At 39.6% G+C, this 576,716-nt stretch overlaps 5 protein-coding genes, 3 long non-coding RNA genes, 1 other non-coding gene and 1 pseudogene across 34 annotated transcripts; 5 read left to right on the plus strand and 5 right to left on the minus strand.

Annotated features, from left to right (window-relative positions):
• Positions 1-15,673: 15,673 nt before the first annotated feature.
• LOC107180866 lies at positions 15,674-42,722 on the minus strand. Of its 2 annotated transcripts, none has more exons than XR_006219037.1 (3): positions 42,474-42,720; positions 37,976-38,074; positions 15,674-16,343 (listed from the first exon to the last, which is right to left on the minus strand). It is a non-coding gene; the product is annotated as an uncharacterized LOC107180866 (long non-coding RNA). The 2 variants fall into 2 exon arrangements; XR_006219038.1 differs by lacking the exon at positions 15,674-16,343 and adding an exon at positions 18,572-18,705 and having other exon boundaries at positions 42,474-42,722.
• LOC122239682 lies at positions 38,721-42,480 on the plus strand. The gene is made up of 3 exons (XR_006219039.1): positions 38,721-38,802; positions 38,939-39,098; positions 42,394-42,480. It is a non-coding gene; the product is annotated as an uncharacterized LOC122239682 (long non-coding RNA).
• A 23-nt stretch (positions 42,723-42,745) lies between the features above and the next one.
• SPATA7 (spermatogenesis associated 7) lies at positions 42,746-82,496 on the plus strand. Of its 3 annotated transcripts, XM_042990295.1 has the most exons (12): positions 42,746-42,863; positions 49,446-49,520; positions 51,368-51,463; positions 55,541-55,588; positions 64,963-65,096; positions 71,865-72,337; positions 73,457-73,523; positions 76,179-76,294; positions 77,638-77,691; positions 78,482-78,559; positions 81,575-81,632; positions 81,879-82,496. In XM_042990295.1, exons 1-12 carry the CDS (start codon positions 42,845-42,847, stop codon positions 82,461-82,463), a joined length of 1,803 nt encoding a protein of 600 aa, XP_042846229.1. In that variant the 5' UTR covers positions 42,746-42,844; the 3' UTR covers positions 82,464-82,496. The 3 variants fall into 3 exon arrangements, with proteins under 3 accessions (XP_042846229.1, XP_042846230.1, XP_042846231.1); XM_042990296.1 differs by lacking the exon at positions 51,368-51,463 and having other exon boundaries at positions 42,748-42,863; XM_042990297.1 differs by lacking the exons at positions 49,446-49,520; positions 51,368-51,463 and having other exon boundaries at positions 42,748-42,863.
• Positions 82,497-92,867: 10,371 nt separating this feature from the next.
• On the minus strand, positions 92,868-175,219 carry PTPN21 (protein tyrosine phosphatase non-receptor type 21). Of its 6 annotated transcripts, none has more exons than XR_006219041.1 (20): positions 171,802-172,013; positions 170,688-171,071; positions 142,554-142,723; positions 132,653-132,750; positions 130,764-130,831; positions 129,881-129,951; positions 127,093-127,180; positions 126,621-126,709; positions 123,139-123,226; positions 122,145-122,224; positions 111,538-111,598; positions 110,818-110,902; positions 105,387-106,798; positions 100,724-100,861; positions 99,231-99,452; positions 97,124-97,252; positions 96,497-96,731; positions 95,544-95,704; positions 94,944-95,301; positions 92,868-94,536 (listed from the first exon to the last, which is right to left on the minus strand). XR_006219041.1 is itself a non-coding variant. In XM_042990301.1 (19 exons), the coding sequence occupies exons 2-19, from the start codon at positions 170,865-170,867 to the stop codon at positions 95,173-95,175; spliced, it is 3,504 nt and encodes a 1,167-aa protein (XP_042846235.1). In that variant the 5' UTR covers positions 170,868-171,071; positions 174,900-175,219; the 3' UTR covers positions 92,868-95,172. The 6 variants fall into 6 exon arrangements, 4 of the variants coding, with proteins under 4 accessions (XP_042846235.1, XP_042846236.1, XP_042846232.1 ...); XR_006219040.1 differs by having other exon boundaries at positions 94,928-95,301; XM_042990301.1 differs by lacking the exon at positions 171,802-172,013 and adding an exon at positions 174,900-175,219 and having other exon boundaries at positions 92,868-95,301.
• On the plus strand, positions 104,431-115,188 carry LOC122239683. Of its 2 annotated transcripts, none has more exons than XR_006219042.1 (6): positions 104,431-104,625; positions 107,990-108,083; positions 109,172-109,286; positions 111,541-111,872; positions 114,661-114,744; positions 114,835-115,188. It is a non-coding gene; the product is annotated as an uncharacterized LOC122239683 (long non-coding RNA). The 2 variants fall into 2 exon arrangements; XR_006219043.1 differs by lacking the exon at positions 104,431-104,625 and adding an exon at positions 105,362-105,492.
• Positions 175,220-183,006: 7,787 nt separating the features above from the next.
• On the plus strand, positions 183,007-230,369 carry ZC3H14 (zinc finger CCCH-type containing 14). Of its 7 annotated transcripts, none has more exons than XM_042990308.1 (17): positions 183,007-183,165; positions 183,643-183,685; positions 192,671-192,785; positions 194,829-194,869; positions 195,502-195,697; positions 196,042-196,471; positions 197,164-197,324; positions 197,695-197,795; positions 200,986-201,141; positions 217,270-217,344; positions 221,919-222,078; positions 222,840-223,072; positions 226,581-226,701; positions 228,115-228,251; positions 228,890-228,981; positions 229,734-229,840; positions 230,233-230,369. In XM_042990308.1, the coding sequence occupies exons 1-17, from the start codon at positions 183,130-183,132 to the stop codon at positions 230,237-230,239; spliced, it is 2,211 nt and encodes a 736-aa protein (XP_042846242.1). In that variant the 5' UTR covers positions 183,007-183,129; the 3' UTR covers positions 230,240-230,369. The 7 variants fall into 7 exon arrangements, with proteins under 7 accessions (XP_042846242.1, XP_042846243.1, XP_042846244.1 ...); XM_042990309.1 differs by having other exon boundaries at positions 228,893-228,981; XM_042990310.1 differs by having other exon boundaries at positions 222,840-223,057.
• A 1,657-nt stretch (positions 230,370-232,026) lies between these two features.
• On the minus strand, positions 232,027-410,862 carry EML5 (EMAP like 5). Of its 5 annotated transcripts, XM_042990307.1 has the most exons (43): positions 385,061-385,147; positions 383,151-383,232; positions 380,525-380,648; positions 376,422-376,520; positions 373,788-373,856; positions 370,599-370,784; positions 369,005-369,140; positions 367,530-367,731; positions 350,265-350,402; positions 345,635-345,891; positions 344,322-344,534; positions 335,433-335,600; positions 334,687-334,793; positions 331,408-331,526; positions 329,936-330,122; positions 324,072-324,177; positions 322,440-322,533; positions 321,423-321,523; positions 315,597-315,799; positions 314,871-314,982; positions 313,454-313,581; positions 307,773-307,914; positions 290,136-290,288; positions 289,277-289,408; positions 274,791-274,879; positions 273,563-273,739; positions 270,830-271,031; positions 270,025-270,151; positions 260,807-260,885; positions 259,489-259,618; positions 257,320-257,418; positions 254,754-254,774; positions 244,730-244,903; positions 243,831-244,039; positions 241,427-241,584; positions 239,893-240,007; positions 237,974-238,162; positions 237,623-237,795; positions 236,390-236,552; positions 235,864-235,967; positions 235,214-235,367; positions 234,399-234,499; positions 232,027-234,171 (listed from the first exon to the last, which is right to left on the minus strand). In XM_042990307.1, exons 4-43 carry the CDS (start codon positions 376,452-376,454, stop codon positions 234,135-234,137), a joined length of 5,487 nt encoding a protein of 1,828 aa, XP_042846241.1. In that variant the 5' UTR covers positions 376,455-376,520; positions 380,525-380,648; positions 383,151-383,232; positions 385,061-385,147; the 3' UTR covers positions 232,027-234,134. The 5 variants fall into 5 exon arrangements, with proteins under 5 accessions (XP_042846241.1, XP_042846238.1, XP_042846237.1 ...); XM_042990304.1 differs by lacking the exons at positions 380,525-380,648; positions 383,151-383,232 and adding an exon at positions 410,666-410,862 and having other exon boundaries at positions 315,597-315,685; positions 385,061-385,220; XM_042990303.1 differs by lacking the exons at positions 380,525-380,648; positions 383,151-383,232 and adding an exon at positions 410,666-410,862 and having other exon boundaries at positions 385,061-385,220.
• A 13,384-nt stretch (positions 410,863-424,246) lies between these two features.
• Positions 424,247-441,577, minus strand: LOC102953481 (annotated as a pseudogene).
• TTC8 (tetratricopeptide repeat domain 8) lies at positions 441,501-501,362 on the plus strand. Of its 7 annotated transcripts, XM_007094979.3 has the most exons (15): positions 441,503-441,689; positions 453,032-453,061; positions 458,296-458,416; positions 459,761-459,824; positions 459,932-460,091; positions 460,292-460,381; positions 462,466-462,510; positions 471,314-471,399; positions 475,646-475,733; positions 478,099-478,209; positions 492,857-492,996; positions 494,300-494,474; positions 494,862-494,984; positions 498,104-498,187; positions 500,738-501,362. In XM_007094979.3, exons 1-15 carry the CDS (start codon positions 441,576-441,578, stop codon positions 500,852-500,854), a joined length of 1,548 nt encoding a protein of 515 aa, XP_007095041.2. In that variant the 5' UTR covers positions 441,503-441,575; the 3' UTR covers positions 500,855-501,362. The 7 variants fall into 7 exon arrangements, with proteins under 7 accessions (XP_042846249.1, XP_042846250.1, XP_007095041.2 ...); XM_042990315.1 differs by lacking the exon at positions 498,104-498,187 and having other exon boundaries at positions 441,501-441,689; XM_007094980.3 differs by lacking the exon at positions 453,032-453,061 and having other exon boundaries at positions 441,504-441,689.
• Positions 501,363-510,815: 9,453 nt separating this feature from the next.
• LOC122239787 lies at positions 510,816-510,922 on the minus strand. The gene has a single exon (XR_006219171.1). It is a non-coding gene; the product is annotated as a U6 spliceosomal RNA (small nuclear RNA).
• Between the last annotated feature and the right edge of the window lie 65,794 nt (positions 510,923-576,716).

Raw genomic sequence — 576,716 nt, forward strand, 5'->3', positions numbered from 1 at the left:
GGGGCGATGGCAAAGAACAGCTCAGCCGGAGAAGAGTTGAACACGGATTCCGGGGTGAGGCCGGAGAACGTCCTGGACAGAGAATCGCAGGGAGTGATGAAGCAGCTTGGGGAATCCTGCCTGGGGCCGGCTTGGCAAACAGACGCGGGAGGACAGATCTGATTAGACTCCACTTTGAACTCACGAATACCAGAATGAATTCACTAATCTGCTTTGAATTGTTCCCCTTTGGTTTCATCATTTCTCCCTGAAGTCCAAAAGAAATCCCCACTTTCCAAGATCTTCCCCACCCCCCCTGCAAGACATCTCCAGGTCTCCTTCTCCAAAGAACTGCAGAGAAGTTTCCGTGTCCTTTTGTGAGGATACCCCCCCAACACACACACACACACACACACACACACACACACACACCCTGTGGATACCCACTCTGTGGTAGAGCTAACAAGGTTATGCGTTCAAGTTAACTTGAATCTCTCCTCCCAAAGATGTTTCCCCCAGTGAAGTTTCCACTTTGTTCTAAGCATTTAATCACGCCTACATTTGGCTTCATGTCCCGACCAGCATCTGCAAAAACACACCCTTAAATATATGTTGCTGTAATCTCAGATTCTGCTTTTGGCTTGGAAAAGCTGGAGTCACATCAGTAGCTAAAGGGCAGAGGGTATCATATGTCATACTGCTCAATAGCAAACTCTGTGTGCTAAACCCTGAAGATTTATTTTGGTGACTCAAACCTCTGATTGCGGATTAATGAAGACAGCATATTATGAACTCCAAACAAGTTGTACTTAAAGCATCATGCTGACGAGCATGTTTCATAACTAGGAACTGCTTTCCTCTTCCCTTGTAAGTTTCTGTATTTTAAATTTTGGTCCTTAAGAAAATATTGAGTTCCCATAAGGCACCATGCCCAACATTTTACCAAAAATGCACACACCTATAATCCTCCTTTCTTTAAAACACGTTTTAAGGTGATTCCCTCTCTCTGGGTTACCGCCAAAACATAATCCCACATAATTTTTCTGAGATGGCGCTGAAATCTTTTGGTTTTCCCCTCAACTTTTTATTCTTAACATTTATGAACACACAGAACAGTTATAGGTGTTTGGTAAAAACCAGGATGCTGTCAAAGATTGCATTTGTTTGTTATTTCTAGTGTCTTTTATTCCAGAAAAGTCCCTTCATTTTTTTTTAATGGCATTGACTTTTTTTTTAAGAATCCAAATTCATTTGCTTTCTGGTAATGTTTATGTCATGATGTAGCTAAACATAAGTCAACTTACTGACCACGGCAGGTCAGTAAAAGAACTCAATACCTTCTGTAAATTCAGTGTCCATGACAATATCCATGGGAGAGAACACAGTTGTATCCCTGCTTTCTCACGTTTCTCCCCTAGACTTAGTCCTAGCCTTAGTTGAAGAACTTATCTCTGTTTCTCATCCCCCAAAAGGCCATGGTTCAGGGAGGAATGAATGAGTGCTTTCACATATGTACACCAAGTAGACAGGCACATATGGTATTTTACAAAATTTAAAAACAAGAATTCAGCAAGGTTACAACCATAACAAAGGAGCTCAGATTTTCGTATCATTCTAGGAACATTTTAACTTGAACCAAAATGTTAAAGCGCATAGAAGTCATACATGTTCTCTGTAACCTATTTATTTATGGTGAGTCTCATGCCAAAGCCTTTCAGCTTACAAAGAGTTGAAAATCTTTTAGAGGGACCCTACTTTCCCAACATATTGACAGATGCTTCTCTCAGGAAGCCAATGAAAGACGTGGGAAAGTCTGACCGATAGAAAAGGTTTGGCTCAGGATGGGGTGGGACATAGTCTCAGTGTCCAATGGGAAGGTTTGAAATATATTTACTTCATTTTTGCTCTTTTATAGCAAATATTTGTTTGGCTGAAAATGGTTACAACAGGGGCGCCTTGGTGGCTCACTCGGTTGAGCGTCCAACTTCGGCTCAGGTCACTATCTCACAGATAGGGAGTCAAGCCCCACATCAGGCTCTGTGCTGACAGCTCAGAGCCTGGAGCCTGCTTCAGATTCTGTCTCCCTCTCTCTCTGCCCCTCCCCCATTCTCACTCTGTGTCTCTCCCTCTCTCTCAAAAATAAAATAAACATTTACAAAAAAATTTTTTTAATTAAAAAAAAAAGAAAATGGTTAGAACAAATGTAGTGTGAGAACTTCCCTCTCCTACGACTAATGCATCTAAGTGTTTGCTGAATCATAGAAGGAGATTTGGAAGAGGTCATTTCAAGATACTTCCTGGTTTAATTTTCTACTTCTAAATCAGGTTCCAATTGATATGACCATTGAAGAATAGTAAATACATCTAATGAAAGACATTCCAAACCCTGTATTCATGGGCTTTTTTTAAATTTAAGAAACTCTGCTAAGGTCGAAGTTTTTCTTACTTCCAATCTAAATCTCTGCCTTCTTTAAATTTTTCAATACTTATATGAAGATAAAGAGAATGATGCCCTTTCGGTTACTTTTATATATTAGAGATGAAATTGTCCAATGCCTTCTTCTTCATGTAATTTCATGTAACTTCAGGTAACTTCATCTACCCTTTTACCAGTATATACACGAATTTGGCCAACTCACACTTTTCTTAATAGTATCTTTGGGGGTTTTTTTTGCAAGATTTTATTTTTTTAATTTTTTAAATGTTTTTATTTATTTTTGAGACAGAGAGAGACAGAGCATGAGCGGGGGGGGGGCGGGGCAGAGAGAGAGGGAGACACAGAATCCAAAGCAGGCTCCAAGCTCTGAGCTGTCAGCACAGAGCCTGACACGGGGCTCGAACTCATGGACTGTGAGATCATGACCTGAGCCGAAGTCGAACGCTTAACCGACTGAGCCACCCAGGCGCCCCTTGCAAGATTTTATTTTTAAGTAATCTCTACACCCAACCTGGGGCTAGAACTCACCATGCTGAGATCAAGAGTTGCATGCTCCACCAAACAAGCCAGCCAGGCACCCCACTTAAAAGCATCTTTTTTACTACAAATTTCAGAGAAGAGCATCAATATCTCTCTAAGCCTTGGAGCACCTAAGTGGCTCAGTCAGTTAAGCGTCTGACTTTGTCTCAGGTCATGATCTCCTGGCTTGTGGGTTTGAGTCCCATGTCGGGCTCCAAGCTGACAGTATGGAACCTGCTTGGAATTCCCTCTCTCTCCCTCTCTCTCTGCCCGCCTCCCCAACTCGCGCTTTCCCTCTCTCTCTCTCTCAAAATAAATAAACTTCTTTAAAAATTTTTTAAATCTGTCTAAGCCTTACTGAGTTTCCCCGTCTATAAAATAAGGATAAGTAATAAGTAGAAAGTATTCGGCCAACTTACACGTATTTTAGCCAGCCATCCTCTTCAGTAGGAAGTACAACCAAGCAGGGGAATTTGCGAGGCTTCACTCAGTTTCTTCATCTACAAAATGGGGTACTAAACGTCTGGCTAGTTTTACCTCTAGGTTTGCTTAAGGAGACAATAGATATGAAAGTACTTTGTAAACTATGCAGACATTTACAAATGTACGGGATCATTCTTAGTACGTAATCCATCAGACTGTTCTTACCCTGCCAGGCACATAGCAAGCATTTGTTAAGATTACCCCATTTATTTCTCATACCAATCCTAGGAGATGGTTACTATTATCATCCTGACTTCGCTTAAAACAAAACCTGACATGTATTAGGCACCTACATATTTGTTAAGGGGGAAACTGGAACTCGGAGGGGACAACCGTTTGTCTAAGTAAACATGGCTAGTTAGGAATGGCAGTAGAACCCAAACCAGGCCCCCATTCATCTCTAGATCAAATTACCATTCGTTACCCAGAGCTAATTACATAAAGTTATCTTGATCTCTGGAGTAGTCAGTTTCACTCAAAATGGTAGCCTAAACCATCTCTGTCCTTTTCCCATTGCATTGACATCGCCCTATGTTTTGGGGTTCTTTATATTCTCCCCCCCTTAAAGTGACTATGAATCTTAGGCCATCAGGCATCATCAAACAGATAAAAGAAGTATTGGGGAAAAGGTGTAGGAAAGGAGGTGGGATAACCTTTGTTATTGTCCCTGAAGTCACACCAAACCATACCAAACAGGTGGCCATCTTGAAGGAGTCAGATAAACAGCCTTGTTGAAATTACTTTGATCCTTCCAGGTCTTACCCACTTCTGCACAACCACATTATGTTGCTAGGTCTGCTGGTCGATTAATAATGCTGATTATGGAAAGAGGATCTCCTTCCAGTTTACGTAATACTTTTATATTTAGATTCTGATACTGTGTTTTAAAAATAGTCATATAAAGTTCCTGATACATATTGAAATATTGATCCACTCAGACCTGCAAAATAATTACTGATCTGTACCACCCTTTTCATCAGGAATCAAAGTTAAGCTGACAACTGTAATTTTTAGGAGTCTTATTATATCTTTTATGGAAGGTAATTCTTTTTCATTTCTTTCTAAATATGGGGCATTATCCTTCAAAAAGAGTTTCCAAAGAGCCATATCCCTGGATTCCATAAAGTTCTAAGTGACTGTAACCTTCAGTTAGAAAGAACCCAACATTTTTAGAAAACCACCATCAATTACTATCCCACCATCCATTGGACCAAAGTAAAATCTTGGCTCATCAGAACTCACTGAATTAAATCTGCCCTCAGCAACATCTTGGAAGGGTCAAAGACTATATTTGCTAGTATATACATAAGGTCGCTGCCAGTCTAGATGGTCACTGCTATCCTGTATGATAATATAAACAAAGTTCCTTCTAGCCTAAATGGCTATTAGTGAGTGGCACTCCCTCCAGTGGAAAAAGCACCATGGCACTGCCTTGATTTGTAGACAGTGCCTTTGTTCAAGTCAGAGGACACTCCTTGGGAATGCAGAGTCAGGTGGGGGAGGACATACTGATATCAGGAAGCACAGCACTGTGTCAAAAACTTGAAATGGACCTCAGCCCCCATTCGTCCCCTCAGCTTGGTGCAATGCAGAAACTTCATAACTGTATGCTCTGGCCCCTTATATAAGATATGTAGATAGATATATTGAGCAGGAGTATATGATGGGTTCCAATTATTCAAGGTCAATTTTGGGAAAAAAAATATTTAGTACTTTATACCATACATGAATTCAAATTAACTTTAAAGTACTTTATAACTATTCATTTATTAATATATATAATTATTATGTTTATCATTTCCGGACATGTTCAGGTTTTCTTGTTTTCCTTATTTTTCTCAGTTAGTAGAAGATCAAACTATCATAGCTCTTCAACATCCTAGCCATGTTCTTTCATGAAATCTATACCATTAAGCTTGAACTTCATATTACAGTGATGCCTCCACTGCTTTTGTGCCATGAATGATGGAAATAATAAATTTAATTCTAAAATATTAATGTTAAATATGTTTAATTATAAAATATCACCTTCTACCTCTGACCAGCTGCATAAGTTGTTATTGTATTAGGAAAACTCCTGGGGTACCTGACTGGCTCAGTCAGTAGATCACACGGCTCTCAATCTCAGGGTTAGGAGTTCAAGCCCCACACTGGGCATGGAGCCTACTTTTAGAAAACTAAAAATAAAATAGATGTTAAAAAATAGAAAAACTACTGAGAGGATGTGAAATTTACAGAGATTTTTTGCTCTCTTCTACTTTATCCCTAGGAGATAGCATCACCTACTATTTTCTGTCTTTGATGCTGAGACTTTTATTTGTAATGCAGGCACATTGTAGATAGAGTGTCTTTTCTGGCAGATAGAATTTTTAAAGCTGACATCAGAGAGCTCGTTTATTAAATTTTATATTCAAAAGGAGATAACTGGAAACTAGAGCATTTGTCCATTTTTCTTCCTTTTCTCCATGCAAAGCTACAGATTCTTACAATGTTTATACTGGCAGTGATCCCCAGTCCGTCAAACAAAGATGCAATTGCTTTAGAAATTCTGAGCTTCATTCAGGTCACAATCTCGCGGTCCGCGTGTTCGAGCCCCGCGTCGGGCTCTGGGCTGATGGCTCAGAGCCTGGAGCCTGCTTCCGATTCTGTGTCTCCCTCTCTCTCTGCCCCTCCCCCGTTCATGCTGTGTCTCTCTCTGTCTCAAAAATAAATAAACGTTAAAAAAAAAATTTAAAAAAAGAAGAAATTCTGAGCTTATTCCAGCGAGAAAGCTGAATCATAGAATGTAATCATTAGTAGAACGAACGTCAGACATCATGTATGAGAGCTTTCCAAACTTTCCTGGTAACAAAAAAAAAGATTACATGGTCCAAATGCTTCTTCTGGAGATCCTGTTTCAATGGACCGAAGATGGTTGTCTGGGGATTTACTCCTTTAACAAGAGCCCCAAGTGGTTCTTTCACGCAAAGTCCGTCACTGGAGGGGCACCTGGGTGGCTCAGTTGGTTAAGCCTCCCACTTAGGCTCAGGTCATGATCTCACAGTTCGTGAGTTCGAGCCCCATGTTTGTCTCTGTGCTGACAGCTCAGAGACTGGAGCCTGCTTCAGATTCTCTCTCTCTCTCTCTCTCTCTCTCTCTCTCTCTCTCTCTCTCTCTCTCTCAAAATAAATAAATATTTTAAAAAATTCAAAGTCTGGCATGGAGCCCGTAGCTTTACAGATTCAGCAATGGAGTTCTAAGAGGTAAGGTGACTTTCCCAAGGCCAAACAGCTGGTCTGTGACAGAGTCAGAACTGGAACAGAAATATCCTGATAGGCCTCAAGCCTTCAGAAAATGGAATACCATGTTTGATAAACATTTTCAACCATAGTGGACAGGGTGGCTTATGGGGGAAAAAAAGCAAAGGTGCGTAACCAGAAATTTTAGTTATCTGAAACTCCTTGTTTCAGATGCAGCCTGGTTATCTGAGCACTTATGACACTCTTGTCCTTTATTTGCTGAACACATTCTTCCAACCCTTTCTCTGATTGGACTCATATGCTTGAATATGGCTAATGGGGCTCCCCTCAGTAACTTTGTACCTACCACCACCTCTGTCTTCTTCATTGCCCTCCTTAAAACTTTTATCAAACCTGGCACATCTCCCCTGATTCACACTGCAAAATTCCTTCTCATGCCATTAATTCTATCATCTTTCCATTTTGTTGTCTCTTTTTGCATCTAACTCTGGTGCATGCTTATTCACATGAATGTTACACTTTTTGCATATAGGACAGCCATCCAACTGGAAAGACCACCATGATAGAGACTAGAACTACCAATTCCTAGCCCCAGTCTTGCTGTTAATAAGCTGTGTGATCTTGAGCAAGTCACTTAGCCTTTCTGAGCTGTTGTTCAAAGAAAGGGTTAAACTCTGGGATTCTGAGTCCTCTCTTTCTGTGTCTGCCCTATCTCTTTCAGAGAGAAAGGAACTATCTTTTCTAATTTATTTTTCTCTTTGCACTGGGCCTATTTTTATAAAACTACATAGAGTGCTCATTCATTCAATAAATGCTGACACTTCCTTCCTTGGTCTAGTTTGACTTTCCTCCTCCCATCACAGATGGTGTATGAGCCACATATCTGATCACAGCTGACCTTTGTTTTTGGTAAGGACTAGATTTTTCAAAAATAGTACAAACTGTGTGTCTTTCCAATGTCACTATTCCTTTTCATGAAATGGCACATCCTGTTCCTTGGCTCTCCATATTTTCCATTAAAGCAAAACATTATTTCCACATGTCCCTTTTGCCTTACAGGTTCTTTTTTAATTTTAAGTATAGCACTCCTGATTTTTGAGTTGATCATATAATTTATTTATATCCCTGATGCGGATCTTAAAGAGGTCTGCTCACCTCTTTCTTTAAAATTTCCATTCGTAATTAGGTCTCTGTTCAGCTGTGGCTTGGATCATGCTCATTCATGTTTTTTTTAATTTTTTTAATGTTTATTTACTTTTGAGAGACAGAGATAGGCAGAGCATGAGCAGGAGGAGGACAGAGAGAGAGGGAGACACAGAATCCGAGGCAGGCTCCAGGTTCCGAGTGTCAGCACAGAGCAGGGTTCAAACTCATGAACCGTGAGATCATGACCTGAGCCAAAGTTGGACACTCAATTGACTGAACCCCCCAGGTGCCCCCACTTATGTTTGAAGACACTTGGTCTCCAATCACAATTGTAAGCACATTTATCTGTTTTGGATTTTTTTTAAGTAGCTCTTAAAACTATGGCACTCTATGACATGTAAAATTGTTCTATTTAGTCAACTGATCCACACTCAAATGTATAACCTTAGAAAAACATACATGAAAGAGGACATAAGAAGTATGAAATGATAGAAAGTCACTCAGAGTTCAAAATAATACACATGATTGTAGAATAAAAGTATGTGAGATTTCAGGACCTTGGACAGTTAAATGTATTTCTGTTGTAATTCCTTCTGTAATTCTGCTGTATCACAGCTTAAGTAAGCTAGCAGTACATTTGAAAATCTACAGCATCATATCAGACATGGTACCATGAATATCATGAGTGATTTTCTTTTTTTAATATAATTTATTGACAGGTTGGTTTCCATACAACACCCAGTGCTCATCCCAACAAGTGCCCTCCTCAATGTCCATCACCCACTTTTCCCTCTCCCCCACACCCATCAACCCTCAGTTTGTTCTCAGTATCCAAGAGTCTCTTATGGTTTGCCTCCCTCCCTCTCTGTAACTTTTTTCCTCCCTTCCTCTCCATCATGGTCTTCTGTTAAGTTTCTCAAGATCTACCTATGAGTGAAAACATATGGTATCTGTCTTTCTATGAGTGACTTATTTCACTTAGCATAATACCTTCCAGTTCCATCCACATTGCTGCAAATGGCCAGATTTAATTCTTTCTCGTTGCCAAGTAGTATTCCATTGTATATATAAACCACAACTTCTTTATCCATCAGTTGATGGACATTTAGGCTCTTTCCATAATTTGACTATTGTTGAAAGTTCTGCTATAGACATTGGGGTACATGTGCCTCATGCATGTGCACTTGTGAGTGATTTTCTATAACTCACATCTTACAAGAAGAAAATAAAGAATTCCCTAATGAAAACAATAAAGCCCAGACTATACCCTTGAATACACAAACATGAACAGTTTTAAGGCACCAGGGCATGGTGGTGGGGTCTCTACAAAGCAGTGCTGCTGAGTGGCTTACGTGACTCTTCCGTAGATAGTTTGCTATTTAATTTTAAAATGTAACCAAACATTAGGGCACCTGAGTGGCTCAGTCAGTTGGAAGTCCAACTCTTGATTTCGCTCAGGTCATGATCCCAGGGTCACGGGATCTAAGTTGGGCTTAGATCCAAGTTGGGCTCTAAGCTGAGCCTGGAGCCTGCTTAAGATTTTCTCTTTTTCCCTCTCTCTCTCTCTCTCCCTCTGCACCCCTCCCCCAATCGTGCTCTCTAAAATATAAAAGGTAAAAATAAAATAATATGTAAAGCAACACTTCTTTTAAAATTTATTTGAGAGAGAGAGAAAGAGAGAGAGAGAGAGAGAGAGAGAGAGATCATGTACATGAATGATAGAGGGGCAGAAAGAGAATCCTGAGCAGGGTCGCGATATCATGACTTGAGCCAAAATAAAGAATCAGACAACTAACCAACTGAGCCACCCAGGTGCCCCAAGCAAACACTTTTAATTACACAGTCATGAAGATCTACAGGTGAGCAATATCAGAAACAAAAAAATTCAACTTCACCACCATCCAAGAAATGCAAATTGAAACAACAATAGGGTGCTGTTTTTCATCTCTCAGATTGACACAGATTACAAAAATTTCCAGAGATGTAGGGAAGTGAGCACATATATGCACTGCTGGTAGGAATGCAAGTTGGTACAAGTCTTTGGTTGGGGTGATTTGGAAATATGGATCAAAAGCCTAAATAATGATAAAGCTATATATGTAATAACATGAAAACAGATTCTTAATTCATTGTTAGGTAGAAAAAAGCAGGTTACCAAGTTATATAATAATGTATTTATGATATTTAAACATATGTTCTGAAAGAATGTAACCCAAAAGGTCATGATCTTAGAGGGTAGGATGGTGGGGGGGATGGGAGGAGAGCATTTACATTTTGTTTACATGTTTTCTAATGTATTTGTATTCAACATAAATTACTATTTCTGTTTTTTAAAACAACTTATACAATTATCAATAGAATTCTAGGTAAAGACTTCCTAGTTTCTCTTTTTTAGGGATTACATTGGGTGGAATTGGGTTGAGCATGTTGAAGAGAAGCCAGAAGGATGGACAGTTGTGAGAAGAATGAGAATGGCCCCAGACATGTGTAGACAAAGAGTTAGGGTCTGAATTACTCCCAGCTTTGAAGCTATGGTAAAGAGTTTGGATTTTATTCTGGAAGCACGGACCACCATTTCAGGTAATGAGCAAGGAAGGAGAAATGATTAGATCTGTGGAGTTTGTTTTATTTTTAATTACACTGGTTTCCGAGTAGAGAATGGGATGAAGTGAGACAAGGTTGGAAGCCAGGAAGATCAGTAAAAAGACCACTGTAGAATATGATAAATAAGAGTAAGTCACTGAAAGTGTCAATGGGGAAAAAATAGGTTTTATTTAAATTTTGGAAGTAAAAACCATAAGACTTGCCTACGTGGTAAAGTAGAAAGAAAGACATCAAGGATATTTCACTTATTTGGAATTAAGGATAACTCTGATAGTTGGGTTTTTTTGTGTGTGTTTTTTAAGTAATCTCTACACCCAATGTGGGGCTCAAATTTACAACCTCACAATCAAGACTCACATGCTCTATTGATTGAGCCAGCCAGTGGTCCCCTGACAGTTATTCTTTAATATCAAATTTAGAAAGACTGAAACACTCATTTTGGTTATTAGTTTTCAAATCTTCTTATTGAAGTTTGTCATTGTGGTGGGTTGAATGGTGACCCCCAAAAAAATATGTCCACATCCAAATCCTAGGAAATTGTGAATATTACCTTACTTGGGAAAAGGGTGTTTGCAGATGTAATTAAATACCATATGATTTCACCCATATGTGAAATTTAAGAAACAAAACAAATGATCATAGGGAGAGAAAAAGAGAGAGAGGCAAACCAAGAAACAGACTCTTAACTTTAAAGAACAAACTGATGGTCACCAGAGGAAAGAGGGTGGGGGATGGGTGGGTTAGGTGATGGGGATTATGAAGGGCAATTCTTGTGATGAGCACCGGGTGTTGTGTAGAAGTGTTGAATCACTATAACTGTACACATTAAACTAATATTACACTGTATGTAATTTAAATAAAAACTTTAATAATTAATTAATTATTAATTAACTAATTAATCACCCAAGATTCTTTGAATGGGCCCTAAATCTAATGACACATGTCCTTATAAGAGTGAGACAGAGGGAGGGGTGCCTGGGCCTGGGTGGCTCAGTCATTTGAGCGTCTGACTTTGGCTCAGGTCACCATCTCGAGGTCAGTGAGTTTGAGTCCCTGTCGAGCTCTGTGCTGACCACTCCGAGCCTGGAGCCTGCTTCAGTTTCCGTGTCTCCCTCTCTCTGCCTCTCCCCTGCTCATGCTTTGTCTCTCAGAAATAAATAAGCATTAAAAAAAAATAAAAAATAAAAAAGAGTGAGACAGAGGGAGATTACAAACAGAAGAGAAGACGATGTAACCATGGAGGCAGGGACCAGAGTGACGCAACTACAAGGCAAGCAATGCCAGCAGCTCCCAGAAGCTGGAAGAGGCAAGAAATGAGTTCTCCCCTAAAGCCCTTGGAGGGAACACAACCCTGCTGGATTTCAGACTTCTAAACTCCAGCACTGTGAGAGCATGCCTTTCTGTTGTTTTAACCCACCCAGCTTGTGTTAATGTGTTATGGCAGCCACAAGAAACTGAAAAAATATAGATCCAAAATCCTGTACAAATAGTAGGTGTCCAGTTTAGTCAGGACAGTTAAATGAAGGAAATCTTCAAACACACCCAAAAGCAGAGAGAATAATATAACGAACCTTCATTGTTTCCCAAACCCAGTTTCAAGAATCGCCAATACACAGCCAAAGTGGTTTCATCTCTGCTTCCATCCATCACCCTGGCACTGGATCATTTTGAAGCAAATCCTAATCATCATATTTTCCATCAAAAATACTTCAAAAGATGACTTTTTTATTAGCATCACAAAATGCCATATGTTACCTAAAAGTTAACAAAATATCCTTAATAGTATCGAATATCTAGTCAGTATTCAAATTTCCCCCAACTGTCTGGGGCGCTTGGGTGGCTCAGGTGGTTGAGCATCTGACTATTATTTTGGCTCAGGTCATGATCCCAAGATCGTGGAATGGAACCCTGTGTCAGTTTCCATGCTGAGCATGGAACCTGCTTAAGAGTCTCCCTCTCTCTCCCTCTGCCTCTCTCCCCCCTCACACGTGCTCTCTCTCTAAAATTAAGAAAAAAAAAAATGCCCCAGTGGTCTCATACACAGTTTCTTTTTTCAGTTGGTTGTTTGAAACAAGATGCAAACAAAATGTGCATTCTGTATTTGGTTCATACTTATCTTAGTTCTCGTAATCTATGAGTTCCCTCTCCTTCTTTTCTTTTTCTTTTTAGTTTATTTATTGAAGAAACCAGCTCAGATCATTTGCCTGGTAGAATTTCTTGGATTTTAATCCATCCCTGGGTGTCTTCAATATGCTCCTATCTTCCGTGTTTCCTGTAAACTAGAGATTAGACCTCAAGTAGATTCAGCTTCAGTAGTTTTGGGAAGAACACTTTCTAGGTGGGGTTTGGGACAGCATTGTATCACATTAATGCCTGGATATCTTTTTGTGTGACACTAAGATCGACCAATGCTTTCAGGAGTTATTGACCTGATCTACCCATTATCAATTTTCCTGTTAGCCTGCCCCCTAGCTGTTCTATGCGCATTCATGATCAATGCCTAGAATCATCATCGGCAGTTGCAAAATGGTGCTATTCTAATTCTACCACTATGTTTGCATTTATTAGCTGGAACTACTGTATAAAGAACTTTCCCTCATAAACTATTTGATCACCTTTGATTATCGATGATACAGGAGAGACAGGGTAGATGCTCAATCCTTTCTCTTTATGTACCAAGAAGCTGGTTCCCTAGCGTTCTTCAAAGATGACCTGTGGAGTTTGTTTTGTTTTGTCTTGTGTCATTAGGAAATAATAAATTTTCCTTTAGTTTTTTTATTTCTTATTTTTGGGGTTCTGGTCAGAAGATACAAGTATACTATTTACTTGGCTGTGTCTCCTGGGAGCCAATGTCTATAAGTGAGTCCTAGACCCATTCACTCTTACGTCTATATATACACCACTGGTTTCAGCCCCTCTGATGATAGAGGAGGAGACAGAAGGCCAGAGTGGCCTGGCAATTTGCTAATGTAACTCACCTGACTAGTGGCAGGATCCAAGTGAGATTCCAAATCCATGCTTTTTCCACTGTAAGGTAACTAAGAGAGCTATTTGCCAGAGGGACAGCAGCCACAGTAATCAAAACAGTAAATACACTGAGTTGACAGATAAGGAAGTAAAATTTACATATTTCGCAGTTATGTATAACACTTCTGATTTGATCGAGAAGATCAGTAAATGGCAATGTGCACACCCAACAAAGGCATTCAAGCCAATTGTTAAATCAAAGGGCTTGAGCTTGATTAGGAGAAAAACACTTTTCTATTTTGACACTGAAAAGAACCTGTTTTGTTCACATTCTAAGGTAGAATATGAAACAGCAAGACTGGAAAGGCAGTTCCCACAGTTTGTTCTACCCAGCTTTATTTGTACTTAATTTTATTTTAATTTAAAAAATACGTTTTCAATGTTAAATACAGTATAATATGGAGATCTGAGGTCCCAGATTCACAGATCTTTATGACATGGATTCAGATAAAACATTTCAAATTATGTTCCCCTCCCTTCTAACATATAAGTGATGATAGTGTAATGTAATGCTCCTGGGGTTGTAAGAGAAGGGTTAGCTCTTCTTCCTCACGCCAGATTTATAAAGTAAATGATTTTAACAATCATTTATTGAGCACCTGTCCTATCACTTAAGAACTGAGCCTAGCGTCTTTTCACATATAAAACTGCATCTGAAATCAACATGTGTCCCTGAAGTAAACCTTTATATTTATATTATTTATTATATTATATTTAGTATTTATGGCTTGTATGGTAATAGACTTGAAGGAACTAGAAGATTCCTGGAGAAAACTAATAATCACTGTTTTCTTATCTATCGTATCAATGGCCAGTTAGAAAGTGGAGTTGTTGTCTTCTTTGTGGCTCCAAACAAAGACCAACGTGTGTGAAATACAATGACATGTTTTGACTCAACAATGTCACAGAAGAGCGAGGACTACCTTCTCTTCATTCTCTTCCACATAAGTAAAGCATCCATGGAGGGAAAAGGAATATGCATGCACCTTCACATTTCCAAACCAACTTATTTTTATTTATACAAAACTCTGATTTTAAAGAACAATGTTAATATAAATTCTCTCTTCCCTCCTCCCACTCCACCCTGGCAACCTTCAATCTTTCAGCAGGCATGTTTCTCTAACAGCCTGTCTGTGTCTCTCTCTCCCGTCTCTTAGGTTGCCTCTCCTGCTCAGTTTCTTCCCTTGCTTGGTTCAGAATTCTTGGAAGAAGATTGGACATCAGCAGCCAGGGATTAGCGAGGGAAATCCTGTAATAAAGCACTGGTGCCCAATCTTGGAATTTGTTTAAAAATGCAGATTCTAGGGGTGCCTGGTGGCTCAGTTGGGTAAGTGTCCGACTTTGGCTCAGGTCATAATCTCATAGTTTGTGAGTTGGAGTGCCATGTCAGGCTCTGTGCTGACAGCTCAGAGCCTGGAGCCTGCTTCGGATTCTGTGTCTCCCTCTCTCTCTCTGCACCCCCCCCCCTTAAAAATAAACATTAAAAAAAATCCTAATGCAGATTCTAGGCACCATCCCACATTTAGTGATCCAGACCCCCAGGGGCGGAACACCAAAATGTGTATTTGTAACAAACTCCTGAAGGAATTCTGATAGAACAGGTTCAAGGACAGGTGTCTAGGAACCACTTTCATGAATACAGTGATTGTTTACGACCATAGATAAGACACACATTTCTCCTCTCTCATCTCCCTCTACCAAATGAAACCTAATCAAACATTACATTACAATAAACGTCTTTTTATTTATTTTTTGATGTTTATTCTTGAGAGAGAGACAGAGCATCACAGAGGGAGGGGCAGAGAAAGAGAGGGAGACACAGAATCCAAAGCAGGCTCTAGGCTCTGAGCTGTCAGCACAGAGCCTGACACGGGGCTGGAACTCATGAACTGTGAAATCATGACCTGAGCTGAAGTCAGACGCTGAACCAACTGAGCCACCCAGGCATCCCTAAACTTCTAATTCTATACACAAGCCCTATGAGAAACTTAAAATCCTGGTACCTAAATTTTAAAACTACTATTTGAAACAGTACTTTCCTGGGGCACCTGAGTGGCTCAGTCGGCTAAGCATTTGACCTTGGCTCAGGTCATAATCTCGCAGTCTGTGAGTCCGAGCCCCGTGTTGGGCTCTGTATTCACAGCTCAGAGCCTGGAGCTGCTTCAGATTCTGTCACCTTGTCTCTCTGCCCCTCCCCCACTCACACTCTGTCTCTCTCTCTCTCTCTGTCTCTCCAAAATAAATAAACATTAAAAAAAATTTTTTAAAAGAAAGAAACAGTACTTTCCTTTCAGAGAAGAGGCTTTGCTTAAAACCCTATACTTACCTTACTTTTCTATAGTTCATGTAAGGTTGGAAACCCCATCTAGGCCAGATATTTGCACTAGTGAAGGCTCTATGGGTCTCAAGCATCAGAAAAAAATAATCCAACCCATTTTAAGCAGACAAGGAATTTACTGGCTCATGTTACTGAAAAGTCCAGATACTACTAGCTTCAGTCATGGCTTGATCCAGGAGCTCAAAATGTTATTTCAATTCCATTTCTCTCTATCTCTTAACTTTGCTTCTTTTGGTCTGGCTCTGTTTTCAACAGAGTGTCTTCTCAAGGTTGTAAGAAGGTCACAGCAGCTCTACTTCACATCCTCCTGAAGTCAAGTCCAGCATGGAAGAGGCTTCCTTTCCCTGTGTAGTCTCAGAACTGATCTCATTATATGTCATTGATACGGATGGATCACACAGTCATTCTTGAACCAATGGCTATGCCCTGAGGAATGTGGTGCTCATCTGATCAGGTCTGAGTCAGTGGTACCTGCCCTCTGCTGAAGCTGATAGTGGGCTCAACACATGCAGACCAACTGTGATCAAGGAAGCTCTCCAAAAAGATACTGGGCACTGTCGCCAAAAGGATCCTGGACAGACAAAAATGGCAAATGTCCTTCCAAATAAATGATGATTTCAAGGTTATTTTGACTAATGTAAGAAACACTAGTAGGTTGCAAAACTGAAACCCAGACCAGAATTTTTAATATTTTTATGAACTTCACCATAGATAACTTCCCCAAATAAGATATCATGGTCTGTTTTAACAAATTCAAAGCAAGATCATTATCCCCTCACATTTGAGGAGGGAGGGTTGTCTTTCTTATCTTCATATTCATTTTAAGCAACGAATCAAGCAATATGAAAAAGCTAAAAATAAAAAAATAGATCATGAATGTAAAATGTCATTAAATAATAATGATGCATTTTATGGTAGCTGACTGCATGCAATACTTTCAACTTTGGAATAAGGTTACTTTTTTCACCTAAGTGCTGTTAGAAGTTTTTCAGGCCTGAATATACAGGGATCTAAGATGCATATTGATGCATATTCTGCATAAACAGAGTACATGAAAACATGAAGAACATACCTACCATAAACCTAAACACTTAAAAATCACATTGTACATAAGAAAATGAAGACATTATCCAGTATATATATAGAACATCTAGAAAAAGATAAACAACCAACAGAAAATTGGGCAAAAACCCTGAATAGGCACATTTCACAAAAGATGCTCTCTAAATAACCAATACACATATGGGGCGCCTGGCTGACTCAGTTGGTGGAGCATGTGACCCTTGGTCTTGGGGTTGTGGGTTCAAGCCCCGTGATGGGAGTAGAGATCACTTTCAAAAAGAAATAACCGACACACATATAAAAAGGTGCTCAACTTTGTCATCAAGGAAAAGCAAATTGAAAGCATAAAGTGATAGCATTACTCACCCACTAGAAAATAACAAATGTTGGAAAGTATATACAGCAACCAGGATTCTCCTCCACTACTGTTGAGAGTGTAAATTAGCACAACCATTTGGAAAACTATCTGGCAGAACCTATTAACATGGAAATGTGCTTATTCTATGACAGCAATTTCACTCCTAAACATATGCCCAAAAGATATGATCAAGGATGTTCATGAGAAGCACAATTTGTAGTGGTCAAAAAGCAAAGACTACCAAAAGGCCCATCAACACTGGAATGGATCAATAAATTGTGTTATGGTTGCACATCTTGACACTGTGTAGCAGAATGAACAAACAGCATGGATGAGTCTCACAAACATAAAATTAAATCTAAGAAACCAGCCACAAAAAACATGCAGTAGCATTCGATTTCTATAAAAGCTAAGAACAAACTAAACTAATCTGTGCAGTTAGCAGACAAGACGCCAGGTAACCTTGGAAGGACAGTGACCTGAAGACTCGGGGGGTTTGTAATACTCCACTTCCTGATCTGCTGCCAGCTACGCAAGTATGTTAAGTTAGTGAAACTTCAGCTGGCTGACACTTATGTGCATTTCTCTGAATATATATTACACATTAAAGGTTAAAAATAGAAAAGGAAGAAATCAGTTAAGTCTCCCGCCTGTCATTTCCAGCCTATCTGTTCCTTCCATTACCAATTCCCCTGCTGTTTTGTAAAGTTGCCTTTGTGTGAAAATACTTGCTCCATTTTAACAAGTGGTGGGTGGTTGATGTGATTTCTCTATAAATAGTTTGTAGAGAAACTATTTATAACCACTGTAGTGGCTTGGAAAGCACAGTATAAATGTTAGTTTTAATCATCTGGGGATGTACACAATATTTTGTTCCATAAGGATCATAGTATTAAGTCATAGTATTTTTGCTCAGCTTTAGTTTATCTCTGGAACACAGCACCCAGAAGCGCTCACGATTCCAGCTGCAGATGACAACCACACTTCATTCCTACGCAGATCACAGCTCTTAGAGACATGAAATTGAGGCAAGAATCAGAGAGAGCCTTCGTTGTTGATCCTGTTGAGTCTTGTTGGAAATAATGAAGAAAATCTGAGAAGATGTGCTTTCTTCTTCGTTCTATTGCTACTTCCCGTCAGTAGCCCCGTGCCCAAAACACACAGAATAATGAATGGTCGGGTTTTAAACAGAATCTGTTGGGGCGCCTGGGTGGCTCAGTCGGTTGGGCGTCCGACTTCGGCTCAGGTCATGATCTCACGGTTTGTGAGTTCAAGCCCCGCGTCAGGCTCTGTGCTGACAGCTCAGAGCCTGGAGCCTGTTTCGGATTCTGTCTCCCCCTCTCTGTGCCCCTCCCCTGCTCCTGCTCTGTCTCTGTCTCTCTCAAATAAATAAACATTAAAAATTAAAAAAAAATTAAAAAAAAAATAAACAGAATCTGTTTCTCCAGCTTTCTCCCTGTGAGCCCACAAGTCATTGATCCAACCAGAGCTCTTCTCCCTGTTGCAACTTCCTCTGTAAATAAAAGCAGAACAGTTCTGTGTAAATACAGGGGGAGGCTGGATTATTAACACTCACAATAAACAAGAGATCCTTATAAGCAGCATTCTGTTATTCAGAATAATGGAGCTCGTGGCCTATCTCACGCCATAAGAAAATCCAAAAAGAATACCAAAAAAAAAAAAAAAAATGTTCATCACAAAATAATGAGTTAATGGGGAGACATTTGTAAACAGACAAAATAGCAAAGGGGATGCATCAAGAAGTAAATCATTTTATTGTGAGGTCTCATAACAAATAGGCAGTGAAGAAGACTCACATCAGTATCCCTTGATGTCATGTGTTAGGAAAATCAAGAAAACAGGTTTTGTTTCTTTTTTCCTTAAGCTCCATGCCCAAGGTGGGGCTTCAGTTTATGACCCTGAGATCAAGAGTCACATGTTCTACCCGCTAGGCCAGCCAGGCACCCCCAAGACAACAGTTTTTCTAACCCATAATGTTGAAAATACTAATTACTATCTTTTGGAAGTTGCTATCCTTTATTTTTGTTGGTATAATATGGGGACTCCAACCTTCTAAAAAATTATTAGGGCATTATTTTTTTGAGATTTCTCAGCACTACAGACTAACTTCTAAAGCTGAATGAAACATGAAATTTTACCTAACCCGATGGTCCTCAAGTCGTGCCATTGAGGAGCCCTGGGGCATCCTACTCAATATGTCAAAGGTGCCCAGGAATTGGTTGGATAAAGACCCAGAGAGAAATACTCAGGACTCTCCCCAAACCTGGGCCAACCTTATTTATTTATTTTTTATTGTTTATTTATTTTTGAGACCGAGAGACACAGCGTAAACAGAGGAGGGGCAGAGAGAGAGAGAGAGGGAGACAGAGAATCCCAAGCAGACTCTGAGCTGTCAGCACAGAGCCTGATGTGGGGCTCAAACTCACAAACCATGAGATAGTGACCTGAGCTGAAGTCAGATGCTTAACCGACTGAGCCACCCAGATGTCCCTGGGCCAACTTTAGCAAGCAGACCAGCTCACTTTCTGTTTCCATAATGGGCTTCCACATGAGTTTTATGTGAAGAAATCATTCAACTATTTAAAAACAAGAAATAATAAAAATTTTTTCAAAAATTTTGTTTATTTACCTATTTTGAGAGAGAGAGAGCATGAGCAGGGGAGGGGCAGAGAGAGAGAGGAAGAGACAGACAGAATCCCAAGCAGACTTCTTGCTATCAGCATGGAGCCTGATGCGGGGCTTGAACCCACAAAACGCAAGATCACAACCTGAGCGGAAAAAGAAGAGTCGGCACTTAACCAGCTAAGCCACTCAGGCGCCCTAAGAAATAATAAAACATGTTGAAGTGGACAACTCATCTTCAAACTGAAGAGTTTATAAAAAGAAAAGTGAGAGGGCCACCTGGGTGGCTCAGTTGGTTAAGCGTCCCACTTTGGCTCAGGTCATGATCTTGCAGTTCTGAGTTCAAGCCCTGCGTCGGGCTCTGTACTGACAGCTTGGAGCCTGGAGCCTGCTTCAGATTCTGTGTCTCCCTTTCTCTGTGCCCCTCCCCCGCTCATTCCCTCTCTCTCCCTCTCTTTTTCTCTCCCTCTCTTAAAAATAAATAAACATTAAGAAAAAGAAAAGAAAAGTGAGACCCAAGCAGATTAAATGACTTGCCCAAGATCTCAGATGCAATCAGGGGCAGGACTAGACCTGGACCTTTTGTTTTCTGATTCTGGTTTGAATGGACTTTCCAAACCACGATGTGCCCAGCAAAGAGTTTCCACAGTTTCCAAAAAGAGGGGTTGGAAATCCCGAGTGGAAACTAGCATATGCTTATTTATCTAGCTTTTATAGATTCTTCTATTTTCAGTGTCAAAGTCCTTGATACAGAGGCCATCTGCATTTTTTAAATAATGCACAGCATGTCACACGAAATAATATGGGCAGCAGAACCAAGGCTAAAAGTCCACTGTCTGTTTACTCCCAAGTGCTATTTGCAAATGGAAGAAGAAATTAGCTGCTAAAAATGTTACATTGGTTATGATCTGGAATCCTTCGACAGAGTAAAGCTGCCATGGGAACTGACTAGCTGATTTTTAAAGCTTGAAACAGGCCTTTTTCATATACATATACATATACATATACATATACATATACATATTTATATATAGCAGAGTGTTTTTTCTTTAATGTTAGGATGTTTGTTCAAAAATGCTATATAATTAGATAACAGCTTTCTCTGTCATTCCAGCTGTATTTTCTAAAGAGAATATACTGCAATTTTTTTTTATCCAATTTGGTAGGTAAAGGGTTAATTAAAGAGAGGGCCTTCTATTTTTAGCTGTTACTATAGCCAAACTCTCATTCAGTCTAAAAACAGCCATGCCTTCTGCACCATTTTTAACCCTGCAAAGCTGAGACTCATGCCTATCCAAATTAAGGATAAGCTTAAATAGCCCATCCTCAGCCAAAACCATGGCAACCAGTACTCAGTACGCGTCCTACATCTTGCCCGGTAGTCCTTAACATTCTTTTATCACAAGACAGGAAATCTGTTTTGTTTGGTTGTCATTTAAGGACAGCTTTACACTATAGAATGGCTAACCATTTGCTTTTATTTAGGGAAGAAATGGTTTATGATGGTGTGAGCTTTACAATTAGCTAAAGACAGGAATAATCTTTATTATTTATTTACATATTTATATATTCACTGCCTCATTTCAAAAAGAGACCTGTAGTAACTCCCAAAACATCCAAAAGGGGATATGGAGAACATGAGAAAATAATGGGAGTATGGGCTTTCTATAGTTATGACCATGAACACAACTGGTTTGGCAGTCAGATTAAACGATAAAAAGAGGGGCACCTGGGTGGCTCAGTCGATTAAGTGTCCAACTCTTGATATCAGCTCAGGTTGTGATCTCACAGTTCATGAGGTCAAGCCCCACATCGGGCTCTGCACTGACAGCTCAGAGCCTGCTTGGGATTCCCTCTCTCCCCCTCTCTCTCTGCCCCTCCCCTGCTTGCTCTCTCTCTCTCTCCCTCTCAAAATAAATAAATAAACTTTAAAATAAACACACAAACAAATACAAAATAATAGATTCTGCACAGTGACACCACCCAAGTACCATTATCAAAATGGGAAATACAGGGGGCGCCTGGGAGTCTCAGTCAGTTAAGTGTCTAACTCTTGATTTCAGCTCAGGTCATGATCTCACCGTTCCTGTGTTCAAGCCCTGCATCAGGCTCTGCACTGACAGCGTGGATCCTCCTTGGGATTCTCTCTCTCTCCCTCTCTTTGTCCCTCCCCCACTTGTGCACTCACTTGCTCTCTCAAAAATAAATAAGTAAACATTTTTTTAAATGGGAAATATGGTCTTTATTTCCCTGAAAGACCTGAGAGGTCTTTATTTTTCTACCTTATTTCTAAATGAAAATAGCTTTGTGATTTTCTTCTGATAATAACATCAGTACATGCTCAGGTAGACAACCCATGCATTTTAGAACGCTATAAAGAAGAGAGTAAAAATTAGCCTAAATGATGCAGAAGCAACTGTCGTGACCATGGTGACCATCTTCCCGTCTCTTTGTGCACTTTCATAAATGTACATAAAATGAAGTGCTACCCTGCATGATGCTCTGGGACCTGCTTTTCCTATTCACTTCGTTGCGAAAATCTTTCCATACAAATTAATATAGAATTGTGATACACTCTATCAAATAGGTGTATCATCATTTTTTTAACTAAGCCCCTATTTAGGAATATTAAGAGTGTTTCTAGCATCTCACTATTACGAACAACACTACAGTGAAGATTCTTTTACGAACATATCTTTGTTTAATTGGTCAATTACTTCCACAGGATAAATTCCTAGATGTGAGATTGCTACACCAAACAGCATATATATTTAAGTTTGTGGGTCCTATCATCCAGAAAAGTTGAGCACCCTGGAAAAGTTGAGCCAATCTATATACATGCTTGTTAAAGATGTGCATAAAGTTTCTCTACACCCTCACCAATATTTGGTATCTCGTTCTTTTTAATCTTTTTCTATCTAGTAGAAAAGATGTCATTATGTTTTGATGGGAGCAGCTCTTCTCCCATTAATTCATAAATCTAAGAAAAGGAGAATTATAATTAAATTGAATAAGATAGCTGAGCTACATGATTTTGAAAGGCTCTTCCAGTTTTAACATTCTATAATTCCAGTAGTGCAATTGCTAGATCGTAGAGCAGTTCTATTTTTAACTTTTTGGAAAACCTCCATACTGTTCCCCACAGTGGCGACACTAGTTTGCATTCTCACCAACAGTGCATGAGGGTTCCCCTTTCTCCACATCCTCACCAACACCTGATGTTTCCTGTGTTGTTAATTTTAGCCATTCTGACAAGTGTGAAGTGATGTCTCACTGTTGTTTTGACTTGTATTTCCCAGATGATGAGTGATGTTGAGCATCTTTTCATGTGTCTGTTGGCCATCTGGATGTCTTCTTTGGAATTCAAAGGGATACGTGCACGCTGATGTTTATAGCAGCATTATCAACAATAGCCAAATTATGGAAAGAGCCCAAATGTCCATCAACAAAAGAATGGATAAAGAAGACATGGTACATATCCACAATGGAATATTACTCAGCCATAAAAAAGAATGAGATATTGCCATTTGCAATGAAGTGGATAGAGCTAGAGAGTATTATGCTAAGTGAAACAAGTTCAGTCAGTGAAAGACAAATACTATATGATTTCACTCACATGCAGAATTGAAGAAACAAAACAAACAATCATGGGGAAAAAAAGAGACAGAGAAATCAAGAAACAGACTCTTAACTATAGAGAACAAACTGATGGTTACCAGAGGGGAGGAGGGTGTGGGGATGGGTTAAATAGATGGTGGGGATTAAGGAGGACACTTGTCGTGATAAGCACTAGGTGTTATTTGGAAGTATTGAATCACTAAATTGTACACCTGAAATTAAGATTACACTGTATGTTAACTAACTGGAATTTAAATAAAAACTAAAAAAAAAAAAACTCTATAATTCTACAAAATGTCCCTAATTAATTTCTCTACCAAGCATCTATTATAAGCAAGATCCAAAGGGAAGAGAGGTTAACTGGGAGTCTCTAATGTGCATGAAAACAACCCTTTTAGATCACTGTTTATACTCATTTTATTTTTCTAAATTTTTTAATGTTTATTTATTTTTGAGAGACAGAAAGACAGTGCTAGCAGAGGAGAGGCAGAGAGGGAGGGAGACACAGAATCTGAAGCAGGCTCCAGGCTCTGAACTGTCAGCACAGAGCCCGATGCAGGGCTCGAACCCACAAACCACGAGACCATGACCCGAGCCGAAGTCAGACACTTAACCGACTGAGCCACCCAGGCACTCGTGTTTATGCTCATTTTATACAGGAAAAATATGGGGCTCAGAAGGGGTTAAATAAGAGCAGAATCAGAGCAGGTCAAACTGACAAGGTTTTTTTTCCCTATAGCATGCTGTCATTCAGCAGGATTCCTGTCCTTCAGGAACGTACAGTTACCCTAAGGCAGGGATGTGAGTTGCAGAGAGACCACACTCACATAAAAATCATTCAAGTCACATCTGATTTCTAAGGTCAGGCCCTTGTCTTCCTCCACCCACCCCTACCACCACAACTTTGTATCATTCCCTTGGCACTTAATATGGTATTTCCCATAGAGTAAATGCTCAAAGAATACTGTCCATGCTCCTCCCTATCTGCCTGACTACTTGACTGGGAGGGGTACAACCTTCTCATTGTGGACAAGACGGTCCTACTCCTTGTACCGTTTTATAGTGGCCTGGAAGCTAGAAAGCAATTAGCCTCAGACTGGTCATACACCTACCTGGTAGGCCCTCCCTCTACCCAGCCTGACCAGGCTTGGAGCCAAGAGCCCAGAGAAACAGAGTGGGCTCGAGGGATAGAAAGACACTCAGTTCCAGGGCACAAGTGAGACGAATTGTTCCCTTTCATAGTTCTGCTTTTGAACCTTTCTATACAATCTTAAATATTATCGTATCTTACAGCTTCGACATTTCATCTCTAGCTATTTGACATTTTAGAGTGTCTTTACACTTCATCAAGATTATTATCAGAAACAATCAACAAAACTAAAAGGCAACCTACTGAATCAGGGAAGATATCTGCAAATGACATATCTGATAAAGGGTTAGTGTCCAAAATAGATAAAGAACTTAGAAAATCCGACACCCCCCCCAAAATCCCAAATAATCCAATTTAAAAATGGCAGAAGACATGAACAGACATTTCTCCAAAGAAGACATACAGATAGCCAACAGACACACTAAAAGATGCTCAACATCGCTCATTATCAGGGAAATACAAATCAAAACTGCAATGAGATATCACCTCATACCTGTCAGAATAGCCAAAATCAAAAACACGAAACAACAGGTGTTAGCAAGAGTGTGGAGAAAAAGGAACCCTCATGCACTGTTGGTGGGAATGCAAACTGGTGCAGTCACCATGGAAAACTGTTTGGAGGTTCCTCAAAAAGTTAAAAATAGAACTACCTTATGATCCAGCAATCATATTACTGGATATTTACACAAAGAATACAAGAACACTAATTCGAAGGGATACATGTACCCCTGTTGCTTATAACAGCATTATTTACAACAGCCAAGATATGGAAGCAACCCAAGTGTCCATCGATCGGCGAATGGCTAAAGAAGATGTGGTGCATATATACAATGGAAAATTATGCAGGCATAAAAAAGAATGAAATCTTGCCATTTGCAATGACATGGGTGGAGCCAGAGAGTATAATGCTAAGCAAAAGAAGTCAGTCAGAGAAAGACAAATACCATATGCTTTCACTCATAAGGGAAATTTAAGAAACAAAACAAACGAGTGAAGGGGGGAAAAATAGGAGAGAGAGATTAGAGAGAGGGAGAGAGAGATACACTCACAAACTAGAACCAGAATCTTAATTCTAGAGAACAAATTGATGGTGACCAGAGGGGAGGAGGATGAGAGGATGAATGAAAAAAGTGATAGGGGATCAAGGAGTTCATTTGTTATGATGAACACAGGGCGATATATGGAAGTGTTGAATCACTATATTTTATACCTGAAACTAATATTACACTGTATGTTAACTAACTGGAATTAAACTAAGAACTTAAAATAATACATACTTACACAAATATTACAATTAAAAATATTTTAAAGAATATATCATCATTAGCATTATTGCTATCAATCACTAAACACGGATACTTCAAGTTTTTTATGGTTCAATGTTGTTGGGTTTTTTTTATGTTTTTTTTATTTATTTTGAGAGACAGATAGAGAGGGAGAGAGCAGGGGAGGGGCAGAGAGAGAGGGGGGGAGAGAGAGAGAATCCCAAGCAGGCTCAACGCTGTCAGCACAGAGCCCATATTGGGCTCAATTCCATGAACATGAGATCATGATCTTAGCCAGAATCAGGAATCAGATGCTTAACCAACTGAGCCACCCAGGTGCCCCGGTTCAATGTTGGTTTAAAATGGTGCTTCTCAACTACTACTATTCTAGCTTAGTAGAACTCAATTAGTTATTGAGTTCTGAGAGCTAGCATATGGTGTGGGCAAAAGCTCAGGACTCAAAAGTCACTAAATTCTGATTGGTTGTGGTCAAAGGGCCAGCACTGGGGTCGACAGGTACAAATGTTGGTGTTCATGTGCATTCACAATGGTCTAGGATCTAGACTCCATGTAACCACTCTTGCAAAGAAATCATATAATGTGCATTATATATTTCACATAGGTCTTCAATTTGCTTTGTGTCAATATATGACAAGCTGTAATTCAACACTTTCTGTAGATGAAATATTCTCAAAAATAACAGCTGGAAAGATGTGTACATTTACATTGTAAAATTTATACAAACCTCATCTGATACATGAAGCTAGACTACATGCTCGTAATGACTAAGTATTTCAGGTGCTTTGGGCAAGTTAAGAAAATATTTTTTTTATATTCAAACAATACATCTTTATTATCTTATGTCACCACTGAAACTTTACATCTAATTTTATTACTTCATTATTAGATTACTAAAGTAGTGTTCTAATTACCCTTCTTGCCTCTGTATTTTTAAAATATCTCCAATGCCACTACTAACAAAACAACAGCAGTAATAATAAAAACTGTTCACAATTACTGAGTGTTCATAAAGTGCCAGACACTTTTCTAAGTGTTTTATAAAGATCATCTAAGTTGTTCTGTACAATGGCCTTATATGGTAATATTCATATATCACTTTATAGGTGAAGGTATTGAGAAAGAGAGATAAAGTAAGTTATCCATATCATCTACTTAATGGGTGGATAAAGATCCAGTTCCCTGAAAAAGGAATTGTCTCCCTAAGATACAGCAAGAAAATGTTTATTTTGATCAATGCCTATAGTTTTTCCAGGCTCTTAGATATGACAAGCCCTCCATTGGGGCCTAGCTCACTGTAAGACTAGCCTCTCTGTAGGAGAGACAATGGCCATGGGCGAGAACACTTGGGCCTACAATGGCAGCCCATTCTCAGGAAGAAGAGTGGGCCTATTGTATTTGCTGCAGTAGAATCAGGCTCTTCTTTCTGATGTGCCATCTTTTTTTGTTTTCAAACAAATGTGTTCTTGCTCAACAACAAAGGGCCTGACAAGATGCCACAGACCTCACACTATCGAGCTACATAAAAGCAGGAGATGATGAATGTTAAGTGCATTCTGGCTTGGTTTGATTTAAAGAGAGCACTTCCAAGAAACACTTGGAATCAGTACTTGAAGTATTAGAGATGTGCCCTGACAGCTGGGGTTTAGAGGAACAAGGGCAGCTTTGTTCTCTTTTATGTCCACTTGTTCCCGTGCATTTGTTGTCAGGAACTGCTCGTGCACAAGGCACAGGAGAAGAGGACACAACAGAGAGCAAAGAAGTAGGAGATTTTCTCCAACCAATGCTGAGGTGGAGGGATTGGCTGGAGTCTGCTTTTAGTAGTTGCTGCTGGGATTCTGAGTGCTGAGTCCAGCCCGTCCATACAAATGACTTCATGTTCAGGCATCGACAGGCATGTGTACAACCAAACCCATAGCCTCTTCTTCTCATGCACAAGGCTAGACTCTACTTCTCAGCCTCCCTTGAGAGTAGAGCTAGTGGAATGTAAGCAGAGGTGATGTGGGCCACCTCTGCACCTGGTGCATTAAAATTTCCATGGTAATTCTCCTCTTTCTCCCCTCATCTGCCAGCTGGATATCCATGCCCAAGTACCCATGCAGCCATGTTTAAAGAATGATGGAGCCTCCATAGCCAGATCCTTGAATGATTATGTGAAGCTAAGCTTAGCAATACCAATACTCTCATGGACTGGAATTTATGAAAAGAAAATATAAACATCTATAGTATCAGGCTGCTGAAATGTGGGCAGGAGATGGGGGAGGTTTGTTATAGCAGTTAGCATACTGTGACTTATATAGAGTATGCAAGAGCCCAGGGAAAGAATGGATGAGGCTCACTCTGTGTTAGCTCTGACTGCCTTTCTGATCACCTTTCCTTTAGCCTCCCCACCTGCTTGCTGGGGAAAGATGAAGGAAAACACATTGGGTCATTACACACAAGCATGTTGGTGTGACTTTGGAAAAGTCTCTATGAAGATAGTGAAGAACTTACATTCTTTTTGGTTTTTTGTTTTTTTTTTTTTTTTTGGAGAGAGCAAAAGTATGTGCCACGGTGGGGAAGGGGCAGAGGGAGAAGGAGAGAGAGAATCTTAAGCAGGCTCTATGCCCAGCACAGAGCCTGACACGGGGCTTGTTCTCTTAACCCTGAGATCATAACCTGAGCTGAAATCAAGAGCTGGATGCTTCACCAATTAAGCCACCCAGGTGCCCTGATAACTCACACTTTTGAGAAGAGAAATGCTATCCTAACCAACAAATGTTTATTGGACACATTCCCTAAAGAAATCATCTTGTTAGGTGCTGGGAATACAAAGATTCACCTCTACCTTGGAATTAAAACAAAGCAAAAAAGATAGTCCTATAAGCTTGAAAATTGGGGAAACATGATTTAAAAGATAGTTGGGTAATGAAAAAAGACATGCTTTACAGTTAGACAGACCAGAGTCGAAACACTAGATATGACACTCATTAAAATTATGGAAAGTCACTTAATCACTTTGTGCCTCAGTATTTTCATCTTTGAACTGGGATAAAACCTACTAACCTGAGTAAAGTGGTTTTTTTTTTTTCATTTTTTTATTTGGAAATAATCTTCAACTTAGAGAAGAGTTGCAAGAATTCCCATCTACCCTTTCCCCAACTTCCCCTCAACGTCAACGATTTGCATGGCTATCATTTAATTATCAAAACTAAGAAATTAACATCGGTACAGAATAGCTAAATGGCAGACTGTATTAGAATTTCTCTGTTTTTTTTCACTAATGTCCTTTCTCTGTTCCAGGATCCAATCCCAGGAGCCACATGTAGATCCTTCCATTTAGTTATCATGTCTCCTTAGTTACCTTGAGTCCAACACATTTACCTTGTTTTCCTTGCAGTTTATGACCTCACCACTTTGGAAGAGTAGTTGTAATATATCTTTCTAGAATGTCTCTCTCAATTTTAGTTTGTCTATGTTTTCTCCTGATTGGACCAAAGTTATAGATTCAAGGAAAAATATAGCATGAATTGCATTATTTCAGGAGGTACATGGTATTTACATGACTTACTACTGGTGATCACTTGGTGAAGGGGTATCCAAAAGATTTCCCCAGAGTAAAATTACTATTTTCCCCATTCAAATAGAAGTGAGTCATCCTTACGTATTCTTTGGTAAGGTGTATAGTCAGAACTTTTGCCCATCTAGAAAAATCAAGTTGTTTGTTTTCTTATTACTTAGTTTTAGGAGTTCTTTATATATTCCATAGCTAAGAACATTATCAGATATGTGATTTGAAAATATTTTTTCCAAGTCTATGGCTTATCTTTTCATTGTCCTAAAAGTGTCTTTTACAGACCAAGTATTTTTAATTTTAACAAATTGGAATTCATCAAAATTTTTTCTTTTATGGGCCAGGCTCTTGGTGTCATGCTTTGTCAAATCAGGCAAGTTTTCTCCTAGAAGTTTTCTAGCTTTGAGTTTTACACTTAAGTCTAGAATTCATTTTGAATTAATTTTTGTAAAAGGTATGAGATAAATGTCTAGTTCAGTTTTTTTTACAGATGGACATTCAGTTGTTCCAGCACCATTTGTTGAAGGGGCAATTCTTTCTACATTGAATTGCCTTTGCAACTTTACAAAAAAAGGCAGTGATTGTGTTTGGATGAGTCTATTTCTGGACTCTCTCCTGTTGCATTTATCTGTGTTCTAAACTTTCACCAACACCATTTTGTCTTGACTACTGTGGCCTTATAGTAAGTCATGAAATAAGGTAACATGAGACCTCCCAACTTTGTTTTCATTTTACAAAACCTTTTTAACTATTCCAGCTCATTCCCTTCTCCGTATAAATTTCAGGATCAGCTTGTTGAGATCAGAAAAGAAGCATAGGAGTGCCTGGGTAGCTCACTTGGTTAGGCATCCAACTCTTGATTTTGGCTTGGGTCATGGAGATCGAGCCCCGAGTGGGGCTCTGTACTGACAGCACAGAGCCTGCTTGGGATTCTCTCTCTCTCCCTCTCTCTCTGCCCCTCTCCTGGGCTCTCTCTCTCTCCCTCTTTTTCTCTGTCTCTCAAAATAAATAAATAAACAGAAAGAAAGAAAGAAAGAAAGAAAGAAAGAAAGAAAGAAAGCAAGCAAGCAAGCAAAAAATTGGGTCTTTTAAATTTTTTTAGTGTTTATTTATTTGAGAGAGAGAGAGAGAGAGAACAAGTGGCAGAGTGGCAGAGAGAGAGAGGGAGACACAGAATCCGAAGCAGGCTCCAGGCTCTGAGCTGTCAGCACAGAGCCTGATGCGGGGCTCGAACCCACGAGCAGCAAGATGGTGACCTGAGCCGAAATTGGATGCTTAACCATCTGAGTCACCCAGGTACCCCTGGATGCATCTCTTTTTAATGAGAGTCTACCTGCAAATGTATTATCCCACTTTACTTGTAGTATAAGCTTCTAACAGTATATCGCCAGTGCTTTTCAACCCTGCTGCACCTGAGAAGCACCAGAGGCGATGTGGAAAACAATACCAATGCCCAAGTTTAACCGAAAATAAATTTCATCAGAATCTGGGGTGAGGTTGGAGGTTGGGGGAGTGCAAAGAATATTTTTCAAAGCTTCCTAGGAGATTCTTAATAAGCCACCAGATTGGGTCACTAATCCCTAAAGATCATGGGTTATCACTTAGTGCTTACGTGTGATGTACAGCCTGGGAATGAAAAGGCTTATGTCTGTCATTGAAAAGGCAAAGTACCTGAGCAGTGGTTATATCTGGTAGCAGTACCAGTGACTAAGCACCTATTGTCCTCATACATCTATGTCACCTGCCCACCCCCTGAAGGCTTTTGTGATTTCTAGTTTAGACTGTAACCATTGGAAGACATTGAACTATGGGATACGGAATGTGTAAAAACATGTTTAATGGAAATGGGTAAAAGAAATCAATTTCTTACAGGTTTGATATAACATGTCTCAGTCCAATCCATCAGGGAAGCACCAAGCAGAGTAATTTACTTCCTCACCCTGAAACTCTTCAATTTTTATAGATGGTAATGTCAACAATCCGAGAGTCTGAATGTGATTTAAGACCATGAATAATTTTCTAAGAACAAAATATCGGTGAAATCACTGACACTAGATCTGCCATTTCCATAAGCAGCTTGATAGCAGAAGTCCTACAATAACCCCAAAGTTTAGAGGTTTAGCCTTTGTTAGAACACTAGGAAAAGCTTATCTTTAAAATACCCAGTTTTTCATAGAAAAAGTACTAGAAACAACATTTATTGCATTTTGGCTCTCTTATTTTAAATGTTAGGAAGCTGAGGGCTGCCTGGGTGGCTCAGTCAGTTAAGCATTCAACTTCGACTCAGGTCATGATCTCATAGTCCATGAGTTCAGCCCCACGTGGGCTCTGGGCTGACAGCTCTGAGCCTGGAGCCTGGCTTCGGATTCTGCGTCTCCCTCTCTCTCTCTGCCTCTCCCCTGCTCGTGCTCTGTCTCTCTTTCTCAAAAATAAATATACATACATACATACATACATACATACATACATACATAAAATGTTAGGAAATCTAGGCTCAGAGATGTGCTTTGTTCAAGGCCACACAACTAGCCAAGACCACACAGCCCAAAGGTTCTGATCTCATAAAGTCTTCATTCTACAATGCTTCCATGCTCTTGTAAAATGTATGCAACATTAGGGATGTGCCCATAAAGGAGGGAGCGTGCCCTTCTTTTTCCCTTTCCTCGTTTCATCACTAGAATGTAGATGTAATGGCAGGACCTGGAACAGCCATCTCAGACTATGACGTGGTCCTGGGAATGAGGCAATGCTCAGTATGGTGACAGGCGAGATGGAGCACGAGTGTCTGACACTGTGGGGATTCGTACCAATCCTGGAATAGACCCTGTAGACACTAATCCTGGAGTCAGATATTCACAAAAGAGAATACTAAACTTTTGTGTTTTCTATTATTCACTGTTATACATAATCCTAACCAATCATAGTTAGGATTTTTATAGTCTCCAAACTAAGCTATGTAAATGGATCCTCCTAAAAGTAACTTTACTGCCACTTGGAAAAGTCAATGGAGCATAGCATTCTATTTGTACACATTAACAAGAATTTTGTTACACGGAAATCCTTCTTGCGAGGGAAGATGAGAAACGTTTTGATTCCATATGGCCCAACCAAAACCTGGGAGTGCAATTATTATTTAAGGGAAAATAGATATTGGGACCAAGTAGTAGCCTCCAGTATAACTTGTGAGAGAATCTTTTGTTTGTTATATATAAATGAAAAACAACATTCTCAATTGTCTGGAAAGCAAGATTTTTTTTTTTTATGACCATGCTAGGAGTTAATGGTGATGTTCCTTATTTATTTTTATTTATTTGCTTTTTTAGAGAGAGAGCACGTGCACATGCTTGTGAACTGGGGAGGAGCAGGGGAGAGAGAGAATATGAATCAGGCTCCATGCCCGGCACAGAGCCCAATGCAGGGCTCGATCTCACAAATGAGAGATTGTCAACTAAGCCTAAATCGAGAGGCAGACACTTAACCAACTGAGCCACCCAGATGCCCTGGTGATGTTCCTTTTTGGAACAGGATGGTGTTAAGTGTTCAGGGGGATGGATTTTTTTCCCCTGGGCTCCCTGAATTGTAACCAAGATAAAAAATCAGAACAAAAAGAGATGGGTACTTGCATTGTTATTTCTGAGAAATGCTTGTCTTGGAGACAGTCATTGAGAGACAACATTTCATTCCGCTGTATTAGTTTCCCAGGTCTGCTGTAACAAATTCTGGGTAGTCTAAAACAACAAAAGTTTATTCTCTGACAGCTCTGGAGGCCGGAGTCTGAAATCAGTATCACTGGGCCAAAATCAAGATGGCAGCAGGGTCTCACTCCCTCTGGAGGTTCTAGGGGACAATCCATTCCTTGCTTCTTCTGGCTTCTGGTGGTGCTGACGATCTCTTGCCTTGTGGACCACATGCTCCGATCTCTGCCTCTATCTTCACATTGTCTTCTCTTCCATCTGTGGGATCTTCCTCCACTTCCCTCTTACAAGGACACTTGTGATTGTATTTAGGACCCACTCACATCATCCACGATCACCATCTCATCTCAAGATCCTTCATTTAGCCACCTCTGCAGATACCCCTTTTCCTTATAAAATAACATTTATAGAATCCAGGGATTAGGACCTGATCTCTTTGGATGGCCATTATTCAGTGAACTACATCCACCCAAAAGAAAATGTGAAGATGATTGGAAAAAAAAAAGAAAGAAGTCATCACCATTTGGTGGAATCATCACCTCTTCTTATAAGAAGCCATTTCCTGCCTCTCTTCTCTGTCATCAGGAAGAAAGTTGCATCCTTTCTTGGAAACCAAGGGAGGAAGATGCCAAGAGGATCATTCACTGGTGGATTCACAGGTGCCTACAGAAAGGGGAATTCTGATTCCACTCCCTGGTTACATACATGTCTATGTTAGCCTGTACATCTGCTCACTTGCCCCTGTGATCCAGGCAGAAGGGAATGAATTAAGGAGACAGCGCAGGGTGGAAAATGTGAAATGTGAGTGGCACCTTGTCTACCTAATCTCTTTTTTTTTTACTCTGAGGAAGCACGGATACCATTATACTAAGCAGGTGATTTCCAAATTCCAGTCTTTTACATGTCACCTACGTGTCTTTTGCCACATTGTTACACCAGTAAACACTATTGTTTCCTTTGTAGTTTTCCTTTGAGTTTACTCACTTTTTACATTAAACATTTTTAAAAGAAAAACTATACCTCAGTTATAATTGGAAGAATAGTAGTAAATGCCATAAGCAAGCACCACAAAGACAAAGAAGGATGCCTCAAATACTATGGCCTGAAACTGAACTTCAGCCTTTGTTAAAAATGGAAGATTAGCTAAGATGACAGGTGTTAAAGCCATAGTAGGATCACACTGAGACTTTCTCCTTGATGTAATTAGGAGTGAAAGAATGGCAAAGGGGATAACTTTCTCATGGGGTAATCCAAAGTTATTCAATGCTGTGACTGAGAAATAAAGTATGAAACGCCAGAACCTCAAAGGAGAGGAAGGCTATTCCAGAATATAAAGATACCGCCAGTTCATACCTGCCTCCACCATCTTGCTAGCAGCTTTTATAACTACTTAGGAATTTACATTGGAAGAGGAGGTGTTAAAAGATGTCCTAGAATTGCAGAGCATGAAATGCTACAAATGTGTCCATTAGGATTCTTCCCTTGCATGTGAGAGTGAAGAATTTATTGGCTCCTAGAACTGGGAGGTCAGGTTCAAATGCTTCCACCAGAGCTGTATTGGGGGAGCTCAAATAATGTCTTCAGGATGTTTCCTTCTGTCCTCCTCCCTCTTCTCTCTCTCCCCCCTCCTCCTCTCTCTCTCTGTTTCCCCTTATCTGTTGTACCTGTGCTTTCCACAGAGAGTAAGAGAGCGGTCAGCAGCATAGGCCTCTATCTCCCAGCTCAGCAAACCCAGCAGAAAGAGTCAGTGCTAATAGCTGTAGAAGCTAGGTCCCAGAGAGGATGCTGATAGGACCGGATGCTGACTAGGTTTCTGTGCCCATCTTTGAATCAATCCCCATAGCCAGCTGGCTGGACACATTCTGGCCAGGCCAGAGTCACACTCCCCTTTCCTGTGATAAAGGAGGGGCAGGAGAAGAGGGGACTGAGAAGGAGGAAAAATGGAGACTATCACCCAAAGGACAAGGGATGTATTTCCTGAAGGAAGAAAAGAGAAAGGATGCTGGGCAGACAAAAATAACAGGTGTTCACAACAAACGCCTTCTCTGTGCCAGTCGTATGCAATTTGAAAAGAACCCAAAAGCGTACTTAATGGCATTGATGTTTAAAAATACAAGGAGTAAATGTATGTTGAATGGCTACTGTCACCAGGAAAGTAGACCCTGTCAATGCCACTTCCTTGCTCGCCAATCCCAACTGCAACAGTGAGTGCCTGCACCTTATTGCCTAGAGCTTTCTCTGAACACGGAAGCCCACTTTACCTGCCTTCAGGAATTACCCCCCACCCCGCCTCCAGCAGCCCTTAAACATGGTCTGACAGCAGGGTGGTGGATAAATAGCCCAGCTCCCCACCCTTGGGTAGGATAACTCTGTGGTGTTCTGTTTCCCAGAGTTCTCTGGAGGGACTGAGCTCCAGTTATGCACTAGATAGAACCCTTTACAGCTTCCTTCCCTTCTCTGTCTCACTTATGTCCCCCTTATTGGTGTTTACTGGGATGACCTCCTAAATAAATGACTTGTACTTGAATCCTTGTCCCAGGGTCAGCTTCTGGGAAACCCAAACTATGGCAGCCAGGCAGGCACTTTGGTAAGCTATTTATTCATATTACCTCTGATCATACTCACAACAATCACATAAAGTAGACACTATTATTATGCTCTGCTATCTTACACATGAAGAAATAGAGTCTTTGGTCAAGGTCACACAGCTAGGAAACAGCAAAGCCAGGATTCACAAGCAAGTGGATTCCAACACTTATTCTATGTTACCTGCCACTTTACAATATCTCTATAAATGCCCAGCTTCCAGGATCACTGTAAATGAACTAGAGAGAATATGGTTGTGTGTTGTAGAATCCGAAAGGAAAATGTGAGCTGAAGAGTCGTGGGTCTTGCGCATAGTAGGTGCTCATTAATGAGTTGGAATAACTCATTAATAAATTAAGGACTGAAATAACAGGTGACAGTTTTTAGTTTACAGGAAGTTATTAGTGCTGTTCTTTTCTTCACCCTTGAAAAAGAGAAGCTGCCCCTTCTCAGAAATAATTCTCTAATATAGTTTCCTGGGGCACTAGGGGGCTGAGCCAGTTAAGCATCCAACTCTTGATTTCAACTCGGGTCATGATCTCATGGTTTGCGAGATCGAGCCCCGTGTGGGACTCTGTGCTGACAGCACAGGAGCCTGCTTGGGATTCTCTCTCTCTGTCCCTCCCCTGCTTGCGTGCTCTCTCTCTCAAAATAAATAAATAGACATAAAATAAAATAAAATAAAATAAAATAAAATAAAATAAAATAAAATAAAATAAAATAAAATAAAAGTAAAGTAAAATAAAATAAAACAAAACAAAACAAAAAATAAATAAAATGTTCCTAAACTCAATGTCAATGACAGTCTTTCTGGATTACGGCAAAGTAATCATCTTCGGGGTAGGAGAAAAACTGGGCTCAACTGAGCTCTATTTCATTTTGGAAGAATAATATATGTTAGCCTTTTAGAAAAAGATATGACTTTAAAATATACATACACTTATCTTAGACAGCTTAGATACAGGTTTGCCTAAGAGAAAGGACTGAAGCAAAGTCTCATTTACCCTTCCCATTTTATACATCCATGATTGCACATGAAAAAGATTTTTCCATTATTTTAGGTAACACGTGCATAGAAGTGCAAACGGGCATAATGAAACGCCACTGAAATAATTGTCTAGCTGCCTATTTCTTGATTTAGTGGAATGAGCATTAAATCAAGAGTCAGAAAGCTGAGTTGTATAGGCTAATTATTTATCTTCTCTGTGCTCCAGTAGTTTTTTCTACAAGATGGATATTTTGGTTTAGGAATCACTGGCATCCTTCTAGCCCCCAAATTTTCTGAGGTCCAAGAAGAAATATTTGTTCCCTGTGAGGCTCATTTAAAAAGGAAATTAAGAAGGCTCAGAGAATCACTCAGTCTCTTATTTGTCTGTTTATCATATATAAACATCCACTCCACATATTATAAATGACACAGAGGAAGTCTTTCTGTGCCTGGAGCACAACCAAAATTTCTAGACTGTGTCCTCACTGTGGGAAATGACTCCTGAATGGCTGCCCTCAGACCTCTGGTGACATCCAAGATCATTAAAAAGAGAACCAAGGGGCCCCTGGGTGGCTCTGTTGGTTAAGCGTCCAAATCTTGATCTTGGCTCAGGTCATGATCTCACAGTTTTGTAAGTTTGAGCCCCCGCATCAGGCTCCCCTCTGACAGTGCTGGCCTGTTTGGGATTCTCTCTCTCCCTCTCTCTCTGCCCCTCCCCCACTCATGCTGTCTCTGCCTCTCTCAAAATAAATAAATAACTTTAAAAAAGAGAGAGAGAGATGGAGAGAGGGAGAACCAAGAGGGGCACCTGGGTGGTTCAGTCAGTTAAGTGCCAGAGTTTGGCTCAGGTCATGATCTCGTGGTTCGTGGGTTCGAGCCCCACATTGGGCTCTGCACTGACAGTACGGAGCCTGCTTGGGATTCTCTTTCTCTCTCTCTCTCTCTGCCCTTTCTCCACTTGCATTCTCTCTTTCTCTCTTTCACTCTCTCTCCCTCTCTCAAAAAGAAAAAAAAAAAAAAAAAAAAAAGATGGCTGAGAAGTTCATCTGGCACCAGTCAAACCAGTATGTCAAAATTAAGCACAACTGGCAGAGACCCAGAGGCATTGACGATAGGGTGGGCAGAAGATTCAAGGGCCAGATCTCGATGCCCAACACCGGTTACAGGAGCAACAGGAAAACAAAGCACATGCTGCCCAGTGGCTTCCGGAAGTTCCTAGTCCACAAGGTCAAGGAGCTTGAAGTGCCGTGTGTGCAACAAATCTTACTGGGCAGAGATTGCTCCCAACGTCTCCTCCAAGAACCGCAAAGCCGCTGCGGAAAGAGCAGTGCCGCTGGCCGTCAGAGGCACCCATCCTGAAGCCAGGCTGTGCAGTGAAGAAAATGAATAGACAGTTCATGTGCATATCATATTTGTGTTAATAGAGCCATAAAACTAAAAAGAAAAGAAAGCATTGTCTGTATTTGACCACTTTTGATTTATAAAAGGGCAATTTTGGGTCATTCAGCCTAATAATTTAAAGTGTTTGGGGAGTATATTGCAGGCAGATACCCTAAAAGACAAAGTATGACAGGAGAGGAGGTTGAATCCCTAAGGAAAACTAGATAGGGCACAAATAAAGTATGGTTTTCATCGGTGGCTTAACAAAACCTAGTTGTTGTTTTAACTGATTCGTGTGTGGTAGTTTGTGAATCACAGACGCACTTCTAAGAGCTTCACTGCAACTTTCCAAAATCCATTAATTGTTAAAACTCCGAACCCTGCTTTTTAAGTGAAACAAATATGACCAGGATAGACTGACAACTTGGTTATGTCCTTTGCTTTGCTTTGTTTTTAACGGTGAAGCCACTGGTAAACAGGGAATACGTTAGGCGGAGATTATCAAGCCTTTCGGCCAAGCATTGCCCCAATGTATTGTGGCAACTGATTGGCAGTGGAGAAGAGATAAAATGCTCTTCTTAAGCTATGGCAACAGGTTACCTAGTAACCACAGAATGATTAAATTCCATTCACAGAGACTTGTTCTCTTAATTGGAGGAAAAGATATAAAGAACACAGCTGGAGAGAAACGAGAGCAATGGAAGACTGTGACAGGTATTAAGGGGCCTAATATCTGCAATTCTAGCAGCCTTCACTTAAGAACCACACTATATGATTGACTCTTTTGTTAGTAATAACAAGCAGCTAAGCTGCCTGTAGAGCCATAATTTCGTGTTCTTCTCCACTATAGGAAAAATGAAGATAAAGTATACAATGGAGCACATTAAATGCAGCACAAACTCCAGAGGGTGCTATAGTTCTTAGAGTGACCACTTACCGTGTGCAAGATTACGCCTGTGCTGAGATATCAAAGTTCAATTCCTTACTAGAACTCAGAATGGTCATTTGGGGTCAGTATATCCTGCTATCACTCTCTTCTGTCTGTTGGGCACATATTGCTTTATAGAGAATTATGGTCATGCCATTCTCTCCTGCTTTAAACAATAAAATTAAGAAAACTCAAACTCTAGATTGACAATGATGAGGATTTTTTTAAATCCATTAATTTTTTTCCTGTGCTCAAAAAAGAATTCACCATGTATGTCACTAGCTATAGTTGGAAAAGTTCTACCTAAGGGTCACTTTTAAAAATGTTTTTCAGTTACATCTTATACTCCTTGAGTAAGATTTGTAGGTTAATATTGCCTCAGTTTGGCTGCTCTGCTCACAGGTATGCAGCATAAAACTTTTTGGGGGCACCTGGGTAGCTCAGTTGGTTAAGCATCCAAATCCTGATTTCAGCTCAGGTCATGATCTCATGGTTTGTGAGATCGAGCCCCATGTGGGGCTCTGTGCTGACAGTGTGGAGCCTGCTTGGGATTCTCTCTCTCTCTCTCTCTCTCTCTCTCTCTCTGCCCCCTACCCTGCTCGTATGTGCGCATGCACACTGTCTCTCTCTCTCTCTCAAATAAATAAACATTAAAGAAAAAAAAAACTTTCTAAAAAAGAAAAACTTTCTTAAAGCCCCCTCTAGTGACAAACAACAAATTAATCCATTACTGTGTAACATGCTAACCCCTCCAAGGTCCAAGTTCTGTTTTCTCTTTCAGTATTAGATGAATCAGGAGCTGCAGTATTTTGATTGGAGAATGACTAAGAGCTAGTCAATGGCTCACATTCTTAAGTGCTCTTCAGTCACCAAAACCTAAGGGATTTTGTTTTGAAACTGGTCAACACAAAATGCACACACATCATGTAACTGTATTTCTTTTACTCCGCCCTGTTATATATTTCTTTAAAAAATTTTTCCTGTTTGTTTTGTCCTTCAGGGACTTGCAGGATTAAAATACGTTCATGATAACACAATGAATGGAAAAAAGATTATCTTGGCCTTTTACGTCTTGTTGCTTTTATTGGATAATTTTCACCATGATGTTAAGCAGGTCCAAACAGACAAACATGAGTTCTAGGAATCCTCTGAATTATGAAACTAAGGGTTATCTATAAATATATAGACTGAATGTAGAAATGATTATTTTTAAAATATAAAATAAAATGCAGTAAATAAACTATTATATGTATTAGACTATATATTACGGTATGTGTGATACATAGTTTATTTTATTTATATCTCCAGTTCCAAAGGGCTTAGAGCTCCTCCAATAAAACAGAAGTTTAATTGAGTCATTAAAACAAGAGTAGAATAAAAAAGCCACCTGCCTAATAAAGGGAATTAGAGGTAAATAGAAAAATAGGCTATGAATAATTATTGCAACTGAGCATACATTTTATTTATGCTTTCTGTCAGCTAAGACAAAAAGGGAAACCCAATAGTAAAAGTAAGCATGCCAATTCATTAGGGCCAAAAAATATTTTCCTTCTAAAATGTAACATATAAGTTTCTAGATATCAATAAAAAGTATACCATTGGAATAATTTCTTAATATGAAATTCATACTTAAATATTCAATAAAAGGTCTTTAGGAATGGCCCCTCTCCAAGTCCATTGCACCTGGTGGTGATTCTTCCCAGTGGAGGGGTATTTCTGGGAACTAACTCTACCATAAGCCCATACTAGCTGTATGCATCCTGCCTATGATCATGGATTGCCTCCTGGGAATAGCAACCAGAAAGGACCCTGTCTTTCTTGTTTATACACACAGAGTGAAAGCCAAGGACATATTAAATTGAACTTAGGATAACATGTTTGCTGCTAAAACTGGAGAGAGAAAGTAAATTTTTGAAAGAATTGGAACAAAATACTTAAATAATGAGGATGGCTTCAGTTGAAGTTGGGTACCAAGCAATGCTGTCTCTAGAACCCTCTCCTGATCTTGGAGATATTTAAAAGCAATATCCACTTTTCATATCCTAAAATGTACTTTCATAAGAGGAGCTGGCATCACCTTCGTGTGAATCAAGTCACTGTGTTATCTTCCCAGGGGTGTTTGCCCTTTAAGCTTTAGCTCTAATTCAGTTTAACAAATGCTTACCAGAGACCTATTATATGCAAGGTATTTTCCAGATGCCAGTAGTGGAATAAAAGGCTTCATGTTCTTAGGGATTTCAAACATCAGTGAGTAGGTAGGCAAGAGAGTTTTTGTTCTCTGGGTAACACGTGACTCTCTACCCATGTATCCTTCTAAATGACCTTTGTTGTTGGGGCCACAGAGCCATCACACATCCTTCCACATTCCTCAGATTTTTAATCTAATGTTGTCCTTTCCCTAGTCTTAGCGAACCAGGAGTTCAGATGTTACTGTAACTGAATTTCTGGCTTATTCCCCTTTCCTTGTCATAGGATTCCTGACTTACTCCCTTACATCTGAATTTTTCTGATACCCCAGCTTTTCTGAGATAGGGTCTTACAAAGAGAGAAAACTATTATTTGTTGAAAGCCTCGTTTTATTTTCCAGGCAGTGGACATATTAATCCTTGCAACTACAACATTAATAGCATCTTTTACATTTTAGAAAAGAAGGACCTGTGCCTCAGAGAGGTTTCCAAAGATCAAGTTGGCAAGTGGCAGAAAAGTTCCACATATCTGCCTCCAAAGCCAGTACTTTTTCCATTACAGCAATGGTTCTCAAAGGGGTTGCAATTTTGCCACCTACCCCTGGGAAATTTGGCAATATCTGGAGACAGGCTTGTCACAGCCAGAGGTGGAGTGGGTGGGTTACTACTGTCATCTAGTGGGTAGAGACCATGGATGCTGCTAACACCCTACTAGGTACAGGGCACCTCCCACAACAAAGAATTATACACCCAGCCCAAAACGTCAGTGGTGCCACTAAGGAGAAGCACCAGGTTACAGAATGTTCCCTGCCCTATGATGATTTTATTTGCAAGGATCCAAAGCTAGGTAACTGCTTCAACATTAAACAAATTGTAGAAAGCCACAGATCAATCAAGGCCTTGTTCATACTGCAACTCTCTTCCAGCCTAAAGAAAAACATATTGGAGCCTTAAGATGAAAAAGGCTGGGGGTGGGGAGGAAAGAGGGGTAGTGCTCAGTAAGCAGAAAGGAAATGCAAACTGATTCTTGAGGTTAAAAATCAAGAGGTAAATATATAGGTATCTTTCACCCCCAGGATTTTCACTAATCCCAATGTTCGCTCACTGCTCTGAAATGTAACTATTGGGAACTGGCTAAATGTTACCCTGACCTCAACCAACATTTGCTTTTGATTTTTTTCCGGGACCCAGGGGACGTGGATACCAGATGAGGCCACCTTGTCTCCCGCTCTTCCCGCAGGGACAAGACCTGCCAGGTGCTGGTGACTTACCTCCCGACAGGAGGCGGCTCTGTGGACGACTGGCAGGATCCCAGGGCCACAGACCGGTGTTTGGGACACTTTCCCCGCCCAGTAAAGGCCGCCTCCCCTCGTTCCCCACTCCACAATCTTCAACTGCTCTCCCCCTCCCTCCGCGTACCCCCGGGAGCTCGGCTGCGGGAGAGCACGTCCCTGCGCGGTGACGTCACAATCCCGGCGCCGCGGCCCCGGCCCTTAGCAACGGGCCTAGCGACGGTCTCCAGCGCCTGCCGCCCCGCGCCGGCTCCTGCGCGCCAGTCCCCTGCTGCGGGGGCTGACCCTGCCCGGGGAAGGACCGAAGGGGGTCCGGCGTGTCCCCACGGCGGCTGCAAGAGGATCTAAGCATGAATGGCAGCCGGAGAGGTAAAGGGAACTCTCAAGGGCGACCGCCGCCTCGCGCCGCCGCGTAACCGGGCCTGGGGTCCGGGATCCGTGGCTCGGGGGCGCGGGTCGGGGCCGCGCTCTGGGGGCTCCAGGTCCCCTGTTGACTTGCCACTGTTGGCCCCAGTGTTAACCCGCGCACAGGAGGACGAGGTCCTGCCTGCTCAGAATTTGTGGCCCTGACTGCTGGAGGCCCGGTCTCTTGAACTGGGCGCATGCAGCCTTTCTTACCTCGGTGGCCCCGAGGCAGAGGAACTAAATTTAGGTCCCCCAGATCAAGCTCCCTTGCTCTTCGCAAGGACGACCCTCAATTTCCTCATCTCTCGAATGTGACAGTAAAATGTCCATGTCATAGAGTTCTTGAAGTTTAAATGAGGATAATATATAACTCCTGGCACATTTTAAGTAATCGGTTAAATACGAAATCTTCCCTTCTGTAACCACCGTCCTCCCCACAAAACAAATAACCCAGGGATTCTTTAACTTTAATGTGAATAGGAATCCCCTGGGAATCGTGTTAAAATGCAGATTATGGGGGCGCCTGGGTGGCTTAGTTGGTTAAGTTGGTCTCTTGATCTTGGCTCAGGTTATGATCTCACGGTTTGTGGGATGGAGCCCCGGGTAGGGCAGTGCACTGTCAGTGTGAAGCCTGCTTGCTTGCGATTCTCTCTCCCTCTGTCTCTCTCTCTCTCACACACACACACATAAAATAAATAAACTTAAAAAAACAGATTATGATTCAGTAGGTCTGCTGGGGGCTGAGATTTTGCATTTCTTGTATGTTTCCAAATGATGCAGTGTTGTTGGCTTCAGTGTTATCGGCAAAGGACTAATCCATAATCACTATATTCACCTACCCTTTATTGAATACTGTCTGGGTCAAGTGGACCCAGTATCTTTATTTATTTGTATATATTGTATTTATACTTTATTTATAAATATATAAATTTTTATATTTATATAAAATATTTATATTTATTTGTATATCTTTAAAGTATCTTTATTTATTTGTATATATTTTTAAGTCCTCTCTCCACCCAATGTGCAGCTCAAACTTACCACCTCAAGATCAAGAATCACATGCTCTAACCACTGAGCCAGCCAAGCACCCCCTAAAAGTATCTTTAAACCAAGCTGCTAGATGGTTCCTTGCAGTGTCTCGCTTTTGAATATGAGTGTGCTTTTATTACATAATCATTGGTCAAAATAAGTGCTGTTGTGAACATACGAAATTACTATCCATTGACAGCAAACTGTATATTCTGACACTGTCAACATAAGTTCCAGAAAAAGCAAACCAACATGCTTTTATGTTTTTTAGAAATTTTACAACATAAGCTATCCTTGCTGTGTAACAGAAACAACTGCCAAGTTATCTCATTATGTAATCCACAAAAACATCTTGATAGGTATTATCCTCACTTCACAGTAAATAAGAGGGTCATATATAACTTGCCAAGGTCATAGTAAGTGGCAGAACAGGCTTTGAGTCCAGTTGAGGAATGTGAAACCTTAGGGCCATTATTTTTACATACGATCCCATGGCAGAGGTGGGAGCATGGGAAAGGATATATGTAAAATTTAAAGTACAGAGGCATACCTCGGACATACTGCAGGGTCCATTCCACCACAATAAAGCAAATATCTCAGTAAACTGAGTCAAATAAAATTTTTGGTTTCCCAGTGTATATAAAAGTTGTGTTTACCCTACACTGTAGTCTATTAAGTATGCAGTAACATTATGTCTAAAAAATAATGTACATACCCTCATTTAAAAATACTTTGGGGCGCCTGGGTGGGTCAGTCGGTTAAGGGTCCGACTTCGGCTCAGGTCATGATCTCGCGGTCCATGAGTTCAAGCCCCGCGTTAGGCTCTGTGCTGACAGCTCAGAGTCTGGAGCCTGTTTCAGATTCTGTGTCTCCCTCTCTCTCTGCCCCTCCCCTGTTCATGGTCTGTCTCTCTCTGTCTCAAAAATAAATTAAAAATATATATATACTTTATTGCTAAACAATGCTAACCATCATCTGAGCGTTCAGCACGTGGTATTCTTTTTGCTGGTGGACGATCTTGCGTTGATGTTGATGGCTGCTGGCCGATCAGGGTGGTAGTTGCTGATAGTTGGGATGACTGTGGCATTTCTTAAAATAAAACAACATTAAACATTGAACTTTGCTGTATCAGCTGACTCTTCCTTTCACGAACGATTTCTCTGTTCACGAACGATGCCTTTTGATAGCGTTTTACCCACAGTAGAACTTCTTTCAAAACTGGAGTCAATCCTCCCAAACCTTGCCTCTGGTTATCAGCCAAGTTTATGTAATAGTCTAAATCCTGGGTTGTCATTTCAACAATCTTCACAGTATCTTTGCCAGGAATAGATTCCATCTCAAGAAACCACTTTGCTCATCTTTAAGAAGCAACTCCTCTGGGCACCTGGGTGACTTAGTCGTTTAAGCGGTCGACTTTAGCTCAGGTCATGATCTCACAGTCTGTGGGTTCAAGCCCCACGTCGGGCTCTGTGCTGACAGCTCAGAGCCTGGAGCCTGCTTTGGATTCTCCCTCTCTCTCTCTCTCTCTCTCTCTCGTTCTCTCTGTCTCTGTGCCTCTCCCCCACTTGCCTCTGTCTCTCTCTCTCTCTCTCTCAAAAATAAACAAACATTAAAAAAATTTAAAAAAAAAAGCAACTCCTCATCCATTCAAGTTTTATTGTGAGATTGCATCAATTCAGTCCCGTCTTCAGGCTCCACTTCTAATTCTAGGTTTCTTATTTCTATCACATCTGCAGGTACTTCCTCCACTGAAGTCCTAAACCCCTCAAAGTCATCCGTGAGGGTTGGAATCAGCTTCTTCCAAACTTATTAATGTTGATATTTTGACTTCTTCCTATGAATCACAAACATTCTCAATGGTATCTAGAATGGTGAATACTTTCCAGAAGATTTTCAATTTATGTTGCCCAGAACCATCAGAGGAATGACAGCTAAAGCTTTATGAAATGTATTTCTTAGATAATAAGACTCGAAGGTTGAAATTACTCCTTGATCCCTGGGCTGCAGAATGGATAATGTGTTAGCAGGCATGAGAGCAACATTAATCTAATTGTACATCTCCATTAGAGCTCTTGGATGAACAGGTGCATTGTCAGTTAGCAGTAATATTTTGAAAGGAATCTTTTTCTGAGCAGTAGACCTCAAAACAGTGGGCTTAAAATATCCATCGAGCCCACCCAGGAACACCAAGGTAGGTAGGTAGGTAGATAGGTAGGTAGGTAGATAGATAGATAGATATTCAGCAAACCATGTTGTAAACAGAAGTGCTGTCACCTAGGCTTTGCTGTTCCATTTATAGAGCACAGTAGATTTAGCATAACTCTTAAGGGCCCTAGGATTTTTGAAATGGTAAATGAGCATTGGCTCCAATTTAAAGTCACCAGCTGCTTTAGCCTCTAACAAGAGTCATCCTGTCCTTTGAAGCATTGAAGCCAGGAACTTCTCTCTAGCTATGAAAGTCCTTGATGTCATCTTCTTCTAATGTAAAGCTGTTTCATCTACGTTGAAAATCTGTTTAATGTAGCCATCCTTATTAATTATCTTAGCTAGATCTTCTGGGTAACTTGCTGCTTCACTTTATACTTTTATGCTATGGAGATGGCTTCTTTTCCTTAAACCTCCTGAACCAACCTATGCTAGCCTCAAGCTTCTTTTCTGCAGCTTCTTTACCTCTCTTAGTCCATAGAAATGAAGAGGGTTGGGGCCTTGCTCTGGATTAGGCTTTGACTTAAGGGACTGTTGTAGCTAGTTTGATCTTCTCTCAAGACCACTAATACTTTCTATGTGTCAGCAATAAGGCTGTTTCACTTTCTTATCATTTATGTGTTTCTTGGAGCAGCACTTTTAATTTCTTTCAAGAACGTTTCCTTTGCATTTTTATAACTTAGCTAAGTGTTTGATACAAGGGGCCTAGATTTGGCCTGTCGAGGTTTTCAACATGCCTTCCTCACTGAGCTTTGTCATTTCTAACTTGATTTAAAGTGAGAGATACGTAACTGTCCTTTCACTTGAGCACTTAGAGGATATTGTAGGGTTATTAATTGGCCTAATTTCAATATCATTGTTTCTCAGGGAATAGAGAGGCCCGAGAGAGAGAGAGAGAGAGAGAGAGAGAGAGAGAGAGAGAGAGAGAGAGAGAGAGATGGAGGAATGGCTGGTCAGTGGAACAGTCAGAACACATGACATTTATCAGGTTCCCCTGGATTGAGATCCACAAACTCTGAATCTGTTACACATAGTTGCTGTGTAATCGTGGGCAAATTACATGCTTTACTTCATTGTGCTTCATCTATAAAATGGGACAATGATAATACCTGTCTCATTGGATTGTTGTAAGGATCAAGTGCATTTGTAGCTACCAAGTGTTTAGAACAGTATCTGGCACGGTTAGTATTCAATAAATTAACTTTTGACTACAAGTGAAGAAACCCAATTCAAACTGGCTGAGAGAATTTTTAGCTCCTATAAAGAAAAGTCTGGTAAGGGTAGAGCTTCAGTTAGATCCAGAGACTCAAGCAATATCACCAGGAATCTCTGTCTTCCACTTTTCTCCAGGTAGGTTTCATTCTCAGATAGGTCTCCCTTGTATGGTGCAAGATGGCCACCAGAAGTTCCAGGCTGATTTCTGTCTTGCACTGGGCTCTAGCCCAGTGGAAAGAATGTCTCTTTCCTAATGGTTCCAGTAAAAGTCCCAGGATTGTGTGTCATTGGCTCGACCTGGGTCACATAGTCATTCCTGATTCACTCAGCATAGCTGGTCAGATTTGGATTATATGCCCACCTCTGAGCAGTAGAATAAGCTGTACTTGAACCACTTGGACTAAAAGTGAAGGGCTAGTGGTTCCCCAAGGGCAAGTTGAGGTCCTGTCTCCACATACAGAGGCATTGGGTTGTGGGCAGGCAAAAAGTGAAACACTTATTTTTCCTCCATAGACACAAGGTCTGCTTGAGAGTTTTTGTTGGTTAATTTGCTTTTTTGTGTGTTTAGGTTTCAGATCTCCTTCTTTCCTGGTAGAAACAAACTATGCTAATTTCATGACTGTCATTACCAATCCAAATGGTGTAATCTTGATCTCTCTTGTCCTAAATAATAAGTTAATTTTTTTCCTTCCTGCTCTCTGGCCTGTGATACAGAAGGAACTTCTCAGACATTCTGATCTCAACTTGTTTTTCTATTTTAGTCTCTTTTAGCAAACTTTGTTCTCTGGTCCTGGATTTTAGTTCTATCTAGACACCTCTTTTTCTATTTTCAGTCATCTATATTTCTTCCAGACTTTGTGCCCCCTCCACGCCTTTATAGCTTATAGCAGCCCACCTGACAGCAGACTGACCATTTTATACACTTAAAACATGTCTTAGTGATACAGTATTCATATTTTGCATGTTAAATTCCATTAAACTCTGTAACTCAGCCTTCTTATCTTGAAGGTTACCCCTCAATACACAATCTACTTTTGGAGGAAATAAATTAATTTTGTGAGGAGGTTTATGTCTAATTTTCCATCCATCTGGTCTGAAAGATGAGACACTGACTTTAGGGGAGATAGGATCCAGACAAGAGTGTAAGTAAGTTGGACTAGATGAACTTTAAGACATCTTTTAATAATTAAGTTCTGATTCTGACATTTTTATATATCTTCTACATAGTAACATTATATTATATAATTTCTAATTTATTAAACTACTTTGTAAGGGGATTACTCTTTATTTTAATTTTTTTCACATTTATTTATTTTTGAGAGATAGAATGTGAGTGGGAGAGGGGCAGAGAGGGAGGGAGACACAGAATCCAAAGCAGGCTCCAGGCTCCCAGCTGTCAGCACAGAGCCCGACGCAGGGCTCAAACCCACGAACCGTGAGATTATGACCTGAGCTGAAGTTGGACGCTCAACTGACTGAACCACCCAGGTGCCCCGGGGATTATTTTCTTAAAATTATTTTTAAGGACAGACTGGCCTATGATTAACTGAATAATTAATACATATGTATTAACTCAAAATCTCACTTCAACTGTATCTGAAAATCATTAAAAAATCTGGTAGGTCAGTGGTATACAGAATAAAATTAATATGTATCAGATAACATAACTGATATAGCTATCATTTTATCCAGTGAAACTAAAGTCTCAAGGTACACCTGTTCTGGAAACAACTTACTTTGTTAAAAGAGAAGGCCTTTTATCTATGGCAGAAGAATTTTTGTCTGTCTGATGTATCATTGCTGTTTAGTAATATGATTGAATAAAATTTTAACAATTCTGAGGGGCGCCTGGGTGGCTCAGTCAGGTAAGGGTCCGACTCTTGATCTCAGCTCAGCTGTTGATCTCGGTTGTGAGTTCAACCCCCACGTTGGGTTTCGTGCTGGGTGTGAAGCCTACTTAAAAATAAATAAACAAAATAAAACAATTCTGATATTTAAAATCAAAGGTAGATTTATTATTTTTAAATGCTCAGTATTTTTGTTTTCGTGAAAGATGTGTTTTACTTATCCTAATTTATATTTTTTTGTTAAAAGTCAGAGCAACCTCTGTCCTTCCCAGATATGGTTCACCATGCCTATTTAAAGGACACTTGAGCACCAAAAGTAATGGTAAGTGAGGTGTTTAAATGGTAAAAGATTATTTATTAAAACGTTGACTGTTTCCTTTATTTGTAAATTGTATGACATGATGAAAAATTACTTCATGTAATCAATATTGAACCTCGTATTGTTAATTATAATTAAATAGTATAGGAATTCTTGAGAAAATTTAGGAGGCCATCATTTCACACTACTATTGTGCCCAGGACGTGGACCTGGTCGCCTCCCACTCCCTGCTGTATCTCCGGCCCAGCTCTACTCTTTGCTGGCAGACCACCCTGGCACACAGCTTACCTTCCTTGTTAAAATGGTGGTCAGGAGGTTATTAAAGACACTGGTACTGAAAGGGAAGAGCACTTGAAAAATGCAGTTTGTATCCGGAGTAAACACCGATGGGCCTCTTTTCCAACTGGAGTTCTCGATCCTATGAAAAGGAAATCTGAATTTTCTGTGTTTTCACACTTTAAAGCCTTTAAATTTTTAACATGAACTTAAAATATATTTTTATAATTATAGCTTCAAAATTTAAACTGCATTTTTAAGCAAAATAATTGAAAATCTTTTTTTCCTTACTTACATGAAAAGTCTTTGATTCTGGTTCCTCTAAAAGTGAAAGACGGATCGCATTTTCAATTAACTTACTTATTTCTGGTAATAAAGTATATATACACACAAAGCAGAGTCATAAACATTGAAAAATTATTTTTAACTAAAAATTTTAAACTAGATGTAAAGTATACATACATTAGAAAAACAGGATGAAGAACAACAATATGTAGTTTGCTAACTTTTTTTTTAAGAATATATGTGTGGAGCTGCTGTAGGTATAGTGGTTCTAGGTATGAAGCTGATTTGGTTCACATCTAAACTGCGTCCTTTATCAGCTGTGCGACCTTGAAGACCTTATTCACATCTCTCTTGGTCTCCACTTCTTTTAAATGGTAATAATGACTAAATGGCTTTTACATGTGAAGAGTCTAGAACAGTGCATGCACGGTACCTATTCAATAAATTTTACTTGTAGTACAAGTATCAAGCTTATCGTTACTGTATATGTTTGTATTATGCATAGCATTTCCCTAGAAGGATGCATAAAAATGGTAGTAGAGTATACTTCTGGGAGGGGAGGCTAGGGGTCATGACAGGGTATTCACTTACTTTTCAATCTTTATATGCCATTTTAGCTGTTGGTTTTGTTTAACTATATGTATGTATTCTCAAAAATGGTTTTTAATGTTTAAAAAGTTATGCCTAGATTTATTTACATTTTATACACTCATATATAAGTGCTTAATTATTTCTAAGGTATCTTTTAAACAGTTTAGATGAGATTGAGAAGCTTATGGAATTTCTATGTGATCGTATTTGTCTTAATATATTCCTAATACTTCAAAAAAAGAGTGCAGTAAACTGATCGTGTTTTCAAGTGTAAAATTAGAAGTCGCCCCTCAGAAAAGAATCTTTGCAGAGAATTTTAGAGTTTTGGATTTATTTGACTTACTCAACTATTAACAATGCTAACATTATTTTATAATCAGGCAAGTAAGCTAAACGCTTTTAGTTATGAGATTAATGTCTGTCAATAAGAAATAGTTTTGTAAATGTAATGATAATAGATTATATTCCAGAATCTCTTCCCAAACTCTCAGTCTTAGAAAGGCTCGAACCCAAGAAGTCAAGAGCTTGTCAGTTACCAGTGCAAGATGAGGCTAGGACATACCCAGCATCACAGATATGTCAGTATGTTAATTTTCAGGACATTTTATAAAAATGAGCTTAATAATCAATATCTTGTTTTTCTCATGACTTGATATTAATTCTAAATATATAATGATTAAATATGTTTTAATTTTTAGCTTTTTGCACTGACTCCTCCTCTCTCAGACTAAGTACTCTCCACCTGGTCAAGAATCACATGGCTGTTCACTATAATAAAATCCTTTCAGCCAAAGGTAAAAATGTGCAAATGTGAACTTTCTATATCCAATTTAAATCCTCAGCTTCACTTCTAGTTAGGGTAAATCTGTGGCAGAAATGAATATATTATATATAAATGTATTTATGTTTCATGTAGCAAGATATCACCTGTTAACTATAACTTTTATACATAGAAAATTCAGAATGCCATTTTTGTTAACTCTATGTGATATCTATATAATAACTACTTATTTCATTTTACCTGTGTTATCCCTAATACATTTTTGTGGTTAGATATTGATGTTAATATAATGAAAGTTTATAATCTGCTTTTGTTTTCACATCTAAAGAAATTGTGCAAAGAAGATACCAGCTGCTCTTTTTTTTCTTTTTGGTTGCTTTGTTGAGATAATAACTTATATATAATAAAATGACTGATTTTAAGTGTACAGTTAAGTATCTGTGTTTTGGAACATATATCCATTTGTATGATCACCACAACAATCATTCTATAACAGGGACTAGCCAACTACAGCTTGTTGGTCAGACCCTCCCACCACCTATTTTTGTACAGGTCTTGAACTAGAAATAAGATTTATATTTATATTTTTAAGTGGTCAGAAAAAAATCAAAAGAGCAATATTTTGTAACATGTGAAAGTCACATAAAATTCAACTTTCATTGTCCAGATATAAAGGCAATCATGTTCATTCTTGGACATATCGTCTATGGTGGTTTTTGCACTCAAAGGCAGAGTCGACTAGTTGTGACAGAGACCATATCACTCTGCAAAGCCTGAAAAGTTTACCATCTGTCCCTTTACAGAAAACGTTCACTGACCCCTGATATAGAACATTTCCATCATCCTGAAAAGTTCTCCCTAGTCCTTTGCAATCAGTCTCCTCCTTCAATCCCTGGCAACCACTGGTCTGCTTTCTATGACTATAGTTTTCCTTTCCTAGAATTTCATATAAGTGGAATCATACAGTATGAATCATTTTGTGTCTAGCTTCTTTGAATTACCTAACGCTTTGGAGACTAATCCTTGTTGGTGTGTGCATCGGTAGTTCTTTTTATTGCTAAGTAGTTTTCCAGTCAATGACTATACCATAATTTGTTTATGTATTCATCAGTTGGTGGATATTTGGATTGTTTTGACTCACTTTTGGCCATTAGGAATAAAACATACAATCTTCACATACAGTCTTTGAACACACGCTTCCATTTTACTTGAGTAAATTTATTCACTAGGAGTGGAATTGTGGGGTAAAATGGTAAGTATATGTTTAACTTTGTAAGAAACTGCCAAACTGTTTTCCAGAGTGACTGCAGTTGTGTATTTCTGTCACTTGTACATCCTCACCAGAACAGTACTTCCTTTCGTAGCCATTCTAGTGGAGACATAGTGGTAGCTCATCGGGTTTTAGCTTGTATTTCTCTAATGCCTATGATGTTGAACAACTTTTCTTGTGCTTATTTTCCTTTTTTTTTTTTTTTAACATATTTTATTTTATATTTGAGAGAGAGAGAGAGAGAGAGAGAGACAGAGCATGAGCAGGGGAGGGGCAGAGAGGCTCCTAGCTGTCAGCACAGAACCCGATGTAGGTCTCGAACTCACGAGCAGTGAAATCATGACCTGAGCTGAAGTAAGATGCCCAACCAACTAAGCTACCTGGGCGCCCCTCTTGTGCTTATTTTCTATTTGTAGATCTTCTTCGGTGAAATATCTGTTCAAATTTTTTGCCCATTTTTAAAGATAAGTTACTTGTCTTCTTAATACTAAGTTGTGAGAGTTCTTTATGTATTAAAAACAGGTCGTATATCAGATATATTTTCTCCCTGAGACTTACCTTTTCATATTCTTTAAAAAATAATTTATTGTGAAATTGTTTTAGACTTATAGAAAAATTGCAAAAACAGTACGGTGTCACAGAAACCCTTCACCCAGCTCTCGCTAATGTTAAAATCTTATATAACCATAGTACAGTTATTAAAACTAACAAGTGACTATTGATAGAATACTAGTAACTACTGACTTTTTTGAATTTCACCAGTTTTTCACTAACGTCTTCTAAAAAAGTTTTTATCTTCTCATTTGAAGAGCTAAAGTTTGTGTTTTTTATTTTTTTTAATATTTATTTTGAGAGAGAAAGAACACACGTGAGTTGCGGGGCAGGGGGCGGGGGGGGGGTGGTGAAAAATTCCAAGCTGATTGCGCAGAGCCTGATGCAGGGCTTAATCTCACAAATGCTGAGATCATGACCTGAGCTGAAATCAAGAGTTGGACGCTTAACCAACTGAGCCATCCAGGTGCCTAGAAGAGCTAAAGTTTTAAATTTTAGTTAATGTTTTATGAAGTTTATGTTTTATTTATTTTATTTTGTTTTGTTTTATTTTTTTAACATTTATTCATTTTTGAGAGAGCATGAGCAGAGGAGGGGCAGAGAGAGGGAGACACAGAATCGGAAGCAGGCTCTGAGCTGTCAGCACGGAGCCCGATGTGAGGCTCGAACCCACCAACTGTGAGATCATGACCTGAGCCAAAATTGGTTGCTTAACCAACTGAGCCACCCAGGTGCCCCTGAAGTTTATATTTTAAATGATTGAGAAATCTAGAGAAAAATTATATTTTGTGACATGTGAAATCAAGTTCAGTTTTTCGATTGTTTTAATAGTTTAACTTTTCAGGGGTGCCTGGGTAATTCAGTCTGTCAAACATCCAACTCTTGATTTTGGATCAGATCGTTATCTCACAGTTTCATGAGTTTGAGCTCCTCATCAGGCTCTGCACTGACAGCACACAGAGCCTGCTCGGGATTCTCCCTTTCTTTCTGCCCCTTCCCTGCTCACCTTCTTCTGTCTCTCCCAAAATAAGTAAATAAACTTAAAAAAAATTAAAAAATAGTAGTTTATACTTTTCATATCCTGTTTAAGAAATCTTTTCCTGGGGTGCTTGGGTGGCTCAGTTGGTTGACCGGCCAGCTTCGGCTCATGTCCTGATCTTGCAGCATATGAGTTCAAGCCCCACATTGGGCTCAGAGTGTGCTAGTGTGGATCCCACTTTGGATCCTTTGTCCCTCTCTCTTTCTGTCCCTCCCCTGCTTGCGCTCTCTCTTTCTCTCTCTCAAAAATAAAACAAAAAATTTTTTTTTAAATCTTTCCTTAATTTTAGGTCACTAGGATTTTCTTTGTCTTCTTTTAGAAGTGTTAAGTTTTAGTTCCTACATTTTTTTTTAAGTTTGTGATCCATTTTGAGTGACTTTGTATATATGATATAAGGAGTAATTTTTTTTTTGCCTATGAATATCCAAATACTTCCAGTATCATTTGTTGAAAAGATTGTCCTTTTTTTTCATTTGTTTTTTGTTTTTCTTTAATTTTAGACAGAGAGAGAGAGTACAGGCAGGAGAGAGGGGTAGAGGGAGAGAATGAGAGAGACAGAGAATCTTAAGGGGGCTTCACGCTCAGCATTGAGCCTGATACAGGGCTCGATTCCATGACCAAAATCAAGAGTGGGGGGCTCAACCAGCAAGCCACCCAAGCTCCCCAAGATTGTCCTTTCTATGTTGAATTGCCTTGGCAGTTTTTGAAAGACAGGTGACCATATTTGAGGGTATATTTCTGGACTTACTCTTCAGTTCCACTGATCTTCTGTGTCTTTATTATATTAGCTTATTGCTTACTTACTATAGCATTACAGTAAATCTTGAAATCAGGTGGTGTAGGGCGTCTAATTTTGCTTTTTTGGAGGAACTTGTTTTGGGACTCCCAATTACAGGTATGTTAAGTGCATGATTCAGGTAGGTTAGGTCAGGGACGCTCTGTGCATTTATTTTCCAGTCTTCCTTTACTCCGTTTCATTTTGAATAGTTTATATTGCTATGTTTTTAAGTTCACTAATATTTCCTTCTGCAGTATCCAATGAGCTGTTAATCCCAACCAGTGTTTTTTTTTTTTTTCTCAAGGATATTATATTTTTTGCTTCTAGAGGTACCATAAAAATCAAAACAAGGAACTGCAAATTCTGGAACTTTTTGTGATTTCCACATTTGATATTTGTTGTCATTTATAAATGTTAAGAATATACTGAACAACTGATTCTTTTCTTTCAGCTGCCGTAGACTGCTCAGTTCCATTAAGCATGAGTGCCAGCATCAAATGTAAGTAATTTTTGACATGTTGACTTTTGAACTAAACTACACATAACATAAAATTTACCATCGTAACAATTTTTAAGTCTAACCATCTTAACCATTTCAGTGGCATTAGCCGCGTTCATATTTCGGTACAACCGTCCACCGTCCATTTCTAAAACCCTTTTTATCTTGCAAAACTGAAACTTCGTACCCGGCAGAATAACTGCTCCAAACCCCCCTTGCAACTACCATTCTATTTTCTGTCTCTCTGAACTTGACTACTCTGGTACATCACGTAAGTGCAACCATCCAGTAGTTTTCCTTTTGTGGCTGGCTTATTTTACTTAGCATAATGTGCTTCAATTTCATCCATGTTGTAACATATGTTAGAATCTCCTTTCTTTTTAAAGATTTTTTGTTGATACAATCGTAAGTCAGTAAACACTTGGGTTGTTTCCACCTTTTGCTTAGTGTGAATAATTCTGTGGGCGTGGATGTACAAATATCTCTTTGACACTCTGCTTTCAGTTCTTTTGCATGTATACCCAGAGGTGAACTTGCTAGATCATATGGTAATTCTATTTTTAATTTTGTGAAAAAAACCCCATAGTATTTTTGTATACCAGCTACATCATTTTACATTTCCACCAATAGTGTACAAATGTTCCAGTTTTTCCACATCCTTCCCAACACTTGTTATTTTCTTTTGACAGTAGCTATCCTAATGGGTGTTGATATATTGCCTTTTGAGGAAGCATTTTCTAACTTTTAAAAATTATCCGTAAATAAAAGAAGCTTGTATTTCAAAGTTTGGAACTTAGAATTCAGCCCAGGCTTTGCCACTGAATTGCTGTGTGACTTTAGATAAATTATTTAACTTTTCTGGATTTCATTCCTACGTATAAAAATTAAGGTAGTACTTCCCATATCTATAAAGAACTTATGAAACTCAACACCCAAAAAACAAATAATCCAGTGAAGAAATGGGCAAAAGACGTGAATAGACACTTTTCCAAGGAAGACATCCAGATGGCCAACTGACACACAAAAAAATGCTCAACATCACTCATCAACAGGGAAATACAAATCAAAACCACAATGAGATACCACCTCACACCTGTCAGAATGGCTAAAATTAATAACTCAGGAAACAAAGATGTTGGTGAGGATGTGGAAAAAGAGGAACCCTATTGTGCTGTTGGTGGGAATGCAAACTCATGCAGCCACTCTGGAAAACAGTATGGAGGTTCCTCAAAAACTTAAAAATAGAACTACACTATGATCTAGCAATTGCACTACTAGGTATTTATGCACAGGATACAGGAGTGCTGATTCATAGGGGCACATGTACCCCAATGTTTATAGTAACACTATCGACAATAGCCGAAGTATGGAAAGAGCCCAAATGTCCATCGACTGATCAATGGATAAAGAAGATGTGTGTGTGTGTGTGTGTGTGTATAAATTATATACATACAAATATATATATGTGTGTATGTGTGTATGTATATAAAATATATAAATATATACATATATAATGGAGTGTTACTTGACAATCAAAAAGAATGAAATCTGGACATTTGCAACAACATGGATAGAACTAGAGGGTATTATGCTAAGCGAAATTAGTCTTGACTAATTCCACATATATCATGTGTCTCCACTCATATGTGGAATTTAAGATACAAAACAGATGAAATAGGGGAAGGGAAGCAAAAATAATATAAAAACAGGGAGGGGGCAAATCGTAAGAGACTCTTAAATATAGACAACAAATAGGGTTGCTGGAGGGGTGTTGGGTGGGGGGGTGGGCTAAATGGGTAAGGGGCATTGAGGAAGACACTTGTTGGAATGGGTGCTGGGTGTTATATGTAGGGGATGAATCACTGGATCTACTCCTGAAATCATTATTGCTCTGTATGCTAACTAACTTGGATATAAATAAAAAAAAAAAAATTAGGTAGTTCTAAAGGGCTTGCCAAGGATTCTCATTTCCCTTGGCTTTTTAAGGTTAGTGAATGATTCATTAAACTACCATAACCAGCATTTTTCTCCGGATAGATATTGTCTACTATTTGTATCCTAATAGCTTAACTGATAAACTTGATAGTTACATGTATGTGAAAAGCTATAGTGACCCAAGATTTCTAAATAATCTTTACTAAGGAAATAATCAGATCACAAAATTTGAAATTCCTATTTTAAAATGTTCTAAAAGATACCATTTGAAGTCTTTGAGTTCAAATCAAGAAATATATACTTAAAAATAGCCAAAGGACATGGCCTGTGCTTGTCTAGTAGTAGATTATTAGTATTACTAGTAATTCAGTATTACTAATAAGACAAAATCAGAGAGGATTTCCATATTAAAAAATAAGTATCAGCCCAAGGTAGTGCATGCTAAGTGGTGAACGAATGAGACCATAGGTAGGGAAATGCCCCTTAGGTGCAACCTGGGAAAGATCAAAGACTGCAGGATCGTTTGGTCCCAGTCTCTTCTTGGATATCTTCTTAGTGGAACAGAGAGGACCTTTAAGCTGAGCCAATTGCCACCAGCTGCCATTCAGTGAGCACAGTGTCTTTGCAGGTCCTGTACCTGGCACTTTTTATTCTCCTCCTTCTGTGTATTCCCTTATGTACAAACGTAAGTTTGTAACAGGCCCTACTGTAGGCTCTCATATCTTTGAAGGAATCTTGGAGTTCAAATAATTTTAAAAGAGGAGTAAAGGCGTTTTAGGCAAGAGTACAGAATTAAGTATGTTTTTACAGACTAAATTGACCACAGCATTCAAGTTATGTGGGCAAGTCATTTTATTTCTTACCCTCCACTCTTGTAAAATGAAAGGTAATTAGATAATCTCTAAGATCCTTCCAGATTTTTAATTTCTGTGGTGTATATTTTTTCTTCTGTATCATATTAATGATGTTTTGTAGCACAAAAAACTGGCTTAGTATTTACCAGCTTAAAAAAATCTGAATCATTTGGGGCACCTGGCTGGCTCAGTTGGTAGAGCACGTGACTCTTATCTCAGGGGTCATGAGTTTGAGCCCCACGTTAGGTATAGAGATAACACACACAAGAAAATGAAATAATAGCTAGATAGCTAAATTGAATCTTTTTTAAAAAATCTGAATCATTTGCACTAAGATGTTTTCACCTGGGGCATCTGGGTGGCTCAGTCGATTAAGTGTCCGACTCTTGATTTCAACTCAGGTCATGATCCCAGGGTTGTGGGATCGAGCCACACGTTGACCTCTGCACTGGGCATGGAGCCTGCTTAAGATTCTTTTTGTGCCTCTCCCTCTGCCCTTCCTCTGCTCTCGCTCTCACTCTCTCTCTCAAAAAAAAAAAAAAAAAAAAGATGTTTTTACCCAATTGTCATTATCAGACAACCCTGTTTAACTAGAATCACCTCTAAATGGGAAAGTTTTGCTTAGTTTTCATACAGATATTAATTTCCTGAACAATAAATATATAAAATAAGATTATCTCTTTTTTATTTAGTTTGAGTAATAAAAAGCCTGCCTGAATATATGTATTAATCCCCTTACTGAACCAAACCCTGGGATCTAAAATCCATATTCACCAATTTAAAATAATCAGGTATTTTGCATAATATGTTGTTTAGTTCACTAGAATTTATTCGTTGATTAATTCAGCAAATATTTATTAGGTACCTACTATGTGCTGGATACTGTTCTACCTGCTTTTATAGAACTTGCATTCTAGGGGCGCCTGAGTGGCTCAGTCGGTTAAGCGTCTGACTTCGGCTCAGGTCACGATCTCGCGGTCCATGGGTTCGAGCCCCGCTTCGGGCTCTGTGCTGACTGCTCAGAGCCTGGAGCCTGTTTCGGATCCTGTGTCTCCCTCTCTCTCTGACCCTCCCCCATTCATGCTCTGTCTCTCTCTGTCTCAAAGATAAATAAACGTCAAAACAATAAAAAAAAAAAAATTAAAAAAAAAAAAAGAACTTGCATTCTAGTTGAAGGAGACAATAAGTAAATACAAAGAAAAAAGTAAATACAGAATATGTCAGAAGGTAATAAATGCAATAGAAAAAAATCAAGCAGGATAAGAGACATTGAGAGTCTGCTGGAGAATGCTTCACTGATAAAATGAGCAGAAACCTGAAAGAATTAAAGGAGAGGCAAGTGGGTAAATGGGGGAAGAAGAACAGTCAAGACCAAGGAAATAGCAATTACAAAAGCCTTGAAATGGCATCGTGATCTGTGTGTTCAGGGAACAGCAAGGAAAGCTACATAGCTGATGTGAAATGGGCCTGCTGAAGAGTGCTAGGAGGGGAAGTTATTGAGGTGGGACAGGGAGAGCAGACCTGGTGGGCTGTGGCCATTGTGAGCACTTTGGCTTTCACTCTGGATGAAATTGGAAGCCATTGGAGGGTCTTGAGTAGAACAGTAATAGAGCCAGTTTAACTTTTAAAAGCATCTCTCTGGCTACTGAATTGAGAACAGTCTGTAAGGGGCAATGGTAGAAGCAGAATGACTAGTTAGGAGACAGGAATGCAGATAAGAAATAATGGTGACTTGGGGCACCTAGCTGACTCAGTAGGGCATGCGACTCTTCATCTTGGGGTCGCGAGTTCAAGCCCCACTTTGGGTGTAGAGCTTACTTGAATGAATGAATGAATGAATGAATGAAAAGAAAGAAGAAAGAAGAGAAAGAGAAAGAAGAAAAAAAAGGAAAGAAATAAAAAAGGGAGAAAGAGAGGGAGGGAGGGAAGGAAGGAAGGAAGGAAGGAAGGAAGGAAGGAAGGAAGGAAAAGAAAGAAAAGAAAAGAAATAATGGTGACTTGGACCAAAGTGGTTGCAGTAGAGGAAGTGTGAAATGGCTGCATTCTGGAAACATTTCAAATGCATGTCAACAGTACTTACTGATGGGTTGGATGTGGATAGGGTATGAGGAAAAAGAGGAGTCAAGGATGACTTCCAACACTTAGAGCCTATCAATCAAAATAGGTTCTAATTTACTGAAATGAGGGATATGATAGGAAGAGATTTGGGGGAGGAAGTGAATCAAGAGCTCACTCGTGGTCGTTATAATAGTTTGAAATAAATATCTATTAGCCAAATGGAGATCTTAAGGAGGCAGTCGGAGTTTGAGTCTGGAGTTCAGGAGAGAGGTCCAGGATGCAGAAAAAAATTTGAGAGTTGACAGCATATAGGTTGTATTTAAAGAATTGCTCCTATTTTTGGTTTTTGGAATTTAGAGTTAGCTAGTACTTATTTATCACACGGTATTTTCTGCTTTCAGTCATTTGAGACAAGAGGTTTTCTTTTTTGCCATGTCAATGAAGAAAATTGTGATGGCCAGAAGAATTACAAAGATTGTTATCACCAAACTAAAGTGTAATTAATATTCATTATTCTTGTGTTATAGAGCTGATCCTCATTATAATTAATATAACTTAGAAACACATTTTATAGACACTTTTTAAAAAGGAAATCTCTGGGTTTAAGCCATCTGTTTTTATAAGATACATTCTTCTATCTAACAGACTACTACTGATTTGATCATTTCAGTCTTCATAGTATCTACACTAGAATAGCTCTACAGAGTTTGTTGAATTGATCAAATAGTCCCATAAATCGAATGCATTAAAAGACTTTACTTTTTATAGCAGTTTTATTGACAAATGATTTGCATACCATAAAATTCACTGATTTTTACTAAGTTTAAAAATTGCATAGGGGCACCTGGGTGGCTTAGTCAGTTAAGCATCTGACTTTGGCTCAGGTTACGATCTCAGTTTGTGAGTTTGAGCCCCCCCCACATTGGGCTCTATGCTGACAGCTGAGAGTCTGGAGCCTGTTTCAGATTCTGTGTCTCCCTCGCTCTCTGCAACCCCCCACTCACACTCTGTCTCTCTCTCTCTCTCAAAAAATGAATAAATGTTAAAAAAATTTTTTTAATTGTACAGGCATTAGCACAAACCACTTTTAGAACATTTATGTCAGCCCAGAAAGATCTTTTGTACCCATTTGCAGCTGCTTTCTATGGCCACCCCTAGCCTCAGGAAACTACTAATCTATAGACTTTTCTTTTTTGGACATTTCATAGAAACTGAATCACTCTGGTTTTTTACATTAGACTTCTCACTTAGCATAATGTTTTCTAGATTCACCTTTTCCTTAGATTGTATCAGTACTTCATTTAATTGCTAAGTAGTATTAGTATTGGTATAGTATTGCTAAATTGTATAGATAATACCACATTTTGTCTGGTATCAGCTGATGGATATTTGCATCATTTCTGGGTTTTTGGCTATTATGAGTAGCACTGCTAAGAACATTCATGTACCAGTCTTTTGTGTAGCCATAAGTTTTCATCTCTTTTGAGTATATACCGGAGAGTGGAATTGCTGGGTCATAGGTAAAATTATATTTAACTTTTTTAATGATTTTTTTAAGTTTATTTATTTTGAGAGAGAATGCACATGTGCGAATTGGGGAGGGGCAGAGTGAGAGGGAGAGAGAGAGACTACTTGGGGCTTGAACCCACAAACCATGCAATCATGACCTGAGCCACAATCAAGAGTTGGATGCTTAGCCGACTGAGCCACCCAGGTGCCCCAAAGTATATTCAATTCTTAAAGAAACTGCCAAACTGTTTTCCAAAGGGGCTGTGCCTTTTTACATTCTTACCTCCAATACATTAGGATTTCAGTTACTCCACATCCTTGCTAACGCTTGTTTTGGGCTCCCCATTTTTTTTTTCAAGTTTTTTTTCTTTTTTTTAATCTCTACACTTAATGTGGGGCTCAAACTCATGACCCTGAGGTCAAGAGAGTCACATGCTCTTCCAACTGAGAGCCAGCCAGGCACCTGCCCCTTTTGACTCCCTTTTTCATTATAGCCATCTAGTGGGTGTGAAGGTGGTATCTTATTATGGTTTAAATTTGCATTTTCCTCATGATTAATGATGTAGAGCCTTTTTTTCTGTATGCCTATTAGCCATTTGTATGTCTTTGGTAAATATTCAGATCTTTTGTCCAATTTTTAATTGGGTTGTCTTATTGAGTTGTATATTATTTATATATTTTGCATGCAATCCCTTATTAACTATATGATTTGCAAGTATTTTTCCCCACCTGTGACTTGCCTTTTTATTTTCTTAGGATGTGTCTTTTGAAAAAGTATAAAAATTTTTCATTTTGACTAAGTCTAATTTTTTTTTAGTTTCTTGTGCTTTTTGGTTGTTGTGTCTAAGAAATCTGCCTAACCCAAGGTCCTGAAGATTTACACTTCTGTCTTCTTCTAAGAGTTTTATAGTTTAAGCTCTAACATTTAGGTCTGTGAGTTGTTTTTGTATATGGTATGAGAAGGCTTTACTTAAATGAACAGGTTGGACAGATTTGGTAATATGAAAGTATTTAAAAATTGATAGTGTTAAGGACCCTGTTATGTTTTTTTACTCCTTTTACCTATGAGTAAGATAATAGATCTGAGAAAGTTCTATTTATTTTACTCTACAGATGTCATCTGCTTTAATGTAGTTAATACATTCATTAAGCAAGTATTTGAGGATAGAATAAGCTGAAAGTAATAAGTTGTCCCTTAAGCAGTGTGGGGTTTAGGGTACCAACCCCCTGACATAGTCAAAAATCCCTGTATAACTTGTGACTCCCCAAAAACTTTACTAAGAGTCTACTGTTGACGTTACTGATAACATAGTCAATTAACACATACTTTGTGTGTTACATGTATTATATACTGTATTGCTACAATAAAGTAAGCTAGAGAGAAAATATTATTAAGAAAACCACAAGGTAGGGGGAACCTGGCTGGTTCAGTCGGTAGAGCATGCAACTCTTCATCTTGGGGTTGTAAGTTTGAGTCCCACATTGGGTGTAGAGTTTACTTAAAAATAAAAAATCATTTTAAAAAATGGCCAAATTACTAATTAGGTTTAAAAAAGAAATCACAAGGGAGAGAAAATACATTTACATTACTGTATTGCACAAAATCCATGTACAAGTGGACCCGTGTCGTTGTTCAAGAGTCATCTATATTTCACTCTACATTTTAAATAATAAGTATATTTACTTTAGCATGCTTGTAATTTTAAAAAAATTTTTTAAATTTATTTATTTTTGAGAGAGAGAGACAGAGAGCAAGTAGGAAAGGGGCAGAAAGAGAGAGAGAGAGAGAGAGAGAGAGAGAGAGAGAGAGAGAATCCCAAGTAGGCTTTGCACTGTCAGCATGGAGCCCGATGCGGGGCTCGAACTCAGGAACCATGAGATCATGACCTGAGCTGAAGTCAGACGCTCAACCGAATGAGCCACCCAGGTGTCCCTAGTTCAGACTTTAAATATACATATAAATTACCTTTGTTTTTTAAGCTTATAGAAATTTTTATAAATTCTGATTCAAATCAGAGTGATTTGAAACTTGAAATTATACTGTCCATTAAATTGGGATAAGTTCCAATAAAAAGTGTATGTTAAATTTTTAATTTTATATGAAAATACAGTTTCATTTTGTTTATATTTAACTCTGAAATTTGACTAGCTTTCATTTTGCTATTTTCAGCCTTTATACAATGATAAATCTTTGATAACAACTCAGTACTTGACTTGCATCCTAAAGTGTGAAACCACTGTTTTCATTTATATTTTCAAATAATAGCAGTTAAGAGAAGTAGAAATCCATTATCCTGATTGCAAATAATGTTATTTTTTAAGTCATTTATAAAACTTAAATTTGTATGTGATAGTATTGACAATAATACTGCATTTGGCTGAGAGTCTGTGGATCAACTCAGACTCTGCATTTAGTAACGACAGAGTTACAACACATCAAGCTTTCTAACTTTCGTATCTCTGAATATCAGCTAGGAATTGCTTTCTTGAGCTCTTAGGCTTAGCCAGGAGCCAAAATGTCACATCTTGTTTATGCTCTTTAAATAGTTAATGCAGGGGCGCCTGGGTGGCTCAGTCGGTTAAGCATCTAACTCTTGATTTCGCCTCAGGTCATGATCTTAGGTTTGTGAGATCAAACCCTGCATTGGGCTTTGCACTGAGCCTGGAGCCTGCTTAGGATTCTCTCTCTTTCTGTCTGTCTCTCTATCTCTCTGTCCCTCCCTCTCTCTCTCTCTGTCTCTCTACCCCTTCCCCGCTTGCTTGCACACACATGTGCGCTCTCTCTCTCAATAAATAAACACTTTTTAAAAATAGCTAATGCACTTACAGTTTCTGTAAATTAAGTATTTGTTAGCTTCTCTATACAGAAACGTATTTGGATTTTTATTTATATATCAATAGTGTAAACATTTTTTAGCAAAAAAAAAAAAAAAAAGTGCCCTTTATGCCTCTTCCACGACCAAGACCTTAATTTTTCTATTTTGTTCTACATTTTAAAAGATTTGTTTTCCCCCTCAGATGCAGACCAACAACGAAGAGAGAAACTCAAAAAGGAATTGGCACGATGTGAAAAGGAGTTGAAATTAAATAAGACAGCAGTGCCGGCCAATTCTAAAAATAATTCCAAGTCATTATTTACCACTCTACAAAAGGTAAGATAGTATTTTCACTTTTTAAAAGCGGATGTGGGGCGCCTGGGTGGCTCAGTCGGTTAAGCATCCGACTTCGGCTCAGGTCATGATCTCGCGGTCCGTGAGTTCGAGCCCCCCGTCGGGCTCTGTGCTGACAGCTCAGAGCCTGGAGCCTGTTTCAGATTCTGTGTCTCCTTCTCTCTCTGACCCTCCCCCATTCATGCTCTGTCTCTGTCTCAAAAATAAATAAATGTTTAAAAAAAATAAAAATAAATAAATAAATAAATAAAAGTGGATGTTTCCAAGCTACTCCATCAGTGGTACAACCTGACTTTGTGGTAGCGTGTTTGCCATATGTCAGAATCGGTAAACTTTGCCTGTAAAGAGCCAGATAGTAAATATTTTAGGCTTTTCAGGCCACGGTCACTCATGACCCTTGTGCCATTGGATAGTAGCCACAGACACTATATAAATGAACAGGCACGGCTGTGTTCCAGTAAAACTTTATTAAGAAAGGAGTAGTGCAAGGGTGCCTGGGTGGCTCATTCGGTTGAGTGTGTGACCTCGTCTCAGGTCATGATCTCAAGGTTCGTGAATTTGAGCCCCATGCTGAGTGAGGCTTTCTGCTGTTAGCGAGAGCCCACCTCGGATCCTCTGCCTCCCTCTCTCTGCGCCCTTCCCCTGCTCTCTTGCACTCGCTCTCTCTCTTTCTCTCTCTCAGAAATAAACAAACATTAAAGAAGAAGAAGAAGAAGAAGAAAAGAAAGACAGTAGGCCAGGGGTGCCTGGGTGGCTCAGTTGGTTTTAAGCACCCAACTCTTGATTTCAGCTTAGTCGTGATCTCACGTTGTGTGGGATCCAGCCGTGCGTTGGGCACTGTGCTGACAGCGTGGAAATGACTTGGGATTCTCTCTCTCTTTCCCTCTGCCCCTTTCTCTCTCTCTCTCTCAAAATAAATAAACATTAAAAAAAAAATCGAGCAGATTTGGCTGCAGGCTATAGCTTACTGACCTCTGCTATTGGTGTTCTGGGATACCTTTTAACATCTGATGGCGGATTTGTTTTTCCTTTCTCATGAATGCATGTTAATTTTATCAGATACTCTTTCTGCATTTTTTGAAAAGGTGATATCATTTTTCTTTTAAATGTGTTTATGTAGTGAATTACAGTCAAGTCTCTAATGTTGTAAACAACTTTGCATTCCTAGTATAAACATAGCCTTGTCGTGGTGCAATACCTTTTTTATTCATAGTTGGTAGAGTTGCTGAGACTTTGTTTAGGATTTTAGCATCTACCTCCGTTATCAATACTGACCTATAATTTTCCTTCTTCTCTACTCATGTCTATGTGCTATTTCCTCTTTTTCCATGCTGTAGAATAATTTATATGAATTTAGAATTATTTATTCCTTGAATTTGATGGAACTCAACATTAAAATTATCTGGGTGCCTAAAGTTTTCTTTTTGAGAAGATTTTGACCACTATTTCAATGTTTTGAATCATTATAGAACTATTTTTTTATGTATTTATGTCAGAAGTTGTCCATTTCATCTAAATTTTCAAATTTTTGGCAGAGACTTGTTTAAATATAATCTCTTAATCTCTCCTGAATATGTATTATTTCCCCCTTTTATTCCTCGTGTTGTTTGTTTGTGCCTTTATTTTCTCTCTGATTTTTCTCACCAGAGATTTGTCAGTTTTTAAAGTCTTTTTAAAAAGGGCATATTTTTTTTACTTCATTAATTTTCTCTGTTGTATTTTGTTTTCTATTTTATCAATGTTTGCTCTTACCTTTTCCCCTTTTGGTTTTCTTTGGGTTTATTTTGCATTACTGTTCCTACTTTTGCTTAGCTTATTCTCATCCTCACTTCTGGGACGGTATAAGCATATTTAAGATTATATATTTTCCTCCACATGCTGCTTTAGCTGTATCCCACAAGTTTTGATATGTGGTATTTTTATTACAATGCAATTGAGAGTATTTTCCATTATTTCTTTTTTAACCCAAGAGTCATTTAGAAGTATTTCTTAATATCTGTATGTATTTTTTCCCTAGTTTTTTTCTTTGTTCCAGATTTCTAGCCTAATCGTACTGTGGTCAGGGAACATCTATATGATACCCATTTCTTGAAATTTGTTGAGAAATTTGTTTTATGGCCCAGTAGGGAGACAGATTTCTTAAAATGCACCGTGTCATTATGTGTTTGAAAAGAAAATATATTCCATAGTTGTTGCATGCAGTATTTCATATACTCTGTATTCATTGGATTAAACTTCATATCTTTTATATATTCAAATCTTATTGATTTTTTGTCTTGTCTATCATTTATTAAGAGAAGTATTCCACATGATTATGTATTTAGCTACTTCTCTAAAAATTAGTACTACCAATTTTTGTTTTGTAGATTTTAAGTATATTATTCTATATATACAGATTAAGAGATGATATATTTTCTTGGTGAATCAAATCAAACCTATTATCACTGTGCTTTGAACTTCTTTATCTTAATATTTTTTGTATTAAAGTGTTTCCTTTTTTTTTAAAAGATTTTTTTTTTTTTAATTATTTATTTTGAGAGAGAGAGAGAGCAAGAGTGAGGGAGGGGCAGAGGGAGATCAAGAATCCCAATCAGGCCTGCACTGTTAGCAAGGAACCTGACACGGGGCTCGCTCTGAGAAACCATGAGATTATGACCTGAGCCGAAATCAAGAGTCTGCGCTTAACAGACTGAGCCACCCAGATGCCCCACAAGTTACTGTGAATTCTAAGTGGACAAAAACCATATACAAACAACACGGAGCCTGCTTGGGATTCTCTCTCCCTCTCTTTCTGTCCCTCCCCTATGGAAGCGCAAGTGCACTCTCTTTCTCTGAAAATAAATAAAAATTAAAAAAAAAAAAAAAAAGAATTCACAGTAACTTGCAATTTGCATACATTTTTTATAAGCCTTGATAAACATTTAGATGAATTCAGATTCAAATTATTATTTGGGGTATACTATTTTAATAATTGGGCTTTATGGTTAATAGACACCTATCCTAGTTATAATCTGCATATCCTGAAAAGTTTGCTACAATTAAAAAGAACATGCTAACTTTAGCCTCTGAACATATTAGCCATTTATATATGTGAGATCATATAATCAAAAACCGTTTCTTCTAATTGTCCAGACACTCATACTGTTCTTTCTCTCACACTCTGACTCACACGCTGTCACCTCAGGAGCCTCCAGTGTGTTTCCAGTCTGTACCCTGTAACCCCACACAGTTATTCACCAGTCATTCACATCACTGGTACAGCACCTACTGTGTGCTGTTAGTATTAATTGAATATGTGAATGTGACCCATATTCCTAAATAAATCTAGGAAATTTTTTTAGAGAGAGCGAGCACAAGCGGGGGAGAGGGACAGAGGGAAAGGAAAGAGAGAGAGAGAGAGAGGGAGGGAGGGAAGGAGGGAATCTTAAGTAGGCTACATGCTCAGTGGGCTTGATTCTGCAACCCTGGGATCATGACCTGAGCCAAAATCAAGAGTCAGATGCTCAACCGACTGAGCCACCCAGGCATCCCTGAAACATTTTTAAAGCAATATAAAACAATGAAAAGCAAGAGCTATCAGTTTCTTTTTTATTTTTTTTATTTATTTATTTTTATTTATTTATTTTTTTTAGCGTTTATTTATTTTTGAGACAGAGACAAAGCATGAACGGGGGAGGGTCAGAGAGAGGGAGACACAGAATCTGAAACAGGCTCCAGGCTCTGAGCTGTCAGCACAGAGCCCGACACGGGGCTCAAACTCACGGACCGCGAGATCATGACCTGGGCCGAAGTCGGCCGCTTAACCGACTGAGCCACCCAGGCACCCCTATCAGTTTCTTTTTTAAACTAGAATTTGAAACTTTTTTGCAAAACAAATGTTAGTCAGATTTTTAAATAATTTGTACCCATCCTATTCTGCAATTGAAATGATTCCTCGACTGTTTTAAAACCTGACAATTGCAAAATCTTTGTGTGCTGTTTCTTCTGACATCGTCCCTGAAAAAGATAGTACTCAGTTGTTCTGTGATTGTAAAAGTTGGGTACGTGTTCTTGACATGAAAGCATGATGAGTGTATAAGCTGGGCAACGATTATCACTTTATATAAATTCTTAAATCACAGTTCACAACAAATCACATTGAACTGTAAAGCTGACTTAAGAAATGAAAGCGGTCAGATTACAACCAGAATTTTTGTTCTATTCACATATAATTGATAAACCCTTCTCTGATTTTAGAACTTTACAGTTACCTGTTGTCCAGATTTTGGTGAATTTACCAGTGTGTTATTTATTTTCTGTGAAAATTATATCCATCCAAGCTTTCCAATATTCATACCTACAGGAAACCGTTATATAATCTCAAAAAGCAGATTGGTACAATTGATTTCATACTATGTCCTACAGGTTTCCAAGGAAAGAAAAAGTGTAGGATGCAAGGTTGGAATTATGATACCTAAAAATAGAGAAGTTTCTTGCCTTCAGTCAGTTCAAAAGCAGTTTTTCCAGCCCATTTGAGACAGATGAGAGTATATTTCTGCCTTTAAAGACTTCCTTTGAGGGGGCACCTGGGTGGCTCAGTCGGTTGAGTGTCTGACCCTTGATTTCAGCTCAGGTCATGATCCCAGGGTTGTGGGATCGAGCCCTGCGTCAGGCTCCATGCTGAGTGTGGAGCCTGCTTAGGATTCTCCCTTCCCCTCCTCTCTCCCTCCCTCCGCCCCTCTCTTCTGCTTGTGTACACTCTCTCTAAAATTAAAAAAAAAAAAAAATATTTAAAGACTTTCTTTGGTGTTTCGTTTTGTTTATTAAATAACCATTACTGATAAGAGTTTTCTTGCAGGCAGTCTAATGCTTTATGCATTTCTGCTGCCTCTGATCTCAGCTTGTACCGTTCCTCTAAGTATAAATAATTCCTGTGATTATTATTTAATAGCCCTGTAAGATTTTTCAGATCGTACTTAGAAATTTTTTCCCGGGAGCCAAACTCTTCTGGTATATAAGCTGCGAGTCTTGTTTGGGAGTGCTTTTTAAAACTAATATATTGAAATCATTAAAAAAGGACCCTAGTGACTCAGAATTTAATGCCAAAATATTTCCTTGCTTTGAGTAATTTTGCCTTGTATTTGAGATCAGGTTAGAAAACACTTGGAAAGGAAATCGGTGACTTTGCCTTTAGTTACCCTATTCAGTTATCTGCAGTTTTCTTACTTAGATGAATCAGTTCTTAGGTTAGCTGACTGGTTCACCATCAGGCAAAGAGTTAAAATCGGTTTAAAATTCCTCATGGTGTAAAAAATCTAAAATACGGGGACACCTGCCTGGCTCAGTCAGTACAGCATGCAACTCTTGATCTTGGGGTCATGAGTTCGAGCCCCACGTTGGGTGTAGAGTTTATTTTTTAAAAACCTGAAATATATAATTTTCAATTGAGTCTTTATAATAGATAATATGATGTCGTCATGGAGAGCATAAGCTCAGCCTGGGTTCAAATCTGTGCGACCCTGCATGGCCTCATTTTCTTCATCTCTGAAATAAAAGTAGTATTTGGGGCACCTGGGTGGCTCAGTCGGTTAAGCGTCCGACTTCGGCTCAAGTCATGATCTCACGGTTTGTGAGTTCGAGCCCAGTGTCGGGCTCTGTGCTGACAGCTCGGAGCCTGGAGCCGGCTTCGGATTCTGTGTCTCCCTCTCTCTCTGACCCTCCCCTCCTCATGCTGTGTCTCTGTCTCAAAATAAATAAACGTTAAAAAAAAAAATTTTTTTAAGTAGTATTTGTATTACCACCCAGAAGTTGATGTGAGGATGGAATGAGTTGTGCATGTAAATTAATTAGAACTATACCTTATACATCGTAAGCATAGTAACCCACTAGCAGCAGTGATAGAAGTTCTAATCATTCTCTTTTATTCTACTCAATGGCAAGAACAGTACCTCGCACACAAGAAGCACTCAGCTATTCTCTTACTCGGCTTATTCATCTTTCTCTTGTTTTTCTCCCCGTGAGCTTGTAGGACAGATGTAACAGCTAAATCCTAGTCATTGTCACCTCAGAATCCGTGACTTCTATGTAACTTCCCCTCTACCTAATAAAGTGCCTCAAAGTTCTGTAATGCATACACAGGTGTCCATAAAGTCTGGAATCATAGACAGAGCTTCTTGGACATCCAACCTGTAAAAGAATAAAATATTATCTATGTTTTAAGATTTTCTGGATACCCTGTAGAAATGGTTCTTCCAAAATTAAACCAAAAAGAAATGGAGCAGTCCAAAACGCCTTTCCTTTCGGCTCTCCCCACTTGTGAGGAGAAGTGGAGAGAAGTTCCTTTTCATTTCTTCAAAGCCTTCAAGTCTGAGGCGCCGCTGGCCCCGGAGATTGCCCTAAAGGCCCGATGGGAAGGGGGGTGCCGCCACCAGCAGTGGTTGAGAAGGGGATTGGTGCACACAGGTGGTTTGGAAACCTTCAGATAAAGCTGAGATCTACCCGTAGATGTCAATGTACAAGTTCAAGACCAGATATAGGTAGATGTGAATAATTGCTTTTTTTTAGTTTCAGAAAGAAAAATGACTGGTCTTACTTACGTTTAGAATTATATTTTTATATATTAATAATTCAAAACCTTGAATAGAAGTCATATCAATGCTAACACCTTCAGGAATATATAGTTCTCTAGACCTCCTAAGGCAACCATTTTTGGGTATATAATCTGGAGAGATCCCCAGTTATGAGAATTTGTAGCAAACCAAATGTTTTTAGCCTTCAGGAGAACCACAAGATGAAGACGTGTTAATTGGAGAAGTGAATGGATTTCCATCCTTCACAAGGTCACCAGTAACTTCTTCAGAGAGACTGCAGTTGAATCTACCTAAATCTGATAAAGTCCTCACAAATGGTACTGAGAAGAACTCCGGTTCCTCCATGTTCAACGTGGACTACACCCTCTCTGGGCCTAGGAAACCGTGCTCTGGAACTCCGTACGGCAGAGGGCCCAGGAGCACGCGCCCAAATACCCATCGGTTTCAGTTAGTTATTTCAAAAGCACCGAGTGGGGACCTTTTGGATAAACACTCTGAGCTCTTTTCCAACAGACAGTTGCCATTCACTCCACGCACTTTAAAAACAGAAGCAAAATCTTTCCTGTCACATTACCGATATTATACGCCTGCCAAAAGAAAAAAGGAGTTTACAGATCAGCGGATAGAAGCGGAAACCCAGACTGATTTAAGCAGGTACGGCCCATTCACAGCCAACAGTAAGTCCTTCAGGGTGTTGTAGAAATTAAATAGTAATAATATTCCTTATTTTATGTCATGTACCTAACATGCCCGACTGAAGGTCTGGGAGTGCCTTTTTGATTGGAATGAGATTAATGTCTTTTCCTTTTGCATGTGTCACTAGAACTACCCAAGTCATTGTTGAAAAGTACCTATTAAACTTGTCAAGCTTTCCTTACAAACAGGAATGTTACATAGTTTAATGTATTGTTTCAAACATGGTATGTGCTTTTAAATATACTTTCAGAGAATCCTTAAAATATGTCATCAAGTAGCATTTGTGTAAATATGTCTATTGCTTCATTTTAAAAATGGCAAAACAGTGGGCTAGAGAGGGAAAGAGGACAGCTGATTCTCTGACTCTCCCTGGGTTCCCTTCCCTGCAAATATTCAACTCCACTGTTACATAGGAGCAACTCCCCAGGAATAATTCAGGCAATTGGGGTAACTTCTGGAAATTCCATAGATTTTGCCTCAATAATGTTTTCATATATGATAGTGCCTGGCACATAATGAATATTCAGTAAAAGTTTGCCAAATGATTGAAGAAACAAACAAATCTTATAAAGTATTTAGTGTTAGCTGACTTGTGATGGTTTTTCCTGGTCCTATATAAAGAGCTATTTACCTCATCCTAAGTATTAGTTAATTTTAGAAAGCAAAAAACAATTTAGCTCTAGTATTCTTTTCTCTAGGTACAGATAAGAGGTACAGAAATATCAGATGAGTCTGCATACGTTTAATCCCAAGGATTAAAGAGTGGAGGGGAATGAGGAAAGCAAGCATATCATATCCTTTTCTGATTGTATTTATGACCACTTTGGAGGATAATAGTTCCCATGTCCCTGGTCCCATTCTGTCCAGCTGAAATCTAGCTGCTACTGAAAAAAAAGGAAAAGGAAGCTGTGTAATCCAAACCATATCTGTTTCCTGATTATATAATCAGAAATTACACATTTTATAAGAATAGATGGATTTCATCTCTTGAGGGGTTTTTAAGACAGTAAACTTGTTATCATATCACGGTATTTGTATTTTGAAAGCTTGACAACTATTCCTTTTAAAATATTACAGCTTTAAATCTGATTTTGAGGCATTTGAGACCAAGAACTTCACAGATTCAGAAAAGAACATAAAGCAGGTAATAAAAATGAGATCTCTCTGTGTGCTGCATTGGAATTACAGCCACTTTCACTTAATAGGATATATATAGCTATTTGGACTTCAAGAATCTCTCAGTGACACTTCTCGCATATGATGTCGCCAGCATGGAGAAGGACTACCTATTTACAAAGGCCTGTTGCTCCTTTTGAGTGGCCAGATGGATCCTGCCCCGTATGAGAAGTCATTTGTTGTTAGCATCTTTTCTAGATGGTTGATTGGCCTGCTGGATAGAGGAATGGGTGAATAAAATACCTTAAATGTTGCTTCAAAGGTGCAGATTTGGATACTAAAGGAACCAGAAAAGCTGTATAGAAGTCATTTTAATTTCTATGCCTGTAATTTTTCTTTTGAAGAATTGCCACTGATTATATTATTGGAAATTATACATTTTATGAGAATAGGTGGATATCACCTCTTACATTTGCTTTTACTTTTTCTGAACCATAGGCTCTGTTTTACACTGTGTATGTTTTGAGTGTTCAGCAGTCATTTCTTTTATTTTCTTAAGCATGTTTATTTATTTTGAGAGAGAAAATGTGAACACAAGCTGGGGAGGGGCAAGAGAGAGAGGAGAAAGAGAGAATCCCAAGTAGGCTCTTCATTGTCAGCACAGAGCCCAATGCAGGGCTTGAACCCACGAACCACAAGACCATGACCTGTGCCGAAATCAAGAATCTGACGCTTAACCAACTGAGACACCCAGGTGACCCAGCAGTCATTTCTTTTAAAATATTACAGCTTTAAGTCTGATTTTCACATAAACTGATTGTTTTTATTTTTTATTTTGGGAGTGTTAATCATACACTTGTATCCTAATTTATATTTGTTTGTCTATTAAAATGTCAAACACAGACTCGAAAATAAGAGGATAAAATATAGGGGTGCCTGGGTGGCTCAGTTGGTTAAGCATCCAACTTCAGTTCAGGTCATGATCTCATAGTTCGTGAGTTTGAGCCCCATGTCAGGCTCTGCACTGACAGTGCAGAGTCTGCTTGGGATTCTGTCTCTCTGCCTCTCTCTCTGTCTCTCTCTCTCAAAATAAATAAATGAACTTAAAAAAAAAAAAAGAATAAAATATAATCATACTGAACTTCCATCTTCCCTTCTGAATATGAATTGTAGGTTTCCATGTCAGCCATTCATACCTGTTTGACATGGGCCCTGCCACTCAGAGCCCGAGGGCAAATCCCTTATCCTCTGAGAGCAGAGTTTTGCATCAAGAGAAACTGTACTTACCGTGCAGGGTCACTTATCAAGGAATAATTGATATAGGTAAAGTGCCTTGCCCGAGAAGGGGTCAGTAGAGGAGGACTGTGACTAGCTTGAGATTTAGGAAGAGAGTTAGCTCAGTAGGTAGCTAAATAAATGAAGTAAGTCCATTTTCATGACGTTGTGCTCCAAATGCTTGTCCATAACCTGGTAAGGAAATGGTGTGTCCCATTACTCCATAATCCCTGCCCCCAGCAGTCTGCTTGAAGGTCATGAGGATCAGACCAAATTCTAGCAGCACTGTGCATGAATGAGCACCGTAAAGACTCATCTAATACTGCAAGGAAATGCTCGCCACGGATGCAGCTCGTAGTAAGGGTTCTATAAAAATAAGCTGCCGATATTTGTGTGTGTTAATAGTATCGACGGAACCACCAGAACTACCACTGCTTCTCCGTAGTTGATACATGGACATTTGACACGAATGAGCTGCTTGAATTTGTTATAATGGGATATTTTTTTCTCAGGTTTACTTAAAACTTGCACATTTGGGGGCGCCTGGGTGGCGCAGTCGGTTAAGCGTCCAACTTCAGCCAGGTCACGATCTCACGGTCCGTGAGTTCGAGCCCCGCGTCAGGCTCTGGGCTGATGGCTCGGAGCCTGGAGCCTGTTTCCGATTCTGTGTCTCCCTCTCTCTCTGCCCCTCCCCCATTCATGCTCTGTCTCTCTCTGTCCCAAAAATAAATAAAAAACGTTGAAAAAAGAAATTAAAAAAAAAAAAAAACTTGCACATTTGCTTCATTTTTCTCTTTGCATGTTTATTTGTGGTAATTCCTTAACAGATTTAAAATATCCCTCATTAAGACTGTCGAATATAGAGAACAACCTGAGGGTAGATGGAGGGAGGTGGGTAGGGGTTGGACTAGATGGGTGATGGGCACTAAGGAGGGCACTTGTTGGGATGAGCACTGGGTGTTGTATGTAAGTGATGAATCATTAAATTCTCCTGAAATCATTATTACACTATATGTTAACTAACTTGGATTTAAATAAAATTTAAAAATTAAAAAAATATATATCCCTCATTAAAATGTAAGAAATAAGCAGTTGTCTTACCTTATTTTAAATAAACTTAAGAAAGAAGTCTTAATTGGGTAGAAAATGTATTCTAAAAACATCCTTTGTTATAATATAGCAGTCACTTTTATTTACTGGATGTCTCCACTTTGTTTCCTTGACTTTTTTTTTTTTTTTAAGTTGATTTTGAGAGAGAGAGCGTGAACGGGGAAGGGGCACAAAGAGAGGGAGAGAGAGAATCCCAGGTGCCCCTCCTTGGCTTTTTTGAAGTTTGCTGTTTTGCTTTATTTCTGCTTTCATAATGTATTCTTGAAGCAAAATAAAGATCAATTCTTCTCATTCCCAGGCATCTAATTGTATGACATATGATACCAAAGGAAAAATAACTCCTTTACCCTTGCAAGGGCATGACTTACCATGGGATGAGATTAAAGGTGGAACTTTCCAGTGTTCCTCACCCAGGTAAACAATTTACAGAAGTCATTTCAACTGTAGATTTAACTGCTTTACTGTGTAACAGACATACGATATTTGCAACATAAGTACTATTTTAATTACGTGAACTCTGATCTATTTTGGTGTTACACAATTCAGTAGCAGTGTTAGTTTTACTAATGAAATTTTACAAAGTAGGTACTCAGTAAAAGTTTAAATGAATTTATTTTGCTAATTCATTAATGAAAAAGGGGGGCACTGGCTTGTTTTATATGCCATTGCTATTCGTAGGAAAAAGGATTTTTTCCTCAAGGCAAACCCTCTAGCCGTGATGCTAACCAGTTTACATGGCAGAAATAATACTGAAGAACCTCACGATCTGAGGACTCCTAATTCATGATTGTGAATATTCACCATGTGCTGGGGTTTTATCTGTCCCTGCTGTGTATTGGGCACTATTTTTCAGACTACCCATCGTATTTCGTAATCACGGAATACAGCACCTAAACAAAAATGATGGCTTAGCAAAAATGCCTTTGATAGTTTCAGCTGTCAAATGCATTTCCAGAGTCAGAGATTATATGTGAGATGAAGAAGGTGGAAGTAAAAAAGGGCTAGAGATTAAAAAGAGGCAAGAATGAGGTGTCATACAGGCGACCGGAAGGCAAGCCCTTGTGATCCCTCAGAGCCCAGGCCCTTCCCCCAGGGAGATGGTGCCTGCAAGGCTGTGGGCAGTTCACCGCTGACCTTCATGATGCCTCAGTGCTCAGAAGATTTATAAGCTAACTCTTAAGCCTCTCTGCAATGGACATAAAGAATGCCCTAAAGAAAGGAATACTTATCTTTTCTAGTAGTTTCTATCTAAAAAGTAAAATATTTTAATTGAGCATACCTAAATAAAAAGCTTGGAATTAACTAATGATGATATAACTAAATAATGACAAAATTTAGTATAATAATCAGCTTAAAAAACAGTCTTTCATAGGGAAATATCTGTCTCCAGCATTATTTACATGTTAACTGTAGTCAAAGTAAAATTATGTATCCTAGATAAGTGCTGTAGTCCAGTTTTAAAAAGGATTGTGAATTTGTAGTTCCCAAGACGAGTTCAAAATATCTCTGCTACTTACTAACAACATGACTTCGGTAAGTTACCCAACCTTTCTGCCCCCTGGTGAACTCATCAGTCAGTGGGAAGATAATACCGACCCCATATACCAAACAGGGCTGTTCTGAAGATGAGATCGTATCACAGATATGAAAGTACTTTAAAAATTCTACAATCTATTATTACTGATATATAATATTACTGAATACTTACTGCATGCCGGTCATTGTTTTGTTCAAATATTGTCATTTTCTCTTTCCAGGGCAGTATGTCAGTATTCTTTGCAGTTTCCTCCAGAGAGAAAACTCCACTCTGAGTAAGATCTTTTTGACCTCTTCATTGTGCCTAGGGAAAATCAAGAATTAAGAATCATGGGGCACCTGGGTGGTTCAGTCAGTTAAGAGATCTACTCTTGGTTTTGGCTCAGGTCGTGATCTCCCAGTTCATGGGATCGAGCCCCACGTCGGGCTCTGGGCTGGCAGGGCAGAGCCTGTTTGGGATTCTTTCTCTCTCTGCTCCTCCCCTACTCGCACTGTCTCTGTCTCTCTCAAAATAAATAAATAAACAAAAAAGAGAATCACACAAACCATTATTAAATCAGTCAGGACTGAATGCTAATTTTTCTTACAATTCACTCCCCCCCCCCCTCTGCCCCTTCCCTGCTTATGCTCTATCTCTCTCTCAAAAATAAATAAACATTAAAATATATATATATATATATATATATATATATATATATATATATATATATATATGAATGATAGGGGGCCCTGGGTGGCTCATTCAGTTAAGCATCCAACTTCGGCTCAGGTCATGATCTCACAGTTTGTGAGTTCGAGCCCCGCATCAGGCTCTGTGCTGACAGCTTCAAGCCTGGAGCCTGCTTCGGATTCTGTGTCTCCCTCTCTGCCTCTCTCTCAAAAATAAACATTAAAAAAAATAGAATATAGACATAGTTTGTTTTATATTATTCCTCTTAGTAATATGAGATAGCAGTACATTTGTCATAGCAGAGATAGATGTTCCTAATTAAGTACTCATATTTCCTGTAGTTTTCAGAGTAAGTAGGAAATAATTATATGCTGTGTACTGCTTTGTCTTCACAGTGAGGAAGAACTGTTGTATCTGAGTTTCATTGAAGATGTAACAGATGAAATTCTGAAACTTGGTTTATTTTCAAACAGGTTAGATTTTTTAATTATGGCGGTCAAACAGTACATTAAATACTCTTCTTTATGAGGTTAATTTTTTTAAGTTATTTCCATATCCTAGGAAATGAAAAATTATAGTGCTTTCTTGGGGGGACATAATCTTATAACTGGTAGCAAATTGTAAAGAATGTTTAATTCACACCATATGAGGCAAGTTCACAGTTTGGGGAGTTACAGGAAAGAACAGAGGTTTTACTCATTTAAATACGGTTATATCTCTTAGACGCAGAGAGCAGCTTGGCGGTTGCCAGGGTGGGGGCGGGCAAAATGGGTAAAGGTGGTCAAAGGTACAACTCCCAGTTATAACATAAATAAGTCATGGGGATATAATACATGTACAGGGCGGTGGGTATAGTTAATAGCACTGTGTTGCATTTTTGAAAGCTGCTGAGAGAATAAATCTTAAAAGTTCTCATCACAAGGGAAAAATTCTGTAACGGTGTGGTAATGGATGTTCACTCGACCTATTTGGGTGATCATTTTACAATACATACAAATATGGAATGATTATGTTGTACACCTGACACCAATATAACGTATGTCAGTTATACTTCAATTTAAAAAATCTATCACAAAAAAAAGAAAAAGAAGAAAAATGATATCCTTATTTGAAAGAAAGACGTAAAACTGTCTTTATTCACAGACAACATTGTCATCCATGTAAAAATCCCATAGAGTCTACATAAAAACAAAAATTACTATTATATCTCTTAGTTATATAGGCTAGTGAACTGAATTTTTGCTTCTTATTTGCAGAGATCCATTACCTCATTTTACTATTTGAAACTTGTCACAAGAATCCAAAGCAAGCATTTTTGTTAACAACTGTTACTAGTAAAGTGAGCACAAATTAAAGGCTAGGTTTACACACTGTAAGTGAAATGGAAAGTTTGCAAAACCAGATTCGATATTGCACATCTTAAGGAAACTGTGTGATCCTGAGTCAGCTTGAACATTTATTCATCTAAAGTTCACTGGGCAGTGAGGCGCACTTTATGTTGCATATCTTAGAATTCCATGTTGTGTACATGCTTTCTCTGTTGTATTATGTCAAGTACAACATTTCTGATGAATTATTTCTATTCTTATGTGAAGTTTTTTTTAATTAAAGCAAACATTTTTTATTGCTATAAAAAGATACACCAAGAAGAGCTAAGTTTTTTTTTAAATATAGTATTCTATTTACTTCTTTCATTTAAAAAAAGTCGTTAAGGGGGGGCACCCAGGTGGCTCAGCTGATTAAGCATCCAACTGTTGATTTTAGCTCAGGACCTGATCTTGTGGTTCATGGGATCGAGCCCTGCGTCAGGCTCCATGCTGTCAGCGCAGGATTCTCTCTCTTTCTGCTCCTCTTCCCACTCACACGCATTCTGTCTCTCTGTCTCAAAATAAATAAATTAAAAAGAAAATTTTTTTAAGTGGTTAAAAATGTTTTCAGGGGGGGTGCCTGGGTGGCTCAGTCGGTTGAGTGTCCAACTCTTAATCTCAGCTCAGGCCATGATCTAGCGGTTTGTGGGATCGAGCCCCCCATTGGACTCTGCACTAACACCATGGAGCCTGCTTGGGATTCATCCTCTCTCTCTCTCTCTTTCTCTCTCTCTCTCTCTCTCTCTCTCTCTTTCTCTCTCTCTGCCCCTCCCCCACTTGCACTCACTCCTCTCTCTCAAAATAAATAAACTTCAAAAAAAATGAAGTGAATTTATTGATACAGAAGGATGTTCAAAATATATAGTTGATTAGAAAAACAAAATTGATACCCAAACAGTATGTATTGTTTGTAAAGGGTAGAATATGGATTCCTTGGGCTTTTTAAAAACGGCCAAGTAATTCAGAACTACTAAATCTAAGATTAGCTAATTTCATTGATAATAAAAAATGGCAACAAATGAGTTTTCAGCAAAGGTATGGATACATTCATATGATAGCACCACAAGTGTGGTTTAGTTGTGAGAAGATTTTCTCTGGAGCCAGACACATCTGGGTTAAATTCTCTTAATGGTTTTGGACCTTAGGAGAGAGGAAGTTATCATCTTAGATTATTTTCTCATCTTTAAAATGGTCTTTACAATACCTTTCTCCCAATATTGGTCATGATTAGGGGTATAATGATTATGTGTCTAGCACAAATGTCTAGCCCTTAGTGGTACTTAATAAGTGATAGCTTTTAGGTTATTAAGTGGATTTACCATCAGTGGAATTTTTTTCAAGTATAATTTAGGAAGCGTTATAAAATAATTCCGTGTAAGAGAATTTTCTTTAGGGTTTGGTTTGGGGGGTTTGTGGATGTGAGAAACAAGGGGAGGAAAAGGCATTTGTTGTGTGCATACGTGTGTGAGAGAAAAAAGAAAAAAGTTTTTGTTTTGTGGCGGGGGCAGAGGGAAGGGAACTGTTGGACCTCATTTAAAATATTCACAGAATAAGCCATACAGAGAAAGACAGATACTATATGGTTTCACTCTTATGTGGATCCTGAGAAACTTAACAGGAACCCATGGGGGAGGGGAAGGAAAAAAAAAAAAAAGAGGTTAGAGTGGAAGAGAGCCCAAGCATAAGAGACTCTTAAAAAATGAGAACAAACTGAGGGCTGATGGGGTTGGGAGGGAGGGGAGGGTGGGTGATGGGTATTGAGGAGGGCACCTTTTGGGATGAGCACTGGGTGTTGTATGGAAGCCAATTTGACAATAAACTTCATGTATTGAAAAATAAATAAATAAATAAAACACACACAAAAAATAAAATATTCACAAAAGTACAAGTGGTATATACTCTTTCAGAAACAATGGCGTCTGTAATATAACTTAAGACCCATACTAGCTCCCAAATCAGAGAACTTGACAGAACAGGGAAGGATTAGTGTTTGGTTTTGCAAAGAAAAAGAATAATCTGAAAAATATTTTCCAACCTTTAGCAGTTTTGTTATTGCGTGACCATTTTGTATTTGGTTGATTTTATGATTTTGAGACATTGGCATTTCTATTTATCTTTCAGGTTTTTAGAACGACTATTTGAGCGACACATAAAACAAAATAAACATCATTTGGAGGAGGTTTGTTTTTCTTCAGACATTCATTAGAAAAATTCTAATATAGAAAGAATTTTGAAGTTTTTCCATAGCCTCAAAGAATGCATTAAAAACAAGAGCGGTTTTGCCCTTGTACCTTTTGTGTGCGTGGCGGGGGCGGGGAGCGTGCGTGAAGTAAGTATTAATCCTGCTGAGATTAACAGCACTGCCCACAAAAGTAGTTCAGTGTGACTAGCTCAGCTAATGTCATTATTCTTGTCTTAATCCTAGGGAAAAATGCGCCACCTGCTGCGTATCCTGAAGGTGGACTTAGGCTGCACATCCAAGGAAAACTTAGTAAAGCTGGATGATGTCGATATGCTGAATTTACTGGGTTTTGAACAGGCTGAGGACTCAGAAGAAAATCATCATAAAAGTAACCACGATGCCACAATTCAACAGGAGCGTCAGCAATACCAAAAAGCTTTGGATATGTTACTATCCGTACCGAAGGGTGAGAACGAGAAACTCTCCTCACCGGATGAATTTTTCCTGCCCATCTACAAATCAAAGTATTCAGAAGGGGTTATAATTCAACAAGTGAATGATGAAGCAAATCCCGGACCTTCAATTTCGGATGAAAAAAATTCAAGTGTCTCAGACAGTTTAACAGACCAAGAAACCTCTGTGAATGTCATTGAAGGCGACAGTGACACTGAAAAGGTGGAGACCTCGAATGAATTATGTTGTGTGAGCCCGGAACTCTCCCCGTCCCTTCAGCTTCACGGTGTCCAAGGTGACAACAGTCGTGACATGGAAGGACCAACTCTTAAAATCATGGAAATGAGCATTGAGGATTGCCCTTTGGATATTTGATCTTCATTAATAAATACCCCAAATGACCAATCATCCAGTGTTCCTTTTCTCCCATTTTTTTCTCTTTTATATATTAAGATTTCTGTATTTGCTTTCTATGCTCTATAATAAATTACCATAAATTTGCAGCTTCAAACTACACACATGTATTATTTATCCCACAATGTGTGTGGAGCAAGAGTCTACACAACTTAGACGTGCCTGCTCTGGGTCTCTCAAGGCTACAATTCAGGCGTCAGTTGGGCCTGTGGGCTAATTTGGAGGCTCGACTGGGGCGAGAATCTGCTTCAGACTCCTTTCAGTTGTTGGCAGAATTCCTTTCCCTTTGGCCATCAGCTGCCCTCAGCTTCTAGAGGCTGTCCACCGTTCCCTCCCACGCGGCCCCCTCTGCAGGCAGCTCACAACGTGGCTGCTTGCTTCTTTAAGGCTAACGGGAGAGAGACCGCTAGTGAGATAGAGTCCCATATCAACGATGCAACCACAGGAATGACCTTCCATCATTAGAAGGAAGTCATAGGTGCTGCCCACACTTGAGGGGTGCAGATATTATACACGGGTATGGAAGGTGAGAATCACTGCGGTCTCCCTAGGATCTGTTGGCCCCAATTTCTAAAGTTGCTTTTCGGGGGAGCGTGTTTCACCCAGACCGAAGTGATTTTGTATGCAGTGGGAAATGGTTTATGATCTGGCACGGATTTCGAAACATTAAGCCTGGTCTCTAATCTCTTTAATTTCTTCTTTCTCACTTTCCTGCAGTATCTAAAGCTTCAAGGACTTTCTAGTTATCAGTGAACTAGAACAGTGTGTCATCTATGTGAAAAAGTGTCCCTTCTTACGAGGGCAAACATTCTATCAACCTAGTCTGATACTCTCCTCTCGCTTTTGTACCCACGAGTGGGGATCTTGGCTATTAAGATCTGCCTCAGAAGACTTACCTCTATTCATGTCTTTTCAGCCGCTTACAATAATGTAACTGAATAATGATAACCCAGATATTCTTTTCTTTCTTTCTTTTTTTTTTTTTACGTTTATTCAGTTTTGAGAGACAGAGCACACGCGCAGGAGGAGCAGAGAGGGAGACAGAATCCAAAGCAGGCTCCAGCCACTGAGCTGTCAGCGCAGGGCCCGAAGCGGGGCTGAAACCCACGAACCGTGAGATCGTGACCTGAATCGAAGTTGGCCCCTTAACCAGCCGAGCCACTCAGGCGCCCCAGTCGCCCAGATGTTCTAAAAACTTAGCACCGGCCTCTAAGCATCCTGGTCTTTAACTCAGGCTTTTACCATCCCCTGTCCAGACCAGTGTTTCCACAAAGGCAGTGCACACCACTGAGGTATTCGAGCTGATTTCTGGTGCCACGTGGGTGACAGGTCTGTCTCGCTCATGGGAAGCTGTCACCGCTGTGTTCACGATTCAGGCTCAGGGACAAGCTGCAGAGTGCAACACGGTGGGGCTGAGCACCCAACCCACTTCCCCCTAGTGTCTTATGCCCGAGTCACCCCCGGGCTGCAGCCCTTCCTCAGCCACACCTCCCCCTCAGCTCCCACCTGTGCAGTTCTTCCCCTTAACCTTCTGAGCGACGCCTCCCTTTCCCATCCCACAGTCCTCTTCGACCTCCTGAAATATCCTCAACCCTAGGCTTGGCTCCCAGCCTGGGCCTCCCCATCAGTCTTCTCTCCCCCCCTCCGTTCTTGGGCGCCATCCCTCTCTCGGCCTCCAGGGCTCCTTTCTTCAGTCCCAGCCTCTCCGCCACAAATCCCTTACCCCACGACCCAGGCAGCTACCTCAGACTCGCGGCCCTGCCTCAAGTCCTCCCTTTGCTGCAGCTGCCGTCCTGCTGGCGCTCCACTTTGGGAGCCTTGGGCCCGGCCCTGTCGCTGCCTGCCTGCTTTGCCAGATCTGCTCTTCTCCGCCAAGTCTGGGCACAGCTTTTTGTCTCTAGGACCATCACCCATCCTAATTTTTGTACTTTTTAGGGTGTTTTGTTGTCGTAGTCCTCGGGTTTCCCTTGAAAATTCAAGTGTAGAGGGGCGCCTGGGTGGCTCAGTGGGTTAAGCACCTGACTCTTGACCTCAGCTCAGGTGTCGAGCTCAGGGTCGTGAGTTCAAGCCCTGCGTTGGGCTCTGTGCTGCACATGGGGTCCACTTGAATGATACTAAAATAAAATGCAGGTTGAGAAAGATTTGTTGGTTTAAAGAAATATCAAGAATGGTTCTTGGATACGGTAAAAGTCGTGCAAAGGTGAGAAGTGAATGTTAAGTTTGGGAAACACTGGCTTAGCATCCTTGTCTCTCTCTCTGCCTCCTCCCGCAGTCCATCCTCCTCTCTGCTCGCAGAGGCTCGATGGGTGAGCCTTTCGACACAGACTGCCTGGGGTTTGATCCTTGGGAGCCGTGACCAGAACCCAGGGCGGCCTCGGTGGTTGACCGCGGTGAACTTCCAGGGCCTTCGCTGCAAGGCTGTAAGAACTAAATAGGTCGTGTGAGAAATATTCAGTCGCTGTCACCCTAAAACAGACCATGTCACCACTCCCTTCAACAACAAAAACCTTTGAGAGTTTCCTCTTGCCGACAAGATAAAGCCCAGGTCCCTTTGCATGTTTTACAAAGTTATGTTTTCCTTCCCAGCTCATCCCTTGCCATCGTCCACCAACTATCCTAAGTGTCTAGAACATCAAATGACTTGTTCTTTATTGCAAAGCTTCTCTCTCTCTGTCTCTCTCTCCCCCCTCCCTCCCTCTCTCTCCCACCCTTTGTACTCGCTACCTGCTCTGAATGCCATTTCCCCTGTGCTGCTCTCTTGGGCCTTCCCTGACAGTCCAGATTTTAACACAGGGAGACCCTGCCTGATTTCCCCACTTGTCCCACCCGCTGTGGGATCCGGGCTCTCTCAGATCTGTAGCGGGAATTGTCATGCTGTTTATGTGCCCAGTTTCTCTTCCATCTAGACTGTGGACTTCTCAAGACGAGGGACTTACTTCTCTTTGGATCCCAGGTCTTTGTCTCCGCTTGAGAATGAACGTATTTGTTCATGGAGGGAGACAGTTGGAGCTAGAGGACAGGGTTGGCCACAGGTGAGAACAGGACAGAACTTTCCTCTCTCCTCTTTACACTCAGAAAGTGTCAATTCCCCATGGGAGGGAGAATGTAGCAATTGCTAAATTACAAGAAAATTTCCTCATTTGCTCACATTTTAGATGGTATAAAATGTAAACTAGCATCTTCCCTTTAAAAACTCACATTTCTTCCCCCCCCCCCAGTGAAGCCACTCAGAAAAGACTCAGAGCAGCTTTTATGGGGCAAGACTATGATTTGCCAAGTGGATCAATCGGCTGCCAGTGACTTAATTTACCCTGGGCCCTGGTTTAAGAGTTTGGACTAGATGAGACAAAGGTTTTAGTTTTAATATGCCCAAATTAGCCTTGGCTTAATTGTTCAGGGCTTTAGAAATTATAATTGAAAGAATATCTTGGGGGCGCCTGGGTGGCTCGGTTGGTTAAGCGTCCAACTCTTGATCTCAGTTCAGGTCACAATCTCGTGGTTTGAGAGTTTGAGCCCCACACCGGGCTCTGTGCTGATGGTGCAGACCCTGCTTGGGATTGTGTCTCCTGTCTGCCTCTCTGCTCTCTCAAAATAAATAAACAAACATTTAAAAATTTTTAATTAAAAAAAAAAGCCACATAAGATCTAAAAGCAGTGGTAACTGTTGACCCTTCCTTCACGTGCTAATATGGATGGCCCTGGACAGCAGTCCCCTGGACACAGGACACCGCCTAATAAGTTGCTTTTCCCAGATGTTTTAAAAGCAGCAGATTCAGCTAATGATGACATAGCCCCAAAGAACAAATCCACGTTTAATTTTCGGCCCGGAAGAAGATACTTTTGAGATGACATAAGTAAAGCTTTGCTCCAAAGCCAACCTTTTGCCTCAGGAATTCCATCTTGCACCAACATTCAAGTTAGGAGACGAAAACACCCAGCCGTTCCGGTGGATTCCATACCCACCTAGTTCTTTCAAGATTCTACAATCGAATCGGTGAGCTGATCCCCCCCCCCCCCCCGAGAGGAAGAATGTACTGTTGTGCTCATTTTCTTTTGCTGCTGTAACAGTCACCACAAACTTAGTGGCTTAAAGAAAGCTTTATCATCTTACGGTTCTGGAAGCCAGAAGTCCTACAAACTGCTGCCGGGGCTGACCTCTTCTTGCAGGCTGTAGCCTTGCTTCTTCCAGCTTCCAGAGGCCGCCCACCCCTCCTCCACTTGCAACCCCTTCCCGCATCTTGCAGGCCAGCTGCGTGGCATCTTCAACCCTCCCGCACCCTCCTCTGCTTCTGTCACCACATCTCACACTGTGGCTCTCCTGCCTCCCGCTTAGTCCCTCGTGGCTAGTTTGGGCCCACCCGGATGACCCGACTCCCCATCTCAAGGACCTTAACCACATCTGTAAAGTCCCTTTTGCCCCGGAGGGTGCCGTTCCCGTTTGCCTGGATAAGGAATAGGGACCTGAGGGGCTGTGGACCACCTGCGGCTTTTTAAAGCCCTGAAGGGGGCGATTTTCACCCTTTGATGTACATCAGAATCACCTGGAGAATTTGGGCCCCATCTCCCTAGCTTCGGGTTCAGAATTTTCAGACCTGGGATGACCTTTGAGAATTTGAATTTCTAGTAAGTTTCCAGCGCTGCTGTTGCTGGTCTAGGGAAAAAAAAAACCCACTAACAAATGCGGTGGACATTTGACAAATAACATCAAGTTCCACTACAGGGGAGCTCTGTCAACCTGCTGGGAAGTGGATATCATTGGGAGGCACGTCAACAATTTTTTTTGTTTGTTTATTTTTTGAGAGAGACAGAACATTAGCAGGGGAGGGGCAGAGAGAGAGGGAGTCACAGATTCCACAGCGGGCTCCAGGCTCCGAGCTGTCAGCACAGACCCCGATGCGGGGCTCGAACTCACGAACCACGAGATCATGATCTGAGTCGACGTCAGACACTTAACCGACTGAGCCACCCAGGTGGCCCAACAAATGTTTATTCTTCAAGTATATTAATTGTTCCATAAATGCCCTGGTTAGTGAAGCTGGCTATTTGGCAAGATGCATTGTAAACATTTTTTTTTTTTTTTTTTTTTTTAAAGAGAGAGAGCATGAGCAGGGCTGAGGGGCATAGGGGGAGAGAGGGAGAGGGAAAGAGTGAGAGAGCAAGAGAGCGAGAGCGACAGAGTACCTTAAACAGCTCCACATTCAGTGCGAGTGACCCTGGGAACATGACCCTCAGCTGAAATCAAGAGTCGGACGCTCCACCCACTGAGCCACCCGGGTGCCCCAGCAAGATGCATTCTGTCTCCTAAGTGATCCATTACTACGGAGATAGGTGATGACAGACTGGCATCTACTCCCAGAAACATCTAAGGTTTGGTACCTTATTTGAAATAACCCAATGGGGAAATGGGACTAATTATGAGCCTCTATGCAATAAGATCTAAAGTGAAAAAAACTCCAGCAAAATAGCCTTAATTGTACTAATATAATCACACGTGAGTTGTATCTTCAATATTTATTTTTATGGCAAAAACACACTAATACATTAATTTCACATATATTACAGTCATCCAAACTTTTTGCCCATTAAATGTACACAATTTTACAAACCAATGAGTTTAGAAGAATTAAGCTCTTCTGATTATACATTTTTACATTATTGATCTTCAGACAGCACTTAAAATTGCTTTTTAAACCAGAAAACAATACTAGGCAACTCTTTATACTCACATGTCAGAAAGGTGCAATTTCCCAGTGCATTGCTTGAATTAGAGGGCAACTTTCTAAGAAAATGTTACTTCATATAAATTTCCTCCAAATTTTGGGTTTATTAGGTTAAGCCATATTAACGTCTGTTGGAATTTTTACTTAAATAGACGTGTTATCTAGATGTTTATTTTTAAACTATGCTCTGCTAAATTTACTATGGGTAGGGTTTGGATTGCTTCCTTTTTTAACCAGATCATACAACTCAGAAATATACAACAAATTTCTGGCTTGTTACAGTGTATTTCTTCATCTGAGCCAAACAGCATCTTTATAACTCAGAATATTTCCTTCAATTAAGCACAATAGAATTAAACACGGGCATTTTCATAGGAAAATATTTAACATTTGCCTGATAAAAATCTGTTTTATATCATAAATGTAAAAAATTACATGAGACTACAGTAAAAAATATATATTCCAATGGCCCAGTGACAATCTTTTGAGTAAGGTGTGTATCCAAGCTTTTAAAAAGGCTTGAGGGGTGCCTGGGTGGCTCAGTCGGTTAAGCGTCCGTCTTCGGCTCAGGTCATGATCTCTCGGTCCATGAGTTCGAGCCCCGCGTCGGGCTCTGTGATGATAGCTCAGAGCCTGGAGCCTGTTTCGGATTCTGTGTCTCCCTCTCTCTGCCCCTCCCCTGTTCATGCTCTGTCTCTCTCTGTCTCAAAAATAAATAAACGTTAAAAAAATAAAATTTTAAAAAAGGCTTGATATATTAACAAATATTTTTATTTTCCTCCCTCATTTTGTATTGCTTAGAAATTGCATATACTTCTAACGTGTAATAGCTCAATTCTATAAGAAATTAAGCTGCCTACTTTTAATATAGACTTGAGAAACTCTAATATGGAAGGGTCCAAGCTGATACTAACAAAATTTGCAAAAACATTAAGAATCATCCCTACACAATTACTGCTTTAATTTCTCTGTCCTGCCAGAAACCAGATTATGCAAATAAAACCCATTAGAGCTCTATCCGCCTACAAGTTGTTACAAATTATAGTATCGTTTCTGTTGTTTTTTTTTTTCTTTCACTCTGTTTAACTCAAGTGAGTTTTGTATTATTTTTAACCTGGTGGGTTTGTTTTTGTTTTTTTAAATCCAATCTAGGGGCACCTGGGTGGCTCAGTCGGTTGAGCATCCGGCTTCGGCTCAGGTCATGATCTCGTAGTCTGTGAGTTCGAGCCCCGCGTCGGGGTCTGTGCTGGTAGCTCAGAGCCTGGAGCCTGCTTCCGATTCTGTGTCTCCCTCTCTCTCTGCCCCTCCCCCACTCATGCTCTGTCTCTCTCTGTCAAAAATAAACATTAAAAAAATTTTTTTTAATCCAGTCTGGACCAAGCTTGTCACCTCTGGAGAATATTTAGTTTTTCAGGCTATTTGTTGGGCTGAACCAGTATTTGCACTGGTTTTTATTCCAGTAAAACTGCAAAACCTTTAGATCCTTTCAGGATATTTAAGATCAAATTACATTTTGAAAAATACCATGATAAAATAAGTAAAAAGCTTTGTCTCGTTCAGGGGTCCATTAATTTGAAGTGATTTCCAATAGTGTGATAGCATATGACCTGTGCTATTTTTTCTACTGCAAAATGAGTGAGCTTATACCCCTCATTCATTTGTTCAGATTTCCTCAGCTGACAAACGAGCGGGTTGACATGGAAAGCCAGTTGTCATTAATTCTGTACTAGTCTCATTAACCTCATTAACCCAAATTGAGGCCAGATTCATGTTCTGGTTAAACCGGATAATCCACCCTTCTGAATTTCTCTGGCAGTCACACGCTTGCTCCTAAGAGCGAATACTGTCGACTTTTTCCCACGAGGTTTTAGAGTGTGAATTTAAGACCCACATGCACACTTAAAATGTCCATAGTATACACATTTGACACCTTACGTAGGGTAGTGGGGTTTTTGCACAGCTGAAGAACGAACCAGTTCAGTGCAAATTGCACGTTTATCAGCGTGACATCGTGTACTGCTGTAGCCAGTGGAGGATACGCTATATTCCAGATTTAGAGCCAAGGGCTTTTAGGGATTTTAAGTCTTTTTACGATACAGACCACGAAGTCGTTTAATGGAAGCCAAAGAATAACGATCAAAAGATTTACACAGCTAGTTAGTAATTTTCAAAAATTCACAGCCGTACTGCCAGTTCTGCAGCTAGAAGTTCAATTATTCCTTTCTTGTCATCCATTTGTACTTATTTATAATATTAAAGCATAATTTAAAATAAGGAAATGGTTCCTGGCCCTTAACCTGCCAACATACTGAAAGTCCAGCTTTACCCTAGATTTTTGAAAAATTTCTCAAATACACAGGGTCATCTGGAAACACGACGTGTAGCCAGACCCTACGTTACGTATACCCTTTGCGTGGGAATATTAACCTCGGAACTGCTGCCTCCTGAGCTGGGTGCTGCAGACCTTGAACCTCCCTCTTGGCCCATCCTCTGCTTCCCATGACAATAAAGGGAGGACATTTAAGGGGCGACAGGAAAGGCAGGGGAGTGTATTGCCAATTCACTCCCCTTCACCCCTGCCCTGCCTCACGGGTGGTTTCACAGGGGGCATCCCCGCTCCGTCCCGTTCCGTCCCTTTCCGTCCCGCTCCCTACCCTTCACGGGCCATCCAAGTTTCCGTAACACCGGATGGGACAGTCACTTCTGTGGAGTTCTCTCAGCAAACACTGATCCAGCTGACAACTGCTTGCTGAGTGAGGCTCAGTCCCCACTGAGGGGCGGAGAACTCCTTCTCCGATCTCACCACCAGGGTGCAGCAGGGAGAAGACTGCTCTCTCCTCAGAGCTCAGATTATGGCCCTTGGCTTCTCCACCACGGTTCACCTTTCAGAGCCCTGACAGTTTCAGCAAGCTTTGGGAGGACAAGCCGAGAAAGTTAACACCCACTTGGAATATGGCTTACAAGGGGGAAATATTACTATATTTCTCAGTAATTCAACACACATACATCTGAACTTTTAGAGCACGATTTTTATTTGGGAACTGCCTGTACTATACAGAAAAGGATGCCACCTTAAACCATCCAAGGACCCGTTCAATTGTTTCTGAGAATCCTTTATCCAATGCGTGCACACCTTAAGCAACTGCACTTTCCAATTTTTCCTGGTTTTTCTATAATTGTAGATACTGGAACAGAGCCCTCGTCTAGAGGAATTGGAAAAACTCATGTTCTTTTGAGAAATGTCTTTTCCAGGCAAATTGTTAATGTCCCTATTCCTCTATTTTTGAAATGTCTATCCCTCAGCTCAATAAAAAGCCCCCTCCAATTTAATTTTTTTTAATAGACTTTAAACTGGAAAAAGATAGTTTTAGCTTATTCCACATGAAATCCTGATGGGAAACAAGTTCCCTAAATTTATATACCAAAGAATTCCCTTTAAAAATCTGATTTTAGGGATGCCTGGCTGGCTCAGAGGAGCATGTGACTCTTCATCTCAGGGTTGTGAGTTTGAGCCCCATGTTGGGTGTAGAGATCACTTGAATTAAGTAAACTTTTTAACAAGCCTGATTTTAAAAATGATTTACAATAAACGGTAATTCTTGTTTCCATTTGTTCGTGCAAATCTCAAGCCTGTTCCTAAGGTACAGCTGACCTCCAATTGTAGATTTTAAAACATACAAAGTTTTATGTTATATAGGTTATATATGTACATTTGTATTTTCTTAATGTTGTGAATATTAACATGTCAACCCATCTGAAGGAGCGGTTTTCTTGTGACAACAAAAGCTTTAGGGGCGCCTGGGTGGCTCAGTCGGTTGAGCGTCTGACTTCAGCTCAGGTCATGATCTCACGGTTCATGAGTTCGAGCCCCGCGTCGGGCTCTGTGCTCACAACTTGGAGCCTGGAGCCTGCTTCCGATTCTGTGTCTCCCTCTCTCTATCCCTCTCCCCCTCATGCTCTCTTTCTCTCAAAAATAAACATTAAAATAAAAAAAAAAGTTTCAAAAAAAAGTTGGCTCTGCTCTGCTGCTCTCATCACTCGGTCCTACAGCCTGACACTCCTCTTGTGTTTCTGTTTAGACCTTGCTCTTTCTGGGAGCTTCTAAGGAAGCCTAAGTCCACCTTCTGTTTTATTTCTGCCAAAGGGTTTTAAAGGCTAAATACTAGGGCTTTCAAGGTATTTCACAGTAGGCGTTCCAGGAAAAAAGTGATTAACCGTGACTACAATTAACTTTCCAAATGAATACTTTCTGTGCTCAAAACTCTCAGGGAGAACATTTCATCAAGAGACTAGGGGGCGCCTGGCTGGTCCAGTGGGGAGGAGTGTGTGGCTCTTGGTCTCGGGGTCGTAAGTTTGAGCCCCACGTTGGTGTAGAGATTACTTAAAAATAAAAATCTTTTTTAAAGACCCCACTAATCAGGAAGACTGATGCCAGAGATGCCAACATTGATCTTCTGGGAAACACCGGCTCATAACTTGCTTTTTGGGGAAATGTACATTTTGGTAATTTTGACATGAAACGTAGAACCTCAAGGGACTAAAAGACACTGAGATACTAAAGCACCGCGGAGGCTGGGCAGACGGCAACATCCTACCAAGTGTCCCTGTTACACAGTTCACTCTGGAAAATCACATCATTTCCAAGTCCAGTAATGTAGATTTATTTTTATCCAGAAGTACTTTGACATTCACTAACTGGAAAAGTTTATTCAAAAGGGACAATAAATTACATGGATCTTAGAAGCTATGTCAAACATGCGACATTTTAAGAGTGACATTTAAACGGTATGACGCAGCCCTCAAAAGTAATTTTCTTACAGTTATTACAACTGGACGACAAATATACCATATATTACTCTTCAGATTTTTGTTTTACAGTATGTTCTTGTCATTGGGACACTTCAAAATGTGTAAACCTGACAGAAAAGCATTTTAGAAAAAAACGTACCGCGGGAGAAAGAAAGCACTGCAAACGTTCCTGTCCTTTACATGGTGTGGAGACGGGAAACATGACCATAAAAAACTCTTATTCCGTTCTTCTGGGAGCTCTTTGTCAATATTCACACTTGGGTCTACTGTTACTTAAACAGGACTCTTAAAACAACTTCCGGTTTAAAAGGAACATTTTGTCCCTAAGTGAGCGCTTGTGTCCACTTCCACCTCTCGCTTTCATTAGTATCTTGTGAATTTTCCTCTTTGGTGGGTGGTTTCTAGGTGACTTAAGAGGTGGGCAGATCCACACCGTATGAAGGAAATCCTGCCTCCCAGGTGACCACACACACTCCGTGGTCACCACAGTGAGTTACGGTGCTTTAGGGGTGAACGGGGGAATCGGAACCACCCCTAGGAGATCCTAAGTAGGGGCAGAACCCTGCATGTGACATTGTGGAAGCTGGGCATTTTACAGACGCAGCCTCAGAAGGAAATACGAGACGGTTCCTCAGGTAAATGTTCCAATCAGTCCTCAGACCTACTCAAGTCCCTCCGTGACAAGGCCATCTTAGCCCGGACCAAAGGCGACACCCTCTCGTCTCTAACTCAGCCTGGTTCTGCCCACCGGCACTCGGTGCATCTGGAAAGGATGGGGGCTGGGGGGAGGGGGGCCCAAGAAGCTAAAACTGACCTCGGGTGAAGTCAGGAGGCTGGGGAGCTAAAACCCGAGCACCTCCTGAATACCACAGTAATCCCGGGTGGCCCCACAAGTATGGGCACAGTTTTGGGAAATGAGGTGAAACTATTAGCAACTCTTCCCTTCTTTCAAGGCTTTTGATGGTCACAGAAACCTGACTTTATTTATTAAAAAAGGAGTTGAGGTAGAAGAAACTCCAAGGAAAGAGTCACTGACAGGGATGGCTCTTGAATTTCCCGGGGATACCCACCGTCTGGGGGCGGCTCGGCCCCCACCCTCCCAAGCTCCCCCTGTCTCCACCCCAGCCTCGCAGTCTCAGTATAGGTAATACTGTACTTTGGCCAAAGGCATCTTGTACTTATGCCAAACTCACTCTTGCCCCAACCATCCTACATACACTTATTCCTTAGCTCTTCCAAAACACTCCTTCTGGAGCCATGTCCACTGTTACTGTTTCATCTGTAAAGCAGCACGTGTCAGAACTCAGATCTGTTTTCAATAAAAAAAGTGCTTAAAACCATCCGATGCAAAGGTTTTTCAATTCATTTTCAACCAATGAAAAGTCGAACTCGTTTGGGTTTACAAATAATACTGAATAAAATGGTGAATCCGATTATTCTCTTACATGTTCAATCATGTGCCTTCATTCATTTCAGTATCTTAATGAGTTGAGATGAACTCTCGTCTGGAAAAAATAGAAGGTACAAATATATAGAATTTTTAGGATAAGAAATTTTCTGAATATAAAAATGCTTTCTATGTTTGAAAATAACACTTTTAGATTCTTCTCGTAGTTATGGGTTTGGTAACTAAACCGTTAAGTACCCAAGGTTTTTAAGAAGTAACGAGAAACAGCAACATGGTTTTAAATACAAACTTATACAGGAACCGATCACACCTGTGGACCATCCGCCTAGAAAGTTCAAATACTTTAGTCATAAAATAAAATTCCATTATCAAAAACTAGTTTAAGATAGAAATCTATGCGCCTTAGTGATTGCCAGAGTTGCCCAGCATAGCTTCAGTAAAACAGAGAATTGTCTGGAAAACACAACCTCCACAAAGTGTGCAAGTACCGCAAATGGGACAGACCGGAGCCGGGCGAGGCCCTGGGAACCGAGTCCTTCTCCCTCAGCATCTTTCCCGGGCCAAGCCTCCCGACTTTGGCCTCCTGCTCGGCACAGTGCCTTCAGTGCCCGTCATCCATTCACACGGCCTCTGGCGGCCCAGGGTGCCGGAGGAAGTAGGAGTTAGGCAAGCACTTCTTTTCGCTGTAAACGCTTCCCATGATCCGGCGGTCCCCGTGACAAGCTGTGGGAGCTCATATGAGCCTTGAGCTTTTCAGGAACTGAATGAGCACTCGGTACACGAACGTGTACTGGCAGAGGGTCTGCACCATCATCATCCTCTGTCGCCTCAGCATGTCCAGCACCCTTGGGATGTCCAGCACCTGGATGGGGAGACAGCCATGAGGGGAATGCACTCCGCTGCGGAGACGGGGCGGGGGGGCGGGGGGGAGCCTGTGCAGAGATCTGGTCAGGAGACGGACAGACGCTCTTTGCTACCTCAGCATCTTCTAGAAGAAGCCCCCCGGGTACTTGTTCAGAAAGAACTATTAGGCCACTGGGTCCTTTCTTCCCCTGGCCTTGGGCCCTGCCCACTTCTCCCCCAACCGAAGAAGGACAGCAATACCTCGTTGTGTTCCAGACAGGCGATCATGATCTCCGACAAGATGACGACGCCGGTCCTTCCCACTCCTGCACTGCAATGGACCAGCAAGGGAGGGTTGGGACTTTTTGGTTCACTGGTACTATTTGTATGGCGTCGAACAGACTGGATCTCTTCGAGGTATGCTGTGAGATGCCAGAAACAGAAACATAATCGGGGATTAAGGCCCATCAAATTGACAATCTTCAGATTATCATCACTGACTGGGAGGACTCTGGATAAAGAGCACCCCGACCACTAACGGACGGTGTGACCTTGGGCGAGTCACTGCCTCTGCCTGGGCTTCCATTTTCTCATTTACAAAATGAAACAGAGGAGGCGGTCTCTCTGAGACCAAATTATACTTCAAAACCTTCTGCTAAGCCTCCACTAAACACGTAAAACCGTTACTTTAAAGCAAGTCCAGGAGCACCTGGGTGACTCAGTCAGTTAAGCGTCCGACTTCGGCTCAGGTCACGATCTCACGGTCTGTGGGTTCGAGCCCCGCGTCGGGCTCTGTGCTGACAGCTTGGAGCTTGGAGCCTGCTTTGGGTTCTGTGTCTCCCTCTCTCTCTGCCCCTCCCCTGCTTATGTTCTGTCTCTCTCTCAAAAATAAATATTAAATAAAAATTCAAAATTAGCTCTGAGCCCAGAGCCAGAGTGGAAAATATGCCTTGGGGCACCTGGGTGGCTCAGTTGATTGAGTGTCCGACTTCGGCTCAGGTCATAATCTCGTGGTCTGTGGGTTCCAGCCCCGCATCGGGCTCTGTGCTGACAGCTTGGAGCCTGGAGCCTGCTTCGGATTCTGTGGCTCCTTCTCTCTCTCCCCCTCCCCTGCTTGTGGTCTGTCTCACTGTGTCTCTCAAAAATAAATAAATGTAAAAACACAAACAAATTTAACAATAAGCAGAGGCTGTGCTGGGAATGAAGACACTTACACAAAAACCCCTTGAGGTCCTCCGGACAGCCGTGCTCAGGCCAGTCTGTGTACTGGAGATGCCACACTGTCCTCTCCTGCCCCGTGAGCAGGTGCTTCATCTTTAAGCCGGTGGTGGCGTAGCAGCCAGAGTCCGTGCGGAACCGGGTTGTGATCTTAAACCTCCCGTAGGTGACGGTGTTGTGCCTGGAGCCAAGTCGTGGCCAATACCTGAAGCTCTTCTCCCTTCCGCCCTCCTGGGAAAGACAAGTATGGTCAGGGGCGCCTGGGCGGGCTTCAGCTCGGGTCATGATCTCACGGTTCGTGGGCTCAGGCCCCATGTCGGGCTCTGCACTGACAGTGCAGATCCTGCTTGGGATTCTCTCTCTCTCTGCGCTCTCCCCTGCTCTCGCTCTCTCAAAAACAAACGTTAAAAAACAGACAGACAAACAACAACAACAAAATGACAAGTAATGCCAAAACCCAACACAAGATCCAGCAGCGAAGGCACTTCCGTACAGGCAGCGTGTCCGAAGTGCAGGGTTAGGGTCCCAGCCCGCCGCCTCCTCTCAGGGTCAGGACTCCCCACGACCCACAGGGACTGTTCTCTGGGGGCTGAGGAAATCAATTAGGAGAAAGGAGCACTCACCTCTTCTGCTGTCACCATGGCTATAATGGCAATTCCCTGTTCCCACACCATCTGCCAGAAATCCTGACAGGTATTCTGTAATGGTCCCTGTGTGGCGATATAATCCCACTCAATTCCACTGACAGAGACCTGAAATTAGAAAAGATTTTTAAAAAATCACTACGTGTGGACATATATGATGTATGCACACACGTATGCATGTAGTTCACGGTGCTACTAAAGAATGAATGGAATTATCAGAATAAAGACTTTTATTCTTTTTTTTTTTCCTTATTAATACAATTCCCACGACTACCTGTTTTATAAACCTATGCACTTGAATTCACATAATATTTTTGTGGCCTGGGGCAATCTACTTAACCTGACTCTCTGTTCTCATGTGTAAAATAAAAATATCACGTACCCTCATAGTGATTAGATGAGTCACCTGGCGGGATTAGCTGAGTCAATATAAATGGTGCCTGCACATAATAGGTTCTCAGTAAACAGTGGTTATTGCTGCCGTTACGGTTCTTCTTCTTATAAAAATAGTCTCAACAAAATAGGATCCTAAAATTCAAACAGTGCTAAACCATGAAGTGCTAAACACGTTGGGAAAAACATTAACAATGAAGCCAAAACCAAGGTTAAATGCCAAATTTCTAGAGAAGAAAAAATATTCCTGCTCAAAGTGGTCTCACCTCTGAACCTGAGTCAAGATCACCTTCCAGAATGACACATAATTTGCACCTAAGATTGCACCTCCTTGGGAACAGGCTAAGGTAATACAGTCAGGAGATCTGGGTTAGACCCCACACGCCCTGACGTCCGGTGACCACAGTGACTGTTTCCCAAGTGCCTGGTGCTATTCTGCCCACACCCTCATAAATCACAGGCACATCCCCTCACTGAGGGCTCACTCTCATGGTGGCAGGTGCCCTGGGAGCTACCAGTCACCACAGTGAATAGCTGTTGGGGGGCGGGGGTTCTGATGGACAGCCTGAGGGGGACGCGTCAGCACTTCTTTATTCAGAGGAAAGTACAAGCAGGTCCCAAGTCCCACGCTAGTAAGTGGGACATCCAGGAATTCTGAAGCTCAGGCACCTTCCTTCGTTCCTCAGCTGGTGTCTGAAGACTTTGAAACACCCCCACAGGACGACGACTTCACTCAGTTCTCATCCATCCAGTCACGAGACTAGATGAGTTATTCCACAGAAATGTTCAGTTTTTAAATAAACCATACCCACGTTTCAAAGCACGTGCATAGATTCCCAAAGACCGTCAAGGGTACCGGCCTCCGTGGGCAGATGGTCAGGTCTCTTTTAAAAGCCACCCGTGGGAAGCTGCTTACATCGAATATCACTTGTAAACGAAATAAAATGTGGGAAAGAAGAAAAACACCTGGCCATGGACACTTCCTCCTTCTGTATTAGGAAACTTCTCCTTCCCAAAATGCAAGAACTGGACCTCTAGCCGCAGAAAACAAAAGGTACGATGATGCAGGAGAGACAGCACCTGGCCTTCCTCGCCTGCCAGCTGGGAATCCTCACTTTTTCCCATTTTAATGGGTGTAACACTAGCCCGGTTAGACAGTGTTACTCGGCTTCTAGGGAAAAGGTGTAACTGCTTCTCCCGAGAACAAAATGATGTGCGAAAGCGACTATAGGGAATATGCAGAGAACAGACAGCAGCCTCACGGGGAAAAGCTTCGGCGACACCACCATCAAAATACCCAGACACTCTTGTCACGTGAGAATTAACAGATATATGTGATCAGGAAAAACTAGCAATTCTGCCACTCTGGAGAGAATTCAGGAGCCAGAAAGAGGCCTAGAGATTTAGAAGAACAAAGTCCCAAGGTCAGGGCGAGGAGTGCTCCCTGGGTCCCAGCAACAGTGTTGGGGGCGGAGTGGTTCACCAAAGGGGAAGGGCACATGTGGCCTGGGCTCCAGTGGTAAACACTTCCTACCCAGCCGGGGGAAATGGACTTCCCAGTTTATGACATAATTGGTTACGATGGTTCAAACTAGGTTGATTTTAGAATACACACACGAATACAATTCTTATCATTCTTGTGATTTAACTCACAAATTCACGGCCCGTTTATCACCCTACCCGCTCTGCTCACCTTAATATGAGACGCATTGATGTAGCCGGTATTGTTTTCTTTAGTTGGGACCAGCTCCACTCGGGCATCGTCATAGGGAAGGACATCTTGGAATCGATTTCTTTCTGCATTTTCAGGGAGTCGTGCTGTTGAGCACTCCCCATCAACTAGCCGTTTTTTAAGAATTTTTTCATATTCTGTGAATACCATTCCCTGTTCTAACCGCTGTTCCAGAATTTTACACTGTAAAACGGAATATGTGGAATGAGTGTAGTCACATGTCTAAGCTGCACTCTGATGGCGCATCTGAAATCTTGTTCTCTGCTTCAAGTCTAGCATTATCTGATACTGAAAAGTCTAGGTGAAACCAAAGCTAACTTTTTAACAAGACATAACAATAAGAGTTAAAATAACAAATGAGGGGCACCTGGGTGGCTCAGCTGGTTGAGCTTTGGACTCTTGATGTCAGCTTAGGTCATGATCTCACGGTTTAGGAGTTTGAGCCCCGTGACGGGCTCTGTGCCACCAACGCGGAGCCTACTTGGGATTCTGTCTCCGGCTCTCTCTGCCCCTCCCCCACTCTGTCTCTATCTCTGTCAAGATAAATAAACTTTTTTTTTTAATGTTTATTAAGAGAGAGAGAGAGACACAGAATCTGAAACAGGTCCCACGCTCTGAGCTGTCACCATAGACATAGGGCTCGAACCCTGAATGGTGAGATCACAACCTGAGCTGACGTTGGATGCTCAACCAACTGAAACAGCTGGGCGCCCCAAAAAAATAAACTTTAAAAAAATAAATAAATGACAAATGAAATAACCTTGTTGGTGAGAAGCAGAATGCAGAGTTCTGTTTAAAGGTGAAAACTGGCCTAACATAATTTGTTGAACTCATTTTCTCTAAATCTACAGTTGATTTTGTAGTTCCTAAGAGACAGAAAAATTCTCCTGGAGAACAGTAAACCCTAGAGTAGACGAATCAATTCCAATCTCTATGAACAAATGCTTCAATGTTCTAATCAACGATACACAAAAACTGAAAAAAAAAGAATATTCAAAATTATCTCCATGGTCCAGTTGTAAGCAAAGGAATCTTTTTACTTAGCATTAATTCATGCCTGTCTGATTTTGATGTAATAAAACCTCACAGCAAATATTATCTTGGTCACAAAGAAAGTCGTGAAACACTCAGTAACTGTTTACTCTTGAGGTACATTTTCAGTACAATGAAAGCAGTCAGAGTCTCATGTGCACATGTACTGGCAGATCTCCTCTAATTTAAAGCCATCAAATATCAAGACTGCTGTAGATGGCTGGAAGAAGGTCAAGAATAACATTCAGAAACAAGCAAAATCAACATTTACTCTAAAGTTATCTGTTAGATTTGCCTCAATAACACTCATTTGTGATGATTAAATGTATTCGAAAATTCACTAACATCTCAAGAAGGCATTTTGTAGCATTATATGGATGGCCCCAGAGGAGGCATACCGGGTCCTTATGTCTCGTACGTACCCTCTCGTCATTGGTGGCTCTGGCAGGCACTTCCTTTCCTTCATCCGGCAGAGGCAGTCGAGACAGGGAGAGTCCATTTAGGGCAGCCAATTTGAGAGGACCAATTTTTTTTGCATCTACCCGGCTCTTTTTCATTCCCTATAAAAATATTTGTATGTATATATGAAATATACACAAATACAACCCCCGTGAAAAGAAATTCCAACGGACTGAAGACTGGAAACAAATGGAAGGAGTGTTCAACCACAGGAGAGATTATTCTCCACACACACACAACAAACATTGGGAGGAAGACATTCCTTCCAAGGCCAGAGCCCTGATAAGTCTTCCAGATAGATTTTGAAATGCAATTGGTTTCAAGGCTCTGTTGTAATGTAAGGTGAGGCTCCAGGCAGACAGCATTCCTTCAAAGAGCTCCCAAATTTCAAAACATGACACACACACAAATCAGTGGCCGTCCACAAAAAAGGGTTTTAAATGCAGTTGTGTGATTGCCAATAGGCTTCTGTAATTTTTTAGAAATATATATTAGCTCTTTAAATCATTCTGAAAAAACATGTTTTCTGCACTCACCCTCTCTATTCTATTGTACCTTCTGCTGCAGACTTGTGTGACCTGGGCTGGATCACGACACCTCTCAGAACTGCACGTTTTTAACCAGGAAAATGAAACAGCACCGAGAGCTCCATCGTGTCACGCCAGGGGGCTGGGGGGCACAGGACAGGCTATCTGCCTCCTGAAAATGTGTGTTTCCTAAAGTGACTACTAACGTAATGATCTTCCTCTCTAAGGCAGACAAGCCCGGGACCACCAAGTCTACTCAGATATTCTACACCCCCTCAGAAGCCATAATAATTACAACAGTGGCCCTCGTTTGACAGAAATGGTTTTCTCAGTTGTCTCACAAGGAAATGAGTTTTATTCCAGCTCTAACCAGCCAGGGAGGGAGAGGAGGGGAGGGAGGAAGGCTAAAAGGCCACTGCATAGGCTAAAATGTCAGGATTCTGCCTTGTGCAGGAAACCCCAGGATGCTGCTGTCTAACAACGGGCAGGGGGGCTGGGGAGGGGCTTATAAAGTCTGCCAGTTTCCACGGTGCAAATACGCCCACCACGGCCAATTTCAAGCTGCCAACATAACATCAAGTGGCTCACAAGACTCCTGAAAATTCAAGCCCGCTCTCGCCAGCCAGTACGAGGTGGCTCCAGCTGTTCTCTGCCTGAGAATGAGCCAGAAGGGCCCACTGCACCACATGCCGGATAAAACTGACTGCGAGGAAGGTCAGTTCTAAAGCCAGTATTTGAAGAAAGGCGCACGGAGTCTAAGCTAGTACTGTCCTCAGAGTACAGACACATGGTGTTCGGGGCACAGCCGCACCATGGTTTGTGTGAGAACCGCCACCCAGACTGGGGCTGCACAGGAGGAAAATCTGTCCCTAGCAATGGGAGCACTCTAACCAGCCCACTGGTTTTCAGATAACAATCAAGTTCCTGGAGGTGGAGAAGGGTGGAGAACTCTCAAATGTTTCTGCTTGTCTGCAATTTAGTTCATTGTTTTTAATATTAATACTAAACTCCCATAACCTCAATTCTCATTGGGATGTGGACTAAGTTTGTTGGATGATGAAGATAATGGCAACCCCATGTTACTATGGGGAGTCTCAGGGGCTTAGCAGGGGCTAGAGTTCTCCAATTCTTGGGAAGTCAGTATGATGCAACCTCCCAGTAATAAGCTAACTTCGGCTGAGCATTTTCTATGCTCCAGGACCTCAGTTTATCCCACAACAACTCTCTGGGGCCAGCTTCAGTTACAAGTGAAAAAATAAGCAGCTTGCTCAAGGTCACATAGATGCCTCTTCATATATGGTCATCAGTGTCAGAACAATAAAAAATTTTCTTTAAAGTCAGTTATGCCCCATCATAGAATTTAGAAAGCATTTTTCAGGCCTAACCTCATGTGGGACTTAGCAGGCAGAGCAGGGGTGACTGTACCCATGCTACAGATGGAGAAGATGAGGTTCTGGTGCTGCCGGGTCCAGCCCACTGGGCAGAGAACTAATAAATGGAAGGATCTAGCCTCAGATCCAAGTTCTTCCACTCTTAGGTCCTACACCTTTCCCCCAAGCCATAGCTGCCATACACACTCTTCCAGTAAAGGAGAATCCGTTATGCCAAAGAAATAATCCAGTCACAGATCTGTACTAATACTAGGGGCCTTACAAGTCAAAGAGGAAAGGGTGCCTGGGGGCTCAGTCGGTTAAGTGCTCGACTTTGGCTCACGTCATGATCTCATGGTTGATGAGTTCAAGCCTCGAGTCGGGCTCTGTGCTGACAGCTTGGAGCTTGGAGCCTGCTTCGGATTCTGTGTCTCCTTCTCTCTCTCTGCCCCTCCCCTGCTCATGCTCTCTCTCTCTCTCAAAAATAAAAAGTAAACATTAAAAAAAAAAAAGTCAACAAGGAAGAAAACTTGTAATTTTAGAGAAGCAAGCTGATCAAAGTCCTCAGATTTAGGGGATCTTACTAGATCCCATTCAAAAGGGACAATAAGCTTGCATAGTGGACTCACTCAAAACAAGTATCATTTGGAGAAGCGACTCAGGTCACACATAAAAATGATGGAAAATTCTTGGGGTGCCTGGGTGGCTCAGTTAGGCGTCTAACTTTGGCTCAGGTCATGATCTCACCCTCTGTGAGTTCAAGCCCTGCATCAGGCTCTGTGCCGACAGCTTAGAGCCTAGAGCCTGCTTCGGATTCTGTGTCTCCCTCGCTCTCTGCCCCTCTCCCACTTGCACTTTCTCTCTCTCTCTCTCTCAAAAAAAATAAACATTAAAAAAAAAAATGATGGAAAATTCTCAATATAATTAGGGAAAGAGAATTAAGTATGAAAGGGCCCTGTCCAGCTGGCTCAGGGACTTGGGTAGCATTACCTTTTGGAGACACATCCACACCCAGCCCCCACCCTTCCACTCCAGCTGACCTGAGACATTGGTCTTTACTGCTCAGGTAGATACAAATGTAATCTTAAGAAAAATTGAAAATAAGCTTAAAATTCAAACCCCCGATTCATAAAAGCAAACACACTCTTGTTAAGTGGCTTCAGTCTACCTCTGCTAATCTATTTCATACGTACTGTAAAATTGTGTGGATTTTCTTCCCAGTTTATGAAGATCCTACTATACTTGTGCCGGGTCCTGAAGTCTGCATATGCGAACTATCAGAGGTGGGGGAGGAGTCCTAGCTGCTGGGCGCTGACAGGAACTGGGAGACAGGATGGACAGGCTAATTAATGGCTTTTGCCAGATCCTAGGGCAGGGCCGGGGGAGGGCGTGCAGGCAGTGAGGGGCCAGAAGCCTGAGCGATGAAGCAAGAGGATTTAGAGCCACCACGCTTCCATGACAAAAGCACGAATGCATGGCCAAGGCTTGGGGACTCAAAAAGTTTCCGTGGAAAGCCAGAAAACAGCAAGGCTTAGAAAAACAACAGCTACTTAATAAAATATTATATACATTATACCTCAATGCAGAACAGCATAACTGACAAGAAAATAGGTTGCAGAGATAAGCATGGGTTTAAAATTCCAGTTCAGCCACCCACTAGCTGTATAACCTTGGAAAAGTTACTAAACATCTCAGAGTCTGTTCTCTCTTCTGAAGGAACAATAGGCCTGTTGTAAACCAGGGGGGCCTCGGCACATGGCAAGTGCTCGGGGGATGGCAGCTAGAGATGATGTTATGTATGCTCTTTTATATTTTGCCCCACATAAGCAAGTGCTTAACTGCTGGTTATTTGCTATACTGAGTATCAAAGAGATGCATTTTCTCCAAGGGACCTTCCTGGGATCCTCGTTCACTTAATCTTTCTTTGAAAGGACCTGGGGCTTTCGGGGGCCTGGGTGGCTCATTCAGGTAAGCATCTGACTTTTGGTTTCAGCTCAGGTCATGATCTCATGACCGGTTTGTGGGTTCCAGCTTGGCATGGTGCTCCAGGCTGACAGTGTGGCGCCTGCTTGGGCTTCTCTCTCTTTCTGCCCCTTCCCTGCTGGCTCGCTCTCTCACTCTCTCTCTCTCAAAATAAATACGCGTTCTTAAAAAATTAAAAAAATAAAGACCTGGAGCTTTCAAGTGTTTTGTCTTGACAAAGTGCCACCTTCCCAACTCCAGAATCACTCTTCAGCCCTCAGAGATCACACACACGGAATTCAAGCAGTATCCACACACTCGGACATCAGCAACACTTCTCTCCAGGGATGCTGCTCTCAGACACCATGCACCCCCCCGCTGCTGCATCAGCACAGTGTTTCTAACAAGTGGCTAACAAAGCAACCTCGCCTAAAGCGGGTGAAAGCTTAACTTCCTTTTCCTTAAGGCTGCATTGACCAAACCTTTCGTTTATTCTTTCCTCTCCATTCCAGAGCCTCCCGCGTTAACCTTTTCACTTCACCTAATTATCTCCAGCAAAACCACTAAAATTCTAACCGATCCAACTGATCCCCCTCATTTCCATAGATAATCCTCAAACTCAAAGTATTCCAAATAGGTCCAGAAATAGCGCATGGGGGAGGGAGGCATGGGGGGGATGAGAAGAACTCCAAGAGACAAAGCCGAACTGCCAGGAGGCAGAGTCAAGGACAGGACCCGGCCACACACTCGCCACACATTCACCTTACCCCTAGCGGCGGAAGGCCTTCCACGACGTTCTTCTTTCCGGAGAGGAGATCTGACACCGGCCGCTGCTTCAGGGAGTCCCTCCTGGCTCGGTAGCGCCCCGACGTGGTGAGATCAGATTCGGACATGGAGGGCGTGAGCAGCCCCTCTCTGCGGGGTCGAAGGGCCTCCCCGAGATGGGGCCCGGGCTCGCGGCCGTGCAGGGGGCCCGGGCCCAGCGCGGCGGGGACCGGGGCGCAGGGCCCGCGGGCCGGGCCAGGCGGAGGCTCAGGGGAGCGGCGGCCCCGCGGCGCGCGGGCCGGCAGCAGGGGCACCTCCAGCATGGCCACGTCCTCCTCCGGGTCCTCCTCGTCCTCGCTGCTGTGGATCAGCATGGTGGCGTCCGAGAGAGACTTCTTGTGGCCATAGCCCAGGCCTCCCCGCTCGTCCGCCTCGTCCCGCCCGGCCCTCTCGGGGAAGCCGCCGGGCTGGGAGCCCGCGGAGACGGGCCGCGGCGGCGGCGGGTCGGCGGCCGAGGCGGACAGCGTGCGCTCCTTCAGCCGCAGGCCCTCGAGGCTGTGCGCCAGCCCGGCCACCTCGATGCTGTTCCTCTTGTGCAGGTGCGCGCGCCGGGCGGCCGTGAGCGGCTCGCTGACCTCCTGCAGGGAGTGCGCCACCGGCAGGCTGGCCTCCTGGAACGTCTGCACCGAGTGGTGCACGCGCCTGGTGATGAGGTCGGGGTTGCTGCTGCTGATGTACGGGTGGCGGGACAGGTCCGGGGTGCTGTTGGCCGGCCGCGGGGGCGGGTAGGGCGGGGGCGGGCGGTACACCTGCGTGCGCATGATGTTGGGGGCCGGGTAGTCCTGCGCCTGCAGCTGCACGTTGGTCAGCTCGGGCACGCTGACGGCGCCCGCCACGGGCCGCCGCTCGGCGGGGTGCGGGTACGGGGACGGGCTGTGGAAACTGTAGTTGAGGCTGAACGGGTAGTGCGCCGACTGCGGGGAGGCGAAGTGCGCGTGCTCCCGAATCTCCGGCTGGCTGTAGACCAGCGCGTCGGGCCGGCTGTAGGCGTACGAGTTGCCGATGTTGAGGTTTCGCAGCGAGCGGCTCTGCCTTTCGGCGGGCACCATTCCCCGGTTGAGCTGCTTCATGACCGTCTCGTAATCCGGGGTCGGGCGGTACGACGGCGGGATCAGGGCGCTGTGGCGGTGTGACGGCACGTAGTCGGGCCTCATGACGTCACTCCCAGTGATGCTCGGGTTGGAGGACATGGGGGAGGGCTGCAGGTAGGGCTGAGGGTTGTTCAGGGAGTTGGTGCTGTGCGCGCTGTATACGCTGCCGTTTCGGATCCGACCGCTGAGGTCAATCTGGGCTCGATCCAGACTCGTCTGGGAGTGGCAATAGTATCCATTCTGGTTGGTGGCAAAGAGGTTATCTGGGAAACAAACACATTTAAAGCGAATGAGCTGGACCAGTTACTCTAGGTGGAAACTGAGATGCGCCCTGAACGCTGCTGACATTTTCGGTGTCGTTTACAAAAATCCATGCAGAAATAACCTGGCTTTACCCGGACTATCTGAATGACCGTGGGCACATTTTCTGGAGCCCGGGCGTCCTCATCTATAGAATGGTGATAGTTCTGCCTGCTCTAAGGGTGGTACTCAGCATCTCAACACCCCCCCCCCCCCCCACCAGTAAAGATTAACCAAATCTAAGTCCAATATTAAGAGTGCAGTTGTCTTTTTCTGAAAAATCAGAAACGTGTTTTACTAGAGATGAAACAGACTTTCTGGAACTCTAGGTAGCTGGAGGCAGAGACACTGTTCAGGGCATTGGGCCACTAACTGCTCCCTTCCCCTGGTGGGGATGTGGCCTTGCTGATGTTGAGCTAGTTCAAGTACCGACCGTCTATAAATACCTCCTTAAGTGGAATTCTAGGCTGTTTATGGGTTCTTCTAGAATGAAGACAGAAAGACAAGAACTCTGCGGGTTCTGCTTCTGCAGGTCCAACAGTGTCATCAGTTGCTATATACCTCACCAGGGGCCAGAAGCCAGGGAGAATCATGCTAAGCTAGTCATCCCCCTCCCCCACCGCCCGCTCTAGCCCCCATGCTCCAGTGAGAGGGGGATCCACAGCTAGCAGAATCAGGAGCACCATCTCTTCTACGATGGCTGCCTGTGTGCCAGGTAGGGCTGGACGGAGGCACGTTTCTTCTGTCCAATCTGCGGTTCACTGGAAACACCATCACTATTGAGGGTGATTTCTCATGCTTCAAAGAGCAGCAGTCAGGTCCTTCAGGGAACAGTTGGCTTTGAAAAGTATTATTTTTGGGATTACAGAGCTGTGTGATGGTTTAGTGGCTAGTGGTTATCGAAGTGAATATGTCAGTCTAATGTATGGACTTTCCTCGGGTGGCATGCAAGCCAGGAAGAAACAGGGCTCAAACACACACTGTATTCTCCCTGCTGACACCGGTGCCTCACCGTCCTGCACTCTTCCCACACCTGGAATGCTTTGCGACCTCGGAGTCCCTGGAGTCACTGGCACCACAGCCTCTCCCTGGTCCTTACTCCAGCCTGTCTGCACTGGCCTGATACCCACCCCTTCTGGTCTCCCTGCCTGCAGGCTCCTCCCTGCACCCCACAGGACATCCCTTTGGGAGCCCGTGTGTGCAGAAGACTATGCTGAGCACTGATGGGGGTAAAAGATGGGAATCCAGGTGAGTAAAGGGGAAAAATGTATATGAAAGTCACAATTCAAGGACATGTTACACTACAAGGAGATAAGTGTGACGGGTCCACGCGGGAGGAGAAAAGGATCACTTCCAGCTTGGGCTGGGTTGATGGGGACAGGGAGGAGAGAATCAAGAACACCCTCACAAAAAATACAGCATTCAAGTGGCCTTTGGGGCAGTGGGGAGGGCTTGCCTGGCTTTCAGCAGCAGCCAGTCAGCCAGTGGGTGCAGGATTACCCTTCCTCACCCCGTGGCCTATGCCAGGCATGGTCATATGACTAGAAGAGGTCAAGGGAAAGGGAGCAGAAGATTGAGAGACAGTTTCCATGCCCCCCTGCCCCCACCACCCTGACCAGTGTTCTAGACGGAAGAGGCCCCTCCAGCAGGAACACAGGGGCAGGCAGGTGGGGAGCAGAGCCCTCCTGCCTGTGCACGACAGCCAGGTAACCTGAGCAAGAAGTCACCCTTACTGCATGGGCCACAAGAGTTCCCACAGCCCAGCCTCACCGACCCGAGGGGAACCAGGCACGTGGGCAGGAGAGTACACTATGGGGTCGTGTCAGGGCAAAGGGCGTTCTGAGTGACAGGGCAGCTCGGACAAGGCTGGGAGACCACTTGTGGAGGGCATCCTCGGTTCGGCTGGAGCACAGCGGGAAGGAAGACTAGAAAAGGAGTGTTGGGAATCAGCATGGAGAGGGTGGCACCCCAGGCAGAGGAATGAGAGGAATGGGGAGATGAGAAGAGCCCGGCACTCTCGTGTCCAGCGAACTGGGGAGAGTGCAGGCTGAAGATGGGGCTACAGCTAGCCATGGGGCTGGACTAAACCAGGAGCAGAAGGCCAGGGAGATGGAAGGGATATATGGAGCTAGAGGCAAAAGCATGTGTAACGACTGGGTGTTGAGGGGGGAAAAAAAAAAAAAAAAAAAAAAAAAAAAAAGGCCAAATTACATGCAGTTTGGAATCCAAGTAACCAGGACAGTGACTTCATCACAAAGATGAAGTAAGGACAAGGGGGAGAGGGACAGGCTTATGGGGTAGAGTGATGAGCTGAAATTTAACGTTTTCATTTTCAGCTCATTGTAATCGCGGATACCGTAAGCCAGCACCCGGCGGAGGGCTGTCCGTGTAGTGGCCCCTAAACTGTGACTCTGAGACAGATGGCAGTGCAGGGCCCAGGACCGAGGACAGGTGGGAAACACAGATGTGACAACCGTCCCTGCTGAAATCTGAAACGTGGATGGGCTGCTGTGGGAGCCTGCCCAGGGAGGGAAGAAGGCCACAGGCAGACGTTCCCAGGCAGCGAACAACGCTGATGGCACAGGAGGAGGAGGGGAGGGAGAACCAGAGCACTGAAAAGAGAGAAATTCTCAGGAGAGAAATCTGGGACGTGCTGGTGAGGAGGACGCGTGGGGCGCTGGGGACCTGGGAGGGCAGCGGAAGGAATAAACGGGTAACAACCACACAGGCACTACTCTCAGAAGCAGCAGGCGGAAAAGGGAAGGGAACAGTAACTCCGACCACTGTTGGAAGAGAGAGGCGTGGCAAGGACAAAGTATTAGGATATCTGCAGACCGAGGAAAAGGGCAGAGTGGTGAGGTAACTCTAACAATGCAGAGAGAAGAGTTTTTACCCAGAGGTGGGGCACCTGGAGGTGCAGAACCAGACGAGGGCAGGGTGCAAGGAGCGGGCGGTGAGGAAGGCAGAAAATACCCTGAGGTGCATACTCTGGGAATCCACACCCTGAAGCGCTGTTCCCCTATGGCCTACCAGCCTACCTCACTGGAAATTGTCATCTGTGCACATAAGGCCCGCACACAATACACTCACAACCTACCTCTGGTCCCTTCACACATCACTTCTACCAGTTTCCTACCGAGAGTCCAACCATACCCCTCCTCTCCCCAATGCCCTTCCTCATTCTGTGCCATGGCATCCACTGTCCCCCCAAACCAGGGGTAGCAATCCCAATCAACTGCCCGCCTCTCTCTCCAGCTGTCTAAATCCACCCGTCTTTCCAGAAAGCCCTTCTCAATCTCCCCAACAGGATGAGACTCTCTTCACATAATTGCTTGCCCTCTCTCCTCAAAACAATCACGTTCTCTTTGTATTTATTTGTGTACTAGTCTTATCCCCTACTATTAGATTTTAAGATTCTTAAGATGTGGAACTACTTCTCTGCACTCAGTCTCCTTGGCTTTTAGAGCCCTGTACACAGGGTAGAGAGTAAATGTCTGCGAATGAATGCTTGACATTCAACTTTGGAGGCACTGCCTTAAATACAGCTCGCTCTACTAATCAAGTGAAAAATAAAAATAAATAAACAAAAATAAAGATGAAATGTTTAAAGCTTTACAATGGGAAGCTCTCGGGCAGGAAAAAAAACAAAACGAGCTTGCGATATCTTGTGCCAGAAACAAGGAAGCACTCAAAGGCTAACGGGGGAGTATCAGCAGGACACAGGAGCCGGCCGAAAGGAGCTCCCATGCGCCGAACTCTGGATCATCTGAGTATCAACATCTGATACTGCATATTGAGACACATTTTCAGAAACTGAATCTAATGGCAGCTCCTTCTACGAATCCAGGATGGCTATAACCGTGAAAACAATCGCAATGTAACATCAGCCAAAAACTATCCTGGCTCCAAGATCTCCAAGTCTTCATAGATTTATTCAGAGTATAATAATTTTATACAGCATTTCAGAAATAGTGTACTTTACCTTGGGAGGAAGTGTATGGTTCTGTATAATGTCCGTTATAATGCAGCTGGGGTTGGGGAGGCATCACGTAGGACTGGGGCTTAGGCTAAGGAATGGAAAGTTGGAAACAGAGTTAAAATACATTGCTACCTATGTAATATATGTAAAGTAAGTCTCCGCTGGTTTCTTTCTTTCCATTAAAAAACTTCTAAGGAAGTTAAATATATTATATAGAAAATACACATGGAGACCCTGTAGCTCTTACCATATTTATCACTTTCAGTGTCTCCCAGAATGACAATGCCAAGCCCTGTACAGTGGTATCAGACATCAGAGATCACAAGAAAACAAGCTGTATCCAGAAAGTTAAGAGCAAGAAGGAACAAAGTTTCCTGAATTCTTATATAAACATGTGAATATAAAAAGCTTTTATGTAGTATATTTAATCTTCTCAGGCAAAATTAGCTAGTATTTTAAAGATCTACTAACTTCTGATTACTCTTTGCTAATAGTCGAAAATTGTAGTATTAGGTTGGACCTAGTATTTAAATATGTGTAATAACATAAAGATTACATAAATATTAGGCTCAGCCTACTGCCGTTTCTTTGGTTAAAAACAATCTAATACCAGCACACTTTTGTGGTCCATCTAAAAATTAACACTATCCAAAGGATCTTTTATTAAGGAAGATGACATCACTAAAAGAAAAAAAAGCAATCATAATTTTCCTTCTTTCTTACCAGAGACACCCTTGAAGACGACCTCCTCCGAATTGGGTTCACTGTGACAGTCTGGGTTTGCCTGTAAAAATAAGACATGTCACTGAGACATACGTACACATAGTTTTCCTAATTTTGCCAAAGTAAATCAATAAGAAGGTAAAATGATAAATCTGCTAAAGTAAAAAGAAGATAAAACTAACCCAATCATAAATTAGAGAAAAGGAAGGAGACTCTCTTGTCCTCACTTGGGGCCTCCCCACTTTGTGGCTACCCAGAAACCCCCCTCACCCCCCCTCCAGAGTTTGAGCCTCCTGATGCAGCAACATCTGCCTGGACAATGAGAGGATCAGCAGGTACGTCTTTTCCCAGTCTATCAGAACCTCTGGAATGAGCATAAGCAGAGAGGGAGAGTGGCAAGGCTTGATCACCCACAAACATGTCACAGAAGCAAGATTCAGTGCACACGTATCTCTCCCGTGGGCCTGGGTTAGCTCTGAGCACCTCCACTAACAGTCCTGAGGGATAACCACCAAATGCCAGCCCAGAAGCCTGAAGCAATGGGACAGGCCTGTAGTTAAAATCTACTAACCACATACTACAAACATAATCAAGAGGGAAGTTTATAACTTTTGTAACTTAATCCAGATTTCCTGTAAGAAACTAAGAGAAAACAAAAAATAGAAAATTTGGTTTAGTGGGCCCGTGGTACACCCATTTGACTTTTCTATGCAAGAAACTTCTCTCTGGTTTTATTTTTTTTAATGTTTTTAAGTTTATTTATGTTTAGAGAGACAGAGACAGTGCAAGTAGGGGAGGGCCAGAGAGAGAGGGAGAGAGAGGGAGAGAGAGGGAGAGAGAGGGAGAGAGAGGGAGAGAGAGGGAGAGAATTCCAAGCAGGCTCCATGCTGCCAGTGCAGAGCCCGATGCAGGGCTCGAACTCACGAAACTGCGAGATCATGACTTGAGCCGAAACCAAGAGTCAGATGCGCAACTGACTGAGCCACCCAGGCATCACTGATTGGTTTTAAATGTATTTTTTAGAAACAAATGAGAATATTAACAAGTGCAGACTGACATTTATCAGATAATTTGAGATTTTAAACTATTCCCATCAAGTTCCATCTTTGAATAAATAATTACATCAAAAAGGAACAAGACACGAAAAAACCCATGTGTAATTTTATCACTTAAAATTTTTTATGTTTACTTTTGACACAGAGAGAGTGCGAGTAGAGGGAGGGGCAGAGAGAGAGGGAGACACAGAATCTGAAGCAGGCTCCACACTGTCAGCACAGAGCTTGACGTGGGGCTTGAAGTCACAAACCGTGAGATCATGACCTGCACCAAAGTCAGATGCCCAACCGACTGAGCCACCCAGGCGCCCCTAATTTTATCACTTTTAAACAGAGTCAGGATGTTTTTGTTTTATGTGCAATTTATTGCAAATAAGATCTAGGAACCTAAACATAGGATTTTTGGCTTTGTTGTGACTTACATAATTTTCTCAAAGCACTTTTTAATTAAAAAAAAAATTTTTTTAAGTAAGCTCTATGCTCAACGGGGCTAGCACTCACAACCCCAAGATCAAAGAGTTTGTATGCTCTACTGACTGAGTCAGCCAGGAACCTCTCAAAGCACTTTTTTTTTAAATTGATGAAATAAATATGTAAATGTTTATTTATTTTTGAAAGAGAGAGAGAGAGACAGAGAGAGGGACCATGAGCAGAGGAGGGGCAGAGAGAGAGGCAGACACAGAATCCGAAGTAGGCTCCAGGTTCTGAGCCGTCAGTACAGAGCCCAACATGGGTCTTGAACCCATGAAACGTGAGATCATGACCTGAGCTGAAGTCGGATGCTTCCCAGGTGCCCCACAAAGCACAAAGGTTTTTTCAAAAAAACCTTCCACCATCTGTTTCTGGGTCATGAGCTTATGTGACACATAAATACTAATTACAAAAGTATTTTGTGACCTTTGGTTATAGTGTTCTAAGGACTAATTACTAGAAAATCCAGAATCACAAGGTAAACACGCAGTCCATTTAATCAACAAATTTACCATAATCTTAGCATCTTAACAATTAGTATCCTGTATTCAAACCCTGAAAATTAGCTTATTTTTATAAGACTTTTGAGATAAAATAAAACTAGTGCTTATTATTTCTGATTAAAAACCATCACCAAATTGGGGCACCTGATGGATGGGTCAGTCTGTTAAGTGTCTGGCTCTTGATATCAGCTCAGATCATGATCTCAGGGTTCATGAGTTCAAGCCCCGCATTGGGCTCTGCGCGGACAGTGCAGGGCCTGCTTGGGATTGTCTCCCTCTCTCTGTCCTTCCCCCACTTGCTCACGCTCTCACTCTCTCTCTCTCTCAAAATAAATAAAACTTTAAATTAAAAAAAAAAAAAAAACCATCACCAAATTATAGGACACTTATATTTACAACTACATGGATGGAGCTAGAATGTATTATTATGCTAAGCGAAACAAGTCAATCAGAGAAAGACAAATACCATATGATTTCACTCATATGTGGAATTTAAGAAACAAAATGGATGAACATCTGAGAAGGGGGAGTGGAAAGAAGAGAGGGAAACAAACCACAAGAGACTCAATGATACAGAACAAACTGAGGGTTGATGGAGGAAGGTGGATGGGGGATGGGCTGGATGAGTGATGCTAAGGAGGGCACTTGTGATGAGTACTGGGTGTTGTATACAAGTGATGAATCACTGAAGTCTACTCCTAAAACCAATACTGTACTGTATCTTAACTAAAATTTAAATATTAAAAAAAAGAAAGAAAAAAAAGAAAAGAAAAAACTGTCACCAAATATTGGGCTTTAATGAAACTAGGGTGGTACCGACTCAGTGACAACGTTAGAATAAGGGAACATAAGAGCAATCTGAAAAATGGTCCCCCCCCCCCCAAAATAAAAACTGCTTCTGTGATAAAGGGGATATTCCAGCTCAGCAGAGAGAAGGTAGGTTTTTGGTACAACGGACCATTTATAAAAAGTTCAAGTGTCATTAATACCATCTAAGAAAGCACGTTAAGAGATGCATTTAAAAATTAGAAATTTAAATATGAAGTCATAAGTGAACTTACGGAAAACATAAATTCTTCTATTATATATCATAGGCTGAAGATCTATCTAAACACGAGACCAATAAGAGAAATTACAAAGAAAAAAAAAACGAGTGCTCATCAGGAACTTAACATCAGGTGACTACAACTGCTTTTTTACTAGTTGATTTTTTTAAATTAAATGCTTTTTGTAATAATTTTCTTTCATTATCATCAAAATGTGTTAAGGTTGTTGCTAAAGAAGAAGTGTCTCTTTTCCAAAGAATATTCCATCTGCCAGAATTTATGTAATTCAACAATGACACAACCGATGTGCGTTCTGTCGGGCCGCAACAATACCTGTTAACAACCACCAAAGCATTATCGGTCCTAATGGAGGCCTCCTCGGGGAAACAAGGTGGGAAGGTGCACCGTGTTCTGTTTTGTTGAACGCTCACTCACTGTACATTAAAACACTCCTTAAAATCAGCATCCATGATCTGAAGGCATTTTGTAGCCTTGGAGTTTACTTTGCCTCTGCTTATTCCCCATAGGTTTAGGCTGAACTGGGTCCTCTGAAGCTCGCATTTAGTCCACTGTCCAAACAGACTGAACTTTTAAGGTACTATAAATTCAAAATTCAGAGACGAGAAGAAAGGGCTGGTAGAGTACAACAACATGTCCCGAGTTGCCCAGCCTCGGGCAAAAATAAAACTTGAATGTGTTAAATTAAAAATGCAGAGATGCAGAGCTTAGAAGCATAGGCAGGAACTCCCACACGCGATATCTATTTTGGCGCCCTTGCTGGGAGCACCCAGTGTGGAAGCGACTCTGCCCGCCGCAGAGGCCGCTTCTTGCTAAACACAAACAAACTGGACATGTCTTTCTCCCGCCAAACGGTCTGACTAGGCAGCCTTGCCATCAGTTCTAATAGTCTACCTCCCCTCTCTTCCTGCTGCCGTTCTTGTAAATGCAGCTTACTGAGAGGTCAGCCATCCTTACCTGAGTGTATAAGAGAAAATGGCATAACTGCTGGTTGGTGTTTTCCAGACTCTGGGGGCGGTTACTGTATTGATGGGTGCTGCTAAAAATGAGACAGCCGAAGAACTCTTAGGGGAAAAAAAAAATCACTGGAATGTGTGCACCGGAGAAGGCAAACTAAGTATATGCTGCTGGCCCAAGTAAAATGAGTATTACTTACTGAAGCAGCGCTAAGGGCTGAACGTGATTATTTCACGGAATCTGAACAACAACACCATAAAGGATGCCAGTTATTATCTGGGTTTTACAGACAAGGAAACGGATACTTAGATTAAGGGAACTGCTCTTGGTCACATGACAAATAAGTAGCAGAACCGGCACTGGGACCAGGCAGGTCTGTCAGATTATGGAGCGCAGGCTCCTAGCGACTGATTATTTTCCCACCCCCTCCCCAGCCCCAGCCGATCTGTAAGCTCCATGGAGGCGCGGGGACATAACGGTATCACTGGTGCCTGGCACAAAAGGAAGGCCTCAAATGTGTGCCAAACAAATGAGTGACACCGTGAGTGAAGGACTGAAGCAGATACCGATTACTAAGCATTTACAGTTGAGCTCGTTTCTTTTTTTTTTTTTTTTTTTTTTAAGTTTATTCTGAGAGAGAGAGAGAGAGAGAGAGAGCGCAAGCAGAGGGGGGACAGAGAGAGAATCCCAGGCAGGCTTCACACTGACAACGCATAGCCAGATGCAGGACTCCATCCCTTGCAACTGTGAGATCAAGAGTCAGACGCCTAACCAACTGAGCCACCCAGGCATGCCAGACTCCTATTTCTAAGAGCTGTCTCAATTCTGCTGTGTGAGCTTCCTTTCTTATTGGTTTATAGCTAGTGAAGAGAAGACTGTGGTGAATGAAAAATGTGTTGGATGGTGGAAATACCTACAAATGTTGGTCTCAATGACTTTCTTATGGGATAGGGTTACTCCATCTTCTTCCAGGCCTCCTCCAGGCTCTTCAAACCCTGCAGTGGGCTTACAAGAAGGTGCAGCCCCATTCCCCTCCAGGAAGCACCTCCTCCAGTCAGTGTTCTGGCCAGAGTTTCCAGAACAAAAGTGGGCACACATACCAGCCCTGTCACTATGCTCAGCAAGCAGCCTGCCAGTGACTGAAATTCAGCTTTCCCTCTAGACTAAGTCTCTTGAAACCTTTATCACCTGGCTCTACAGCTTGGGGGATACCAACCTCCCCAAGAATGTTTCTCTCCCAGTCTTTTTCTCATACGAATTAGAGAGACTGATTACAGCAGGACCAATTCTGAGGTCTGGAAGAAGGTTTGTGACCTAACAGATTGACATTATTTCATTTAATTCCTAATCCAACCCTAAAGGAATAGTCACATTCTTCTCTCATTTAAAAAAAATTTTTTTTAATGTTTTTATTTTATTTTTGAGAGAGAGACACAGTGAGAGCAGGGGAGGGGCAGAGAGAGGGGGAGACAGAATGTGAAGCAGGCTCCAGGCTCTGAGCTGTCAGCGCAGAGCCCGACAAGGGGCTTGAACTCACAGACTGCAAGATCATGACCTGAGCCGAAGTCAGATGCCCAACTGACTGAGCCACCCAGACGCCCCATTCTTCTCTCATTTTTAAGGCTTGGGTGACATCAAAAGCTGATTCTGCTACTTAAAGTACCTTGCTTATTGTTATTTTTAAAGCTTTATTTTGAGAGAGAATGCGCACGTGCACACGTGAGCAGGGGAGGGGCAAAGAGAGAGGGAGAGAGAATCCCAAGCAGGCTCAGTGCTGATGGCACAGATGCAGGGGCTCGAACTCACGAACCGGGAGATCATGACCTGAGCTGAGATCAAGAGTCTGTCGCTTAACCGACTGAGCCACCCAGGTGCCCCTAAAGTACCTTGTTTAAAAGTGGAGGGAGGGAGCAAGTCATTCTATAAATTCTAAAATATACTCATCTGGGTCAAGTTTGGATGAATCAAACAAGGCCATCCAAAACACCATTTTATTATATGTCAGGACCAGCAGGGGGTGGGGTGGAGGACAACACTCTAGGAGCAAAATCCTCTTTCTATACAAGTAGAATCATCTCCTGAGACTCCAGGTGCCCCAGGCTGACCCAGCCATCCAGAATCCACTGTCCAATTTCAGGCTCGATGCAGTTTCATCAGATGCCCATCACACTATCGGCTGACCCGTCTGGACCATAAGAACGAATCTACCAATACTTCAGGATCATTATAATATTAAATGTGACTGAACAGTCTAGGTTGACAGCCTTAAAAGAAATGACCATAGGGGCGCCTGGGTGGCTAAGTCAGTTAGGCATCTAACTTCAGCTCAGGTCATGATCTCCTAGTTTATGGGCTCCAGCCCTGTGTTGGGCTCTGTGCTGACAGTTTGGAGCCTGGAGCCTGCTTCAGATTCTGTGTCTCCTTCTCTCTCTGCCCCTCCTCTGCTCATGCGCTCTCTCTCAAAAATAAATAACATGAAAAAAAAATTTTTTTTAAAGAAATGACCGTAAAATTTAAAGTTATTTTCAGTTTTATCACCCATCAAAACATTAAAAGCGAAGATTTCATTTACTTCACCTGAGAGCAAGTGCTGATAGTGAACTGTGTTAGTTTCCTACAGAATGAAGCAGGGATCCTCCATGAATGGCTCATGGATATGGACTTCCTTAAATCTACTGGATGTACAGAGATTAAAAACAAAATATGGAAAATACTCCTTCAAACATAATTATTTCATCTCTGAAACACTCGTATGTTTTCTTTATATAGATATATGCAACTGAAGGCCCTATGAATGTAATTATATTTACGTTTAGCAAGAAACAGCAATATGACTAAACTTAGATTTCTAAAACTGAATTTCTTTCTTTTCCATCTGAACTTTAAAATCATTAGCATTCTAAAACTGAATTTCTTTCTTTTCCATCTGAACTTTAAAATCATTAGCAGGTGATGATTTGCCAAAAAAAAAACTCCTTAAAAAAAAAGGCATTAATACCAACCTATATGGATGCCTACTTGGAAAGAGATTGTAGTTTGCAGTTTATTCCAAATGATTGATTTGATTCTCCATTATTTTCCAGAGGAGGAATCACTGAAGAAATGATGGTTCAATATTATAAATACTCTTAAACTTATGAAAAGGCTGTGTTCTGACAGAGTGCGTATCTACTTCTTGGATCTCAGAACACTACTTCTGCATGAAAATAATGTCACACGTGATTAGGTAACAAGGCCAGTCCAGGAGAGCCCCAAATGTGACCGCTGTGGACTAGTAGCACCGCCGAATCTGGCCACCAGGGGGAGCACATTCATGCACAAATACATCCGGAGCCGCAAGCCAGCAGCCGGCAGAGAAAGCAGGGCCCATATGCACAGAGAAAGCAGGGCTCCCCCTCCCGGTCAGTTAGTGCTTTCCACATCCCACCACCAGAGGAACAGTGGGACTCAGGGAAAAACACACCTATGTGGTGTCCAGGGAGGAAGGGAGGGGAGGAGGACTGGGGCTGAGGGGCTAATCTTTAGCTGGTTCCCCTGCAGGGTCATCCCTGGTCATTTCCTTTTCCTTCCTGAGTCCCAAAGACGGGCCTGCCCTGTGCATGGTTATTCCTAACCAGTTTCTCTTCACACCTTGGCTCCCTATAAAACAGAAAGCACTTCCACAGCCTTTCCTCTTCCTTCCTGGCCTTGAGGGACAAATGTCCTTCAAGATTTCCCCCCAAATTACAATCAGTAGTAAAAGGAAATCAACAAGGAACAAAAGGGCTCTTCTGCCCTCTGACACCCATCTCTGTCTCATCTCTGTCTCACTCAGGCTTCACTAAGCCTTAGGTACAAGGTGCCTTGCCAGACACTGGGGCACCACCGGACAAGACGGACAAACCAAGTCCACATAGAACAGCAGGCACACGACGCGCTAGCAGCCTCGCTTGGTGGTTGGCAGCACTGGTTGTGCCACAGGGCCATGACAGTGTGGGTCTCTGAACCTTCATCTATCAAAAGACATTAAGAATTGCACCAAACAGGGCTGTTGTAGAGGTTAAAGGAAATAATGCTTGACGCAGAGGAAATACCTACTGAATCAGAAAGTGGTAGAAAACAACCAGAACTTTGAGAATGGCACTGAGGACTTAGCAAACTAAATGCATGGTGGCCTCCAGGATGGCTGCACTTAAACTGGATCTGGAAGAACAACCAAGAGTCTGCCAGAGAAGGGGAGAAAGAGTGCATTCCAGCAAGGCCTGGGGCTGCAAGAGGCATCAGCATTGTAGGAGCTATGGGCACCAGGGCCAGGATCAAGGGCAGATGAGCCCAGAGGAGGATCACAGGAGTCTTGTGCTTAATGTTGTAGCTAAGGAAGCGGGGAGAAGAGACAGGCTCAGATGCGGTTCTGAGCTATAACTTTGGGAGAAGTGCTACACCTTTTGCTCATCCATCCAGAAAACTGGCTGGAGCCAGGGGAGATGGGCCCGAGAGCCAGATGAGAGGCAGCTACAATGGGACAGGGGAAAAAGGACAGCATTGAGAAAGCTTGTGGAGATGAAGCAAAACCTTCCAAGTCTCAGTTTAGAGGTCACTCTGCTGAGAAGCCTTTCCTACGTTGGCAGTTCTGAGTTAGGTACCCTTTCTCCGAAGGGCCCCTACGGCACCACGGGCATCCCAAATCAGACCTCTTAACATGCATTTCTATAGATTCCTTCAACAAATTCATCAAGGCCTGCTGTGGGCCAGCCCCTTATTCAGCACTGGGAACACAGGGGTTAATAAGAGAGTGTCGGCCCTCTGCGGCCCTCTGTGCTGCTGTGGTGCTTACCTGCTGAGAACAAGTAAACAAGCAGATATACAAATTCAGGTGGTACTAAGTACTATGATGAAGAATCAAATAGGGCAAGGGGATACAGAGAGATAGGTAGGCAGGGAAGGGGTCCCCAGGGCAGCTACGGTCAGCCTCTCTGAAGAGGGGCTCCTCTGATCAGACAACTAATGTAGTGGGAGAATGAGGCATGCAAAGGAAAAGCATTTCAGGCAGAGGAAGGGGCAAGCACAGCATCTCTAAGGGCAGACCATGTTCACAGACCAGAAAGGACACTAGTGTGGCTGGGAAAGGGTGAGCAGGAGGAGGGTGTGTAGGAAATAAGGCAGGAACCAGGCAAGGACCAGATCGTGGACAGCTTTGTGCTTTCAAGTATGATGAAATTCCAGTGCAGGGTTTTAAGAAGAGTGATAGGATCTGACCCATATTAAACTAAGACCAGTCTGGCTGACTTATGGAAAGCAGGCTATAGGCACGGCAGGTACCGAAACAAGGAGGGTGTCAGAAGGCTGCTGCAGTATTCTAGATTAGAAACACTGATGGCCTGGCACTGAGTTGTTAGTGGAGGAGGTGGTCAAAGTCACATTTCAGATATGTTTTGAAGGCACAGCTTGCTGATGTATTGGGTGTGGGATGAAATAAACAAAAATCAAGTGGGAATTACGTAGGTTTGGGGCTTGGGCAACGGGGTGAATATGGAGTGTTGCCACTTATCGAATGCGAAAGGGTAAGGAAGAGGCAGATTTGGGGGCAGGAAGAGAAAGAGCATGTCAAGAGTTTTGTTTTAGACACAGCAAATCTGGGATGCCTCTTAAGTCACCAAGGGCAGACATCAAGTAGGCAGTTGGCTGTGCTCAGGGAGAGGACTGAGCTAGAAATAAAATCGGAGGCAGTTCCAGCAGACAGATGCAATCTGTAAGCCTGACACAAGGTGAATCCCCTGGAGAACGAGCATAGGTGGGAAAGAGGTCTGAGGATTACACCAGCAAAGGTGACTGAGAAGAAACGGCCCAGAAAGAGGAAAAGCAGGAGAGGGTGGGGTCTTGGCAGCCAAGGAGGAGCAGAGTGCAGAAGGGAAGGGGTGGCCAGAGGTTAAGTGCTGCTGAGTGGTCCAGTGAAAGAACTTCTGTGGTCCTGACAGGACCATGGGATGAAGGTCACTGTCACCGTGACAAGCAGTGTCAGTGTGTGGCAGCTAGGGGAGGCAGGGCAGAAAGAAGGAGAGAAAACAAGTCTATACAACTCCTTTGAAGAAATTTGCTATATAGGAGAGCGGAGATATGGAGCCATGGACGGATGGCGTGTGGAATGAAGGTCAAGTGTTTTAAGAGATGCAATATTATAGCATGTTTGTATGCTTATGGGAATGATCCAGCAGAACGGGGGAAGCCCATGCGGCCAAGAAAAATATTCCTTAGGAAGAGAAGGTATATATTCTCCAAACGGCTTGACAAGCTAAATAATTACTCAAAATGCCAATAAAAAAAATTCTCTTTTTAAATTTCAAGAATCAGTGATTCTAGTAAATAGGTGAAGAAAATCTTAGAGGCATATATCTGTAGTTATTAGAAGACATCCAAAGATAAATGAAACAATATTTTTGAGAACTATTTTAACACGCAGTTTATGTCCTAAAACTGTTATTTTCTACAAAATTTTCCTTTCTAAATGACACGATACAGCTCAAGATGAAAACTCCTAACCTCATTATTTTCTACAATTTCCATGAACAGGATGTACTCACAGGCTGCATTGATTTAGTCTGTAGAATTTGTGTCGCGCAACACAGAGTCTCCACACGTATTTTGCGGTTTCCATGTCTTCCTAGCAAATGAAATATGCATAAAGTAAATGAAAACACATTTACAACTTGATACAGAGTTTGTCGGAGAACAAGACATGACTGGGGGATATAATATCCCGACTCTTTCAAACACACCGACTCTTTCATTTTCTAATGCTGCGCCTATCATATGAAGGCTCTAATTAGGATTTAAATCAGGAAGACCAAAAACAAAAAAAATGTTCTAAGGGTATGACTCTTACACTGAACAGTTTCAGATGACTTAGAAATTTTAAAAATTATGAAAATATCAACTTGTATTTTGACAAATAGATACTCAAAGACAATTTAAAAAAAAGCATTTGACTTGGTGACTCAACACTGCCTTTGTCAAGAGAGCAAAAGCAATTAACTGTGAAATAATATTTCTACAGAGGCATTCACTTAGCAATGGAAATTAAGATGTTAGTACTTACTTTCTCTCCTATTTAGTCCCTTTAGTTTACTTTAAAAATCACCATACCAGATAGTATTTATTCAAGGACTCATTCATTCAACAATATTTACTGAGCAACTACTTTTTGCCAAGTGCTATTATGCAAAATGTTATTAATATTTTATGTTTTATAAAAGTACTAAATATTACAATTTTATTTTTTTTAATGTTTATTTATTTTTGAGAGAGAGAGAGTGAGAGCGAGCATGAGCAGGGGAGGGACAGAAAGGGAGGGGGACAGAGGATCTGAACCAGGCTCTGTGTGGACAGCCCAATGCGGGGCTCAAACTCACGAACCATGAAATCATGACCTGAGCCGAAGTCAGACACTCAACCAACTGAGCCACCAAGGTGCCCCAAATATAATTTTAATGCCACCTCCCTCCCCAAACATGCACAATGAAATGCTAACTTGTTAACTTCTAGGGAAAACGTTCCAGATTCCTAGTGTTTACTCACAGTTTGAAACTGGATGGTCTCCTCTTTACTGGCCAGCTCTAATGCAAAAAAGGACTTATTGTGGGACATGTGAGCAATATCATGCCACCTACAGAATAACAAATAGAAAACAGCAATGTGAGTGTCACTAGAAGATGGAACATAGGATTTTTCCTTCTCGAGCTTGATGTGTAAGTTAATATTTGTTAATCATCTTAAAAAGAAAACAGTTGTTTTAATCAGCTGGCATGCATCTTCTCGTTGAAGTGACAACAGCTAGTTGCAAAAAGTAAATACATGTAGACTAGGTGAAGGCAAACAGTACTTAAAAACATTAAGATCTGTCTATCCTCGTTTGCCAGATTAATTTGATCAAAGAGGCCTCTCTGAGCTGGTTGCCAATGCCTCCTTCATTCATTCAACAAACATCCATTGTAACAATGCCCGAAATTGTGTTAGGTCCCAGGGATACTAAGATCAGTAAGGTACGGTGCTTCCCTCAAAGAAACAAAGTTGGAGGGTGGGGATGAGAGAGAGAACATAGACATAAGCAAGTACCATTAAGTTTTTCAGGTAAACAAGGCACAAAGGTGGAGGAGGGGTGCTCTGAAAAGCTTCAGGGTGAAACAAAGGACAAATGCCAGGAACCCCAAGAGTGAACTACTCCGGGTGTGTTCATCAGGTTTCAAACTCTGATCCTGTATTTGCTAACTGTATTTTACCAAGTTTAGATTTTATATATTAATATTTTATTACATAACATATAATTTTATAAAAGGGAAAAATGGATCTGAAAGAAAAATTTTACCTCTCTTCATCCTTCTCCGTTACATTAGATTTATTTATCTTAAATATATTATTTTTTTTGAGAGACAGAAGGCGCAAGTGAGTGAGAAATAGAGGGAAAGAGAGAATCCAAGAGGGGCAGAGAAAAAAGAGAGAGAGAGAGAGAGAGAGAGAGAGAGAGAAACGGGGCTCAAGCTCACCCAATGTGGGACTCAAACTCATGAACCATGAGATCACCATCAGCTCAGCAACTGAGCTGAAGTCAGATGCTTTACGACTGGGCCACCTAGATACTCTATCTTAAATTTATTTAAATAAATAAAATTAATTTTTTGTGATTCAGTGTTTAATTGTTAAACCTAAAGATTATCAGCATCATTATTAAAGAAGGCTATTTTAAAAATTCGTACCCAGTGAGATAAAAGAAGCTGGCTGGAGGCCTCCAGTTTTCATAGGGCCCTTCGGGCACTGTCAGAGTCCTGCCCTGCTGGTGCAGTCCAGATCCTTTTCTGCCCTCTGACCCCCAACTCACACTTAGAAGACTTAAATGAGCAACTTAGGGCCATGAGAGCAATTGCCAAAGGGGAGTGCTGCTGGACCGAGGGCAGTACAGTCTGGGAGTGGGTTTATGCTCCCCACACTGGGTACACTCTCCATGGTCAAAATCACCATGGAGAATTCAGAGCCCAAAAGGCAGTAGTAAAGGAAAATAAGGAAAGTAAAGGAAATGAAGGAAGGAATGTCAGCTTAGAGAGAAAAAAATCTTCAAAGGAAAACCTAGTTCTCAAAAAGAAACAGAATGGTTTTTAGAGAGCTTGAATAGTGGGGAATTAAGTTTCTTTTAATAAAAGAAGCCATTTGAGGATGCGGAGAAAGAGGATCTCTTTTGCACTGTTGCTGGGAATGCAGACTGATGCAGCCATTCTGGAAAACAGTATGGAGGTTCCTCAAAAAATTAAAAATAGAACTACCCTACGACCCAGCAACTGCACTACTAGGTATTTATCTAAGGGATACAGGTGTGCTGTTTCGAAGGGGCACATGCAGCCCAATGTTTATAGCAGCACTATCAACAATAGCCAAAGTATGGAAAGAGCCCAAATATCCATTGATGGATGAGTGGATAAAGAAGATGTGGTATATATACACAATGGAGTATTACTCGGCAATCAAAAAGAATGAAATCTTGCCATTTGCAACTACATGGATGGAACTAGAGGGTAATATGCTAAGCAAAATTCGTCAGAGAAAGACAAATATACAACTTCACTCATGTGAGGACTTTAAGATACAAAACAGATGAACATAGGGAAGGAAAGTAAACATAATATAACCAGGGAGGGGGACAAAAACATAAGAGACTCTTAAACATGGAGAACAAACAGAGGGTTACTGGAGGGGTTGTGGGGGGGGGGGGGGATGGGCTAACTGGGTAAGGGACATTAAGGAATCTACTCCTGAAATCATTGTTGCATTATATGCTAACTAACTTGGATGTAAATTTAAAAAATTAATAAAAATTTAAATAAATAAATAAATAATAAAAATAAAAGAGGCCATTTAACACAGTGGTTAATCTGTGGAGAATCTGAGTTTAAGTGGAGAATCTGAGTTCTTGGTTACGCGAGTTTATAATTGGGTGACCTTAGACAAATCACTTCATTTTTCTAAGGCTCAATTAAACCATGTGGAAAGTGGTGGTAGTACCATCTGCTCAGAGTTGTAAAGATCACATGAAAAAATACACAGAGAGCACTCAGCACAGAACCTGGCTCATGACAAGCACTCAGTAAATAGTAAACACAAAGGAACCCAGAACCAAAACTGATAACTGATATAATGTTTTACTGCTCTGCAAAAACAATATAAACTTTTAAATTTTCGTCAAGAATAGAATCAAAGTAAAAAAACAAAAAACAAAAAACAAAACCAAAAAAACAGAATCAAAGTAAATAGAAAATAGAATCTCTGAATAATACTGGAACTATTTCTATGAAATGACACTTTGGATTTTCTAGGATATGAATTTTAAGGAATGAAAAGGCAGGGATTGAATAACATGGTCTAATTGGCTATCTTCAAGATATAAATTCAAATACAGAATACTGAAAGGGAAATTTAAACCACCTGCAATTTCATTGTTTGAAGTTGGCCACTATTTAGCACATTGCTATAGATCCTCTCGCTATAAACCTCCTAAGATTTCCACAAATGAATAGCATCACATTTTTATAATCAGGAAAAAAATGAACATTATAAAAAGCAACTGAACTTTGCTTAACCAAAAAAAAATAAATAAATAAATAAAAGAAAGAAATTTGCTTAGATGCTAGTATTTTAGGAACTTTAGTGCATGGCTAGAATCAGAGAAAGGCCCAGATTTTCCACAAAAAGACAGTCCTAGAATCTAGAGCTGAAATTAAAAACTCACATCAAAACAAAGAACAGCCTCCATTTGGTAAGAAAAGGGTCACCCACCTTTAAGCATTTCATAAGTAGGCCATTATTATAAGCACTGTTTTCCACACATTTGGTTTTGAAGAAAGTGGCTTATAAAAGAACCAATGCAGTCAGGTGTTATTTTATTCCAGGAGGGGCATATTTCCATTTCCTAATGAGACCCAGGGTGGGATTTGTGGGCACTATTACTAGTACATGTACTAAAAACTATCACCAAGAGGAGCCGCAGAAAAGTGCACAGGATGTAAGCAAAGTACCTAAATATCACAGGAGGCCTTCCATTCTTGTGTTTCACGAAGATGCCTTCAAGACATGCTCCAATGGATATGTCACTGCCTTGGCTATCCTGAAAGGAGAAAGCACAGAAAGAAGCATTTGGGCAGCAGGTGCATGAGAAGTGTGACAATGAACCCAGCTTAGCAGATGCTCAGAAGACCTACATGGAGGGCAAAGTCTGAAAGGTTTAAAGGAATCACCTTGTCAAATAGGTATGAAAAGAGGACAAACCGGGCTCCTCAAAGAACCCATTTTCAAGAGCATTTCAAAGAACAAATTGCAAAACAGGAGTGTGTTTTACTAAGAAATTTTGGTCACAGGACCTCAGCTTTCCAGTTTCCAGACTTTCCCATGCCTCCCACCTCTGCACCACAGGGTGTCCCCAGGCCTCCCCACTGTCCTCTGAGCTCCTGAGATGGACTGGGAGAGCCCCAGCCTTCATGCCATACTCACTTTTGCGGGGTAGCTCTCTTCTCCATAGCCGTCCATCCTCTCTACCTCCTGCATGTACAGCATTTCAGCATCAGGAGCCGTGAGCCTTCTGCAACCCAAAAGACGTGAGGTTGATCACAGAACCAAAAATGGGGGTGGGGAGGAGGCGTTGCTAAAAAACTACATAATCAATTTGGCATAAGATATTTACAAACATTTCAAATTTTTAAGCATACCAGAAATTACTTCAACCGATCCATCAACATCGATTGAAAGTCAACTACACACACAGCACTCTGCTGAACGCTGAGGGTTATAAAGATCCCATCCCTGTACTTCGGGCAGGCCAGGGGCACGTGGGGAGTCAAACTCCCTAAAAAGTCTTCACTGAAAGCTGGAATTCATTTGAAACCACTAAGTAACTGCTTATTATCCAAAATATCAGGCAATACTAAGCATCGTGTGCTAAATGCCAAGCGATAAGTGTTAGAAGATGGTAAGGGTTAGAAGATGGTAATCCTTTTCTGGGGGCAGAGTTACAAGGGTGGGCAGGAAGGCAGTGTGGGTAAAGAAGGTTCTCAACTGCATGGAGGCTTGTCCCCCCGCCCCAGCCTCATCTGCTGTTCTTCCAGCATCCATAAGGCATCCCACCCTGCAACCAAGCCATGATGTTCTCTCATGCTGGCCTCTGCACATGCTGATCCGTCTTCCTGGCACAACTGTCACTCACCTGTGCACCTGATCAATCCCTAATAGCTTTCAAGAGTCAGCCTACGTATCACTCCTTTGTCACCTGCTGTGATATCCCTGAGTCTAAATCAGATGCCCCTGCTCCATCCATGCAGACCCACCACATTCTATGCACACCTCCCCCACTGCACTCATATCACATTGTTAGTTTATAATTACTATTCCAATGCCCACCCCTTAAGACTCCAAAGCAGGGAATACATCCTTTGATGGCAGCTAATTGTTCTATTTATCTTCATGCCACAGCATCCAGCCTCATACAGAATAATAGTACTAAACTATCTTTTAAAAAGATGCACAAACAAGGGGCGCCTGGGTGTCTCAGTCGGTTAAGCGTCCGACTTCGGCTCAGGTCATGATCTCACGATTTGGGAGTTCGAGCCCCGCATCGGGCTCTGTGCAGCCTACTTGGGATTCTGTGTCTCCCTCTCTCTGCTCCTCCTCCGCTCGCACTCTGTCTCTCTCTCTCTGTCTCTCTCTCTCAAAAATAAATAAAGATTAAAAAAAATTAAAAAAAAAAAGATGCACAAATGAGTACATGAAAGTAACAAAAGATAGGGTGATAAGTGCCTGAGGGATGAATTATGCTGGCAGAAAAGAAAAGGTTTATTTGGGACAGCAAAAAGTGAAGCCAGAAAGGCAGGACGTGACCAAGTCTTTAATCCCAAGGCTAATGAACTCAGGCTAGTGGAAAGCCAGAAAAGACTCATGAGTACTTGGGAAAGCAAGAAGGAGAGATGAAAAGAAAGTGGTGTTTTAAGAAGATTGATCTTGGGGTGCCTGGGTGGCTCAGTTGGTTAAGCGTCTGACTTCAGCTCAGGTCATGATCTCAGTTTATGAGTTCAAGCCCGGCATTAGACTCTGTGCTGACACCACAGAGCCTGGAGCCCATTGAGTTCTGTGTCTCTCCCTCTCTCTCTGCCCCTCCCCTGCCCCTGCTCACTGTCTCTCTCTCTCTCCCTCTCAAAAGTAAATAAACATTAAAAAAAAAATTTTTTTTTTTAAAAAGAAGATTGGTCTCTAGTGAGCAACTCTATGGATTTGAGTGGGAAGAGACTAAAGGCAAAAGGTTATTTTTAATGGGAGGGGATGAACAATAGGTTATAATTAGATACACCTCGGTTCAAATCCCGTCTCTACCACATGTAGCTTTGGGCAAGTTATTTACTCTTTTTGAGCTTGGTTTTTTCAATCTGTAAAAACAGAATATCATTTACCTTAAAGAGTGGTTATAAGAGCGTAATGTTATCTAACATACCTGGAACTATGTAGCATTCGGTTGAGAGTAAGACCTAGCATTCTCCGGGGGAGGATTTTTTTCTTTTTCTTTTTCTTTTTTTTTTTTAATTTTTTTAATGTTTATTTTTGAGACAGAGACAGAGCATGAGTGGGGGCAGAGAGAAAGGGAGACACAGAATCCAGAGCACAACCCAGGCTCTGAGCTGTCAGAGCCAGATGTGGGGCCAGAACTCACGAACTGCAAGATCATGACCTGAGCCGAAGTCAGACACTTAACCGACTGAGCCACCCAAGTGCCCCATGGGGGAGGATTTTTCTTACACAGAACACATACAGGTTCACTACCAAATGAGGCCATTATTTACCCACATGCATGGGCCAGGGCAAGAAACACAGCTCATGGTACAGATTGCCCAGAAGACAGAGATACAGTTTCCAAAGGTATACTGGGGGGGTAACTCTACACGGGCTGCATCACAATAGGAAACAAGTCTCCCTAATCTTGCATTAACCCACATGAGACTAGGTCACCACCGAAACCTTTACTATATGGAGTAAAGAAGTGGCACCCTTCAGTGACTGGCTGCTTTCAATGTTCTCAGCTTCCTCACTGATAACCATGGACAGTAAATGAATTAACACGGGGAAGTGATTAGAACAGCACTTGGCACACTGAGTGCAATGGAACGCTGGCTCCCCAGAGCAGAAGTAGTGGCTGCAGCAGCACGAAAGCTCCAAGTTTTAACTGTGTCAATACGTATATCATAGTCAACCTGGCTTTGCTTCCACACGATTTCCATTTCTTATCTCTTAGTGTTACCTGTATTTCTGATGCAGTAAGGCCACTTTTTGGGTTGCTTCTTCCAATACTTTTTCATCTTGTAACCACCCCTGAAGAAAATACACTGCAGTAAGTATGTAAACAAGCCACCGAAATTTCTTCAGAGGAATCACCGTTCCTGTTAGTGACTCCTGTCACTAGCAGGCAAAATTCGGACTAGTATCAGCATGCGGGAGATTTGCTTAAGTATGTGATCAAGATCCTTCTAAGGAATGAAGTAGCTTGTGCTCAGGAGCCAAAACACCCGCCCCGCCTTCTCAGTTCATCCCGGAGAAGGTCTCAGCTGAGTTATTTCAGGTTGGCAACATCACCCATCAGCCAGTTCTGAGTCCGGCACAACGACAACATCTTGTGTGTTCCCCGGCTGGCTGTGTAGACACTCAGAAGAGCATCATAACACCTCCCGTAGTTGTTCCAATGTGGTTTTCCTGTCAATCACATCAGTAGTGACTTTAAAAAGCAGACAGCAGTGTCTTCTTGCCATCTACTTTTTACACTGCTGCTGAGAAGCCAAATTCATTCCCACATAACTGAGAGGTTTCGAGCCTTCGGTTAAAAGCAAAACCTCTGTGGGGTTCCTCAGAAGTTGGAAGTGAATCCCTCTCTTAGACTCACACCCAAACACAAAACAAATCTCTCTGGCTGCAGCCCAGTGACGGCACCCCTTCCATTTCTGTGGGTTTACAACGACCAGTAAGACTACAAAGGAAAGCACTTCCACTTGAGTTGTTTATGAGGCAATTGATTTTTTTAAACACTATTCCAGCCCAGTAAATCCACCATATGGACTTTGTTTTGGGGATTATTAAAGGATGTGGAAATAAACTATTTATAAAAAGCCCAATGTTGAAAGAAGTCTTACCACAGGAAACAAGGCAAATTTCTGAAGGAAGTCCTGGGATTCATATTGATCAAAGTCACCGAAATCGGCTGTGCAAAATGACAAATAGTCACATTAGTTATGTTTAATTTGCAAAGAAAAACATGTACAACCAAATGCAATATGCAGTAGATAGATGGTATGCTTATGACTTAGAAGTCAAATGTGCCTTACAGTTGCTATACAGTATATGTTTTAAAAAGTCTTTTTAAAAATATTAATGGGGTGGCTCACTTGGTTAACTGTCTGACTTTGGCTCAGGTCACGAGCTCACAGTTTGTGAGTTTGAGCCCCGCGTTGAGCTCTGTGCTGACAGCTCAGAGCGTGGAGCCTGTTGTAGATTCTGTGTCTCCCTCTCTCTCTGCCCCTCACCTGCTCATGCTCTGTCTCTCTCTCTCAAAAATAATAAATGAAACATTAAAAATATATATATTATTTATTATTTAATATAATATATATATTAGGTAGATTCATGTGTCTTAAACTTGGAAAAATACCTACAAATAAAGGGAAAAAATAAGTTACAAACTAAATGTATCATGATCTCATTTTTATGAATAACAAACAAAAGCTACCCTGTAATCACGTGTGCTTACTTATACACTGGAAGATACCAGAAAGAAACCAAACTGTTTATACCAGTGATCACCTCTAGGAAATGAAATTAGATCACTTGAACATGTTACAGCAAGATGTGTCTGCTTTAGGAATTTTTAATTGTTAAAAAAAAAAATGATAGTTCTGCAAAGACCTTATGAAAACCTTTCTAACTTTTTTTTTTAATGTTTATTTAATTTTGAGACAGAGAGAGACAGAGCACAAGCAGGGAAGGGACAGAAAGAGAGAGAGAGAGGGAGACATAGAATCTGAAGCAGGCCCCAGGCTCTGAGCTGTCAGCACAGAGCCCGACGCAGGGCTCGAACTCACGACCTGTGAGATCATGACCTGAGCCGAAGCTGGACACACAACCAACTGAGCCACCCAGGCGACCCATGAAAAACTAACTCTTAAAGCCAAAGATGATATTTAGGAAGATTCAAAGTACCTTGAAAAGGAATATGGCTCCATGTGTATCAGGCATTTGTTTGTCTAGAAATGATATATGTCTCCATACCTTCTAATATCTGAAGGAACTTTATTAAAGATTCTTCTGGTTAAGTTTCAATTCCCAAAATTAATGCCAATTATCATTTGAAATAATGACCCATCAGAAGTCTTCCCAAAATATATACATGCATGTAAATACATGTTGATTAGACATGGGAAACAGAACAGAATGACACAATCCAAAAACACTTACGAAATGCAAAGCTTTATCTGTTATGATTGACAATGCTCTATAATCCAGGACAACTGCTTAAGAAACCAAATAAATGACGTCTGCTAAAAGTATAAGCGTTAATATAACTTCATCAACCTCACTGTTTGCCTGATCTTTCTTCCTAAAATATTAGCTAGCTACAGATCAAGTCCTTGCACTGGAGGAATACACAGCATGTTACATGTTGTGTGTATGTGTGTGTTTTCTCTGTTTTTGGTTGCTCTGTTGACATAGGCTAACATGCTTCACCTCCAGAAGTCTCATATTTCACGAAAGGTATCCAAATTTATTTTTTCCTGCAAGAAAACTAATTTCACTAACACCACCATAGGAAGTCAGTTATTTTAAGAATCCTTTGTTGTTTTTGTTATAACACACATTTTTTTAAAGATTTTTTTTTTAAGTTATCTCCACACCTAATGTGGGGCTCAAAATTACAACCCTTAGATCAAGAGTCACATGCTCCACTGACTGAGCCAGTCAGGCGTCCCTGTTACAACATACATTTCAATCTGATATATCCATTACATCATCGATTGCCATTATTTACCTTGAACAGCTAAGCCGGCTAGCTGAATTGCTTGTTCTAATGTACAAGGAATGTTTCCTTCCAAGATATCTTTCTTCAGCTGCAGATAATACTGGTACCTATAAAAAATGTCAATTAAAAAAAGTCAGTATCAATATTACCTCCAATTGAGACACAATACATTTTACAATAATTTGGTAGAAGAGCAAAAACTAGTCAAAGAAAACCTTAACCCCAGATGGTTTCAAAAAATGACAAGAATGTCCTTGACCATATCTGCACCTACAGATACATATACGTGCCTGTATGCACGCGCGCGCACACACACACACACACACACACACACACACACACAATGTAATCAATTTGTTGAATCACTTATCCTTAACTGTAGTTATTTCAAAGCTACAACCACTCAGATGACTGGTCGCCTTTCCAATGCCCTGTAAAACAGTTCCTAAGTTTTGTTCTGTTTAGTTGGAGAAACGGAGAATCCATGACCAATCATAACTTTAAAAACCTTAACTAGTCAGAAAGAGAAATCAAGAAATCAATCCCATTTACAATTACACCAAAAACCATAAAATACCTAGGAATAAACCCAACCAGACAGGTGAAAAACCTACACAATGAAAACTATAGAAAGCTTATGAAAGAAATTGAAAAAGACACAAAAAAATGGAAAAAGATTCCATGCTCCTGGATATGAAGAACAAATATTGTTAAAATGTCAATACTACACAAAGCAATCTACATATCCAATGCAATCTCTATCAAAATAACACCAGCATTCTTCACAGAGGTAGAACAAACAATCCTAAAATTTGTATGGAACCAGGAAAGACCCCAAATAGCCAAAGCAATCCTGAAAAATAACACCAAAGCTGGAGGCATCACAATCCCAGACTTCAAGCTGTATTACAAAGCTGTCATCATCAAGACAGTATGGTACTGGCACAAAAACAGACACATAAATCAATGGAACAGAATAGAGAACCCAGAAATGGACCCACAAACATATGGCCAACTAATCTTTGACAAAGCAGGAAAGAATATCCAATGGAAAAAGACAGTCTCCTCGGCAAATTGTGTTGGGAAAACTGCACAGCAACATGCAGAAAAATGAACCTGGACCACTCTCTTACACCATACACAAAAATAAACTCAAAATGGATGAAAGACCTAAACGTAAGGCAGGAAGCCATCAAAATCCTAGAGGAGAAGACAGGCAACAACATCTTTGACCTCGGCTGCAAAAACTTTTTTTTTTTAAGTTTTTAAAAATTATTTATTGAGAGAGAGAGAGAGAGAGAGAGAGAGAGAACCAAGGGGAAGGGCAGAGACAGAGGGGGACAGAGGATCCGAAGCGGTCTCTGTGCTGACAGCCGAGAGCCTGATGCAGGGTTCAAACCCACAAACTAGGAGATCATGACCTATGCCAAAGTCAGACGCTTAGCTGACTGAGCTATGCAGGTAGGTGCCCCTTGGCCACAGCAACTTCTTACTTGACATGTCTTCAAAGGCAAGGGAAACAAAAGTAAAAATGAACAATTGGGACCTCATCAAGATAAAGAGCTGCACAGAGAAAGAAATAATCAGCAAGACAAAAAGGCAACTGATGGAATGGGAGAAGATATTTACAAATGACATATCAGATAAAGGGTTAGTATCTAAAATCTATAAAGAACTTATCAAACTCAACAAACAAAAAACAAATAATCCAGTGAAGAGAGGGCAAAAGACATGAATAAACACTTTTCCAAAGAAGACATCAAGATGGCTAAGAGACACATGAAAACATGCTCAACAATCATTCATCATCAGGGAAATACAAATCAAAACCACAATGAGATACCACCTCACACCTGTCAGAATGGCTAAAATTAACAACTCGGGCAACAACAGATGTTGGCGAGGATGCAGAGAAAGAGGAACCTTTTGCACTGCTGGTGGGAATGCAAACTGGTGCTGCCACTCTGGAGAACAGTAGGGAGGTTCCTCAAAAAATTAAAAATAGAACTACCCTACGACCCAGCAATTGCACTACTACATATTTATCCAAAGAATATAGGACTGCTGTTTCAAAGGAGCGCACACACCCCAACGTTTATAGCAACACTACTGACAATAGCCAAAGTATGGAAAGAGCCCAAATATCCATCAACTGATGAATGGATAAAGAAGCAGCAGGGTGTGTGTGCGTGCGTGTGTGTGTGTGTGTGTGTGTGTACACATACATTTATGTATATGTATATGTATACATACACATGCATACATGTATGTATGTATACATATGTGTGTATACATACGTGTGTGTGTGTGCAGTGTATACACACACACATAATGGAATATTATTCGGTGATCAAAAATAATGGAATCTTGGGGCACCTGGGTGGCTCAGTCAGTTAAGCATTCGACTTCAGCTCAGGTCATGATCTCACGGTCTGTGAGTTCGAGCCCCACGTTGGGCTCTGTGCTGACAGCTCAGAGCCTGGACCCTACTTCAGCTTCTGTCTCCCCCACTCCGTTTCCTCCTTTACTCACTCTCTGTCTCTGTCTCTGTCTCTCTCAAAAATTAATAAACGTTAAAAAAAATAATTAAAAAAAGTAACGAGGGGCGCCTGGGTGGCTCAGTCGGTTAAGCAGCTGACTTCAGCTCAGGTCACGATCTCACAGTCCGTGAGTTCGAGCCCCGCGTCGGGCTCTGGGCTGATGGCTCAGAGCCTGGAGCCTGCTTCCGATTCTGTGTGTCTCCCTCTCTCTCTGCCCCTCCCCTGTTCATGCTCTGTCTCTCTCTGTCCCAAAAATAAATAAACGTTAAAAAAAAAAAAAAGTAATGAAATCTTGCCATTTGCAACAACATGGATGGAACTAGAGTGTTTATGCTAAGCGAAATAAGTCAGTCAGAGAATGACAAATATCATGTGACTTCACTCATGTGGAATTTAAGATACAAAACAGATGAACATAAAGGAAGGGAAACAAAAATAATATAAAATAAGGGAAGAGGACAAACCATAAGAGACTCTTAAATACAGAGAACAAACTGAGGGTTGCTGGAGGGGTTTTGGGTGGGGGGATGGGCTAAATGGGCAAGGGGCATTAAGGAGGACACTTGTTGGGATGAGCAATGGGTGCTCTATGTAAGTGATGAATCACAAAAGTCTATTCCTGAAATCATTATTATCTATACGTTAACTTGGTTGTAAATTAAAAATAATAATAATATAAATAAAAATTAAAAAATAAGAACCCTGACTAGTAACCTGGTAAGATAAGACTTTGGTAGAAGTTACTTATTCTGATGGAAGTTCCCTACCCTAGAAAGTAAAGCCAAAAGAAAATGCTTCCTGGTATTTCAGACCAGGCTTATATTAAAATATTTTGAAGAAATCCCCAAAAGAATAGCTGAATAGCTGCTATGATGCTTTCTTAATACTCTTGTAATGTGGGTTTACTTCTGTTTACACTTTCAATATGCAGGGCACTAGTTACCAGCACAAGCTTTAGTCAAGCAGACCTAGGTTAAATTCCAGCTCCCCAATGTAGGAGTTTGAATGAACAAGGGCAAGTCATAACCTGTGGCTTTAACTTATCACCAATAAAGGGGCACCTGGGTGCCTCAGTTGGTTAAGCATCTGACTCCTGATTTCAGCCTCAGATCATGATCTCATGATTCTTGGGACAGAGCCCTGAGTCAGAACCTGATTGGGATTCTCTCTCTCCCTCTCTCTTTGCCCCTCCTCTGCCTCTCCCACTCTCTCTCCCTCAAAATAAGTAGACTTTAAATAAGTAAAATAAAATAAATTATCACCAGTAAGAGTACTATCGCCCATTCACAAGGTTGAGCATATGAAGCCAATTAACAGTTATTTCATCTATAACCACTACTCCATTTTGATAAAGCTCTACAGTGAAGATTTATGCTGCTTTCCTTTGATTTATTCATTTCACTGGTAATTACGAGGGCCTACTATGCGCCAAGCATTGTTCTAGATGCTGGGAATACAATGTTGAATGAAGATACACCAACTCCCTGCCAGTATAGTCTATAGAGCCATCTTGAATCCAGAATCTCTTCCGGGTTTGGCATCTGTGAAGGCAACCTGGTCACGTTTGAATTCCCCTCAGAGCCCACCCCTTTAATCACTTCATATGTTTCCTAACATCATCCACTTTTATTTTAGCTAGCTGTGAGGTCTCCATTCTTTGTTACAAAAAACACCATCCATTCGGATAAGAATTTAGATCCACCTTATCCCGTCCACCTGCTAGTGGTAAGTAGCAGAACCCACAGATTTCCTTCAACGGACAAACAGACCGCTGGTAGCTCTGGGATCTTGTCAAAGAAGAAAACTGCAAACCTTCTACTAGGCAGCTCCATTCCGAAGCCTATTTAAAGAAGATTGTATTTAGAGAAGTCTATCTATTGAACATGCCAGCCACATACGCCACTCTAAATACTCCAGGTGCTTTCCTTAAAACCAAATCGCTGGAAAGCAACACACCTGCACCAAATTAGCTTAGTCTTCCACAGAAAGGCACACATTTTTTTGCCTTGTGTCACACTTTTCTATTTTAAGAGTCGATTCCTCCACAGTCGCTCTAAATTGTTCGTTGCTGGTTCAATGTCTTCTACACAAAATCCCACCTGAAAATTTCCTTTTGAATGATATACCAAGAAAATCTGTCATGTTTGCAAACTGATATGTTTTGTTTTGTTCTGTTTTGTTTTATCAGATGATGGATGATGGAACTCAGATAATTCCTTCTTTTGCCTTGACTGCCATGGAGCTCAGAGCTAAACTCCAGGCACAGCCAGTCACTGCTTCCCCTCTCCTTCCCTTCCTAACCACTTGCTCTACCTGTTTAATAACAGCCACCTTGTACTCAGGCACAGCTGAAGCTCAGAGATTAAATAATATGCAGAGATTAAATAATACCGCAAAGGTAGGCTGAGTCGGAGTTTGAATCTCGGTCAGAATGACCCCAAAGTGCGTGTTTTTGACTGTCACAAATCTCCAGTGAAGAATTTTCCTAGTATTTTTATCCTACTTCTTTAGTTTTTTGTTTTTTGGTTTTTTTTTAATATTAGAGTCCATATGAATACTATGGTTGAGAGCAAGGACTGAGAAGTCAGCCTGATTGAGTTTAAATCTCAGTTCCACCACATACTGGCAGCATGACCTTGGGCAAGATATTTATTTAGCCTTTCTGTGCCTTAGTTTCCTCATCTACAAAATGGATAATAATACCTACTCTGTAAGATTTGTTGTGCAGAGGAAGTGAATGATTAAGTATAAAGTACTTGGGACAGTGCCTGACATATAGTAAGAAAGGTAAGTGGTTGCTTTTACTATTATCTTTCATCGTATTGTCCTTAGAATCCTTTAATGGAAGCAAGCAGTGTGTGCATATGTGTACATATGCATATATATGTATATACCCATATATATGTGTGTCTATGTATGCATGTATGTATATATTTAAGTATTTACTTAAAAGGAAAGGACCAAGAAATTTTACTTCAAAGGTTATTACCACTTCTATTAACACTTTTTGTTAAAATTATAATATGCTGGTGAGGCTAAGGATGATTTACAAATCTCTTCTTTCAGTATTTACTGCAAAAAGAATAATTAAAAAAAACACAGTAATAAAATGTAACATGCAAACTTTTATTCCTTACAAACAGTTCTGAATTAAAGAAAGTGCACATCTTAATTCTAAACAAGTGTTCTATAAATTTGCCCAAAGCCAAAATACTAATTAAAATAGACGTTTCATCTCAATCTTATGCACTTATCAACTTTCTAATATAAAATACTTTTATACAAGAAATATTACATGAAACAATTATAATAAATTAGGTTGCCCCATTTTGCCCAACAGATATTTCAGTATATAAAGAGGCAGTCTTTTCCTTCACCTTTTTTTTAAAGTTTATTTTGAGAGTTTATCTTAAAGTTTATCTGAGAGAAAGAGCACATGCGCATGCACAAGCGGAGCAGGGGCAGAGAGAGGGAAAGAATTCCAGGCAGACTCCGCACCATCTGCCTTGAGCCCGATGCAGGGCTCAAACTCACGACCTGTGAGATCATGACCTGAGCCGAAATCAAGAGTGAGGTACTCAACCAACCAGGCCACCAGGTGCCCTCCCCACCCACATTTATTTTAGGTTTATTTATTTCCTTCATTTGTTTTTCTTAGGCTAGTATTAGAAGGCTAACGTGTAGGTAATGGCATTTTTAAGTTTTATTATGGAAATTCTGAAACACATATACAGAAAACAAGTCCCAGTAAACCCACACATCCTTATCATGCAGCCTCAATCATCACTTTATCCATACTGTTTCCTCTACATTCTCCCCTTCCCCACCCAAGTGCTTTAAATCAAATCCCAGATATATCATAGCACCTACAGGTACTTTAGTACATATTCCTAAAAGATAAGCTTTAAAAAAAAAAAAACACCACATTTTTAACATAACCAACAAAATGAGCAATAGTGCCTTAAAGCTACCCAATATCCAGTCCACATACAATTTTTGTGATTGCTTCAAAAACATATTTTTGAAGATTTTACTTAAGTAATCTCTACATCCAACATGGGGCTTGAACTTACAATCCTGAGATCAAGAGTTGCATGCTCTACCAACTGAGCTAGCCAGGTGCCCCTCAAAAATGTATTTTTACAGTTTTTTTATTTTTATTTTTTTTATTTTTAATTTTTTTGTTTATGTATTTTTGAGAGAGAAACAGACAGGGCACGAGTTGGGGAGGGGCAGAGAGGAAAACACAGAATCTGAAGCAGACTCCAGGCTCTAAGCTGTCAGCACAGAGCCCAACGCAGAGCTCAAACCCATGAATCACCAGACCATGATGTGAGCCTAGTCAGACACTTAACCCACTCAGCCACCCAGGTGCCCCTACGGATCTAAACAGGTTCACAGATTACACTGAATTGACATTTTTTTTTTTTAATTTTTATTTTAGAGATACAGAGAGAGCACAAGCAGGGAGATGGACAAAGAGAGAGAATCTCAAGCAGGCTCCACACTCAGTGCAGAGCCTGATGCAAGGGCTCAATCCCAGGACCCTGGGATCATGACCTGAGCCGAAATCAGAGTCAGACGCTCAACCAACTGAGCCACCCAGGTGCCCTAATTGGATTGCATTTCTAAATCTCTCTTAATTTTAAAAAGAAAAACTCCTTCTCTTTATTTTCATGTTATCTGTATTCAAAATGGTATGATGTGTCAAGTAGAATTCCCTACATTCTGGGTTAATCTGATTGCACTCTTGTAGGGTCATTTAACATGTTCATCTATTCTCCAATTTCTCCTGTGAACTGTTAGATTTAGAGCAGTGTTGTCTAACAGAAATTTCTGCAGTGATAAAGATGATGTATATCTGTGCTGTCCAATATGGTAGCCTTTAGCCACATGTGGCTACTGAGTACTTAAAATGTGGCTAGTGTAGTGTGACTGAGGAACTGAGAAAGGCCTCTTAAAGGCACATGAATCAGGGCACCTGGATGGCTCAGGCGGTTAAGCATCCATCCGACTCTTGATTTCTGCTAGGGTCATGATTGCATGGTTCAGGAGTTTGAGGCCCACATTGGGCTCTGTGCTGACAGCATGTGGCCTGCTTGGGACTCTCTCTCTCTCTCTCTCTCTCTCTCTCTCTCTCTCTCTCTTTCTCCACCTCTCTGCCCCTTCCCCACTCACATTCTGTCTCTCTCTCAAAATAAATAAATAAAATTTTTAAAAAACAACATGAATCAGCTAAGGGTAGAACCAGTTTTACCCTTTTGCTGCCAGAATACGAATGTGATAGCTAGAACTTCTCTAGAATTATTTGACAAGGATATCTCCCAGTGAATGGAAAGAACACAGCAAGGATGGCATGACAGAAAGAGAGAAAGAGCATGGGTCCCTGAAGACTTTGTGGAGCAGCAGAAGCTCTGCATGGCTGACCTGTGGACTTATTTAACAAGTGAAAGATATTTAGGGTTTTTGGTCACATGCTGCCAAACTTAATCCTTACTGGTACAACTTCTCTACCAGGCTCTCCTATACATAATGAATGTGCACTCCTACTGACTCAATCTACCAGGCCTTAGTCCTTCCTACAGCTAATGCCTTTGTTCAGGTCCACATTCTAATGTCTGGATCGTGGCGTATACATTCCTAACTGGTCTCCTAACTATATAGTCTTGCCACCTCTAAGCTACCTTCCGTGACAGGTGATGTTGGTAAAATACTAATGTCATCATTCCATTCTGTAAAAATTCGAAAATGTCTTTCCCCATTGTACCATGACCTTATGACTAGGACATTCCTATTTTTCAAATCTCCTCTCCCCTCTCTAGGTCATATCTGAAATTTCCTGAAAGCACCAGAGACTTTCATTCTCTCCCCTACTCTGCACCAGCTATTCCCTCTAACTGGAAAATTCCTTCTAAAGTCAAGTGAAAAGTCAACTTCTTTACTTGCCTGCTCCAGTTCCTTGGTGCCCCACCCCTAGGAATCTTCTGTTTTAATGAAAGCATTTATCATCATAATATACTGTAATTGTTTATTTACACGGGCTGTTGCTTCCAGACTCCAGTCACTCCTCCAGGGCAGGATTAAAGCCTAGTCACTTGTATACTCGTCTCCCACAGAGCTCTGACATCATACCATATTACATTTTCACTAAATGTTTCAATAAGTGAGTCATTGATCAGTTGCTGTTTTTCCTCCTGGCTTCTACTTCTCTCGTCAACATTCCTATCGCAGGTCACTTTTACAGTCAGTGCATGTTTATTATCCCTAGTACCTGATTCTTGCTTCTTAGGTTTCATATCTTCTTCCGATAAATTAACTGGCAAACTCAGTACTCAGAGAGAACATTACACAAACACAGGGCAGTACCAGGTTCTTATGTACAGGGTACCGTGTTAGATACTGTGCGAAAGGTAAAGCTAAAGAAAACTTACAGGTTTAAAATCCAAGAAAAAGATAAGATATGTACACAAAGAACTATAACGAAAGGCTGTAACAACTGCCATCTTAACACAAGTACGAGCAAATTGTAGGACAGTCTGGAAAAGCCAAAAGCTCATTCCAGGCCAAGGGTCACAGAAACTTCATGGAGGAGGTGCCTTTTGAACTGAAATTCAGAAGACAAATAGGATTCCACTACATAAATAAGGAAGATCTAGGACCCAAAGATGAAAAGGCATGCGGCATGTTCCGGGCACTGGAAGTAGTCCAGCTCGGCTGAAAAGTAATGTAAAATGGGGTTCAAAAGATAAGGTAGTAGCGGATTTTGGAGAACTCTGAAAGGCAGACTCATGAATCCAAATTTTATTCCTTGTTTTTTATTCAAGGAAAAAAAATGCAGTTCCTCCATCCCACTCCTTAATATGACCTTTCGTCTCTGCCTCTGTCCCTTCTAAGTGAACTTACTGGCCTCTTCTACCCTGGACATGCTCCCCCTCCCAACTATCTACAGACTATAGCTACTGAAGTCAAAGAACTGTAAGAACCCCTCTGCACATCTGCACATTTCCCTGAGGGATGAAGACAGATTCTGCAACTTTTTAAAATTTCCTCTCTCATTTCAGTGTTAGCAAAGATCAGAAACAAATCAACAAAAACTTTGAAGGAAACATCACAACAAGAAGAGTTCACAGCCAGGATAAAAACATCATCTTCCCCTTTAATCACTCCTTTGTGCCTAGTGAAACCATAATTCATGCAACACACAATAAAATACTCTGACACACTGCATACCAGAACCTCCCTGCAATAATGTGGCTAAATATGTGGGCAGGAGGGCAATGTTTAGTCTTATCTCCTGACTTTAACCTTGGTGTCACTTTTTTAATCTCATTAGATTATTTCCTAAAAACAAAGAGCATATTAGTGCTCACCTGGTAATCTCCTGCTGCAGCTGTGAAACGGAAGGCACGTAAAACACCACTCCAAAATAGACGGTAGGTTCCAGTGCATATTTATCCAGCTGCTTCTTGAGAGGCTTTTCCAAATCTACCCAACGGCGCTGATTTTGCTTGTTGTGGTACCAGAGACTGAAGTAAGTGATCTGGAAAGAGGGAAAGTCATTGAAGGAGGCAGAAACGTACAAGAGAATTTCTATCTTTTTTTTAAATTATTTTTAATATTTTTTATTTATTTTTGAGAGAGAGAGACAGACAGAGCACAAGCCGGGGAGAGGCAGAGAGGGAGACACAGAATCTGAAGCAGCTCCAGGCTCTGAGCTGTCAGCACCACTAACATCGGGCTCGAACCCGTGAACCGCAAGATCATGATCTGAGCTAAAGTCAGACACTGAACTGAGCCACCCAGGCTCCCTCTGTTCTCCTAATTGCTCTCATCCATGACCTGGGACCAAGTGAGAACAGACTCCTATGGCTTCCCTTCTCAAAAAGGGACACCATAGCAAAACTGAAGAAAAGAACACCTCTTATAGGTATATATAGAGACACATGCAGGAAATAAAGGTGAAAAGTCAACTACCCTCGCAGACTATTTCTTGAACTATGCACAGAAAAATGCATTCATGGCCTAGACATCAGAATGTAGCAGGTGCTACACAATTTTACAGAGTTTTTAACAAAAAAAAATTCATGTGCTGAAAAAAATGTTTAGGTTTAAAATTATCAAAATACTAAATTTATCATAATATTTTACAAGTATAATGGGTTATATCTAGAAGAATTCTGACTACATAGTGTTAGTCCAACTTTTCACCACTCTGGAATTTGGCTTCTATAAATAAATTATTTATATAAATATTGTAAATTCTAGAAATATAGATGCAATTGCAACTTTTATTTGCCCCCGAAAGTTTATTAGATACAAATTTAAAGCAATTGTAATGCTCTGGAGGTAAATTGTCTCTCTCTCTCTCTTTCACTCACTCACACACACGCACACACACAAGTGCGCGTGCACATAAAGCTATACCTAAACCAATAAGACAACTTAAGTATATTGCTTGAAGGTTTAAAAAAATGCCCAGATATTAGCATTCAAATCTCACTTGCTTGTGCAATGAAACTGTTCAGGGAAATCAATACCAGCTATGGGCTTGGCCAACCTGAGAGGTTATTAATCCATGTAGGCGTTGAAATGACAGCCTTGGGCCACTACTAACGTTTACCTTAAAATCAGTTTACAGATCAAGGCAACTGGAAAAATTCCCTGCTTTGTTCTAGGCTCTAGAGCAACATGTAGAACAGAACTTTCTATGATGATGTAAATGTTCTATCTCCAATATAGCAGCCACTAGCTGCATGTGAGCTGTGGGGCACCTGGAATGTGGTTAGTGCACCAAGAAACTAAATTTTTAATGTTATTTAATTTCAACTGACTTAAACAGCTGCCAGCATCCAGTGGCACTGTATTGGCAAATACAGCTTTAAAGCAACAATAAAACGAGAAATAATACCACCAGCCTATTTCTTTAACTTGCAATAATCAGTTCAAATTAAAAAAATGAATTTTTAATTTACAGGGAAAAAGAAGAACTATACAAACATGCCCTTGATATTCATTTTATCTTACAATTTGTTACAAGGGAAGGATGTATACCTTTAAAATGAATCTATTAATCAAGTAAACTCAACAAAAGTGAGGAATGTGTCCATTTCCCCTTTATAACAAAACAGCTAGAATAGTGCAGGAATTCAATATATTTTGTTGAAAAGAAGGCTCTCTTGCTTCTTTGTTGCCACCCAAGCCATCATATATGAATGAAATATCTTGAACATTTACTATGTGCCAGGTTCTGTCCCAAGAACTATAATAATATCATATATTGAATCACCACCATTATCTTATGAAGTAGATAATTGTGTGTGTGTGTGTGTGTGTGTGTGTGTGTGTGTGTGTGTGTGTGAAACTGTAAAGCCAGTGTTTGTCCAGGTATCTGTGGATCACTTCTACCAGAATTACCTGGAGAGCTTCTTGAGCTATTAAACTCCCAGTAATTCCTGTGCCTTGATCAAGTGTGAAAACCACTGTATGAGACCACACTGCCCCTCCAGCATTATGCAGGAGATAATGTATGAACAACCTATCCTTGAAAAGCTGCATAGAAATCACAGTTTTGAAAATCCAAACACACTTTAATATAGAAGCAAGTCTGAGTCTTATTGTGAATTATTTTCTGAAGTTATAATTATGTTTATAAAATGAATTACATGTTGTCTTTAAGGACAGAATATCACATTTATAGAAAACAGTATTATTCCTTATTTCTTTTGAACTGCAACAAACAGAAAAGAAAAATCTCATTTAACAGAAAGAAATTGATGCTTAAAATCTGAAGTCCCGGGTCTAATTTCTAACACTCACTTGCTAACTGGGAAGTGGAAAAGTCAATCAGACCAATTCCGTTTTCTCAAATGTAAAAGAAGGTAATAATAAGTGTAATACCTCCTTCACACCTCCATCATGGGGACTGAGTGCAAAACTTAAATCAATGCATTTTGCCACTAGAAAACTACTATATTTTTAAAAGATTATTTAATAAGGGCGCCTGGGTGGCTCAGCAGGTTAAGCATCCAACTCTTGATTTAGGCTCAGGTCAAGATCTCAGGGTTCCTGAGTTCAAGCCCCACGTCAGACTCTGCTGACAATGGGGAGCCTGCTTGGGATTCTTTGTCCCTCCCTCTCTGCCCCTCCCCCACTCATGTGCTAGTGTCCCTTCTCTCCCTCAAAACAAATAAACTTTAAAAAAAAAAAAGATTATTTTGTTTCACCCACTTTGCTAAACACCAGTAAAATCAATTATATACCCCCTCCCAAAATAATTTTCTAATTTTTTACACTTACATGGACCGATTACAACACATTTTGTTAAATGTATTTACGTTTTATCCTTTTTTTTTTTAATGTTTATTTATTTTTGAGAGAGACAGAGCATGACCAGGAGAGGGGCAGAGAGAGAGGGAGACACAGAATCCGAAGCAGGCTCCAGGCTCTGAGCTGTTAGCACAGAGCCCCATGCGAGGCTCAAACCCAGGAACCGTGAGATCATGACCTGAGCCAAAGTTGGACACCTAACTGAGTCACCCAGGCACCCCCATTTTATGTTTTTATCTTAGAACTGGACTGAATGTACCATGTTTGGTCTGTAAAACATACAACTGCTATGCACTTAATTCCACAAATACTTATTTTTTGCCATAAACCAGAAAGCTGGGCACCCTTTAGGATCTAAAACTATTTGGGTCATAACAGTATATCACTTTTAACCCAAATTAAAAGGACTTAAAAATACTTGTTGTATATATTACTTTTCCCTTTAAATATAGTTGGACTTGAATGCTCCAAACACAAATATTTAAATAGTTATAAAACTATAGGCTTACTATTAGGGGCACCTAGCTGGCTCAGTTGGTAGAGCATGCAACTCTTGATCTAGGAATCATAAATTCAAGCCCCACGTTCGGCATGGAGCCTACTTAAAAACAAAAAACAAAAAACAAAAAACAACACAATAGGTTTATATAATTTGTGGTTGCACCTTCTGTGAACTTATGATATAATTAAAAGAAAAAACACGAATAATCTGCTAGCATTCTAAAAAAGGTACATTCTAAAAGAAATAAACTAATTCTTAAAATGTGCTGTTTATTTTAGCAATGCATTTATTACTCATGCCATATAGATAGAAAATCAAATAAGAAGAGAAATACACTTATAAAATTGCACCATTATTAGTTTTTTATATATCTTATAAAGGAGAAGCAAGGAGTTTAATTGTGCAAACAGCTGAAAATAATAGATATAGCAAATTACTTGCTGATTAGCTATTATATTTGTAGGAGAGTCTAAGATTTTGGACATTTGAACATTAACTGATTATATGCTTTCATACTTGCCCCTGTGTTCAAGTTCTACCTTATGAAGTAGTTAAGCCTAGCCAAATTCAAATTTATATCTTGTTAAATACTTCCAAGGAGGCATTGTATTTCTAAAATTGCAGCTAGAAGTGTTTACATACATGTGGGTAACTAAAATCTCCTAACACCATAATCTTTAGATTCAATGCTTCCTTAGAATTTATACACATACATAATGAAATAACAACATCTGACCGCATAGGATTTTATAAATATAAATAGGTTTTTTTCTCTAAGATGGATAGGTAGAGTTTGAACAACAAAATGTTGTAGTTCAATTCTTATCAGGTAGAGAATTTTCCGTGTAAGTCCATTTTGGAGGCTTTGTCTTAGATAATAATCTCGAGCATTTGGATAGTTAGCTTTCCAAAATAATTCAAAATCCATCCAAAACACAAAGTGTGGTGGAGGGGAAGGATCAAAGAAGAGAAGAGAACACTCCTTACCTCATCTATAGGCCAGCATTATCCTGATACCCAAGCCAAAGACAGCATCAGAAAACTACAGACCAATAGCTTTTATAAATACAGATGCAAAAATCTTCAACAAAATACTAGTGAACTGAATCCAACAGCATATTAAAGGAATCATACCCCATGACCAACTAAGTGGGATTTATCCCAGAAATGCAAGAGTAGTTCAACATACAAAAAAATCAATGTAACATATTATTAACATGAAAGGAAAATACATAATCATCTAAAGTGACACAGAAAAAGTATTGGACAAAATTCAACACCCTCTCCCAGTAAAAATACTAAGAAAACTAAGAATACAAAAGAACTTCTCAACATCAAAAGCTTTTATGAAGAACCCACAGCTAACATATTCAACAGTGAAAGACTGAAAGCTTGCCCCCTAAGATCAGGCAGGAACAAAATACATACGCCCATGTTCACCACTGCTATCCAACACTGCACTGGAAATTCTAGCCAGAGCTATTAGGTAAGAAAATGAAATAAAGGCATCCAAAACAGGTAGAAGGAAAAATATCTCTGTGTAAACAAGACATGATCCTATACATTTTTTAAAAATCCCCAAAGTGCCCCTACAAAAAAGAAAAAATTCACCAGAGCTAATAAATTCAGCAAAGTTCTAAGTATAAGATCAATATGCACAGATCAGTATGGATTCTAACACATCAGGAATGGAAACTTCAAAAGGGAATTAAAATACAATTTCATTTATAATAGCATCCAAAAGAATAAAAAATTCAGAAATAAACTTAACCAAGGAGGTGGAAAAACTTGTATTCTGAACAAAGAAAACACTGCTGAAATAAATCATTACTATTTTTCTTTTTTTAAATAGGCTCTGTGCCTAATGTGGGGCCTGAACTCACGACCCTGAGGCCAAGAGTTGCGTGCTCTACGGACTGAGCCACCCAGGCACCCCTTTTAAAGATTTTATTTTATTTTTTATTTATTTTTGAAAGAGACAGAGACAGAGACAGAGAGACAGAGCATGAGTGGGGGAGGGGCAGAGAGCGAGGGAGACACGGAATCTGCAGCAGGTTCCAGATTTGAGCTGTGAGCACAGAGCCTGAAGCAGGACTTGAACTCACGAACCATGAGATCATGACCTGAGCTGAAGTCAAACGCTTAACCGACAAAGCCACTCAGGTGCCCTAAAGATCTTATATTTAAGTAATCTCTACTCCCAATGTGGGGCTCAAATTCATAACCGTGAGATCAAGAGTTGCATGCTCGGGGCGCCTGGGTGGCTCAGTCGGTTAAGCGGCCGACTTCGGCTCAGGTCATGATCTCGCGGTCCGTGAGTTCGAGCCCCACGTCGGGCTCTGTGCTGACAGCTCAGAGCCTGGAGCCTGTTTCAGATTCTGTGTCTCCCTCTCTCTGACCCTCCCCCGTTCATTCTCTGTCTCTCTCTGTCTCAAAAATAAATAAACATTAAAAAAAAAAAAAAGAGTTGCATGCTCTACTGACTGAGCCAGCCAGGCACCCCTTCACTGCTGAAAGAAATTAAATGAAAAGACATCCTGTGTTCATAGATTGGAACACTAAATATTGTAAGATGGCAAGATTACCAAAAGTGATCTACAGATTCAAATGTAATCCCTATCAAAATTTCAATAGCCTTTTTTCACAGAGAAAGCCAATTCTCGAGTTCATATGGAATTACAAAGGGACTCAAAGAGCCAAAATGATCATGAAAAAGAACAAAGGAGGACTTTCACTTTCTGATTTTAAAACTTACTACAAAAGCTACCTTAATCAAAATAGTGAGGTACTAGTATAAGAGAGAGATACAGATAAATGTTATAAAATTGAGTCCAGAAATAAACCCGTGCAACCATGGTCAACTGGTTTTCAACAAGTAACAAGACCATTCAGTGGAGAAAGAACAGTCTCTTCAACAAATAGTTCTAAGACAACTGAAGATCAACAGGCAAAAGAATGAAATTAGACCCCTCCTATTTCACACAATATATAAAAATTTCTCAAACTGAATATAAGAAATTCTTTAGAATTTCTTTAGAAGAAAACAGAGGTAAATCTTCATGACTTTGAATTTGGAAATGGATTCTTAGGTATGACACAAAAAGCATGAACAACAAAGGAAAAAAAGATAAATTTGACTTTATCAAAATTTAAAACTGTGTACATCAAAGGACCAAATCAATAAAGGAAAAAGACAACTATAGAATAGAAGAAAACAGGGGCGCCTGGGTGGCTCAGTTGGCTAAGCGTCCGGCTTCGGCTCAGGTCATGATCTCACGGTTCATGGGTTTGGAGTCCCCCATCAGGGTCTGTGCTGACAGCTGGGAGCCTAGAGCCTGCTTCAGACTCTGTGTCTCCCTCTCTCTCTGCCCCTCACCCACTCATGCTCTGTCTCTCTCTCTCTCCTAAAAATAAATAAACATTAAAAATAAAAAGAATAGAAGAAAATATTTGCAAATCATGTATCTGATAAGGGTCTAGTATCTGAATATATGAACAACTGTTACACAACATTAAAAAGACAGACAACTCGATTAAAAAATAGGCAAAGGACTTGAAGATACTTCTCTAAGGAACATATACAAATGGCCAATAAGCACATGCAAAGATGCTCAACATTATTAGTTATTGGAGAAATGCAAGTCATAACTGCAATAAGATACTACTTCACACCCATTAGGCTGGCTATAATTTTAAAAATAAAAATAAAAAGCACTGGTGAGAATGTGGAGAAATTGGAACCCTCAGACATTGCGAGTGGGAATGTAAGATGGCTCAGTCACTATGGAAAAGTTTGGCAATTCCTCAAAAGTTAAACATACAATCATCATATGACCCAGCAATCCCACTCCTAGATATATACCCAAATGAAAACAGGTACATGTATATTCATACCAGCAATATTTGCAATAGCCAAAAGGTAGAAACAATCCAACCATCCATCAGTAGATGAAAGCACAGACAAACTGTGGAACAGACACACAATGGAATATTACTCAGCCATAAAAAATGAAGTAGATGCATACTACAATATGAATGAACCTCAAAAACAGGTTAAGTGAATGAAGTCAGGCATAAAAGGTCCCATATTGTATGATTCCATTTATTTATTTATTTTTAAAGATGTAGCCTTGTTTTCTGTTTTTTAAAGTAAACTCTACTCCCAACATGGGGCTTGAACTCACAACCTCAAGAATCACATGCTCTACCAACTGAGCCAGCCAGGCACCCCATTGTAGGATCCCACTTAAATGAAATATCCAGAATAGATCCACGGTGACAGAAAATAAACTGGTGGTTGGTGGAGAGGGAGGGAATTAACTGCTTAGTAAGTACAGCATTTCCTTCTAGGGTTATGAAAATGTTTTGGAACTAGATACAGGTGCTGTTGTGAATATACTAAATGTCACCAAATTGCTTACTTTAAGGCGGTTAATTTTTTGTTAGGTGAATTTCATTTCAAAAAAGTTTTTTTTTTTAAATTAGAAATACTCATAATTAAAATCAAGTACAGAATTTTTTTTTAATGTTTTACTTATTTTTGAGAGAGAGATGGGGAGGGAGGAAAGCGGGCAGAGAGAGAGGAGGATAGAGGATCCAAAGCAGGCTCTGCACTGAGAGCAGCAAGTCCAATGCAGGGCTTGAACTCACGAACTGTGAGATCATGACCTGAGCCAAAGTTGGACACTCAACTAACTGAGCCACCCAGGCACCCCTTAAGTACAGAATTAAAAAATTCTACTTTTCAAATGTTTATCAAGTTCATTTCATTTGAAAAAGTCTAAGGAAAAAAAGAGCCAGAAATAGATGAATCTAGCCATGAGTTAATATTTTCTATTTCCCAATACATATACTTAGATCAAGATTTTGTACAGTTGGACAATACTCAGAAATCTCAACTACTAGAACATAAGTGAATAACATAGAATAGGCAAAAATGTGTTTGTGTAATGAAAAATATATGTCGAAGTCACAATTTTAAAGTCTATGTCCCAACAAAAAAGAAATTTCTTCTGTCTCTTTTATGGACTTTTTTTTCACTTTTTTAAAAGTTTATTTAAGTAATCTCTACACCCAATGTGGGTGCTTAAACTCACAACCCTGAGATTAAGAGTAGCACACTCCTCGTCTGAGCTAGTCAGGCACCCCTGAACTTTTTCTCCTTATTTCATGAATATTTTTAATGAGTTAAGTGAATTGGTTATCCAATTCGAATATTTTTAATGAGTTAAGTGAATTGGTTATCCAATTCAAGCTAGGTTAAAAGATGACAAATTAAAGGGAAAACAGCTTGGGGCGCCTGGGTGGCTCAGTCAGTTAAATGTCAGACCACGGATTTCAGCTCAGGTCATGATCTCACGGTTTGTGAGACTGAGCCCTGTGTCGGGCTCTGTGCCAACAGTGCAGAGCCTGCTTGGGATTCTCTCTCTCCCTCCCTCCCTCTCTGTCCCTTTCCCACTCACATTCTTTCGCTCAAAATAAACAAACAAACAAACAAAAACAAAGGAAAAAGGAAAGGCTTATTAAATAGCATGTTAGAAGCAGCAGGAAATGATGGGTAATACTTTTTCCAGCAAGAGAGAACACATATATACCAAGAAAAAACCCTTTAAAAAGAAGCTATAAAGAATTACAAAAACACTGTAGTCTAGAGTTATTTATCAAAGGAACAAATAACTCTTAAACATTAGTCATATATTTAACCACAACGACTGGTGTTCGTTTGTTTAAGACGAACAGAGAAGTTTATAAATCCTTCCAGAGACTGGCATTAAAAATAGTTGTTTGGACAAAAGAATAAATTTTGGTTATTAGACAAAGTTATGAAGACTACTTCATTTCCCAAAGTGATTAGAAACATAACTTATTGTATATACAACTTCACATTACTTTAGCCAATTTAATTGCTGTTTCATTACTTCACTTGTAGGTTCAATCACATTTCTCAAAGCCATGAAAGAGATTTCAACTTTTGCCATTTTGGGACCTGCTGTAATTTTGAGGTTTTCTCTAGGGGGCCATGCGTGAAATTCTGATAGTGATCACTAGCTCGGGGTAGTCTAAAGAGGACTAGACTGAAGTCACAAGGCTCTACCTCTGAGTCCTGACTCCACCACTCATCAGCTCCGGACTAAGTCACTTCCTCACAGAATCTGTTTCTTCATAGGGAAAATAACATGTACCCTGCCTTCTTCACAGAGTTGTGGTGAACTTTGTTATCACTGTGCTGATAAAACTTAAAAGCACTCTTGTTATATTCGCTCTGAGTATGTAAACTTGGCAGATAGGATCTCTTCAGGTGTGCCTGAGAAAATAGAATGAAACTTACTTGAATCAAGCATCCTTCTTCCTTGAAAATATGACTGGCCAAATTTCTTCCTTTATTTAAAGTTAGGATACACTAGAACCTTATTTAGAAAGAAAGAAATATAAAAACCTTGGTACAGACAGGCCCCATGTGCCCTAAATTTAAACTGTTACTCCCAGTCATTTCTTGGTCTAGATTTTCCCAGAATCATGTGTCTTTTCTTTTTTTCTCCCCCATGTGTCTTCTTTTGAGTCCAAATCTTCTGGGTTATGCATGTCCTATCTTATTTATAGGCTTGGTTAATTGTAATAAAAATTTCCTTACAACCTGGCCTTTAATTATTGGCTTTTGATTCCTGCCTCCCACTGCTCCTTATCTAACTTCCCAGTACCTTTCCCGATAAGAAACTACCTCCATGTGGATTCTCTTTCTCCGAGGCTCTGTCTACTCTCACTGGTGACGCAGCAAGCTGACCTGACCTGTGGGAAACTCATTCCAGTAAATAAGCCTCTAAACCATCGAATCTTCTGGCATCCTCTAGATCAATGCTCGATTAGCACCAAATACATTTTTGTGACACTTCTCCCACTGTCAGACATTTTTACACTTTTTTTCCTATTTTGTTCTGAACACGTCAGGAGTTTTCATAAAGTTATTTGATAATTTCTCCATAGCTGTTTAGAATTTTTCACAGCTCCTCCACTAAAATGGTACAGATAATTGTGCCTGCTATGTAAACTACATTAAAAACAAAAGTTACACTTACAAAACTTTGCCTTTTCAGACACAATATGGCTGACTTCCTTTAAATGAACTAAGGTGATTTGCTAATTAAGCTTTTTGTTCAGAGGAAAAGATAGTTTACGAATTTTTGAGCTAGGGGAGCACCTGGGTGGCTCAGTTGGTTAGGCATCCAGTTCCTGATTTCAGCTCAGGTCATGATCTCATGGTTCAGGGATTCTCTCTCTCCCTCTCTCTGCCCGTTTTCTTCGGTCTCTCTTTCTCAAAATAAAGAAATAAAACTCAAAAAAAAACCCAACTTTTTTTGAGCTTGGGTGAAAAGTGTCCCCCAAATCACAGTCATCTAAAGAGACACAGAGCTATTATAAGCAGGTCCACATCTTGTCAGAATGTAAACCCTTTCCTAATCCCCAAGTCATTTCTTGTCTAATTATTTCAAGAGTCTTTTAGTTGTACTATTTTTAAAACAGAGCAAAGGGACACACGATTTAGCTGGAGGGTTTTTTAAGCCACTGATGCACTGAGTTTGATAAAAGTTAATCCCATATAAAATTGCAACTATAATTTTATCCTGATGCTTTTCTTAGACGAGGCAGAAGTCAGAAGACTTTTCATCAGGAAAGTGATGAGAGGAGATCGCTCTCTAGATAAAGCCTATCCGAGGCAGAGATCATCTAACAAGGGTAGTTAACAGGTATTAACCTAATTCAAGCGTGGAGCTTACCTCTCCACTGAGTGTGCCATAAATAATGAAGCATTGTATCTCTTCCTTTTGACAGATAGTATGGTAGTCACAGTACCTCAAGCACACAGTGTTTTTTCCCTTGTTGATTTAATTTTGATCCATTTTCTTCTGTCCTTGGTCAAATAATATATTATCTATTTTATAATCAAGGTGATAACACACAGTATCACTATACTCTATCTAGCACACATGAGGACTAAGAAAACAGCATTCAAAAGTACACTTTGATCTTCTAATTACACTCACATTTCTATTAAACTGAAGTCCAAGTAACTGAACTCCTCAAATGGCCAGATTTTTGTTGCTGTTGTTGTAGCATTTAACTTTTAGGAAAAGAGTCAAATGATCAGTCAATTTAAGGGATATACTGAAAGAAAGTCCAAGGCATGAATTGGGATCACTATTTATACAGATGACTGCTGATAACTTTTCTTTTAAAGAAAAAAAAAATTTTTAATGTTTATTTTTGAGAAAGAGTGTGAGCGGGGGAGGTGCAGAAAGAGAGAGAGAGAGAGAGAGACAGATAGACAGATAGATAGACAGACAGACACAGAATCCAAAGCAGGGTCCAGGCTCTGAGCTGTCAGCACAAACCCTGACACAGGGCTCAAACCCAAGAACTGTGAAATCATGACCTGAGTCAAAGTTGGACGCTTTCCCGACTGAGCCCCCCAGGAGACCCTGATAAGTTTTCTGTTTACTATCCTGGACAATAAGATGCTATGAAGAATACAATGATCCCCAAACACAGTAAGATCATTCTTCAAAAAATACTGTCCGACTTCGGCTCAGGTCATGATCTCCTGGTTTGTGAGTTCGAGCCCCACGTGGGGCTCTCTGCTGACAGCTCAGAGCCTGGAGCCTGCTTCTGATTCTGTGTCCCCCTCTCCCTCTGCCCTTCCCCCACTCGCACTCTGTCTCTCTCTGCCTTTCAAAAATAAAGAAACGTAATAAAAAAAAGTTTCTTTAAAAAGAAAGACTCTGTGTCAAACACTGTGGTGGGAACAAAAGAATATAATTCCTGCCCTCATGTAGCTTACGTTCCGGTAGGGGGAGAAAGACAAGCAAAATATAGGGAGGCCAGATACTGATAAGGGCTATGGAGAAAGATACTCAATTATAAGATTAAAACAATTATCAACATGTCTTTAGAGTAAACTAAGATTAAATAGGAATTTTTAATATACACAAAATTTTACTACCCAAGAATGACAGAAATAACTGAGATGTCACTGTACACAGTTTCAACAGAGGCAAAGCTGGTGTGCTCTACTTTATACTAGTACATAAAGGGTCATTTTGTTTAGAACCCACATAACTGAGGGTGAACCAGAGCCTATCATTCCTCAATTATTTTAGTTAACCAGTTTGTTTTGTTATATTACAGGACTATTTCTTGTATCTCATTCCAACAAATGAACTAGATCAATTTTCTCTTTCTAAATTTGGGATTTCTGAAGCATATTAACTTAATTCACAAATGCCTATGTTTTAGGGCAATTGATAAATACTAGCTCTTCTCTTTTTATTGACAAGGGGGTTAAAAGACTAACTTGGCTCAGATTCTAGTGTGTGTGTGTGTGTGTGTGTGTGTGTGTGTGTGTGTGTGTGTGTATATGTATATGTATGTATATGTATAAATTAATTCCCAGGGAAAAATGTTTTTAATATTTTCCTGAACTCCTCTTAATTATTTCTTCTATCTTGCCACAGACAGCGAGTAGTGCCAGCAGTATTTTTAGAAGTTATAACAGTGCAACATAAAAGCGAAAAGAACAGAAATGAGCATATTTATGAAGAGCTGTTTGTTTTTCTGACACTCATTTTTGTCAGATTGAAATTATAATTGTTTCCTGTTACCTAGATATGGTTGTGATGTGGGGAGAGGGGAGCCATGGAGAGATAAAAGGAATTAACTTTTAGAACTACAAATGAATATGGGCCTAAATATATTTTAACAAAGAATTGAGTTAATGTTAATTTCTATTACCTGAAAGAATGTTATCCAAGTATTTTCCACTGCCTTAAAAAAAAAAAAAACACACAACAGTTCCACTGTTCTTAAATTAATATTACCATGAAAGATCTGAAGATTATAAAATCAAGAAAATTGCTTTTGTGGTTAAAATCCTGAACAGACACACATGAAGAAACTCCAACTTCTGTTATTAAAAGCTATACTTGTAGGGTGCCTGGATGGCTCAAACGGTTAAGCCTCGGGCTTTGGCTCAGGTCACCATCTCATGGTTCGTGAGTTCAAGCCCCGCACTAAGCTCTCTGCTATCAGCATGGAGTCCACTTCGGATCCTTTGTCTCCCTTTCTCTCTGCCCCTCCCCAACTCGTGCTAGCTCACTCTCTCTCTCAAAAATCAAAATAAACATTAAAAAAAATACTTAAATAGGGGCGCCTGGGTGGCTCAGTCGATTGAGCGACCGACTTCAGCTCAGGTCACGATCTCACAGTTTGTGAGTTCCAGCCCCGTGTCGGGCTCTGTGCTGACAGCTCAGAGCCTGGAGCCTGCTTCGGATTCTGTGTCTCCCTCTCTCTCTGCCCCTCGCCCGCTCATGCTCTGTCTCTCTCTGTCTCAGAAATAAATACACATTAAAAAAAAATACTTAATGGGGCCTGGGTGACTCAGTCGGTTAAGCATCCGATTTCAGCTCAGGTCATGATCTCCCAGTTTGTGAGTTCAAGTCCCACACTGGGCCCTGTGCTGACAGCCCAGAGCCTGGAGCCTGCTTCAGATTCTGTGTCTCCCTCTCTCTCTGCCCTTCCCCTGCTCATGCTCTGTCTCTCTCTGTCTCAAAAACAAAACAAACTTAAATAAAAAGCTATGCTTGTTTTCATTAATCAAAGTTTAAAAATCATGATTTCATCATACATGAAATAATTGTTTTCTCCACATATTTTATGAGGTGGTTTTCTAACTACAATACTTCTTCCATATACACAAATGCTCCAAGAAAAGAGCAAAACTGTTTCCTTTTTTAATATGGAAAAGTGATTTTCCCCTTCTTGATTAATAAGGTTCCCCTTAACAGAGGCCACACTTAAGGGTTTAACAGATTTCCTTTTAAACTCTGTTCCTTATTGAAAACCAAGGCACAAAGGGTACCTAAGTAAAGGTGCATAACTCAGAAATATACACTCAATATTTTTAAATTAAGTACCATAATGCCAGTTACATTTTATTCTATATAGTACTATTTTGGGGTGCCTGCGTGGCTCAGCTGGTTAAGTGTCTGACTTTGGCTCAGGTCATGATCTCATGGTTCATGAGTTTGAACCCCGAGCCCCACATAGGCTCCGTGCTGACATGTCAGTGCACAACCTGCTTGGGATTCTCTCTCTCCCTCCTTCTCTGCTTCTCCCACACTTGAGTGCGTGCACATGTGGGTTCTCTCGCTCGCTCTCTCAAAAATAAATAAACTTAAAAACAACAACAACAGGGGCGCCTGGGTGGCTCGGTCGGTTAAGCGTCCGACTTCGGCTCAGGTCACGATCTTGCGGTCCGTGAGTTTGAGCCCCGCGTCGGGCTCTGTGCTGACAGCTCAGAGCCTGGAGCCTGTTTCAGATTCTGTGTCTCCCTCTCTCTCTGCCCCTCCCCTGTTCATGCTCTGTCTCTCTCTGTCTCAAAAATAAATAAACGTTAAAAAAATTAAACAAAAAAAACAAAAAAACAAAACAAAACAACAACAACAACAAGTAAAATGTAGTAACAATTTCCAGTGGCCCTGTCTTCATGCTCACAATTCGCAAACAGCAGAATGAAAACACTTTGGTAGTGTGAAATGCTGTAACAGGTGGAAATACACCTAACATGCACAGTAGCTAAATTGCAGTGATTCAGCTTCATCAGGAAAGGCAGCAAGCACTTCTATGGGCTCACTGGCTCTACATTTGCTTTGTATGCAGATTTGGACTCTAGGAGCCCCCAAGTTCAACCAACAGCAGTGCAACCAGATATTGCTTTGGAAAATCACTCAGCAGAGAATTCTCCTGGGGGAATTTCATCAGCCTGACACTTCCAACTCTGCCAGGGGATGGGCTCACGAAAGGCTCCCTGTCGAACAGCTCTGCCCTCAGTGTTTCGGGCACTCCCGGTGGGGTCTTGCTGGCCTAATTATGACTTGTGTTCCTTCTCAGAATTATCTTTCTGGGCCTGATGTAACTTCAAAAACATATTTTAAGCAAAATAATAAATTGTAGTAATTAAAATAAGTGATAATAAATATCTCAAGAGTACTTAAAACAATCTCCATCAGATCTGGGAGGCTGCACTGTGCCGAGCTGTCCTTAGGGGCATGAACTCCATGGCAGGACATCTGTCACTTGCTCAAAGTTACAGACTGGGGAGAGAGCTGCCCACCAAAGAGGAGCCAGAAGAACTACTCTGGTTGTGGTTTCTGCCCTGGATCCATGAGCAAGTCACTGAACACCTGTGTTACCCATCTGTGAAATGGAGAGGAGCAGAATAGTGCCTCACTCATAGAACTGCTGAGGATCAAAATAAGCAAAAACATTCAAAGCACTCAGAGGAGTGGCTCAAGCATGATAAGTGCTCAAGTCATATTAGCTCCTATTATCACAGTTTTTAAGTCCTCTGGAACAGTATAAAATTTCATACTGCATCTTTAGTATATAGGAAATTCTATACTTGACTATTTCCTTCACTAACAGGACTTTGTCTTTGGCAACTTTTCCTTCTCTTTCTCTCCTTTTAAAATAAGTTATGGTAAAATATCAACACTTGAATTGCTTCTCTTTAGGAAAATGACAAAGGCTCAATAGAAAAGTAGTGTGGTGTGGTGTGGTGTGGTGTGGTGTGGAGGGGAAAACAGTAAACCGAGAGCAAAGACCTGAATATCAGTTGGGGGCTGTCACTGCTAGTTGCCCCAGCCAGAGGCTAAGACTGGAATAGTCTACAGCAAATTCTGCACTCTAGCAGTGGGTGACATATAAGTATTGTATAACTTCAGATACAGTCTTCATTACTGAACATGCTTCATTTTTACGTTATCATACTGTAATAAAGAACTTATGTGTTCTTTTCCTTAAGTTGCCATTCAAACTAGATTTGACTTCAAAATAGGTGCCAGTAATGAAAATAAAGTCAAATATGTACTGTCTAAATATTATCTGTAAGTGCAAAATACAGGTAAATGAGAACTAAGGTTATTTTCTAGTTTATTCACACCAAACTCTGGAAGAGAAAGGATATTATAATGGCTACCTTAATTCTCAGTAGGGTAGCTCTGAACTTAATTGGCTGATGGTAACACCTCAAGTCCTAGTTCTCCAATCCATTTTCTCCTCAATAAATTATTTCAACCAATGTGAATTTAAATGATGAAAAGGAAAATGGATGAAAAGGAAAAAGAAAAAGGAAAATGGAAGTGGCTAACTCTACACCAAAAATCAGAGTTGCCAGTTAAAAAGTATCCTGCATCAGGACCTTGGTCTGGACACTGGCCATCTTTGGTCCACTCTATCACTGAGATGGTGGGAGAAGGAAGAAAGTCAATCACACTTAGGGATAAATCATACATATGTAAAGCATCTAGTACAGTGCTTGGCCTCTAGTCAGTACCCAGTAAATAGCTATCATTCTTACTATCATGTGTTGCCATACCACACATGAAAGAAATAAAATCCTGAGAAGTTGGTTTTCTTGGGTTACATGGGTAGTGACCCAAGGGATTTAAACCCAAGTTCCTTTGGCACCAAAACTCTACCTTGTTGCCTGTAGAACCCTACTTTGCCACCTGCAGGTGAAACTAATGGTACAAAGTTCAATCCGCCAGAAATTCACCTGACATCGAAATTAATTTGTCAAGTCAAAGTCTGAGCAATATACGTAACTGTAACACAACTGAACAAAGGCAAATTGTGTTTATATAAATGAACTGCGGCCAGCCAGCATGAAATTACTTGTACACTTTCTTAGCCTGCTCAGTTAAAGCTCATTCAAAATAACGTAATTACTCTGTCCTATTTACAAACCTGAACACTGCATACATTTTAGTCATCTCATTTGGGCAATCTACTACATAAGGGTGCAGAAACCCTGCATGGAAAAGTTAGTTCTAATACATGTTGCTACTTCTCATAAAGGATTTGTGACACGCATAGTTTCTTCTGGTGAAATTAGCATCATAAGCTAATTCTTGAGAATTTAGGTTGCCTCTGGATATCCTGTCAGTTCACTAGCAAATAAATAAAGTGACATTTATTCATGAACTAACTGTTTGGAGAGCCAAACAGGAAAGTATTTGCTAAACCAGCATATGGTTAAGAAAGTAACATAAGCTAAGGTCTTGTTAATAGAAAAAACCCCCACAGTGTTTCAGGTGGGGTGAGTTTCTGATACAAAAAATGAAGTATGGGCTTAACAACTGGCCAGTGAATTTGGTTAATACATACATAGAAGTATGAGCCATCCACTCATTCGCTGAAAACTTGTCCCGCCTATGGTTTGGGTGGGCATAAAGGTGCTATCTGGTAAGGAAGACTGCTGATGGGGGTCTACCATCAGAGCAAGGAAGGAATTCCCACTCACAATTCCTCCTTTTCCTCTATGAAAGGAGCTTTTCCCTGAAGAGTAAGATGTCCATGGGATGCCTGGCTGGCTCAGTCGTAAAGCATGTGACTCTTGATCTCCAGGTTGTGAGTTCGAGCACCACAATAGGTATAAAGGCTACCTAAAAATAAAATCTTTAGAGAGGCTAGCTGGCTTAGTGGTTGGAGTGTGCAACTCTTTTTTTTAATGTTTATTTTATTTTTGGGAGGGAAACAGAGAGACAGAGACAGAGGGCGAGGAGGGGAGGGGCAGAGAGGGAGACAAAGAATCTGAAGCATGCTTCCAGACTCTGAGCTGTCAGTACAGAGATTGACGCAGGGCTTGAACTCACAAACCGTGAGATCATGATCTGAGCCGAAGTTGGATACTTAACAGACTGAGCCACCCAGGGGCCCCTGGAGTGTGTGACTCCTGATTGCAGGGTTATAGATTCGAGCCCCACGGTATGGAGATTATTTACAATCTTTAAAAAAATAAAATAAAATGGAGCACCTGGGTGGCTCAGTCGGTTGGGCAACTGACTCTTGATTTCGGCTCAGGTCATGATCTCACGGTTTGTGGGATTGAGCCCTGTGTCAAGTTCTGCACTGACAGCTGGGAGGCCTGCTTAAGATTCTCTCTCTCCCTCTCTCTCCTCCCCTTGCCCGCTCGCATGAGTACTTTGTCTCTCTCAAATAAACATTTAAAAAAATATAATAAAATAAAATCTGATCTGAAAAAAAAAAAAAAAAAGAGTAAGATGTCCCAGTGAGGAAATGAATACCTCAAATGGAGAGAAAAGCCATTCAAAAAGGGCATGTGTAGGCACAGGCAGGGAGAAGTATACTTCAGAGGCAAATTATTCTCCTAAAAAATACAAAGCTCTTAAATTGTTCACAAATATTCTATCCTACCAACACCTTCGTCTGGAGAAAGAAAGATCAGGAAAGAAAGATCCTGCTAAACTGAGAGCAGGGGAAAAACTGCCTCATCTGTAAGAGGCTTCTAGGCCCACAGCCTGGCTCACAAATGGATTGGGGGAGGGGTATCTGAACCACCTGAAATTGTCTGCAAAAGTCTGCATTTGCAAGACAGTCTCAAAGGGACCCATGATTCATATAACTTTAAAAGTCAAAGTTCAAGCAGAAGTGTCACAGATACAAACTCAAAATCTTACTCTTCTGCTTATGAGCTGTGTGATCACCCAGATTAGCAAAGCAAATCACCCAATTTTTCAGAACTTCAGTTTCGACATTTTAAAATGGAAAAGATAATGCCTAACTCCATGTGAGGATTAAATGTGACAAGGCATACTAAGCTTCCAGCACAATCATGTTCATCCACCCAGAAGGAGGGCAGCAGAAAGCCACTAAAACTTCTAGCATTATAAGGAATGAAATCTGAAACTTTACACACCAAGGACAACGTCAGGACTTAGTGAGAGCCCCCAAAACACCATCAGTTCCCTATATCCACCATTTCATAACTCACAAACCTCCCCACATGAATAAATTCATGCCTCATTTGACGGTCATGACATTTCTGGCAGATTGTTGGTGAAAGAGATTCAAGGACATCTCTAATGTCTCTGAAGTGGAAAATCCAATACTGGGAGAAAAACATCTCAGACCATTACCTCTTAAACTTATCAGAAATTAAATGAAATGGAATAATACTTCATTTCTCTAAACAGGTTTCCAAATTCTGCAATAACTTGTGTGATGTTATTTATGTTAAAATGCATAACATCTTCATGTTTGTATTTATAATTCCTCTACTTATTTACACAGCTGGTTCTTTTTTTTTTTCAAGTTTATTTATTTTTTTAGTAATCTCTGTACCCAATGTGGGGTTCAAAGCCACAACCCCCGAGATCAAGGATCGCACACTCTGCCAACTGAGCCATCCAGGTGCCCCTATGTGGCTAGTTCTTAATTATCTAGACCAAATGAGAAAAGTAATAGAAAATATAAAAATTAGAAAAATCCTTGCTCATTTTAATCAGTTTTGGACCTTGGAAAGCTCACTTTATGTAGGTAGAGAGGTCAATCTAAGATTTCCATTTGTTTCAGATGGTCCAAGAGATCTAACCAAAGATATTTACTGATACTTGTCTATACAACACTTTTATCTGATTTATAACTTGCATAACTGAATGAATAGATATGCAGCCGAAAGGTTGAAAACTCTGCAGGTATTATACTTTTACCTTACACATGTTTCAGTTATTTTTAGAGTCCAACTGAAAACAGCTAGTACAGAAGGAAATACGCATGAAATTCTTGAGGTCTACTCAGATAACAGTCAAGATAAGGTCAGTGGATATTTGGAATACCTAAGACACTAATTTAAAATAAAACACTCCGATGGCCAAGAACACTTTCTAAAGTTGTGCTTGAGAGTAATGGTTTGCATTATATGCTTGATGCCTCTCTATATCAACAAATCCCTTAGCCAAAAATTTCCTCATCATCCAGAAAACATTATGGGAAGAACCTATTTAAAAGAAGCTGACATTCCCTCAATATAGCAATCTTACCACAGGGAGTCCCTAAAACCTGACTGTTTTCTGACTGTTTCAGAAGAAGCCCCAAAATGAAGAAGAAAATTCTAAAGAAAAAGGTGCTTTCCTACCTGTGTTCAAAGCTTTGTGAATGTTCAACCCTCTCCAAATAATACAATGATAGAGCAAATAAAAGCTGACTTCACTGAGCTGCTATCTATGCTTATCAATGTAAATTCAAAACAAGAACCTTAATTTTATTTACTTTTTTTAACTTTTTAAAAATGTTTTATTTTTGAGAGAGAGACACAGAGACAGAGTGCAAGCAGGGGAGGGGCAGAGAGAGGGAGACAGAATCCAAAGCAGGCTCCAGGCTCTGAGCTGTCAGCACAGAGCCCAACCCGGCACTCCAATCCATGAACTGTGAGATCATGACCTGAGCTGAAGTCGGACGCTTAACCAACTGAGCCACCCAGGTGCCCCAAAAACCTTAATTTTAAACTAAGTAGACACTGGGGCGCCTGGGTGGCTCAGTTGGTTGGGCGTCTGGCTTCAGCTCAGGTCACATCTCACGGTTTGTGGGTTCGGGCCCGGTGTCGGGCTCTGTGCTGACAGCTCAGAGCCTGGAGCCTGCTTCAGATTCTGTGTCTCCTCCTCTCTCTGCCCCTCCCATGCTCATGATCTGTCTCTCAATAATAAATAAACGTTAAATAAATAAATAAGTAGATAAATATAACTAGACATTTATTCAGCAACTAAGTACTGTAAGGTACAAGGCAATATTTCAGACAATGGTGACCTTAACAGTCCTACACTGATAGAGCTTACATTCTAAAGAATAAAAACTTGCCATATGTGTGATGTACTTTGAATACAAGTTTTAAAAAATTTTCTGAAGATCTGTGATAAACCGTTACAGAGTAACCAAATATCAAAGGCTTTAATTAAATTCTTAAAATAAGAAGTCACAGGAAGAACTTGCAAATTTTGCTCAATTTTTTGCCTGATTCAACAAAATGCTTTGGAGGTAATTTTAGCTATGGCTTAGTATTGATCTCAACTTCAAAACTGTAGTTATGTATGTACACCATATATGTAGACAACAGTGAGGATCCCCCTTCCCCCATTCACACCCAAAACACTCAAAAATCGCCGAAAGAAAACTGCCTTCTAAAATTTAAGTTATAAAACTAACACATAATGTATCATAGCAAAAACATGAAAAAGTTATCTTTAAAAGACTTCTCTAGAAGGGGCACCTGGCTGGCTCATTTGGCCGAGCACCTGACTCTTTATCTTGGGGTCATGAGTTGGAGCCCCATGTTGGGAGTAGAGATTACTTAATAAATAAAAGTTTTGTTTTTTTTTTTAAAGCTTCCAAAGTTGGGATACCTGGCTGGCTCAGTCCCTAGAGTATGCAACTCCTGATCTCAGGTCCTCAGTTTGAGCCCCATGTTGGGTGTAGAGATTACTTAAACAAAACAAAACAACAACAACAAAAGGCTTCCCGGGTGTTTTAAGTTACTTGTTTCCTAACTGGAGACTAAAATGTTAAAAAACAAAAAACAAAACAAAACAAAACAAAAAAACCCCACTCCAACCACATGTAAATTTAAGTTGAATAAGGACTTCATAATAAAGGAAGGGATCCTGTACAAGAAATAATCTAGGGGCGCCTGGGTGGCTCAATTGGTTAAGTGTCCAACTCCTGATTTCAGCTCAGGTCATGATCTCAGGGCTTTGTGAGTTTGAGCCACAAATCAGGCTCTAGGCTGACTGTGCAGAGCCTGCTTGGAATTCTCTCTCTGCCCCTCCCCCAAACGCACTATCTCTGTCTCAAAATAAGAAACTTAAAAAAAAAAAAAAGAAATAGTAGGCAATGAATCTAATTAAAACCCATGATAACATGATAAAAATAGGATTATCAAAAATAAGGGGGCAAAATGCAGTGACACTGTACAAACTAATTTCAACTGGCATGGAAAAAGAGGTTCAAATATGATGGGTAAATTACAATAGTACATTAAAATTTTAACAGTCTAGTAACGTAAAAGGTGTGATTGCCAGGGCACCTGGGCGGCTTAGTCGGTTTAGCATCTGACTTTTGATTTCGACTCAGGTCATGATCCCAGGGTTGTGGGATCCAGTTCCACTCAGTGTGGAGCCTGCTTAAGATTCTCTCCCTCCTCCTTTGCCCCCTGACCCTACAAAAAACATAAATAAATAAAAAATGTTTAAAAAAAAAAAGTACAATTGCCAGTGGCCACTATACTTGTTTTTACTCTAAGAACATTTTATGAATAAACATTGCTTCTTCCATTTACAAGAGAATACAGGATATTAACAAAAGAATTAATCTGCAAGAGAAGTTGGTAAGTCACCACAACATGGAAATGGGAGACATAAACACTAACAGTAATGAAGAGTCACACTTCCTGGGAGTTTCTCACATACCAAGTCCTCTGCTAAATGTTTTTTCATTTAACACTAAATCCTCACAACCACCATCAACTATATACTACTCTTGGGGCACGCCTGGGTGTCTCAGTCGGTTGAGTGACCGACTTCAGCTCAGGTCATGATCTCGTGGTTTGTGAGTTTGAGTCCCACGTCTGGCTCTGTGCTAACAGCTCAGTGCAGAGCCTGCTTCAGATTCTGTCTCTCCCTCACTCTCTGCTCCTTGCCCATTCATGCTGTCTCTATCTCTCATAAATAAAAGAAATTCTTCTTAATTAAAAAAAAAAGTATATACTACTCTTACTGTTATCCCCAGTCTACCGATGAAAACCAATGGACTTGAAAAATACCAAGTCCAAATGTAATTGGACAAAAATCACTTTTTAAAAAATGTTTTTATCGTGAAAGTTTCTTTTTCATTTCGCCTGGTCTTTTTTCAGATAAAACATTTGCATCTATGTGAACTGTTGTAAGTGAAGGAAAGAGATGCATAAAGTGGACAGGATATTTATGAATTACATGATGATGTATCGCCTGGACAGATCACAGAACTGATGGGTCACATACTTAATAAATGGCAGCACTGGGGCTCAAATTCAAGTTTTTCTGATTCGACCTGCAAATGTCTTAAGCACTCTGTTAAACAGCCTTCTCAAGAGGCAAATAAAGGCCGTGCCCACCTAAGCCCTGCCCAGAAAGGGTGCCGAGACTCAAAGGAACTTGTCTGATGCCAGAGGCAGTACCATTCCCCTCATGAAGATAGGTAAGGCTTTCAAGGCAGCCTCCTTCTCTGGTTCCAGTCTCACCAACTGGCTCCCGTGTGGCCTGCCCACAAAACATGGCCTGGCCAGGGAACACACATACTTGGGGCCCTTGGTGGCTCCATATCTTGTTGTAAATTATGAAATTTTAATCCTGCTTTTACATATCGTTCTCAGTGAGGTGGGGTAATGCAGGTCTTACTCCCTGAGAGGATAGGTTTTTGCTTTGTTTTAAGGGCAGGGGAGAGGAGGGGAGGGGAAGAGAGAGAGAGAATCTTCAGCAGGCTCTGCACTCAACCTGGAGCCCTGGAATCATGACCTGAGCCAAAATCAAGAGTCAGATGATCAACTGGCTGAGCCACCCAGGAACCCCAAGACAATAGGTTTTTAAACTGAACCACCTTACTCTAAACTATGCTGATTCCATTGAGGTAACCCTGCCCAGTGGGAGTGGTTGTTCCCAGGTGATACCCTCTTGCCTCACCACATCCATCAAACCTCTGTAACACATACCCTCCAAACTGGAGAGAAAATTTCCTAATTCCCCTTAAATTCTACAAAGGCTTTCACAGCCTCTCTTGAAAACACATTATGAAACTCAGAATGAATGACAGGCAGAGAATTTCAACAGCTTTTCACGAGGCTGTTACTATAATGAATTCTCCTATGGGGATAATGTTCTACATTTTTAGAAGTCACTTTCGACAGCTCAAATATGGTGAATGTAGAAAAAGTTAATCTAAGGTAACTAAATTGGAAATAAGTACATTAACCTTTCCATCTGTAGTTTCTGAATGTATTATAAAATATCTTAGACATTCAAAAAAAATATGAAGACTAACAAACATCATACAACTACGCATCCAGCTTAAGAAATAAAATACTACAGATAGAGGTGAAACCTCTGCGTCGTGTTCTAATGATATTATCGTGTAGCCCTTGTAACTGTCATTATAGAAGTAAAATAACTAAGCAAGTAAAGACTTTTCCTCCCCAAATTTAAATCTGGTGAGTAGCAGAGCTTATCAGCCAAATCTATACACTATGATAATTCTGAGTCTACTTGATGGGAGAATAGTGCCAGATAACAAACACCAACAGCTCGTCGTATGAATCTCGCAAGTGATGTATGGACACAAAGTCAGAACAGGTGTTATCCTGACTCAGAGTCCTTCTGAAGGGTCATTCGGTCATTTGGTAAGATTAGGCCTGGGGCTTGAGCCATCTGTTTATATGCTACAGAGCAGAGCTTCTAGAGGTTTGAAAGGAAGAGTTTGTAATACAAACTAACTTCCTAACCATGACTGTCATTAAATATTGGAAATACTGGGATAGTCTATCCAAGGGCAAGACATTTTCTAGGGCCCATGCCCGTTCCCTCTCAAAGCACTCTACTCTTTTGTTAAAATTAGTCTCATTATGTACCCACAGCCGTATGAAGTTGCTGGTTCCTGAGTATGGCCACTTCAAACAAGCGATGGTCATTTCTCTGGACTTCCTGTCGAACAGAGAAGGAAAGCGATGCCTGTGGGTTTAGTTCAGCCTGTTTTTATTGAGCACATTCCATGCCTGGTACTCTAGGTACAAAAATAAATTAACCACAGTTCCTCAAGAAGTTGATTCTGTAGTGGCTGTACACAGACCTGGTACATGAGGAAGAAGTGACAGCAAAAGAAGAACCAAAATTTTAAAAAAAGGAAAACTGGGTGAAGGAAGTAAAAATATATATAATAAATGTAAGCAAGCAGGGCTGGCCACTGAGGCCAGCTCTCATGGTTTACTTTCTCCTTCTTGGACTGCTCCATTTCAGCTTCTTCCTAAGGCTCTGCCTCCTCTATTCAACCCCGAAGGGTCTGTCTGCTATGTCTTCTCGTTCTGTCCTAGATGGCCTCACGCCCTCTCCCAGCTTTGATGAACTGACCTAGGTTGAGATTCCCAAATCTCTTCCCCGTAGCTGAGCTCCAAGCCCACAACTGCCTCTCCTTGCTCGACCTCTCCAACTAGCATCATTTTTTTTAAATTTTTTAATTTAATCCAAGTTAATCAGCAGTGCAATAATGACTTTAGAAGTAGAATCTGCTGATTTATCCTCTACATATAACACCCAGTGCTCATCCCAAGAAATGTCTTCCTCAATCCCCCTTGCCCATTTAGCCATCCCCCCCCACCCACATCGCCTCCAGCAACTGTTTGTTCTCTATATTTGAGTCTCTTACGTTTTGTCCCCCTCCTTGTTTTTATATTATTTTTGTTTCCCTTCCCCTATGTTCATCTGTTTTGTATCTTAAATTCCACATATGAGTGAAGTCATATATTTGTCTTTCTCTGACTAATTTCACTTAGCAACCAACTGGCGTCTCTAACTCACCAGAAGTGATCTCACCACACACCTCTCCTTATCCCCTTTCAAACCCGCTCTTCCTTTTATGCCGCCTCTCCCGGTTACAGCCTCCAACGTTCACTGGATACCTGAGTATCAACCTGGACCCCTGGCTAGCTCTTCTCCACACTTGGTAGGTAGGTCCTGAATATCTCCAGATTCCATCCACTTCTCTCCATTCCCATCCAAATCCAAGTGACTACCCTCTGCACAACTCCTCCTTTTTACTCGTTCTCCAGAGGGCCCACCCTTCACAAAAACAATCATACCAAATCCCTACTTATAATCTTTCACTAATGGGGAGCCTGACTGGCTCAGGGGGCATGGCGACTCTTGATCTTGGGGTTGTGAGTTCAAGCCCCATGTTGGGTGTAGAGATTACTTAAAAATAAATAAATTAATTAATTAATTAAAATAAATCCTTCACTAACTTCCCTACTACTTTCAGGTAGAAAACTTGCCTCATGTCTTTGGTCTGCAGTTCCTATGTTGGAAGTCTAGTCCAGCCTTTTGCCACCCTGTACCATCCCCTTCCCTCTGCAGCCTCTCCCTACAGCACCCTCTACTTTCCCCCAACGTAGCATGGATCAACCTATTTTCTTACTCATTATCAACACTAGGGTGAGCTCCCAGTACATACGCCCAAGGAACTAAAGAGCTCTTTTATACCGAACAATCAGATGATTCTCAATAGTCACCAGGAGCACAGTTTATCTCTTTGTACCTTTTTATGAACTACAACAGTGGGATTTCCAGTTAGGAATATAACCTGGGCATTTACATAGAATAACCAGTTTCTCCATCTTCCTCTTACCCCCAAACCAAGCAACCAAAGAGCTATCAGCACAGAACTTGATGTGGGGCTCGAACCCACAAGCTGTGAGATTCAGACCTGAGCTTAAGTCAGACACTTAACTGAGGCGCCCATCATTTTTTTTTTTTAATGTTTTATTTATTTTTTGAGAGAGAGAGAGCAGGGGAGGGGCAGAGAGAGAGGAGGACAAAGGATCAGAAGCAGGCTCCATCCTGACAGGCTGAAAGCAGCAAGCCAGATGTGGGGCTTGAATTCGAGAACTGTGGGATCACAACCTGAGCCAAAGTCAGAGGCATAACCGACTGAGCCCCCCAGACACCCCACATAGCATTTTAAATTTAAGATATGATGTGGATCCTTGAGGACTCCACAACTTCCTACAGACAAAATTAGCAGTTTCCTGGGCAAACCTCCCTATGATAACTATAAGACTGTTATTAGAACTTTGGCTTTGGCGGGGCGCCTGGGTGGCTCAGTTGGTTAATCATCTGACTTCAGCTCAGCTCATGATCTCACAGTCCATGAGTTCGAGCCCCGCATCAGGCTCCGTGCTGACAGCTCGGAGCCTGGAGTCTGCTTCGGATTCTGTGTCTCCCTCTCTCTCTGCCCCTCCCCTGCTCATGCTCTCTCTCTGTCTCAAAAATAAATAAAAACATTACAAAAAAAGAACTTTGGCTTTGGGGTGCCTGGCGGGCTTAGTTGGAGCAACATGTTGAATCTTGAACCTCAGGTTGTGGGTTCCAGCCCACACTGGGTATAGAGGTTACTAAAGAAATAAATAAACTTGGAAAAAAATAATACAAAGTTTATAAAAAAAAAAAAAAAGAGCTTTGACTTTATTTGCACTTTAAGTCACACAACCACTGTGAGAATCAGGCACCAATGTTATCCCCACGGTTCAGATGAGGGAACTAGGGCCCAGAGAGGGCACATAACTTTCCAAGGTTAAACAACCAGTCGGTGGGGAAACCAGAATTCAAACTCAGGCGATATGTCTTTATAATTGTGGCATGGACTGTGCAAAACAGTCAATGGATACTGAACGAATGAAGTCAGGAAAGTGTACTAGATCAAGATGACCCATTTGGGGTGTTAGAAAACCAGCACTTGGAAAATCCTAAATGCATTACTAATCTGATTTTGGATTGCATTTTGAGGGAACAAATATAAGCACTTTCAAAACTCAGACACTATTATCTTATGGGGCACACTCAAAAGAAGACCTTTTGCTCTGTATCTATTCCTTCCTCACAGGGAGGGGGGCTTGCAGGCTCGGACATCAAGGCCAGGGACATACTTGGAGAGCACAGAGCCAGCAAGCACTAAAATGGGAAAGAAGGCGCTAAGCCAGCCTAGAGAAGCCTGCAGCCTTTTGCCAGGCTGGTGGGGAGGGGGGTGTGGGTCTCACCTCCCGCAGCTCCAGTCTTTGGGCCACAGCCTCCAGGCTCTCCTGGCCAGTGCTCTCCACGGACAGCGTGAACTCCACAAACTCGTTATTGAGCAGCTGGATCCGGGCAACCAGGCAGCTCTTGCTGGACACCGTGTAGCGCCGGGTGCGTTTTAGTTTCAACCCGAATGGCAGTGGCATCTTCTCCCTTTGCGGGTGGAGGGGTTGAAGAGGGAAAAGCACCGCCCCAATCCGGTGGCAGTTGATGGCGGGAGAAAGCGATCCTCTCCTGACCTGACCGCAGGCGCACCGTACAGTCTCCGGCTGCTCACCCAGCAGCGGCTGCCGCCATCAAAAAGCAACTGAGTCCCCAAAGGCCGGGCGAAGAGAGCATCCACGCCAGTGCTGAGGAAAGAGGAACACCAGTGACATAGGCAACAGCAACTTCTGAACTGAGTTTTTATAAAAATACAAAGCAATAAGGTTGCATCCAAAGAATAAGCTTTCTCTCTCTTCTGGAAAAAGATGGCAAGAACGGGATCTGGGAGGCATGTAAGGAAGTTTATCATCAGACGAGTTAGCCCCTGGGTCAGACTCCACCCCTCATTCAATCCTACAAATAGTGATAACCACCTACGGCTATCTAGGGGATTAAATGAGATAATGGTTGGCAACGGAGATGCCGCCAAATTTAGTAGCTTAGTAGCTCGTACTAGTGGCTCTATGTTAAAAGGGTTTTTTTTGTTTTGTTTTAGTCGCTTTTTGGCTCACCCAAAACACCCGAGGTCAGGGTTCTTTTAGCCCTTAAGGGAGAACACTGCAAAACACCTCCAAAAGCGCTACGTAACAGTTTAAACCCCAGTGGACAAATTAACCCTGAACCCAAACGGGAGGTATAATCTCCTGGAACATATGGCAGTCGCGAGGTTCAAGCGAGGTGAAACGCTTAACAAGCATTTGTAGCGCCGTTTGTAGTTTATAAATATTTACGTCACCAAATTGATTTGTTTATAAACAAGGCAAAGACCCTACAGATGCTTGTCATCCGATGACCATCAGAAGCATGGAAATTCTGAAAAGGGTGGCCCCGGCTTCCCTCCGGAAGGGTACGCCCGAAGAGGCGGTGGGCCTTCACCTAAGCGGGGCCTCGGGCCAGCAGACGAGGCGGGCGAGGCCTTAAACGCCATTCTGAATTAACAAGTGGCGGACGCGGCTCAACGAGCCCATGAGGCCGGGGACCAAGCGGAGAACTCAGACTCGGACTCCCATCGAGTCCTCCCAGCGGAAAAGCAGGCGGCGTTGCCTGGCCAACGCGCTGCCTCAGAAGCCCCGGAACTCTCCGTCTGCGGCCACGTTTCCGGACGGACGCGCCAGGGAAGAACCGGCCCCTACGCTCCCGGAGGGAACGTTTAAAGAACCCAGCTCGAGCCCCGCTGGAGGTTGGAGAAGTCTGGGTGGGGGTCCATCTGGTTCCCGATTTGGAGCCTCAGGACACTTTCCCCCTCCCCCACCCCAAGGCGATTTACAACATTTTAAAACACACCTGTTGATGGTAACTCCAGGTTGGGGCAAACTGAGCGTGAGCGGCGGTTGGGAGTTTTTTCCCCCTAAAGGAGTCAACAAAATCCCGGGACGGTTCCCACCCTTTGTTTTCTTCTGAGTGGAGACGGCCCCCGAGGACGAAACGTTTGGCTCGGCCGCGGCTCGCAACCCTGAACTTGGGCGGGGAACCACGCGGAGGGGCAAGGTCCGCCCCCAATCCTCTCAGCTGGGAGACAGAACCCAGGCCTCGAAAGAAGCGGCTTTCTCAGCTTCACACTGGGATGGGCAGAACTGGGAATTGATCCCAGATTCCTCATTCCCCGTCCTCTGCTCTTTCCCACTTTCCTGACTGCGTCTCGGTTTCAGAGGTGATGGGCACACAGGGCTGGGGTACGGCAGAGCTAGAGAACAGGGTTTAGCTATTTCACTAGGCATTGCCAAAGTTAACATTTAGAATTCCGTTCCACAAAAGTGTATTGCATCTCGGAGTACAAGGCGGTGTAGTGGACGGTGTGAGAAATCTAAAACGAACCCTAAGCCGTCGCTGCCCTTAAGGAGATTACATGCATGCTATAATTATATACATGGCTGTATCTCTAGTAAGGACGGAGCCACGGTTTTCGCTCTCTGTTTTGTTTTCTGTTGTTTGTGCTTTGCTTTGGTTTTTGTCTTTGGAATTCTGGTTATGCCCAGGTAGCCAAAAAATAAAAGCTAAAAACAAGCAATAGAGGAGAAAGGGCAACCGGGACTACATAAAGTGCTGTTTTAAACAACAAAATTTTTGCTGGGTACTTTCTATAGGTAAAAGGACCATACTACAAGGGGGAAATACAAATATAAAAAGATATGGTCTCCACTTGCGATTTTCAATGCTTCCTACCTCAGGGTATAAACTAGATAGATAGTTGAGGCAAAAGGAAAAAAAAAATCAAATGAGAATTTTAAATAATAAGCTTTTAACTAAAAAATTGCCTGATGGGCCATCAGTGTTTGTATAATACATATTTTTAAAAAAGATTAGATGTACATAAAATACCACATATACTACATAAATACCTTTCATGAGATGAGGTGGTGGATTTCAATTTTATATACAAATTATGATAACTGAAAGTAAGACAAATTAAGTGTTGTGAAAAGACAAGATATTGCATATATACAGAGGAAAGATGTGTATTAAGAGTGTTCAAATACGGTAGACTCTTCATTACAAAGACAGACCTAACAGCCTTGAAGGCAGTAGATATTACTCTATATAACTTAATTATTAACTTAAAGCTCTGATTAAGCAGATGCAGAATAAAACTTTCAGTTGTCCCTGAGATTTGAAATGTACAGCATCAGAGATAAAGAAAAGTCAATGTTCTTTATTTTGGTAGATGTTATAATTGAGAAAGTTGAGGGGTCAATGTGGGTGTGCATGTCGATGTCAGGTACCTTTTTCCCCAAGATCTATCCACAAGAATAGCTTGCTTTTTGCTTATTTATAGAAAACCTATGTTAATACTGTTTAATAATTTAGAAAATTATCAACGATTAACACATTTTAATTTTCAGTTACGTATAGTATTCACTAGCAAATGGAGTAGAAATATAAGTTGCTTTTTGGGGGTTTCAGGTGTAGAATAATATGCAGTAAATTGAAAGGTCTGAAATTATAACTTCTCTACTAAACAAATAATTCATAATTCGCTTTTGAAGGAGAAACTAGGAAATACTTTCTCTACAAAACCATTCTGTTATGTAATAATAGCTACATGTTAAATTCTTTTCCACTTTTCAAAAGGCAGTCTGTGAATTCATTTTAATGTTTTCACATCCTCTTTCAAAAGTTTTTCAAATAGAGTCACTCTGAATACTGTCGTTTCCACCCTTGCTAAGATCCTCCCCACATGTAAATTTGCCAATGATACTTTAAAATAATCACTAGGGGTATATGACATCTTTAGAGTAATACATAAATCTACAGCATTAAATCAAACATTTTTCTCACGGACTTATGCGTAGATACTCGAGAATACCATACCCTAGAAACAAAACAGACAACTATTATCAGATTAAAATTACTGTCATATCCCAAAGTTAAAAAAAAATCTGTCAGCAACTAATTAGGCATACAGCGGTTGTCACTTAGAGCACACGGAGTGTTTTGAATGTGTTTGCGAGTACGCTATTATTATAAGGCTTTCTCAGCAAAAAAGAAAATAAGACGCGTATGCCAAGAGCAAGCCAATCTAATCAGGATTTGCAGAAATCACAAGTCGGAATTTGCAGACCCAAGAATTCTTTTTTCCAGAGTAAACACTCTACTCCAAAAACAAGTCACCACCAAACAATCCTTCCCTACTCGCCTTCTCGCCAAAGTTATCCGGCAAATTTCGCACTTAATATTCTGAGAGACGCAACTATGCCTAAGACTTTTAAAACTGTGATCCAGAATTTAGCCTCAATAGTCAACCGAGTTCAGAATAGAAGTTCAAGATCCCCTTTAGAAATGAACCCAAATAGATCACGGAGAACCTGGAAACGGAAGACTTTTCTCTTTGTTACGCTGCTGCCAGGGGTCTGGGAACCGGGACCCATCCTCCGGGACGCCTGAGCTGGCCGACGCGCTCCGAAGTCCCCGCTTGCGGACACACCCCACCGCTCGGCCCCAGCGTCCGCCCGCCGGCCGGGGACCCGCGCCCTCACCTGCTCCCGCTCCCGCATCCTCAGGGCCGCGCGCCCGGCTCAGCGGCCCGCCTCCCTGGGTCCCGCCGCGCGGCAGCCGCAGCCGCGCCCGCACGCCAGCCCGCGGCGCGGCGCGCTCATGGGGCTCGCGCGCCTCACTTCCTGTCTCCAAAACCTCGGCCCGCAGACCATTCCCCTGGGCAGAGTCCGGCGGCGACGACGGGAAAGGCCTGGAGGTGGGACGGGCCGGGAGCGCCGCACAAAGGAACCGGGTGGGGGTCGGGGCGGCAGGAGGACGGACGGACGGACGCGCACGGGACGCGCGGCCGGAGCAGCGGAGCGGCCGGGGCCGGGCGTCCCTCCCCACAAGGGCCCGGCGGGCGGGCGGGCGGATCTGGGGAGGCGGCGGCGGCCCGTGACCTCAGAGAGTTGGAATGCGGGTGGCGGGGCGCGGGGGAGGTGCGGACAGCTGCGCCCGGCCGCCGGGGAGGGGGCGCGCCGCTGCTTTTTTTAATCATATGACCACTTATTTTAAGAGTTTCCAAATAAAGCAAGCCTTTTAATAAAAATGAGGGGAGGGGGATATTATTTCGGTTCCAGGTAAAGAGTTTTACTACTTTGTTGTTAGGTGGTCCGTAATATGCTGTAATCGCTAGAGTTATCCGTTTACTGTTGTATATTTCTGAAAACGATTCAAATATTCTATTTCTTCTTTCCATGCTTACGTCTAAAGATCTACCCCGTAAAAAAGGGAAAACATTGATTAGTACTGGATGGAAAAGTCTCCTCCCCGCCCCCCCGCCAAAAAAAAGGTTGATAAGGTCTCAAATAACCTCTCAGTCTCCAAAAGAGCTGTATATGCAATACGGTGTAGAGCTATGAAGGAGGAGACTCCATGGTAAAGTTGTCTAGGTTCAATTCTCAGTGCCAACACTTTTCTAGCTGGGTAACTTTGTGCAACTCTCCTAAGCTCTCTCTACCTGCTTTCTCTCTTCTCTAGGGAGAATGATAATCACCTTCCAGTAACTTGTATAAAATATATGTGAAGTGTTTCATTTAAGCCTCGGCCCTATTAGCAGTGCTTATTATTACACAATACTGTCTTTTTACACTGCATTATTACCCCTGAATTGCAACACTTAAGCGGAGGAACAAAACTGTGTGACCCTAACACCATCATAGTAGGGTTGTTCCGTCTTTTTTAAAATTTTTCTTTTTAACATTTATTTATTTTTGAGACAGAGAGAGAGCATGAACAGGGGAGGGTCAGAGAAAGAGGGAGACACAGAAGCTGAAACAGGCTCCAGGCTCTGAGCTATCAGCGCAGAGCCGACGCGGGGCTCGAACCCACGGACTGTGAGATCATGACCTGAGCTGAAGTCGGAAGCCCAACCGACTGAGCCACCCAGGCGTCCCAGGTTTTTCCATCTTTACTTGACATGTGGTTTGAGTGACTGAAGCAGGGACGTTTTTATTATGTACATTTTAATTTAAATGATTTTTAAAATTTTTATGTCTAGGCCCAACTTGGAACCTGAACTCACAACCCCGAAATTAAGAGTTGACCTCCAAGGACAGTGCCAGCCAGGTGCCTCTAAATGATTTTTTTTTAATAGCATTGTTTCTGGAAAGATTTTTTGTGTTACATTTTATTTAACTCTCATTTTCTTCAACAACTAGCAGACAATGAGTACTTACAATACCTAAGTCATGGTCCCTGCACACAGGAGACTCCTGGTCTAGTGGAAGATGAAAACACCTACACATCACACATACATCATAGAGGCATGAGTGCTATGAGAGAACAAAGCCTGGGCAAGATTCAAGTCTGGTGACAGAGCTAAAAGCAAATAAGATCACATGTGTTTCTAATGGAAAATTAAATTAATTCTGTTTATAACTGATATTTCAGCAGGACACCTTGAGGGGGTCAAACTGTGTGTGAGGAAAGAAAAGAGGCATGAAAATGAGTCCTTTTCTGGTCTCCCAAGCTAGAAAAATTGAAATTATGTGAGATTCTAATACCTTTCTCCTCTCCAGCCTACCATCAAGGCCTGGTATTTCCTCCTTTGTAATGCCTCATGATTTCTTCTTTCCTATCTGTCCCACAATTCTAAACCAAACCCCCATCATTTTACATCCGGGGGTTATTGCAACAAGGGTGGTCTTGCATCCAGTTTCTCAGTTCTCTCTCCTTTATATGCTAATACCAAGCTTACCTCTCCCTTGGGTTTATCACTCCTAATGGACCCCCAAGGCTAGCTTCTCTGCCTGTCCGTTCAGGCCTTTCTAAACTGGTCTTAGCCTCTCTGGCCATCCTTAATTTCTCTCTTCCCCCTGAATCCCCCAATCAAGTGTTTCTCCTGGCCCATAGCACCGCCTGCCCTGCCCCCCATTCATTCGTCTGAGCCTTTCCTCTCTGCAAGCTCTGGTTCCAAGACAACTTTCTAGCCACCCCATTCCACAGTGATCTCCACACTTGGCAAGAACTTTGAAAACTATTTCATGAAGGCTTCTTTTGTATCTCCTAGCATTCCTAGGACACTACTGGCAGAGAGTAGGCACTAAATAAAAACGTGTTAATTGAATCGGGAAGAAAATAAAAGAATTTTAAAAATAGAAAATGACCATAAAACCCAAGCAATATTAGACAACAGATCTGAACTTTCTCCCTCACACAGCACAAGTGTCATTTGTTGACCAAGTACTTAAACTATTTTCCCTCAACCATATTAATTTGATAGTAACACCCCCGTGGTAAGCCACATAAATAGCCCCTTTAAAGTGTCAGACATGAATTTATTACTGGTTTATGTTTGTATGAAAGGAAGTGAAGTAATTTGTATGGTTCAACCTCAAAAGATACAAAAAGGTATAAGTGAAAAGTCTCCTTCCCACCCTGCCTTCTAGACACCCAGCTCTCCTCCTGACAGTAACGGGTGTTACCATAACCTTATGTATCCATCTAGAGATATTTTGTGGATAAATAGGCCATTACAGATCTGTATCTTTACCTCCTCTTGTTACCCAGAAAGTGACATAGTGTGAATACTTACCCGCGTGAAGATAATTCTTATTAAATTAAACTTTAAGGGGCGCATGGCTGGCTCAGTCATCTGTACAGCACGCAACTCGATCTCTGGGTTGTAAATTTGAGCCCCAGGTTGGGTGAAGAGATCACTTTAAATCTTTTAAAAGATAAAATTTTAAAAAGAAAATCTTGTACTAAAAAGAGACTCCATAAGAAGGAAAGAAATTGTGGGTTTGGTGCTCCATTGACCAATATTAGGAGTTAAGAAATTAATCTCCTAATACTAGGAGTTAAGAGATTAAGCTTGGTGAGTATCTACCATACCTCACTGGGTAAATTACCATCTTCTGCAGAAATCTGAATGAATGCCTCCCTCCTCCCACCACATAGAGATAATGATTCCTGTAGCGGGAGCCACAGCCAGAAAGGTGAAATCTCCTTTAGTCTGAATCCTCACTGTGTGCTCTGCCTACCACATTCAGCACTTTATCAGGTGCAGCAACTTTTCAGCTGCAAAAGTGTGAGAATATAGAGCATAGATTCCCCTGGATATAGAAAAATGATGGTGCTGGCAGTATATTTGTTCCAACGGACAAGAAAACGGAAAAACGTTTATCAGCCTCAGTAGCAAAGTGGCACTGTGACTATAATTCCCAACACTTTGGACTTTTGATCCAAGGACAGACAAACCACGTGATATTCACTATTGAAAAACTTGCACTCATTCTGCATTTATTCCAAGCCAGAGGCCACAAAGACTTAGACCTATATATGTGTATATATATATATGTATACACACACACACACACACACACACACATTCCAGTACTATATATGTGTGGTGTGTGTGTGTGTATGTGTGTATATTATAGAAGGGGAATATACCAATGAGAATATATTTTAGGGGTGCCTGGGTGGCTCAGTCAATTGAGCGCTGACTTTGGCTCAGGTCATTATCTCACAGTTCTTGAGTTCAAGCCCCACTTCAGGCTCACTGCTGTCAGTGAGGAGTCTGCTTTATCTGTGGTCCCCCCCTCTCTGCCCTTCCCCCACTTGTGCATGTACGCACACGTGCTCTCTCTCTCAAAACTAGATAAAACATTTAAAAAATTATACATTTTAAGTGAGGTGGTAATGTCTGTTTTATCACTATGATCAACTTCTGGCTGAGTCTGGAAGGACAAACAAAAAAGCTCACTAAGAACTCAAGGAAAAGAAGAGGAAAGCATTCCAAGCTGAAAGAAACCATCCCCGACCCCCCACCCCCTCCGTGCTCTCCCCACATACACTTGCAAAGGATGTGCACGTGCAACATCCAGGTGGAATGCTATCCTGAGAGGAGGCTGGGGATACTGCAAAGCCAGTGTCAGAGGACTCCGGATCCATGGATTTGGGCTTAGTGCTCAGGCCCCTCTGATTTCAAAGCCAATGCATTTTTTAGTCCTCTTTCTTGGAAAGACAGCCCAGAACCTTCTTCGGCTGCATTGCGGTTTGTTGAAATCTAGTCCTCATTCTATCCCCTAGAGCAAAATATGTCATTCCTCCTAAAATGGAGAGCTCTTGCATGCCAGAAAGAATTTTCTTGGTCCAGCTTAGTCTTTTTCAAGTGAAATAAATACCCTTTGTAAATTTCATGGTTTCTGTCTGACCATCATCATGATCATCTTCCTCTGGATGTCATGTGGTTTATGAAGCTGCATCTCACAGGGAAGCACCTCGAACAGTGATGGACCACTGAATACCACTGGTTTAGTGGGTTTGTCCCCTGTGATCCAGACACTGTAACTCCTGAGGTCTAAATGTGTGAATTTTTTTTTCTTTTTTTAAGTAAGCTCCAGGTCCAACGTTGGGCTTGAATTCACGATCCTGAGATCAAGAGTCACACACTCCACTGACTAAGCTAGCCAGACACCCTCTACCCTTTTTTTAAGTAAAAGTATTTCTTTTCATCTTCTTTGTTATTATAAATGTGTGAATTCTTAAGCAGCTGGCAAATCTCTTCCTCCATAGTTTTAAATAGATTGTCCTGAAAGTTAACCGATCCTGGAATTTTATTTTATTTTACTTTATTTTATTTTATTTAAATGTTTATTTATTTTGAGAGAGAGCGAGCGAGCAGGGGAGGGGCAGAGAGAGAAATGGAGAAAGAGAATCCCAAGTAGGCTCCTCCACACTATCAGTGCTGAGCCCGACTTGGGGCTCCAACTCATGACTGAGATCATGATCTGAACTGAAATCAAGAGTCGGACACTTAACCAACTGAGTCACCCAGGCGCCTCTTGAATACATTTTAATAAAAATTTCCCTATTCTAAATACATTTTAATGAAAACATTCTCTGTTCTTTCTAAAATGTTCTTTCAGTATTATCTAAGTATTGACTATGGATTTTGTAATCAGTAATGGATACAAAATCCTGTGTTTTCATTCTTAGTTCTGAAATGATGGGTAAAGAAATAGAAATAATGTACTATCCTTTGGACTGAGAGTGTCATGAAAGCAGGGACTCAGTTTTTGTTTTTTTCCAATGTTTATTTTTGAGAGACAGATAGAGCATGCGAGCAAGCATGATTGGGGGAGGGGCAGAGAAAGAGGGAGACACAGAATCCAAAGCAGGCTCCAGGCTCTGAGCTGTCAGCCCAGAGCCCAACAGGGGGCTTGAACCCACGAACCGTGAGATCATGACCTGAGCTGAAGTCGGACACTTAACTGACTGAGCCACCCAGGCACCCCAGGGACTCAGTTTTGATCATGTCTGTGCTCTGGCTTCCAGCACAGTGTCTGGTTCTGGGAAGGCATTTAATTTTTAATCAACACAGTGCTGCTGTAAGCCAAGCATGGTTCAAAATGCTTCCCAAAATGTTAACTTATTTCACCCTCATGACCCTATGAAGGAGAAACTGCTATCATACTTATGTCACAGATGAGGAAACTGAGTCACTGAGAGGACAAGCAACTTGCCTAAGGTCTTGGAGGGAGTAGCAGAGCTAGGATTCAAACCCAGACAGTCTGGCTCTGGTGTCCCTGTTCTCAGTCACTCTGTTCCACTGCTTCTCATCAATGTTGGATGAGTGCATGATCATTGGATTAATCCATGAGGAATGCTTTCGTTAATTTAGGTAGTTAATTTATTTTATCATACAAATATTTGATAGCCTACAAAATATCCTACAAATATCCTATAAATATTTGCTTCCTATGTGTCTAGTATCCTGAAAGAAATTTTGGAGGAATGCAGAACTAAAACAGTTTGTAAGTTTGCTAGAGAGGACACACACAATTAATATTACAGAGAGCATATTAAGTGTCATACCAGTAGCTTCCGCATAGATGCTATAGGAATTCAGAAGAAAAAAAAAATATATCAGATAAAGGGCCATGTGGCAGACAGATCCTAGATGGCCCCATGATTCCTGCCCCTGCTGTTTACACCCTGTATAATTTCCTCCCCTTGAGTGTGGATAGCACCTATGACTTGCTTTTAGTTCATGAATATGGAAAAAAAATAATAAAATAAAATAAATTAAGGATTTTTCAGATGTAATTAGGCCCTAAATCACTTGATTTTGGGGTCAGGACTTGGGTGGCCCTAAGTCACTAAATTAAATGAAAGCCCTTAGAAGAGGAGCTGGGCCCTCCTCCCTGAGCTGAGAGACTGTCTTGGAGGGCTTAAGTAAGTAGCCAGAGTGAAGAAACACATGACAAGGAACTGTAGGCAACCTCTAAGGCCCGAGTGTGGCCTCAAGACAACAGCTAGGAAAAAGCTGGAGCCCTCACTCATAAAGTTGCAAGAGAATTAATTCTGCTAACAACACCAATGAGCTTAAAAGTGGAGTTTTCCTCTGGGGTACCTGGGTGGCTCAGTTGGTTAAGTGTCCCACTCTTGGTTTCAGCTCAGGTTGTGATCTCGTGGTTTTGTGGGTTTGAGCCCCACATCGGGCTGGCAGCACAGAGCTTGCTTGGGATTCTCTCTCTCTCTCCCTCTCTGTCCCTCCCCTCCCCGTGCTGTGCTGCCTCTGTCTCTCTCAGATACATAAAAAAAAAAAAAAAAAACTTAGGGAAGTCAAGCCTCCAGATGAGAACACAGCATGACTGACATCTCACCTCCAGCCCTGTGAGAGTCTGACCAGAGGACTCAGTTAAGCTGTGATCAGATTCCTGAATCATGAAAACCATGAGATGATAAATGCATGTATTTTAAGCTGCTCAGTGTGGTCATTTGTTACCCAGCAATGGGTAACTAATAGGGACCACTTCCAGATTTAGTGGATATGGGGGAGAAAGGAGACATCGCTTTGTGCTTACTCTAATTCCAAGATTTTGTGATTACGGACAGGGAGAATGAAGCCGCTATTCATAGAAACCGGGCTGTCAGGAGTAGAAACCAGTCTGAGTGGGGATCAGGAAAGATAAAGAAGACTTAAGTTTTGATGTTCATTTTAGGGGAAATACAAATGCCTAAAGCCATCTGGAATTTGGGAGTGGGGCTTAGGGGAGAACTCAGGGCTGACAGAAAAAAACTTTAACGGGAGGGACTTCAGAAAGCAGAAGAGTGAGGATAGGTCTTGGGGAAGAGCCACTGATGGGCCTCGGAGAAGGAAAGCAGAACCAGACCCGAGAGCCAGTTGTGGTCATTAGAAAGAACTGTGATTGATTGGTTCTGTTGCGGAGGATATTCCTTTGCCTCAAGTGTAATTATAATGCAACGGCTAGGAGACAGTCTATTTTACAGGTAGGAAAACGTAGGACCCGAAGGTTTAAATTATCTAGACCAATATCACACTAAAAGCAAGTGAAGTCTGGATTCTAACTCAGATATCACTCCAAAACCAGGGATCTTTCTGCTGCGCATTTAATTCATCCTTATTTTCCAAAAGAGGGTAAAATGAGTAAATGGGGGCAAGGAAAAGGTAGAGTTCTCCAGGTGCGGAGAGGGGCGGAGAGAAGCCTAGGGCATCTTCACGCCGCTGCTCAACTTGTAGCCAGCAGAGGTCGCTCGAACACAGACTCCCGGGGCCCACGTGCGCGCAGGCGCAAGCGCAGGCGCGCTCGACTCCGCTCACCCCGGCGCGCCGGGCCGGTGGGGGCGGGTCACGCAGAGCGCGCGGCCGGGAGCGACGCTGGCGGCTGCGGCGGCGGAGCTGCGGGCCGGGAGCCGGCGCGGGTCTCTTGGGTAAGCGAAGAGCCGCGCATTGCTGAGCCCGCCGCCCGCCGTGGAGCCATGGAGATCGGCACCGAGATTAGCCGCAAGATCCGGGTGAGGCCCGCGTCGAGCGTGGACGGGAACCCGGGCCTCAGCGGGCAGGCGAGCGCGCGGTTGTCAGGAGTAACGGGGACTGTGGGCCCGGCCTGGACGCCGCGGCCTAGTCGCCGCCGGTGGCTCTGGGCGGGCTGTAGGGTCGGCGAACGGCTTCACCTCGGCCTGGGCCGCCTTGGGCCTGGGCGCAGAGGCGGCCCCGGAGAGAGCGGCGGGCGAGCGGGGCCGCGGCAGGAGAAAGCCGCCCGGAGCGGAAGGAGGCGTGTAGGGCCGGGCGGGAGGCCCGGGGACGGGGGAGGGGGAGGGGGCGGGGAGGAGTCGCGGGGACGGGGGAGGGGGCCCGGGCGCCTCCCCACCCCCACCTGGGCGCGGAGGGGCGGGAGGTGCACGCAGCCGCTGAGTTGCCTCTGCGTTAAGGAGCCCGGTGATTTTCCTCCTTTCTCACACGCACGCTTGTTTTTTTTTCCCTCCCGTCAGAGTGCCATTAAGGGGAAATTGCAAGAATTAGGAGCTTATGTTGGTAAGTTTTTTGTTGCTAGCCTAGTAGAATTTAGAGTTTGCTGCTAATTGAATTTTAGTGAATGCATTTTTTTCTCCCCACCGTACTTTTGACTTTGGAGAGATCCCGTTCTACTTCCAAATCCGGTACTCCCTGGTTACTTATTTGACTTACTGTTTTTTCTTGAAGGCTCTATATGCAACCTTGGTTTTTGTTTTTGTCCCCCCCCCCCCCAAGTCCCATGGTGTTTTTAAAATTGTTTAGCTTCCTCTCTCTTGAGGCTCTGTCGTCTTCTCCATAATGTTTATCTGATTCTTACTTTGTTTTTCCTATTTCCCTTACTTTCTTTTTGATCTTCTGGTTTCAGAACCATTATTTTGCATATGAATGTTTTCTCACATTTGCCTCTGTCTTGGTTCAGTGAGTTTTTTTTTCAGATGTTTCTTTTTTCCTGTCCCGTTTTGTCTTACCGCATACAGTAATGCGTTCTCTTTATTCGTTTATGATTTATAATTGGAGTGTTTACTTTGGGTCAGGCAGTGTGTTTAACCGTTGTCTATGCATTAGGTCACGGTAATACCCAGGAGAACACTGAGGGGTAAGTGGTAATAACCCTCCCTGTACAAGCAAGGAAACTGAGGTTTTGAGTGCTTACTTGAGCAGCGCTTTATGGATTGAGACCTAGATCTCTTTGGCTCTAACGCTGGTGCCTCCTGTAAAAGTAATAGCTACCATTTACAACAGTGGTTCTTACGGTGTGAGAGATGGCAAGGGTTTTTGTGAAGTCAAAACTGTTTTCATAGTAATACTGATAGGGTACTCGCTCTTTTCACTGTGCTGACATTTGGATTGGGCAAATGGCAGTGGTCAAAGTGCTGGTACCTTACCCTAAATTGAGATCTCATACCAAACTCTTATGACCGATCGTATTCACACCCTTCCGCTTAGAATTTTTTTTTTTTAAAGCCAGTTTCATTTAAGGATATAATTAAGGAGAGGGGGGGTGCCTGGATTGCTCAGTCGTTTTAAGTGTGGTACTCTTGATCTCGGCTCAGAGTCGTGAGTTTGAGTCCCGCATTGGGCTCTGTGCTGGGTGTGAAGCCTGCTTAAAATATGTATGTATACATATGTAATTAGTGAAGCAGTAAAAATCGTTTATAAACCCTGGCCCTTGACTACATCTTTTTAATGTGTGGTCTGAGAAAGTAGGAATTACTCATAAAGTACTTGTGCTGTATATTAAAGCAGGATGGATTGTCTAAATGGAAAGGATGTGTGTGATTGAGTTGAGAACTAAACCCAGCCACCTTTTTTATGGAACATCTTTTTTTTTTTTTTTTTTAATCTTTGTTTATTTTTGAGAGAGAGTGCATTGCATACATGAGCCGGGGAAAAGCAGAGAGGGAGAGAGAATCCTAATAAGCAGGGGCTCTGAATGGTGAGATGATGATCTGAGCCAAAATGGAATCAGATGCTTAACCTAGCCACCCAGGCACCCCATGGGAGCATCATTTTTATATTCTGACAAGCTAGATATATACACTTGGGTATTTGGCAGACATTTTCTTGAAAGTGAGCAAAGGAAAAAACTGATACACTTTGTTGCCAGTGACAAAAGTTGAGCTTTCAAATGAAAATTAGAATTCTGAAAAATTTGTGTTTACCTTCATGAACTTGAAAGCTTCCCATTACGTAAAAGAATTTCTCGAGCGCCTGGGTGGCTCTCTTCCTGCTTGGGATTGGGATTCTCTCTTCCTGCCTCCCTGCGTCTTTCCCCGCTCGTCTGTGCACTCACTTTCTCTCAAACATTTAAGACAAAAGATTTTTAATGATATTGACAAATGATTCTTTTCTGTCTCATAATGAAATGTATCAGCATATCAAGTGATTTGTATAGCTCAGTGAGCCAGTATTTTTTTTTCTTTCTTTTTTTAATGTGTAATTTTTTAAAATGTGTATTTATTTTTGAGAGAGAGAGAGAGACAGTGCGAGCAGGCTAGGGGCAGAGAAAAGGAGACACAGATTCCCAAGCAGCCTCCAGGCTCTGAGCTGTCAGCACAGAGCCCCATGAAGGGCTTGAACTCGCAGACTGGTAGATCAAGACCTGAGCGAAATCAAACGTTTAACCAACTGAGCCACCCAGGCGCCCTTAGCCACTATTCTTTCACATGATCAATGCGTGATGATACAGAATTACACAGGGGAAAAAAGATACATTAAATATGGAGGATGGGGGCACCTGGGTGGCTCAGTCAGTGGGCATCTGACTTTAACTCAGGTTATGATCTCACAGTTAATGAGTTTGAACCCTGTGTTGGGGGCTCTGCACTGACAGCTGGCAGCTTGCTTCAGATTCTCTGTCTCTGCCCCTTCCCCACTGTCTCTCAAAAATAAGCATTAAAAAAAAATAAAAGTGGAAGATGGATCAAGGGATTTTCATGTAATAAGTGTAAAAAGGTCATTGATAGAGTTTTAGTTTCCATATTGCTGCTAACCTTTAAGAAAGTACCACTTGTTGAGTTTTGGTATAGTATCACAAAAGAATATCCGCATTATCTGAAAAGGCTGTTAAAATACAGTTGAGCCTTGAACAATTGGGGGGTTAGTGTTGCTGGATACTCCCTCTCCCCCTCCCTACACACAGTCGAAAATACAAGTACAACTTTTGACTCTCCGCAAATATAACTACTAGCCGACTGTTGGTCAGAAGCCTTACTGGTAACGTAAACAGTCCATTAACACATATTTTGTATGTTATATATATTGCTGTATTTTTACAATAAACTATGGGAAAAAAACATTACGAAAGTCATAAAGAGGAGAAAATACATTTTTGATGACTGTAGCAGAAACAATCCAGGTATAATTGGACCCAGGCAGTTCAAACTCATGTTGTTCAAGGGTCAGCTATACTTTATTTTCTCACTATGTATTTGTGAGGCCAGATTTTCTTCATGTTTTTCAACTAGAACAGCATAACATTTAAATGCAGAAGGAGAAACTAGGATCCAGCTGTCTTCTTAAAATCCATGTATTAAGGAGATTTATAAAAACACAACTTTTGCATTTTTTTTGGGAAAATGTAGGTTTTTAATAAAAATGTTATTTATGTCATATAAATGGGTTTATTGACGTGTGGTATGTTATTTTATTTTATTATTTTTTTTTTAAATTTTTTTTTTTTAACGTTTATTTATTTTTGAGACAGAGAGAGACAGAGCACGAACGGGGGAGGAGCAGAGAGAGAGGGAGACACAGAATCGGAAGCAGGCTCCAGGCTCTGAGCTGTCAGCCCAGAGCCCAACGCGGGGCTCGAACTCACGGACTGTGAGATCATGACCTGAGCCGAAGTCGGCCGCTTAACCGACTGAGCCACCCAGGCGCCCCCTAATTTAAATGAATTAATACTTTTTTAAATTCTTAGTTTTTCTAGTCTGGTAATTACCAATAGATAACTCACATAAATAAAAGTTCTTTGGGGTCATCAATAGTTTTAGAGGGCTTCTGTGTGGCTCAGCCAGTTGAGCATCCAACTTCGGCTCAGGTCACGATTTCACAGTTCATGAGTTCGAGCCCTTTGTCAGGCTCTGTGCTGACAGCCTGGAGCCTGCTTCATATTCTCTGTCTGTCTCTTTCTTGGTCTTTCCCCCTCCCCCACTTGTGCCCGTGCGCGCTCTCTCTCTCTCTCTCTCTCTCTCTCTCAAAAATAAATAAACATTAAATTTTAAGGGGCACCTGGGTGGCTCAATCCGTTAAGCGTCTGACTTCAGCTCAGGTCAAGATCTCCCAGTCTCTTGAGTTCGAACCCCACATCAGGTTCTGTGCTGACAGCTCAGAGCCTGGATTCTCCTTTGGATTCTGTGTCTCCCTCTCTCTCTACCCCTCCCCTGCTTGCTCTCTCTCAAAAATCGAGATTAAAAAAAATTTTTTTTAAGAACGTAAAAGGGACCTGAGATCCAACAGTTTGAGAATTGCTAATTTAACACATGCTGGACACATTTTGTAAATTGTTGTCAAAGTTGTTAGAAGTCATTAACAGGTAAGAGGAATTGAGGCTCAGAAGTGAAGATGAAGCTGAACCAGGATTCATTTTTTCTTTTATTTGATCAGCACTTAATGGATACACCAGATATGTGTCAGGAACTTGTTTTAGTTCAAAAATAAATCTACAGAAAACCTATGATGTGAACTTTCTTAATTCTAGCACATGAAAGCACAAACGTGTTCATTGAGTCTGAATTCAATCTTATTGATGATTCCTATCACTTAGCAAAAATCTCAAACCAAGGATTTTGAGCCTATTAAAACCTGGTTTATAAGCCTAATATTGTCCAATATAAAATGTAATTGTAATAAAGGTATATATTTTATGATTTTCAGAATATTTTCATATAGTTCCATTTGTTCCTGAAAATAGCGGGAATGGCAGGTAGTATTACTCCTTTTACAAATCAAGAAATGGAGTCTTGGAAGGGCTAAATAGAGCTGGTCAGTATCAGATTTAAGACCAAAGAACTCAGGTCTTCTGTGTCCTTAATGCTAAAAACAGGAGTCAGTCACTCCTGTATGGTCCTCTGGAACTCCACTGAAATTGTGGGGGGAGCTGGGGGGGTGGGGCGGGGCTGGGTGGCTCAGTTGGTTAAGCGTAGGCCTCAGCTCAGGTCATGATCTCATGGTCCATGAGTTTGAGCCCTGTGTGGGGCTCCGAGCTGACAGTTCAGAGCCTGGAGCCTGCCATTATTAATTTAGATTTACAGTTGACTACCTAATTGTATGTTTATGTGTCGTCCTTCTGGAAAGGGTGACTTTCTAATCTCTTTTTTTGGTATTAGAAAGAGTCCTGGAAACTTCTAAGGTTATAGAAACAGTCCTTTAATAAATATTGAGTATCCTTTTTTAACGTATTGGGTGGGATACAAAGGAGAACAAGTCTTTGTTAAGAATGATAACTGTTCATTTGTGTTTGTTTAAAATGGAGCATGTTAGTGGGATGGCAACTACAATTTGTAAGTCATTCACATGTTATTTTCTTTATTTTTTACTTAAAAAAATTTATAGTTGACGATTTTCCTCACATTGTAGAAGTCTGAGCTTAAACCTTCAAAACTCACTTTTTCCCCTATTGTATAGACTTCAAATAAATTTGAGAAATCAGAATTCTGTAAAAATATATTATGAACACATTAATTTTTCATTAGATTCTTCCTGTTTTGTAAACTGAGAAAACAGTATGAATTCTAATGACTCTGTTGACATGTAATTGGTATACGTTAAACTGTGCATAGTTTAAGTGTACAACTTAGTATGTTTTGACAAATACATACAATAATCAGACTAATGAACATATTCATTACTCCCAAAAGTTGCCTTGGGCTTCTTTGTATCTCTCCTTCCCACCTTTCTCTGCTTGGACCTGTACTGAGGCAACAACTGATCTCACATAGAATATTATTTTATTTTATTTTATTTTATTTTATTTTATTTTATTTTATTTTAAATTTTTTTAAGTTTATCTTTATTTTTGAGACAGAGCATGAGCGGGGGAGGGGCAGAAAGAGAGGGAGACATAGAATCCAAGGCAGGCTCCAGGCTCTGAGCTGTCAGCACAGAGCCTGACATGGGGCTCTAACCCATGAACTGTGAGATCATGACCTCAGCTGGACGCTCAACCAACTGATCCACACAGGTGGATGGCTGGGTTAGAAGATGCAAACTGATAGTGACAGGAAAGCACATCTTCACCATTGACATGATGGAGAAAATCTGTGAAGGCTGACAAAGCATTCTAACTTCTTTGTTAACCTTACACTTTGCATAAATAAGCTACCAGGCTTATTTACTGCAATTTCCAGAAAACGGAACTTTTTGATACTCTGCAAAGAAAAGAAATGGTTTTTTGTTCTCTCTTGTATCTCCTCACATCATATTGCATAATTTCATTAAATACTCAGATTTCTCCAACAAAACAAAAAGGCAGCCTGCTGAATGGAAGACAGTATCTGCAAATGATACATCTGATAAGGGATTCATATGCAAAATATGTAAAAAACTTACAATTCAACACCAAAAAAAAATCCCTCAAACGCCAAATCCATTTTAAAAATGGACAGAGGGCGGCGCCTGGGTGGCTTAGTTGGTTGAGCAGCTCACTCTTGGTTTTGGCTCAGGTCATGATCTCTACGGCTCGTGAGTTCAAGCCTGGCATTAGGCTCTACCAACAGCGCGGAGCCTGCTTGGGATTCTCGCTCTCTTCCTTTCTGCTCCTTCCCTGTTTGCTCTCTCTCTGTCAGAAGAAATACACTTGGAAAAATAAAAATAGACATTTTTTTTTTTTTTAATTTTTTTTTTCAACGTTTTTTATTTATTTTTGGGACAGAGAGAGACGGAGCATGAACGGGGGAGGGGCAGAGAGAGAGGGAGACACAGAATCGGAAACAGGCTCCAGGCTCCGAGCCATCAGCCCAGAGCCTGACGCGGGGCTCGAACTCACAGACCGCGAGATCGTGACCTGGCTGAAGTCGGACGCTTAACCGACTGCGCCACCCAGGCGCCCCTAGACATTTTTCCAAAGAAGACCTGTAGATGGCCAGCAGACACATGAGAAGATAGTCAACATTACTAATCAGGGAAATGCGAATCAAAACCATAGCTATCACCTTATACCTGTCAAAATGGCTAGAATCAAAGAGACAAGAGCTTGGCAAGGATATAGAGAAAAAGGAACCCTTGTGTACTGTTGGTGGAAATACAATTTGGTGCAGCTACTGTGGAAAGCAGTGTGGCAGTTCCTCAAAAAAATTAAAAATAGAAATACCACATCCAGGAATTCTATTGGGTATTTACCCAAAGAATGGTATGAAAAGATACATGCACCTATATGTTATATTGCAGCATTATTTACAATAGCCAAGGTATGGAAGCCGCCTAAGTGCCCATTGATAGATGATGGGTAAAGAAGATGTAATACGTATAAGCATATACACGTGTGTATATGTTTATAATGGAACATTACTCAGCCATAAAAAAGAATGAGGCCTTGCCATTTACAATGTGGAGGAACCCAGAAGGTATTATGCTAAGTGAAATGAAGTCACACAGAGAAAGATACCATATGATTTAGCTTACATGCAGAATCTAAAAAATAAAGCAGGGTGCCTGGCTGGCTCAGTTGGTAGAGCATGCAATTCTTGATCTCAGGGTTGTGAATATGAGCCCCACGTTGAGTGTGGAGATTACTTGAAATAAAATCTAAAAAACAAACTAAAAACAGACAACCCAGACTCTTAAATACAGAGAACAAATTGGTGGTTGCCGGAGGGGAGGTAGGTGAGGAATGGGTGAACTAGATTAAGGGGATTAACAGGGACAAATTTCTAGCTCTAAAATAAGTCACATAAACAAAAGGTACAGCATAGGGAGCATAGTGTTGTAATAACATTGTATGGTGACGGATGGCGACTACACTTACCGTGGTGAGCATGGAGTAATGTATAGAATTGTCAAATTAGTATGTCGTACACCTGAAACTGATATAACGTATATTAATTATACTTCAATAAAATAAAACGCTGATGTTTTGATCCTCCTGTCCAGTATTGTGATTTAATTGAGAGGGAGCTTGGACATAAGCAGATTTTTTTAAAGATCCCCAGCAGATTTTAACGTGAAATTAAATTTGAGAATCTCTCCTCTATAGCAGCTGCTTAGCTAGTGTTATCTGCACGTTATTATACTGGAAATTAGGAAAAGTTTTCATTCTATTCAGATTTGATTTTTCATAGCACTTGAGGTAACTGGTAAGGCAGAAGTGGCTAGTTTACTTTGACTATGAATAACTTTTTACCCCAGTGCACCTTATAAATACTACTTCTTCTAGGTCTGTCATGATGTGAAACAGAATAGCTTGCATAGAACATAGCCTCTGGATTTTCAGTTAACTCTCCCAATAATCGTAATGTTCAGGCAGGGTTGCCACCTAGTTTCCTAAAATTTCTTGGCAACATTTTTTTTGTTGTTGTTAGTGTAAAATTTCAAGAGATTTAAATGTCCATTAATATAAAGTGAATAAATCAGTTGTGTCTTCATACTACTAGAGCAGTAAAAAAAAAAAAAAAAAAAAATGAGATTTCTCTGTTTTCATTTGTAGATTGGGCTTTCTGGGTATGTTTGTGCTTTTCTTGAACTGGATTTTTGGTATTTCTCCTTGAAACAAATGAAAGGTTTTTTGTTTGTTTTGGCCTAAGTGTATTTCTGAAATGAGCCTTTCTGCCTACTTAAAAATAGGAACATTTTAGGTATTAAATCTAAAGGATTTTTTTTTTTTTTTTTTTTTTTTGGTGGGGATTAGAGTTCTTGATAAATGGCTTTTGCTTCCTTATCTTCTTACTGTGGTGGTTTTGTTTTTCTTTTTGGTCCTAGACCTCACCTTCATAATCATTATGTAGGAGAGTATGAGGATAAAACAGTGAAATTGAAATTATTTAAATTTAAGATTAAATTTTTTAAACCATGTAGAGTTTTTGGGTGGTTTTAGTTCATTTGATGTTGAAGTTTATTACCCTGAGATAATAGAAATCTGCCTTTACTGAGGATAAAGATGTTCTCTTGAGAAAGGAGTATAATTTTGAAGCTTAAATAAAACACAAAACATACAAAACTCTATTATTCTTGAGGAATATCCGTTTGCTTTTTGGAAGCTTTGCTGAAATTGATGAGCATTAATTAAAAAGATAAAAAGGAAATGAATACACTCAAGTTTGATACTGTAATTCAGAATACCTAGTTTTATAAGGATTTGTTATTTCTAATTCCCATCCTTACTAATAATTGAAATACCTATGTAATGAAGAGGGAAAAAAAGCTATACTTTCTTGTCCAACATAATTCTAGTAGAGCTGAGATGTTAATTCTTAGAGCTATATTTATATTTTCAAGTATGTTAACTTTTTAGAAGTCAATATTGAGGAAAACGTAAAAAAGTTTTTATATACTTTTCCTTTTAACTAGATGAAGAACTTCCTGATTACATTATGGTGATGGTGGCCAACAAGAAAAGTCAGGACCAAATGACAGAGGACCTGTCCCTGTTTCTAGGGAACAACACAATTCGATTCACCGTATGGTATGTTTCTGAATTTTTACCCCTTAGACCAAAGTTTGGCACAAATCAGAGTAGGTATTCTGTCTGAAAAGAGGTTCTTGACAGGAGAGGCAGATTCACTGTGGAGAGGCAGGTAGTGAGCCATGCATGAGAGCACAGCCTCTGGAGCCAGATTGCTGAGGTTGAATCCTGGATCTGCCTCTTACTTTGGTTTTTCCACTTGTAAAATGAGATTAATAAATTCCCTTTATAGGACATTGTAAGGATTAAATGAAATAATACATGTAAGGTACTTATATCTGTGCCTGGCCCATAGCAAGTCCTTAGTCTGTGTTAATGGTAGGTTATTGTGTTTCTTTGTAAACCTTTGGATCTCTTATTCCTTTCCCTGAACCCAAACCAGTTACATATGTTTTGGGGGCCGGGTTGACTTCCTCAGTTGCTTTCTCTAATGAGTTAACCTTTAGGGGGCAAAGGTTTTGGACAAAATTTCAAATGAGTTTTAAAAGTTTGGAACCTTCTGAAGTTTGGGATTGTAAAAAGACAATTTTATGTTTAAATATAAATTCATGTTATTATTTTCAGTGTCCTTTTTCAAACCAACAGAGGCCTTTCAGTTGAGAATATGGAGAAAAAGCATAAGATTCATTTAAGAAGGCAGGCCAGGCTCTGGTACCATGTTTGAGGTAGAGTGAGGGTAGGGGGAGGTAATGATGTGGCTGAGAATAGATCAGGAAGTACTCTGAAAAGGCCCTCACTCTGGGAACCACCAATTACAGAACAAGTTGATAATGGAGCAAAAGTTGAGCTAGTAGAGTGGCCTGCTTACTTTGCATGGCAGGAGACTGGGAGAGGTTAATAGGCGCTAAAGAGGGATATGAAACTGGTTAACTTCTACTTCTTGCTTTTAAACCAGAGTTTGTCTTGAAGGTATTTTTGCCCCAGTGGGCTACTATATGCTTTATCAGTCTTGTGAAGTTTTCTTGAAATTGCAAATAGAATTCTCTGATTATATTACATAGTTTTGAAGAACATTCAGTACACTGGTTGATCCTCAGATGTTTTGGAACATCCACTACCGTAGCGTGGGTGATCTAACCCACTTGTTACACTTAGTCCCTAGAATTTAAAAAAAAAAAAAAAAAAAAAAGACCGTGGAACTTTTGACTGGGGAAACTATGATTTTTTTTTTTTTTTTTTAAATCTACAGTCCACGTATTTGTTTTCTTTCACATACATGTTTTTTGACTTGATTTTTTTGGTTCATCCTTGGTATCACTTTTGGTTGGAGTCCCACTAGTTTAATATGGGAGATTGACTTAGTAGGTCCTTCTTAATTAACTTGATGGAATGCTTGAGACAAATTTCTTACATAAAGGACTACATGAATTTGAATTTAAAATCATATTAATTGACCTTTCTCATCTTGCCATAAATTTAGTTCCTTAACACATACTGATACAAGTTACGATGTCACTGTCTTGGCAGTTTATTTTCTTAAGTTAAATGTTCATTTACCAGCTTGAAACGGACTATTCTGCAATAATTGTGTCCAAGGGGACAGTGGCATGTGATGGGGTTCTGGTTGAAACATTGTTAATGAGATATTTCTGGTGTTTTCATGAAGCCTCCTGAAAGGATTGTAAGGCACATTTGCCTTGCACATAACTACTAAAACAGGTTATATTATAAGCAAGGTTGTAGTCTATTCTTGTTTATGTGACTAGTTTTGTAAGTAATAGTTACAATGAAGTGATATATTTTAAGATTATTTTGAAGTTTTTTCGACGCTTGGAATTAAGTTGTCCCAAAAACCATATTAATAGATAAAACAAACTGCTTAAATGATTGTAATAATAAGCTGTATTACATATTTGTGTGTTTTATCTTTTACCCTAAGGTACATTGAGTCTTTAGTTTTAGTACTGTTTATCTATTAAATACCACTTAGTACCATTATATCTGAAGGTAAATTCTATAATGTCATCAAATTTCAAGTGACAATTGAGATAAAATCTTTCTTGATTAAAGGAAGCTTTAAAATATTTTTTTTTTTTCTTTCAGGCTTCACGGTGTATTAGATAAACTTCGCTCTGTTACAACTGGTAAGATTCATTAAAATTCAGGGTTTTTGGAATTTACTATAGCATTTTCTTTCTAAAGCCATGTATATTGCTTTGGGAAAAATTCCATAAATTTGAAAACAGTGGTTCATTTGAACTTTCTTAGGAAGCCTATGAATTATGAATTCAAGAGCAATAAATTTAACATAATTTAAAGATAATTTAAACGATGGAAGAGAGGGGCGCCTGGATGGCTTAGTCGGTTAAATTCCCCACTCTTGATTTTGGCTTGGGTCATGATCTCATGGTTCATGAGTTTGAGCCCTGTGTGCTGGCAGCACAGAGCCTATTTGGGAGTTTCTGTCTGTCTCTCAAAAATAAATAAGTAAACTTAAATAAAGGAAGGGAAACTATGCAATTTATGTTAAGGAAGTAATTGTACATGCATGCAGTGATTTAGCTTCAAGGATATTTTAGTATTTTATAATCGAAAATTCCTTAAAAGTTTAGTAATAGCAAATCGAAATAATTATTATATTACTATGTATGGAATAACATTCAGCCATTAAAAATGTTGTGGAAGAATACGTATTGCTTTTAAATTGGTGATGAAGACAGGGAAGGTTCAAAGTAATAAATAACAGCTTAGAAGGACCATGTGATTTTCTTTTCAGATCCCTCCAGTCTCAAGTCTTCTGATACCAACATCTTTGATAATAACGTGTCTTCAAACAAGAGCAGTTTCGGTCGGGGAGACGAGAGAAGGCATGAAGCTGCAGTGCCACCCCTCGCAGTTGCTAGCACAAGACCTGAGAAAAGAGATTCCAGGGTTTCTACTAGTTCACAGGAGCAGAAAGCCACTAATGTTAGGTGAGAATCCTCTGTAGACCTGCTGTGGGTAGGTAGGTGTGTGTATGTGACATTTACATTGGTTTTTATATCTTTAAATTTCTGTTTTCAGAAAGTTTTGGAAATACGGAGGTGGTCATGAGCAATTTTTTTGAATAAAATAATAAAATCCAAAGTATGATTATCTTTTACCTCAAACGTAGTAAATCAAAGTTTTAAAATAGAATGCAATTTTAGAGTAGTTTTTAATGGAATTTGTAAAGGGAGTATCTACATTGTTTCATTAAAATTTAAATATTCTTTGAAGATTTAAAGATACTGCTCTAAATTGGATATAATTCTTTGTGTGTTTCTTAAAAAAATAGACAGACTTATGATGATGGAGCTGCAACCCGATTAATGTCAACTGTGAAGCCTCTGAGGGAGCCAGCACCCTCTGAAGATGTGATTGATATTAAGCCAGAACCAGATGATCTCATTGATGAAGACCTCAATTTTGTGCAGGAGAATCCCTTATCTCAGAAAAAACCGACAGTGACACTTACGTATGGTTCTTCTCGCCCTTCTATTGAAATTTATCGACCACCTGCAAGTCGAAATGCAGACAGTGGTGCTCATTTAAACAGGTTGCAATTTCAGCAGCAACAAAACAATATTCATGCTGCCAAGCAACCTGATTTACAGAACAGCCGGGTATATGAAACAGGACGTTTGTGTGAACAGGAAGTGCTTAACAGCTTAGAAGAGACTTATAGTCCCTTCTTCAGAAACAACTCAGAAAAAATGAGTATTGAGGTTTGTATATATTTTATTTTATTTTATTATTATTATTTTTTTAGTAGGCCACACACCTAACATGGGGCTTGAACTCAGTGACCCTGAGATCGAATCACATGTTCTACCAACTGAGTCAGCCAGGCATCCCTGTATATACTTCTAAATTCTGGCTTGTTAGGCTGAAAATTAGCAGTTCTTAATACTAAATATGTGTGGAATAGCTACACACGTATTGCAAGTTTACTTTAAACTGATACATCTGCTACTGAACATACTACACCAGATTTTCCTCTTCACAACTGGCTTCTACAGATATTTTACATCTTGTTTATTTTTCTGGGATGCCAGCATTTGAGATAACCTTCCCCCCCCCCCCCCCCATTTGAGATACCTTTAACCTTACCTTATAGTTTTGGTAGAATTTTAGGTCAATTTTATTAGATTTTCCACAGCAATTACTAGTAAACAAGTAATTTCATTTTATTAGTTTCTTCAATAGTGTTACATGCTGCTGTTTATAAGTGATTGTAAAGCACTAGTTTTTGTTTAGCTGCAGATTGGCTACTAGGGATATTTATATTTTTATAAGAAACCAGGAAATAGCCCGTGAATTCTAAATATGATTGGCTTTTTCTTGAAAAGGAAGAAATACTGTGGTAGATCTTTGTTATTTTCTGAGACTAGGTAAGCGTAAATTTATCTGATTGCAGGAAGAAAACTTTCGGAAGAGAAAGTTGCCTGTGGTAAGTTCAGTTGTTAAAGTAAAAAAATTCAATCATGATGGAGAAGAGGAGGAGGAAGATGATGATTGTGGGTCTCGTACAGGAAGCATCTCCAGCAGTGTGTCAGTGCCAGCAAAGCCTGAAAGGAGGTACCCTGAACATTGTCTGTAAATCTTTAGTTGGCTGATGGAGCTCCTGGGTTTGTTAGAGATCATGAAAATAAAAATTTAATAACGTAAGATTTTTCCATTGGTTTTTGAGAAACATTAATCAAAGAGAAATTGCTTAAAATTGGAGAAGATTGCAGAGAATACTAAAAACTGTAATATAGTGGGGAGGAGGGGTGATCCAGATTCATTATTTAAAAAGTTAAAACTTTCCCATCTAGTTGGCATTTCCTAAGAACTATTGCTAGTCTGTTTCAAACCTAAGAAAAGGCTACAGTAAAGGCCTAATGGATGGCTAGCATGCGAAGAGCTGAAATCTAAAAATTAATCAAAATACCTTTAACTTTTTTAGACCTTCACTTCCACCTTCTAAACAAGCTAACAAGAATCTAATTTTGAAGGCTATATCTGAAGCTCAAGAATCTGTAACAAAAACAACTAACTATTCTACAGGTAATTTAAGTGTATTACATTTACATTAAGTTAGTTTTCTGTACCTCTTGAGGAAGCTAGAATTGATTGCTCCCCAAGTTGTGGTATAATAAAGACACTTGCCACATGCCACCCCCATGTTTATAGCAGCATTATCAACAATAGCCAAAGTATGGAAAGAGCCCAAATGCCCATTGATGGATGAATGGTTAAAGAAGATGTGTGTGTGTGTGTGTGTGTGTGTGTGTGTATGTATATACGTATATATATATATGTGTATATATATACGTATATATATATGTGTGTATGTATATATATATGTATATATATGTATATATATATATATACGTATACATATATATGGTAAAAAGAATGAAATCTTGCCATCTGCAGCTATGTGGATGGAATCGGAGGGTATTATGCTAAGTGAAGTTAGTCAGAGAAAGACCAATATATGACTTCACTCATATGAGGACTTTAAGAGACAAAACAGATGAACATAAGGGAAGGGAAACAAAAATAATATCAAAACAGGGAGGGGGACAAAACATAAGAGACTCATAAATGTGGAGAACAGGCTGAGGGTTACTGGAAGGGTTGTGGGAGGGGGGATGGGCTAAATGCGTAAGCGGTACTAAGGAATCTACTGAAATCATTGTTGCACTATATGCTAACTAATTTGGATGTAAATTAAAAAAAAAAAGATACTTGCCAGATGTCAAGACCAAGAGGAGGTTCAGGGAATAATGGTTGTAAAAAGATTTGACCAGTCTGAGGAACTTGCAGCTATTGGTGGAATTTAGTTCTTAGAGCCATGTATAATGCCTTTTCCTTCCTCTTTCTAGTGTGTATGAAATACAGAATTTTTAAAGGGAGTTTTGGTAAAGATGGGACTGCAATATTCTTGGCATTGGAGTCAGCATTTGATCGGAATTTATGTTGTATAAAAGGGAGCACAATTGGGTAGTAAGAGGCCAGAGTTAGAAAGACATGGTTGGTGTATGAGCATATTGGTCTCTTTCCTTTCAGTAGAACCCATTAATGGAATATAAAGCAGAGAATTGATTCATTTGTGATGTTCCTGCCTCAGTCCTAGTAGAAATTCTAAATTATTTTATGAGAGGAGGTAAAGGTTTTGCAGGCTTTTAAAATGAGATGAGTCAGCTCTGTAATCTGACCCTTATAGAAAGCTTATTCTGAAATGCAAACCAAGTGATAGGTGCCATATTAGCATTAAATTCTGTACTTTGCCCCATGTGCTATAGCCATTGTGTAAAGTGTTTTCTTTTTTTAATGTTTTTTTTTTTGAGAGAGAGTTGGGAAGGGACAAGGAGAGGGAGAGAGAATCCCAAGCAGGCTCTGCATTGTCTGTGATTACCCACTCTAAAAAAAATTTTTTTAAGATTATTTCTTGAGTGAACGAACACACACAGAGTGAGGTGGGGAGGGAGAGAGAGGGAGAGAATCTCAAGCAAGCTCTGCACTGAAGGCACAGAGCCCCAGACAAAGGACCCCAACTCAGGAGCTGTGAGATCATGACCTGAGCTGAAATCAAGAGTCAGATGCTTAACCGACTGAGTCACTCAGGTGCCTCTAAAAAATTTTACTTTTGCTATGGGTTTGGTGACTATTCTTGTAACATTTTTCTGGTTTTTCATTCTCCTTTGCATCTTTTTGTGACCTCTTCCTAAAGTGAAGTAAATTGTAAGTTAGCAACTTTTAAACCTCATAGGCATCTGTCCTCTTATTTTCTTTTTAAAAATTTTTAAATGTTTATTTATTTTAGAGAGAGGGGGAGACAGAATCTGAAGCAGGCTCCAGACTCTGAGCTGTCAGCACAGAGCCCAGCACAGGGCTTGAACCCATGAACCAAGAGATCATGATCTGAGCTGAAGTCGGACGCTTAACTGACTGAGCTACCCAGGCGCCCCTGCTTCTCATCTTCTACTTTAACCTTGAACATAAAATGGGTTTTGCCATATCAGATCTGGGTTATTGCGTAAAGGCCAACACTAGACCTAATCTATTTACATTCTTTCTTTTTGCCTGTGCACACTATTGAGTGTTGAGAATTGTAGAGAATTTTACTCTTTGTGACTTTGAAATTTCCTGTTTTTATTTTTTATTTATTTTTTTATGTATTTATTTTTACATTAAGGTTTTTCTTTTTAACTTGTGGCAATTTTTTTTTCTTTATTTTATTTTTTTTCTTTTTCAATATATGAAATTTATTGTCAAATTCATTTCCATAGAACACCCAGTGCTCATCCCAAAAGGTGCCCTCCTCAATACCCACCCTACCCTCCCTCCCACCCCCCATCAACCCTCAGTTCTCAGTTTTTAAGAGTCTCTTATGCTTTGGCTCTCTCCCACTCTAACCTCTTTTTTTTTTTTTTTTCCCCTTCCCCTCCCCCATGGGTTTCTGTTAAGTTTCTCAGGATCCACATAAGAGTGAAACCATATGGTATCTGTCTTTCTCTGTATGGCTTATTTCACTTAGCATCACACTCCAGTTCCATCCACGTTGCTACAAAGGGCCATATTTCATTCATTCTCATTGCCACATAGTACTCCATTGTGAAATTTCCTGTTTTTATAATGATGAGAGATTTCCCTAGTTTTTTGAGAAATAGCATTGGAGTTTGTTCTTGGCCTCTGTTATGTAGGTTACAATTTGAAATTGTTATGTGATCATGAAGCAGAATCTAAACTGTGTTTGGTTAGGGGGTGCCTGGGTGGCTCAGTCGGTTAAACGTCCACAACTTTGGCTCAGGTCATGATCTCACAGTTTGTGAGTTTGAGTCCTGCTTTGGGCTCTGTGCTGACAGCTGAGAGCCTGGAGCCTGCTTTGAATTGCATCTCCCTCTCTGCCCCTCACCTGCTCACACTCTATTTCTTTCTCTCTCTCTCTCTCTCTCTCTCTCTCTCTCTCTCAAATAAATATTAAAAAAATTATAAACTACTTTTGGTTAAAAACGAATACGTTTGCGTGGCAGTGTATTTATGGCACATGGTTTAAAATGTAGAGATGAGATCCGTTATTGGTCTCTCTGGAATATTGTAAGAAAAAAGCTGGTATCTGAACGGTTTCAAACTTTTCATATGTCCTAAACCCGAGGAAGCATTTATATTTAATAGGACATGTTCACTGTTCGGTTTTGATGTATTACTGCATCTGCATTTCTCATCTTTTTTCCTTTTTGTATAAAAGTCTCACAGAAACAGACACTTCCAGTTGCTCCCAGAACTCGAACTTCTCAAGAAGAATTGCTGGCAGAAATGGTCCAGGGGCAAAGCAGGACGCCCAGGATAAGTCCTCCCATTAAAGAAGAGGAAACAAAAGGAGATAATATAGAAAAAAGCCAAGGTAATAATTTAAATGATACGTCATCCTTTATTATACTTTTTTTATGAGACATTAAATATTTGCCACTCAATATTTATGAAATGTTCTATGACAAAAGTGCTCATTAGGCCCAAAAATAGAATGAGAAGGGACCATGAGAAAAGTCTGTACCTATACTTTTCGGAATTTTAAGAGTCTTTTTATTATGAAATTTTTAATGTTATTAAAAGTGGAAAGAATAGTGCAGTGAATTCCCATGAATCCAGTTACCTCACCTTAATAATTACCAGTGTTTTGCTGGTTTTAAGAAAACTTGTATTTAGAGATACATAGATGCCTACATTTTCTCTTTTTTTCTTTTTGTTAATCCTACCCCTGTTCTCTTAAACTTGAAATCTTTAAATTTCCTCTTTCTTAGCATTCTGTCTCTTACCTGCCAGATCTGCCCTATTGTCCCAGTGGCCCTAATTTATTATCCTCTTGTGGCTGGCATACTATGGTTAGCCTTGAGCTGACCTTTCTGCTTCCTTTCTCTCAATCCCACCACCCCAATCTCAAGTACAAACACTTTCCTGTTTAAAGTGTGCCTCTGGGGGTGCCTGCATGGCTCAGTCACTTGGGGGTCCAGCTGTTGATTTTAGCTCAGGTCATGATCTCAGGGTTGTGAGCTAGAGTCCCACATCAAGCTCTGTGCTGAATGTGGAGCCTGCTTGGGATATTCATTCTCTATCTCTCTTTCTCTGTCCCTCCCCTACTTGTATGTGCGCACATCGTGTGCTTTCTTTCTCTCAAAATAAATAAAAATAAATTAAAAAAATAAAAAAATCTCTATTATAAAAATATACAATATGACATCATGTGACTCCTTTCTGAGAGTATTCTAATGTTTCCATCTCCTGCATTGTCCAGGATTGACGCCATCAACTTGGCGTTTACACAGCTTCAATATCTGGGCTCTAGGCCTGTCCAGTCATTCTCCACTGCTTTCCAACCTTTTTTCCTTCTTTTCCTATCAGGAAAGGTTCTAGTTTCCTTTTCCTCTTCTACTGAGATCTGAATTTAACAACCCACCCAAACTGAATGCTCATCACATTATTTCTGACTTACACCTTTCTAATGTTGGCATATGTTTTTTTCATTTTTCCTTAACTGTGTTCTTGAAATTGTTCTAGGTTCAAACATTTCATGAAGCTTTAGTGATTTCATCTTATGTTTGTTTCTTCATTCTCTCTTAAAAAAAAAAACAAAAAAAACCAAACAAAAACTCTTGTGGGGCGCCTGGGTGGCTCAGTCGGTTGAGCATCCAACTTCGGCTCAGGTCATGATCTCACGGTTCATGAATTCGAGCACCGTGTCGGGCTCTGCTGACAGCTCAGAGCCTGGAGCCTGCTTTGAATTCTGTGTGTCTTTCTCTGCTCCTCTCCTGCTCCTGCTCTGTCTCTCGCTTTCAAAAATAAACATTAAAAAAAAATCTTTGGATTGTGCAGTTTGCCATGTCGGCATTATTTGCAGTTCCAGTAAACGATGGACCTGAGAACAGAAAAATTCCAAAACAGCCAGTAGGTACTAACTGGAAAGTGTAAGTGGGCCAATTTGTGAAGAGCAACTGAAACTGACACTTGATCTTCAGTAAGGGTAAGCATTGCAGTTATCAAAGCACATCAAACAGTTTTAAATCCATGATTTCATATGTTTTGAAGTAAATCCTTAATTAGCTTCTGGAGGATAATAGACGCTAATCCATTGTCTTGAAAACTGGATACATAATTGAGCATTTATGTTGTCTTTAAAGAGTGGTAGCCCTGGGTAACTGAATAGTATAGGAGTTAGCATCTGTTTTTGTATGTAAAGTTTTATTGGAACCAAGCCATGCCCATTCATGTATGTATTGGCTGCTTTTGTAGTACATCCACAGAGTTGAATAGTTGCAGGAGACCATAAAGCTCCCCCAACCTAAAATAGAAAATGTTTGCAATTCTTTACATAGTAGATGGGAAGAGCATTTTTTTTTTTATAGTAAACTCTGTGCTCAATGTGGAGCTTGAACTCATGACCCTTTGATCAAGAGTCACATGTTCTATTGACTGAACCAACCACACACTGCTAGGAAAGCATTTTTAAAGATCACTTCAGCTAGTAAGTAAAAAAACCAGAATGATAGAATTATAGTTTGTGGGTTTTTTTCCCCCCAACTCAGTAGATTAATGAATGTAGGCACTGGTGATTAATGTCTACGAAAAAAGTGAAAGCCATTTCGTGCCTCCAGATGAAAGAATAAAACTACCTTAGTCTTGCCAGAGGATTTGATCCAGCAGTCAACTTGCAGAGGTACAGAGGCCAGAGGAATATGTTGGTTGTTACATCATGAGTGTGCAACAGGCAAAGAGTAGCCTCTGGGACACCATATAGGTCAAACAGCCTGAGAATTCTAGATTAAAAGACCTAAAAGACAAAATAACGAGGGGCAAGGTTAAGCTGTAGCATCTAGAGATGTACACTTGTGTGATAAAGCCACAAAGAAAATTTAGGTATTAGTATAAATGGCATAAATGGTTACTTTTGGAGAGGGCTGATTGGGATCGAGCACATGGAAAGGTTTCTGGGGTAGCTGGCATAGTTCTATTTTCTTGACCGGATGGTGGTTGTAAGGGTGTTTTGCCTTCTAAAATTCCTTAAACTACTGTTTGTGTTGTGTTGTTTTCTGTATCGTCGTTTTGTTTTAAAGTAAAAGGTTAAAAATTTTAAAAGGTATCAAACACATCTGCTTAAGATTACCGTTGCTCTTACTGAATTGATTTATTCACAATCACAAAAGTGACATTCTGCAAACAGCCATTAATTACTGTGCTTACTCACTGTTTTACAGCTTTCTGACATGTTTTTTTTAAATCTAAATATGCACACATGTATTGGCATGAGTTGTTGATAGTGTTCTTTCATCTCTCTGGCCTCTATTTTTACTAGCCTACCACCTCACAATATTCGTGCTATTTCTCTTTTTGTCTTGGATTAGTCTGTCACCAGAAGTTTATTTTGTTAATTTGCTCAAAGACTTAAAAACAATAATTCTGGCTTTATTGATTCTCCTTTGATGTCTTGATTTTCTATTTCATTGGTTTCTACTCTTTTAATATATATCCATCTATATTTTTAATTATTCTAGCTTGTCTTTCAGATGTAAAAATTTAAGGTGTAAATTTCTCTTGAGTGTCACTTTTGTTGCATATTCACAAATTTATAATGTTTTCATTATCCATCTTAGTATTATGATCTTCATCTTTGACCTATGAGTTATATGGAAATGTTTTTGATTTATAGTATATGGAGGATTTGTTTTTGTCTTTTATTTTTTTATATGTACCCTTGACTTAATTGCATTGTGTCACTGTGATCTGTGTCATACATATTTTTTGAAAATTGTTAAGACTGAAGGCATCAATTTTATACGTCTTCCATGTGCATTTTGGAAGAGCGTGGACTATAATTGTTGGATTGAGAATTTTGCATTTAGTAGATAAAGCTCTATGGTTACATTGTTCAAATCTTGATCTTACTGAGTTTTTGGTTTGCTTGATTTATCAGTCATTGATAGAAAGTCTTGAGATTGCCCACTAGGATTGATATATTTATCTTAATTTTTCTATACTTCTATCAGCATTTGTTTTCCCTGATTTTGTTTTCAGTCTTCTCTTTTAAAGTTTTAGGCAAATATATATCTTAAATATTATAAAGCTAGATTGTTGTTTTTTAACCCAGTCTGAGTTTGCCTGTTACTGGAAAGTTTAAACCATTCACATTTCTTAGATTTCTAATATGTAGTTGGACTGGTTTCTGTCATCTTTTTTGATTCATAGTGGCCTTTCATTTTTTTCTCTTTTGCCTTAAAGATTCATTAGTTACTATTGTTGATTGCCCCAGCTCTGCTTTTTTTTTTTTTTTTTTTTTTAACTAGCTTAAATGAGAGCACTCCATTTCTGTTCATTTAGTGGTTTGCACTGGAATTTTACCATGCAAATTTAATCACATATTTCAAAAGTTAATGTTCTGACCCCATTTCCAAAGTAAATGGACTTTAGAATACTTATGCTTCAGTCTTTACTTACGTAATGTTTCCATTGTTTTGTTTTGGTCTTTTTAAAAATGTGTTAAGTTGGGCACCATTATCACTATTTTACCCAGGCATTGTTTGTTCAGACTTGACCTACATGTTTATCATTTTTTGTTCTGAAATCTTGAATGTTATGTGGGGGTCATCCTCTTCTAATATGTTCCAAGTATTTTTGAAGTGTATTCTTTGGAAGTTTCTTTAAGAATTGGTCTGTTTGTCTAAATTTGCCAAGAATGTTTATCTGTTTTTTTTCCCCCTTGTTGTGCAGTAATTTTGCTGGATACCCAAATCTAGGGTAACAACAGTTATTTGTTCTCAACATCTTGTATATATTATTCCATTGTTTTCTGGCTTCCATTATTGTTGAGTGGACCTGTGTCATTCTAATTGTCTGTCGTTCCTTTGTAGGTGATCTGTCCTTTCTCTGGCTGCTTTCAAGATCTTCTTTGTCTTTGATGTTCTGCAGTTTCACTCCGATGTGTCTAGGCATGGATTTCCTTTATTTCCCTATTTTGTATGTGTTGTATAAAAAACATTTAAATAAAATATTTTACGCTATGAAATATACATTCACCATAGAAAATTTGGAAAAACAAATCTTTGTAATGCTTGCTGATAGATGAGAAATTAATCAACTAGCATTGAAAAATTTAACATAAAAAGCAACATTCTTGGCTTTGTTCTTCTCCACACTGGTTCTTCCCAGAGGGCTACCACTTTTTTTTTTTTTTTTTAAGTTTATTTATTTTTGAGAGAGAAAGAGTGTGTGCGTGAGTGGAGGAGGGGCAAAGAGTGAGGAAGAGAGAGGGTCCCAAGCATGCTCCACACTGTCAGTGCAGAGCCTGATGCAGCACTCAAATCCATGAACTGTGACATCATGACCTGAGTGGAAATCAGGAGTCACATGCCTAACCGACTGAGCCACCCAGGCACCCCAGAGGGCTATCGCTTTTAAAAGCTTATGTTTATGTCTTTAATTTTTTTCATGTCTATAATATGTTTTATAACCACTGTTTCTTAATTCACTAACTTGTAGGTGGTATCTTTTAGTTCTTTGCTACGGTATATCAGGATCTAACACTGTTCCCTGCTTTTTAGGCCCGTACGGTAAAATCACTGTCTTTTGCTTCATTTATTGGCTACTTTTATTATTTTAAGTAATACATCTAAATATTTATTTTTTGTGAGATTACTGTATTTCAGTATATTTTGACTCCCAAAAGATAAGGATATTTATGTGCCTTTTTAAACTATATCTTTTTTAAACTACATCTTTTCTCACCACACCTTCTAAGCTCTGCCATCTGTACTTTTATATTGCTAAGGATGATCAGATATACATTTTGTTGTATTTTCCTAGTTAAGACGACTATTTGTAAATTGACTAAAAGTGGAGAACCAATAAGCAGCATATTTACATTATTGAGACTATATGAATATTACTTCATAGACGACCAGATTTACTTTTTGTTTACAGCTCTTTGCTAGGGGTTCCCTAGAGTCTTTTTTTTTTTTCCACTCTTGGACAATTTTTTGTTTTTCTTAGGTTCTTCCCCCTTCCCCCCCCTTATTATATTGCCTACCTTTATTATGGCCAAAAAATCTGTCATTTTATGCTCTTAAGTCTTTGGGTTCCCCTTTTCTTAGGGACCTTCATCTTAGAGCTTCTGTCCTCTTTTGCTTATTTGACTGGTTGCTTACTAGGTTTGCTTCAAGGCTGTCATTCCAGGACTTAACTCCTCCCCTGAGTTTTCCCTGCATTTTCTGGATCTCGTTGTCTTCTCTGTATATTCTTCCATTTTGTCACCACATGATGAAGAAACTTAAAAAGAATGAGAGGTAAATTTTTCTGAGTACTTAGAACTCTTAAAGATATCCTTGTACTTAGCTGATACTTTGGATAGGTACAGAATTCCAAATTGAATTTTCCTCACAACTTTGAAGGCATGGCTTCATTATCTTGATGCTTCTCATGTTTATGCTGAGGAGTTGGTTGCTCATGTGATTCTTACTCCATTATAGAATACCTTGGATTCATTTCTCTGGGAAGTTTTAGGATTTTCTTTGTGTTCTTGAGGTCTGAAATTTGCTGTGATAAACATAGGTGCTAGTCAGTCACTTTTGGATTGGGTACTTTTTGTGCCTTTTTAATTTGAAAATCCATGCTTTTAGTCTGGGGAATTCTCTATAAATTATTTCTTTAAAAACATGTTCTTTTTTCATTGTTCTCTTGCGGGAATTCTGTTACTAGTTGGATGATAAACTTCCTGCTTTGATTTTTCTCTTTTCTCTCCTCATTTTTTACTTGATCTTATGCTACTTTGGGATGTTTTATTGACTTTATTACCTTCCTCCGTTTTTGGTTTTTTTTTAAGGCAAACATAATTTTAAAATTTCTATAAGCTCTTTGTTCCATTTATGTATCTTGTTTTGTGGATTCAGTATTACTTCAAATTTATCTGAAGAACATAATTAGAGGATTTTTTTTTTAATTATATTTTGTGCCCTAATTGATGGTTTCCTTCAGAGTCCATTTTTGTTTTGTTTTTTTCTCTTTTATGTGTAGGCTCTTTTTAAAAATGTCTGCAGACACACAGTTCCTAGTTTAAGAAAAGGCAGTAAAGAGGCTTACCTAGAATTGTGTGGGCTAAAGCTTTGCTGTGGGTTTTGTTTAAATAAAGCAAACAGTGGGGTGTCTAGGTGGCTCGGTCTGTTGAGTGTCTGACTTTTGATTTCAGCTCAGGTCATGATCCTGACCCAGGATCATGGGATCAAGCCCTGCGTCGGGCTCCGTGCTGAGTGGAACCTGCTTGAGATTCATTCTCTCTCTCTCCACCCCCTGCTTCTTGCCCCTCAGCACACGTGTTCCCTCTATCTCTCTCTCTCCAAAAAAAAAAAAAAAGGAAGAAAGAAAGAAAAGTGTTTTACAAGGAGCTGCAATTGGCCTTGAAATTGTAGAGGCGTTTCCTTGGAAGTGCTTACACTCCTGCTAGCTGTCTAGATTCTCCCCAGATAATTTGTTGAATTCCTTTTTAAAACATTTAATTTTTTTTTTTTTATAAGTAGACTCCATGCCCAACTTGAGGCTTAGACTCCTGATCCTAAGATCAAGAGTCTCATACTCTCCTCAGCCAGCTAGGCACCCCAAAACATTTAATTTTTAAAAAAATGTCTGAGGCTGTATCATTCGTAAACCTTGTTTTCTGTTTCATGTCCTTTGTAGTCTTCTTTGTTCCTCACTTCTCACAGTTGGATGCTCTTTTGTTACATGTCATCCAAGTTAAATATCTCAACGTTATCCACTCCCAAATTTATATCTCCAGCTAAGACTTTGCATCTGAATTCCTAATTCCTGTGCAACTGCTTATTCTACATTTCTTCTTGGATATACTGCAAATTATTTTAAGCTTATCTGAAACCTAATTACTGTTTCCTGCAGTCTTCCTCATTCTGGTTAATGGCAGCACCACTCTTCTAGTTGCTCAAGCCAGAAACCTAATGCTGTTCTTTGTTTCAAGCTTAGAACCATTCCTTTCCTCTCTCTCTCCTTTTCCTCTTCCCTTTTATGTTCCTTCTACCTTCCACCTTTACCAAATCCTGTCCACGTCTACCTCCAGAGTATATTTAAATTTACCTATTCCTTATCAGTTCTGCCTCTGCCATCCTAGGTTAAGCCATCATCTGTGACTTGCCTTGATTATCAGAAAAGTGTCCTTACTGGTCTGTCTGCTTTCAAACTCGGCCTCCTACAGTCTATTGCACACAGTAGCAAGTGTTTCTTTTAGACTGTCAGTGAGATCATGCTTCTCCCCTTCTCAGAACCTTCTGGTGGCTCCCCATTACACACCCACATATAAAAGTAAGATTCCTTCCTGATGTTGTCACCTACCACCTTCTCCCTCCCGCCGCTTTTCTTTGCTATCCACCAGATATACTTGGTGTGTTCCTCTTCCAGAGCACTCAAAGAACAGCATGTCTGAGATGCTTTCACCTTTTACCCTGGCATATTTTTTTCCTTATGTCCATATAACTCAGAAGTCATCTCTGTGAAGTGCTCTCTAGCCCCCCACTCCGTAACCCACTTTTTCTAAAGCTTTATTTTTCCCCATAGTACTTCTTATCTAAAAGGCATTTCATGTTTTCATAGTTCAGATATTTTTTATCCAGGCTCAGGTTATCAACATAAAACATGTTATACTTTAACATACATTTTGGGTTTTTTGAGGTTCATCTTCTTCCCCTCCCCACCAGAATGTAAGTTCTCTGACCAGGGATTTGTGTGTGTGTGTGTGTGTGTGTGTGTGTGTGTGTGTGTGTGTGTGTGTGTTGTTCATTGCTGTGATTGAGTGCCCAGAATGGTACCAGACAGTAGCTCAGTAAATCCTTGTGTCTTAATGAACGTGTTATCTCGCAGCTTTCCCAGGGTTTCTGGCTTTTCTGCTCTGCCTCACAGACGGTATTTGTCCATGTATATTGTTTTCCAGAGGTTGTTGAAATCGCATCTGCTGTGATCCCCTTCCTAACCCATGTCTTTAAATGTGTGATATAATTTGTGATTATATAAATTTTTTGTGTACTGAAATCATTTTTTACTGTGTACATTCTGTAAGTATTTCATTTACATCTATCCCCACTGTTATTGATTGGTAAGTATGTTAGAACATGTTAAAATAGGACCCTAAGGAGGATAGGGATATAAGTATTTCTAATGCAGTAAAATTTCTGGTTATTTCTCCCTCTACCTCAGTGGGTAATCTTAGAAACTCAGTTTGGAGGCCACTGTTGTATGTTAGGATTTTGTCCTTCTTAAGTTCTTTACTTCATTTTTATGGACTCCAGAAGGAGAGGCTATGAATGCATATGCCCAGTGTATCATGTTGGACTAAAAGCATTTTGAAGGAGTCTTAGCAAAGAGAGGAGTGTTTATATTCAGACAGAAAGAAATTCTCCCCTTAGTTCTGCCGTTGCCTTCCTCAGAGGTAAGCATTGCACGTAAAACAGTTTGTAGTCATCTTGGCATTTTTTTCATATGTATGTATATGTATGTCTTTTCTGTGAAAATAGAATTACATGTATATATGCACACCATATATGTACATATAAAACACATCACATGAGTTTATCAGTGACATGTTTTGTTCTACTTTGTATGCCTGGAGAAAAGTATAATGACATGGTGATTAGGAGTATGGACTGAGGGAGTCAGACTGCTTAGGTGTGAATCCAGATGCTGCTGCTTACTCCGTGACCTTAACCTTTCTGTACTCCACTTTCCTTAGAATACGTACATGCCCTCTGCTGGTAGATATTTACATTGGAATCTGTGGAAGGATCTTTTCTTACTTTGCATTCTAAAGTTGGGCCGGGAACAATAGTTGATAATAGGAAGCCTCAAATGAGCTCTTTTTAGACATTATGTTACTCCTCTGTTAGAGCCCTTTCCTGTTTCTCTCTTTGAAGTGAAATTTGCTGCCCTCTAGTGAGCCAACTGGTTTTCTTAGCGTTTGGCTTAGGATGTGCTGTTTTTCCTAATGTTTGTTTATACTACAGAGACCTGTCAGCTAGGGCTCTTAATTCTGTATGAGTCCAAAGCACTGTAAATTGTGAAAATTACTTTCTACCTAAAGATTTTAAGGAATTAGATTAAATTTACAGATACAGTTGATTAATGAATAAAGATTCTTTTATAAATTTCAGTACTTTTTCTTTTTTCAGTTATTGTGAGCACCATCTCTTTAACTGGGAAACCAAAGGTTACAACTCATCATAAGAATTCTTTTGTAGAGGCTATGGGGAGCCATGTCCACCATCTTGCATCTCTGTACAACTTACTTGTTGCTTGGCTAGTAACCAAAGTAAAAATGAAAACTAAAGCCACAGAAAGACGTTTCATGTTCTTGAATTAGAAGATTTTAATATCGTTAAGATGGTGATCCTCCCCCAAATTGATATATGAATTCAACTCCATTTATGTTAAAATAGGAATTTTAACATAAATGGCTTTTTTGAAGAAATTGGCAACTGGTCCTAAAATTCATATGGAAACCAAAAGGACCTAGAATAGCCAAAACTACTAAAAAATAAAGTTGGAGGACTTATATTTTCCAGTTGCAGAACCTATGACAGAGCAATTGACTAGCACTAGCCTAAGGATATACATACAAATTAGTAGAATCAAATTGAGAGTCTGGAAATAAACTGGTACATTTCTGGTAAGTTGATTTTCAACAAGAATGTCAACAGAGTTCAGTGGGGAATAAATACACTCATTTCAACAAATGGTGCTGGACAACTGGATATCCACAGGCAAAGAATGAAGTTGGACCCTTATGTAAATTAACTAAAAAATGGATCCAAGACCTACATGTAAGAGCTAGAATCATAAAACTTTTAGGAAAAAAGTACATGTAAATCTAAATGAGCTTGGATTAGGCAGTCGTTTCTCAGATGTGACACTCAAAACACAAGCAACCAAAGAAAAAAATTGATAAATCGGACTTAATCTAAATTAAAAACTTTGGTGTTTCAAAGGATACTATCAAAATTAAAAGATAACCCACACAGTGGGAGAAGAGTCACTCATCTAATAATAGTCTATCATCAAACCAAGGCCAAGTCTTCATTTCTCTTATCTATAAATTCCTACCATACCATATTCATGCAGCTGAATTGCAGTATTACCATATATATTTTAAGAGGTCTGTGATTGTGGGTCTAATACCCTACCAACCCTCTCCCTATAAAGGATATGCTAAAAACTCTGCTGTACTATTTTCAAGGGTAAATGAAACTCAAGATACTAAATAAAACAACTTAAAAATAATTTCAATCCTGAAAATTATAGTTAATAAAGGGACAGAAATATGTTAAATTCACGTCATATCCAGGTATAAAGTACTTAATATTATAATTTTGACTTCAGATCTTCAGTGCTCCTTGTCAGATGAGGTAAATAATAGAAAATTCTTTGTGTGGCACATGTCTGCTTTCAGCCAATCAGAAGCCAGAATTATTTTGTAGGCAATAATAGGGTTTAATGTTTGGAGAGGGGCTTTAAATAGGGCTTACAAGATATACGTGGCTTCATATTAATTAAGGCTTCTTAGTTGTAGCAAAGAGAACATTGGTCTGGTTTGTTTAGCATTTTCAAGTTTACTTTTGAGTTCTGACTCCAGAAATGTACAATCCTATCTTTTTAGTTGTAGGTTTTAAGATGTTATTCACTCTTAATACTTTTTAATAACAGCCTTAATCACTTTTTATTTTTGATGAAACAATATAATGGGCTGTGAAGGAAAAATTGCCAAATATTAAGAGGGAGAGAGAATTTTATGAAAATGTCTTCTTCAAGGTTTCCATCACCATCTTTACCGATTTTCTTCTCACCTGGGCCAATTGACTTAGGTTCTGTAACAAGTTCCTCTTGTTCACTGAATGAGCTAGACAATATTTCCCATCTTTTAAGGAAAATATCAACTGATATCCGTGAAATTAAAGGAATGAAAGCAGCAGTTTTGACAGTGGAAGCAAATCTTTCTGATTTAAATGTTAGAGTGTCACAGAATGAAGCAAAAATCTCATCTTTGGAGGTTAAAATGAATGAATGTTCAACATCAACATCTGAATGCAATAAACAGTTTGAAGATCTTCAAGAGGAAGTAGATTTTGAATCACAGTCAAGGACTACTGATGTAAAAATAATTGGTTTCCTTAGAAACATTGAAAAAGGTAAATTTTTAGTATGTGATATAACCTTTGAGACAACTCACTAGTTGTCTATATATAGAGGCAGCAAGTCACAAAACTTGAACTTCACGGACCTTTAAACAGCAAAGTTGGAGTCTGTATGATTAATTTAGAAGCCTGGACGTTACCAGTATTCTCTTTAGTGGATCTCTGTAAAATGTTTTGAAGAGAGATGAACATAGAAAAACAGAACTTCAGTGAGAGAATAGTCCTCTTTCATGTATCTGTCTTGTGAAATTCTCTTAAAACGTGTAATTCTTTCATTGTTCATTGTGTTAAAGAGACCTGTAGTAATATTAGAATTGGAAGAGCTTCCTATAACCCTAATATTTATCAGTTTCCCAAGCTGTCCTACAGAGTACAACTTGACCAAATGACATCTGTATTTGAGGTCAGCTTACCAGGATTTGCTGTGTTTTTGCTATGATAATTTTGGAAGGAATTCTTTTTGGCATACCACTAAAGAGTATTATGTTAACTTCTATTTTAAAAGAAAATAGCTGATAGAATTTTGAATGGAGTATAGTTTTTAAAATGAAAAACTCCTTTTAGTGAAACATGGTAGTTGGCAGGCAGTTGCCAACTTATGTACATGTACTGAGTGAGCAAAGTTTGTCCTTATGAAACTACTAGTAATACATACACTAAAAAGTAGTAACAGTCATCTTACTTTATTTTAGTATTTGGAACTCTGTCAATCACATCCCTTTCTACACTGTACGATACCACTTTTGTTTTACTTTTTTGATTTTTAAGTTTAAGTGAAGTGTAGTTGACAGTGCAGTATTAGTTTCAGGTGTGCATAGTGATTTGACATTTACATACATTATGAAATTGTCACCATGATTTGTAGTACCACCTCTGACTGTAACTGGAAGTTTGAACCTCTTAATCCTCTTTACCTATTTGTTCTTCCCCTACTGCAACCACTAGTTCTCTGTATCTGTGAGTCTGTTTCTGTCTTGTGTTCATTAATACTGTTTTTTAGATTCTACATATAAGTGGAAATCATATGGTACTTGTTTTTCTCTTACTTAGTACCGTCCATCTGTTGCAAATGGCAAGATACCATTCTTTTTTATGGCGGAGTAATGTTCCTGAGTGTGTGTGTGTGTGTGTGTGTATCACATCATTATCTGTGGACACTGAGATTGCTTGCATATTTTGGTTCTTGTAAGTAATGCAGTAAACATAAGGGTGCATATATTTTTGCAAATTAGTGTTTTCATTTTCTTGGGGCACATACCCAGAAGTGGAATTAACTGGATCCTATGGTATCTAGTGTACCATATGTATTTCTATATTTAAGAAATTTTTTTTTTTAACTTTATGGATTTATTTTGAGAGAGAGCATTTGTGTGCAGGGGAGGGGCAGAGAGAGGGAGACTGAGAATCCCAAGCAGACTCCCTGCTGTCAGTGTAGAGCCCTATGTGGGGCTCAGTCTCATGAACTGTGAGATCATGACCTGAGCTTAGATCAAGAGTTGGATGTTTAACCAACTGAGCCACCTGGGTACCGTTGGTATTTGTAGTTTTAATTTTAATTTTTAATTACTGTTTTTCACAGTGGCTGCACCAACTTCCATTCCCACCAGCAGTATGTGAACATTCCCTTTTCTCTACATCCTTGCCAAGACTTGTTATTTCTTGCCTTGTGGATACTAGTCATTCTGACAGGTGTGAGGTGGTATCTCATTTTGGTTTAGATGTTGGAACATCTTCCATTTGTTGGCTATCTCTATGTCTTCTTTAAAAAATATCTGATTCAGCTCCTGTGCTCACTTTTTTTTCTTAAAGATTTGAGTGGTTTTTTTTTTTGTTTTTTTTTTAATCATGTATTTATTTTGAGAGAGTGCAAGGCGTGCACAAGAGTGGAAGAGAATCCCAAGCAGGCTGCACGCTTATAGCGTGGAGCCATACCATGCTCAGTCTCATGAACCATGAGATGATGACCTGAGCTGAGATCAAGAGTGGGACACTTAACTGACTGAGCCACCCAGGCAACCCCTCCTCTGCCCTTGTTTTAAAAAATCAGATTGGGTTTTTTTGGTGTTTTATGAATTCTTTATATATTTTGGATATTAATTCCTTAATAGGTCATTTGCAAATATCTCCATTCAGTAAGAAGCATTGTTTTATTTTTTTTAAGTTTATTTTGAGAGCAAGGGAGAATGCACTCAAGCAAACAGGGGAAGGGCAGAGAAAGAGAATCCCAAGCAGCCTCCACACTGATGTGGAGTCCAATGCAGGGCTTGAACCCACGAACCATGAGATCATGACCTGAGTTGAAATCAAGAGTTGGGACCCTTAATGGACTGAGCCACCCAGGTGCCCTGCCTTTTTGTTACTATGCAGAAGCTTTTTAGTTTGATGGAGTCCCAGTTGTTTTCCTTTTGTTGCCCTTGCCTAAGGAGACAGATCCAAAGAAATACTGCTGAGGGTGATACCCAAGATTTTACTGCCCCCCCCCCTTTTTTTAATGATTTCAGGTCTTATATTTAGATGTTTAGTTTATTTCAAATTTATTTTTGCATTACTGGAAGAAAGTGGTCCAGTTCCTTTTATTCTCATGTAGTTGCCCATTTTCTAAATACCATTTATTGAAGAGACTCTTTTTTCCTGCTGTAGATTCTTGCCTTTTTTTATCATAGATTAATGGGGTACTTTGCACATTTTAGCACTGTTACTTCTTCCAATCCATGAGCATGTTGTATCTTTCCATTTATTTGTATCTTCATTTTCTTTTCTTCCGACAGTTTTCTGAATATAGGTTTTTTACCTCCTTGGTTAAATTTATTCCTCGATATTTTATTCTTTTTGGTGCAGTTGTAAGTGGGATTGTTTTCTTAATTTCTCATTCTGCTACTTTGTTACTAGTGAATAGAAACAGATTTCTGTATATTTTATATCTTGCAACTTTACAGAATTCACTTATTCTAATAGTTTTTTGGTTGAGTCTTTAGTGTTTTGTATATTAATCATCTGTTCCTTCCCAGTGTGGGTGCCTTTTTTTCCTTTTTTTTTTTTTTTTTTTTTTTGTCTCATGGCTGTGGCTAGGACTTCCTGTACTATGTTAAATAGAGGTGGCAGGAGTGAACATCCTTGCTTATTCCTCATCTCAGGAAAAGCTTGTAGCTTTTCACTTTAGGATATTAGCTGTGAGTTTGTCCTTTATTATGTTGAGGAACCCTCTATATCCGTTTGGCTGAGAAGGTTTGTTTATTTTATATTTTTATTTTAGAGCGCACACAAACCAGGGAGAGGGGCAGAGGGGAGAGAGAGAATTTTAAACAGGCTTCATGCTCAGTGTGGAGTACAACGTGGGGCTAGATCCCACAACCCTAAATCAAGAGTCAGACGCTCAACAGACTGAGCCAGCCACGTGCCCCTGGTTGAGTTTTTATCATAAATGGATGTCAGATTTTGTCAGATGCTATTTCTGCACGTCTTGAGATAATCCTAAGATTCTTAATCTTTGTTTTGTTACTGTGGTGTGGCATGTTGATTGATTGTGGACATTGAACCATCGTTGCATTCCTGGAATAAATGCCACTTGCTCATGGTGAATAATTATGTTAATGCGTCATCGATACACTTTGGTTTTAGATCAGGTGTGTGCCTGATAACCTCCTAAGCACTGTGGTGGCGGGGGGTGGTTTGGAGAAGTGTGACTTCTTTCCATCCTATCTTTGAAGTGTAACTGTGAGGAGATTATGAACCCATTTACGAAATAATACTCCAGCTAAGTATGTTTTCTCACAGGAGATTCATGCTGCTGTAGGATCTGGGCTCCAGACCTCTGAACATCATACTTGCTCATTGTTCTCTTCATCTCAGTCCATGCTTATAGTTTGTCTTTTGGAAACGATCAGATAACTGTGCTGTGTTTTGGTTTGCAGTTCCAGGGGTGGGGGAGTGGGTTGTAATGGTGAGAGCCCAGGTGATGGAGGGAGATGTTTCTTATTTTGATCTTGCAGTTGGCTGTCGCCTGTCAACTATGGCTCAAGCTGTGGGTCCACACAGTACCACCTCCTGGCTTTTCCAGCCTTTTACCTTTATTCTGAGGCTTTACCTCCGGTCCAAGAAAAAACTGGCTTCCAGACAAAAGAACAACAAGGAATTTGGTCTATAAATACTATTAAATTGCAATGTTGAAGCTATAAGTTTTTTTTTGTTTGTTTTTTGTTTTTAAGACTTTAAGAACCTAGTTAAGATTATTTTAGGCTTCATTTCTGGAAATATACATGTATTGTTTGTTTTTAAAACTTAGTAAAGTTTGAAAATTTGTATCCTAGGAGCTCCACAGAGGCAGTTGTTATCCCGACTACAAATCGACCCAGTAATGGCAGAAACTCTGCAGATCAGTCAAGGTTGGTAATCATCTTAAATTTTCACTGTAATCTAGCATTTTTCAGTTGCTATTTCCATTTCTTACACCTCATTTAATGTATTCTGTATATCTTAGATCCTGCCCTAAGATGCTGTATTTAGATCTGTGAAAATATTTTAGGGCCAGGAGACAAGATCTGCATTTTCTTCATGTTATATGGTGTTCGTATGTTTTGTCTCATTCAGAATCTTTCTTGCTTTGATGTCGTTTCACCTGAGTCCCTGGAATCTCCTGGCAGTCACTTCCTGCTCCAGGGACAGTTTGAATCCCTAACCTTCTTTCCTTTCTGCCCTGCTTTGCCATTGTCTTGAGCTGCTTTTATGTTCCTTAGCCTGTTCTGCCTTATCCTCACTTCCACTTCACTTTAGAATTGCTCACCAGGGCCACACTTGGAATTTGTTGTTCTTAGAGCCACTGTAACTTCATTGTTTGCCTGTCTCCTCCACCCCCCACACACAGACACACATGCCACGGTCTGCTTTAGGACAGGGACGAGTGCCTTACTTATCTATGTTCTTAGTGCCCGCCCCGCCAGATGCATGTGCAGACCCTAGTAAATGTCCACTGAGTAACAGAGGGGCCATTGGTCACCTGCAGTCTTAAATTCAGAAACCTTCTTTTCTCCTGCTTCCTTTTATTTCCCCAAACCTGCCCGTTGTTGGAAGCTCTGGTGGTGCCTTGACCCCTCCTTGTGGCTCTTGCTTCTTCCCCCTTGCTCAGGCTTCCACAGTCAGTAGGTATATTTCCTTACCCCACCTTCCTCTGTCTCAGCAAGAAGAACTTGTCTTCTTTCAGGGTCCCCTTCCACCCAGATGCTAGATCCTACCCAGTCGATGAACACTAGTGTCCCCATACTCCTATAATCTTAATCGTGCCCCTCTCCTGGCTTCTCCTTTTTGCCTGTGAAAGTGTTTAAATACTCCCCATCCTTGATGTTGCTGTCATCTCTCAACATTCCATCCTGTTTTCCACATAAGGGTATTTTCTTTCAAAATATTTGGCAGCTAAGCTCTGTGTGTGTTGTATCCACTTCACTGACATTTCCGCATTCTTTTTTTTTTCTTTAATTTTTCCTTTTCTCCATGGTGCACATACAGTTTGAAGCATCTAGTCCTACAAGGACTATATAGCCTTTGCTTATCTCCTGTCGTGGTTTTTATTTCTGGGAGCCCTCTTGTTTCTGCATATTCCTCTTACTTATTTTTCATATACTGACTTTGTTTCATGTATGCAACAGTTTCTTTTATTTCTCTGAGGATATTAAAGATAATTTTGGGTATTTTCTCCCCTCCCTTCTTGGTCTTATTTTCTCCAGGTTGTTTGTTTTGACTGCTGTCTTTCGTGACAGGTTTTCCACAGATGTCTGGGGATCCTTGGTTGTCTTATATTTATGAGTGGGACACTCAAAAAGCTGATAGGCATTCTGGGTTCATTAGTTGGGGTGGAGGGCTTGTGACTTCACATTTGAATGTAGATCCTGCAGTGGAGACTCGTTTGTTTTGTCTCTTTAGTTTGGGATGCCCTGATGTCACTGTCTTAGGCCTTTCCTCTTAGACTGGTGAGCTTCTCCACAGAAAGATCTTTCAGAATAGTGGATTGGGTGCCAGTGTTCTGGAAGCGAAGTGAGGAAAAGAGGCTGGGGGAGGTACCTCAACGTTAATTACTATGTAATGTTTGCTCACACCTCCTCCCTGTTTTCAGAATGGTGTTTCTTTCAACATGGCCGGCATCTCTTGGTCTAGAGACCCTCTGGTTTGGCCTTTCCAAGAGTCTTAAGTTCTGCCTGTCTCCAAGGGAGAAAATAGTCAAAGGTTATCAAGAAATCTAACTGCTTTTTAAAATTTCAGTACTATACATTTAGTTGTTGTTGTAGCACCATTCTGTCGAAGACCACGATGCTTCATTTATAGGCCTCTCCAGTACTGGCCAATGAGAAAGCACGTCTCCAGTGAGTCCAGAAAACTTCAGTTTAGGGCAACAGGCGTGGTAAGGGTCAGAAATGACAAAACAGATTTATAGTTTAGGAAGAAATAACTGCTTCTGAAATAGACACTTAAACATACCTGTATTTGCCTTGTCTTTCTCCCCACCCCTTCCCAGAGTCCCTGTGCTACCGGCTTCTCAGCCTTTGGAGAATCTTGGGATCCACATTGGAATGTCTCATTACTGGCTTAAGACTCAGCTTTTGCGGGTCTTAGCTTTTGACTTGCAAAATGTGGTTGTCTCTCCTTTTATAGTTATTTTCTTTGCGACTTTATGTTTTAATAATCTAACCCTTTATTGACATTTCATTGGGATTTTAGGAGGAAACAAAATGCATGGGTTCAGCCTGTGGTCTTCACAGAAGATGTCCCTAACTTGTGTCTGTCTGCTTGACCCAGGTGGTAATGTTAACCTTGCAGAGGAGGTTGGTGACGCTTGTAGGACGGAAAGCTCAGTTTTCAGTGCCCACTTTTCTAAACCCTGTCATACGTGACATGTCATCTCCAATATTTCCTTTGGTCTTTGATCATTTGGCTTCCAAGACTTCACCATCTCTGTTCTACTGATTCCATTTCATTCTCCGTTCTCATCTCCTCTCCTCCTGTCCCGCCCCTTAAAATGTTAACTTTTTCCTGTGTCCTGCCCTGAGCATTATCTTCATCTCTTCTCTCTTCTTCCAAGATGCAAACTGTTAGAGCTACTTTGCCAAGCGCAGGGTGGTGAGAAGCAGGCGGCAGCCTCGGACTGAGTTCTGGACTCTGCCTTTGCCAGCTGGGCACCTCTCGCGCCATCGAAGAGCAGCAGAGGGCATGCTGGTCTCCGTGACATGGGAGGGAGGGAAATCCGCTCCTTCCACTCCCTGTGAGGGTGGAGTGGGGATGGCGGCACTGACTGTGACACTTTGTTAATGAAACGCTTAGTTCACCTTTAGTTTGGATGCTGTTTCTCTTCTCTCTCCTCTTATTTCAACTTCGAAATTGAGAGCCCCACAAAGACTTCAAACTAAATAAATCTGAAATTGACATTTATCTTCGCTCCCCTTTCAGTATGCTCTTTGTCTCGTCCTTGTTCTCTTGGGTCCGGTTTCTCCTTCACTCACCTCCAATCTGCATCTCTCCACCCTCCACCACCCTTGCAGGGAGGACGGCTCTGCTTGGTTCCCAGCATGGGAGTTGCAGGTGCAGCTTCTGTGAGGGGCCGGTGCTGATGGTGTGGAAAGGGTCTCCTCTCTTTTATGGGTTCAAATAGGACAAAGGGTGAGAATCTTTTCATTCATTCAGAGCCTCACCATCTCTTCTGGGCGCAACAGCCTGGTAGCTGAGATCTAGGACTCCAGTCCATTCTTAGTACTACCTGTTTTTCTGAAAACTAGTTTGATCATGTCACTTCCCTACCTAGAAACCTCTCGTGATTCTTTATGACTTCTAGATCAGAATCCAAACTCATTGACACATACAAGATCCTTCAGGCCTCTGCCTTCCCTGCCGCTCAGCCTGGCACACACACCCCTTCCAGCCACACCACATTTCTCAGCGGGTCTTAGATTCCTTGTGTCTTATGAAAGCCTCTGCCTTTTTTCATATGGTTTCCTCTGCCAGACATGTTCTGTTTATTGTCCAAGTCTCTCCCCCCGGGTTATTCCCTCTCGTTCCTTTATTATCTGCTTCAAATGTCCGTCATCTGTAGGTTTTGTCTTGATTCCCCAGCTGGAATAGGTTGGTTGTATTCTCCCAATGCTTTATTCCCACTCCTTTTGGATCACCTTTTAGGATATGCTATTCTGAAATTTTATGTGCATCTGTTTTTCTATCTTTTCTTCTTTGTGTACTTAGCACAGTGTTTAGTTGAATGGTGTGGATTTTGTTCTCTGTTATTTGCCTGTTAACCTTAAGTGCAGCTCATTAACTTTCGTCACTTGATGGCATATTGATAGATCAGCCATCTCTGTGCTTGTAGCATATTTTATAAAGTAGTCAGGCTTAATAAGCATATTGTAGATGATGTGAACTGTGGTTATTAGCGTTGACGGTCAGTGTTTTCTGTGCTGTATTTTTTTTTAAGTGCCCCTTCATCTTAAAATTCCTTTTCAATATAGTCTTCTCTGTACAACCAGGCAGAAATTATGCCAGGTGAATTCTTTTCATCAGGATGTGTTCTCTGTAAGTGGTACTATGCAAAATGAACAAAACAGATTCTAGACTTTTAAGCAGTCTTTGTGTCATAATTCTAGGGAACATGAGGATTCTTGTATGTATTTTTAGAAAATATTGTGCGTAGAGTAAGTTTATATTCATATGCCATTAGATGCCTCGTATAAGAACCTTTCTGTCCTGTAGGCAGGATGTATTCATTCAAAGCCCCCAGGTAATGTGCTGTTATGAGGAGAGGAATACTTCCTTAAAGAAATGTTTGGCACAGAATTGCAGCACTATTCTGGGGTAGAACCGTTGTGATTTTCCTTTGAAAATAATTACAAATATATAAAAGATTGACATTCTTCTCACTTGTGTGATGTTGGGAATGCAAGGTATATTCAAAAGTAAACATTTATGGCCAATTTTTTTGGCTCAGATTACTATGACATGGAATCCATGGTCCATGCAGACACAAGATCATTTATTCTGAAGAAGCCAAAGCTGTCTGAGGAAATAGTAGTGGCACCAAACCAGGAGTCGGGGATGAAGACTGCAGATACCCTTCGGGTACTTTCAGGACACCTTATGCAGACACGGTAGATGGTTTCTTTTTCTTGTGTAGCTTTTTTGTGTTGATTAGATAGTGCAGATTGACCATTAGTTTCCAGCTCCCTTCTCCCCATCCTAGCCCCCAGTGTAGAGTGCTTTCGTTGAGTCAGAAGTTAGGCCGGGCATGGTAACCCAAATACAGTTTTCAGGGATTCCGGTTCATCTTTCTTGTTCAGAAGCCCGTTAACTTGCAGATAAGTCAGTCGACGATTTAGCCCCGTAAATAAGATTCTTTTCTTTATGCACATCCAGGAAATGAAATTTAAAAGCCAGGTGATCAAAACCAGGAAATCTTTGCACAGAAAGTTAGCAGATCGGGTTGGGATGATGCTTCCCTTAGAAAATGGACTGTTCGATAAAGGAACAAACCTACAGATAGTAAAATTAGCGTGAATACAGAACTGCTGGCCATTGTGTTCTGAACACAGATGCTGATTTTTCAGCTTATTTCCATGAGACCTTATGAAGATCAAAAGGACGATGTTTAGGGCGGAGGGGAGATTGTCCTTAGTGCAGCCTGGATGATGCCGCCGCGATTGGCCGTAGCCATTGTGTGTTAGCAGAATTCATCAGGGCTGTACCTGGAAGTCCTGCCAAGTCGTTTTTGTTTTTTGTTTGTTTTTGTTTCGTTTTTAACTGAAGAAACCAACAAGTAAGGGAGCGATAGTTCTGCTGAAGAGCACTGTAGGAGGCTCAGCGTTTTGTGTTTGTTTCCCTAATTCTCTGGTATTTTCTATCTGTCTGGCAGAGATCTTGTACAACCAGATAAACCTGCAAGTCCCAAGTTTATAGTGACGCTGGATGGTGTCCCCAGCCCCCCAGGATACATGTCAGATCAAGAGGAGGACATGTGCTTTGAAGGAATGAAACCTGTAAACCAAACTGCAGCCGCGAGCAAGGGACTCAGAGGTCTCCTCCACCCACAGCAGTTGCAGTTGATGAGCAGGCAGCTTGATGACCCAAATGGTAGCTTTGCAAATGGTGTGTTGAGAGCTCAGATTTTCCCTTTCCAGGGTGCTGGCATTGTGAAGGAAATCTGGGACTTGTCTCTCTACCTTGAATGCATATTGGTTGGAGGCCTTGCTTTTATTTGTAACCCAGTAGTGGCCTAGTCTCTTTTCTCAGACAAAATACTAGTTCAATTTGAGACTGTCCTGTGTGTGTGTCTGGTAGTGGGCTATTACACCAGGGCCACAGTGGAGCTCGGCCGTGAGAGGCAAAGTCTCTCTCAGCTGTGCTCGCGAAAGGGTGAACCATCCCTCTTTCTACCCGGTGTGCTTTTTTTTCCCTGTAGAAACTGTACCTGTTACTTTCCCTTTGTAACAGCAATAGTCTCTCCTGTAGTTAACTTGACAGAAAAATGAATTAGGATGTTGATGCTATTTTTTACCTCAATGAAATTCCCTTGAAAGGAGTTTCTCACCTACTCTGTCAAGATACTTCCTGGAGGTTTAGCAAAAACCTTATGTTTAAGTTAATATCAAAGCATAGTATTTAGAAGTGAATTGAACAGTGCTGGTAACAGTACGCTTTCAGGCAGATGAACGATGAACCTCTATCACTCACTGTTCTTCTCTCGCTGGATCCAGTGGCGAGTGCATGCACTGCCGAACGCTGTCATTGGTGACAGAGAATGGTAGTCGTGTTCCTCCTGTCTTCTGAAATTTGTAGAAACACCTTCATTGGTAGGGGAGACAATTACTGAAACGTAAAATGAATAGCATCAAAGTAAAAACAGTAATGGGTTTTGATATTCTTCCAAGTTAATCCTTTTCTTGGCAGAGACATGAAGATGGATTAAATCTCTTTTTCAGTCGATAAAAATATAATAGCCTTTAGGGGGAGATGATGAGTGAGGGAGGACGTAACTACTGTTGAAGAGAATGCTTTTTCTGCCGAGTCAATAATGTAATGTCATGGCTTTGATCAGTGGAGGGAGTTGAAAGTCTGACCCTCTCAAAAGACAGAAAACATTTTTAATAGTACCAAGGTGGTTAAGAACTACCGTAGTCCCGCAGTACAGATTTCTTGATCTTGTGTATTTTGTCTAAAAATGAGAGAAAAATTGGTAGCTTATGTACGTTAGGGTCTAATTTTGTTTAGATGTAGATGTCCACATGAGGCTTTACTGATGTATGTGTCATAGCAGTGACGCTCTGAATAACATGTTAGTCAAACTTCTTGCCTAGGTTTCACAAGTGCCATGGCCATTATGGAGAGACAGCTGTGATGAGCGGTGAGCCTCCTTTACCGCTGCTTTGATCTGGGACTCAGTGTTTCACTGCTGCTCAAGGATGAATCTTTGTAGCAGTTAGAACTGAAGTGAGGCCTCGCAGAGAGGCTCTGGTCTTTCTTGGTCTCCCCACTCTAAGCAGGGAGTTTGAAACTTTTGTGATTTCTTTTGCTGGCTTTTGTCCAGTGTTTCAAGGATGCTGTCAACCGCAGTCCCCCTCTGCCCCTAGCCATTAAATGGCAGCACAGATTTTATGGCTTGCAATAAAAAGTGAATTTGCCTAATCTTAAACAGGAAAAGTTTTAACGGATCATGAAGTAAGTGTTGGGGAAAACCAGAGTCGTGACCTCTGTATATGTGACTTAATGTTTCCATTAGATCATGTTTCCTTGTAAAGTATTTAACTTCTTTAATACAGCCCATGAGTATCTACTGCATTTTCCAGCCACTCTGCTCTTGGGTATTCTTCAATTGACCTGGGCCAAATTGACTTCATTTGGCCTGGGTTCTCACGTATATACCATAGTGTAAAGTCTGTTTTTTCAGGAGGAGGGTAAGATGCATTCTCTGCAGGCAGGAGGCTAGAAACACTTGAAATTGGAGAAAACTGCTCTTTCCAGCCATACGAGATTTTGAGACTAAGGATACCTTTCTTGTTTTTAATGTTTTCTTTATTTTTGAGATTATGAATGGGGGAGGGACAGAGAGAGGGGGAACTGAAGATCTGAAGCAGGCTCTGCGCTGACGACAGCAAACCCGTTGTGGGCCTCGAACTCACAAACCGTGAGGTCATGACCTGAGCCCATGTCCGACACTCAGCCCACTGAGCCACCCAGGCGCCCCCAGACTAAGGATACCTTTATATACTGATGGCTTTTACCACTTCTAAAGTAGCGTGGGAAACTATATATTAGGCATAGTTTTACAGTAGCTCTTTGACGGTCCTTCTCTGGGCTCCAGGACTGGTTTTGTGTGCCTTGTTCTCCTATAATGAAGACTGAGATTGGGTCACTGGGTCATTAAATTCTCAGGATACTAGCTGCTGCGCTGTTCGGGTTTGACTGGTTGCCTGTTTGGCATTTTTGTTTCATTCAATCTAAAACTCTAAGGATGACATCATATTCTTTTTGCATAAATGAGGGAACTGAAGTTGAGGAACTAGGTAAGACTTGCCGCAAGTGTCTGGCTCAGCTAAGTTACAGAGCCAGATTTGAACTGTCTGACCTCGGGCAAGAGGACTAGAGCAATGTGGTTGAAGTGGTATTTGCTTTCATAAATGAGAATGTGAACCATAACATGTAACATCCATCCATGAGGCCTTGAGGCTTTTTTTTTTTTTTTTTTTTTTTTTTTTTTTTTTTAAGCTAGGGTGTGTTGGGTTGGGAGTTGGCAGGTTATTACAGCCTTTAGGTATAATTTTATTTGGCTATTCTGTGTTTTAAATGTGCATTAGTTGCCAGCGTTTAAAACTTATGTCACATAAAAAGGTTTTTGGTTTTCTGAATCAGGAGATAATCTGGCAACACGGGGCTCACTTTCCCACACCCTAGTGATTGACATGGTCATTGGACATGACCCCGCAAGGGATGGCAGGGAGCCCTGTCGATGGCGCAGGCACTTGCTCTCCAGGCTGCTCTTCCCCACCTTTGTTTCCTTCACACCAAGGCTTTCTGCCACCGTGCATCTCACACCCAGCCAGGCTCACTGTCAGTGGTCTGCGGGGCCCCCGTGGGCAATGGCATTTGTGACCCATTTTAGGCCAAAAACTTTTCCTCACGTTGATGGTGAGTTTCTTATTAACTGGACTTAGAACTAACTGCGTATATACCTCGGTGAGTGGGAAGATTTCCGTGTTTGAACTACACCTGGTCTTGTCTGAATGTGAGAGTTTGTTCACATTCTCTGTCACTTTGTGTTTCCAGTTTTCCTTTCATTTGATTGGCTCCCTACTTTGACGTTCTTCCCTCTCTCTCCCATTTAATTTGGCTCTGAAATAATACTGGGAATTGGGGTTTGGGGGTACTTAGCACTCCTGAGTATTTTGCTTTTCGTGGTGAGAACTTCAGCCTACTTCCCGGTGACCTTGTATAGCAGGCTGTCATCTGTGTTAACCAGATTATCGGACTCGTTTCTTTTCTGACTCTGCACCTAGAGGAATGTAAGAGTTTGAGCCTGGGTTTTGAGGGAAATGTACTAGAGGTGCTGTGTACTGAATTGATCATAATTAATGAGATACTTTTCTTTTCCCTGTTCTAGCTGAGATGAGTGAACTGAGTGTGGCCCAGAAACCAGAAAAACTTCTGGAGCGTTGCAAGTACTGGCCTGCCTGTAAAAATGGGGATGAGTGTGCTTACCATCATCCTGTTTCACCTTGCAAGTGAGTAGCAGCAAGCTGATGGCTGATTTTCAGGGTTAATTCTAGATCTTAGAGCTTGTTCTGGTTTTTTTCTTTCCTGTGGGCAAGTTCGACCTTTATAACTAACTGCAGTAACACTTAACCATTGCCCTCCCAGAATAGCATACGTGTGTGTGTGTTCGGCAGAGTAGAGAGATGGGGGAGAAGTCTTCTGCACGTTAAAGAGATAGGTATGTAAGCGCCCTGGTTTGTACTCACTGTGTACATACACAGCTATTAAGACATTGGACAGAAAAATAGTCACAGGCAATGATAAAACATTTTGGACTTGGGTATAATTTTTCCTTAGAAGTTGGCTGGTTCAGTGTCATGAGCTTTGAGAGGTGGCTTTTAGATTAAAACAAAAAAATTTTTTTTTGGTCCTAGAGGTGGAATCTCTCCATGTAATTTTTTTTTTAACTTTAATTTTAATTTATTTTATTTTATTTATTTATTTATTTTTTCAACGTTTTTTATTTATTTTTGGGACAGAGAGAGACAGAGCATGAACGGGGGAGGGGCAGAGAGAGAGGGAGACACAGAATCGGAAACAGGCTCCAGGCTCCGAGCCATCAGCCCAGAGCCTGACGCGGGGCTTGAACTCACGGACCGTGAGATCGTGACCTGGCTGAAGTCGGACGCTCAACCGACTGCGCCACCCAGGCGCCCCTAATTTTAATTTATTTTAGAGAGACACTGCAAGTGGGGGAGAGGGGCAGAGGAAGAAAGAGAATCCTAAGCAGACTCCACATTTCTCACCGAGCCCAACACAGGGCTCAATCCCACAACCCTGGGATCATGACCTGCACCGAAATCAAGCATTGGTTGCTCAACCGACTGAGCCACCCAGACGCTCCTCCGTGTTTTAACTTCTTTAAGGAAATTTTGATGTGAGAATGATACGGATGTCCACAGAGGGAGACCAGAGAAGGAGTCTGTTTTGTGTAGCAATGCCTTGCACATACATTGTGCCCAGTACATTGAGTTTATTTCATAAAAGATTGTAGACCTGGATCTTACAGAGTACGTGGTGTGAATTCTTACCATAAGAAACTGTTTTGTCTTTCATGGTGGTGGCTTGCTGGAGTCGAAAATCTGTTATTACCCTCGGCTTTCGGATAAACTTCTATGTTCTGTTTTGAAATCTGCGCTCACTTAAAAGTTGAGTTTCCCAGGGAGCCTGGCAGGCTCAGTTGGAAGAGCAGTGGGACTGTTGATCTCGGGGTTGTGAGTTCAAGCCGCATGTTGGGTGTAGAGTTTACCTCAAAAAATTGAGTTTCCCTTTTTTTCTATTCTGTGTTTCTCAAAACAAGTAGTGATGGGGTATGAGGAGCCTCATCTACAAAAAAATTGATCATGCGTTGAGAAAAGTAATTGTGACTTTTTGTTTTCTAGAGCCTTCCCCAATTGTAAATTTGCTGAGAAGTGTTTGTTTGTTCATCCAAATTGTAAATATGATGCAAAATGTACTAAACCAGATTGTCCCTTCACTCATATGAGTAGAAGAATTCCAGTACTGCCTCTAAAACCAGGTATGTGACCCTGTGCACTACTACATTTAGGTGGAAGATGACATTTGTGATTTTATATGAGTTTATTTTTAGGAATTATCGTGCCAGAATCACCTAACCGGTCTTTAAAGAGCAAGTGTGTCTGTCCAGTAGCATTCTGAAGTATTTTCTCTAATGAATATATAAATCACTTTTGAGAAAGAGGGAGAGAGAGAATCCCAAGCAGGCTCTGCTGTCGGTGTAGATCCTGCCAGGGGGCTTGATCCCATGAACCATGAGATCATGATCTGAGCTCAGGTCAAGAGTTGGATGACGCTAAACCATCTAAGCCCCACCTCAATTTTTTTTTTTTTTTTTTTTTTACATTTATTTTTGAGAGACAGAGCGCAAGTGGGAGAGGGGCAGAGAGAGAATGAGACACAGAATCCGAAGCAGGCTCCAGGCTCTGAGCTGTCAGCCCAGAGCCCGACACAGGGCTCAAACTCAGGAACGGTGAGGTCATGATCCGAGCCGAAGTCGGACGCTTAACCCACTGAGCCACCCAGGCGCCCCAGCCCCACCTCATTTTAATTTTATAACGGTTGCCATAAAAACATCAGTAGACTGCATGACAGATTATTTTGCCAAATTTGATCAGTCTTTGTTCTTATCTTTGTCAGCAGTTACAACACCAGCACCACCTTCTAGTAGTCAGCTGTGCCGTTATTTCCCTGCTTGTAAGAAAATGGAATGTCCCTTCTATCATCCAAAAGTAAGAATTTTCATTTTCCCAAAAATGATTCAGTGATAACTGTTAATTCTGAAACCTGCAAGATCACTAGCAAATTGAATGTCTTGGGTATCCATGGTCCCCCCACCCACACTCCCTGCGATCCTCATTTTTGTTAAGGTCATGATTTAAATTCTTTCTCGGCTGTCGGGTGAGCCACTGGCTCCTTAGGACAAGTGGTCTGAAACTAATGTCAGTATTGTGAGCTCTCAGAGTGAAGCTCCCCGTGGCTTAGTTTCCATTCTTCTCTGCCCCTAAGCCTGTGGGTAGGTTTTTCTGTATGTGTGTTTTTCTCCCACCTCGTGTCAGAAACTGCAATGATGAAATTCGTGGTGCCACTTAACACCATCCAAATTTGTCCTGACGGTTTTCACTCTGTGTGCTAAAGATCGATGTATCTCCACCTGTTTAGTTGCTCAGGGTGAAATGATCTCTCTGAAATTGGGCCCTGAAGGCCATTATGAAAGACCTTCACTTCCCCCAACTGCATTTGGGCATAAATGAGGGTGTCCAGTGAAGGATGGATACTGTAAGGGATGTTGGGTCAGATGTGCAGGGTGATGAGAAGTTTTTGTCCTTTGCCGGATAACTTACTGTTATTCTTTGACTAGGATTTTGTGTCTTGGGGGAGGGAGGTTCATTTTTCAAGGTTTCCGCATTAAAATATTACTAGACTATATGTCTCTCTCAAATTGCTTTTAAAAAAATGTTGAAACTCCGTTGTCTGTATTTAGCACTGCAGATTTAACACTCAGTGTACCAGACCTGACTGCACATTTTATCATCCCACCATCACTGTACCACCACGACATGCCTTGAAATGGATTCGACCTCAAACCAGGTAAGGATTAGAAATCTACAGACTTGGGAGAAATGATCACTTTGATTTTTTTCCTCTGCTGTTTCATTACACAGGGTCCTTCGGAAATTGTTTTACCAGCGGTTGCTTATTCACCTAGGTAATCTCCAGCTGAGATTTGCCTTCTGAATATATACTGCTTACAAATCTAACATCCGTTTTGTTAGCATTATTTCACAAAGTTTTAGTGTGGCCTGTGAATTTACGTCATTACCTTATACAATTGAATTTTTTGTAAAAAAAATCTGGTACTTATGTTGTAAATCTGTCGAACAGATGTTCATTGTGTGAAAAATCATCTGAATAACTAGGTGTGTGTGTGTATATGTATATATGGATGTAAGGCATTAATTAAAAATTTTTTGTTTATTCAGTGAATGACAGTGCTACTTGGGAGAAGATTGTGGAGTTTGAAAGTTTCCATCTACTGATGAAAGATACTCTGCAGAACTTGTCAAACCTTTGAAACTTGGAATATATATTGCTTTCATAATATGAAGTTTATTGCCTATCTGAAGTGTCTAATTTTTCTAGTTTGTAAGTTTATTAAGTGGTTTTAACATTGGGTGTTTTTTGTTTTGACTGTGAAAAGACAGTTTAAAGGAAAAGCTAAATTCCATTAAAACATTTGAGGCTTGTTTGTACACTGCAATTTCAGTCTCAGCATTTACAGTGTGGTGATATTGTCAGTGCTGATAATCCATTCCGGGGCTATGATGTTGATACATGTTTAGTAAGAGGAGCATTCTAACTCTAAAGTTGGATTGCACTCACTTTTCCCAAGGGTTATCCACTGTGAAAACAGGCGTGGCCAGAAGTGTGGAGGCAGCTGAAAAAAGTCATTCAATCCTGCTTTTTAATTTCAAGCGAATTTAGTTTGAAAAGCATGGTAGTACAGGCCTTTGGGGTTGAGTGATGCTTTGGTGAGTGGTTCCCAAATAGCCGGTCCCTTACCAGCGTCCGGGAAAGCCAGCTGCGATGGCAAGTGCAAAACAACAGGAACAGTTCCTTCAAATGCTTTACTGTTAACATACACTTTTTAAATAAATATTTTGGGAATGCATTTTATCACAAAATTATACAAATGTTTTTTTTACAGTTCTATATACAGAAGGTATCAGAAAACAGACTTTAAACTCACAAGATTATACATGTATTTTCACATTCTGAAAAATAACATTTTCAGAAGTCCACAGATTTTTTTAATGTAAAAATTAGATTTAAATAGTATATTTTCAATGACTAATTACAGAAATCAGATGGGTAAACTGCAAAGTAGGACTAAACTTTTGGACTATTGAATCAACACCCAGTTTTCTGTGTGTGGTTTTTAAAATAGTTAAGGCAAGAAGTGTCAGATGCTTTAGAATTAAATAACGGATCACTGATTTTAAAGACTTGATGTACAGCAGTTTTTTAAAAAAAAAGCTAAAAGTTGGTTGGAACAGAGTGAACTAATGCAAAAGAGATAAAGACCCAAACATTCTCAGGACCAAATTAAACTAAAAGTTCATTAGTTATATACCCAAGGGATAATAAAACAGCATGTGTAAAAAGTCCATGTTTAAGAGCATGAAACCAGCAGTCTGTTTTGAGGCCATTGCTTTTCCACGGGTAGAAGAAAGAACCAATTATTAAACCATTTGTAAGTTGCACTTCGCTGTGCTGATTGGTAGGGAAAGACCGAGCCCTCACGTAGTTAGGCTGGGGTGAAATGACCATTCTGCTTCAGTCTAAAAAGTTGACTCCTCTGAATTTAAGGCATTTGTTCATTCCAGTGCTACTTAAGATTGAGCAGAAGAAATTAAATTTCTAGAAATACAACTTAAAAGACTTTTAGTAACCTCATTTATAAATGGCATATAGTTGCATTTTCCTAATTTCACTACAAAGAACATAAACGGGAAACAGCCTAAGTGATTTGGTTCAACCATCTCACAAGTCAGTGCCGTGCTAAAAGCAGGTTTTTTTTGTTTTGTTTTTTGCCATTTAATAAACACTGCCTGGGAACACATTTAAGAGTTTGTTACCTTCAGCTGCTCTGGTTTACGGGCAAGCTGAGGTTGACTCTACGTCTGTTGGATAACTTGGTCTAACGTGAACCACCATGAAAAAGAACCACCAGAAGGAAAGGAACACCTGTGGCCGGTGGTGCGCGAGTGGCACGAGCGTGCACGGTGTGCTTTGGCGTGCGTTTATACACAGAAACAGGACCAAACGTGCCAGGACTCTCAAGTTACAAATTCAGGAGCTTAGTCAAATACTGCACATAAAAGTAAATCTCTGGGTTAAAAAAACAACACAGGGCAGAATCTTCATAACCTACCACGGTTACTCACCTTCCCTTAGCTGATGGCTGGTACAAACAAGGTGGTTGTGGGGTAACTACTTAAAATCCACAGTTTGAGTCCTGAAGCTGACAGCAGGGATTAAGGCTGGCTTAGTAGGCTGGCCGCTGGAACAAAAACGCAGTGGAAGCATTTTTGTGCTCTATGCTTTACACTTTGTTATGGTTATTACTAGAGTTTCTACCTGTACCGTGAAATGGGATTTCTCTTTAGCCAAAAGCTAGCAAACCTGGCTCAGAAGGAAAATTTGAAAGTGCAACAGGCTCAAAAACGGGAAGGGAGAGGGTGGTTCAGGGAAATTTCTTTAATTTATTGAATGCCCCTTTATAATATACATGGATAGAAATTTAATATTAGCGTATTCTAAAATTTGGCTCAATTTAGGAGAATCCATTGATGTGACTATGAGCTTATGTTTCGAGCTTAATCATGCCTTAATCAGTCCTTCAGACAACAGCTACAATTCAGAGCTTTAAAACTGACCATGTTCAATCACCGGTTAGGCTTTCTGTGAGATGATTCAGCTATTTCTGTTTTTAGTATTTCCAAGGTGTTGGGCATACAAAATCGAGCTCAGGCCAAACAGATTTCCAGAACCTGAAGGGGTCTATTACGCTACAAAGATAATTAACACATTAAAATAAAAATTCATAGGACCAGTAGAGCATTTTAAACTTTTTCACACTTAGAAAAATATATTTTTAAATAGCAATCTACATAATCTCCAATCTTCAGGAAACTACAGACAGGCTAAACAGCAAATTCCTGAACGGCAAGTACTGATCTTTGGCAGCATTGAAGTGAATAGGGATAAAGATCTAAGAGTTCAGCCCTAATCCACCAAAAAGGAATTTTAATAGACAAGTGTTACAGGTGGACCTGTATTCATTCCTTCTGGAAGTCAGCCTATGGGGTGGCATACAGCTAATTAGTAAATTTTTTAAATAGAAACAAAAGCTATAAAAACTTCCAAGAGCTACTAAATTGTTTAACTTTGTAAATGTGACCTTGAACATTTCAGTGTACATGTGAAACAGGTGTTTCTACTAGACTACATCTTTAAATATTCAGTATGCTCTCCCGGTTAACTACTACTGCTCTCTAAACCTTTAACCCGTACACCACTGGAAAGGACTGTTCAGCATACTACTTTCTCATTGATGAAGCTGTAATCATGTTCTAGTTTTTCAGCTAGAGAGAGGACTTGTGAACATTAAAGGATCGACAGCTCAACCATGAAAATGTAGTGCTCCTATACTACTAACTTTGGATTTGTTCCTGAATTTAAAACTGTCAGGAGAAAAGTGTCCTTTATAAAAAGAGGTTTATTGATGCTTAAGTAGCATTATCTTCTCCGGTAAAGCTTGTGTGTGTTTCCTTAGGGAAAATAATTGTTCACCTTTTAAAAGCTGTGATCCTATTTAGGGTGATGGTGTGTTTTCTTTCCTTATGTAAACACGAGGAAAAAAGTCATTAAATAATGAACCTTAAAAATAAACTAGAAATTCTAAAGAAGAAAAACTGTTTGCTTAAAAAGATGAAAACTATGCAAGTTGGGTTTTTAAGGTCTTGCTTTGTTGTTGTTTTTTGAGAAGCGCGGTCCTGTCAACCTCCCCAGCAGGTCTGCCAAGTCTGCACCCTCCCCCCAAACGGGGCTGGCTTTCACCAAGTGTTTTTTCCATCCTTCCTTGAAATGCAACCGTCTGGCAGTGTGTGGATTATGGACAGTTCTCCCAGTGCATACAGCAAGTATCTTGAACTTATCTGTCTTCTACTTCGACGACTCTGGGCATTTATCCCTGTTACAATCCTAAGTTAGCACCACTTGCCCATGCAGGGTTTGGTTCTGTTTGCCTTTTTTTTTTTTCCTCGTCTGTAATTCTGGTCTCTCAAGGCTGTTTATACAGTCTTCTCAGCATCCGTATCTTTTAGTGAGGCATATGTACACATTTCCAGACAAATAAACTGCAATAAAAAAAATGCAGTGAGTTCATCATATTTCTAGATTTTCAGTTTTTTAATGAGCTTTCAAATCATGACATGGATAAAAATTCTCATTAATTCATTTTATTTTGTATTTTCATAGTACGTGACTCCACAGAACCAGCTACCCAGTTAGTTATATAGTGATATTAGATCTCTTCATAAAACTAAAGATAGTCCGTTCTTCTCTGGCTAGGAAAGTTACCAACCTGCAGTCATCACCTCCTGCGCTAACGACATGCCGATCACCACTGGTAAATCGAATATTGGTCACGTGAGGTGAATGACCCAAGAACCTTTTGTGCTTTGCCTGAAAAAACAACGAAAAAGAAAGCTTAGGATGTGTGAGGCACGTGAAAATCAAAGGTTCCTGTCCGGAACCCTGTCTCCATCACAGGGGCTGCGGAGAGAGTAGGCACTTCAGACCACACGCAGCGTTATTAGATGCTTTTTTACAAGCACCTGGGTGGCTCAGTCAGTTAAGCGTCCAGCTCGTGATTACGACTCAGGCCATGATCTCACAGTTCATGAGACTGAGCACCCTATCGGGCTCTGTCCTGACAGTGTGGAGCCTGCTTGGGGTTCTCAATCTCTCCCTCTCTCTCTCTGCCCCTCCCCTGCTGGAGTACCTTCTCAAAATAAATAAACATTGTTTTTTCATAGTACTGGATCTGCACCTTAACAGACCAGGCGTTTTGAGCAGTCAGAGGTCTCCAGGCACTCTGAAAATTTTCCTTTGAGGAAGAGAATTTGAAACTTGGAAATCGATTAAAGGTTTAATAAAAGTCTAATAATCACAGCTCTATTAGGATAGTTTGCAAAGATGGTGTTACTTAGGGGGCACGGGGAGATAATTTCTAAAAGCTTTTATTTTTTGTTTTGAAAAAAATCTTAGGAACGAAAATTAAGTGTTTCTAAACCAGGAGACTAACATGTTTAAGCTATTAAATTATGGAAGAAGTACTAATGATCAGATGTCTAAACTAGAAAACTACATCCAAAACGAAACCAAACACAAACTTACAAATTTTTCAGGACATGGGAAGTCAAATAACTTAACCATCCCAAAGTCATCTCCTGTTACAAGGCTGATTCCTGAATGAGATACGCAGGCACAGTTGACATTGGCTTTCTCAGCATGTCTGGACCAGATTCCCAGAACTTCATCTCCTAGAATACTAGAGGGAAGGAATAAAGAAAATGTACGATAGCAAACACAGATGTACTACACTGAAAAAGGTTTTTGGTAATTAATTTCTACTTAATTATGTTCTTTAAAATTAATAAAGATGCTTATGCTACAGGAATTTGATGGATTAAAAAGATGGATACTCATGGTTATCTGTTACACAGCAAATTTGTAGGATTTCATTTCTAACCGCCGCAAGATTGCATTCCTTTAGGTAGAGAAATGATAGGATTGCTTAACAGTACCCGGTATGTGTTTTTATTGCTGGTTACTAAACCTAATATGTTAAGGAAAATATCAGGGTATCTTCAAAGGCTTTTAACCTTGATAAAGCATGAGAATATGTCCAGTCACAAGGAGTCCCAGCATGAGCATATCATTCTTCTCTTAGGAAGAACTCAGGAAACAGTAACAAACTTAGAACTTGACCACTGTTTCCCAGTGGAATGGCTCTAACTGTTCAGAAGCAGGATTTTCCAGTTTACCTAGTCCATGTGGCCCAAGTAATTCTGTCCATGGTGGCCTGATCCAGAACAGGTTTTCCTGAAGGCACTTCATAGACATGTCGTTTATAGCAACCAGTGGAGACCTTTCAGCGTATTAAAATGGGACAAGAATTCCATTAATGCGAGAGACACATCAGAAGGCTAGAGTATACTAGCAAAGCGTGCTATTTCATTTACATTTCTAACATTAAGAACATTAAAGATGACTACAAAAATCTGTCAGAAGAAGACGGAGAAAAGATCCGAGAAGAACAGGATATTAAAGAATGCAGAAACAGTGAAGAGTAAACAAAGGCAAGAGTTCAGAAGCTCTGGAACTCGGGAGTTTTTTCAGGAAGCTCTCGCCCAACGTGGGGCTCGAATTCACGGCCCTGAGATCAAGAATCCCATGCTCTGCTGACTGAGCCAGCCAGGTGCCCCTCTGAAACTCAGGAGTTTTAAATGCATCCACTTAACAATGTAAAAACAGCTACTGTGAACTGGATGTAGGACACAGGTACTGTACCTGGAGATATCTGCTATCTGCAGAGAAGTCCATTTGAATGACAAAGCTGGGAATGTCTCTGCAGTAACTGATTCTGCTAAGGGTGGGGCCCAATGTTAGGTCATAAAAATCCACCGAGTTCTCACTAGAACCCACTGCCAGAAACCGGGAATCCGGACTAAATCTGGAGGTGTAATAAAATATGTGAAAGATACATCAGCACACATGAAATCATAATATTTAAGACCAGTAACTTCCATTCTACCTCAAAAACAAGTATGTGTGTGATCTGGCCTCAAGCAGATTTACCTGGTGGACACAACTGTGTGTATGGAGATTCTATTTGTGTTACATGGAACAGAATTTACATGTTATTTCAAGTGCCAATTCCCTCAAAAGTGTAGGTTTTGAAAAAGCCACTAACAATTACATAACTCCTAAGTTACATAGTTCCCCAAATTCACCAAGATAGGTTTCTTTCACCTGGAATCATGGTATCTTAACAGCAAAGGACACAGACCTGCTTAAGTCCCCTCAGGTTATCTGGCGAAGGGACACTATTTGAAGCTTGGAAGAAGTTACTTGAAGACACGAGTATATGCCTAGTGATCATGGGAAGTGATCTGGGACAACGCAGGTTCTTGAGGGGAATGGGGGACCTACAAGAAGTTTATATACTGAAGTCCTGCGGACGGTTTCATTTGTAAAAGGGTTTTTCAGTGAAGGGTGCAAGCAGATTCAGGAATCCATCTTGGTCACACAGAGGCACTTGGCAAATAGTAGCCACTGTCCAGATAAGCTTAAGCACTGGAATATAAAGGTTCAAGAAAAGTTTAAAGTTTAATTAATTCAGATTCTGGGGCATAGATGTTTGATGGGTGTTAATTAAACGAGTGACTATATATGCAGTTGAGAGTTGGGGTTGCAGCTTTAGTTTCCGGGCTGACGTCTACAGGACAGATGGCTCTCTTCGGTGCAGCAGAAGATCATTCTTGGCAGGATGAACTTGCTGGACCTGTCCAGTGTGATGCTTCATCGTCAAGCGTTCCCCGAGTACATGCTCTTATAAGGCACCGTGGTTGATGCCACTAGATTAATAATTCGGCAAGAAGTAAGTACACAAAAGCCATATTTCAGCGTACAAGTGATGATGTGATAAAATGCTATAGGCACTAATGAGGACCTGTTTTCAAATGCAACCCGGGTCATTTAAGAATACATATACTAGAAATTCTATTCCATTTGTTGACTAACCTGATATCATGGATTGAACATCGTCTATCTCTCTTCTTTCCCCATATTTTTAGGGAGCTCACCAGTAAAATAATAAATTCTCCATTTTTCATTCCGATAGCCACCATGTCCCCTTCAGGGCTATAACACACCGTCCGAGCAGCATGTCCCAAGTTCACTTTGTTTAACATCTTCTGCATAAGAACCAAAAGAGCCACAGAAAACGACATTAAGTACTTACAAAGTAAACCAGTTCCTTTTCAACATAATTCTCAAATAGTTCTTCTCAAATAGTGCTAGCAATTTGGGACTTACACTCTCCTTACAAATTGTAACTTAAAAGAAAAAAAGCCAAAAACTGTTTGTACCTACTTTATCAGCAATATCCCAGAGTCTCACTGTCCCATCTTCTGCGGCAGAAAGGAAAAAATCCCTGGAGGGATGTGTCACTAGTCCCCATATGGGCCCATCCACATGACCATTAACTAAAATATTGCAGGCTGCATTTTTCTCTCCAACTTCGATGATCTCCGCACTCCTTGTCCCAACTAGGATCTTGCCCTGAAACACAAGGGGATTGATATATTTATCGTAATTACAGCAATGTCTTTTAATAACTTAAGGACCCTACTGACCTTTCAGAGAACTTTTTGCTTTGAACTAACATAGTAGCAAGCCCATCATTAGCTCATGAGGTTTTTCTTTGACTAGAGGCACATCTGCAAGAGCCCCGAGTCTGCCAAAGAACAGAACTATTCTCTAAGACAGAGCCCTGACTTTGACTATATTTTAATCTGATGATCTCCAAAGAGGTGCAAGTGCGCTGAGATACAGGAAGAAAGTATTACATTTTTTTTTTTAAATTTTTTTTTTAAGCGTTTTACTTATTTTTGAGACAGAGAGAGACAGAGCATGAGCAGGGGAGGGGCAGAGAGAGAGGGAGACACAGAATCGGAAGCAGGCTCCAGGCTCTGAGCCATCAGCCCAGAGCCCGACGCGGGGCTCGAACTCACGGACCGCGAGATCGTGACCTGAACTGAAGTCGGACGCTCAACCGATTGAACCACCCAGGTGCCCCGAAAGTATTACATTTTAGTTAAAAAGTATAAATAGCAGTGTCTGGGTGGCTCGGTCAGTTGAGCGTCTGACTTCGACTCAGGTCATGATCTCCTTGCTCGTGAGTCTGAGACCCGTGTCAGGCTCTCTGCTGACAACTGGAGCCTGCTTCAATTCTGTGTCTCCCTCTCTCTCTGCCCCTCCCCTGTTCATGTCTCGCTCGCTCTCCAAACTAAACTTCAAAAAACAAAAAAGAAGTATAAATAAAAGCCTAATTAATACATGGACTGAAGATAATACATGTATATAATTTATAAATACACTTATTGCCAGTGCATGCATGGTCCAAATTTTTTATAGGAATGAATGTTTTTTAAAAGGGTGGCTGGGTAGAGCATACGACTCTTGATGTTGGGGGTTTTGAGTATGAGCCCCATGCTTGGGGGGGGGGGGGTTGAGTACTTACAAAATTAAGGTGCCTGGGGGGCTCAGTTGAGTGTCTGCCTTTGGCTCAGGTCATGATATATTTCATGAGTTCAAGCTTCACCTCGGACTCTGTGCTGTCAGTGTGGAGCCCACTTTGGATCCTCTGTCTCCCTCTCTCTCTGCCCTCCCCATGCTTGCCTCTCTCTCTCTCTCTCTCTCAAAAATAATGAGCATTGGGGCACCTAGGTGGCTCAGTCGGTTAAGTATCAGACTTCGGCTCGGGTCATGATCTCACAGTTCGTGGGTTCGGGCCCCACGCTGGGCTCTGTGCTGACAGCTCAAGGCCTGGAGCCTGCTTCGGATTCTGTCTCCCTCTCTGCCTCTCCCATGCTCGTGCTCTGTCTCTCTCCCACTCAAAAATAAACATGAAAAAAATGTTTTAATTAAAAAAAGAAATGTACATTTAAAAATAAAATTTAACAAAATTTTGCTCTAATCAAAATTGATTCAACTGGCAAGAAGTTTCACTGCTGCCCACCACGGTTGAATTAGTAGATTCAAGAAAACATGGAGGTTTAAATACTGTGTTGAGACCGGGGAGTAGCTTCTCATCTTAAGCGTGGCCCGGAGGCAGACGGCACACGGGCGCCGCCCGCGGGGCTGCGGGGGCAGCCGGGAAAAGGCAGAGCATAGTCAGCCAGCAGACTCCTCTGCAAGTGTCACTCGTCAAGTTGCAGAGGGCGAGGGAACTGCAAGAATAACCGTTCTCTACTTTTGGCTGCACCGGAACGGCTCTCGGAACATCTTACTTTGCCCCTGCACACGGAGCGGACACAGTCCGTGGCTTGTCCCGTGTCCAGCCTGAAGGCTCGGCACCGCCTCAGTTCCTGATCCCACAGCTTGACCGCTCCTCCTTCTCTTGACCTAAGAGCAACCCAAGCCAAATAAGCATTTTTATGAGCTATTACAAATCACTTTTATTACAAACAAATACTAAATTATACAAGCAGAACAGTAAAAAAAAAAAAAAGGGGGGGGGGAGCCCGATATTCACTTTTTGTAGTCTCTAAACTTTCTGTGGCAACTTTAAGATACACTGTATTTGAGCCATTCAGTTGAAGCAAATTTTACCTGATGAAAATTCATTTTTCTGACATGAGTGTAATCTTCCTTCGTTCTCCACATCCCCCCGCCCCCATATAATGTATCCTCTTGATTAAGGAAATGTGCAGAATGATGTTTAATGTTAAAATGACAATGGAAACGTAAGGCTAGATAACAGGCTTACAGGTGCTAAGCTATAGAAGAGATCTTTAATGGCCAAAAGGGGTGCGCTTTCCTTCGTATCATTGTTAAAATACCCACTGAAACCATCCAGCAGGCTACTAATGGGCAGAGGTGTGCTGAACAGAAGGCGTGTGGGAAACACCAGCGTCAGGGTAAGACAGAAAAGAGAAAACATAGCCCATTTATGGTTTTTCTCTTGGGAGAACTGAAAAATGTATTCCTTTATTTTCTGTTAGATGAATTGCTTGTCTTAGGAGAAAAGCACACCCAGGACCACAATACGGGGTTCGTTTTTGTGAAACACAAAAGCCGCTGCACTGGTGTTTGATTAGGTGGGTTCCCTCATCCTGGATGGACATGTGCGTGCTTCCTGGCCCCGCAAACACTACATTTTAACAAGAATAGGAGTATGTTGGCAGAAAATCCATTAGTATCTGGCTTCTTCTGGGAGGTTTTCAAATCACTCAGAAAAACGTCTTTCGTTAGACTTAAATTTTGAAGGCTGTTTTACACAATTTTATGCAACAAGTATTTTATGTAATGAGATTGCCTCAAGCAAAAGCAAACAAGGCAGTTGGTTTCTAGTGTCCTCACACCTTTCTGAGGCCGCCAGCTGTATGCACCTTACCCCTCAGTGTCTGTTTGGGCCAAAAAGGAGAGAGCAGGCAGTCAAGATACGTCCTGGGTTTGAGGGCAAAGATTCTCCCATGGGTCACTTCTTCCCCAGCAAATACTTATCCAGGCATACAGACATGAGGGAAATCAGTTCTCTGCCTACACGATAACCACCTAAACCATACCTCAGAGAAATAAGCTATCGCCCCAACTGTTGGGGTTAAGGTGTCTTTACACTGTGAAATAAATCAGAAGTGACTTAAGACAAGAAATTAAGAGTCAACAGGAAGGCACATAAAAGGCAATAAAGGCAAAGCACATGAGGAAGAAGGTCAGAGAGGATGATCCGTGTAGTCTAGAAATAACTAGAATAATTCACTGCAAACTGCAGGCAGCCCCCAGTGCATGAACGTGTGGTAAGGCTGTGGGAACAGGACTCACGGCCTTTCCTTGCCTCCGGTCACAATAAGTCCGTCTCTCAGTGTGGTGAACATGGCAAACACAGGCCCGTTGTGAGCTCTGGCCACGGTCCTACACAATATGTGATCTTTCCACACACAGACATCTCCACTGATGGTACCTGTAAACGTCAAGTTATTCTGAAAAGGAGCGGGGAAGGGGGAGACAAACTCATCAAAAGTTCAAATAGAGTTGAAACAGACGCAATTCTCTACCATAAGTGTGGCCTACCTCACCTTCTCAGATACAAAGAACATGATACAGTGGGAGAAACCATGGACCCGGCAGCCGGGTTCAGGTCTGAACTTGAGGTTTAGTTTTGTCAGGGCCTTTTAGTCTATTCTGTTGCTTATTTGCTGGAATAACCTTCGGTGAGGTTTTTTAATCTCTAGGATGATCAGCTTTTTCATGTGTAAAACGAGGGAGTTCAGGCACCAAGTTTCCCTCCAATGCAAAATTTTAGAATTCTGGTTTACATCGTCCCTTTAGGCTGCTTCCCTCCAGCTGCCTGAGAAATAACTTGAGGTCATCAGTAACTGAGAGTGAAAAAAAAGAGTAGGAACAGGAAGTGAAAATAACATTTCACTAGTTTTGATAAAGTATTTTGCCACAGAAAGTAAAACTACGTACACAACTTATAGCAATGTTGTACGAGTTTTTTAAATTTCACTAATTCATGAGGTTATATATGAAATTAACATTTGCCATGATTTCTTAAAATCAAAACGGCAAAAATCAGTGCATTTCTGCAATACAACATAAGATAAATTTGATAAGGTGCCCAAAGTAATAGTGCTTTAGATCACTTTGAGAATGCAATCCTGATAGAGTTCATTTATGCGGAAACTGGAGAAATTACATTCTGCATCATGTGCTATTTTCATCCATTTTAGTTTCACTTTCAGAGCAACTGGTCCAAGATCTTTCAACAAAAACGATATGGAAAGAACTAATAGGAAAGTAAGATTTTGAATTACAACAAAACATTTTCTTTAATCTTTCTGACAACAACATAGTTTCTATGTTTAATTTCCCTACAATTTTTTTAAAGTAATCTCACAACCTAGAGATCGAGAGTCGCATGCTCTAGGCACCCCTGCCTACAGCAATTTAATGTTACTTTGAATATGCAGTCATGCATATTCTCTGTACCTATTTGGATAACAATAATTATACTTGTCATCTAGGAGCATCATTAATTCATGCCTTATCTTCAATCAGAATGTAAATGCTCTAGGCATAGAAACCAAGATTTTACTTCCCTTGCTTTTTTTTTTTTTTTTTTTTTTTTTTTGTAACCCTAGGCATGGAGGGTGTTCAAACAGGCCTAAACTGAACATCAGTCCATCTTGCTATGTAACAAAACATTCTGATTTCACTGCTGCTTTAACCGGAAGTCAATCAGGACTAATATTTTAGTCTTCAAGTTTATTTTCTATTGGGAATAGGCAACTGGGTACATAAGGAATTTTATACATGAAACAAGTTAAGTCAACACAGGCAAATTAAATGCCAGAAGCATTTGAATGTGTGGGTTTTTCTTCTGGAAAGGAACTACCCTACCCAGCTTATATTATGAATCCCCAAAATGTTTAACGGAAGTTTGACATGGTATGACCAACATTTTCAATGATCTTTTTGTTAAAATCATGTGCTTAAAGGTTCTAAAAGTATAATTTTCTTTGTGCGTTACATTCCCAGCCCCATAAACACTTTAGTACAGAGATCCACCAAGGTTTTTGATGTACCAAAGGATTTAAAAAGTGTGGCCAGGGCTCAGGGTATTAGAGATGTGGATTGTAAACCACAAGCCCAATGGGATGTGGGGGCGGGGACGGCTCTGGAACACTCTGTGAAGACTGGGAATCTTGCTCTCCTTCCTACTCTGAAAGAGCTGCACTGGCCCAGAGCACTTCCAACTATGTGATAAGCAGCGAGTTAAGCTGATAGAGAGCAAAAGAAATCCTAAACTCAGGTACCACCTTAAACACTAGAAAAATTACATTTCTTGATTCATCTTTCTTCATTCTGACAAATTTTTAGGATTATGAGGAACTACTAGAAGGATAGAAATTTTAGGGGACTTAGGGTGACAATTAGAAAATTAACGAAGGCTTTTGAGAATGGCTGGCAGTGGCCCAAGGACTGAAATGTTTCATTATAATCCTTCTCCCTCATTAATTTTCTTTCCTACTCCCTGATTTCTGAAAGTATCAGATTTTGAAAGGTGGAATACATGCAGGACGGGGACATATGGAATGGTTAGTGGGTCACGGTGCCACAAGACAACACGAATGTGGCTTATGTGTCTGAAGCAAGAAAATTCAAAGCAGTCCAACTGCCGTGATTCAGAGTTCCACAAGCACACGTGGTTTAAGAGACATACTGCACCAAACGCCACAGCAAGCATGGTCTGCATCCGGGCATCCTCCAGGGTGCTCACGAGCCCTTTTTTGCTAAGAAGAGCCCTTCCCGCCAGTGTCCAGAACTTCACATGTTTGACTCCCACAGAGACAAACTGGGAATCTGAATCTGGTCGGAATTCTGCCACAAAAATGCGTCGGTTGTGACCGGCTCTGCTGGCGATTTTGGCACCTGATAAAAAGAGACAACAAAGTTACCTGAGTTAGCAGAGGAACTAAGATAGTTTTTGCCAGATCGAACAGCTACTCAAAATATATCGTTCAAAAAACAAATACTTGTGCGTGTCCTCTGCATCGCTACCTAGCCGCCAGATGACAGACGATTACTGGCGGAGAAGGTCCTTTTTACATACTTTCTCAAGTGACATGTGTATTAATGGGAGCTTTATCATCATTGAAGGGCCATTCTAGATTTTAGAAATCACATCTTACTTTCTCCTATGTAGCTCTGTGAACTTCACTTTTTGTAGCAGCCACGTAACTGGAAAGTTTTATCTAAAGTATGGTAAGCAATATTATCCTGTTCATCTTTCATTATCACTTGGGATTTCATTTCCGTTCTTAACACCCTCCATGACCAAGCAAATAAGAATTAACAAGGAGACTTACATATGGTTTCTTACTGAAAGAGCAGTGGATTATGTATAGTATTAGTAACTTGCATATGTTTCTATTTCGTGAGCTTCTTTCACTGAGTTTTTAAAGTGCAACATACAGTGAGTGATACCAGCTGTGTACTGTGTGTGTGGCAGGGCTGAAATGAAGAATGATTTCAATCACTAAGTTAAAGCAAATACGAAACAGAGTTCATATCACCCTGGTATTCTTAGTTTTAAAAATCACCAAGAAAAAAGAACCCTACCTTCCTGCCATCTCCAAATGGTAATCGTATGTTCTGGGTCCAGCCCCACAGACAGCAAGAGTTTGCCGGTAGCACTGAAGCTGACTGAACACACTCCCTTCGAATGGTAGCATCTCAGTATAGATAAAGTCTGCTTGTTCATTGCATCCCAGATGTGGATAGAAGGAGCCGTAGCTAAATAATGATAAAATCCAAAAGTTGTAATATACCTGTTACAGATGTTTCCATTTCTACGGCTGACGCATACTTTCTGAAACACGGAAAAGTATGTACCAAAGAATGACTGTGTACTTAATAAAAAATAGCTCAAAACCAAGACTAAATGAAAAAAGAAACAGATTCACAAATACAGAGAACTGATGGTGGCCAGAGGGGAGGGCGGAGGGGGATGGACAAAATGGGTGAAAGGCAGCGGGAGATACAGACTTCCAGTTATGAATAAGTCATGGGATAAAAGGCACAGCATAGGGAATACAGTCAATGGGACTGGAATGACATCGCATGGGGATGAATGGTAGCGACACCCACGGTGAGCACAGCAGAACATGGAAACTTGTCCAATCACGATGTTGTACACCTGGAACTCATGTAACATCGTGTGTCAACTGTACCTCGATTTAAAAAAATAATAAAAGAAAGAAAGAAAAGGAAAGAGGAAGGAAAGGCAAAAATACAGAATACTTCTTCAGGCTACAGTTCACACTGCATTTTTGAGAAAATAACATTTATACAAGAAAATTAGGCAATCACAAACTTTAAATTATTCAGAAATACACGTCTTAGATACTTGTTAAATCTTTATATAATTATGTGGAGAAATGTACAAATATTACACAATAATTAAATATCAGAGTATATTCAGTTATCTGCTATCTGAACATTAGTTCTGAACATTACTGTTACTCAGTATCTCATCTGAAGGGGAGATGAAAAGCAAACACAAACTGAGAAAGGCAACAGGTAGGAAGGACACCACGTGAATAGATCTCAAAAGAAATCTTCAACCATATAGACAGATATCTGGTAAAAAGCCAAGTTCACATCACTTTATAAAACAGTGTTTTTTTATTTTTTAATTTTTTAAATTTATTTTTGAGAGACAGAAAGAGAGCACAAGTGGAGGAGGGGCAGAGAGAGAGAGAGGTACAGAGGATCCAAAGCAGGCTCCAGGCTCTGCTCTGACAGCACAGAGCCCGACCCGGGGCTCGGACTCACAAACTGTGAAATCATGACCTGAGCTAAAGTTGGACGCTTAACCGACTGAGCCACCCAGGTGCCAATTTTTGTTTTTTAAACAAGATTTCGGGGAAGAAATAAAACTGTTTTTTTTTTTTTTTAAGGTTTATTTATTTTTGAGAGAGAGAGTACACACATGGAGGAGGGGCACAGAGAGAGGGAGACAGGGGATCTAAAGCAGGCTCTGCACTGACAGCAGAGAGCCCAATGTGGGGCTTGAACCCAAGAACTGTAAGATCATGATCCAATTGAAGCTAGATCCTTGTTTACAAAACTGAGCCACCAGGTGCCCCCAAACTGCTAATCTGTTTTATTTATTTAGATTTTTTTTAAAAAGTAAAAAAAAAAATTTAGTAGGGTCTACACCCAACGTGGGGCTTAAACTCATGACTCAAAGATCAAGAGTCGCATACTCTTCTGACTGAGCCAACTAGGTGTCCCCAAATTGCTAATCTTTATAAAAAAATTGTATTTGTTGTTATTCACCTTGTGTAGCCCATTTCTGCTGCTTAAAAAATTTTCCCAGTTCTCTGTATTTTCTAACTTAAAAATCAGGGATTTGTATTGTCCTTTCTTCATGAACTGCAGCCCATAAAAATGTATTCATTTTCAGCAGCTAATTCAGTCTTAGAACATAAGTACTTTTAGTAAAAGAATTGAAATACGAGAGTGGGTTTGTTTCAAACTATAAATCCGCTACAAATAATGCAAAAATAGAGACATTTTTCTTTATTTATTTTTGAGAAAGAGAGAGCACACAGCGGAGGGACAGAAAGGGGGGGAAGAAGAGAATCTCAAGCAGGCTGCACACTCAGCAAGAGCCTGGAGCAGGGCTCAATCTCATAACCATGAGATCATGACCTGAGCCAAAATCAAGAGCCAGACCCTTAACTGACTGCAGCCACCAAGGTGCCCAGAGACAGTTTAATAAGATAAGCTGTCTTGGCATCTTTTGATGAAGAAAGACATTTTGGTCCCTAAAGAAAACATTCTGATAAATTTAAACTATGCTGTATACAATCTACAATTTATAGCATACGATGATTAATCTGTCAGTCCTTCAAAGTAATTACAATATAGTAAACCAGGGACTGGAGGTCATGAAGTAAAACCTGTTCAAAGATGTAACTGTAAAAAATCAAAACTGTATGGGAACAGTTTACCATGTAGTAACATATGGTATTTATGTGTGAAAAACTGAGCACAATAATTTAAGTACTGGACCAAAAGTTAGTATGTTCTTTATTCAATAGAAGTCAAAGGATATGAGGGACTGGTAAACTTCATGTCAACGAATAATGTTAGGTGGCTTAGATTTAAAGTGTAAATATATACTAGATCAGTCTATAATTTTTTGCCAGTAATAAATATTATATAGGTCATCTATAATATAGAAACTTATTTATTTAAGTGTATTTACTTTTGAAGGAGGGAGGGTGAGAGAGAGAGAGCACAAGTGTGGGGGAAGGGAAGAGACAAGGGGAGAGAAAGGATCCCAAACAGGCTCCATGCTGTCAGCGTGGAGCCCGATGCGGGGCTTGAACCCAGGGACCATGAGACCATGACCTGAGTCAAAACCAGGAATTGGATGCTTAACTGACTGAGCCACACAGGTGCCCTCAAACATTTGTATATGTTTACAAAAAGCACCTGGGGGCAATCCACAGACTTTATTTGCCTAAATGTGATGAGGCAGATAATGGATTTTTAAGAAACATCATTCAGTTTTGCCTCCAAATTTAATATGTCAAAACTACAAATACTTTTATTTATATAAAAATTAAATAGCAAGTAATCTTAAGAAAGTTGAATTACTGAGCTTTTCAGGCTTTCATAAAAAGTTAAATGAGATGGTAACGACAGTATACCTGAAATTTATGTTTTACAACATTCAGGTATGACCATGACATGGGACTGCTACATATTTAGACTGTTCTAAACTTCCTTCAGTGACAGTATTTAAGATTTAAATCACTGCAAAAAAATTTTTTTAAGTTTATTTTGAGAGAGAGAGAGAGCAGAGAGAGAGAGGGAGAGAGAAGCCCCAAGCAGGCTCCACACTGTCAGCAGAGAGGCCGATGTTGGGCTCGAACTCATGAAACGTGAGATCATGACCTGAGCCAAAATCAGGAGTCAGATGCTTAACTGACTGAGCTACCCAATCACTACAAATTTTCAAGGCTTTTCTAACTTACTAAAGAAAGATTAAATTATGTTCATTACAGTTGATTTTCTATGATTCAAAAAGGGTCATTCACGATGCTGGAGTAACACAGACACTCTTCTCTTTCCCTTCCTACATGCCACCAGCTGACGGGTGCCTGTCACGGGCTAGGTCTGTAACAGGAGACACATCAAAGCTCCACTACTAGGCAGGTGTGTTTTCCTATGAAGTCAGCCAGGCCCGAAGTCACACGCACTTCAGTGTGCTGTCCTCGGAATCCAGGTTCTGTGCGTGCTCCTTCCATCATATCAAGCTGTCTCTGGAAAATCAATCCCACTGACTTTATTGTTTTTTAATGTTCATTCATTTTGAAGAGAGAAAGAGCGAGAGAGAGGGCACAAGCTGGGAAAAGGCAGAGGGGGATAGAGGATCTGAAGTGGGCTCCATGTTGACAGTAGACAGCCTAATGTGGGGCTCAAACTTGTGAACCACAAGATCATGACCTGAGCCGAAGTCAGACACTCAACCGACTGAGCCACCCAGGTGCCCCAATCCCACTGACTTTATAAGCATTCCTGACTCTTACTGTCCAGTATAGAGATGCCACAAGGGTCTCTTTCAATTACTAGTTGGATCTTATAAGAACCAAAGTTTTAAAGGATATTCCTTCTCCATCCTCTACTTGGCCTTTGGTGTAGTATTATAAAAACTGTATTTTTAACAAAATTTTAATACGGGCCATTAAGTGTACCAACTGTATCTCACTCTTTAATTTCCGCAGGGGACAACTCCTTGCAGCATACCCACTATCCATTACCTCCTTCCTTCTTAATAAAGTTATGCTTTTATTCAGGAATCCCCCCCTCCCTTATGTAGAGCAAGTGATTCAGGGAGAGACCCTGCTTGCTCAGTTCATCAGCCTAAGCCTGCTGTGATGACTTCCCCGAACCCCCAGCCACCCACACTCACACTCCCCACTCTCTGCCCCCAGCAGCAGTGATTTAGTTCAGTAACCCAGATTTGAGCCAATCAGCACATGGTACTCCCCAGGTCTTCTTAGTCTGGGGTTTGGTTTGTGTCTTAAAATGACTCAATCAGGCTAAACGGAAGGACTTTTAAGCTCATGGTTCTGAAAAAGGGTTTTTATCTGCTTCCCAACTAGATGAAAGCAAAGAAGCATGTAGTTCTAACTGGTACTGGTAGCCCTTTTGTGACCATGAATGCAACCAACCTTAGGATGAATGTATTTCCTGATTTTCTGTCATACAGGACAACACGGAAGATCCTTAAAGTCACTTGATGGACAACTAACCATTGTGACAAACAGTAACTACAAATGGGGGTTTGGGGGTACAGAGAATTCTCCCTTTGAATTGCCTTAAGGATCAAAAATGTCAAATTCTTACCACTGTCTTAGGCAGGCTTTGTCAGACAGAGAAGATGTCCCCTTAGTGTCCACTCACAAAACGTCTAATGGATTCAAAGGGTAATTATGTATTTTCTATTATGTATTCACTCTCCCACATCCCAAACTGACCATTTCAAAACTTTATCCTCCACCTTCTTTGTCACCTCCTCACCCTCAGCTGATGAAATGAACAACATAGAAGCTACCAGACACGAGCTTATTTTCTCACCCCCAAACCTACCAGTCTTCTTGCATTCCCTTTAATCCTCAGGTCTCTGCATTTCTTCCTGCTCAACTGTCTCTCTGCAAGTATTCTCCCGTCTCAGTGAGCCAGCCGCTCCAGCAAAAAATTAACAGCCTTGATTCCTCACTTTCTGTCATGCCCTCACATCCAATTCATCAGAATGGACCACTGGCTTTCCCTCCAAAATACATTCTGTATTTGTCTAGCGTTCTCTCCATTTTCATTCCTGCCACCTCAGTTAAAAATGTCTTTTGCGTGGACTATTATAACAGCCTCCCAACTTTCTGATTACTTCTCTTTCTCCTCTGCATCCTTAATAGTGCAGAGTGATTTTCTCAAAGCATAAATGAGATCAACTCACTCCCTTAACACTCTCCATGAAGAATTCTGCACTTAGCTCAAATCCAAACTCCTCTCCATGACCTGCAAAGCCCCATGCACAAAGCCCCATGCACCTGATTCCTAACCCCCTTCTCCTTCTCCAAGTTCATCTTAGAGGCCTTACTCCTCCACACTCACCTTCCTGTTTCTTGATTTAAGGCTTGCACAGTAAAGAGTTAACATAAACAAGCCTGAAGTTGCTATCATTAGAAGGGCCTGCTTGCAAGTGTGTGAGAACTTGACTTCTGAAATGGTCCCTATGTTAATAAGGCTGTTTTGTCTACCTGGTGTACTGAACACCTGCTTTCTTCTGGTATTTCAGTAGTTGTGGCTGATCTGTGCCTATGCGACCAGCCCTTCCACCCCAAAAGGCCTGGACTCTAAGGCTTAAGTGGGTGTCCCTGGGCAAAACACTGCACCTATGATCCTGCAGCGTCTAAACTTCACCCGGTGTGTCTTTTTCCCTTGCAGATTACTCTAAGAAACTATAGCCCTAACAATCTCTGGGCCCCGGGATGCCTACTAGTGAATCACTGAATGTATGGGTGGGTCTTGGGACTCCCCAAAACAGCCTCAGCCTGGAGTCCCCCAGTTCATCCCTCAGCTGTCATTTTTTTTGTTCTCATTCTTGGCCCAGCTGAATGTTACCACATCAAGAAAACAAACATCTAGTTTTACTGACATCATCCTATTGTTTTTATCATATCACCATCTCAGGTCATGTTAGTTTCAGAAGTTTACTTATTGGAGTGCCTGACTGGCTCGGTCAGAGGCATGTACAGCTCTTGATCTTGGGGTTGCGAGTTCGAGGCCCACAGTGGGTATAAAGATTACTTAAATATAAATAAAAATATTTTAATTTTTTTTTGAAAAAATTAAAAAAGTTTTTAAAAACTTTACTTATTTATTGCCTCTCTCCCTCTAGAGCTGGAGGCTGCAAACTTTTCTGTCAAGGGTCAGATAAGCCACAAAATTGAAGATATTATGCAGGTACTTATCTAATGAGAGAAAAATTTCCATTACATTTTTATTGATGAAAATCACGGAGTGATTTTTTTTTTTTTTTAATTTTAGAGAGAGAGCATGAGCAGGGGAGAGGGAAGGAGAGAGAGAATGAATGAATGAATGAATGAATGAATGAATGAATCCCAAGCAGGCTCTAAGCTCAGCACAAAGACCGACACGGGGCTCCATCCCATGGCCCTGGGATCGTGACTTGAGCCGAAATCAAGAGTCGGACATTCAACTGACTGAGCCACCCAGGCGCCTGGAGAGTGAAATTTTTTATAATAAAGATCCACTATGAGAAGAGGAAAATTCTTTGGCGATAACAAGGTAAGCTTCCAATTGAGAGTTCTTTCTCATCAAGATCAATTGCAAATGTTTGCCTGTAAAAATTTTACATATTTCAACTTTGAAAATGTCTCATGTAGATAGTTACTGACAAATTCAAATATTGATCCAAAAGTACAAGATCTTTTTTTTTTTTTTAACGTTTATTTATTTTTGAGACAGAGAGAGACAGAGCATGAACGGGGGAGGGTCAGAGAGAGGGAGACACAGAATCTGAAACAGGCTCCAGGCTCTGAGCTGCCAGCACAGAGCCCGACGCGGGGCTCGAACTCCCGGACCGCGAGATCATGACCTGAGCCGAAGTTCGGCCGCTCAACCAACTGAGCCACCCAGGCGTCCCCAAAAGTACAAGATCTTAACTGAGCATATTAATCACGTGGAAGGCATTTAGAGGATTCAGTTAGAGTGTTGTTTTTATATCTGCCTTTTTAGCATGTTTTCCATTGCAGAGTAATCACCATGAACTGAACCCTACATGGAGTTCTTCAACTTCAGTTCAAATGAGTTTTGAAATGTGGAAATTTCCTTCTCACTTGCATCAAGATCTGAAAAGTGCTGCTGGAACTGCAGTCTGAGAGCAGAAAATACATTTGCGGCAAGTGGGATTCTCACTTGGTTTAATGTTTGGCACCATGAGAAGTGTATCATGCAGTCTGATGTTACTTGTGATTCAACATCAGTCGCCATCAATGACCTGACTGTAGAATTTCACCTTAACTGTAATTTTAGGCTGTTACTGTAACTGTAGTTTCCTTGTAATTTCAGGTGGAATTCATTAAGAAACACGATCAAGTCTGCAGCAAAAACTAATTTCTAAGGCCATTACGTTTTCCATAATAGACATTGACGGCAGTACTTTTCTCATTCAGAGAAATTTCAGCCTTGGCTCTGAGCTCCAAAAACTGCAATAAAGCTACTACTGCTAAACCACTGGGTGAGTTAGGACACTCAGCTTCTGTTTCTAACATGAATTCATGGAACTGATGATGGCTAATTCTATGAGAACAAATGAAGTTAACTGTTGACTCTCAAAGACAAAGTGAGGTTGTCAATAACACATGATACACTGCTATGTTTTCCACAAACTAGCTGATGACGAACAGGCACAATGAATCATAGGCTTTAAACACCTTAAATTTTCACCAGTTTTGTAAACTTATTAACCCATTAACCCTTTTTCTGCTCCAGCTCCACATATATTTTTACCACCATCAGTTGGCACATATCTTAGCAGATTCCACTTCAGACTGTACTGAATTAATGTTTTCTTAACTTCTCTGAAAATACTATCTTTTGTAGTTGTTCCATGAAGACTAGTCCTAGAGGCCAACTCTTCAGTCACTTCAAAGTTGGCAGTGATTGCCTCAAATAAGCAACTGGCAACAACTGTCAATCCATGAAGAGCCAAGGGAAACCATTCAGAATTATTTGCTTTTTTTAGGGTCTTGTTAATTGGCTACTGATGCTGTTCCCAACATCCTCAACTCTTTTAGCAATAGGTTTTGCCAAAAAGCTGATGGGTTTAAACAAGTTTATTTTCTCTGGACATATGTTTGCTGCAATCAAACATGATTTAATTAACTCACAGTAAATTCTTCTTGATTAACTAATGAAACATTCAGAAAACTTGGTTGCAGCCTCATTTTATTTTTTATTTCTGTGTAGAAATTCTGTTGTGATGAGATACTCACACAAATATTCTTTTACATTTTCTAATTTTTCTGACTCTTGGGCTTCCCATGAACTGGGAATACTTTTGTCAAGTTTAGTGTGAAAATGTAATATATTGTATTATTTTAGCACAGCTATCGTGTCGAATTTACCATATAATTTGATAACAATATAATCCACATTTCACTGTGCCTTAGCAGTGTGACAAAGTCCACTTTCCTTTTTTTTGCCTTGTTTCGACATGATGGATATACATTGCTTAAATAACAAAATTAATTGTGGGTTAGCTCAAAACCTGTCAAGTTATGACAGCATCACTGCATCTCCAGTGTGCCAAACAGCTGTGCAAAGCAACCAGAGGGTCACGTGAGGTCTCTGTTGCAGCTACTCAAGGCTGCTGTAGCACAAAATCTGCCACAAACAATATGTAACCGAATGAGCCTGGCTGTGTCCAACACTCTATCTCTGGATACTGAAATCTGAACTTCATATAATATTCATATGATGTGAAATTTTCTTTTGATTTTTTCTAACTATTTAACTTAGTAAAAACTATATTTAGCTCATGGGTTATACAAAAACAGGTAGGTTTGGCCCAAGGGCTCTGGTTTGCCAACTCCTGCTCTTGAATGTAACCAAGAGAGCAAAAATATTGCCTGTTGTGTTGGATACATTTGTAGTTTAACAGTCAAATCACAGAATGCTGCTTTACCCTGGAGAAGAGGGAAACAGACACAGATCATGACATATTTTCCTATCAAACTGCTATTTTTCCTATGTAAACTGAAAAGGAAATTTTAAAAGCCTAGTAAATATGTCAAAACAATGGACACACATTATCCAGTAGCTTTTTAGATTCACAAAGCTATGGTCAAGATCAGTAATAGAAAGCTATTTCTAAATCTTTAAGTGATCTGTTGATACAATATGTGCAATTATTGGACATATAAAATAGCAATTAAAAAATTTCACTTTTAGGCAATACAACCTACTGATTCACATTTAAGATTACTTTTACCCCCAGCTGCACTTTAAGAAAAAAAACAATTATTTTTTAATTTTTATTTTTGAGAGAGAGACAGAGTGCAAGCAGGGAAGGGGCAGAGAGAGAGGGAGACACAGAATCCAAAGCAGGCTCCAGGCTCTGAGCTATTAGCTCAGAGCCTGACTCAGGGCTTGAACTCACAAACCAGGAGATCATGACCTGAGCCGAAGTCGGAAACTTAACTGACTGAGCCGCCCAGGCGTCCTTCCCCCAGCTGCACGCTCAGCAGCTACATGATGTTGGCAAGTTAATAGCTACCGTGGAGGATCCTTGCAGTGATTACACAGGTAATACACAGAAAGTGCTTACAATTGTGCTGGACACTAAAAAGGTCAAAATATATTAGTTTTAAAAATAATTATCATTGTTACTGCTGAATGAGCTCAGTATCATGACATTAAAAGAATAGATTTTTCATTAAAAAAATTCAAAATATGTTCAAGTATCTTATTACTCAATAAAAATTTGAACTACCAATACTAAACAATATAACTAAAACAGAAAATGCCGAATTTTCCTTACCTGACATGTCTGCTAAATCACCTACAATGGAAAAACAGCAGAAAAACAACTGTCCATAAGTAACATAAATACTTAAAAATATTTTTATTGAGTACATTCTTAAGTATACTTATTAAAATACTTTAAAAATTAATTATAAAATAATTTTTATATAAATCACAAATGGTCATATACAAAATTAGTTTTATGATGTTAAATTGAGTAGACTGTACGTGAAGCCATTCATTTCAATCATACACATATATTAACATTTCACGTATATGACCTTCCAATTACTGGATAAAAACTTTTTTTTCTTTCTATTTAAAGAGTCACATGAAATTTTAACAATTTAAATATAATGACATGTTTTAAATAATACAACTCTTATTTTGGTTTACAAAATGCCCTGTAACAGACTGGAGTTTTAATGCACCTCTGCTTGGCCCTGAGAGTCCAAGATTCCAGCCAAGGGACAAAGGTAAAGAAAAAAAAAAGTTTGAATGTAACTGGCTAAAATACCACAAAAGCAAATATTTCCCCTCTGACCTAAACAATTTTTAACAAAGAGAGCCATAAACATTTTAGACTGTTTGTGCCTTGCAGGTATGATACAAGCTTGGCAGTCAAAGTTACTACTGACTCAACTCTGGGGGTTCAGAAAAGAAAAAGTCCCTCACTCGTTGGTGGTCTCTCAAGTCTATCCTACGTGCCATTAGTCATCAGTAAAAAAATTTCTGTATCCATTCTGTGTAAGGGTACAGTGGGGCAAGGCACAGGACTGCATATATGATCTAAAATTCACCTCTGTAGTGCCTGGACTTTGACTTGGAAGATAATTAGCCATTTTACATTTCCCTACAGTGTCACTTTTCGAAATAAAAGGAACAGACACAAATACTGAATTATTAAGTTGTACGCCTATACGATGTTCTATGTCAATTATAACTCAATAAAAAAAGGAAAAGGAGAAGAGGGTCAATTTTAATGAAAGATTACATTTGTGACTACAAGATTTCTTAAAAGACAAAACTGCGGCACTAATATGTTAAAAGCAAAGTTGCTTAAAGAGAGAGACGGGGAAAGAAAAAAAAAGCAAAGTTGGGAAATGGAAGAACCGTATCTTCTACAATTCTATTCACCATATATAAATTCCATTAACATAGAGATATTATCTTTTTTTGGTAGGCTTATATCCCTAGCACCTAGAATAATACTTTGTGCATGGCATGTGCTCAATAAGTTTGTTGAATAAATGAATCTACTCAAAAAAATTAACTGAACAATAACTATATGTCAAGAGGCACTGAATAGGCCCTTTTATAACCAAAATGGTAACATGATCTCATTTTTTTCAGAGTAAAAATAAGACTCATTTTTAAAAAAGGACCTAGACCTATTTATACTCAAATATTAGAATCTTTGTGTGTAATGCATGAAGATCAGTCTACTTCTTGTTAAAAATAGAAAAATTTACAGAAAGGAAGATCACAAGCACCTTTGTGGTACAACTGTAGAACTCTGTAACCCAGAGATCGAGTTTCTGACTGATCAATTTAGTACTTGTATGAAAAATGAAGATATTAAAAGCATAAATTATTCTATCCAAGGAGAAAAAGACACCTGGAGAGTTGGCTTAGCAACGGAGGCCCACCAAGATCCAACAAGCCCAATGACATCGATCATTTTTACAAAGTACACCAAGCTTATGAAGCTTCAACTGACCAAATCTATGATGTGGTGTTCACAGTGATCACTGGTTGGTAGATGTATTTGTTCTAATTAGACCCGCTATCCTCTCATCCTTTAAGTTTTCTAAAGGGTTAAAAGAAGACAGCAAGACAAGTGGTTTTTAAAACAGCTGGCAACTTAAATCAATGCCAAAGAAAAGAAAAAGGCAGAAGGATTTAGCAGCATGGAACAGACAACAGACAGAGCTTTTCTCTCCTTCCTAGCTCAGTCCTAGTTTCCACAGACATTCTGCCCGTCAGTCTGGTTACTTTTTGGCTCCCCCTTTATTTACAATTTCCTCTCCAAATTCTTTTTGCTTTATATGCTAAATTAAACCTTTCTGCCAATTAGGAATATCTGCTAAAGGACTAAATCCAACTACTGCAATCACCATAAAATAGTTTATTCTTAATTCTAAACTGTCTGAACCAATAAGATAACCAAAGCGAGAGAAAGATACCTGGAAGCAAATCATATGGTAAAACTGGGTGCATGTTTTTTTGTTTTTTTGTTTTTTTAAACATTTATTTACATTTGAGACACAGAGAGAGACAAGAGCATGAGCGAGGGAGGGGCAGACAGAGAAGGAGACACAGAATCTGAAGCAGGCTCCTGGCTCTGAGCTGTCAGCACAGAGCCTGATGCGGGGCTCGAACCCACAAACCATGAGATCATGACCTGAGCCAAAGTCAGATGCTCAAACGACTGAGCCACCCAGGCGCCCCTAGGTATGTGTTTTATATACAAACGCATTTTCAACAATACCCAAATATATATATTTTTTTCCCTAGGATACTGAATTAATTTGAACAATACAATTACTTAAACTGTTTCTTTTTAAAATACAGAAACATACCTACTTGGCCCGTTGCCACTACGTTGATAAATTTGGGGTGCTGATTTACAGTGAGGCACAGTATATCATCATTATGTTCCTGATAAAAACTCTGAGTCCCTATAAAAAAAAATTGAGAAAACCTTAAGACATAACAGCCAAATGCACTTATCTAGAACAATAAAAAATTGCTCTGTTTAACTTAATACGTATTTTTTGAGAACTGAATGTGCACGTTATCATGAGGATGGAAAAATAACCCAAATCTTTAAAGGGATAGAGTCCTGAAAGTTAACATGAGGTTAAAGACATCAAGCACCACAAGAGAGTGAAGGGGCCTGCTCTGGGAATTCATAGCAGAAAAGATTCTTCTTATCATGGGCATATGGCACTCTTGGACTGACAAGACAGATTTTGTTAAAGTGAAGGTGGGTGGGGAAGGGCAATCTAGGTAGAGGAATACTTTAAGCAAAGGTACAAAGACAGGAAAGTACTAAGTATGCATGTATATGGTTCATTTGGCTGAAATGTAGGGTCAAGGATAAATGTGAGAGATATGGTTGGAAAGGCAAATTGGAACTAGAATGATAGAGGATTTTGAATGCCAACCTATTAAATTTCATATTTATTATGTAGTCAGTGGGGAGGTACTGAAGAATTCTGATCAAAGAAGGTATGTGATTTACCTAATAGGACTTACAGCGAAGAGACCTTAGACCTGTGATCATGCAAGACGTACTAAAGGTGGGTTTGCCTAAGTACAGTGGCGAGGTGGGAAATGAGGTCAGGAGGATAGGGCGTAGGTTGGGTCCAGATTACAGAGGACCCAGGGTGATTACAGGGTGATCTAGTCCACCCACACTACATCATCCAAAAGTGAAGCAACACAAAACAATTTAACAATGACATTTACCGGATCTAATACTTTAAAACTTCTCTTCAAAGTGAAATGTGCTTCATACTTCCCAGGGCTGACAGTTTAGTGAGAACAACAAACAAGCAAGTATATGTGCTATTGGCTAAGTTCGAAGATCAGCTAATAGGGCAAAACTTCCTAGACTGTGAACACAGCAATGTATCCCAAACTAGAGAGGACAAATAATGAGAAGCGGAGAGGTACCCAGTCTCCCTTCTGCCCTCTCTCTCTATACCCCATCAGTAGAAAACTGATTAAGGACAAATCATAAAATTAAAGAAAATTACAAGGATAAACATGAAAGTGTATTTACACATTCCTTTCTAGATCATCTTTTCTTATTCTATTTTCTTTGGTGAAGCCTCAATTAAAGAGGATTATCTAAGTATTTTTTAAATGGCCAAAATTATTAAATCAAAAATCACCACTGATTTCTGTGTGATCTTGGTGAATCCTTTTCTTTAGGAAACCAAAATAGGACAATCATATTAATGATTAATACTGAGGAGACACGGGGGATTAGGACTCACATAAGCCATTCTTTGCCTGTTCGGAATGAACCATCAGAGGAAAAAGCCAGAAGTGTTTGGGCCAAAAAGTCTCTAATTTTACTTCCGACTTTCAGACTTTACGAGGTTTATAATTACACATAAGAAAATTCAAACTTAAATAATGAATGTCACTAGGAGAATTATGATGTCATTCATCATCAGACGATGCTATGAGAATTTATTTGCTTTTCAGCAATCCAATCAGTTAAATTAACATCAAGAAGTATTTTCTCACCTTGAATAAAACAAAAGTATCAACACAGCAGAGACAGAGGGAAGCAGCCTTCTCACTATCTTCCTTGGCTTTCTGAGGCCTCAGTAAGAACACTGCCCACTTCACCCTACTCTCCAGCAACCACTCACCCAACATGCTACTTTTAATCACTACCTATCAGAGACAACCACCAATCCATCGATTTCATGTTAAGGTTATGGGGAAATAAAGTTAGAAATGGTTGCATTATAAAACATGATTTCAACATACAGTAAGCCTTCACTTCTAATAGAGACCTAGGAGCACTTTGCATTATGAAATCTTTTTCTGCTATATCATACTCTCTTAAGACTGTAAATTTGGTTACTTGAAATATTACTAGAAAATTCAGTAGTATGAATAACATTCTGGACTCATGTAATTTATTTGTAGTTTTAACAAAAATTTTAAGATTATAAGTAACAAAATTCTAAATAAAAAGTGGGAGATGGAGAATTGGGGTCTCCTACCGGTAGCAACGTTGTGCAGAATTCCAATGGATGCAGTGTGATAAATTATATCATCACCATCATTTAAATAATGAACGTTATTCCTACAGTCTCTTCCTCGATAGCCAAAAACAAGCTCCAACACAAGGTCCTATAACAATAAAACCATTATATAATTCCTTATGTCTAGATGTTCACCATTATTTTTGTATACAGCACTGGTATCTTCAATCAAAATGGAGGATGCATTTTGATGCTTTACAATCTTTGAATACAAAATTTAGACCTGCTTTGGGCAGCTGAAACACTCCATACTTTTCTACATATATAAAAAGGAAAAGGGAATCACAAGGTCATCTGATTTGAAAAATTTTAGTTGTTAGGAGTTCATGTGTTAAACACTGAGATACTTCTTATGTCCAAAAGAATATTTCGATTTGTGTTGTTAGTAAAAATATGTAATCTGCACATATAACTCAGGATACATTATGTCCAAGTGACATACTTTTGAGGAGCCAAATAGTACATCAGACACTGGTACAGAAAACTAAGTACATCATCTATGATAACTCATGCTAAAGTTCTAGCACATAATTCTGCCACTGAAAATGTCCGTTTTTTTGACTTTGTGAGGCTTCCCAGGGGGGAGGAGTACAACAATCATTGTCCTGCAGATTTACGCCTCATTTTTGACCTGATTCAGCACAGTTTGCTTGTGGCTACTGATACTGGAATTAATTAAATGTCTGGGAGAGCTTTCCTTCTTGCTCAATTATTGTGGAAAGTTTCTTTGTTTGGAAGTAGAGCCTTCAAAGGACCCTTCAATGAACCCAGTGAATGTATCACATGAAGGACAAACTTTGACTTCTAAATTCAAAACACTAAGCTTAAGACACTGCTAAGGCACCTGTGATTCTATAAGCCATAGGTCATTCACATATATTTACATTTAGAAGTTTTTTGAGAGACAGTTCAATTCAGAATATTATTCACGGAAGACTAAAAAAAAAAGACAAATAAAAAATAAAAAGAAATGAAGGATATCAATCCAAAACTCAGACTTGACAGTTAACAATTAGCTTTTACAACCAAACAAAAAAGATTACTCAGAGGCACCTGGCTGGCTTGGTCAGTAGAACATGCGACTCAGTCTGAGGGACTGAACCCTACCTTGGGTGTAGAGATTACTTAAAAATGAAATCTTAAAAAAAGATTATTCAATATATTTATTTTCTTACAAACTAATGACAACACTTGGCTGTCTTACAAGAAGGAAATAGAATGAATTCTGAATACATTTTAAAGCACAAGGTAACACAGGGGAGTGGGTTCTCCTTACCTCTATGGGTCTCTTTTTCTTGCCAACATTATTTGTCTGGAGTTTTTCTGGCCTTGGTGGGGCTCTGCTCACAGGGGGCCTGAAATGGGAAAGTGGGAATGAGGAAAGGCATCCATCACTGTGCACCTTCACTGAGCCTCCCTCACCCGCCCTCCAAAGAGAGATATCTGACATGCTTTCACAAAAACGAACCCCATCTGTGTTCCTCACTATACTGTGGCCTCTTTACATCTTCTAAGGCAGGAAGGTGGAAAGAAGATATGAGAGCTTTTATTCATTTTATTTTAACTTCTTTGATGTATGTTTCATAATGTAAATAATACATTAACAGAAGAACAGACTATTTATAAATATACAAATATTAGTTTAATGGCTCAAAAACTTTTTGTTGGAATGCATTATAACAAAGCCTGAGTCACTGCTCTAAAGTTTCTATCTCAGTACTGTGCACATGGCAGGTATCTGATACATTCTTCTTGAATTTTGAAAACATTTCTGTGAACTTTCTATACTGTTGGCAACATAAATCATGTCCGAATTCAAATTTGTACTCGTTACTTACTCTCCTCCAGGCCCTTTACCTTTCCTTCTTCCTCAAGTCTACAGTAAGGTTAATGGCATCACCATCAGTTAGTCAAGCAAACATTTTATAGTTACATAGCACTACAAACCATACAACACTCTGTAAAAGATAATTACTATTACTATGGCCTTCAACTCTTTCTCTTCTCCATTCTATTTACTAAACACTCATCAACTTCACTTTTGGAGGAGCTCTCATATCTAGGCCCTTCCTCTCTGTTTCTACTACTAGTTTAGGATCTTTTTTATAATACCCCATTAGGTGTACAGAGTTCCCATTGTGAATTTAAATGTGGAGGCTCTTAAAATGCCTAGGTATAAACTTAACCCAACAGGTAAAGTACTTGCACTCTGAAAACCCATAAAACACTGATGAAAGAAACTGAAGATGACACAAACAAATGGAAAGATATTCCATACTCATGGATTGAAAGCATTAATATTGTTTAAGTGTACATGCTACCCAAAGCAATCTACAGATTCAATGCAATTCCTATCAAAATACCAACAGCATTTTTCACAAAACTGGAACCAATAATACTAAAATTTGTATGGAACCACAAAAGACTGCAAATAGCCTAAAGCAATCTTGAGAAAGAAAAAAAAAAAAAGATCCAGAGGTATCACAATTCCAGATTTCAAGCTATGTTACAAAGCTATAGTAATCAAAACAGTATGGTACTGGCACAAAAACAGACACACAGATCAATGGAACAGGACAAAGAACCCAGAAATAAACCTATGGTTATATGGTTAATTAATCTATGACAAAGGATGCAAAAATATACAATGGGGAAAAGACAGTTTTTCAGTAAATGGTCCTGGGAAAACCAGACAGTTAGATGTAAAAGAACTGGATCAATTTTTAACTAATTTCCCTGACATCAGCTATAACAACACTTTTCTAGATGGTCTCCTAAGGCATGGGAAACAAAAGCAAAAATAAACTGGGGACTACACCAAAATAAAAAGCTTTTGCACAGCAAAAGGAACCATCAACAAAACAGAAAGGCAACTTACTGAATGGGAGAAGACATCTGCAAATGATATATCTGATAAAGGGTTAATATCTAAAATATATAAAGAGCTTCTATAACCCAATACAAAAAAAAAAAAAAAAACCTGATTAAAAAATGGGCAGAGGCCCTGAATAGATATTTCTCCAAAGAAGACAGATGACCGACAGATACATAAAAAGATGTTCAACATCACTAATCACCAGGGAAATGCAAATCAAACCCCCAATATCACGTTACACTTGTTAGAACAGCTAAAGCAAAAAAGGCAAGAAATAACAAGTGTTGACAAGGGTATGTAGAAAAAAGAACCTTTGTGCATTGTTGGTGGGAAATGTAAATTGATACAGCCACTGTGGAAAACAGTATGGAGGTTCCTCAAAAAATTAAAAATAGAAATACCATACGATCCAACAATTCCACTCTTGGATATTTATCCCCCCTCCAAAATGAATACATTAATTCAAAAAGATATATGCACTCCTATGTTTACTGCAGCATTATTTATAATGGCCAAGATACGGAAGCGACCTAAATGTCCATTGGTAGACAAATGGATAAGACAGGTGTGCGCGCATGCACGCACACACACACACACACACACACACACACACACACCATGGACTATTACACAGCCATTAAAAAGGATGAGATATTGTTTGTGACAATGTGGATGGACATAGAGGGTATTATGCTAAGTGAAATAAATCAGACAAAGACAAATACCATATGATTTCCCTCATATGTGGAATATTAAAAAAAAAAAAAACCAAATGAATCAGCAAACAAAAGGCATAATGGGACTTATAAATACAGACAACACTGACGGTTTCCAGAGGGGAGATATGGGGATGGGAAAAATGGGTGAAGGGTAGGGGGAGATACAGCCTTCCCATTATGGAATGAGTAAGTCACAAGAATAAAAGGAGCAACATAAGGAATGCAGTGAATGATATTGTAATAACAATGTATGGGGACAGATGGTAGCTGTACTTGTAGTGAGCAGAGCATAATGTATAAACTTGCCAAATCACTATGTTGCACACCTGAAACTAAAGTAACACTGTGTGCCAACTATACCCAAATAAAAAAACAAAAACAAAACTGGGAGGCTCTTTTCCTAAATTTGTGTGTTTAATTTAAAAAACCCACCTCATTTGGTTTATTTTTATCCCAGATAACCATTAGTTAAATATTTAATAATCTGAACACTGGATACAAATCAATCATGCTATCAACTCCCCTTTCCAAATTTTAAGTTAGTATTCAATTTGTAACAACTAAATCAGAAAATGATACAAACTGACTTTCCCGTAGGAAAAAAATCCAACATGTGTGATAAAGAGTATAAATTTAAAGGCTAACAACAGATTTATATTTTCACAATTTCCAGGTTACACATCTATAAAAGTAAATGAAATGTTCTATCGTGAACACGCAATACAAAAGAAGTACATACGTTCATATGTAACGTAAAGTAGAATGCAGAAGTACAGAAACTGTGGTTGGTGACATGAAAATTACATGCACAAAGAACTTTTCAAATTACTGCAGAAATTTTGGTTTTGAACCTTTTTCATGTACTTTTTTGGATGTCCATAAGTAATAAATAGAGTTCAACTTGAAGTATTTAACATTTGAAAAGCTTCTCTTAGGGACCATTTTATTTTTTTTTTTAATTTTTAAAAATTTTATTTATTTACTTTTACTTAGGACCATTTTAAAGAATAATAGCAGGCTTGGCTTTTCTTCCAAGTCAGTTTTGTTGGTGAGCTTCATTTGGTGTTACCATCTGACAGCTTTAATTGTAATCCAAACAACAAACAGGTAATTTTGATCTACATAAGCCTCTGTAACAATTAAGCATATCTTAATTTTTTCAAGTAATTTATATAATTACTGTTTAAATAAAGCTATACAACTTATGAAATTATACAAGTTGAACAAATAAAGTTTTGGTAAAGCAGTTATTTATGTAGCAGAAATCCAGTAATTAAGATGCTGCTCATTTCAGGGATACTAATTTCAAAGGGGAAAAGCATGGAAAACTGTTAACACCAAGCAACACAGCTCATTAATGGTAAATATGAAAGATGATAAAAATACATAATTAGGTCTCGTAAAATATAGCAAAGAGAGGGGATTACCTGGAACCTCTTTTCAGCAGCAGATGAAAAAGGGAAAAGATTACAACACAAATTTGAATTTAAAACACTAGTAAAAATACTTCTGTACTAAATATTTTTACAAGTTTAATGCAGACCATACTGCATGTATTAAAGGCCTATTGTTATTTATTACTGCATATTAGAAAAGCTCCAGTTACTCCATGAATGGCAGGAAAATCAGAAGGAAGTGAAAACAGAAAAATGGGCATTGAACATGTTCTGTGTTGTAAATATTAAAGCTTACCATTCATATTTTTCTACAGTGTACTCTGAATTTCAAACAAAACACTAATGCTTATTTTTATTCTTAAGAATGGGCACTAAAATGTTAACCAACTTAAAAGGCTGGTAGCACTGGGGAGCTATTAAGGAAATTGTCTAAGGAGGTGAAGTAGGTCCTCCTGACCCAAGGGGGTGTCCCAGTCAGCCAGTCCAAACCAGCGGGCAATGTGAGTTACTCAAGATCATGCTAGATTTAGGCTTTTTCTAGTAAAGGAGATAACTTAAAAAAAAATCCCTTTAATAATATGATCACCAAAACAGAACTGAAAGAGATCACAAAAGTCATCTCATCCATCCTCCTACTGAAACCAGGGAGTCTTCACATGTCTAGAATATCTCTTTGTAGCACCGATGACAAGCGGTCATCTAAACTCTGCATGGAAACTGCTCATGAAAGGAAGGTCACTTCTCCCTTCCATTAACACCCAAGACAACAACTGTATCTCCACTTAGCTTTGTTTTGAAACAAGTAACTTCCACTGTAAACTGTCAGCGTCCCTTTAAAATGCAGAGATCAGTCCTGAATAAGTTACTTCAGATCTGAGGCTAGATCTGAATGTTTTATTTCTGCTAAGATAGTGTGGGGCTTTGTAGAAGTTACATCACACTCTAGACTTCTATCTTTGCCCTCACGTTTTTTTTTTTTTTTTTAATTAGAGAGAGCATGAGCAGGGGAGAGAGAGCCTGAGTTGGGGAGAAGGGCAGAGGAGGGGGGAGAGAAGGGGGGAGGGGGGGAGAGAGGGGGGAGAGGGAGGGAGGGAGAGAGGGAGGCTGACTCTTAAGTAGGCTCCATGGTTAGTGTGGAGCCTGATGCAGGGCTCGATCTTATGACCCTAGGACTGTGACCTGAGCCAAAATCAAGAGTCAGACATTCAATGGACTGAGCCACCCAGGTGCCCCCACACATCACTCATTTAAAACAAATAATGAAGTCTTGCTGTCTACCAAAGAAGTTAAGGAGTGCCTAATACCTGAGTTTCTGCACAATCTGGTCTCAAATCTATTTTTTTCATCCTTATCTCCCAGCATTTTCCTAATGGTACCTTTTTTTACTTCTAAAATAGACTGGTTTTTTCCACACAGTCCTGTTTCAGAAACTGCCTGAAGACATTTTCATCTCACTAAAAGGGAGTTGTAAAAGTGTTCCAGAGAGTCCTTTTGTGCACATACCATTTTATTAAACATACAGATATCATCACTGCCCTATGTTAATATTTTTAAATGAATGTATAAATATACATTAAACAAAACTAACAGGTCTATAAATTGAATAGTTTGTCACTGATAAATATGTGTGGTTAACTATTTTTATGAGCCTCTGACACTTACAGAGAAACAAACTATCTGCACTTTGTGAATAGTCATGTGTAAAACCAAATGACCATCAAGAAGAACCTCAGCAACACCCACATACTACACATACAAAGCAATTTTTCTGTAGGATTTATTTCACTTTATAATTTTCTTGACAAATGTAGTTCAATGTTTTATAGGGAAAAAAAATCAATACCTGAAAATACTATAAAGATCAAAACAGAACAAAGAATAAATAATGGAATATAATATTTTATTTAATAAAACACTTACCTTACTACCCCCTGCCTTTGAAAGGAGCAAGAGGAAAAAAAGAAACACTGATGATGAATAATTGATGGAAACTGATGGTTAAAAGGTAGCAGTTAAGTAAACAGAAGAAAGGAAACATCAATACAATTCTAAAGAAACAAAAAAATGCCTAAATTTTATGCTACACTGTTTGGAACATTTTTATTAAAAAATATTGAAAATTTGACTGATGACTACTTTAAATATACAAGATTTGCTACAAAAAGTAAAACATAAAATTATTAAAGTTATTTAGGAAAAAAGGCCCTGTAAAAGTATGGACCAAGTAGAGTAGTTATCAACTGTCACCAGAAACATTTTCTTAAGTGGATATTTGACAAGTATTTGTTTTAACTGTTTATAGTTAAATGTTTTGTTTCTTATTTGATAACAATAATATATTTTATTTAAAATACAAAAACAATTATATAGACATTATCTCACAAATATATACAAAATTGGCAAAAGAAATGCCTTCCTTTTTTCTCCTTTGATTCTCTCATTTTATGAAAACGAAGGCTCCTAACTAGGAGTCATTTCTGTCTTTGGCCTTGGCATTTTCAAAAGAATTCAGCAGAGTTGAAATTATAAAACAAACTAAGAACAAATGCAAAACAATTCAAAAATAATTTTGAAAAATTTAGCTGTAAAAGGAAAAAGCTAACAGCAAAGATTATGAAGTGTCAAATATTTTTTTTCATTTTTTAAAAAGTATATTTATTTTGAGAGACAGCGTGAACAGGGGAGGGACAGAGAGAGAGAGAGAGAGACAGGGAGAGAAAGAATCCCAAGCAGGTTCCTCACTGTCAACGCAGAGCCTGATGCGGGGCTTGATCTAATTGTGAGATTATGACCGTCAAAATCAAGAGTCAGATGCTTGACCCACTGAGCCACCAGGCACCCATCAAGCATTTTTCATGAGCAGTAAAATCCTTACATCTGTCAGAACTTGGGTCACTTTATTAATAAAGGAGGAATTTTAAGTGTTTTACCATGAACGATGGGCTACATCATTAAAATTAGGTCACATTTTCTAGTATACCTAATTTATCTGATAAATGATAGTATTTTTACTAAAAATCAATATAATAAATAAAAAAGATTTATGGGAAGGTCTAGAGTTCCTTCCTCCTTATAGTATACTCTTTACTTTTCATTACCTGTAAAATATAATTTCAGAAATATTAAACACTGTACTACACAAATCCTCATTAGGAACATCTACATTTGCACAATTCTATGTATTTCTCTAATTAATGGATTATACAGGCATTGTTCATTGCTTTGTGGATATTTAGTTTCAGGGAGTGTTTTAGTACTAACCAGGTATCTTCCTCAGGTGATTCTATATTTCATTCCCAGGGAGGGGTGGTGAAGACTTACTACCTAAATTCTTTATATACATTATTTTTCATTTTATAAAATACTCTAGGGGTGCCTGGGTGGCTCAGTCGGTTAAGCATCCAACTTCAGCTCAGGTCAGGATCTCACAGTCCAGTCTGTGGGTTTGAGCCCCACGTCGGACTCTGTGCTGACAGCTCAGAGCCTAGAGCCTGCTTCAGATTCTGTCTCCCTCTCTTTCTGCCCCTCCCTTGCTCATGCTCTGTCTCTGTCTCAAAAGTAAATAAAAACATTAAAAAAATTTTTTTAAATACTTTATAAGTTAGTGATTTTTTAAAAAAATTTTAATGTTTATTTATTTTTGAGAGAGACAGAGCACGAGCGAGGGAGGTGCAGGGAGGGAGGGAGACACAGAATATGAAGCAGGTTCCAGGCTCCCAGCTGTCAGCACAGAGCTCCATCAGGGGCTCGAACACATGAACCATGAGATCATGACCTGAGCCGAAGTCGGACACTCAACCAACTCAGTCACCCAGAAGCCCCAAACCTATCTCTAATTTAATACTGTGCCTCTTTATATGTGATGACAAAATGGATACTCACCATGTTGTCCCCCATCCATAAGGAACGCCAATGCAATTATCTGAGAATTCATCAGCAAATGGGCACCTGGAAAAGCTGCTGTGGAGGCATGACTGAACACCTCCCAAGAACTTCCGCGGGAACTTTGCGGCTCGTCAGTTCAGAGATCTCTAGCTCCCCCCTCTCCATCAGTAACATGCCCCTCATCCTCCCATCCTTCTCCCTGAACATCAGCTGCAGTGCAAGCTCAAACCCTTCTGCCAATGCTTTCTGGTCATTTCTATCCAGCTGAGCCCCAGGGGCCTTCAGCACTACCCTCACTGACTAGACATTTACTCGAATTTTCTACAAATTCTGTCCAATGTGAGTGAACTCCCTTGTCATTTTAACTTCTCCCTCAAACATTCTTACCAACTTCTCATAACAGTTTTCCTCAACACAGTTTTCGACAGAAGACGACACTGCTGTTCCCACCTCCTACTCCTCCTTGGTTCCTCACTGCAGTTTCTGGATAATTTTTCCTTTATCATTTCTTAAAAACTTCACTTTTGAAATCCATGTCATTCGTTGATCCATATACCTCTTCACAGTTCTCCATATTCCCTAATGATTATTATGTTCACAATCCCTCTCTTGACCTGTCCTCTAACTCAGAGACTTTATTAAAAAATTCTCTCTCCTCATAAAATTGCTGTGTGCACAGCCTTTATTTTTGGTTTGCTGCTTCCAGACAAAGACCAGTAATTCCCATTCTCTAATGGGACGCTACTTCCACTTGCCTTCTGGAAATTTTTTAATTTTTTTTTTTTAACACTAAAAAATTTTTGTAATGTTTATTTTTGAGACAGAGACAGACAGAGCACAAGCCGGGGAGGGGCAGAGAGAGAGGGAGACACAGAATCTGAAGCAGGCTCCAGGCTCTGAGCTGTCAGCACAAACAGCGAGATCATGACTTGAGCTGAAGTCAGATGCTTATGCTTAATTGACTGAGCCACCCAGATACCCCAGAAAAAAATTTTTAAATAATGATTTTCTATGCTTGATTAAAGATGCATGGATAAAAACGCCTTTTCAAACTTTAATCCTACCTCTGCTCATGTGCTTCCTAAAACATACTTGGTATTGGATTCAATTTTTATTATCTCCTACAATCCCCTCACATATATTAATAGAAGTTAGCAAATAATATTCTTTTAATCATATAGACTTTATATATTCCCTACACTATTGGCAAGAGACAGTGACATCACTAAAAAGTATTTAAGAACAAATATATTTTCTAAGAGGTGCTGGGAGCTGTAAAATGCAAGAGTACCACTGTTAACTTAGTTTTTGCAAAAATTCAAACAGTAAATTCAATTTTTTACAAATTTTTTTAATGTTTATTTATTTTTGAGAGACAGAGAGAGACAGAGCGTGAGCAGAGGAGGGGCAGAGAGAGAGAGGGAGACCCAGAATCCGAAGCAGGCTCCAGGCTCTGAGCTGTCAGCAGAGCCTGACGCGGGACTTGAGCTCATGAGCCGTGAGATCATGACCTGAGCCAAAGTTGGAAGTTCAACCATTTGAGCCACCCAGGTGCCCCTAAATTCAATTTTCAAAACCAATATATTTTTCTTCATCTAGTTTTAAATTTGACTGTTACCTCTCATCAACTGAGGGTTCCTTCTGTTGCAAATGAGGCTTGACTCCAAACATTGGGCGAATATTTGTTGATAAGGCTCTAATGGTGTAACTGATTTCATTCTCTCTTGTAACATCACTGTCATAACCTGCCATCAAAACATAAGAATTATTCTCTAAGTTACAACTGAGGAGCTCTATTATGATCTTATACATTGGATTCAAGGATGTTCAACAGTATAAAATAAGTTAAATAAACTGTGTTATAGTCAAATTATGAAATAATATACAGCCAATAAAAAATGATGTAGAATTTTTAATGATACGTGACAAATGTTTTTGAAATATTACTAAGAAATAATATTAGCCTACAAAACATAAATTCAACATAATATCATTTTTGTTAAAAAACAGAATGCCTCAACATATTAACAAAAGTTACCTCTGAGTGGTCAAATTATGGATACTGTGTTTATTTTTTGTTGCAAAATGTATTTTCTAACTTTTCTATAATGAGCTGGTCTTATTTGTATATCAGGAAAAGATGAAAATCATTTGAAAATACTAAGTTCAATACTACAAAATTTACTTTAGTACTTACTTGAAGTAGCATTATCATACATTTGTAGATAAAGAATATATTTAAGCCATCAATACACGCCAGCATGTTATTTTTGAGTCATACAATCAATTTTGGTGTTAAACAGATGACAAAGACTAAAACCACAATTATTCTAACATTGTTATTACTTGTTTAACCGCTGTAGTTTAATCCGTGGTGCTAAATTGTTTCTATGCTTTTGTTAAAATATTTAAAGATGACATACCCCCATCTTCTTCAGAATCTGTATCAGATTCTTCACTATCACAAGGTCTTTTTTCTCGATAGCCCTCCATTTCATTTGTCCAAACCATTAAAGACATATCTGCACCTCCTAAGGTAACCAACATGCTGTCATCATAGGTCCAGCGAACATTTGTGACATGTGTACTATGGGCCACATACCTCTTAAACTTTCCAAATTTTCCCTAAAGATGAAAACAAAAATGTTATTACTTGAAAATGGTCAGTTATAATTTTGAATTTATTTCTTAATATATGATTGGAAATTAATCATCACAAAGTCATCTTGTAAAAAAAAACAAACAGAAAATACTGAAATTCACTAGAATAAAAAATGACAATTTCCAAACCTGTTGACAACAGGATAAAACTAGTAGTCCCACACATTGTTAGTACTACGGGCACAACTGTTTTGAAAATCAACTTGGTATTGTGCATTAAAAGCATAAGAATGTCCTGACCTTTGACTCACCAATCCCCCCACTTCTAGGGGTCTATGCTAAGAAAATTCTACGTGTGCAAAAAATTTTTACCACAGTACCCACAGCAGTGAAAAAATTTAAATACCTTAAATGTTCAATAAAGTAATAGCTAACTACAGTAGATGTCTATGGAAAAGGACACATCTGTTCAAAAAAATGGCTCTGCAGACATATTATTGCTGGAAATAGACACAACAACTGAAAAGGATATAAATGCTTATGTACAACATGGCCATATTAACAAAAAGTAATTATCAACCCTTTTGGAATATACTCATGTAAATATCTTTCATCTCAATTCATTAGTGTTTTTGTTTATAAACAGTACCCACAAAAATATATTTTTTATTTTAAAAATCAAGAAAAACAAAAGTAATAGACACTGACAACTTTTTAACGCTAACAAATTAAGTAAGTAAATTTCAGATCAATGTATTATAAGCAAGTTTTAGATGGACATCTTCGCAAAGGTATTAAAATAATAAATGTCTTAAAATATAGTGATAGCTAAAACAGTGAATTCTTTGGAAAAGACTCCTAATAAATGCTAGCTCAAATAGAAGGGGGGGATCTGTCACCGAAACACTGCAAGAAGATACTTTCTCTAAGATTTTGTGGTTCTTGTTATACAGAAGTGAAGCAGGAATCCATAGATGATTATCCTAGAACCTATTCTTAAGGCATCTATACCATCTAGAATGCTAGAAGTGAAGTTTCTGACCAATAAATGCCTTATTATATTAACATGAGCAGTTACTTAAGACCACCAATATCATAAGATTTCAGTGCCCTATTTCAAATTTATGTTTATGTTCATGCTGTTGCCAGGTTATAGTATATAAGTGATCCTTGAACAACATGGGTTTGAAGTGCATAGAGCCACTTATATGCAAATACTTTTCAATAAACACAGTACAGTCCTGTAAATGTTTTCTCTTCCTTATTATTTTTGTAATAACATTTTCTTTTCTCTGGCTTACTTTATTGTAAGAATATAGTATATAATACATATAACATAAAAAATATGTGTTAATTGACTTTATGCTATCAGTAAGGCCTCAAGTCAACAGCAGGTGATTAGTAAAGATTTGGGGGAGTCAAAGGTTGTATGTGGATTTTTGACTGTATGGGGGTTGGCACCCCAACCCCCACGTTGTTCAAGGGCCAAATGTGTATCTGAATTAGTAACAATTAAGAATTAATGCATCTGGACTTGATATATGAATTTTATTTTTGTGCCAAGTGAAAGCCTAATGTTTGCCAGTAGTTTGAAAAAAGGAGAAAGCAATAAGAGAATTCAATCTTCACACAGCACTGGCATATAGCACTCCAAAGGTTCTGTACAATCTAGTTTTAGCAACATAACATCATTCATTACATTGAATCAGGTCTATTTTAATTTTATAGGTATTTTATAGTATTTTGTATCTAATAGTTAAAACATTTTGAACTTTAAAGCTATAAATATAGTTTGTATTTACTGTTAATGGTATATATTTAACCAAAAGAATACTAAAATTATTTAATATTACGGATAAATGTTTCTTCTAAAAGGGATATTTATTTACTCGATATTGAGAAACACTGTACAATATAACTTAAGGCACGAAATCATAAATTATAATACTAATTCTAAGTAAAAGCTATACAGGTGCCTGGGTGGACTCAGTAGGTTAAGCATCCAACTCTTGATTTTGGCTCAGGCCATGATCTCAGGGTTTATGGGATCGAGCCCCAGGTCGGGCTCTGCACTGACAGCATAGAGCCTGCTTGGGGTTCTCTCTCTCTGCCCCTCCCCAACTCAAATGTGTGTGCACTCTCTTTCCCAAAATAAGTAAACATTTTTTTAAATAATTTTTTAAATGTTTATATTTATTTTTGAGACAGTGAGAGACACAGCATGAGCGGGGAGGGGCAGAGAGAGACGGAGACACAGAACCTGAAGCAGGCTCCAGGCTCTGAGCTGTCAGCATAGCACCCAACGCGGGGCTCAAACTCGTCAGCCATGGGATCATGACCTGAGCCGAAGTCTGATGCTCAACCGACTGAGCCACCCAGGCACCTCATAAGTAAACATTTTTTTTAAAGCTATAAATATGATGTCAAAAATAGGATTCTAAACTTTTCATATTACATATGTAATACTCATTACAACAATGAAATACTATGAAAGCACACGACCTTAACCATTTTTATAATTAAGATCATTATGGGAGTTAAAGAAAAACACATACTTTAGCAGGATATCTAAATAACTTCACAAATCCCAAATCATCCCCAGTAGCTAGGACCATTTTGTCACTGGTGAGGCAAGAGGCAGTTATATCTGTGACTTCTCCAATTACTGGCCAAATTCCCTCACAGCATAAACCAAGCACACTTGTCCATGATGCCCAACAAATTTTTTCTACCTAAAAAGGAAAAAAAGGCTGTAACTTTGTAATATCTAAACCTTAAAAATTAACAACAAAAATCTGAATGTTTCTTTATAATTACATATGTCACAAGTAAAATTAAAATTTTAATAAAAATAGTTAAATTATTAGTTTTCTTTTTTTTGTAGCTTCCCAAGGCCACTAGTCCCTGTAGAAAAATTTTAACATAACATTATTCAACATGTACTTATTATACACCTGTATGTTTTACATGCTGAGAATTCAGTGATAATAAGACAGTTTCTGCTCTTAGAATAATCAAGTAGTTTATACCTCATGTCTAAATTTCTAATACTTTAGAGGCATGTTTTCCAATTAATCATTACTGGAAATTAAGAACTTTACTGACAGACCTTCTCTTTATTAAGCCACTTTAATATTAAATGTTTTTAGCCTCTCTTCTTCAGCCTTGTCAAAAAATTATGCTAATACCATCAGTCACAAAACCAAACACAGGGTGCCTGGGTGGCTCAGTTGGTTAAGCATCTGGTCTTGGTTTCAGCTCAGGTCATGATATCACCATTCGTGGGATCAAGACTAGCTCCATGCTGACGGCACAAAGCCTGCTTGGGGTTCTCTCTCTCTCTCTGCCCCTCCACTACTCTCGCTGTCTCTCAAAATAAATAAATAAACTCAAAAAAAAAAAAAGATCATTGAAGAAAAAAAGCCAAACACATTCTTTTCCTTTTTTCTTTAAGTTTGCCAAACATCTTAGGCATGTGGGTTCCAAAAGATTTGATAGACATGCAATACTCCCACCTAAGATAGCATGTCTATCTGCTTGCTTCTCTTTGAGAAAAGCAACTGAAGCACAGCTAGACATAAAAGTATTTATTCCTTTTCTTAATACAGCACCTCTTCTTCTACTCATCTAATAGTCTAGGCCAGTAAAATAAACTCACAGAAGGAACATCCGTGATTTGAATAATTTGAGAACAGGCTTCATATGTAAACAATAAAAGTCAGGCATCAGTTTTCTAACCACCTAGTCATATTCACAACATTGCAAACACTATTATTTTCCTACCTCCACACTGGGAATGGTTTGTTTTTTCCCTCTGGGAGCTTCAAAGAATAATTGTTCTTTAGCACCAGTGTTGACCTGTAAAAGCTTTCCTTAAAAATAAATAAATAAATAAATAAACAAACAAACAAATATACATACATAAAATATAAATATATATATGTAGTCAGGATGTTTAACTTTTTAAAATATTTTCTTTCATGGTTTATTATGACATTTAAATTGTTTTATAATCATATACGTAAAACTGCATAGAATTAATCCTATTTAAAAGCATTCAGTGAACATTACCACCTTTCTCTCATTAAGTTCCTTTTTTAAAAAAAATTCCAGTGTAATTAACATACCCTGTTACAGCAGTTTCAGGTGTACAATACAGGGACTCAATAGTTCCATATATTACTCATTGCTCATCATGAGAAGTATACTGTTAATCCCCTTCACTAACCCATTCCCCCACCCACCTCCCCTCAGTTTGTTCTCCATAGTTAAGAGTCTGTTTTTTGGTCTCTTTTTTTCCCCTTTGTTCATTTGTTTTGTTGTTTAAATTCCACATATAAGTGAAATCGTAGGATATTTGTCTTTCTCTGACGATACCACTTAGGATTACACACTCTAGATCCGTTCATGTTGTGGCAAATGGCAAGCTTTCACTCTGTTTTATGGCTAATATTCCATTGTATATATACCACATCTTCTTTATCACCTATTGATGGACACTTGGGCTGCTCCCATAATTTGGGTATTAAAAATAATGCTGCAATAACCACAGGAGTGCACATATCTTTTTGAATTATTGTTTTCATATTCTTTGGGTAAATACCCAATAGTGGAATTACTGGATCATATGGTAATTCTGTTTTTAATTTTTTGAGGAACTTCCATAGTGTTTTCCACAGTGGCTGCACCAGTTTGCATTCCCACCAACAGTGCATGAGGGTTAGTTTTTCTCCACATCCTCGCCAACACTTGTTGTTTCTTGTGTTTTTGATTTTAGTCATTCTGACAGGTGTGACATGATATCTCATTGTGGTTTTGATTTGCAGTTCCCTATGATGAGTGATACTGAGCATCTTTTCATGTGTCTGTTGACCCCTTGTATTTCTTCTTTGGAGAAATGTCTGTTCATGTCTTCTGTGCATTTTTAAAAAGTCTTATTAATGTTATTTATTTTTGAAAGAGAGCATATGAAAGTGGGGGAGGTGCAGAGAGAGAGGGAGACAGAGGATCCAAAGCAGACCCTGCACTGAAAAAAGACAGCCCTATGTGGGGCTTGAACTTACAAACTATGAAATCATGACCTGAGCCAAAGTCAGATGCTTAACTAACTGAGACACCCAGGCGCCCCTGTCTTTTGACCATTTTTAATAGATTATTTTTTTGGTGTTGAGATGTGTATTTTTTTTTATTATTTTTTTTAACGTTTATTTATTATTGAGAGACAGAGACAGAGCGTGAGCAGGGAGGGGCAGAGAGAGAGGGAGACACAGAATCTGAAGCAGGCTCCAGGCTCCGAGCTGTCAGCACAGAGCACGATGCGGGGCTCGAACTCACAAACTGAGAGATCACGACCTCAGCCAAAGTCAGACACTTAACCAACTGAGCCACCCAAACACCTTGAGGTGTGTATTCTTTGTATTTTTTTTAATACTAGCCCTTTATCAGATATATCATTTGTAAATATCTTCTCCTATTCAATAGGGAGTCTTTTAGTTTTGTTGGTTGTTTCCTTTGCTGCGCAGAACCTTTTTATTTTGAAGCTGTCCCAATAGTCTATTTTTGATTTTGTTTCCCTTGCCTCAGGAGGCCTATCTAGAAAAATGTTGTTATGGCCAATGTCAGAGAAATTACTGCCTGTGCTCTCTTGTAGGATTTTTAGTTTCAGGTTTCACATTTAGATCCTTAATCCACTTTATTTTTGTGTATGGTTATAAGAAAACGGTCCAGTTTCATTCTTCTGCATGTAGCTGTCCAGTTTTCCCAACACCATTTGTTCAAGAGACTGTCTTTTTCCCATTGCATATTCTTGCCTCTTTTGTTGAAGATTAATTGGCCATATAATCACGAGTTTATTCTGAGCTCTTTATCCTATTCCATTGATCCATGTGTCTGTTTTTGTTCTAGAACCATACTGGTTTGATTACTACAGCTTTGTAGTATATCTTGAAATCTGGGATTGTGATACCTCCAGCTTTGTTCTTTTTCAAGACTGCTTTGGCTACTTGGGGTCCTTTGTGGTTCCATACAAATTTTACTATTATTTGGTTCTAGGTTAGCGAAAATGCTGTTGGTATTGCGATAGGAATTGTGTTGAATCTGTAGACTACTTAGGGTAGTATGGACATTTTAACAGTATGTGTTCTTCCAATCTGTGAGTATGGAATATCTTTCCATGTGTTTGTGTCACCCTAAATTTTTTTTCTTTCATACTTATTTATATTGAGAGAGAGAGAGTGCGTGAGCATGGGGGAGGGACAGAGAGAGAGAAAGAGAATCCCAAGCAGGCTCCATGCTATCAGCACAGAGCCCGACACAGGGCTCGATTCCATGAACCATGGAGACCATGATCTGAGCCAAAATCAAGAGTCAGATGTTTAACTGACTGAGCTACCCAGATGCCCCCTTAATTTCTTTCATCATTATAGTTTTCAGAGTACAGGTCTTTCACCTGCTTGGTTAAATTTATATCTAGGTATTTTTTTTTAAGATTTTATTTTTAAGTAATTTCTACACCCAACATTGGGCTCAAACTTACAACCCTGAGATCAAGAGTCACATGCTCTAACGACTGAGTCAGCCAGGCATCCTGGTATTTTATCATTTTGGGGTGCAGTTGCAAATGGGATTATTTTCTTAATTTCTCCTTCTGCTCCTTCATTATTAGTGTATAGAAATGCAACAGATTTCTGTATATTGATTTTGTATCCTATGACCTTACTGAATTCATTTATCAGTTCTAGCAGTTTTTTGGTGGACTTTTAGGGTTTTCCATATATAGTATCATGTCATCTGCAAAGAGTGAAAGTTTTACTTTTTCCTTACCAGTTTGGGTGTCTTTTATTTCTTTTTCTTGTCCCACTGCTGTGGCTAGGACTTACAAGTCCTATGTCGAATAAAAGTGGTAAGAATGGACATCCTGGTCTTGTTCCTGACCTTATGGGGAAAACTCTCAATTTTTCACCATTAATTATGATGTTAGCTGTGGGGTTTTCATATATAGCCTTTATTATGTTGAGGTATATCCCCTCCAAACCTTTGGTGAAAGTTTTTATTATGAATGGATGTTGGGGGCACAGAACCTGCTTGGGATTCTCTCTCTCCCTGCCCCTCCCCCATGCTCATGCTGTCTCTCTCAAAATAAATAAACTTAAAAAAATATATTGTTGGATTTGGTTTGCTAATATTTTGTTGAGTATTATCGCATCTACATTCATCAGAGATATTGGCCTGCAGTTCTTTTTTTGTGGTATCTTTATCTGGTTTTGGTATCAAGGTAATGCTGGCCTCATAAAACAAATTTGGAAGCTTTCTTTCCTCTTCTATTTTTTAGAAAAGTTTGAGAAAAATAGATACTAACTCTTCTTTAAGTGTTTGGTAGAATTCGCCTGTGAAGCCATCTGATCCTAAACTGTTGTTTGTTGAGAATTTTTGGATAAGTGGTTCAATTTCATTGCTGGTAATCAGTCTATCCAAATATTTTTTTTTCAATATCTGAAGTTTATTGTCAAATTGGTTTCCATACAACACCCAGTGCTCATCCCAAAAGGTGCCCTCCTCAATACCCATCACCCACCCTACCCTCCCTCCCACCCCCCATCAACCTTCAGTTTGTTCTCAGTTTTTAAGAGTCTCTTATGCTTTGGCTCTCTCCCAATCTAACCTCTTTTTTTTTTTTTTCCCCCTTCCCCTCCCCCATGGGTTTCTGTTAAGTTTCTCAGGATCCACATAAGAGTGAAACCATATGGTATCTGTCTTTCTCTGCATGGCTTATTTCACTTAGCATCACACTCTCCAGTTCCATCCATGGTGCTACAAAGGGCCATATTTCATGCTTTCTCATTGCCACGTAGTACTCCATTGTGTATATACACCACAATTTCTTTATCCATTCATCAGTTGATGGACATTTAGGCTCTTTCCATCATTTGGCTATTGTTGAGAGTGCTGCCATAAACACTGGGGTACAAGTGCCCCTATGCATCAGTACTCCTGTATCCCTTGGGTAAATTCCTAGCAGTGCTATTGCTGGGTCATAGGGTAGGTCTATTTTTAATTTTTTGAGGAACCTCCACACTGTTTTCCAGAGTGGCTACACCAATTTGCATTCCCACCAACAGTGCAAGAGGGTTCCCGTTTCTCCACATCCTCACCAGCACGTATAGTCTCCTGATTTGTTCATTTTGGCCACTCTGACTGGCGTGAGGTGATATCTGAGTGTGGTTTTGATTTGTATTTCCCTGATGAGGAGCAACGTTGAGCATCTTTTCATGTGCCTGTTGGCCATCCGGATGTCTTCTTTAGAGAAGTGTCTATTCATGTTTTCTGCCCATTTCTTCACTGGATTATTTGTTTTTTGGGTGTGGAGTTTGGTGAGCTCTTTATAGATTTTGGATACTAGCCCTTTGTCCGATATGTCATTTGCAAATATCTTTTCCCATTCCATTGGTTGCCTTTCAGTTTTGTTGGTTGTTTCCTTTGCTGTGCAGAAGCTTTTTATCTTCATAAGGTCCCAGTAGTTCACTTTTGCTTTTAATTCCCTTGCCTTTGGGGATGTGTCAAGTAAGAAATTGCTACGGCTGAGGTCAGAGAGGTCTTTTCCTGCTTTCTCCTCTAGGGTTTTGATGGTTTCCTGTCTCACATTCAGGTCCTTTATCCATTTTGAGTTTATTTTTGTGAATGGTGTGAGAAAGTGGTCTAGTTTCAACCTTCTGCATGTTGCTGTCCAGTTCTCCCAGCACCATTTGTTAAAGAGACTGTCTTTTTTCCATTGGATGTTCTTTCCTGCTTTGTCAAAGATTAGTTGGCCATACGTTTGTGGGTCTAGTTCTGGGGTTTCTATTCTATTCCATTGGTCTATATGTCTGTTTTTGTGCCAATACCATGCTGTCTTGATGATGACAGCTTTGTAGTAGAGGCTAAAGTCTGGGATTGTGATGCCTCCTGCTTTGGTCTTCTTCAAAATTACTTTGGCTATTCAGGGCCTTTTGTGGTTCCATATGAATTTTAGAGGATTGCTTGTTCTAGTTTCGAGAAGAATGCTGCTGCAATTTTGATTGGCATTGCATCGAATGTGTAGATAGCTTTGGGTAGTATTGACATTTTAACAATGTTTATTCTTCCAAACCATGAGCATGGAATGTTTTTCCATTTCTTTATATCTTCTTCAATTTCCTTCATAAGCTTTCTATAGTTTTCAGCATACAGATCTTTTACATCTTTGGTTAGATTTATCCCTAGGTATTTTATGCTTCTTGGTGCAATTGTGAATGGGATCAATTTCTTTGTCTTTCTGTTCCTTCATTATTAGTGTATAAGAATGCAACTGATTTCTGTACGTTGATTTTGTATCCTGCAACTTTGCTAAATTCATGTATCCGTTCTAGCAGACTTTTGGTGGAGTCTATCGGATTTTCCATGTATAATATCATGTCATCTGCAAAAAGTGAAAGCTTGACTTCATCTTTGCCAATTGTGATGCCTTTGATTTCCTTTTGTTGTCGGATTGCTGATGCTAGAACTTCCAACACTATGTTAAACAACAGCGGTGAGAGTGGACATCCCTGTCGTGTTCCTGATCTCAGGGGAAAAGCTCTCAGTTTTTCCCCATTGAGGATGATGTTAGCTGTAGGCTTTTTCATAAATGGCTTTTATGATCTTTAGGTATGTTCCTTTATCCCGACTTTCTCGAGGGTTTTTATTAAGAAACGTTGCTGAATTTTATCAAAGGCCTTTTCTGCATCGATTGACAGGATCATATGGTTCTTATCTTTTCTTTTATTAATGTGATGTATCACATTGATTGATTTGCAAATGTTGAACCAGCCCTGCATCCCAGGAATGAATCCCACTTGATCATGGTGAATATTTCTTTTTATATGCTGTTGAATTCGGTTTGCTAGTATCTTATTGAGAATTTTTGCATCCATATTCATCAGGGATATTGGCCTGTGGTTCTCTTTTTTTACTGGGTCTCTGTCTGCTTTAGGAATCAAAGTAATACTGGCTTCATAGAATGAGTCTGGAAGTTTTCCTTCCCTTTCTATTTTTTGGAATAGCTTGAGAAGGATAGGTATTATCTCTGCTTTAAACGTCTGGTAGAACTCCCTGGGGAAGCCATCTGGTCCTGGGCTCTTATTTGTTGGGAGATTTTTGATGACTGACTCAATTTCTTTGCGGGTTATGGGTCTGTTCAAGCTTTCTATTTCCTCCTGATTGAGTTTTGGAAGCATGTGGGTGTTTAGGAATTTGTCCATTTCTTCCAGGTTGTCCAGTTTGTTGGCATATAATTTTTCATAGTATTCCCTGATAATTGCTTGTATCTCTGAGGGATTGGTTGTAATAATTCCATTTTCATTCATGATTTTATCTATTTGGGTCATTTCCCTTTTCTTTTTGAGAAGCCTGGCTAGAGGTTTATCAATTTTGTTTATTTTTTCAAAAAACCAACTCTTGGTTTCGTTGATCTGCTCTACAGTTTTTTTAGATTCTATATTGTTTATTTCTGCTCTCATCTTTATTATTTCTCTTCTTCTGCTGGGTTTAGGCTGCCTTTGCTGTTCTGCTTCTATTTCCTTTAGGTGTGCTGTTAGATTTTGTATTTGGGATTTTTCTTGTTTCTTGAGATAGGCCTGGATTGCAATGTATTTTCCTCTCAGGACTGCCTTCGCTGCATCCCAAAGCATTTGGATTGTTGTATTTTCATTTTCATTTGTTTCCATATATATTTTTAATTTCTTCTCTAATTGCCTGGTTGTCCCACTCATTCTTTAGTAGGGTGTTCTTTAACCTCCATGCTTTTGGAGGTTTTCCAGACTTTTTCCTGTGGTTGATTTCAAGCTTCATAGCGTTGTGGTCTGAAAGTATGCATGGTATGATCTCAATTCTTGTATACTTAGGAAGGGCTGTTTTGTGACCCAGTATGTGATCTATCTTGGAGAATGTTCCATGTGCACTCGAGAAGAAAGTATATTCTGTTGCTTTGGGATGCAGGGTTCTAAATGTGTCTGTCAAGTCCATCTGATCCAATGTATCATTCAGGGCCCTTGTTTCTTTATTGACCGTGTGTCTAGATGATCTATCCATTTCTGTAAGTGGAGTGTTAAAGTCCCCTGCAATTACCACATTCTTATCAATAAGGTCGCTTATGTTTGTGAGTAATTGTTTTATATATTTGGGGGCTCCTGTATTCTGCGCATAGACATTTATAATTGTTAGCTCTTCCTGATGGATAGACCCTGTGATTATTATATAATGCCCTTCTTCATCTCTTGTTACAGCCTTTGATTTAAAGTCTAGTTTGTCTGATGTAAGTATGGGCACTCCAGCTTTCTTTTGACTTCCAGTGGCATGATAAATAGTTCTCCATCCCTTCACTCTCAATCTGAAGGTGTCCTCAGGTCTAAAATGAGTCTCTTGTAGACAGCAAATAGATGGGTCTTGTTTTTTTATCCATTCTGATACCCTATGTCTTTTGGTTGGCACATTTAGTCCATTTACATTCAGTGTTATTACAGAAAGATATGAGTTTAGAGTCATTGTGATGTCCGTAGGTTTCATGCTTGTAGCGATGACTCTGGTACTTTGTCTCACAGGATCCCCCTTAGGATCTCTTGTAGGGCTGGTTTAGTGGTGACGAATTCCTTCAGTTTTTGTTTGTTTGGGAAGACCTTTATCTCTCCTTCTATTCTAAATGACAGACTTGCTGGATAAAGGATTCTCGGCTGCATATTTTTTCTGTTTATCACATTGAAGATCTCCTGCCATTCCTTTCTGGCTTGCCAAGTTTCAGTAGAGAGATCAGTCACGAGTCTTATAGGTCTCCCTTTATATGTTAGAGCACGTTTATCTCTAGCTGCTTTCAGAATTTTCTCTTTATCCTTGTATTTTGCCAGTTTCACTATGATATGTCGTGCAGAAGATCGATTCAAGTTACGTCTGAAGGAGGTTCTCTGTGCCTCTTGAATTTCAATGCCTTTTTCCTTCCCCAGATCCGGGAAGTTCTCAGCTATTATTTCTTCAAGTACACCTTCAGCACCTTTCCCTCTCTCTTCCTCCTCTGGAATACCAATTATGTGTAGATTATTTCACTTTAGTGCATCACTTAGTTCTCTAATTTTCCCCTCGTACTCCTGGATTTTTTTATCTTTTTCTCAGCTTCTTCTTTGTCCATAATTTTATCTTCTAGTTCACCTATTCTCTCCTCTGCCTCTTCAATCCGAGCCGTAGTCGTCTCCGTTTTATTTTGCAGTTCATTGATCGCATTTTTTAGCTCCTCCTGGCTGCTCCTTAGCCCCTTGATCTCTGTAGCAAGAGATTCTCTGCTTTCCTTTATACTGTTTTCAAGCCCAGCGATTAATTTTATGACTATTATTCTAAATTCACTTTCTGTTATATTGCTTAAATCATTTATGATTAGTTCGTTAGCTGTTATTTCCTGGACGTTTTTCTGAGGGGAATTCTTCCGTTTCATCATTTTGGATAGTCCCTGTAGTGGTGCGGGACTGCGGGGCACTTCCCCTGTGCTGTCTTGAATAACTTGCGTTGGTGGGCAGGGACGCAGTCAGACCTGATGTCTGCCCCCAGCCCACGGCTGGGGCCACAGTCAGACTGGTGTGTGCCTTCTCTTCCCCTCTCCTAGGGGCGGGATTCACTGTGGGGTGGTGTGGCCGTCTGGGCTACTTGCACACTGCCAGGCTTGTGGTGCTGGGGATCTGGCGTATTAGCTGGGGTGGATTGGCAAGGTGCACAGGGGCGGGAGGGGAAGGCTCAGCTCGATTTTCCTTTGGAGATCCGCTTCGGATTCCCTGTGGCACCGGGAAAGAGTCAGACCTGCTGGAGGGATGGATCCGCAGAAGCACAGCGTTGGGTGTTTGCGTGGTGCAAGCAAGTTCTGGGAACCGGTTCCCTTTGGGATTTTGGCTGGGGGATGGGCGAGGGAGATGGCGCTGGCGAGCGCCTTTGTTCCCCGCCAAGCTGAGCTCTGTCGTCTGAGGCTTAACAACTCTCCCTCCCGTTGTCCTCCAGCCCTCCCGCTCTCCGAGCAGAGCTGTTAGCTTATAACCTTCCAGATGTCAAGTCCCGCTTGCTGTCGGAACACACTCCCTCCGGCCCCTCCGCTTTTGCCAGCCAGACTCGGGGGCTCTGCTTGGCCAGCGGGCTGCCCCTCTGCTCCGTCTCCCTCCCGCCAGTCCGTGGAGCTCGCACCGCCTCTCCGCCCTTCCTACCCTCTTCCGTGGGCCTCTCGTCTGCTCTTGGCTCTGGAGACTCTGTTCTGCTAGTCTTCTGGCGGTTTTCTGGGTTATTTAGGCAGGTGTAGGTGGAATCTAAGTGATCAGCAGGATGCGCGGTGAGCCCAGCGTCCTCCTACGCCACCATCTTCCCAGGATTCCTCCAAATTTTCTATTTCTTCCTGTTTCAGTTTTTTAAAATTTTTTTTTAACATTTATTTATTATTGAGAGACAGACACAGAGAGTGAGCAGGGGAGGGGTAGAGAGAGGGGAGACACAGAATCCAAAGTAGGCTCCAGGCTCTGAGCTGTCAGCACAGAGCCCGACGCGGGGCTTGAACTCACAAACTGTGAGATCATGACCTGAGCCTAAGTTGGTCCCTTAATCAACTGAGCCACCCAGGCACCCCCCTGTTTCAGTTTTGATAGGTTGTATGTTTCTAGGAATTTATCCTTTTCTTCTAGGTTGTCATATTGTTTGTTTGGCATATTATTTTTCATACTATTCTCTTAGAAGTCTTTTATTTCTGTGGTGTTGGTAATTTCTCCTCTTTGTTTCTGATTTTGAGTTGGTTTTTTTTTCTCCCTTAATAAATCTGGCTGGAGGTTTATCAGTTTTGTTGATCTTTTCAAAGAACCAGCTCCTGGTTTCATTGATCTGTTCCATCGTTTCTTTAGTTTCTATTTTGTTTATTTCAGCTCTAATCTTTGTTTTTTCCTTCCTTCTGCTGGATTTGGGTTTTGTCGGTTCTTTTTCTCTTTTAGGTAGGGTTAGGTTGTTTGAGATTTTTCTTGCTCCAGGCCTGTTTTGCTATAAACTTCTCTCTTAGAACTGCTTTTGCTGCATACCAAAGATTTTGGATTGTTCTGTTTTCATTTTCATTGGTCTCCAAGTATTTTTTTTCTTTCTTCTTTCATTTCTTGGTTGACCCAATCATTATTTTCAGTTGATGAGACTTGTTTTGTGACTAATATGTGATCTATTCTGGAGACTATTTAATGTGCACTTGAAAAGAATGTGTGTTCTGTTTTAGGATGGAATGTTCTAAATGTATCTGTTAAATCCTTCTGGTCCAGTGTTAATTGAAGTCACTATTTCCTTGTTGATTTTCTGTTTGGATGTATCCACAAATATAAGTGGGGTGTTAAAGTCCCCTACTGTTATCTTATTACTATCGATTACCTCTTTTATATGCATTTAACTACTGTATGTATTTAGGTACTCCCATGTTGGGTGCCTAAATATTTACAGTTGCTCTATCTTCTCGTTGGATTGTTCCTTTTTAAGCATACCCTGTCTTTCTTCGTCTCTTGTTACCGTCTTTGTTTTAAAGTCTATTTTGTCCAATGTAAGTATTGGCTACCCTGGCTCCCTTTTTACTTTCATTTGCATGAGAAATGGTTTCCCATTCCTTCACTTGCAATCTGCAGGTATACTAAGGTCTGAAATGAGTCTCTTATAGGAAGCATACAGAGAGGTCTTATTTTTTTTATCCATTCTGTCACTCTAGGTCTTCTGATGAGAGTGTTTAGTCCATTTACATTCAAAGTAATTACTGATAGGTATGTACTTATTGCCATTTTGTTACTTGTTTATGGTTGATTTTGTAGTTCTTCTCTATTCCTTTCTGCCCTTGCTCTCTTCTCTCATGGTTTGCTGGCTTTCTTTAGTGATATATGTAGATTCCCTTCTCTTTATTTTTTTCATATCTACTACTGGGTTTTGATTTGTTATTACCATTAGGTTTGTATATAACACCTTATGCTTCTAGCACTCTATCTTAAGTTGATGGATGCTTAAGTTTGAATCCATTCTTTACTCTTCTCCCCATTTCAGGTACGTGGTGTCATACTTTACTTCCTTTTATTTGTAAATCCCTTGACTGATTTTTGTAAATATACTTAATTTTACTGCTTTTGTGCTTCCTACTTTTCTTACTCTTACTTATGATCTTTTCTTTCCACTCAGAACATCCCCTTTAATAATTCTTATAGGGCTGGCTTAATGGTAATGAATTCCTTTAGCCTTTGCTTGTCTGGGAAACTCTCCTACGCTGAGGTGCAGCCTTGCTGGATACAGTATTCTTGGCTGCAGGTTTTTTTTTTCTTTCAACACTCTAAATATATCATGCCAATCCCTTCTAGTCTGCAAAGTGTCTGCTAAAAATCTGGTGATAGCCTTATGGGGTTTTTCTGGTATATAACTGTCTTCTGTTGCTGCCCTTAAAATTCTTTGTCACTCCTTTTTGTCATTTTAATTACTATGTGTCTTGGTGTGAACCTCTTTGGGTTGGTTTTGTTGGGGGTTCTCTGCACGTCCTGGATATGGATTTCTGTTTCCTTTCCCAGGTTCGAGAAGTTTACAGTTATTATTTCTTCAAATAAATGTTATACCGCTCTTTCTTTCTCTTCTCCTTTGGGATCCCTATAACGCAAATGTTATTATACTTGATGGTGTCACTAAGTTCCCTAAGTCTATTTTCATTTATTATTTTTTGTCTCTCCTGTTCAGACTGATTGCTTTCCATTATTCTGTCCTATGGGTCGCTAATCCATGCTTCTGCTTCCTCTACTGTACTATTTATTCCATCTAGTGTATTTTCAATTTCAGTTATTGAGTTCTTCATCTCTGATTGGTTTTTTATGTTTTCTATCTCTTTATTAAGGGTCTCATTGAGATCATCTACTCTTTTCTCAAGTGCAGCGAGTATCTTTATGACCATTACTTTAAATTCTCTATCAGCCATGTTCATTATCTCCGTTTCATTTAGCTCTCTTGTTGTGATTTTGTCCCCTTCTTTCACTTGGGACATATCCCTCTCTTCTCATTTGTCTAACTCTCTATGTATATTTCTACATGTTAGGAAAGTCAGCCACACCTCCTGCTCCTGAAAGTAGTGGTCTTAGGGGCACCTGGGTGGCCCAATCGGTTAAACACCCAACTCTTAATTTTGGCTCAGGTCTTAGGGGCACCTGGGTGGCCCAATCGGTTAAACACCCAACTCTTAATTTTGGCTCAGGTCATGATCCCAGGGTCATGGGACTGAGCCCCATGTCAGACTCCGTGCTGAGGCGTGGAGCCTGCTTGGATTCTCTTTCTCTCCCTCTGCCCTTTTTCTGGTCGCATGCTCTGAAAGAAAGAAAAAAGAAAAGAAAAGAGAAGAAAAAAGAAAAGAAAGAGAGGTGGCCTTGTGAAATAGAGGTCCTGTGGTGCTCTGCAGTGCAATGTCCCATTTACTTCGGGAGCATCTCCTGTGTGTGTTGCCTGTGCCCTGCTATGGTTGCTGAGCAGCTTTTGCCCTCAATCCAGTCATCTGCAATGGTTCTCTTTGCTGACGATGGGCAGGGTTTATCCTTGTGTTCTTAGTGGACCAGTCTAGGGCCACCTTGGGCTTAAGTTGAGTCAGACCAGGTATTTGCCAGAGATGTAGTGGCACCAAACTACAGGGAACTTTCCCTGTGTTGTCCCCTGAGAAGCTTTCATTGGTGGGCAGGGCTTGCAGTCAGATGAGATGCCTGTCCCCATCCCACTGGTGTGTGTTGTTATCCTCTCTCCCCAAGAACTGCGAGATCATGACCTGAGCCAAAGTTGGATGCTTAATCTACTGAGCCACACAGGTGCCCCTGCCCCTCCAGGGCTGATTTTTAAAGTTCTAGGTGTTAAACCCTGCTGACTAAGAATGTGCGGAATTCAACCCCTCTGGTTTTCAAAGCCAAATGTTTTGTCTTTCCCCTGTGGGCTCCCCAGTGTGAGAGTCTGTTTCTCTCCCCTCTTCAAGTTCACAGTGTCCCTCCCTCCTGCAGACAGTCCTGTGGGTCCCTTTAGCTCCCAACGGCATCTCCACCCTTCCTGCCCTCTTCACATGAACTCTTCTCAACATTCAGCTTTGGAGAATCTGGTCTGCCAGTCTTTGGGTCATTTTCTGGGTTATTTACACTGATGTGGGTGTTACCTAGTTGTATCTGAGACAAGGTGAGTCTAGCATTCTCCTACTCTGCCATCTTCCTTGGAATGAGGATGTTTAACTTTCATGGGAAAAATTAAGCTTAAACATGAAAAACATTTTCCTCCACAACCACATAATGAATTCATAAATTATTTAATTTTTGTGTATGTATATACATAAAAACTATTTCTGTTATCATGTATATAAAAAAAAACCCCTAGATAGAAATTTGAGGACTTTTTTTTTTTAAAAAGCATTTTGTTTAATTATATTTGGAAAAACTTTAATACTAGATTTATATAAATGAAGACATGAAACAAAAATCCTTAAAAATGGAGCATTTAAAACACTTAGCATTTATCCAAATTATTTAACACTGCCATATGCAATGCGTTCTGCTGAAAAAACAAAGACACTCATTAAATTATGTATGTTATACAACCGTGACTGATTTTAAGAACTGTGTTTGATCGAATGATGGGGAAATGACATTAATATCCTCACTAACATATCTATTTCCCAAATTTTCAGTTATTATTTACACTAAGCTTATCTGACAAAAACCAGGACAAACAGGGGTGCCTGGGTGGCTCAGTCAGTTGGGCCTCCAAATCTTGGTTTCAGCTCAGGTCATGCTCTCATGGTTTGTGAGTTTGAGCCCTGCATTGTGGGCTCTGCACTGACAGCACAGAGCCTCCTTGGGATTCATTCTCCCTCTCCCTCTCTCTCTGCTCCTCCCCCACTCTCTCTCTCTCTCTCTCTCAAAACAGATGGATAAACTTTAAAAAACTATATTAAAAAATAGGACAAATAACTGAAAAACTTTTTATATAATATTGAAGTTACTTTACAAATTAAAGAATTTATCACTTACCATTCTATCATGTGAATTATGATACTGGAAGTATTGAAAAGTTTTAACTCACAGCATTCACCTTCAGATGTGAAATAAAGTAGTGGAAAATAATTTTGAGAACAATGTGTCTCACAACGATTTTGAACTCATCTGTTGAATCACTTTTTTAAAGTTTCTTTAAAGGAGCTATACTAAATCAAATGAAACTTTTACCAAATAGTAAGTTATTTAAATTCTTACCTCTAATATCCCAATCAACATGGGTTATGTAACTGGTAGCGCCTTTGCATATTCCTACTCTTTTACTACTCATCACATTGTATATATCTATAAAACTGTCATGGGATGCTACCGCAAGATATTTCCCAGAACCTAGAACAGAAACATATTTGCTTGAGACTGTCTCTCTTTAGAAATGTTTTTTTACACTCTACAACTAGACTTAATTTTCTTAACATTTTTTGGGAAGAACACTTAGGTGTTTTGTAAATTATAACAAAATGTGTATAAAATGACAAACAGTAACTATATTTTTCAAGTACATTATGGTTAACAAAAGAAAATGTCCTCTTTAGCATAGTGAGATAGTTCAGTGGATAGAAAAGGCCAAAAATTATATACAATGTAATCCAATACACTGTATTTAACTAAAAACAAAACAAAAAAATAACCCTTTATATGTAGAAAAAATAAAAGTAAAATAATGAGTAAATTTTGCCCTAACATTAGCAATTCCCAGAGTATAGTGGGTTTTGTCAGAGATAATGAATACACGGAAACTGATGAAGCAAAATTAATGCAAAATTTCAAAAGTATTAAGAATATAATGAAGGTTGTCATCCAATCCCTTTTATGTTAGAAATGAGGAAAATCAAACTCAGAGAAAATCACATAGAAAATTTAGTGACAGAATTGGCACTAAGCCAGATATTTTGCCACTGATCTAATACAGGAATTTTACTTCTTACCATACTGTCTTTTCTAGTCAAAAAATTAAAATTCCAAGATAAAATAATGGTTAATAAAAATTACATATGGATATATTTACTCATTGTCTGGCTCAAGTTAATAATCAAATATGATTTCAATGATATCTTACCTGGTGAAAATCGAATGTCCGAAATAATATCTTTCCTGTGATGAAAAGACACAAGATCTTCTAGAGTATCTGCATTTGCCATTAAGAAACTTCCATCATTCAGACCTACAGCTAAAGCTTTACCATCAGGAGAAAAACAGCAACATCTCCCACCTAAAAGAGAGCATATATTGGGCGATTTTCTTCTATTTAAAAAAATCATGTTAAGGAACTTTTATTGTCAAAGAGAGTTCCTGTATTCATTATGATCTCAAATCAATATTCAAAAGGAGTCACAGGATGCAGGCAACAAAGTTTTCTACTGAAATCAGTGGTAATTAGGCAATAATTAATACAAACCATCTTCTCTTCTGGACATAACTAAAGTAAGGACTAATATTTATCTTAAAAAACTAAGTTGATGAGAAAGAACGAGAGATTTTAGCTAACATAAAAAGCCAATGACATATGTGGAAATATTTTTTTAAGTGGTTGCTACCTCTGTAGTTTCTATTCTACAATCAGAAATTTAAGAAAAAAGGCCATCTTTATAAATATGCTTTCAAATTTGAAAAAAAATATGACAATAAACAATTATTAGGCAAAACTAGGAAGATCTATTAATGCATGGAAGATCTAACCATGCATGAAGAAATAATAATGCTAATATTAATTTTTAAAAATCAGGGTTAATATGTACTGGGAAATAAACAATAATGGGGTTAGCCTGACAGCAAAGGATACAGCAGACATATTCAAAAGTCCTAAGGCTTTTAGTGTTTGCATAAAATTTAGAGAGGGAGGGATGAGGTACAGCTCTTACAAAATGAAAAGTTACAGAATAAATTGAGAATAAGTCATGTATTATCATTTAATTATCAAGAATACATTGGTAATGAATAAATCTAGGATGATTTCTGAGATTTAGGAGTAAGAGATGATGATGGTCCGGAGCAGGGTAGCTGGAGTAGAGGTATACTTTGAAGACAGAGCTGGCAGGACTTTGACTAACTGGGAGCAGAATAGGAGAAAAAGATAAAAGTCAAGGCTATTTTTTTTTTTTTTAATGATGATGTCATTTACCAAGATGGAAAAAACTAGCAGAGGTACATGTGTTTGATTTTGTACCCATGAAGCTAAGGATACCTATGACAAATTCAAGTGAAGATATCAATAAGCCAGTATGATATAATTATACTTCTCTGGAGTTCAAGGGAGAGGCTAAACTGGAGATATAAGTATGGAAGACGTAGCATGGTAGATAGTAGTCACAGTCATGAAACTGGATAAGAGCTTGTTATTAATTTATTGACTCTCAGCTCCAAATCCAACCTTTCTTTCCTGCTATACAATACAGCTGAGCCCTGCTGACATTTTTTCCTTTTCCTAAACTTGATTTTAGCCGATGGAGGGTACTGTACTGGAGGGCCCCTATAAGGCCAAAGAAGAAGGAAGGGATTTTTCCTTCCTCTGGTGTGCTAGAACCAGTGGATTAGATTAATGAAGGGGTAGGAGTAGATGTTGGGATGCAGTTGGGGATGGGAGATTTTCTCTGCCCCCCATAGCAAAAGATTTCCTACATCAGCCCTTTGGCAAGCTTCTTTTCCACTTGCACCCACATCCTTTCTAAAGAGATCTGAATCTCGGGAAAAGAGGGGAAGGGTTCATTCCTTAATCACCATCCACTAGCCCTACAGCTGGTAGCTGCTTTTTGCAGTTGCTACTTCTATACCCCTTAGAATACCACCTTTCATTAGTTAACACTTATTCATATTAAATTTTCCCTATTCCAATTCCTGGGGTGGTTTCTGTCTCTTGATTGATACAGAATTGATACTGAAGTAGTCACAGGAGACAGATCACTAAAGATGGGATTTTTGGAATTGGCTTAGTCATGCCTTTGGGCTTAAGCACAGTGCTGGGCCCTTGCCAATGGGAAATGGGATGTCAGTAATCAAGGTATGCATTGCCATAACAATCAAGTTGTCTCCTACATTCTGCAGTTCACTGTCACTTCTACTGAAGTAAAATGCCCTGGGAGTCCAAGAGGCTGCTGCCTTTGACCATCACAAAAATAATGATGACCACAAGGACTGTGCTGTGCAAAAGATTCTGAGTGCACAGAACATTTAACAGAAAGATGTAACATGCTCTGGTCCTTAACCCTTCAGCATCTGTCATGGTCTGAATAGAGAGAGCTTACACTGCAGACCTAGAAGAATCTCTGACAGGGCTGATGTGGCTGAAAATTAAATACAAAACTTAATTGTGCAGGTTGCAAATTTACAATGTGAGTTGAATTCCCAGACTCACCAAATTTCTTCTGATTGGTAAAGGAAGAAATTTGGACTGTGGAATGGGAGCATCTGACTGGATTCAGACAAAACTGAAAATCTTTAATTTCTGTATTATTCAGAGTCTCACAGCCAGTGCAAATAGTTTGCTCTCCTGTGTCTGGGAAGACTGGCCTTCTGGTGCATATACCTTGAAGGGATATTTAACCTTACGAAGAACCATTAACAACCACTTCTCTGCTGTCACTAGATCCTCAGCTTGGATCAAATCTCCGCGCGTGCTCTAACGCAGAGGTTAGCAAACATTTTCTTAAAGGACCAGACAGTAAATATTTTCAGCACTGCAGGCCATATGATCTCTGTCACAACTACTCAACTCTGTTATAGTGCAAAAACAGATCTTAGACAATACATAAATGAATGGACATGGTTGTGTTCCAATGACATGTACACAATCAGGAGGTGGGCTGGATTTGCTGACCTCTGATATAGAGGGAGGAATCAAAAAGTTTAGGGAGGTAAGAACACTGAAGTAGATTTTTCATAGGCAACGTGTACACTCACCCACCAACTACATCCCCCCAAAAAGTCTAAAAACTAGTTCCTTCATAAGAGCATTTAGAAATACATTAACTAAGGGCAGCATCTACATCCTTGAAAAGTTCTTTGATGTCCTCCTATGTAGATCAGGAATGAGAGCTGTCCCCAATAATATGGGCTCCCTGATTCAACAGGGATAACCTAGGAAATGCAGAAGCCACGTAGCAGCACTTAAAAGACAGGGCAGATTCTTTACCCAAAATGGCAGCAGGAATACACTAATAATCAGAATGTTTTGGCCTGTGGAGATTTCTTTTGGTGACTAATCAATCATGGTGTCTGCAGGAATTCAATAGATGAGTAGGCTACTAAATTAGTCTTTGATCTATATGACAGAAAAAACCCCAGACCTGGTGGCTAAAAAAACCAGACTTAAATTCTCATCCTATTTTCAGTCCAACATCAATTCATATACTCAGAGCCCCTTGGTTAAAAAGCGAAGGCTAAGTCCCACTGAGGAGGAACCTATAGCAATATCATCATATAAAGTAAATCTTCCTCTAACAATCGGTGGCCAAGAATGATTATTTCCATGAAAGGAATACCCATACTATCAGGAGTTAGTAAACAGGGGCTCTGAACTGACGTTAATTCTGTGGATTCCATCCAGTTCGTGAACTGTAACAGATATACCTGGCAACTTGTAGAATCCACTAGGCTGGCTCTGTGATCCATGGGTAAGAGTCATTATAACAGGAAGAAATAAGTGAAAACCCCTGGAAATTCCTCTATCAAGACAATAAATCAGAAGCAAAACTGCAAGCCTCAGAATTACAAAATTACAAATATCAGTGATACCACCAAAGACTTGAAATATGCAGTGGTAAGAATACCTATCACATTTAAACTTGCCTGTTTGGTCTGTGTGAAATAAGATGGATTTCAGATACTACCTACGGATAATAAATTTAATCAGGTAGCAATGCTAACTGAAGCTACTCTTCCAGATCTTTACCAGAAAAAACAAACACAATCCCTGGCATTTTGCATGCAGCTATTGCCCTGGTTAATGCTTTTTTTTTTTTCCTCCATCCCGATTTGTAAGGACCACCAGAGCAGTCTGCTTTTACCTGGCTTGTATCTGTGTATACCTTCAAAGCCTTGCCTCAGGGCTATTCAACTCTCCTGTTTTTTGCCATAATATAGTCCACAGAGATCCTGATCGTCTGGACATTCCACAAAAAATCTCAATGGTCCACTACATTGATGACATTATGCAGAATGGATCTGGGGAACAGGAAGCAACAACTTTAGATGCCTTAATAAGACCTAAGTGAACTGAGACAGCAGAAGATAATTCCTACAAAAATTAAGGAACCTGCCATCTCAGTGAAGCTTCTGGGGATCCAATGATTGGGAGCATATTAAGATATTTCCTCCAAGGTGAAAGACAAATTGCTATATTTTCCATTACCCACTATAAACAAAAGGAGCAAAATGCCTGGTATACCTTTTTGGAAGCCTACACCACATTTGAGTGAGCTGTTTCTACCCAACTATCAAGTCACTATGAGGCTTCCCTGGGGCCAGAACAAGAGAAGGCAAGCTGATCTTCCACTGGGCCCTTATCATCTAGCAAATCTAATGATACTCAAACTGTCTGTGGTAAACAGAAATGCTGTTTCCAGAAGAATGCCTCTGGAAAGCTACCAAAGGAGAATCATACTGCAGATCTCTTAGATTTGGGAGAAAATCCATGCTCTCCTTTGCAAATAACTAATTTTCTTTTCAGAAGGAGTTTCAGCCTTGCTACTAGGCCTTGGTAGACAGTAAATGCCTAACTATGGGATATCAAGTGACTGTGTATCTTAAGCTTCCGGAACATCATGAACCAAAAGTTACATGACCAACCTAGTCACAGATTGGGTATGCACAACAGCAATCTATCATCAAGTGGAAAAGGGATATAAAAGATGAGCCTTGGATAATTTTGGAAGCCAGAAGTAATGAACAGGTGGCTCAGGATCCATCAATAATTCCTGCTGCAATACCTCGTGTCTCTCTCTCTCTATCTATACCTATGGCCTCAAGGGTATTCATTGATTATCAGCTGAATGAGGAAGAAAAACAATGAGCCATATTTACAGATGCTTCTATGCAGTATATGTCAGCACCCACCTGAAAGCACTAGAGCCCTACTCGGTGGTGGCCCTGAGGGACAGCTTTGAAGTAACATTTCACAACAGGCAGCACCTGGAGCAGGTACATTTAGTTTTCCACATTTGTAGTGACAGATGACAGGAGAGACAGATTTACATGGACTCATTAGCAACTGTGAACTATCTGAATAATCAGTTAGGGACTGAATTCTTTCAGGATTAGAAGATTAGAGATGAGGAAATCTGGAAAATCGAACTTTCAGAAAGGGCACAGGTGTGAAGATTTTTGCATCTCAGGGAATGTCCAACAAAAAGCATCCACTACAGAGGAGACTCTCAGTAATCAGATACACAAAATAAATGCTCTAGGGACCTCAGAGCAGCCTCTTTTCCTAGGCAGCTAGCACATACTCCGTGGGCTTGTGGTAAGTAGCATGGATGGAGTTTATGCTTGAGTTAGAAAACATGAACTCTCTTTTCCAAGGTTATCTTGCTATCACTACCATTACCACTGAGTGTCTACTCTGCTAACAGTAGAGAGCAACCGAGCTTCTGACATGGAACCATTCCCCAGGGAGATTGGCCAGCCAGCTGGTAGCATGTTGACTATACTGGACCTCTTCTTCTTTGGAGAAGGCAAAGATTCATCTTCATGAGAATAGATGTGAATCCTGGATTTGCCTTACCTGACTGACCATTATGCTTCTGCTAGCACCATCATCCATGGACACATGGGATGGATGCCCTATCCACTAACATAGAATTCCATGCTTCTGATCAAGGAACTTCAGGCAAAAAATGTGCATTAGGCTCATACCCATGGAATTAAATGATTTTATCACAACTCCCACTACTCCAAGAAAGCTAGTATGGCTTACTGAAAACTAATTGATGTCACCATCTGGGAAACAACACCCTGAAAGACTGGGCTTTTGTCTTACAGAATGCAATATATACTTTGAATCACAGTTCATTACATGGTGCTGTCTACCTCATGGCCAGTTACATGGGTCTGGAAAATCAAGAAGTGGGAGTGATTCTTCTCACTACTAAATCTAATAATCAACTTGCACTATTTTGTTTTGCATCCTGGCAAATCTGAGCTCTGCTTATTTAGTCTTGACTCCTAAGAGCAGGGACAATTCTTTTACCAGGGAACATACTGATTCCTCTGAATGGGAATGTAGACTGCCACCTGGTCATGTTGGGCTCCTTAGGACAGTGAAACAACAGGCAAAGAAAGGGGCTGTTACTCTTCTTGCTGGAGTGGCTGATCGCAATTATAGAGGGGAAACTGAGTTACTGCTACACACCGAGGGCAAAGGAGACTATATCTGGGACCTGGAGGGTTCATTAGGATGCCCCTTAGTCTTCTATGACCAATAGTGAAACTTAATAGAAAACCAGGAAAAAAACAGGTAGAAATATTGAAATTTCACCTAATTTAGCAATGAAGGTTTGGGTTACTCATGAGCTAAGTAACTCCAACCACCTGAGGTTTCTGGCTCAGGACAAAGAAAATATGAAATGGGCAGAAGAAGAAGGAAGTCAGAGATGACAACCACAGGCGCCTGACTGGCTCAGTCGCTTAGATGTCCGACTTCAGCTCAGGTCATGATCTCATGGTTCATGAGTTCAAGCTCCACATCGGGCTCTCTGCTGTCAGCACTGAGCCCACTTCGGATCCTCTGTCCTCCCCTCTCTCTGCCCCTTCCCTGCTTGTTCTTTCTCTCAAAAATAAACATTAGGAAAAAAAGGGGGTTAGGGCACCAAGAATAATTTAAAAAACAAACAAAAAGAGTTATCAATCACAGCCCATAGCCAGTTACAGAAATAAGGACTAGACATAAATGCTTGTGTATATATAAGCTATTTACTTTTTTTTGTTTTTTAAATAATTACATCCAAGTTAATTAACATACAGCGTAATGATTTGAAGAACAGAATTTAGTGATTCATCACTTACATATAACACCGAGTGCTTATCCCAAGTGTCTTCCTTAATGCCCCTTGCCCATTTAGCCCACCCCCCACCCAACACCCCTTCAGCAACCCTCAGTTTGTTGTCTGTATTTAAGAGTCTCTTATGGTTTGTTCCCCTCCTTGTTTTTATATTATTTTTGCTTCCTTCTCTCTTCTTTTTAATACTTTACATAAGTTTGTTGATGGTTAACTTTACAATTTAGTCTGAAGTAAAAGAATATTCAGTAAGACTATGAATTTGAGAGTCATGAGTAGAATCATGTTGGAATGAATATAATAACTGTGGGAACTGTATGTCTTCGAATTTGGGGGAGAGGGTGAGAATTTCTTCACTTGTACCAGGAATAGTTGCATCTCTTTGGTTAGAAACTTTTTGGGTAGAACATAAACATAAGGTTAGTTCTGTGGTTATACTGAAGTTCAAGTGTTTGTAAAAGATGTACAGGGACGCTAATTAGACAAAGGGATAGTCTGTGCCAGTTATTATTTATTGCCTCTTAGTTCCAAATCTACCATTCTTTGGGCCTTGTAGACTTCTCTCTTTTGCCCGCTGATACAAAGCTTTGCCAATAGAGGGTGCTGGAAAGACACTACAAGTCCAAAGCAGGAGAAAGGGGCTCTCCTTCAGGCCTCCAGTGTTGGATTTTACCTACAGAGCCAGAGCACTGGTGTGCAGGGAGCCTGAAGCACCCCCACGGCGGCAGCACCCCCCCACTGCGGCAGCACCTCCCCACTGCGGCAGCACCCCCCCTCCCCGCTGTCCCCACTGCGGCAGCAAATTTCAGCAAATTTCCCCGCTGTCGCAGTAATGGGCCTAACGATTCAGCTGTGGTTTGCAGTCTCTAGCAAGATGCTCTGCTAAGACAGCAGCGGCCCTCACCAGTCAACTTTGTCCTGGGTTAAGTTCTTCTCCAAAAAGCCCACTTGCCATTCAGTTCTGGTCTGTACCCTCTGGCAAGCTTTTCCTTTAGCCAGTGACCACTGTCTCTCTGTTCCACTGAGGGAGGCCTGCACTCTCTGGCAAGCTTCTTCACCACTGACAGACTGTTATGATGGCAGTTACACCCTTTCCAAACACCTCTGCATCTCCTTTAACTTCTTTCTTTGTTTATTATCCCTCAGCTAACTAGGCCTAGTAGCTGCTTTCTACAGCCTTCAGTAGGTAAACACCTTCTACTAGTTAATAATTCTTATTATTAAAATTTCCATGTTAAAATAACTAGTATAGTGTCTGTCTTCTAACTGGACAATGACTGATATAGTCACACAAAGTGCAAGTGTACAAATGAAATAAAAACAGCCAGGGAGAACCCAGGAGCATTTCTGTATGTAGAGAGTAGGAAGAAGAGGCAGAGCCAGTTAAGGGAAGAAGAAAAAAAGAAGTCAATAAGATAGAGAGGGAGAAAGACATGCATGGGTTCCAAAGCCAAGTGAAAAATGTATTTCAGAAAAGAAGGGATGATCAGTTATGTCAAAAACTACTGTGAGGTAGAGTGAGGACCCAGAGGTGACCAAGAGATTGGCAGCAGATTCAATGGACAAATAGAAACAAAAGCCTAACTGGGGTAAGGTTTGTGAAGCAAATGTCATGTGAAAATAGAGAAGACAGTATCGCCTTTTGAGTATCACCCATTTCGAAGAGTTCTGCCACAAAGGAGAGCAGAGAAACAAAATGGTAGTGAGACTAGTCATCACAACTGCACACTGTATTCAACCCTATTCAGCTGGCTGAATGGAGGCTTAGAGCAGGGGGAAAGTTGGGTTTAAGCAAACATTAACCTAATAAGCATCCTTTTAAATGCATAGCTGAGCTCCTTAAAAACTAAAAACAAACCAACCAACAAACAAAAAAACCCTCCCAGGGATGAAAACTAAATAAAGGGCAAAAAAACGAGAGTAGTAAAATAAAGTCACAGCTGCTCTGAGGGTACAGGAGATGTCTTGCTCCTGGGCTTCCTGGATAAAACTGCAATCTTTTAAGGGTTATACAGTCAATGTAGTCATCCAGTACTGGTTTTCAAGTTCTAGGTTACTTTTAAGTTCCAAAATACCAATACTGAAGGTGTAATACATTATTTCCAAATTTAAAAATAATCTGGTATCTGGATCATCCGCATCTTAAGGCATCCAGAATATTTTCCTACTTCTCTCAAGCTTTATGGAGATGACAATCAACTGAGCAAAGCTTTGACTGCGTGAATAATTCTTCCTCTAGTTCAAAGACTTTTTCTACAAGTCGAATGTGAACACTGTATTAGTGTCCTAGAGCTGCTATTACAATTACCACAAACTGAGTCGCTTAAAACAACAGAAATCTATTCTTTCACACTTCTGGAATTTAGGGTCTGAAATCAAGGTGTAGGCAGGACTATGCTCCTCTGAAAGCTCTAGGAAGGATCCTTCCTTTCTTCTCCCTGGCTTCTGGAGTTTGCCACTAATCCTTGATGTTCCTTGGCTTGTAGACTCATCACCTCAATTTCTGCCTCCTGTTATTACATCACACTCTCCCTTTGTGTCTGTGTCTCCACACAGCCTTCTTATAAGAACACATACTAGTCATTCAGTGTAGAGTGCATCCTGATTCAATATGACCTCATCTTGATTACATTTGCAAAGACCCTATTTCCAAATAAGGTCACATTCAAATGTAAGTGGGTTAGGACTTACACATATCATTTTGGGGGACACAATTCAATCCACATTAGACATGACAGTAGTAAATTAGAATTTCCTTCTATAAATCTCAAATCTAAGGACAAAGAAAACTGGAAATGCTTCCTTTCAAGCAAACATTATAGCTTGTTATCAATAAAAGGGCTATAGTCCCTACTAAGAAAAATTAAAAGTTATTAAAAAAGATGTCCTCAAATAAGAGAGAGCAGTATATGATGAGTCAGAGGAAATTTGGAACTGGATTTTATTTATATATTTTCACCTTACTCAGATTAGTATGAAGTATAATATAGGGCCTTTTGAACATCTGGGAAAATTTGCACAAAACTAATTACTTTTGCAACTCAATAACATACCATTAATGGGCTTTCTTAAGACTGCTTTAAAAAGAAAGATTATTGCATTTCCAAGTTTCCATGCTGAAAGTTTCTCCATTTTATGAAGTATTTATTTTTAAACAAATTATTAATTAAAATAAGGTAATACAGATATATTTTTATAATTGTCTTTTCACTTGATTTATATTTACAAATTTTGTACTTAATTATACTATTAGTTTCAATGATTTTTATTTTAACATTTCTTTTATAAATATATGAAGAAAGAAAGTACAGATTTAACTGCATACAGTTTCTTCCCCTTCCACCCCCCAAAACCTCCAAATACCTGTACTGTCCTTTAACTGAGTACTACAATCATATCTCAAGGGAAGAGCAAGTTTTAAAAATATGCCTGGCAGTAGAGAAAGACATCAGGAAATAGACTTCTATATCCTGACTTGGGTTCTAGACAGAGGGGAAAAATTGTACTGAAGATTCACAAATGCAGCATAGCTTATGCAGATCTTAGATTTGAAGTTATACTAACTATATGATCTATGCAATCCTAGTGAAAAAAAAAAATCCTTAGTAGTTCTGGATAGTAGCAACCCAGGCACCTGGGAGAAGGAAACACAAAATCACTCTGGAAATATACCTTTGATCCAGACTTCAGAGAAACCCCACAAGTAAAGAAAGCCCAATTAAACATAAATTTATAATCCAAATATTCAAGCACAAAAGAAAATGGAACACCAGGAAGGAGTCAGCAGAAAAATAACACCAGAACAGCAGAAAAAAAACACAGCATAGTCAGATCCCAAAGGATGTCAGATAACTAGATTTCATAATCTTTATCTGATAAGTAAAGATTAAAGACATAAAAAAGGAAAGCTAAAACACAAAGAATATGTTATAAAAAATCTAAGGAACTTGAAAGAAAATAAAATTCCTAAAAATGAGAATTATCACACCTAACAGGTAGGTTAAACAGCAGACGTGAAAGAGAAAGAGCTGCTAATAATTCAGCCATAAAAAAAACAAAAAACAAAAAAAACCACGAAATCTTGCCATTTTCAATGACATGGATAGAGCTAGAGAGTATAATGCTAAGTAAAATAAGTTAGTCAGAGAAAGACAAATACCATCTGATTTCACTCATGTGTGGAATTTAAGAAACAGAACAAATGAGAGAAGGGAAATAAAAAGAGAGAGGCAGGGGCACCTGGGTGGCTCAGTCGGTTAAGCGTCCGACTTCGGTTCAGGTCATGATCTCACAGTTTGTGGGTTCGAGCTCCGCATTGGGCTCTGGGCTGACAGCTCAGAGCCTGGAGCCTGCTTAAGATTCTGTGTCTCTCTCTCTCTCTGCCCCTCCCCTACTCATGCTCTGTCTCTCTCTCTCAAAAATAAATAAAACTGTTAAAAAAAAAAATGATTGTTTCACTATATGCTAATTTGGATGTAAATTTTAAAAAATAAAAAGTTAAATTAAAAAAAAAACAGAGAGGCAAATGAAGAAACAGACTCTTAACTACAGAGAACAAACAGATGGTTCCCAGAATGGAGATGGGTGGAAGATGAGTGACACAGGTGATGGGTATCAAGAGTGCATTTATTGTGATGTGCACTGGGTGGACATTGTATGTAAGCCCTGAATCACTAAATTGTACACCTGAAACTGATATTACACTGTATGTTAACTGGAGTTTAAATAAAAAACTTTTAAAAAGAAAATTAAGAACTAGAACAAGATCTTAAAATTTCCAGAATACTGCAGAGAGAGACAGAAAATATGAAGTGAGCCAAGACATGGAATAATACTACATAATTAAAACATAAAAATCCTCTTAAAAACTCAGGTTTGCACCAATGCTAATATCATCCTCAATGGAGAAAAACAGAGCTTTCCCTCTAAGGTCAGGAACAAGGCAGGGATGTCCACTCTCACCACTGTTATTCAACATAGCATTGGAAGTCTTAGCCTCAGCAATCAGACAACACAAAGAAATAAAAGGCATCCAAATCAGCCAGGAGGAGGTCAAACTTTCACTCTTCGCAGATGACATGATACTCTATATGGAAAACCCAAAAGATTCCACCAAAAAACGGTTAGAACTGATCCGTGAATTCAGCAAAGTTGCAGGATATAAAATCAATGCACAGAAATCGGTTGCATTCCTATACACCAATAATGAAGCAACAGAAACAGAAATAAAGGAATCGATCTCATTTACCATTGCACCAAAACCCACAAAATACCTAGGAATAAATCTTACCAAAGAAGTGAAAGATCTATACACTGAAAACGATAGAAAGCTTATGAAAGAAATTGAAGACGACACACAAAAAAATGGAAAAATATTCCATGCTCTTGGATACGAAGAACAAATACTGTTAAAATGTCAATAGTACCCAAAGCAATCTACATATTCAGTGCAATCCCTATCAAAATAACACCAGCATTCTTCACAGAGCTAGAACAAACAATCCTAAAATTTGTATGGAACCAGAAAAGACTCCGAATAGCCAAAGCAATCTTGAAAAAGAAAACCAAAGCTGGAGGCATCACAATCCCGGACTTCAAGCTGTATTACAAAGCTGTCATCATCAAGACAGTATGGTACCGGCATAAAAACAGATACTCAGATCAATGGAACAGAATAGAGAACCCAGAAATGGACCCAGAAACGTATGGCCAACTAATCTTTGACAAAGCAGAAAAGAATATCCAATGGAATAAAGACAGTCTCTTCAGCAAGTGGTGCTGGGAAAACTGGACAGCGACATGCAGAAGAATGAACCTGGACCACTTTCTTACACCATACACAAAAATAAACTCAAAATGGATGGAAGACCTAAGTGTAAGACAGGAAGCCATCAAAATCCTCGAGGAGAGAGCAGGCAAAAACCTCTTTGACCTCGGCTGCTGCAACTTCTTACTCAACACATCTCCAGAGGCAAGGGAAACCAAAGCAAAAATGAACTGTTGGGACCAAATCAAAATGAAAACCTTCTGCACAGCAAAAGAAACAATCCGCAAAACTAAAAGGCAACCGACAGAATGGGAGACGGTATTTGCATATGACATATCAGATAAAGGGTTAGTATCCAAAATCTATGAAGAACTTATGAAACTCAACACCCAAAAAACAAATAATCCAATGAAGAAATGGGCAAAAGACATGAACAGACACTTCTCCAAAGAAGACATCCAGATGGCCAACTGACACATGAGAAAATGCTCAACATCACTCATCATCAGGGAAATACAAATTAAAACCACAATGAGATACCACCTCACACCTGTCAGAATGGCTAACATTAACAACTGAGGCAACAATAGATGTTGGCAAGGATGTAGAGAAAGATGGATCTCTTTTGCACTGCTGGTGGGAATGCAAACTGGTACATCCACTCTGGAAAACAGTATGGTGTTCCTCAAAAAATTAAAAATAGAACTACCCTACAACTTAGCAATTGTACTACTAGGTATTTATCCAAGGGATACAGATATGCTGTTTCGAAGGGGCACATGCACCCCAATGTTTATAGCAGTACTATTGACAATAGCCAAAGTATGGAAAGAGCCCAAATGTCCATCGATGGATGAATGGATAAAGAAGATATGTATACACACACACACACACACACACACACACGCAATGGAGTATCACTCGGCAATCAAAAAGAATGAAATCTTGCCATTTGCAACTACGTGAATGGAACTAGAGGGTATTATGCTAAGTGAAATTAGTCAGTTGGAGAAAGACAAATATCATATGACTTCATTCATATGAGGATTTTAAGATACAATACAGATGAACATAAGGGAAGGGAGGCAAAAATAATATAAAAACAGGGAGGGGGACAAAACATAAGACTCTTAAATAGAGAGAACAAACAGAGGGTTACCAGAAAGATTGTGGGAGAGGGGATGGGCTACATGGGTAAGGGACATTAAGGAATCTACTCCTGAAATCACTGTTGCACCATATGCTAACTTGGATGTAAATTAAAAAATAAATTATCAATAAAAAATAAATAAAATAAAGTAAAAACATTTCTTCCTCAAAAAAAAAAAATTCAGGTTTGCAAAAAGCAGCTAGCAAACAACAAAATGGCAATAAACACATGCCTATCAATAATTATTTTAAATGAAAATGTATTAAATGCTTCAATCAAAAGACAGAGTAGCTGAAAGAATAAAAACATAAGACCCATCTATCTATTGCCTACAAGAGACACACTGTAGAAGTAAGGTCACACACAAAAGTGCAGGAATGAAAAAAGATATTCTATATAAATGGAAACCAAAAGAAGCTGGGCAGCTACACTTTTGTCAGACAAAATTGACTTTAACACAAAGACTATAATAAGAGACAAAGAAAAGAAGGTCAATACATAAGGATAAAGGAGTCAATGCAGGAGGATGTAACGTTTGTTAATATTTATGCACTCAACAGAAGAGCACCTAAATACATAAAGCACATGTTAGCAGGCCTAAAGGAAGAAGTAGACAGCAATACAATAATAGTAGGGGACTTTAGTACCTTACTCACATCAATGGATAGATCATCTAGACAGAAAATTATTAAGGAAACATTGCCCTTAAATGGCATGTCACACCAGACGGACTTAACAGATATTTACAGAATATTCCATCCAAAAGCAAGAGAATACACATTCTTCTTGACTGCACGTGGAACATTTTCCAAGACAGATCATATGTTAGGCCACAAAACAAGTATTAATAAATCTAGACTAAAATCATATCAAGCATCTATTCCAACTACAACAGTATGGAACTAGAAACTAATTACATGAAAAAAATGGAGAATTCACAAATACACGGAGATTAAACAGCATGCTACTGAACAACCAATGGGTCAAAGAACTCAAAAGAGAAATCAAATAATACCTTGAGACAAACAAAAATGGAAATGTAACATCCCAAAATTTATGGGATACAACAAAAACAGTTCTAAGAGGGAAGTTCACAGTGATAAACGCTTACCTGAAGAAATAAAGTCTCAAATAAACAACCTAACTTTACACCTCAAGGAACTAGAGGAAAAAAAGAACAACTGAAGGCCAAAGTTAATAGAAGAAAGCAAATAACAAAGATTAGAACAGAAATAAATCAAACAGAGACTAAAGTAATAAAAGAAAAAATTAATGAAACTAATAACTGGTTCTTTGAAAAGACAAATAAAATTGACAAACCTTTAGCTACACTAAGAAACAAGAGAGGAGACAAATAAGTAAAATCAGAAATGAAAGAGATGTTACAAATGATACCACAGAAACACAAAAGATCATAAGAGACTACTATGAACAATTATAATGCCAACAAATTGGACAACCTAGAAGAAATGGATAAATTCCTAAAAATGTAAAACCTACCAAGACTGAATTATGATGAAACAGAAAATGTAACTAACATCAAATATATGTCAATTAAAAAAATCAGTTTGCTTTTTAAGAATTGCAATGTCAGTGATAAAATACTTTTGCTGCTGGAACAGACCACTCCCACCATCTTATACTTGGAATTCCACTGGTTCAGACAAAGCAAACTGAAGGAATTGCCAACAAGTCTTTATTAAAGAAACTCTAAGACTACATTTTAGAAGAAAATGATAAAAGAAAAAATGTCTGAGATACAAGAAGAAAATGTGAAGAAGTGAATAAGCATAGATAAGCCAAAGTAAACACTGACTGCATTAAACAATAATGTCCAATTGAAGAGGGATTAAAAAAACCAAATTCTCAAAAATTAAAAATAGAACTACCATATGATGCAGCAAGTCCACCCAGCAAGTCCTGGGTACTTATCTGAAGAAAATGAAAACACTAACTCAAAAAGACATATGCACCCCCATGTTCACTGCAGCATTATTTACAATAATCAAGATACAGAAACAACCTAAGTGTCTGACAGATAAATGGGTAAAGAAAATGGTGTGTAAATACACATACACAATGGAATATTATTCAGCCATAAAAATGAATGACATCTTGCCAAACACTATACCATCTCATTGATATGTGGAATCTAAAAAAACAAAAACAGGGGCGCCTGAGTGGCTCAGTCGGTTAAGCACCTGACTTCACCTCAGGTCATGATCTCACGTTTCTTGAGTTTGAGCCCTGTGTCAGGCTCTGTGCTGACAGCTCAGAGACTGGAGCCTGCTTCGGGTTCTGGATCTTCCTCGCTCTCTGCCCCTCCCCTGCTCACACTCTGTATCTCTCTCTCTCTCTCAAAAATAAATTTAAAAACATTAAACAAAACAACAAACTCGTAGATACAAAAAACATTGGTGGTTGCCAGTGGCAGGTGGGCATACATGGTGACTATGATTAATAATCACTATATTAATAATAATCATAATACTATATTGTATATTTGAAAGTTGTTAAAAGAGTAGATCTTAAAAATTTTCATCATAAAAAGAAAACATTTTGTAACTATGTATGGTGATGGATGTTAACTAGATTTATCGTAGTGATTATTTCACAATATATGCAAATATTGGATCATTATGTTGTACACCTGAAACTAATATGCTATGTGTCAATTATACCTCGATAAAAAAAAGAAAGAAAATCTGAGGTCTATTAAAGGTATGTTCCAAATTTGATCGGCTTCCTATGGCCTTGTGAAGAAGAGTATTTGATACTGTGATTTCCTGTGTACACAGAAGTGTGACTATGGTTTTGTGATCTTACTGTAACCCTTCATGTAGAAAGTTCAGTATAGAAATGCTGATATAACATTTGGTAATCTCTAGATCTCAGGGGGAAAAAACAACTAAAGAATGAAAATGCTGGCCATCAATAACTCAAAAAAAAAAAAAAAAGAAGAAGAAGAGACAGTGACAGGAGTTCAATTATTCTAGAGACAGTGATTAGTTTCAGATTTTTAGTTAAGTACAAATGTTTGAATACAGTAACCCTAGAAGAACAGACTCTTTTAATAGAAGAAGAAAAAAATAAATTAACTGACTGAATTACAAATTCATGTTACCTAACTTTAACTTGGCCCTTACTATGGCCTGACAATCCTTTCATCTGCTGTTTCCATCACATTTCTTACATTCCCAATTCCCAACCTTTTCAACCAGAGTTCCTCCTTCAATACCTCCATATTCTAAAATAACATTCCCTACCACCTCACTAAGAAATGTGAAGCTATCTGTACATCCTCATTTGCCCTAGGTTAATAATATCAGTCTTAATGCAATAACTGAGCCCCTTATCTCTCTATACTGACAGGCTAGCTTCATTTGCCTCCTACAAAATGTGCTTAGTTTTGTTTCACCCTAAAATATTCTCCCCTCAATTCTGCTACCCCTTTATAAATTAAGGCCTTCTTTCTTCATTTTTGATTCTGAATTACATATATTCTAGAGTCATAAAGGGTAGATAACTTGTTTTCTTCCTGTATTTTTAATTCCAACATGACACTGCAAACAGGTTCAGGATAGGTATGCTCACAGGAGGTCTCACAAAGCAAAGACTGGGTATAATTAATTTTCTTTATATCGCATCATGAGCAAGTGCACATAGAATAAATATGTAAAGCCTTTTTTATACACCTACTGTAGCTTTCTTAGATTTGTGAAGAGTTAGAAAACTGTGACTAAATGTGACTAACATGTTAATCTGTGCTCAAGTCTGAGAGCCTCTTACCCTTTTTCAGTTTCCGGACAGCCAACATACAATGACTAGGAGACAGATCCCATATTCTTAAGGTTTTATCATCACTGACAGTAGCACAGATGGGCAGATAGGGATGTGTAGCCAAACCCCACACCTCTCCTTCCATGTGTCCCTACAAAGAGAACATAGTTAAGATAAATTTAACCTAAATATATGTGTTTTTAAAAGAAAACTAAAGACAACACCTGATAATACACGACAGGATAATGAATAATGGATTAATCTAAAACTTTCTCTTTGGAATATACCTTAAAATACCTCAGTAACAACTTTATCTTCACAATTACACTACAATCAGTTACTATTTATTATTTATTTTTGTTTATTTATTTTTTTATTTTTTGGGGGGACAGAGAGAGACAGAGCATGAACGGGGGAGGGGCAGAGAGAGAGGGAGACACAGAATCGGAAACAGGCTCCAGGCTCCGAGCCATCAGCCCAGAGCCTGACGCGGGGCTCGAACTCACGGACCGCGAGATCGTGACCTGGCTGAAGTCGGACGCTTAACCGACTGCGCCACCCAGGCGCCCCACAATCAGTTACTATTTAAACTAGTTTAAAATCCTAAAATATTCACTGAGTGAGGAGAATAGAAACTGGCTGCCTTGGAATGTTAATAACTGCCACAGAGGAGGAAGTTCCTGCATGTGAGAACAAGGAGTGCTGCAGACCTGCTCCCCAGTGAAACTGGTGAAATTAATAATAAAAAATTAAGGTCTCCGGAAATGGTTCCAAGGGACTATGACAAATGAAGAAACATTTACTCAAGAAAGTCTGCTAATATTTGGTAAGAACAGTGAGAGTTTGCAGTATTTGAACCAAGACCCACTCCTTTCCTCCCCATCTCCAACTCACTGGCCTGAAAACTCCACACCAGACTGATGTAAACAACACAAGGTATGGGTGCTCTCTCTCCTTCCCCTACTCTAATGGGCTATCTTCCCAGAAGAGGCAGGTGACCGCATTTCTTATCCTGCCCTCAATGCCTGTTAAAAGCTGAAACCTTGATGAGTGCTGGACACAGGTGGGAACTCCCTTCTGCCATCCCTATTCTGAGATGGAGGTTCTACACTGGGGGTCATGCCACTAAGAATACTGGGGCTTCAGTTCAACCCAAGAAGACTTGAGGCCACTGCTCCCTACTACCCCTTCCCCAAAATGGAGCACTCAGTTTCTAAAGCAAGGGACACTCAGAAAAGAGTCATCACTATCCAAACACTCAACTTCAGAGCCTTGGATCAGACAGTGTGCCTGGAAGAAAAAGCAAGCCATAAAATAGCTCCTAATGTCTCCTCAAAGGAAATGACTTCATTTGCTTCACAGTGTAGAAAAGTTCAAGCCTAAAGGTGCTCTCGAAAACAATGAAGGTTGTGATGAAAGGCAAATGGGAGCTGACTGGTACTCCTTAAACATACAGGCTACTCTGAAGACTAGTGAGTTTGCTCAACAGAACCAGGGCAATCTCAGAGATTGCTGGGAGGATACTGCTTCAAGTCAAAATCTCAAACATTAACCTACGAAAGGGGTGTCCCCTTTAAGGAGGCTGAGCAATTTGTGCTCTAGGGAAAGTGTTGAAAACAGTAGCAATTTAGTCAGCATCAGTCAGCAATTTAATGGAGTTCAGGGGCTGGGTGTAGTCAGGGAAAAAGACTGAGTAGAGAAGAGGAGAGGAGACTTCCCAAATCATTTTATGGAGCCAAAATGGCCCTGATACCAAAATCAGACATCACTAGGAAACTATAGACCCATGATCCCTTATATATAGTATGTGGATGCTAAAATCCTCAACTAAGTACTAACAAACTGATTCCAACATATACAAAAAGAATTCTACACCGTAACTAAGTGGGGTTTATCTCAGGAATGCAAGGTTGGTTTAAAAGATGAAAACCAATTAATAATACACCATATCAATAGAATAAAAAAAAACCACATGATCTCTCAATAGACAAAGAAAAAGCCTTTGACAAATGCTTTTGACAAATGACACAATCTTTCATGATAAAAACTTGCATCAAACTAGGAGCAGCAGTGTCATTCGTCAATCTGATAAAGGGCATCTATGAAAAATCCAGTTAATACTAAATGGTACAAATTGAATACTTCCTCTGTCTGTTCTACTTCTAATCTACATTGTACTGAAGATTCCAGCCAGGATATTTAGCCACGAAAAAGAAATAACAGGCATCCCAATTGGAAGGGGAACAGTAAAACTACATTCGCCATTCACATGATCTTATGTATAAAAAATCCTAAAAATCCACTAAAAAACTATTAGAATAAATGAGGTCCATTATACTATGAGACTTGTATACTAAAAACTATAAACCTGTTGAAAAAAGTTAAAGATGATCTAACTGAATGGAAAGATCCCATGTTCATGGATACAATTTAATATTGTTAAGAGGTGCTATTCCTCAAACTGACCCATAGAATGCTGCTACAAACACTGCTGTACATGTTTGTTTTTTTTTTTCTGTGTTCATCTGAATGCCCAGTTATGTACATATATCTCCACACTTTTTTTTTTTTTTAATTCCACTGTAGATAACATGCAATGTTAGTTTCAGGTGTACAATATAGGGGTTCAATAGTTCCATATATTATTCAGTGCTCATCAAGATTAAGTGTACTCTGAATCCCCATCACCTATTTCACCCATCCCTCACCCCCACCTTCTCTCTGGTAACCATCAGTTTGTTCTCTACAGTTAAGAGTCTGGTTTTTTGGTCTCTTTTTTTTCCCTTTGCTCATTTGTTTTGTTTCTTAAATTCCACACAAGTGAAATCAGATGGTATTTGTCTTTCTCTGACTGGTTTATTTTGCTTAGTATCATATTCTCTAGCTTTATCCATCTTGCCATCTTGCAAATGGCAAGATTTCATTCTTTTTATGGGTGAATAATATATTCAAAATAATATTCCATTTTATACACACACACACCCGTCTTTTTTATTCATTCATCAGTTGATGGGACACTTGAGCTGCTTCCATAGTTTGGCTATTATAAATAATGTTGCAAAAAAGATAGGGTGCATGTATCCTTTCAAATAGTGTTTTTGTATTTTTGGGTAAATACCCTGTAGTGTGACTATTGGATCACAGGGTAGTCCTATTTTTCATTTTTTGAGGAAACTCCATGCTATTTTCTAGAGTGGCTGCACCAGTTTGCATTCCCACCAACAGTGCAGGAGTATCCTTTCTCTCCACGACCTTGTCAATACTTGTCATTTCTTGAGTTTTTGATTTTAGCCATTCTGACAAGTATGAGGTGATATCTCACTGTGGTTTTGATTTGCATTTCCCTGTATATCTCCACACTTTTTCCCCCCACACTTTTAATTACTATAAGTTTTATCTTATTTCCCGCATGGAGTTTCTCAAAAATTTCTGCACTCTTTTTGAGTATTTTTTCTTCTAGATGATTTTTTAAAAATCTTTCCAGAATTTTTGAAAAATATCATTTGGATTTGGTTTATGATCATACTGAATTCATAAGTTATTTAGATGTTTTATGTCTTTAGTAAAACTTTATGGCTTTCTTAACACTGATCTTCCATAGTTTTAGCTATATTTATTCCTGGCTATTGTATAGTTTTCTTTGTGAGTACTATTTCTATGTCATATTTTTCTAATTGGTTATTGCTGATATATAGAAATACTATTGGCTTCTAGATGTTGATTTTGAATCTCACTTTACCAGACTCCTTAATTCTAGTAATTTTTCAGTTTATTCTCTTGAATATGCAAAGTATAGGGTTAAAATATCTGCAAATACTGACAGTGTTCTCCACTTATTTCCAACACTTAGACCTATATTGCTTTGTTTTTCTAGATTGGCTAAGACCTCACACACAATGCTAGACAATAATGGTGAGACCTGACATCCTTGTTTTGTTTCTGATGTTTAGGAGACAGCAGACATCTGAAATCTTAAGCTCTATAATAAATAGGAAAAATAACAGGATGTCATTTATCACTTCAAAATCTTTTCTTACAATTATAAAATTGTCTGTGTTTTTGAAAGTGCTGTCTGTGGATTCACCTGTAAAAGCGTACTTGTGTTAGTATTTTCCAAGAGATCATAAATACGTTAAATACCATGACTCTACCATCTTTCTACTTGAAAGGAATATTATGTGGGGCACCTGGGTGGCTCAGTCAGTTGAGTGTCCAACTCTTGATTTCGGCTTAGGTCATTATCTCACAATTTGTGACACTGAGCTCCTTGTTGGGCTCTGCGCTGACAGCGTGGAGCCTGCTTGGGATTCTCTCTATCCTGCCTTGCCCTACCCCCATTCCCTCTCTTTCTCTTAAACTTAAAAAAAATTTTTTAAAGGAATATTATGTAACTGAAGTTAAAGAGTAAGACACCAAATTTTGACAGTAAATTTAATATAAAACGTTTTGTTTTATATGTATATTTGTATATATTTGTATACAATATATACAAATATATATATTTGTACATATTTGTATATTTGTAAATATGTATATTTATTTGCTTACAAATTCTCCTTGGTACATCAGGATATTACATTAACATTAAAGCATGTGCAGTGCTCTCCTCTAAGAGTGCTCTTTGATGTTTTAACAAAAGTGAGGTGGGGGGGAGTGGGGTTGGAGTAAAAAATAAGTCTGTAATAAGAAAGAATATAATTCTTTTTCAGAATAAAAGGCAAACTTAAAATTGGTCCTACCATATAGAGCTGGAGGACAATTTTTCATTAGGTAGATCCTACCTCACTTACTGTGTTTTAAAGTATTTATTGCTCTCCATACTTTTCAGAAAGATATAATATATATAGGAAATGTATACCTAAAAAATTAATACAGCATTCTTTTTTTTTTTTTAAAGGCAAAGCTGGTTTTTTTTTAAGTTTTTTTTTTTTATGTTTATTTATTTTTGATAGAACACAAGGGGGGGCGCAGAGGAGAGAGAGAAGGAGACACAGAATCCGAAGCAGGCTCCAGGCTCTGAGCAGTCAGCACAGAGCCTGACACGGTGCTTGAACCCACAGACCATGAGATCATGACCTGAGCTGAAGTCGGTCGCCCAACTGATGAAGCCACCCAGGCGCCCCAATACAGCATTCTTGATGAAAATGTTAAGGATCAGGTGATCCTGCTCTTCCGTTTTATATTTCTACCACACAAATGTTGGTATTGCTATTATTTTTGTATTATGTTAACATTTGTTTTATTAATATTTTCACTGACAAATATTTTCAGCAACAAAATTTTAGTGTACATTTTTAATTTTTTTTAATTAGAAACTTAAGGATGAAAATGAAGAGTTTCACAGAAAAACAACTACCTTAGATTCAACAAATGTACTTCAAAGAAATAAAATTGAACATGAAATAAATTGACTTGGTTAAATTAATTACAACTGTTTTTTCTTTTCATTGGTTTCTTGTTTTGTGATAAGAAATTACTTAAAATATTGGCAATTATTCCACATGATGTGCATATTTATTTACTGATATCTACTCATCAAGCTATAATTAAATTAAAAATTTTTGGTATATATTATGAAATATTTCCCTAATTAATTTAACGTTATTTTCACTATTGTTAACTTTTGGCTCTTACATATTAATCAACTGCATATAAATGGAAAAAAAGTATATTAATTTTTTTCAAATTACCTGGACCAGAAGTGTTATTGGGCCACTTTTATCCACTTCTAGTATTTCACCATTCTTTGTGCCAACTAAAATATGACCGTGTCCTAATGATATGGCACGTATAGATGGGTTATCTTCCAAGAGAAGACCTGAAATGTTAAGTGGAGATATTCTTCTAGGTATAAAGTCACTAGAATACAAGGATGTACATATTGCAGATGATGCTACTTTGACAATGAAAATCACGTTACAAGGTTGCTTTTTCCTGTATTTTAAGTATGCTAATAAATGCACTGCATTTTCCCAAACCACTCAATTGACTAATCTCAAAAGCACTACCTAGGAGTGCAGGGGTGGCTCAGTCAGTTAAGCGTCTGACTTGATTTCTGCTCACCTCATGGTGTAGTAGTGGTTCATGGGATCGGCCCCCCACGGCGGCTCGGTGCTGAGGGGGTGGAGCCCGTTTGGGATTCTCTCTTGCCCTCTCTCTCTGCCCCTCCCTTGCTACCGCTCTCTCTCTCTCAAAATAAATAAGTAAAAAAGTACCACCTATATACAATTATTATCCCAGCTCTCCTACTACTATTCCAATAACCGTTTCCTCTTATATTTGCCCCTCCTCATTCACATCCTTACTTTCTTAGAGCACCTACAATATTCCAGTCAGTACTTTTAATTCAATTCAAGATTGATGCTTTTCTGTCTACTATGTCCTAGGAAGGCTTCAGAGATATATTTGTAAACATAACAGGGCCAGCTCCTGCCCTCACAGAGCATATAATGCGGGAAAACAGGCCCTGTGTGAGGAGCATAGTGAAACAGGAGCATAACATAAGGGAATTTTAGTTTTTTTGAGGGGATGGAGGGGAGATGGGAGTGGAAGCAATCATCCTCGAAGAAATAATGTTTGAGATTTGAAAAATGAGTATATGGTCAGATAATTGGAAGGGGCAAGAGGGAAGAGAAGGGCAAATTCCAGGCAAAAGCTATAGCATATAGAAAGGCCTGGAGGTCACAGAGAATGTGGTGTAATGCCTTAATACACTGAGAGCAAGGGTAAAAGGGCGGGCCTGCAAGGATACACAGGCAAGGTCAACAAAACACGAACATGAAACAAAATGCCAAGCTTGAACACAAATTCCTGACTGATGGTAAATGTGATGCCCATGTGGGCAATTTTCTTTGAAAAATTAAAAATGATAAAATTATCACTAATAATCTTGCATTTGGCTAATACTTTACCATCTGTGTCACAGAAAATAGATTATGAAAGGACAGCAATGATTCTGGCACCCAGTTAAACAGCTTTTCCCATTAAATTCTGATGCCTATCTAGTAAAGATGGAAAAATATATTCCGCGTGCTCCACCTCAGTGGCCATGCATGTTAATGAGCAATTAACCTTTTACTGCTCAAATTAAATTAAATCTCAAATCACCTTTAGATCCTGGTGCCAAAGCGGCTCTTTTTATAGCATAGGTCTTGAGACATCTTTCAAAGGAGTCATCCCAAAGAGCTACTACCCCATCTTTTCCTCCAGTTACAAATCCCTTTGAAAGTAAAAGCTTCAAGTTAATAAAGATCTAAATATTGAAAAAAATAACTTTATGTTGCAAACCTCTAGAGGAAAGAACATTTACAGCTAAAAATTACAGCTTACAAACAAATTAGCATAAGAATCTATTATGTTTTTTATACATCAACATGAAAACTACAAAAATATTTACAGTAACAATAAACATTCTACTTTTAGGACAGGACTTTAAGAGCAAGGTTTGTAATTTGGAACCATAAGGTAACTCTACCACTTTTAGCAAGATACATATATTCTCCTGGATGCTTCATAATCCCATCCTTCAAAAAGAGAGGATAAGAACAGTAGTTACCTCACAGGATATGGTGATAATAAAGCACTTAAGCCATTGTTGACACACAGGAAGAGATTAAGAAGTATTGAGTTAAAACTGTTTTTTAATAGCAGACCTATTTCACTCTGTGTTCAGAAGTTTGAAAGAGGAATAAAAGAAGGTAGAAAGGCTCTAGTTTACAGATTATTACTGGGTGGCTCAGCTCCGCAGAAAGGCAATACTCCTTTACTTGTGAAAATGCTCTACAATCCATGATCAAATTATGTTTAATGTAAAAATATCTTCAGGATACTTACTTTTTCCAATGCATGCATACTAAACACTGGCCCATCATGTGCTTTAACTGTTTTTACAAGAAAGACATCTCTCCAGATACACACGTCTCCTGTGGATGTTCCAGAAAAAGCCATCTCTTCAGTCCATCCATATACTGCACACATCATCGTGTCATTTTTCCCCAGTGTGCCCACGTAGCCTTTTCTTCCAATCAATCCTCCCCCTGGTTCATAAAAAAATATCACAGAAGTACCACTTTTAAAATGTATAAAATGATAAAATTTCTTTCCTACTGTAAATGTTTAAATAGAGACTTAAAAAGAAAAATATAAGTCTCTCAATCAGCAACTTGCCTGGCTGAGACAGCCACACCCACAGCACCTTTTAGGCCATAGCTTTTTGGATAAAAACATATATGCTAAGTTGGCTTTAATCAGTCCTTAGCACTTTTGGTTGGTTTTCAAAATTTTTTATTATGACATATTTAAGAAAACAAGAGAGTACCAAAAAACCTCAATACAATGAATGTATGTATATCCCCTAACAACCTACATAAAATTGTAAAAACAACGAAAACACGATGCCAATCCCATCTCCCTTTTTCACCCCTTACTATTGTGAAAGTGATGTTGACTATTCTCATGCATTCCTTTAAATTGAGTGGTTTGGGAAAATGCAGTACATTTATTAGCATACTTAAAATACAGGAAAAAGCAACCTTGTAATGTTTATTTTTACTACTTATTTGTAAATTCTTAGGCAATGTTAGATTATCCATGTTTTAATATTTTCTATAATACCATCCTGTATGTACAGTGAACAACAGTGGTTTGTCCTGAACAACAGTGGTTTGACCTGCGTACAAGTCTATTTTTACATGATACTTTTCAATACAGTCCAATAAATGGATTTTCTCTTATGATTTTCTTTCTTTACAATGTTTATTAAAAAAATTTTTTTTAATGTTTATTTATTTTTGAGAGAGAGACAGACAGACAGAACATGAGAGGGGGAGGGGCAGAGAGTGAGGGAGACACAGAATTCGAAACGGGCTCTAGGACCTGAGCTGTCAGCACAGAGCCCGACACGGGGCTCGAACTCACAAACCACAAGATCATGACCTGAGCCTAAGTTGGATGCTTTAACTGATTCAGTCACCCGGGCACCCCAAAATGTTTCCTTTTGAGAGTGAGAGTGTATGTGCACACATGTGGGGTAGGGGCAGAGAGAGAAGGAGAGAGAATCCAAAGCAGGCTCAGCACAGAGCCTGACATGGGGCTCGATGTCATGCACTGTGAGATCATGACCTGAGCCAAAATCAAGAGTCAGATACTTAACCAACTGAGCCACCCAGGGGCATGCGTCATGATTTTCTTAACATTTTCTTTGCTCCAATTCACTTTGTTGTAAAATTATGCTACATAATATACTTTATAAAATATGTGTTAATTGATGGTTTATGTCACTGGTAAAGCTTTGGGTCAATAGTAGGCTATTAGAAGTATTTGGGGAGTCAAATATTATATGCAGGGTCAGCACCCTAACCTCCCATGCTATTCAAGAGTCAACTATATTCCTTTGCAACTTGCTTTTATCACCAACAATCTGTACTGGAGTTTTATATATGTTGATTTGTACATCTAGAAAATGCATTTTTGTAACCCTGTAAGCATTCCATTATATGAACATAACCGTCCATCCATTTTCCTATTAATGGGCACTTGAGTTGCTTCCAAGCCTTTGCTATTGAAAACAACACTGCTTTGAACATTCTTGTAAAGGCCTCTTCTATTCAAGTACAAGAGATTCTCTAGGAATGCCCAGGAATGACCACAGGGTATTCACAAAAGGGAAAGCACATAAATGAGAGGTATCATCTGTTGCCAAACTATTTTACAAAGTTGAGGCACTAATTTACACCCCCATTAATAGTGAAAGGAGTTCTTGTTGCTTCCCACCTTTCAGGAATATTTGGTATTGTTAGACTGGGGGATATGAAATACCAACTGAATTTTACTATGGTTTTAATGTGCATTTCTCTGATTATTTTTTATCATATTTTCCTATTTTTTATTGGCCATTCATTACCTATTGATATCTTTTGCCCAATTTTTTTCCCAATTGAACTTATTCATTCATTCAGGAAATATATATGCCAGGCACTATTCAAGGCACTGGGGGTAAAGTTATGAACAAAAGAGACAACAAAACTCCCTGTTCTCATGGAGTTTCCTGGTGAGACAGTCAATAAATATAACAAATAAGCAAAATGTGCAGTATGTTAACAGATGATGATGGGTGCTATGTAGAAAATGTGAGCATAAACGGGAGATAAGAAATGGGAGAGGCCCGTTTTAAGTAGGGTGGTTAAGAAAGGCCTCACTGGGAAGGTAGAAGTTGAATGAAGGAGGTAGCAAGAGCAAGCCATGCAAGAAGAGGGTTTAAGGCAGAGGGATCACCAAGGGCCCAATGCAGGAATGTGACAAGAACCTTCAAGGAACAGCTATAGAGGTCAGTATGGTGTCGCAAAGAAAATAAGGGAGGAAGTAATGGGAGATGGGGTCATAGAGGTCAAAGGCAGCATTACAGGCCATTGTAAGGATTTAAATTTTACTCTACATGAGATGGGAAATGGTTAGTGGAATGAAATCTGGCATATCATGTATTAATAGGTTCATTCTGATTTCTGGGTTGAGAGTAAATCAGAGAACAGCAAGGAAGAAAGGAGTTAGATGTCTATTTCAATCATCTGGGCAAATGATAAAGGTGGCATGGACCAGGGTGGTTGGATGGAAATGATGAAAAGTGGTCATACTCCATATGGGGTGCCTGGGTGGCTCAGTCAGTTAAGTGTCCGACCTCGACTCAGGTCACCATCTCACGATTCAAGAGCTTGAGCCCCTCATCCGGCTCTGTGCTGACAGCTCGGATCCTGGAGCCTGTTTCAGATTCTGCGTCTCCCTCTCTCTCTCTCTGCCCTTCCCCCTGGCCCATGCTCTGTCTGTCTCTCTCTCTCTCTCAAAAATAAACATTAAAAACAATTTTTAAAGATAATAAATAAAAAATAATTTTTTAAAAAGTGGGCATATTCCAAATGTATTCAGAAGACTGACTTTTCTTAACACAGCAGTCAGAGTTGTTAGTGAACTTGTAAGAATAATTAAGTGGACTCATGAGGGGGAAAAATAGGTCAGAATTCCCTCAAGGGAAAGAAGAAGATAAATTGCAAAGTAAACATTTAAACAATGGTCTAAAGGTGTTAAAGTACATAGATAAGAAGAGAAATTGATTAGCAACTCAAGGGTCGAGTTGAAGGAAGGTTTTTGTTTGGTTTTATTTATTTAAGATAGAAAAATAACCCCACATTTGTATGCCAAAGAGAAAGAGTAAGAGGGAAAAGTGAGGATGCGGGAGAGAAAGGGAAGAAGGGCTGCAGTGATGTCCTTGAGTGGGCGAGAAGAGAAAAGATCTAGTATAAAAGGGAAGGGACTGGCTTTCAGGAGAGCACAGACTGTCATCTGGAGCAGGAGAGGCAAACTACAGGCTGTGGGCGAAACCCTGTCACCCTGTCAAAAACCTGTTTTTGTACAGAGCCCACTGGAACAGGTTAGCACTGGGAGCTACACAGGCCATGCTTATTTCCTTCTCTGCTCCCAGAAACTGCCTCCCCAAATTTTGGCTGCCAGCTAGTAGTTTCCCAAGGTCTAAGCTTGTTACCATTGACAAGTTGAGGACTTTGCTAATGGCAACTGGCTAATGGCACCTAGCAGTGGAATTCTGTCTAGGAGCTGCCTCAACTCTAGCTAGCTCCTCAAGGTGAGAAGGTAGGGCTTTCCAGAAGGAGAACACACTAGGACCTATGTGTCACTGGGGAGGAATAAGACCGACCATGGTTCCCCCAGCCCAAACTGCCAGGCCCTTTCACTACAGCAAGTTGCTCTTGGAGAGAATATCTCCAGTTAATGGCAACCGGGTATAAAATAGGGTAGGAGTTTTCACTCTTGTTCTGTAAGTACTTATATAATATTCTTGATTTTGTCCCTGGGCCTAGAAGTCTAAAATATTTGCTATTTCTCCATTTACAGAAATAGTCTGCCACTCCTGGTTTAGATAATAATCAACTGGGTTTTCTGACAGGCACAGCATAACATATTCCTATTGTACCAGGTCATCATTGCACTCAAAAAACTCTTGGTGGCTCCCTGCCCCTACCAACCATGAAACAGAGCTCAAATTCCTTCGAGGACAGATTAATAATTCCTAAGTTGAAATTCTCAAAGCCTAGATCTGAGACAGGAGGTCAGAGCTCCCTTTTAGACTCAGGCCTACGCCATGACTACTTAATTTACATAAAGCTATGCATTTAGAGGATTAGCACTTACTCCAATGAATAAAGTGGTTACTTATTTCTCACTTGGCTAGTGAACTCCATGGATCAGAACCCCAAAAGTGAGGAAGGCTGGAAGGCACATCAAAGTTTTAACATTTACCCATATGGTTCAGTTTCAGGTCTACTATATGACTAATGAAACTTAAGGAAAAAGTTATTCAATTGTAAATCTCTTCATTCCAAAACTATTTACTTTAAGTCTCTTTTTTAAAAAAAATTTTTTTTTAATGTTTATTTCTGAGACAGAGAGAGACAGAGCATGAGTGGGGAAGGGGCAGAGAGAGGGGGACACAGAATCTGAAGCAGGCTCCAGGCTCTGAGCTACCAGCACAGACCCCGACGCGGGGCTCGAACTCACAGACTACGAGATCATGACCTGAGCCGAAGCCGGATGCTCAACCGACTGAGCCACCCAGGTGCCCCTTTAAGTCTCTTATTTCAAAGAAATTTACAAAGGTTTTTGGTTTTTTCCAAGACAGAAATAATAAGTACTACTTGTTTGGTATTTGCAATTCCAAGTAAATAAGATACTCTAAAATTTTGTTTAAATATATAGGAATGAAAATGTGAAAATACTTCTTTTTACTATGTAAATGTATATACACCATGATCTGATGAGTTTGTGATAAAGTAGAAAATCCAAGTCTGAAAACTAATTCACGTTCTATGTAGTTTACAATTTGAAAGTAACCTGAACTTGGGAAATGTCTTCACTAAGACTGTTCTTTTCTTAGATAGGTTTTATTTCTATTATTCGCGTATTTTATCTGTAAGGTTTAAGTGGGCTGAGACTTAGATATCAAACTGGTGGAATTTATAAGTATACTACTTATACTACTAGTTTATTTAGAAAGGAGACATTTTTTATTTTAAAATGCAAACTTATTTCACAGCTGCTAATCTACAGTTACAAATGACTCAAGCAATACGATTTTCTGCTTCTGTATCATTTTATAGCATATAAAGAATTTTTACAAAATTTTTCATTTTCAGTTTATACTAAAAAATATGTGTTTAGCAGAAGAAAGGAGTTTGGACATCACTTGATTCATCTCATAAGTTAAACCCTTTTGAAAATATGAATACTACATCAATGTAGTCAATAAATACAATAAAAACAATCTTCTATTTGTTTATAATATATCAAGACAATTGTGAATCACTTAAAAAAACATTTTGGCTAATTTTAGATTTTCATAAAAGATTCAAGGGTGACAGAATTCTTGAGTTTAACATCTTACATACTATAGACTATCTGTCAAAACTAAGAAACCAACATGTTTAATGCATTTCTATTAACTGAACTCCAGACCTCATTCAGATTTCACCTGTTTATCCATTAATATCTCCTTTCTGTTCCAGGGTCCAATCTCAGATACTGCATTGTACTTAGCTAAATCACTTTTAAAAGTACTAATTTCTTGTTTCAAAGGAGTAAAAAGAAGAACTTCCTTACCTGCTCTACGCCAAAACTTCACGTGTTTAATTCCAGCTGTAATTAACTTATCAGGCACGTAGGGGTTCATCTTTACAACAAAAATCTTATCTTTACTTCCTCTGAAAAAAAACAAAACAATGTTTTAACTCTGAAGATAAATCTTTCCTATAATAATCTTTTGCCTAATCCATACCCTACCTTGATTACTCCATTACTGAACCTTTGACCCACTTATCTCTCAGGTTTGGGCTATATAATCATGAATTTGCACATTTGCTATTCTGTCATAATTTTAAGAGATAGGAGCAGTGTGAAGAGAACTTTTGAATAGCACTTACTATAGTACTGTGCATAGGGAACTGTGGCATGAATCAGTTAAAGAAAAAACTTTTATAATACTTTGTTATAGTTTAACATAGCCATTCCAAACACAAAGTTCCTCTTAAACCATTTTTTATTTGGCCATTATCTATGTGCTGAAAGAAGCATTTAACTGTATTTTTAAAGTGCTTTAATGTCTCATTTTAAGGAGTAAGACATTAAAAAAATAATCTCTGACACTGTTGACTATTTCCTCCTTTAAAGCAATTGTTAATATTTTTTATTATAAAATACACACTCATAGTAGAAAATTTAGAAAATGGAAAATGTAACAGAAAATAAAAATAATCTCTAGCTTCTTTATGATATAGATGTGTATGTTTCATCCTTCAAATATATGCTATGTGCATTTCCAATGGCTATATAATAGTTTATCATACAACAGAATTCACTCTACCTATAAATGCAGAGTTTTAGATAATAGCTACTTCCAATGTCTTACTACAGTTACAGTAAAAGTAGGTACACAAGGGATAAACCTACAAATGAATCCTTAATTTGTCTTTTTACCATGATTATACTATTCATTCAATGGTAACAAAGATGGTAGCAATTAAAAAAAGGTTACATGTTTGATTTCAAAACTGTTTTAATTAAAAAAATTTTTAAGTGATTTCAGTACTTTGCCAATGTGATATCAAGTTTTTCCCCCACCTTGCTACTGAAAGTTTCTCTCCTTTCTTCCAGTCCCACAGCACAATAGTGTGGCTATCATCTATTCCAACTGAAGCCAAACGTTTCCCATCCGCTATAAAAATGAATCAGAGAGACACTGGCCATTAACATTCAGAAGATAAAAAACATTCAGTACATGTTCTGAAACCACAGTACTATATTTAAAATTTTATAAAATGATGTTAAATGTTAGGCATGCATATATATAGCTATAAAATAACCAGAATTTGTAAGCAAGGAAAGAGTAATTTCTCAATGCATTTAAACATTGTTATTTTTCTCTGGCCTCATTTCCAGGTTAGGATGGGGAGGAGGTAGATAAGTGGAAAAAAGAGATTTTAAATGAAAAGAAAAAATTAAGAAAGAAGGAAAGATTTACTTCAATTAAATTTACTGTAAGAACTCTATTGTGATATAACAACTCCTAGGGATTATGAAAGTTAACTGAATGAAAAAGATGTAGGTTACAACCTCGTACCGTCATTAATATGACCGTTTGTAGTGAAGGTCAATTATATTAGTTGTTACTATTATCAAACAAGTAATGAATGTATTACACAAATGACTGAACTAAGTCAGTCGTGCTGACAGGTGTGCACATGTTTATAGGCTGCAAAGGCCCAAACTACAATTAAACATTTACCACCCTGCCACTTTTTGCAAACCTCAATTAGTTCGTTATCACTACCTGTGAAATTTCTCTTGTTGACTCCCTTGTTTGCCATTAATCTTCTTGTTTCTTGACATTCAGCATTTCCCTAAAGGCATATTTACACTTCCCAATAATTCACTCTCATTTCAGTTGGAGCAGCAGAAGGCACAAATTTGCCGTTTCTTGAAATAAAATCCTCTATTAATGGTATTTCTCCCCTCTCCCCAATCCACATCCTAGCTTTCATTATAGATCTACATGCAGTTGTTAAAGTGTAAAATATAAAGCAAAGAGCTAAAATGGTCTCAAATTATTCTTATAAGATAGCCTGGAATTATCACTTTGTAGAAATGCTAGAAAACAAGTATCTCAGTATTCACCTCTTTCTTTCTTAGCTTTCACCCTAAACATTTTCAGTTTACTCTGTGGCTAAAAAATATTAAGTGAGACTGGGGTTTTCCCAAAGCAAGAGGTACATAGAATGAGCAGTAATTCAGATGGTTTTAGATGTTATACAAACATTTTCTGTTTTAACAGAAACATATTTATATTAATGGGTATTAAAAATAACACACGTTAAGTTATAAGCTAGCCCGCAAACCCACACTCTCTGCCCTGACTGGTTAGGACAATAGTATGTACATTTGAAAACAACTGTGTAGGGGTGTCTGGGTGGTTCAGTCGGTTAAGCGTCCGACTTTGGCTCAGGTCATGATCTCGCGGTTCATGGGTTCGAGCCCTGCTGACAGCTCGGATCCTGGAGCCTGCTTCGGATTCTGTCTCTCCCTCTCTCTCTCTGCCCATCCCTGCTTGTGCTGTCTCTCAAAAATAAATAAATGTTAAAACGACTGTGTAGGTCATAGCTACATGACAAGTTTAAGCAACACTGATTTCAACTATAATGCTATATATCACCTCTGCATTTTAACCATTCTTATTGAGACAGAAAACAGCCTTACCTGAGAAATCAACAGCACAGACACCATATTGGTGGCAGCCCTTTAATACTGACAATGGTTTAATGGTCTCTGTATCCCATATGTGAATTGAGGGATCCCTACCTACCTACAATAGAAAGAATTATAAAAGTCATACAATTAAATTTTTTATTTTCATATGTATTAAAAGGAAATAAAATGGGATTTTACAGTCTTATTTGTTATGGGCATTTATCAAATAAAAAATATAAAGCAGATTGTATATGTGACTGACATTTCTTTCTTACATTTGTTAAAATGCTAATGAGGCTAAGCTCAGTGTTTCTAGGACTGTTCTGTGTGACTCACAAATCTTATCCTATACTTCATCAATAAAGATAATTCTCACTGAGCACCTATAGTTAGCTGTATTGCCATGCTAGAACAACGAGCACTAAGACATTCAGGTAAATTTTGCAAACTCAATAGGAAAACAAGACATTTTCAGTTAAATCAGAATATCTGGTAACAGATGCTTAATGAAGAGGAAAGGCTGTAAAGAAAAGGAAGGGAGGATACGTGACCTGGCCTTCAGAAAGTGCACTCTCAGATAAAAAGAGAAGAAAGCAAGTACATTCTAGGCTAGGATAATGCTATAAACAAAGATACAGAGGTACTTAAACAAGTACTTAAAACAAAGTACTTAAACAAAGTACTAAGCAGTTAAGACTCTGAATAGATGCTATCACTTAGGTTTTACTTGGTTTAGATGTTCACTGATGCACAGGTAAACTATCAATTTGTAATTATTCTCTTAGACTCAAGTGATCACTTTTAACTACAAGGATAAAGAGCTAGAATAGCTTTGCCTGTAAAGGCAACTCCTGAAATAAAGGATATAGCTGCCAATTATTATTAATTTTGAGACTGATTTTATATAAAGACATAACAAATAACAAGACTGCCAACAGCCAATATTTCACTGAAGTTTTTCAGCCAAACGTTCCCACGGACCATTAAGTCTTCTGTTTAACTTCTGTAGAGTTTGACACTTTTGATAATTTCACAGTAGCACTGTCTCCTGGTTCTTTGATCTCCTGGACTCTTACTAATGAGTTTCCTTCACAATTTCATTACCTGTCCCTTAAATATAAACTCCCCCCAAATTCTGTCTTTAATATTCCAGTCTTTTCATTCTACATTTTTGCCTTGGGGTATCTCACTTTCAGTTTCAATGGTTAAATCAACAAATGACTCCCAAATTCTACTTTCTAATATTAAACTCTTCTTCTGAATTTAAGACTTACATTTCCAATTGCCTATTGGACATCTCACATGGAAATGATGATGATGATGGCAAAGGCTAACATTTACTGAGAACTGACTTATGTCCTAGAAACTGTTCTAAACGCTTTACAAGGATGGACTCATGTAACAATCAGCAATTCTAAGAGATAGGCAATGACGATATCCTTATTTTAAAACATACAGAGACTAAGGCACAGAGAGGCTAGGTTATTTTCCCACAGCTAATAGGTGGAGAAGCTTGAACAACACCATGTTCAGTGCTGGCGAAGATAAAAGAGTGAGTGCTATTAGGGCACGTGTGGGGCATGGCAGTCAGGGATGAGAGGAGGGGTTAGGCAAGTTTTCAGATGTTACCTAAGTTTTAAAAGGAATAAGAATTAGATGAAGTTGGAGGACTGAACAGAAATGGAGGGTAAGAATTTTCCAGAGGAGGCAACTAAGTAAAAGATGTGAAGCAGTATTATACATAGACAAATTCTAAATAGCTCAAAAGACAGGAGCGTAGTTTACCAGGAAATAATTGGTAAGAGATAAAAAGAGGAGTCTGGGGGCGCCTGGGTGGCTCAGTTGGTTAAGCATCTGACTTCAGCTCAGGTCATGATTTCATGGTTCATGAGTTTGAGCCCTACATCTGGCTCTGTACTGACAGCTCAGAGCCTGGATCCTGCTTCGGATTCTGTGACTCCCCCTCTCTCTGCACTGCCTCCCCCTGCCTCTCTCTCATTCTCTCTTTCTCAAAAATAAACATTAAAGAAAATTAAAAAAAAAAAAAAAGAGGAGTCTGGAGTTGGCCTAGGTTAAATATCTTGAGTTGCATGCTAATGAACTTACACATTAGCTTAAAAGCTACTGATAAACACAGAAGAAAAGAAAGATTATTAGTGGATTGAGAAAATGGTTAGGGGGAAAAATCTGAAGATGTAAAACTAGTTGGTTGGTTATAACAACAGATTAGAAAATTATGAAGCAAAGAATGGCCAGCAGAGATAAGGTAAAATACAAAAACAAAACAACAAGGCACAGATGTAGTCATGGTAGAGAACTAAGCTATCTATATTCAGGGCAAATCTTGGATGCAGCTCTGGGACTGACTGGCTCTGTTGGGTGAAGAGAACAAGTCAGATTCTCGGGCTTAGGCAACCAGGCTAATTTAACGTCATGTTCTAAGTAGGAAATACCAGGATAAGCAGGTTTGAAAGGAAAGCTGAATCTCATTTATCTCCATTTTGGACACGCTGAATCTGAGGTACCCACAAGATATCTAAATGAGTGTGTTTTAGGTAAATTTTTAGTGAATTGTATATTCATCCAACTCATATTAGATTGTGAGCTCTTGACAGTGGCAGCCGCTGAATTATCTTCATGTTTCCCCAAGACATTTAATGCTTTCAAATAAGAAGCACTCAACAGATTTGAATTAAAATTTTCAAATTAGGGTATAGTCAACATATAAACGTTGTCAGGTAATGTTCTTTCAGTTTCTTTCACCTCCAATTACAATCACAGTTCATGACAAAGGAGCATTATTTGTACTCTACTCCAACAAAACAAAACACCATTTAGATTTGTCATCTAAATTTCAAAGCCCTCAGATAAAACACTTCAGAAATACTTTTACTTTTGATATTTTTTTTCATTTTTAACAATTTTAAGAAACATTTAATTTATTTTAAAAGTCTGTAATTATAGAAATGAGACTGGCTGGTTGAAACGTAATACAGGAAAGAAGCGGAAAGCACTGGGAGAAATAGGGAAGGCAGTGTAAGCCTGTGCCTTGGGAGAAAGGATTGGACTCTGCAATGCCTAAAGCAGAGTACTGTTGTTCAAGTGAAGCCAGAAGCAAAAGACCTATGGCTTGATGGTGAAGGAAACCAGAATATATCACCCCAAAATATGCCTCTTTGACACAGAAGTTATTTTCAGCTGAGGGCAATAAAGGAAGAGCCCCCCCAAACTCCACCTCCTTTTCTGCATAAATGCGATATATATATAGATATACACATATTTGTATACCTATAATAATTATACATATATGTGTGTGTGTATATATATATATGTGTGTGTGTATGTGTGTGTGTATATATATACATATATATATATATATACACACACACACAATTTTTTCAACTATATCGAGATACATTTGACATTATACAACCGGTTGATTATGTAAGTTCTCCCTTTACTGGAGACAGACTCAGCCCAGAGACAGCACAAGAGGAATCCAAAGAAACCTTACTCCAGGAGTTTCATCCTATATATACCTTCCCACAGCCTGTGGCCCTTAGAAGCCTAAAACTGCTTTCCTTTGTCCTGTCATTTCTTTAAGAACCTGCTGTTTTCTATACAAGGTGGAAATATAAGCCATCATTCTGAGTTACTTTGGTTTAGATTTCTCCAACGTGATATGCACTACACCTGTTAATAAACTTTTGTTCTTCTTTTTTACATTGATTTTTTTGTTAAAGAGCCCCAGCTGAAAATCTAGGACGTCTAGACCTAAAATTGTGCCTCCCCTACAGTAGGTATCCAGGGATGTCCGGTGGGCATAATGACTTTTAATTTAATCTAACTTGAATTCTCTCCAATCCCAGAATCATGGTAGCAAATGACCAGTTTTTATACAGCTTTCATTACAGTACTGCCAGAACAACTTAACACTGAAACTCCTTGCCAAATGCAATGGGTAAATAATTGTGCTTTAAGAGGAATCTTTTACATAAACTAAAGGTAAAGATAAACAGTGCCCCTGAGGACCTCACCAATCCTTCTAATTAGTTCTTCATCATGCCCCTAAGATTTGAATACTTCAGGCTACTCACAGTTTTTTAAATAAGCTGTGTTTTGTGGGATTTTTGGCCCACTTTTCCAAATAACATACTTGGAATACTTTCTCCAACCTCCCCTGTCAGGTAAACTGCTCAGTGCAAATGTCATCATCTCCATGAAGTTTTCCCTGATTCTATTAGGCACAATTAATCAGTCCTTTGTTACACTGCAAAAGGAATTTATGCATATCTCCTCATTAGTGGTTCTCAGCAGGGGTCCATCTTTGCCTCCCAGGAAACATCTGACATTGTGGAGACATTTTTGGTTACCACAATTGGGTGGGTGGTGTTAATAGACATCTAGTGAGTAGAGGCCAGGGATGCTGCTAAACATCCTGCAATACATAGGATTACACCGTACGCAACAATGCAACTATTCTCACAACAAAGAATTAGCTGGCCCAAAATGTCAATAGTGTCAAGGTTAAGAAACCCTGCTTTATTTACACTTTATAACCTTGTATCACGACTTTTCTTGCATGTATGCCTTCCCCCTCAGAATATGAATGTTTACCACGGCAAGACCATGCCTTATTTATCCTTATATTCCCAGCACAGCACATTTCCTGGTACACAGCATGTGCTCTATGAATGTTTTTGAAGAAATGGAAGAAAGGAGGGAGGAAAAAGGAAGGAAAGACTGAGCAAGAGGGAGGCACAAACGAAGGGAAGGAAGACGGGGGAAAGAAGAAAGGAAGAGTGTTCTCTGCTTTCAGGAAAGCTCTACAGAGTGATGCAAGTTGCTGACCCCCACAGTTTAAAAAGCCAGACAGACTAAGGGACCTTTAAGCTTTACCATTTATTAGCTCTAAGATCTTTCAGAAAATTATTTAATTTCTTCAAACCTAAACTTCTTCATTTGTAAATGGAAATGGTTTCTCTGTAAAACAGGTGACAAGAGTGAAATAGGGTTGATCTCTGAACAACGTGGGGGTTCAGGTGTCAATCCCTGCACAGTCCAAAATCCACGTATAACTTTTGACTCTCAAAAAACTTAACTGTTGACCAGAAAGAAGCCTATTGACAACATAGTCAGTTAACAGGTAGTTTTATAAGTTACATGTGTTATGTACTATATTCTTAGGACAAAGCAAGCTGGAGAAAAAATGTTAAGAAAATCATAAGGAAAACACATTTACAGTACTGTGAAAAATCTACATGTAAGTGGAGCCATGCAGTTCAAACTTGTGTTGTTCAAGGGTCAACCGTATATACTAAGAAACCAGTAAGGTGTTTACATATAGAAAGAATGTATAAACATCACCCTTTTCCTCCTTCTCGAAGAATACCCACATAGAAAAATATCAGTCAAAACTTTTCTCAGTCTTCTATTTCAACATTTCTGCTTTGTACTTTGGTAAACCTGAATGGTTACTATCATGGTTGTAAAACAAAAATGTAGTCATCCTGTTTGTCACAGAACATTTGTTAATTTCATTATTTTTAGATAACCCAACTTAAAGAAACCAGATTTCTAGTCTTTATGTTGCTATGTTTACTCTACTAATTAAAAAATATATATCCGGACAGGAGGATGACAAGCCAAAACTTTTAGTTCCAAATAAAAAAAGAAAAAAATCAAAACAATAAAAATCTAAGGAAAACAGTAGGAAAAAATTGGGGGTAAATTTTATTTGTAAAGAATTCTTTATTCTTCATTTCCTAGAATACAAGAGAGATTTTTTTAAAAAGTGGACTAACCTAACTGTAAACCCAAACAAAGGTCTAACGTATCTGGCCTATTGCCATGTAGTCTTTCAAAGGCCTTACCTGGCCTGTTGCCACATAGTCTTTCAAAGGATGAAGAGCCAGGCAAAGAATATCATCATCATGACCCAGGTAAAAGCGCTGTGTGTTCTGTTGCCGATTATAAATGACACCCACTGCTGCGACATGGTACACAATCTCACCAATTTGAGTATAAAAAAGGTTACTTCGACAGTCATAACCTCTGTAACTGAATATAGAAAACATATCACATAAAATTAACATTAGACTTATATCTGGTCAATATGGACTATACAGAGGAGAAATAGGTACCTTTTAGGTCAATTTCCAGTTTTACAAGATACTACACAACTAAAACAAAATACAAGCATCTCAAATTCCATAAACGTTTATGAACTGTTCTGATTACAAATAGCTAAATCCAAGATATAATACTGAATGAAAAGGAAAGGTGCAGAAAAGTATATATAGTATACTACTATTTGCATGATACTAAATTTGTGTACCATTAAACAAAAGTTGTTACTTTTTTATGAGTGAAAGGGAAGAAAATGCCCTTGGAAGGTGAAAAATGATGGCTGGAAGGGCAGAGCCGGGAAGATTTTCTTTTTTGTTTTTGTTTTTTTGAATATCTAATTGGTTTTATTAAAAGATTCATGACTCAGTATCCCACCTAGCAAGTAGAGGGGAGCTCCCTGAGAAAAGGATTTTCAAAATGTACCCTTCTGTACACATTGTTGAATCATGAGTATACCCCAAAAATGTTCCAACAACATTTCTAAAATATTATACACATCCAGAAAAAATAGCTGAATCTTTTTTAAATAGTCAATATAATTCCATTTATAGCAACCCTTCTTTTGTGCTTCAAAGAAACTCAATATATAATATATAACTACAAAGAAATACTGCCTATTTTAACACCAGAGATACAATATTCTTACTAAATGAATCCTTTTTCAAATTCCTGAAAGCATTATCAGTCAGATAAGAAAATGATTACTGGGTAGCAGAGAAGGGAAGGACTGAATGGAGAGTCTGTTGTTTCAGGATGAAATATGACACTTGTATTGCCAGATGTTCTAAGAAAATTCAGAAACTTTATCTTATTGAAATTAAAATACAAGGGCCAAATGCAGGCCAAAAAAAAAGGGGGGCACAATATAATTCCAAATCAGAAATATTTAGGAGAAATGATAATCTCTTACATTTTACTTATTTCCATTTGTTTAAAGAACTCCATTTCTATAAATGTAATACTAAACTTTAATAAGACAAATTTATTTTCAACACTTAAGCACTTACATAGTGCTCATCATGCACCAGACAATATTCTAAGTCACCAAAAACACTGGCTTATTTACTCCTCATCAGAATCCTATGAAGTAGGTACTGTTACCTTCACTTTACAGATGGGAAAGGCACAGAAAGGTTGAGTGACTTGCTCAAAGTCACAAAGCTACTAAATGTGAACCAATATGTAAACACACAAATGAATAATAGTTGTTTCATACCCATGAACAAAGTGCAGTCGGAGGCTATTTCCTGGAGTCCGCTCTCTTCTTTTAGAAGTACTGCCTTTTTGTCTCTCCTTGTACTGTTCTTTAAGCTGAGGTAGATCTTCTTTGTAAACCTTTAAATAACGTACAGAAGTAAAAATAATCTTAGAGTACAAATTAATAAAGGTGTTCACAGGTTCCTAATGTAACTTTCAGACATTGTTACTAACGCTTAGTAAAGCTTTAACACTTAAATAAGAAGGCATTTTATGAAATTTTCTTCCTTGGAAACAACAAATTTACATTTTCTGTGTATCGCACTGACAAATACATATTTAGTGTTCCATGAGATTATTATTATTTTTATCCTCAAGTTAGTTAACATACAGTGTAGTCTTGGCTTCAGGAGCAGAACTCATTGTTTCATCTCTTACATATGACACCCAGTGCTCATCCTGAAAAGTCCCCTCCTTAATGCCCGTCACTCATTTAACCCAACCCCTTACTAACCCCCCTATCAATCCTCAGTTTGTTCTCTGTATTTAAGAGCCTCTTATGGTTTGTCTCCCTCTGTTTTTATCTTATTTTTCCTTCCCTTCCCCAACGTGCATCTGTTAAGTTTCTCAAATTCCACATGAGTGAAATCATATATCTTTCTCTGACTTATTTCGCTTAGCATAATATCCTCCAGTTTCATCCACGTTGTTGCAAATGGCAAGATTTCATCCTTTTTCTTTGCTGAGTAGTATTCCATTCATGTATGTATGTATGTATGTATGTGTGTGTGTGTGTATATATATATACATATATATATGCATATAATTCTTGAATTCTTAATTCATTCATTAGTTGATGGACATTTGGGCTCTTTCCACAATTTGGCTATTGTTGATAGTGCTGCTATAAACATTGGAGTGTACGTGCTCCTTTGAATCAGCATTTTTATATCCTTTAGATAAATTCCTAGTAGTGCAATTGCTGGGTCGTAGGGTAGTTCTATTTTTAATTATTTGAGGAACCTCCCACTGTTTTCCAGAGTGGCTGCACCAGTTTACATTCCTGCCAACAGTGCAATAGGGTTCCCCTTTCTCCACATCCTCGCCAACATCTGTTTCCTGAGTTGTTAATTTTAGCTATTCTGACTGGTGTGAGGTGGTATCTCCTTGTGGTTTTGATTTGTATTTCAACATGATGAGCAATGTTGAGCATTTTTTCATGTGTCTGTTTGCCATCTGGATGTCTTCTTTGGAAAAGTGTCTGTTTATGTCTTTTGCCTGTTTCTTCACTGGATTATTTGGTTTTTTTTTGGGGGGTGTTGAGTTTGGTAAGTACTTGGATACTAACCCTTTATCCAACAAGTCATTTACAAATATCTTCTCCCATTCCACTGGTTGCCTTTCAGCTTTTTTTTTTTAATGTTTATTTATTTTTTGAGAGAGAGAGTGAGAGAGAGTGTGAGCCAAGGAGGGGCAGAAAGAGAGGGAGACACAGAATCTGAAGCAGGCTCAGTCTCCAAGCTGTCAGTACAGAGCCCGACATGGGGCTCAAACCCACCAACCATGAGATCATGACCCGAGCCAAAGTCAGATGCTTACCTGACTGAGCCATCCAGGTGTCCCTGCCTTTCAGCTTTGTTGACTGTTTCCTTCACTGTGTAGAAGCTTTCTTATCTTGATGAGGTCCCAAAGTTCATTTTTGCTTTCATTTCCCTTGCCTCCAGAGACATGTCAAGTAAGAAGTTACTGTGGCTGAGGTCAAAGAGGTTGCTGCCTTTTTTCTCCTCTAGGATTTTGATGTCTTTCCTGTCTTACATTTAGGTTTTTCAAACATTTTCAATTTATTTTCATGTATGATGCAAGAAAGAGGTCCAGGTTCATTCTTCTGCATGTTGCTGTCCAGTTCTCCCAGCACCATTTGTTAAAGAGACTATCTTTTTTCCACTGGATATTCTTTCCCACTTTGACAAAGATTATTTGGCCATATATTTGTGGGTCCATTTCTGGGTTCTCTATTCCATTTATCTATTTGTCTCTTTTTGTGATAATACCATACTGTCTTGATGATTACAGCTTTGAAATATAGGTTAAAGTCCAGGATTGTGATAGCTCCAGCTTTGGTTTTCTTTTTCAAGATTGCTTTGGCTATTTGGGGTTTTCTGAGGTTCCATACAAATTTTAGGATTGTTTGCTCTAGCTCTGTAAAGAATGCTGGTGCTATTTTGATAGGGATTGCATTGAATATGTAGATTGGTTTAGGTAGTATTGACATTTTAACAACATTTGTTCTTCCAATCCATAAGCATGGAATGTTTTCCATTTCTTTGTGTCTTCTTCAATTTCTGTCATAAGCTTTCTATAGATTTCAGTGTGTACAGATTTTTTACCTCTTTGGTTACGTTTATTCCTAGGTATTTTATGGGTTTTGGTGCAATTGTAAATGGTATCTTTTCCTTGATATCTCTATTGCCTCATTATTGGTATATAGAAATGCAACCAACTTCTATACACTATTTTTTGGTGGAGTCTTTTGGGCTTTATATGTAGTGTATATTGTCAGCTGCAAAAAGTGAAACTTGGACTTCTTTGCCAATTTGGATGCCTTTTATTTCGTTTTGTCGTCTGATTGCTGAGGCTACGACTTCCAATACTATTCTGAACAACAGTGGTGAGAGTGGACATCTCTGTCATGTTCCTGATCTCAGGGGGAAAGCTCTCAGTTCTTCCCCATTGAGGATGATACTAGCTGGGATGAAATTATTTTTTTAACAATGTCTTATTTTTCTTAATGTTTACTTATTTTGAGAGAATGTGTGTGCACACATGTGCATGAGCACACAGGTCGGGGAGGAGCAGAAAGAGAGGGAGACAGAGAATCCCAAGCAGGCTCTGTGCTGCCAGCACAGAGTCCAATGAGGAGCTCGATCCCACAAACAGTGAGATCATGAACTGAGTCGAAATCGAGAGTCGGACATTTAACAGACTGAGCCACCCAGGCACCCCAAAATTCTAATGCTTCATAAGAAAATATTTTAAAGAAGATAAATGGAACTTTACTGCGACAAAAAGCTATAGGCAAACAGAATTACAGGCATACTTAATATATCAAGCACTTATTATAAAAGAACATTTTACACAAGTGTACTTTAACTCTTAAAGGAGAAAAACTGCAATAGAAAAACATTTCTTGGAAAATTAAAAACCACAAAAGATAACAATAAATCAATAAACAACAGGGAGCAAGATAAAAAAGAAACTAGAGTTTTTCAGAAAAAAATCACATGATAATAAAAATTACCTGCCGACGGTAGGTAAGCTGTGTCTCTTGTTCAATTTCAGAATCCAGTTCTGGAACATCAGACAGATCTGAATCTGATTCATCACTATTAGAGTCAGCCAGACTTTCTGTAATTTTTAAAAATGAAACACTACTTGTTTAAAGAACATTCATTTTCAAAACAGCACTGTAAAATTAATATTTAGAGCTGCCTGTGCCAACTGACATGGTGACAAGCCATAAAACAATCACATGACATGATCTATTCAAGAAACACAGATGTCAGTAAATGGTATCACAGATCACCTTCCCCTCCACCTCACCATAAACTCAACAGCTACTTTAAATGCCTTTACTGGTGCCACAACAACTGCTGCATCGAACTTGAATGTTGGGCAAATGTAAGTGAATATGACCTATAATTAACATGAAAAATATCTAGAAAATACTATATGCAACAAATGAATTAACACTAGATAATCATGTTCATATATAACTATATATGAAACCTAGATATCTATCTCCCCAAGAATGCACTGAATGTTTGTTTCGATAATGTAACTTATTTCACTCATCCGTCCATGGATTAAAACACACTCAAAAGTACTTTGTATTCCATGCTGATAATCTGACTGGAAACACATACAGCTAGGATTTTAACATTTCCACTAACAAAAAAACTATACGTTAACTTACTAAGACTAATGACATTTCAACAGTAAAATCACTACTTTAGGGTTACTGTTCGGGCAGTGTATACTACTCACCTTGGGGTGCTATGTGAAGAGCATCTTTTAGTTTTCTTTCAGGAATAAATTTCCACTGGAAGACAGAGTGATCTGCTCCACCAATAGAAATAACCCACTGATAGTCATGTGACCACCTGATATTAGTTACATGACCCGAATGGCCAATATATTTTTTAAACTTGGCTCCTAAAACAAAAAAATATGCCTTTAAATTGATAAACAAACGCCAACACACACACAAAAATACCACTTCAAACCACAATTTCTATACCTGAACCAATACATCCTCCTTCCAATATCTTAACTAGGATCAAAGAGTAAAAATATTAATTCAAGAGTTTATTGAATTAAATCAATGAGTCTACATGAAGGGATGTAAGTCTTTGCTCTACTGATTCACAATGGAATTTGGCAGGAACCCCAAGGGTTGTGAGGCATTTTCTTACTGCTCAAAGAAAAGCCTGCAGCCACAAAGGCATCAACTGATTCCACATCACAAAATTTGAATGTTATGACCTGAACCCTTTGGTTTTTAAGTGAAATTCAACTAGCCTACTCCACCCCCATCCCTCCTAGTCCTAGCAATCAGAGGATCCTTCTAAAACTTAAGCCATCAACAAAATACAACAACATACAGAAAGGAATATACAGCATGACCAAATGGGATGTATGCCAGGAATGCAATGTTGGTTCAACATTCAAAAATCAATACAATACCCCATATTAATAAAAATAAAATATGCCCAGTTGTCCCAAAAACTATCCTTTATAGTAATTCCTTAAACCTATGTTTTCTATAATGTTCTTCAACCTAAGCTTGTCTAATGTTTCTTCATGATTAGATTCAGATGATGTGTTTTTTTTGGCATAAGTGACGTATCCTTTTGGATACATCATTTCCAGGGGCAAAGTTCTATCATTAGGGATGTTAGGCTGTATCATTTGGTTAAGGTATTATACACCAGATTTCTCTAACTGTAAAGGAACTGTCTAACTTTGTGGTTAATTTTTATTATTTTTAAGTTTATTTATTTTGAGAGAGCACATGCATGAGTAGTGGAGGGGGAGAGAGAAGGAGAGGCAGAATCCCAACCAGGTTCCATCCTGCCAGCGCAGAGTCTGACACAGGTCTCGAACTCATGAACTGAGAGATCATGACCTGAGCCAAGATCACCAGACAGACACTTACTAAGCTGTGCAGAAGCCCCTGTAGGCGATTTTTTAAAAATAATGTGTGTGATTATAAGAACCGCTTTTGTGTTTCTAAGTTCAAAAAACGTTCTCTACATCCTGCTTAAACCTAATATTTGGCAAAATATACACATCCCTATTAGAGTACATTGGACACAATAATGTTTGGCTTCATTTTGACAATGTTTAAAAAAAATTTTTTTTGAGAGAGTATGCACAAGTGTGCGTGTGTGAGACAGAGACAGAGAGACAGAGAGAGAGAGAGAGAGAGAGAGAATGAATTTCCCAATCAGGCTCCAAGCTCAGTGGAAAGCTTGATGCAGGGCTAGATCCCACAACATGAGTTCATGACCTGACCCGAAATCAAGAGTTGGAAGCTTAACCAACTGAGCTACCAGGTGCCCCAATGTTTTAAAATTTTTAAATTAAGTTATAGAAGGCCTATATGTCAGGATGGCAAAGCTCCATCAATTAAAATCTGGAGATGAACTTTTACCTTGGCTATGAATTTAGGGATAGCATCTTAATGAAAGCATAGAAGATTTGACCAAGACTCATCTAAAATTACAATTTACTGCTGCTTAATAGCAATGCTGTTAAATTTTAGGAACCAATTTTTTTTATGTAGCAATAATACAAGTCAGTAACTTTCTAGATAGGTAACCTGCCACAGTTCACCCAGGAAAGTCCAATACGGTAAGATTTAGTCCCATCTCTCTCATATGAGAATGCATAATTTAATCATTGAGAGGACTTTGGCTATTACTTTCTTTGATGGGGTCCTTTAAGTACTCTTAGCCACCAGAGTCTTAAAAAGTAAAGCCAGAAGGGTGTCTGGGTGGCTCAGTCATTAAGTGTTTGACTCTTGATCTCAGTTCACATCATGATCTCATGGTTCATGAGATCAAGCCCTGTGTCAGGCTCTGTATTGACAGCACAGAGCCTGCTTGGGATTCTTTCTTTCTCCCCCTCTCTCTTTGCCTCTTCTCTGCTCACTCTGTCTCAAAAAGAAAAAATATATATATTAAAAGAGAAAGTAAAGCCAGAGATTCCAGCAAACAAAATTCTTAGCTTTTTTTTTTTTTAATTTTTTTTAAACATTTATTTATTTTTGAGACAGAGAGAGACAAAGCATGAATGGGGGAGGGTCAGAGAGAGGGAGACACAGAATCTGAAACAGGCTCCAGGCTCTGAGCTGTCAGCACAGAGCCCGACGCGGGGCTCGAACTCACGGACCGCGAGATCATGACCTGAGCCGAAGTCAGCCACTTAACTGGCTGAGCCACCCAGGCACCCCCAAAATTCCGAGTTTTTAAGATGTACTAATATTGTCATATTTAGGCATATGAGGAAGTTATATGAGCATGTATTCTAATTAACTGCAATGGGCAATAGCCCCAAGAGAGTTGTAAATAACTCTCTAAGTTATAGATAATCCTCTGAGTCCCTTCCAAATTGTATTCTACAACTACTCAAAGATCAATCTCTCTGGAAGAAAGAACCATGGCAGCTTAACAAACAAGTTATAGAATAAGTCTAAGGGAAGCTAGTTATTTATAATTAAATGGACAGTATTAATAACTATTTAATAATCAGCACTGCTTATTTAACTATGAGAAACAGGTATCTTAAAAGTGAACCTCAATGTCCCACCTTTCACAAAGTGACTCTGACTCACTAAAACCAACAGTATCATCCCACATGTTTCCAGAATTCCCTGTGATTACCCTGTGTAATTATACTTACAACACTGAAATGTAATAATCTATTTACTTGCTAATTCCTCTAATAAACTATAAGCTCTCTGAGGACAGGGATAGCATCTTGTTTATATCCCCCTAGTGCCTGGAACACAAGAAATATTCATTAACTATTTGAAGAAAAAGAAAGAAAAACAAAGATCACATTTCCCTTTACTATGTCTGTACACTTGAGTTAGAATACTAGGTTATAGAAGAGGGAAGAATATTGAAGGAAATCAGAGGGCATGAACATGACTCCAACCCTTACAAAAGGGGACAAAACGTGATGTAAAGAATATTAGAAATTGAAAAAAGACTACAGCTTGCTAAAGAGTCTGCTTGACTACTTAATAGCACAGGAGCTTGAGCACATCACGTAACCTCTCTTGGACTCCATTTCCATTCTAATAGAAGTTAGATTATAAACTCTCAAAGTTCCATCACTATGAAAACCCTGGCCTAAGACAAGAAATGACAGAAGAATAGGTAAGGCCTAAATAGTATGTCATCAATTAGAATGTTTCAGAGAAAAGATTTTTTTTTTTAATTTTTTTTTTTAACATTTATTCATTTTTGAGACAGAGACAGAGCATGAACGGGGGAAGGTCAGAGAGAGAGGGAGACACAGAATCCAAAACAGGCTCCAGGCTCTGAGCTGTCAGCACAGAGCCCGACGCGGGGCTCGAACTCACAGACTGCGAGATCGTGACCTGAGCTGAAGTTGGACGTCCAACCGACTGAGCCACCCAGGCGCCCCTCAGAGAAAAGATTTATGGGAACAAGATAGAATGGTCATAGGAACTTCCTGATTTAAAGGAGAAGGGGAAGACAATTCTTGATGAGGCTAAAGCAATATACTGAAAAATTTTTTTGGTGATCCCATTTCTTTTCTAGTTGTTTTAAAGTATATTTTAGTATAAAATCAATATGAGCTAATCCCTTCAATAAATGGTAGCAATATGACAAAAGATATTTTCCTATTTAACTATGTTTTAATGACCTTAACACTTTTTTTATAAAATATGACACTATCTATCTGATCCTAGTATAATATTATTTTAATACACAAAACAGAACTATTCATCAAAAAAAAAAAAGAGACAGATTTGACTACGTTGCAATTAAGAACTGGTCAACAAAAGGCACAATAATAGTAATTATTGTAATTGTTATAAAAGTAAGTAAAAAACTGGAAAAACACATTTGCAACCCATAAAAATTACAAATCATTTGTATTTAGAGTATAAAATAACTTAATAAAAAAAAACAACTCCATAGAAAAATAGGCAAAAGATATTAAGCCCATGTTTGACAGAAAAGGAAATGCAGAAAACCAAAAACAATGGGGAAATGATCCATCTCACTAGATAAATGAAAATTAAGACCACAATGAGACACCATTTAAACTAATTAGACTTACACAAATTAAAAAGTGTAGCAATGCCAAGTGTTGAAAAGGATGTGGATCAACAGGGTTTTAAAAATGGTATAACCACTTTGGAAAACAATTTGGCATTTTCTTATAAATTCTCTATGACCCGGCAATTTCACTCCTAAGTATACATCTTTGAGAAACTTGCATATAATAGCAAAAACTGGAAATTACTCAAATGTCCACCACAGAAGAATAAATGCATGAAATGTATCTTTTTTTTAATATATGAAATTTATTGTCAAGTTGGTTTCCATACAATACCCAGTGCTCATCCCAAAAGATGCCCTCTTCAATGCCCATCACCTACCCTCCCCCCCTTCTTTTTTTTGAGAGAGAACAAACACAAGCAGGGAAGAGGGGGAGGGAGAGAGAATCTTAAGCAGGCTCTATGTTCAGTGTGGAGCCCAACACGGGGCTTGATTCCACAACAATCATGACCTGAGCCAAAATCAAGAGTCAGATGTTCTGTCCCCTCTCTCTGCCCCACCCCTACCTGCGTTCTCTCAAAAATAAACATTAAAAAAAAAGAATGTAAAACTTCATAACTAATCTAAAAGAGAATTTTTCTAGTAATACTAACTTTATGTAAGTATATAAATTCAATAAACGCAGAATCTTAAAATATTTCTACTAATTCATTAAAGATGCAGTAGTTATGTGGCACCTGGGTGGCTCAGTCAGTTGAGCATCAGATTCTTGATTTCAGCTCAAGTCATGATCCCAGGGTCATGGGATCCAGCCCCAAGTTGGGCTCAGCACTGAGCATGGAGCCTGTTTGGGATTCTCTCTCTCTCCCTCTGCCCCTCTCCCCAAATCACGCTCTTTGTCTTCCTCTAAAAATAATATATATATTTTTAAAAAGATGCAGCAGTTATATCCTATCTTCTGTTCCCCCAATTACTTACCCAGTCTCAAGCTAACTCACAAGTGCCTAGAAATAAAAACCTTTACCATAAAATAAATTTCTAATAAAAATATCACAAAAAGAAAAATAAGGAAAACAATTTATATTCTTTTTTTTTTTTTTTAATTTTTTTTTCAACGTTTTTTTATTTTTATTTTTGGGACAGAGAGAGACAGAGCATGAACGGGGGAGGGGCAGAGAGAGAGGGAGACACAGAATCGGAAACAGGCTCCAGGCTCTGAGCCATCAGCCCAGAGCCTGACGCGGGGCTCGAACTCACGGACCGCGAGATCGTGACCTGGCTGAAGTCGGACGCTTAACCGACTGCGCCACCCAGGCGCCCCAAAACAATTTATATTCTTGAAGCAGTGACTAAATAAGACTAATTTTTCTAAGACTTCAGTAAAATATTCCCAAAATTCAGAATACTATACTATATATTTAAAAATGAAATAACTGTGCAACAGAAATATCCTTCCCTGTTACAAAAGATAAAAACTGTCAATAAATCCAATTCACTTGACTAAGAAAGCTCAGAAAATTATTTTTGTTTTTGCATAGGGTCAGTACACGAAACAGTGTGCAGAATCAATGTCTAAGATTAAGACCATCATGATTAATCTTACTGAATTCACACACCTCCTAACTAAGCAAGTTTCATCTTGAGTCATAATAAAATCTTTTTAAAAAAAAATTTTTTTAATGTTTATTTATTTTTGAGACAGAGAGAGACAGAGCATGAATGGGGGAGGGTCAGAGAGAGAGGGAGACACAGAATCTGAAACAGGTTCCAGGCTCTGAGCGGTCAGCACAGAGTCCGACGCGGAGCTCAAATTCACAGACCACGAGATCATGACCTGAGCCGAAGTCGGACCCCTAACCGACTGAGCCACCCAGGTGCCCCCATAATAAAATCTTTTGCGCCACTGACTCTCATGTCCTGGCTACGTGGTGGGATCCAGAAACAGAATACTTTAATTACTAGAGATTTAGCTAGGCTTTATTAACACACTTAGCATTACTTACAGATGATGCAGTTTCAGCTAGGAAGTTGAAATCCTGCAAGTAGGAATCGACAACACCCCAGAGGTGGCAAGATCTGGAATTTACCATTTTAGTGTAAAGGCACAACAGAAATGCTAGCATAGAATTCTAGGAAAATTGGGCCCTTAAGTTCAACATAAACTACCTATTTTTTTTTCAAGTTTTTAATCGAATTCTAGTTAATTAACATATATGGTAAAATTGGTTTCAGGTGTAGAATTTAGTGATTCATCACTTACATATAACACCTGTGCTCATCACAAGTGCCCTCCTTAATAGCCATCACTCATTTGGCCCACCCCCCATTCCTACCTCCCTTCATCAAACCTGTTTCTTCTCCATAATTAAGAGTCTCTTATGGGTTCCTTCTCTATATTTTTTATCCTTCCCATATATTCATCTGTTTTATTTCTTAAATTCCACATACAAGTGAAATCATATAGTATTTGTCTTTCTCTGACTGACTTATGTTACTGAGCTTAATAAACTCTAGTTCCATCTACGTCATTGCAAATGGCAAGATTTCATTCTTTTTGATGGCTGAGTAATATTCCACTGTATATATATTCCCACATTTTCTGTATCCATTTAACCATCAATGGACTTTTGGGCTCTTTCTATAGTTCGGCTATTGTTGATAATGCTATTATAAACATTGGGGTGCATATGCCCCTTTGAATCTGTATTTTTGATTCCTTTGGATAAATACTTAGTAGTGCAATTGCTGGGACGTAGGGTAGTTCTGTTTTAACCTTTGAAGAACCTCCATATAGTTTTCCAGAGTGGCTACACCAGTTTGCATTCCCACATTTCTCACCAACCTCTGTTATTGCCTGAATTGTTAATTTTAGCCATTCTGACAGGTGTGAGGTAGTAGCTCATTGTGCTTTGATTTGTATTTCCTTGATGATGACTGATGGTGACCATCTTTTCATGTGTCTGTTAGCCATCTGGATGTCTTCTTTGGAAAAATGTTCATGTCTTCTGCTTACTTCTTAATAGGATTATTTATTTTGGGGGTGTAGCATTTCATAAGTTCTTCATAGATTTTGGATAGTAACACTTTATCCGATATGTTATTTGCAAATATCTTCTCCCATTCCTTTGCAAATGACATATCTGAACTACCTACTTAAACACAACTATTCAGCTGTTCACTTTTTACTGAACTGCATTTTAACATGTATCTAAAAGCTTTTACCAATGACCAGGTAAAAATAATTACTACATTTGCTACAGATATTAATGCCCTAGGAATATACTCACTGCACCTAATCTAAAGCTGCATGCTATATGAGAGAATTCTTTGAAAATTAAATCTCAGAAAAAAAACTCTGCTTTCCCTGAATAGTGAAAAACACTTTTTAAAAAAACATCTGGCTCAGTTGATCACACGATTCTAGATCTTGGGGTCATGAATCTGAGCCCCACGATGAGACAAGTTCACTTAAAAAAACAAAACATGTATATCAACTACACTCAAATTAAAAGGGTTAAAAAAAGGCTTAAAATACTTATGATGAAAATTATTTTGTGTCCTGTTTTATTTTATTTTTGGTTTCCAGGAAACTAATTTCCTGATACTAATTATTTATTCATATAATTATTTTAGTACTTATGGACTTGTTATAAGCTAACTCAAATATTTATTTGTCCCATGCTTTGTTCCACACAGTAATACACAGTATTTCACTTAATTATCCCCAAGTCTATGAACAGAATGTTTAATATCATCACTTAAGTAGAGATCCAAGAAAAAAAGGTGATACATAAAATGTGTAGAAAATAAACAATGATAAGACCTCTTATTTATCTTACCCTGACTGTTTACACAAAGTATATAAATGCCAAAACAATATATGTTAAGGATTTAAACAAAAACACACCTGTACATGAAAACCAACCAAGAAACCAACAGGTTCCAAATTATGACCTGAGAGATTCTTGAGAAAAAGCCATGAGAAAAAATGTCTTCTAAAAGATACATGTTTAACAAGTTAAATGATTAAAGATAATTAGAAATAAGAAAAGTGTGTCTATCATTGTATAGCCTGACTCTATCAAATAATTCTGGGAGTGGAGAGAAAATGATTCTTTAAGAAGAGCTAAAGTATTAGTAAATTCTTAATATGTGAGTTCAAAAATAATCTTCTAATAAAAATTTCATGTCCAAAATAACGGTAACAAACAATTTTTAAATTAGCAAAATAAATGTAGCTAATTCTGTTCATTTTCATGCAACCCTTCACCAATTAATTAGTATACATATTTAAAAAAATATAAACCCTTTTATCTCAACTAATTTTCTACAAGAACTTAAAAGTCTTTTACTTAAAACAATTTTTCTAATTAATTTATTTGTTTTGAGAGAGACAGACAGACAGACAGACAGTGTGAGTGAGGGAGAGAGAACCCCAAGCAGCTTCCTCACTGTCAGCGCAGACCCTGACACAAAGCTCGAACTCACAGGACCATGAATCATGACCTGAGACGAACTGAGTCATATGCTTAACTGACTAAGCCACCCAGGTGCTCCTATAAGTCTTTTATAACAGACGAGCTACTTAATAGTATTTTGAAAGAAAAAATACCTTTTCTTAAACAAGGATATCGGAATAATTTTATAATTCCATAGTCATCAGCTGTAACTAAAACTTGGCCAATATAATTTCCATCTACTGAATTTATATCATTGATATCTGAATACTTGGGCCAAATTCCATTTACTTCAAGGCCTGAAACACATGTCCATGAAGCCCAATGAACACCTTTTATTTCTTCTTTGTTTGTCACTTCTTTTCCTCCTAAAAATAAATAATAGTCTTAATTTAAGAAGTTATTTCATTTTATTTTTTCTCAAGCATAAATTATACTGATAAAATGGTAAACTCCAAAATTTCTTCGCACTACAGTTAAAGGAGAGTAGCATGAATAGGTAGGTGAATACGGTAAGGAGAGAAGAAAACTAAATGAAAGGAAATTATTTAAAACGCCACTACCCAAATTAGAAACACACAGATTTGATTCTGATGTAGCTTAGCAGGTTCGCTCAAGTGGAGAATAAACATTAATCCTACTAAAATCATGCCAGATTAATCACAACACTGTAAGTCAGAAGAACAAGTAAAAGCTGTAAGAAAGTGGCAAATCAGCTTTTAAATGAGAAACCTAAGAATATACATGGTTGAGAGAAAAAAAGAAAACTGAAGGACCATGAAGGAAGGATGGCCAGGGAGTAATACATTTACATTAGGGATCAGGGCGTTAGGATTCGGTCCTAATTACACACACATTGGTAATAAAAAACTTTTAGGGAGAGGCATTAATTTAATTATGCAGCTAGTTTTATTAAATAAGTTGTTGGAAACTAGTGACTAATTCATTAAGCATCCAACTAACTGAGGTACTGAGAGATAACATTTTGATGGTTGCTCTAATTCTTTTACAAATCTTTGGTGGCAACTCTCTCAAATTTAGGGTTTTAGTTATAGAATGGATATTTACAAAATTTATTTGAGGTAACCACAAAAAAAAAACCCAAACAATTTATGGTCAGGCATTGTTAGCAATTATATTTAATTAGTTCCACCCATAAAAATGGCACTTTGACTTTCTAACACAGAGTAGGACTTTACCAAATACTCCTCACATAGCATGGAATTCAACATCAAGTAGGTTTTAGATACTCCAAGCAAAGAAGTTTTAATGAAGAACCAAAAAGATTTCAATAGGGCAGCCTGATGGAAAAGATCATAATGCCTGAAACATGAGCTCAGATCTTCTTTAATTTCCTGTAATCAAATGTATTTTATACTCTATTTCTCGTCAAATTCTAAAATATTTTACAGGTACTAAAAATCCATAAATAATAATATTAATTTATTAGAAACTTAGAAACTTTTACCTGGCATCCTATAAAAAAGTCTTTTACCATTTCCATCATTTGTCTGTAAATATCTACTATCTGAGGACCAGTCAAGATGAGTGATGAAACTAAGCGACCCAACACATTCCCCAAACTTTTTATAACGTTGCGCAACGCCATAGATATCAACTGAGCTGTCATTGCATCCAACAGCAAGGTAAGTTCCATCTGGGGAATATTTTAACTCATGAATTGCCTCCTTCCTGTCTTTAATATGTACAACTTCGGTCATATCTCTGTAAAGAAAAAATGAGACCACATGAAAACAAGTCATTTGAGAATTAGTTCAGTTTTCAAATGTGTCTAAAATGACTATGAGGCTATATCAAGTATTTATAAATTATAAAACAAATATAAATGATACAAATATTAATTCAGGAACAATTATTTTGTTGAACAGAAATATAAGAGGACCAAATATGCTGGAAGTAGAAGAAAATGCTGAATTTTAGTTTTTTAATTACTTTAAGGTAATTTAAAGATTCATACTAAATTTTCATACAATAAAGGAAATAAAATCACAGATTTTTATGATGAAGTTCCTTGGAAATACTGAGTTTATGAAAAATGCTTAATTACAAACACTGATTTTCAAATAAATTTTTATAATCAGACAAATGTGCAAAATTACATTCAAGAAATAAGGAAAAGAGGAACTGATTTGTATTCAGTAAGACATTTGAATGTATATCTTTATATAGGCACCGCTAATTATTTTTATTTTAACCTCTTCGAGCTTTTTTAATACAATACAAATTCTTCCCAATTAACGACCATTTCAACCAGTAAAGTTAAACAATTTTTTCAATGATGCCTTATAACTGAGTTTTAGTTTGGGACACGCTGTATTGCAGATGCCTCTGAGACATCCAAGTGATGTTAAATAAACAACTGGAAATACACAGCTGGAGTTCAGAGGAGAGATGAGAGTGAGACCTTGGAACGTATTTGGAACCATCAGGCTACGGCTGGAAACTGAAACTGGAGGCAGGATAAGACTATCTAAGGGAGAAAACACAGTAAGAAGAACAACAAGCCTAGGCATGAACTTTGATGTCCTCCAATACCTACTGGTAGGCAGAAGATAATGAGCCTATAAAGAAAATGGAAGCAGAAGTAGGCTGAAAAGGGAAAGAGAATTAACATTCAAAGTCTGGGAAGAGGATGTTTTGAAAAGGAGGGGGTGGTTAAGGGGGCCAAATAATGCTGAGTATCAACCTAGATGAAGACTGACATTTCCTGGCCTTAGAGACAGGGTAGTGTTAGCAAAAGCTTTTTTCTTTTTTGAAGTTTATTTTATTTATTTTGTGAGAAAGAGAAAAGAGAGTGTGCCAGCATGAGCAGGGGAGAGACAGAAAGAGAGAAAGAGAGAAAGAGAGAAAGAGAGAAAGAGAGAAAGAGAGAAAGAGAGAAAGAGAGAGAGAGAGAGAGAGAGAGAGAATCCCAAGCAGACTCTGTGCTGTCAGTGCAGAGCCAGACCAGGGACTCGATCCCACAAACCATGAGATGGTGACCTGAGCCGAAATCAAGAGTTGTACACTTAACCGACTGAACTACCCAGGCAACCCCTATCTTAATCCTTTTAAAGTTGACGTAATGTGGTAGTGACATGGTCAGAAAGAGACAAATGGCTAGCCACTGTAGAATCTAAAATGACCATGTTTTTACAACCAAAGCCTATTCCATACCCTGCAAGAAACTTTATTCTATCCCCCAGGAAATTTGTTAACTATGCTTATCAAGCTCTTCCTCTAAAGTCTTCCTAACTATTCATGAGAATGAATGAGTGCCTCTGAGGAGTCTGCTGTGCATCACACCATGCAGCCCACCATAAGTCAAAGTTTTACATGTATGTATCTTCTAATTTTAAAAATATTTGCACTTTTTTCATTTAATTCCACGATATTAATGTTTATTTTAATATAAAATTGGTAACAGTTTTTATCACAAGGAAGAGATGCTCTAGAAGTTATGTAACTTTGTGCTGGCACATCACCTTGTACCTCAATTTAAGAATCAGTGTGGGGGTGCCTGCATGGCTCAGTTGGTTGAGCATTCGACTCTCGATTTCAGCTCAGGTCATGATCCCAGGGTCATGGGATCAAACCTTGCATGGGGCTCCATGCTGGGCATAGAGCCTGCTTAAGATTCTCTCTCTTCCCCTCTACCCCTCCCCCCCATTCACCCATGCACTCTTGTGCACATGCTCTCATGCAGGTGTTCGTTCTCTAATAAAAAAAATTTTTTTTTAAATACAAAAGGATCAGTGTATTAGGGGGAACCTTGGATGGCTCAGTTGGTTAAACGCATCCAACTCTTGATCTCAGCTCAGGTTTTGATCTCAGGGTCGTGAGTTCAAGCCCCACATTGGGCTCCATGCTGGGCCTGGAGCCTACTGAAAAAAAAAATAGTAATAATAACCAGTGCATTAGATTCAAATCTATTCAATATTCCTCCAGTCATTATATGAGGGTACGTTAGTATAGCTACACTTATGAATTTTGCTTTATGGTATAGAGAATATATACCACAAACCAAGAGGAAACAGTGACCAGGTGAATTTAGGATTAAGAATATTGAGTTACAACAATAGCCAAAGTATGGAAAGAGCTCAAATGTCCATCAATGGATGAATGGATAAAGATGATGTGGTATATATATACAATGGACTATTACTCAGCAATCAAAAAGAATGAAATCTTGCCATTTGCAACTACGTGGATGGAACTAGAAGGTATTATGCTAAGCGAAATTAGAAAAAGACATATGACTTCACTCATACAAAGACTTTTAAGATACAAAACAGATGAACATAAGGGAAGGGAAGCAAAATAATAAAAAACAAAAATAATATAAAAACAGGGAGGAGGACAAAACATAAGAGACTCTTAGAGAACAAAATGAGAGTTGCTGGAGGGGTTGTGGGGGGGAATGGGCTAAATGGGTAAGGGGCTTAAGGAATCTACTTCTGAAATCACTGTTGCACCATGTGCTAACTTGGATGTAAATTATAAAAATAAATAAATTATAGAAAGTAAAAAAAAAAAAATATTGAGTTAAAGTTTTGTGGTTAAACTACAAAGGCATGCAGCAGTCATAATCACCACTCCAGTGATCCTGTCAGCAATGTTGGACTCAGTTGCTTAAACACTGACTTATTAGAAATAAGAACTTATTCACCTAGTTACTTGCAAATAATTGAAAGGTGAAATAAATGTACAATTAACAAAAAATAATCACTATTTTTAATGCATACAAGCTAAACAAGAGGAACTCTTAGACATTTTCCAAGCATCTCAAATTCTTGGTTGCAAAACAATGTAAATGTACTTAATGCCATTGAATTTTAAAATATGGTTAAGATGGTAAATTTTATATTACACATATTTTATCACAATTTAAAAAGCAGTACAAGAGAAAAATTTTACCATATCTCATTGTAAAAATCTGTCCCAGAAAAGAGTCAGTGTCTAGAGAAACGGAGAAGTACAAAAAAAAAAAAAAAAAAAAGAAAAGAAAGAAAAAGAAAAAAGAAACAGAAGTACAAGAGAACACGAGGTACCAGAAGAAGCAAAAGATGTTTTATACAGTTAAAAGAAAGAGACTGAGGTAGAAAGAAACAGGCTGGAGATGGGCACTACTGGCTATGTTAAGGATTATGAACTTCCACTTAAGGACAGTGCTAAGCTTTTATCGTATTTTAGGAAGAGGAGGACTGCAAACAAATGTGTTTAAAAATAGTGAACTGAAGAGTGAATAAGAAAAAGTCTGGAAAGAAGCAAAACAGGAGGTAAGGAGACCTGCTGAGACAGTATTGCACCAATCCAGTTAGGAGATTGCAGAAGCCCATACAAGAGTACAATGGTGAGAATGGGAGGAAGCAGATTAATTTGAAGACTACTCAGGAAGTAGATTCTCCAGAACTCTGTGATTAACTATACAAGGGAGGCAAAAGAGAGAAATGAATTAATGATTTCTGGACTGGGCAACTAAAAAGGTGGTCCTACCACTCACCAGGCTAAGGAGAAGGATTCTGTAAGTATATATGCTTATGAACACACATGGATCTACAGCAAAGTTTTTAATAGCTATATAGAATTCAGTGGAATGCACCATAACTACAATTCAACACAGGATGTTAACTGCTTTAACAAATTCTTTCAACTTTTCTAATGATGCAAACAAACAAAAAAAAAAGTAGGCATTTTTTTTTCAAAGAATAAAGCTACAAATAACAAAAAACATTTCACCCATTTTTAACTGCCCCAAGGCTACCCCCCACCCACCAATGGCAGAGGATCATTACTGAAAATCAATACTACCAAGGAATGGAAGTCAAAACCCAAATTTGTAGCTCAAAATTTTAGCCATTAATTCACTAAACATTCTTAACCCCTAAAACCAAGGTTTTTGAGTTAACCACTTTCTGACAAAGCCATTTTTATTAATATACTTAATATTCAATAAAAGCAATATCTGATATATATGTGTGTATGTGTATATATATTAATAAGAAGGGAGGGAGGAAAGGAAATGGGTAAAAACAATGAGTATTATATAGTCTCACTTAAAAAAATTTACTGTTTTTATTTCTAGTCCAATATCATACCTTACTCTAAGTACAGTGAATGAGCCATCCTTCATTCCAAGGGCAAGATGGATTCCATCTACATTTACAGCTGCACAACGAATGGGTTCTTCCATATTACACCTTGCTATTAGTGCATGATCTATTAGACTCCATATCCTGTAACATTTAATTAAAAGAGTAATTAACCACTGTGTGCTTAAAAAAATGATGAACTCTATGAAATGATTTTGATTAAAATAATCATCTCATTTTAAGAAAGTAATATGAATCTAGAATTTTAATACTTTGCTTTGTCAGAAGGAGATCTTATCTATGAAAATAGGAATACTGTTCATATTTTAAAAGATAAGAATTCCAATTGTAATGAAATCAAGTTTTTCCAATCATTCATTTTAGGTAGATGATTTCTACTCTGATCAAAGGGGATACACACACCCACACATGTATATATACATATACACATACATACATATGGTATATATAAGGGGTGCGTGCGTGTGGTATAGTGGTATATGGTATATACTATATATATAGTCTAAAAAAATTTTTTAAACATTTATTTTTGAGAGACAGAGAGAAATAGAGCATGAGCAGGGGAGCAGCAGAGAGAGAGGGAGACACAGAATCCGAAGCAGGCTCCAGGCTCCGAACTGTCTGCACAGAGCCCGATACGGGGCTCGAACTCACAAACCGCGAGATCATGATCCAGCCGAAGTCAGCCACTTAACCGACTGAGCCACCCAGGCGTCCCTATAGTCTTTAAACTTAAGAGTAACATTTAAGACTATGCAAATTCAGAGTCTGTTCCAGGTTCTAATGTTAGAAATCTATAATGGGTAAGTAGAAAATGCCATTGTTTGAAAAATTAAGAATTATACTTCTAAATAACCTAAAGGACAAAGAAAAAATACAAATGAAAATTAGTTAATATTTTCAAGTTATAATAAAATGTTTCATATCAAAACTTGTGGGATTCAGCTGAAATAGTACTTAGGAGGAACTTTAAATACAGATATTGTAAAAACAAATGCTACAATTTAATGAACAGAAATCTACCCCAAGAGGTTAGGACAAGATCAGCAAAACTAGATTTTTTAAGTGTTTTTAGAGCAGTGTTTTTTTTTTTTTTCCCAATATATGAAGTTTATTGTCTAATTGGTTTCCATACAACACCCAGTGCTCATCCCAAAAGGTGCCCTCATCAATATCCATCACCCACCCTCCCCTCCCTCCCACCCCCCATCAACCTTCAGTTTGTTCTCAGTTTTTAAGAGTCTCTTATGCTTTGGCTCTCTCCCACTCTAACCTCTTTTTTTTTTTTCCTTCCCCTCCCCCATAGGTTTCTGTTAAGTTTTTCAGGATCCACATAAGAATGAAACCATATGGTATCTGTCTTTCTCTGTATGGCTTATTTCACTTAGCATAACACTCTCAAGTTCCATCCATGTTGCTACAAAGGGCCATATTTCATGCTTTCTCATTGCCACGTAGTACTCCATTGTGTATATAAACCACAATTTCTTTATCCATTCATCAGTTGATGGACATTTAGGCTCTTTCCATCATTTGGCTATTGTTGAGAGTGCTGCTATAAACATTGGGGTACAAGTGCTCCTATGCATCAGTACTCCTGTATCCCTTGGGTAAATTCCTAGCAGTGCTATTGCTGGGTCATAGGGTAGGTCCATTTTTAATTTTTTGAGGAACCTCCACACTGTTTTCCAGAGTGGCTACACCAATTTGCATTCCCACCAACAGTGCAAGAGGGTTCCCGTTTCTCCACATCCTCGCCAGCACCTATAGTCTCCTGATTTGTTCATTTTGGCCACTCTGACCGGCGTGAGGTGATATCTGAGTGTGGTTTTGATTTGTATTTCCCTGATGAGGAGCGACGTTGAGCATCTTTTCATGTGCCTGTTGGCCATTCGGATGTCTTCTTTAGAGAAGTGTCTATTCATGTTCTCTGCCCATTTCTTCACTGGATTATTTGTTTTTCGGGTGTGGAGTTTGGTGAGCTCTTTATAGAGTTTGGATACTAGCCCTTTGTCTGATATGTCATTTGCAAATATCTTTTCCCATTCCGTTGGTTGCCTTTCAGTTTTGTTGGTTGTTTCCTTTGCTGTGCAGAAGCTTTTTATCTTCATAAGGTCCCAGTAGTTCACTTTTGCTTTTAATTCCCTTGCCTTTGAAGATGTGTCAAGTAAGAAATTGCTACGGCTGAGGTCAGAGAGGTCTTTTCCTGCTTTCTCCTCTAGGGTTTTGATGGTTTCCTGTCTCACATTCAGGTCCTTTATCCATTTTGAGTTTATTTTTGTGAATGGTGTGAGAAAGTGGTCTAGTTTCAATCTTCTGCATGTTGCTGTCCACTTCTCCCAGCACCATTTGTTAAAGAGACTGTCTTTTTTCCATTGGATGTTCTTTCCTGCTTTGTCAAAGATTAGTTGGCCATACGTTTGTGGGTCTAGTTCTGGGGTTTCTATTCTATTCCATTGGTCTATGTGTCTGTTTTTGTGCCAATACCATGCTGTCTTGATGATGACAGCTTTGTAGCAGAGGCTAAAGTCTGGGATTGTGATGCCTCCTGCTTTGGTCTTCTTCTTCAAAATTACTTTGGCTATTCGGGGCCTTTTGTGGTTCCATATGAATTTTAGGATTGCTTGTTCTAGTTTCGAGAAGAATGCTGGTGCAATTTTGATTGGCATTGCATTGAATGTGTAGATAGCTTTGGGTAGTATTGACATTTTAACAATGTTTATTCTTCCAATCCATGAGCATGGAGTGTTTTTCCATTTCTTTATATCTTCTTCAATTTGCTTTATAAGCTTTCTATAGTTTTCAGCATACAGATCTTTTACATCTTTGGTTAGATTTATTCCTAGGTATTTTATGCTTCTTGGTGCAATTGTGAATGGGATCAGTTTCTTTATTTGTCTTTCTGTTGCTTCATTATTAGTGTATAAGAATGCAACTGATTTCTGTACATTGATTTTGTATCCTAAAACTTTGCTAAATTCATGTATCCGTTCTAGCAGACTTCTGGTGGAGTCTATCGGATTTTCCATGTATAATATCATGTCATCTGCAAAAAGTGAAAGCTTGACTTCATCTTTGCCAATTTTGATGCCTTTGATTTCCTTTTGCTGTCTGATTGCTGATGCTAGAACTTCCAACACTATGTTAAACAACAGCGGTGAGAGTGGACATCCCTGTCGTGTTCCTGATCTCAGGGAAAAAGCTCTCAGTTTTTCCCCATTGAGGATGATGTTAGCTGTGGGCTTTTCATAAATGGCTTTTATGATCTTTAGGTATGTTCCTTTATCCCGACTTTCTCGAGGGTTTTTACTAAGAAACGTTGCTGAATTTTATCAAAGGCCTTTTCTGCATCGATTGACAGGATCATATGGTTCTTATCTTTTATTAATGTGATGTATCACATTGATTGATTTGCAAATGTTGAACCAGCCCTGCATCCCAGGAATGAATCCCACTTGATCATGGTGAATATTTCTTTTTATATGCTGTTGAATTCGGTTTGCTAGTATCTTATTGAGAATTTTTGCATCCATATTCATCAGGGATATTGGCCTGTGGTTCTCTTTTTTTACTGGGTGTCTGTCTGCTTTAGGAATCAAAGTAATACTGGCTTCATAGAATGAGTCTGGAAGTTTTCCTTCCCTTTCTATTTTTTGGAATAGCTTGAGAAGGATAGGTATTATCTCTGCTTTAAACGTCTGGTAGAACTCCCCTGGGAAGCCATCTGGTCCTGGACTCTTATTTGTTGGGAGATTTTTGATGACTGATTCAATTTCTTCGCTAGTTATGGGTCTGTTGAAGCTTTCTATTTCCTCCTGATTGAGTTTTGGAAGCGTGTGGGTGTTTAGGAATTTGTCCATTTCTTCCAGGTTATCCAGTTTGTTGGCATATAATTTTTCATAGTATTCCCTGACAATTGCTTGTATCTCTGAGGGATTGGTTGTAATAATTCCATTTTCATTCATGGTTTTATCTATTTGGGTCATCTCCCTTTTCTTTTTGAGAAGCCTGGCTAGAGGTTTATCAATTTTGTTTATTTTTTCAAAAAACCAACTCTTGGTTTCGTTGATCTGCTCTACAGTTTTTTTAGATTCTATATTGTTTATTTCTGCTCTCATCTTTATTATTTCTCTTCTTCTGCTGGGTTTAGGCTGCCTTTGCTGTTCTGCTTCTATTTCCTTTAGGTGTGCTGTTAGATTTTGTATTTGGGATTTTTCTTGTTTCTTGAGATAGGCCTGGATTGCAATGTATTTTCCTCTCAGGACTGCCTTTGCTGCATCCCAAAGCGTCTGGATTGTTGTATTTTCATTTTCATTTGTTTCCATATATTTTTTTAATTTCTTCTCTAATTGCCTGGTTGACCCATTCATTCTTTAGTAGGGTGTTCTTTAACCTCCATGCTTTTGGAGGTTTTCCAGACTTTATCCTGTGGTTGATTTCAAGCTTCATAGCATTGTGGTCTGAAAGTATGCATGGTATGATTTCAATTCTTGTCTACTTATGAAGGGCTGTTTTGTGATCTAGCATGTGATCTATCTTGAGAATGTTCCATGTGCACTCGAGAAGAAAGTATATTCTGTTGCTTTGGGATGCAGAGTTCTAACTATATCTGTCAAGTCCATCTGATCCAATGTATCATTCAGGGCCCTTGTTTCTTTATTGACCGTGTGTCTAGATGATCTATCCATTTCTGTAAGTGGAGTGTTAAAGTCCCCTGCAATTACCACATTCTTATCAATAAGGTCGCTTATGTTTGTAATTGTTTTATATATTTGGGGGCTCCTGTATTCGGCACATAGACATTTATAATTGTTAGCTCTTCCTGATGGGTAGACCCTGTGATTATTATATAATGCCCTTCTTCATCTCTTGTTACAGCCTTTGATTTAAAGTCTAGTTTGTCTGATATAAGTATGGCTACTCCAGCTTTCTTTTGACTTCCAGTGGCATGATAAGTAGTTCTCTATCCCTTCACTCTCAATCTGAAAGTGTCCTTAGGTCTAAAATGAGTCTCTTGTAGACAGCAAATAGATGGGTCTTGTTTTTTTATCCATTCTGGTACCCTATGTCTTTTGGTTGGCACATTTAGTCCATTTACATTCAGTGTTATTACAGAAAGATATGGGTTTAGAGTCATTGTGATGTCCGTAGGTTTCATGCTTGTAGCGATGACTCTGGTACTTTGTCTCACAGGATCCCCCTTAGGATCTCTTGTAGGGCTGGTTTAGTGGTGACGAATTCCTTTAGTTTTTGTTTGTTTGGGAAGACCTTTATCTCTCCTTCTATTCTAAATGACAGACTTGCTGGATAAAGGATTCTGGGCTGCATGGTTTTTCTGTTCATCACATTGAAGATCTCCTGCCATTCCTTTCTGGCTTGCCAAGTTTCAGTAGAGAGATCAGTCACGAGTCTTATAGGTCTCCCTTTATATGTTAGAGCACGTTTATCTCTAGCTGCTTTCAGAATTTTCTCTTTATCCTTGTATTTTGCCAGTTTCACTATGATATGTCGTGCAGAAGATCGATTCAAGTTACGTCTGAAGGAGGTTCTCTGTGCCTCTTGGATTTCAATGCCTTTTTCCTTCCCCAGATCCGGGAAGTTCTCAGCTATTATTTCTTCAAGTACTCCTTCAGCACCTTTCCCTCTCTCTTCCTCCTCTGGAATGCCAATTATGCGTAGATTATTTCTCTTTAGTGCATCACTTAGTTCTCTAATTTTCCCCTCATACTCCTGGATTTTTTTATCTTTTTCTCAGCTTCTTCTTTGTCCATAATTTTATCTTCTAGTTCACCTATTCTCTCCTCTGCCTCTTCAATCCGAGCCGTAGTCGTCTCCATTTTATTTTGCAGTTCACTGATCGCATTTTTTAGCTCTTCCTGACTGCTCCTTAGTCCCTTGATCTCTGTAGCAAGAGATTCTCTGCTGTCCTTTATACTGTTTTCAAGCCCAGCGATTAATTTTATGACTATTATTCTAAACTCACTTTCTGTTATATTGTTTAAATCATTTTTGATCAGTTCGTTAGCTGTTGTTATTTCCTGGACGTTTTTCTGAGGGAAATTCTTCCGTTTAGTCATTTTGGATAGTCCCTGGGTTGGTGCAGGACTGTGGGGCACTTCCCCTGTGCTGTCTTGAATAACTTGCGTTGGTGGGCAGGGCCGCAGTCAGACCTGATGTCTGCCCCCAGCCCACCACTGGGGCCACAGCCAGACTGGTGTGTGCCTTCTCTTCCCCTGAGCAGTTTTTTTTTAAATATTCTATTTGTTGATGTTTTATAAGAAAAATGATTTTGTATATTTTTTTTATAGCTAGGAAATTTGTTAAACTATCTTTTTAATTCCAATAATTTCTCTGCATTTTCTTCTTGATTTTATACATATATAATCATAACATCAGCAAATGACACTTGTTTCTTCCATTCCAAACCAAGTATCTTTATATAAATATATTACACAGATATAGCCTTACTGTGCTGACAAAGATTTCTAGTCTACAGCTGATTATAATGGTGACAAATATAATGGTGAAAGTCGACATCACTGTCTTCTTCCTGATTCCAAAGGAAAACTTTCAGTATTTCAATAACAATTATATTTACCAAAGACTTTATGCTCTACCACAAGGGTCAGCAAACCACAGCCTGTGGGCCAAACCGGGACCACTGTCTGTTTTTGTACAGTCTGGAAAGGTAAGAATGGTTTTTACCTTTTTAAATGGTTGGACAAAAATTTTTAATGACAACGTTTTGAGATATGAGAGAATTCTAGGAAATTCAAATTTCAGTGTCTGTAAATCAAGTTTCATGGAAACACAGCCACACTTTTTGTTTACATGGTTGCTTTCATACTGCAGAGGCAGAGTGGAATTGTTGCCAAAGGAACGGCAGATGGTATGTGACGTTCATATCACTTTGTACTGCCCCTTCCATGCACTACAAATTGCAGTGACAGAGTTACAAGCTGACAGAATTTCAGTGCTAGGTGTATTAATCATATATACCCATTGTGTCAAAACAAGAAGAAAAAGAGAAAAGTGAACTTCACAGGCTACATTTTTAAGGCACAGTGGAGCATGAATTATATCGTTACTGATTTAGATGGTACAGCACTGTATTATGCAATAACACTATAGCTGCTCTAAAAAAACACAAATACAGATTAACATTACTGGACTAAGTACTCATCACGGTATCTTTGACTCACAGGAAAGCAATGATTAGAAAAATTCTAATTTAAAAATTAAAATGTGATGTCAACAAAAGTTAAGTTTCTAAGTGGCTTGTTAGCCAAACAAGGAAAGCTGTTTCTTGGTAATGGATTAATTATATTATTTTAAATTGCAGTGGCTAAAGAAATGTGTCCAGAGAAAATAAATTTAAGGTTATTAGCTTTTAGGTCAGAAGAGTTTCTCAAAGAGTTGAAGGTGTTGGAAAAACCACCAACAGTTAACTAAAAAACAAGACAAACAATGTTCAGTGGTTTCCCTGAATTCTGATGAGTCAACAGATGTTAACAACACTACTCAGTTATTTATGTGAAGAGTCAATGCCAAGTTTGAAGCAATGAAAAATCAGTTTCTGTCGCTAGTCGGTGTGGAACAACTACAAGCTAGAATGTTTTCAAAGACGTAAGTGAAAAAGAACTAAACCAATACAATGTAAAGTGGCATTAGATGGGGCTGAAAAACATGGATAGAAAAAAATAGCCGTGGCAAACTTACAAAGCCTATAAAAATGTAAGCTTTTGTTCAAAAAGCCTACAATTATTCACTGTTTTTTTTTTTAAGTTTATTTATTTTGAGAGAGAGAGAGAATATCCCAAGCAGGCTCTGTGCTTTGAGTGCGGAGCTGGAGGCATGGCTTGATCCCATGTCGTGAGAATCACCAAACCAAAAGTCAGATGCTCAACTGAGCAACCTGAGCCACCCAGGCACCCCTCACTAGATTATTCTTTAGCAAGTATTTTGCAAACAAAACAACAAAAAAAAACTGAATCATGTTTTGAACCAATAGTTCTGAAGTTTTGTCAGGAACAGAAGCTCAAAATCCTGACTTGCTGTACCACACAGCAGTTAATGGCTTAATTAACAGTGGTAAAGTATTATTATGCTATTTTGATCTCAGAGTCTAGAACGAAATTTTTCAGAACCAGAAATGCCCTCAATTACTATTATAAAAACTTAATAGCTTTGGAAATTGGCTTTCACTGAAGATTTGATGCTGTTTCTTAATGAATTCAATCTAAAGTTACAATGTAAAAGCAGCAATTATATGTAAAACTTATACCATGGTAAAGTTATTTTGACAATAACCAATGTTGTTTGAATAACATCATCAAGCAGCTTTATACTAATCTTCCTGTGCTATCAAAACTTGAAACAAGATCTCTATTCCCACACAAATTACAGGGGATATTTTTTTCAGAGGTGTTTTAGCAGCGTATGCTGGCCTACACTCCATGGGTGTGCCTTGAGATTTTTTTTTCTTTTTCTTTTTTTAAATGTATTTATTTAAACTCAAGTTAGTTAACATACAGTGTAGTATTGGTTTCAGGAGTAGAACCTAGTGATTCATCCCTTATATATAACACCCAGAGTTCATGCCAACAAGTGCCCTCCTTAATGCCCATCACCCATTTAGCCCATCCCCCTACCCACCACCTCTCCAGGAACCCTCAGTTTATTCTCTGTATTTACGAACCTCTTATGGTTTGCCTCCTGTTTTTATCTTATTTTGCCTTCCCTTCCCCCATGTTCATAATGTTTTGTTTCTTAAATTCCGTATATGAGTGAAATCATATGGGATCTGTCTTTCTCTAACTTATTTCACTTAGCATAAAACATTCTAGCTCCATCCACGTCATTGCAAATGGCAAGATTTCATTCTTTTTGAACGGGCCCTGGGTCTCGACATCTGCCCCCATGCCCTAGGAGAAAGCTACAAAGGTCAAGTCAGTCAAAGGAAGACAAATGCCCTCAAGGCAAAGTGGCATTGGCTTGCTTGTGCTCCTAAATTCCCATTTTCTTTCACAATTTGGATAATAGTTCTTTAATATCTTGACTATTCCTTGAAGATTTTACATTTTAACCAACATTTTTAGTTGTTTTCAATGCAAGAGATCCTTCCCAATAACTTCCCCAACAAAACAGAAACCGAAGACTGAGCAATTACTTCTAAAGGACAAGCTGCCTTTTTTCCAACAGCTATGCAACTGGTAATAGCAGTTCTCCTAAAATGAATTATAAGATAGTTCCTAACAAAGCACATGGGTAAGTGTAATCCCACACTAAATTTCCAGGTGGACACAGAGCTATGGCATTTCCCATCCACAGAGAACTGAGTAGCGCAATGACAGTAAAAAACAGGATGGATTAACACTGTTATCTAGAAAGATTAGGTTGCATATTCCACTTTATTTCTTATACTGAAGTAAATTTTACACAGGTTAGGAGTTAAACATACAAAACAAAGCCATTAAAACACAGAAGCATATACTGAAAACTTTTTTAACTTTGCAGATTTCTCATGGTAGAAAACTCAGAAATCATAAAAGAAAATATTGTTCAGTTCATAAAACAAAATAACAAAAAAAAAAAACATTTGTGTGGCAAAAAACCTAAGCAAAGTAAAAAGCAAGTAACAAATTGGTGAAAATTATTTTCAACTTACATCAGAAACAGTTAATATCTATAACATATAAAAAACTGCTAACTATAAAGGAGGAAATAATCTACAATCCTACAAAAAATGATAAGAAATGTGAATAGATTACACAAAGGATTCCAGGGAACCAACAATGTTTTAAACTAGTAAATGAGAAAGAATTAAGCACTTTCCTGTTTTCTTGTACAAATTATACCCAAGATAACCAAATAGTTGATGAGGAGAAATTCTTTTTATAGAGATAGGATACCTAACTAATGACTACGAGTGATGAAATTAAAATACCATATATGAAACTCTTAATAAAAGATCTAGGTCATGGATTTTTGACAGGTGCAATACTGCCCCAAAGGGACTAAAAATGATTATTTTTTATTTGTTTCAAGCTTTTAAATTCTAGTTAGTTAATATATAGTGTAATACTGGTTTCAGGGGTCGAATTTAGTAATTCTTCACTTACATGTAACACCGAGTGCTCTTCACAAGTGCCCTTAGTGCCCACTAAGCACTGGCATCCTCTGCCCATCCTCTGCCCACCTCCCCTCCAGCAACCCTCAGTTTGTTCTCTGTAGTTAAGAGTCTCTTATGGTTTGCCTCCCTCTCTTTTTTCCCTTTTTTCCTCCTTCCTCTACGTTCATCTGTTTTTTTTCTTAAATTCCACATGAGTGAAATCATATGGTATTTGTCTTCCTCTGACTTGTTTTGCTTCACATAATGCACTCTAGCTCCACCCACATCATTGCAAATGGCAAGATTTCATTCCTTTTGATAGCTGAATAATATTGGTGTGCGCGCACGCACGTTTGTGTATATACCATATCTTCTCTATCCATTTATCAGATGAACATTTTGGCTCTTTCCATAATTTGCCTATTGTTGATAGTGCTGCTATAGACATTGGAGTGCATGTGTCCCTTCAAATCAGTATTTTTGTATCCTCTGGATAAATACCTAGTAGTACAATTGCTGGGTCATAGGGTAGTTCTATTTTTAACTTTTTGAGGAAATGCCATACTGTTTTCTACAGTGGCTGCACCAGTTTGCATTCCCACCAAGAGTGTAAGAAGGTTCCCAAGGGGGCTAAAAATTAGTCCTTAGGAATGAAAATTTTAAATAGTATAATGGTTTGTGGCTCTCTAATGGGCCAAAATATAAAAATAGAGATGTACTTTTTTGTGGTGTTAAAATTTCACACGAAGGGGGTATAATCTGGGGAAAAAATATCTAAAAATTCTCATTAGGAAAACAATTCAAAAAAGGTTGAGAAACAGTGAAGTAGATAATAACCATCAATGGCTGCTAAAATGATTTAAAAAAGAGAATACACATTAGATACCACCAAACAGGGATACACGTTACCATCTAGGAATATTCTTGGTTAAAATTTGTAACTGCATCTCGTCAAATCTCTAGACCTACTTATCAGTTTATACAATAAAGGGAAGAGAGAATGTATTAAAATACAGTGAGTGTGCAAGTTGGCCAAATCCAGAATGTGGGGAGCTCTGGAAGGTGAATACTTAGTTTCTTCAACAAATAACTTAAGAATAAAAAGGGGGAGGGAGGAAGGAAGCTACAGAAAAAGATTTAAAGGACATATCGACAACCAGGCACCCCAAGTTAAACCACAAATTTCTGATATCAGGTCCTGGTTAAGACATGAGAATTTGCATTTCTTATAAGGAATATTGATGCTGCTAGTCCAAGAACCACACTTTGAGAACCACTATCATAGACCACCTGCTAATTTCTTCAAAATATAGACAGATGTGAGATATTTTAAAGTAATTAGAGAAAAACCAATGAGCTAATAGAAAATAGGCAAAGAACTTGAACAGACAGGTCAGAGAAAAGGAAATACAAATGTCCTCTAAACATAAGTAAACATACTCAACACCTCTCAATATGAGAGAAATGAGTGTTTTCACAACATAACAAAAGATCATTTCATACCTTTTGGGATAATTAGTGCTGCCATGGGTATGGGAAAACAGGCACTGCCATACGTTATATGGGATATATACGGTTATATACATACGTTTTCACACAGCATTCCTTTGGGTCCTTAGAGTTAGGCTCCAAGGAAGGTCCATATACTACAGTTGTTGATATGTCCTTTAAACCTTTTTCTGTAGCTTCCTTCCTCCCTCCCCCTTTTTTATTCTTAAGTTATTGAAGAAACTAAGTATTTGCCTTCCAGAGCTCCCCACATTCTGGATTTGGCTAACTTGCACACTCACTGTATTTTAATACATTATCTCTTCTGTTTATTGTATACACAGGTATATATAAATGGTTACTGCCTCTATATAAGACATTATCTATCAAAATTTAAAATGCATACATCATTTGAACACTAAGAAGTTCCACAGAGATATGCATGTTTACACATGTACAAAATAGCATACGTAAAAGGACATTCATTGCAAGCACTGTATTTAATAGCACAAAACTGGAAGAACCTAAATTCTCATCAATAATGGACTAGGAAGATGGTAGAATAGAAGGATCCTAAGCTTACCTCCTCACATGTATACATGGAGGCAACAGCTACATATAATACAATTCACTCTGAAGATAACCTGAAGATTAACAGGACAGATTGACTATAGCTAAAGACATAAAGTAGCAGTCAAAACGGGAATGGTAGGGGGAGCAGAGACATAGTCGGGTACCACACCCCCAGCACAACAAACTACAAGCAGGAGGGATATTCCAGGTACAGAGATCCACCCTGAGGACCAAGGGGATCAAGCCCCACATCAAGTACCCCAGGCCCTTGGTATGTGTGGTAGAAAGATGAGTTCCTATAACATCTGGCTTTGAAAGTAAGTGGGGCTTAATTCCAGCAGCTTTGAAAATCAGCAAGACTTTACTCCAGGAGAGTCAGATGGCTACAGGGAATTAAGACTTTGCTCTGCAAGGGACCAGCACACTTCATCACTTGGTCAGAGACCCAGCACAGAAGTAGCAGTTTGAAAAGCACCGGGGTTTATTTATACCTGAAAGAGATTTACTGACTAATTTTAGGGTGCATGCTGGAGGGGCGGGAATCTGTAGAAGCTTTCTCTGGGAATAGAAGTGCTAGCGAGTACCATCTTCTTGCTCTCCTTCAGCCTGATACTCTGTATCTATCTTGCTAGCACCCCTTGCCCTGCAGCAGGGTTCCCCTGTGGACTCACCTCACCCAACTTACCTGCTCCTGTAGGTGCCCCGATGAAGTGACTCCTACTCCACCATTCCTGGTGAGCAGCCTCAGCCAGGGCTGATGTCTCCCCAAAGTGACAACCACCCTGCCATACCTGGTGGGGAGCCTAGGCCAGACAAGCACCCCTCCAAAATGACTCTTGCATCAGAGAAGGGGAGGCAGCCCCACCCAAACAGCATTCCCAGATCAACTGTGGCCCAATCACAATAACAGGGTACACATGGCTCACACAGGGGAAACTTCTGGGTCTGGTTCTGGTGACTGGGAGGGACTGCACTACTGGGTCCTGAAGGACACCTTCTACATAAGGTCACTATGTAGATCAGGAAAAATCAGGAAACATAGCTCATCTACCTAATACACACAAATAAACTCAGGTCAGACAAAATGAGGAGACAAAGGATGAATATGTCCCAAAATGAAAGAGTTAAGACAAAACCTCAGAAAAAGAACTAAACAAAATGGAAGAAAGCAATCTACCTGATAAAGAGTTCAAACTAATGCTCATAAGGATGCTCACCAGACTTGAGTGAAGACTGGATGAACTTATTGAGAACTGGACCACTTTTTCTACCGTATACAAAAATTAGCTCAAAATGTATTAAAGGCCAAATATAAAACCTGAAACCATAAAACTCTGAAAAGAAAACACAGGAAGTAAATTTGGCCTTGGACATCAGCCTTAGCAATATTTTTCTGGATCTGTCTCCTCAGGCAAGGGAAGCAAAAATAAAAACAAAAAATAAACAATTGGAACTACATCAAAAAAGCTTTTGCACAGTGAAGCCATCAACAAAACAAAAAGGCAACGTACTGAATGGGAGGAAATATTTATAAAAGATATATCCAATAAGGGGTTTTTAAAAATATAAAGAATTCATATAACTCAACACCAAAAGAAATCCAATTTAAAGCTGGACAGAAGACCTAAATAGACATTTTCCCAGAGAAGACTTGCAGATGGCCAACAGACACATGGAAAGATGGTCAGCATCACTCATCATCAGGGAAATGCAAATCAAAACCACAATAACATAATCACCTCACCCTTGTCAGATGGCTAGTGTCTAACAAGAAGATATGACAAGCCTTAGTGAGGATGTGGACAAAAGGAACTCTTGTGTCTTACTGGTGGGAGGGTAAATTGGTACAGCCAATAAGGAAGCAATATGGATAGTTCCCCCCAAAATTAATATTAATACCATATAAGCCAGTAACTGCACTTCTGGGTACTGACTCAAAAAACCAAAACCAGTAATTCAAAAATATACATATATTCCCATGTTCATTGCTGCATTATTTATAACAGCCAAGATATGGAAACAATCTTAAGTACTCATCAACATACTAATGTATAAAATTGGCAAAGAAAAAGTCAAACTTCTACTCTTCACAGATGCCATGATACTCTACATGGAAAATGCAAAAGACTCCATCAAAAAACTGCTAGAACTGGCACATGAATTCAGCAGAGTCGCAGGATATAAAATCAACGTATAGAAACTGCTGCATTTGTATACACCAGTAACGAAGCAGCAGAAACAGAAATCAAGGAATCGATCCCATTCACTTTTTTAAAGATTAGTTATTTGAAAAAGGGCATGCGAGTGGGGAAAGGACAGAGAATGGGAGAGAGAATCCCATGCAGACTCCACACCATCAACGTGAAGTCCAATGTGGGGCTTGAACTCACAAACTGTAAGACCAGACCCGAGATGAAGTCAGACACTTAACCAACTGAGCCACTGAGGCATCCCTCTATCCCATTTACAACTGTACCAAAAACTATAAGATACCTAAGAATATTCCTAACCAAACAGGTAGATCTTTAGTCTGAAAACTACACTTATGAAACACTTATGAAAGAAATTGAAGAAGACACAAAGAAAAGGAAAAACATTTCATGCTATGGATTGGAAGAACAAATATTGTTAAAATGTCTATACTACCCAAAGCAATCTATGCATTCAATGCAATCCCTATCAACATAACACCAGCGTTCTTCACAAAGCTAGAACAAATAATTCTAAAATTTGTACGGAACCAGAAACCTTGAATAGCTACATCAATACTGAAAAAGAAAAGTGGGAGGCATCACTATTCCAGACTTCAAGCTGTATTACAAAGCTGTAATCATAAAGACAGTATGGTACTGGCACAAAAATAGACACATAGATCAAGGGAACAGAATAGAGAACACAGAAATAGACCCACAAGTATATGGTCAACAAATCTTTGATGAGGCAATAAAGAATATCCAATGGAAAAAAGTCAGTCTTTTTCCAAATGGTATTGGGAAAACTAGACAGCAACATGCATAAGAATGAAACAGAACCCCTTTTTTATACCATTCACAAAAACAAACTCAAGATGGTGAAAGACCTAAATGTGTGAAAGGAAACCATCAAAATCCTAGAGGAGAACACAGGCACCAACTTCTTTGACTTTGGCCATAGGTACTTCTTACTAGACACATCTCCATAGGCAAGGGAAACAAAAGCAAAAATGAACTGTTGGGACTTCTTCAAGATAAGAAGTTTCTGAAAAGCAAAGGAAACAATCAGTAAAACTAAAAGGCAACTTACAACAGGGAAAAAGATATTTCCAAATGACATATTGGATAAAGGGCTAGTATCCCAGATCTACAAAGAACTTACCAAACTCAACACTCAAAAAAAAAAAAAAAAAATCCAGTGAAGAAATGGGCAAAAGACATGAAGAGACAGTTCTCCAAAGAAGGCATTCAAATGACTAACAGACACATGAAAAAATGTTCAACATCACTCATCATCAGGGAAATACAAATCAAACCACAAATCAATACTACCTCACACCAGTCAGAATGGCTAAAATTAACAACTCAGAAAACAATAGATGTTGGCAAGGATGCAGAGAAAGGGGAACCTTACACTGTTTGTGGGAATGCAAACTGGTGCAGACACCGTGGACAACAGTGCTCTGGAGGTTCCTCAGAAAGTTAAAGATAGAACTACCCTACAATCCAGCAATTGAACTACTAGGAATTTACCCAAGGGATACAAACATACTGATTCGAAGAGGTACATGCACCCCAATGTTTATAGCAGCACTATCAACAATGGCCAAATTATAGAAAGAGCCCAAATGTCCATTGATGAATGGCTAAAGAAGAGGAGATGTGTACACACGCGTGTGTGCGTGTACACACACACAAACACACACACACTCTCTGGAATATTATTCAGCCCATCAAAAAGAATAAAATCTTGCCATTTGCAATGACATGGATAGAACTAAAGTGTATTATGCTAAGTGAAATAAGTCAGTTAGAGAAAGACAAATACCATATGATTTCACTCATATGTGGAATTTAAGAAGCAAAACAGATGAACATAGGGGAGGTGGAATGGGGGAAGAGAGGGAGACAAACCCTAAGAGACTTAACTATAGAGTACAAACTGAGGGTTGGCTGGTGGGGGGTGGGAGGTCTCTAGGGCAATGGGCTAAATGGTTGATGGATAAAGGAGGACAATTGTTGTGATGAGCAGTGGGTGTTATATGTAAGTGATGAATCACTAAATTCTACTCCTGAAACCAGTACTACACATTAACTAACTGGAATTTAAATAAAATCTTGGAAAGAAAAAAAATAGATTAATGGATAAACAAGGTATGGTATATATACAAAATGGAATTGGCCATAAAAAAAGAATGAAATCTTGCCATTTCCAACATGAATGGACCTAGAGGATATTAAGCTAAGTCAAATTAAGTCAGGAAAAGCAAATACCATATGATTTCTCTTATATATGTAATCTAAAAAACAAACAAAACCCAGATTCATAAATACAGAGAACAAACGTGGTTGTCAGAGTGGCAGAGGATGGAGAAATGGGAAAAGCAGGGGAAGGAGATTAAGAGGTACAAACTTTCAGTTATAAAATAAGTCACAAGATGAAAAGAACAGCATAAGGAGTATAGTCAATATTGTAATAACTTTGGTGATGACAGATGATAACAATACTCATTGCGGTCAGCATTTTGTAAAGTATATAATTGTTGAATCATTATGTTATACACCTGAAACTAATGTAACACTATATGTCAACTATATTTTAACTAAAAAAAATAGTTTAGTTGAATAAATTACAATATATCCATGCAGTGGGATATTATATGACTATTAAAAATATCTGTGAACATGTTGATATGGAACAATCTTCAACTTATGTTATCAAGAGAAAAGAAATCTTGTAAGTTGTTTATTCTATTAAATACCAATTAATTATGTTCAGTTGTATACTGTAAGCTGTTAATATTTAAATCAAAGTATTTTTATGAAGTTTTTATGTTTTTCTAAGGAAAAATTCCAGCCTATGCAATTACGCTATGATCTGCTTACCTGACTGAACGATCATCACTTCCAGTCACAGCCAAAGGTTTTGTAGGATGAACAGCAAGTGCCCAAAGTTCACCTTCACAATGCCCTTGCATAATTAGGAAAGGTTTATTCCTTTCATGCACCACAATTTCGAAAATTTCACTGTCCTGTGTTCCAACTAGAATGTGGTCACCACGCCAACAAACACTCCTCACAGACAAACCTAGTCAAAAGTAAATTGTATTTAAGATCAGTGCTGTAATAACATAATGCCGATGTGCTAAATCAATTTAATTTTTGTACCTTTTATCCCTTAGATGTAAGACAAAAGAAATCTCCAAGTCTTTGATCTACACATTGTCTTCAATTATCCATTTTGTTTGCTATCTGTAATGATAGTTCTCTCTTCCTATATGCCTAATTTCTATCCATCCTTCAAGACATACGTTCTTCTTCCTCATAGACAACTCCATAGTCTGACCACTTCTTCAGCCATCTCAAAATTAATTAAGCAGGAATGACAAAAGTAATTGTACTATTTTTCTCTGTATAATAATCTGACTTTTCATGTGTCTATATTTCATTTCTTCCATCTGTTCACCAAAGCATTAAAAAGAGAGACTTTTACTTTTTCTGTATATTCCACAATCCCTTTTATAACCTTACAAAAGCTAGTGTTTCTCTATTTTCTCATCTGTATCATGTGGCCAACATAAAGATACTGTGAACTTTACAATGTTCTTGTAAAGGTCAAATAGGACAAAGTGTCAAATTATTTTGCAAACTTTAAGGTACAATAATGCTCAACAAAACGAATGAAAATAATATAACAGTTAACATTTACTAGATGATTATTATGTGCCGGACAGTATTCTAAACATTTTATATATATTAAATTAGCTCATTTAATCCTAGGAGACAGTCTTATTCTCACTTATGGGGGAGATTAAATATGTAGTCCAAGGTCACCCACCTAGTAGGTTGACTGAAATAAGGCTTAACCATAGACTTCTGCAACTTCCAATCCTAAGTACCGCGCTAGTGAATAAAACTTTTATTTTTATTGTGAAAGACTGTTTTAATATATCAATTTTGTAAGTCCCTAAAGAAGAAAAAATCTCCCAATTGAACAAAACTTTCCTCAACCCTCAACACGTTTTATTTTCAACAGTTTGCTAAATAGTTATATTTAGCATTCTAACAGATAAATATTTTCAAAATCCAAGGTTACCTAAGTAAGCCCTTATCCCATCTCTCTGTAAATCCCATTTTAATAAGCGTTAGACATATACAAGAATCCTTGTCATAATAGTAAACCTAGACTGTCTTCAGGCAAACTCTCCTCTTCAATAAAAGGAGATCAATTAAATCTATACAGTAGGAACGGGCAAATTTAAATATTTATATTTATAAAACCTACATTTATATTTACTAAAAGAAACAGACAATCCTTGGTACATTTAGAATTTGTCTAGTAGTGACACATTTGTTATTACCTTTGTATCCCTGGTCTGTTTCCCTGAGATCAATCACAGTAATCGGTTTAAAAGTTAAATCCCAAAGGCGAATACAGCCATCTCTGCCACCAGTAGCAAAGCCTTCTTCACAAGCATTCATACTAAAAATTCCTGCCTAGTGGAGAAAATAAAATAATTTAACAATATGTACTCTTTAAGAAAATCTGTAATGTAGGCAGAAACCCACTTTAAAAGATTTTGGTATGACAGCAATCAACAAATACAACAGAAAACACAAATGAAAATCTAGAAATAAATCTATGTATACATGTATCTATGTACAATATGTGACCAATGATATGGACATATAGAGACATATATAAAGTTAAACCTTATACCACGTATAAAAATGAATTGTAGACATTACATTCTAAATGTGAGAAATAAATGTTAGAAAAGAGTCAAAAGAACATTTATATAACTTTGAGCTATGAGAGACCTTTTATGCAAGGCAGTTAACCCATAAGCCATAAAGGAAAACAAATTTTTCATATGACAAAAGATATCATAAGCAAAGGCAAACAGATTGGGGAAATATCTGCAATGTGTATGACCACTGAAAGGTTAATACCCTAACATACAAATGAATAAAGAAAATCCAAGGACAAAAATAACAAAAAAGAGCAAAGAGTAAGAAAAACCAATTAATAGAAAAGGAATTTCAAGCAGTCAACAAATATATGAAATTACATATATTTAGGAAACAAAATCAAAACAAGAAGTTACTACTTGTCACCCAGAAAACAAGCAAAAATTTACAACGGTGGTTAAATCCTGCACTGAGGAATATGAAGAGCAAACTGGTATTTTTATATACTGATGATGAAAATGTAAATTGCCACAACCTTTGTGGAAAAGAATCTGATATTTCTGGTCTTTTGCTTAAAGCAAGTCCTGTTCTAAGTAGTTCTTTAATGTATTTAATATGTAACATATTATATATTTATCATGGTTCATATAAATACATTTAATAACTTTTCTACTTGAGATCTTACTGCTCACCATGGGGCAGCTCTGTGCTCTCTAGGTCCCTTCATTATGTGAGGGACCCAACTGCTAAAAATCCCTAATCCAAAAAACACTAAAAAGTTTTAACAACAGATTTTTTCCCAGTTTGATAACTTTTCTATATGAAAATCTCAGGAATTACAAAAATTAAATTCCGTTGCCACTCACTCACTTAATGAAATAATAATATTAAAATTAAAAAGGTATATTTTTTCTAGAATATTACCCACAAGAGTTCTAGCTTTATTCTGTTGTAGTTAATCTAGAATACTTTTACTGTTGAATTTAATAAGCTATTTATCAATAATACTCTGAGGAAGATACAAATACCAGAGCAATGGCTTGAACAAGGTAGTAATTATACTAATTTAATAAATATCTACATGTCTAATTGCATAACACTTCTTCACTGAAATCTTGAAAACAAACAGGCTAATTCAGTTAGAACAACATTTTTCAAGTAACTGAATTGACTAGAAAGTCTGCTACATTACATAATCTTTTGCTCTACGACAAGAAGGTAAGCAGTTATCAAAAAGTGTTTAAAATATTTAAATATACTTACAGTATGGGCTCCTTGTATTGTCCTTATAAGATTGATTCCTTTCCAAACATATATATCCCCATTAAGTGCACCAGAATATGTTAATTCATCCCTTGCACAGGCCAGGCACAAAATTGTCTGAAGGTCACCAGTTTTACCAAAGACCCCTCGTTTTGGGGTCAGAGCATTTCCACATAAACTCCAGAACTAAAAGGTACACAGTATAATCAAATTACCAAAGAATGCTTATAAAATAAAGTAAAATATTTCTAGTACTTTGAAGCTATATTAGATTAGCAGACTAAAAATTACCTAAGAAATTCCCTTATGAAACATTAGCTTTCAAATGTTCACATCCTCATCCTAGTGTTGTCAATAGCTATATTAGAGCTGATAAGCCACTGGTTTCAATCCTTATCTGTAAGAATAAGGGGGGTGAACTAGATTATTTTAAAAATAGGCTATGCTTCCCCCCTTCGGTTTCTGAAAAAAATTTACATGAAACTCAGACATTGAAAGACTTGGCTATGGGTTAGCAATGAAAATGAAGATAAGACATCAGACACTCTTAGGAAAGAGGACCAACCTAACGTCCAATCTTTGATGAAGTTAGTAAAGATGGGGGGAAGATGGTGTTCTCACTGATATTTTCAAAGCTGAGCAATTCTTTTACTTGTAAAGCTTAAAAGGTACACATTTGGAATAATTAGTTCATTCTTAGGAGAAAATGGGAAGTCAAACATAAATCTTCATGATCAAGGTTTTTATTCTTTTATGTGAATTCAGGTAAATTTTAATAGTGTGTAGAAAGAAATAAACAAAAATGGATTAGGGCATTGATATACAGAATAAATAGTTTTGCATAAAGAAATTTGGCCCAGAGAATAAATTCAACTTTATAGTAAGTTACCACTTAAAATAACATTGATTGTTACATACTTAAACATCTCCCCTCATCTGCTGAGATCTTATTTTAAGACCTAAAGATCTTAGTTTAAAACCTGAAGCCTCGGTGCACCTGGGTGGCTCAGTCGGTTGAGCGGCCGACTTCAGCTCAGGTCATGATCTCGCGGTCCGTGGGTTCGAGCCCCGCATCAGGCTCTGTGCTGACAGCTGTGCTGACAGCTCAGAGCCTGGAGCCTGTTTCGGATTCTGTGTCTCCCTCTCTCTGACCCTCCCCCATTCATGCTCTGTCTCTCTCTGTCTCAAAAATAAATAAACGTTAAAAAAAAAATTAAAAAAAAACCCTGAAGCCTCAAAAAATTATGATGCTTATCCATTCAATAATGAATGCTTTAATCAATGAATTTTTATGATTTTTCATTCTCAAAGCCCCATGATCCCTTTGCACAAGGATAGCTGGTTCTCTTCCTATCAGCAAATCCCTATTTCAACCTATTTATTTTCATCTAGGAGTGATTCTCAAATCTGGCTGCACATTAGACCTCACCTGAGAGAAATGATAAAACATAGTATGCTGGGCCCCCACAGAGATAAACTGGGACAGAATCTCCAGAGAGTCAAACCCAGGTATCCAAAATTTTTGATGCTCAGAGTAAAGCACTCATGTTCTATAATCCAGATCAATGCTAGCTAATAGAACTTTCTGCGATGATGAAAATATTCTCTCCCTCTCTCTCTCTCTCTATATATATACATATATATACATACACACACACACTGTCCAATAGAGTAACCACTGGATACATGTAGGTCTTAAGCATTTGAAATGTGATGACTGGGGTGACAGAAGAAGTGATTAAACTTTATTTAACTTTAATTAACTTAAATAGCTACATGTAGCTAGTTGCTACTGTACTGGCCAGTGAAGTTCTAGATCATCTTTGGGACTTCGTTTCCTCACGTGTACTGCCTGTAAAGACATCTACCATACTTTCCATTGACTCAACTACAAGAAAAGAAATGTCACTCAGTAAAAATATAGTTTAATTCAGAAGAATCATGTGTTTAATACCTGAAAATGGAACTTTCAGTTTTATTTATAATACAAAACAGTAATATGTTTATTAATTTGCCAATATTTTATTAAGCATTTTATATCAAGAATAACAAACACCATCTTGTTCATCACAGATGAAAAAGACAAAAATTTCTACCTTTGCAGTACTTGTACTACTCTTGCAGTAAGGTACAAATCTATGCTAGATTTCTACCTTAAATCTAGCATAAAGACTTTTGCTGAGTATCTGTTAAAGAAATAAAGATTTAATACTACTCATTATCAAATCAGTACCAGAATATCAAAACCAGAATTGCAGTGGCAGCTAAAGATGCTTTGGAGAAAATGCAGACGGAGTAAGCATACCAAAAGAAAGGATGTAAACACAGAACCTTACTTACTAGGAATTAACTGTTGTAAGGAACTGTTCTATCAGAGAGGGGAAGAAGCAAGTATTTCCAATGTGCACCAGGGATTTAAAAGTAATTGTAAACATAAGAATGAATATCACCACTGACTATATGGGCTTCAAAACCTGAACTATAATTATAAAACAAAATTCAGAGCTTTCATAAGCATAATAAACAGTGGCTACCAAAGAGTGAGGTCAAATCAAAGAGTAAATATAGAGAGAGGAAAAGATAATACTGTCAGAAAGATGACCAGGTGCTATGTGCTAGGAACTGACAAGCACTTGAATAAACACTGCCTTACTTAATCCAATCTACAAGGATTATATAGATTATATAGATTATATAACATAACAGCAGCCATATTTTTAAGATGTGAAAAAAGCTCAGTGAGGCTACATGACTCATCCCGGGTCAAACACCTAAGCTGGTAAGTGGCAAAGCCAACTCTGTCCATGCTGCTTCCGTCACACCAACTTATCTCTGTGCAGGAAATCTCTTCCTTTGCTTGGCTTCCTATGCTCACATTTTATTCTGTAGGTGAAACATGAGAAAACAAGACAGATGTAGTAAAACCTACTTCACTAGACTATAAATTTCTTTATGGCAAGTGTTTTATTCATTCCCTACTCATACCTTTACTCCTTACAGTGCCTCACACACAGTAATGACACAGTAAATGCCTGTTAGGTTGAACATCAGAACGTTAAAAATGTTGACATTTTAAAAATAAGTACTGTCAAAATCCTAAGACTCCCCTAAATTGTAAATAATGTGGTGAGTACTTAGTGGCAGAGAGTAAGTATACATGACTATTATAAAACAAGACCTTTCTAGTACCTTGATATGTTTTACACCACAGCTGACAAGTTTATTTGGCTGGTACAAGTCCCAAGAGATATCAAATATCTGTAAACAAATCAGATTCATGGTTAAAATACTTATTTTCAAAATCACTTAAGAATCCATCCAAAAGACCAAATGCCCCAACACCCTACCTATCATAAAACAATATTCCTCAATGAATAATAATCAGAATCCCACACTTCACAATCTCATGAGAAATAAATATGTAAATGATATGAACAAAAATTATTTCTTAGATAAAGACATGCCATATGGTTTCACTCATATGTGGAATTTAAGAAACAACATGAACATAGGGGAAAGGGGGAAAAAAAAGAGAGGGAAGCAAATCATAGAAGACTCTTTACTACGTAGAACAAACTTAGGGTTGCTAGAGGGGAAATGGGTGAGGGATGGGCCAAAAGGGTAATGGGTGCTGTGAGGAGCACTGGATGTTATATGTAAGTGATGAATCGCTAAATTCTACTCCTGAAACCAGTTTTACCATATATATTAAGTAGAATTTAAAAATTTGAAATAAAAATAAAATATTAATAAAAAATTATTTCTTAGCTTCTATGAACTTTATGAAACAACTAGTGAAGTGAAAATTAATGCCTCTTTTTAATTTTTTAAAAAATCTGGTCCAGGGGCATGTGAGCGGCTCAGTTGGTTAGGTTTCTGACTCTAGATTTCAGCTATGCTCATGGTCTCATGGTTTCTGAGATGGAGCCCTGTGTCAGGCTCTGGGCTGACAGCAAAGAACCTACTTGGGATTCTCCCTCTCTCTCCACCTCTCTCTCTCTCTCTCTCTCTCTCTCACTTTCTCTAAAAAAATAAGTAAACATTAAAAAAAATAAAAAATTTTGTCTGTAAGTCACAAGAATGTTCAACAGAACTAGGGCATGAGGCAAGTACCTACATAATTTCTGCACAGAAAACATAATGAATGGAATGTACACTTAACACAGCTAGAAACAGAGAACTTTTTTTAATGTTTATTTATTTTGAGAGAAAGAGAGAGAGAGGGCAGGGCAGAGAGAAAGGAGGGAGAATCTCAAGCAGGCTCCACACTGTCAGTGCAAAGCCCAACGCAGGGCTCAATCTCACTGACTGTGAGATCACGACCTGAGCTGAAATCAAGAACCAGATGCTTAACCAACTCAGCCACCCAGGTGCCCTGAGAACTTTTTTAAGCAATTGAAATAGGGAATGTTTTTATAGTTTTCTACCATACAAAACTACTTACATAAAGAATCCAAAGATTTATTTCACAGTGAAAATTGTTTTTATTTTTTAGCTTTCTTTATTGTTTATGGGTCAAACAAAATTACCTTATATTTAAAATTTGGAGATCTCAGGCTTTGTTCTTGCCTAAGATTGCCAAAATTCTAAATTCTAACCAACCATTTTTGTTATAATAGCAAATGACAAAAAACCCAGCTGAAAATATGCAATAGAAACATATACTTTAATAACAAAAGAAAAGCTCTTGAAAAATAATTTCATAGCAGAAAAAAACAATTCTGTTACTCTTCACCATGTTTCTTTTAACACCTGCCTGCATAATCACCTAAGATGCTTATTACCTTTAAAAATGTATAAAATTGTATTCTTCAGTAATAATAACGATTACATCTTATAAATTAATGTTTAACAAGTCACCATACACAGATTATATGAAAACCATATTGATGCAACTTTAAATACTAACTACAAAAATACTTTAAAAATTCCAACAGTACCATCTTCATAATAATCTACTTACTAAATCCAAAGTGTGTAATGCTTTAAGTCAGAATATGCAATTACCTAATTAAAATATACAAATCTGATCTGTTACACTTTAATAATTATCTAAATTGTGTTTGTGAGTAACAGGCCCTTTTGAGAATCTGCTAAAAGACAAGTTTATTTTCCAAAATGCAAATACACACAAAATTTTCTAGGTTACTTTTATAGATTCATTCATAGATTCCACCCCTACCCCCCCCCCCCCCCAACAGAATCAAACACTGTATCTCCTGTGCTGCTTCAGGTCATAATTTTACTACACACACACACACACACACACACACACACACACACACAAATGAGACATTTTACAAGGCTTATAACAACGTTTTTGATGTATGTTTATAAAAGTAAATTTAATTTAAAAGTTGACTACAAAGTATTTTTTATGATTAACTTTATATAGCTTAGAACAAGGAATGTATTTTTAACAAGTTTCCAAAGTAAAAAATGTTAGGTCTCTAAAATTTTTAATATGAATACATAATTTCAAATTCACACATACATATCATTTTTCACTTTGTGATATATACATAACAAATTAGTGATAAACCATACTAAATAGACCATAGGCATGAACCATTCATCATTTATCCTGAAGCAAACAATGGTTAAAAGTTTAGCGCTAACACTATGCATACTGAGTCATATTTTTGAGTACTACAATACATATATGTTCTAAAATTTTCTGAGTATTTACAGTTGTACTTTAAATTATTAGTTACATATGAACTATCTGGCAATAACAAAGTACAGAAACACAAAATCCTCTGGCTCTCCTCTGGCTTTTCCCCCATCCAGTACCCAGTAGAAACCCCAAAGGAGAATACTTACTCTGTCTGTGTGGCCAGGGGCCATAGATAACATTTTTCCCCTTTTCCAATCCCAAACACAAACTGCATTCTTTGAATCAAGTCCAACTGAAACCAAGCGCTGAATTATATCCAAGAAGTCCATGAGGGAATAAAAAGCAAACAAATCAAAAAGGAAGCAAATTATAAACAAATTCTACTCATGGGCATCAAAACATCAAAACTTACACATTTATGTTTTATAGACCTAATAGAGAAGGGCTGGATGTATTTCATCTTGTTAATATTCACATATGCGTGGTTCTTTACATTAAGAAACAGAAGAGACTCTTCCATCCTAACAGTAGCACTGACAAAATACCCTAAAACGTCTCTCCTGCCAAAAACTAAAAATGCTAGATAAAATGTAAAAACATCTTTTTAAATGCACTGCTGAGCTGTCAAGGAATTAAGAAATCTGGAACAAAAACAAAGTGATTTCACATAGGAATCCTGGAAGGTAAGAAAGCTCCCACATCCACTTTACTCTAAAGGCACCAGCTAACTCTTAGTAAGCCTGATGTTTGTTCTGCAGACTGAACAAGAATGGGAGGGAGATAAGGTTTAGGGCCAGCCCAAGGTATAGATTTGAATTTCAGATATCTAAAGCAGTGAACTGCTCAGAGAAAGGGAAAACAAGAAAGTATCCCTCCCCTGTTTTTAAAGTTTATTTATTTATTTATTTTGAGAGAGAATGAATGAATGAATGAATGAATGAATGAATGAAGGACTATCCCAAGCAGGCTCCATGCTATCAGCATGGAGCCTGACACAGGACTCAAATTCAGGAACTGTGAGATCATGACCTGAGACAAAATCAAGAGATGAGCGCTTAGCCGACTGAGCTACCCAGGCACCCCAGCCCTTTTTAAAAAAGAGGTGGCATGCATGAAGGGGAAGAAAAACCTCCCGGCAAATGGATAGATATAAGCAGCTTTCAACTGGTTGTAGGGCCTAACTCCACATTAATCATAAACCCCTCAAGCGGAAAATTTTATTCAGAGTGGCCCTAAGGGTTGCAGTCTTCAGGCATCTTCAACAATGTAGCAAACACAGGTGAATATAAATCCTATCTGGAGAACTGACACTTCAATCCATCCCTCAAAGAATTCCTACAGGTAGCAATTCAATAAACACCTCTAACCCCCATAACCATGGGAAATAAGAAACAACAAGAATCAGCTAATCAAGACAAATAGCAAAATCAGTCCCATAAAACATCAGATATTGGAATTATCAGGTGAACAGAGATATAAAATTAAGGCTTCAAAATATCTTCATATGAAGAAGGAATAGGAGACTATAAAAAGTATCCAAGCATATCTGAAGAAGCGAATGGAATTTCTAGAAATGAAAAATAAAATAAATAAAATTTAAAACTCAGTGGAAGAGTTACATAGGCAAGTAGAGGGAGATGAAGATACAGAGTTAAAAAGAGGAGCTAGCAAGATGGAAAGTGTGAGAGAGGTTAAGAAACGTGAGAGATGGAATTCCAGCCATGGAGAAGTATCAGGGTCTGAACCTGCCCCCCTGCCATAAACAACCAGAAACCACACGAGTATGCAAAAACGAACATTTTCAGACATTCAAAACAGGAAGTGAAGCACTGTGAACTCTCAAAGGGGGAGAAACAAACAAGGTGAGACCTGTACTTGCCCTAGCCTTCATCTAGGAGGCAATTTCCATATTATAGCACAGAAAGGTAGAATCCAAACAGGGCCCAGCAGACTTGCTGATTTGAGAAGACAGAGCGAGCCTAGAGTTCAGACGTCATGGCTAGGATTTGCAGAGCAGAGAAAGAGCTCCAGAAAATTTGTTTATGGGTCCCCTTGAGAACACCAATCTTTTCATGCCCAGGGTGAAATCCGTGAGGCCATGCAAAGAACAAATTGTGGACAAAAAGCAATTACTGGGGAGCTACAGCCAAAAAATTCCCAGAGATCATAAAGGGTCAGGATCACTCAAGTTCCCAATAGCCAGAATGGAGATAACTCTTTGAGTTCACTAGGTATTCAGTAGGGATCCCAGAAGAGTTGCACCTTAGTGGCAAAGTTAAACCAGTAGTCCTAGAGGAAAAGCTACTCTAGCCCTGCCTCCCAAAAAGCTTGAAAGCAAGCTTTCACAAGGATTAAACTTATTCACAAGGAATTTAACTACGTGCCAGAACAATGTACAAAATACTTTATTTTTTTTTAATGTGCAAAATACTTTAAAGGAATACAACAAAATCCAGAATGCAGAATGTAACATATACAGTGTCCAGCATCCAATAAAAAAAATTATTGGACATGTGAACAAAGAAGAAAATGTGATGAATAACCAGGAGAAAAATCAGTTAATAGAAGCAGACCCAAGAATCACAGAAATGATAAAAATTAGGAGACATTCGCTATTAAAATGAAAATGTTCAGGATGCTCAAGAATTATTTTTATTATTTTTAAAAATTTTGTAATGTTTATTTATTTTTGACAGAGAGACACACACACACACACCCATACACACAGAATGCAAGTGGGGGAGGGGCAGAGAGAGAGGGAGACACAGAATCCAAAGCAAGCTCCAGGCTCCAAGCTGTCAGCACAGAGCCCGATGTGGGGCTTGAACTCACAAACTGTGAGCCGAAGTCGGATGCTTAATCGACTGAGCCACCCAGGTGCCCCAAGAATTATTTTAAAACATACAAAGAATAAAAAGAGAAATGGAAGATTTGAAAGAACATACATAATTTGTAAAAATAAATGTTGAATTATGTGAAATAAAAATTCACACCATAGGATTAACAGCAATTTAGAGAATTAAGAAAAGATAGATGAACTTACAGATACAGCAAGAGAAATGATTCAAAATAAAGCACAGAAAAAAAAAAAAGGAAAAAAAATGATGGTGCCTCAGCTAACTTTAGAAAAACATCAAGTGGTCTAGTATACAGGTAACTGTAGTTCCAAAAGGAGAAGATGGAGGCAAAGAAAATATAAAATCAGAGAAATGATGGCTAAAATTTTCTAAATGTGATGAAACTCATAAACCCAGCAAATCTAAGAAGTTCAATAAACTCCCAGCAGAATAATCACACACACAGAGAAAACATACATCAACACAAATGGTAATCAAATTGCTAAAACCAGTGCTAAAGAGAAAAATCTTAAAAGCAGTCAGAAAAAAAGACAATTTTAGTATGGAGGAACAAAGATTAAAAAGTTATTCTAGATTTCTCATCTAAAGCTATACAAGTCAGATGACAATGAATAACCTCTTCAAAAATCCTAAGGAGGAAAAAGGCAACATAGAACAGTATACCTAGCAAAATTACCTTTGGAAAATTGGGTCAAAATAGGCTTTTTCAAGTAAACAGAAGGTGAGACCTGCACTAGAAGATATGATAATGGAAATTACTTCAGCCAGACAGAAATGATACACCTGTGAATTAAGCGTCCAAATGGTAAATATGTAAATAAGACTTTTATTTTTAATTTTCTTTTTAAACTGCTTAAGGCAAAAATAACAATAGTTATTATGGGATTTGCAAAATACATATAAGTAAAATGAACGACAACAGCACAGTAAACAGAAGGAGAGAAAGGAAACAGCAGAATATATTTTTTTCACATCCTTTCCAAGTGCACATGAAACTTCATGAAGATCACAAAATTCTGAATCACAAAATAAGCCTAACCAAATAAAAAAAACCCTAAAATACAGAGTATGTTCTCTGACAAAAACAGAAATTAGAGTAACAGAAAGTTGTGCAGAAAATCCTCCAAATGTGTGCAAATTAACAATACACTTGTAAGTAACTGAAAGGGATAAAGAAGAAATCACAAGGATCAGCCCACGACACAGATTTTTTGCCCTGGGTTAGAAGCAGGGGTCAGCAAACTACAACCCTCAGGCCAAATCCTGCCTGAATCCTGTTTTTGTAAATAAAATTTTACTGGAGTGCAGCCATACCGATTCTTTTACAAGCTGCCCATGACTGCTTTCCTACTACAACGCAGGGCTGAGGAGTGGCAACAGAGACCGTATGTATGGTCTACAAGGCTTAAATATTTACTGAGTTGTTACAGAAAGTGCACCAGTTTACTAACCTCTGATTTAAAGCATAGATTCTGGTATCAGACTACCTAGGTTTGAACATCAGCTCCATCTCTCATTAATTAATTAGATTACTTTCAGCAGTTATGTAGCCTCTCTGAACCGCAGTTTCCTCACCTATTAAGTGGGAATAATAAAAGTGTTTCATAGGGTTACTATGAGAATTAACATATATACATACACAAAAAAGTTAATATGTGGTTAATGTTACATAAATGTTTGTTATCATCATCATTGTTAATTTACCACAACCATAACTAGCTTTAAGAACCTATGCCCTCTACCTGTCTGAATGAGAAATGCCATCTAATACTCAGAAACAAATTCTGCAAAGTAGAATTACTATTTAAACCCTCAAATGGGCAGAATGAATGGCTCCCATGAAAAGATACAGTATATAGTTTGTTGTGGCTCTCCATCAAATCACCCTGGCAGAAAGACCAAGGGAACAAGAGGAGAGGACTTACTTTTCCTGGGAGTCTTGGAAATTACAGGGTATCAGTAAATATCTAGCTAAAAGAAATCTACCTACTGTGTAGAGATTAAAATTTCACAAAACAAATATAAAGTGAGGAATAGTCAGAGGGGGACTGCCCATTCTACTGATGCTTCTTCTGACTTGGCTCATCCTACACACACAGCAAACCACAATGGGCCAAAAGCTTTAAAACTCCATGTATCTCCATAGAGCCTCGAAGCATCCAGCTCTGTACAGACAGTGAAAAAAAAGGAGATCTGGAAGCACTTCCTCTGTAGCCCTGATAAACTTAACATGGCCAAAATCAACCTCCCTCAGCACAGGTTAAGCAACAGCAGAGAGGATAAGAGAGAAATAACCAAGCCAATACTGCTTCCTCTCCTAGCTTTCTATCATTTTTTACTGTATCATGTTTTCTCACATTTACCCAGCCTGGGTAGGTGAGGAAGAAGATAAAGTTTTCCAGTAAAAGTAACGCTTTAACCATGTAAGAGTTGGGTAGAAAAGTAAGAGAAAGTGCCTTTCAGACCAAAGGACAGCAAGATTAGAGAGATCATGGTGCCTTCAGGAAAAAGCCTAATTCAGGGTAGCTGAGGGGAGGAGTGCCAACTGGAAAGTGGCCAGAGACAAGGCTGGAGAAGCAGGCCAAAGCCAGAGAAAGGGTCAACTTTGTCTTCTAAGAGAGTTGGAATAAAGAGAGATTCAGTTTTAAAGGTATCGTACATAGTATATTTGTATGACATTTGGCAGGGATGGGGGGCGGTATCTGGAGTTGAGGAGAGAAACTGGGGCTTCACTGTTAACTGACATGGACATTAAAATCATGGCTCTAGATGATCACCTAGAGAGAATAAGTAAAAAGAAAAGAAGGCCACAGATTCCTAAAGAACACTGACATTTAAGAAGCAGACAGAAGGAAAGGCACCTTTAATTAAGAAGTAAAAGTCAGAAAGGGAAAAAGAAAACCAGCTTCTCGAATTTCTCCTTGATCCCAACAAAACCTTAGTTGTGTCCCTTAACTGAACTGGATTTATTAAAAGATTCTAGTGCACTCAATGCTCAAATAAGAAAACTATCCTAATAGACACAGCTAGACGCATCCCATGAGTTCCTGCAATTGTAAACCATATTCAAATAACAAACAATTATACTTAAAACATGTTAGTATGTGAGTCCTTGTGGTCTCAGTGTTCATTACACAAGAACTAATGATCATGATGTCACAAAGTAAAATCACAAATTTTGCAAGAGAGGCAGGACTTGATGGAATAAATACTGGTAAAATCCTACATAAAATCATTAGAAATTAGGATCTGGCAGAGAAATAGAAAAAAACTCAAGAATAATACAATAGGCACTTGAGATATGTCAAGTTAGCAAGAGACTGCGAAAAGGCACTTGGAAAAACCAGTGAACTCCCCTAATATTTTTGCAAAAATTACTCTCTTGATAATCATGTGCCAAAAGGCTAAGGTACACTAAAGCCTTTTATTTTGTACCATCATAAAATTGACAAAATTAAGTTAAAAACTAATGCTTTATTCTTAGTTCATTCTGTAAATCACCAGAGCTGTAACTACAGCTTAGATTTTGTTCAACATGAGAAATGTTTTTGCAGTGTACTGTTGTATTTGCAAGATAAAGTATCAAATTTCCCTTCCTCCCACTTAGAAATTTTAGTCCCTGTTTGATGTGCGTTATAGAAACAGACTTTTCAGGCCCTAATTATTCTCAGTAAGGCAGACTTCTGGTGTCAGAGTGGATATTCAGTCCATTTAGAAGAAAGCCTCTGGGAAAATAATATTCAGCATTACTGTTAACAGGGAAATTCACTGGATAAATCTTAATAGAGCACTATTATAAAATGCAAAAATCACAATTATTTCCTAGTTGATAGCTCATAAACAGTTCAGATATTAGTGAATATATTCTCAAATATATTTTTTAACTAAGGCATTTTCTCAATAGAATTTCAGAGATACTCTTCTTAATCTTCAGTCGGCAGCAGTTCCTTATAAGCTTTAATTGTATTTAAGATGGATGAATTTCTTCTGAAATATAAATAACTACTTCCTAAGTTCCATGTTTGGGAGGCAGGAGAGCATTGTGATTAAAAACATGAGCTTTGGAGTGTGACTGACCTGGGTTTCCGCTCTGGCTCCATTTACTAGCTGTGTAACCTGGGGCAAGTTATTTAACCTCTCTAAGTCTCAGTTTCTTTATCTGTAAAATAGAGATAATAATAGTATCTATTTCATAGGGTTGCTGTGAGGATTAAATAAGATAATGCAGGCTCAGCACAATGCCTGGTACTTAGTATGTGCTCAGTAACTTTTAGCTATTATTATGTTTTTTATAAGCTTAAACTTTTAAGTAACACATTCTCATGAAGATTTGTGATAATAAAATACATGTACCAAAGGCTTTTCTTATAAGTTCTACAAAATAAGCAAAATTAAAGGCTTTCAACTAGGAAGAGCTATGGGCATGACTTCTCCTTATATACACAAAAGAAATTCCTCAGCAATGCAACACATAACATTTAGAAAGAGCAATTTCAAAATTAGGAAGAAAACATCTATTTTGAAAGAATACAGATACTTATAGTTAATACATCGTGGACTTCATAAAACCTTTAGTAAATGACTAAAAAAAAAATCCATGTACGTTTGTTTCATAAAATTTAATCTCCCAAGAGATAGGTTAAGAGTAATTCTCTTCCTTTTAAAAAAGAAAATAAAATTGATATGAGGACAGTAAGGGACTTGAAAAATAGCAAAACAGGACATGAATTAAGGTTCTGTAATTGCCAATCACTGCTACAATACTAATATTAAACCTAGAAGCACATTTTTCCCCAAATGAAAGGTTCCAATTAAGTCTTAAAGATCTCTTAACAGACTCTTAACAGAAAGGCATATTAATCTATGCTACTCAAAGAAGCTATTCCTTAGTTATAAATAAAATATCTGTCATTTTCAAGAGAACAAAACACAATGTGATCTGTTTTTATAAAATCTCAACCTATAAAATTAATTTTATGAACTGAAAAGCAGGCAACTAAAATCTTTCTAAAAGTTAAAATGACTGTTAAAGTCTAATTTTAACATAAAACTGTTAAAGACTACAAATTAACCATACCTGCAAAATTCAACTTCTTACCACTTCTTTTTTTTTTTTTTTTTTTAAATTTTTTTTCAACGTTTTTTATTTATTTTTGGCACAGAGAGAGACAGAGCATGAACGGGGGAGGGGCACAGAGAGAGGGAGACACAGAATCGGAAACAGGCTCCAGGCTCTGAGCCATCAGCCCAGAGCCTGACGCGGGGCTCGAACTCACGAACCGCGAGATAGTGACCTGGCTGAAGTCGGACGCTTAGCCGACTGCGCCACCCAGGCGCCCCTCTTACCACTTCTTAAATATGTTTTAGGTATAACAAGTTCCATGAAAACACCATAAAAAAGTTCTTGGCCTGTTTAATTTTTTAAAATAATCATTCACTAGAAGTAGATGATAATTTGGGAACTGATAATTATATCCTTTGTTTTCAACTTTGATTTTGTATAAAAATAGCTCTTATAGGAACCACCTCCTTATTTTCAATAAAAAATGTAACTTCAACAGAAACCTTTAAAATAACTGAAAATTAAAATGTATACAGCTCTACTTAGAGAAACTTAGTTTTCCTAAGATGTCTTCCTAAGACGTCTTTCATCTGTCTTATCAACATAAGGAAAGTTATGTTGATACCTGGAAAAGTTATATGTAAAATTTCTAGGACAATTAGGTAATATTCTACTGAGTCAGAATCTCTTTGGCTTTTATAATAGTATTAATTCAATTAAAAAGTTTGTGATATGTGAAATAAAGACCACTTCTTGTTCTTATTTTTCTTATATTCATCAACTATCCACCCAATGTACCTCCACCCTTGAACAAACAGGTATTTTTCATCAATTGCTTTCCAATTTAATATTTATAGATTTGTAATCATTTCTTATAGTACACGTTTATAAGATGTAGTTTAGAAAAAGAAAAAAAATCACATACCTGCCCGTCTAAGTCGAATGCTAAACAAGCTATACCATGTGTATGAGCATCCTTTAGAATTGATATGGTCTGCACAGTGTATGAATCCCAAACACAGATATAAGGCTCTTTCCCAACTTGTCCCGTTGCTACCAATACTCGTTCAGGATGCAATGCAAGGCTGCAAAATAAATAAATAAACTGACTTAAAACTGTTTATAGAGCTTTTATATTTGATATACATAAACTTTATATATACAAATGCAAAATTTAGACTTTATCCATTTAATATAATTTGGACTTAAAATAACTTCTAGTGGGGGTGCCTGGGTAGCTCAGTCAGTTAAGTGTCCAACTTCAGCTCAGGTCATGATCTCACGGTTTGTGAGGTCGAGCCCCGCGTCAGGCTCTGTGCTGAATGCTTGCTCGGAGCCTGGAGCCTGCTTGGGATTCTGTGTCTCCTTCTCTCTACCCCTCCCTCACTCATGCTCTGTCTCACTTTGTCTCTCAAAAACAAATAAATGTAAAAAAAAAAAAAAAAAAAAAAAATTAAAGTAACTTCTAGGGGTGCCTGGGTGGCTCAGTTGGTTAAGTGTCAAACCTCAGCTCGGGTCAAGATCTCACAGTTTGTTGAGTTTGAGCCCTGCTTCAGAACTCTGTGCTGACAGCTCAGAGCCTGGAGCCTGCCTCTGATTCTGTGTCTCCCTCTCTCTCTGCCCCTCCCCTGCTCATGTTCCTTCTCTTTCAAAAATAAATATTAAAAAATTTTTTTAATAAAATAACTTCTACAAAAATCCATACTGAGTTATTACTTGACTAGTATATGTATGTTATGACCAGATGATGATAGACTTCAAAATCTCTGTAATATGATATAATGTGTGTAAACTTTGCAAGAAAAGGATTCTCACAATGGCTCAATTGCACCACAGCAACAAATTAGTAGCAGCCTCACCACATGCCACTTTCTCTTTTGGTATTCATCTGTTTTTAAGCCCTCTCTCCTATTTTACTCTTTTATTACATGACATTACACAAAATCTTAGCATCCAAAAATAGCACTTAGTAACACTCCTATGGTAATAAATTATAAACCCCATTTTTAATTGAAGTAAAATTGGTATATAAGTTTTAATTATGTAACATTTTAATTAAATATCTGTGTTCAAAGTGATCACCTCCAAAAGTCTAGTTATCATCTATTACCATACATTTGACTCCCTTCACCCCTCAACCGCCTACCCTTGTAGTAACCACCATTCTGTTTGTCTATGAGTTTGTTTTTGTTATATTTTATTTTTTTAGATTCCACATATGAGTGAAGTAATACTATTTTTTACTTTCTCCTTCTGACTTAGTTCACTTAATACCCTCATGGTCCATCCATGTTGTCAACATCTGATTTCATTCTTTTTTACGGCTGAATAGTATTCCACAATGTCTATATACCACACCTTCTTTATCCATTCATCCACTGATGCATATTTAGGTTGTTTCCATATCTTGACTATTGTAAATAATGTTGTAATGAACACCAGGCTGCATATATCTTCTTGTATTAATGTTTTAATGTTCAGATAAATGTCCAGTAGTGGGACTGTTAGATAGTATGGCAGCTCTATTCTCAACTTTTTGAGGAATAACCATAGTGTTTTACACAGCAGCTGCACTAATTTATATTCCCAGGGTTTTATTTACATATGAGGGCTCCTGTTTCTCCACACCCTCTCCAACACTTGTTATTTCTTGTCATTTTGATGACAGCCAATCTAACCCATATGAGGTGATATCTTATTACGGTTTTGGTTTGCATTTCCCTAATAATTAGTGATGCTGAACATGTTTTCATGTGTCTGTTAGCCATTTATAGGTCTCCTTTAGAAAAATGTCTATGCAGATCCTCTGGTCATTTTTTTATTTGAACTGTTTTTTGTTAAGTTGTAGGAATTTTTTAATATATTTTGGATATTAACCCCTTGGCAAATATGTAATTTGCAAATATCTTCTCCCATTTAGTAGGATGCCTTTTCCTTTTGATGATGGTTTCTTTCACTATGCAGAGGCTTTTTAGTTTGATGTATTTCAATATGTTTATTTTTTTAAGGTTTATTTATTTTTGAGACAGAGAGAGAGAGCGAGCGCACTAGCAGGGAAGGGGCAGAGAGAGAGGAGACACAGAATCCTAAGCAGGCTCCAGGCTCCAAGCTGTCAGCACAGAGCCCGATGCAGGCTGGAAGTCACAAACCACAAGATCATGACCTGAGCCAAAGTCAGACACTTAACCAACTGAGCCACCCAGGTGTCCCTCAATTTGTTTACTTTTGCCTTTGATTCCCTTGTCTTTGGAGTTAGATCCACAAATACATTGCTAAGACTGATGTCAAGGAGCTTGCCACCTGTTTTCTTCTAGAAGCTTTATGGTTTCAGGTCTTACGTTCAAGTTTTAAATCCATTTTGAGTTAATATTGGGGTACACTATAAGATAGTGGTCTAGTTTCATTCTTTCGCATATGACTGTCCAGTTTTCCCAACACCATCTTTTGAAGAGACTGTCCTTTCTCCAGTTTATGCTCTTGGCTCCACTGCCATAAACTAAATGTCCATACACGTGTGGGTTTATTCCGGGGCTCTCAATTTTGCTTCACTGATCTATGTGTCTGTTTTTATACCAATACCATAGTTTTGTTTACTATAGCACAAATATTTCAAAAAACAGAAGAGTCACCCATAGTTCACAGAAAGTAGTCTGAGTCTTTAAAAACAAGACAAAGACCAAACAGTTGGTAATGGTTTATGTACATTATTAGCAGGAGGCACGAAGTAAATACAAATTTCTCCTTCATAAATTTTTCTATAAATAGATTCAGGTTATGAGATTCATCTTTAGGAGAAAAAAAATCACTCCTGGCCTCAGAGTCAAGGATGAGTTGAAAGTGGGAAAAGTTAGGAGGGTATTAGGACAGAATCAACTGATTGGATGTAGTGAGTTGGGGGGAAAGAAAGGTCTAAGATGACTCTTGGGCTTCTGGCTTGAGCATCTGGATGGTTTAGATGGTATTCATCAAGTCAGGGAATACTAAATGAGTAACCAGAGGGAGGGAAGATAAGTAGGAATGGAAGGTTGACTCAACATATAAAAGTCAACCAATATATCATAGTAATAGAATAAAAATCAATCCTAAAAAAAATAGAAAAGTAAAACAAATACAAACCCATATACATTAATCTCAATAGACACAGAAGACGCATATGACAAAAACCCAACCCCTTTTGTGATAAAAATACACAACAAACTATGAATTAAAGAGAACTTACTCAACTTGATAAAGGGGAATCTATGAAAACCCACAGCTATTATCACATTTAATGGTGAGAGCCTGAAAGTTTCCCCTTTAAGTACAGGAAGGAGACAAGGATGTCACCTCTTGTCACTTCCATTCAACATGATACTGGATATTCTGAACAGGACAATTGGGCAAGAACAAGAAACAAAAGGAAGAAGTAAAACTATCTCTACTTATAGATGATATTATCTCGTATAAAGAAAATCCTAAGGAATCCACAAACAACAACAAAATAAATCCCAAGTAGAGTTAATAAGCAATGTGGTAGGATATAAGGTCAATATAAAATATCAATTATATTTCTATACACTAGCAATGAACAATCTGAAAATTAAGTTAAAACAATTTCACTTATGATAGCATCAAAAACAACAAAACATTTAGGAATACATTTAGCAAAAAAGTACAAGACTTGTACACTGAAAAGTACAAAACATCGTTCATTTTTAAAAGATCTAAATAAGTGGAAAGATACACTGTAATATAATTACATGTTATATGTAATATTGTAATACTACAATTTTGTTAAAATGACATTACTTCCTAAATTGATCAGTAGCTCCCAGCTACCCAAAAACAGGAAATGACAAAAAACAAATAAGTCTCCAACAGTTTACCAGAAAAAGGCAATCCCATCAACGTCCTAAAGTCCAGGAACTCCCTACTATCTTAATGTTAATGCTTTGCTAGAGGGAAAAACAACCTTAGTTTGACAATAGCTAGGCCTCTAGTAAGTCTTTAGCACGTGAAAGCCTCTTTGGAAACTCCCTCTTGACTTTATCTCCTACCTCCCCCCACATAAAACGGTCACCTCCCACACTTGCAGTGCGTACTTCCTGCCCAGAGTCCTGTCCCCGTGCATTAATAAAATCACCTTTTTGCACCAAAGAAGTCTCAAGAATTCTTTCTTGGTCATTGGCTCCAGACCCCCACCATCCCAAAACTTCACCAAAAATATTCCATTTTTCTACAGCTTCTACTTCCTTGCTGAGAACTTAAAACATTTCATTTGTTTCAAGAACATTCCCGTTTACTTCACGGCATATAGTTATAACAACTGCTCTAAATTCTTTGATAATTCCAACACTTCATTGTGGGGCTGATAACTACTGTCTTTTATAAGTTCTTAAGAATTTCCTAATTTTTTGTGTGATCATTTTGGATTATATCCTGGACATTTGGAATACTGTGCTATAAACCCTGGGCCCTGTTAAAATCCTCTAGAGAATGCTGTGTTTCAGCAGGCAAGCACTCTGGTTAGGTTCAGGGCACATGTCCCAGTTCTCCTTCTATGGTTCCAATGTTAGTTTAATTTTTAAAGCCTTTGTAGTATTACCACATGTACACACCACAGGGGCCAATTTGGAAGCTGGATGATTATAGTTCAGTTTTCAAAGACTTTGATACGCTGTTTCTAATTAGTTCCAACCATGTGCAGCCTAAAAGTCTAGGACATCAAATGTAACTTTATAAGATCTCCCTGCTCTCCATAAACTCCCCCAACTCTCAATCTCCCAGGGGCTCTACTTCATTGTACTATGACTAGAAAGTCCAGAGTATGAGCCTCTGTACACTGTCGTGCTCTTCCTACAATTGGGTCGGACTCTGGGCAAAAAGCATTTGGCCTATTTTTTAATTGGTCTGTTGTCCTATTACTGCATTGTAAGAGTTCTTGATATATTCTGGATACAATTCTTTTCTCAAACATATGTTTTGGAACTGTGTTTTCCAGTTTGTGGACTGTCTTCATTTTCTTAATGGTATCTTTTAAACAGCAAAAGATTTTAATTTTTAAAAATTTTTTGTTAATGTTTATTTATTTTTGAGAGACAGAGCGAGAGCATGAGTGGGGTAGGAGCAGAGAGAAAGGGAGACACAGAACCCAAGGCAGGCTCCAGGCTCCTAGCTGTCTGCACAGAGCCCCACACGGTGCTTGAACCCACAAACCCCGAGATCATGACCTGAGCTGAAGTCGGATGTCTAACCGACTGAGCCACCCAGGTGCCCCAAAAGATTTAAAAATTGTTGAGACTTTTTATTTTAGACTAATTAGATTCATCAAAAAGTTGCAAAAATAGTATAAACAGTTATCTTAAATCCCTCACCCCACTGCTATAGTATAATCTTGGTACAATAAGAAAGATGAAATTAACATTAGTACCCCCTCTAAACTACTTATTCAAAATTCACCAGTTTTCTCACTGAAGTTTTTCTGTTTCAAGATCCTATCCAGGGTAGGATAGTTGCATTTAATTCTCATTAGCAACTTCAATCTCTGTAACAGTTTCTTTGATTGTCTTTCATGATGGTATACTTTTGAAAGTTTTTTTTTTTTTTAATGTTTGTTTATTTTGAGAGACACAGAACGCACACACGTGAGTGCAAGCCAGTAGGGGAGGGGAAGAGAGAGGGAGAGAGTGAGTCCCAAGCAGGTTCGGTGCTATCAGCACAGAGCCCAATCTGAAGCTCCATCCCATGAACAGTGAGACCATGACCCGAGCAGAAACCAAGAGCTGGATGCTCAACTGAATGAGCTACCCAGGCGCCCCTTTTTTTAAAGTCTTTTTAAATTTTTTTTTTTAACGTTTATTTATTTCTGAGACAGAGACAGAGCATGAGTGGGGGAGGGGCAGAGAGAGAGGGAGACACAGAATCCGAAGCAGGGTCCAGGCTCTGAGCTATCAGCACAGAGCCCAACGCGGGGCTCGAACTCATGGACTGCGAGATCATGACCTGAGCCAACGTCAGATGCTTAAGCTACCGAGCCACCCAGGTGCTCCTAAAGTCTTTTTAAAAAATGTTTATTTATTTTGAGAGAGGGAGAGAGTGAGAGAGAATATATGATGCTATACTTTTGAAGAGTACTAATCACTTATTTTGTAAAATGTCCCTCAATTTGGATTTGTAACACATTTTTCCATAATTGGAGTGAGATCATGCATTTTTGGCAAGTATACCACAAAAATTGTATTTGTTCTTCTTAGTTCATCATATCAAGGATGTCAATATGCATTATTACTGATGATGTTTACCTTAATTCCTTAGATAAGCTGGTGCTTGCCACGTTTTTCCACTGTAAGGTTACTACAAAGCTTCTCTTTGTTGTCAATATGTATTTTAGGGGAGATGCTTTGACTCCATGCAGATCCTGTTTGTCCTCAAACTTTCATTCACTAATTTTAGCATCCACTGCTAGGCCTTGCCTGAAACAGTTGCTACTGTACTGTTTGCCTTATGCGATCCTCCTATTTCCTCTTTTCTTCTACATTTATTGATTGGAATTCTACCATAAGGAAAATTTTTTAATTTTAATTTTTAATTTTTTGAGTATAGTTGACATACAATGTTACATTAGTTTCAAGTGTACAACATAGTGTTTCAACTTCTCTATATGTTATGCTACGCTCACCACAAGTGTAGCTACCGTCTGTCACCATATAACACTATTATAGTATCATTGGCTATATTCCCTATACTGTGTCTTTTATTCCCATGACTTATCCATAACTGGAAGCCTGTATCCCTCATTCCCTCTCACCTAGTATGCCTACCCCCCTACCTCTTTTTCCTTTGGCAACCATCAGTTTATTCTCTGTATTTTTAGGTCCGGTTCTGCTTTGTGTTCATTTGCTTTGTTTTTTATGTTTCACATGAGTGAAATCATATGGTATTTGTCTTTCTCAGTCTGATTTATTTCACTTAGCATAACACCTGGGTGGTTCAGTCAGTTAAGCATCCAACTCTTGGTTTCAGCTCAGGTCATGATCTCAAGGTTGGTGAGTTCAAGCCCCACGTTGGGCCCTGTGCTGACAGCTCAGAGCCTGGAGCCTGCTTCAGATTCTGTGTCTCCCTCTCTCTCTGCCCCTCCCCTGTTCATGTTCTGACTCTCTCTCTGGCAAAAATAAGCAAACATTAAAAAAAAAAAAAAAAAGCATAAGACCCTCTAGGTCCATCCATGTTTCTGCACATAGCAAGATCTCATCGTTTTTTATAGCTGTATAGTATAGTCTGTGTGTGTGTGTAAATATACTACATCTTCCTTATCCATTCATCTATCAATGGACACTTAGGTTACTTCCATACTGACTACTATAAATAATGCTGTAATAAACATAGGGTTTGTATATCTCTTAGAATTTTGTTTTCTTTGGGTAAATACCTACTACTGGAATTACTGGATCATACGGTATTTCTATTTTTAATTTTTTGAGGAATCTTCCACACTGTTTTCACAGTGGCTATACTAATTTATGCTCCCACCAATAGTGCACAAAGGTTCTTTTTTCTTCACATCCTCACAAACACTTAATTCTTGTCTTTATTTTGGCCATAGGAAGAACTATCTTTTCTCTCTTAAAGTTTATTTATTTATTTTGAGAGAGAGAGTGCACGTGAAAGCAGGGTAGAGGCAGAGAGAGAAAGAAAGACAGAATCCCAAGCAGGCTCCACCGTGCTATCAGCACAGAGCCCAACTCAGGGCTCCACCCCACGAACCACAAGATCATGACCTGAGTGGAAATCAAAGGTCAGATGCTCAACCAACTAAACCACCCAGGCACCCTTCTCTTTTATTTAATCCATTGTTTATACAGTTGAATTCATGGGAATTTTAAGATTTTTTAAAAATGTTTATTCATTTTTGAGAGACAGAGAAATAGAGAGTAAACAGGGGAAGGGCAGAGAAAGACAGAGACAGAGAACCCCAACCAGGTTCTGTGCTGTCGGCATAGAGCCCAATGTGGGGCTCGAACCCACAAACTGTGAGATCATGGGCTGAGCCGAAATCAAGAGCCAGATGCTTAACCAACTGAACCACCCAGATGCCCCCATGGGTATTTTAATAACAATTTTTTTTCTGTAAAGTGACAGACAGTAAATACTTTAAGCTTTGCCTGCCATACAACCTCTGTTACAGCTACTCAACTTTATGGTTATAATTCCAAATCAGCCATTGATGATATGTAAACCATGCATTCTCATTGGGAGCAACATCACTTCCATGGGGTTAAAAACTGGTTCTTGTGGGTGTGAAGGTCTTACTCTTTTTATGAAGAAAGCATAGATACATATATGGTACATAAATTGATATACAGTGTATCTGTGGTAATAAAATTTTGTGGTGGGTTGGGGCAATTAAGAAAAAAATACCTAAAAGGGTTCCTTAGAGGGACTATTTAAAAAAAAAAAAAAAAAAAGGCTGCAAAAACAAATAGTCATGTCTGTTTTCCAATAAAACTTTATTTACAAAAATAGATGGCAGGCCATATTTAGCCCAGGGTCTGCTGTTTGATAGTCCTGTTTTATTCGATGGGTTAAAATTCAATACTATCATTATTTATCTTGTAGCTCAAATTGTTGCATCTTTGACCTTCAGGAGATCCTTCAGGTTGGCTCCCTTATTTTTTCAACAAGCCAACATCTGTTTTGCATTGACCTACTTTGAGGAACCACAATATATTCCAGGCTCATCTAGCATTTTTCCTGCTCCAGCCCTGTAATTAACTACTTCTCTAGGAAGCCTTTTATTGGCAAATGGTATTTAGAGAACAAGACCTGGGCAGCAGAGGTGGCCATTGTTATTGGAGTGTTATTCCTTCTAGGCTGCAGACAGAGCTGAGAAATATATCTAGTGTACTAACCCATGTATATACACATGGCTATATTATGTATCTTTGGGTGTATATATCTAAAAACCATGAGTTCATATTGATACATCTGATTCTAATCCAAAACCACAGGGTTCATTGAAGACTTCCTTATGTATAACTTCTTCCAAGAGTGAGAAATTAGTCTTTCATAACCTCAAGTCTATTTAAGTATGATATACACAAAGTTGTTTCAGAATTGCTAGCCCTGTAGGAAACAATTTTACTAACTAGGTTATAGCATTATCTATAGTTCTTTTTGTTTTTATTCTTACAGTATTCAATCAAGATACTGCTTTCACAGGTTTTTGTTGTTTTTTGTTTGTTTTTGGTTAAGGTGCTCCCTGCTCAGTGCTCAGTGATAAGGAGGAAAGAGCTTATAAAACTGTAGGTAGAATTTGTTTTTCTCTTTTTATTTACAGTTATTTTACAGTCTTGGTATTCTTTGCTTAAGTAATGGCAAGGCTAGGGCTTTGCATAGAAATTGCATACTTGTGAAGTGATTTTGAATTATTTGGGGATGACACTCTGGAAGGTTACTTACTACATATCCACTACTGTCTTCGGTTACCTGGAAGTCTAAAGTTTTAATTCTATATTATTTATTCATATTAATTTTATTATAATTTTATATTATTTATTTATAATTTTCCTTACGTTATCCTTTTTATGCCCTATTTCCTATACTTTAATAGAAATTTTATAGTGTTACCTTTGGTGTTTAAGGTATATAACCTAATTTGACTTACATTTTGTATATGGTGAGGTTCATTTTTTTCCCCATGTGGATATTCATTTGTTCTTAATATTGTTTCTTGAAAAGACTATCTTTTAAGCATATTTTATGTGCTAACAGGAATCAACTTAGAAGAATCATCAACAATACTGATATAGGTGACCAGGGAGAAACTCTGGAGCAGGCAATGAGATCTGGAGCAGGATCTCATTCACACATGGAGGGATTACTATGAGATAGGAGCGGGATGTACTGCTGATGGGTAGGTAAAATCTGACAGTTCTGATGGTTCCAATTTTTTTTTTGAAGTGACAATGTAGATTTATTCTGGAATATCTACCATAATCACAACTCCTATTTGTACCAACTAACACCCCCATAAGTAATTAACCTTAGACTACTTTTAACAATCTCACATCCTTAATTCACTGTTCATATACTAATTTCCAAGCAATCAAATTCATCAGCATTACTAAACAGCTAAGGAACTTTCCCTCCTCACAAAGATTTATTGCCTGGAGTATAGCATTAAAAAATAAAGAATCTGTAAATGACAAAATACTAAAAATGGATTTCTACTCATGGCTGCAGGCACTTTCATCTCAGACCATATAATATAAGGAACAGACAGAAATCTGAACCACCTTTATTGTTACTAGAAGCCTATATTGAGATAAAGCCGCCCCAATGAGTGGGTCTGTTTGCCAGCTTAGAGCTGGGCATACCAGGTAAGCAGATGAAAATACATGACTCCACTGTGCTAATAATGTTCTTTGACCCAGGCTGTGCAGCTGCCTACAAAAAATGTGAATTCCACAGCAAGTTCTCCAGCTTCAATATCTTCTGGTTAATGTTTCCATACTAGTTAATGATAGTCAGGACTAGAACCCAGGTTGTCTCCCAATGCAGTGTTCTTTCTCTGCTAGAATAACCTTGTCATGGATCTGAAAAAGGATGTTGGAAATTTGCAACTGCACAGGTGGAAACATCTGAATGAAAGAGCTCTAGGCCTTGGAACTTATTTTCCTGCTACATTATACCCTGGGCATCTGGATTCTCAGTCCAGGCCAGCTCCAATTTTTTTTTCTTTCTTTTTAAAAAAAATTTTTTTAAAGTTTATTTGAGAGAGAGACAGAGAGACAGAGAGGGTGAGCGGGGGAGGGGCAGAGAGAGAGGAAGTAACAGAATCCCAGCTGGCTTCACTGTTAGCACAGAGCCCAGCATGGGGCTCGAACTCACAAACCATGAGCTGAAAGACATTTAACCAACTGAGCCACCCAGGTGCCCCTCCAATTTTCTTAATGAGAAAGAAAGCATGAGTATTTTCCTAGTATTCTTGGAGTCAATATTACAGTTAAGTTGTATTCCACATATTGCCTAGTATATTGCTGAACATATACTGGAACTCAAAAACACTTATAGATGAGACAGCTCAGAAACAGACCCTCATAAATATAATCAACTGGTATTTGACAAAGGAGCAAAAGCAAAACAATGGAAAAAGAAAGTCTGTTCAACAAATAATGCTAGAACAAATGGACAACTACATGCAAAAAGTGAATCTAAACAAAGACCTTACATCCTTCACAAAAATTAACTTAAAATGGATAATAGACCTAAATACAAAACATAAAACTATAAAATTACTAGAAAAAAACATGGGAAAATACCTAGATGACCTCAGTTATGGTGATGCCTTTTTAGATACAACACCATATACGTGATAAATGAAGTAATAATTGATAAACTGGACTTACTTAAAATAAAAAACTTCTGCTCTGTGAAAGACAATGTCAAAAATATGTGAAGACAAGCCACAGATGGGGAGAAAACATTTGCAAAAGACACATCTGATAAGAACTGTTATCTAAAACAAAGACCTCTTAAAATTCAACAATAAGAAAATAAAGAACTCAATTACTAATTAGGCCAAAGACCTTTTTTTTCCCCTTAAGTTTATTCATTTATTTGGAGAGAGAAAGAGCACATGAGCAGGGGAGAGGTTCAGAAAGAGAGGGAAGGAGAGAATCCAAAGCAGACTCGGTGCTGTCAGAGAAGGTAGGCCATAGACCTTAACATACCCCTCATCAACGAAGATATACAGATGGGAAATAAGCATATGAAAAGATGCTTCACATCATGTCATCAGGGAAATGCAAATCACAAGACACCACTACATGTCTATTAGAATGGCCAAAATCCAGAACGCTGACAATACCAAATGCTGAGGAGGATGAGCAACAGAGACTTTCATACATTGCTGGTGGGAATGCAAAAATTGTACAACTTTGGAAGACAGTTTGATGGTTTCTTACAAAACTAAACATACTGTTAACATATAATCCAGCAATTGTGTTCCTTAGTGTTTACCCAAAATAGTTAAAAACTTTTGTCTACCCAAACACCTACACATAGATGTTTGCAGAAGCTTTATTCACTGTTGCCAAAACTTGGAAGATGTCCTTCAGTAGGTGGATGGATAAATGGTACGTCCAGACAATGGAATATTTAGCACTAAAAAGAAATGAGCTATCAAGCCATGAAAACACATGAAGGAGACTTAAATGCATATTACTAAATGACAGAAGTCCATCTGAAAAGGTTACGTACTGTATGATTCCAACTACATGACATTCTGGAAAAGGCAAAACGACATTACCTGTTGTGGGTGGTAGAGCTAGGGAGTGAACAGGCAGAGCACAGAGGATTTTTACGGCAGTGAAAATATGTTATTATAATGATGGATGTCACTGTACATTTTTGTCCAAACCCATAGAATATATAACACCAAGAGTGAACCCTAAGGTAAACTATGGATTTGGGGTGATTATGATGTGTCAATGTATATTCATCCTTGGTAAAAAGTGTACCATTCTGGTGAGTGATGTGGATATTGGGGAGGCTATGCATGTGTGGGGCAGGGAATATATGAGAAATTTGTACCTTCCTTTCAATTTTGATGCAAACCTAAAACTGCTCTAAAAACACAAAGACTTTTTAAAAAGGAATATATGTATCTAAAAGGCTTAAAAGAAGGGGCACCTGGCTGGCTCAGTCAGTACAACATGTGACTCTTGATCTCGGGGTCATGAGTTTAAGCCCCACATTGAGCATAGAGCTTACCAAAACAAAACAAAACAAAACAAAAAAAAAAAACGCTTATAACACCACAAAATTCTTAATTTATTTTTCTTCTGGGATGGACAGCTCATAATGTTGGATTGGCAAACAGGAAGTTCTGATTGTAGGAGTTGTTAACTCAGATTTCACTCTAAAAGTTACCTTGTTATTCACAACTGGGGGAGAATATCTGGTTTTACTTTAATCCAGAGGCTGGGGAAAATAGGGATAAAGCAGAGAGACAGATGGGCCATGAAGTGAGAATTCTGGATTATATCATTGCTATGGATGGATGGTGTCAACATCTTGACGGAGCCCAAAAAAGGGAGAGATCATTGTCATGGATGCTTAAAAGCATGGAATATGAGGCATAACAGAGAGTAGTACCTAACTGAAATTAAAGAACCAGAAATAAATTGGGGTGCCAATTTAAAATACATATTAGGGGCGCCTGGGTGCCTCAGTCAGTTGAGCATCTGACTCTTGATTTTGGCTCAGGTCACGATCTCACAGTTCCCGGGATCAAGCCATACGTTGGGCTCTGCACTGACAACATGGAACCTGCTTGGGATTCTCTCTCTCTCCCTTTGCCTCTCGTCGGCTCGCTCTCTCCCTCTGTCAAAATAAACTTAAAAAAATAATAAAACACAGTAGTATTATCTCCAGATTACAAGATGTGGGTAAATATTTTTCTACACCTTTCAATTTCCTATAATCGTATTCTATAGTGTATATCACTAATTTTAAAAACATAACAACAACTCGTTGAGGGGGGCGCCTACCAAGCCTCTCATACTCTTATTAAGTTTATTATTTTGAGACTGACAGAAAGTGTGTGTGAGCAGGGGAGGGGCAGAAGGAGAGAGAAGAAAGAAGAGAGGAGAGAGGAGAGAGGAGAGAGGAGAGAGGAGAGAGGAGAGAGAGGGAGAGGAGGAGAGGGAGGGAGACAGAGAAAGGGAGGGAGACAGAGAAAGGGAGGGAGACAGAGAAAGGGAGGGAGACAGAGAAAGGGAGGGAGACAGAGAAAGGGAGGGAGACAGAGAAAGGGAGGGAGACAGAGAAAGGGAGGGAGGGAGGGAGGCAGAGGGAGAGAATCCCAAGCAGGCTCCACACTAAGTATAGAGCCCAACACAGGGCTTGCTCTCACAACCTGTGAGATCCTGACCTGAGCTGACATCGAGAGTTGGATGTTTAACCAACTAAGCCACCCAGGTGCCCCTCTCATACTCCTTATCAAGTCACCCTCACTCTCTTACACAGTCTCTTCGGGGTTACAAATATTACCCTTTCCAAGTGCATGCCATCTGAATCTAACATCCAGGTTACCGGTAATATTTCTTACCATGCTAGTAGTGCCACCTTTGCTAAATAACATTGTCCACAAGTTAATAATTAGAAAAGTCACATTGCAACCAAGTAATGATGACTAATCTATAGAGTCTGTAGTTAGTCATCACCTATGTTACAAGACTTAGAATGGCCTTTCACTTTCCACTCCTGGTTGGGTATTATGCCTTGCACCCTGATCAACCACCTGTAAAAATATGGACACTGAGGTGGTTAGACTTGGTTACATCATCATCTTGTGGCTAATTTAAATAATATCACGAGCAACATCATTCCAAGCAAAAACTGCAAAATTCTTAAGAGCAACTGCCTGTGGCAATTTTAATTATGCTCCACAGACTGAAATAAATATGTAATGAGAGCTTCCCCACCAGAGGCAGTGGTGTCTAGTACTGTATCTCCTAAGAAAGTCAGTCTCCCACAGAATTGAAAAGAGATTCCAATGGATTTGAAGCAGAAAATGGTTGTCCTCTTTGTTGGAGGTGAACTAGGTACATGATTCACAGGAAGAGCAGGAGCATTTCCTTGACAAGGAAGCTGCGCAGCTCAGTTCTTCTGATTTGGGGAATAAGCTATGTACACTTCTCTTGCCAACAATTTATTTCTGGTTCTTTAATTTCAATTAGGTACTACTCTCTGTTATGCCTCATATTCCATGCTTTTAAGCATCCATGACAATGATCTCTCCCTTTTTTGGGCTCCGTCAAGATGTTGACACCATCCATCCATAGCAATGATATAATCCAGAATTCTCACTTCATGGCCCATCTGTCTCTCTGCTTTATCCCTATTTTCCCCAGCCTCTGGATTAAAGTAAAACCAGATATTCTCCCCCCAGTTGTGAATAACAAGGTAACTTTTAGAGTGAAATCTGAGTTAACAACTCCTACGATCAGAACTTCCTGTTTGCCAATCCAACATTATGAGCTGTCCATCCCAGAAGAAAAATAAATTAAGAATTTTGTGGTGTTATAATGAATTGAGCCTGCGTATGGACTCCAATCTTTTGTCCCATGCCTATCCCCTCATTCTAGTACTCAAGCAACACCAAGAAGTTAGTGTTTTTCCCCTATGCTTACTACCTCAGATGGATATGCATGCCAGTGTCTTAAGACAGGCACTATATTTCACTTGACGTTTTAACAATCCAATTCACCTTTAAATTACACTGGCCAACAGATGGTAATACTTTAGATAGGAAATCCAGGAGCTATGAAGGCCTTTGTACCCATTCTTGCAGTCTTTGGCCAATATGGTGATGCCATGAGCTACCTATAATTAGAACATTTACCACAGTAACCAACGCAGCTTGTTTAGGCTGGTTAGGTGTAACCCCTTGCGAGTGTGCTATGCTGTCTCAGAATACTGATCCATACTGAGACACAATGCAGAACTTGCTGGCCTTACAGACTGAAGCCAGTCTGACTGCTCTTTAGTGGCTGCTTTATGCTTGGTTAACAGCAACATGTGGTCTCAAGCCCTTCAAAACACAGCATTCCACTACTTTTCTGACTGGATATGTACCTATTGTGCTATCTGAACTGTCTATGCAAATACATCCACTTTAGAATTTCACAGGGTAGGGATGATCTGTCCTTTTGATGTATTTATACGTCCTATCAAATATTAACATATTTGGTTTATTTCTGAGTGCAGATTCTGGCTCCAAAATGGAATTTATTAATGGACAATCTTGGTCTTTCCGTGGCCCAAATTACTCAGGCAGACCCACTGCAACTGTTCCTGGAGTCTGTTGAAATCACCATCTGATACATCATCTTGATACATCCAGGATGCACATAACTTTGCCCATTAAGTAAAGCTTTCAGGTCCCCAGTGAGTGAGCATTTTTCTGGACTGATGATGTATGATATCTTCCTTTTAATGTTTTAAGTCCCTGATGATACTGACCAGATCCATCAATAAACAGAAAACCATACTGAGGACTGCTTTTTTTTCCCTTTTTTTTTTTTTTTTTTTTTTTTTTGGTAATCTCCAAACATAGAGATTTATGCTGTTCAGCATGGGAGGTCCTTAGGCAACAAGTCAGGAGGTTTTTTGTTTTCTTTTGTTTTTTAATTTAAATTTTGGTTAACATACAGTGCAATATTGGTTTCAGGAGAATTCAGTGGATTCATCACTTACGTACAACACCCAGTGCTCATCACAAGTGACCTCCTTAATAACCATCACCATCTAGTCCATCTCCCACCCAATTTTCTCCATCAACCGTCAGTTTGTTCTCTACTGTAGTCCTCTAAGGGTCTCTTGTGGTTTGTTTTCCTCTCTCCTCTTCCCCGCCTTCCCATTTGTTCATCTGTTGTTGTTTTTTTTTTTTTTAATGTTATTTATTTTTGAGACAGAGCATGAACAGGGGAGGGGGAGAGGGAGATACAGAAATCTGAAGCAGGCTCCAGGCTCTGAGCTGTCAGCACAGAGCCTGATGCGGGACTCAGACCCATGAGCCGTGAGATCATGACCTCAGTCGAAGTTGGACACTTAACCGACTGAGCCACCCAGGCACCCCTCATCTATTTTGTTTCTTAAATTACACATGACTTAAGTCGCATGTTATTTCTCTTTCTCTTATTTCACTTAGCATAATGCATTCTAGCTCCATATCATCGCAAATGGCAAGATTTCATTCTTTCAATGGCTGAGTAATATTCCATTTTATATATATGCCACATCTTCTTTATCCATCAGTCAGTGGACTCTTGGGCTCTCTCCATAGTTTGGCTATTGTTGATCATGCTGCTATAAACAATCGGGTGCAAATGCCCCTTCAAATATGTATTTTTGTATCCTTTGTATAAATACTTAATAGTGCAATTGCTGGATCATAGGGTAGTTCTATCTTTAACTTAGAGGAAACTCCACACTGTTCTCCAGAGGGTCTGCACCAGTTTGGATTTCTACCAACAGTGTAAGAGAGTTCCCCTTTCTCTTCATCCTCACCAACACCTGCTGTTTCTTGAGTTAATTTCAGCCACTCTTACAGGTATGAGGTGTATCTCCTTGTGGTTTTGATTTGTATTTCCCTGATGATGAGTGGTGTCGAGCATCTTTTCATGTGTCTATTGGCCATCTGGATGTCTTCTTTGGAAAATTGTCTATTGATGTCTTCTGCCCATTTCTTACCTGGGTTATTTGTTTTCTGGGTGTTGAATTTGGTAAGTTCTTTATAGGTCTTGGATGCTAAACCTTTATCCAATATGTCATTTACAAAGATCTTCTATTCCATAGGCTGCCTTTTGGTTTTGTTGACTGTTTCCTTTGCTGTGCAGAGGCTTTTTATCTTGAGGAAGTCCCAATGCTTCATGTTTGCTTTTGTTTCCCTTAACTTCAGTGACGTGTCTAGTAAGAAGTTGTTCCAGACGAGGTTAAAGAGGTTGTTGCCTGTGTTCTCCTCTAGGGTTTGGTAGTTTCTTTTCTCATACATAGGTCTTTCATCCATTTTCAATTTATTTTTGTATATGGTGTAAGACAGCGATCCATTTTCATTCCTCTGCACATTTCCATCCAGTTTTCCCTGACACCATTTGCTAAAGAGACTGCCTTTTTCCATTGGATATTCTTTCCTGCTTTGTCAAAGATTAGTTGGCCATACATTTGTGGGTCCATTTCTGGGTTCTCTATTTTGTTCCATTGATCTATGTGTCTGTTTTTCTGCCAGTACCATACTGTGTTGATGATTACAGTTTTGTAATACAGCTTTAAGTCCAGAATTGAGATGCCTCCAGCTTTGGTTTTCTTTTTAACATAATTTTGGCTATTCCGAGTCTTTTCTGGTTCCATACAAATTAAAAAAATTTTTGTTCTAGCTCTGTGAAGAATTCTGGTGAATTCTAGTGAAGAATGCTGGAGTTATTTTAATAGGAATTGCATTGGGTAGTATTGGCATATTAACAATATTTATTCTTCTAACCCATGAGCCTGGAATGTTTTTCCATTCCTTTGTGTCTTCTATTCTTTCATCAGCTTTCTTTATTTTTCAGCGTACAGATCTTTTATCTCTCTGGTTAAGTTTATTCCTAGGTATTTTATGGGTTTTGGTGCAACTGTAAATGGGATAAATTCCTTGATTTCTCTTCCTGCTGCTTCATTATTGATGTATAGAAATGCCACAGATTTCTGTACATTGAGTTTATATCCTGCGACTTTGCTGAATTCGGAATACAGATCTTTTACCTCTTTAGTTAGGTTTATTCCTAGATATTACTGTTTTTGGTGCAACTGCAAATGGGATCAATTCCTTGATTTCTTTTTCTGCTACTTTGTTATTGATTTATTGAAATGTAACAGATTTCTGCAAACTGATTTTATATCCTGCAACTTTGCTGAATTCAACTATTAGTTTTAGCAATTTTTTGATGGAGTCTTTTGGGTTTTCTATATAGAGTATCACGTTGTCTCCAAATAGTCAAAGTTTGACTCCTTCCCTGCCCAACTGGATGCTTTCTGTTTCTGTTGTCTGATTGCTGTGGCTAAGACTTCCAGCACTATGTTAAATAGTAATGGTAAGAGTGAAGAGGTCTGAAGTTTTTAAAGGGATTTCAATATCTAGCAAATTATCCACATTGTTATATGTAATAGTAAGTGAATAAATAATAGTAAGTGAATAAATCTGACCAGACCTTAAGTTTTTTTCAGGTTGACTTCCTAGCCCACCAGCTAAACATGGATTAGTACTATATTTAGAACAGTGGTTTTCAACTCTGGTTGCATTAGAATCATCTGGGAAGCTTAAAATTTTTAAACAGAAGCAAACAACAACAAAGAAACTATACTTCGGAGCTATCCTAAACAAATTAATCAGAATTTGCAGGGATGAGACTCAGTCATTGGTGGTTTTATTATGTTTGCTTTGTTTTTTGACTGTCCAAGTGATTCTAATATGTAGCCAGGGCTGAGAATCAGGAATCTAGAGCAGTGTTTTCAAACTTAAACTACATCAGTATCATCCGGACATGACTAAAATGGACTGCTGAGTCTTACCTAAAGTTCCTGATTAGGTAAGAATGAAGCCTGAGAACTGTAGTTCTAACAAGTTTTCAGGTGAGGCTAATGCTGCTGGTTAAAGGAACACACTTTGAAAACCAATGATCTAGAGCATGCTTTTCAAATTTTAATATGTTCACATACTACCTGAGAATGTTAAAATACAGAGCCTAGGGGCACCTGGGTGGCTCAGTCGGTTAAATGTTTGACTTCTGCTCAGGTCATGATCTCATGGTTCCTGGGTTCAAGCCCCATGTTGGGCTCTTTGCTGACAGCTCAGAGCCTAGAGCCTGCTTCAGATTTTGTGTGTGTGTGTGTGTGTGTGTGTGTGTGTGTGTGTGTGTGTGCGTGCGTGCGTGCGCCCCTCCCCTGCTCGTGCTCTCTCTCTCAAAAATAATAAATAAACATTAAAAAAAAAAGAATAGTCCCTGGCAAATAACAGGTACTCAATAAATATTTGCTGAAAGAATAAGTAAACCAAGAAATACCTATGTCTACACTAAGATGTGTCCCAAACGCCACTGAAGAAAGTGTCTTAAGAGGTGAGAGTGACCAACTGTGGCAAATGATGATGATAAATCAAAAGATGAGAACAGAGAACCAGCCACTGAATGTGGCAATGTGGACATCATTGGTGACCCTGACAAGAGCTGCTACGGTGAAACAGAGAAGAGCCAGGACTGAATGGCAGAAAAAGAACTGAAGATAGCGAGTACAAATACTCTTTCAAATATTCTCTCTTAACACGAGACCACTGCATATGATATTACCTATTTCCATAATGCTACACCTTCACTCATTTCTTCTGATGACATGTCCTCCTGTTTTCCTTAAAGACCCAGTTTAGGTAATATATTCACTAGGAAACATCACTGTGAACTGTTATGTCCCCATGTGCATACCAGATTACATGTACACCGATGCTACCCCTAGTACACGTAGTATTTTAAGTAATTCTTTAATTGACTGTGTCTTTAAACTCTGACTATCTTAAGACAGGACCTTTACACAAAACTAATGCTCAATAAATACAGGTACTCCCGCTTTTTGAAAGTTCATATTACACCACCTCTCTCTCACAAAAGACCTACACTAGTACCTGTTTCCGCTAACTGAAGAAATCCGAAAAGGAGTTCAGCTTTTACAAAAAAGGCAAGAAGCAAAACAGCATTCAGTGTTTGTTTTACTGCAAGCTGTTACAGAGCATGTACCCCAACCAGGGAGAGTGGCTCCACCAAGCTCCTTGCTTGGAACTACATTCAGCATCCTAGCATCAAGCTGTCATAGTTCTGAACTGTGACTGGGAGCATTTGTGCTTTATATCTCAATTTATCTTGTGCATCCATTAGCAAGATGTGTCCCAAGCATAGAAAACCAAAGAGAAGTTATTCTCTTTGCTTCAGAAAAGAAAAGAGAAGTTATTTTTGGGATCTAGGAATGCACAAAAATTTTTCCATATAAATGAATGGTGACTGCTTCTTCACTTTATGTCATTCTGGCTTATAAAAGGTTTCATAGGAACATGCTACTTTCAGATAGCAGAGGAAACCTGTATTTCTTTGAGGTATGAAAAGGCCTTGAACAGTAAGTTCTTAATAGTTCTAAGAATTTATTATTCCAGGTTTTCCTTAATTTATATCCAAAATATATTTTGTTAGTTCCCTGCATATTCAATGAGGCATTATAAAACAATAGTTATTATAATGCAAACCTAAAAATCTGACTTTTCCCTTAAGTAAACAATAAAGACACATTTAATTTACATTTATGATATCTTGAACTGTTATTCCAGATAATTCTTTTTAATTTTTTTCATTTTTTTTTTAATTTTTGAGAGAGAGAGAGAGCGTGAGCAGGGGAGGGGCACAGAGACAGAGGGAGACACAGAACTCAAAAGCAAGATCCAGTCTCCGTGCTGTCAGCACAGAGCCCAATGCAGGGCTTGAACTCACGAACTGTGGGATCATGCCCTGAGCCAAAGTCAGACACTCAACTGACTGAGCCACCCAGGTGCCCCCAGATAATTTCACCTTTCTCTGAAAACATCTCTTAATGTTATCCCTTAAACTATGCAGTGTTTGTAAAACAACCATAAATATTTTTATATTCAAAGACATAACATGAAATCTTACAGAATAGAATTATACTGTCTGTGAAAGTTAAACTCACCAAATTCTAGTAACTTAAACACAGGGACATTTTATGTCCTGTATATATTCTAGTGTATATTCTGTATACATTCTAGTATTTTTGGAATTACTGCTTCTAAATATTACACAGTGCTTAAGAAAATTATGGTACCAGCTTTGAAGGGAGGGTTTATACTCATTTTTCAAATTGCTTTTTTGTTGAGAATTCTAGTCATGCATGTTTTAGGATACAGACTGGCAGTTTGCTTCCCAAACAGGATTATCTGGGGCACTTTAAAAAGATTTCCGGGCTCCAACTATATATAGAGGATTCTGACTTAGTGCACCTAAGGAAAAGTCTAGAAAATTGGCAAAAAGCTCTTTAAAGGATTCTGATAATCAGCCTGGTTTGAGAAATATTGACCATATATCTGAAAACACATAAGCAGACAACAGGTAGATTTGTAGTAATTCCTTCCTGACCTTAAAAAGTTGTATCTTAAACCCATGAAAAGGTACAAAAAAAAACCCTGATCCACCATAAAATGATCAGACATTCTGAACTGCTTTTCCAACAAGAATTTGACTTGTATTATTTAATTTCTTTTTTTTAATGTTTATTTATTTTGAGACAGAGAGAGAGACGGGAGAGAGAATCCCAAGCAGGCTCTGCACTGTCAGCATTCAGCTCCATGTGGGGATCAATTTCACAAACCCTGAGATCGTGACCTGAGCTTAAGTCGAGAATCAAAAGCTTAACCAATTTAGCCATCCAGGCACCCCGAATAAATTCAATTTCTATACCATAAATACAGAGCTGTTAAAAACCACTTTTACTAGATTACGGTGAGGCTTGATCAGTTTTTCCTTTTCTCTCCCCTCCCCACCCCCCCTCCCCAATCCATCAGAGTCCACTGTTCAGCCACCATTTGGGAGGGAAAGCTTTAAGGCCAGGCTTCTCCTCACTCACCAGGTTCTTATTGGTCACAGGTGGTCAGTTTCCTTTCTTAAGGACACCACTTACCACAATTGAAGGAAAGAGCTACTACACCTTTCATTTTGTCTAAAGAAAAAAAAAGTCATACTAGAAGCAATGAATAATTATCATTCTAAACTGCAACCATATAATATGGTACTCCCTTCAAAGTATTTCAGATGCATTATGTAATTTGGTCTCATCATCACCTTGTGAGATACTTTCACCATGTTTAGGAAAAAAAAAAAAAACTTCAATTCTGTACCTAGAAAATATACAAACAATGGGCATAGGCTGTTCAATGTGGAGGTTCATGTGCACAAGAAAACCAGAATCAAGTAACAAAATGCACCAAGCTAACTATAGTCCATCAGTGAGTGGTCTTCACTGGTGATAAGTGATTTGAAAACTGTCAATAATATTCATTTCAAGAACAAACGTGACAAAAAGTGTTGGGAAGTAACTAGCAAAATAAAATTTTAAAGTCATTTCATCCTTTGGGAAGAAAACTGGGAAAAGTTTCAAAATATAGACCAAGCTATAGATGTGCTTCTTGTGCTAAAACTGGCAGTAGTCTAGAATATTTTATAATTATTTTATTTTATAATTTAAACCTGTAATAAACAATTAACAGCTGGAGAATTTTATCATTATCATTTTAACTTGAGACACAGTAGGGAGGGAAAAAAAAAGAAAGAAAAAGTGACCTTAAAATTCCTGTATTATTTTTTTTAAGATTTTATTTTTAGATAATCTCTATACCCAGCGTGGGGCTCAAACTTACAACCCTGAGATCAAAAGTCGCATGTTCTTCTGCCTGAGCCAGTCAGGTGCCCCTCCTATATGATTTCTGACAGTGAAATGAATTTCTACATAAATCTGTAGTACTAAAATAAATATAACTAAAGAATAAATTACAAGAGAAGTATATATACAGATATGGCAAAAAGAAGACAACTACAAGCAACACAGATAAAATAAGACAAGTCACATGGCAGAACCATTGGCCATACTAGACGTAGTAAAATGGTGAGAGAACTGGTTAGCACATGACAGACTGGTCATGAATCAGTCTTTACAATTACTATAGCACCTACGTTTTCAAAATCTAAGAAGAACAATCTGCTCATTCTGGAATAATCTTAGCCCCAGACTAAGTCCTAGTTGACCAATAAATTCTACACAAGTTTCAACCAAATATGGAAACTAAATATAGTAAAAACAGTATTGACTTTTTTATTACTAAACCTAACTTTGCAGGAACATTGTTTTCCACCATGTATCACGTTTATGAGTATTACATTTTCTGCTATGACATAATTGAAAAGTTACTGGAGTAGTTTCTATACTTCTGCTTCAAACATTGAATTGAAAACAAATTGAAAGGTTTGAAAATCTGTTGGATCTATTTCACAAGAATGATTTGTGTCATTATTGGCTGAAATAAAATTTCCAGAGCCCTTTCATTCACTGATGTTTACGTTATAATCTTGATGCTGTATTAAATATATGCCACCAATTTCAAGATACTACATGATTCAGATTTGAGTACCCCACTGCAATTTTTGGGGAAACCTTCTTGTTAGAAATTATTTTAAGGATGAATCATTTGCATAAAATCATAAGCATGCATCCATTTATGGCAAAAATTAGTCAGATATATATATGTTTACTGAAACACAATTATAAAAACTCAAGCAGTGTGACATATAATATAGCTTTAATTGCTGCAGGATAAACACAACATCATTTATCCCCGTCAAATAAACCATATGTAGTTTCAGAAGGCCTTAGTACCATCCTGCTCTCAACTACCAAGAAGTAAAAACAATAGAAGTGCACCATGAGAAGACCTCAAAATCCTTCACACCCATCACACCTACCGAATTCAACCCAACAAACATACTATCCGGAAGAAGGCTTCAGCTGAGGCTGCTTCAGCTAACTAAAGCTACCCTCCCTGTATTGTGAGAGAGACCCAACACAAGAAAAAAGAGAAAAAGCGGAAACTATTAGGGAAAACGACAAAGAACTGGGGCACATTCTACTCTTGGGGTGAATCACAAGCAACGAACAAAAATACCACCTCATTCCCTATTCCAGAATGTCAATTTCTGCTGTCCTTATCTTTACTCCATCTTGCTCTACCTTTAGGCCCCCTTTTCCCGTTTACAAACCACACAGGCACAGACATGCAAACTAGCAGTACAACTCTGTTATTTACAGAATTCAAGTGCCAGAGCATCTTGCCTACAAAACACCAAACCAAGCTACTGGATTTCAAATGCCCGATTTAAATCCTGTGGAACATAAAGAAGGGAGTATAACTTAGTAATCAAGTCAAATCACAGAATCTCTTGTTAAAAAAAAAAAAAAAAAAAAAAAAAAAAAAAAAAAAAAAAGCAGCAGCCCACAAACACATTCCCAGAATGTTTTAAAAGGTATTCTCCTGTCAAGGACAAAAATGCTGTGCTTGAAGCATAACCGATGGCCTAGGAGAATTTCTGCAGCTTTTAACTTTGCCGGAAAAGTCCTGCGGAGACACTGATTGGAAATTACATTTCAAATATACCGGCTCACTAAAATGTAAACAAGCATTGAAAACAGAATTACAACGCAAAAAAAAAAAAAAAAAAAAAAAAGTGATTTAAATAAAAAACGCTAAATCTATTTAGGAGTCCTTGAGAGGGAATGAGAATTGGAAATCAGTAGACTCACTTTCAGCTGCTTGTTCAGCTGAACCCCTACCAAAGTGCCCTTAGGTGTGCAGATTTTTAATTTCCAATGAATCACCTGAAGGCTGCCGGGGTTTCTCTTCTATCTGATAACAGGAGGCAGTGAAACCCGAACTAATCATTATGGCCAGGAGGTGAGTGCCCTCCAGGATGCTACTGGGGGCGCTTCCCAGGACCAGTATTTGAGAGCCCACAGCTTGCGGTGCCTTTATCAGTTTCCCATTAGGTAAAGGATTTCTCCCGGGCCCTCTCGGAATTCGTTTAATAAGAAATCTCTGACGGGATTTAAAGGAGTAAACCGCTACCAAAATAACCTTTTTGCAGTTTTCATAAATTCGAAGGAGGGAGAAGGGCACAAAGCCATAAAACCGAACGCCCGGTGGCTCCGCACCGACGCAAGGGAGAGACTCTAGAACACCGAGACGGAAAGGGGTTCGCCGGGTGTCACCAGGGTGGATCCGGGACAAGACACTGGTGGGTTTCCGTCCGGGGTGATGCTCCCTGCAGCAGCGGGTCACCGCACCCGGAATGACGCGCAAGTGCCAACTCCGCGAGCGGTTCGCACGGGCGACGGCCGCCCCCCTCCCCCGTACCTGATGATGTCGTCGCTGTGGCCCCGGTAGAACTTCTGCCGGTGCTCCCGCGGGCTGTACACCACGCCGACGCCGGCCACGAAGTACACGATCTCCTTGGCCGCCGTGTAGTAGAGGTTGTTGCGGCACTGGTGGCCCCGGTAGCCGTACACCCACTCGAGTCGCAGGTGGCAGTTCGGGGCGCTCCGGGCCGCCATGTCGGGGCGCCCACCCCGCCGCTCCGGCTTGGGCCCGCGGCAGCGGCAGGCGGCCGCGGCCCGGCCAAGAAAGCCCTCCCGCTGGCGGCCGGGACTTCCCGCCTGCCGCGACCTCTAAGCCGCGCCGGACAGGTGCATGTCGCTCCTTCTGGCCTCTGCCGCCGCCGCCGCCTCAGCCCACGGGCGGGAGGAGAACCCTCGCCTCGCGGAACATTCTGAGGGCCGCGGGCGCCGCCGGCCGTCAAGTGGGGTGTCTCGCGCCCCTTCTCCCGCCTCAGCTCGGCTCGTCTCCGCAGCCCGCAGCGCCCAGGCTGTGAGCGGAGCCGAGCGCGGTTCCGCCCCCCGCCTTCACTCCTCAGCAGCCGCCCGCGCAGCCTGCTCCCCGCCCGGGTCACCTGCGGCGTTCGCGCCCGGCCGCGGCCTCTTTCCCCAGCCCGGCGGGCCCGCGCCGCGCGACCCCGAGCTGAGAAAAGCGGCGGCGCGGCCTCGCGCGGCCCCGCCCCCCGCCGCCGCCGTCGCCGCCCGCGCCCGTTTCGCCCCGCCCTTCTCAACTGGGGATCGTAAGGGCACCGCTAGCTCCGGGGGACCTCAGCCGGGTCGCTCTTCCCCAGAGACTAGCACCCGAGCTTCCCCAGCCTCCTTCACGCGCTGAGCCCTTGCGAAGCTGCCCAGACCCCGCGCGGACCGTCGGCGACCCTCTGCCTCCTACTACTGGGAGTAGGGGAAGCGCTTGTCTCGAAAGGCCCTGTCTGGGCTAGGTCTTTGCCTGGGAGAATCAACCCCAGGATGCTAATCTCATTTTTTCCCTGGTACTTAGCGCGGGTACGCGCGCGCGCGTGTTGTTTCTTTCTTATTGCTTCATGCTGCTGACTATACCAGACATTGGAGATAAAACCTCACTTTCTAAGTGTACATTTTCTTATTTGTGCAGGTGACCTTAAAACTGATGTAGATCATAAAATGACACACTAGGTCCGATTTCTTAATAAATAGCTATGGTACCTGAATTTATTTTTTAGTTCCTATTTTGCATACCAATAAACTGTTGATATTTCTTGCATTGTAGCAATGGTGAAATAAGATGGCTTGAGTATTGTGATAATGGAGAATGTGACTGAAACAAAAATACTGGAAGCAGTGAATTCCTCACTATGTCAGTTCCTCTCCTACTCAGTTTTCTAAGTGCCCCCCCGCCTCACAGGATTACAATACTTGTAAAAATAATTTGAAATCCATACGTTTAAAGGTTTTAAGTGCAGGATGATAGCCACAAGGTTTATAACAAAAAAATACTAATATGAGTCCTCTATGTCTAAAAAATCAGTTTCGGTTTCCCTGGGAAATACCAAAACTTGAAAATCTGACAAGAACTATAATAAACTAGTATCCTTTCAAGAAATGTGTCTACACAAAGGTGTTTCCTATAGGGTACCTGTACCTTGGAATGGATGTTACCTGCTTCCTCCGCTTCTTCAAAGATGCAAATTACCAACTTGAGACAAGAGATACCTTTCCACCTTTTGGTTGTGACTTCTAGTATACAGGCAGGGAAACACCATCTCAGAGCAAGGAATTTACACAAAGTTCATGAAAAGTAAATTCTGAAGGTTGAGCAGATTTGTGAACTCCCCCAGAAAGGTTGGAAGTAAAAATCAAATGCCCTGTATTTCACGATATGTCTAGGGTAGTGAGGGAGTGTGATGCAGGAAAGAAACACTGTAAGGACTTCATAAAGTTTCTGAGCTTTCAGAAGTCCTCAAGCTTGTTATTTTTGTTATTCTCAGTGATTAGCTATAAAACTTTTGTAATGAAATGGGCCCTTGTCCTAATTTCCAGGAGCAGCCAAAAATTAAAAGGGGGTGGTGAGCAAGCTTGGGGGGAAATGGGCCTCACTTCACAGCTTGTTTTTGACTCAGATAACAACAATCTCAGCAGAAGGAGAAGAAGAATTCAGATTGAACACCTGCTGGAAAGAAAAGAGAACTCAGGCCTGAGAAGTGGCTCTGAAGCCATAAAAAGTCCTCTATGAGGTTCTCTGGACAAAGGCACATACAATTTCTCTTTATCACCTGTATTTGTTTTTTTGGTTTTTGTCTTTTTCTTAGGAATATGTTTGCTAACTCACTAGTGAGTTCCCTGAAAACCCCTGTTGAGAAAAAGAAAAACTTGCTGATTATCTAAATTTAAGCAGTGAACTTAGAAAAGACGAAATATTTTCTCGCTCTATATTTGTGGTACATCAATTGCTAGTTCTATGTAATTTTTATGAGATGCAGCATGGTGAAGAATAAGAAGTACTTTGCTCTGATTCAGATTTTTCAGTACAATGTCTTATGGATCCCGTGTTACATGTTTAAATACTCATATTAATAACAGATTTAAATAATTTATTTTTCCATTATCATATTTTCCGTAACAATTTTTAATGACCCAAGGGTGGAGTGTGAAGCAAAAACATTCTTAATTAAAGCATCCTCAACTGACAACTGAAGACCAAAAGAGACAGTTGAGGCACAAAGATGGCTAAAAAAAAAAAAGAAACCTTCATGGATATTACAGGAAAAAACCCAAACCTGATTAGTTCTTACTCCTACAACTTTATATAATCTGTTTTCACTAATATCACATCATAAAGCTTAATCAAGCTTGTATTACTAGATAAGATGCCACACCATCAGTAACTTTTGAAGGTACTACAAATAAGGATGCAAGAGAAAGACCCCCAAAACTCTATACATCAACAAGTGGACATTTATTAAACATTTTAAATAAAAGCTCCCATGCCCTTTGGTAATCTATGTCACAAAACTTGAGTTCTTAGTATGGAGCTTTATATTCCAAATATTTGAAATATTTCTAAAATTAAAGTAAACAAATTACTTGCTGGCTAATGATTTGAACTACTCTCAGGTTTACAAAAGAAATATAAGGCAAAATATACAAAATATAGAAGTCAAAATTTATGTTGATCGTAGCTAGCTAATTCAGCCCATTTATGAATTATTTTCATATTTTAATAAGCTGTACATAAATATATTTCTGTAACTATACCTTTAATTAACCTGTATAATTAACCTTTAATTAACCTATAATTAACCTGTATGTATAGAGCCTAACACAGTGCCTGGCACTACTGTAGACATTCCATACATTTCAGCCACTAAATATAAAAGAGAACACTTGTGTAGTCACAATAGGATTCTTCTTAGTTTTATCTTGAATTGTTGAAACTTTTGAAAACTTGAACCTTCTTCTGATCCCCTATACCATATTTGTCAGCACTTCTGTGGCTGTATATGACAGAAACCCACTCAAAATGGCTTAAGAAAAGGAATTTTAATGCCACATAGGACTGAAACTGTAACTGGCATCAATGCATTTGGATCTTAGGACTCAAGTGACGTGTTTGGAGCCAGGTCATCCATTCTGTTTTCCTTTGGGTTGACTCCATTACCAGACAAGCAAAATAGCTGCCAACAGCTCCAATTCTACAACATATTTCCTTAGCAGTCCCTATGGAAAGAGCTTTTTTTTTTTTTTTTCAGTTCCCCTGGAAACTCCTAGACTTCAGCCCCATTGTCTCCGATTGGCTGAGTTTAGATACGTGCCCAACGCCTGGATCCATAGAGTAGTGCCAAGTGTGCTAAAACCATAGGAGGGGAGAATGGGAGAGGGTTAATGCTCCCAAGGAAAATTGAAGTCATTATTACCAGAATAAGAAGGAATGGAAGCCAGCAGTGGCTACCCAGGCTTGACTTGTTGCTTTAGTATTACCCAACATCCACTTACCTAACTAAATACACATGCAATCTAAATGTTTGAAAAATAACAGGTGTCTGGTAAATAAATGCATCTTTGAGACAAAACTTTTTCTAACAGATTGCCACCCAAATACCCTCCTCTAAAACAATTCTACAGATAGGCCCAGATGCCAAAGCAACAGATTTTGTCCATCAGCAACCATATTTCAAATACTTGGCTAGATTTCACCTAAAGCCTCTAAAAACTGGTATATAATTCAAGTAAAAGTAGTCTCCAACCAAATTGTCTTCTACACTTGTATGCACCTTGCCATCTTCTTTTTTTTAATGTTTATTTTTTCCTGAGAGAGAGAGAGAAGGCAGGGCATGGGCAGAGAGAGAGAGGGACAGAGAGAGAATCCCTATCAGGTTCCGTGCTGTCAGCACAGAACCCAATGCAAGGCTTGATCTCACAAACCGTGAGATCATGACCTAAGCAGAAAACAAGTCAGATGCTCAATTAATTGAGACACCCAGCCCCCATATCCCTCCTCCATCTTCTTTTTCTGTTTAACAACATTGGTATTCCTCCGGTTAGGTGGGTTGGAAAGCTAGGCATTTGTCTTTAGTTCCTTGCTGTTTCTCATCTTCCATACCCAGTTACCAACTCCTTTCTACTCTATTTTAGAAATATTTCTAAACTCCATTCCCATCTCTATATCCACACCCTCTCAATATCCATTGCCATAGTTCAGTTCAAATTCTAATTATCCATTCCCTAGATTCTGCAACCTGAGTTATCTGTAAAAATCATGGATCTGATCAGGCCACTCTCATGTCAAGAAATTTTTCTAGAAGCAACTTAGACATCTTAAGACTTGAAATGTCCTTATCCTATGACTCACTGATTTCTCACCTAGCTAACGGTCATAGCAAAATAATAATAATAATAATAATAATAATAATAATAACAATAATAATAATAATAAAATGCAGATCAAGATTCGTGCACCAAAATATTTCCTATGGCATAATTTAGAACAATAAAATTAAAGAAACCTAACTGTCCAACCATAGGGAAAACTTTAAGTAAAAAGATTCAGCCCATATGAAAAATATTATAAACCATTGAAAATTAGGTTTTCAAATAAATTTTGGTAACATTGGAAATTTCCTGTAATAGAATATTGAAAAAGATTTTTTAAATCAGCATTTAGAAAATGGAGAGAAAAGAAGAAAGAGGAAAGAGGTCATTTATTTGTCCAGCCCCCTCCTCTCCCACTGGTTGAGGCTTACCTCATGGTGGGTATGCCCACACTTCCATGTTGCATCACCCAGCTTCTTCTGTGATCTCTGGGCCATGGGCTCAGAGAGCCCCAATTCCCACAGAGTATCACAAAGGGGGCCCGATAGTAATTGCACACACAATGAGTTGCATTAAGGAGAGGAATTTCAACCAAGGTCAGAGATCCTAAGTCTATTATAATGGGCAATAAGCCTCTTTAACCCTTGTCCACAAGGGAGATGTGATCTCTACTATACTGGACAATAAATAAACCTGCCCTTTGCTCCAGAGAGAGAGATGCTGTCTTTATCTTCCAAGGTTGTTTACCACACAGACATCCCTGAGAAGCTAGTCTGGGACAAAGGCAGTCAGTGCCTCTGCAAACAAGATGTGCAAAAGCACAGGAGAACCATGAAATATTGTCTCCTAACATAGGTCCACCTGGCAGCAGCCAAGTGCTTACTTCCTGAGTGCAAATGCTACCAAACCATGATCAACACATAAAATATATTTCTGCAGCAATTGCGAACATTGACTTAAGCAGGTTATGCAATATATTATTGTCAAAGACAAACTGGACACTAGTTAAAGCAGTGAGGACAGACTTTATTCAATAATATTATTGCAGTAGGGAAGAGGGTTCAGTGTATACTGAACTCAACTTCCCTGAAATAAAAGGATAGAGAATTTTTTAATGTTTATTTATTTGAGAGAGAGAGAGAGAGAGAGAGAGAATGAGTGGGGGAGGGGCAGAAAGGGAGGGACAGAAGATCCAAAACGGGCCCTGTGATGACAGCAGAGAGCCAGACGTGGGGCTTGAACTCATGAGATCATGAACTGAGACGATGTCGGACGCTTAACCGACTGAGCCACCCAGGTGCCCCAGGATAGCGATCTTTTAAAAGTCTGCGTGTGCTAAGGAAAAGGGATGGCAGGGTGTTAAGAGGCATTAGTCCATATAACTAGGACACCTGGCTTTGTCAAGTGGAGCTTATTTGGAGGAGAAATAAACTTCTATCTTTAAAAAAATTTTTTTTTAACCTTTACTTATATGAGAGAGAGAGAGAGAGAGAGAGAGAGAGAGGCACAGCATGAGCAGGAGAGGGTCAGAGAAAAAGGGAGACACAGAATCCAAAGGAGGCTCCAGGCTCTGCACTGTCAGCACAGAGCCTGATGCAGGGCTCAAACTCATAGACTATGAGATCACGACCTGAGCCAAAGTCGGATGCTTAACCGACTGAGCCACCCAGGTGCCCCATTAAACTTCTATCTTTATGACAGGAGGTATCGGTACAAGTTGAAGCAAGGCAGGCACCAAAGTTAGTCCCTTATCCTCCATTTAATATTTATCATATTGAATTTTAGGAAATTGTTTATTTATGCAGATGCAGGGACTGAGGGTGAGAGTTGTCTCCCAGAATGCTTGCATTTCAAAGAGACGACTCTCCAGTCCTTGAGGAAATAATTTGGGGTGGTAGATTTACATCTCAAAGGGTAGAGAATGGACATATAATTGCAAGCTTTCTAAAGTAACTGCTCTAAGAGGGAGTACATGGCCCTATTACCAGGTGTTGGCTGGAACAAACAGTAAATACTGCTGGCAGCATTGAGCTTTCTCGGTCAGGCGTTTTAAGGGGGATGAGTAATTCTACAACCATGGTCTTAAGCTATTAAAGCCATGCTAGAGTCTGTCAAGTCTCTTAGTGCAAAGATTTGGACGGCATAGTTACATGCCAAGTGTCCTGTGGTCCTCAGCACAGCAGTTGTATAACTAGCTACGATTAGGAAGTAAGATGCACATCTTAACATCAATCTGATAAAGAAAACGTGAGACCATTTTGCTCAATGAACTTTTAATAGAACACCTTCAAGGCCATAGATGCTTGCACAAATACTGAAAGATATTATTATATACAGTAGTACTGATTACTCTCATTATTGTTGACTTGTTTCAAGGCACTTCATGTTTGTAATGCCTTCAAATAGATCACCAAAACTTCCATTGTTCAAAAGCATGCCACAGGAAGAAAAAGGTTAAGAACCACTGCCATAATCATGGCAAAACATAAATGGAGCACCCATGTGTGAATCACTATGGTACTATGGAGGAGCGATCAAGGAAAATGAACCCACAGTCTGTGCTTTGAAAAATTTATGTTCCAAAGAAGAAAACAAGATAAAGACATAAGTACCTTTAAAAACAAGTGAAAATGTATGTTAATAAGTGAATTATATATAAATATATATATACATTTTTTAATGTTTTATTTTTGACAGAGAGAGAGAGAGAGAGAGAGAGAGAGAGAGAGAGAGAACGTGAGCAGGAGAGGGATAGTGAGAGAGGGAGACACAGAATCTGAAGCAGGCTCCAGGCTCTGAGCTGTCAGCACAAAGCCCAATGCAGGGCTCAAACCCACAAACCATGAGACCATGACCTGAGCTGAAGTCAGATGCTTGACTGACTGAGCCACCCAGGTGCCCCTATATACATTTTAATAGATCAAATACCGTACCTAAAAATTACAAAATAATCATAATCACGCTCTTATCAAAAGAGACTTTATTGAATTCTACTGATCAACACCTACTCTATTTTTTTATTTTTATTTTTAAATGCTTATTTATTTTTGAGACAGAGAGAGACAGAGCATGAACAGAGGAGGGTCAGAAAGAGGGAGACACAGAATCCGAAGCAGGCTCCAGGCTCCGAGCTGTCAGCACAAACCCGGATATGGGGCTCAAACTCATGGACCATGGGATCATGACCTGAGCCAAAGTCCGATGCTCAACTGACTGAGCCACCCAGGCACCCCACCTACTCTAATTTTAAAAAGAGATGTAAGAAAGATAAGAAACAAAAGTAGATTTACTATAGGTTGTGCAAAAAAATAAACTTAGCTGCCAAGTATTTATGAAAAGATTAGCCTGAAGCTGATTTTGATATAGGAGGGCATTTCCTGCTAAGGCAGCCACAGTCTGGTTGTAGATACTACAGTTCCAGAAAGAAGAGATATGATAATTGGAGCTAAAAGGAGATAAAGCCAGGATGTATAAAAGACAGGAGTAAAATACCATATATATTTCAAAGCCACAGAGTTTCCTATAGCAGGAAAGTACTTTAATCAGCAAATAAAACACTATCTCTAAGCAGTATCTTTACATTTTACATTATTTTGTTCTATGCACCCTATGAGATTCAATAAATATTTGATTTACATATTATGTAGCCCTTTAAAACTATACCTTACTTTAAAACTAAACTAAATGTTTCTGAATATAGATTTGCTGGTAATTTATTTCACGATATAAGGCCACGTAATTAAATGTGACTGAATAAGCTAATGTAAAATTTCTTTTGAATTACAACTTACCTCCATCTAATACAGTGTAGAGAGGTCACTTTCCAGTGCCCATTCTATAACCAAATACAAAATACTGGCATATCACTGAGTAGTTCGAATCTTATTTACTCTCTTATTTGTGGTTCCTTCTAGTACATTCTGGTTTATCTTCAAGAACTCAAAGGCTTCAATATGCAGAATACAAACATTGTAGGATCTGAACTATATGTTGCTTAAATATTAGTTTTTGCAAATCTCATTAAAATTACTCCCCCTACCACCACCAACACGAACTTGAAATTCTCCAGAGGCTTCCTACTGTTTTATTTTTATTTTTATTTTTTTAAATTTTTTTTTTCAACGTTTTTTATTTATTTTTGGGACAGAGAGAGACAGAGCATGAACGGGGGAGGGGCAGAGAAAGAGGGAGACACAGAATCGGAAACAGGCTCCAGGCTCCGAGCCATCAGCCCAGAGCCTGACTTGGGGCTTGAACTCATGGACCGCGAGATCGTGACCTGGCTGAAGTTGGACGCTTAACCGACTGCGCCACCCAGGCGCCCCCCTACTGTTTTAAAAGACAGACCAAATCCTTAACTAGGCCAGGAAGCCCACTAGGGACTGGCTCCTATTTCTCCACCTTCATTTCACACCCTCTCCCACTCTCTTGGCCCTCCTGCCACCCTAGACTTCTTGTTTTCTTTTGTTTCCTAGAACAAGTCATGTTACCTTGCCACAGGGCTTTTCTATATGCTGATCTTCCTCTAGGCCCTTCATCTGGTTGACTGGTACTCTGTAGTCATTCCTGAGTCGATTCCTGAATAGCCTGAGGACATCACTCCTCTTCTTATACACTCTTATAACACCAGTTACAATACTTTGATAATACTTATCAAAGTCATGGGCACCTGGGTGGCTCAGTCGGTTAAGCATCTGACTTCAGCTCAGGTCATGATCTCACTGCTCATGAGTTCCGGCCCCGTGTCTGGCTCTGTGCTGACAGCTCAGAGCCTGGAACCTGCTTTGGATTCTGTGTCTCCCTCTCTCTCTGCGCCTCCCGTGTGCCCACTCTGTGTGTGTGTCTCTCTCTCTCAAAAATAAATGTTAAAAAAGTTTTTTAAAGACTTATCAAAATTGTAATTTTATACCTACTTGCACAATTCATTAATGTTGGACTCCCCTAGCAGCTATAAACTCCTTGAGGGCTTTCATGAGGAAGAAATCAGAGCAGGGGGAGAGCACAAAAATGGACAGTGGCCCCCTTTGTGGTACAGGCACACAGGCCTGATAGGTGGTTGGCTGCTGTTAGGGAACAGGCAGACAACTCTGCCCACTAACCTGGACCATGGGCCTCAGACAAAGATCCACTGCTGATAGGGGAGGGGTAGTTACAAAATCTATCAGCTCTCAGGGAGGTGCAGGAAATCCACTTGGGTCCAGGAATACCGTATAAATACCAACACAAAGCAGAGGTCTGATACTACTGGGCTGGGAACAGAAAACTCCCCCAAATAAGATCAGAGATACAAGGTAGCATTTGACTGTCCTGGGGAGAGGGCAGGAGTACTAAAAAAGTCTAACTGCCAGGCCAGACTCACAGGCCTGACGAAGCCCAAGAGGCTGGACAAAAAGGACCAGGAACATCTCCCCTATTTCCCACCACAAGTTTATGAGTGACAAGCATCAATGGTCGGCTGGGGCAAGGGCAAGAACATAGAGAGAGACCCCATTCTGTTACAATCCTGCAGAGATTACTAAAAACAGAGGGTGGCGCAGGAGCAAATGAACATTGATACATTACTGTTATTTAATCTATAAACGTTATTCGAATTTTGCCCATTGTCCAATTAATGTCCTTTATAGGAAAAATTTAAAAATTTTTCAGTAGGATCCAGGATCCTATTCACATGTTGCATTTTTATTTCCATGTCTCTTTTAATCTGGAAAAGTTTCTGGGTCTTTTTTATCTTCCAACATTTTGACATTTTGAAGAATGCAGATTATTTTGTTGAATGTTCCTCAGTTGGGTTTGTCTGATGTCTCCTCATTACTAGATCACATTATACATTTTTAGCAGGTAATAAAAGCAGTGTGTGTCCATCTTAGTACGTCATATCCAGAGGCAGATGATTTCTATTTGTTCTGTTATTGGTTATATCAACTTTGGTCACTTGGCTAAGTTGGTGCCTACCAGGTTTCTCCACTATAAAGTTGCAATTAACTACTGTCTTGGGGGGAGCTAATCAGAAAATTATACTATAAAGCTTTGATTCAGAAGGGTTGAAAAATAAATTGATAATTAATATTTGCAGTTTGGTTCACATAATTTTTCAAGGCATGCTGTTCATGAGAGGTGTTTGAGGGGTAATAAAAAGATTATAAACTACTGATTTAGAATATGTTATTTTGATCTCTGACAAAAATGCATGTGACGGTATCTTTAGTTTGTTCACGATGTTCATTGAAGTCTATAGAGAATTTTCCATGAATGCTTACGATAAAAATCTTTCTTTAGAATAATTGGCTTTGTTCGAAGGACAGTCAACTAGTTTATTATATACTGAAATTGCTTTTTTTTTCAAAGTTCACAATGAAGCATTTTGAGCATTAGCACATCTTTTTTTGTAGCAAAATAAGTTTATTAAAATATTTTGTTGTATATAAAACTTAGAAATATATCAAGATTATATACTTTAAATTTTACAATTTCATACTCCTGGTAAGAATTACCAAACAGAAGGAGCATGTATAAGAATCAGTTATTTGTATTCTGGACTATGTTCATGCATACTATATAAAATTTATAAATAGTTTTTGTCTACTAAGAATGGGCAAGTTACAAAATGTTTATGTCAAACCTAAAATGTTCATAGGCATATGGTTCAATTTTTAGTTATAAATGATTCTTAGACATAAATTAGAAGCTTTAATTTAATAAAAATAAAACTATTGGCTTAAAGTTTTGATAGCATGAGAGCAAGAACTCAAAATAAAACACGGGTTCTCCCATATGCTGGCTTTTTGGCCTTGGGCAAATTACTTTAGGGTATGTTTCTTTATCTGTAAAAAGTAGAAGTTAATACCTACTTCAGTAAGTGCTTGACCCACAACAGCTAACAAATTTCAGTGCTTACTAATACACGTACTCAAAAAGTACATGGCATTTTTACGTTGTGACTAAAATTTAATGCAACTTCAGCCTAAAGTTATTATGCTGTGTTTATTTCCATACCTCAATATGTCTCTCCCCTCCACCTCCATTAATACCCTCCAAATATTCTTTGCCCACACGACTGTTAATTGTGCTAGATAATTCTGATTCTGATCATAAATTTGATTTAATACAGCCAGCCATCTTTGTGTTAAGATTTTTTTTTTTTTCTTTCAACGTTTTTTTTTTTTTTTTTTTTTTTTTATTTTTGGGACAGAGAGAGACAGAGCATGAACGGGGGAGGGGCAGAGAGAGAGGGAGACACAGAATCGGAAACAGGCTCCAGGCTCCGAGCCATCAGCCCAGAGCCTGACGCGGGGCTCGAACTCACGGACCGCGAGATCGTGACCTGGCTGAAGTCGGACGCTTAACCGACTGCGCCACCCAGGCGCCCCAAGATTTATTCTCAGTAGGGGCACCTGGGTGGTTCAGTCAGTTGAGCATCTGACTTCAGCTCAGGTCATGATCTCATAGCTAGAGAGTTCAAGCCCCATGTCAAGCTCTATGCTGACAGCTCAGAGCCTGGAGCCGGCTCATGCTCTGTCTCTCTCAAAAAAATAAACACTAAAAAATTTTTTTAAATTAAAAATTAGGAGTATTTTAGAACTATAGCCGTATTAATTCATTATATTTTATATGTAATCTAGGACCAGGAGCATTCCCTAATAGGGCCTGAAAGTCTTTGAGCTAGGTAGGGCTCCTAGGGAATGGATCCAAGAGCAACAGCCAATTTGGAATTTCTGGAAAGCAAATAACCTTATACTTATGGTTCCATGGACAGAAGAGCCAAAAGTCCTACCACAAGCACAATTCCAGTCCCTGTTAACAATAAGGGAACTAATCAAAGGGATTTGACTTAATAGCTACACAGACTCCCATTTAAGCAAAATTGAAGAAAAGATTAAATTATTGGTACTTTGATATTCACATAAGCAAATGGCAGAGAACTTAAGACCATTTTTAAGACAAATATAGTTAACATGGTGCCACCTAAATCAAATGAGGATGGAATACATCAACAATTATTCTAGTAATGTGTTTTCAGAGTTTTTATCCAAAAATGGATTTGACCGGCAAGACTAAAGCACTAACCAAAAGTCAAATTTACACAAACCATAAAGTAAGATCATTATATGAAAAGGTCATTGTTCCCTAACACATTTCCAAAATCAATAACTTGTTAGGAATGAATGTTGATAGATTTAATGCAATGTTTATCTAAAATACATTAATGTATCATGTATGTTTGATCAGAAATATCCTTAATGTATGCAATCCCTTACTACTTTTAGACTGCTGTTTGAATTTAAACCTCTACTCACCTTCCTTGTTTTGCCCATTTAGAGGTTTCGGGCCACATCAAAATAAAGGTATATATGCACTTTAACAATTTTGCCATCTTTTAACCTAAAAGCTATGTATACATAAAGAACTGCAACAGTAACCAACCATTGCGGCATATAATGCTAAAAGAAATAATCATGCTGAAAGACAGTATCAGTACAGAAATGTTTCAAGGTCACAGGGATAAAGTCAGCCTCAATCAAATAAAATGGGATAATGTATTAAATTAAGTAGTTACTAGATAATTATTCTAGTTTAGACACATTCTGTATCATTTCTAGCTCTGACACATTTTCATCTAAGAGAAGTATGGATGGTTTAACATTTCTGTGTATTTGTATTTGTTGCAACTCTGATAGTTTAGTTTGCTATTTATCCATGCTACCCGATTTCTCCCTTTAGCAATGGTTGTTAGTCTCTGCTGTACAGAATAAGCCTATTTAAACAATTCAGGTTTGAATTTTCAACGAGAAACTATTTTCCACATGAATTCCTTCAGCAAATATAAAGTGTGACATAGCATATTCTTTAAATCATGCAAATTGTTAGATAAACTTTGGTAAAAAGATAGACTTCAGGTTATTATGTGTTGGTTAAAAAAGAGGATCAACATCAGTATCACTGAAATTAATGTAACTACAACGATGTTTAAAATCTTAAAAACTTCGACTTATTTTTCATCCTTATCAGGCCAGGAACATGGAATCCTCTTTGAAGAAATTTTCATTTCAGGATTGAGAAGTTTCTTAATTTGTCCAATTTCTGTTCTGCTCCAATCTTCTTTCAATATTTGGCTCACTCGAGGATAAATTTCAACAGGGTGAACATCAGGAAGTGGTCTTTGTTTCAAAATCTGTACGTGTTGGCAGATATCATCAACTTTTCCAAGAAATTTCAGTGGAGACTCTTCCTGTAAAGATGTTGTCAGTGTCATCAATTCAAGCTGCTGCTCTCATATTTCTTTCATTCTTTCAATTTGTGGAGTGTATTCTTGATTAATCAGATTGCTAACTTTACCAAGAGCAGCTAAGAAAAAAATTTTTTTCTGTTCTAATGTATCACTAACTCCTTAAAATACTGGAGAACAACTTCCTTATCACTTTGGACCATCTTCTCTGAATGAGATTTCTGTTCTTCCAGTTTTTGGATAAGATGAGTAAGATCTGTCCAGTGTGTGTCAGTTAACTGTTCAAGCAGTTTTTGGGGTGTATCCTTTTCTTTCAGATAGGCACCTTGAAGATCATCTATGGGATGACCATGACGTTAACCTACGGTAAGGCAATGACCACGAACTAATTTTTTATCTAGGAGACAGTAAACACTTAATATTGTCTGTAAAGTTCGGGACAGGTAACGATATCTGGACGGACTTCTTGCTGGTACTTTTCCATAATAGCCCTTAATGCAAAATTAACAGGTAAAGATTCAATACCAGTTAGAGGAATTTCAATAATACTTCTGCAATTGGGGCACTTGAGTGGAATTCGTAAAGGTCTCCATATAAAAAGCTCCCGGATGTCTGAAGAATGTTTTCCAAGCAATTTCTACAAAATGTATGAGAGCATGAGTACACGAGGGTCTTCAAAAATACTGTTAACAAATGGGACATGTTAACTCATCCTCAAAATTGTGCCTTTCCTACTTTGTTGACCTTCTGGCTTAGCGACTGAATATACTTTATCTTCTCCAACTTGTTCAGATTCTTTTATTAGTATTCATGGGGAGGAAGAGACAGAGTTCCTCCACAGGCTTGTAACAGCTCTACTGAACACTGGCACATCTTAAAACACATCCTTTCCTGAAGATTAACTTTGTTGTTGATTTTTTTTTATCCTTTCCTATTAATTTTTAAGTATCAGATAATACCCAGTCCTGTGAGTAAAAATCTAATTATGGAGAGCGAACTTTATGAATATCTTATAATTTATGTTGATCCACATTCTAATGGGGTTGACATAGTGACAGGACTCTTGGAAGACCACAAGAGAAATAGGCCCATTTAAGTCATTACTCAGTGAGTTATTTGAGTTATTTCTTCCTTTCTTTTGATCAGGACTGGGGAAAAAATTTAAAATTAAAACTTCAAAACAAATTTGAACAATAACTTAGAACTTTAGCTGAAAAGTAGAGACATAAGCAGAGACTGGAGTGGATGACTAGACTAGACAGAATGGGGAAAGCTGTTAACATTTTGAAATTAGATGATAAACTTTATATGTAAGAAAAGCAGTGTTAACATTCTAACTTTGCTGCAGAAGTAGTTAAGTAGTTAAGTAAGTTAAGTAGTTAAGTAGTCAATTAAGAAGGCACATATGTAATATGCTCATTTCACCAAAGAGTTGTGGAACATTCCCCAGAAAAGGAATCATTTGGCTAATTAATAATCCTTCTCAAAACAGGAATTAAATAAAAAAAAAGGGATTTAATTGAAATAATTCAATGGCATTGATTGATTTGTTTGTTAGACAATAAGTGAACTTGAACTGGAAGACCAAAAAGAAGGCCAGCATCTCAAAAAGGTTTTAGAAAATGCTTATTATTATGTTGTTGTGGTGGTTGTTCTCAGACGTGAAGAGTAAAGGTTGTTTCAAACAATGTCACACACACACTGGTAATACATCTACATGAAAACCTGTGCCATACAATGCGAGTCCAAGTTAGTTACACATTATCATGAGATGGGCCTTCTGGAAAAATAATAACAAACAAAAAATGAGATGGGTTAAGTACTGATTTCAGGAAAAGTGACAGAAATAAAACATTCTGTACTTGGAAGAAAACAGGATGGTTCTCAACTCAATAATCATAAATTGAGGGGTTTATAGCCTTTGAACATAATATACCTTTAAGAAAAACTTAGTAAGTGTACTGTTAAATCATTGACATCATCTGATACAATTTTTGAGCACCATTAATTTTTCTTATGATCATTCCTTCATATCCTGTGAAATACTGTGTAGACAAATTATAAGAGATTGACACATGATCATAGAGAGTGTCTTACTGTATGTAACAGAAACAAAACTAGATTTATGTTGTTTTATATTTTATGTAAATAAAAATTAGTTGTCTTCCTTCCTAATAAAATTAGTGGCTTAATGTACAAGTTGATAAGTGATAGAAAAATACATGTTAGCTTTGAATCTTTCCAAATGTTCAATATTATAATGCTCTGTTGTCTTGAAATTCCGAAAATGAAAAACCTTGCATTTTCATTTTGCACTGGGAAAGTTATGTGACTAATTTTGGTGGTCAGGGATGATCACTCTAATAAGATAGCATTAGATGTAGAACATGAAGGAGGGGATGAAGCAATTCACGTGGATATCTAGGAAAAGAGCATTCTTGGTAGAGAAAAGAGTAAGTGCAAATAACCTGTTATGGCACCATGTTTGATCCACTTAAGGATTAGCATAGAAGCTCGAGTGACTCCAGTATAATAAGCTAATGTAAGGCGGCATTCGATAAGATCAGATCTTATCTAATGGGGTGGAAGAGGGGGCAGATCGTTTAGGGACTTATGAGTTAGCATTAAGAACTTTGGCTTTCAAATCCAGGTGAGATGGCCAACACTGGAGGGGTTTTAAGGAAAGAAGTGACATGATCTGATTTAGGGTATTTTGAAAGAGTCACTTTGGCTGCTGTGTTGAGTAGTGTCAAATGTCCCAAGAGCCTAAAGCAGTAATTGATACAAGAGATAAGGATAGTTGGGGCAAAGTGGTTTAGTAGAGGTAGATTCTAGATCTATTTTTGAGGTAGAACTAACAGGCTTGGCTAATGAATTTGGATGTGTGTGTTTAAGAAAGAGAAGATAAGCATATATGTAAGGCTTTTGGTCTAGGCAACTGGAAAGATGGATGTACCATTTTCTGAGATCGGAATGATTTCAGAAAGAACAGGTTGGGTAGTGTTGGGAGGAACTACCATGTTTATCATCTGTTAAATCATCACATATATGTAGCCATTTCTGGCTTTTCTATTCTATTCCATCCATCTACTTGTGAACCTGTTCTAGTACCATCTTATTTTGATTACTATAGCATCCGTGTACATTTTTTAATATCTTGTAGGGCAAGATGGTCATTAGTATCATTTCTCAAAAATTTTTTGGGGGGGACTGTTCTTCCTGATGAATGTCAGATTCAACTATTCTAGTTGTTGAAAACACCCTGAATTTATAGGTTAATTTGAAGAGAACTGAAACTTTTCACTGTGTAATCTACCTATCTAGGAACATGGTATTTTTTTTTTATTTGTTTATTTTTCTTTTCATATGCCCTTCAGTAAAATTAGTAGTGTTCTTCATGTGGGACTTCTTCACATCTTGTTAATTTTGTAGAAATAGATATTTGAATTCTAATCATGGGAGAAAAAAGAAGAGTATGAAGATATTAGCTTTGCTGCAATAACAAATGATCCAAGCATCTCAGTAGTTTACAATAACCAGCATTTCTTTCCTGTTCACATTGTGGGTCAGGGTAGTTGTGGGTCAGCTACAGTGACGTGGCCTGGCTATACTTTGCTTTACATCTCTTCTCATTCTGGGTCTCAGGCTGAAGGAGCAGAGGGAAAAGAGCAAAGCCAACCACGGAAAGGCTCTTAAAGTTTTAGAGCATGTAGTATACTTTTTCTGCCCATGACCCATTGGTCACAGCAAGTCACATGGCCAGGTCCAATGTCAATGGGGGCCAACTCAGTGTTGAATCACATGGCAACAATGAGTGAGGATGTTAAATCTTCTTGCAACGGAGGAGTGAATAAGTGGGGATAATAATATAATCTGTCATAATATCCCGAAGGAAAAGGAGTCGTGTAATGTAATTCACCACCCTACAAATGCTTAGAACTTTAGAACTTCCGGAGTGAAGTGGATAATTTTTTAGGATATTGAGGGAAGCAAGGGGAATGCCAGTAAGCATAAATATGATACTTTCACAAGAAGACAAAATATGTTCCTCCATGCACCTCTAGCCATCCTCCTCTTCTCAAGGGTCAGTAGGGGTTCAAACTTCCTATAGGGGCTCCTGGGTGGCTCTGTTGATTAAGTATCTGACTTCGGCTCAGGTCATGATCTCGCAGTTGGTGAGTTCCAGCCCTGCATCAAGGCTCTGGGCTGACAGCTCAGGGGCTGGAGCCTGCTCCAGATTCTGTGTCTCCCTCTCTCTCTCCCACTCCCCTGTTCACACTCTCAAAAATAAATAACCATTAAAAAAAATTGTTTTTAAAAAAAAGGGCCAGTGGGGGTTCAGGGATGGGCAGTCAGGATGTAAGTGAGGGTAGGCAGTCTGCTGGGTAGATGACTCTTCATTTCTCTGCTAAATTTGTCTAGTAATGAATACCGTGAGGGGACTACTCTGCTATTGACCCTAACAGCAAAGAGAGGGCTAAGGCCAGAGATTATGAATAGAATGAGATAGAGTTGCAGAGGTTCTTGATTTCACAATTTTCTGTGTGGTTTTATGAGAAGGCATAGATATTATGTTCAATTAAATAATTCATACTGTCAAGTGCTAATGTTTATCAACATGCTAATTAATAATTGGATCTTTAAACCTAAATAGTGACCCACAACTTGTATTATTTAGCCTAACATTATTGGAAAGAAAGCAATTTATTCAGCAAATATTTTTTGAGGACATATTATATGCCAAGCATTACCTTAGGCACTGAGGATAGAGCAAAGTATCAACTCTTGGTGCTTGCATTCTGCAGAAGAGAGGGCAGAGACATAGATGATAATGTATATGTGCATACTTATGAAATATGCCAAGGGGTGTCAGGTACTATGGAGAAAAAAGTGGCAGGGAAATGAGATGGGGCTGGTTTGTAGGGAGGACCTCTTTAATGAAGTGACACATCAGTGGGGACCTTCATGAATTGACAGAGTGAAGGACCCCTTCATTAAGTGACTGAGAGGTTATCTGGGGGAAGAATGTGGCTGTCTACAAAGACTAAGTGCAACATTGCCCCGCTAAGCCCAGTCAAAGACCAGCAAGGGGGCCAGTGTCACATGAGTGGAGTAAGCAAGTCGATAAGGGGATGAGATATGGTCAGAGAAATAGCCAGGAGCTGTAGGACTTTTAGGTCTTGATGGGGAGTTTGGATGGTGGTGTTAGAACATTCCAGAACTTAATTTTTTAAAAATGAGCAGCGTTCTAGCCACATCAAAGACACTTTCTCACTCTTTGCCCTCCTTTCATATATGTATATAATGTCCTTGTGGCTGGTCAGAGTAGAAAGCAGAGATGTAATAATACAGTGTATACTGCATTTAAAAAAAATCTGTTCTTTTGGGGTGCCTGGGTGGCTCAGTCGGTTAAGTGTCTGACTTCGGCTTGGGTCATGATCTCACAGTTTGTGGGTTCAAGTCCCACATCGGGCTCCATGCTGACAGCTCAAAGCCTGAAGCCTGCTTTGGATTCTGTGTCCCCCTCTCTGCTCCTCCCCAGCTTGCACTCTGTTTCTCTGGCTCTCAAAAATAAATAAACGTTAAAAAAAATTTTTTTTAAATCTGTTCTTCTATTTTGTATTTTTTTTTTCGTTTTTTTTTTTTTTTTTTTTTTTTTTTTATTTTTGGGACAGAGAGAGACAGAGCATGAACGGGGGAGGGGCAGAGAGAGAGGGAGACACAGAATCGGAAACAGGCTCCAGGCTCTGAGCCATCAGCCCAGAGCCCGACGCGGGGCTCGAACTCACGGACCGCGAGATCGTGACCTGGCTGAAGTCGGACGCTTAACCGACTGCGCCACCCAGGCGCCCCTATTTTGTATTTTTAAGATGTGAAGTTTATTGAAGTATAGTTGACAGACAATGTCGCACTGGTTTCAACTGTACAACATAGTGATTTGACATCTCTTTATGTTATGCTATGCTTACAAGATTAGTTACCATCTGTCCCCATACAACACTATTACAATATCGTTGACTTTATTTCCTATGCTGTACTTTTCATCCCTCTGACTTATTCATTCATTAACTAGAAGCCTGTATCTCCCACTCCCCTTCACCAATTTTACACATTCCCCTACTCCCTCCCCTCTGGCAACCATCAGTTTGTTCTCCGTATTTAGAGTCTATTTGTTTAGAGCTTTTGTTTATTTATTTGCTCGTTTTGTTTTTTTAGATTCCACATATAAGTGAAATCATAAGGTATTTGTCTTTCTCTGAGTTATTTCATTTGGTATAATACTTTCTAAGTCTATCCTATTGTAAATGGCAAGATATTCTTTTTTTACGGCTGAGTGATATTCCATTATATACATCTATATATATATTCGCCACATTTTCTTTATCCACTCATCTATAGATGGACACTTAGGGTGATTCCATATTTTGGCTAATATAAATAATGCTGCAGTAAACATAGGGGTGTACATATCTTTTCATATCAGTGTTTTTATTTTCTTTAGGTAAATATCCAGTAGTGGAATTACTGGATTACATGGTATTTCTATTTTTAATTTTTTGAGGAAACTCCATACTGTTTTCCATAGTGGCTGCACCAATTTACTGTGTTTATATTTTATATTTTAAATATTTATACTAGGATTCTCTATGTATAAATGTCATAGGATAGGTAGATTTTGCTTTGATCTTTGTCATTTTTTTTTTTTAGTGAAAAGAATCTAGGTCTCTTTTTCCTTTTTTTTTAAAGTTTATTTATTTGTTTTCAGAGAGAGAGAGAGAGAACAAGCAGGGAAGGGGCAGAGAGAGAGTGGGGGACAGTGGAACGGAAGCAGGCTCTATGCTGACAGCAGTGAGCCCGATGTGGGGCTCCAACTCACGAACCACAAGATCACGACCTGAGCTTCAGTTGGAAGCTTAATCAACTGAGCCATCCAGGAGCTCCTGGGTTTATTTTCCTTTTTAAGTGATTTTTAAAGAATCTGTATGACCCCTTACCAATGACTGGAAAGAAGGTGCTCTTTCATATCATGTTCAACTGCATGAGGACAAGATGGAGGCAGAAGTGGTTGTCTGTCACATAAATAGAATTTATACCAACAGAGTTCTAAGCCTACTTCAATTGTTGAAAATTAATTCATTCTCAGACTTTAGAATCTGATTTTCAGAGTACAAGAAGCTTGATGGAAAAAGCAATTGAATGTAATCAGCCTCTCTTTATGTGCTTGGTTTAAAATCGTTTAGGCTGTCGTATGTGATACGAATCAAAGGGACTTGATAAATATTTCTAAGAACACCTAGATGGCTCACCTGAGCAGATGTGTAATTGCGTGTGAAATTCAGACTGAAACAAGCAAATTTAGAATAAAAGGGAATATTTAATAATTGTATTTTCACTTTCTTAAGACCTTTGCCAAAATAACAGGTAATAGCTTCATTCAAGAGCCACAAGAAGAAAATAGATTTTGGTAGATGGTCAGTAATTTGGGGTTAATGTAGTATAGCTCATGTGCAGAAATTGAGAAGCATTTTCTTTATTTTCAAGGAAGTCACTAGTTTTATAGAGCTTTTTTGATTTGGAGTTTACTATAGTAGGAGCAGAGTATTAAGAGACTATTTCCCAGTAGATTAGGAAAAATCATTATTCACGTACTTAAAATGCCAGTAATATTGGATTGTGACTAACTTCATAACTGAAAATAGTTTATCTATGAATAAAGCCTCACATAAATTCGAGGACTTGAAAAAAATGTAAAGATTTGTAAATAGAGCTACAGAAATTAAAACAGTGTTATACTTTCAAAAATATTGACCTTCATGTCAATGACCCTGAACACACAACCCAGAAACAATATTTATTCTATACTCGAATTTAGCATATAATGAAGGTAGCATTTCAAATCATTGAATCAGAGGGTCCAAGAAGTTATGGAATATGAAATAAACATTAAAAAAAAAAAGAACTTTCTAAATAACAAAGTTTCCTAGAAAGACAATTATCTACAACTGACAAACAATAATATCTTGGCTCTTCCTTTCTGATAGCCAAACTTCTTACTCTGTTTATTGCATTGCTATAATTTTCTGAACAGTATTAAATAGCAGTAGTGCTAGCATCGCTTATTCCAGATTTTACTGGGAATGCTTCTAAGGTTATATTGTTGAGTATGACGTTGGTTGTGGTTTAAGGTAGGTATATTACTAGTTTACCAATAGTCGTAATCTCTTCTCCCCATCCATGAGAGGAGAGAGTCTTTGCTCTAATAATCACTGTACCCATAGCTTAGAAAGTGCCTGGCACCGGTAGGCATTCAATAAATGCTTGGTGAATAACTAATTATCAAGAGGATTGATTGTATCAAGAAGATACGTGAAGTGTCCAAGAAATTATCTAAAAAAAAAAAAAAAGGCTTATTTGAGATCTTAAGAAACATTTACCTAGTAATATTGGAATTATAGAAAAGTATTAGAAAAAATATCCACTAGCTTAAAGCAAGTGAACTTTCTGATAACTTGTATAATATTTAAGCTATCTTTAAAAATGTATAAGATCTTTAAATGGATCATTTTAGAAAATAAAAACCAAGAATCAGTCTTTATAAAATCAGACTTTTATTCCCTTTAAGGATTATCCCTTTTTAATTCTTTTTGAAAAGAAATTTCAAATTGCTTTAGGTAGACTCTATTAATATAGACTGATCTCCAAAGGCTTTGGTATTTTAATGAAAACAAGTTATTTGACACTAAGTTTTGGCATGGTTAAATTGGTTCCCTAAGCCTTTAGATAGATGCCACAATGCATATTCAAAGATTAAGTTATTTATTTCAAAATGTAACCATCAATTTTGAATTTGGTATAGTAGTTATTGAACTTCATTTGGCCATTCATTCACCAAGAATCTATGAAATGTCTATGCCATGTGTGCACCGTATGCTAGGCTTCTGGGAAAGGGATGAATAACATTAAAGTCTACAAGGAGAAAGATATTATAGTGTAGCATAAGAAGTTTTATAAGAGGGGTACTGAGAGCATCTTGCAGATAGGTCTTTGGAGAATCAGTAGAGTTCAAAATAGGGTTGAAAGTTGGCTTGGATCTATGCCAACCAGACAAAAGGCATGGGGGATGGAGATAAGACACTGCAGCTATGTGCAAAGGCACAGAATGCTTCAAGTACATCAAGTATAGAGGGAATAGGGAGAAATTCAGTGTGACTAGAGCATCTTGTACTTTTGAAAAAATACAAGTTGCTCATCTGGTAAAGGGTGTAGGATCTTGACTCCACATAAATTTAAATCCTCGTTGTGCACAGACTCACTGGATAACTGAGCAAACAACTAAGTTCAAGTCTTAGTTCTTCTTCTGTAGAATGGGGACAATAATAGTACCAAGCTTGCAGAGTTAGTGAGGAGACTTAAGAGCATGTGTAGAACCTAATACTGTGCCCAATCCACCCAGAATAAGAGCTCAATAAATGGTAGCCATTGTTATACTGGTAAATAGATAAATCTGTTAGTGACTCCTACTTTAATATTGAATGGCATTTGCTTGTATATTGCTGGGAATTATTCATTCAATGGCTTTAAAAAAAAAAAAGCTTAAATAGTAGAATAAGTCCCATACTAGTACTAATAATGAGTTCACTTTTTCAGTAGAGTCCTGGAGTATAAAAGTACCACTTCTTCCTGAGCAAAAAGACTAAAAACATGTTACCTCAGATCACATCCATTTTAGAGAAAAGTTTCTACCCCAGAATCAGTGGTTTATGCAATTGTCAGTAGTAGAACCCTATAGCTTTTTTTTTTTTTTTTAAAGTTTATTTTTGAGAGAGAGAATGAGAGAGCAGGGGAGGGACAGAGAGAGAGAAGGGGGACAGAGCATCTGAAGTGGGCTCTGGCTGAAAGCAGAAAGCCTGATGTGTGGCTCTAACTCACAAACCATGAGATCGTGACCTGAGCTGAAGTTGGACACTTAACCGACTGAGCCACCCAGGCACCCCAGAGCCCTATAGCTTTAAAAAATTGAACACAGCATCTATTATATGGTGAACCACCACAAAGTATAAAACTTCTGTTAATTCAAACACATGCACGTGGCTTTGCAAATATTTTTAAATCATTTGCTTGAGTGACTGTTCCTTGAAAGAATAACTTCTATTCGTGTGTCTATTTCTTAGGTCTGATTCTCACCTCAGCTAATTACACACAGATTTCTTTGCCTGTTCTCTCTTGACTCCACTGTAGTCAAATGGAGACAAATATTGTAGATGGGTGACTTATGGCCAAACCTGGTATTTTTATTTTTATTTATTTTTATTTTTTATTTTAGTTTTCATCGTATCTTTTCAGAATTTAACATGGTTGAACTGCTTCTTTTTTGAAATTTTCTCTATAGTTTGGCTTCACGATCCCACACTCATCTGGTCTTCTTAGATCTGGTTTCTTACATGTCTGAGCATTCCTTCTTGGTATGTTTTATCTCTCCTCTTTTCATTACCTGTCTCTTAATGTTAGTAATCTGCATGGTTCTGTCTTTGGTTCTTTTCTTTTCTCATTCCACAAACTCTCCATGGGGGTAATCTTATTCTCTCCATTGCCTTTGATGAACAGATACATAATTATGTGAGTCTCAAATTTTATCTCCATCACTGAACTGTTTTCATTGCTTCTTCTGTGCATCTGTTTCCAGTAACCAACAGAACATCTCCATCCTGCTGTCCCAGAGGCAATAAAATCATTATGCCCCAGACTGAACTACTCTCATTTTTTCTCACTCCATTCCTTCTCCTTCATTCTGATCTTGGTGACTGGCCCCCCTATCCGTACACTCACCACTTGGAAACCTGAGAACTAGACTAGTTTTCTCTCTTTCCTTAGCCAAATGCCCTCCACATATCCAATCAGTGTCCAAGTTCTACTGATTTTATTTCTTCGACATTTGTTTGCCTCTTGCGTCCACGCCCATTACTTCCAGCATGTCGTACCTTAACTATGACAGGAGTATCCTAAGTGATCTTCCTACCTTCACTCTAAATCAGCCAAGTTGTTCTTATTCTCTGGTAAAATTTCCCTGGTGGTTTTTCATTGGATGTGCAAATTCCACTCTGTGATGTTCCATACTCTTGATGATCTGGCTTGAGCCCACCTTTGCTTCTTTCCTTCCACATCTTCTTTCCTGATCACATGATTTCATGTTGTGAAGCTTTCCCTGAGCTGCTGACCACAAAGCTCTTTACCAACCGTGGAGAAGATGTAAAATCACCCAGCCCCGTGCCTTCACTCGTACCCTTGTCCCTTCCTGGGTTTATCATGGCTCCCACCTCCTTCTATTGCACTTGTTTGTTCACCTCCATTATTCACTCTGTATTCCTGGCATCTCATACTATGTATTCAAAAGAATTTTTCGCTAAAATATCAATAGATATTTATTAAGCACTTTCTCAAGAATGGGTAAAAAAGAACGACTTCCAGTTTCTTTGGTATTGTCTCAAAATACTCTTTCTCTAGGATGTAATAAATGTGTCTGACTGAAAATTGAGGCAATCCCTGGTTGCATACATTGTTGGTTTCCATCCCAATGTGTTTCTGTGTTTTTTGAATAGACAATGTAATTATGCCTTGCCTAAATGAAATTGGCTTGATCTCTACAACCATCCCATAAAATAGTCATTCCGTCATCATCATTGTTCTCGTAGTCATCATCCTCATTCCCATTTGATATGTAGTGGGGAAATGCTATGGTGGCTTCTAAGTACACTAACTAGTGGGCTTATCCTGGAAGTCCTGAAATTGAAAGGCTCATAGACCAAAATGGCTAGTTTGTTAACTCAACTTAAAATCTACAGTGAGATTGAATAGGTAAAGATATTTAGTGCAAATAGGTGAAAGGACCGCATGGCCTGTGGTTTGCTCAAAGTTCCTGTGTCCTGACTCTCTTTACATCACCTTTCTTTATCACAGATGGTGTTGTTACAAGGAGCAGAGTCAAGGGCAGGCAAGAAAGTTTAGAGATGGAAGATCTGTGGTGCCAGATGTTTGCTCTATTGGAGAGAAGAAGAGGCAAATATACACAGCTACAGTTATAGCTCTGTGATAACCTTATGAGCAACGGTATGTATTTTAAGCAGAGGGCAAGTGGGCTAGAATGGATGATACCAATGGGTGGCCAATTTGAGGTAGATAAAGCTGATCCATGCTTTATGAGTATTTAAGGCTTATTTTGCTTTCCATCTCTTTCTGTCTACAAGTAACACTCATTTTTTTCATTCTCTTAATGTGTTTAACACATAAATGTCTATTCTATTCTATATTTAGCATGTCCTATAGGTCTATGACATACTTACTATCTATAGTTAACATTTCTTATGAGTTTCATCCATCATGTGTGTTTTTCTAGTCCTTTAAGGCAGAATAAAAAATTCTTAAAGAACATTTACATTATGGATGAAGCACATATCTGAGGCATGGGACTATTAAGCCACTTGCCCACGATCCCCACATTTAGTGCATGGGAGAGTCAGAGGTTCAAATATAGGAAATGTAGCACCAGAGCCGACTTCTTAACTACCATCCTATATTGATTCCTAATTTGCCTGAGAAAACACAGCCAGTAAGTCTGACCTCAAATTCAGTGCTCTTTCCCCTAACTACTCTTTATTCTAAGTGTCTTTGTGGCGGGAGACCTCTCTTGTTCCTCTCTGCTGTTCTTATCACCAAGCACAGGGCCTACACAAATACTTGTTGACTAAGAGAAGATCCCAGTTTAACTGCTTTTCTTTTGGGTTAACGTTAAATGACCTGAATAATACCAATGTAACATTTAAGAAAAGTTAACTTTTGACAATTAAAGTTACATATCTATAGTATTTGACTTTAAATAGAATTAACCTAAAAGGATATGTAGTTGCTGGAGAGCAAAAGATAAGGATCCAGGAACTGAGATCTAGCTCTGATTGGGAAACTGACCCTTTCTTTCAAAGGGATTAAGTTGTTTCTCTGTGCTTCATTTTCCTCAGTTTGAAAATGACCCTAGTAAGTCCTATCTACCCTTTTCGCTAGGAGCTGTTACATTTAATATTCTTCCTGTTACTAGCATGCCATTTAAAAAAGTGGTTTCTGGAGTGCCTGGATGGCTTTAGTCAGTTAAGTGTCTGACTTCAGCTCAGGTCATGATCTCACAGGTTTGTGGGTTTGAGCCCTGAGTCGGGCTCTGTGCTCAAAGCTCAGAGCCCAGAGCTACTTCGGATTCTGTGTCTCCCTCTCTCTCTCTGCCCTTCCCCCACTTGTGCACGCGTTCTGTCTTTCTCTCTCAAAAATAAATAAGTAAACATTAAAAAACGGTTTCTGCATTATGGATTAGAAATTATAAAAAATGTAATAAAGTCTATCTGCACATTCACATAATCAATTAACATATTTACACAATTAAAAATTTACACAATTTATAATCTTTTTTTTTTTTTAACATTTATTTATTTTTGAGACAGAGAGAGAGCATGAACAGGGGAGGGTCAGAGAGAGAGGGAGACACAGAATCTGAAACAGGCTCCAGGCTCTGAGCTGTCAGCACAGAGCCCGATGCGGGGCTCGAACTCACGGACTGTGAGATCATGACCTGAGCCGAAGTCAGACGTTCAACCGACTGAGCCACCCAGGCGCCCCGTATAATCTTTTAAAGGCTCAGTTTATGCTACATTTAGACGTGCTTCATATCCTGCAATTTGTTAAGTATTCTACAATTTTCCACAGCCGTTTGACTTTTCTTTTCTTAAATTTTTTAATGTTTATTTGTTTTTGAGAGAGAGAGAGAGAGAAAGAGAGAGCGCGCATGCAAGCAGGGAGGGGCAGAGAGAGAGGGAGACACAGAATCCAAAGCAGGCTCTAGGCTCTGAGCTGTCTACACAGAGTCTGACGTGGGGCTCAAACTCACAAACTGAGACATCATGACCTGAGTCGTAGTCGGACACTTTAACTGACTGAGCCACCCAGGCGCCCCTCCATTTGACTTTTCTAAAAGGAAAAAAAAAAATTAACAGCCTTCTGAAAGAAGCTAATATGAATTATTATGGTCCTAAAATATTTTTAATGCCTTTTTTTTGTTCCATAGTTATATATTTATGTCTCTTTATTTTTACCACTTATAAAAATCTTGTTCTTGTCTAGGAAGTTGGCAATAATCTCAATATATGCAAGACCATGTGGAACTCAACATGATAGTTGTTCAACCCTGGCTGCCTAGTAGAATTAACTAGGAAACTTAAAAAGAAAAACAAAAAAACTGACGTTTTAGCTCTACATCAAGCTATTTAAATCAGAATCTTGAAGGATGGAATTTGAGTATCTGTATTTTTAAAAGTTTTCGAGATATTCTACAAAATACTTGACTAGTACTCTTCAAAACTGTCAAGGTCATCATAAACAAGGAAAGCCTGAGAAACTGCCACAGATCAGAGAAAGGAGACATACTGTTGCACCCACACGACTCCTGAAACAGAATGCTATGGGCACCAGTGACAGTCACAACAAAGTTTATTGCAATGAGAGGCAAGGCAGTCCGATCAGGACTGACACTCTTGACCAGAGTGCGGCCCGAACAGCCGGGGTACAGAGTTCTTATAGCCCACCACATCGTCTTATCGTCACTTGGGAACAGAACAAAGAAATAGTTTCCAGATGGGGGTGGAAACAGTTCTGACGTGCCCTTGCCCCAATCCAATCAAACACTAATCCAGTTGATTTTCCTTGAACTTTTGTTCCCTTGATTGATAGGATAAGGCTGGTATCTCTTAACCTACAGTGTTAAAACAAAGCTGTTATTTCTCAAGGCTACAGGTTAGCCCTAACACTACAATTTAACCCTTACATTACTAATTCAGTGTAATAAGGTATCCAAAGTGGGATCCTGGAATGGAAAAAGGATATCAGGGGAAAATTATTGAAATCCATATATACCGTGGAGTTAATAGCAACGTGTCAATATTGGTTCCTTCATTGTGACACATGTACTGTACTAACATAAAATGTTAACAATAGGAGAAAGTGGGTGAGGAGTATATAAGAACTCTCTGTACTCTCTTTACAACTTTTTCATAAATCTAAATCTGTTCTAAAATAAAAATTTTATTTAAAACTCTGTCTAATATGGAGCTGGAGTTGAGACTCACTTACATAGCAACATTGTATCAGAAAACAAAAAGTCTTTTGAAATATTGAGCCCAATTGCAATTGCCAGCATGTGTAGTCCTACAACCTGACTCTCAGAAACAACAGGCTATTGTCTTAGGACAGAATACATTTCTAGAAGCACTTTGAGGGAAACAAAAATGGACTAATTACAATAAACATAACTGTAATAATCAAAACCTGGATAGGGGCACCTGGGTGGCTCAGTTGGTTGAGCATCTGACTCTTGATTTTGGCTCTGGTCATGATCTCATGGTTAGTGGGATTGAGCCCTGCATAGGGCTCTGCTCTGACAGTACAAAGCTTGCTTGGAATTCTCTCTCTCCCTGTCTCTCTCTGTCCCTTCCTCACTCATGCTCTCTCTCTCTCCTTCTCAAAATAAATAAATAAACATTTTTTAAAAAAGAAAAAACCCTGATTACTATTCGCTTCTAAAAAGCAAAAATTCAAGAAATACAAGAAATACTGCTTAGTAAGGAGAAGAAAACTACTCCCAACCCATTAGTCAGGTTAGAAAGGTAGTTTCATTTTGATATTTATGAAATATATAAATATCGGGATTAAATATAATGTCTACATTATGGTACCCTAGTGGTTTGAGAAAACTGTGAGTGATTTATTTTTGCTAAGAGTTGTTGTTTCTTATCTGTAAAAGGAGATTTAGACCTGACCAGAAATTTCTTCAGTATTATTTTTCCTCTCTTGCCTCTCCCACTGTGGTAGGAAAGAGGCAAGGAAAAAAGATACCCTTCCTAACGAAGTCTACCTAGATTTAGCCCAGTCACACTTCTTTTTTCATATCTGTGTAAATCTCTAGAGAGAAGTCAGAATTGTGCCTAAAGAAATCATTCCGCACAAGTAAGCATTTGACAAACAGCAATTGGTTGGAGATGGCATTTCAAAAAGCTCCTTTTTAAAATTTTGTGTTATGTCATTTTGTTTGTAAAAAAGTCACCAGTGTGTAATCCGGAATCCTTACGCATTGTATAATAGCGGTATTAACAGCCTGTCTGTAACAGCCTAATCTGTAGCCCAGATTACAGTCCCGCTCCCTAACTTCATGCGATTTGGGGTGAATAATTTCTCTTCTCTGAGCCGATCTCAGTTTTTCATCTGTAAAATGCCTCGATAGGACTAAGCAGTATCCAATACCCCTTTCTATTCGAACACTGAGATTTGTTGAGGGCTTTTAGAATCCTTGGGTTCTGGTGGGCAGTATGGTATTGAAGAAACTGGTCTCATGTTTGTGTTTCTAGAATTGGAAGGATAAATAATAGGGGCAGGAAAGCGTGCAAGGAAGAGTAGGACTCCCGTTGTAGGGTCAACACCTGGGATTTTTCTCAGACTGGCAGAGTAAGCAGAGCGTTTCGCTGCTAGGCAACCGGTCCTCCTTTGGGAGAGTGGAGGACCCCAGTCGGAGGTGTCTAAGTCACTACCTCTTAATTTAGCCATGGTGCCTTCTTCTCAAGGTTAATGAAATATGTATCTTTTAAAAGTACACACTTTCTGCAGCCAAGGTTTGACAAGCCTCGTAGCTGAGTTCGACTCGTGGTGGGTTTTCTTTTTCCTGTTCTCAGGCGCGATGCGGGCACTTCTCAGGCTAGGCCCCTGCTTCCGCGCGTTGCCGGGCAGAGCTGGACGCCTCTGGCTCCTCGACCCCGCCCTCCCAGGCCCGGCTCCGGTCCTTCGCGGGCCGCGCTCGGTCGCCATGGGCTCGGAGATGGAGCCGCTGCTCCTGGCCTGGAGCTATTTTAGGCGCAGGAAGTTCCAGCTCTGCGCCGATCTGTGCACGCAGATGCTGGAGAAGTCCCCTTATGATCAGGTACCGGCCGGACCCCGTCAGCCCTGTGGATCCCGGCGAGAGGCAGAGGGCCCTGGGGGGTCCCGGGGCCGCCCCGTGGGGGCTCCGGGGTGAAAGGCCCGGGGCGAAGTTGATCGTGTGGTCAGCACAGGCATCTGGCGCGAGATCCCCTGGAGCCGTGACCGGCACCTCCCCGCCGGCGGCGTCCCCGCGTCCCCACGGAACCCCCGAGTGCTGTGCCAGAACCGCCCCCTCCTCAAACTTCAGCAGTCCCTTTCCTTTACGCGTCTCTTAAAGGAACACTTAAAAGTCCCGAATTTCACTTTGGTGCAGAACTTTGATGATTCGTTTATACTTTCATATGGATGGGCTCTTAAGTTCTCTGCGTGTGCGTTATTAATTTCTAAAACAATTATGTATAAAGATCTGTAACTTCTCACCTTTTGTTGAAATAGTTGCCTTATTATTGTTGTTGTTGTTGTCGTTGTTGTTGTTATTTGGATCAAACGTTGTGATCCTCCCACTTCATGTGAAGATTGTTGTCCGGGAGTGAAGGAGGCTTTGATTCTGGGACATGAGTGCAATTTGAGGCAGGAAATGCAAAGTTAGAGAAATGAGAATCTACGAGGGGAAGAGATACATTTACTATTAGGAGGGAGGGATGGGGAAAGAGTTTCCCTGAAAGAAGGAATGATGGCATTGATTAAAAGACCTTAAATAAGGTTAAATCAAGAGAGTGAGGATGGTCATATACTGTGTGTGAGAGGAACAACACCGGTGGCAGGTAGTTCCTGGAGAAAAAGGGAGAAGAGGAGCAGAGCTGTGGCAGTTTGTCAGTGCTTCTAGTAAAAGCTGGTTTCCCAGCTTTTCCTTTACTAGTGTTGCCTTGGAGATATTAGGGAAAAAAAAAAAAAAAAGAATTGAGGGGAGTTACATAAGTGGAGGCCTATGTGTGAATACTGTTATTAGGCTCTGCCTTGTTGCATGTGAGCAAGTGGATGACAGATAACCTGTTGAGGTGAACATACAGACTTTCAGATAGGTAGAACATCTCTCCTGTAACAATCCATGTTAGTGAGAATGCTAAGCTCGATTCTTTTGGGTTAGTTCGTGTTCATTAATAGGACTGTGTTTCCACAGGGAAGCATTTTTCCAAGCGTGTTTCTTGGCACAGTTAGTCCCACAGGTGGTACTCAAAACAAAACAAACAAACAAACAAACAAACAAAAAACAAGGTTCCGGATTCCACAATCAACTATGTCTGGGAACTGTTACAGTACCTTGACCCCTTTTCGTTTTGTACAACAAAAGTCTGTTAAAACCCTACGATGGACCGGGCACTGCTCTAAGCACAATGGTTTGCAAGAGCTTTACATGCTGTTTCTGTTTTTCCATTAATTTAGGGTAGTTTCCATTCTGTGTTCCACAGAGCTGTTGCCCAAGAGCTGCTTAGCGACAGAAAGTTTCCTCGCTAAATTCATCTGGGGACAGTATATTTCCTACTTGAAGATTCAAGATTCATACTAAAGCCTCTGGGTTCTGAAGAAAAGAAATGTAATTTTGTCAATACAATAGTTCTGAAACTTATTTGACCTCTGCTACTCTTTTGGCAGTGGGCAAGGGTTGGGTATCTTCATTGTTACCGTACTAGGGAGATGTAGTCTCATGGTGAAATGTTATAAGCAAAGGAGCAGTGTTTTTATTAATGGTTAAGATCCTATACTCTTAATAACATATAATCATAGCACATTCAGTACAATACTGTGCCTGTGAATTCAGATTTAGTTTGTGTTAGGCACTGTGAGCAGGATTTTATATGTGTTCAACCAAATGACCTTTGTTGAGTGCTTACTGCTTACTAAGTTGTGTGAATTATGGGTATTTCTATGCTTAGAATAACCTTGCAAAATAGGTAACAAAAATAGTAGCTAACATTTATTGAGTATTTACTCTGTGTCAGGCTTGGTTCGGAGGGTTTTAGAAGTCCTCTCATTTAATCCTCATCCCTCTTAGGAAATTGGTACTGTTTCACCCGTTTTACAGATTAAGTGCACTGGGGCACAGGGTTAAGTAATTTGTCCAAAGTTACAAAGCTGATAAATCCATTTACTTTGTCCATACTGTGCTCCCTCTTTGGCCCCGATGTAGCCTAATATTTCAAAGCTGTGTGTTTCTCAACTTTTCCCAGTACATTTTCCCATCTACTGTGCCTTTTTCAAGATTTTAGCTAAATGGTAAAGAATTTTAACATACTTGTGGATTAAAGGCTTTAGAAAGTCCTGAAGGAAGGTGACCTATCTAATTTTGATAAAGACAGTATTCTGAAACTTACTTGATCCCTGGTGCCTTCGGGGTGGGGGGCAGATGGGGGAGACAGAGATAGATTTCTCCCTTGTTATTTTGGAGAGATGCCATTTTGGAAAGTGCATGGTCAAGGCAGAAGTGTTTTCATTAATGGTGAAGATGGGGCCATAGAGGGACCTTGCTCCTTTTTATCTAGGAAGAGTAAGATAAACAGATTTAGGGCTTTGCAGTCTCCTGAATTAGCAGCTAAATAAGGTAAGGGCTTGTGTCTTTTTACTTGGTTTCTTGTACAGCTGTCATTAGGCCTTATTGGCCCTCTTGAAAGATTAAAGACTTATTACAAGGCATGTTTGGTAGAACCGTGATTTTGATAATGATAATGAAGAAAAAAAGACACAGGTTTATATTGGGAAATACTGCTGTTGTCATTGGTTAACCATTTGACATGGTTAAGATCATTAGGGCAGTCAATTTTGTTAGGTCCTGGCCTATTCTATTGTCCTATTTGCTGTGGATTTGAAATAATCGTCCATAATGTGATACATAATGTCTACTGCCATAAACATTAAAAAATGTTATGCTTTATTACTATTTTCTTGTTATGAGCAGGGGTTGTTAATGGGTTTGATGTAAATATCAGAGTAGGCTTAGGAGAATGAGTACCAGATCTAGAAGAAATTTATGATACTCCTTTCCTTTCTAATCCTTTTTATTTGTTTTGCTGAGGTAGTTTATTTAAGTAGGAACTATATATATATATATATATATTGGCAGAACAATGAGCAGTATTTCATTGGGAATAGAAGTTTAACTTGATATTACCTTATCAAACTGGGCTTTAAAAATTTTTAAGTTTTATTTATTTATCTTGAGAGAGAGCATGAGCAGGGAAGAGGCAGAGAGAGGAAGAGAGAGAATCCCAAGCAGGCTCCACGAACTCATGAACCGTGAGATCATGACCCAAGCCAAAATCAAGAGTCCGAAGCTTTTAACCAACTGAGCCCCCCAGCCACCCCACCAAACTGGGCTTTTGATAGCTGGATAGGGCTGCTGAAAAGTTTGTAGGGTTCACTTATGTGTTAGTTATTTTTTGACCCAGCCTTTAAGCACTGTTTTTTCACTGTGTGCTTTTCCTTTTTAATTAGGTAATTTTTAATTTTTAAAATTTGAATATAGTTGACACCATGTTACCTTAGTTTCAGGTGTACAACATAGTGATTCAACTTCTCTATACTATGCGGTGGTCACCCCAAGTGTAGCTACCATCCGTCACCATACCATGCTATTACAATATCACTGATCATAAACCCTATGCTGTACCTTTTATTCCCATGACTTATTCATTTCATAACTGGAAGCCTGTATCTCTGGCTCCCCTTCGCCCATTTGCCCATCCCTCTCCAACCCTCCCCTCTGGCAACCATCCGTTTATTTTCTGTATTTGGGTCCATTTCTGCTTTTTGTTTTGTCTTTTAGATTCCACATATAACTGAAATCATATGGTATTTGTCTTTTTCTGTCTGACTTATTTCACTTAGCGTAATACCCTCTAAGATCCATCCATGTTGTTGCAAATGGCAAGATCTAATTTTTATGGCTGCATAATATTCCATTGTACATATATACCATATCTTCCTTTTCCATTCATCTATCTGTATGGTTGCTTCCATATCATGGGTATTGTAAATAATGCTGCAGTAAATACAGCAGTGCATCTGTCTTTTCAAATTAGTATTTTCATTTTCTCTGGGTAAAGACCTGGTAGTAGAATTACTGGATCATATGGTATTTCTATTTTTAATTTTTTGAGGAACCTCTATGCTGTTTTCCACAGTGGCTGCACCAACTTACATTCCTACCAACACTACATGAGAGTTGACCTTTGTGTCCCTCCACTCCCATCCTTAATTCTCAGCCCCATAGATTCCTAAACATATATTTACCTTTTCAAATAAATGTAATTGTATTATGGACATTCTTAATTCATTTCTTGATTGGAGGGCCAGTTTTGTTTTTTTTTTAATCAATTAAGGAAATTCTTCCTGGATTCCTCCAGGAGAGTCTCCCTTCCTTCCTTCCTTCCTTCCTTCCTTCCTTTCTTTTTTCCTTTTTCCCACTGAGATTTCTTTATGCAGTTTATCAGAAATATATACATTGAATTCTTTCAGAATTAAAAGCTTTTAATTGATTTTAACAAATTGGGAAGAGATATGAGAAAAATGTATTTCTCATATTTATTTATTCTTTATCTGTTAGATGTTAAAAATGAACAATGAAATATTCTTCCCTTTATTTTTTTAATTTTTTAAAAAATATTTATTTATTCTTGAGAGAGAGAGAGAGAGAGACAGAGAGACAGAGCATGAGCAGGGGAGAGTCAGAGAGAGGGAGACACAGAATCTGAAGCAGGCTCCAGGCTCTGAGCTGTCAGCGCAGAGCCCGACACGGGGCTCGAACCCACAAACCGTGAGATCATGACCTGAGCCGAAGTTGGACGCTTAACCAATTAAGCCACCCAGGTGCCCCTTCCCTTTATTTTTTAAAGTTGATTTATTTTGAGAGACAGAGAGAGAGAGAGCGAGAGCAGGGGAGGGGCTGAGAGGGAGGGAGAGAGAGAATCCCAAGCAGGCTCTGCACTGTCAGCACAGAGCCCAACCTGGGGCTTGATCCCATGAACCGTAAGATCATGACCTGAGCCAAAATCAAGCCCAAACCACTGGGCCACCCAGGCGCCCCCAGGAGGGCGTTTCTGATGGTAATTTTGTTATTGGGATTTCTTGTGATGCTGTCTTTGTTTCAGTGGAGGAAGGTAATTGACGGAGAGACTACCAATCTATGAAAAGCTAACAGAAATGTGATCAGAGCAGAAGCAGATGGTCCTCAGCTCTGCAGTCAGATGGTTTATCTTCACATCCTCCTTTAACCTTTACGAATTTTTTGAGGCTTCAACATTTTAGAGTACTTTTCCCCCACAACTTCCGATTACCATTCCTGTGCCACCAAACTGATTTTAGTACAAATGAATGACTCTGAAGCAGTTCCTGGACACGTGGAAGAGCAAGGAAATTAAAATATTTTTTTCTGAGGGTCAAATGGATTCATTTTTGCTTTTTTTTTTCCTGCCCCTAAAACAAAAATAGCTTAAAAAAATTTTTTTTTAACGTTTATTTATTTTTGAGAGAGAGAGACACTGAGTATGAGTGGGGGAGGGGCAGAGAGAGAGGGAGACACAGAATCGGAAGCAGGCTCCAGGCTCCGAGCTGTCAGCCCAGAGCCTGACGCGGGGCTTGACTCACTAATGGCTAGATCATGGCCGGAGCCTAAGTCAGAAGCTTGACCTACTGAGCCACCCAGATGCCCCAAATAGCTTTTGTTTTAGATGTTGTTTTTCACTTTTGGTTTTGCTTATTTTTGTGCCAGGTGAGGAGAGCCTCTCTAAAGTGATTTGTTATTTGTTAATCTTTCTTTAAGTTGGTCCACAGAGCTTCCCAAAAAACCTCTTTTGGTTCTGATATATCAACCTTTTGGGATAAGTCCACCTCTGAGACTATGTCTTCTACATTTATTTCTCCTGTAAGAGATACAATTTTGGTATAGTATCATCAAAAATACTTAGGTCGTGCTTTGTACTTTCCATTAGGACATCTGGATTTTATTTAATTTTGATTCTTGCCAAAGTCAGGGTAGTCAGGTTGGCCAGAGAGGTATGATATACAATGAAATAGCATGTTTCTTTAGAGTCATACATTTTTATTTGGACACAAAGAGACTTAAGGATAGGTTGTTGACTGTAATAATATGGTATTTGGTAATGTGGAAAGGTTCTTGAAGAAGATGGATTGTAAACTGTTTTTCCCAGATTCAGAATAGTGAGACTTAAAAGGGCATGGTGTGTAACCATGAAGGACATTTAAGATTCTGATCTCTTGAGAATATAGAGAAAGAAAGATAACTGGTTAATTTATTGTAGCTTCCCTGTTTGATAAAATACAGCACGAACAAGAAGTTTGAGAGACATTGTCTTTTTTCAAAGTGTTCTTTAAATCACGATTGAAAAAGTGCTTATAAGTTGTAAGATATAAAAGGGAGAAAGGCAAAATGGTCTTCCACACAGCGGTGTGACCTAGAGGGAATGCTTGCTTTTACAGCTCATGTCCATCATCCTGATTAGTTGCTTAATCTGATTACTGTTCCTTGTGTTCCATATGTCAGATACATGGCTTTAAAACCAGCCCCAATTTTTTTTTAGCTCCATTATAATTAAACAGTTCATAAAACGTGCAGGTTTTTCAGGCAGTGAGGTTTTTAAGACAATATGCTTTTATTAATGGAGTAGATTTCTGATAGATTTTCAAGTTACGAAAATCAGTGATTCTGGGAGTGGGAGCGGGGGCTATATATCAGAATAGGAAGAATTCACATTCTCCTCCCCAGTCTCTACTTATAATGAGATATGTTACAGAGAGGAAGGGGTTATTATTGTAAATGACTTGAAGATGGAGAAAAGGCTGAAAGCCACTGGCTTAAGGGAAAGACATGGAACCAGGGGTCCCTAGTGAGCTCTGTGTTATTAGCTGATTGAGACAATGATCTGGTGCTCTAAGCAAAACAAACAAACAAACAAATCTTTCTGTGTGATTATCTAATTTAGTTCCTCTTTGGGGCCATGGAGACTAAGCCAGACTTAATCTTTTGATTCTATATGGAGTTCATTTTATGAATTTGTATTCCTGCTGAATTACACAGATGACATTCCTACTTGGCTGCTTGGTTGGTCCTTGGATTCTCCCTAAACCTTCTGATATCCATCAATTTCTGTGTTCTCTTTCATTGTTTTCCTTCGTGTGACTGCTAACTTCTGAATAATGTCTCAGAAGTTTCAGGGCCAAGCTGGGTCAGACTCACGAGCCAGCGTAAGTAATGGTGGCAATTAAGAAGTCGCATTCAGAATTATCTAGAGATTTGATACCCTGAAGTAATAGCAACGACCTAAGAGTAAGCCTTACCCTGGGGAGGAAGGAAGGAAGTAAACTGATGTGAATTGAAGTTGATGCTAATGAGCATTTGTTGGTTCCAGGCTGTGTCACTCCACTCTGTCCCCTTACTTGCTCTGAAGGAGAGTCAAAGGTAGTTTTAATTTGATGAGACACAAGTGGGAGTTAGTTCTGGGTTTGGGAAAGGGAAGTAATAGAGAGTGTGGGGCTTTTCTGGTCATTATAGAAATGGTTTTATAAAGAAATTGTGCAACTGATATTTCTTATTGAAAGTGCTACCACCTTACACTTCACTAATTATGATAGCATAGGGGGAAGGCCTCAAAACTATGAAATATTCTTAAAAATACAAGGTTTATTTATTTTATTTATTTATTTATTTATTTATTTAAATTTTTTTTTTTAACGTTTATTTATTTTTGAGACAGAGAGAGACACAGCATGAACGGGGGAGGGGCAGAGAGAGAGGGAGACACAGAATCGGAAGCAGGCTCCAGGCTCTGAGCCATCAGCCCAGAGCCCGACGCGGGGCTCGAACTCACGGACCGTGAGATCGTGACCTGAGCTGAAGTCGGACGCTTAACCGACTGAGCCACCCAGGCGCCCCATTATTTATTTAGTTTTTAAAGTTTATTTGAGAGAGAGAGAGAGACAGAGCACTAGTGGGGGAGGGGCAGAGAAAGAGAAGGAGAGAGAGACATACACACACAGAATCCGAAGCAGGCTCCAGGCTCCTAGCTGTCAGCACAGAACCCAAACTCATGAGCCATGATATCATGACCTGAGCCGAAGTCAAACACTTAACTGACTGAGCCACCCAGGCGCCCCCCCCCCCCAAGGTTTATTTTTAAAACTATGCTATGAAGTAGACACTATTTGCTCCAATTCGAGAGGAGCACTAGGTTATAGAGGTCGTGTGACTCGTTCAAGGTCACGTAGCTAAGTGGCTCCCTGAGGATCAAGCCCAGCCCTTCTGACTCCAGGGTATTTTGTACCCAACTACTTTGTACTCAACTCTGTCGATACCCATGGAAATGATTTGCTACACCAAATGAACCTAACTTGCTGTTCCCTATTTGGTTGGATTAATTTAAATAACAGACTATAGTTGAGAGACCCAAAGGTGAAAGTCTCAGTGCTTAAAAAAAAAAAAAAAAAAAAAAGTTTTGCCCTATCTCTAAATTAAAACATCCTAACTCTTCCTTCTTAATCCTGACTCTTGATGGATCTCCAGGCCAGTCATACGCAGCCTTGGTCTGGCACACCCTACAGCAGTCTGTTTTCATGCCTTGCTATGATCTCACATACTCAGCAAAGTGCGGGCTCTCGATGCAGTGTCTGGGTTCAAATACTGCCTGTACACTTTGACTTCAGAGTTTTCTCCTCTGTAAAATGGGGATGATAATACACCTACCTCAAAGGGTTGTTGTGAGGGTTAAGCTCATTAATGTATGGTAAGTGATCAAAAATGTTAGCTGCTATTGTCTCTGTATAGCTAGAGATATTTACATGTAGGATTCTGGCATTGATCTTTTTCTGAAAAGATTGTTGGTAATCTGGAAAGTGTCTGTGAGGAAAGTGTTCGGTGAAATTGATAAAATGATGCTGAACAGGGGCGTCTGGGTGGCTCAGTCGATTAAGCATCCGACTCTCGATTTCAGCTCAGGTCATGATCTCTCTGTTTGCCAGTTCAAGCCCTGCGTCAGGGTCTGTGCTGACAGTGCAGAGCCTGCTTGGGATTCTCTCTCTCCCTGTCTTTCTACTCCTCCCCTGCTCAAGCTCTCTCTAAATAAACATTAAAAAAAAAATGATGATGGGGGCGCCTGGGTGGCTCGGTCGGTTAAGTATCCGACTTCGGCTCAGGTCATGATCTCGCGGTCTGTGAGTTCGAGCCCCGCGTCGGGCTCTGTGCTGACAGCTCAGAGCCTGGAGCCTGTTTCGGATTCTCTGTCTCCCTCTCTCTCTGCCCCTCCCCTGTTCACGCTCTCTCTCTCTCTGTCTCAAAAATAAATAAACGTTAAAAAAAAGAATTTGTTTAAAAAAAAAATGATGATGAATATAGTTCATAGATCACTGGCACTCAGTAATTTCCGGAATAATATCTTTCTTTTTCTCTGACACCCTTCTTATCTCCCTTATTGTTTTTCTCCTCTCCATCTAAGTCGTCTATAACTGTCTATAACTTGAATATAGCATTTCATACATTGTATTGGCATTTATTTAATTATGTGCATTCCCCACAGAATGTTTTCAGCACCTAGCAGGGTGCAGGAATGTCCGGGGAAGCTTGTGGAACTAACATGATCGTGATCTCGGCCTCACTTCTTGTTTGGGCCTTGTCTCCATCTTCCATCTGCACAACCTCACCTGTCTTTACACTTGCCCATCTTCTCTGACCTTCTCACCTCACCTGCGTGGTGTGGCAAATCACAGATGTGTTCCTGTGGGGCAGAAGAACCAGATAGAGCACGAAGGCCTTCCTCAGTGATCAGAACACTGAGGCTGAGCTGCCGTTTGACTTTGGGAAGCATCTTCCTGTCCTTGGCAGAATGACAGGCCTCTAGCTTTTCCTTCCTATTAGAGGCTTCCAGCCCTTGTGTGTTTTGTTTTCCTTTTCAAGTATTGTCTGCAGTCACCATGGGTAAACTTTTTTTTTCCCTGTGTGGAACTTATCTTCTATCTCTCCTACACTTGACGCTTCAATCCTGCCTTATTATCTTGAACTCATTTTTTAATCTCCTAGATGCACTGGCAAGGAAGAGCCTGGCTTCTTTGTGTGACCTTGAGCAAATTACATGACGTCTCTGAATTTGTTTCCTTATCTGTCAAATGGATAACACCTGCCTCCCTCCGGTGGTTGTTATGAGACTCAAGTGAGATAATGGGTCATACAGACATGTATACAAATAAACAGAAGAAGGAATAGAAAGGGTTACTCCTCTGTCATCTCATTGCCTGTGTCGGTGTGTTTCTTTAATTATGGACTGTGGGTTCTAGGCAATCTGTGCTTTTCGAGATCTTCCTGATGCACGCTGGAATTGAAAACCTCCAACTGCCATGTATTCTTAGTTGCTGTTTTGTGTTCGGTTCAGCTGCTTGCCGAATATTCTCTAAATCCCACCCTCCAGGGCCTTTGCTTTTGTAGCCTAGTTTCATCTTTGCTTCTCGTGTTCCTACCGTGTATCGTGCTATAGAAATTGCTTACCCTTGCATGGTGACCAGATGGCTTCAACATTGCTTGCACACATAATATATTCTTTAAAAAATATTTTGAGTATTCTCCTTGGGTTTTAGAGCTGTAGAAAGCAAGGCTAGGAAGGATTTTTTTTTTTCCCTTTCTCTTTTTTCTTAGTAGCTTCCCTGATAAAACATGCTGCCAGTGAAGTGTTCAGCACAGATTGCTAACTGTAGATATAGAAGTATAGATTATTTCATAAATAAATTTGTTACAAGTCTGACTTTTCCCCAGTGGATTTCTATTTAATTTGGACAGGAAAAAACCCTGAGTTTGTTAGCACCTGACACTAATATGTATGACATAGTGTATTCATACACATTTCTCGGAGCACATTACAGTTGGAATTACTTTTTTATTTTTAGCTGCTAATCCCATTTATGTGGAGTAGAAAGATTTATAGTATGTTGTGGATTTTCTTCCTCCTCCCCAAGTGATTAAAGTCTGAATGCTTTAACCACCATGAATATAAGGAAGTGTTTCCTTGGTATAGCTGTAAAATTGTTTTTAATTTCTGAGATTTTGTGTCTTCATTAAACAAGTAGTTAAGATAACTTCTCTGTGCTTTAAATGAGGTTCGAGCAATTAGAATTTTCTGATCATAGCAAATTCAGCACTCTTCAGTGTATATTAGTTAACACACTAATACCAATATTAGTATTAGTATATGCAGAACTCTTGAGTACTTGTGGAGAAAGATTAAAGTTGATATTCGGATTTTTATTCAATGAGTTTGAGTCTGTCTACAAATACTTAATTCATCACTAAGACTTTTTATTTTAGAAACTGTATTTCCTAAAAATGTTTACTACCTTCTTAATGCTTTCCAGGAACCGGATCCTGAATTGCCAGTGACTCAGGTAAAGGGTTAGCTGCAACTGTTAGTTTAGAGAATACAATACTTCCTATTGCTTACTCATTCCTATAGATTAGAAAACCTGCTGCATATCTATTAATGCTTTTATAAAATCAGCCTTCTCTACCATTCTGTAGAGTATTCTATTTCCAATATTTTTTTTGTAGAGTATTTTTTTTTTTATGTAGAGTATTCTATTTCCAGTATTTTTGTGTCTATGGGTGAGTAGTCTTATAGTCTTAAGACTTGAAATGACCAATGTTGACCAGAAAGATGAGAAAAATAGAGAAGGAAGCAAGGGAAACCAGGAGCTTAGGAATGGGGCCAAGAAGTCAGCAGAGCCCCAAATGTCTGAAAAGATTGTGATGGACAGGATGATATATCTTGGGTAAAGAGTAGGCTCACCCTGCCTGGGAAGGGCTCGATTTTAGAGCGAGGTGCCTGCCACCGTGAAGAAGACAGGAGGAGACACTGGCCAGATAGCCTTGTCTACCAAACTATCTTGGTTAGAGATGGGAGGTGGCCAAAGAGACCTGCTAACTGGGAAGACGCAGTGAATGAGTCTGGAGAGAGCCCAAGGAGAGGAAGTGTGGTTAGGGGGACATGCGGGCCAGTGAAGCTTTTAACACAAGGGAGTTTCCAGTAAGTCTGGGAATAAGAACGGATGAGAGTGCTATAAATCACCCTAAATATTGCCAGGTGTTGGCCCTGCCACATGAGAGAGAATGCTAACAGTGGTTTTCAGTAAATAAACAACTTGAACCTCATATGTGGTTCCTATGAGTAATCATTCAACCTTTTCCAAGAGAGCAGAATACAAAGTACTTTGATGGAGGCCTGTGTAGTATTATCAAGCAAGCACCGTAAAAGGTTAAAATGAAGCACTCTGTTCTTGAAAAGGATTTTAAAGGAATTTGTCTGCAGTGTTTGTAATTTTGATTTCCAAATTGATAGATGGTACTAAACTATTTTTTGCACAATTCGTTTGAGAAGGACCTAAATTATAAATAGAGTAAGTAATGTGCCTTTTCTTTTCAGTGATTTTGGAAGGTTTTGTTAAAATTAACGTTTATTTATTTTTGAGAGAGAGAGAGAGAGAGAGTGTGTGAGTGAATGCAAGGGAGGCCCAGAGAGAGGGAGACACAGAAGCTGAAACAGGCTCCAGGCTCCAAGCTGTCAGCACAGAGCCCGATGCAGGACTCGAACTCACAAACTGTGAGATCATACCTGAGCTGAAGTCGAATGCTTAACCAACTAAGCCACCCAGGTGCCCTGGTTTTGTTAAAATTAAATTAAAATGTCAATAATTTACATTGTTGTTATGGTTTTAAAACTGTAAATGGCATTTGAAAGTTTCAAACCATGCAGGGACTTCATGAAGGACCTGTATTTAGTATTACTTTCTTGTTCTGTTACTGTAGACTTAATTATCTATCACTATCTGGATAGTGATCTAAAAGAATAAAAAGGGAACAAGGCTGATGGGATTCTTTTGAGCTCATTATTCATACATTTTGCCTTCCTCTTTTGCACAACTTCAAAATAAATGAGGCTTTACAATAACAATTCAATATTTTGTGCTAAGTTTTCATTTTCGTAGAGTAGGCAGAGTGTCAGATGTTATACCGATTCTTATGATGGCTCGCTCAGGTTAGACAGACTGTTCCTTGGTAGCTTTATTCTAATAATCTAGCAAAATTGTTTCTTTTATGTCTTAAACTCTTGGCCTCCAATTTTGTATTAAAAGGAATGAGACAATTTCAACATGTTTCGCTCAGTCAGTAGACTTTTTCACTTTTCGTAAGGCATTATTTTCCTTTCCTTTCCGTCATTGCCTCAAGAATAATGTCCTGTAGACTACCTCAGTAGGTGAATGAGATGGGATTATGTTTTACAGATAAAGAACGATATAATTGACTCACATGCTTTTCCCTTTAAAAAAGTTCCTGCACTTCTGTGATTTTTGTTGATTTCACGGTACTTTCCAATACATAGGCATTCAAATATATTTACATAAACTGCATGACCCTGTCATGTAGTAACAACTTAAACATATTTAATAAAACCAATTTGTATTTTTTATTCAGATTCAAGGACCGGTTTGGGATCATCCCATTGTGCTTTGTTATGCATTTTAATGTAATCACTGATTAGTTTTGAACTTTTTGAAAAACTTAAACAGGATTTTAGGGCTGTAAAACATACTTGGCTTGTTTCCAAAATAAAATTTAAAAAAAATTTTTTTAAAGCCAAAGCCCCATCTGCTGTTTTCATTAAAATCTCAAGAATTGTTCACATTGCCAAGAGCAGTTCTTTGAATACAATCTGATGTTTAAGCAAGCAGTGATATGTGATTTTCAAGGTCATTTGTGTTAGGACAAGAGGAAAGTCAGGAAGATTAGTATTCTCAAAAAATGATGAAATTTAAAATTAAATAATAGTTTAAGTAGACTTTATTATAGATCTTTAAATATAAAAGATTCCCACCACGATTTCTACTTCTGAAGAATTAAATTTTAGAAACTGAAATATAGATCCATTTACCTTTTTGAAAAAGTGAAATCTTATAGAATAACCTTTTAAAAAAGATGTTCCTATTTGGCTTCTGAAGCATTTATTCATTTGGTGGTGAGGGAAAAGTAGATTTACTTTCTTTTCTTTTACTTAGCCTAATATTAAAAAAATTTGCACCTCCGTAATATCTGAGAGGTTAGTAGGAGGCTGGATGTCAGGAAGAATGATGGAGTTAACTATGAGATAACGGTATGTACATGCTAATTATTAAAAAGATATGTGCAGGGATAATTAATACCCAGCCATATAGGTGATACGATAATAATAAAAAGTTGACTTTTAGAAGGTTGATTTAACTAGGATTCCAAGTTGGAGTTTTAAAGTTTCATTAGCTCATCATCAGGATAAAAGTCCCTACACCTCACTGGAGCATACAGGGTCCCTCAACTGCCCTTTGCCTTTTTTCTCTAGCTTCTTCTCTGACTGCTGCCTCAGCTGAACCTGATTCTTCAACCGTACTCAACTGTTTTGGAGTTGCCAAGCATGCCTTGAGCCCTCAAGCTAGCCTGCCCTTGTCCCGTTCTCTTTGCCTAATACATGCTTTCCTGTCTTTGCTACTAGCAAACTCTTTTCTCCTACCCTTCCTCTACTCCCAGACAGCTGGGTGCCTCTCTCTGTACTCCCGTAGCATGCTCCAGACTTTTATCACTGCGCTTTCCCTACAACACTGAAATTTGTGTAAGCTAGTTGAGCCGCGGCTTACTTCTCTCTGTCCCCAGGACCTGGCATGCCATAGGTGCTCCCTAGTAATATGGGAGTGAACCGTGGCGCCCATATCCTGCTTTACTGTTTCAAAGAAAATGCTGCAATCCTTCCTGTCCACCAGCATGCTGAGCAAGGAATGCCCTTTTGAGAAATGAAAGCTGTCAGATCCTTGCAGGGCAGTATGAGCTGTGGAGACTCAAGATAAATCAGGATTACTTATTTCCATCTTTGAAGTTAAATTAAACCATGAGTTGAAGCCAGAGATGACTTCCCTGACCCCTGAGCAGAGTTATAAAGATCTGCCGACCTTCCTGATCTTTGATGAATGAAAACCTCCAATTGTTTCCACACTTTAGTGGCTCTTACAGTTAGATGCAGTTACGACTGAAATTTATTTATTTATTTATTTATTTATTTAACAAATGAATTCTTTGATTCCATATTCTGCTTATTCAATTGTGTTAAATCCACACAGTTGAAACATTTTAAGTTATCTGAATCCAGTAAATCTCACCCAGGAAAGTAGAAGCTAAAAAACCCAATCATCTAGCCAAATATAATTTCATTTTAGGAACCTACGGCTATGAAGGCAGCCTTTTTTATTCCCATTAAAGTGAAAGCATGAAGAATTTTCCTTTTCCTTAAGAACTTTTGTCTAATGAATGCATTCCAGTTATTTTAGCCCACGAAAGGATCTCTACTTTTTAATTCCTATAAAACTATTGTCTATACCACACACCTGCCACCTATCATGCCCTGCTTTGCCTTGTCAATTAATTCAGTAGGTGATGTGTTCGGGAAATTAGGATCCAAGTTTTAAGCTTCTCATGCTTCCTCTTCAGAACCTAGCCCAATGCTATGTAACTAGGAAGTGCTCCATAGGTATGGACCGACTGATTGAATGCATCTTGGGTTCTTTACGCGAGGACTTTTTGGAACTCTGTAGCTCTTGTCTGTTCCTCTCTCAGTCTGTTCCTCCTTCAGCCGGCTTCACAGCCGGTTCCCTAGTATGGTGAGCCCTACCCTGCCTCCCGCCAAACTTCCCTCGCTGCTGCTTCCTCTGCACTATAGAGTATCAGGTCTGTGCTGCTGCTCAAGGACACCGAGCTTTCTTGTTCTCTGCTTCTTTTCTGTAGTGAAGCAGAAAGGTAAACATTTCTGGTAAAGCTGTTTTAAATGTTGAGCAAGATATTTAATGGTGCACACCTTGACATCTAATTTCTCAAGGCAGAGTGATGTTGATATTTTCCAGATTCCTTAATTACCTTTTCCATTCCCCCCCCCCCCACACACACTTTCTAGCAGGTTTTCTACTGCCTAGATCACAAAGCAGCCAAGACTGTGTTGATTAGCTTCTTGGGAATTGGGAGAAATTGACCTTAGTTCAATTCAACATTTTTGGAATACCTATTATGTGCAAAAGCCATAGGTGTTATGGAAAATTCAGAACTGAACAAGGTAAAAAGGCTTGTGTTTTGGGGAAGGGAGCTAACCTATGCCTGATAATTACAGTGTTTCTTGAATATGTGAGTACATTTGATGGAAGTGTAAAGAGAATGCTCTGTGAGAAAGACAAGAGGAAAGTAGGTTTAGAACTAAACCATCAGGGAGGTCTTCATGAGGGACTTTGGTCCTGAAGGAGGAAGGCAGAAAGAGCACTGTGGTCAGAGCTTTCTTAATTGATTTTCGAATTATTATTCCAGTAAAATTTTCTCTGAAGTTCTTCTTTTACTTACAAAAAGGCATGTTAGAAGACTACTAGGTAATTGATCTAATGGGCATTTCTTGATTAGTAATGACCTTGCCTTGTATTAGTTTCTTGAAATAGCTCTTTAAATTAGCATAATGTATTAAACGGTAAACATGCCTAATAAAATTTAGACGATAATAAATCTTCTATAGGCTAGGCAGTACTTCTAATACTACTTAATGTGTGCTTTATTTTATCCATGTTTATAGGCAGCTTGGATTTTGAAGGCACGGGCACTCACTGAAATGGTATATGTAGATGAAATTGACGTAGATCAGGAAGGAATTGCAGAAATGATGCTGGATGAAAATGCTATTGCTCAAGTTCCACGTAAGTATTGGTTTTTCACTTAAGTAAATGAAATGCCATTAGGAGGAAGAATACTACATGTGTATAAAATAAACACAAGACATTATATACATGAAAAAAACACTGCTTCAGGTTAATGGTCTCTATCCTGTCATATAGTACAAAGATTTTCCTTCCACAATTCAGTTACACTATCTTAAACTTAAGATGTGGGATTGCTGTATAAAACAATTTTTCAATACAAGCTATATTATGCATTTAAACAGATTTTATATTTAAAATGGATTCTAGCTGAACTGCTTATCTAATATAACAGAAAATTGTTTATCTGAGAGTCGAAACACAGGAAGCATCCAAACAACTCAAGTCTTCTAAAAGGATTAAAAAAAAAAAGCATCTTTGGACAACATCACTTCACTGTAATAATTGAAGGTGATTTGCTCTAATGCATGATATGAGGTGATGGGGTAATACACTGGCCTGTGAATGCCCACTGGGATTGCCGCAGAGGCCCAGCCCCCAGCTTGCAGATGTGTTGGAGCAAATGGTATTTAGTGATTACCATAATGTATGGTGGTCTTGCTGGTATTTATTAGTTATAACTGTTGTCAGTCATTTTTATGTTTTGAAAAATAATAAATTAAAAATATTTTTTAATGTTCATTTTTGAGAGAGAGAGAGACAAAATGCAAGTAGGGGAGGGGCTGAGAGAGAGGGAGACAGAGTCTGAAGCAGGTTCCAAGCTCTAAGCTGTTAGCACACAGCCCGATTCGGGGCCCAAACCCACAAACTGCGAGATCGTGACCTGAGCTGAAGTCGGACACTTCACTGCTTGAGCCACCCAGGTGCCCCAAGATAATAACTGTTTTAAAGCTTCAAATGGAAATTGAGGAAAAAAAATACATATGGTTCATGCTAAAATTCCTTTTCCCCCCCATCATTTTGTTCTTTTGGAGTTAAAATGTCTAAATTCTATATATTGTGGGTACATGATCTTTTGTTGGGAGAAGTTTGTATCAGAAATACACTATGAGCATAGAACCGTCTTTGGGTGTTCTGGAGTCTGCCAGCCTTGAGTTTGAAACCCACCTCTATTAATAGGTTGACCTGTTTACTAAACCCTCTAAGCTTTTGCTAAATGGGTGAATACAGCCTACCTTACAGACTTAGTGTGAAGATTAAATGTAAGAACATAAAATACCATGATTTTTAATAAATATCAGTCTCAAACACCTTTCCCTAATATATTTCCTGTTACTAACGTCTTTTTCACCAGGCCGGCACATTTCTGAAAATTACAACAGCTGACAGTTTTTACAGATTAATAACTAATCTATAAATTGAATTTGCCATCTCATGTCGTAGGCCCGGGAACATCCTTGAAACTGCCTGGAACTAATCAGACAGGAGGGCCTAGTCCAGCCATCAGGTATGTACTTCTGTTTCATACCTTCTGCCATTAAATTCTGACCAGATTGTATGAGAATCTTCCCTTATTGATCTTCTTGGTATTTTCACAATGTACGCTCTTCACAGGCCAGTCACTCAAGCTGGAAGGCCCATTACAGGTTTCCTTAGACCCAGCACACAGAGCGGAAGGCCTGGCACTATGGAACAGGCCATCAGAACACCCAGAACTGCCTACACAGCTCGCCCAGTCACCAGCACAACTGGAAGATTTGTCAGGCTGGGAACGGTAAATTCTGTCAGCTTTACCCTATCTTTGTATTACCAGAGTAGCTTGGTGTTACGTTATATCTTTTTTTTGCTGTTGTTACAGTGGAAAGTCACATGGCAGATTTTTTGAAGGTGGTTCTTTTTACTTATGCTCATTACACTCAATTTATATTTCCAGAGGGAGTTTCAGATTTCTTGTTCTGTCATTTTTCCCCATAGGCTTCCATGCTTACAAGTCCTGATGGACCTTTTATAAATTTATCTAGACTGAATTTGACAAAATATGCCCAGAAACCGAAATTGGCAAAGGTATGTACTTAAAATGATTTTATGTTATGAAGTAGTAATGTTAGATATGGTATCCTGATAACATTGTAGGAAATAAAAAAAATTTCTTTTGTGAAGGAAAGGCCATATCTTGCTTGAAATGGAAATGTTTAATTACTGTGTAAAATTTCTCTTAGTCTTTTGAGTTAAGGAAAGTCAATCAGAAATAAAGTATACAATACCATTGCATAGGAAATTGTAGTCACTTATAACAAAAAATAGTAATTGATAACAAACAAAGCAGACAAGCAGCATCATCTTCATGGAATGAAATTTAGAAGGTCATCTGTGTGTGTGTGTGTGTGTGTTTTTTCCTTTTCCCTCTTGGACTATTCTCAGAAAAATAATTTTCTATCCTTGTAGAATTTTATGACTGTCAAAAAGAAGATGAAAAAAATATGTTCGTTTAATTACTAATTAGGCAAGCATCTCCATAAGCCATTGTCTGGCTTGAGTGATCCTCATTGAGAATTACCTTACTAATTCTAACTACTCAAAGATTAGATGCTCCTTTATGTTAAGGAGAAAGGGAGAGTGAAAGTAAGTGTGTTTATGTGTGAGAGTGAGAAAAAGAGAGACTGAGAGGGAAAGGTGGGGCCCGTGACCTTTCTAGTGTAAAAATAAACTTGAAGTTGAGCTTGGAATAATTCAGAGACATGAGCACTTAGCTGTTGCTGAAACTGGTCTAACCCTAGCTCAAGTTTTTAGCTGTAATGTCTGTGAATTCTGTGCATCAGTGCTGAGCTCATTCTGAATCTGAATTCTAATGGCATTTAACATATTTACTAAATGTCAAACACGAGGTTATATAAGAATGGACATGAGCCATACAGACTTGAAATTAAAAGCTGAAAAAGAAATGTCAGTTGATAGGAAATTAGCCTATAATAATGCCCATGATGTTTTAATTTCTCATTTGACAGCAATCCTGTCAACTTCATTTAGCAAAATTGTAAAGCTATGTGTATTTCCCTTACCTTCACGAGAGTGAAGTATTAACAGCAACTCATATGGAGTATCCGGCTCCCCTGCCCTTTTCAGCCATTTGTTTGAGGTGGCTGGATGGCTGGTTGGTACCATTGCTGTTTTCTATTCAGGGAGTGTAGCCCATGGAGGCATCTCCCTCAAACTATGATGCTTCCAGGACAGACCTGGTCTGTTACTAGATTTAAACTGAATCAGATTTTGTGCTTTTTTATAGAAGTAATGCCAGGTTTTTTTTCTGTCTTTGGTTTCCAATTTGCCTTTACTCATCAAGACTCATTTCTAGCATTGATTGCTTGAGTCTCTACTCCTTTCATAGCAACGGGGGCACAAGCTGTACTCTTAACTTTTCTTCTTTATCACCGAGCAAATGGAGGGTCAGGTATAGTTTTTAAAAGAAGGGACTTGTCCTGATTTCTTTTTTCTTCCTTTGGTTGCCTCTTAAGTCTTCTTTGTTAATAATCTTGATACGCTAACCTCTTTGCAAGGGTGCATTGATGGTTTTATGGACAAACATGATAACACTAAGAGGTAATTCGGTCAATGCTTATTTATCCAGATGAGCTGGGGGAAGTATTAAAATAGTGGTTCTCAGACCTAGCTGCACATTAGAGTCATGTACACATCCCACTTTACACCTAAGATCTACTTTGTTTCAGAAGGAATTTCCGGATTTTTCCCATGTCTAAAGTGTCATTATCATTATCATAATGACTGTATAACATGTGCGGAGTGTATAAAAAAATGGGCTGAATCTGTTTTAGGATAATGTCAGAGTTGGTCTTTTCATCTCTCTTTGTAGTAAAATAGTGTATATAATACGAAAAACCTTGTTCAGTTATTTCAGTTTTCCAGTTTGTAAAAACAAGAATCAAGTATAAATCACTGTATTTTAAAATGCTGATTATAACAAATGATGGATAGACCCTTTACTTATGAAGGCACGTTTAGTGTACCTGTTATTTTGGTTCAACCCAGCTGCTGTCAAAATGGTCTGAGTATATCCGTATCAGATATACCAATAGAGTGCTTTTGGTAAAATAAAATCTAATGTATTTTTGGCCTTTTTTTTTTCTTCATAGGCTTTGTTTGAATATATCTTTCATCATGAAAATGATGTTAAGACTGTAAGTTTTGAATTCATGCTCTTTTATTGTAATTTTTCTGACTTTGGGGATTTCAGTTCTGAAATGTTCTATTTCTGACCTTATAAACAGACGGAATTATTAAAAATTGGAGCATTACTAATACTTTCAAATCCACTGTTATTTTCAATAGGAAAAGTTGTATAAATATAGAAGAGGTAAGAACTGTGCCTGGTCCATAGACTACATAGATTTCCACTAAAAAGCAAGATATAGATAGTTGAGAATATTGTATAATGTGCTTTTGCTGCAGTTTATTTTTTATACTAATAGCGTTGTTGATCCATTTTTTTTCTGTAGTCCATATAGTGAATTATAGGTTTATTAATATGTGTATTTCTGGTTTTTTGTAGCGCGCCCCTTATCCCTCCTTTAACATTTTATGATAGAAAAATTCAAACACACAAGTGCAGAGAATAATATAATGAGCCAGTATCACCCATCACCCAGCTTCAATAATACTTAAATATCTTTGTAGTCTCTTAACAGACTTTTAAGGTTATATGCATAGGACTTCTTCATTTATAAAAAGTTTTTTTTTTTTTTAACGTTTATTTAAGAGAGACAGAGCATGAGCAGGGAAGGGGCTGAGAGAGAGGAAGACAGAGAATCCGAAGCAGGCTCCATGGTCCAAGCTGTCAGCACAGAGCCCAATGTGGGGCTCATGAACCATGAGATCATGACCTAAGCTGAAGTTAGACACTTAACTGAATGAGGCACCCAGGCGCCCCCTCACTTTTTACATGCTAATATGCAAATGACCAGTAACTTCACAAATTTTGTCAAATTGAACGTAGTTAATTCTGCAGTGTCTAATGATAGTACTTTCCCTCATTTTCTTATTAGTTTAGGGAAAAAGCTTTATATGCATATGTTAAATATTCAGGGAAATAAAAACGTTTTCCTCAGTTGTGTTTTCTGTGTGTCAACCACAATGCCATATACTAGGAAAACTAATAAAAATATATTTTTTCCTGACTCTATCAGGCATGCAGTCCAGCTGAGAAAATAAAATTGGCATAATGAGACAATTAAAGAGGTACTTGCCAAGCTGTGAAACTGTCACCAGGTAGCAAAGGGGAAAAAAAATTCAAAAGGGTGATATTAGTAAAGATCCACAAAGTAAGTCAGATTTTTGGGAAGGAGGGGAAATAAACGTAAAGAAAGGGTTAAAAACACGAGCAAGATAATGGGGTGAGAAATAAATAGGCCATATACTAAGAAGTGGGAGCATCAGAGAGACATTTTTAAAGAAAGCAGTGGCAGAACTTGATGATAGATTTGATGTGGAGGACAGAGGAAAGAAACATGTCAAATCTGCCTCCTAAAGATGCTACAAGAAGAATGATTGTTTTACTAACAGGAATGGGATAATTAGGGAAGGAAGTCAGTTTCCAAGGAAGCTGGGTAATTCACTTGAAGGCATTTGTAGTTTGAAACTATGACAGGCTATCCAAGTGCAGATACTTGCATGTCCTGGAAGATGTGGTACTAAATGTAGGTGAGAGCCTAGGCCCAATACACAGAATGTAGAAGTTGTCTGTGATGAGTGCTAGTGGACGTGGCCACGTAGGGAAGAGAGGAAACTAAGGTTGGAGCAGAAATCATGCACATTTCTGTAAATAAGTCAGGACACGCCTTTTTCACTTCATGTAAAGCTGGTCAGAGTCACAGTATGACACGTAAAATCATAGAGTTATACCGTCATTATAAAGAAACATCCAAACACCGTTCCTATTCATAAATGAGTCAGTCTCTACTCTACATAACATAAAGCTGTATCTTGACTTTTGGAGGATTTGTTTATTGAAGAGACCTTTGTTCTTTCATCCCCAGATTTCTGAGCCACCGTGGTGTGCCAGGCCCTGATCTAGCCCTGAGATTACAGAGTGAAGCAAGCAGACAAAAATCTCTGCTCTTTTGGAGGTTATATTCTGGTTGTGCAAGGAATAGAGATAATTAGCACATTTAGAAACACGTAACACGTCATGGGATAGTACGTACTACAGAAGTGAAAGAGCAGGGAAGCGAATACAGTGACGGGGGAAGATGCCATTTTGGATGGGGTGGGAGGTGGTCAGTGAAATCCGCTCTGAAAAGACACTTAATCGGAGACCTGATGGCGGAGGGCAGACCGTGCAGTTCTGTGTAGGAAGAATATGGAAGTCAGAGAGAATAACCGCAAAAACCCTAAGTGGGAGCATGCGTGGGTTGTTCGAGGAGCAAGAAGGAGGCAAGGGTGGCTGTAGTGAGGTCTGTGAGGGGAGGAGTTGTAGGCCATGGGTTCAGAAAGACAGATCGTATGCTGTTTGGAGATCACAGGGATGACGTCTTTATCAATACATTCATCTCAAGGATGTCATTCTACATCTTGGCATTGATATAATGGCGTTGAGGAATAGGAGCCACAGTGAAATAAAATAGGATTTATTCTCTGCACTAACTGAACTTCTCTTCTAAAGATCCTAAGGATCTTAAAGACTCTAAAGATTCTAACAGACTTTCACCTTTACGTATGATGTATTATAGAATGCTTTCACAGTTCTTCATATTCATTGATTAAAAACATTTGATCTTAAACAGAGCAGCGACTTTCAAATTTTTTATTTAAACAACACAAACCTTTTTCTTCAAACAAAATCTTATCCAGACCCTGCTGTAGAAAACAGACAAAAAGCAGGGCTGCAGGAGTTCAAGCAGAAGTAACAGACCAAGAATACACCCACTGGGCCACCTCCTTACTCCTCCCCTCTCTGAGCTCCTGCCCCTTAAATCCTAGGGCTCTTAAGTAGTTCCTAAATCCAGCTGTTTCTGAATCACCTGGTGAATTTTATTTATTTTATTTATTAAAAAAGTTTTTTTTTTAACATTTATTTATTTTTGAGAGAGAGAGACAGAGTGTGAGTAGGGAAGGGGCAGAAGAGAAACGGAGACACAGAATCAGAAGCAAGCTCCAGGCTCTGAGCAGTCAGCATAGAGCCTGATGTGGGACTTAAACTCATGGACCACAAGGTCATCACCTGAGCTGAAGTCAGACGCTTAACCAGCTGACCCACCCAGGCACTGCTCACCTGGTGAATTTTAATGTCATGGATTTCTGGATCCCTGCTAGACTTCCTGAATCAGAATCCCCACGAGTATGTCTGGTCAATCTGTTGTTTGTAAAACCTCCACAGGCAATGCTAGTTTTCAGCCAGGATTGGGAACTACTGCTGAAGAATATAGCTTGAAAAGCGATGATTAATAGAAGGCTGGGGGGGCACCTGGGTGGCTCAGTCTGTTAAGCATCTGACATTGGCTCAGGTCATGATCTCGTGGTTTGTGAGTCCGAGCCCCGTGTCGGGCTCTGTGCTGACAGCTCAGAGCCTGGAGCCTGCTTTGGATTCTGTGTCTCCTCCTCTCTGTCTGTCCCTTGCTCATGCTGTGTGTCTCTCTCTCAAAAATAAATAAACATTTAAAAAATTAAAAATCGAAGGCTGGAATGCTAGGCCTCCTAATGTAGGCAAATAGAGCTGGGAGCATGAACAGGACTTGAGGACCAGAGCTTGATATAACAAACAAATAGGAGGGTGTGTGTCTCCTAGCTCAATGAAAGAAGTCCATAAATTAAGAGAAAAAGCACAGCAAAAATGACTCTCAAACAGATCTCAGTAGCAAGGAAGTGATACAAACTACTGTTGAGAGCTGGAGTCCCCATTTACAAATTTTATATTTTTATTCTTTTTAAAAATTTTTTTAAAAAAATATTTGTTTTTGAGAAAGAGAAAGAGCACAAACCAGGGACGGGCAGAGAGAGAGGAAAACTCAGAATCCGAAGCAGGCTCCAGGCTCTGGGCTGTCAGCGCAAAGCCCGATGTGGGGCTTGAACCCATGAGCTGGGAGATTATGACCTGAGCAGAAGTTGAACGCTTAACCGACTACAGCGAAAGACTCAATACTCTAGAAACAAGCAACATTGAGCACAATTTTTTACTTTTTTGGAAACAGATCCTTATGCTTCATTAAACAACACTGTTGAGAAAATTTGTTTAAAGACTTTCTTTTAGACATTTGATTAGTGAAGAATGAAAAATAATTTAAACTAGCAAACAATAGAGACTTATGGATTCATATATATCTGATTCATATATATCTCAGTATATATTCATATACTGACTTATATATATCTCTGCACAGTGAACAGAAACAAAACCAAACAAATGTAAAAGGACAACAGAAGGATGAAATATGTATATAGGGGCGCCTGGGTGGCGCAGTCGGTTAAGCGTCCGACTTCAGCCAGGTCACGATCTCGTGCTCTGTGAGTTCGAGCCCCGCGTCGGGCTCTGTGCTGATGGCTCAGAGCCTGGAGCCTGCTTCGGATTCTGTGTCTCCCTCTCTCTGCCCCTCCCCAGTTCATGCTCTGTCTCTCTCTGTCCCAAAAATAAAAAATAAAAAATAAAAAAAAAATATGTATATAAGCATGATTTAAAAATGTTAGTGTTTGTTAAATAGGAAAAAGCTTATCTAAATTTGTTAGGAAATTTTTTGTGGAAATGGAAATGATCCAGTGACAGAAAATTGACATTAGAGAAAATGCCAGTAAACGAGCACACTAGAGATGCACTTTCTAACACAAAAAAGTAAGTTAAAGAATTTGGACTTTCAATTTCACATTTCTGAAATTTGAAAAAAAAAAATGCTGGGAAAGAGTGGAGTAAATTGTTACCCTGATATAGATGATATTTTAAATGGTACAATAATTTGGAAAAGAGTATGGTAATATAAAACAGAATAAGATAACATATTCCTATTGTGTATGTAATTTTAACTTTTTTTTTTTTTGTAATTTTAACTTCTTAAGAAATTTCACAAGTGCTCTATTTGCAGATGTTCATTGTAGCATTAGCCGTAGTAACTAAGCAATCCGGATTAACAACCTAAGTTACACTACACTGCATCCTAGCGTTTTATGCAGCCATTAAAAAAATCATAATTACAAAACTCGGGCAGAAACAGAAAAGTGTTGTAATGTTAAGCCCACAGAATATAACATTTAGTACGTATGTTAAATAGTTATTAGTCTAAATATGTACTATAACATATGCTAGAAGGTATTACCAAAAAAAAAAAAAAAGGAAATAAAAGTATTATAGAACTAAGGTGTGTTAATTCTACAGATATTTGTTAAATGCCTCCATGGTGCCAACGGTAAATTGAAAAGAGTACGACAGTAAATTGAAAAGCTATACCTTGTGGCAGTAATGGAAAGTATCCAGTTTTACCAAAACTTTATCCAATTTTTTCCAAAATTTTCAATAATGTTATAGCAACTTTTCATTTATAAGTTTAGCTATAAATTAGGGGCAGTAATAAAATAAAATATTTGTAATTAATTATATCCTGCTTGTTATTTTCATCTGCTTACCCTCAATACATGTATTTTATAGAACATGAAATTAAGAAATTTTTGTTTTTATTTTGTGAAAAGCACAAATTGTTGGTTCCTCTGTTTTCCTTTTTATTCATGAATTTATTGATTGGTTTATTTCTCGACTGGGTTATTCTTGAAACAAATAATTATTGGGTACTGTGATGGATGTGAGGAAGATCGAGCAGGACAGATGCCCTGTTTCTGTTTTCTTACTCTGTTATGGACTCATTGCATTATAGTTCTGTTATGGATCAGATTGTCCCATTAAGATGTCATTTTAGATTCTTATCAAAATGTTATTTTCTGAAAGGAAGAAGGATTTAGGTAATGAGCAGAAAGCATGCATTTTCATGCCTTTTTTCCACAAACTCTGTTTTATGACATTATCTGGAAAAAGAAAAGAGGAATTTTTTTTTTTAACATTCTTAAGAAATCAGAGGTGCTTTTATACTGGTTACTTTGGGTGGCCTCCAGATTTCTTTTTAAATAAACCATTTCACACAAACACGAACATACAATAGACAAATGAGGATAATGTGAAGTGGTACTTAAGAAAGAATGAAATTGATCTTCCCATGGAAAACTATATTTGTGTCTTTCCATTCTTAATGCTTTTTCCATTTGTGGGGGCAGTGTTGACAAAACTTAAGTGCCATGTGGGTGGTTGATCCTGTGTTTATCTGCAGACAAATATGGAGGATACTGGAGGTAAATATAGAGAATGTTATGAAGTAATAGCTAAATGATAAGAAGAAGTAAAGCTGACTTATAGAAAACCGTATTTCTGCCTCTGAGTTCTTAATAACTCCCTTCCCTCCTCGCTTGTGCCTTTTGGGGTGATATTGGCAGTATTGGCAAAATTAAAGTGGCATGTGGGTTGATTCTGGAATCTTTATTTCCGTATGCTCTTTAATTTCATCATCCTGAAGTTGTTGCAACAATAACAATAGCTAAAGGATGACTGGTTTTAAAAATATTAATGGTTGGAGCACTGTCACTTAGAAATAAACTGGACGGGACGCCTTGGGGGGCTTAGTTAAGTGTCCAACTCTGGATTTTGTCTCAGGTCGTGATCTCACGGTTGTGGGATCAAGCCCTGCCTCTGTGCTGACAGTGCAGAGCCTGCTTGGGATCCTCCCTCTCTCCCTTTACCCTACTCTCTCTCTCTCTCTCTCAAAGTAAATAAACATTAAAAAAAAAAAAAAAAAGAAATACACTGTGATGCTCGGTTGGATGTATTCACAAACATTATGTAGCCTAGATCTGCCAAGGTCCCCTCTCCTGTGGACTTTTATAAACTTATGGCTTTTATATGACATTCTAGGCCTTTATGAATATCTGGATATTAGATTGATTTTTCAAAGATTCTTAAATGTTACATAGTCATTTATTTTGAAAAATTGAGAAAGACTTTAAAGAAAAAGATCTGTCATCACTTTAACATTTTAAAATGTTAGTTTCTTTTAATTGTAAATCTTACTACTATGAGTTTTGTTTGGCTCTTAAGTTATTTTCAGTATAAGTCAGAAATAAGGAATAGAATTAATTCAATCAACACATCATCCTTGAGTGCCTCTTAACAGCATAGCAACATATCAGAACCACAGAGATGTGTAAGAAGGGGTGCCTGTTCTCAGGGAACTTAAAGCCCATTTGAAATAGTCATAAATAGTTTTGTCTAGTGCAGCCTCAGTGTTCATTTGAGGAATGATCATTAAAATGTATTTTTTTACATTTTTATTCCATATCAATAAGTCATATTAATTTCCTTAATCGGTTGAGAACAAACACAGAGGTCTTACATAGGAAGACTTGTTTTAGGACCATAAACAAAATCAGCAGCCTGTAACAAGCACTAAATCTAACCTTGGGAAATTAGAATATGTAGCAAATTGAGAAAGACATATTTTTCTGAAAAAATAGAAGGTCTTTTATAGTAAACATGAGAGTGTATATGATCTATCTGCTGGAAAAGTTCTTTATAAAGATTAAGTTAAAATTAACATGTTCAGGTATTTACAATGCAGTCCCGAATGGAGCTGATTGAAAATATGTTTTTCAAGTATCTTGGGAGATAACCTAACTGAAGTTATAATTTTCCCCCAGTTTTTGCTTCCACTTTTATTTCTGGCTTGGAGGAAAAAAGAAAAATAAGCATACGAGAGTAGCATGTGGCTTGTTTTGAATTCACATAGCTTTCAAATAGAGGTGTTGATTTTCAGGTGCATTAGAACCTCAGCATGGTGACACTGTTCTTTTATAAAGAGTATGCATCTTTAGAAGTCTCCCCTGGAGTAAGGGAAGATGAGGAAACACAAGGAAAAGTTATTAATTCTGTGGTGGGACATCAAAGGAACTCATCTGGCTTGCATTTCAGCAATGAGTTCACATTAAGACATGGACAGTAATATGGGATATATTCTGAGATCACAGAACTGAAAATCTGAGAGATACTTTAACTGTTGGATATAATGATTATACTAACACTGGCTAAAGAGTAAGAGTTTTCCAATCTTGAGAGAAAGACTTGTATCATAAAACGTGAGAATTCTCTTTTAACTAATAACTTGAGTTTTTATTCACTAGATCTTTACATGAGCTTCAAATTTGTGGAAAGATTGATTTGCTTTCCTTTTTGTCCAAATGGTTTCTACTTCTGTATAAAATCTGAATTCCTATTTAGTCATCTATAAACACTGGAAGGAACAAACTAGAAGATGTTGGAGAGAAAGGGATAAACCCATGTAAAATATGCAAGCAACTCAGATCTTTTTCAGTCTGCAGCAAAGGCAGGTCTGACCCTCAGCATCACTGGACGTGAGGCGGGGTCAGGATGATGGAACAATGGTGGTTGAAGACAGCAGATACCCAAGTGCCCTTGTCCTTTGACTCTTCTTCACGATCCTGTTTTCCAGGCCTTCTTCTGTCTGCTTACTTGACCTTTTTCTATTTCTCTACATCTGTCTGTAAAGTGGGGCCTGAAGTTGGACCTGGCTGACACACCAGAGACTTGACCACCACTGACTTTACAGGGATCATTGGATGGTAGATAAAGGGTGGGGGAGGGTACAACTTGGGGGATTTTTAAATATCCATTTTAAGCCTTGTATATTAGCATTGTATTCTAACATATTGTCCATCTGCTTTTCTTTGATCAGTTTTTACTATTCATCTGCTGTCAGCCCTCTGGTCTGGAACTGATTATTTAGGGAAAATTGGTGGAGCCATCTGGAAACATGAACAACTTGAGTTTCTGTCTGATTTCTAATGCATGTTTTGATTGATGCTAATTACACGGTTCATTTCATTATTTATTGTTTCTGTTTATTGTTAGAAAAGAAAATCCTAATCTAAAATGAGTTGTTTTCAAAGGCTTTGGACTTGGCTGCCCTCTCCACAGAGTACTCTCAGTACAAGGACTGGTGGTGGAAAGTGCAGATTGGAAAGTGTTACTACAGGTAAAATTTTGATGATTTGTGAAGGCCTTAGATGTAGTGACATATTTTAGAGTTTCAACTCTGATCATTATTTTTCTGGGTAGATTTCCTCAGGAAGAAGTAAGAACTGGGCCTTTGACTTACCTGAGAAAGCACTTCCTGAACAATCACATGGTAACACCAAGAACTGTTACCTTTAGAATAATAAAATTGTAGGGGCACCTGGGTGGCTCAGTCGGTTGAGCCTCCGACTTCGGCTCAGGTCATGATCTCACGGCTCGTGGGTTCAAGCCCTGTTTTGGGCTCTATGTTGACAGCTCAGAGCCTGGAACCTGCTTCGGATTCTGTGTCTCCCTCTCTCTCTGCCCTTCCCCTGCTTGCATTGGGTCTCTGTCTCTCTCAAAAATAAACAAACATTAAAAAAAAATTTAGAATAGTAAAATTGTAGTGCCGGGCCAGGGAAACTGTGAGACCATCAGATACAACAGCACTTTTTAAATGAGGAGGCTGAGGCCAGAGAGAGCCTGTGATTTGCATCAGGAACTAGTTAGTACGAGACCAGTCAGTAACGGAGCAGTTAGAGCTGAGGCTGTTGATTCCCATTCTTCTCCTCTTGCTCTCAAGTCTTTTTATTTCCCCCAATGCCTCACATCTGTAGTGTGCTTTACAGTTGGGAGATAGTTTGTCCATTTGTTACTTTACCTTAAACCTCCCAGCACCTGGAGGTAGTTGCAATTATTAGCCCTTTGTCCAGATGGGAAAAATTGAGCCTCAGAAAAAGTGACTTGTCCAGATTCACACAGCTAGTAAGTGGCAGGACAAGAATTAGAGCTCAGTTTTCTGAGGCCAGTTCTCTTACTATTTGCACAATTCCATGGTGTTTCTCTAGGATCTGAATAATCTTCCATTAATTCACTTAATGTTTAAACATGTTTTTAAGCAAATTAACTGCGAGGTCAGAAAAGTTGTAACTAGTTTTATGAATACTGTACAGCAACTAGTAAATGATCTAAAACTTGTTGCCTAGAATTGAAGTGCATTTGAAGCATTTGAAAAATAGAGACGAACGGGCAATTGTATTTTATAAAGATAAATATGCCTTTCATTATTCAAAACCAGGTAGACCGGTTACTCTGAGCATCCTTCAGATTACCTTATCAGTCCAACACTGTGAGGAAAAGGAAATATATAAATGGAATAAAAAGAATGCTTATTCTTTTTTGGTTGAAATTAAGACTACTTTCCGCTTAGGTATTTTTACATAGAACTTATGTGTTTTCTCTGCTGTTAGATTGAGGAAGTATTTTCTACTAAAAGGTAATTTTGTAGCATTATACCATTAAATTTTTATGAGTATAATTTCTGAAGGCAAGCTTGAAATCCTGAGCTTCTAAACAAAAGCTTAAGAAATCTTTAATAATTAAAGACAAGCACAATTTGGACTCCTTCTGCCGTCCGTGTAAGATGGCATTTAAATGAGTGCACCTTGCCGTATTAGTCAGAGTTCTTCTCTGTCCCTTAATAACCTCTCATCTTTGTTGTGCTCAGCACTCCTGTATTCACTCACTCACTAAGCTATGTAACGAGCTGCTACTCTGCCAGGTACAAGGGTTACCAATATTTATTAGACAGTCTTTCCTTTAAATGGTTTACAGTCGGGGCACCTGGGTGCCTCAGTCAGTTGAGCATCTGACTTTGGCTCAGGGCATGATCTTGCATTCCGTGGGTTCGAACCCTGCATTGGGCTCTGTGCTGACAGCTCGGAGCCTGGAGCCTGCTTTGGATTCTGTGTCTCTTTCTCTCTCTCTGCCCCTCCCCCACACACACTCGCTCTCTCAAACATAAACAGAATAAATGATTTAAAAAAAATCATAGGGGATTAGGGGAGGGAGGGCAGAGAGGGGAGGGAAGAGAGGACAGTAAACAATTATAAGCCTAGCTCCCACCATGATAGAAGCAAGCCCAGAAAAAGAGCTCCCAAGTTGGACTGGAGAGGTCAAGGGTGGATTACCAGAGGATGTAGCCCCAAATTTTGCTCTGATCAGTAAATTCTGCCAATTCTTGGTCTACAGGTAGCTCTCACAGCTGTTCCCTTACTACCCATTCTCATACCAGTGCCTGAATTCTGGCTTTTCGCTTTGTTTGAATTGTTCCATTGGCTTCTAATCTGGATTCTCTGCCCCCATTTTCTTGCTCCATCAGCCCTTCTTAGAAACGACCGTCAGAACAGTGTTGTGAAAAAAACAGCTCTGGTTGGATTCTTTGGTTAATCTCCCCTACCTGGAGGATGAAATCTGGATTTTAAATGGGGCACGCCTGATCTTGTCCAGTCCACACGCTTGCCCATCTCTCTCTCTTCCCCCATTACTTACTGTGTCCTTCCTTCCGGTTGCACCCTACCTACCTCCCTAGACAACCCAGCGTTCCCCTGCAGAGCTGTGCACTGTGCTCTCTGTGTGCCTGTGCTGACAGTTTGTTTCCAGCAGAGATGTTACCCAACCCCCATCCCACCCTCTCTAGCCTTCAAAGGCTTGCCTGTCTCTTCCTCCCTGAAACTATCTTGGTTCACTCCTCCTCTGTGCTCTCAAAACACTTTTTTTTCTCTTATGGGCCATAATATGATTCCTTTTATTTGTGAATGTTTTGTTTCATGCTTATTTGTGCCTTTAGGACATTGTTGCGATCTTCTCTTTTGTGTTATGAAATGTGCATGCAGTTGGTGCTTGACAGTATTTATTGAATTAAATTGGAGAGAAAAGCTAAGCAGTTGGTGGGGTTATCTCTGGACTTTGACTCTCTGATATTGGCCGGTGTTCCTGAACCTGACTGATATTTTCGTTATTCCTAGACTTTCTTTATACATGGCCCAGTTAATTTCCTTTGCACAAGAACCCATGTGGTTATTCCTTTTTGATAGTACTAGAAGTTCTCTCTTGAGGGTGTGGTAATAAAAAAATATGTATGATCCATCCTTCCTTTCTTTGGTTTCCAGGGGAGTTAAATGGCTCTGATTGCTTTTTTGTTTTTTAACTTGTTTATCTTTCCATCAGCATTGTTTGAAAAAAATCCATTTTCTCATTCTTGTTTTGCATGTGTTTTATAGGATTACATTGTAATCCCTTTTAAATCATTTTTGGGAAGAGACATCATATTAGATAAAAATATCCAGACTCTCGTGGATAATTAAGTGTTCACAGAATTCAGTGGCTGAACTTTAGCCATATGCTTGAGACTTGAATGTTCAGTCGAAGCTGTGTAGAGAGCTATGCCGTTTTTCAGAACTTTAGAGTTCTTTGGTAACATCTTATGAATACTCTTGTAAAAGTTATATGGGGGCTTCTGCCGTTTAACACATTCTCTCTAATTTTAGGGCAGTGTTTGCGGGGGGACGTTGCTTTTAACCCCATTAATCTTATGTCTTCCAACAGCTGTTAGGATACAGCTGTTTCATTCACTATGAACGGAAGTAGACTGAGGGAACATACTGTGTATTGTTCCAACTTTCACAAAGTAAAAGCATCGTAAGGTGCCCAAGTAGCTCTTGGCTGGCGAGCAATGAGTAGTTATGAGAAAGCCCGACAGATCTAGGACAGGCTCAAGTATGCTTCCACGATTGAGTTAGTGGTAATAGAACGTTCCCTGGGCTGATATCAGGACGGCTTCAGTGAGACAAGGAACAGATCTCAGATTTGTAGACTAGGACAATCTGTATTGGATACGAAGACAAAAAAGGAGAAGAATATGCTTCTAGAATCACAACATGGTATACCTGTTTCCCTCAAGTAGCAATTACTACTTACATCAAAACTGTTTAAGAATGGCTTTAAAAATGTGCCTTTGTCCCAGAGCAGGTAATATTTTCATAGAAATGCCATCAAGTTCTTCTAATAAAATGGAGACCTTAAGCACTTATTCAGGTCACTTGCCATATGTCCAGCTGATCATAAGCTCTTTGGGTGGTAAACTGGTATGACCTGGCTCACTGGCAGCTGTTAGCCCTGCTGTCCAGACAGACTTTCTACACACCGTTTGAGGGTTGCTTGAGGGTTGCACGGACCGTGAACATGGGAAATAGGCCACTTTTTGCTAAACTGTATAAACATAATGCTAATATTAATTTATATGTGTGTTTGACATTACCTTCTTTAGTACACACTTAGTCTTCGAGATAGAAATGTAACTTGTCTCTATTCATATCCTCAGTGTGTGAATAAGTGCTAGAGTATTTTTAAGTTGAATGTCTAATTTTTTAAATGACTGTTCTTAGGTTAGGAATGTATCGTGAAGCAGAAAAACAGTTTAAATCAGCCCTGAAGCAGCAGGAAATGGTAGATACATTTCTCTACTTGGCAAAAGTAAGTATTCTTAAACCGGAGTGAAATCTGTCTTCTCAAAATAAAGGTTCAAATTCTGGCCAGTATACACGGAGAGTTGCCAGTTTCTTCAGGAATATTTGGCAAGTTAATGTGCTCAGACATATTTTTCTTTATAGCAAGTGGAAAAGTGAGAACATATGGAGGCTAACGGTCTCAGGAGAAATTGATTGCCATGAAAAATAAGAAAATCCCTTTGAAAGATTGCCCATCAGAGTAGAAGAAGCTGCCGTAGGCTTGTTACCACCCTCCTGGGTAACAGGCCCCAGAGAGGCCATAGTTCCTACAACCTGCCAGACTCCCACCTCAGCACACGGTAGAGAACGGGGACTGTTTTTACGTAGGTCCTTCATTTCCTGGCTTGGCCATAACAACAAAGATTTCCCCTTTATTGAACACCTATTCAGTACAAGGTATTATATCAGGTCTGTTCCACACACAGTTTAATGTAAGACTCATAGCAACCCTGCAAGGTAGGTTTCACATTTCCATTGTACTTTTATGGCCACAGAGACTTAAAGAAGCTCCAGTAGGGTTTTCAGGGTCACTTGGCTGTTTAGAGCCAGCACTGAAACGCAGGTCTTCCTACTCACTGTCCCCTGCTGCCCCCCACAGCCACAAAAGAGGTGAAGGGCCACTTAGAATTTTCAGTCCTGGGAGAAAAGTTACATCTTGGCCCCTCACCAGGGCTTCTAGAAACATTTGATGAAGTGGCAGTTAGGACATCATCTTACTGTATCTTGAAGAATTTTTTTAAAATTAAAAAGTGCCGGGGCTCCTGGGTGGCTCAGTTGGTGAAGCGTCTGCCTTCGGCTCAGGTCATGTTCTATCTCATAGTTTGTGGGTTCGAGCCCTGCATCTGACTCTCTCTGTCAGTGCGGAGCCTGCCTCAGATCCTCTGTCCTCCCCTCTCTCTGCCCCTCCCCTGCTCTCTCAAAACAAAACAAAACAAAACAAAAACAAAAAACACTTTAAAATGAAAAAGTGTGGTAAAGGAGGTTGAAAAGAAGAGATATAAAAGGAAGAACTACTTCCTAAATACGGTTTTAAGAATTTGTATACTAAAAGGACACAATGAAAGTTACATCATATAATCTTATGGTGCCAAATAATCTCGATATATTTACTGTAGTTTTCAGAGATGTTTGAAACTAAGTCCACCTTCGGTACATTACATATTAAAATTCTTAAGGAAGCTTCTAAGCATCACAGTAGACTTTTAAACTTTTCTGACACCTTGAAATGAAAACTTAGGTCACGCTATTTGTCATTTTCTTAACTGATAATCACTTGCCCGGTGGTTAAAAAAATATGCTTTTTAACTATTGTTAAGTACATGGTTTGACATATTTTTCCATAAATTGATTTGCTTAAATCTATTGTTGCCTTCATGACTGTATAAAAGTAAAATTTTCTTATTTTCTTTAATATATAAAAGAGTAATTGCTAGGTAATAAACATCAATCTGATTTAGGAACAGTATTATTTCTGCAAATATTAGGTTGTTAATTTAAAAAATTATCAAACATTTTGTATTACTTAGTATATTAAATTATTTATTTTATTTAAAAAAGCAGTTCAGTAGTGTATGAAGTAAATATTGAAAATTTTTCATCCATACCTCTCCTTTTAATCTCATACGTAAGCATTAGACGCTATACACAGTTTTCCCATGAAGACCTTCTTCAAAACACAATTTGGAAAGAAACAGAGGATCCAAGATCATGAAGAAAAAATGTCATAATCTTATTTTTCCATCCCTAAAACTATAATTCTCTACTTTAGAAATTTCTATGAAGTGTGTGGTTTATCCACGCTACTGTTCTAATTGCTAATTAAGTGGAAGCCATTGAGTGATGACTTTCTCGACTCCCTGACGCCATTCTTCACAAGTCTGTTCGTCCTCTATTTCTGGAGGCCCCTTTTGAAAACCAGCTTCTCCACAGAGTCTCTGCTGCTGCTCTCTTGCAGACCTTATTGTTCCTTGGGTCCTTCCTCTTTCTTCGTCTTCAACTTCGGTCTCGAATTTGGTTCCTTAGTGCCCGCTTATAGACATACTTGTATCTGTCGTATCCTAAACAGATTTTCCCTTGTTCCTTTCTTGCTGAGTTACTGCTCAGTCTCTGTGGCAATACAAGTCCACAATGAGCATTTGTTGAAGGGATAAATGAATAAATGCTTCAGATACGACACGTGAAGGTAAAACTGTAACATCACTATTGGAAATTAACTTCTTACTGTAACATCTAGGAGATCATGTGTCACTAAGCAGTAATTATAAACTTGTCGTAACAAATACTGTTATTTTAAGTGCGAGTACTTTTATTGAAATGTATCTTGGTTTTAGGTTTACGTCTCATTGGATCAGCCAGTGACGGCTTTAAATCTTTTCAAACAAGGCTTAGATAAGTTTCCAGGAGAAGTAACCCTACTTTGTGGAATTGCCAGGATCTATGAGGTAAGGCTTATTCAAAAAGTTGGTGTATGGGGCGCCTGGGTGGCTCAGTCGGTTAAACGTCCGACTTCAGCTCAGGTCACGATCTCGCGGTCCGTGAGTTCGAGCCCCGCATCAGGCTCTGGGCTGATGGCTCAGAGCCTGGAGCCTGCTTTGGATTCTGTGTCTCCCTCTCTCTCTGCCCCTCCCCCATTCATGCTCTGTCTCTCTCTGTCTCAAAAATAAATAAACGTTAAAAAAAAATTAAAAACAAAAACAAAAAGTTGGTGTAAAATTGAAGTTAAACGCTACTTAAGAAGCTCATAGGCCCTTGGGGTCCTAGGAAGGAGAACAGTTTATAAAATTATGATCACTGGCCTGTGGTTTACTAACAGAGTCAGAGAGTTTTGGTGTATGTGTTTAGTCAACTAAGTTTTTCTTATGAAGTATTTAAAACATACAAAAGACTATAAAGTGTGGTAGGAAGTAGGGGTTTAAATGAGTTTCCCCCTATAGATAGCTTTTTGTACAGCACATCTTTTGATCCTTCTCCAAAGTCTGTAATGTCAAATTATCAACTTTTTTTCTATACATGGTAGGTATGTTTCGGGGGCTGTCTATTCTATTCTATTCTATTCTATTCTATTCTATTCTATTCTATTCTATTCTATTCTATTCTTTCTATTCTATTCTATTGGTCTGTTTGTCTATCCTTGTACCAATATTATACCACCTATGTATTGAAGCCTCAAATACCATTTGGCACAGCTCTGTGTTCATCTTTATCAGGAATGTTTTGTCCATTTTGGACTTTTGCTTATTCTTACAAATTTTGGAATCATGTTGTCAGATTCCATGGAAAGCCCCACTGAGATACCTTCCTGTTGCCTAATTACTGTAGCTTTACAATAATTCCTCTACCAAGGTGGACAAATTCTACCACCTGTTCTTCTTCACAGATGGTTATTTTTGATCCTTTGTTTTTCCATGTTGATTTTAGGATTGACTTATCGAGAACCACCAATAATCAAAATAACTCCTGCAGGCATACTGATTGGAATTTCACTGAATATATGAATGATGGGGTGGGTGGGCTGCCTTTCTTCCCACTCTCCATCATGGTATAACTCTCCATTTATTTAGATCTTGTTTTGTGCTTCAGTGAATATTTTGTAATTCTCTCCAGGAAGATGTTATTTTGGTGGTTCCCAAAACCACCCTGAGGTTCAGTGCTTTATTAGAAGGACTCAGGATTCAGCATTCAGTGGCACTCACAGCTAAGACTTATTATACCAAAAGGCTATGAAGCAAACTCAGTAAAAGGAAAAGGCACACAGGTCAAAGTTCAGAGGAAATCAGGCACACAAGTTACTAGGAGTCTTCCACCAGTGGAGTCACACAGGACACATTTAATTCTTCTAGTAACAAGTTGTGACAACATGTATGAAGCATTGTCTATCAGAGACTCGATACTCAATGTTATTACTGGGGGTTGGTCATATGGGTACCTTCTGCCCACCATGTACCAAAATCCCAGACTCCAAGAAATAAAGCAGGTATTCACACACCAGATCAGATTTATGCACCACATTGTTTACACAGATAGTTTAGGTGTGTGAGCCCCTCTTATCATTTGAGGGAAGTTTTATATCAATATAAGAAACCCTCCAAGTTCTCAGGTGCCAGCCAAGGGCCAACCGTATAAGCAGGCCTTTTTTTTTTTTTTTTAATTGTTTAATTTACATCTAAGTTAGTTAGCATATGGTGCAACAATGATTTCAGGAGTAGATTCCTTAATGCCCCTTACCCATTTAGACCATCTCCCCTCCCACAACCCCTCCAGCAACCCTCTGTTTATTCTCTATATTTAAGAGTCTTTTATGTTTTGTCCCCCTCCCTGTTTTTATATTATTTTTGCTTCCCTTCCCTTGTGTTCATCTGTTTGGTATCTGAAAGTCCTCATATGAGTGAAGTCATATGATAGTTGTCTTTCTCTGACTAATTTTGCTTAGCATAATACCCTCTAGTTTCATCCACATAGTTGCAAATGGCAAGATTTCGTTCTTTTTGATTGCTGAGTAATACTCCATTGTGTTTGTGTGTGTGTGTGTGTGTGTGTGTGTGTGTGTGTGTGTGTGTATACACACCACATTTGGGCTCTTTCCATACTTTGACTGTTGTCGATAGTGCTACTGTAAACATTGGGGTGCATGTGCTCCTTTGAAACAGCATACCTGTATCCCTTGGGTAAATACCTAGTTGTGCAGTTGCTGGGTCATAAGGAAGTTCCATTTTTAATTTTTTGAAGAACCTCCATACTGTTTTCCAGAGTGGCTGCACCAGTTTACATTCCCACCAGCAGTGCAAAAAGTTCCTCTTTCTCTGCATCCTCGCTAACATCTGTTGTTGCCTGAGTTGTTAATGTTAGCCATTCTGACAGGTGTAAGGTGGTATCTCATTGTGGTTTTGATTTGCATTTCCCTGATGATGAGTGATGCAGAGGATTTTTTCCATGTGCCTGTTTGCCATCTGGATATCTTCTTTGGAGAAGTGTGTGTTCATGTCTTTTGCCCATTTCTTCACTGGATTATTTGTTTTTTTGGGTGTTGAGTTTGATTAAGTTCTTTACAACAAGCAGGCCTTTCTAAGAATAGCAGTTTCAGACCTATTATGCTCTTTCCTGCATAGATCTATTCCTAAATATAACTGTGGATGGAATCCTTTTCTTTCTTTCTTTCTTTCTTTCTTTTTTTGTTATTTTCTATTTGACTATTTCTGGTGAGTAGGAATACATTAATTTTTTAAAGTTGATTTGACACTAGAAAACAGGCCTAATACCTTTTTAAAATTTTAATAGCTTACCCATAGATTCTCTTAGATTTTCTAAATAAATAAAATAGTCATCATCTGCAAACACAGTTTCATCTCTTCACATCAATTATTTTGCCACTTAAAATTTTTTTTACTGTTTAGTACTTCCAGTACAATACTGACAAGAAGCATCTCTGTTCTCTCTTAAATTACTTGAAATGCTGGGACAATATTTTAAAATTATTTTGTTAGGAAAAGAGTGGGAGGTATTAATAGTTGCTGTATCTGAGTAGTAGTATGTGAATGATTTTTATTGTCTTTTTCATACTTTTTGTATTTTCCAGATGTTCTGTCATGAACATGCATTACTTTTAAAATTAAAAACAAATATCCTGGGGCATCTGGGTGGCCTAGTCGGTTAAGTGTCTGACTCTTGATTTCGGCTTAGGTCACGATCTCATGGTTCTTGAGATCAAGCCCCGCATCAGGTTCTGGGCTGATAGTGCGGAGCCTGCTTGGGATTCTCTTGGCTCTCCTTTCTCTGCCCCTCCCCCACACTCTTTCAAAATAAATAAATGAACATTTAAAAAATAAAATGAAAAACAATTTTATTAAAAAAATTTTTTTTCAACGTTTACTTTTGAGAAACAGAGCCAAGGGAGGGGCAGAGACAGAGGGAGACATAGCATCCAAAGCAGGCTCCAGGCTCTGAGCTCTCAGCACAGAGTCTGACGCTGAGCTCGAACTCACAAACTGTGCAATCGTGACCTGAAGTGAAGTTGGACACTTTAACCAACTGTCACCCAGGCACCCCACAAGTTTTATTTTTAAATTGTCTCAAAATATTGTTTCCCCTTTTGAGATGTAAATTTGATAAACACATAAGTAGGTGGCTTTGGTGATTCAATAAAAATGAAATACTGTGTTAGTATCTCTGTATCTTTACTTGTGTAACCCTAAGTTGAACATGAACAAACTTTTGACCAAGAAGCTCAAGAAATGAAAGAGAATCAATTTTTGAGAGCAGTGGTATTCACTCATAGTGGGGACTGCCTCAATACAGTCGGAGCTCTCTGACCTTTAAGATCTGCCTTCTGCATATTTCAGTCCTTCTGCCCTTCTTAGGCAGGAGGTGCTGGCAGAAACAGCTAGACATACTATGGAATCTTTGACGCGTGTTTGCTGGTTGAAAGAATTCCTTCCGAGCCTCTGTTATAGTCACTGTTGCTATGGCTGGGACAGAGAATAGACCCTTTAATTAGCTCCCTTCATCCTTTCCAGCTCTGGGTCCAGCCAGGAGTTGGAGGGCCATATCCTTTCCTAAGTGTACAGGAAAAAGTTTGGGGAGGAAAGTGGAATTGGAGTTGGCACTCGAAGTGGAGAAGAAAGCATCCAAATCGTGGGGACGATCTGTCATCCGCAGGAAGCATGATCAGAGACTATGCGCAAACTTAAAATAGTCAGATGCAGTATTTCCCCTGGAGTCTAACAGTTAATTTCCCTGGTGCCAAAGTTTACCATATAAAGACAGATTTCCATTGTATTCTTTTTCTCTTTATGTGACTGTAGATTCAGAGTTAATAAGTAAAGTTTGTTCCTTAGCACTGCAGTCTACATTACATACACCTTAGGGATTTTTGTATGTACATCAGGCTTTTCTCTGGAGGGATCCTCTTCTATCATGTTCTTTTTATCTCTTTCATTTTGATCCTGTGTCTTTCCAGTGTTTCCTATTTTAAAATGAACATGTTTATTGTTCATTGCTTATTTTGAGCAGAAAACTTGTTTAAAATAATGTATTCTTGCTAAATTTATTTGGCTGTGGTTTTAATTATTCTCAAGGAATTCTGTTTATCCACTTAACAGGCAGGTCTCTAATTTGAACTGTTCTTTGTTAAAGATGTTTGAAATTAGAAATGTTACTCTAGCAAATATTATTCTAGTGGTTTTTGAGGTTCACTGTGTTGAAAAACTGACTTTAGGAGAGGTTGAGCAGTACGGCCCACCTTCTGCCTCCTGAATCAGATGCCCTGAAAGGCGGGACTCAGGCATTTGTATGTTTGAGCTCACTGATGTAGAAACGGAGTTTGAGAATCACTGCAACATTCACCTCCTTAAGTTATTAGCGACTTTATTTTAAATAACTAAAATCGAATTATAGTTCGTATTTTATAAATTAGTTCCAAAACAACCCCGATAAACATCACTTAAATGATACCATGGCTATTCATAGACTTGAAGTGACATTTACATATTTGAAAATATTTTTTTAAATCTACATTAATAAGGGGCACCTGGGTGGCTCAGTCAGTTAAGCATCTGACTTCGGCTCAGGTCATATGTTACAGTTCCTGAATTCGACCCTGAGTTGGGCTCTGTGCTGACAGGTCAGAGCCTGGAGCCTGCTTAGGATTCAGTGTCTCCCTCTCTCTCTGCCCCAACCCCGCTTGCACTCTGTCTCTGTCTCTCAAAAATGAATAAATGTTAAAAAATTTAAAAAAAAATCTACATTAACAAAAGTTATCCTAGAGTTACTGTAATGTAAACAATTCTGATGCAGGAATAGATTAAAGGAGCAAAATAGAGTCTATGTATGTTCATACATATGAAAATTTATAATATTATAATGATTGCTTATTAAATCAGTTGGATTATCGGATTATTGAAAAAATAGAGCTGGATGAATAATGAATAATGATTATACTAAAAGAATCTGTTACTGCCAGATGACTCAAAGATTTAAAACCATGAAAGTTCCAGGGGCACCTGGGTGGCTCAGTCATTTGAGAGTTCAACTCTTGATTTCGGCTCAAGTTATGATCTCATGGTTTGTGAGTCTGAGCCCTGCGTCAGGCTCTGTGCTGATGGTGTGGAGCCTGCTCGGGATTATCTCTCTCTACCTCTCCCCTACTCATGCTCTCTCTCTCTCCCTCTCTCTCTCAAAATAAATAAACTTAAAAATAAATAAAATCATGAAAGTTTCAGAACAAAAAGACACAGATGAATTAGTTGTATAGACTTGGAATGGGAAGACCTTTCTAAGCATGATAGAAAACTGAAAGCCATAATAGAAAAGATTAATAAATTTGAGAACATAAAAGTTAAATTTTCTAGATAGTTAAATAAGTTTTCTATATAGTTAAATATTCTATAAAAATGAAAAGAGAAATAAAACCAACCAAACAAAAAAAAAAGTGTAAAAATACCCAACAGGGAAAATATTTGTCATACATGAGACAGACAAAAGACTACTTTTTTAAGTTTCCTCAGTCTGTATGTTGCTTAAAAATTGCTGAATTTCAGGTGGTGGCAGATTGGTGGGAGAATTAGACACATATGTGCGCACACACATACACACACAAATGTGCATGCATACAAACTTACAGGTTTGCATTTAGTCACGTAAGCCCCTATGGAAAGGAGGTATTTTCTCAGAGCAGTTGTGGGTCAAAATCATGGTGTGGCTGTTGCATAGGCCCTCATTTTCCTACTTGCCTGTATTGTGGCTGCTGATGCTCTCCATGCAAATAAAGTCACCCTAGAGATGAGACAACAGCCAATTCCTGCTACATTTTGGCCACACCACCACCTTTCATACTGGGGCTTTGTAACACCCATCTGGGAAGAACTTAAATCATCTGTACTTTTCCTCTGAAGGAAATATTTATAAATACGGGGCTTTCCTGGTTTTGAACTTAAGTCCCATCAGCAGACTGGTCAAATCTGAAAGGAGAAAGCCGAGTCAGTACCCAGGGATCCCCACAGATCCCTCAGAGCCACATCTCTGCCCTCGGCTCTCTTGTATCCAGGAGGGCAGTTTTCCACCCAAGCCCCACATAGCACAAGATAGGATAGGAAAACAGGCAGAAGACATGAATCGGCAGTTCACAGGAAAAGAAATATAAATATGTGGTGTACTAAATGCCTCACCTCAGTCATAATTAAGGAAAAAACAACTAAAACAAAAATGAGATGCCTTTTTCCCCTTAATCAGGTTGACAAAGATGGAGAAGTTCCATGGCATGTAGGGTTGTCAAGGTTGTGGAGGAACGAATCCCACACATGAACACTGATGCTGGGAGTGTACATTGTCACAATCCATTTGGAGGCAGTTCACAAGTACTGATGAAATTTCCAGTGTGTATGTTCCTTGGCCCAGAAATTTCACTTGTAGGAATTTTCCTTAAGGCTTTTCATACAAGTTCAGAAAGATATGTACAAGGATGGTTTTATAGTGTTTTGTGGTTTTTTTTGGCAAAAAAAAAAAATTGAAACAAACTAATACTTCATCAAAAAGGGGCTGGTTAAATAAATTGTGGTCTATGTCTTGGTGGAAAACTGCAAAAATGAAAAAGTAATAGGGTAGAGCCCTTTGTATTGATATGGAAAGAGTCAAGACACTGAGTGAAAACAATGAACCATGTATCAGAATGTGTAGAATGATTCTGTTTATGGGTAAAAAATGCATGTGTGTATGTGTGCACATATATGAACAGAATTTTTTTTTAATTTAATTTTTTTTTTTTAATTTGCATCCCAACTAGTTAGCATATAGTGCAACACTGATTTCAGGAGATTTCCTTAGTGCCCCTTCCCCATTTAGCCCATCCCCCCTCCCACAACCCCTCCAGTAATCCTCAGTTTGTTCTCCATATTTATGAGTCTCTTCTGTTTTGTCCCCCTCCCTGTTTTTATATTATTTTTGTTTCCCTTCTCTTATGTTCATCTGTTTAGTCTCTTAAAGTCCTCATATGAGTGAAGTCATATGATTTTTGTGTTTCTCTGATGGACTAATTTCACTTAGCATAATACCCTCCTGTTCCATCCACATAGTTGCAAACGGCAAGATTTCATTCTTTTTGATTACTGAATAATCCTCCATTGTGTGTGTGTGTGTGTGTGTGTGTGTATACACCAACCACATCTTCTTTATCCATTCATCCGTCGATGGACATTTGGGTTCTTTCCATACTTTGGCTATTGTTGATAGTGCTGCTATAAACATGGGGGTTCATGTCCCCCTTCGAAACAGTACACCTGTATCCCGTGGATAAATTCCTAGTAGTGCAATTGCTGGGTCATAGGGTAGTTCTATTTTTAGTTTTTTGAGGAACCTCCATCCTGTTTTCCAGAGTGGCTGCACCAGCTTGCATTCCCACCAACAATGCAAAAGAGATCTTCTTTCTCTGCATCCTCGCCAACATCTGTTGTTGCCTGAATTGTTAATGTTAGCCATTCTGACAGGTGTAAGGTGGCATCTCATTGTGGTTTTGATTTGTATTTCCCTGATGATGAGTGATGTTGAGCATTTTCTCATGTGTCGGTTGGCCATCTGGATGTCTTCTTTGGAGAAGTGTCTGTTCATGTCTTTTGCCCATTTCTTCACTGGATTATTTGTTTTTTGGGTGTTGAGTTTGATAAGTTCTTTATAGATTTTGGATACTAACCCTTTATCTGATATGTCCTTTGCAAATATCTTCTCCCATTCTGTAGGTTGCCTTTTAGTTTTGCTGATTGTTTCCTTCGCTGTGCAGAAGCTTTTTAGTTTGATGAGGTCCCAGTAGTTCGTTTTTGCTTTTGTTTCCCTTGCCTCTGGAGACGTGTTGAATAAGAAGTTGCTGTGGACGGGGCGCCTGGGTGGCTCAGTCGGTTAAGCGTCCGACTTCAGCTCAGGATACAATCTCGCGGTCCGTGAGTTCAAGCCCCGCGTCGGGCTCTGGGCTGATGGCTCAGAGCCTGGAGCCTGCTTCCGATTCTGTGTCTCCCTCTCTCTCTGCCCCTCCCCCGTTCATGCTCTGTCTCTCTCTGTCTCAAAAATAAACAAACATTAAAAAAAATTAAAAAAAAAAAAAAAAGAAGTTGCTGTGGCCAAGATCAGAGAGGTTTTTGCCTGCTTTCTCCTTGAGGATTTTGATGGCTTCCTGTCTTACATTGAGGTCTTTCATCCGTTTTGAGTTTTTGTGTATGGTGTAAGAAAGTAGTCCAGGTTCATTCTTCTGCATGTCGCTGTCCAGTTTTCCCAGCACTACTTGCTAAAAAGACTGTCTTTATTCCATTGGATATTCTTTCCTGCTTTGTCAAAGATTAGTTGGCCATACGTTTGTGGGTCCATTTCTGGGTTCTCTATTCTATTCCATTGATCTGAGTGTCTGTTTTTGTGCCAGTACCATACTGTCTTGATGATGACGGCTTTGTAGTATAGCTTGAAGTCTGGGATTGTGATGCCTCCTGCTCTGGTTTTCTTTTTCAAGATTGCTTTGGCTATTCAGGGTCTTTTCTGGTTCCATACAAATTTTAGGATTGTTTGTTCTAGCTCTGTGAAGATGCTGGTGTTATTTTGATAGGGATTGCATTGAATATGTAGATTGCTTTGGATAGTATCAACATTTTAACAATATTTGTTCTTCCTATCCAGGAGCATGGAATCTTTTTCCATTTTTTGTGTCTTCTTCAATTTCTTTCATAAGCTTTCTATCATTTTCAATGTATAGATTTTTCACCTCTTTGGTTAGATTTATTCCTAGGTATTGTATGGTTTTTTTGTGCAACTGTAAATGGGATCGATTCCTTGATTTCTCTTTCTGTTGCTTCATTGTTGGTGTATAGGAATGCAACCGATTTCTGTGCGTTGATTTTATATCCTGCAACTTTGCTGGATTTATGAATCAATTCTAGCAGTTTTTTGGTGGAATCTTTTGGGTTTTCCATATAGAGTATCATGTCATCTGCGAAGAGTGAAAGTTTGACTTCCTCCTGGCCGATTTGGATGCCTTTTGTTTCTTTGTGTTGTCTGACTGCAGAGGCTAAGATTTCCAATACTATGTTGAATAACAGTGGGGAGAGTGGATATCCCTGTCTTGTTCCTGACCTTAGGAGGAAAACTTTCAGTTTTTCCCCATTGAGGATGATATTAGCATTGGGTCATTCACATATGGCTTTTATAATCTCGAGGTAGTCTCCTTCTACCCCTACTTTCTTGAGGGTTTTTTATCAGGAAAGGATGCTGTATTTTGCCAAATTCTTTCTCTGTGTCTATTAAGAGGATCTTATGGTTCTTGTCCTTTCTTTTATTGATGTGATGAATCATGTTAATTGTTTTGCGGATATTGAACCAGCCCTGCATCCCAGGTGTAAATCCCACTTGGTTGTGGTGAATAATTTTTTTTAATGTATTGTTGAATCCACTTGGCTAATATCTTGTTGAGGATTTTTGCATCCATGTTCATCAGGGATATTGGTCTATAGTTCTCCTTTTTAGTGGGGTCTGTCTGGTTTTGGAATCAAGGTAATGCTGGCTTCATAGAAAGAGTTTGGAAGTTTTCCTTCCATTTCTATTTTTTGGAACATCTTCAAGAGAAAAGGTGTTAACTCTTCCTTAAATGTTTGGTAGAATTCCCCTGGAAAGCCATCTGGCCCTGGAGTCTGTTTTTTTGGGAGATTTTTGATTACTAATTCGATTTCTTACTGGTTATGGGTCTGTTCAAATTTTCTATTTCTTCCTGTTTCAATTTTGGTAGTGTATATGTTTCTAGGAATTTGTCCATTTCTTACAGATTGCCCATTTTATTGGCATATAATTGCTCATAATATTCTCTTGTTATTGTTTTTATTTCTGCTGTATTGGTTGTGATCTCTCCTCTTTTATTCTTGGTTTTATTTATTTGGGTCCTTTCCTTTTTCTTTTTGATCAAACTGGCTAATGGTTTATCGATTTTGTTAATTCTTTCAAAGAACCAGCTTCTGGTTTCATTGATCTGTTCTACTGTTTTTTTGGTTTCGATAGCATTAATTTCTGCTCTAATCTTTATTATTTCCTGTCTTCAGCTGGTGTTGGGTTTTATTTGCTGTTCTTTTTCCAGCTCTTTAAGGCGTAAGGTTAGGTTGTGTATCTTTCTTCCTTCTTTAGGAAGGCCTGGATTGCTATATACTTTTCTCTTATGACTGCCTTTACTGCGTCCCAGAGGTTTTGGGTTGTGGTGTTATCATTTTCATTGGCTTCCATATACTTTTTAATTTCCTCTTTAACTTCTTGGTTAGCCCATTCATTCTGTAGTAGGATGTTCTTCAGTCTCCAAGTATTTGTTACCTTTCCAAATTTTTTCTTGTGGTTGATTTCGAGTTTCATAGAGTTGTGGTCTGCAAATGTGCATGGTATGATCTTGATCATTTTGTACTTACTTAGGGCTGATTTGTGTCCCAGTATATGGTCTATTCTGGAGAATGTTCCATGTGCACTGGAGAAGAATGTATATTCTGCTGCTTTAGGATGAAATGTTCTGAATATATCTGTTAAGTCCATCTTGTCCAATGTGTCATTCAAAGCCATTGTTTCCTTGTTGATTTAAAAAAAAATTTTTTTTTAACATTTATTCATTTTTTTTTTAACATTTATTTATTTTTGAGACAGAGAGAGAGACAGAGCATGAATGGGGGAGGGTCAGAGAGAGGGAGACACAGAATCTGAAACAGGCTCCAGGCTCTGAGCTGTCAGCACAGAGCCCGACGCGGGGCTTGAACTCACGGACCGCGAGATCATGACCTGAGCCGAAGTTGGCGGCTTAACCGACTGAGCCACCCAGGCGCCCCTAACATTTATTCATTTTTGAGAGTGAGAGAGACAGAGCATGAGCGAGGGAAGGCCAGAGAGAGAGGGAGACACACAATCCAAAGCAGGCTCCAGGCTCTGAGCTGTCAGCACAGGGCCCGATGCAGAGCTCGAACTCATGGACTGTAAGATTATGACCTGAGCTGAAGTCAGATGCTCAACTGACTGAGCCACCCAGGCACCCCTCCTTGTTGATATTTTGATTAGATGATCTGTCCATTGCTGTGAGTGGGGTGTTGAGGTCTCCTACCATTATGGTATTACTATCCATGAGTTTCTTTATGTTTGTGATCGATTTATATATTTGGCTGTTCCCACATATATATATGTGTGCACATATATGAACAGAATTTCTTGAAAAATACTCAAGAAACTATTCACAGAACCTCTGTGACTGGATTTGGGGAAGGGACTTTTATAACTTTTTGCAATGTTTACATTTATTTAGCATAAACACATATTTTACAATAACACATTTGAAAAACTACATATGAGACTGCCAAAAAAATTAGTTTCAGTCTAAAACTCCTCAAGGTTACATAAATTAATTATGTGCCCATCAATCAAGTGTACAAACACTCCCAAATAATTTTATAGGACTAATTTTAGAGAACTGAAAGTCTTGAAACAATTATCCATTCAGGCTGGAGTCTTTTTGCATTGGACTGAATTGTGTCCCTCCCAAATTACTATGTTGAAGCTCTAACCCCCAGTGTGATGGCAGAGTTGAGGCCTTTTGAGATAATTAGGTTTAGAGGTGGTTGTGAGGGTGGGGCTCTGATGGTGGGATTAATGCCCTTGAATGAAGAGACACCAGAGTGTGCTGGTAGCTAGTTCTGTCTCCCTTCCTCTCTGTCATATGAGGACACAGTGAGAAGGTGACCCTCTATAAGCCAGTAAGAGAGTCCTCACTAGATTCCTGCCATACTGGCATCTTGATCTTGGACTTATAGCCTCCAAATCTGTGGGAAAATAAATTTCTGTTGATTAAGCCACCTAGTCTATGGTATTTTGTCATAGCAGCCCAAGCAGACTGATACACCAACTTTGGCAGCTGTAACACTGAAGCCCTTCACTGTGGGATGTTGTTACCCCAGAAACCATAAAAGTCATGTTCATGGGGCCCATGTCTCATGGGGCCATTAAATTCAGTGGTCAGGTTGCTGCCTAGGTGTGGAGATTCTTCTTTGGAAGGATAGCATCTTAATCTGCTCAGGCTGTTGTAACAAAATACCATAAACTGGGTGGCTTAAAGAACATAAATTTATTTCTCACAATTCTGGAGGCTGGAAAGTCTAAGATCAAGGTGCTGGCCAATTCATTTCCTGGGGAGGGCTCTTTTCCTGCTCTATAGACAAACTCCTTCTTTCTACATCCTTACATGGTGGGGAGAGAGATCATCTCTTTGATGTCTCTTCTTTAAGGGCTTCAGCCTTATGATCTAAATACCTCCCAAAGACTCTATTCCAAATACTATCGCCTTGGAGAATATGAATATGAATTTAGGGGGGACAGAAACATTCAGTCTGTAGGAAGGAAGGATTTGGTGTGTGTGCGGGGGTGGGGAGTGAGGTGCTTTCAATGTCATGTGTTCTTCCAAGTCTTACAAGGCTTTTGTTTTACCAAAAAGTAGAAAATACACTTCTAATGAAAGTCTTTATTATTCATGCTTTTCAATGGGTTCTTATATTCCTAAAATGTTAAAGGATATTTGGAATAGCTGCACGTAAAAGCAGTGTAAAATACAGGAGAGAATGACCTCACAACTAATGAATATATCAGCCTTGTGTTTTGAAAAAAAAAAATTAGTTATTTTTTTAGCTACAAACAATGAATGAAAATGCCTCTTCTCTTAAAGAATTAAATCCTGGCAGGACTTTGAAGAAGAATTTCAAATATAAAGTATGGGAACAGATATACATCCAGCATGAGTTTGGATCAACTCAGAAATGTTTTACTGGGGTTTTATGGAACCAATCAATATCACCCCCCTTCATCACTCCAGGTGATACAAGATTCAGAAAAATGGAAGATAAACCATTAACTTTATTACTGATAACAGCAGAATTGGAGCATGTGGCTTTAGATGTGTGACCAAAAGGACTTGATAGTCTCTGAGTTAGACAGCCTTATCCACCCAGACATGACTGTGCAACCTGCAGAACTTCTGTCCCTGGGAGAGCCCCCTCCACCTGGCAGGGAAGAACAGGGGGGCATGTGACAGGCAGGTTGGCTTCCAAAGAGGTCCAGAAGGGGCTGAGACAAGCATGCTGAGTTTGCCTTCTGGGAATGAGTGAGTAGGAGTGGGAAGAAAGGCCTCAAATAGTTTAATATCAATATTTCTCAAAGTGTGGCCCAGGGATTCCCAGGGATCCCCAAGACCCTGTCAGAGGGTCCACAAGGTCAAAACTGGTTTCATATTGCTAAATATTGATGATATTGGTGATAATGGAGGTCATTTTTTGATACTGAATAACAAAATGCATTTAATCTCTGTACCGTCCCCTCAGCTGTGCTGTGAACCTGAAACTGCTCTAAAAATAAAAGTCCTGAAATAAAAAACCATACTGAGGTCCACAGAGGTTAAAAAAAATTCTGTGTAATAAGAAAGCATTGTGTGGTGCTTGCTTCTCACAATAAAATATGTTATGATTAAAATCTAACAAAAGATAGGAGTTGTCATCTGGTAAGAATGAGTGAGAGGTTCCCGCAATGAGTGTCCTATAAATTGAGAGGCGGAAAGAGTTATGTGAAGTGAGGGCCTTAGGGATATCTTCATGAGGGCTGTGGAGCCTGCACTGGCCTTGAAGGTGGATTTGAGAGCTAAGACAGTAATAACATTAAATGCATTGATTTATGATTATCAGGAGGACTCCCGGTCTCTCTGCTACCGCTCTTCTCCCCTTTTGTGTCTCCTGTGTGTAGCCACCAAGTTATTCTTTAAAAATGTAAATACAACCATGCTGCTTCTTGGTTCCATCCTTCCTTCCCTCTCTCTTCGCCTCTATTCACATCCGTTAGACTTGCCTGACATTATATTACCTACTTGTTCATTTGCTTCTCTTCCTACCCACTGTAACCTTGAGGATAGCCACTTTATCTTTTTGTTTGCATTGTGTCCTCAGGGCCTAGAACGGAGTCTGGCACATAATAGGCTCTCAATATTTGTTGAATCAAGTAAAATAAATCAGCCAGAAAAAAAAATTTTTTTTTTCTCAGCAATAAAGTGTCACTCTTCTTCTTGATGGAGAATAGGAAATGAACAATATTTCATCAGCAGCTGAATACTACAAAGAAGTTTTGAAACAGGACAATACTCATGTGGAAGCCATTGCATGCATTGGAAGCAACCACTTTTATTCTGATCAACCAGAAATAGCTCTCCGGTTTTACAGGTGTGCTTTACAGTCTTTTTGTAGAACTCCTTTCCTGTGAAATACTGGTGAAACTATAATGGAATGAAAATGTAGACAGGTAATGCATAGACCACGTCTATAGGAGACTAAAAGTTCAAGCACCCAGATGTTTGATGAGCATTAAAGGGACATCTAATAATTTGAACATGCTCAGATATTGGCATCTTGCAGAAACATACCTGGATAATTGAGTTTTTAACACCATGGCATTGTATGAATCAGCCACCCACTGCTTCCATTAATCCCACCACATACAATATAAAGGCCCCGAAGCTGAAATAGTGACAAGATTTGCAAAGAGCAGTGGATGCCAGCTTCTGAGCTCTGATGAGGACCTGAAACAGGTTCCCCTCTTCTGTGAAGTGTTGTCAACTCTTGTCCAAATAATTTTTCAAAGTCTAAATATGTTCTTATCTCTGGTTCTCTTTTGAGAACATCCTTATTTCATCCTACAGATGGTTTCTGAGATTAATTTTTAAATTTTGATTTTCTCTTCCACCCCTAGGTAATATACCAGGAGATAACTGGCAGCTGACGAGAGTTCTTTCCAAATATATGTTAGAAGCATAAAATATAAAATGAATGCTGCCTTAGGCATATGCAGCTGACTGTACACCTCCATCCCCCCAAATGGGTCATGGATTTTCCTCAGGGCATCTGGGGTGGATTTTCCTTGGCTTATTTGAACTCTATTGCCCATTGTCCTTTGGGATTAATGATGCATAGAAGCAAAAGGGTTTTTTGAGCCCTAGCATGAAAGCTAAGTGAATAATGTAGGGATCCATTGATGGTCTTGTCTTCCTCGATGGAAGCTCATCAGAAGGTCCCTAGACACAGCTAAATGACGAAGTACAGATAACCAAAACCAAGATTCAATTCAGCTGAAAACTTGGGGGTAAATCCTAAACATAGCTCTTAACTTAGATTAGGGGTAATAGGGGTTTACTAATTGTCACCAAAACTTTATGAAGCAAAATGCTTTGGGTTTTCCTTTAGGTCACTCTTTTGTATTTTGGTTCTCTGACAGAGCTTTTGGAGGAAAAAACTCATGCATGTTGCTTCAGACTTTGTCCTCTGGACATATTTCCCGTGACTAGTAACATTAAAAAAGACACACTTTTGTATTTGCGGAATGTTTTTTCATTTACTATAATACTTTCTATTTCTATTCCTTGGGCATGTTAAAAATTATAAAACATTCATTTCTAACTTTGTAAAAAAAAAATAGGTCTTAATATTTATCAAGTTGGTCTGACACCAATATATGCTCTTTTTCAAAAAGGCGGCTCCTGCAGATGGGTGTCTATAACTGCCAGCTTTTTAACAATCTGGGGCTCTGCTGCTTCTATGCCCAGCAGTATGATATGACTCTGACCTCATTTGAACGTGCCCTTGCTCTGGCTGAAAACGAAGAAGAGGCAGCTGATGTCTGGTACAACTTGGGACATGTGGCTGTGGTAGGTTTTTTCTCTCTCGTATTATTTCCGGTGTAGAAAAGGTAGCCATAAATTAGTTTGAAGACATTTTCAGATCCCATCAATCCAGGTTTGGTTATGGGCTTGTGTAGCAATGTAGCGATTTCTAAGGGTCACCAGAACTCATTTTGTTTTCTCAAGTTAAATCCTCTTACCTACAATTCACACTTGATTATGATCGGTACTTGTTGCTTGGTAGCAGCAAAGACTCACGTGAGGAAAGAAGGGAGGAAGCGTGTGGATCCGCGGGTGCGAATACAAGCTTTTTTTTCTTCCTTTTTTTTTTTTTTTTAATATGAACTTTATTGTCAAATTGGTTTCCATACAACACCCAGTGCTCCTCCCAACGGGTATGCTTTTCTTTTCAAGGGCATCGGAGATACGAATTTGGCCCATCAGTGCTTCAGGCTCGCTCTGGTCAACAACAATAACCACGCTGAGGCCTACAACAACCTGGCCGTGCTGGAGATGCGGAAGGGCCACGTGGAGCAGGTCAGTGAACTACAGTGGCTCAGTGGCTAATCCGGTTTCTCCACAGAAACGTCTTCAGGGGTAGCTATCTTTACATGCTATAGTTTATAAAAATGAGCTCTAGAGGCTCACTGGCCTGGGTTTGAATCCCAGCTCTGTCACATTAGTGGTGTGACCTTGGACAAGTTACTTAACCTTTCTGGTTTTTTCTTAACCTTTGGTTTTGTCAGGACAAACCTGCATCGCCCCAAGTCTTCCCTGTGTTAGTGAACTGTGACACAATTGGTGAATTGTGAACTGTGACCAGCTGGGTGCTCAAACCAAAATCCTAAGAGCCAACCTTGAAAGCACTCAGTTCCTGCCACCTCACCCCATCATGTCTGACAAGCCCTGTCAGTTCTTTCTCCAGGTCACATCCCAGATGTGGCCACTTTTCTCCACCACTGCCACCCTTCTCCAAACTGTACTCCTCTCCTGCCTGAGCTCGACTACAGGAGTCTCCTAGCTGCTCTTTTGGTCTCCGCTTGCATTAGCAAGTAATTGTACCCTATAACACATCCTCCTCACAACGGCCGAAGGGATTTTTGTTTTTAAACAAGAAAGATTTGGGGGCACCTGGGTAGCTCAGTCAGTTAAGCATCCGACTTTTGATGTCAGCTCAGGTCTTGATCTCAGGGTTGTGAGCTCAAGCCCCGTGTTGGGCTCTGCACTGGGCGTGAAGCCTACTTAAAAAAAAAAATCAAATAAAACAATAATTTTCTACTACTTTGCTCAGCATCCTCCAAATGCTTTCCTTTTTGCTTGGAATGAAATATGGATTCAAACCTTGGCCTACAGGGCCCGCATCATCTGGCCTCTGGCTCTCTGTCAGACCACACGTTTTGTTACTTCTCCCTTCCTGCCAACTCTCAGACTTCTGGACACATCCAGAAGTCTGCTCTGCACATACGCTGTGCCTGTTCTTACTTTACGGCCTTTGGAATGTTCTTCTTTCAGATCCTGCGGCGACTTTTTCTTCTTTTTGTCATTTGAGTCTTAGCTTAATTGCCACCTCCCTACAAAGGTCATTTCAAACATCGGTTTAAAGGAGCCCTCCGCCACTGTCACATCTCCTATTTTTTCCTTCACAGTACTTATTTTATCAAATATGTTCATATGTATATGTAATGTGGCATGGCAGCCACATGAAAATAGGGACCTTGTTTCTCTTCCAGCTGCCAGATGTTCAACATCAAAAACAGTGTCTGGCAGGTGGTAGGTGCTGGGCCAGTATTTGTGAAATGAATGAACAGTATATAAAATGGGGTTAATAACAGAACCTGCAGGTGTTTGGGGAGGATTCGCAGATTATGCACGTAAAGCACTTGGCTTGGTAGCATAGTATTGAGCACGGGGCAGATGCTTAAAAAATCACTTTATCATAAAAAAGAAGTTTAAAAGGCTAAATACACTTATACAGTATTAGTGACAATCGAGGATAGATAAGTATTGCATTCCGAACTTTAGAGATGAAGAAACAGGGACTCCAGGAGGTAAGTGACATAGTGAATACCATGGCAGGAATGTTAACCTCTAACCTGGTCTCCTAAGCACAGCGATAAACTTGTAACAAAACAAGGAAATGAACATCCTTGGACATTACCTTTATGTCATCAGTTCCCCCAAATAAGACAGATTTGTATTTTATAAACAAAAACTAACTACAGATGACTCTTGAACAACACAGGATTAGGACTGCTGACCCCTTCATGTAGTTGAAAATTCAAGTTTTACTTTTGACCTTCCCCCAAAACTTAATTAAGAACCCACTGTTGACTAGAAGCCTTACCAAGAACGTACGCAGTCCATCAACACATTGTCTTGTATGTTATATGTACTATATGTTATCTTGTGTGTTATATGTACATATAGTTTGTATGTTACATGTAGTCTACAGTAGAGTAAGCTAGAGAAAAGAAAATGTTATTCAGAAAATCATAAGGGAGAGAACACACATTAATAGTACTGTCCTGTATGTATTGGAAAAATCCACATGCAAGTGGACCCATGCAGTTCAAACCCGTGTTGTTCCAGGGTCAACTGTACTCCAAATGGGAACTTATTCTGCCATGGAATTTGACCTATCTCCATATGAAGCAAGTGCTTTTGTGATTTTTCTCTGTCCCCATGTCAGTGATCTTTGTTTCCTACTTATTACAGTTTCTCCAGTATTCAACCAATTTGAAATGTTTTGGTGAAAGATTTCATGCTACTAACCCCTATTTTATTATTAAAAATTATACATCAATTGAAAGAAAAATAGCTAATCATAAAACAAACAAACAAATCAATATCTACCATCCCATATGTTATTTTCCATTAAAAAAAAAAAAGATGCACAATTTGTCCACAGGTCATGGATGGAGGTTTTGGGTTTAGTTACACGTTGGAGGGATATTCAGCAGTGTGGAATGGGGAGTCTGTGGTCCTAACAATGAATGTGTGAGCATCTCTTGTCTATCAGTGGTCCCTGCAATGCATGATCGTTTGAGCCTGTAGGGGATGAAAAATGATGCGAATTTTGCTTCTTGAGTACATGAGATGACAGAGAGCTTGTCATTTTCAGTTGCACTCACTTGTTATTGTGAGGTCAACAGTGTATTAAATGCTCATCACCATTCTCCAGCACAGAACTTGGGGCTTAGAAATTTACTATTTTTAATTGTTTTCTGTAGCATCAGAGAACGAGTCATTAGAAGCCTAAGAAATCAATCAACAGCAATAAAACTAGAATAAGCCTTTTTTTTTGCATTGAGAAGATTGTATTTTGATTTGTCGTATTAAAACATAAACTTTACAAGAACAATGATTCTTGACTTTATAACTACTCTTAATTTTCTTCATATTTTGAAGCAATTTTATTATTAATATAATTTTGGCAAGATATAAGTATTGTATTTCGGTAAGTTGTGTTTCATGAGGCGTGTCATCTGTATTTATCACAGGATCATGTTTATTAAGGTCCTATCTTGGATAAAAGACTCTTTTACCAAAAACAAAAACAAAAAACAAAAAAACCCATAATTACAAATATACTGCTGATAGATGTTCATATATCCTTGGTTTTCTTTTCTTTCCTTTTTTTCTTTTTTTAAATACAGGCAAGAGCACTGTTACAAACTGCCTCATCCTTAGCACCCCATATGTACGAGCCACATTTTAATTTTGCAACGGTCTCTGATAAGGTATTTTCTTTCTTTATCAATTCCTCATCTGATCTGTTTCTTTTTCTTGGTTTTTAAAATACAGATAAGGAAATTCTAACGTTTTGAAAGAAGCGATTTTTTTAAACATTACATACACATGTCTTTCACTTGAAGGGATAGTTTGATACACTGTAAAGAAATTTATCACTGGCTATGGACTAAACTTAATATTATAGATTGCATTATAGATGATCTGTTATAGATTACAGAATTATTTTATTTTTAAAATATGATATTTAGTCATGAAAAAATACTCCTTAAGTAACGCCTGGTTGAGGAGGGATTTAGTAATTGGCTTTTATTGCAAAGAAATCCTGTCTGTCATTATTGCTATAAAATTAGGGATATGGGTGAACAATGTGGGGAAAATACAACTGTTAATACTGTGTTACAAGTCAGTTAATAACCAAGAGCTAAAAGGAGCACCGTTTTCAATAACAAGAGGAAAAACAGATAAAAAGTATCTGATAACTTTTACTTGGAAATCTTTCTTTTTAACAAGGTGAGTTTCAAGGGTAAGGAAATGGCTAAAAATATTTGCTGTGTAAAGACTCTTTATAGACCAGAAGACATTATAAAAATGTCATTTTTTATAGCACGAACATCAAGCTATCCTAACTTGCATTTCTGCTGGGAAATAAGTTGTCATTTTCTTAAACATTATTTTTTAAAGTTTATTTATTTTGAGAGGGAGGGAGGGGCAGAGAGAGAGAGAGAGGGAAAGAGAGAATCCTGAGCATGCTCTGTGCTTGAACTTACGAACCGTGAGATCAAGACCTGAGCCGAGATCCAGAGTCAGATGCTTGACCGACTGAGCCACCCAGGCGCCCCATAGAAGTAGTCATTTTTGAGTGTTCGTAAGTGCTATATAGTTCCAGGTGCTCCTATACACCATCTCGAGTTCTCCCAACAACCCTGCCACGTACATTTCCCTCACCTTCCTGACTCGTGTTTTTATACAACTGTTGGTTCATTTACTGAACTTCTGCTACGTATCAGGCACTGTTGTAGGCACAGGATGTTAGTGAATAAAACAAAACGTCTACTTCATGCAGCTTACATTCTAACGGAACCCAGGGCTGCTTGAGCTTAAAAGACTCCCCTGGAGTCACATGGCCATGGCAGGTTCAGAATTTGTATCCAGACCCCAACGATGCCCAGGTGTTTTCCACTGCACTGTGCTGCCACTTAGTTAAACCACAAAGGGTTGATACCTTCCTTTCCCATATCACATTTTAATAATCTAAAACTCAAATGAGAGATTTCTTTACACAGAAGGCTATACTTTCTGTAAGAGAAAATGGTATGTTAAAAAGAAATGCTATGATTTTTTAAAAAAAGAAACTCATGTTTTTAATATGCGTTATATGTTTCAAAAAAAAAAAAAAAACCCTGCCAGATTTGAATTATCTAGGTTTGGGTGTGCACACACTAAAAAATTCTCACTTTTTTATGAGCGCATGCATGAATCTAGATCTATTCAGATGGATCCAGATACTGTGTGTGCTTTTCTTTGGGACTGGACTTGAACACAAAAGTTTATTGAAAATCAGAGACAACTGATTACTTAAAAACTTCTAAAACCCCCACATTACTGGCACCCTTTAAAACCTCCCTGAGCATGTTATTGTATCTTTTTTTAAGGCTTATTTATTTTGAGAGAGAGAGAGAGAGAGAGAGAGAATGAGAATATGCAGGTGCACATGGGGGAGGGGCAGGGAGAGAAGGAGAGAGAGAGAATCCCAAGCAGGCTCCATGCCATCAGTGCAGAGACCAGGGCGGAGCTCCGACCCAGGAACTGTTGAGATCACGAGCTAAGTGAAATCAAGAGTCTCACACTTAACTGACTGAGCCACCCTAGTGCCCATTATCGTATCTTATATATAATAGTTATTGCTTGAATTTTCTGTCTAAAAGATTATGCCCGAGGGGCGCCTGGGTAGCTCAGTCAGGGGAGCATCCAACTCTTGATTTCAGCTCAGGTCATGATGTCACAGTTTGTGAGTTCCAGCAGCCCCTGGTCAGGCTCTGAACTGATGGTGTGGGGCCTGCTTAGGATTCTCTCTCCTTCTTGCTCTGCCCCTCCCCTGCTCACACGGTCTCTCTCTCTCTCTGAAAATAAATAAACTTAAAAAAAAGAAGATAATGCCCTAGCCAAAACTTGTCTTTGAGGCACATTACAAATCATTGTCCTAAGACATTCTGAAACTATATAGAGCTGGGTGTTGTAGTATGCAAATGTTATTTTATTTTTATAACACTGTCTGTGATAGGAAACGAAAACACAGGCTTATGAATTCATAACTAGACCGCTGTAATGGAGCAGAATTTATATGATTGGTTATTTTATATTTCTCATATTTTACAAGACTGAATTGTAATCTAGGTGAAAGGATTCTAGAATCAAAGAGCATAATCAAGCGATTTACCCTTAAGAACCCTTTGATTTTCTACAGTGTACAGATAGTACATCTTTTTTTTTACTTTCTTACTCATTTTTTTCTGGTCTTATTCTGGTATTTCTTACAGATTGGAGATCTCCAGAGAAGCTATGTTGCTGCTCAGAAATCTGAAGCAGCATTTCCAGATCATGTGGATACCCAACATTTAATTAAACAGTTAAAGCAGCATTTTGCTATGCTCTGATTGTCCCTGAGACCAAGTATATTCTTACGATGGGGCATTGCACAAGGGAAAAAGTAGTGTGCTTGTATGTATAGGATATACACACAATGCTTGATATTAGTGAAGATGGCCTAAGGGAGTTTGCACAAGAATGCATAATGAACACTTTATAATAACAACTTTCTAAGACAGGATGTGCTATTTGTAAGTAGATCGTGAAAACTTCTCCCACATTATATGGTACATGTTTGTTTATAATGTTTCTGAAACATTTTCATGAATTTCCTCAAATTTTTATTAATGCACATTTTTAATGTCCCTGACCTGGCCATTAGCTAGCATGTAGCTTTAGAGGTCCGAAACCTGCCATAAAAATTCCACTTTTATGGCTAAAAATGTGTATATATATTCCAGTTAGAGAGTTTACTTAGAGCTTAAAATTGTATTTAAAACTCTTTATCAAATGCTTTGTGAGACACTATGCATTTTATGTATTATGCTTTAAAATAAATCAGTGTGTAAAACACCATCATTCTGTCATTTTCCATGATTTTTTATTTTAGTTATCTCAGAAAAAACAAGTTTTTTCCAAAGTCCAGTAATCTTAGAAATCAAGTCATTATTTTAATTTTACTTGAGATGATGTACCACCAATTTTGTATTTTCCTCAGAAGCTATTTATGGGATATCACACTTTCAATAGAAGAGTATCAGGATTAGAAATGGAGTCACAGGCCTGGAGTCCCATGGGCGGTGAGCCCCGAGAGGGTTGGGCCAGATCACTGGACCACGTATTGCAAAATCCTGCAAAGGCTCTTGAACTTGTCTCTCCTACATTTAGTGGAATTCTCATTAACATGTTCACACAAGGAAATGTGTCAAAGGAACAAAGCCACCCAAATTTGTAGTTTGGACGTTGGGACCCATCCATGTGATTTTTCAAAAAGGTCTTAATTCCGTGAAAACTAACTTACAGATACCTATTTGTTTCTGTTCAGATTTGTATGAGTAGGATTGCTTAGCTGACAGAACAAAAAGATGTGAATTGGAGGCATTATGGAGTATGAGAGGCTGGGAGGAGTTTTAGAGAAGACATAGATGAATCATGGCGGCCCAGATGAAGGAAGCAAAGCCCAGTGGGCTGGTGGTATGGCCATGACTAGAACCCAAGATTTCACTCTTGTGCTTTTACTCTTCTTGGTTCCCCAGGATATATGCTAGCGGTTGTTTCTTAGCTCATGAGAATTTCCTCAAGCACGATCACATGTCTTAATACTGTATTCAATATCTAGGCTGAAACCTTATAACGTGAGTCATTTTCTTAATCGAAAATAAAAGTAATCGCAAAGGCTTGCATTTACCGTGGATGTTGTATGCACCCAGCCCTATTCTAAGTACTTGATGTGGATTAATCCTTTCCTTCCCACTGTAGTCCTAGAAGGTGCCGTTACTCTCATTTTACTTCTCAGAAAAATGAAGCACAGAGAAGTTAACATGCTCAGGGTTATAAAGCTAATAAGCGGCAGAGCTGGGATTCAAATGCAGGCAGCGTGGCCCTTGAGGATGTGCTCTTACCCCTTATATGAAATCACCTAGTGTTTCTTCTATAAATAAAGCTACTACTGCTTTTTAAGTTTATTTATTTTAAGAGAGAGAGCATGCGTGCAAGTGTGAGGGAGGGAGGGGTAGGAGAGGGAGAGATAGAATCCCAACCAGGCTCCACACCATCAGCACAGAGCCCAACACGGGGCTCGAACTCACAAACCATGAGGTCATGACCTGAGCCAAGATCAAGAGTCAGATGCTCAACCAACTAAGCCACCCAGGTGCCCCTAAAGCTACTACTGTTTAAAATGAATGACATATGCGTTAGTAAAATTGGGTAATAAGCTAATATTAACAGCAAAAAATAAATGAGTCAGTATTCCTAAGGTAATATGAAGATATTTTTGTCTTGAATTTATGTTAATTCGATGTGAACACCAATGCAAAGAATGAGGATGGCTCCAGGCAGAATGATGGCATAAGAGAACACTGCGTCAAGAGCTACATATATCTTTGCAACAAAAATTACTTCTGGACTGCATAACTGGCTTCTGTGCCAACATTATTTTTAATGTTTATTTATTTTTGAGAGAGAGAGAGGGAGAGAGAGCATGAGTGAGCAGGGTAGGGGCAGAGAGAGGGAGACACAGAATCTGAAGCAGGCTCTAGCCTCTGAGCTGTCCAGTACAGAGCTCAATGCGGGGGCTTGAACTCACTAGGCACAAGATCATGACCTGAGCCAAAGTCGGACACTTAACCGACTGAGCCACCTAGGCACCTGTGCCAACATCTCTATAGAAGGAAGGCTAACAATTGTCTTCTACCCTGGCTAAAAAGGTGTTCAGTCCATTTACAAATTGTCTGACCAAAGTTAATTTCAGCTTCCCACTGATGAAGATAGGATCTGGCAAGACCATTGCCTGCACAATAATTGCTGAGGTTGGAAGTTCCTTCCCAAATATGTCACATCCTAACCTACTCATTGTTCTGTTACATTTCCGAATAGTATGTCCCAGCATCGGAGCACCCAACGTACTTTATGGCCTCGAGATGAGAAAATTAATAAAGATAGCATATCACTACATCTTTAATGTGGTTTCCACCACTAACTTTTATCAACATGAGGGATTTCTATCAAGAGCTTTCAGCTGGGATTGAGTTTAAGCATTCAGAAAAACAAGCTTTCCAAACTTCTGTGGTAGGACTCAACATTGGAAAATAACCCAGAAATCGAATTTTGTTAAAGGCCATTACTGGATAGTTTTAAGTTCTAGGGAACATATAAATTGGAATGGTCCATGGATATGTTCCAGAGTTCCAAAGTGGTTACCTAGGCTCAGGTATTAGGGGGAAAGTTTTATTTAGCAATTTGAAAACAGTTGTACATCTTTTCATATACATGGCATTAGTCCTATGTTTGGCTGACCAGAAGCAACATTTTTGAGAGATGCTGTGATTTTATGTCCTTGATATTAAAGCCAAATTCTTGAGATGAAAGAACAGGGATTAATAAAAGTTAAATTATAATTCTTAGGGACTATAATATTTCGTGCACTGTGATCCTTCCCCCTCCCTGCATCCTGACTAGTAAGGAGTAGTTTGCTGGTGAAACGTAAATGACAGAAACTTCTGGAGACAGCAACCATATTATCCTAGGGAAGGAAAAGCCAAACCTAGACAGATTTAGGAAGAATTTTTTTTTTTTTTGTATTTAAATAAAGTGGACCCTTTTCCAGTGTTTGAAACTCAAGTTTCTATGGGCTCCAGCACTTTATAATGGTCACGGCCACGGCCTCTCACCTGCTCTGATCTGATAGCTTCAATTTCTTTCTCTATAGAATTTTTTTCTCTCTTTCTCTTAAAGTTTATTTATTTTAGGGGTGCCTGGGTGAGTCAGTCAGTTAACCACCTGACTCTTGGTCTCAGCTCATGTCATGATCTTGTGGTTCGTGAGTTTGAGCCCCGCATTGGGCTGCACACTTACAATGCAGGGCCTGTTTGGGATTCTATCTCCCCTGCTATATGACCCTCCCCCACTCACTCTGTTTTTCTCAAATAAATGAATTAATTTTCACAAATTTAAAGTGTATTTATTTTGAGAGAAAGAGTGTGAATGGGAGAGGGGCAGAGAGAATCCCAAGCAGTCTCCTCACCCTCAGTGCAGAGCTTGATGTGGGGTTTGAATTCACGAACTGTGAGATCATGACTCAAACCAAAATAAAAGTCGAACACTCAACCCACTGAACTACCCAGGTGCCCTGTCTCTCTCTGTCTTTAAAATCATGGTCCCTTTAAATCTCTTCCTTTCTAGCACAACCCTAGCTCCTTTGTCATAACATCATGAAAGGGCAGGTGATGTTTGTTGCTTACTTCCTCATCTCATTTATTCTTTGACCCTCTTCAGTCTGGCTTCAAATCCAGCCACTACTGGGAACCCTTCCATTGAGGTCACTAATTACTCCCATTTAGCAAATCCAGAGTTGTTTGTTTTTTTAACATAACAGCTTTTTATTCATATTATTTATATACCATACAATTCTCTCTTTTAAAATGTACCATTTGGTGATTTTTAATATGATTACAGTTGAACGGCCATCACTATAATCAATTTTATTTTATTTTTTTAATGTTTATTTTTGAGAGAAAGAGAGAGAGAGAGTGAGTGTGTAAGTGGGGGAGACACTGAATCTGAAACAGGCTCCAGGCTCTGAACTGTCAGCACAGAGCCCAATGTGGGGCTCGAACTCACAAATCATGATATCATGACCTGAGTTGAAGTAGGACGCTTAACCGACTGAGCCACCCAGACGCACCAACTATAATCAATTTTAAAAGACCTGTACACTGGAACTATAAGAAAACTATAAGACATTCACAAAAAACACAGAAGACATAAGTAAATGGAAAGATATTATACTCATGAATTGGAATACTGTTAAAATGTCCATACTATCCAAAGCAATCTACAAATTCATTTGCAATCCCTATCAAATGTTCAATGACATTTTTCACAGAAATAGATATTGAAACGTTTTTCACAATCCTAAAATTTGTATGGAACTACAAAAAAATATCAAAAAGCTAAATCAATCTTGAGAAAGAATAACAAAACTGGAGGTATCACACATCCTGATTGCAAACTATATTACAAAGCTATAATCAAAACTGTGTGGTGTTGGCATAAAAACATATATACAGATCAATGGAAAAAGATAAGGAGCCTAGAAAGAACCCACACATATATGATCAATTTAGGACAAAGGGGCCAACTATGTGCAATGGGAAAAGACAGTCTCTTCAATAAATGGGGTTAGGAAAGCTGGACAGTCACATGCATGAATGAAACCGGACCACTATCAAACCCCTGCACAAAAATCAAGTCCAAACAAAGTAAGTACTTGAATGTAATATCTGAAGCCATAAAACTCCTAGAAGGAAACCGACGGTAAGCTCCTTGACATTGGTTTTCGCAAATTTTTGGACTGGACACCAAAAGCATAGGCAACAAAAGCAAAAATAAACCAGTTGGACTACATCAAACCAAAAGGCTTCTGCACGGCAAAGAAAACCATCAACAAAATGAAAAGGCAACATATCGAACAGGAGAAAATATTTGAGAATCATATATCTAATAAGGGGTTAATATCCAAAATATATAAAGAATTCATACAACACAATGGCAAAAAAAAAAAATCTTATTAAAAAACGGGCAAAGGATCTGAATAGACATTTTTGCGCGGAAGACACCCAGATGGCCAACAGGTACGTGAAAAGGTGTTGAACATCACTAACCATCAGGGAAATGCAAATCAAAAGCACAGTAAGATATCACCCCATACCTGTTAGAATGGCTATCATCAAATTACAAGAAATAAGCGTTGGTGAGAATGTGGAGAAAAGGGAACCCTTGTGCACTGATGGTGGGAGTGTACCTTGGTGCAGCCCCTGTGGAAAATGGTATGGAGGTTGTTAAAAGAATTAAAAACAGAGTGGTCCTATGATCCAGTAGTTCCAGTTCTGGGTATTTGACTGAAGGAAGCAAAAATAACAACTCAAAAAGGGATCTGCAGCCCCATGTTCACTGCAGCATTATTGATAATAGCCAACATATGGAAGCAAGGTTAAGTGTCCACTGAATGGATAAAGAAAATGTGGGCTATGTATACAATGGAACATTACTCGGCTTTAAAAAAGAAGGAAATCCTGCTAGTTGCAACAACACAGATGAGCCTTGAGTGAATTGTGCTAAGTGAAATAAGTCAGAGAAAGACAAATACCCATATGGTATCATTTATATGTGGAATCTTACCCCTCCCTCTAAAAAAACCCTGAACCGATAGATTAAAAAAAAAATCAGTCTGGGGGGGGGTTTTACCAGAAATGGGGATGGAAGGTGGGCAAAATGGGTAAACATGAACAAAAGGTACAAACTTCCAATTATAAAATAAGTCCTGGGCATATAATGTACAGCATGGTGACTACAGTTAATAATGCTGTGTTGTATATTTGAGAGTGAATAAGAGAGTGGATCTTAAAAGTCTTCATCATTGAAAAAAAATTGTTACTATGTGAGGTGATAAATGTTAACTCCTTATTGCGGTGATCATTTTGCAATATACACATATATCAGATCGTCGTATTGTACGTCTGAAACTAACATGTTCTATGTCATTTATATCTCAATATTTTTAAAAAAATTAATGGAAGTTTTAATGTTTCATATCATGAAATGATGACCTTTTGCATGTTAAAAGCCTATCCTAGCAGATCAAACACACTTGTAGATTTTTCCTATAGGAATTACTCAGTTATTCTTGCTAGTTTTATATCTAAGAGCTACCTACTATATTGTATTTTGACTTACACTTTCTCTTTTCTGAGGAAAACAGGTGTAGGTAAAACCCAGGTGCAAGTAAGACTTTTGGGTGGCATTGGCAGAGTAAATAAAGGAAAAGTTAGAGAAGCGCATTTTCTTCCGATGAAAAGGCTTTCACGGTTATGTGTTGGCTGAGGAATCTCTAGGCAAGTTACTAATTTTCAAAAATTTCAAGAAATATACATAGAACTTAAAGGCAAATAGTTTGTTATAAATTGAACTCTCTCAACTATTTGCATCCCCCTGGCATCAGGTTCAAACCTACTTTGAATTCTGCACTTTTCATGCCTTCCCTTTATGCCACCTGTACTTCAGCCAAACATAATTATTAGTTTTCAACATATTTAGTGCATTAAGGTTTTGAGGTGTGGTTTTCTCTCAGCCTTGAATGCTCCTAACCTCAGCTGTGTGTCCAAGGCTTAGGACGCCTTCAGATCCAGCTCCCTCAGGCAGTGCGCCCTAATTGTCCCCTGCCGCTGAAATCCCACAACAGTGTGCTTGTACCATGCAGAGAACAAAGGAAAGCAGAAAAGAGAAGAAAGGGAACAGAGAAGAGACGCACAAACTATAAACAAACAGTATGGTAGATTTAAAGTTAACCGTATCAATAATTGTATTAAATGTAAATGGCTGTCATAACAAGCCCACCACAGACCGGGTGGCTTAAACAACAGAAATTTATGTTCTTACCGTTCTGGAGCCTGGGAAGTCCAAGAGCAAGGAGCCAGCCAATTCCCTTCCCGGTGAGAGCTTTCCTCCTGACTTGTGAGTGGCTGCCTTCTTGCTGTGTCCTCACGTGGCAGAGAGAAAGAGAGTTCTGGTGTGTCTTTCTCGTTTTCCAAGGGTACCGGCTGTATTGAATTAATGTCCCACCCTTAAAAGCTCATTTAACTTTAATTACCTCCTTGAAGCCCTATCTGGAAGGTAGTCTTGTCAGGGGTTGAATTTGGGAGGGCACAATTTGGTCCATAGCATGGTCTAAATTAAACGCAATTTTCTCAGCCAAAAGGCAGAGATTTTCAGATTGGACAATCTACCTGCCAAATCACAAAACCTACTCTCTGGAAAAACCACACATTAAAATGTGAAGACATGAGTAGGTTACAAGTATAAGAAAAGATACACCATACTATATTAATGTCAGGTGGAGTAGTACTGTGAGCAGTCAGAGGAGAGAGGGGCTAGGGAGAGGCCAGGGAATGCTAGTGGGTGAACATATTTGGGGGGCACTAGAATATAAATTTGTCTGAATGGGAGTTGGGCAGTAGCAGCAGGAGTAGGCTGGGAAGGAGAACAAAATTTGGAGGCACAGAAAGAAATGGAACATAGAAGGTTTTTTTTTTTTTTAATTTTTAACATAGAATTTTATTTTATTTTATTTTATTTTATTTTATTTTATTTTATTTTATTTTATTTTATTTTATTTTATTTTAATTTTATTATTTTTTAAAATTTACATCCAAATTAGTTAGCATCTAGTGAAACAATGATTTCAGGAGTAGATTCCTTAATGCCCCTTACCCATTTAGCCCATCCCCCCCTCCCAAAACCCCTCCAGCAACCCTCAGTTTGTTCTCCATATTAATGAGTCTCTTCTGTTTTGTCCCCCTCCCTGTTTTTATATTATTTTTGTTTGCCTTCCCTTATGTTCATCTGTTTTGTCTCTTAAAGTCCCCATGAGTGAAGTCATATGATTTTTGTCTTGCTCTGACTAATTTCACTTAGCATAATACCCTCCAGTTCCATCCACATAGTTGCAAATGGCAAGATTTCATTCTTTTTGATTGCTGAGTAATATTCCGTTGTGTGTGTGTGTGTGTGTGTGTGTGTGTGTGTGTGTATATATATATATATATATATATATATATACCACATTTTCTTTATCCATTCATCCGTCGATGGACATTTGGGCTCTTTCCATGCTTTGGCTGTTGTTGATAGTGCTCCTATAAACATGGGGGTGCATGTGTGCCTTCGAAATAGTACACCTGTATCCCATGGATAAATGCTTAGTAGTGCAATTGCTGGGTCATAGGGTAGTTCTATTTTTAGTTTTTTGAGGAACCTCCATCCTGTTTTCCAGAGTGGCTGCACCAGCTTGCATTCCCACCAACAATGCAAAAGAGATCCTCTCTCTCCACATCCTTGCCAACATCTGTTGTTGCCTGAGTTGTTAATGTTAGCCATTCTGACAGGTGTAAGGTGGCATCTCATTGTGGTTTTGATTTGTATTTCCCTGATGATGAGTGATGTTGAGCATTTTCTCATGTGTCGGTTGGCCATCTGGATGTCTTCTTTGGAGAAGTGTCTGTTCATGTCTTTCACCCATTTCTTCACTGGATTATTTGTTTTTTGGGTGTTGAGTTTGATAAGTTCTTTATAGATTTTGGATACTAACCCTTTATCTGATATGTCCTTTGCAAATATCTTCTCCCATTCTGTAGGTTGCCTTTTAGTTTTGCTGATTGTTTCCTTCGCTGTGCAGAAGCTTTTTATTTTGATGAGGTCCCAGTAGTTCATTTTTGCTTTTGTTTCCCTTGCCTCCAGAGACGTGTTGAGTAAGAAGTTACTGTGGGCAAGATCAAAGAGGTTTTTGTCTGCTTTCTCCTTGAGGGTTTTGATGGCTTCCTGTCTTACATTGAGGTCTTTCATCCATTTTGAGTTTATTTTTGCGTATGGTGCAAGAAAGTGGTCCAGGTTCATTCTTCTGCATGTCACTGTCCAGTTTTCCCAGCACCACTTGCTGAAGAGACTGTCTTTATTCCATTGGATATTCTTTCCTGCTTTGTCAAAGATTAGTTGGCCATACGTTTGTGCGTCCATTTCTGGGTTCTCTATTCTATTCCATTGATCTGAGTGTCTGTTCTTGTGCCAGAATATAGAAGGTTTTGATTCCCTAGTTAAGGAGTTCAAGCTTTACCTGAGTTCAGGTTGAAGAGGAGGCAGGTGTTTTGTAAGAATTGATCTGGAGGCAATGTTGAGGATCAGTTGGAGAAGATAAAGTAAGACAGAGATTTTAAATTAAGTTTTCTAGGAAGGGTGTGAAAATGAATATATTTACATTAGATAATAAATAAAAATTTCCCAACTGCACAGTACATGCATCTGATCGGACAGTATATGCCACATCTCTGCTTGGTTTCACCCTTTTCTCTTTCCCATTTGCACTCAAATGCATAAAAATTTGCCTAGATAGTCCCAACTCATGAAAAGAACACTGACTGTCACAGATGGTGCTTCACTAATCATGGCTTGCAACAAACAGTTTTAACAAGATTGCTGTCTTAAAAAAAAACAACAAACGCAAGGCTACTAGTTATGTGATATTTTGTATTTCATGAAACAGGAATTTGGGGAAAATAAAAACAGTAATACTTACCCAGGTGACAGTTTTTTTCCATTATAATATTTGTTACAACATTAGAATTAGAGTCTAGGGGGAGGCTGTGGGTAGCCTGATGTATCTAAAGTTTGAGAACCAATTTTCCAGGTGGTTTCTTTCTTTTTCTTTCTTTCTTTCTTTCTTTCTTTCTTTCTTTCTTTCTTTCTTCTTTCTTTCTTTCTAATATGGAATGCTTCACAGATTTGTGTGTCATCCTTGTGCAGTGGCCATGCTAATCTTCTCTGTATCGTTCCAATTTTAGTATATGTGCTGCCAAAGCCAGCACGCCAGGTGGTTTCTAAGAGCACCTTTACCTTTAAATTCCTCAAAAGACACAAACTATTGGGGCATCTGGGTGGCTCAGTTGGTTAAGTATCTGATTCCCGATTTCAGCTCAGGTCATGATCTCACAGTCATAAGATCAAGCCTTGCCTCTGGCTACACACTGAGCATAGAGCCTGCTTAAGATTCTCTCCCCGCCCCCCCCCCCAACCTGCATGCTCTCTCTCTCTTTCTCTCTCTCTCTCTCAAAAAAAAAAAAAAAAAAAGACACAAACTATTGAAGCACCTTCAAGAATAGATAATCCAAATAGACCTGTAGCTATTAAAGAATCCACGTAGGGGTGGCTGGGTGGCTCTGTCGGTTAAGCCTCTGACTTTGGCTCAGGTCATGATCTCATGGTTCGTGGGTTCAAGCCCCACACTGGGTTCTGTGCAGCCTGGAGACTGCTTGGGATTCTGAGTCTCCCTCTCTGTCTCTGCCCTTCCTCTGCTCACTCTCTCTATCTCTCTCTCAAAAATAAACAAACATTTAAAAAATTAAAAAAAAATCCACCTATTACTACCACTCAAATGGGAGGTGTCCAGTAAAGCTCCATTGGGAAGGGTCCCAGCTTTCTTTAGAGAGAGGCCTTCAAACTGAAGGATCCAGATTACCTTTTGAGACCCTCATGAAATACTTGTGAACAGAGGTGGGGAGAGAGGACATCATAATGATAGGTAATGACTATGTATTAAGTGCTCATTGCTTGTAATCTTTACAACTCCCCAAGTTAACAGTCATGATTCCTATTTTCCTGGCGATAACCTCAGGGGTATTACATACTGTGTCCAAGGGCACTCGATAGTAAAAGGCAGAGCTGGGAATCTCAGCCTCTTGGTGTGCTGTCTCCTTTCAGCCAGTTAAGAACAGATAAGGTGGCAAAAGTAGAAGACAAGGTGGCAGCTCTCCACGAACGCGATAAACATCAAGATGTGATGCAACAAATGGTCCACACGCAATGAGAGGTCTCCCATCAGACTGTGTCCTGATAGTTCCATGAGTTCTATGAGTCACAATGTGCTTTCATGATCTTCTCTGACACTCTCAGCAACCCTGTGGGGCTAGCAGTCCAGCAGTTTGGATCTCTATCTTACAGATGAGAAACATAAAGTTCAGAGACATATAATGCACCCCCACCCCTGCCATAGCCACACATTTATAAGACAGAGTTTGAGGACTTAAATACCTCTGCTCCCCACTATACCAATACATTTCCACTTTCCCAACCATGCAGCCTGCTAATAGCATAGACACTAACTGAAAGGCAAAGCTGAATATTTTAAACTTCCCAGGCTAGGGAGTCCTGTGACCAGAAGTCGTCACCTCAACCAGCGTTGAGCACGTCTTAGTTTCGTTACACCGAATAAGCGTGGAAGATGTTCATTTGTTGGAAAGGAAGCAAGAAAAAAATCCCAAATGGCTGCAACAGAGACAGGAGGCATTACATCCCTTCCATTCTGACCTGCCAGGTTTATAGAGGGCTTATTTTGGTTTTATGCCCCTTTATAATGGATTTCCAATCAGAAAAAAATTTCTCAGCGACTTCCATTGAAAAGAACATGTATTCTCAGGGCTGTACTGATTCTCAGGTCTTGATACTGATTTCCCAGGACAAACCTCTTTAGTTTCATATCCTTGAAGATTTTCAGCAAGCAGCTTTTCCAGGTGCACAGTGACACAGGGGCAGGCAAGATGACAAGAGCTGAGAAAGTTCTAGTCTAGGTCACCCCAAGAGTTCATGGTGAGCATGGCATTTGAAGCTGGAGCCTTCTCGTTTGTTGTCTTTAAAATAGCTATGCGGATCTTGCAACTAACTCCAAAGCATATCTGTATTTGTTTTAATACAAAAATAATATATCCCTCACATCTTCACACAAAGTAGTTGTTCCAGGATGGAGGTCTATAATTTAGCCTGTGGTTTCCTCAGCAGTACCCACACCATCCTTCTATTTTCTCAGCTCTAGGGAGAAGAATTAAGTGGATGAAGTTTGCCTTGTTTAGTGCCTCCCCTCCCGCTCTGGCTCACCTTGCCTCCTTTCCCAGCAGTCAGGTCTTGGGGTCCTGCCCTGCCCCACCCGGCAGTATCTCCTATTCTAGACCTTTGTGTCCCTTCACCAATACTTGCCAGTTCTGTCTTCCCTCAAGGTGATGTCAGATTTCTCTTTAATGTTGGAGGTTTATATGTTTCTCCCTCCTAAGTAATATACATGTAATTTTACATGGGATTTCAGGTGTTATGGCAGAATTACCTGAGAGATATCTGGGGGCAAGAGGAGCTCCATGGCATCCCTAAGCTCATACCATAAAAGCAGCCACTTTGGCAGGGGCATTGCTCTTACCAATCCCCAAACCGTGAGTGTGGCTGGTGAAGTTATCACAGCAAAGAGACAGAAAGCTTTAGATCCCATTTATTCAAATAGTTTTTCTGGGCTTTCATCATGGTATTCTTGGAGCTGTACTCGGTGGAGTTTAATTTTCAAATGTGATACAGGGATATGACAACAATGACAGCAGGATTCAAAGAAAGGTTGACCTAAGCCCATGATGGTATCCAGGTTCCTAGGAGCCCAGAAAATGGTGGCTATACTTGGTTTATCCTTCAGGTCAACCATTGCTCATTGAGATCTGAATCTGTTTCTAGTACATCCTGTTAAAATTCTTAGGGCCTACTCTCCCATGAATAAAAGTGTTAATTACATTTTCAAAGCTGTAAACTCAACACAATGTGTTTGGAAGGGGGTGGGAGGATGAATAAGTGTTTCGAGACACTTTCTGTGCTGGCTTTGTTCACACATCCATTTCTGCCCACATGGTGCCACACACATTACACCTTTGGGGTTCTGCGGAGTGTTTTCTTGGTGTGTGTGTGTGTGTGTAGGTGTATATATGGTGGGGGGATCATATTCTTTTTTTTAATTGCAAATTAATCTGAAGATCCTAAAAGTTGCTATGTAGATACCATTTGGGAAATCAATATCTTCTATTTGCTTTAAAATACAGAAACAGGGGCGCCTGGGTGGCTCAGTCGGTTAAGCGGCCGACTTCGGCTCAGGTCATGATCTCGTGGTCTGTGAGTTCGAGCCCCGTGTCGGGCTCTGTGCTGACAGCTCAGAGCCTGTAGCCTGTTTCAGATTCTGTGTCTCCCTCTCTCTGACCCTCCCCCGTTCATGCTCTGTCTCTCTCTGTCTCAAAAATAAATAAACATTAAAAAAAATTAAAAAATAAAATACAGAAACAATATTTATACTCATGGGGCCTCATGTAAGCTGCATCAATCAACTACATGAATAGACATATTGTTATGGTTCCAGCAGGACCCATGATCTCTCTTGGACATATCTGCTCCCTATCTGCAGACAGGTTTAAACAACATATCCCCATCCCCTCCCCTCCCCTCGGCCTCTCCCCTCCTTGCAATTGGGAGCAGAGTAGCCAATTCCTTGGCCAGGCAGGACTGGTCTGGCTTTCTCACATGGTGATGGCACTAGAACTGAAAGGCAGAGAGGAGTTGAGGCGTCCCGGAGGAGAGTCAGAGAACATTCCCTTTAGCTTCTTTCTACTGATTTGGGAGTTTTACAAGTTCTATCTGTGTCTTTTTCGTAGTTATTCTTAATATTTAGAGGCATCCTCAATTTAAGTCTCTAATGTTTTCCAGACTTTGCCTGTGTAATTTGAAACCCTTCAGTCTTAACGTGGTAACATCTAGCTCAGTTAGCCAGTGTGTGCCATCTTTTCTGTCCTTCTCTCGATCCACACCAACCCCCATAAAGGTCCAAGCCTTTGTTGACCTACAATGGCATGGCACAAAATCTAGAACCATGTTGTCTTATCTTAATATGCTTTCATTTGGGGGATCCCACAGGGCAGGAAGACATCCAAAATCAAGCTGTCAGCAAGGCTCTGCTGCCTCTGAAGTCTTCCTCAAAGGCAGTCAATCCTTGGTATTCCTTGGCTGGTAGTTGTGTCACTCCAGGCTCCACCTTTACTGTCACGTGGTTTCCTTCCCTTCAGGTCTGTACGTGTCCTCTCCTCTTCTTATAAGGACATCAGTAATTGGATTTAGGCCCCACTTTAATACAACATGACCTTGTCTTAACCAATTACATCTGCAAAAGACCCTTTTCTACATAGGCAGTATTCTGAGGTTCTGGGTGGGCATGAATATTTGGAAGACACTAGTCATCCCACCACAGAGGATGATGCAGATGGGGTATAATGGTCTAATTCTCCGAATGAAGTCTGTCATTTCCCATCACCTTTGCTGGGGCCAGCCTTCTCTGGAAGGGGATTTTCGGGTAATCTTCGGAGCAAATATCTTGATAGGTTATGGAGGGTAGAGTGCTGCTCTGGGCACAGCAGGTCATGACGGGTAAGTGTACTAATAAAAGAGAGACTGAAGTTCCCTTCTGCAAATTGGAAAGTCACCGGCTGCACACCCCGCAGGGCCTGGAAAAATGAACCTCCTCCTCACCCTCTTTTTTGTGTTCTTGATAAAGGGCTCTGACTCAGAGGAAAAATACACAGGCAGCCCGGGGCCATGTTTACAGTTAAGTCCACATGGCAGTAACAGAAGCCTGCTGGGAGGAATTAGGGCTATTATGTGTGTGGCAGAATCTGTGTGAATAGTGGCCCATGCCTTTGTGGTGAACTGGGGCAGGAATGGCTGACAGGTGAAGGGACATTAGTGGACAGTGGGGAAAGGTTTGTCTTGGGATGAATATTTAGACGGCAGTTATTTATTCAACAAACCCTTACTATGCCAGGCGCTGTATTGTATTGTATTGTATTGTATCCCTTCTTCAGTATAACTCAAATATGAAGTATAGGCATATTTCCTATGGTTAAATCCTCAAAATGTGTGGAAAATCTCATCTGAAGTAGACATAGCTTTGCTTAAAGCTGAGTTAACCAAAGCATAGGATGTTGACCTAAAATAACTAGGAATTGGGCTGAGAGTTAAATGGGAAATGTCAGAGTTTGTAGGAGACTCCAAAAGGCAGATGAAATCAACATGGGGTCCAGAGCAGATGCCCCTGAAATCTACGAACCTAAGATGATTCCTTACAGGGTTACATTAGGCTTTGTGGAAAAGCCTAGAAAAAAGAAACCATAAACTTTATCATATATTCCGGGAAATGTGTTGCCTTTTGAGTTTATGTAAAGAGAATTGCTAAAAGGAAAAAGTTGAAACATCTTCCTCTAAAACAACCTTGCACATAAACCTTAACAATGTGCTCCTCAGCTGGATAATGTCTTTTGCCTTTAAAAGTGTGACTGTTGATCCAGGCTCTGGAAGCTTGTAGAGGTGAGGGGATTTCTTTCTCTTTATGGGCACCTAATCCAAGTAATCACTCATTCAGACATGTTTCTGGAGTGATTACCAGGAGCCAGGCACTAGTTGCTCATGAAGTCATAGCATTTGGGAGTCAGAAGAGCTTGCACAAAGTGTTTGGTCCCTCCCCTTCATGTCTCAGATGAGGACACTGCTCAGGATGTTGAAGGCCTGGCTCAATACCACCACAGCCAGAGGGACCAGGTGTTCTGAGCCATGTTGAATGCTTTCTGTGCAAGGCCATTGTTATGGACCGAATGTGCTCCCCACCAAATTCATATGTGGAAGCCCTAACCACCCAGTATGATGGTATTGGGAGGTGGGGCCTCTGGGAGATGATTAGGTTTCGATGGGGTCATGAGGATGAGAAGAGCAAAAGACCACCACTCTCTCTCTCAACCATGTGAGCACACAGTGGTAAGGCATACTTATGTGAGCCAGGAGGAGGGACCTCGCCAGTAATGGAATCTGCTGGCACCTTAAATTAGGACTTCCCAACCTCAAGAACTGTAAATAAATGTCTGTTCTTTAAGCCACCTAGTGCATGGTATTTTGTTACAACAGTAGAGCTAAGACAGCCTTATTATCCCTTATTATTATTGTGGGGTTTTTTTGGTTTTTTTTTTGCTAAAGTCTTGGTATCGGCTTGTTTTTCCATTATTTCAAACAACTCCCTCCATCTGACCCCATTCTCAAAAGCAAAACAAAACAAGCAAAAAAGCAAAACAGAATTTGAAATATACTTGTAGAAGTCAAATCCAAATAATGAAAAATGAAGAAACAACAAACAACTAAAACCTAAATGACAAAGACACTTGAATTCAAGCGAACCTATCTGAAGTTATCATCAGCACGATAAAGCTCTAATGCAATGCTACAACCCAGGTGTGCTGCGAATTTTGCCCAGGTGTGAAGATCAAAATCTGTGAGTGTAGATAATAGGAATGCAGCATCTCTAAGGGCTTTTCCAAACTAAAATTCCATGATCCAATTTTTTCTTTTCCCTTTTTTTGCCTTTTGAAACCCATAATTTTGCTCACATGGTATAACTGACCCACAAGTTTTCTCTTTTCCAAGGGATAATTAGCAAAAGGTTTGATTAAATTCTAACAATTAATTCAATTCCATCCACTGTCCTGCAGCCCAGTATAACCATATATGTAATGATTTTATGTCTTTCACACCAAAATGTGTGTGTATATACCCTTAAGGCAAAGTAACAAAAGTTTCCATAAAACTTATATGACTCCTTATCTCAACAGCTACGGAGACTTGAAAATATAAAATCCATTTTTTAATGCAATCTTAACATCAAGCTAGGAGATTGGGCTTTCCTTCTATATGAGAATGGGAATCTTCTCGCCCAAATCATTATTATAAGGTTTTTGAAATAGTAATATCTATTTTCATATGAACCAATCTGGAATTAACTTTTCTTTGCCTGTCTGTGCGTATGTTTGACATTCAGGGGTTAGTCATTTTGTATCAGGTGCTCACTCATAAGCAGATACCAGATATCCCCTGTATAAAGGAAATATGGATAAGAAAATTGAGGGCTTGGAAGTGGCTCAAGAACACATACTTAAGTAGCTGACCCTACTGTAGCCATGTTGTCCTACCCCAAAGTCATCTGAGACTCATTAGCATGTTGCCAAACCTGTACTAATACAGCTTAATCTTACTCATGGGAAAGGCTTTTGAGTGTGCTGTGTTTCTTACAATGTTGTGTGAAGACCATCTGAATGAGAAACTCCTTGGGAAGCGTTTTTTTTTTGGCTTTATTTTTAGTGTTTGTTCAGTTTTGAGAGTAACAGTGTGAGCAGGGGAGGGGCAGAGAGAGGGGGGTACAGAGGATCCGAGGCAGGCTCTGTGCTAACAGCAGCAAGCCCGATGTGGGACTCGAAATCAAAACCATGAGATCATGACCTGAGCTGAAGTCGGATGCTCAACTGCCTGAGCCACCCAGGTGCCCTGGGAAGGGTGTCCTTTTTAAAAACACAAATTGCTAGGCCGTCTATCCATCCCTACTAAATCAGATTGTGGGGAAGGGTCCCAGGCATAAACATCGTAGACGTGTTCTGTGGTTGATGCTTAGGCTTATTAAGGCGTTAGAACTGTTTTTAGAAAGGACATTGATTCATAGCAGAGTAATCACCATAGTAACCTAGGGACCCATCACCTGAACTGTATTCCCCGTGATTTCATGTTTACTGTCTCCTACTTTAAGTGATAGATCAGAGAGAAATAAAACCCACGAGGATCTGGGCAAGCCATCACTTATTCATTAACACAGCTCCACGTCCAGAAACAGCCTGACATGACAACTTTTCTATCTTGGTTATGGTCGCTTCCAGACAACAGAATGACAGGGTCATGGATCCCCTTCAACAGACAAGAGATATGCTTGCTCCCGAGTGGCCTCTTCAGGGACACATCGTCATTCTGCCAGCCTTGCCCACGTGTGACATGGCAGGTGACCCCTGAGGGAAATGCTGTGTGCTAATTCTATCCCAATCCCTCACCTCATCAAGTGCAAGAATCCATGAATCAGACAACAACTCAGAGATGGAAGTAAAAAGGCATTCAGAATAATTTTAGGAAGAGACGGGATGGGCCACTTTTAGAACTCTAGTACCAAAACGTGAGAAAAGAAGAGAAAATGAGACAGAATATGAATTTTTCATCTTCCATTTTCTGAGCTGGTCTGCAAATCCCTCCTGATAAAGCAGTTTGACTAAAGCTCAGGTGATGGGCCTTTGGTTGCCATGGCAATCACTCAGCTGTGTGCAGCACCTAATGCGTCTCTAATTTTCCTGCAGAAGTGCACCCAAGGTCAGCAGAGGACACACAATGCCTGTCCCAGACTCCTGGGGACAAAGTTGGGCTCTGCCTGGCACACAACCAAAACGTCTTTGAAATTCATTCCATTCCTTCAAATATTAGTGATCGTTTTGACATGATACAAAATGAGGCAGGTTGGAACGCTGGCATGAAGGAAACAGAATTTTATTTTTACGTAACTCAACTCGGTTATGATTTCTATCTTTATCCCAATGAGATAGTGTGAAAATCCCATCAGTCTTTAGGGATCACCATGCTTTCTCAGGGTTGTGTGAAGGTGTGGGTTGGAGGTGGGGGGCAGGGGTTGGTTACAGGCTACCGGGTTTGGGGAGGGAACATCTAGACACACAGGTTGCCACTGAGACCTCCCTCCTTCCTGTCCATGTGGCTGTCCTCGGTCCTGCAGAACTCATCAAACTCAGCTTTCATCAGTTTCCTTCAGTCCCCTCAAATATTTTCTAGTATCTGAGTAGGAAGGAACCTCTCTCTTTCAAGGGTCTCCCATGCATTTTGTCTACACCCTATCCTTTCTCCTGACCATGAGCTTAGAGTTTTAGAAACTCAGAAAGACTATTTTCTGCCCGGCTCTATTTCTCCTTTAAGACATTTAGTCAATAACTATTTATTGAGCGGCTACTAAATGCTAAGTACTGTTCTAAGCTATGGAGACACAGTAGGAGAAAAAATACACAAAAAATCCTTGTGATTATGGGGCTTATGCTCTACCAGGGGAGACAGACAACAGTCAGCAAATGTAACAACAAATAAAGGAGAAGATACACGCTAGGGAAAAATAGAACAAGAGCAGGGGGACCAGGAGGGTGGAGGGAAAGCAGCGAGTTGCAATTTTAGAGAGAGGATGGGGTAAGCCTTGTGGAGGTGACATTTGAGCGCAGACATAAGGAAAGTTGAGGAAATAAGCTAAGTGGGTATCTTAGGGAAGAGTGTTCCAGGCAGACGGAACAACTCAAGCCAAGGCCTTAGGACGGGAACATGTTTGGTATTGTTCGAGAGCTGCAAACAGACCAGTATGGCTGCAGGGTGTGAGGGGGAGAGGAGCAAAGGTAAGGTCAGAGGTGTGTGTGTGTGTGTGTGTGTGTGTGTGCATCCATGTGTGCACCCGTGCATACGTGTGTGGAGGGGTGTTCTGAGAGATCATTAGGGTCTCGTAAGCCCCTGCAAGGGCTTTTCTGAGTGAGGTGGGGCATCACTGCTAAATTCTGATTAGGAATATAATCTGGATTTAGGTTTTAAAAGGAACCCTGGCGGGGCGCCTGGGTGGCGCAGTCGGTTAAGCGTCCGACTTCAGCCAGGTCACGATCTCGCGGTCCGTGAGTTCGAGCCCCGCGTCAGGCTCTGGGCTGATGGCTCGGAGCCTGGAGCCTGTTTCCGATTCTGTGTCTCCCTCTCTCTCTGCCCCTCCCCCGTTCATGCTCTGTCTCTCTCTGTCCCAAAAATAAATTAAAAACGTTGAAAAAAAAAATTTAAAAAAATAAAAGGAACCCTGGCTGCTGTGATAAGAATAGACCCTAAAGAGTGAAAATAAGAACATAAGTTCTTGTGTAAGAACACTGCAGAAGCCCAGACGGGAGCTGGGCAAATGAGAAGTGGTCAGGTTCTAGGGTTACGACCCTCCTCCACCTCCACCTCTACCGGATTTTTTTTTTTTATCATGTCCTCTAAGTTTCTCCTTTACCCCCACTGCTAGAGGCGGTCATCATAAAGCCATATTTTATATAGCATGTGTGATCGGTTTTCCAGCAGTTTTGCTTCCTGACAAGCGGAACGCCCTTCAGGGATAAGGCAGGCAATCACTTGTGCCCTGGCAGTTGTTGGTAACATGAGTCATTCAAAAAAAAAAAAAAAAAGCCATCTAGTAACTTGATTTGCAAATGACCTCACAATTTGAGTCATGCGATCTAAACTTCATTAAATCTGGGAGGACGTGTCCTATCACATGCTGTACCAATTAAGCACTTCTTTAAAAAAATACTTTACTTCTGTGTTCTGTAGCAATCTGTCTCTTCTGAACTGCTATATAACAGCCCAGCTTCTATCTCTGAGGGCCTCTTATGACTTTTGAACGAAATCTCAGCTGTTTTCGGGGCATATATGGGTATCCATTCTACGCAAGACTTGGAGATTGTTGCTCTGGTTTAAAACACAACAATATCGGGGGTGTTGGAGCAGAAGCGGATGGCATCTTGGGATTATTTCAGCTGCTTTTTGTTAACATTCATTCTGAATGCAGCGGTTTCTGCTTGGGAGCCATTTAAACTGTAGTTACAGGAGTGCCCGGGTGGCTCATTCGGGTAAGCGTCTCTTAATCTCCTCTCAGGTCATGATCTCATGGTTCATGGGACTGAGTACCGAGCCGGGCTCTATGCTGACAGTGTGCTTGGGATTCTCTCTCCCTTTCTCTCTGCCCCTCCCCACTCATGCTCTCTCTCTCTCTCAAGATAAATAAATAAACGTTAAAAAAAAAAAGTGTAGTTGAAACTACTGTATACGCAGAAGAAAGTTTATCTATTTTCACTGCTTTAAAATCTTCAAGTTTTGTTTTTGTTTTGGATCTCCTTTTGTAAGTCTCTTCGGTTTATTAGGTGCTGAGCCGGTCAGGATTCCTGGTTGTGAACCACAGAAATCAAGTATGGCTAACTCGAGTGGAGTGGAGAGTGAGTCAGAAGACGTGAGACAGAGCCCAGAAATGACGAGATGGCTGGAGAATCAACCTCGAAGGACAGGCAGGGGACAGGGGAGGAAAGGGACAGCCAAGGCCACTGTGATGGACCGGATGCTTGTGTTCCTTCCAAATTCATATGTTGAATTCCAGTGTGATAGTATTAGGACATGGGATATTTGGGAGGTAATGAGTCATGAGAATGGGGCCCTCATGAATCAGATTAGTGCCCTTATAAAACGGACCCCACAGAGCTCCGTAGCTTTCTTCTTGCCCTATGAGGATACAACCCAGAGTCTGCAGTCTGCAGTCTAAAAAAGGGCTCTCACTGGAACCCAACCATTTTCTTTGACCCCAATAGCCAAGTTCTATTGATTCTTTAAAATGTCTCTTGGCTCCTTATTAGTCATTGTTAATTTTACCATCTTTGTTTAGGCCCTAGTGACATGTTGCCTGAGATCCATAAAGCTCCTAAGCATTCTTCTTGACTCTAGTTTCTCCCTGCCCTGACTCATCCACCCCATCGGACATGGTGTTTGCCAAACCCAATAACAACCTGGCTTTCTTAAAATTTCTGTGGCAGACCCAACACAAGGTCTTTAGCCTGGTGGTAAGTGTCTCTCCTTCCCTTGTCTTCATCTCTGCAAGTTCGCGTGCACACGTCATGCTCCCATCTCAGTACATTTTCACCTTTGGTTGGAATCTTTCCATTGCCCCTCACTCCCCGCAGGAATAAGTTCCCCGATGGAGCATGCGGTACACTAGGCTTTCCGCACCTGTGCCTGCCTAGAGTCGGCCTGTTCCACACAGTCTAAAGCTGTTTTATTCCTCAGTGCCAATTACGTATGCTTTTGTGTTCTCCCAGACTAGAAGGCCTGCCCATATCTTTCTTCTTTACAAACTCTTATTTACCCTTAAAGATTTACCTTATTTACCCTTAAATGATTTACCATTCATTTAGCCCGTAATTACTGAGTCCCTAATGTGTGTCACATACTCTCCTGGGGGGAGTGAGCTCGTCAGACAGGATTCCTGCTCATGGATCCGATGTTTCAGAAGAAGAGACCCAACAATTAATTGGAAACAAGTGAATGAGGTAACAGCTGATAACAGTAAGCATGCTTAAAGAAATAAAACAACGTGTGCTGGAGAGCTGGGGGCAGGGTGGCTATTTACCCTTGTGTTTAGAGATGGCTTTCTTGGAGAAAGTGCTGTTTTTTCTGAGACCTGAATGAGAGAAGGAACTAGCGTGCAAAGATCAGGGAAGAAGATCATCCCACATAGAGGGAAGAGCGAGTGCTAAGGCCCCAAGGTAAGAAAACCTGTTACGTTGGACGAACAGAGAGGCGGCCAGGGGGCCGACGTCTAGTGAGTGAAGGGGAGAATAACAGAGATGAGCCCGGAGAGTAAGAGCCGGATCAGACCATGTGTTAAGTATCAAAGGAGTTTTGGATTTTCGCTTTCTCTGATGAACCTTCACTGACCTTCTTCCACTAATTCTTTAGGCACAATTTTGCTTAAGTGACGCTTAATCCTAAGTGACGTCTCAGTCCTAAGTGATGCTACTACTGAGAACACTAGCTGGCCATAAAGCACTCTCATCTCAACTTTCTTTGTGGATCTCTGGCCATTGTTGCATATATTTTTAGCAAATGAGACAAACTGTTGCTTTGTTTTAAAATGGCACTAAATTAAGAGAGAATATAAGTGAACATTGAAAAGGCAGTGAGGATACGCACAGGAAACGTGTTCAAACAGGATTCTCAGCAAACACATTATCCATATTTGCAAATTTAGACACCCCAAAGTCTCCAGATATGGTCCTCCTGAATGGTTAAAGGTCTACTCTGCCATGATTTACCAACCTGGGTTATAATCTGGTTGTCTGTTTTTTCAACTAAATTATAAAATCCTTCAAAGGTAGGTTCTGTATACAGAATCGCTATGCACATAAACTTCCACACAGCATAAAACTGGTTTCATTGTTGAAGCTTATTGAATCTCTAAATAATTCTACTTCAAAAATCTTTGCTTACACTGACAGGGATGGTGTAAAGATAGTGCGCAGTAAAGGATGGTCCCCCAGCATTTGGGGGAGAATGTCCCAAAATATAAATCCCCCCCCCCCCCCCCCCCCACTAACCAAGGTAGAAGCTGGCCTTCCTTTGGCAGCTAGGGTACAGACACATGACCTTGTCTTCTCCAATCAGATGCACCCATGTGACGCTTTAATTTGGAAGAAAGCAGTGAGGAAACGGCTGTTCCCCAGAATGCAATTCTCAGATGATAGGGCAGTGAAGGAATCCAGCTTTCAATAAGCTGGGGAGAGGAGGAGGGAGAGCCTGGCATCCAGCCCCTGGGGTAAGAGGTGGCAGTCATAGTATCTGCATCTAGCGATAGGGACCATGACCTTGTCTGAGCTGCCCTGCAGCCTGGGCTCCCATGTTCATTGACTCTTAGCCTGACTCTAGCCCTCCAGGAATTTCTGTAGGCAATCTCATATCTTTTAATAAATTCCCTTTCTGTGTAAACGGCCGGTATGCCTTCTATTTTTCTCAACTGAGACCTCTGGTGCAGGCAGGCTGCAGATGGCAGGGAGACTTTCATTTAAGTGTTAGGGTTGAAAATGAATCAGGAATTAAAAACAAAACCTCTGCAAGTTATAATTTAAGCCAGTGGGGGCACGATAGCTGGTTTATAAAAATTCAATTTGCTCATTGCCTCTTGGAGAGCAAAACTATGGAAATAGCATTGCTTTAAGACGGAAGGTGGGTATTTGGCAACATGAAACTTGTGAAGACATTTTGACTGTTAAAGTACCCCAGTGGGATAAGGCACAGAATGAGGCTACTCTGTCACTTACGCTTATGCTGGCATGCTGCTTGATGGTATTACATCCTTTTCCAGCATGAGCTGTTTCTCTTTGCCTGCAGACCCCTGAGCATGTATAAAGCCATGGTGAGTGTTTCTACGTTGAATTCCTGGCAACTGAAGGGGAGGTGTTGAACCACTTGGCAGAGCTTGTATTCTTGTGTTATAAACAGCTCAGGTTTTTTTCTCCCCTGGACTGCGTTCATGGCCTGTTCTTCGCTTTTAATGTAATCATTGTACCAGGTATGATTAGCTCTGCTGATCGGGTTCCAAGGATAAAAGCCAGCATCAACCTTGGGCTACACCCTGAGCTGGAATCAGTCCTTGCTTAATTCTACCAATAACTCTATAAAGGAGGAGTTATTTCCCTACTTTTCAGGTGGGAAACAAAGACTCAGGAAACTGGTGTTACTTGCCCAAGTACTTGGATTGTGAAATCAAGGTAGTAGTAGGTCACTGCTGAAGTCTGTTGGGGCTGCTAGAACAAATTAGCCAATCCTGGGTGGCTTAAACAACAGACATTTATTTCTGGTGGCCGGAAGTCTGAAATCAGGGTGCCTGCACAGTGGGGTTCTGGTGAGGCTCTTCTATGGGGTTGCAGACTGCTGACTTTCTGTTGTGTCCTCACACAGTGCAAAGGCAGTGAGAGAACTCACGGGGATCTTTTTACAAAAGCACTCACCCTGTTCATGAGAGCTCCACGCATGTGATAGAATCACCACCCCCAAACCCCACCTCCAAATACCATCACACTGGGGGTTAGGATTTCAACATATGAATTTGGGGGGAACACATTCAGTCCATAATAACTACCAAGAGCATTTAAAAGAATTAATGGAAAAATAGAATGACATCAGAGTACATTGTGCTTCTCAGGGGTCCTATTTCATGAAACTAGTCTTTTTTTAGAGAGAGAGAATGTGAGTAGGGGAGAGGGGCGGAGGGAGAGAGAGAGAATCTTAAGCAGACTCCTCTCTCAGCGTGGAGCCCAACATGGAGCTCGATCCCACACTTCTGGGATCACGACCTGAGCTGAAACCAAGAGCCTGAGGCTCAACTGACTGAGCCACACAGACACCTTGAAACTCTAGTCTTAGGTTTTTTACATGCATGCAGATGTAAGTACTGGGCAGTATGTAAAATATATTTCTTAGAGTTGCAGGAGAAACTGTTTGAAGGCTAATGATTGCAGTCTCAAGCCTTCATGTTATAGGTGAAGGAACTGAGGCATAGAAAGAGGAAGCAAATTGGCAAAAATTACTCAGCTGTTGAGAAGAAAAGAGCGAGCAGGGAGGCTCCAGCTACTCTCTTTTTCTATCCCCGTATAAAAAATGGCCACTAAAATTCCTGTCTTTTCCACCTTACAGAACTGTTGTAGAATTAGATTTATTTTTAAACCATAAACCATCAGGCAAACACAAGGTACATGTTGGTATCAGTCAGGGTTATCAGTGCGAAGACAGAAACTACGCTTTTTTTAAAAATGTTTATTTATTTTTGAGAGAGACACAGTATGAGCGGGGGAGGGGCAGAGAGAGAGGCACAGAATATGAAGGAGGCTCCAGGCTCTGAGCTGTCAGCACGGAGCCCGACGCGGGGCTGGAACTCACGGACCACGACGAGATCGCGACGGGAGCCAAAGTTGGACACTCAACCAACTGGAAACTGCTCTAGGTCTTTAGGCCGAGAGGAATTTAACCCGGGATTTAGGTCACAGAATTATTGGAAGGGCTGGGGGAGTAGGAAGCAGGGAAGGGTGATGTGATCCAGAGCCCAGAAAATGCAGAAGCCAACACGCCACGGCCACAGCAGGGGCCCGTGGTCTCTGTACTCGCCGGTTAACAGCTGATAACCCGGCAGAAGAAGAATGGTCTCTGCTTTCTTCCTCCCTTCTGACCTTGGTCAGCGCTTCTTGTCAGCAGCACCTAAATAGAATTTTTCTGCTTGGCTGGGGACAGCATCCCAAGTCGGGAGTGTGGTTAAGGGCCACAAATGATGCCCAGTATAATGTTTAATCCAAGTTTTCTCAGTCTGTCCCCTTCACCAAACCAGACAGTATTTCTCTGGCTCTGCCCCCTCCACAATTATGGGGGCTTCAGCTCTCACTGAGACACCCTCCTGCTCTTCCTGTGGGTCTTCTGAGTGTCTCTAAGGGCCGGTGGCCACACCGCTCTTGGGTACCACGTGTCGCTAACCTGGTCTTCTCTGGAGCCCCGGCGGGGGTTCTGTGCTGCCGGCCAATTCTGAGGCTGCTGCTGCTGTGGCTTTTCCGCTGGCTCTGCTACCACAGGGTCTGCACCCCGTAAAGCTCAGGTTCTGCCATCTATGGTTGCACCTGTCACCCTGGGTTGCCGCTGCCACCATCTACAGGAGGTGTCAGTGCCACCGCGATATGCCAGCTGAAAACAACAGTATCGGCTACTGAGGCTGTCTGTCTCACGGCTCTGCCCTCGCATGGCACTGCTATCGCCATCTGCTAAGTCTGCGCATCATCACGGGGCCAGGTCACCACCCAGCCCTGCCACCTGCTGCTGGTTCCAGCAGCACACTCTGGGGATGTTGCTGAAGTGGCCTTGCACCCATACGGCACATCTGGAGATGGCTGTTTTCATTGCCCCAAATTTATGGCCACATGTAACCCCACTACCATATGTCACAGTTTTTGTTTGAAAAGTGACCTTTTGGTACTCTTCGTTTTTTAAGTTCATTGCTGAGTTTTCTCTAAGAACAGGATGATGAGAGCCTGGGGCCCAGAACAGTACACCCATTCCTTTGGTCAACAAATGTGTGTTGAGACCTGGCATTGCCAGTCCCAGTCTAGGCTCTGGAGGTAAAGTCGTGACCAGAGCAAAGTTCTGGCTCTTGTGGAGCTTATAAGTCAGGTTGGAGGTTGATAATAAAGGCAGATCATAAACAATCTTACAATATATCAGGGGTAATGAATGTCATGTATCCCAATGGGGGAGGGAGGGAGGGAAAGAGAGACAGACACATCCATTGATTTTAGCAGTGGTTAGGGAATACCTCCATGATAAAGTGACATTTGACTTCTACTTTTACTATGGACTGAATGTTTGTGTCCCCACCTCCACTCCCCCCCACCCCACAACAAATTCATATGTTGAAATCTAATCCCTGATTCCCAATATGATGGTGTTAGGAGGTGGGGCCTTTGGAGGTGATTAGATCATAAGAATGGAGCCCTCATGAGCAGGATTAATGCCCTTATAAAATTGACCTTCAGAGAGATTCTCTCTTTCTCTTTCAGCCATAAGAAGACACATCAAGAGAGTAGCTGTCTGCAAACCAGAGAAGGGGCTCTCATCAGACACTGAATCTGCAGTATCTTGATCTTGGACTTCCCAGCCTCTAGAACTATGAGAAAGAAATGTTTGCTGTGTAAGCCACCTGGTCTGTGGAGGTTTTGTGATAGCAGCCAAAGTCAACTGAGACAGCTCTCTATATACTGGCTGTTGCTATTTATGCTGTTTCTGTCTGCATCCAATCATCTCAGTGACCCTCCAGCAGCCAGTCCTCAGGGATGCTCCAGGCACAATATCTGTTCATCAAATAGAATACAGTAACACCTTGGATTGCGAGTAACTTGTTCTGCAAGTGTTCTGCAAGATGAACAAATGCTTCTAATAAATTTTATCTTGATCATTTTTTGACATTTATTCATTTTTGAGAGAGAGACACACACACAGAGTGTGAGTGGGGGAGGGGCAGAGAGAGAGGGACACACAGAATTCGAAGCAGGCTCTAGGCTCTGAGCTGTCAGCATAGAGCCCGATGCGGGGCTTGAACTCATGAATTGTGAGATCATGACCTGAGCCAAAGTCGGACAACCAACTGAGCCACCCAGGTGCACCAAGTTTTATTTTGATAAATGAGTGATGTCTTGCAATATGAGTAGTATGTGACACTGAACGTCACATGATCACAACTGAGCCAATGGTTCTTCTCCTTCTCTCTCTCTCTTTGTCTGTCTCTCGCACTGTGGGATTGTGGGTGATCATCTCCCATGCTCAGATGCTCAGTCTCAGGCTGCAGTGTTTGGCAGAAATCAGTGATTTTTCAGAAGTCTGGAAGGTACCCCCAACTGGCACTAGTGTATTTTTGGTCATGTCATCAAAGCATCTATGGACAGTCCTTTGCTTTTCAATATAAGAATAAGCTCAGGAATGCTTTGCTTCATTCTAGTTCAGGCTGCCTGCAGATATAGACCCTGTCCTCTGATGCCTTATTTCCAGGTACATGAAATACAGTATATGACAAGAGTTTATTAATACTGTACTGTAGTCAACATCCATGCAAGTGTATACAATGGTCCCCATGCAGAAACAGGTTGAAAACAAAGGTGGTAAAGAGATGATTACAGTGGAAGTTAAGAAGGAAATCATCAAGAATTATGAACGAGGTATCCAAGTGGCTGAAATTGCAAGATTTTATAAGAAATTTACATTGACAATTCATACAATATTAAAGAATAAAGAAGAAATAAGGGGGCCAGATTAATTGTGGAATGAATCATCTGAGTTTCCATTATTTCTTATGGGGAAATTCACTTTGATATACAAATGATTTGGATTATAAGCATGTTTCTGCAATGAATTATGCTCACAAACCAAGGTTTAACTGTATTAGACAACCACGGTCACAACTCCAATGGCTAATATATTTCAAGCATCTCTTATGTGCCAGACACTGCTCTAAGTGCTTTGGATATAGGATCTAATTTATGCTTATTTCAGTTATATGAAGAAAGTACCATTATTATTGCCATTTCATGATGGGAAAATAGAAATAGAGAGAGATGGAGTTCCTCACTTAAAGTCACATACAGACAGTCTGGCTCCAGAGCCTATGATTTTAAGGGTTATGCCATATGTCATGAAGATAGAATGAGCAAGGGTGAAGGATGTTCAGATAAAGAGAAGAGCAAAAAACCTGGGAGATAAGGCTTGGCACATCGGAGAAACAATTGGATGCCAGTGTGGCTGGAGTGAAATGACAGGGACTTTACGGGCTGAGTTATGCTACCCCCTACTCCATGTTGAAGCCCTATCTCCCAGTACCTCAGAATGTAACTGTGTTTGGAGAGAAAGTCTTCAAACAGGTAGTTAAGTTTAAATGAGGTGCATAGGGTGAACCCTGATCCAATACAATTTTGTAAGAAGAGGTGTCTTTGTAAGAAGAGGACATTTGGACACAGACATGTGCATGTACAGAGAGACAACCATGTGAAGACACAGGGGGAAGGCGCCATTTGCAAGCCAAGGAAAGAGGCCTCAGCAGAACCAACCCTACTGACAGCTTGATGTTGGACTTGCAGCCTCCAAAACTATGAGAAGATAAATGTCTGTTGTTTTAGTTGCCATAGTCTGTGGTATTCTGTTAAAGCAGTGCATGCTGACTGAGGCAGGAGGGGGAGAGTGGGATGAAGTGAGGACAGGGAGGTTCCAGGGCACACTCTGCATGGCCTTGGTGGCCATGGTATAGACTTTAGATTTATCTGAGAGAGACAGAAGGTGATCTGAAGGTTCTGAGAAGAGGAATGACACAATCCATCCTGAGTTAAAGTCTCATCCTAGCTGTCAGAGGCCAAGAAGGGAATCACAGGATGGGGGCAACGATCAGGTGAGAGATGGTGGTGGCTGGGATCAGGGCGGTAGCCATGGAATGTGGGAGGAGTGAGCAGATTCTGGATATATTTTTGGAAGTGGAGCTGCCAGGGATTTGCTGGTGGATTGGATGTAGAAGAGTGAGTGAGAGAAAGGAGGTACAGACACTTCCATGGCTTTTTAGTCTCAGCAATTGAGACACCTGATGGAGGGGAGAAATCAGGAGTGGAAATTAAGCTCAAAATTTCTATCAGTCATCCAAATGGAGCTGTTGAGGAGACAGCTGGGTACAAGAGTTGGGTTGGAACTTTTGGGGGTTGTTAGTGGATAGGTGGTACTTAAAGCCATCAGGTTGAGATTTCCTAGGAAATACATAATAGAGATGAGAAGATGTCTGGTGACTGTACCCTCCAAACTCTGGGGATGGGACCACCATGCAGATGCAGCAAAGGAGGCTGAGGAGTTGCCAGTGAGTAAGAAGGAAACAAGAGAGTGAGCAGTGGAAACTAGTGAAGTGTGTCTCAGCAGTGAAGGTGCTCGGCGGCATAAAAATGAGTCTTCTCCTAAAGTAACCGGAGAGCTGAAACTGACCATTGGATTTACAGCTCTCTCACCGAACAGGTAGTGATGAAAGTCTGACCTGAGGCGATTCACTAAAGACGGGAAGGAGAGGTAGGAGAGCCCGCAAGAGTAAATAACCTTTTCAAGGTATTTTTAGGTAAAGGAGAGAAAGAGAGGGAGAGTATTAGGAGTGGAGATAGGAGGTCAGGGGTGGTTTTTGTTTCTACATTTTATTTTGCTTTGCTTGTATTTCATGTCTGTACACTGACTGGCAGGGAGGAGAGAGACCACTGCAGGTGAGAGGGGAAGCATTCCAGGGAAGGGTTTGGCTTTAGATGAAGTGTAGACAGTTCCAACCACAGTAACTTCCAGAGGGAAGACAGAGCGTAAGGGCCCAGGCACCGCCATCTGGACAGGTGTGTTTGTGGGAGCATGTGACTTTCTCTTCTGATTGCTTCCATTGTTTCTGGGAAATGTTTATTTCCCTTTCAGGGTCCTCAGCTGAGAGTAAGGAGAAGCAAGGAGATACTGGAGGTTTGAGGAAAAAGGAGAAAGTGCGAAGTGACTCTTCAGGTGAACGCAAGATGGGACTGCTAACTGGCAGCAAGAGCCCCACTGGGGACTGATGCGGACTTGAGTGTGAGAACAGACAGTGTGGCCATGGGCTTCTCTCTGGCCACAGTCAGTGGTTTGGATGCAGGTGCAGAGTACGTAGAGGGGCAGGCTTTTGCGAGAAAAGCACATTGGAGAAAGAGAAAATGGCAGAGGCAAGGCAGTGATGATGATGCACTGTTGGAATTAAGCCTAGAAGGGGTAGAGTGACAATAGGAGGTAAGGAACAGTGGAAGAGAGGTAGGACCAATGGGTTGGGGGTGCCAATGCGGTGAAAGTGAGGGAATAGCAACATTTAAGTCATCCTCCATCCATCAGTGGGGTCAGGTTACTGGACCAACCTTATGATCCAGGTTTTTGTTATTGTTCTTGTTCACAGAAGAGTTATTTTTTTTCAAGAGAGTGAGACCCCCTCATACAAACAGGATTCTAACACTCCCTCCCCACTGCACATGGGGCGCATGTGGGATATCTGCTCCATATTTTGAACTCTGCATATCCAACTTGGAATTTCTGATTGACATGCTACGTCTGGATCTACCTTTAAGTGGGCCACTTATAAAGACTTTTTCTTCTGTAGCCCTAAATACCTCCTTCCAAGCAAGCTGATTCACCTGAGTTGGCTATCTTACTTAATCAAGCTATTAAAAACCAAACTGCAGTGTGAAAAAGAACAGGCTCATTTTAGGTGCCAACTCATTGAAAAATTGGCCTTTGTAGACTATAATTAGGAGAGAAAGAGCCCACAGTTGATCCAAATGGAATAAAGGAGCAGGAGAGTGAACTGAAGGCCAAGGAGACAAGGAAGTGTCATCATGGATGCTACCCTCTGCTGAAACATTAGGGTGTGGTGGGGGGTAGGGAAGAACCTAACATCCAGTGCTGGTGTGAGTGGGTGAGTCTGAGGCCCTGCTGAAACCACAGGATAAATCACTGGAGAGTCTCCTACTCTCTGTCCCTCTGCTTCCAGGACTTTGATCCAAAGCAAAAGAGGCTTTGCTGAGTGTCAGAGTCAACCTTCGAAAGAAACAGAAAAGGGAAGAATAAAAACAACAGGGATGGAGGTAGGAGTTTCCTATGAGGCACTGCCCACTGCAGTCCCGCAGAGCTGGCTTTACCAACAATCACTGACCCAAGAAAGAGAAAAGAGGAGCTTAAGAGAAGCTTGCCCAGGAGCTGCCTTACTCAGAGCTTCTTTCAAGTCCTCCAAATGATTTTTCTCATCATTGGACTTAATTTCCCACCGCAGCCCCAGCACTGGGCAAAAGTGCCTATCACCTAGTTCTTGGTGTTCCATAACTTCCAGAGTGTTTCCATGGTGGTTACAGCCCACTAAGGATGGTTGTGAGATACAAAAAGCAAGCCCACTTTTCCTTTATCACTTCTGCACATCTTTGGTTCTTAATTTAATAGTCACAGAGGAAAATGAAATCAGCTGGTTTGATCACCAAACTGAAGGAAGCACACCAAAGGAAGTGAGTGTCAGGTGCAGCCTGCCAATAGGTGTGGGGTGTGTGTGTGTGTGTGGGGGGGTGTTGGCTCATGTCTCATTGTCTCTCTGATGTCTCTCTTATGCTGGGGACCACTCTGTCTTAAGCCATGGAATGGTGTCTTTGAATTGCCAAAGTGGCCACTTGTCCTGTGTATTGCCAGGGAATCTCTGCTCTGAGAAATGAAACAACTTTCAGACCTCATAGGAGAAAACAGAGGGGAAGAAGCATCTGGGTTGAAAAATAACAGAGTCCTCCAAATAAATTCTAAATTATGTTGAGCACCACATCCTCTCCCCACAATTCCTGTATCTGATGGTATGCTAATAAATGTCTAACCATTGGCTCTCTGGGAGTTGGGGAGAGGATTTATAGTCTATGCCAATTGCTGTGGTATAAATACTCCCACTATGGCCACTTCCAAGCCTTCCAATGTGAATTCACTGAATGAAAAATTGAGAAGAGATGTGTATTGTTGGCTCCTGAGAGTCACGGTGAGCAGGCTCCAGCACACTGTCAGTGTTTCATTGTCAACAATGCAAGAGCAGGCAGACTTCATCTCTCACTCTTCTTAAAGTTGTGGTAGGACCCAGAGAAGTAAAAGCTATAGCTGGATGTAAGGCTGGGGAAGTTGGGCCATAAGGTGATTCTGAACCCAATTCCATCGTGGGGTGGGAGGGTGTCCTCACACCTCCAAGAAATGCTCCAGACGCAAGCTGGGTGTCCTACAATTGAACTCAATCCTGATGCTATCTATCCAGAGATAGCATCAGGTTACATAGGTTCAGGGCTTAGTCTCAAAGACTGTCCCATGCTCCAACTTCAGATGTTAGTTGCAAGCCCAGGTTGTCACCTGTACTTCTGACAGAATGGCTATTATAAACCAGAAGTTCCCACGATCCCCTCCTTGGGTTTGATTAGTTTGCTAGAGCGGTTCCCAGAGCTTAGAAAACCTATTTACTCACTGGATTACTGGTTTGTTACAAAATGATATAATTCAGGAGCTGCCAGAAGTCATGTGGCAAGGTATGACGAAAAGGCATAGAGCTCCCATGAATGGTGCTCAGTACACACAGTTTGAGTGTTGTAGAGTGGCTCTATAACATCTCTACAGTGCTCTAACCTAGCACAGCCCAATAGTATTTTCTATAATGATGGAAATGGTCTATATATGTGCTGTCTGATACAGTAGCCATTAGCCCCAGGTGGCTACTGAACACTTGAAACGTGGCAACTGCAATCAATGAAGTGGATTTTAAGTTTAATTTAATTTTGTTTTATTTTAATAATTTAAATCTAAGTGGCCTCACATGACTGGTGGCTACCATAATGGACAGCACAGCAAAGAGCTTATAACTCAAGTTATGATCTGTGGACAAGCAGCTCTGGCATTAGTATCTGCAAAGCAAAGTAAATAAAGCAAAGTACAGTAAAACGGCATGCCTGTACCTGGGAGCTTGTGAGAAATTCAGAAATCTCAGGCTCTACTTCTGACCCACAGAATCAGAATCTGTATTCCACTCACATGCATTTGTACACACTTCAACGCCAGAGAAGCTCTGCTCTAAAACTATGGTAGCACTTCCACAGACTTTATTTCACCTGATCCTCATAAAAAATCCACATTGTGGTTATGAGTCTTCCCATTTTAGACATGAAGTCATTAAGCCTCTGGAAGGTTATGTGATTTGCTCAAAACCACAAAAGGGAAAGAGAGACTGTCTGCAAGCCCAGCATTTTTTCTATTATTGCACACAGTAGAACAGTCTAGTTCCAGGCAATTTCATCACCACTGTTTCTTCCAGGACTGTCTTAGATGGAGTAAGATCACAGCACTTTGCTGCTGGAAACATGAGCTGCAGATATAAGTGATAGTGGAGATGGGTTGTGGAATGGGATAGAATTGGAGGGGCAGGTAGGGAATTAGCTATTAGTTCCAGTCTCTTCCTCAAGTACATGGAGTGAGGAGGAATTAAGACATGGCTAGATGTAATGTCAGTCTGGCTTTTAACCAGAGAAGGAGGTCATTTTGCTGCCCAGGATCTATTTATATACATATACAGCTCTGTTTTTCTTTTGTTTGTCATTTCATCATGTGAAAGGGTTGCAGAGATTTTTAACAATTTGGAGATTAAATATTGATTGGCTTGGTTAAATGTTTCTTCTGGGAAGTCCCAGGAATTCAGGGCGAGGGTGTTCCCTCCAGAATGTCTGAAGGCGAGGTAAAACGACAGAGAAAAATGAACCGTGGTTTCAGATATGAACCCCAAATCAAAAGGTCACAAGGACTGAGGCTCTGAATTAGAAGGCTTGTTTTGCTGTCTAGCAGGCTCTCATGGAGGCCTCTCTGAGGGACGCTCCAGGTTCATATTAAATAAATACATAAAGGTATTGAATGATGGTGAATGAGTCCTCCAAGCAAAATTAAGAAGTCTACAAAGTGTTTGTGTTGATCAGTCACTGAGTTTTCATTGTGGTACTTTTCTTCTTCAGAGCAACACAGTCCCTGATCAGCCTGACACTATCTCACCAACCCTATCTCTATAGAACTCACATCCTTAAGCGAAGAGCCTTGTTACAGATAATAACACCTACAGCTAGGTGTATGCCTTCCTGGTTTGCAAACCAGTAGTGAGAGAGAAAGCAAGAGAACAAATAAGTAAACAAACAGGACAAAAGGAAAATAGTAAGATTCAGTTATCAACCAAGCCTTGAAACGACAGGCATCACTTCCTCTCGATCCACCCACACCATGACCTGCTTGCTCCTCCTCTGTTCCCCAGCACAGAGAACGGCACCCGAGCTGGGACACCTGTGGTCACTCAGGATTCATCTCTGTAGGCATGATCCACTTATAGTCTCTTTTACTTTTCACATGTAGTTGATCATCAAGTCTGGTCAGCTCTAGCTTTTAAATAACTCTATTACATCATTTCTATTCTTAAGGTCATAATTTGCGTCTTTATCATTTTACCTGGAATTCTACCTCCTAACTACCCCCGCCCAACTCCATCTTTAATCTCATCCCTTAACAATCCATCATGTCCGCAAAAATAGAAAGCTAAATACCAAGGATATTTAAACAATTATCTATATTTCCATCATCCAGAATTGTCATATTGCATCAAGTCATTTATAAAACTATGTAACAGTCTAGACAACATCCCCTTTATTCACTAACTCCTCTTTGTATTCCCCTTCCTGCTCCTTCAGAGGCAATTACCATCATAAGTTTGGTGTGTATGGTAGATTGAATCACTTTTTTTTTCCACAATAATTTGTTGCCTCCTCATCCTGTTGTTCTCCCTGGAGGCAGAACATAAACCCACCATAGTCCAGCAGAGCTGGGCAGAGTTGAGCAGAGCCCTGACCAACCTATAGTCCTTATGTAACGTGAATAAAAATAAGCATTCGGTATTGCAATCTACCAATATACTGAGGTTATTTGTTACACAGCAAAAGCTAACTAATTCAAAATATTTACATATGTGAAAGTTTACAAAATGAATGCAAATATATCTACTGTGTTAATTATATATATTTTGATATACACATATGTGTTCATTTTGTGTATCTTGATATACATACATATGTATCCACAAGTAGTATATGGTTTTGCTTGGTAGGTGTTCCAAATAGTTACACTGTCTATTTCTCTACATCTTGATTTTTACATTTAAGATTTGTTTTGGATCTCTCTCCATGTGGATATGTACGGATCTAGAGCATTCCCTTTAACAGCTGTCAGAGAAATCTTTCCAAATCACAAATTTGGTTCTTTCAGTTCTCTGCCATGAAGGGATGACAGCTGAAGGCAGTCACAACAGCACTCCCAGCAGCTGGGGAACAAGGCTTTCCTGAAAGGGGATCTAGGTGATCACCACAGTCCACCCTTTATTCATTTGGATCCAGTCTTCATATGCATTCTGGAAGCAGCTCCTTCCAGGGTCCAGTGGGTCTCTTCCCAGGAGGAAAATTAGAAGAGGAAGGTTTGTAAGATGAGCTAGAGCCCCTGCTCTGTATCTGGTCTTAGAACCACAACTAATACTCATCATCTCTCTCCTTTAGCATCCATTTCCTCGCACCCTCAGCTAGCACCTCTACTGATCTACAGGGCTTACTTAGTGGTGTGATCCAGATTTGCATCCCTGAGGGATCTTTGCCCCAGGTCATCATGTCCCTCTCAGGTTGGGCTTGCTGTACTTACTGTCAAAATGGTGCAAGTGCCAAGAGGTACTCAAGTGGATCACCTGCGTGTGAAACATATTCCTCCTTGCCCCCATGGCATGGTGGCAACCCTAGTAGGTTTTGCACAGAAAAAAAGTGAGTGAAATCCTGGAAATTAATACTAAACCATTTCCTAACTTCACCCTCAGATAACCAGTTCACTATTTTGATTTCCTTTCCATTGTTCAAACTAGGCTTATTTTTAAAATCTGATAATTATGTGTATGTGGGTATAAAAGTATATGTATATGTATATGTATCAGAAGCTTTGGAAAGATATAAGGGACATCATAAAAATGACCCAGAATACTACCATCCAGAGGGAAATACTGTTGTCCTTTTGCTATCTCTTTCTCTATGTATTTAATTTTTCTAAAATGAAAAACTACACATAAATATTAGTATCCTGCCTCTTTTTAAAAAAATTTTTTTAACGTTTATTTATTTTTTTTTAATTTTTTTTAACATTTATTTATTTTTGAGACAGAGAGAGACAGAGCATGAACGGGGGAGGGTCAGAGAGAGAGAGAGACAGAATCTGAAACAGGCTCCAGGCTCTGAGCAGTCAGCACAGAGCCCACCGCGGGGCTCGAACTCACGGACCACGAGATCGTGACCTGAGCTGAAGTCGGACGCTTAACCGACTGAGCCACCCAGGTGCCCCAACGTTTATTTATTTTTGAGACAGAGAGAGACAGAGCATGAACGGGGGAGGGTCAGAGAGAGAGGGAGACACAGAATCTGAAGCAGGCCCCGGGCTCTGAGCTGTCAGCACAGAGCCCGACACAGGGCTTGAACCCACAGACTGTGAGATCATGACCCGAGCTGAAGTCGGACGCTCAACCGACTGAGCCACCCAGGCACCCCTCCTGCCTCTTTTTAAAAAGTGTGACAAAATGCAGGAAGAGCATTTGACAAAATACAGCATCCATTCTTGGTAAAAACCCTCAACAAAGTAGGAATACATGGAACATACCTCAACATCATAAGGGCCATATACAAAAGACCCACAGCTAATATCATCCTCAATGGGGAAAAAATGAGAACTTTCCCCTATGGTCAGAAACAAGACAAAGATGTCCACTCTTACCATTACTATTTACCATAGTATTGGTAGTCTTAGCCTCAGCAATCAGACACCAAAAAGAAATAAAAAGTATCCAAATAGGCAAGGAAGAAGTCAAACTTTCACTATTTGCAGACAACATGATACTATATGTAGAAAAAACCTGAAAGACTCTACCAAAAAATTTCTAGGACTAATACATGAATTCAGCAAAGTCACAGGATATAAAATCAATTTGCAGAAATCTTGCATTTCTATACACCAACAACGAAGCAATAGAAAAAGAAATCAAGGAGTCAATCCCATTTGCAACTGCACCAAAAATAATAAGATACCTAGGAATAAACCTAACTACAGAGGTAAAAGATTTGTACCCTGAAAACTATAGAACACTTATGAAAGAAATTGAAGAGGACACAAAGAAATGGAAAAGCATTCTATATTCCATGGATTGGAAGAACAAACATTGTTAAAATGTCGATACTACCCAAAGCAATCTATATGTTTAATCCAATCCCTATCAACATAACACCAGCATTTTTCACAGAGTTAAAACAAACAATCTTAAAATTTCTATGGAACCAAAAAAGACTCCGAATAGCCAAAGCAATCCTGAAAAAGAAAAACAAAACTGGAGGCATCATGATTCTGGATTTCAAGCTATATTACAAAGCTGCAGTCATCAAGACAGTATAGCATTGGCATAAAAACAGACACATAGATCAATGTAACAGAATAGAAAATCTAGAAACAGACCCACAACTATACAGTCAACTGATCTTTGACAAAGCGGAAAAGAATATCCAATGGAATAAAGACAGTCTCTTCGGCAAATTGTGTTGAGAAAACTGGATCACGACATGCAGAAGAATGAAACTGGACCACTTTCTTACACCATACGCACAAAAAAATTCAAAATGGGTGAAAGACCTGTGAGGCAGGAAACCATCAGAATCCTACAGGAGAACACAGGCAGCAAACTCTTTGGCTTCAGCCAGAGCAACTTCTTACTAGACACATTGCCAAAAGCAAGGCAAACAAATGTGAACTATTGGGACTTCCTCAAGATAAAATATAATGCAGAGTGTAGTATAACAATAACTATCATAATATTAAGTGTATTATCTCATTTAACTCGGTAGCCACATTATGAATTCAGTGTTATTACTGTTACTATAGATGAAGAAGTGAGGTGTAGAGAGATTAAATGACTAACCAGGGTCACACAACTAGAACCCAGAACTAAAGTTCAAATCTACATTTCCTTCCCTTCAATCCCACACTCATAACTACTAAAAGAGGTTACAATGAGTTTTCTGGGGTGACGAAAGCCCAGGAGACACAGCTATTAAGGATGTAAGAAGTCCAATAAAGCAGTTGAGTCATGTCGCCCAGTGAAGACAGGGGCATGCTAGAGAGCTATCAGTAGAGGTTAGGTGTCTGATTCAGAAGGCTCTCCTTAGGGCCCAAGAACTCTGACCTGTAGGTCTGTGGAAGGGACCCCAGCACAAGAGCTGGAGCCCCCAGGGGCAAGTGCATCAGCAGAAAGGCAGCTACCGGCTGGAGTAGGTAGAATACCAGGTATGAGGGAGCTGGTGGAGGAAGGTGGTAGGGGAGGAAGGAAGGTGGGAGCTAGTTGTCAGGCTATCAGAATTCCTTTCCTTTCTCCTTTCCTACCCACCACTTACTCTGGCTCACTGTGCCAAGAGAGAGGACCCCTGTTGGAAAAGAGGGGAGACAAACCCACTGTACAAAACAAGACCAATTACACGCATTTACCAAAAGACATGTTCCAGAAGGCTCCTAGAAGCACCATTCAAAATAGCGCCAAGCCAGAAACTATTCAGATATCTGTCCAATAGGATGTATAAACACATGGTGGTATAATCACACAATGGAATACTACACAACAATGTACAGATGTACAATATACAATGTGGAACAAAGTACAAACACATGCACGATTAAGACAGATGAATCCCACAAACATAGTGTTCAGTGAGAACAGACCTGAAACCATACATTCTGTAGGATTCTATTCATGCAGGGAATCAGAACGGTCAGAACCATTCTGTGCTCTTGGGAGTAAGGTCATGCTTAGGAGTGCAGGGTGACTAGAAGGGGTCATGATGGGGCTTCTAAGGGGCTTGTAATATTGTCTGAAAAATTTTGGGGCATAGATTGCAGTTGTGCATGTTATTTTATCTAAAACTCCAACAAGGATTTATTAGATTAAACATAAGAGAAAAAGTAGAAGAAAGAAATGAAAAAGAGCAGCAATGATAACAGAGAAACCCAAATCATTACAATGAAAACATTACATTTCACTCAACTTCTATCTATGGATAGAAAACTTCACTTTTTTTAGGCCCATCTGTTTCTATACAGTTACCCCAAAAAGTGTTCCAACCCAGTGATCCTAAGAGAATCAGCAAGGGAGAAGTTTTGTTCAGTCAAATAATTTATAGTTGTTCCAGCCCACTCTGGAAGGTTCAGAGCTATGGGCTACAGGGCACAATTCCAAGTAGCTTTGAAGTCCTACTGCATTATTTCTATGTAATGCAAATTGACAAGGTCTCTAAATTAGACAACTAACTAGAAAATGAGGTCTGAAAGCCAGCTTTATTAGGAGCCAGGAATATAAGAGAGACTTAAATGATTGTGGCCAGGGCATGGGTGGGGAGTACATTTTCCATGCAGGGAATTACAGTGATAAGAGCAATGAGAAGAAAAGATGAAATGGAGAAGCCAGAGAATAAACCTGGTGGTTGACAATCTTTCTGGGTTCTACTTAACAAATATTTATAGAGTGGTTCCTATGTGCCAAGCACTAAGTACTCACTCTATATAAATAGTCATTTATTCCTTACAACAAGCCTATGAGGTGGGTGCTATTATCCTCATCCTCATTTTTAAAGGTGAGGAAACTGAAGTACAGAAAGGTTAAATGACATGCACAAGGCCACACAGTTGCTAAGTGGAAGAACCAGAATCCCAATCCAGTTAGTTAGATTCCCGTATCCTTGTCCTTAACTCTAAGCTGTGTTGCTTATCTCACCAAGATGGCAGCATGGCTCTAAAGACGAGGACCTTGGTTTTTCTTGCCCATTTATCCACTGACAGACTCTGGTGGTGTACCTGGCATCTGTCTGCATGATGTGATAAAGGATTGATAAAAAAATCCCCTTCCACCTCAACCTCTGTCCCTGCCCCAGTATATATTCCATGTTGTACTATTGCTAATGCCTGGGGGCACCTGGGTGACTCAAGTCAGTTGAGCGTCCAACTCTTGATTTCAGCTCAGGTCATGATCTCATGGTTCATGAGATCAAGCCTTGAGTTGGGCTCCATACTGACAGTGTGGAGCCTGATTGGGATTCTCTCTCTTCTTCTCTCTGTCTCTGCCCACTCGCATTCTTTCTCTCTCTCACTCTCAAAATTAAAAAAAAAAAAAAAGCTAATGCCTGAACTTTCATCATTGGTATTTATTCTTCTGGGTTAGTGCTCTGTAGCCCCCAGTGCTCCTTATAACAGTGCACATATCCCTGCAAAATGTCTGTGAATCAACATCTGAGTGTAAAACTTCACCTAATTTTCTGGGATGGAGAGAATGAGAATGCTGAGGGACTAGCAGGTGGTGGGGCCTCACTGTTCTGTCTCAACAAAGCGGGTCGGTTGCTGGTTAGTGCACATTTCTTCACCCATCCCCTCAGTTCCTATACTTGAGTCCTGAAATGGGATACAAGATCTCCTTTTAGGTGCCATATGGGTTACGATGGCTTTACAACATTCATTATCCCTTATGTACTGCCTATTTAATTCATAAAACCCTTTCTCATGTGATCCTCCAGGGTACTTATTATTATTCCCAATTATCCATGAAGAAAGTTAGGTTCACAAAGTTTTTGTGAGCTTCCCAGGGCCACTTGGTTTCTGAACAGCAGCTCTGGGATTAGGACCCAATGTCTTCAACTCATCTCAGGGGAGCAGCTGGGGAAGGAGAGGGGAGGCCATTCAACAAGTGATGTTTTTTTTTTTTTTCTCTTGGTTTTGTTCCTTTGTCTTTACTGTGGTAAAATACACAGAACATACAATTTATGATCTCAGTCATGTTTGAGTGTTAAGTTCAGTAGTGTTAAGTACATTTATAGTGTTGTGCAACCAATCTCCAGAAATCTTTCTATCTTGCAAAACTGCAACTCCATACTACCCCACTCGCCCTTGCTCCCCAGCCCCTGGAAACCACCATTCTACTTCTGTTTCTCTGAATCTGACTATCCAAAGACCTCATATATATGGAATCATACAGTATTTGTCCTTTTGTGACTGGCTTCTTTCACTTAGCATCATGTCCTCAAAGTTCATCTGTGTGGTAATATGTGCTAGAATTTCCTTCCTTGTGAAAGCTAAATGACATTCCATTGTGTGTATGCACCACATTTTGTTTATCCTTTTGTCTGTCGATGGGCACTTGGATTGCTTTACAGTTTGGCTGCTGGGGAAAATGCTGCTATAAAAACACAGGGGTTTTAAGATTAAGTATTAACATGAAGATTATCAAGCATGTGATGAGACCTTAGAAAAAGTGTTGTGAAAGCCAAGGTCAGTCTGAGTCTTTAGGGATCAGATCATGAGACTCCTGGGGAAGTAGTCAGAGGGAGGAGTCTTCCCGCTTTCTGTGCAGGTGTTTTCATCCTCCAGCAGGGCAGTCCCTGCCCCTGGACTCTCTCCTCCTCATAGTAGGACTGGCCAGTGCCACCAACACCTAATTCAGTGCTTTCTTCTGTGAGCAACTTGTCCATTTGGAGATATGGCCCAGAATCCCTTGTGCTGCCCTGGACTTCTGCGAGGACCAATTCTTTTTTTTTTTTTAATTTACTTTAATTTACTTTAATTTAATTTAATTTAATTTAATTTATTTATTTACTTACATCCAAGTTAGTTAGCATATAGTGCAATAATGATTTCAGGAGTAGCTTCCAGTGATTCATCCCCTACATGTAACATCCAGTGCACATCCCAACAAGTGTCTTCCTTAATGCCCCTTACCCATTGAGCCCATCCCCTCACCCATGACCCCTCCAGCAACCCTCAGTTTGTTCTCTGTATTTAAGAGTCTCTTATGTTTTGTCCCCCTGTTTTTATATTATTTTTGCTTCCATTTCCTCATGCTCATTTGTTTTGTATCTTAAATTCCACATATGAATGAAGTCATATGAAATTTTCCAAGGACCAATTCTTGACCGACTGTTTTCAGTCCCCAGTGGCTGACCCATCACCTCCAGCCTGACCCCCAGCCACAGTGTACAGTTGGGGTCATGGCAGGTGACATTACCTCAGTAAAAACACCACAGAGTTGAGGCTCTACATTAGCAGTGCCAAAGGGCCATCATCCAAGCGAACAACATTATAGTAGGACAGAATAGCGGCTAAAACTAGCTCTTAAAATTGCAAGAGGAAGAGAAAGAAAATAATGATTTTACCTAACTTTGTATTATCTATAATAGGCAAACTTTAAGACTCCCATTAGACAGTCTGTGTTTCAAACACAAGCTGTGTATGGTATAAATGAGCCAAAGTCACACTTGCCATTTCTGCCTTGGCCACTTAGTTTGGCAGGGAGGAACGTGCCTTTTTCGTCATCACAGAGTTAACAGACAAGCTTGGATTGTCAAGGAGCAGGCTGGCCACAGCAAGGATGGAGAGGGAGGAGTGTGGATGGCTCGCCCACATGTGGAGAAAATTCCAAGTACACATTCCCCTGAAAACCAGGGATGCCACTGTGACTTTATGAATGCCTTCTAGTCATTTGCTTAGGCACTTTAGTGTGGGCTAGTTTGGGTGCGGGCTCATAGAAGGCAGGGATCACACCTATTATTTCATCTTGGGTAGATTTTTTCATCTTATCTCCTGACAAGCCCCATTTTCGTAGGATCTCAACATGGCAAGTGGCCTCAGGAAGGACAGTCTATAGATCATTTCCCTCTCAGGTCAGAAGTCCCAAGCAATCAGTTAGCAGACATCTTGATGGAGGCCTGGTCTTTGATGTACAAAGGCTGCAGAATTTTTGTCAATACTCAACATTTCCTTTCCCTTCAACTCTTCAAATGCCTCAAAAGTGGATCATCAAGACCTGTGTGGAGGTGAAGAAAAGCCTGTGACAATTGTCTAGTTACAGATCAGGAGTGAGAGTGAGACTCCATCCTGTATCAGGGCTTTGGGCTTTGGGCCCTCAGCCTGTCTCTTTGTCTCTCCGACTTATCTTTACGTAGCGGAGATACAGTTCTTTGGAAGGAGCAGATGAAATAATGGGCCGGAGAGACACTGGTCCAGGTGGCACCTGTGCTGAAGGAACATGGCCATGAACCCCTCTCTGTGAAATCACTGGGGTTGTTTTATGGCCTCTGAGTCTGTAGCTCTGATTAGCCTTCTACCTTAACAGGTCTAGAGTGCGTGTTATCACCATCTCTTCTGGAGCCAAACAAAAGTAACATTCAGGTCAAACAGAGATGGAGCCTCTGCAGACAGTGAGATTTAAATAAAAAGTGGAAACAGACACTCTGAGAAAGGGCACTTTATTTTTAGAAAAGGAATTAGGAGATTAATGGTTGCCATGGCAACAGAAGAGCACTGCATATATTCTATAGGCTGGGCTTTAAACTTGATGCAGGGAACAAAACGGATTCCCTGGTGACTTCCTGAGAAAATACAGATGGAAATAAAAAGGCTGCCCAGAAACAACGTCTCATGTTAGTTCAAGTACCATTTCCCTGCCACCTCACAAGCTCTGTACTCCACAGCCCTGCATTAACTTAAAAACCCATTTTAACGTTTGGCACAAAATCCATGTTAAATGAATGTCTCCAGGTCTTTTTTCTTCTGTGTTCCTAATTGTGCTTTCAAAATTGAACTGGGAGCAGCAGATCCAGGAGTTGGGCTTGGAAACCTGTGATTCTCAGTGTAAGTGGGGAGACGATGTGGATAGGATCTGCAAGCCTCTGAATTAACTGAGAAGGTCAAAATGACCTTCTCACTTGGTTGCTTCTCAGTTGGTTGCTAACACTTAAAACAGCTGCAGATTGCATATAAAAACTCACATTTCTGTCTTCTCTTGAAGATTTAGAGACACTGACCACCCTGGATCTTCCTTTTCAGGCAGTGGAAACCAGCCGGAGCTCACTCATATCTTCATCACATGCCCTTCTGCCCAATACCTTTTATATTACTGCCTGGCCTCTATGGGCATTCAGTTTGGAACTCCCATCTGGTAACAGCCAAAGTCCTCCTTCTATTTAAAAAAAAAATTTTTTTTAACGTTTATTTATTTTTGAGACAGAGAGAGACAGAGCATGAATGGGGGGAGGGTCAGAGAGAGAGGGAGACACAGAATCAGAAGCAGGCTCCAGGTTCTGAGCTGTCAGCACAGAGCCTGATGTGGGGCTCGAACTCACGGACCGCGAGATCACGACCTGAGCCGAAGACGGACGCTTAACCGACTGAGCCACCCAGGCGACCCCAAAGTCCGCCTTCTAGATCAACACTTCTCAAACTTTAGTACACCTCCAAATTACCCAGAGGGCTTGTGAAAACAGAATTTGCTGGATCCCACCCCAGAGTTTCTGTGGGTTTGGGGTAAGGCCTGAGAATTTATGTTTCTAACAAGCTCCCAGGTGATGCCCTTGTGTCCAGTCTAGGGACCACATTTTGAGAACCACTTCCTTAGATTAATGCTTCTTATACTTTTGTTAGTAAAGACTGCCCCCCTTCTTTTTTGGATGATTTTCCTCAAAGAAATTTATATTAACTTTATAAGGTGGGGAAAATTTTTCTTCTTCCTTGACATTCATTGGAGGAAGGCAGCCATTTTTTGTGGGGGAGAAGACACCCAATGCTCTAGCTCAAAAGGATGTTGGCTGGACTGCTTTGCTGAGACAAAGCAAGAAGTGAGGAAGGAAGAAGGAAAAAGGGAGACAGAGAAGAAAGGGAGTTTTATCAGTGTGAAGTCAGTAAGAAGAAGGGTCCTTGCTGGTGACACATCCATCCTTGTGCCCCCCACAACCCTCAGCAAAGTTAATTAAACCCACAAAATGCACAGCGTGAGTACATTGTGTGTGTGTGTGTGTGTGTGTGTGTGTGTGTGTGTGTGTGTAAATGAGCTCAGACTGAAGTGGAGTCAAAGAGGAACCAGCATAGGAGCCAGAGGAACCAAATCCCCAGAGATCTGCAGATGCCTCAGCGAAGGCTTTGAACTACCTCAAATTATGGGATGGAGAGACTTGAGGCAGGTTTCCTCAGATCTCAGAGCCTCCAGCTGACCTCTGGACTCCATAAGAAAGATTTCATCTGTGCTATGGTCTGAATGTTTGTGCCTCCCAACTCTATATACTGAAATCCTAACCTCCAAGGTGAAGGTAGTACGAGATGGGGCCCTTGGGAGGTGATGAGGTTATGAGGGCTGAGCCCCCACAAATGGGATTAGTGTCTCTATAAAAGAGACCCCAGAGAGATCCCTTGCCCCATCAGTCAAGTGAGGTTACAGAGAAATGATGTCTGTCTAGGAAATCTGCCAGCACTATAATCTTGGACTTTACAGCCTCCAGAACTGTGAGCTATAAACGTTTGTTATTTATGAGCAACCCAGTCTATGCTGTTGTTGTCATAGGCACCTGGACATATGAAGACAATCCGAGGAAAAATGTCTAATTCATTTTGCCCATTTTTAATCATCAAAGATGTGTATGGCAAAGACTCTGAGCTTCTGCCTAACATGGGTTAACACCTGGGCTGACTTAATTTCAGACAAAAGCAACAGCTCTTCAACTTTGAGATAGTCTGTGCAGGTTTATTGAGGGGTAGCTCTGTGTTAGTCTTTTCTTGAAATACTAATGATAGCTTTTGGGAAATCCATTATTTCCGTTGCAGACCATTAGGGGTCTGGGGAGGCCTGGGGAGGCTCCTGGGTTGGTGGTGGGGGGTTGTCTAACACCATAGGGGAGTCCTGTGATAATGGGCCCTTGGAGTGCCATATTGAAGGTCTGGTACCAGGAGGAATATTCAAATGGCTATTTTATTTATTGTCTCCAATGTGTTTTGGTATTATCGAGTATATACAATTATACATCTGAAAGCATTATGTAGATAACATGTTAGTCACATTTCTCTCCTTTACTGAGCATCTACTATGTGTCAATGCTTTATGTGCACTTTCTAGTTTAATATTTACAACAACCTGGAAAGGTAGGCATTTTATTTCTATTTTACAGACAGAAAACTATGCTCAGAGAGGTTTAGCAAATGTCCAAAGATCATTCTTCTGATAAGTGGTGGAGGTGGGATTTGAACCCAGATCTGTCCAACTCCAAATTCTCTGTTGTCTTCTTATAACCACCCATGGGTCCCTGCTTCTCAAATAAAAGGGGTTGTCTTTCTTATTATTTCTACAGCATTTGAGAATAAGCAATATTCCAGTTGACTTATACTTTGCTCAGTGTTTAAAACCTACCCCCCAGCTACAATAAAAGCACAAAATACAAATTTGTAGTACATTCTTTTGAATAACAACATTACATCACTGTGCTTAACCCTAAAAGGGTCTTTTCTATAATGACAGTGTTTGAAAATGGCTGTGTGTTCCCAGCTCTCTGTGATTTTTTTTTTTTACAGCAAGCGGTTCCAGTAGAACATAGATTTGCTTTGCAAGTAAGAAAGCTCCATTTGTGGGGCATCTGGGTGGCTTGGTTGGTTACACATCTGACTCTTGATTTTGACTTAGGCCATGATCTCACGGTTCATGGGATTGAGCCCCACGCTGTCAGCATGGACCCTGCTTGGGAATCTCTCTCTCTCCCTCTTTCTCTGCCCTTCTCCTGCTCTCTCTCTCTCAAAATAAATAAATAAACTTAAAAAAATTTCCACTTGGCTCTTAATCTCTCAATTTTCCTCAGTTGTGGACATGCAAAAATGAAATCCAAATGAGATGCTATGATAATGACCTTTCTTTCCTTAGCTTCTCTCACAGCTGGGCTTCACTTATGTGCCCACAAACCAGCTCCTCTTTGCCACATGGGAGTGACTATGAGCTGGGAAATGGAGCTAAACCCAAAAGAGCAGCCAAACCCTCTCCAGTTGCCATTTTGTTTGAAGAAAAGGGGGAAAAGAGAGTCAATATAGAGGGGCAGCTGTTCATTTATCCTCTGTGTAAAACACTGTTAAGAAAGATCTGAGATAAATGCTGCCATCTTGCCATGAGGTTTCTATGGAGAAAGCTCTCTGGCACTGGGCATCCTGTTAACCAGAACTCCCAACGAATCAGCATTCCTGACTCTAGAATAACCTATGTATAGATGCTTAGAATGGTGATCCTGAGGAAGAGTTGGAAGTATACTCACGGTCACTCACCTGGCTCCCCCCAACCCACTCTCTCCAAGGTCACTCTCCATAGTAGCCAATGTGATTTTTCTAGCACATGAAACTGAGCAAGTCACACCCTGACTTCAATTGTTCTCATATAAGGTCTTTTATGGGGATAGCCCTGCTGAGTTTTCCAGTCATGTATTAACAGGTCTTCCTGCTTCCAAATGCTTTGGAGAGCCTAAATTTGGGTCATGACACTCCCCTGCTCAGACTCCCTCCTCCTCCACCACCACCACCACCACCATGATGCTCCCCGCTTACATGCAGAATGAAACCCCAGGTCCTACCATTGGTCTTGGAGAGACTTTTATCAGCCATTCTGATTTGTGTGTGTGTGTGTGTGTGTGTGTGTAGTGCCTGTTCAATTCTTCTGCACACTTTGTGTATTTCTTACTGATTTTCTGTTCTTAATACAGTCTGGATACAAATTCCTTGTTGGATATATGTATCCTCCAGCCAGTGGCTTGCTTTTCTACTCCTCCAATCTTCTGTTGGTTTTTGCCAAAGTTTTAAATTTTAATGAAATCCAATTTACCAAAATTTTAAAGTTAGTGTTTTTTGTGTTTTAAGGAATCTTTGCTTATCCCAAGATCATGAAGATATTTTCCTATCTTTTTTCTACATACCTTATTGATTTTATTTTCACATTTAGTTCTAAGATCTATCATAAATTAATTTTTGTGTATGGTGGGAGGCAGAGATTGAAATTCGTTTTTTTCCCCCGTGTGGACATTCCACTGGCCCAGCAGCAACTATCAAAAAGACTATCATTTCTCTACTGAATTGCCATAAAGCTTTTGTTGTAAATCAGGTGTCCTTATATGCCACACCTCTGTGCTTTTGCTAAATACTCTTCCCTCTACCTGGTAGGCCTTCCTTGCCCTTGTTCACTATTTGAGTCTTTCTCACCTTTCAAGATTCTTTCTAAATATCATCATGCCCATGAAGCCTCTCCTGTCCTCGACACCCACCCTGCTCTCCAAGCAGTCTTTGATGTCCTTGGCCACTGTGTCAGGCCAATGCCATTACTGCACACTTGCTTGTGGGCCTCCACCACAAGACTGAGAGCATCTCCAGGGCAGGGTCTGGGCTGTATTCATTTTTTGTAGCCTGTGCCTAACACTGTTCCTAACGTAGGTGATCAGTAAATGTTTGATGACTAAAGTTGAGACTTCTGAACAGCTAAAACTAAAAAGGTTAAATTCCCTTCAGTGAATTAAAAGTCATCTGTTCTTGGAGTCTCACTGTTTGAAAAATCAGTGTTCAATGACCAGTATGTGGTATAACCCAGTGTTTAGGAGTGTAAGGGTAACTTGCAAGCCAGTCACTTAGATGATAAAACGGAAGACTTAATCATGAATGGGGGAAGGAAGGAAAGAAGCAAAAAGCAAGATGTTTAAACTAGAATATTCCTAAGGACATAAAATAGAAAGTATCTACCCTGTTATAAATGAATTACGATTTTTATCCTTGTTCTCTGTTCAATTCATATCTCAATTTGCTACCCCACCAGCCGTTGTATTGAGATATAATTGACATACAACATTGTATTAGTTTAAAGAGTACAGCATAATGGTTTGGTATATGTATATATTGTGAAATGATTGCCACAGTAAGTCTAGTTAACATCTGTTGCCTAACATAGTCCCCATTTTTTTTCTTGTGATAAGAACTTTTAAGATCTACTCTCTTAGCAGCTTTCAATATATAGCAAAGTATTATTAGTCACCATGGTGTGTATTACAACCTCAGAACATATTAATCTTATAACTAAAAGTTTGTAGCTCTTGACCACCTTCACCCATTTCCCTCAGCCCAAGCCCCCTGTCTCTGGTAACTGCCAATCAGTTCTGTTTCTATGAGCTCAATTTTTTTTAGATTCCACATATAAGATCATTCAGTATTTGACTTTCTCTGATTTCACTTAGCACAATGCCTTCAAAGTCCAATCATGCTGTTGCAAGTGGTAGGATTTCCTTTTTCTTTTTTATGACTGAAAGATTATATTTATGTATATGCCACATCTTCATCATCCTCTTTTTTTAAGTAGGCTTTGTGCCCAGTGTGGAGCCCAATGTGGGGCTTGAATTCACAAACTTGAGATCAAGACCTGAGCTGAGATCCAGCTGAGATCTTTTAACCTACTGAGCCACCCAGGTGTCCACTTATGTATATACCACATCTTCATTCATCCATTGATGGACACTTAGGTTGTGTTCATGTCTTGGCTAGTGTAAATAATTCTGCAGTGAGAAGGGGGTGCAGAAAACTCTTTAATGTAGTGATTTTGTTTCCTTTAGTAGAATGACGTACATTAGTCCCTTTTTTTTTTTTTTTGACATGCATTACTTCTTAAATTCCTTTCAATAGAGTTATAATTTCTAGGAGCAGTCATATCGTGTACCTGTTAAAAACATGGAATCTGGAATCAGATCTGAGTTCTAATACATCATATACACTTGTGATGTGACGTAATGTGATCTTAATTTCTCTCTTCCTCAGTTTCATCATCTATAAAATGGATTGTTACTACATTCGCATGAGACAATGTATGCAAAATACAGAACACAGTCCCTGACATAGTAAGTACTCTATAGATGGAGTTCCTTCCCTGGTACTTCATTCACGATATACAAAGATGAGAAGCTGCAACTAGGACATTTCCAGGAAACTTATAAAACTACGAAATCTTTATGGTGCAGTCATTCCAACTGAACCAAGGTAACAGCTGACATCCATCTATATTTGTTAGTTCAATGACAATATGTGTCGGGAGTGCTTTTGCTTTACGGCAGAGGCTATGTATCCTAATGCCCATTCTTTCCTTCTCCCTTTTTAGAGTAGAGCTTGTTGCCACTCTCGTACACTTTTTGTCAGAGCACATGGCCATTTGCTGAAGGTCACATTTTCCAGCCTCCCCTGCAGTTGGATCTGGCTCTGTGATTAAGTTCTCTCCACTGGTGCTTGCTAGCCACTTCTTTATTCCCCTCTGGGTTGAAATGGTGGGGTTTTCAAGGTGAACCAGCTTTGATTATGTGGATAAGGAAAACACCTTCTGTTCCAAGAGGGGTGGCTAAGCAATAAGATGGAAGAAGCTTGGGTCTCTGAACAACCTATTGGGGCAGCACTGCCTATTCATTCTAGTTGCTAATTACAGACAGAAATGAAATTGCTATCATGTGAGTCGTATTTTGGGGATTTTTATCATAGCAACTTGGTACAACCTTAACTACTACAAGTATCATGTATTTTTCTGGGCTGCATATGCGTCCTCCTCCACCTCTGACAGAACATTTTCCCTCTACCCCTCTACCTAGTTATTTTTCTTCTTTCAGATCTCAAAGACCTCTTTCCTTCCTTCCTTCCTTCCTTCCTTCCTTTCTTCCTTCCTTCCTCTTTTCATTTTTTATTCCTTCCTCCCTCCTTCCTTCCCTTCTTCCCACTCTCTTTCTCTTTCTCAATCTCTCCTTCCCTTCCTCTCTTTCTTTTTTGAAAAACTATGTCCTCCAAATTCAATCCACCCAGCTTGAGCTAGCTAGGAAGGGAAAAGAATTCCAGAGACCTAGAACTTTCCAGTTCACTGGAAGTTCAACTCTGAACCTTTAAGGGGAAGGTTATGTCAGATTGCACCTGCTGCATAGCCACATGGGGAATGAGGCATCTCTGGGATGCAGCTTGTACTTGGCCTTCAGTACCAAACTCCTTAGCGGGGCAAACTCATCTCTTTCCAAGACTCTGCTGTCACAGAATGGGGCTGTTCAAGGGACTGAGCACCTCCAGTGTATGGACAAGAATTCTGAGGACAACCACCCAAATGGCAATGCTGTCTCCCTGAATCTGCTCTTGAGATAGATGCTTCTACTGAATGTAAGGTCTTTGGGTGGAGCTGGAAATGCTAAAAGCATGCAGTTACACAAATATGGCCACCCTGAGCCAACCTTCCCTTCATTTCTGGGGAGGTGCAACCATCAAGAAGAGACACTGTCATCCCTTTGCCTCCCACCAACCTGACACAGAGACACAGAGCTTTGCCATAGGAGGGTAACAGGGCTATAAGCTACTTGCTCTTGATAGCAGCCTGCAGGACGTGATGTCCTTGTGGGAAGGAACAAGCAGGTGCTGGGGATTGCTTCGGGGCTATCAGATTATGTTTCATTGTGATCATCCTCCTGGGAATTCTAGAGGTTACAGCCTTGCAGAAAGTGAATTGGAACAGAACAGAGATCTGGCCTCCTGTCAAACCCCCAGGTCCAGACAGAAGGGCCTTGCTCCTGCTTCCTCAGAAACCAGGTCCTCTCAGGCTTTCTCTGCTGGCTGAGCAGGCAGCAGGTTTGGTGTGGTTTCAGTAAAAGGAATGACTCGGCTGCACCTGTCCCTCTCCAGGAGTCAGGAGGTGTGTATTCTAGTCCCAGTTCCCAGCCTTACAGCTGGGAGACCTTGGTCAAATCATTCCAACTCTGCCTGCCTCAGTTTCCTCATCTGTAAAGCAAAGGTAAAAAACTGGCTCTGCCTTTAACCAGTGAGATGGTCTGAGAATAACACCATATAGTACATGTGAAAGCACTCTGCTGGCTGGCTCAGTGGGTGGAGCATGTAACTCTTGATCCCGGGGTTGTGAGTTCGAGCCTCACACTGGGTGTAGAGATTATTTAAAAATAAAATCTTAAAAAAACAAACAAACAAAAAGAAAACACAGAAAGAATCTGTGTTTCCCTCTTTCTCTGCCCCTCCCCCCTTCTCTGCCCCTCCCCAGCTTGTGCTCTGTCTCTCCCAAAAATAAATAAACATTAAAAAAAAATAAAGTGGGTGAACATTTAAAGACACAGCCACACATTCCTTGTGCAAAATCCTTCTAATTTTCCCCACTTACTTATAATGATCTCACTCAGATCTCATTCCACAGTGATTCCTTGGGAACTCTGATTTAGGAAAGTTTTTCTTATACACTCAAGGTAGTTTTCATAGAAACAACTCTTTCTCTCTGCACCCATATTGTATCACTACATAATATTTCATTATATCATGGGATGAAGATAGTAAGTACAACTGTCATGAACTACCTTGGGGTGATTCCTGCAGGCTCTTAGTGACCACACACCTCAGCAGGTGGCAGAAGGTATTCAGTGCACTCCTCTGCATAGCCCACTGGCCTGCTGGAGGGACCACAGCCTCAGTCAGTGGATTTTATGGAGAAAAAGGAAGTCAGTTCAGTTAGGTTGGCTAAGAGAGCTTTCACTTTCCCATCTCTGATCCAACCATGTGATTGAACAATTTGGTGGTTTCCTACTATGTTTTTCTGTTACAAACAATGCTCCACTGAACAATCTTGTTCTTAAATCTTTGATTTAGTATTTAGTACAAAATGAATCATTTAAGATAAATTTTTAGAAGTAGAGAGGTACAGAGTTGAACAGCCTGTATGCTTTAAATTTTTTTTAATGTTTATTTTTGAGAGAGAGAGAGAGCAAGTAGGGGAGGGGCAGAGAGAGAGGGAGACAGATTCAGAAGGGAGACAGAATCAGAAGCAGGCTCCAGGCTCTGAGCTGTTAGCAAAGAGCCTGACATGGGGCTGGAACCCACAAACCGTGAGATCATGACCTGAGCTGAAGTCGACACCTAACTGACTGAGCCACCCAGGCGGCCCAACAGTCTGTATGCTATTAAAGCTTGTGGCAAGATTTGACAAACTGTCCTGCAAATAGTGCCTATCACCACTAAGGATGAATGTTTTCTATTTCCTCTCAACTCTGGAGAGCATGGGGGAGTTGTGTCATATACATATTTAACTCTGGGAAGTCTATTCTATGTGTGTAGCAAATCTTCCAACAACAAACCATTTCAGTACAAGCCAATGATCCAACTGCTGCTCTAGCCTTGTTGGAAGGGCAGTCTTACTGGAAAGGAGATTTCCTGAGAGGTGCCACAGCCATCAATCTGTGCAGCTGCCACAGAGGTGCCCCTGTTCCTGTCCACAAAGGTCCTTCGTGTCTCAGAGCTCTCCCCACTACTGCCAGGTTGCAGTCAGCCACCTGCCAAACTCACAAACCTGCCATCTCCTCTTTGGGTCTTGCTGGCTGTAGCAGGAAGCAGGCTGTAGGGCCCCCTGTTTAGGAACCTAGTGGTGCCTGTACCCTCATCACTCACTCTTCATTTCCTATTCCCACAGCCTAAGGAATGCTTGCTTGGTCTTCAGAAAAAGCTCACCCCCCCTTCTTCCAAGATTTGGTGGAGTCCTTGTCTTAATCAGCTTGGGTGGCTATAGCAAAAATACCACAGACTGGGTGGCTAATGAACAACAGAAATGTATTTCTCACAATTCTGGAAGCATAAGTCTGAGATCAGATGCCAGCATGGCTGGGTTCTGGTGAGGACCCTCTTCCAGGCTGTAGACTGTTGATTTCCCATTGTATCCTCACGTGGTAAGAGTAGAGAGGGAAGAAAGCCCCATGCCAAGCCTTACAAGGACACTGATCCCATCATGAGGGCTCCCCCCCATGACCTTACTAACCCTATTTCCTTCCCAAAGGCCCCTAAATCCTCATAGCTCCACACAGGATTTCAACATGTATTGTTGGGGACACAAGCATTCAGTTCATAGCTATTTTCTTCAACTGACCACCTAGTCAGGGCCTCAGGCTTTTGGAAACCAAAACCAGGAGGACGCTTCTGGGTCATCATCACTGGGAAGGCCTGGCTGCTCGAATAAGAAGAGCAGTGAGAGAAACTAGCAGGATAAACAAAGTTATTATTAAAACAAAATGCTCCCGCCCCACATTTCTCAGCTTACAGCAAGCTATTCCTTTGGGACACCTTGCCTTTTCACGGGAGGTCGTAGTGGGAACTCTGCCATCATTTGGGACCTATTATTTTCAATGACCTACAATAAATTTAGAATATTAGATCAAGTAATCTTTCATTCAGGTAACAATTACTTGCCAAATTATTTTATCTACAGGCTTTATCACTTTAAATTGATCATGAAATTAATATGACTTGAATTCTTACTGGTTTCCAACATTGTATGGGGATGCTAAATAGAACTCAAACATTTTTTGTACATCAATCTATTTATTATGAAAGTTGAAATGTGTACCAAAAGCACAACAAACCTCAGAGGGGATGAAGTTTGTTTGACCTCTCTATCGCTTCCTTTTTTCTTCCCTTTTCAAAAAATTTTTATTTCTTTAAAAAATTTTTAATGTTTTATTTATTTATTTATTTATTTATTTATTGTTTTATTGTTTTATTGTTTTATTTATTTTTGAGAGAGAGACAGACAGACAGACAGTCAGAGTGGGGGAGGCACAGAGCCTGAAGCGGGGCTGGAATTTGTGAGATCATGATCTGAGCTAAAGTTGGATGCTTAACCGACTGAGCCACCCAGTGCCCATCTTCCCTTTTTTTTTATTCGATTAAAACACACAACATGAAATTGACTGTCTTAGCCATTTTTAAGTGTACAGTTTAGTGGCATTAAGTACATTCACATTGGTGTGTGACCATCACCACCATCCATCTCCAGAACTCATTCTTCTCTAACTGAAACTGTACCTATTAAAACACTAACTCTCCAGATTCCCCTCCCCCCATGCTTTTTTGTCTTTATGATCTTGACTACTCTAGGCACCTTACATAAGTGAACTCCTACAGTGTCTGTCCCATTGTGCCCAGCTTATTTCATTTAGCATAATGTCCTTAAATTGAATCCATGTTGTAGCCTATCTCCTCCTTTTTAAGGCTCAGTAATATTCCACTGTGGGTATATGCAATATTTTGTTTATTCATTTAACCATAAATGGACACGTGGGTTGCTTCCACATTTTAGCCGTTGTGAATAATGCTGCTATGACCATGGGTTATATCCATGAATATCTCTTGGAGACCCTGCTTTCAATTCTTTTGGGTATATACCCAGAAGAGGAATTGCTGGGTCATATGGTAACTCTATTTTTAATTTTTTGAGGAACCTCCATACTGTTTTCCACAGCAGCTGCACCATTTTACACTCCCACCAACAGTGCACAAGAAGAACTCAATTTAGTCCGATAGAATTGTACTGCTCACCTACTACATGCAAGGATCTGGGCTAGACCTGGTGGGGGCCAAAGAAATAGAGAGCACACTGCCTTTATCCTACAGAGTATGCAGCTGTATCTTACTAATTAGATTAATTGAGATAAGTTAGTTTAAATGCTGTACAAGATTAGCTTTTAGATAAACAGTTAAAGTGCTTTTTGGAGAAAATAAACAGAGTATGACCATCTGGTCGTCTGCTTCCCCCAATCAGGGAGGCAATAACCAGCACTCCAGGATGCCTTCTGAGAGAGAAACCTAGAATATTTTGCTGTTTCTTCTCCCATCATCACCAGCCAGCTGAGACAGGTGATATTTCAGAAAAGGACATGCAAACAAATGCTATGTCCACCCCTCAAGACATTCTAAGTTCTAATTTGGACCAGGTCAGACCTCCTGGGGTGCATACTTCTACTTCATTAATTTTGCCCTTGCATAAACGTCTTCACAGAGTGGAAAGAACATTAAGAATGTTTTTGGAGGTGGACAGATCGGGGCTCCCATTCTAGCTGCTTTGCCTACTGACTGTATAATCTTGGGTAGAGAACCCATACTTTTTTGTAAAAGCATCCCTGAGTCCGGCCTCTTCTGAAACAAACCATCCCCTCCTCTATGTTACCCCATAATACAAACTTCTATTACTACAACACTTGCATCTCACCATGCCTGCTTATTTGATCACTGGCTTGTCTTCTCCTAGTACCTTGGCATCAAGGAGTATAGCTGAATTGTACCTGTGTCCCCAAGATACAGCACAGAGCCTGGTACATGGTGGAGGTGTTAGGAGGCACACCTACAGCTGACACTCTGAGAAACTGCCACACTTGTTAGGTAACACTATTAGTGACCCACCTAACTCAAACTATGACATGGACTCTGATACTATCATCCAGTATTATAGAGATCAAAGTAATGAGCACTCATCAAGCAGAACCAGATTCTAGTCTTGACTCCATTATTCTGAGAGTGGCTTTATATCTACTTTCTTTAGCTCACTGTGATGATTCTTAATGCTGGTCCCTGCTCAGAACCTCCAAGGAGAAGGCAGTCCTGTACGGGAGTCCACCTGAGAACCAGAGGGCTGTAGAAATAAGAAATTCATTTTTTGTGCCTTCTCCTATACTATAGAACATCAGTGGAATAATGCTAGATGTCTGAAGGAGAAAGTGACATAAAGATGGAAGCAGAGATTGGAAGGATGTAACCACTCCAGAAGCTGAAAGAGACAAGGAATTGTCTCCCCTAGAGTCTTTGGAGGGATTACAGCCTTGCCAACACCTTAATTTTGGACCGATGTCCTCCAGAACTCTGAGAGAATACACTTCTATTGTTTTTAAGCCACTAGGTTTGTGATAATTTGTTATGGCAACCCTAGGAAATGAATATACTTTGCAAGTTTCAGTTTCCTTAGCTGTAAGATGACATAATAATCTTTCCCACTAGATTTTATGGATTTAATGAGAAACTATAAGTAAAGCTGCCTTTGGCCATTGGCCAACACAGTGGGCTCTCAATAAATGATAGCCACTAGAGTCTTATGCTCTTGATATTTATGAAAGTTCATTTGAAGACCATATTTAGGGATTTCACTACAATGGCCCCCATAAGACTCTGGATTGCCCTCTCAGAGTTAACCCAGGAAAGGAACACTCAATGAAGAAGAGCAAAGAAGTGAAAGGTCACCCAAAAGAGAAAAAGCTTTTTTGGGTAAGCAGGACATCATTAAAGAATGCTATGTCCCCAAGGAGGTTTGGGCAGCCATGAGAGCCTCAAAAAAGAAGGGCAAAGGAGCAAATGTTGGTCATGCATGTTGAGACTGTATTAAGGAGAGATGAGTCTCAGCCAAAAGGTTTCTATGATTTCCATTCTCTAGGCAAAACTATCCCATCTATGTGGTAGTAGACAGTCTTGATGCCATTAAATATTCAGGGTATCACTTAGCTTCCTCTAATTTCCTGTTTTCAAAGCAAACTTTGGGTTTCCATGTACACTTGCCTAAGAGGGAGATAAATGAATTGTTTGAGTTTTGAGTAATTTGACCCCTGTGATAGAGATTTTTCATGACAGATCCAAAGTGTGGCTTTGGATCAAGATTGGGCTTCCCAAATATCTTAACTAAAGAGAGAAAATGTGCAGATAATGCCAGGAAAGACACTCTTAGTCTTTGTGACAATTATTTTACTTACTGTTGGTTTTTGTCTCCATTTCATGTACATTTCAGTTAGGCCAAGTTAGTCTTCCAGGACTTGGTCAAGCCTGGTATCAGTGAGGTCCAGGGGCCTATAAAACAAAAGACCTGGGCATGGATGACAACACTATGACATTTCTGCTTCATCCCTTCCTCTGATTTCCACAGAACCACTCTTCATACTGCCTGCAAAATTTATCACAACATTCAATTGTGCCTTTCACTGTTTCCAATACCCAAGGTGACCATGTTTTCTAAGACAGAAATTGGATGTGCAGAGGTGAGTATGTGTATGGAGAACAATGGGATAGAATATTTAATAATGAAAGTAATTTTGAAAGTACAGAGCATGTGTCTATTATGCTTGTATGTGGTGCCAGTGAGAGAAACATTATAGTATTCAGTTCCAATATACATATTGCTTCTACTGAAGAATTGATATATTTGCTTTTTTAGTAAAAACAATGGGTTTTTTTTTTTTTTTGGTGGCTATCAAGAAGAGCAGTGTTAAAGCTGCTGTTTAATCTTAGTAACTGCATGCATTCGTTTACTTTCCTTGCTCTTCATTTTCTAGTTCTCCTCCTCAGGTTATACCACAATTGTAGCCACCCAGACGGATGGCTATCTATCTGTTCATGGCAGGGACTGGTTGGTTCCACCCCACATCCATTCTCCTGCTCTTCCTTATTAACAAAAGTCCCCTTTCTGTGAAGTTCTGTCATGTGACTAAGTTTTGACCAATGAGCTTTAACATAAGTTTTCTGTGGGATTTCCAGGAAGGCTGCTTAAAGGGTGCTGACCCATTGGAGAGGGAGTCTTTTGTCTTTCCTACCTGTTGAATGGGTAGTATCCCTGTCACACCAGCAGCTATCTTGGACCATGAAGTATCCCAAGGGATAGAAGCCTGCACTAGGATGATGGAACAAAAAGATGGGTAGTAAGTCACTGATGCCTGGAAAGTCATCCTCTCAGCTCCAGCCACCTAGCTAATGGGTTCTCTTAGGTGAATCAGAAATAAACTTTTACTTTTTTGAAGTCACTCTTATTTTGGGTTTTCCACTAAAACTGCTACACCATTTTTACAGCATTTCCCAGAACTTTTCAAAAATTAATTTCAGATTCACCCATTTTTTTAAGACAGACCATCCCCAAAATGTTCTCCCGATTTAATGAAAATCTGGTTCAACATTTTTGTGTGATGTGGTAATCAGACATACATTTAGTTTTAATTACATAGATTGCCCTCTGTTGTAGGCTGGTTCAGACACTTTTTGGAATGAGGAAGAGTAAAAATTAAAAAGCAATGGCAATGGGGCGCCTGGGTGGCTCAGTCGGTTAAGCGTCCGACTTCAGCGCAGGTCATGATCTCAGGGTCTGTGAGTTCAAGCCCCGCGTCGGGCTCTGTGCTGACAGCTCAGAGCCTGGAGCCTGCTTCAGATTCTGTGTCTCCCTCTCTCTCTGGCCTTCCCCTGTTCATGCTCTGTCTCTCTCTGTCTCAAAAGTAAATAAATGTTAAAAAAAAATTAAAAAAAAAAAGCAATGGCAATAGTAAATAGGAAAGTATTTCAAGAGGTAGCCTCTATCCATCTTCTTTAATGAATATATGAAAAATTTTGAAATTAGTATAGTACTTGTACATAAAAGAAAGTGTCTAATAAATATTCTATCAAGGATATAGAATATCCCCTTGAGACTTATTGATATCATTCACCTGCAGAGAAAAATCACTTTTTCATAGATTAAACGAAGATAAATACCAGCCCACTGTCTGTCCAAAGTGTTATAAATTTTGTATTAGTGAACTAATGAGATTTAATAAAATCCAAATTAAATCTTACAGTACTTTGGAAAGAATCTTTCTTTCCTCTCAACCTTAGGTCTTCCCACTCATCTTCAAAGGAAGCATTAATGAGAAGCAATAAATCCCAGCATGATCATGATTAAATTTCATGAATTAAACAGAGGTAATTTTGCAAAATGGTAAATTCAATCAGTAGAACAGATACTTTTCTTTTTCAGCCAAACCAAGGGCCAAATGTGTCTCCAGATCTTGGCATAAAGGATAACATTTTGATTCTTCATATAAGTGGGTATAATGCTTTAAAATACCTTCAAGAGTAAAGTGCAAAATTGTAATTAGTGCCTTTAAAAAGACAGCTTAGCACTCTTTCCTTCCCCTCCTTTTCCCATTACTTCCATTCCCACCCCTGAACCCATACACGTACAAAGTTGGTAGCTATCTGGGGAACACTGAAGGAGAATCATGACTCTGAGTATAGAATACAGCTTTAAAATTCTGGATTCTCTGTTTTAAGAGAGAAACACCAGCTTGGAAATAATTTCTCCTAGTCATTATAGGTTTTCCAGTGTCTTGGCAGTAAGAAACACCAGCTTGCTGACAGCATTTTAAATGACCTACATTTGTGTGGAAAGCCATGTGGTCCAGCCCAGCAGGATTAGAGGGGGGGAAGATGCTCTGGCACTGATTACTTATCGAGAGAAGCCGACTCCAGACCTTTCCTGCTTGGTTTCTCCATTTTACCATCTGCATAACTGCTGATTCATTAGGCAGGTGTCTCTCCTGCTGCTGGAAGGAACATTTGTTCCCTATAATTTGCCACTTTTCCAAATGGTTAAGGGAAATTGGACTCACTGCTGGATACTGCAAATGATGTTGATGAGCTAATGCCAGCACTTCCCCCATGTAAATGTCATTCGTTGAATCAAGGCTCAAATGGCTAATGGCTTCCCAGCTAACCTGGAGTGGACACCTATAGGAGAAACCAGCAACTATCATGACATTTTGGGAACAAGCCTAATTTAAACGTTGCATCCTGTTGTCCCCACATTTATCAGACTGTGTATTTGAATTTTGGTTTGGAGAATATTATCACTGCATCCAAGGTTTAAATAGATTGCCCAGAGTCTGTGTCTCATAAATATGTCCAAATTACTGTAACTCAGAAGCCAGGAGATTGGAAGGGACAATGCCCACACATTTCCAAGGAGAGGTCAGGGCTGAGAATAGTTTACACTCAGCAGTGTCTAAGAGACTACTTCTTAGTGCCATTTGCCCGTAATGTTGTTGGCCAAAGATCTTCTCTTTGCCCATAGCTTTTGTCTGTCCTACTTTTGGTTCTGTGTCTCCTCCCACCCCCAGACACAGGGGCATGACTCAAGATGAGACAATGATAGTACCTCAAACCCCTGGGCATAGTGATTAGACTCAGAGGTAGGCAAATTGAGACAGAATCCTTGCCTTTTGCATGAAAAAGCCTTTCATTTGCTCATTCATTCATTCATTCATTCATAAAATTTTTACAAGACCTCCACTCAAAGAGAGGCACTATTTGAGATGCTGGGGAAGTAGCAATAAACAAGATAGAAGTAATTCCTGTCTTTATGGAGTTTACATGATAGGGCATGGGGTAGGAAGGCAGGCAATACACAAGTACATGAAGAAGATGATTTGTAAAATTATTACATGAAGAAGAATGTAAAAAGTAGGAATGATAGTGAATGAGGCTAACACCCAGAGAAAAGTGGAAACTGGAGGGGAAGAAGACCCTAGTAGGCTTTGAGTGTTGGCTCTAGCTGTCTCTTAAGGCCAGTTTCAGCCCTGCTCTTCCTTGGTTTTTAGATCATGAGCCAACAAATTCCCCTTTGGGACCAAAGCCACCTCAGTCTCCACTACACATTCCTTACCTACTATTTGACACCAAGATATTGACTTGAGAATGGTCATTTAGTCAGCAAGTCTGTGCTGACAGCCCCATGCTGGGTGCTGGGTGCTGTGTGGGGGTTCAAAGAGGAGCAGGTCAAGCTTGCTCCTCTCCAGGAGTTTTCAATTAAGTGGGGGCTGGGGAGTGGGCACAGATGCATATGGACAATATCAAACTGTGATTGTGCCCACTGCCAACCAGTTCCTCCTACTTTTCTTTCTCAGCAAATAGTTCCATCTACCAGGTTGCTCAAGTCAGAAAACCTGGGAATCCTTGATTCATCTCTCTCCCTCATCTCCCATTTCCAATCCATTAAAATTACTTCTTGAGTTCATTCCCACTGACACCAGTCTGGCCTGACACCACCTCTTACATAAACTGTAGCAACACCCTCTCAACTCCTCTGGAGAAGTCAACTTCTTTGGACTCATGTGACTTTCCATGGAAACTGGCTGCAGTAGGAGAGGGGAAGGATTCCATTGCCCATTTATTACTCTCCCCAGGAAGCCACAAATTCTAATGCATTCCTAAACCAAACAGAAATAATGCTTGGACCTTCCAATGCATTTGTAATTTGTGATGAGACTCTCATGAGCACATGTATGGCTAGAGTTGAGGGTACTTGATGAAATGTTAGCCCTGGAAATCACTCTGACATCCAGACCAACCACCTCATGGTACCAGTGGGGATACTAAGGTGTAAGAAAGTTAAATGACTTATCTGAAATCACCATAATTAATTAATTATATGTATAATGTCTCATTTTAAAATTAAGATACCTTATCTGTGAATTAGAAGGCTGTAGGCACAGTACTTCAAGACATCATTACTAACGTTATTTGTACAAACTAGGCTGTTGATAAGAATCAGGTAGCAAGCATGCAAAGATATATCTGAAGAGAACTGAAGGACATGCATTATGGGATGGATTAAGTGCTGAGACATACGCCAACTCTTGAGAGGGTCTCTACCCTTTTGGGAAAATGCATTCATTCCACCTCCTCAGACCTCACTGTAAGTGTGTCCCCTGGATATGGCCAAGATTTCCCTTAGAAAATACCTCTGGTCCACACTACACTGGACAAATAAATGACCGAGGGCCTCCATTTTCTGCTAGAGAAAACATCTATGGTCATTTTAGCTTAAGAATGTTCAAATTAGTACCTCCTTGGCCATAAAAACAGAAGTATACCTTGAATATCCAATATTATGCAGTTCAATATTGCAAGATAAACTAACTGCAGTGGCTCCTGGGTAGCTCAGTTGATTGAGCATCTGACTCTTGATCTCAACTCAGGTTGTGAGTTCAAGTCCTGTGTCGGGCTCCATGCTGGGCATGAAGCCTACTTAAAAAAAAGATAAACTAATTGAAAATGTGCAAATAAATGAATTGACTGTCTATTTGAGGTTGAGAGCTATAAAACAACTAAAGGTTGGGGGATATCTACACCAATGAGATTTTTTTATTTTGGAGTGATTATTTTATGCCATTATATTCCACTTATTTGTCTGTAGGACAAATAATTGACCTTTCTAAGCCTCACTTTACTCTTTATGTACAGTGGGTCAATAATATTACTGATGTTCCAGGGTTGTTGGGAGGAACAGATGAGATAATTCACATAAAAGGTTTAGTACAGTTTTCAATAAATATTAACATTGTAGTACAGAAGGGCTATATTAAGAACAATCCTCATGACAATAAAATCTTGTAATCAGTATACAGAAGCTTGAGGTGAGGATGGGAAATGGATCCAGCTCATGCCAAAACAGCCTACACATGAAGCAAGCGCTAAAGTCAAGACTAAAGTAAATTATCTGGACAACGCAGGACATCTGTCATCAATTCAGCACTATTGGGACAACAAAGTTGAGTAGGACATTTTCCCTGCTTTTGGCATCCTCCCATGTAGAGGGAAAGTAATAGATTAGTAATGGAGGTCTTTCCCTACAGAGAGAGTTTTCATAATTGAATTAGATATTGACCATAAGGTCAGTGAATTAAGAAACACAATTTGCATTACCCTGATTGCCATTGGTAACAATAGGCTTGTCCTTAGGGATCAGTCCTTGATGAGCAGGATGACAGGTAGTGTGAGGACACACAGTCTCTTCCTTTGTACACCAGTTCATGCCTGTGGTTCTTTTGTTTGCTCTGTTATGAACTGTGATGCTGGCAAAGTTGCAAGGTCAAGGCTAAGATGACTGAGGTTTGGAAGGCTCTTGGGTGTGTGCGGCTTGTGAGTCAAATAAGATGTTTGGGTTCATTTTTGTCTTTCTCAATCAAGCAATTTGATATTTTAGCTTGCAATTAAATGCTGTGAAACCTATAAAGCACCTTTATTATTGAAAATCCTGCAGGAGAACTTTGTTATTGTAAGCCTTGAATACAGTGACTGCAACCCCTTTTATCTCTCACCAAATCAATTGGTTTGTAATTTAATTTTGATAAAGTCAATTTTCTTAGGAACCCAATTATCTTTTTATAGCATATCAGGCTATATAAATATGCAATGTGGCAACTGCTACTGCAGTGGAATGCATAAAAGAGGAGGGTAACCCAAAATAATTCTGCCTTGCGGTGTGTGGGTGGGTGAAGGGAGTGTCAAGGGAGGCTATGGAAAAGAGCTGACATTTGAGTTGGAGGCTTGGGAATAAGTACCTGCTTCTCAGGCAGATGGAATGGGAAAGGCTATTCCTGGCAAAGGGAAGGGCTTGAATGTACAGAGCCTGGAGAAGTGTAAATGCACATTAAATGCAGGAGATGGGGACTGGTATGGCTGATTAGCATTTGCCGGACAAATGAAACAATACGCAGCAGGTGCTGTACTAGGCAAAGGCCACTGGTTGCAAAGAACAAGATGATATGGAAAGGCAGGCTGGAGAAAGCAGATGGCTGGGAGGCCTTGTGCATCTTGCTTTGGAGTTTGTACTCCCTTCTGAAGACAATATAGAGTTCAGTGTGGTTTTTAAGCAGAGGAATGGTGGGATGAGAACCCAGTGTAGAAAAAGAACATGAGCAGAATTGTAGAGAATGGATGAAAGAGTGACTGGGAGGATATGCAGTAGTCCAGGCTGGCGTAGTTGTGGGCAGCAGTGATGTGTGATTTGGGGGAGCCCCACTGACATATGCAGCCCTCTTTCCTGGCACCCACAGGACCCACTCTCTCAGCTTCACAGATCTGCTAGCACCTGTTCTAATTTGCAAGGAATTAAAAACAACAACGACAACAACATCAACAACAACTACCCCAACCTAGAAAGCTAAATTGGACTCTCGCTCTCTCAGAGCTGAAATTACTTTAGCAAAAATAATGGCTTCTTTTAGTTTGCAGGGTTTCGTCTTCTCTTCTAAAGGTTAAAAATAGAAAACAGATTAAAATCCTGAGTATGAATCCTAAAAAGGATTTCTACTCCCTCCCTGTGGGGTGATAAATTTAAAGGGCCATGGGCTCTGGAGACTGCCTGAGAGAGGCTCTTTTGCTTGATGCATTCTTTTTTCAGTTGAGCCAACAGTCAAAGAACTGGCTAATGTGCTCTAGTACAGAATTGGTCATTGTCGTGAAGCAGGTTTATTTTGTTTTGCATAGCAGACCTGCTCCTAATCACTTCTATTATTATTTTAGGTTAGGTGTGGGGTGAGGAAGTGAGAAAGGAAAAGATGAAAGCCTATTTTAGCCTTTGCTTCAAAAAATTAACTTGGTTTCCAATGAACAGGTCTATTGTATTAGCTTCATTCCCTTGGGGCATGCCCAGAACTGAAGCATCTCCTTTCCACTCCCTCAAATGCTCCCCTGCCCCAGAACTGCAACCCACTTTGTGCTGCTGCCCATTTCACAAGACCCACCCTGCCATAAACACCTCCTAAGATGATCACTCAGGAGCCCCTGGCTGGGGGGAGGGGGCTCTAAGTGGGCCTTTAGGCTCACATTGGGTGAGCCAACTAATCCAGTCTGGGAATAATGAAACTCATCTAAAAATCTCTCTTAAGCCTTCTTAGCTCTGGATATTAACTGCAGGGTGGGGCCAGGGGAAAGGGGGGCAGCAGAGGCTCCTGGCCATTTAGCCTCAGTGGTTATGTAAATCAGAAACTGATTCCTAGCATATTCCATTACTATGGGAAGGAGGAAGGGGGAAAGGAGGGGGAATGGCAGCCTTAGTTCCTTGACATCCCCAAGAGAAATATCACCTATGCTACAGATGACAAGGCACATGTCAGGATGCTTAAAGTCTCCTTCATCCTTCCTGAAATTTCTGATAAGGTCAAAAGTTGTCATTGTTATCTCAGAAAGGTGTTATTTTAAAAATAATTGCCACTGACTTTCACTTTCCAAATCTCCTCTTCAATATTAGTATTCTTTTATTTAAGCCCCACACACAACTTTTCTTTTTGTTTAATTTATGCCTTTTGGACCAAAGGTTTGTAGAGTCAGAAACAGTCTATTCGGGATTGTGGTGGCAGTCTATTGTCTTTTCCTACTTGGCATGCTTCCCCCTCTTTTTGTAGTAATTGATCCCTAACTTTACTTTGGAAAACCAAACTTACCACCCCCCATACCTTCACTCTCAATCCCTATAGCAGTTTTCAGGCCTTCCTTGCTAATAAATCTCAGTTCTATTTGGGGAACAGAGGACAAAATACTAGCTTCCACAACCTCCCTTCCAGCTAGCAGTGACCATAAGATGCAATTCTGGTCAATGAGATCTAAACAGAAGTTTGAGGAGAACTTGGGGAAAGCTTTTACATTTTGTGGTAAAAGGGGACAGACACACTGTAGCAGTCCTTTCACCTTCTTCTTCCCTTGAATGCATATGTGAGCTGCAGCATTCCATGTATTAGAAAAGGCCAATAAAATCACAGTTCATTGGCCCTTGATATAATTAATGCTGGTGACTGCTTGCCCCCTCTGGATATACTGTTACATGAGAAAAACAAACTCATGCTTGTTTAAGCCACTGTTAGCCAGGCATTCTATTCCTTGCAGATGACTGCATTGCTGATGCACTTGAACTCAGGCTAACAGGAAACCAGCCACTAAAGCACTGCATTCCCGAAGGGCAAGTCACTTCAAAGTCCATGTCTCCTATGTTTATGGAAGGCATCAAGGAGAACAAAACCCGGGGCAGCTGGATTGGCTAGTCAAGGCACTCATTCCACTGCCCCTGCAGGGAACTTTCCTACCTTCCTCCAGCAGGATATGCCATGGGCTAATAACCACTGTTTCCTGTTTTCCTTTTTCAAATGAATGCTTTAATAGAGGTTACCTTGCTTTTTCTTCACTAGTGTCTACTGGGTAGATGGGGAAAATGTCACTTATTCAAAGGCTGTAGAAATTGAAGAGCCACACTCAATCTGACAGAGAGGAACATGCATCACCAAGAAAGCCTGGAATTGCATGGACACAGTAACTAGACAAAACCTGGGCCATGTCTCCTTGGAGAATAAGATGACTGTGTTTAGTGTTGCACATGGAATAGCTGCCTTGTGTGTGGCAGGGCACTCCGAAGCTGGATTTATAGGAAGATTGGTGTATGGAAGATTATCAGCTAAGGGGTGGACTGTAGTAGATAACTAGTATTTTTGCATTCTCAGAATCCATTGCCCCTTCCTCTGACAGCAGTACCCAGACTTTTCTAGAGAACTATCCCTCTACTTTCAGCCAATGCATTTTGGTGGGGCTGGCCATATCCTCAGCTCCAAGGGTGGGCATGTGATAAAGTCTAGACAAATGAGAATATTTATTTTTCTGTCCACTGTGACTGATTCAGGGATGAGCTCATGCCTCAGTGCAGCCTAATGAGAGTCAGCATGGAGAGTTTTGCTGACATTATCAGGAAAGAAGGTAGTTATTTTTATTGCCAGTTATTATTGATGATCATCTGAGCTTCTGGATCCAGCTGACCTTGACTATAACCTTGGACTTTTCAGTTATATAATGCAATAAACTCCGTTGTGGTTTAAGATATCGGAGTAGCATTTTTATAATTTGTAGCAGAAAGTCCTCCAGTTAAAGAATTATATAGTTTCACTGCCTGATTTTATAGATGGGAAGTATAAAACTTATGGAGAGTAAATGACTTGCCTGAGGTTACATAGCTATTTAGTGGTAGAGCCAGGAATATGATCCATGTTTCCTGACTCCTGGGCCATAAGCTCTTTTCCTGCCACCAAATAGCAAATAGACCAGAACTATGGGAATTCACAGGAGGAAGAGATGATTTCAAATTGAGATGAGCAGGAAATATTTCACAGAGGAAAGAGTATGGAAAGTAGGAAGGACCCTGAAGTTTTAGATCAGTGGGAAGAGGGAGAAGTCACGCTAGGAGAGGGGATGAGATGAGGACATGTGTGGAGATGAGAAAACGGAAGGAATATTTAGGGAGAAGCAAATACCAGTTTTCCTTGATCAGAGTTTGTAGAGGGGAGCAGAATGAGAGAGAATAAAAGGGAAAGAGAAAAGGTAAGAGAAAAGGTAAGAGAAAAGGAGAAAGGAGAAGACAAAGGGAAAAGAAAAAAGGAAAAAGACACAAAGTGAAGGGAGAGAAATAAGAGAAGTAAATTATATGTAAGCATCTATCATGTGTTCCAGAAACTAAATCAAGTCCTTTATGTTCAGTTTTCAATTCTCTCAAACCTTGAAGGAATGTTTCTATTCCCATTTTACTAATGGAGAGATGTTACATTGAAGCCCATGCTAGAAGGCCAAAAATCCAACCCAGAGCCCCTGTTCACAAAGTCTCCTACCCTCAACACTGGGGTCTTTAGCCACAGAGCTCAGGGAGAGGAAAGAGAAGTGACATCCCAGTCAATTCTACAAGGACAGAAGCACTGTAAACAGAGTTATCCCAGGGTAATGATTCAAATCAGCTTGATTCACTAGATTTGCCCCATGCAGAAGCCAGCAAAGTCATTCCTTTTAGTTTCAGGAGCATCCATAATTTATTACTTTAACACAGCAGCTACTCTCCCTTTGCCTATGGAAACTGACATTCTTACCTTTCAAGCAGAAGACACGTAGACTGGTAAGCACCTACAGAACTTCTCTGTAACAGGACTGCAGTTTGGTCTCAGAATGCTGAAAACTGTGTTTCCATTCGAACCTGTCCTGGGACAGCTCCTGCAAGTGGGCCACTGCATTTTCTTGGGGTCACAAAGAATCTATGCTCTCCTCTCCTTTACCTATGGAAGATTGTTACCAATTGAATGTTTGTATCTCCCCAAAATTCATTCATGGAAACCTAACCTCCTAGGTGATGGTATTTGGAGGTGGAGACTTTGTGAGGGGGCTCAGGTCATGAGAGTGAAGCCCCTATGAATGATATTAGCACCCTTATTAAAGAGAATGCCCTTGCCTCTTCCCCCCATTGGAGGATGCAGCAAAAAGATGGCCACCTATGAACTATGAAGCAAGCTCTCATCAGACACCAAAATCTGCTGGCCCCTTGATCTTGGACTTCCCAGGTTCTAGACCTGCAAGAAATAAATTTCTGTTGTTTGTAAGCCACCCAGTCTATGGTATCCCAATAATGGAAGCTCAAACAGACTAAGAAAAGAATTAAAGTTTGCCACACATTCTTTTACATTCCTTCCATTGAGAGGTGGGTCCATGTCCTTCCCACTTTGTGAAAGAATAAGCAAAATAAGTCTGCTGTAGCAGTTTCCAGGCCTGAATGGATGACATCTCCAACTTTCTCTGGGAGCAAGTACTTTTGAAGCCCTGAACTGTAATGTAAGAGGCCTGATTTCTGCTGGAGAGGCTATAGGAGAGGCCCTAAGACTACATGGAAAGACAGGGATCCAGATGTGCCCACCAGACCTCAGACATGTGAGTGAAGACCTTCTTGGACCTTCCAGGCCGAACCATGCACCAGCTCAATACCACATGGAGTAGAACTGCCCAGCTGAGACTCACCTAATTTCCCCCATAAATCATGAACATCACAAAATGATTAAATCATTTTTATTTAAGCCATTTGGATATTTTGCTACATAGCAATTGATAACCAAAAGAAAACATCACCAGACAATCAAGACTTTCATGGACCGAGGAGTGGAGAGGAGACTTTGGGGGAGGGGCCTCATTTGAAAGAAGATGTCAACATTGTTCCACTCCTCCTTGAAACAGTCACAGAACCAACAGACTGCAAGAAAGGTGTAATTAGAAGCCTCTCCACCTCCCACCCAGCAATACAGAGTAATTTGGAGAGGAGGAAGCCTAACTACAGGTGTCCTGGAAATGAGCATGTCAGCGTGTGGGTTGTGTGAGCTTCTTTTGTCATTTTGAAAAGGCTTTCTCCCCTGGTGCTGAAACACCAGCCTGAAGCTTCAGCCATCCTGTGAGCTGAGCCAGAGCAGGGTCTTTATTGTCCCATCTGAAAAACAGGATGCATACCCCCTGGGGCCCCTGCAAACCACAGCAAGGATGCTCAAGGGTTGGCAAGAGAAGGTTCTGGGACAACTGGACGAAGCTTGGCATACCCAGGAGGAGAAATCCTCTGTCCCAAGAGGATGTGGATTTTGACATACAAGGTGCTCTGGAATCCTGGGCAAACATGAGAAAGGAATATTCTTCCTACAAGGTTGTCAAAATGCATAATTATTCATTTCTTCCTTCTACAGATATGTGCTGAGCCAGTACAGGGACTTAGTAGCTCCCAAGCAATTATTATTATTATTGATAAGGATTCCTTATACAGATATAGATACAAGCTAAAATAAATCTGGGTGAAATGATAGGCTACTTGGGATTTTCATCAAAATAATCCTGGGATAGGAGAATATAGGTGCTCTAAGATTTGCCATCAACTGACTAGTTAGTATAGCCAGGAGATGGATATGTGGGCCTTTAGTAAACTCTCTCTGCTTGTATATATGCTTGCAATTTTCCATATTATAATTAATATCAAAGCTTATGAGCAAGGTGTATATGGTTCATATATACTACCTGCAAGGGCCAGGAGGCTTTAAGGGATGGCCAAAGTGGGCTCCAGCCCCCCATTTATCTAAAGGGCTCCCTGTGTCTACCCTTGGCCCCTGCCAAACCATTTTCCAAGGGAAGCTCATGCAGCATCTTCAAACGACACATCCGATTATACCCCACTCTTGACCTAGGAAGGACGAAATCCTTTCCAAGGCTGTGGAAGCCCTGCTCCTTCCTTCTTTCCTGCCTAATGTCTTGCCTTCCCCTCCCCCACTCTGTACTCCAGCCACACTGGCTTTTTAAAAAAAAATCTTCAGCTCATTACCCTCCACCTTCTCCCTGCCCACCCGCCCTGTTCCCAGAAACTTTGCTCATGCTGTTTCCTCTTGGGAAATGCTCTCTCACCCTCCTTCACTCACTTCACTCAGTTAATTCCCTCTTTTTCCATTTATGGTTCAGAGGTCACTCCTTCAGTGTGGTGGGCAGAATAATGCCCCCCCCACCAGATGTCCATGTCCTAATCTCCTGACCCTATGATTATGACACCTTCCCTAAAAGGACTTTGCAGATATGATTGAGGTAAAGATCTTTCAATGGGGAGATTATCTTGGATTATCTAGGGACCCCAAGTAATCACAAAGGTCCTTATAAAATGCAGCTACGAGAGTCAGAGTCAGGGAAGAAGAGATCATGGAAGAGATCATGGGAGCAATGTAATTGCTGGCTTTGAAGATTGTAGGAGGCCATGGGCCAAGGAATACAGGTGGCCTCTAGAAGTTGGAAAAGGCACAGCACAGATTCTCCCTTAGGGCCTCCAGAAGGAACACAGCCATGCTGACATTTTGATTTTAGCCCAGTGAGGCCCATTTTGGATCCCTGAGTCCCAGAACTAGAAGAGAATAAATTTGTGTTGTTTTGAGCCACTAAGTTTGTGTTGATTTGTTACAGCACAATAGGAAATTAACACAGGTGAGCAAACCTTCTCTGCCCCTGACTCCTGCCCTTACTGACACATCAGGGGTCCCTCTCACACAGTCATAGCTCTTACTGCAGTTTGTAAGTGTTTTCCTGAGTGATTTTTTGTGTGATATGTTTTAATTCCACTAGATTGTGAGCTTCAGGAGGCTAAAGACCCTGGTGGTGTGTTTGCCAGTGAGTGTCCAGAGCAGTCTTTGCTCCATCAAGAGAGGCTGGAGGCTGGCTGTGGTCAGCCTCACCAATGGGCTAACTGAGCCCAAGGCCCCAGCTCTGGCCATTGTGCTTTCCTTGTGTTTCTCCAAGCTTGCTCTTATCCCATATTCACCCAATCCTTCCAGACTTAAGTCATATCTGTCTCTCTCCACCCCCTATAGCCTTAGGCTTTCCAAGGACCACATCCTATGCCTGTGGCTGGGGCCACACAAGAGACACTTGAGTCACACCAGCCTGGTTTGGATCACGGCTTTGTCTCTTACAAGCTGCGTGACTTTGGACAAGATATTCTACCCTTCTGAGCCTCAGTTCTTTCATCTATATAATGTGGACACAATACCTCTTCTGTGGATTAAATAAGAAAATAGATGTAAAGCATCTAGCACGGAACCTGAACAGAATAGCTAAACTAGGGTGGTAGCTCCTTTTTTTTTTTTTTTTTTCCTGATGCTGGGTTCTGCTCATCCACAGGCACTATCTTCTGTTGCCCATTGTGGTCATATCTGTTGACTCCCATCTTCCCCACCTGCTCCAGTCACCTGTCCAATCCAACCACAGGCTTCTCTCAGTCCTCTAGGACCCAGGCACTGCAGGAGGCCTTGAACCAAACACAGTTTCCATGATTTGGGGAATAGTATTAAATTCTAAGGCCCCAACATAAGTGATCCCCAGACCAAGGGGTCTTCTAACCCCTCAGGTTCACTTTCTAAGTACATGCACTCATTAGTTTGCTTTTGTTCAAAATGTCCCTTGAAACAATAGGGAGGAGGAGAGAGACAGCCTTCCTAAAATGACCGGTATTTTGACATTGGGCTCAGAGTCCGCCCTAGCATCCATTTAGTTCCTATCCTTGAATAGACTCAGCCACATCAGCTGCCTCTGACTCCTGGGGTCAGAAACAACTAAAACAGAAGACCCTGGGCACACTCCCACCTATTGAAGGAGAGGCAGCATCTAGTCAGGCAGAGTGTAGACCTAGGAGTCAAACAGGACATAGATCACAAAGCTGAGTTAGAAGACAGTTTGTCAACACATTTTTCGGTTGTGATAAGTAAGGCTTGTAGAGAAGAAATGAGGATCCAGCCAATTACTAGGAGATGCTATGTCACCTATTTCCCAGGGCAGGGGTATATCCCATTGGAACCCTTTAGGCTTCTTTACAATGTAGAAAGCCGTTGACTTTTGAAAGTAAACTGCTAGGTGAGACTGGCTTCAGGTATGACTGGATCCAAGAGTTCAAGCCATGTTCCAAATCTCTATTATCCTGTATACTGACTCTGCTATCTTTCTTTCTCTTTCTACACAGGCCTCATCCTCTCAGGCCTTGAATGGAGTCTCTTCCCAGAGTTCTTTGGGGAATGGCCCAGAGACAGCTCTTCCTGGATGCATAAGATTGCTAGTGTGATTTTCTACATATGGCCATGTATTTCATTGTTTTTATCAATTACTTAAAGTATTGCATATGCTGATTTTTTAAAGAATCATATCGTAAAATGAAAATTCTCTTCCCCTTACCCCTTAATTCCCCATTTTCACTCCCCAGAGATGACACTGTTAACAGTTTCCCACCTACTTTGTCAGAACATTTTCTACAAATAAATATCTATTTTTGAACAAATACAAATGGGATCATGCGATATATATATATATATATATATATATATATATATATATATATATATATATATATCAGCCCTGATTTAACTATGTTTAAGCCATTGTTTGGTAAAATTATTCGCATGGAAATTTAAAAAAAATTTTAATGTTCATTTATTTTTAAGACAGAGACAGAGTATGAGCAGAGGAGGGGCAGAAAGAGAGGGAGACACAGAACCTGAAGCAGGCTCCAGGCTCTGAGCTGCCAGCACAGAGCCCATCGTGGGGCTCAAACTCACTGACTTGAGATCATGACCTGAGCCAAAGTCAGACGCTTAACCGAGTGAGCCATCCAGGCACCCCTACATGGAAATTTTTTTTATTAACACATCTATTAACATCCTTTAAAGCAGTTTGGGAAACACCAAACTTATTTACTAAACAAATAACATCTACTGTAAACTAGGTAATAGAAAATAAATAGGATGTTTGTTCCTATTTAAAGTTTTGCTATGTAGTGGGAGAGTCAGAAGTAAATACATGGAGACTATACAATGTAATATGTTAAAATATAAAAATGCACTATTTTTAGGAAATGATGAGAGTCCAGTATGGTTTCAGAATAAAAATCTGGAGAGATGAGACAGAATATGAATTCAGAAAGAAAGTCTGAGGCCAAGCATTGGCAAACCTGTAGGAACTTGGGCTTTAGCAAACTTTGAGCGATGTAAAGTCACTAACTGTTTTTTTCCAAGTAGGGGAGACATGCTGGATTTGTAGTTTAGAAAGATTAGTCAGACCCCAGTATGGAAGCTGGATTGGAGGTGGGGTGAGCCCAGAGGCAGAGAGAGCAGTTGGAAGGCCATCATAATGGCCTAGGCCTGAAACGGTAATACTGTTTAACCAAGGTATTGTTAATGGAGGGGAACAGGCTGGGATGTATGGGGAGCCCCTTAAAATGTACAATTGGTAGAACTTGGTGGCTGACTTGAAATGAAGTTTCTGACAGTAGCAAGTGAACGGTGGTTCCATTAGCAGAGGCTCAGGGTCTCTGGTTCTCTACTGACCTTTTGCTTCTCTTGGCCACTGGGGGAGCCTCCTGGATGATGAATCCCATGAAAGCAAGTATCAGGCCTTTCTCATGTTTGTAGATCTTCCACATTTGCCAAGGCAGGACACACATACAGAGTTGCTGTGCAGAATTTGCTTAATAAATGATGGACCAGGACATCCTTGTTCACTAACAAGAAAAACAAATGTTCCAGGATGACATAGCTGGAATAAACTCTTGCTTGTGTGATAAAGGCTGGGCATGATCTGGCCCCTGCTTACCTCGCTGACTTTGTCTCCTACTGCTGACCCCCCTAGGTGAACACAATCCAGCAAGAACTCCTCTTCAACCACCAAATTTACTCCCTCATCAAGGCCTTTGAAATTACTGTTCCCTCTGTCAGGTACATCCTTCCCTTAACATTTTAAAATAGTTTGCTCCTTCACCTAATTAAATTCTTCAGACAGGCCTTTACTAGCTCTAAAATAGCTCTTCAAAACTGCCACAACTCTATCACCTTTCATGCTCTGTTTTCTCCATAGCACTAATCACTCTGGAGATTATATCTTATATTAATATACAATTACATATTAACCACAGTTAACATGTTATAAATAATATATATTATGTATATTTTACATGTATTATATATTATAATACATATTTCATGTATTATATATTGATACAATATATTGTATATTGATAATATCATATATAAATATATTATACCACCCTCACTAGTTCATGAGCTCCATGAGAGCAAGGACTTCACAGCTCTTGTCCCCTGATGTATTTCCAGAGCTGGAACAGAACCTGATGCACAGAAGGAGCTCAATAAAATTGTTTCCTGACAACTGAGAGTAAAGATTGACCTCTTAGAGATGGCGGTTTCTAGTCTTAGAAACCTTTCAAAAGCATCTTTTCTTTTTCTTTTCTTCCTGCTCCCCACAGTGCCTTGCACCTGGGAGACCTTCATGTATTTTTGAAGTTGACTTAAGGCTAAATTTGAGTACTAAATTTTTTAATAAAATGTGTAAGTTTGTTTTAGACTCCTGCATGGCTGCTGCTGGTTTTGTTTTTTTTTTAATTTCCAAATAGTATTCTCTCGACTCTACATGAAGTTCCTTAAGAATTTATCAAAGAGAGTGTGGTTGAGCTGCCCTGCATTCCTGCTATGTAACCGGCCTGGGAGCCCCTGAGTGGGAGCGGAAGAAAGTGGACTGGTCTGCCTGGACTTAGCACTGGTTGCTGGCTGTCAGTCCAGGCCTCACACAGCTGCAGCCTGGTGTTTGTCTTAA

Source organism: Panthera tigris, chromosome B3 (assembly GCF_018350195.1).
Source record: "Panthera tigris isolate Pti1 chromosome B3, P.tigris_Pti1_mat1.1, whole genome shotgun sequence".
Taxonomy (NCBI): Eukaryota; Metazoa; Chordata; class Mammalia; order Carnivora; family Felidae; genus Panthera; species Panthera tigris.

Bases quoted from the DNA above. Each gene is read 5' to 3' on its own strand.
- TTC8 (XM_007094979.3), top strand. From the start codon at position 441,576: ATGGGCTCGGAGATGGAGCCGCTGCTCCTGGCCTGGAGCTATTTTAGG. The intron at 441,690-453,031 runs GTACCGGCCGGA...AATGCTTTCCAG, and splicing joins AGAAGTCCCCTTATGATCAG to GAACCGGATCCTGAATTGCC. The intron at 462,511-471,313 runs GTAAGTTTTGAA...TTGTTTTCAAAG, and splicing joins ATGAAAATGATGTTAAGACT to GCTTTGGACTTGGCTGCCCT.
- PTPN21 (XM_042990301.1), bottom strand. From the start codon at position 170,867: ATGCCACTGCCATTCGGGTTGAAACTAAAACGCACCCGGCGCTACACG. The intron at 142,724-170,687 runs GTGAGACCCACA...CCCTCTTTCCAG, and splicing joins AAAGACTGGAGCTGCGGGAG to ATCACTTACTTCAGTCTCTG. The intron at 95,705-96,496 runs GTAAGTGTCTTC...GGCATCTCACAG, and splicing joins GGACCTCAAGGGGTTTTTGT to CATACCTCGAAGAGATCCAG.
- EML5 (XM_042990303.1), bottom strand. From the start codon at position 410,862: ATGGCGGCCCGGAGCGCCCCGAACTGCCACCTGCGACTCGAGTGGGTG. The intron at 376,521-385,060 runs GTATGTGATTTT...GATATAATTCAG, and splicing joins CATTCGACTTAGACGGGCAG to CGCTTGGTTTCAGTTGGACT. The intron at 244,904-254,753 runs GTAAGGAAAATT...ATCATTATTTAG, and splicing joins TGATTTAGCAGACATGTCAG to CTACGGCTCCTTCTATCCAC.
- SPATA7 (XM_042990295.1), top strand. The intron at 76,295-77,637 runs GTAAACAATTTA...TTCTCTTTCCAG, and splicing joins TTCCAGTGTTCCTCACCCAG to GGCAGTATGTCAGTATTCTT. The intron at 77,692-78,481 runs GTAAGATCTTTT...TTGTCTTCACAG, and splicing joins GAGAGAAAACTCCACTCTGA to TGAGGAAGAACTGTTGTATC.
- ZC3H14 (XM_042990308.1), top strand. From the start codon at position 183,130: ATGGAGATCGGCACCGAGATTAGCCGCAAGATCCGG. The intron at 196,472-197,163 runs GTTTGTATATAT...ATCTGATTGCAG, and splicing joins CAGAAAAAATGAGTATTGAG to GAAGAAAACTTTCGGAAGAG. The intron at 226,702-228,114 runs GTGAGTAGCAGC...TTTGTTTTCTAG, and splicing joins CATCCTGTTTCACCTTGCAA to AGCCTTCCCCAATTGTAAAT.